This window comes from Erythranthe guttata, chromosome 4 (genome assembly GCF_056151865.1).
Source record: "Erythranthe guttata isolate IM_541 chromosome 4, IM_541, whole genome shotgun sequence".
Taxonomy (NCBI): domain Eukaryota; kingdom Viridiplantae; phylum Streptophyta; class Magnoliopsida; order Lamiales; family Phrymaceae; genus Erythranthe; species Erythranthe guttata.
This window is the reverse complement of record NC_142536.1, coordinates 17,238,684-17,798,129: the sequence shown is the minus strand read 5'-3', so window position 1 is coordinate 17,798,129 and position 559,446 is coordinate 17,238,684. Positions and strand designations below refer to the sequence as shown.

The following is a 559,446-nucleotide window of genomic DNA, read 5'->3' as shown; positions in this document are numbered from 1 at the left end:
ACATTCCACGAAATTCAGATGATTATGTTGAATTTGACATCATAAAGGTGGATGTGTAAGAAAAAAATCATAGTTGAGGGGTAGATGTAATTATCCAAACAAGAGGGGTTTTTTCGTAAATTAACTATACATCAGGGGGTTGGTTGTAATTTACCCATTTTTATATTAATTATTATTAAAATAAATATATATTTTTTATTTAATATATGGACAAATTACGGCCATATCCTTGAGATATGACCAAATTACGAAAAAGAAGCCCTCTTGTCTGGGTAATTATAGTCATTCCCTCATTTTAAATATTTTTAAATAAAATTTATGTAATTCGTTTATTTACCGAACCAAATAGTATATTCAATTCGTTAAACTATGAAATGTTGGAATACCAAAATTTCAGTTTAATTTTCCCGATTTAACATTTCTAAGTTTGCTTCTGAAGAAGTATTTACGTAAGATAATACATAGTTGAGGGGTGACTGTAACTACCCAAATTTGGGTAGCCGTAATTTGCTTTTAATATAAACTAGTAATTGTACCCGTGCGATGCACGGGACAACAAATTGCATTGTTTTGATATTGTAAGAATATAAACAAACGTTTGATGTATCGTATGATCAAAATTCTATTATACTGGAACATTATTAAATATACTACACACAAAAAAAAAGGACATAACTTTACTGTTGAATAATTTTCTAAATGAATTGAATCAGCTAATACCAGTAGATTGAAAATTTAAACCAGGAAAAAAATCATCAATTATGTCTTTCATGTTGAGCTTAAAAGTAATTAGATTTAATAAACTAAGTTAACATAATCAAAACTAAACTATCGACAACATACCATCGTAAAAGGCCATCTATACATCTTGCATCGGAACTAAGCCCTTCTCCACTGCCTCATTTTAAGGCTGTTTTGCCACTGGAATTAACAATTGGAAAATTAAGAAACAAAAATAAATACAAACAATAAATTAAATATCGCATACAAACAATAAGTCTTGAAGGTCGACTTCTAATAGCTTGTGGCTACGCCCATTTTTGGTTAATTTTCTCAAATCATCCCTTTTAATAACATGTCCAATAACATATAAAATGAAATAATTGTTATACATAAAATTTGAAAACTTTGGTATAAATTAATGAAATACATAATTTAACAAAATGAAATTACCTATAAGCCATGATGGAAAAAGATGTAAACTAATTGCCACCCAGTCAATAGGATAAAGAAGAAGATAAGAAACAAAATCTAAACTCGGGTTACCAAAAGAAGAAGCCTTAGGTAGGGAAGAAATAAAATTCAAATGTTGCAGACATTCTGTAAAACGATGTCACAAAATCCGCTAGGGATGAAAATCAGATTTATTTACCCTTTTCTGTAAAAATCGAAAATCAATTATTATAAATAATATCTAGGAGAATTTGATGAAAATTGATAATAATATTTAGGAGATAAAAATTTGATAAAAAAATCAAAAAATAATATTTAGGAGATAAAAATCTAATAAAAATCGAAAATAAAATTTAAAATAATAGTTAGTAGATAAAAATTTGATAAAAAATCGAAAATAATATTTCAAATAATGTTAATGAGATAAAAGTTGATAAAATATGAAAATAATAATTAGAATAATATTTAGGAGATAAAATATGATTAAAATCATTCCGTAATAACTCCAATTCCACATTCATACCACTCCTCGGTATTATGTTGAACCATATAGGTTTCCTTGATTGCTTCAAGCGTATATTGACCAAACTGATGAATTGTATTATAAAGATGTTTAGGTATGTTTCTACATAAATAATCTTTAGCGCATATAAGATCCTTTCCAATTAATAGTTTGATTAAGTTAGGTGTCTCAGAAAAAAGTTGAAAATTATAGTTAGGAGATATAAATTTGATAAAATTAAAAAAAAATATGATTTATAATAATATTTAGGACATAAAAATTTGATAAAAATAAAAAATAATATTTAGGAGACAAAAATCTGATAAAAATAAAAAATAATATTTAAAATAATATTTAGGGGATACAAATATGATAAAATTCGAAAATAATATTAAGGAGATAAAAATTTGATAAAAATTGAAAAAAATTTACAAATATGACATTAGGGTTTCTTAGGGTTGCCCTAGCGTTTCTTTCTTTTATGTATAAGATATCTAAGAGATAAAAAAAATTGATGAAAATCGATAATAATATTTAAAATAATATTTAGGAGATAAAAATTTGATAAAAAATCAAAAAATAATATTTAGGAGATAAAAATCTGATAAAAATTCGAAAATAATATTTAAAATAATATTAAGAGATAAAAATTTGATAAAAATTGAAAAAAAATTACAAATGTGACATTAGGGTTTCTTAGGGTTGCCCTAGCGTTTCTTTCTTTTCTTTTATATATAAGATATCTAGGAGATAAAAAAATTGATGAAAATCGATAATAAAATTTAAAATAATATTTAGGAGATAAAAATTTGATAAAAAATCAAAAAATAATATTTAGGAGATAAAAATCTGATAAAAATCGAAAATAAAATTTAAAATAATAATTAGGAAATAAAAATTTGATAAAAATCGAAAATAATATTTCAAATAATGTTAATGAGATAAAAGTTGATAAAATACGAAAATAATAATTAGAATAATATTTAGGAGATAAAATATGATTAAAATCAAAATTATTATTTAAAATAATATTTAGGAGATAAAAATTTGATAAAAATCGATAATAATATTTAGGAGACAATAATTTGATAAAAAACAAAATTAATATTTAGGAAATAAAAAACTAATAAAAACATGATAAAACTCGAAAAAAATATTTAAAATATTATTTAGGAGATATAAATTTGATAAAATTCGATAATAATATTTAGGAGATAAAAATCTGCTAAAAGTTGAAAATTATATTTAAAATTATAGTTAGGAGATATAAATTTGATAAAATTAAAAAAATATTATTTATAATAATATTTAGGAGATAAAAATTTGATAAAAATAAAAATAATATTTAGGAGACAAAAATCTGATAAAAATAAAAAATAATATTTAAAATAATATTTAGGGGGTAGAAATATGATAAAATTCGAAAATAATATTTAAAATAATATTAATGAGATAAAAATTTGATAAAAATTGAAAAAAATTACAAATATGACATTAGGGTTTCTTAGGGTTGCCCTAGCGTTTCTTTCTTTTATATATAAGATACATATGCTCCTATGCACATGTTGAGGCTATGTTATATTTTGATTTTTTACGATTTTGCCATTGTGATTTTCAATTTTAATTTTTAATTCTACCACATTCATTTATCATCTCCTGAACTAAATTCCCATTACAAAAAAAATCTACAATTTCACTCTTGCTTAAACTTATTACATATAGTGTTATTTAAATACGAAATATAATTTATGTTGTTAACTTTTAGAATTACTTAGGAAAAAAAAATTGTCTATATTCAAAATATTTTCATAGATTTATCGTGAAAAGAAAAAAAAAACAATTCGAATATATTCATTTACTGAAAATCCACTATAGATAGTAGACTTGGATCTCCTTGAATTAAATATGTAACATATATAGATTATCATTTTCTTGTACAATGTCTTTCACTTATACGTATACACATTTTCTTGCATGTATACGTAAATTATACATACATATATACATATAGATATATACCTATCTTCCAAATCATTACATTACATTGACTCTCTCTCTCTCTCTCTAGATCTCTCTCTCTCTTCTCTCTCTTTCGTCAATACAATTAGATGGCAAGTGCGGGAGTGTCGTTCCTGCTTGAAAAGGTGAACGGTCTACTGAAACACTACATCGATCTGATCGGCGACGCCGAAGACGAGCTTCTAGGGCTGAAGAGTGACCTCGATACGTTGAAGTCGTTCCTCATCGATGCGGCCGGTAAGCCGAACAAGGGGGAGCTCTTCAGACACACTGAGAGGAAGATGAGAGAGGTTATTTATCAAGTAGAGGACACACTCGACACGTGTTTGACCAAGGCCGCCGCAAAGGCCAAAAAGAACCCTATCCGCCGGTTTGCTCCGCCTAGCTACAGCATGGCGAAAGAGGTCAAGTCACTCAGAGAAAGTAAGGTCAAAGAAATTATCCAAATAGCCTACGGGCTCGGTATCGGCGGAGGATCTGGGTCAACCGGTGAAGATTCCTGGACAACTATGACAGAGGTAATACTATAGTAAATTAGATGCTACACATGGTTATTTAATTACACTGACTGAATTTGAAAATGAGCGTGTAATTATGTGTAGATCTACGGTTTAAATACAGCCGGTGTAAATTATAACCAGCTGCAACATCTAACTTCCCGTACAAGATATTCATTAATTTATTACCTACCGGATTATATTTTTTTGTTAATTATTCTAAACTACTCCCTATTTTTTATATAATAATTTACAGTCAAAATACTCTTTAGTTATTTGAAACAATATAATAAATCTTTTTTTGTGTAAATAATTTCATGTTCTAATAAACTATAAAACGTACAGAAAGTGATGACTCGTTCCAATCTACTTGTGTTTGTTGATGTTCGTTGACTTGATCTTCTCCAAATTTAATTTTGCATGCTTTTTTTTTTTAATAATATTAATGCAAGAGTTTTTTTTGTTTTTTTTTACAATCCAATTTTGTATGCTTAATGATTACTAAGCATCTGTATAAACTTCAATTTTGTGTGAAACAGAATCGCACAATCAGGCGAGATAAAGTAATAGGTCTAAAAGACGAGGAAGATAAGATAATCGGGTATCTCACGGATGAGAAAACCGAACTCGATGTTACCTCCATCATCGGCATGCCCGGCCTGGGTAAGACGACGCTGGCATGGAAGATTTTCGATAGCGATAAAATCAAACACGAATTCCGGATTCGAATATGGGTCAACATTTCTCAAAAGTTCAACAGGCGAGACTTCTTTCTCGACATCCTCAAAAAGTTCACTCGTTCCCGAAAATTGTCCGGCCTCAACGATCACGAGCTGGAGCAGCGGGTTCGCAAATGTCTCGCAAACGATAAGTTCTTGATTGTATTGGACGATGTCTGGAGCGTCGATCATTGGGACGCGATAAAGAATGTCTTCCCAATGGAAAACGGGGCGGGCAAAGTCATGATAACAAGTAGAGAAAAAGATGTCGGTACGAGAGCTAGCGTCAGAGGAGGGCATCCGCTGCGATTCCTTACGACGGACGAAAGCAGGCAACTCCTCCAACTAGAGGTGTTTAACGGTGTCGGTGGTTGTCCCGAGGACTTGGAAATCGTCGGGAAACGAATAGCACACGACTGTGACGGACTGCCGCTGACAATTGTTGTGATTGGAGGAATTCTTCAGTCCCAATATGCGAGTAGGCGTAGTACAGGCGTGGTGAGGAAAGAATGGATTAAGGTTTCGGAAAATGTCTCGAGTTACTTGGAAGGCGAGAAGGTGTCGAGTGTCGTAGCATTGAGTTACGAGCGGTTGCCCGATGGGCTAAAGGAGTGTTTTGTGTACATGGGGGTATTCCCGGAAGATCACGAGATATCGTCTTGGACACTAACACGCTTGTGGATTGCGGAAGGATTCGTCGAACGTCACCGGGAAGGACAAACCTTGGAGGAGAGTGCCGACGAGAAACTGAACGCTCTCGTCGACAGGAACTTGTTGATGATTGGCGAAACAAATCCCACAGGCCAAATCAAAACATGCCGTGTTCATGACTTGATACGTACATTCTGCACTACTAAAGCCCTCGAGCAGAGTCTTTTCCAAGAGGTTAAAAAATCGAGCAACGGGGTTTTCGAGCCACCCGTTACCGCGATGGAAGACTATCACCGCCTTTGTTTCCATTCCGACGATCTATCTGGATTCTTCTCTAAGAAACTTAAGGGCCCCAGAGTTCGTTCCTTTTTACGTTTCTCCAGCGAGCCAGTTAATCTGCAAAAAGAGCACGTTTCAACTATTTCCGATGCCTTCGGTTTGCTTAGGGTTTTGGATTCCGTCTCCATCAGGTTCCATCAGTTTCCGCCGAAGCTCGACAAACTGATTCATTTGAGGTACATCACCCTGTATGTTCGTGATCTTAAAGTCGTCCCGAAATCCCTCTCCCAGCTCTGGAATCTACAAAGTTTTGTATTGGACACAAATTCGACTAGCATTACCATGAAGGCCAATATATGGAGGTTGATTCATCTGAGGCATCTCAAGACTAAAGCCGCGATTAAGCTCAATAAAGATTGGGGAGACGTAGCCGGTGAAAATCTCCAGACGCTCGGTACATTGTCGCACCATTCTTGCACGGATAACGTATCCAGAAACACGTGCAAGATAAAGAAACTGGGGATTCGTGGGAATTTGCAGACTCTTTTCCGTACAGATTTCTTGGCAAAATTGGATCACCTGGAAAAGTTGAAGCTCGTGAACGTTACGTATATCGGATCATCATCGAACAGTATCGATGATGATGATGATGACGACGACGGCGACGATGATGATAAGCTGAGCAATAATATTCACCTTATTCCTCGATCGAGCTGTTTACCGGGAAAAATGAAGAGCCTGAGTTTAACAAAAACATTTTTGAGTTGGAGTGATGTGTCTACGATACTGTCGAAGATCGATACACTGGAGGTACTCAAGTTGAAAGAGAACGCATGCGCAGGAAAAACCTGGGAAGCCACCGCAGGTAATAAAGGCTTTTGTTCTCTCCATTTCTTGCTCATTGCAGACGTCGAACTAGTCGACTGGACCGCCTCGTCGGACCAGTTTCCTAGTCTTACGTGTCTCTCGATCAAGAACTGTAAGGAGCTTAGACAAATCCCACTGGAGCTGGCGGAGAAACTCGAGAACTTGGAAATAGACAACCTTTGCAGATCAGCTACCGATTCTGCCTTGAAAATCAAGAAACTGAAGGAGGAGGAGGAGCAGCAGAAGAGGAAGGTAGGACAACATGAACAGCAAGTCAGACGGCGGGCTGAATTCCATCTCTCGATAGGTCTTGTATGTGATGAGTACGGATCAGTGCCTGTAGATGAAGTTACCTCTCAATCGGGTGCGGGAAATTAGATGTTACACCTGGTGATTTACAGTGGATGAATTTGAATTGTAGTTACTCAATTAAATCTACGGTTCAAATCCACTCAGTGTAAATAACGGCCAGGTGTAGCATCTAATACGGCATCGGGTGCATAGTCCTACGTACCATTTAATTAAGAGTCGTCATTCAAAATAAAGTGTGTTGCGTTACAGTGAAAAACTGAGACAAGATTTATAAGCTTTTCTTTTCTTGAGATGGGTGATTTAATTTCATGTATGTAATATATATATTATATATATATATATATATATATATATATATATATATATATATATATATATATATATTAATAAAGAGTTCATTGTTTGATGAATGCAGGTGATTTTTTGCAGTAATTTTTTTTTCAATGTCGAAAATAGAGAAGAACTTGGCATTATGAAATGACGCATGAGTCCTTCTAACTCAAAAATAACACGAACCATTTAAAATTACGTGACAAATTTCTGCAGGTGTAGAATCTCATAAGCCGTCTAAATTTACCATTTGTTTCTTTAATTCTTCAGGTGTAGAATCTCATATAAGCTGTCTAAATTTACCATTTACCCTTGGTTTCTTTAAGATGCAGACAACCTCAATTGTACTCTTATATACCTAACTAATTATATGAGTTTTTTATTCATAAGAAATTGCATCATCTTGACAAAAAAAAATAAAAAAAAAAAAATCAATACATAGCTTAGTTAGGCTTTCAAATCAAGTGATCAAACACAATAGCGACATTTGCTCTGTTAAATAAGTAAATATCAAATCCTCAAATTTCAATAAATTATATATATACCTAACCTTTTTTTTTTGGAGTAAATATATACACCTAACTAATTGACCAATTTTAATTAATTTGGAGTCCAGCTATTTAATTAATTACTAGTTTTTACCGTGCTCATCGTTGACTTGAAGCTGCATTTACCAACTCCAATAATTCAATTGTAATTATTTTTCTAAAAATACTCTTTTTTATCCCTAAAGTTTACCTCGAATTCACATTTGGTCCTCTAGGTTTAAAAAAAACAGATTTAGTTCCTTATGTTTCAAAAATTTATCACTTTCGGCCAGTTCCTTTAGTTTCTAACGGAATCAAACATGTTTCCATCACTGTCTTAACTGACGAACTTACGGTAAATTCACGAAAATGAACAAAACTATTAAATTGTTGAAACATGGAACACGAGGGACTATATTTGTGAATATGGAGGATTATATGTGGAATTGGTGCAAAGTTGAGGGACGAAAACTGTAATTTCCCCATTTTTCTTTCTATGCTAATTGCCAACATCAAAAAATAACATTTTGCTGTCTGTTTTAGAATTTGACGAGTGATAATGGCTGCATATTCTGCTGTAGTTTCTCTCCTTCACATCTTACACCCCGATCAATTTCCTCTTATTTACGATCGAACCCCGGAGATCGAATCCCTCTATAGCAAGCTCGTCTCGTTGCAATCCCTCCTCGAAAAGATCGTTCCGACGAAAAGCATCCGAGATGAAGTAAATAATTTGGACGTTCAAATCAGAGAGGCCATTTACACTGCACAGGACAACATTGAATCCTTCATCTTCAGACAAGAACAAATCCATACAGCACTATTGCCGGAAATAATAATAATAGCAGCCGACGCCATCGATCCTCTGATCACGAAAGCAGAGGCAATCGCTAGCTCGATCAACGAAACATCATCGCCCGAAAACACTAGGGAGACAAGATCCACCAATATTTTTATCAAGAAGATTGTGGGGCAAGAGGAAGACTTGAAGAAGTTGAAAGATGAGATACTCAACGACACGTGCGAGCTCGCGGTTGTCCCGATCGTCGGTTTGCCCGGTATCGGAAAGACGACTCTCGCCCGGAGTATTTACAATCACCGCCACGTAAAGAAACACTTCAATATCCGGGCGTGGGTGACTGTGACACAAGACTATCAGTTGAAAGAAATCTACTCCGACCTCTTGTCCTCGATTGAAAGGAAAGGCGAGAAGTCGAGGAGAGATCGTGTGATGAACACGGAAGCGAGTGCTAGTAAGTTAGCCGACCGGCTGCATAAAGAACTCCTGGGGGGCAGGTACCTCGTTGTGGTTGACGATATATGGGATGAAGAATCGTGGGACGCGTTGAGACATTCGTTTCCGGATTCGGCCAACAACAGTCGAATCGTCGTCACCAGCAGACTTCGAGAGATTGCTCATTACGTAGTCACTAGTAGATTTGAGGAGGAGATTGATCCCCGCGACACGTTCGGTTACTTCATTCACACAATGAAGCCTCTAAACGACGAGAATAGCTGGACGCTGCTGAGGCAGACGGTTTTTCGGGACGACGACAGGAGGTCTTGCCCGCCTCACTTGTTGGATATCGGATTGAAGATCGCAAGAAACTGCCGCGGGCTTCCTCTGTCGCTTACCGTCGTCGGCGGCCTGCTTTTCGCACAAGGCGACGAGACGGGACGTTACTGGGAGAGCATCGAAGAAGACACGCATGCTGCTGCTGCCAGAGGCGACGAGTCGTACTTGGAGATTTTGTATTTGAGTTACAACCACTTGCCCGGCAGATTGAAAGCGTGTTTCCTTTACATGGGAGCTTTCCCCGAAGACAGTGAGATTGTCGTCTCCAAAATCGTCAGTTTGTGGGTTGCCGAAGGATTTCTCGAACTGGCACAACAGCAGAGTGTGGAGCAGGTTGCTGCAGAGTCTTTGGAACAACTTATCGATCGAAATCTCATTCATATTCGCGGGTTCACCTCAAACAGCCGAACTAAAGCTTGCGGCATGCACGATAGTTTAAGGGATTTGTCCGTGAAAGAGTGCGGCAAGGAGAAGTTCTTCCATTCGAGAAGGAAGTACGTTCAAGAACTTCCGGAAGATACCGACGCGCAGAGGCGTATATGTGTCCACAGAAATGTCCTCATGTGCATGGAAGAAGTTCACGATTCCGTTAAACGGATCAAGTTCGCGCGGACACTTCTTTACGCCGGGCCCCACCATCACCATCCGTTACCTTTCTGTTTGACTTTCGATCTCCTCCGGGTTTTGGATGCTTTCACGGTCTGTTTCATTGAGTTCTCAGATGAGATAGTTAAGCTCGTTCACTTGAGGTACCTCTCTCTCACCTACAATGGGAAACTTCCTTCAACATTATGCAATCTCCGAAAGCTCCAGATTCTGATGGTACGCCGACACCCCAAAATCATATACGTGGCTACATCGTTTCTGCCTGTCATATGGAACATGGCGCATTTAAGGCACCTCGTTTTTACGGAGAGCGATTTGCCAGGAATCATCCACCGCCGCCACGATGAGGGGGACTCCGTTCTATTTGCCAACCTCCAATCCCTTTCGAATGTGAGCGCCGGCTCCTGCACAAAGGAGGTACTTCAGAACATGCCCAACTTGAAGAAATTGGCCGTGTGGACTAAAACGCCACCGGGCCCTACTGATTCATGTCTGCATCTCGGCCAACTTCAAAATCTTCAGGCGTTCAAATTCACCGTCGTGCAACCGAGACCAAAACTCATGTCCAAGACTAAGATCATCGACCACTTCCCAAACACACTGGTGAAGTTGAGGTTGAGCGGTTGCGCACTTCCTTGGGAAGACATGACGGTTATCGGGCAGCTGCCTTGTCTTGAGGTGCTGAAGCTGCGCGACATGGCGTTCAAGGGCGACAGGTGGCACGTGGGGGCAGACGAATTTGGTATGCTTAAATTCTTGTTGCTTGAGTACATGGATTTGAAGGTGTGGGGATTAGCCGACGATGGTGGTGGCAACTTGTTAAGTGTATATTTTTACACTTTATCGTATCTTTTTATTTGAGCTTTTGGTGTGTTTTAACGATAATTGGTGCTTAAAAAGTTGATTTATTGTATTTTAGGTACAAATTGAAGAATTGGAAAAGTATGGGGTCAAAACTGCAATTTTGGAGAAAATATGGGCCAAAAGTGAAAAAAGCAGAATTCTGGAGAATAGACCGCGCGGCCGTGCGGATTTTAGGCATAAATCTCACACGGCCGTCCGGATGGGCGAGTTGGCGCAGTGAGGGAATCTTAATTGTACAAGGAAACTGCCTTCTTCCCCAAGTTTTTCACCCTATATAAGACCAAGCCAAGCACACAATTAGCAATCCATCTTTTTACGCAATTTCAAGGGCCACAAAGCAATAACGAAGACGAAGAATTCGAAGACTTCAAGCAAAGATTTATCGCCTATGATTTATTTTATTTGCGTTTTTGCTTTAATCATGAGTAGCTAAATTACTTGTTTCTAGGATTTTATTTGGAACCCTATGTGGGATTTATGAACCCAATTCTATGATTTTATGCAAGTTTTAATTCCGGATTATTTCTTCTACTTGTTTTATTAAGTTCATGAAACTGGCCACTTTATGTGCTTTTATGTTATTGTTAATCGCATGAATCGGAAGATCGGGTTAATAATTAGAACTGTGGTAGAAGAGCCTTTGTGGTATTAACATAGGAATATAGTTGATCTCTTAGGTAGCCATTATTGAGATTTGTGCTTAATGCTGTGTTCTAGAATTAATTGCATAGGAATATAGTAATTGAATCTAGAGTATTAGAATTGTAATACACGCGGAAGCGGGTTATGATTATTTTAGCATCTCAGGTTAATAATCCGGGTTAATTGCTTGCATAATTGAAGGAATTGGGGGAGTAATAATCACATAGGGGGAAGAATAAAATCCTAGGCTTGTCTACTTTGATTAATCCTCGTTTTAAATTGCTTTCTTGTTTTTGCTTGCTTTTCGATTGCTTTAGTTTAATTTAATTTATTAATCCTTATTCGACTGTGTAGGGTGGGCTTGATAATAATTGGTAGAATTTAGCGTCTAGGATTAGATAATTAAATATTCCCTGTGGGTTCGATATCCGAACTTAATTGTCCACTATATTACTTGTACGATACGTGCACTTGCGTGTAGGTTTTCGACCAACAAGTTTTTGGCGCCGTTGCCGGGGATTATTTTAATTATTTATTTTATTCTAGCTCTAGATTTGAACAATTTTCACGATTCACCCATTGAATTTTCGTTTTATTTTATTTTTGTTTTAGGTACGTTGTATGCGCAGGAGACTCGATCTTGCTAGAGAACCGTTTGATCCCGAAATCGAACGAACTTTTCGAGCCGCTAGGAGACTTCAACGCGAAAATAATAGAATGGAGGACGAAGAACGCATACGTGCAGAGGGTAATTTACTCAATGCCAACGGGAACCAAGTCCAAGACCCACCCCTTCAACTTCCATTACAGCCAGCAGCTAGGCCACGGGCACTTCAAGATTACATAATCCCGACTCATGACGGATTCCGGCCGAGCATCCAATATCCACCTATTGAGGCGCACAATTTTGAGATCAAGCAAGGCCTTTTGACGATGCTCCAAAATAACGGGCTATTTAGTGGGTTGGCAGGTGAAGATCCCCATCTTCACATTGTCAATTTTCTAGATACCTGTAATTCCCACCGTCAAAACGGCGTTTCCCAAGAGGCGCTTCAATTAATTCTCTTCAAGCACTCCCTACAAGGAAGAGCTCGCCAGTGGTTGATGTCCCAAGCCCCCCACTCTATCTCGTCGTGGCCTCAACTCCTCAACCTTTTCATGAAAGTCTATAGCTCACCCGAGAAGGACGAGAGAATCCGACGAGAAATTCACAATTTTGTCCAAGAGCAAGGCGAACAATTATACGAAGCATGGGAGAGATTTAAAACTCTTTTGCGGCAGTGTCCAACACATGGAGTCGAACAATGGCGGCAAATCCACATCTTCTATCAAGGGATTAATGAGAATGCACGAACGGTCTTAGATGCATCAACCGGGGGAAATTTTATGAGTCAATCGATACCGGATGCTTTCATCATGTTGGATCAAATTGCTCAAAATCGGTTTGCCAAGTCAAGCGAGAGGACGGTTAGTGGATCCAAGAAAGTTCCCGGAGTGTTGGAGTTAGATGCAATTACGGCCCTTCAAGCTCAAGTGACCCAAATTGCTCAACAAAATCAACTCCTTCTGCAGCACATCAAAGCAAGTCCACCACAACAAGTCAAAGCAATCGAATCTCCATGTTGTGAAATTTGCGGTGGAAATCACTACACACTCCAATGCCAACAAGATGTGGAATCGCTCAACTACGTCAATAACGCGCCTCGCCAATTCCAAAATCAAGGGTGGAGATCACAAGGGCAATATGGAGGAAATCAACAAGGCCAAGGATATCAAAGACCTCAAGGTCAATTCCAAAATCAAGCCCCTCCTCAACAAAGCTATCAAGGCAACAATCCACCGGCCCAAAAATCAAACACGGATGAGATATTGGCCCAATTCATGACCGCTACCCAAGCCTCGTTGCGAAATTTGGAGAATCAACTCGCTCAATTAGCTTTGAAGCAAGAGAACCGCCCGCCGGGAGCATTGCCATCGAATACGGAAGATCCTCGAAATCAAAAGTTCGAGACGTGCCAAGCTATCGATGTCAAGAGCGCAAAAAGGGAAGAAATTCAAATCAAGCCGCAAGCCACTGTAGCCGAATGGGTCGAGCCAATCCCATATCCACAAAGATTGCTAACGAAAAAGATCGAGGTCGAGACATGCCAAGCAGTCACCTTGAAGAACGGTAAGCAATTGGAAGAAGCCCCACGAAAAGAGAAGAGAAGCACGGTAATCGAGAAGCCGAAAAAGAATGAGGAAAAAGAATCATCTCATGACGAGCCACCATCGACGGTGCCTTCACAAGTCCCTCCAATTCCTTATCCTCAAAAATTCATAAAGAAGAAGCTTGATGCCGAATATCAAAGATTTTTGGACAAGTTGAAGGAAATTCGCGTAAATATTCCCTTCATTGAAGCACTTCAAAAGATGCCAAAGTGGGTGAAGTTCCTAAAGGACCTCGTAAAGAAAAGTAAGAAATTGCAAGGGAACGAGATGATCCAACTCACGGAGCAAATTAGTGCAATTCTTACTCGGCCTCTTCCACAAAAACTCGGCGATCCAGTAACTTTGAGTGCAGGAGATGATGGCATAAACGGGAATCGGACGGAGCAAGTTTACTTCATGGACTCAATTTTAAATCCTCCAAGAGAAAGTCATACGAGTCGAGGTCTTAACGACGATGAGAATGCAAGGAAGATGTTGCCACCCAAAGGCTCGAGCAAGTCACGAGAGAAGGATGAGTCAAGCTATTGTGGTCGTAAGGAGAAAATCAAAGAGGAATTGCACAAAGGACAATTGGTGTTATTGTGCAAATCCCGTCTTTGGTTATTTACAAGGAAGCGCAAATCAAAATGGTCGCGGCCGTGTATTGTCCAAGAAATTCTTCCTCACGAGGTGGTTAAAATAAAGGAGCGAGATTCAAATCGTACGTTCAACGTAAAACGGAGCCGGCTCAAACCGTATTGGGGAGCGAGTGAAGATTGCCAAGTGACTTCGGTCACTTTTGCTTGAAATTAAAGAAGCAACGTCCGGCTGAAGACTTTAAACTTAGCGCTTCTCGGGAGGCAACCCGAGCTTTCGTTTTTATTTTTTTTATGTTATTTTAAATTTTTAGTTTTGTTTTTATTTTATTTTTCTAACAAAAAAAAAAAAAAAAAAAAAAAAAAGTTTCAGGGGCACTAATAAGAAGTTTTTATTTTGCAGGGACCTAAATGCAATTATTCACACGGCCGTGCAAGAAAAAGGGAGGAATCTCACACGGCCGTGTGAGATTTCGGGAGGCTACTGTGCAAAATCCGGAAATGGGACGGCCGTGCGGATTTTGCCCTTAAATTTCACACGGCCGTCCGAAAATTCAAGGGGCTACTGCCCAAAAACGCAAAAGGGCACGGCCGTGCGGATTTTGCCCTTAAATCTCGCACGGCCGTGCGAAACTTGAAGAGGGTACTGCCCAATTTTGAGAAAGGGCACGGCCGTGCGGATTTTTCACCTAAATTTCGCACGGCCGTGCGAAAAAAAAAAAAAAAAAAAAAAAAAAAAAAAAAAAAAAAAACAATTTCCATAATTTCAAATCCTCTCTCTCCCCCACTTCGAACCCTAGCCTTCCTTTTTCGAAATTTTCCCTTTTCTTTGACAAATTTCACCGAAAATTTACCAACTACACACATATAATATGTAATCAAGGTGGTTTGTTGTTGATTTGCGCCAGTACCCGAGCTTTCGGATGATGAAGAAGATGGTGACGCTCATGCGCAAGGTGGAGTTGGTGAGCAACCCGACGATGGTCCCGACGCTTAAACAGGTGTTTTCTATCCTTAAACTCCGGGCGAATCACATTGAGGGCAATGTGAATTTTAAGTTTGGGGGTGGTTAACTATTGTTTTCTTTTATGTGCGCCCTATTTATGTTTTACTTTTTTTTTCTCTTTGTTAGTTGCATGCTTTTGTTTTAGTTATCGTTTTATTTATTCCCGTTTTTTATTATTTGCTTTGAAAAAAAAAAAAAAAAAATTTTGCTTGAGTCGAAGGCATCTATGATTTATGATGATGAGAAATGATCAATGTTTGATGATGAAATTACTTGTTTTGTGTGATAAGGACTTGATGTTTGTTTAGCTTTCGATTCAACGGGACTTAGAAGCGAATTATTGCTAGGAATCACATTTTGTGCATTGCTTTGGTTGAATGTTTTGAATTTTAAATTTGGAATTAATTTGTGCTAGATCATGCTATGTTCGGTTTTAAGACTCACCTTAGGAAATTTATGATACGAAGTATTGAGTAGTGAGTGATTTGGGATATGATTTGGGCCTTCTTTGAACCGTTTGAGCCTTTCAAGCCGACCTTTTTATCGAAATATTCCTTAGAACCTTGATTTGAGCCTTGGAGAAAAGGTGTTCTTTCTTTTAGCCATATGTGTAAGGTAGAATAGGTGGAGATTCTTGAAAATTACCCCTTGGAGTTCGATCGAAAATTTTTAAGGTCCTTCTTCTTCTTCGGATTAAAAAAAAAAAAAAAAAAAAAAAAAAAAAAAAAAAAGAAAAAAAGAAGAAGAGGAGACTAGAAGGGAGAAATAAGGACTAGTTGTTGAATTATTTTTGAAAACTCAATCCATTGCCTCAAAAGCAAAAGTGGAGACTTTTGAACTTTTGAGAATCGAGTTTATTAGAGTCCGTAGAGGTGAATTCATTGTTTCAAACGCCTATCTTTCAAATTTTGGCGTAATCACCTAAATTCAAGAAGAATAGCCACATATACCCATATTTCCTACCTCGAACCAAAGAGCCTAACAATTGAAAGCCACAAAGCCCCAATGATCCCAATAGCTTAATGTTCGATATTAGTAGAGTAGAATAATTTGGTGAGTATTTGGAGTCAAGCATATGCATGTAAGTATAAATTTTCTCTATTTTTAACTTGCAAATATGGGATACTTGAAGCAATTGTATGATTTGTGGTTTTTTGTAATGGTGAGTGACTAAGTGTTGTTGAATTTTGAGCTTGCGAATGTCTAAGGAATTGTCATTATAATTACAAGTTCTGAAAACGTGAAGTTGATCATTGATCTATGTGATGAGATGTTATCGTTGAGTTATTTGCTTATTGGTAGATTTTTGCTTGAGGACAAGCAAAAGTTCAAGTTTGGGGGTGTGTTAAGTGTATATTTTTACACTTTATCGTATCTTTTTATTTGAGCTTTTGGTGTGTTTTAACGATAATTGGTGCTTAAAAAGTTGATTTATTGTATTTTAGGTACAAATTGAAGAATTGGAAAAGTATGGGGTCAAAACTGCAATTTTGGAGAAAATATGGGCCAAAAGTGAAAAAAGCAGAATTCTGGAGAATAGACCGCGCGGCCGTGCGGATTTTAGGCATAAATCTCACACGGCCGTCCGGATGGGCGAGTTGGCGCAGTGAGGGAATCTTAATTGTACAAGGAAACTGCCTTCTTCCCCAAGTTTTTCACCCTATATAAGACCAAGCCAAGCACACAATTAGCAATCCATCTTTTTACGCAATTTCAAGGGCCACAAAGCAATAACGAAGACGAAGAATTCGAAGACTTCAAGCAAAGATTTATCGCCTATGATTTATTTTATTTGCGTTTTTGCTTTAATCATGAGTAGCTAAATTACTTGTTTCTAGGATTTTATTTGGAACCCTATGTGGGATTTATGAACCCAATTCTATGATTTTATGCAAGTTTTAATTCCGGATTATTTCTTCTACTTGTTTTATTAAGTTCATGAAACTGGCCACTTTATGTGCTTTTATGTTATTGTTAATCGCATGAATCGGAAGATCGGGTTAATAATTAGAACTGTGGTAGAAGAGCCTTTGTGGTATTAACATAGGAATATAGTTGATCTCTTAGGTAGCCATTATTGAGATTTGTGCTTAATGCTGTGTTCTAGAATTAATTGCATAGGAATATAGTAATTGAATCTAGAGTATTAGAATTGTAATACACGCGGAAGCGGGTTATGATTATTTTAGCATCTCAGGTTAATAATCCGGGTTAATTGCTTGCATAATTGAAGGAATTGGGGGAGTAATAATCACATAGGGGGAAGAATAAAATCCTAGGCTTGTCTACTTTGATTAATCCTCGTTTTAAATTGCTTTCTTGTTTTTGCTTGCTTTTCGATTGCTTTAGTTTAATTTAATTTATTAATCCTTATTCGACTGTGTAGGGTGGGCTTGATAATAATTGGTAGAATTTAGCGTCTAGGATTAGATAATTAAATATTCCCTGTGGGTTCGATATCCGAACTTAATTGTCCACTATATTACTTGTACGATACGTGCACTTGCGTGTAGGTTTTCGACCAACAAGTTTTTGGCGCCGTTGCCGGGGATTATTTTAATTATTTATTTTATTCTAGCTCTAGATTTGAACAATTTTCACGATTCACCCATTGAATTTTCGTTTTATTTTATTTTTGTTTTAGGTACGTTGTATGCGCAGGAGACTCGATCTTGCTAGAGAACCGTTTGATCCCGAAATCGAACGAACTTTTCGAGCCGCTAGGAGACTTCAACGCGAAAATAATAGAATGGAGGACGAAGAACGCATACGTGCAGAGGGTAATTTACTCAATGCCAACGGGAACCAAGTCCAAGACCCACCCCTTCAACTTCCATTACAGCCAGCAGCTAGGCCACGGGCACTTCAAGATTACATAATCCCGACTCATGACGGATTCCGGCCGAGCATCCAATATCCACCTATTGAGGCGCACAATTTTGAGATCAAGCAAGGCCTTTTGACGATGCTCCAAAATAACGGGCTATTTAGTGGGTTGGCAGGTGAAGATCCCCATCTTCACATTGTCAATTTTCTAGATACCTGTAATTCCCACCGTCAAAACGGCGTTTCCCAAGAGGCGCTTCAATTAATTCTCTTCAAGCACTCCCTACAAGGAAGAGCTCGCCAGTGGTTGATGTCCCAAGCCCCCCACTCTATCTCGTCGTGGCCTCAACTCCTCAACCTTTTCATGAAAGTCTATAGCTCACCCGAGAAGGACGAGAGAATCCGACGAGAAATTCACAATTTTGTCCAAGAGCAAGGCGAACAATTATACGAAGCATGGGAGAGATTTAAAACTCTTTTGCGGCAGTGTCCAACACATGGAGTCGAACAATGGCGGCAAATCCACATCTTCTATCAAGGGATTAATGAGAATGCACGAACGGTCTTAGATGCATCAACCGGGGGAAATTTTATGAGTCAATCGATACCGGATGCTTTCATCATGTTGGATCAAATTGCTCAAAATCGGTTTGCCAAGTCAAGCGAGAGGACGGTTAGTGGATCCAAGAAAGTTCCCGGAGTGTTGGAGTTAGATGCAATTACGGCCCTTCAAGCTCAAGTGACCCAAATTGCTCAACAAAATCAACTCCTTCTGCAGCACATCAAAGCAAGTCCACCACAACAAGTCAAAGCAATCGAATCTCCATGTTGTGAAATTTGCGGTGGAAATCACTACACACTCCAATGCCAACAAGATGTGGAATCGCTCAACTACGTCAATAACGCGCCTCGCCAATTCCAAAATCAAGGGTGGAGATCACAAGGGCAATATGGAGGAAATCAACAAGGCCAAGGATATCAAAGACCTCAAGGTCAATTCCAAAATCAAGCCCCTCCTCAACAAAGCTATCAAGGCAACAATCCACCGGCCCAAAAATCAAACACGGATGAGATATTGGCCCAATTCATGACCGCTACCCAAGCCTCGTTGCGAAATTTGGAGAATCAACTCGCTCAATTAGCTTTGAAGCAAGAGAACCGCCCGCCGGGAGCATTGCCATCGAATACGGAAGATCCTCGAAATCAAAAGTTCGAGACGTGCCAAGCTATCGATGTCAAGAGCGCAAAAAGGGAAGAAATTCAAATCAAGCCGCAAGCCACTGTAGCCGAATGGGTCGAGCCAATCCCATATCCACAAAGATTGCTAACGAAAAAGATCGAGGTCGAGACATGCCAAGCAGTCACCTTGAAGAACGGTAAGCAATTGGAAGAAGCCCCACGAAAAGAGAAGAGAAGCACGGTAATCGAGAAGCCGAAAAAGAATGAGGAAAAAGAATCATCTCATGACGAGCCACCATCGACGGTGCCTTCACAAGTCCCTCCAATTCCTTATCCTCAAAAATTCATAAAGAAGAAGCTTGATGCCGAATATCAAAGATTTTTGGACAAGTTGAAGGAAATTCGCGTAAATATTCCCTTCATTGAAGCACTTCAAAAGATGCCAAAGTGGGTGAAGTTCCTAAAGGACCTCGTAAAGAAAAGTAAGAAATTGCAAGGGAACGAGATGATCCAACTCACGGAGCAAATTAGTGCAATTCTTACTCGGCCTCTTCCACAAAAACTCGGCGATCCAGTAACTTTGAGTGCAGGAGATGATGGCATAAACGGGAATCGGACGGAGCAAGTTTACTTCATGGACTCAATTTTAAATCCTCCAAGAGAAAGTCATACGAGTCGAGGTCTTAACGACGATGAGAATGCAAGGAAGATGTTGCCACCCAAAGGCTCGAGCAAGTCACGAGAGAAGGATGAGTCAAGCTATTGTGGTCGTAAGGAGAAAATCAAAGAGGAATTGCACAAAGGACAATTGGTGTTATTGTGCAAATCCCGTCTTTGGTTATTTACAAGGAAGCGCAAATCAAAATGGTCGCGGCCGTGTATTGTCCAAGAAATTCTTCCTCACGAGGTGGTTAAAATAAAGGAGCGAGATTCAAATCGTACGTTCAACGTAAAACGGAGCCGGCTCAAACCGTATTGGGGAGCGAGTGAAGATTGCCAAGTGACTTCGGTCACTTTTGCTTGAAATTAAAGAAGCAACGTCCGGCTGAAGACTTTAAACTTAGCGCTTCTCGGGAGGCAACCCGAGCTTTCGTTTTTATTTTTTTTATGTTATTTTAAATTTTTAGTTTTGTTTTTATTTTATTTTTCTACAAAAAAAAAAAAAAAAAAAAAAAAAAAGTTTCAGGGGCACTAATAAGAAGTTTTTATTTTGCAGGGACCTAAATGCAATTATTCACACGGCCGTGCAAGAAAAAGGGAGGAATCTCACACGGCCGTGTGAGATTTCGGGAGGCTACTGTGCAAAATCCGGAAATGGGACGGCCGTGCGGATTTTGCCCTTAAATTTCACACGGCCGTCCGAAAATTCAAGGGGCTACTGCCCAAAAACGCAAAAGGGCACGGCCGTGCGGATTTTGCCCTTAAATCTCGCACGGCCGTGCGAAACTTGAAGAGGGTACTGCCCAATTTTGAGAAAGGGCACGGCCGTGCGGATTTTTCACCTAAATTTCGCACGGCCGTGCGAAAAAAAAAAAAAAAAAAAAAAAAAAAAAAAAAAAAAAAAACAATTTCCATAATTTCAAATCCTCTCTCTCCCCCACTTCGAACCCTAGCCTTCCTTTTTCGAAATTTTCCCTTTTCTTTGACAAATTTCACCGAAAATTTACCAACTACACACATATAATATGTAATCAAGGTGGTTTGTTGTTGATTTGCGCCAGTACCCGAGCTTTCGGATGATGAAGAAGATGGTGACGCTCATGCGCAAGGTGGAGTTGGTGAGCAACCCGACGATGGTCCCGACGCTTAAACAGGTGTTTTCTATCCTTAAACTCCGGGCGAATCACATTGAGGGCAATGTGAATTTTAAGTTTGGGGGTGGTTAACTATTGTTTTCTTTTATGTGCGCCCTATTTATGTTTTACTTTTTTTTTCTCTTTGTTAGTTGCATGCTTTTGTTTTAGTTATCGTTTTATTTATTCCCGTTTTTTATTATTTGCTTTGAAAAAAAAAAAAAAAAAATTTTGCTTGAGTCGAAGGCATCTATGATTTATGATGATGAGAAATGATCAATGTTTGATGATGAAATTACTTGTTTTGTGTGATAAGGACTTGATGTTTGTTTAGCTTTCGATTCAACGGGACTTAGAAGCGAATTATTGCTAGGAATCACATTTTGTGCATTGCTTTGGTTGAATGTTTTGAATTTTAAATTTGGAATTAATTTGTGCTAGATCATGCTATGTTCGGTTTTAAGACTCACCTTAGGAAATTTATGATACGAAGTATTGAGTAGTGAGTGATTTGGGATATGATTTGGGCCTTCTTTGAACCGTTTGAGCCTTTCAAGCCGACCTTTTTATCGAAATATTCCTTAGAACCTTGATTTGAGCCTTGGAGAAAAGGTGTTCTTTCTTTTAGCCATATGTGTAAGGTAGAATAGGTGGAGATTCTTGAAAATTACCCCTTGGAGTTCGATCGAAAATTTTTAAGGTCCTTCTTCTTCTTCGGATTAAAAAAAAAAAAAAAAAAAAAAAAAAAAAAAAAAAGAAAAAAAGAAGAAGAGGAGACTAGAAGGGAGAAATAAGGACTAGTTGTTGAATTATTTTTGAAAACTCAATCCATTGCCTCAAAAGCAAAAGTGGAGACTTTTGAACTTTTGAGAATCGAGTTTATTAGAGTCCGTAGAGGTGAATTCATTGTTTCAAACGCCTATCTTTCAAATTTTGGCGTAATCACCTAAATTCAAGAAGAATAGCCACATATACCCATATTTCCTACCTCGAACCAAAGAGCCTAACAATTGAAAGCCACAAAGCCCCAATGATCCCAATAGCTTAATGTTCGATATTAGTAGAGTAGAATAATTTGGTGAGTATTTGGAGTCAAGCATATGCATGTAAGTATAAATTTTCTCTATTTTTAACTTGCAAATATGGGATACTTGAAGCAATTGTATGATTTGTGGTTTTTTGTAATGGTGAGTGACTAAGTGTTGTTGAATTTTGAGCTTGCGAATGTCTAAGGAATTGTCATTATAATTACAAGTTCTGAAAACGTGAAGTTGATCATTGATCTATGTGATGAGATGTTATCGTTGAGTTATTTGCTTATTGGTAGATTTTTGCTTGAGGACAAGCAAAAGTTCAAGTTTGGGGGTGTGTTAAGTGTATATTTTTACACTTTATCGTATCTTTTTATTTGAGCTTTTGGTGTGTTTTAACGATAATTGGTGCTTAAAAAGTTGATTTATTGTATTTTAGGTACAAATTGAAGAATTGGAAAAGTATGGGGTCAAAACTGCAATTTTGGAGAAAATATGGGCCAAAAGTGAAAAAAGCAGAATTCTGGAGAATAGACCGCGCGGCCGTGCGGATTTTAGGCATAAATCTCACACGGCCGTCCGGATGGGCGAGTTGGCGCAGTGAGGGAATCTTAATTGTACAAGGAAACTGCCTTCTTCCCCAAGTTTTTCACCCTATATAAGACCAAGCCAAGCACACAATTAGCAATCCATCTTTTTACGCAATTTCAAGGGCCACAAAGCAATAACGAAGACGAAGAATTCGAAGACTTCAAGCAAAGATTTATCGCCTATGATTTATTTTATTTGCGTTTTTGCTTTAATCATGAGTAGCTAAATTACTTGTTTCTAGGATTTTATTTGGAACCCTATGTGGGATTTATGAACCCAATTCTATGATTTTATGCAAGTTTTAATTCCGGATTATTTCTTCTACTTGTTTTATTAAGTTCATGAAACTGGCCACTTTATGTGCTTTTATGTTATTGTTAATCGCATGAATCGGAAGATCGGGTTAATAATTAGAACTGTGGTAGAAGAGCCTTTGTGGTATTAACATAGGAATATAGTTGATCTCTTAGGTAGCCATTATTGAGATTTGTGCTTAATGCTGTGTTCTAGAATTAATTGCATAGGAATATAGTAATTGAATCTAGAGTATTAGAATTGTAATACACGCGGAAGCGGGTTATGATTATTTTAGCATCTCAGGTTAATAATCCGGGTTAATTGCTTGCATAATTGAAGGAATTGGGGGAGTAATAATCACATAGGGGGAAGAATAAAATCCTAGGCTTGTCTACTTTGATTAATCCTCGTTTTAAATTGCTTTCTTGTTTTTGCTTGCTTTTCGATTGCTTTAGTTTAATTTAATTTATTAATCCTTATTCGACTGTGTAGGGTGGGCTTGATAATAATTGGTAGAATTTAGCGTCTAGGATTAGATAATTAAATATTCCCTGTGGGTTCGATATCCGGACTTAATTGTCCACTATATTACTTGTACGATACGTGCACTTGCGTGTAGGTTTTCGACCAACACAACTCACATTTCCCGAAGCTGGAACGCTTGATCCTCCGGTACTGCTACGTGTTGGGAGATATCCCCGAAAGTATTCGATACGTAGGTGGGCTTGAGCTGGTCGAATTGGTCGAGTGCAGCCCTGCTTGTGTGGATTCGGCGCTGGAAATTAGTGAATATGCGGAGAAAAATGGAAACGAAAACCTTAAAGTTCGAATCTATTCTTCATGGGAATAGAGTCTTCCGATCCGATCCGCATCTAGTATGCAAAAGTTGTAGTCGGTTCGTTCCCATTCTTAGTTCAGACGTGGCCACGGTCTGAACCCTGTATGGGAACTGACCGTGGTCAATGCGACGGTTAACTGATCCTAGATCAGTTAACCGTCAAGTTTGAATAAATTTTTATTTGTAAATCTATATATGAATGGTAAGATGACTTTATGCTGTAAAACATATATTGCTTAGCCAAACTCCAGATGAGATTAGTATTGATTGGGATTTTTTTATACAGAGTCATTTAGCTTTCCACATCAATTATTGTTATCATCACACACACACACACACACATATATATATATATATATATATATATATATATATATATATATATATATATATATATATATATATATATATATATATACACAGACCATATCTTCTGGTATCCTTAGTCCTTACTGTTTCAAGACAAGGAAGAAAGTAAATGATAAATTAAATTAAACTTATATAACAATTTTAATTAATAACATAAATTTCATCAAAGATTTCAATGCGATCGAGTATTTTTAGGCAACCAGTAAATTCGAAACCATCGAATGTATAAGTTATAACAGCACATAAACACAAAGAAGTTATATAAAATTGTACAAATTCAAATCCGAGGTCTTTCACGCATATTTCTTACAAATTCTCCAAACCAAACAGAGCGTTAAGCATACGAATCACAATATTACCCTGCATTAGGAAAAAAAAGAAAATGAGCTATTGTCAATTAAATTGTAGTTGCAGTTTTTTCCAGTTCCAGCATTTGTATAAACAATGTAAATGATAAATAATTCGAAAACCTCGACTCAGTATAGTATCGGAATTGAATGACGATTATAACCTGGAAGATTGTTGCATGCAGGCTGTCATATATCCCATGTAGAATGGATAGTGAGATCTAGTGGGCGTCTACGACAATTATATTTGCCGTCCAAATCTTTCTTTAACTGCTTTGCACTGGCCATAGCATGATGGTTGCAATCGACTATTTCAATGGTCTGAAGTTCTTCACCAAATGCATGAGGAATCTCATCTAACTTGTAGCAATGTCGTATGCCAAGCCACTTGAGCTTATCGAGACACTGATGATCTTCGACTGTCCAATTCACTAGGTCAGTGTCTTCAATTTGAAGCATTTCAAGCTGTCGGAAGTCATTCTTGTGAACTTGCCACTTTGGGCCGTGGAAGGCATAGCAATGTAATTTTAGTATTTTGAGATTTGGCAATGATGAAATCATGCTCGTATCTTCCCACGGATATCCTAAGCCGCTCAAAGTTAAATCTATAAGAGTTGATGGAAAGATTGGAAGATGAGTAGGTATCTTGATCTGAAGTATAGGATTCACAATGACACACTTAAGTAATTGTAGTTTGTGGAGATGGGAAATATGATCAAAGAAGCAGAAGGGTTCATGAGTAGCGCCCGGAGCAAGTTCAATTTGAATACCCAATTTTAGTAAATTAGGGATTCTTTCAAAAACATCTTTAATACAACTTTGAGGACCGACACCTAAGAGTGTTGTGAGGTTTTGTAAGACGGATCCTTCACGGGGATGTTGAAGGTTTCTTCCCGTGATTTGAATATCAGTCAATTGTTTCATATCCCATATTTCCATTGGCACATATGAAGAATTCTTGGAAGATTTTACGATACTCAGATGCCGATTGACAATCAATACCTCAAGGTTCCAAAGTTTGGATATGGAAGCAGGGAGGTTTTCGTCACAAACGAGGGCAAGGTACTTTAGGCGAACTAGTTTCACCAGTAATTCAATTGGAAACTTGTAGAAGCGGATTGTTAGAGCATGTAGTATCCTAAGCAACCTAAAATTTTCCAAACATACGGGTACCGGATACTGGTGATATAGGCCGGTACAAAGGAGAGAACGTACCGTTGAAATGGATGTCATCGAGTCGCACACATCTTTGATGCCAAATAAAATGTTATTCTGAATGCATAGTCGACGCTGGCTTTTTATACCTTCTGTCAAAACATCGAGTTGGGTGTTTAGGGCATGGAAAAACTTGCTTTTCGAGGCTTCTTTGTTACACATGTGCCAGAAGGATGGATGGAGGGTATGAGTTGTCAAGAGAAGACTTCTGGTAAGGATGGCTTCGAAAGATCTGTAAGCAAAATTTCCCGATTCAACAAATTCCTCAGCAAACCACAAGTCGAGGAGCTGGAGGAGGTTCTCATTATTTTGTGGGAAAACTCCCATGTAGAGAAAGCTTGGTTTCAAATGTTGAGGTAAGTAGTCGTAACTTGGATATAGTACCTTCAACATTTGATCATATGCGTTCAAGAAAACTGAATGCCGTTTAGCACCAGCTACCTCGGTCCAGTACTCTGTTGTCTTATCAACTTTAGACATGATATTGGCCACAGTGACAATTGTCAGAGGAAGACCTGCACAATTTTCGGCGATCTTCTTTCCAGCTTTCTCGAGTTCGTAAGGCAACGACTCTTGCTGATCACCAAACACCTTGCGACGAAAAAGATCCCAACTTTCTTTCTTATCCATGAAGCGCATTCTGTAATTAAAACCCCAGTCTGCAGAAATGCTAGCAACATCTCCTATCCTAGTTGTCAGCAAAACACGGCTGTCATCACCGCGCCATATAAACAACTCAGCCAACTCACGATACCATAGCTTAATGTCCCATAAATCATCGAGCACGACAAAGTATCGACAATCCTCTAGACCTTTGATTATCAACCCCTTTAAGGCAGCTAATTTTCCTTCTTCTCCCACAAGCACGATCATTTTGTCGTCATCAACTTCGCGAGTAGTCTTCACTTGTCTTAGAATATCCGACAAGACACGTTCTAATGTATACTTCGGGCCTATGGTCACAAACACACGTTTCTTGAAACGACTCAAAATTAATGGATCATTAAGAAGTTTCTTGGCAAGAGCAGTCTTACCAATACCTGCCATACCAATCACTGAGATGGTTATGTGTTCAGGTTGGGAGCCCTCTCGCGTGATCTGCGCTTTGACATCCGAAAATAGCTCGGATAATCCAACCATCTCCGACGACTCACCAAAATCAATTCTTGACGGGCAGATACCATCATCATCTTCTTCTTCTTCATCTTCATCAGGCGACGGGTTCTGTAACTCATTAAAGTACACCTCCATCATAGCCTTTAACGTGTCCATGAAGTTACCGATAACATGATGTATTTCATGCAGGTCTAGAAAGAATAACAATGGACGTGGATTATGATCATCTTCTTCTTGCGAAAGAAACTGTCCCGATACATGAGAATCGAGTACATCTTCGAATTCGTGTATCGCCTCTCTGATTCGTCGATCCAAAGCATTCACGCTCTTCATATTGGCGGCGTGGATGTTTTCATCCAATTTTCGGAGAACAATTTGCAACACGGGAATATGGTGGTTGCACAGATATTCGATGATCTCTAACGATTTTGGAACAATCGAAACTCGTGTGGAATTAGTAAGTTGCTTAATTGTGCTCTTTAGAGAAATTGCAGCCGCATAAGCCATCTCTCTCTCTCTCTCTAGACTCTCTCTCTCTCTCTCTATCAAACTGGAACACTACCTCCTAGCTAGTTAGCTTCATCATTGGGCTGTAAGCATGCTAACGAATTCATTGACTCTCATTAGTCAACGTACATTATTACAACTAGTTAGTTGGTGGCTAGCTGGCCGCCTTTATGGACTAGTTGTCAACGTACATTATACTTTAATTATTGAACTCCCAGTAATAGTCAATTACATCAAAGAGTGGGGGCAACCGACATGACTAAATTGGCCGACATGATCATATTATTTTGCAACTAACCCCTTGTGATTTGTATGTTTTGCAAATTACTCCTTATCATACTTAATGCCCCGTTTGGTTGCCAAGATAAGCCAAGATTAACTAAATAATTGGACTTAATTTGATGTTGGGTATCCCTAATAAATTGTCGGGTCGACCCGCCAAAATTATGTAATCATGGCTTATCTTGCCTTCTAGTGTGTTTTTTTGTTGTACGTCGCGAGCTCCAATAAAATAATTGGGTTTCATTAAACTATTTAATCTTATCTTGCCGACCAAACGGGGCCTAATAATACTAATTAAGTAATTAGTACTCCCTCCGTTCCGAAATAATTGTCGTTTTAGGTTGTTGCGCACATATTAAGAAAATTAATAAATATGTGTGGATTTTAGGAAAATACATATAATAGTACTAAAATACTCATGTAATTAATTATATCTCAACTAATTAAGAGTAATAACTAATAAGGGCATAGTTAAGAAAAGGGTTTTTGGCACTTTGCACCCTAAAATTACACTCTTTTGGCACTTTGCACCCTTAAATTATAAAATTGGCAGATTGCACCCTTTAAACATAAATTGTTTGGCACTTTGCACCCCAAATCACTTTTGGCTTAGAAAAATTACCTGCAACTTGTTGAAAACCTGAAAGATGGGCAAATTCGCAATTCTCTAATTATCTATCCTCTTCCCCCAATTCTTAATCATCGTTCCACCATTTTTATATTTCGTCCTATTAATCAAAAAATCCTAAATTCTTCTTACCCATTTCTATTTACCATAATATGTAAATTCTAAACTAAAATTCAAGAATGGTCGGAATATATAGACAAGAGTCCGATAACACACCTTAAAAAAATCAAGTTTTATTCAATGGTAACGCTATTTTTTTTTAATAATTTTGCAGATCCAAACTATTCAATTGGAGCACAAAAATCTTTCCATCATGAAACTAATAGGCACCACCTTTCTACCACCAAATAAACTTCTCAGTAGCCTTATTTTGTCATTTGACTATTCAGAAAAAAAATATTTGAGGGCTCGGCCTAAAATTTCCAGTTACATTGTTTTTCATACTCAAAAGAAAAAAAAAAGTGATTTACTATTATTGATTAGTGTTTATACCGATTTTACCATTGAAAGAAAAAGGCTAAAAAAAATTTAGGATTTTTTAGATTGAAGGGACGAAAGATAAAAATGGTGGAATGGTGATTAAGAATTGATGGAAGATGATAGATAATAAGAAAATTATGAATTTGCCCATCTTCCAGGTTTCCAGCAAGTTGCAGGTAAGTTTTCTAAGCCAAAAGTGATTTGGGGTGCAAAGTGCCAAACAATTTATGTTTAAAGGGTGCAATCTGCCAATTTTGCAATTTAAGGGTGCAAAGTGCCAAAAGAGTGTAATTTAAGGGTGCAAAGTGCCAAAAACCCGTTAAGAAAACAGTAATTAATACATCATTGAAATTTTAAAGTAACAGATAATATGAAACAAGAAAAACTTCCCAAAGCAACAGTTAATTTGAAACGGGGGAGTAGTATTTACCCTCGTGCATTGAACGTGTAGCATTTCAAAATTAAGGGAATAAAATAATTTATTTAAATACATGACAATATACGCAATATCAAAATATTTATTTATGAAATTGAAATTTCGGTAATAGCATTGAAACGAAGTTTTTTTTTACTTGTAACATATTTTTAGAGTTTGCAAGTACATGCAAATATTACTTTATTTCTCTTAAAACATATCGTTAAGAAAATGATGTTTTAAGTTAAAATTTGAAAAAACATTTCCAGTATTTATAAATAATGAAAAATACTACTCTTATAATTAATGAAAACTATGTATTGAACATTTGGGTCGTTATTATTTTTATCTATTCATTAATTTATTAGAATGTTTGAGATGTTTTATAAAGAAAATAATCCGAAAACTACAGTTTGAGGGAGGCCAGGCCCATTTTTTATTTTTATTTCTATTTGGTATTTTATTTTTGTTTATTATTATAAAATAAATATTATTTTAATGAGTGGAGGATAGGAAAGTAAGGATTGAGTTTAATTTAATACCACACCTAATGGTGTAGATGAGCCGGCTCGACAAAAGCTTGAGATGAAATTTGAATTTTTCAAATTCGAATTTTCTGATGAGCTCAAACTCGAGCTCATCCTTAATTGTTCATCAACTCACAAGCTTTTTTTTATTTTTAATATAAATGTAGCTAATATATATATAATTAAATAATAATTTTAATTTTTTATTCCATAATTTTTTATATTATAAATAATTTATAATAAAATATAATATTAATATTATTTAAAAAAACAGAATAATAAAATGAGTTGAGCTCGAGCTCCACTCGTTCACACTCCTATTACCACCTCACACATTGGAAAAGTCAAAAGGGTCGAGATCTGCATTACTGTATTTTCATTAAAGATTATTAAAGTTTTTTATTTTTATTTTTATTTTTATTTATTGCATGCTTTATTTTTTTAATTAGTTGTTGACTCAAATGATTTAGTCTTTATAACTTATTTATACGAGTATCGTACGTTGATGATTTGATCAATAATGTTTGATTATGGTGTTATTGCTCAAACAATTATGGTTTACTTTTTCATTTTAATTTCATGTTTCATCTATGAGTTCTATTAATTAAATAGTTACATATAGTTTTGTATTTTCATTTTTTTCTTTATTTGTAATCATTGTTATATAGTTAATACACTCTGGTTTTCATTTTGAAGAAACAAGATGATATATTTCTTTTGTTATGATAAAAATGAAATAAAGGATTACTTAATGTATTGAAGATTAATTATGTGCTTAATTATGATTATACAATCATATTTTAGATAGTGATTATTACTCAATTCCAAATTCATAATCACAATAAAATAGAAGAATCCCTTCTATTATCTTTTCTCGTACTCTTTTCTGGTAATGAAAAAATTCGCAGCCAATCGTATAAGTGTACTCCATAAATATATACTCTCGTATAATAACTTGCAAACTATACGAGAGACGTAAGTTACAAACTCGACCTAGCGACCGTTGGCAAGAAAATTCGAATTTAAGTCATCTGACACAAGCTCACTTGCTTCAGCTGATAAGCGATCCCTTACGAGGCTATTTTTTCATCTCATACTTGCTTCCTTTTATGAGACATTATATTATTTAGCATTATTTTTTCCAATTTTCTGAATAAAAAAAGACTAATCAAAACCGTTGAAGTTGTCAAAAGATAAGAGTCACAGTTCAGATCACACCATATATATAATATATTAATTATTAAGTATAATAACTATTAAATATATAATATATTTTCAATAAAATATACAAAGTCAGGAATCTTATAGAACTACAATATTTAATTTCCCTCACGATAGAATTTTTTAAATGTTGCAAGGACACGTCTATGGTAGGTGTCTTATTAATTTAAATGGAAAAATGGATAATAATTGATGAAATTGCATAAATATTTATTTTCTTGCCAACCACATGTAGTATAAAAATAAAATCAAGATTGGGGACCATTTCTTAGAGGGAATCAATATTAATGTCATGGAGAGAGAAAAACAAGACAATTAAGTACCAACTTGTAACAATAGTGCCAAGTTGTAATAATATTAAATCTAATTTAATAATCCATCATGTAAGTGGTTCTATTTATTTATTATTTTTATTTGAGAGTTGTTTGGGATGGTTTTACAAAATTAGAATTTGATAGAAAATCAAGAAAATGTGCCTACTAGTCTTGTTGTGCACTCAACACTAAACAAACGTCCACGACATTCGATTGCGGGTCTCTCACCGAGCCGTAATCCAGGCTGACAATCTCCCCCTCAACAAATTTGCACGCTGACAATTGAATCTGAGCCAAGATCTTGACTCTAATACCACTTGTAGGTACTCATGCGATATAAATTGTTATAAAATTAATTGGTGATAGGAAAACACGCAAACCATAGTTTTATAGTGCATTCAGTAGACAAAAACGCTCATGACCTTTGATTGTGAGCCGCTACACCAGGCCTCTCCGACATGAACAACCGCTGCCAAAAGGCTAATAGATTGAATGGTTTATTATTATTATTATTATTATTATTATTTTTTCTCAAAAATGGAAAAAAAAAGTAATTCCATAAATATACAGACACAAATTCTATGGTCCAACTAAAAGAAATAATTGCAACACATTCATAATATGTAGGGGACAGTGAATAAACCTTTTATTGATCATATTATAAAATCGGGAAATCAAAATTAAAAGTAAAGTGGCAAATCTGCAATATTGAAAAGTAAAATATTGACACTTGCTGTTAATATTTAAATAATCATAAATATGTGGGGGCACTTATAGTAATAGCTGGCAAAAGCCGGGACCATTTGCAATAACTTTATTTATTTATGGATCCCTCCATAATCACATGCGTATCTATTATTTTGCACATGTCCCTCTCACTTTCACTCATTTCAATATTATTATTATTATTATTATTATTATTATTATTATTATTATTATTATTATTATTATTATTATTATTATTATTATTATTATTATTATTATTATTATTATTATTATTATTATTATTATTATTATTATTATTATTATTATTATTATTATTTAAATAAAAACTACTTTATATAATTAGTATTAATAGATTGAGTTTTTATAATCCAAGAAATTACCGTTTTAGAAAATTAGTTTTTTAAAATAGTTATTGCGAGGGTTAATTGGAGAAAACTAACTAATACTACAGTTGAATCATGATAAATTAATAATCTTGCTTAAATAATAATTTCTTACAATCTCGTCTTATAATAAATATATTAAATTATTAGTTATGATCATTTAATATTTCATTAATTGTTTGGTGTCTAACCGATGACGTCGGCATGCTTATGTAATGTTTTTTTTTTTGGAAATAGCTTATCTAATGTTTCTGAGAAGCCCTCTTTTGCTGGTAACATCACGGACAAATAGTTAGTTGCCACGTGGATTGAATTAGGGTGAGAATGCACCCATCTGGGTGTGACTATATCATTCCTCATTTTATCACGTGTTTAGCTACGTGACTCATAAAACTACAGTTCCCGGAATCCGTTGAATCACGTGACAATTTTACCTATCACTCGACCGACTGATTAACTGTTGTTGATTAACTGTTGTGAGTATCGATAAATTAATAATTCCGCTTAAATAAATTTTTTTTTTAATCCTGATTCGGTGAAAACGCATTAAATTATTATTCCGATAATTTAATATTTCACTAAATTAATATAATTTATAGAAGTTTAACTGTATAATAAATATTTTAACTAAAAAAATGTACGAAATTAAATAAAATGATATATCATCATAAGTTTGAAAGTTGTATTTGGACCGAAATAATGAAATTAAAATGGAAGATTTAGTAAATATTAATAGTGCGCGTTAAATTTACCACAATATCTTAAAGATAGTCTAAAATAACAGCCAACACGACAAATATAAGTTTATTGCAACAAGCTTAATAATTAAATAACATTAATTACTAGTATGTACTCCCTCCGTTCTTAAATATGTGTCGTTTTTCCACCTTGGCACAAATCTTAAGAATCTCAATAAATATGTCTTGATTTTAGGAAAATAGATATTGATGGACCAAAATACCCTTGTTTATTAATTAATGCATGAAGAGTGGTATAGAGTTAATAAAGGTAAAATTGAAAAATAAGCAATTAATGCAGCAATGGAATTGTAAAATGACAGATAATATAGAACAAAAAAAATTCTCAAAAAAGACAGATATTATAGAACAGAGGGAGTATATGCTAATTATGAGTTAGGCAAACATTGAAGAAGTCGGTTAAGTAATATAAGTGTCTATCTAACTACAAAATTAAAGTCACGATAGATCAAAATATAGCTAGCTGTTTGCTTTGTTTTCCTTCGTTACCAGAAAATAGAAAAAAAAAACAGATTACTTATAAACGAAAATTTATTAAATAATATACTATATATATATATACTAGTAACAATTACAAATAAAAATATTTCCCTTAAAATCAATAATCTCATGTTATATTTGAAAATAAAACCATCGTGTACTTATAAATTAATTAGGATAAATTGCACATACACCTCTAAAATATGCTAAAATAACTGTAAGGTCCCTATGATATTGGTAATTACAATGACCCTCTGAAATATTGTTAGAAATCATATCGGAATAATGCATTGGATAAGTTATTCCATTAGAGTTCTAACGGACTATTAGTTTCAAAAAGTAGTTGAGACAACATAGAGCTAGAGGGGTGACATGGTTCCCCCAACATTTCTTAAATCATTATTATTTTAGATGAGATTTATAAATTTCCGTCTATGGTAGCCTTAACAGCCTCGTGAAAAAACAATATTGCATATCGGTCTCCAGGACATGAAATATTGAAATCTTGGCTCCGGTAATTGTTTCAAGGGTGTGGCTGTAATAACCAATACTACATGGACCTTAAAGTTATTTTAGTATATCTCAGGGGTGTATGTGTAATTTACCGAATTAATTAATGCCCGTATGCTACGGATCTTCGTTTTTCGGTTCGTGACCGGGAATAGCCGGTTCATGTTATAACTTATAAGCACGAGAACAATGCTAAACCTGTTTATAGGACTTGCACAATTATATCATTACTCTCTCTCTCTCTCTCTCTCTCTCTCTCCTCTTTCTCTCTCTTCTTCAACACCAAACACAACAAGCTGTTTTTGCTTCACTGTTAACAGTTTCATTCGTTGCATAGAAAGGAAGATACCTACCTTTGTTTTCTGAGCTGAATATATAAAGATTTGAATTTTATTATTTTTGTTGAACTGTTTTCTATATATAAGTTGAAGATGGAGAGAGATTTCATGGGCTTAGCTGTCAAGCAAGAGATTTCTGATGAACCCATTGATGCAGGTAATTTCATTTCATTACAGCAATAAACTTTTATATAGTTTCTTCACGTTAATACATCTTAATTCCGACCAGATTTTATGAATCTAAAAATTATAGAAATAATCATGGATTTGTAAATTGAAGTAGCCTCCTCCTCAAATGGGATTTTTTTTTTAATTAATAAATTTATTTTTGTATAATAGCTCATTATATTATATTAATAATATGTGGGGTGGGGTTGAGAAAATGAAAACTCAAATGGGAATAAGATAATGCACTTCTTATTTGTTTTAGTGCTAGTTGCTAAATTAAAAATAAATAAAATAATAATAAATAATAAAAGATAGTGCTAGTTGTGCCAACACGAGGCATGTTGCAATATTTTAAAGACTCAAACTTTATGAACCTGTTTTCATTTGGATTTTTATATACAATTTTTAATTACTATATTTATTGGAGCCCTCATCATTTTTATTAAATTGAAACAAGTTGTGCCCTCCAATCCAAGAAAGCCACCACTACACATATTTTATTTTAATATTATATATACATATATGTGTGTGTGTTATATACTATATTACTGCTTAATTAAACAATAGTAATTAGGTGATTAAAATCTTGATTTTCTTGATTTTGTAGCTCCATTAAGAAGTTCACAAATGCAGTGGTCATTCTCAAATAAGTCACCTTTTCAAGGTGCTCAATATCACAAATCATACTCTGGTTTCATGCAGGTTCATTTCTTGCAACTTTTCTTGTATATAATTTAATAAATAAAATAAATAAATAAAAATAAAATAAATAAAAATATTAAACTTTATGTACTAAAATGATTTTTTTCTACTCTTTTAGAAAGACATTGTTTCTGAAAAGCAAAGTGGAGTTGGCTATACAATGACAACTTATCCTACACATCACCGTTTCGTTAACCGAACGGCAATTCCTTCTAGAAGCCCCGTTGTCGGAACTACCGATTTAAGGTATTTGTAATAATCGAATATGATCTTAATAGGAATTTTTTATTTTTTTAATTAATTACAAGATTTAAAGTAAACTAATTAGCTTGATCTGTTTATTTCTCGTAGGAGCTCTTCTAAAAGCTCGGTTGCTCCTGCACAGTTGACCATCTTCTATAACGGTTCTGTTTCTGTTTACGACAACATTTCTTCGGAAAAGGTAACACCATATGGTATTAATAGTTACTTTATATTTGTTATCGATGATTCGTCGTAATTTTATTTATCGATGAGTATATATATATTTATAGGCTCAGGCGATTATGTTATTGGCTGGAAACGGGCATCCTCCGTTGAATTCTATTCCAACAGTCACAGCAGCAGCAGCTCCGGTTCAAGCATCGATGCCTAGATCTTCGATTCTTGATGGCTTCGTCGTAAGTCAAAGTCAACCTTTTAGTACTACACCGTTTCGGTCAAGCCCCACAGCTATAACGACGTCTGTTAGCGGTTCTCGATTTTCCGGTTGGCCTAGTACTATCATTGATATGAATGCTAATAAACAAGGCGGCAATATTCTTGTACCTTCGAACAGAGTTGATCAGCCTCAGAAAGTAGTGAATGCAACCGGTATTTTATTTTCGATTTTTATTTATTTTAAATAAAAAAAATCGATTCTTGATATTGACATAACATACCCTTTTCCATTTTTTTTATTTTTTATCAGGCACTGTACCTCAATTTCGGAGAAAATCTTTGGCTCGGTTTTTAGAGAAGCGCAAGGAGAGGTAAATTTTAAGATGATAAATTAGTACATTTATTAATTTTCCGACCACTGTCGATTTCTGAAAAAAAATGTTGTTCTCGATTTCAGGGTGGTAAATACTTCGCCGTATGCCGATAGCACTAGCTAACGAAGGAGCTTAATTTGCCGATTATATTACATATATATATATATATATATACATATAAGTCGAAGGATTTACTTAGACTTGCTACTTTGCATATACGTCTCGTATTCTTTCTTGACTTTATATGTTTCGACTGTACTCTTGACGTTTTTTCAGTTCTCCATTTTTGCTGTAACTGTGATCGTAGTTTTTTTGTTTATCCGATCACGCTAAGAATGCCATCCGCCTATGATTTTATCATAATTACATTGTATACATATTAATCATGTCATTGTAAGAACAGTTGTATTAAGAATTGTTTAGCAATAGAAAGATTATATATATACAGTAGAACCTCGATTAATTAATAACCTCGCTTAAATAATAATTTCTCTTGATCCCGACTCGGTCAAAATGTATTAAATTATTAGCTCGATAATTTACTATTTCGCTAAATTAACAGAATTTGCTAGTCCCGACTGAATATGAAAAATACACCATCACGACCGGAATTTTTCTAATTCAAAAATGAAAACTTTTATTTTCCCATCTTCGAAAATTTAAGATGAAGAAAATATTTACACGTGCGATATAACCGTCGGCTCACGCCCAGGATCAAGAATCGTAAATTAATCCAGGAAAAATTCTTCCGGACAACGTAAAAGAAGAGTCGAGAAAGAACCCCATAAACGAGCAGAATGCCGACGGCGAATAAAAATGTTTCGACACTATAAATATCCAATGTGGACAGAATATCTATTTCGATAAATCTCCAGTTGTTGTTCTGAGCTTCCGAGGTTGAACTATTCGTGTATTCGATCTTCGGTGAATCTTTACCATTATGAGCAAACTTTGTCCCCTTCGATCCATTTATCAGATATTTGTTCAAGCGGTACATGATCATCGTTGATATTTCGTGCAGCCGTTTCGAATGCTTAGGAATACGTAACAATTTTAACAACAAGAGAGATGTTTTGGCTATTAGTGCTACTAACACTGCTGCTGCGTAGGTAGCGAAAGCGTATGCGTTTATGAATGAAGCACAGATTACCCGAGAATCGTGGGACGTTTTTCGTATGAAGACGAGACTTTCTTCGACGGACTTTCCTGCTGTGTTATTGTCGTCTCGTCTGATGGCTGTTATCGCACGCGTGATGGACTTACTACCACTTTTATCGGTGAGAAAATGAGCTTCTTTATTGATCCGCTGACCATTCTTTTTCGAGAAGTCGAACGACAAATTCTTGAATACAAAACGGCGGCCTGGAACCGTGATTTTGTTCGAACCCGAAAACGGTTTGAGGCTAATGTTAGTCACTGTACGGGTAAATCTTGCCATCTTTCGTTTTCTATCTGTTGTTGGCAGAGAAAATATTTCAATGTCAAGGTGAAACTCCGAGTGGGAGTCTTGAGATAAAGAGTTGAAACTAAACTGGATAAGATTGTTTGTTGAAGCATTAGGCAAGACAGGGCAAAAACGGGACAAGGACAACGGAATAAAGACGTATGCGATCTTTGCGATTGCCGATGTTTCACTTTGATGTTTCCGAAGAAAAACAATAAAAAATGGTTCTTGAAATTGTTTGGTTCTGCCATTTCAAGACAATACAAAAATAAATAAATAAACAATCAGCTAGCTATTACAACTCATGATATATAGTTCTTTAAATCAACATTAAAAAAAATTAAAAAAATCGGATGACTAATCCCATGAATAACGGACGCTAAGATCAACGCCACGTGCTCTGTACCGCGCAGTCCTTTTTACGAGGTCTACACAATCGAGGGCTAGAGGGCTGCAGTCAACCAGTTCAATCTTTTTCAAATGTGAACCAAATTTTTGAGGGATGTCTTCCAGTTTGTAGCAATGACGTACGACAAGCTACTCGAGCCTAGGTAGGTAGTAAGAATGTTACCGGAATGTCCAGTTCTTTAGATCAGTGTCTTCGATCAGAAGATACTGAAGGCACGGGAATTCACCGTCGCAAACTTCCCAATTCGGGCCCCGGAAGGCGTAGCGTTTCAATTTGAGAACTCTAAGATTTGGAAGTGCAGAAATCTTGCTCATTTCTTTCCATGCAAATCCGAACCCGCTCAAACTCAACGTAACAAGACTTCATGGGAGGAAATTTAAAGGAGTGGGTGGCCGGGCAACAACTTCAGACAACATGATTCTTGGATTTACGGTCGCACATTTAAGTGTTTCGAGATTATCGAGATTGGAGATGTGATCGAAGCAGCACAAGGGCTTATCATCATCATCATTATTATCAGGAGCCGATTCGATTCTGATTCCTAATTTCCGTAGATTAGGGATTCTTTCAAAGACGTCTTTGGTGCAACTCTGAGGACTCACATCTAAAAGTGTTGAAAGGTTTGGTAAGAGAGAATCTTCACAATTAGGATCTGGCAAATCGCTTCCCATTACATGAAGATGCCTTAATTATTTCATATCCCATATCTCCATCGGAAGGTACGGAGATTTCCCATCTGATTCTACGATGCTCAGACATCGATGAACAATCAAGTACTGAAGGTTCCAGAGTTTCGATATGAAATCAGGGATGTCTCCGTTGAGTGTAAGAGAAAGGTACCTTAGACGAACTAGATTCGTCACTTGCATCGGGAACTCGTAGAAGAGGATGGTAAGAGCATCCAATATCCTGAGCAACCTCAAATATTCCAAACATACTGGTACTGGATACTGATGATAAGGACCGGTACATAGGAGAGAGCGTACCGTCGAAACAGAGGCAATTGAATCGTACGCGTCTTTGATGCCGAATAAGACGTTATTGCGAATGCACAATCGTCGCTGGCCCTTTAGATCTTCTTCTACTAAACAATGATCAAGAGTGTTTAAGCCACGAAAAAACTTGATCTTGGTAGCTTCTTTATTACACAAGTGCCAAAAGGGAGAATGGAGGCCACAAGTTTTGGTTATGTCATTGAGGCTCTTCTTGAGGACCGTGGCAACGTTGTTCATGTAAAGCTGATCCAAAGTAGACCATGTAGCGTACTCTGGTGTTTCTAGACAGCCCATTTCAAGAAATCCTTCAACATTCCAAAGTCTGACGAGCTTGTAGAATGGTATCTCATAGTTTTGAGGAAAAACCGCCATGTAGAGAAAGCACGGTTTTAAATGTTGAGGTAGGTACTCATAGCTTGGATATAGTACCTCAAACATTTGATCGTACGCATCGATGAAAACTGAATTTTGTTTGTCGGCAGCTACCATGTTCTAGTACTCTAAACTCTTGTCATTAGATCTGGATAGTATGTCTGCAACTATGCCTTCACAGTTCTCGGCAATCTTCTTTCCAGCTTCCTCAAGATCATGTGGGCAAGGCGTTTCATCGAACACCTTCTGACGAAGAAGATCCCAACTTTCTTTCTTGTCGAGGAACCGCACGTCATGCTTGGAGAACCAAGATGAATTATTGTTTTCTGGAAATTCCGAGAAAACAATAATTGACCTTGAAATTCCACACATCATCGAGCACCATCAAGTACCTCCGACCAGTCAAGCATTTGCGCATGATCCTTGTCAACGCATCTGAAGACGTTTCTCCCTCCATAGTTTGCAGATCTTCATCATCAACATCTTCCCTTTCGATCGCTAGTGTTGTAATATCACGCATATACCGCGTCTCTGATTTCACCATCGAGAGCATTCACCCCGGCCCTGTCGATATGGCTCTTGCTGCTGCTCATGCTTCCATTCAATGTTTTGAGAACTTCTTTCAAGGAAAGAACCTGCTCGTACACAAATTCTAACATCTCTCTAGATGATTCTGGAACAATTGAAACACGGTTGGATTTTAAAAGTGGCTCCATTGTCTGCATAAGAGAAACCACTGCAGCATACGCCATTTGATCTGAGTTTCAGTTTCAATGTCAAGTTTCTCTCTCTCTCTCAAGCAGATCCGGGCACACATTTCACAAAACTGTAACAACTCTCTATCATAAGCATTCATAAGATGGGAAAAAACAAGTCAACCACACATGGAAATTATATTTAATGGGGATACTAAATTATTATGCAGTTGCATCTAGTACTTGGGGTAGTTGAGACATGGAATTTTTTACTAATTCAATAGAAATATTTAATATTAAATTTTAGATTGAAATATAGTTTTATTGCAACTTGTCATACTTGGCATCAAAGATTGTAATATACACTTGTAATAAACCCAACTTCATTTACCTGTCATTCTTGGATGAAAACCTGTGAACAACATAAAACAAGAGTCGATAAAGAACTCCGTAAACCAGCAAAACGCTTATGCCTACTAGAAAAGTATCTATAGGATAAACATCCATTGTTGATAGAATATCTATTTCGAACAACCTCCATTTGTTTATCTGAGCTGCCGATGTTGTAATGTTCGTCTTTGTCCCCTTCGATCCATTAATCATTATAAAATCACCCAAGTGGTATTTGAGTAATCTTGATCTTCCATGCATCCATTTCCAGCACATGGGAATTTGTAATAATTTCAACAATAACAGACCTGGTTTGACTGATACTGCTTCTAATACTGCTACCGCGTAGCGAATGAAGGCATTTGTGTTTATGAATGAAGCACATACGTGGGACGTTTTCCGCATGAAGACGAGACTTTCTTGGATGAAAATTGTGGCACTATCGTCGGGCTTTTTGGCTCCACCCTTGTCTGTTATATCAGATTGACCAGATATATCATTAACTAGACGAGATTCTGTATTGATCCGTACACCATTTTTCCTCTGTTTCTTCGAGAAATTGAACAATAACTTCTTCAATGCAAAGCCATGGCCTGGAACCAGCTTTCGTTTAGGTCTAGCCATGATCTTGTCCGAGCCCGAGAAGGGCTTCAGATTCATCTTTGTCCCTGTACAAGTAAATCTTGCCATCATTTTTTTTTTTAAATTCTTGGTATAGAAAATATTTCAATTTAAGGTGCAATTTCTGAGCCTTCAGAGCAGCAGCAGTGATATAAAAATGGAAGCGATAAAAGGGTCGAAATTAAAAGTGGATAAGGTTGTTTGTGGAAGCATTCGGCAAGACAAGGACAATGGAATGTAGCTGTAATCTTTGGGCTTGACGATGTTTAACTTTGATGTTTCAAGACAATCTTTTTATTTGTCTTGTTTCTTTGTTTTAAGTTGAACTGACGGTTTCTTCGACCCTACACCCAGTGATCTACGTGAAATTGGCTGCCCATGCAAATCACAAGAGTTAAACCATTGCAATTAAGAAGCACAAATGAAAATATTCAACGTCTACCTGAGAAACAAAACAAAAGAAAGAAAAGTGAAATCTTTAAACACTAAAAAAAAGTCATGTGTAAGTCTAAAAAACTCAAACCACCAGAGACCTCTAATTGTATACATCACAACCATCACAAAATGACACTTATATATGTATTCCAGGATCTCTCAAAAAGGGATCAAGCGGCCACCGTTAGATCCTCACCAGAAACCCGTGCAAAGGAACCAGTCAGCGGCAAGAGCCAAGCTCGTTTTCTTGCATGCTCCAAGTAAAACTCGAACTTATCCTTTGCATTCGGAATATCAAGAGCCAAATCATCAAGCCCATCTTCAATCCTATTAAAACCTTTAGTCATCTGATTAGTAGTTATCAGCCCTTCACCGAAGCACTCCTGCAGCAAATCCAGCATCCTATCGTTTTTCTTCTCCATCGCCATTACCAGAGCTTTCTTCACCACCTCGTGGTTGAAGAACGGCATGCTTAAATCTCGAATGCACTGGCAGGCTTCACCCACCACCCCGCCGCTCTCGTATTCTTCTAGAAGCTTCTGAATCTTGTCCTTTGCGTCCTCCACCGCCCACCCCGTGCCCCCACCCCAGCACCTGAGGATCCTTTCGCCAGCGTGGCGTGCCGCCACGAGAGATCGAGCCATGAGCACCGTCTCGCTGCCGCTGCCATTTGGCGTCAGCTTATTGGCTATCTCCACCAAGTTTAGAGGGGCGAGGACATCGTCTATGACTGCCCTTGCCAGGAAAAACGCGAGTTCGTTGGAAGCATCTAAAATGTCGAGTGCGGTGTCTTCTGCAGACTCCAACAGCATAATAAAACCATTGACTATGTCTTCGGTTGAGAACATCTCTATATGAAGCACAGATAGTAAAACGGATGCCATTTCCTTCTCTCGGTTTTTCCTGTCCATTGCCAGAGTGACAAGCTTCTTGAGGAAAATCGGGTTATATTCAGGCATGCCTAGATCTTCGAGATTCTGAATCAGTTCAGGAATATCATCTGACAGGAAATATTCATGGATAATTGTGACAACCTCTTCCTTGTACCTTCTTAACTTGTCATCACCTTTGTCTGGTTTCAACCCATTTTCGACAGGAGACTTTACGTAAGATGCATCGAGCCATCCTTCAGATACTGCCTGGGGAACAATGGATTGGAATATATCTTTCGCCGAAGGAATATCGAGGGCAAGATCGTCAAGGCTATCAGCAAACCGAGCAAAACCCTTAATCATTTGACTTGAGCTTATTAGACCCTCATCTGCTGCTTCCTTCAGCAATTTCAGGATAAGCGGTTTTGCAGTCCGTGCCTCCATTGCTATAACCAGGGCCCGTTTCACAACTTCGTGGTGGAAAAACGAAAAGCCCAACTGTCTAATACACGTGCAGGCTTCAGAAGTATCACCACTCTCGATATATTCCCTTAGTAGGTCAGAGATCGTTTTCTTCACTTCATCAACGGTGAGATGTGTGCTCCCACCCCAACGCCTTTCCACGAGCTCTGCATGGTGTGGTGCCGAGAGATAGCTTTTCTCGGCAGTTTGTAGTACTTCGAATCCTTTGGAAGCTTCCGGAAACATCTTTCTCACCCTAGGGATGAAAGCAGGGGGTATAATATCATCAACAACCGCTCGAGCGATGAACAAAGCTAGAACATCAACAGCATCCAGTATGTCCAGTACCAGGTCATCAGCTGCTTCTAGAAGCAGGAAAAACCCCTGACTGATTTGTGCAGCCTTAATGACATCAGCATACAGAGCTGAGAGCAGAACCGAACTCATCTCCTTCTCTTTGTTATGCCTGTCCATGGACATTGAAACGAGGCGCTTAACAATGTAGGGATGAAACTCACTCGATCCCAGTTCTCTAAGATCGGAAACAGCCACATCTACATCACCTGTGCTAAAGTACTCCTCTATAATGGATACAACAGCTTTCTTGTATTCATCCAATGGATCAGCGACAGCTGCCGCAATAAGCTCGTAAGGCTCCTGTCCACGTCAGCAATAACAAATATAAATATAAACCAAACTGTATTGATGATTGGTTAGGGTTGGACCCAAAGCAGCTGAAGAGAAATCGAATTATACATTACCTCGCCACTGTCATAGTTGGGGTCATTCCGATCGATGACAGAATCACCATCAGTATCAAGTAGTTTTCCCCAAGTGCCTTTTCCTCCACCGCCATCTGAAATATTGCAACAATCACATTGAACAAAGTACATGTATTAGAATAAAAAAAAACAGAAGCAGAACCTCAAGCTGAGAAGAAGAATATAGAACGAATACAAAAATTTCATGGTCCACAAAAGTTGTAGCGAACAACATTCTGGCATATTGATATGCAGCTTAAAGTTAAAACTTAAAAGCCCGGTGCTCATGAAGTAACAGAGGTGCTGACTATGCCAAAATATCATTAGCTTACAGACAAGTTCTAAGGATTTAGTAACTAACATACTTCTACAGTAAACTGTATAAGTGCAAATACCATAAGATTTTTCAACATGCTCCTGTTTATGGAAAATGAAATAAAACTAAAGTCCAGGGTAAAAAAAAACATATGCGCGTCATGGTCCTCTTATTAATTTATGAGGTCCTCTTATTAATTTATGATGTCCTCTTATTAATTTATGAATTACGATTCCTACTTTGCCAAATGAAAAGAACGTCGATGACATGTGATTAATATTCTTTTTTCACATTAATTCCATACACTGAGTTGAGAATTCCACACGTGGTGAAAAGAATCACGGCTTTCTTGGGAAACGTACATATTACATAATCTATTGATCAATCAAGTTCTATTACATATTAACACTAAACAGCGCACATAATTGACAAAGAACAACCGAAAACCACAAATTTTGGAATAAAACAAACTTATAGCCTTTTGGGGGTTTTAGGCCTTAGTGAAGTCCCTCGTAAACTAATACGTAAGAGATCACTCAACATCAATGAAAGATCACTACTTAATTAAGACTTCAAGTTCATTCTTCGATCTTCAACACATCAAAAGGTAAATTGGATTCCAATAAAATTAATCCATTAAAACCTAGATTTACAGTCTAATTAAACACAACTAGAAGAGCAGATAGCAAATAGCCACCGAACATTTACCAACTTCCTTCGAGATCTTACCCTTCTTAACTCTGAAAGCCTTTCCAGAATGCGTACGGCGTACATGCCGGGCCGCCCCGCCCCCGGCCGCAGCCGACTGCCCCCCTCCCGGAGCCTTGCCATGGTGCAGAGAAGAAGATTTCGGCGACGAGGACAACGACAAAGACGACATCACTTCCGCATTCTGCGACGCTATTTCCATCCTCTTCCTCTGTTCCTCCGTCAGAAACCCATCGCTGCTAGCCATTTTTCCCCCCTCCTCCGCGATAAACCTCAACCAACTACAACATTATACAGCAGAAAAATTAAAGCAGTTCTCCAATTTCAAATTCGCACATTCACTAAAAGCTTCGCGCAAACATTTAAAAAAAATCTCGGAGATTATTTACTTTAATACCTGTTTAGAGAGTGGAAAAATTCCCCCTATTCCTGGCCCGGATCTCGAGCCAAGAGAGGAGAGGCTGAGAGTAGAATACGATCGAGTTCCGATCTCTGCAACGCACAGAAACTCACTTAGATTGCGTTTGCGGTTTTTTTCCTGTTCAACCACTGTGTGAACTGTGTGCGCGTATGTATATATATATGTATGAGTCTGTATCTATAGGTCAGTTTTGGATGAGAGAGAAACTGCAGTGGGAGTGAGAGTGTTGAGAGAGAGAGGGGAAGTGGATGAGAACGAAGAATATAAAAATAGCGAGGTTTTTTAATTACACGTCAATCGCCTAAGATAGGTGTCCACGTGGCTTTAGCGCTTTAAGCGGGTTTTTTTTAATTGTTCCGTTCGGTTGCCATCTGTGCAGTGCTCTGCAATTTCGTCGATAGTCGTATAGACAGTTATTTGACTTCTAGTTCCGTCATGTAGTGTTGTCTATTTTGAGTGACTTGGGAATGTCCCGTTAGGGTTTGGGGAGTAGAGTGAATTACATAATTGACCCTTGTCCTTGGTGATTTAGAATAGCTATTGTCTTTTAAGCCACCCACGAGGGAATGTCAAATAACAAAAATTGGATAATTACAATAATACCCTATAATTATGAATCTTCTTACGTGTTTATTCTCGCAGTGTCAAATTTAGTGGAATCTTCTAGATTATGTGGAATATTCTTCAATTTGTGTCCGTTTTACACTATTATAGCTTCACATTTTGAAATAAAATGATCATAAGATGTGTCTTTTGACTTGTAAATATCAGATTATGGCGCATAAACTACATTTTTGCACAAAACGAGTACAAACTACTGAACTTTACATTGAATCTAAAAGATTATGTTAAATTTAATACCATAAGGATGGACGTATAAGAAAATTCATAATTGATTGGTGGTTGTAATTACCCAAACATAATGAGGTTTTTCATAATTTAACCTTACCTCAGGGAGCGACCCGTTAATTTACCCTTGTCTTTTATTTAACAAAATTAACATACTGTTTGAAGGATACAATAGTCTTTTATTTATTTATTCACCCTTATTAAATTAATTTAAGATGATAGTGCTACTAATTTAACGAAATAGTGACACTTAGCGTACTTTATTTTTTGAGTAAACTGCAAATACTACCCCTGTGTTATCTCGAAATAGCGGAAACCCCCCTGTGATAAATAAACTAGCAAAAACCCCCCTGTGAAATTTAGTCAAAGGCAGAATCCCCCCTAGCTGATTTTTTAGACTTGAAATGACAAAATTGTCCCTCAAAATGTATTTATATATATACATATTATATGTATATTTATTCTTTTTAATTTGTTTGTTTAGAAATTAAAAAAAATAGTAAACAACTAAATTGATTATTTTTTAAATAAAATAATTAAAACATTTATAAAATATAAGAATTTATTAATTGCAAGACTTCAGGGGTATTTGTGTCTTTTTATATCAAGTCAACCCTCAAATAGTTCCATAGGGGGGTTTTTGCTATTTAAATAATTTCACAGGGGAGGTTTTTGCTAGTTTATTTATCACAGGGGGGTTTTTGCTATTTCGAGATTACACAGGGGTAGTTTTTGCTGTTTGAAGGATACAATAGTCTTTTATTTATTTATTCACCCTTATTAAATTAATTTAAGATGATAGTGCTACTAATTTAACGAAATAGTGACACTTAGCGTACTTTATTTTTTATATCAACTTTATTAAATATCAATCTTGTCAACCGAATGTGTTGCTAGCTCCTTCTCTTTAATCAGTCAAACCTTACGGTGGCAACCGAACGAGCACTAATTGGAGTCGTTTCAACTTTCAATTCATTCTCTCCAAATAAACCCCAAAGTTTCTTGAAATTCATTTTCTACAACAAACATACTTAAAAAAAAACAACACTTAATTACAAAAATTGCAATGAAATCCCTTACTAAGTATGGATTATCACCTAGAACCCTGACTCTGAGCAGCAGAGCCAGGTGTTCTTGATCTATGCTTTCTATTTTTCCAAAACTCATCCTTCTTCCCCTTCTTCTGCTCTTTCAACAACCCCATACTACTCTTCACAATACCAATAATCGCACTCTTGTCCTTCCGATTCTTAATCTTCGCCTTCACTTCCAGAATCGCCCTCAGCTTCTGGTACGACCTCGCATCCGGAATCTGCCCACTCTTCGCCATCTGCTTATGGTAAAAAAACGCCCTCTTGAAATCACGCACGCGTATAAATGCGTATATCATAGTCGAATACGTCACCGAATCGGGCTTCAAATTCAACGCGGCCATCTCTTTCAACAGCTGTGGCAGCTTCGATTCTTGCCCGCCCCTCGCGTAAGCGTTTATAAGCATATTGTAAGTCATCACGTTCGGACTTAAACCCTTTTTCCCAAACTCGCATACCACATCTCTCGCCTCTACGTATTGACCCTTTTTCGCGAATCCATCTAATAAAATATTAAATGTCACTCTCGTCCCTTCGATTTTATCCCTCGTCATCATTTTCCAAATCTTCATGAGCATTTCAGTTTCGCCAGCTCGTCGAAAAGCGTCCAGCAACGCAGTGTACGTTTCGATCGAGGGCTTTACTCCGTCTCGTAACATATTTTCGAAAGTGATGTAAGCTTTCTCGTGCCAGCTGTCAACCGAGTAGGCATGGATGAGAGCTGTGTACGAATGCGAAGAGGGTTTTATGCCGGCTTTTTTCATCCTCAAAAATGCATCCGCAGCTTTATCGCTCGTTTTCTTCTGCCTTCCGTAGGCACTAATTAGACACGTGTAGGATCTCACGTTCGGCTCCAACCTGGAAGCTTCCATTTCTTCTAGAAGCTTCTCGACGATTTCGGGCTCCATTCTTCTGCTATATGCATCCATTAATATGTTATACGAAGCGGAAGTCGGAGAAACACCTTTCGCTTTCATCTCGTCGAAAATACCCTCGGCCTCTTCCACCTGGTTCGACTTACTATAAGCGTCCATAATCGTGTTGTAAATAACGGCATTAGATTTTATACCCCGTTTCTCGAGCTCCGTTTGGATAATGAGAGCTTCTTTCTTCAAACCCTCGTCGCAGAACGATTTTATAAGAGCTCCCACATTTTCCAAACTCCACTTGACACCTTTCTCGTTCATCTTTTCGAAATACTCCCACGCTTCTTTAGCGCTGTTTCCTCTTTTTCTCATGATAGTAATCATTATCGAACTCGTTACGTGATCCGGTTTTATGTTACTCGTTTCCATCAACTCGTAAACATTCCAAGCATCATCGTACCTTCGACGAAGAAAAAAACACATTACACCGTTGAACAAGTGGACACAAATACAAGAATGTTACACATTTCACAAATCAAGAAACACCATTGACGTATATCATATCCACTTACAATTGACACTCGAACAAACTATAACAATCAAGTAACGTACGAAAAAATCGAAAAAAGAAAATTATACTACCTTCCGCTATACAAAAGCCCCGACATTGCGGCATTGTAAACACGAACTTCCATAAAAATATATGCATTTCACAACTCAAGAAACACCATTGATGTATACATACATATTCACTTACAATTTTCAAAATTACTATAAGAATCAAGAATCACACGAGAAAATCGAAAAAAAATTATATTACCTTCCGCTATACAAAAGCCCCGACATTGCGGCATTGTAGACACGAACATCCTTAAACAACTTGTTCTGCTTGAAAGGCAGATTCTTCAACACCACCATCAACTCGGCCCCCTTTCCGACTTTGCCCAAAGCCGGAAACAAAACCGAGCACGCTTTCGGCGAAACTAAACAAGGCTCCTTCAATCCCATCCACTCGAAGAAATACATACACCCCATCACATTGCCCTCTTCAGCCAGCACTCTCAACACCTCCACACACTCCTCCTCACCTAACCCACCTCCGAAATCGCAACTCTCCAACGCTTCTCCTAACGTAACATTTTCCGGCAATGCCCTCGCAATTTTCAATATTTGCACCACGACCCCTTTCTCCAATTCTGGTGCAGTTTCTGCTTTTCCGGTAATGCCCTCCTCTGCTTTTGTTACGGGTTCGGGCTCGGTGTTCTCGAAAGTGGAAGCTAGGTGCCATGAGGTTTTGCGGTTCTTTTGGAGGGGGATCCTGCCCTCTCGAGTCGGGTCCGGGTCCGGGTCTGAAGTTCGGGTCTTGAAGAATTTGACGATTGGGTCGTTGATTTCTGTCTCGATTTCCGGTTCGGGTTTTGGGGTTTGTTTCCTCGCTGGGGTTTGGAGGAAAGGGAGGAAAATTGGGGAGGAGTGAGGAGGAGGAGGAGGAGTGGAGGAGCAGCAGACGGAGAATGTTGTCCTCTGGTTTTTAGATAATTTAGGGATTTTGAAGAGATTGGGAATTGGAAAATGGGGAGAGTGCAGTGAATATGAAGGAGAGCAAGAAATGGAGAATCGACGGTGGAGGTTTAAGGGTTCAACCGCCATTTTCGAGTTTCGGAGAGCTGGTGGAGCTGCTGTGGTTTAGTATTTGCAGAAGGGGATAACTATTTCAAATACTAACTTTTGCTTACTTGAATACCAAAAAAGTAAAAAATAAATAATTAATTGTAAATTACTTTAATGCCCTTAATGAAAATTAAAACCAAAAAAATATTATAAATACTATTTTTCTTTCTTAAATACCAAATAATCAAAAACCTAAAAAAAACATTTCCCCTCCTCACTCACAAACCCCTCACCTCCTCCACCTCCTTCTTCTCCCTCCCCAAAAACCCTCCTAAAAAACCTCAAAACAAGAGAAATCAAAACCTTACACAACTTGCAAAATGGCGTCAAATGACAATAGAATGGTAGTTTACGAGCAAGGAGAACCCATTCAAGTATGTATTCATGTATTTTTTGAGCTAAAACATCGATTTTGAATTTTTTTTTTTTTTTAAAACTCGCCATGTATTTTCGACACATACAGGTCGAAAATACCCTTATTTTTCGACATGTATGTGTCGAAAACATAACAATTCATATTTTATTAAGTTTCGACACCTAAGTGTCGAATTTTGATACAATTTTCGACACCTAAGTGTCGAAAATATAAAAAAAAAAAAAAAAAAAAAAAAAAAAAAAAAAAAAAAAAAAAAAAAAATTACACAGCTCTAATTTGACAGGTAGCTGTCGAAAATTGGTTGAATATTCGACAGCTAGCTGTCGAAAAATCATCCAAATTTTGACAGCTATCTGTCGAATTATCAAAAATCCCATTTCAAGCTTTCACATTTTTCGACAACTATATGTCGATTTTTGATGAATTTTCGACATCAAGCTGTCGAAAATTCATCAAAAATCGACATATACAGGTCGAAAATTGTGAACGAAGAACCAACCCACGAATCTCAAATCAATGCTCAAATCGACTGAAATTAGATGCACCCATTACTAATTAACGATCATTTCTACCTAAAACAATCAAATCCTAATTACCCATATCAAACAATCAAATCCTAAATAAATATTAAAGAAAAAAAATTCGAAAAAAATTATTACTTGGATGAATGAAACCGGAACGAAGAAGCGGCGGCGGGTTGATAACAATGGACGAAGAAGCGGCGGCGGCGGCGGCGGCGGTTGGAGAGGGTTGGAGGTTTTTTTTTTACAACAAAGGGATTTTTTTCTTTTTTTTTTTTATTTGGTTTTTGATTAGGTAATTTCTAATAAAATTTGATATAATTGATTTTTTGTATAAAAGGGTGTTTTTGTAATTTTCTTTTTATTTTGGTATTAAAGTAAGAAAAAACTGATAAATATGTACTCAATTTTGGTTTTAAACTTGGTAGTATTCAAGTAAGCAAAAGTTAGTATTTGAAATAGTTGCCCCTTTGCAGAAATGTATGGCAATTGCTGGACGACGTCGTTTCAAGTTTTGGCCTATTTTGTCTCTAATTCACTTTTTTCTATCCAAACAAAAATATGAATGAGTAGGTTAATTTAGTAAAATAGAAATCAGCATTGCATTATCATTATTTTAATTTCATTTAAAATTACAATCTATCGTTTTCGCATATTTGCATTTATTATTCTTAATTAGCGCGCGTGGAATTCGTGAAAATAAAATGAATAGAAAGGGTATTTTAGTCCTACTATGTTTTTTGTTCTCTGAAATCGACCAATCGGTTCGATTTCTCAAGACATGCCCACCGACACAAAACGACACTTACTTTGAAACAGATGGAGTAATTTTTCACGCTTCGGCCATGTTTTGTGTTGGATACTCGATGACACTTGTCGGACATCTCTCGGGCTATTTTGTAATTTCTAAAATGTTAGAAACATGTTTGGATAGTATACATTTTCAAATATTTTTGTTGATTCCCTAATTATTTACATAATTTAATGACCAATTGCAAATTGATAGTTGGTAATAAAATTTATTTTGAATATGTTTGCAGAAAATATATATATATATATATATATATATATATATATATATATATATGAAAATATTATATGTTTATATAACATATTTATAAATATACCCCTATATTTTTTAATATTTACACATTTCCCCAAACCACCGTATCCCCATTTTTTGAAATATGCCGTTTCCCCGTGTCCGTTTCCCCATTTCCTAGTATCACCATTATCGTGTTCATGCTACATAGGTTAATACTAATGATTAATGAATTTTCATAATACTAATGACTAATAAATGACAATTAAGAAATCTCTATCTCATATCTCAAACTTCTAACTACAAAAGAGAGAGAGAGTTATGTACAAGAAGAAAGAGTTTTTTTGTCAAGAGGGAGGAACAAGTATATCCAAATAATCAGATGCAAATTCCTCATCATTCTTACCCAACATCTCCTTCAACGTAAACTCTACGTTCCTACCTTTCAACGCCCAATACCTCGGCTTTATCTTCTTCTCCAACGAGTAGCTAAAATACCTCGGATACTCCACAACTTCTCTTACGGACCTTCCCATCGTCTTCACTAAGAACTCCGTCTTCGGTCTCAAAACTTCCTCGATACTATAACCTAGTAGAGGCGAGAATCTACGTACCATGAACCCTATATCGTTTCTTGAAAGCCCCAGCTTCATCAGATACCTCATTCTGTTCGAATGACAAAAAAAGGACGAAAAGTAAATGGTAAGAATCTTGATTTTGGAGCAAGGCCCGTTTTTTTGGAATTTTGATTGTTGTTCCTTTCTTACCTTGGAAGTAATGCTTTGTCGACATCGCAGACGAATAGTTCGGGATATTTTCTGATTACCCTCGGGAGGTGAGTTTTGGAAATTCCGATATCGGAAAGAAACTTCAACTTCTTCTCAAGTGTGTTGTCTATGCTTGCAGCAAAAATTTCGGGGCAACGACTAATTGTTCTAGCAATAGATTCCTCGTCTAATCCTAAATCTTTGAAGAAAGATACCACCTGTTCGGGTAAAAGCAAAGACGAATTGATGTCAAAGTTAAACCAATTTCCAGTTTTATCAGTGAATTTCAATTTAAGTCGTGTTTTCTTATGAACCAACCTGAAGAAATTCTTGAGGCTTGCGAAGTAGTAGCTGCGGGCTTGTGGCAATAACTTGACCTAACTTCTTATTTGTAATGCCCATCTCACTTAACTGGTCCACCATCAGCTTCAGTTTGCTAACTGAACAACCCAAGATATGAGGCCAGTTTTTTATTGCACGGGACGAGAGAATTTTCGGGACCTGGAAATTACACACGTAAAAAAAATTAATATTATCTGAATTTGTTAACTTTTATCCGATATACCGCTTTTACAGTAATTAAGCATCTCCTTGTTACTAGGTACCTTCTCTTCATCAAGGAAATCGAGGACTTTCTCGAAATTTTCCAAGATGCTAGCAGAAAGAAGCCATGGATACTTGACAAGCATCTTTCCAAGATCGTTATCCTTTACACCAATCTACAAGGCGAAATATCAAAGAATCGCTAGATATCAGTTTTCAACTTCGATAATGCACAGTATCTTAGAGACTTATATATGTTCAGATTCTCGGTATAGAAGGTTTTTCAGGTTTTAGAACTTCGCCCAATCGCGGATCACTTGAAGAAAGTTATTACTATCTAAACCGGCTAGCTCCACAGAACCTTATTATGCAATTATATGTTAATCTTGACACGTGAGCACTGTTGGTTCTCTTTAACATACTTTTACTAGGATAATCAAATATTCAAATTTTAGTATTGCACATACGCATAGGCAATAGCACTGGCAATTACGACTTTTTTAAAACTTATGAAATAGGTTCAAGATCACTTTAAGTAGAACCATGTTCTATGCATTTTCCTGCAGTAATCCATTATCCATCTTCATGTAAGAACAAATTCAGCGCACGGACTACAATTACAAATCTTACACACTTAAGACATACGAAAACCGAAGTGTTATGGATATACCTTTTGAAACGAGCGTAGTCTTGGTTTGATATCCTTGTCAATGTCATATGACAAAATAGGTGGGAATAACAGCAGAACGTTTCTTACGAGTCTTTTAGGGACCCCAATATCTTCCAAGAACTGCACAAGTGGCTTCACTCGAGATTGTAGAGGCGTAAGCAGAAGGCGCGGAAAAGATTCAATGAGATGCCGAAAAGAGGTATGCTCCGAAGCCAAAAGATTCAAACCCCCACGCCTTGCTTGAATCTACACGAGAAAAAAAAAAATATTAATACATTTCCTCATAACAGTGCTACGACAAACACGAAATCATTTCTCAACAAGTGTTGAAACCTTTTCGAAAAATGCTAATGTTTGCTGCACATCATCATCAGCAGAAATGGAGAGGTGGGCCATCATACGCCGCGCATTTTTTCCGACAAGTTCATGTTCATCACTGTCAGAAAACAATATTTCCTTCACATACTTAACCTATTGGTAATTGAAAAAAAAAAGAGAAGAAAAAAAATCAGAAAAAGAAATGATTCTTGCGTGGTAGAAAAGAAAAGAGGAAACAGAGGCAATTCGACAAACACCTTGTGGACGAGAAGGGGAAGCGCATTGGATTTTGAAGAAGAAAGATATCGAGCTAAGTGATTGGCGGAAGAGAGAGAGAGCCCGAGGCTCTCCAGGAAGGGGAGAATTCCATTATCCTTTTTCTGCTCCGCCATTCGGTACACTTTCGTCCTAAAATCTAGGGCATCCGCCGTGATTTCTTGGCTGGGACTTGCGGCGGCGGACCAAGTATTCCAGTCGTCGAGGTCATCGACGCCGTCAATCAGCATCTTCAAATAGTTGGGGCAGTTGACGGAAATGATGGCGGCGTCTTCTCTCGGAGCTCCTGCTTGTTCCAAATAATCCCTCACGGCTTCTCTTGCTTCTTCTAAGCGCTTCTCGTTTTCTTCCGGCTCGGAATCGGGATTATTGAAAGCGGAGGCGGAGCTCCGGCAGTTTTTGCGGTTGTTATGGAGGGAAATTCTGAGAACGGAGAAGGAGATGGAGATAGTTTTGGTCGGGTGTGGCGGTGGTTTTGGTGATACGAAGAGGTGGGTGTTGAGAAAACGGCGGCCGTACGGAGGAGGGAAGGAGGAGGCCGATAGGGAGTAGTGGCGGCGGTGGATGTTGGCAGCCGCCATGAGAGTTGGCGGAGCTACGACTGCGTTGGAGCTGCAGTTCATATCATGGTTAAGAAATTCAAATTTATCTAATTTCTGAAGATTTAATTTAACAACTTTGATATGATTAATAAATAATAATAATAATAATTTATCATAGTTCAATTAATAATAAATAATAATTGAAGAAAATATTAATTCTTGGTGAACTTTGTAAAACCCTTGCAACATTTGCAGAGCTTACAAATAAGGGTTTTGTACCTTTATTAAAAAAAAATAAAGATAAATAAATAAAATGGGAAGGGTTTTGTAGGAATTATGGTGCATATAAAATGTGAAATGTAGGCAAGATATGGTTTTTGTATGTTATATTTTGGTACACGTGTATTTATTCTTTACACATATTCACATGTGTGTTATTGTGTTGAATAGGATGAATAATTTAAGAAATAACAAAAATATTTAAAATTTTGATATTCAAATATATTTCTAACTTTTTAGATATTGCAAAATGTCCAATTAGGTGTCCGGTAGGTGTCCTCGAATTTCCGACACAAAACGTTTCCACAAAAATATTAAGAAGTTGAAGTTTCCATGCTACGTAGCTTATCACTCGTCGTAAATAAGTCATTTCGAAAAAGAGTTCCAAAATTAACCTGAACTTTAAATATATCAGAACAAAGGATTTTACAAATACAAATCAATTCAATTCATCCAAACTACAATCCTATAGTATTCAATATTCATAAAGATATAAAAACAACATATAATATGTTAATTTATAGCTACATTGAGTACATTCTCTTTTCTTTTTATTTTTTAAAATTGTTTTTTTTAAATGCCAAAAAAAATGAAGTATCAGCCAAATTATAGTCATGACCTAAACTTTGATTATACCATGTTAGGCCTCTGAGGAAGCAAAAGATTGTAGAATTTGTTCTGCAAGAAGAAATGTTTCCCCTTACCATCTACAGCCTTCTTCCATCCACACCAACCCCCGTTGACTATTTTCTTGAGGTCCTCGTTGCCCGTGTAGTGGGGGTCGAGTATAAGAAACGCACAGTCACCGCTTACCTCGTTGTAATCGACCCCCAAAAGGGTATACGCAAGAACACCTCCACCTGTAAATACATATATTCAAGAACTCGTTTGTAAATTTAGTGTTCGATAAAAAAAAAAAAGCTCGGGTTTTTGAATAAAAAAAATACGAGAGAAAACGTTTGATGGTTTCTTTCTAACCAATCATTATGGGGGTCCCTTGAGTCTCGAAATGCAATGCGAGCTCACGACATTTCTCTGGAACCTCGGCTCCAGACCTCACGTTAATGACTTTGCAGCTCACCTGATAAAGATCGATTTTTATAAATTTCGTTCGAATTCGACATAGGAAAACAAAAATATTGAACCAAAAAAAAATGAACTGTTAGATTTTATTGTAGGTCATTTGCTGTTGGAAGTAATACTTACTCCAAGTAATTTGTCCAAAACAAAACTCAACTCAATGGCACCAATCCATTCGCGCGACCCGACAAATGAAGGGTCCTTATCACCAATCTCGACCAATGCCTGTTGTATTTCCCTGCAATAATAAAACTTCAATTGCGTATTATTACAACAAAATAAAGGGATAAAAGAGTAAAATGCACCATCGGTCTATTTATTTACTTCGAAATTGAATCAGAATTTCTCAAAGATCGGACAAAGTACCTGTGTGAAGGGACATCAATTGAAGTATAGTGCTGTTGCCTGAACCATGAAATGATAGTTTGCAGTGAGCGGTAAGCACAACCCCATCCCTGCCATGTATAGTTATATTGTTAATCACACTGATCTAAAAAGACGAAAGTAATACTATCAGATTATTATCCATTTGAAATACTAGACCACTCGACAGTAATTTTTTGGCAGAAAACAAATAGTAATTTACGAGACGAAGTTGTATTACCGAATCGTCATATCCATCTTGGAGGTAATGATAATACTCATAAGAACCTTGAACTAGAGACACATGGCCACCAGATACTGCACAATAATTACGATAGTGCCACAATCAGCACCAAGTTCTGATACAGTAGTTGCAAAAAAAGAAATAGAAGTAATTCGATTTTAAGAAACTTAAAAGCATAGTGCACGAGTGTCAAGATTCAAGACAACAATTACCTCCGCTGCTTGGAATACCATGATGAACATCCTTCAGCAAATAGGATCCTAATATAAACAATGGATCAACAATCTAAAATTAATATATACTCCAAATTCGAACAAAGAAAATCACCAATAAAGATTTAAAGGCATATACGAAGTTACATGCTTACCCTTTAAATTTGATTTGTCCCTCGTGTCGTCCTTTGACGAAGATAAATTTATCGAATTGGCAATCCTCAGAAGAGGGCGATCAAATGGCAACCCTAGTCTCAGGTGAAGGGATTTTCGAACTTCAACTGTAAAATGCAACGTATCCAGATTAATTATACTGCCAAATCTAACATAGAATGAAACATTTAGTTAATAAGTTTCTTTTGTGCATTTTCATACATTCAAGATTTAAAATCCCTCAGGCAGTGCTGGCATGTGTGATTGCATCGTTTGAATCTATTCATTTTGTCATTATGCCCAAACTGTATCTATACAGATAAGAGTACTAAATCAAAACACCTTAGCTTTCTTTTCTTGCATTAGTACTTACTTTTCATACATTACAACAGCCAGGAAGATGTCTTACCCACAATATTTAACCCCAAATTCCACAAATTGTTTGAGTATTTCTATCAGAAACATTCGACACTTAATGAGTTATTTAGAAACATAACACCTGGATCGCTAAGTATTTTTACTTTCTCATTGACTGAACAGCTAATTCCATGTTCTGGGTCAATGTATTCTTAGAATATTAGACAAGAACCTTCTATCATGAATCATGATACCAACACAATCTTTTTGGGGCGCCTGAATCTCTTTACTATTTTTGGTAGTATTTAATACGGGAGGTATCTCTTAATAACAACAAAATATAAAAAAGAGGAGCACATACAAGTAACAATATTGATTATCAACTAGCTAACTTGGAATTCCAAGGATAAGAAAAATATTCCGGCTACAATATTTTTTGAACTCTAGATAAAGAATACCTTGCTTCAATTCTGTCTCCCCGTAGCTAAGTTCATATATAACAGTTATTGGATGTAGAAATCCTGAAGGAATAAAGTGGTACGGTCGCAGCTGCAGAAGATATATATTTCTTTTGTCAGCACCTTGCAGTCTTGAAAAGGAATAAAAACATAAATAGAAAAAAAATCTTAGAAACATCGAAAGAGGCCACAGACAGAAAATCCATTCACATAGCAACTGAACCTGAAATATACATTGATTTACAGGAACACTGAACCTCTATGGGTTTAAGTATGCTATATACAATAATGTGTCTGTAGGTATTCATTTGCGCAGAGTACATGCATACATCTGTATATATGTATATTATATGTTCTAAAAACAGCATAAATGACAACCTATACATAAGAATTTAAATAAGGTCTCCACAGAACAAGTACACCAAGTAATATCAGGTTAATGGAATATGATCGTCTAACCAGTGGATGTTGCATCATGAGATCCGGCAAGAACTTTTTCTTTAATGAATGTAACTGGTCAACTAGTCCAGGGATGATTAACTTCGAAACCATACGTGTCAATGGCAGATCTTTTGTAGCATAGGATAACACTTCTAATTTATGATTGACAACCAAAAGCTTAGCTTCTCCCAGTGCTGGAAAGGGGGGAAAATAGTTTAGAAACTGTTAGATGAATAGTCAAATGCAAAAACATCAATAATCGTCAATCATGCTTTAACGGGAGAAAGAAGACTCGTCAATATCCCGTCTCTGAATTTTGCTAAAGAACACCCAAAAATAACTTTTAGCACAATATTATACCTGGGTAATATTCAGCAATAGGAGCAGCAGGTTCACCACTACTTCTTGACCTATTAAACATGATGCTGACTTGAAGTTTATCTGCATCCTAAGTAAAAATAACAATTAAAAAGAAGCTCATAAAAATTAAAGTTCATCAAAGATGACAGATCAATAGTAGCAACAAAAAAGACAGTAGTACCTCCTCGAACGAGGTAATAGATGTAGTATCTTTAGTTTCCGAGAAAAAGTACGAACAGGGGAGAGATTTTGCAAGGGCCTCTTCGTCAGATTCAATTATAAAAGCATTTTCCGGAAGCTCCTCTGGCAAAATCAATTGTGTTCCATGAAGAATGACAGGGTGGGGTCCACCAGATGAAGGTTTATTTTGCGATTCTATAATGAATGCCACTTGTGGATCTCTAAGTTTTCTTTCGACATCTTCAATAGCTCGTACGTATGCACTTTCCACATCTAAAGGGAATGCAACTTATTCAGCAAGAAGAAAAGGGAATATTTAATCAAGCCAAGTATGAAATATCAACAAAAATAGAAATGTTTATATAATGCTTCTATGTTCTTTCTCCAGGTTATCTTCCATTAACAAATATTATAATGTTCATGACATTTGACTTCAAAATCTATTGCAAATACAACTAGCTTGTCTCAGTGTAGCGCCTTAACCAAATGATGCAATTTATTCTCCACCTTAGCCTATTTGTTTGGTTCATCATACTGATAAAAGAAATACATATAAATTGGAAAGGCGCAAAAGGATTCCCAGTTCCCAATAAGTTCTTTTTGCCCGAAGTTAAAATCACATTCAATGTAGTATAGAACACAATGAAGTTCCAAGAAAACTTAAAATCAGAAAAAATATTGTACAAAAATTATCATTTTTCACTTCCCTCTAAATAATATTGATTTCTATATTTCTGCCTGTCTAAAGATTTCACCCGTAAGTGCAATCTATCACCATGATGAAGAACATAGTAATGGACTAATAGATGTAAAATAACTCCATGATCAATTGACAGCCTTAGGAAAATACGATTAGAGAGAGAGACACACACACGTACACATCAATGTATCCCGGGGAATTTTATGCCAATTTGCAAATTCAAAAGTGAGTTTAGAGAGATCAACAGACACACACACACAGATTTTCACCTGTAGGATTCTTTAACGAATAATACACAGGCAACTTCAGAGGAAGTTCACATCGAACTATGCAACCTTTCTCCCATACTTCCCTCTCAGGCTGATCCTCATAAACAACAGTACTCACTTTCTCCAAATTACGCGAATTGCCTGTCCTCGATACGAAAAACTGCACATCACCCTCACCACTGGCATTGTTCAGATCCAACACAGCTCCAATCAATACTCGATCTTCATTGTCATTACCGTATCGGGCCTTCCTAAAATTCCTAACTGCTGAAATAGCAACACCAGCAATTTTTTCTACCTTCACATCAGTCTTATCGTGAACAATCACCGCCCCGATTACTTCAAAACCCCTCGGAAGCAGGCTCCTGATTTCATCTGTCAGTCAAGCACCATTCATAAGAGACAGAGTTACAGAATTGTGTATAATTTTGCTAGTTGTTCATATAAATTAATAAAGATGCAATTTATATCCATATGTTACAAAATCCAATTTTTTACATTCAATTTTTTTTTTTTTAGAAACACGTTTTGACAGATGATTTTGCAAGAAATTAAAATCCAGATTACTTCAACTCATCTTCAAGAGTGATTTCAATAAACATAAACAAAATAGAAAATCACAACTGGAAAATGACCATCTCGACAATCAATTGAATGCCAAAACGCACAAAATGTGCATCATTTCTTCAACAATTCAAACCCTAAACCAAATTTCATACATAACTCAATTTACCTGATTCCTCGGGCAGGTGAGGAGAGAGGGGATCGGAAGGGAGAGTGTGGAGGCATCGGATGGTGGAGACGATGCTCAACGACGGCAGGAACTGGGAGCCGATCAGCCACTGGAATCCGGCTTCTTTCTTCGAAATCACCAGATTCCGGCAGAGGATTCTAATTCCGTCGTCGATTTGAACGACCATGGTAGATTAATTGAGTTACAGTCGAGTCCAAACAGTGTCAAGAACCCCAAACCCGCAGAAATTTTCTGAGTTTATATACATAATTATTATTGCTTATTAGTATATTTTATAGGGGAAAATACAGTTTGCACCCCCTGAATTATTGGGTTTGTTTTAAACACCCCTTGAACTGCAAAATATAACAAACCGCCCCCTATCATTTCCAGTCAACATTTGAAAAACCAACGACGTTAGGTTTTTTTTGTGATTTTACTTATTTGCACTTAAATTTATTCACAAAATTTGCACCATTCAACAAACACTAGCCAAACGAGACCCATCACAATTCTCGCTCCGATTCTCCATCAAAGTTAGTGGGTGTGAGAATCGATTGACCGGCCAAATACAGGTGCAGAACTGCATGTAGGCGGAGATCGGCGATTTCGCGCAGGATGTCACGTCATTACAAAAAAACGGATTGAAAACGGAGGGACCATTTTGTTATATTTTGTAGTTTATGGGGGCGCTTAGGATCAAACACAATAATTCAGGGGTGCAAACCGTATTTTCCCTTATTTTATAATAGGCACACATTTAAAATATACTTTCCTTTATAATTGTGTGTGTGTAGGTGTAGAAAATAGAATGTAATCCTTTCTAGAATTTGTGAATTTGGAACAATAATTTTCAACCCAAATTCCAAATTTTCCTTTAAAAATTTAATTTAGATTGAAATATCAATTTTAGTAATACGGTTTGAAAATTGTTATTTATTGTTCATAACAAAAAAACCCTTTTATCTCTCTAAAACCCTAGAACCTCCCACAATCCCCCACCCCAAACTACAAATAGCAAAAAAAAAAAATCGAAAATTCGAAATCAAACATGAAGAAGGGTTGGGCTTCGATTTTTTGAGATAATTTCGACTCCTTCATGTATAATATGCATTGGGTAGGTCGATTACGGAACCAATTTCATGTTAAAAATTTTGTAGGGCTTTTTTTTCGCACATACACCCACGAACGCCCAAGACGGGCGCTCACGGCGTGTAGGAACGACCGTTCCGGGCGTTCGTACACGCCGTGGGCGCCTGCCTTGGGCGTTTAATTCAGCTGTCTTGACAGTAAATAACAATTTTCAAACCGTAAAAAGCAAGTCCCCAATTTTATTATATACTTTACATATATTATAGGTGAAAACAATCATTTCGATTCTTGTCGATTACGATCTGAAAAATATAAAAAATTGAACTAGTTTTTTATGGAAGTGTTGGTTCCAATTCAATTTGATTTCCATCATCATGTATGTACACGTGAGAAAGAATATTTGAATAATAGAACCTCCTGCATTTTGTGTAGAACACATACAATACACGATTAAACTTCTATAAATTAATACAGCTATGACTAGTCAAATTCTATTAATTTATTGAAATAATAATCAATCAAAATATTTGTTTTGGCATGGTGTCCTCGAGTCGGGACCGAAAAAAAAAATATTTAAACAAATTTATTAATTTATCGATGTTCTACTGTATATGTAGAATTTAGAGATCTAGAAAAAAAAGTGTGAGAGCTCAATTGAATTGACTTTTCCTATAAAAAAAGAAGAAAAAAACATACAAAATTTCAAATTAATTCCCACTAGGTTTACATAAATAAAATTATAGTAAATGTTGTGTTATTTGCATGCCTAGTACTAAATAGACTCAAAATAATTTCAACCACCTTAATTAAATAAGATTTCAATAATCTATCTATATATATATAAAAAGACAATCTATAGGCCTAAAATGGTGACACGTGGCATATTTAGGGTTTCAAACCCTAGGGCCGTTTTTGTAATATCTTGGTTTTCTAATGGCGTTTTGTTAAATTTCAGTCGGTCAGTTTTATTAGCATTTGGCAGTTTTTTAAAATAAAATCTCCACAGGATATTAAATTCATTTCCTATCCGAAAACTTCCATTTATCAGAAAAAACACACCGTTTCATCTCCCCTAGATTTCTCACGTTTTCCATCTCCTCTAAATTTCTCTCTCAATACTCACTCCTTCAACTTTCAACTGCTTTTCATGTCTCATCCGTATATCAACCCGAATTTTCACACAAATCTTTGAACAATTATTAGTTCCCAGAGAATTAAATCTCTAAAATCCACCTGCCAAGAATTCAACAAAATTTGTCGGGAAGCGGGAGTGAAAAGGACCCCTTTGCGCAACCGCTCAGTGTTTGCCAGCGAAAGCCACTGCCGGTGATCGAAATTTCAAGTAAGAAAATCCTCATATTTCTGTTCATCCTTCTTTCTGTACTTTCTGTAAGAATTTGGGTACGGAAAATCAATGGCTTTGAGAAAACCAACATGGAATAAAAAGTATTTTGGAAATTAATAATATAAAAATAATTCGTAAAAAAAATTCAATTGGGGAAAGATCTTAGCCGTATATGATGCTCTGTGTTCCAATTTGCGAAAACACTGTCTCGGTGGGATGTTGAGTCAATTTCATCCAAATAGTGGTTGCATATTTGCAGAGTGAGAAAAGTGCTAATTGGGAATTTTTGTTGCGCATCCTTATTTCTTTAATTACTCTGTATCAAAAAGGATTTTTTTCTAAATTATGGGTTTTCTTTTTTCAGAACGGAAACCTTCATATTGTAAGCCATTTGGCTGTTACGTAACTCATTGATCGATATGTTAATGGATCTTATGAGGATTTATCGTTGCAATACTAGATACGTCAATTCTATAAATATGCATTCATTCTCTGGTTGTCGTGCAACTATTCTGATCCGTTTTCTCAGATATGTACCTTTTTTTTTTACTCAGACATGTTCCTTGCACGTGTTATCTTGAATTAGAGTTCAAGTTGAAATGGTTATGGTAGACTCACTCCCCCCCCCCCCCCCCCCCCCCCCCCCCCCCCCCCCTATCTCCATATCCGTAAGTATATGGTCTGAGGCTTCATTAAAATTTATGTTTCTATTTTTCTCTAGACTTATCTTCTTATTATTGTAACTTTTTATTTATTTATAGTAATGTAATATAATAACTGAAATGAATTTCAATTTTAGCAGATGGTGATATGGTGATGGTGATAAAACTGTCAGGGACATCAAAGTCCTTTTTCGGAGAAAAGATGACTTAGTCTAATGGAAATCCCTTTGATGGTATTGTCAACTTACGTAATTCCTTATTTATTTTTAATAACGATTCACTTTTGTTCAATTTTGATCATATTTTATTTGAGTTACTGTTTAAAGTTTATAAGAGCTATTGGTCGATGGCTATATAAATGGGGTCTTTTTTAAATAAAATAAAAAAATTGTACCCTTTGTACAATTGGTAAGTGATGCAAAAAATATGGCTATACGAGTAAATCTTATATATAAAAGAAGTAAGGTGTTGTTCTATCGATAACATATTTTTTTGGCTCATTTGTAGCGACATGTCTTATGTACTTGACTCAGTTGGAGGTAGAATATTAGTAGTAACGACTTTCATTTACAGTCTTCAATTTTATATATTGATGATTTAACAAAAAACGGGCTATAGCAACGTGCTGAAAGGTTGTGGAGAAGCAGATGAGACATATATGTGATGTGGCAGAGTCAAGAAAGGCATAAATGTTGGCTTACACAGACGTGCATACTTTACAAACACGGGTATGTTGGCTATCCTTATTTACACACAAATGCCAATAATCAACTCGATTTTTTCTATGTACTACATCTTCATTACAAATTAAGAAATTAGAAATTACATGCCTATTTTGAATCTGTTCCACATTGACCGATGAATTTTATTTTAATATACCTTTCATTTGTTTTGGAAAACTAAAGTCATTTTGATTATGCCTTTCGCTTTTGTTGTTTGAAGTTTAAGTAACAGGGTGAATAATGTGATTATATATCTATTGTTTTGAAAGAGAACACATTAGTTTAAATGTGAGTGAGAGAAGAAAATGGTTATAGTTTGGGGATTTTTTTGTTACATACATTTGAAAGTTTATTTCCATTTTTTCTATAAAAGGAATTACAACTTTGAATCCCACTGCACAGTTCAAAGTTCATATTAGTATTTTTGGTTATATGATATACATTAGAAAAAAATTTTGGGAATCAATTAAGATTTTCACAAAGATGGGTTTCATTTTAATTCATGTTTTTTCAAATGTTTGACATTTGAAAAGCTATAACATTCAATTAGTAATTTTATCGTACAATTTATTATTTTATTTTTCTTTAGGGTAGATTACACCCACCCCCCTGAGGTTAGCTTAAATAACTTTAAGGTCTCTGTGGTATTGATAATTGCACTCATCCCCTTGAAACATAGTTATAAACTCTAATGGGATAATGCATTGGATTAGTTATTACGATAGAGTTCTAACGGTCTATTAGTTTCAGGAAGTGGTGGAGACAACAAAGAATTATGGCTGATTTAAGAAATATTGGGGGAGCCATGTCACCCCATAACTCCCCATAACTCTATGTTATCTCCACCACTAGCTGAAAGTAATAGTCCATTAGGACCCTATCGGAATAATGTATCCAATGCATTATCCCGTTAGAGTTTATAACTACGTTTCAGGGGGTGTGTGTAATTATCGATACCATATAGACCTTCAAATTATTTAAGCATACCTTAGGGGTGTGGGTGTAATTTACCCTTTTCTTTAAGTAGTTTTCTTTACCTGTATTAGAATATTTTTGTTTCTATTTAGGGTGATTCAAGTTTAAACCTTATTATGACTTAGAATCTTGAAAAACTTAAAAGGCCTAATTCACCCGTTTAACACTTTGTCAGGGGGCTTCCCTAGATGTCACTCTTGATTTTATTGGGGATGCATTTGCCAAGAGGAGAAGGAGCAGGCGTTCAAATTTTGACTTCGACAAGCGCCTCTAGAGTCAAAGCATCATTGCTCGAGTTAAACTCTTACAAATGCAAGCTACAATATACAATTAGTAATTTCATAGTATAATTTTTCTTACGATTACTAAAAACTTTTTACTACGATCACGACAATGGTATAGTTTATAATTATTGTATTTTATGATTACGACTACGGGTATACAACTGTAAACATTGGTTTATGGATGTTTGTATTTAGGTAATTTTATGTTACTACGAAATGAATTTAAATGGAATGTATTTTTGTATACGTATTTTTAATCGGTTTTGTTAAAAAACTAAATAATGGTGTTCGTCAATTGCTCGAGTTGTAGAACAAATGTATGGCACGTTTATTACTTTTTGATTTATTCAACATACTTCATTTCATTAACAATAAATCCATATTATGATGATTTAAGTTCATATAACCCTTTCTCAATTTAATTTTGCTAATATTTTTGTTACTATATATTATTTTATTACTATTTTTATTGATAACGTATTTAATATTTTTTTTTTCACCTTTTGAAATGCTATCCCGTGCATCGCACGGGTGTATCACTAGTATATATATATCTTTATTTGTATGCGTATGCTAATATCTTTTTCCAACCACGTGTGCTTGAGTTTTGGCGATCAGTTATAAAACTCTTATATTGTTTTCACATTAAATAGTGACGATAATTATAATATTACAAGCAATAAAATGTACATTTAAATATTCATGTAAATAGTGTGGAAATAGTATGCATGAACAATGTTGTACTTGTAGTGGTAGACGACACCTTCCTCCAATCCAACTTTGGAGCTCGCTTACGATAGCAACAATTTACCATTTACTTGGGGTAATTTTGTTACTTAACTAACTAATCAAACTCAATCGATTATAAATTGCATTCCCGTTGAAATTCACCGAAAGTAGCCTCGAGTAAACAAGATGAACGTGGAACTTGATTTTGATTATGATTATTGCTAGTATTTGTAAAAGCTTTTAAAAATAGTTTCTGAGTTCTTTTGTTTTACACACACATGTATGTAAACTGTTGTAATTAGACTTATAGCAATCAGCTCACATGCAATCAACACGACAATCGATCTTTTAACATAGATCAATCAGTACACCACATGCAAACTCTAATTCTATACAATGAAGACAAGATGTAACGTGGTTCAGACAATTGTCCGACATCCACTAGAAGAGAGTTAAGCTTCTTTATTGATTCACAATACACTTCACACACACTCAAGAGAGATTACAAGATAGAAAGATTCACTCAAGAAAACTTTATGGTTTACAGTTTTCTTCCACGCACAAGCAACAATGGCTTCCCTCTCTTACTTTCATATCTCTCTAATCTCTCTCTTCTATAGTGTGTATCTCAATACGTATATAACCGAAGTACTCAAGACATGAGCCTTTGTTCTCTTAAATACTCTTGTTGGTGTGTGTCCACACAGCCTCACTTGTGTCAGATTCCACTTGTTCCATTCATCATGTTCAACATCGGTATAAGTTAGTTAGAGAAAATTTTATGCATCTACATGACCTCGAGCGCACAGTTTCTAGGTTGATCAGCTTCCGTTCTTTATTTACCACGTGGACAAGCAACTTCCAAGAAGATTGAAGATCAAATAACATAAACTAAAAAAAAATATGATTCCATCAAATGTATGACCAAATTAATTGCCAATCTTGAGTGCACCACAAGTTCTAGTGTTAATTAGCGCGTGTTGGACCTTGACATTGGTCCTTGCTTGCGCGAGTGGTGTTCTAGTAGCGCCTATATTTTTTTATTATTATTATATATATATATATATAATTATATATATACACGAAACACACTTCAAAACTGTTTCCTTTATAAATTCACAGCTTTCACGTGTTCCATTTTTTCACTGAAAATTCAATAGTATATATATATATTAATCATTTAATTTCCAAACCCTTAAAAAGCTTTCCGTCGATATATATATATGATCCACTTGCAGAAGAAATTTTCCGGCGAAACGGATCTGTATTTGAGTCCTCCGGTTGCCGGAATTGTTGCCGTCGAAATGCCGGAACCCGACGTCCATGTTGTCACCTCCGCCGGAATACTCATTCCGGCGCACTCTAAAATCCTGGTACTTTCTCACTCCTCTCTCTCTCTCTCTCTAGACTCGTATTTTTTATTCAAATTGTTTTAATCCGAGACGAAAAGGTTCGGATTTAATTTTCAAAATTAATCTGCAGGCTTCTGCATCGCCGGTGCTGGAGAGCATAATCGAAGCGACGCAAAACCGCCATAGCTCCGGCCGGAAAATCCCCATTCTCGGCGTGCCACACGACGCCGTTTCCGTGTTCATGCAGTTTATTTATTCCTCGAGGTGAGTTTCTTCCAAGCTACACGCACGCGGAAACCCCAAATTGACATTTTAAATGTCAAATAATCTGTGTTTGAATTTTTCTCATAAAACTGTAGTTCTGCAAACTTTGAATTTTGACCAATTAAACGAGAATTTAAGGTATTCAATATCAATCGTCAAACTTTTTCTTCTGCCTACACGTGTCATCTTCTCATTGCTCCTCGATCATCACAATTTTCAACCCGTAAAAAAACTTTTTTACGGTTTGTTGTGTGCTACACTCGATGAACTACACCGTATATATCAAATGTGAAAAACTAGTTAATGAATTTTTCTAAATGTAGAATCTACACGACCGTGAAATGACTACATTGCCCTTGTTTTGCTTTCAGATGCAGTGAAGATCAAATGGAGAAATATGGGATTCATCTGCTAGCGCTGTCGCATGTATACATTGTACCACTGCTAAAGCAGAGATGTACAAAGGGTTTAGCTCAACAATTGACAGTCGAAAATGTGGTGGATGTTCTTCAGCTCTCAAGATTGTTCGACGCGCCTGATCTTTACCTCAACTGCATGAAAGTCTTATCCAACAACTTCAAGATCGTCAAAAAAACCGAAGGATGGAAGTTCTTGCAAAATCATGACCACTATCTCAAACTCGAGATCTTGCATTTCATCGACGAAGCTCAATCCGTAAACACCCTTACATAAACTACTGTACTATATATGCTCTTTGTCTAGTGAAATATAATAATAATAATTGTTCGATTTGTTTTTATCGGGACAGAGGAAAAAGAGGACAAGGAGGCGTAAAGAGGAGCAGAATTTATACATAGAGCTAAGTGAAGCAATGGATTGTCTAGTGCATATATGCACCGAAGGGTGCGGTAGTGTGGGCCCGTGTGATATGGATCCGGGCAAAGATAAGGGCCCGTGCAGCAAGTATTCGACCTGCTACGGACTTCAGCTTCTGATTAAGCATTTCGGTTCTTGTAAGAATAGGGTTAATGGAGGATGTTGGCGGTGTAAGAGAATGTGGCAGCTTTTTAGGTTGCATTCATCCATTTGTGATCGATCTGACGACTGCAGAGTTCCTCTGTGCAGGTAAATGAGAGAAACTTCAATTGATATCCGTTTATGTAATTGCTTGTAAGATCGATTCTTGAATAATAATAATTCGTATCTCTTGGAAAGGTGAGATTTCTTTTTTATCTAAAAAAACTCGTCGTCGTTTTGTCACAGGCATTTCATGACAATAGAAGATCGAAGAGGAAGCGATGTGCGATGGAGTTTACTCGTGAAGAAGGTGGCTTCGGTCAAAGCTATGTTGACTATCCCCAAGAGGAAGAGAGAAGATGAACTAAGAATGGATGTGGACCATCAAATAATGAGAAGCTCGAAATTACAAAATGTGGCTCCATAAAATAAAATAGATTACTTCAGGTTCGAATGTAAAATTTTGTTTATATGTTCAATACAATCTGTGAAATTCTAGCCATTTTTGTACTTAATTGTTAGCTCTTATAATCATGTTGATCTATTTTCCTCTGTTTTGTAAGTATTTGTTTGCATTGAAGTTTCACCTGAAGCATTGGTACAAACGCGTGATTGTTCAAGATTGGTACAAACGCGTGATTGTTCAAGATTGTTTGATTTTTTTTATCGAGCTTCAAAAATTGTTTTTGAACTTAGTTTGGTTAGCAACTAATCGAGCTTGAAAGATTTTTAATCAGCCAATTTTTTTGTAAAGAAGCTTTAATTGAACCGCAAATGATTCGAACTGGAGCCAAACTTCGTATCTTATCGAACAAAAAATAAGAAGAAAAAAAAACGAGATTCAACAAATATGCAAACATTATATAGCAGTGGAACTATAAACATAAAGAATTTAGAAGAAAAAGAAAACATGTACATATATGTTCAAGGACTCAGCAATTGAGCTGGAAATGTCTTGTTCCAATAAAACTAAATCTAATGATCAAATTCTACTTCCCATATCAATTTTTATCACCACGAGCAGAACTGTTATGCACCGTGCTACGCAATATATACACCTTCCAACACTGTAAAAAGAATACGAACATCTTTACTAGACTCCTAATATCAAACGCTTATACACAATGTTGAACTCTTCATAATTTCTGCTGAGTACCTGATTTCATCCATGAGCAATAATCGTTAAGGAAATCATATATCCAAACGGGCTTTGATGTTAATCGGGCTTCATCAAACCAAGAATAGAGCAATCAAGACCAAATACAAATGTTGCCATTCTTATCCGAGGTAGCCAAAGGCTTGCCAAGATTACTCCACGAGCAGCACAAAACAGGCGAAGTGTGCTCCGTTAAAGTACTCACAATCTTTGCACTTTTTACCGACCATATATTCACCGAGCCCTCAGCAGATCCAGCGGCAACATAGTCGTCATCTGGGCTCATACAAGACCTGCTCCAATTCGACGCCACTCTACTCCCATTCCCTCTCAAAGTCGCACATATTTCAAGCGTGCGCATATCGAATAAGTTGTGCAGGTTATCTCTCCCACTAGACAAAATCACGTTCCCGTTTCTTGATAATGATAGAGACGTAACTGCAAAAGAATGAGCTGCCACTTCGCTTATCAGTTTCCCTGTCTGAATATTCCATAACCGAAGATTCCCATCTACATGGCCCGAACAAATGGTCTGTCCATCCATACTAAGACAAAGTGCGTTACAATTGCTGTGGAATAATATCGTGTTCACACAGTAGCCTCTCTGAAGGTCCCACACTTTAATCGTCCGGTCATATGCAGCACTCACAACGTTGCGGTTCGAGACTTTGCTGACATCAACGGCACAGACTTTGTCCACGTGGCCGGTTAATGTGTGCCTTACCCTACCCGAACTTACATCCCATACATACAAATTGTTCGAACTGCTTGCTGCAATTACGGATTTTTTATCGTGGGTAATGCAGAGATCGAGAACTGAACCAAGACAACCATGGAGAGTGCGGGTTAATGAAGCTGTGTTTGTGTCCCACATTTTGACAGTTTTGTCTTGTCCTCCACTAACTAATTTACCGGAATTATGCTCGAATAATATGGAGGCACAGCCACCTTCGTGGGCTGGGATTCTTTGTCTGCATGTAGTGGGAACTGTTGACTCAGCGTAGTACTCGGCACCTTCTTCACATTGGCGGACAACACCATCGACTTGTTGACGGGCAAGAAGCTCTATGCTTGTTTCCTTTTGGCGATCCACCATTTCTTTATAAATAGCATTTGCCTAATAAAGAAAAATGAATAGTAATTAAGATGCTAGAATAGTAAAATAAGTTTTAATTTAAATAACAAGAAACATTGAAAACAAAACGAGCCGCATACTAGTTGAAACTCTATAGATTGTTCATCCAGAAAAATGGTTCGAGTTCTCGTGCCACGTCAGGAGTTGGAGAATCCACTTACAAATCTCTGTTCTCTATTCTTGATTGTATTATAAATTCGAATATAAGCAAAAATAGAACCATTCAAAATTTTGAATTTATTTCAACTGGTATCTCCTTTTTTACATGATGCTACTTAAAAGTCATAAAAAATCTAGACCCCCATATACTTAATATTTACTAAAATTTAAAGCCCAGACCATTGTATGATACACCGTATAAAGATAAATACATTTACTGTCATTACTTCTGTTGTGTTTTTTGTAAGGAATAAATAATCTTCCACTTGCCAAGATTCCAACTTAATCATAGCCTATATAAGAATGTAAGAATAAACGATGATTTTACAGAAGCAACCAAAGATACCTCGTTCATGCGTTCAGCATCTTTCATCTTCTCCAACATCCAACGGTCAATTAGCATCTTATTTTCAGCCTCTGCATTGTCAGCTCTAAGAGTGGTTGCTTCAAACTGTTCCTTAAGTTCCTGGTGCTCACTCATCAACAGTTCTAGAGCCTTAGTCTTTTCTTCCAACAATGTTGCTAAACGGGAGCACTCATCCCTGCAAACAAGTACGAGTTATGCAGGTTTTACTACCGTAGATAGAGAACGGGTGAAGATTGAATTTGAAGATAAACCTTGCTTGAGTAAGCTCATTTTGCAAGTCAGATATCAGAGAATCTTTCTCTTGTACTAAAGCTTTCGAAGCTCTGGAGTCAGTGACTTCCACCACAAGTTGTTCTGTTAATCGAGATTGAGCTTTGTAACATTGCTGGAGCTCGACTTCGAGATTTTCAGCCTTTTCTTTCCACTCCGAGCCCTTTAAAAGTACACAATTAACAGACATTAGCGGAAAATCACACATTACCAAATTATTATGGATATCGACATTTTCTTCAACTCTGAGCCCTTAAAAGCACAAATTCAGAAATTTATCCCTATCTTAATGAAAAAAAAAAGTTTTACACACTAAATGTATACATGTGATTTGTAACTACGCTAGTAGAAATCGCATCAAAACTTCTCATTAACATGGATAAGTCATCAACCGAATAATCTGAGATCCATGGAAGGACTTAAAATACACAAAATTTTAAATCAATAGAAGTTAGCTATTATATACCTTGATAAATCCAACCAATAGAATCCAGAATCACACACTTACAGATCCATTACCATAAACCACAAGTAAAAGTCTTCTTTATTTTGTTTATATATATTAGACATGGCATTACTGAACATCTGACTTCTTACCTAAAAACCTATGTTCATCCCGCCTTCGATTATACAATATCGTAGCATGGTTCAAATTCCAGCTAATCCAACACAATATGAGACGAATAGACACCTTCCCAGAGCATGTACAGATTCATACAATCCTCATATATAAACCTAGACCGATAAACTTATGCCACAAGCTGAGTATTCAAAGAGAAAACAGTCTATCATACTACGTTTTCGAAACGCCAAGCTATGCTGCCATTACAGTATAAGCCTAGCATCAGTGTCAAACTAATCATTCTCTCTCTATGCTTAGCTAATGATGGTTACGGTGATAATCCGCATACACGAATCTTAAAAATACCAATTTCAACAAACATCATTTGCAACAAAGAAGTAAGTCAATGCCACTACAACACGAACAATGTCGGAGGCCGAATTCGAGCACAAAAAACAATAAATTGGAACCACAAAGTAGATGTGAACAAGAACAATTAAACCCTAATCTGAGTAAACCTGAGACACAATCGGGCGAGAGAGAGCGATTATAGCAGGCGAATGAGCGCCCTCTTCCAGTAAATGCCGCTTCTTCAGAGCTTTCAAAGCGTGTTTTATTGCTGCAATTGCTGTATCTTCTCGCGACCTGAAAACCAGAGAAAAAATCAAAGCGAGAAAAGAAACAAAAAAAAAAATGGCGAATCAATCATCGTCGACTACTAAAAACCCCAACCAGAAAACAAAATTAATCAGGCACAGAAACAACACTGAACATCATCAAGTCAAGCTAAATACTTTGAAGAAGAAGAAAAAAAAATTACATTTGAGCTGTGAATTTGGTGGATTTGTGTTCTAGGGATTTGATGGATGATGATTGTGATGAGTAAAAGAGAGAGAAGATTTTGATAGATTTAATAAATAGTTTTGTTGCAGAAATTAGTGATGGATTTGTTTTTCAAGTTTATAAGGAAAAAAAATTGGAAGAAGAAAAATTAGTTTGCTTGTGAAAGGGAAACTTATTGAATCGCTATAGTTACGGGCTGTGATATTGCACTTGACCCGACCCGTTTTATGAAATTTGAGCCCCCTCTAAATTCTACAATATCTTCTTTTTTTTTTTAAATTGTAATGAAATTAAAGAAAATATATATTTTTTTAACCCATGTATTATATAGTTAAAACTCTATAAAGTAATATAGTCGGGACCAGCAAAATTTTATTAATTTAAAAGAAAAATTAATTTATTAAATTAATAATTTAGTATGTTTTTTACCGAGTCAGGACCCGAAAGAATTTATTATTTAAGCAAGGTTATTAATTTATCGAGTTTGTACTGTAAGTCAAAGTTGGATCTATTTTTCAAAATTCTTCTTATTCGCATGTTTCTTAAATTTTTCAAATTAAATATCGAAAAGGGGAGAAAATAATCAAGAGCTTCACTTTTTGACAAAGAAATGTCACTCTATTTTGTAAATTCTTCTTCTAAACTATATTTGTATAAATAAATTTAGAGAGAAGAAAAAAAAAACAGAGAGAGAAACACGCGAATAATTAGATTCTACACCCGGTTATTTAATTTAATTATTCTACACCCAGTTATTGATAGTTAACTGTAAATTTGCAAAAAATCACACACGCTCATGAGTATGTGTACTTAGTGGAAAGTTATTTAACCTCATCTACAGTTAAGAATTCCTAAAGTATTAATTTTCTTGATCATTCACGCAAATTTATTAGCGTTCTAAATCCGAACCTCGTAAAATTTTGGCATCTGAAAAAAAAAAAAACCATCTTCACACATAAAATCATAGAAAACCAGCCACACTTTCCAAATAACAGCCAAATTATATATCCAACTATACCCCCACATTTCATTTTCTAATAAAATCAACAACAACAACAAAAAAAAAAAAAAAAAAAAAAAAAAAGGAAAATATACCAACCGAAATTTCAATAGCCAAAAGTTTACACACAAACCAATCACCATAACTTAAACCAATCCTATTGCTTTTATTGCCTTGTTCATGCAGCTCTTACCCTCTCAAGCCAATCCACACTCTTCCTCCCTTTCTCAAACTGCACGTCGACACTCATTCTTGATTTCTCGTGGTACTCGACGCTCCTTCTAGATCTTTCCATTTGATCGAACGAGGCTCTCAATTTTGAAAGCTTGTCGTCGTTATGAAACTTGTAGTCGAACGTTTTTAGTTTCTCCGGCCTATCGGTGCTCCGTCTAGGTTTCTCTCTCCTGTCTGTGCTCTTTCTCGGAGCTTCGATAAAATCGGTGCTCCTTCTAGAATGTTCGGGACGCTCGACGCTCCTCCTCGACATGTTCCTTTGTGAGGGAGGTTTCTCTACGGTGGATACATACTTCTTTAGGTGCTTGATATACTCCGGATAAAGTTCCAAATCGCAGTGGTTTCCACCTTTTATCCACAAGGGCTCGTATTTCTCTTGACAGAGCTCGTAAAGCTGTTTTCCGTGGGAGTAATCAACAACATCATCCGAAGTGCCCTGCATAAATCAACGTATGGATCGTCAATTAATTATTTTACTTGATAATCGGAAAAAAATTACAAGAAAAATGTTTTACTTACATGAATAACTAGAACAGGGCACTTCACCAACGGGATTTTGTCAATGTTCTGCATAAAATCAATCAACGTAAAAAATCATGTTTAAAGACAAGAAAGTACCAAATTAATATCAAAATACGACTAAATTGATTTTTACCTTATAAATGTCAAACCAATATGTCCTCTTCACAGGGTACATAACCCTTAATCCCGATAAAATAGGGCTATGCAAAACAACTGCCTTTAGACGAGGCAAACGAGCTGCAAGATCGACAGTAGGACCACTGCCAACAGATTGACCGTATAGGATTATGTCTTCTTGCTTAGCTCCATAGCTCTCTTCAAGACACTTGTATGCAGCTTCGATATCCGCGTAAGTATTGTGCTCACTTGGCTGCAGAATACACAAAACGTACAAACTTTGAACGACTTATTAACGAGAGTAAAATAATCTTTTTTTCATGAAAAGGCATGAGCTAGTACCTTTCCGGTTGATTGGCCATAACCTGAATAGTCGTACCTGCAGAGATAATGCACGTAAGACACTTCTGAAAAAATATATGGTAATATCAAAATGAATAAGGTAGCTTCCTCTGTTTTTAACATACGTACAGAAAGGCAGTCTAAAATGAATGTTAGAAGTTTTAAAGTAACTAATATTCGATTCTACGCCCCTGTAATTAACCTTTTCTTGTGCGCTCACAAGCACTTTTGATAAGTTCTCCAAATTCTCGATTTTGAGACCCATTAAATCTCTCTTAGCAAAAGAAATAAAATGTCTACAAGGGATTATAACGCGTCGGGTTTTAGAATTTAAGCCCACACAACCCCATCTCTCTTTCTCTCTCTCTCTCTCACACACACACACACACACAATTCTAAATGCATCCTGCACCAAAAGAAGCAGAAGCATACGGGGTAATAATACTTCACCCAAACAACCCAACACGGTAATATAATTTATCGGTGAGAAGTGAAAACCGATCCGCGAAATTGTAGTTAGCAAGATTATCGAGATCAAGATTTCCAACAGTCAATGATCTCAAACAGTATATGTAGTAGGATGCTCAAGCTATGGCCAGTGGCCACCATTCCCAAATCTTCGAAAGAAGAAATTTTTCCAACTACTTTTCAACAGTCAATACTTGCCTACCCTCACAAGCACACCACATTAACCAAATCAAAATAAAAATCGACAAAATTTGATCTCCATTTTCGATTGTCCGTAACTTAGACGAAATCTAGTTCATAGCCACAATTGCCACAAAAAATAAATAAAGAAAAATAAAATTCTCCCAGAAAAGTTATGCAGATAAGCATCAAACTTACCCCCACTGATCCAACTAAGCTAACAACTCACACTGTTGCATATGCATATAATATAATAATGCACAAAATACACTTTAAAAAAAAAAAAAACCTAATTAATTAGCTATCTGTAAAGACTGTAATTACAAATTATTAGGCATCAATCGCATCAAAAAGTATCATATTCAATCAAAGATAACAGCTAATAAGACAATTAAACATCAATTAACTGGAAAAAGCTGAGGAAATTACCCTAAGAGATTAACCCTGAGGTGAATGCTGAGCTCGATAAACAGCTCGTACATCTGGCCGATGTCCGCCGCGTTGCCGTGCGAGTACAGCAACGTGGAACTCGCCATGGGGTACCTCACGTACACGGCGACGATTTCCGTGCCCCGCCGCGTCGGGAGCTTCAAAACGTCGACGTTCTCGCGGTGCGGGAACGGCTGCAGCAGCAGCAGCCCCGCGGCGTCGTCGGTAACCACCTTGTAGCTCGCCGGAGTCGGCGGAAAAAAAGCCAACTTCGCCGCCATCGATGACGTCACCCCGCCCATCTCTCCCTCTCCCCCCGCTCTGTCCAAGTTATTTTGCCTCCGTATTTTCAGAACACTGTAACTGTATCTATATGTTGAAAGAGAAAATTATATACGTGTGGCCGAGTGTGTGTGAGAGAGAGAGAGAAACTGTACAGAATTGTATAGAAGAAGGTAAAGTAGAGAGAGAGAGAGAGAGAGAGAGAGGGATTTGTAAAGGGAAAGTTTTGGGTGTGGAGTTTGAGGAGAAATTATGATACTATTACCAGCGGTGATGTTTACTGTTCGTCAAAGCATGGCCACATATGCATATTTCCTTTTTCTATTTTTCTTCTTTTTCTTTTTGCAACTTTTTTTTTATTATTTTTTAATATATAATTTTGAATTCCATTTGTTCATTTGACATTCTATTGCAATATTGATTAATTTTGAATTTCCTTGTTATGTATTGTAAAATAATTTAAAAATATTATTGTTAGGACTCCATTAGGTTCTTTTTTAAATATAATTTTGAATTTCCTTGTTATATTATGAAAATAATTTAAAAACTATAATATAGATTTGCAATATAGTATTAACCTCTTAGTAGTTTATAATTTTGTAGCCACATAAATATATAATAATAATAAGGTGAAATTGGTAAAATTATATATATGTTTTGAAACTCTAAAGCGACGCGAGAAAAATAAAAAGGAAAAGAAAATATATATCATTACATTTTACTACTACAAAGATGTGTTAACCGGAAAAATACAGTTTTCATTCCTTAACTTTGTACTGATTGCACATTTGGTCCTTCATGTTCACAGAAAAATACATTTAATCATTTATGTTTCAATAGTTTAATATTTTCGGTTTTTTTGTCAATTTAGAGTTACTCCGTCAGTTAAGACAGTGACGAACACACACTTGATTCCGTTAGTACTAACGAAAAATTGACGGAAACAACTAAAAGTGTTGAATTTTTGAAACATGAGAAAATAAATTTTTTTTTTTAAACAGGGGACTAAATGTGAAATAGGTGCAAACTTGAGGGACTAAATTAAATGTAATTTTTCCCATGTGTTAACTATTGAATTAACCCCTTAAAATGGTCAAATTTAACCCTAGCTAGATTAATGAGCTGGTTCCCAGTTGTGGGGATTAGCAAAATGAATGTGGCTTCACATGTTTGTCATCTTAGAATATTTGTTCTTGTTTCTATACAATAATAATTAATTAATTAATTAATTAATTAATTAATTAATTAATTAATTAACTAATGCATAAATAAATAAAGAAAAAGAAAAGCTCTACCCTCAAAGTATGCATATTTTAAAGGTCCCACAAAGTGACCCTAATGATTTTTACATGCCTACCCCCAATAATTATTTATTCTTATTCTTTATGTGTAACACCTTTAAATTATCATTATGTATAATTATTTTATTTTATTTTTACCAATTTTGCAACTTATCAATTATTGCAAATAGAAAAATAGAAATTACAAAATTAAGGGAAATTATTTTTTTGTAAATTGTAATGCATCACAAAGTGGGCAAAAGTGTTGGTGAATATGAAGACACTTCCCTCTAATTAAGAAAAAAAAACAATAGCTCACATGTCATCTGCTGGATTTCCTCTTTAATTAATTACAATTATAGATTAATTAAGCTGAGATTAGGGGATGTTAGAAGGTTCCAATCTTGATAATATATATGTATGATAGTTTTATATAAATTTGAGTTGAATTTGAAAGAAAAAAAATGAGCTGTTTTAGTTGTCCAATATGCTAATCCCAAAGTTGTAATTTTATTTCATTTAATTAAGCCGCATAAGATCAAGTGATTAATCCTTAATAATTTCATAATACATGGATCTATGTTGACTGTACGATCGTCTCACTGATTTCAAGCATTAATTAAAGTTATATGTATACATAATCTAGTTGGTGGAGGAAGAAAAGGTGTAGTTATATTTAATCAACAATTAAATTAGTCGTGAATTGAGTTAGATCGATCTAAGTTATAAATTTTACTATCTTCTTTTATTATTTAGGTGTTCAAATTTGGTGAGATAATAAATAAATTTTAAAATAATTTACTCAGTTCTAAAAGTTGAAGGTGCCTACAAATATCATTAAACATCGACTTTAATAGTTAATTCAAGCTTATGTTGGTAAATCGTTTCAAATGCCCTAATGCTAATGTTGAATGCAACTTTAAGCCCATAAAGCTATTGCAACAATATTTTTAGGCAAAAAATACAGTTTTCGCCGATTTCATATTTGGTCCCATGTGTTCACAAAAAACACATTTGGTCCCTCATATTTAAAAAAATCAACATTTTTAGTCTTTTTCGTCAATTTTTTGTTAAAACTAACGGAATCAAACGTGTTCCCATCAATGACTTAACTGACATACTAACAATAAATTAACAAAAATGACAAAAAAAATTAAATTACCGAAACGTGAGAGACCAAATATGTTTTTTCGTGAACAAAGGGGACCAAAAGTGGAATACATGCAAACTTGAGGGATGAATACTGTAATTTTCCCATATTTTGTATATTATGGTTTAAATCATCTTCTTATTAATAGAACTACAAACGAGAATTACATATGCAAACACTTAAAAGTCGATTACAAGCCAAAAATTGTTTATAAAACTCTCACAAATTGTTTATAAAGCACACGAGATTATACAATAAATCAACATATTTTCATAATTTAACAAGATTTAAAAGATTCTATTTTAAAAATAAATACTTCTTTTTATGGAAAAGAAAAGTACTAGATGGGGGGTAAGATTGTCATAAGTTTGTTAGGGATTAGTGTCACCAAAACATGCTCTTTTTCTTTGGATTGGATTGGTTGGACCACAAAAACCCGTTTTGTTTGTTATTACAATGAAAGTTACAATTCATAAAAAGCGTGTTGGATACAATTCATAAATCGTGTTTTATTGTGGGCCTGGATTTTGCTTTTAACCCTTTTTCTATTGTTTTCACGTGTGTGTGTTGTACCCAGCAGGCCCAGCCCTGCTTGGGAACACGCTTGGGCTTTGTCGGCTATTATTGGATCACTACTAATCATTTGATATGGTCATATTCTTTTCTTTTCTTTCTTTTTTTTTTTTTTTTTTTTAATAACAATTTGTTCTATATTATGTGTGATGAACTACATCAGATTATATTGTATGGTACCATATACGCGTATTATCTGTTCTATGCAATGTTATAAGAATCGGACCGGACACAAAACCGAATAAACATTCGGGTCACGGTCGAATCGGTTCAACCGGGTTCGACCCGGATTTTTTATTTTTTAATTATTTTATCAATTTTAATATTTAAATTTATATTTTCTATACATGTTATTTTATTTTTGACACTCTCTTCCCTTTTATTATTAACTTTTTAAATATATAACCTATTTCTTTTATTATTTTCCACACCCATGTATGCTTATATATTTTTACTTATTTTTTTCTATCATCTCTTCACCTTCTCTCCTCTTAGCACCTCTACCCATATACCTCCCTCTCGTCTCTCTCCCCTTTCTCTTTTTTTTTCTTTTTCTTTTTTCCTTTTTTTTCTCAGTTTTTTTTTTTCCATCTTCTTCTTCTCTTTTATCCAAAAACACAATTTGTTTCAATCACCCACGACCCAAACTCGTGGAATTCCGCCACCCACAGCCAAATCTATTGAATAACGACCATCCACGGCCTACTCCACTCAAATCCGGCCACCTCCGGTGAATTTTGCAGCATATCCGGCCACTAACAGCCACCTTGAAGTGTTTTAGATAAAAACCCGGGTCATTGACCGGTTTTCGGGTTCGCCCGGTTTTCCCGGTCGAACAGGGTTTTTGCCATTTGACTCGGGTTCTTGAATATCCCGGTTTTCAGAGTCAAACTGGACCGCTTTTGTTGCGGATCGCGGTCGGACCGGCCAGTCCGGTCTGGTTCTTCTAACATTGGTTCTATGCTACTAAACCAATTGAATTCACTCGGTTATATTGTATTCTGCACACAGAGTCGTACATATTTTACATTTCCATGTATATACTACGTAAGCGATTATGTATAAATTAAAGGTGAAAAATTAGCATTTACATGATCCAAGTGTATGATTCATACATATTATACAAACATGCATACATGATTTGTTATGATGGTACAATGAACTATATATATGTAATGTATGGGATTAGGGTTAAGTAGTTGATTGTTGGCATATCATTGTATTCACATATTGTATTCCAGGTGTTGTATTTCGAAACTAGGTCCAAAGGTGTAGATTTTTTTTTCTTTTCATTTTGCACCTTGAATAGAGATGATGATTTCCTCAACTTAAATCGGATCCGATCCGAACTCACATGGATCGGATCCGAACTTACGCGGATTGGATCAAAAAAGAACTGGATCCAAAATCAACTTATATGAATGGATTCAAAGTTCATTATACTCATTTTTTTACACTTATACATATTCTTGCTCCCACACATAAATATACTTTTCACACACACTTACACTTTTGACACGCACACACATATAGAAACACACTTGCACACAATTTTAACACAGTCACACACACAAATACACACTTTTCACACACACACACACACATCGGCACACATGCAGTTGATGGCGTTTGAATGATCACTGCATGTTGTGTTGATGGCGGTTTAATGATCGCTGCAGACAACAACAAAGGCAAAGTATGAGAAGTGACTATGACTTGAGATTTGACTATTTGAAATTAGGAATTGGGAAATCAATTTTAATTTCTAATTTATAACTTTTAATTTTGATTTTTCACAGATTTATTTTGGGATTTTACTAGCCTTCATTTGGTCTATCTCATTTCTTTTTGGTTTTTAATAGATTCAAAGTTGATCCACGTTGATCCAATTTTTTAAAATCCTTAATTTTGTTGGCTCTGATTTAATTAAATCTAATGCAAACCGGATCTATGTGGATTGAATCAAGGGGATCACTATTTCAAATCCCAACTTTTGCTTACTTGAATACCAAAAAAATAAAAAATAAATAATTAATTGTAAATTACTTTAATACCCTTAATGAAATTAAAACTAAAAAAATATTACAAATACTATTTTTCTTTCTTAAATACCAAATAATCAAAAACTCAAAAAACCATTTCCCTCCTTCTCCACCTCCTTCTTCTCCCTCCCCAAAAACCCTTCTAAAAAATCTTCCTCACAACAAACCCTTCTAAAAAATCTCACAACAAACCCTTCTAAAAAATATCAAAACTAAAGAAATTAAAACCTCACAAAACGTATAAAATTGAGTTATAAGACAATAATATGGTAGTATATATGAAAGGAGAACACATTAAGGTAAGTATCGATGTCTTTTTTGAGCTTCGAAGTCGATTTTGAAGTTTTTTTTTTTTGAAACCCGTCGGCAATTTTCGACACATACAGGTCGATTTTTTGGTCAATTTTCGACACCAACGTGTCGAAAAAGAAAAAAAAAAAAAAAAAAAAACCAAATTTCGACACCTACCTGTCGAAAATTGTCCAAATTTCGACAGGTATGTGTCGAAAAAATACTGTTGGTAAAAAAAAAAAAAAAAAATTTTTTTTTTTTTTTTTTTTTTTTTTTTTTTTTTTTACCAATAGTGTTTTTCGACACCTACCTGTCGAAAATTGTCCAAAATTCGACAGGTAGGTGTCGAAATTTGGTTTTTTTTTTTTTTTTTTATTTTTTATTTTTTTCTTTTTCGACACGTTGGTGTCGAAAATTGACCAAAAATCGACCTGTATGTGTCGAAAATTGCCGACGGGTTTCAAAAAAAAAAACTTCAAAATCGACTTCGAAGCTCAAAAAAGACATCGATACTTACCTTAATGGCTTCTCTTTCCACATATACTACCATATTATTGTCTTATAACTCCATTTTATAAGTTTTGTGAGGTTTTGATTTTTTGAATTTGGAGATGTTTTGGAGGATTTAAGAAGATGAAAAAGATAGGGTTTAATTGGGTTGTCGCGGCAGTTACGAGCACGTACGGTGGCGTTCGGCGGCGACGGCGGCGGCGGCGTCGGCGGCGGCGGCGGCGGTCAGGGTTGGAGAGGAGAAGAAATGGTGGAGGTTTTTTTTTTTAACAACAAAGGGTTTTTTTCTTTTTTTTTTATTTGGTTTTTGAATAGGTAATTTCTAATAAAATTTGATATAATTGATATTTTGTATGAAAGGGTGTTTTTGTAATTTTCTTTTTATTTTGGTTTTAAAGTAAGAAAAAACTTATAAATATGTACTCAATTGTGGTTTTCAACTAGGTAGTATTCAACTAAGCAAAAATTAGTATTCAAAATAGTTGCCCCCTTGAATCAAAGCTGATCGAATCCATGGACCCGAATCCAAATTGCCAGCCTTACCTTAAATAGAAAAGTACTATTTATAAAAGATAAAATTAACCTCATTAATGTTTAAATGTCAATTGGAAAAGAATGTGAATGATATACCGATCATGTACATGTTTATGAAGTGCAAATTGCTATTAATTTATTAATATTTTTGAATTGGGTGGCTGTATTTCAATTGAAGTTTGCAAAGTGGGCATTAAGGTCTTTTTTCCTTCAAAATAGTTCTAGTAAACAAACTAAAATGGATTTGCTATTTACGGTTTGAAAATTGTTTTTTGCAGTTTATAACAAAAAAATACTTTATCTTTCTAAAACATCAAAACTTTCTCAAAAAATCAAAAAAAAAAACCCCAAAACGCGTAAAAGCCCAACTTGAGCGTCTATTCATGCAGTGCACGTCCAAGTTGGGCGTGCAAGCTGCATTTGGGTGCTCGAGTTGGACGTTCAGTGCAAAAAATCGATTTGTAGGGCTTTTTAACATGAAATTGGTTCCGTAATCGACCTATTCAATGCATATTACACGTAAAAAAGTCAAAATTAAATCAAAAAATCGAAACCCAACCCTTCTTCAAGCTTGATTTCGAATTTTCGAATTTTTTTCTTTTTTTTACTATTTACAATTTGGATGTTTTTTGGATTATTTTAGAAAGTTTTGGAGCGTTTTGTTTACAATTTTCTATTCGTAGATAGCATTTCATAACTAAAATTATTCGAATATCAAACACAAACGAATATCAAGCCCCGAACCCTCTGTTCATTTGGTGTACTCATTTTCATTCATCAATGGAGGAAAATACTTTCGATCCTGTAAATCATAATAGCCTTTCCTTTTTCTCTCTCTTCACCGTTTATTCTTCTATTCTCGAATTTCTTTGCCCAATTTTGTTACAAATGCCAATCATTTATGTTTTTTTCTGGGTGTACATGAAACAGGAATTGATTCGGACAATTTTCAGGCTTGTTTGGGAAAGACGAGGAGCAGGTATCTCGTTTTCCTCAGTGTTTCCCTTTTTATTGTTCAATTTTTTGTTATTTTTGAATTTTTTTTTTATATTTTGTTTTTGGGTGTGGGCAGAGCGGGAGAAGAATCAATTCTCAGAAACTGAAGCAGAGGTTTAATTTCAGTAGATTCTGTATTATGTTCACGTTTCCTGTTCAATTTCATTTCATTAGATTATGATTAATTTCATTCGTGTTCGAATGTGTTCGATGAAATGCAAGCAAATAATTCACATTGTTCCTTGTGATTTTTCAAATTCAATAATCTGCAGGTTGGACCGAGTACATCGAAGAGAAGTCGCCTTACTTCTGGTAAGAAATATCGATATGTTATTTTCACCACGGTATCCAACAGATTAACTTAAGTAATGCACTCATGTTTTGGTTGATCTTCATTTTGATTACTGTGAATTAAATCGATTGGAAACAATGAAATGGTGGATGGCTGTAGGCCTGCTTTTCTTTTACAGAAAATTTAGAACGTGCTCGGGTATTGGCAAGTCGTGCTATGTGTAGTGTTCTCATGTAAAAGAATGAGCATCTTTTTGGAGGTTTGCATATTTAGTAAATTTCTGGGAATATTTGGTGATAAGATGAGTTTGAAGTTGTAGTTCCTCTTCGAACAACATGATCTCATTTCGGTAGACGAACCTTTTCTAATTGATACGTTAGATTGGAAGCCAACCTTCAGTTGTTCACTGTAGTTATCTTCTTTGAGGAGAAATGCGGTACAATTCATTTGCCAGAACCGATATAAAGTTTGTTTCAGAAACATCTTTTGAGGCCTAACACTTTTTTCTGTCCATTCTCAAAACTTGCTCCCCTAAAACATAACTCAGCCTTTCTTTGAGTTAGCCAATTCTCGTGTTCACGAATCATTCTTTAAAGTTTTTATTTAATAATGTTGATTGCTAATGTACGTGTGTTCTACAATAAAATGCAGCCAATGCAAATGCACTGAAGCTGAGCTGTGAGCTCCTCCGAGTTTTTGTGACAGGTTCAAAAGCATAAGAAAAAACCACTCGTCTTTCGGTTTTTCGATTCTTGAATTAAAAAGGCTAGACCTTTTAGTTTTATATACATGAGCTTGCACCTCTCTGAAAATACCATGGTCATGGCCAAATGATACGTGGCACATTATTTTTCTGTTTTACTTTGTTGTAGAGGCTATTCAACGTGCTGCTACCATGGCTGAAGCAGAGGGCAATCATGTAATAGAAGCAAGTCATCTAGAGAGAATACTTCCACAGTTGCTTTTAGATTTTTAAGGTAAGTCAGTGCTTGCATTTTGGTATGGAATTGCATTAAGTCTCATCTTTTACTAAAATACATAGTAAATGATTGATGTTTCTGTACTCTGTTTTCTTGTTAAAAGTAGTCGGAAAGCAGTTATTCCTCCCTAATCTCTAGTTGCTGGATATCAACATCAAAATGATTAGTAAAACGATAGTAGTATCTCTTTTATGATTGCACTATTTCTCCAGCCAGCCTCGTTACATACCTGGTTAATTAAATGCTGAAGTAGTTATATGCTATTTTTTCCAGCTTTGTGCCTGTTCATCGACGCTGGAGAGTTTATTGTCGAGATGGGGATGATCAAGCCTGCAAAATTGTGACATTTTGACGGTTTTGCCCTTCAGATATTTGAGAATGTGGTATAAAAATATGTGCTAGACTAGATATCATAGTGAAAGAGCCTAGTGCTTTCACTTAGGAAGTAGATTTAGTAAGTTGAACTTCCTTAAAGTCAATCTACTGCGTGAAATACTTCTTTTCGTGAGCAGATCCTGATCTGTTCTCCATAGGGCTGATATTATGTTTCAACTTTTGTGTATTTTGATTACGTGATAACTATGATTTCGTTGTCTTTGGTTAAATAAATTGAGTAGAATTTGCCTGATCAAGATCTGAAATGATTGAACCATGCTAATCATGGAGTTTGAAGAACAGGTGACTCTTTTGGACTACAAGTAAGAAGAGGGATAAAAAAAACGTAGATTGCATGGACGATTAAGCAATAAACATTTGTCTATATTAGCCGAAAGTCGAAACACAAGATAACTAGACTTAGAATTATGAATGAAGGAGGTATCCCATCTTTTCCTTCCTTTTAAGTCTCTTGCCTGAGTTATTAAGTCTACCTCAAGTATATTTACTTTCAGGCGCTAAACCTGGAGTTAATAAACCTTCTTTCTCACATAGGTTAAATTTAAATTGCTTCGATAAGGGAATTAGCCAATCGTAACACTTTAAACATGTCTAAAAATTGCTTGAATTTGGTCTCCTCTTTCAAGAAAATGTGGCAAACTAGCTATAGCAAAAATTAATGATACATATTAATTGTTCTCAGGATAGAATAATGAAACCTTGCTATAACTGTATGGAGGAATCGAAACAACCATGATACATATTACAATTGACTGAATCAACATCTTCTGACATCAAAACACATAAATTACATTACCAACAGATTATTCATCAATTATTGTAACTAATGCTTTATCTGAGCTAGCATGCACCTAGCATCCTTACTATTCGGCCTCTCCTTGGGATTATTTAGTGTGCAAAAGCAAGCAACTTTGAGCACTAACAGCATCTGCTCCTCGTACCCGTTTCCCAACAGCTTCGTGTCAATTGCCCTCCTCGGGTCCTCAGAAGCCATCAAGTTTCTCATCCACTTCACCAGACTCATCTCATCCGTGTACTGGAAAAACTCATCCGAGGGCAACTTTCCGATAACCAGAGCGCCCAACAACACACCGAAGCTGTACATATCGCACTTATCGGTGAACTTAAACGTCTGGTAATACTCGGGGGCAATGTACCCTACAGTCCCCGCCACATTCGAAGTGGTAACATGTGTTTTGAAATCAGGCATCTCTTTTGCGAGCCCGAAATCCGCAATTCGGGCTTCCATTTCGTCGTCCAACAACACGTTCGCGGGCTTCAAATCTCTGTGGATCACACGAGGGTTGTGGTTCATGTGAAGATACTCTAGCCCAGAAGCCACCCCTAATGCAATCTTGTACCTGGCCAGCCAATCGAGCTCTCTTTTACCTTCGGTCACGTGTTGGAGGCAGTCCTGTAGGCTGCCGTTCTTCATGTACTCGTAGACTAAGTAATGGCAATTGGGCCTTGATAGATGGGCTAGTAGAGAGAGGAGATTCTTGTGCCTGATTTGACCCATTGTCTGAATTTCGGACTTGATCTGACGCATTTTCTTGGTCAGGAGTTTGCTGTCTTCTTCGGCGATCTCCTCTGCATCTTTAGGGGGCTGGATTATCTTCTTTATGGCGATTTCTTTGCCGTCGCTTCCAGGTAAAACGGCTTTGTAGACTTCTCCACAACCGCCTCTTCCTATGACATCAAGCGATGCTATTCCGTCTTCTTTTTCGAGGAAAGACAAATCCTCGGGGGATTTTATCATGGGGCTGAAGATTTTCAGTGTTGTGTCCTTTTTATGCCCTTTGATTGAGTACATGAGCAGTTTGAAGAGGAGAGCGAATACCAATGCAGATCCACTCCCAGCTAAAGTTCCGGCCAAGAATACAAGAATCCACTCAACTATTCTCTTCTTCTTGTTCTTGTGCTTCTTCTGCTTTGGTGAGGTTGGGGAAAATGCGTTTGCCACCTGGCTCGGAGAAGGCGCTGAGGCAGAAACGGACTGGTTTCTTCTTTGGGGACTTTCGGCGAACATGTACCGTGCTGGTAAGCTCTCGTTTTCGATCAATTCGGAGTCTAATTGATCATTCGTTAATGGCACCTGGCCCTCGAGTAAACTGTTGCCTGATATGTCTATGAATCTGAGATTCCGAAAAGATCCCAGAGATAATGGAACTTTTCCGGTGAACATGTTGTCGGAGAGATCGAGTTTTTCCAGGTTGGGGTAGTGTTTCAAGAATTTGAGATTTCCTGTGAATTTGTTTGAAGATAAATCGAGAATTCGGAGGCGGATCAACGAGGATAATCCAGGCGGGATTTCGCCGGAGAATTGATTTTTTCCCAGGTTGAGTATCTCAAGTTTCCGACAGTCGGTTATTTGAGGTGGAATTTGGTCGGAAAGTTGGTTGTCTTGTAAGGAAAGTTGTTTCAGCTCGGAGAGCTGACCGATGGCAGGAGATAGTTTGCCTTTGAGGTATTGAGATTCCAACACCACACGGGTAACTCTGAGGACGTAAGAATTGTTTGCAACGATTCGTCGTTCGCAGAATATTCTGGCGGAATCGCAGAGATTCCTTTCCGGTGGGTGGTGGATGCCGATGTGTGATTGTATATGCAAGAGGGCATTATGGTCAGAAGGGTGAAGATTGAGTCTTGATTGAACGAGGCAGGTTAATGTCAAGAAACAGAGGAGAGAGAAATGGGATTGGGATTTGGTCAGAGCCATGTTCAGAGAATGGTGGTGGCGGAGGCCGGTGGCGGCGGCGGCGGCGGGAGATAGAAGAAGATGTGGTGATTGGTGGTTGGGTGTTTGAGACGATAGATGGTGGGTTTTATTGTGTTGTTATGGAACAGTAGTGTTTGACTGAGAAAGTTGAGAATGCCCATGTGGAATAATTTGGCCAAGGGGGACCATTGAGTTTTTGTCATAGCGTTGACTTGTTAATTTCCAATAATACCCCTGTACGTGATTTTTCTTTATAAAATATATTTTTGGGTGAATTACGGCTACCCAATGAGATAAGGTTAAATTATGAAAAATATTTTTATGTTTGGATAATTATAGTACCTCCCTCAACTTCGAATTTTACGAAAAGTTCAATTTAATTTTCTAAATTATGTGGAACATTGTCTAGTTTGTATTTGTTTTGTGAAAAAATACAGATTATGATGCACCACAATCTGATCTTTTTGTAAGTCAACAGACACATCTTGATAATATGGAGTTTGAATGAAATAAAATTGATACAAACAGGAGAATATTCCACATATAAAATTCCACTAAATTTGACATCGAAAAAATCAATGTGTAAGAAAATTTATAATTAAGGAGTTGGTTGTAATTAACGAAACATAAGAATTTTTTTTTCGTAATTTGACATTATAACATAGGGATCGTAATTTACCTTATATTTTTTTGCCATAGCAACTTTTTTCCCCTTAATTTTCGTGGGATCTGACCTAACAACCTTATTAAACTTTTTAATAAAAGAATATGAACGTGAATTGGGGGTTGCTCCAATTAGTAGCTTTTTATTGACTCAAATCCCAAAGGTTAGAATTTCACATGTGCTTGTCACACATATAGTCTAGTGTAAATTAAATATTTTATATGGTTTGCAAGTTATACGAGAGTATACATTCAGTGCACCTATATGATTGACTGTGAGTGTTTTTTGTTATTAAGAACTCGGATTTCTTTGTTAATAAAAAAAACCGAATTTAAAGTCTAGCATAAATGAAGAAGTAACAAATTTCCTTGGTTCTAATTAGAGTGTAGGTTTTATAAGTCTTCATCCGCAATAATTACTTGTCCCCCCTCATCCACTCAAATCTCAACATCGCTCACGAGAGATTTTACACCTTTTGTTGACTTCAAAGTTGACTAAGAAATATCAAGTCTTTATTTTTTGAAACAAGTGTGTTGTCAGTTGTCACACAATAAAATAAAAATAAATAGACTCGGAGATATAGTTCAATGTGATGCTTCAAGTGATGTATTATTTCAATTTTAAATAGTAAATTTAATCAATAAAAAAATGCAAATTAAATTTTACAACCAAAATAAATAAAGAAGTAAAAAGAAAACGAATACCACAATCTCACAAAAAAACAGCACACAGTAACTATTTAGTACCCTAGATCACACAATAGAAACCCAATAAAGTACATAAGTCTTTAACACATAAAAATCTACATAACTTACTCTTCACCAAATCAAGAACTTAATATAACCATATTCTTAATTAGATAAACTAGATTCAAACTTCAGTCATCACAACAACGGTACATAAAGTACTTCTCCATCGGCTTACGACACTCGGCACACACCACCGTTTCCGGAACATCGTCGACCCCCGAAAGCACAAGCCGGTTGCAGTGCTCGCCGCTCGTATTTCCCGCCAAATAGTCGTTAAGTGCCTCCACGAAGCCGATCCGTGTAGCCTCCGGGGCCCACGTCTCGAAATCTTTCAAACCACTCAACATCGCGTCGCCTTTAGCCCTCGCCACCTCACCGGGCCCCGCTCCCGACCCTTGGCTAAACATGGCCCACCCTCGGTCACCATCGCCGCCAAATGTGAGCATAGTGAGCACCTCGCGACGAATGTGGTCGTCAACATCATCATCATCGATTTTGGCGCCTTTATTGTGAGAGTACTTTGAGTGCATCATGCTCTCGATTCTCGTCCAAAAGTACCAAATCGAAGTGGGGTCCGTCCAACAATGGCTAAGGCCGTTCGATGTCACCGTTTCGTTGAGCCTCTTCATTCGTTCTTTGGTGGCGTTTTTGCCTATGTACACCATCTCTAGTCCGATTCCTGCGGAGCTTGCGGCATTTCTAGCCGTTCGTATGAAATCACGGATCCATTCGATTTTGTCTCCTCCGTACAAACATATGACCTTGCCTTCATTAATCTACGATAAACAAAATAAATAAATAAAGAGGGGTACTAAATGCAGTATACTTTACAGTAGAACCTCGATAAATTAATAATCTCGATTAAATAATAGTTTATCTCGGTCCTGACTCGGTGAAAACGTGCTAAATTATTAACTCCATAATTTAATAACTTGCTAAATTAATAGAATTTCTCTAGTCTCGACTGTATTAATTTTATAGAGGTTTAACTGTAATTTGAATCGACAAAAAAAGTTGTGTTTATTATAGTTACTTACCCAAGTCAATATCGATTTATCGATACCATCGACAACAAGCTTAAGTCTCCATTTCTCACCCTCCCACAAAATCGATTCATTTCTCGTAGCAAAAGGATATGCTAAATTGCCCCAAATCCACACCATGTGAAGTGCATTTGGGCTAGCCACTTTGCCCTGTGGATCCAACGACACGAGAATCGGCTTTTTCGTAAAATGCCAAAATTCCTTGATGTACCTAACAACGGCCGGTTCTAGTAAGCTGTGGTGGTGCAGTGTGTACCAAGGCATTTTCCCCTGCAGCTGCTCGAACTTAAGCTCGTGCTCTTCGTTCCGTTTGATCGTCTTTTCCACCACCGGGACCCACACGATCTCGTAGTGAAAATCCGGCCTTGTTTTCGATTCTTGATAGATATGGCTAAGTATGCGAAGCTCGTCTTGCGAAATATCGAGATCCGATACGAGCAACAAGACCGTCTTTCCTTTTAGAGCTTCAACACCAACCTATATATATTCACACATCAATGAAATATATATATCAAGAAAAAAAAAAGAATTTATATATATTATATATATAGATATAGATATAGATATAGAAATAGATATACTTTTATATTCTTGTTGGCGCCGATAACAAGCGGTTGTAGATCATCCTTTAAGTATATCAATTGCCCGAGTATTCTCTGGTTATCGAAATGGGGAGTCGTTTCGAACAGACGGACGAGCGTTTGGAAGTAGTCGATGTTTTTCTTCTCGTCTGCAAATTAAAGTTTTTTTTGTAGAAGATTGTTAAAATGTCTTAATCAGACAAATTAACAATGTTTTTTTTTTTTAAGTTTATAATTTACCTATGTATTGGTAGCAAAGACCGAGTTGTGTCTTGAGGTGATCGTGTATTTTCGACACCTTGTGTCCTAAACTCGACAACTCCCATGTTTCTGCCGTTGACGAAAATACCCTACAAAAAATAAATATTGTCGTAAAATAGTTAAAAATATTTCTAACTATGATGTAACAAAAATAATTAAGTGAACTATTCGATCGTAACTTACTGACGATTAAGGCCGATAATTTCTGTAACCTGAGAAGCACAGGCAACCAAGATTCTCACAATCCAATAAACCGCAACCGGAAAATGCGCGATCGCAACCGCCATCGGTTCAACTTCGTCCGATATATATTTAGACGGCATCAATCGATTGAACTCGGAAATGCACGTAGTTAGCTCCAACAAATCCTTAAGGAGGTTGTTAATTGTGTCGAATCTTGATTTAATTACGTGGTCGGAGAGGTTAATGATGTCCGGTAATTGCTTGAGTAGGGCCACCGATTTGGCAAGTGGATCGGTGGTGAAACGATTTGCAACGAGCCAAAATTGGGCGTAGTTTACGGAAAACGATGCTAGTGCTATGGCGGCTTTGGCATCCCAAGTGTAGCTTGAGAGGGAGTTGAGTATTTCAATTGACGATGCATGGCCGTCTCCCCCTCCTCCACCCGAACACTTGCATGATAACTTGAAAGAAAAAAATACGGAAAAACGTGAATGCCACGTCATCGGGCGTGTGTGTGTATATATATATATGTTCACTATATATCTTATACTCGCATTCACATGTATGTATGTGTACGTGTGTGGCGATACGTACTACTAGTCAACGGGCTGGTAAACTGGTCAACAAGTCAACTATGTGTGTATCACACTCTTTTTTTTTTTTTTTTTTTTTAAACAACCGGGATTTCGTGACCGCTGTAGATCAACGGTCATGTTCTCGTTGACAGTTTGCACATTAATAACCACGATTTCAAAAGTTTAATGATTCTTTTTTTTTTTTTTTTCTTTAAGGGACTAGAATAAGACGAAAACAAGAACTCGAAACCTAGTACGACGTAACTAAAGAGGATTTCTACTACATATACCTCACATGAAACCTTGTTCAACAGAAATGCCAACGTGTCATGGATGCCGTCGAAACCCGTCAGGGCTGCAATTTCCTCCCGTATAACGGTGTGTTTTCCCGAGCCCTGATAATGAACCAAAACAACTCAAATCAACTGCAAAATTAGCAAGTGTGTGTGTGCGTGTGTGGGTGTCTATATATACATATATATACGAGTAAAAAGCAAATAATAAAATTAGTATACATACATTGAGAATGCCATCAATGCCGGGAGAAACAAGATTAAGGATATCGTTAACGATGACAAGGATAGATTCTAAGTCGAACAAACGACCATCGTAATCATGAGTTGCCTGGATTTGCTTCGTTAGTGCATTGTCATCGGACAACATTGGTTTACGATCGTTGCCGCCGATCATCGACTGTTGTTTTCGAGCTGCAGGCATACTAACACCACTTGCCATTTTTTTTATTTTTTTATTTTGTTTTTTTTAGGATTTCTATGATGTTTCTTTTTTTTGGTGTAGAGGATGCAAGTAATGTATATATAGTGAGTAGGAAGGGAATAAAGGCATGTTGGATCAAGTTCCTTGCTTGAAGGTGGTGTAAATTTAAAGCCATTTTCAATTGGATAAGGAATATATTTATTTACACTATGTTGGATACTACTTTTAAGACCATAACAATTAACAATAGGGTAATTAAATTAGAATCACCCCTGATGTCTGGTCAAATTACAAAAAACTTTCTCATGTTTGGATAATTACAACTACCCCCTTAACTATAATTTTTTTTTATATGTCTACCCTTGTAGTTTCAAATTTAGTGAAATTTTCGAGATTATATGGATTATTATCACTTTTGTACCCGTTTTATCCTATTCAAACTCCACATTTTGAAGAAAGATGATTATAATATATATGTGTTTTTAAGCTTGTATATATCAGATTGTGGTGCATCAAAGACTGTATTTTTATACAAAACGAGTACAAACTAGAGCACATTTCACGAAATCTAGATGATTATGTTGAATTTGACACCATAAGAGTGGAAGTGTAAGAAAAAATCATAGTTGAGAGGGTAGATTTAATTATCCAAACAAGATGGGCGTTCTCGTAAATTAACCATACTTCAGAGGGTGGTTGTAATTACCCTAAACAATAACCATAGCCCCCCAAAAAAAAATACAATCTATACATGTTTACTGGATAAACCTACACTCTCTCGTATAATAGTTTGCAAACGTTACGGAAGATGTAAACCACAATAAATTAATCATGCATGTGTGACAAGCTATACCTAATAACCGTTAGACAAAATGATTCAAACCTGAATCAATTGACAAAAACTCAACCGATACATATATAGCACCATGACACCAACTTTAAGTGATTAGTTCACCTCATTATTGCAAATGTGATGTCACTATGCAGTCACTCAATCTTGCATCAGCAACTTTATTTTTTTTCTTTCTTTATAATGCTGTTTATGACGTCAGCAATTCTTTAACTTAGTGTACTAATAAACAATTTTGCATTTTTTTTTAAAATAAAAGAAGTGCAATTCTTTGCTTAGCTGAAGCAAAAGCAAAAGGGCTGCCTAGCCTAGCTAATTCCAATCTGCTTTTATTTTTTGTTGGTGATGAAAATTCATAAGTTGCCAAGGTAAACTATATGCTATAGTTTATAATCAATATATAACCAATCTTTATTAGATCAAAACATAGGTAAATATTCTAACACAATTTTTGAATTTTGTCAATTCTTATTAAAAAAAATTGGTATTTTCAAACATTATTTTTTTCTTTCCAATTTTATTTTTTGAAATAATTTTAGAGATTACATTTATAATTTACAAAATCGTCGATTTCAGAACAAAACATTTCGGTTCCAATTTCTAATTTTGGTTACCGATTTTCCCATTTCTTTTAATGGATTTAGAATTAGTTTTTCACTCACTAGTTACCACTAAATATGGATTTTTTTCTCCCCTCCGGAAATGCTAATTTTGATTCGATCTGTTCGATTTCTTTCCGATCGAGTGTTGAATCGAGTTATTGGTTCGATGCTTTGCGAATTGTCAATGGGCCAAATCATATAGCCAAATTGGGCCATGAGCAAAAGTCCAACTATCATAAATTTCAACAATTGGATTAATTTCCAAAAATGCCCCAAACCCAATAATTTCATCAGGCCAGGGTGTGTGTGGGGGGGGGGGGGGGGGGGGGGGGGGGGGGGGGGGGTGGTTTGTGATGAAGGTGGAGAGAATGAGAGAAACTGACGAGGAATATGAAAATGCGTTCCACGTCATCACTGTCAGTTATAGCAGGCTGCTGCCGCTATCGTACGCCTCTGAGATTATCCTTTCTAAACCTCACTCCTCCACCCTTTAATCACCACCGCCTTTGCATCATCCCTCCGCCGCAGCATCTGGCCGCCGCCGCCGCTGCTACCTTCTCCTCTCGTTGCTGCCGCCTTCCTGATCCCCATCCATCAACGGGGAACTCTCTCTTCTCCAGTATGGAGGTAAACTAGCCGAGGCAATTTTCCCTCCTTAACTATGTATATTTCTTTTATGTTATGAGGGTATTTAATTCTAATTGGGAAAATTGGGAGTTAGAATTTTGAGGTATGGCTTCTCTAAGTCTGTTAATTCTAGCAAATTATAAGGTTTATTCATCTAATTTCGTTACATAGTGGCATTATGGTTGTTTGAATGGTTGAATTTTAGTGCCCTAATTGGGTAGGGTTCACACTAGGTCAGTTGGGATTTTCTGCTGTGGCCTTTACGTTTTTTTTTTTTTTCGTAATTTGACCTTACCTTTGGGGGTGACCGTAATTTACCCAAGCAATAAAAGATCAAAATTCTTGGCAGTCTAGCATTTCCAAATAAGCATGAACGGCATAAGAGGGGTAGGGGATGTTAGAAAAGGGATAAATAAAAGGGGTCGTCTATTTCAAATTGTCATTGACCGAACCGTTCGAGTTTCTTATGAAAAAAACCATTGTACTAGCTAACTTATATTGCTGTTTCATGGTCGTGTATGCTTATATCTTATCTCGATCTTGTTTTATGTTTTTTCAACAGCGATTCTGGAGCGGAAGTAGTATAAGTAAGAACAAAGAAATGGTGGAGCATTTGAAGAGCTATGGAGTTATGAGGTCACATAAAGTAGCGGAAGTAATGCAAACCATAGATCGGGCTTTGTTTGTGCCCGAAGGTACACAACCGTACGTCGATAGTCCCATGCAGATAGGCTTCAACGCCACTATTTCTGCACCTCACATGCATGCCATGTGCCTCGAGTTGCTGGAGAACCATTTGAAGCCCGGCATGCGTGCCTTGGATATCGGTTCAGGTAACATATTTTACCTTTGTGGAGTTAAATCATCGTTTATCTTGGTGGAGTTGAAATATATGGTTTCCGAATTGAATATATGGTTTCCGAATTTAATTTTGGATTCGGTTATTCTTGTAGGGACTGGGTATTTGACTGCATGCTTTGCTGTTATGGTTGGATCACAAGGCCATGCTGTTGGTGTAGAACATATTTCCGAGCTGGTCGAAACTTCGATCAAGAATATCAAAAAGAGCGCAGCGGCCCCACTTTTTGGAGACGGATCCTTTTCCGTACATGTTGGTGGTACGTCTTTGTTTCTGAGAATCCGCCTTCGGAAAAAAGAAAAAAATCGACAAATTATAATCGAGGAGATATATTAGTTTTTATTGACTTCTATTTTACCGTAAATTACGCAAGGCGACGTTAGTTTAGAGTCTGTTCCGTATTTAGAAAGTTAGTTGTTTAATGAAGTGATTACGTGATGACAGATGGCAGGCAGGGGTGGCCCGAGTTTGCACCTTATGATGCCATACATGTTGGAGCTGCAGCACCAGAAATTCCTCCGGCACTTATCGAGCAACTGAAGCCTGGTGGCAGATTGGTAATTCCAGTGGGAAATGTCTTCCAGGACCTACAAGTTGTGGACAAGAATACGGACGGTACACTCAGTGTCCGAAGCGAGACTTCTGTTCGTTATGTTCCTCTGACAAGCCGTGACTCTCAGATACGAGGTTACTAGGTAGTAAGTATTCGCTGCAGGTAGATAAATGTTTGCTCTGTATGTAATTACCCTTTCGTACTTCTTCGACTTTGTACAGAAAGTGCTGGAAACTGGTTTGGTAGTTATGGCTATGTATATTTTGTAAAATCAATTTCTAACTCTTTTCCGTGCTTCTAAAGGTAAATAATAATAAAACACGTGGTTTGTTTTTCCTATGCATTTGAACTATTTATGATTGTGCTAACTTGAAAGGAAAATGAAATATATTAGAACGAAGACTGGACATTTCTTAGACATCAAACCGAATGATGCCTGCCTAAAACAACAGTTGATTTGCATATGAATGATTGCCTACTCACGAGTTGGCTTCTCATTATCCCACGAAGAATGGATCTGAACTCGAAACTTATCGTTTCCCCACGACGCTTTCTCGTCTTGTATTCCCCGAGCCGAAGTCACAACCGCTGGATTGCAATCATCCACTTGTATCATTTCAAGTGCTTGTTGCCTGCTTCCCATTTCTGTATATCCAAGTCTTCCATCAGCAACAACTTCAGCTTCGGAAATCCAATTTCCTCACCACACGTCGTCGTCTCCCACTTGGCCCCGCAGAAGGCACTCCATCGCAGTTTCAACACTAGAAGATTCGGCAAATCTGCGACTGCTTTCATATTCTCCCATGGAAATCCACATCCACTCAGAGTTATCTTCTTAATGTTCTTAGGGAAATTCACCATGGAACAAACAGCTCTACATCTAGGGCTAGGATCCACAACAAGGCATTTGAACGACTCGAATTCTTCATGAGAGGCGAAATAATCACCGCCGAAGAAACTCAATGCTTTGAAGGCTTCTTCCTGTGATGCCGCGACACGGATCCCTAATTTTTCGAGGCGGGGTGTTCTCGCAAGAACCCCTTGTGTGCAGCTGTAGGCGCTCACCCCCGAAAGTGTTAGAAGCTTCTCTAGGATAAGAGAATCATCTGCAGGAGAAGGTTCCAGAAGGTCGAATCCCACACAATCGAGGTGCTTCAGTTTATGCAACTTCCAGATCTCGATAGGCAGATAAACGGGAGGAAGATTCGACGACTTGATGTTGTGATGGCGATGGACGATCAAGACTTCGAGTTTCCAAAGGCACGATATTGAAGATGGGAGTTCATCTCCATCGTATGTTATCGCGAGGTACCTCAGGTGAACCAGTTTCAGCACTCGATGTTGGAATTCGTAGAAACGAATTGCGAGTGCATCTAGCACCTTTAGCAATTTAAAGCCCAAGTACAGATCTACTGGATATTGCTGCTTTGGGCCGAAACAGAGAAGCGAGCGTGCACCTGGTAAAGATTCCTCCATCCAGGTACGCACTTGTTTGATGCCGAGTACAACGTTGTTTTGGAAGCAAAGCCGCTGCTGGTTTTCTATTACATCCTCTGGGAATCTACTTCCGTCGTACTTTTTAATAATGGGGAAGAACTTTTCGCTCTGAGCTTCACTAACGCAAATATTCCGAAAGGTGAAATGGAGTCTGCATGTCTTAGTTCTCTTCGTATCTACAGAGCTCAGCTTCGTATTTAGAACTACGCTTCGGGAGATGAGTTCGTTCAAGCACTCATCCCCCGTTTCTTCCAAGCTTCTTTTTTTACCTTTGTTTTGCGGATCAAGAAACCCTCGGAAGCCCATAAATCGATGAGCTTCGAGCGAGGAATCTCGTAGCTTTTCGGAAACACTCCCATGTATAGAAAGCACACCTTTAGATACTGAGGCAACATATGTAGCTCAAAAGCAGTGCCTTTGAGAGGGGCGTGTCATCGTCTATTGTGATGGTGAGTGGATCTTCGTTTTCGGCCACCGTCTTCCACTTCTCGACCGTTTTGTCAATCTTGCTCAGGAGCTTTCCGACCTCAATAATCGCTAGAGGGAGCCCTTCGCATTTCTTGGCAATCGTCCTCCCAATTTTCTCGAGTTCCTTCGAGCAAGATTCTCCGCGAGTGAATACAATCTCACGAAGAAGTTTCCAACTTTGATCCTCATCCAGCAAGGGTATTTGGATAGTTTTTCCACCAATCGGACGAGTTAAGCTTAGCAGCTGAGTTGTCAAGATGATGCGGCTCCCGTTTCTGTTATCGGGAAAGACATGCCTTAACTGGTCCCATACACGAGTGTTCCATACATCATCCAACACAACCAAATACTTGGTACCTAACAGAGACTTGTATACGTGGTTGGATAATGGATTTTTATTGAGGTTTTCGTGGACACTTGGTTGATCCAGAGCAAGCAGCAGAGTATCTTTCAACTGACAGTGTGGGCCGATTGGGAGAAACAAACGATGCTTGAAGTGGTTTTCAACAAGTTGACTGTTGTAATAAACTTGTTCGACAAAAGTAGTCTTACCGATGCCAGCCATACCGACAACCGACATCACGTCACGTTTGGGATCTCCTGAAAAAAGCCAATCTTGTAGCTCCTTCAGCTCACTATCCAATCCCACCATCTTTTCTCTCCGATGGATTTGCCATGCAAAAAAATAGCTCTGTTTCTGCTGTTGTTGTTGTTGTTGTTGTTTGTCTTCTTCTCTGCTATAGTGTTCCTCGGCCTTCAATGTTCTAGTAAATGAACTGATTTCTTGTTTGACTGTTTGTAGTTGTTGGGAGGGAACCAGTTTGAAGCTCTGATCATCTTTAGAGATTTCAGATCCGGAAAGAAACCGGTCCGATACGTGGCGGTTGATCAGATCTTCAAATCTGTGTACAGCATCTTTGATTTGCGTTTTGGAATCGACTGCTCTGTTGCTGCTTGGCAAGGACCTCATTGTTTTGATGAACGACCCCAAGTAACAAAGATCCTCCTCAGAGATAAGTTTCATTTCTGAGCTCTCTATTGTCTGCTTAGTGAAAGCACAGCAGCGTAAGCCATCTATCTCTCTCTCTCTCTCTCGATAAAATTAATCGTAAATATTTAAATCTCTGTGTGTGTGTGTGTTGGTACAGAAGGTGGTATACAAGCTAGTATTGCATTTCGTAGAAAATGTACAAAAAGTTGTTACTTAACAATGACTAATTATTGCAGCTATGGTTTTAGAAGCCACCGCTGCAAAACAAATAGCATATGCATATGTGAATATTTTATCACAAGTAAGAATAGTTTAATACGCCCATGAATTAAGACTATTGATTTGTTCAAACTTGGTAGCTGGTGGGATTGAGCATTAATAAAAATTTGTTGAATTTGCATTTATTATACTCTGCATTGGCATGTCTCTATGTGAAAATTTTAATATAATCATGATAGAGTCATTTTGTAAGTACGCTCTCTGAAAACGAATCATATTTATTTTATAGTCATTGTGAAAGCCTACAAAATTGTAACGTTGTCTTTATGACACCCTTCTTACTTTTTTAAAACACTTGCATTTTTTGTTCTTCAAAAGAAAAACACGCATTTGTCAATTTATTATTATTATTATTTTTTTTTCGGGACAATTTTTGAAACAAAAATCCCTCACTAGTAACATTATGTTATATTAATTATTCTTCTTTATGTGTATACTATAAAACCCACTCGTCAAAAGCTCGTACTGCGACATGCAAATCTTGTGGACCTCGGTCGTCAATTCAACTCCTGTTCAATAACTCAATTGTTAATTACGTAGTCTCCCATGCACGATTAAATTCTCGAAAATGGAGCTTAATCAACAATTAATTAAACTCTCAAAAGAGACCTTAGTTAGGAGACTCTGGTTTTCAATATTTGCCTTCATTTTCAATGCAAGGACTTTACTTTAAGTTCATATTTCATATTTGCATTATTAACAAGTCGCAAGTTGCTTATAAGTTTCACACCTGCTCATCCCGACTCCATTTTAATATGCATCAAATGGTACTAGCTAGACAAGCCTTCCTAGGTTCGGACACAATCTTCTACTTATAAAATTTTTAATTTACATACTCTCTCTCTCTCAGATCTCTGTGGGGAGAAATTAAACTACTCAGATGGCGGATGCTGCAGTGACGTTCCTTCTGGAAAAGGTGACGGTGGTGCTGAAATACTACGGCGATCTGATCGGCGGCGCTGAAAATGAGCTTCAATCGCTCAAGAGCGAACTCGAATCGTTGAAGGTGGCGGCAAACAAATCGAAGAAGCAGAAAGTCTTCAAACACATGGAGATGCAGACGAGAGACGTTGTTCATGAAGTGGAGGACACCCTTGACACGTGTTTGGCCGCTGCCGCTGCGGAGAAGGAGGAGCAAAGAAGGCTGGCTCCAGGTAATTTCGACCTGGCAAAAGAGATCATGTTACTCATACAAAATAAGGTGAAACCAATGATCGAAAAGGCCGCCGAGGTGGAATTTGCTCAGATGCAAATCGGAGACGAAGCTGGCTCAGACGATGAAGAACCGCCGGCAATCCTGAGACAGGTAAAATACATACTCATTCATCATCTTCCTCGTTAATGTCAATTATAATAATAGATTTTTTTTTTGACTATATTTATGGGTGAAAATTGGAAGCTTAAAATAAATTTAGCATTTTCATAAAATTTCAATCATTTTAAAGTAAAATTTTATTAGTCAATAGAAAGGGGGAAAAATATAAGAAATTTCATTTTGAATTTGGACTTCAAATTTATTAATTTTGCTTTTGATTCGATTATATATATATATATATATATATATATATATATATATATATATATATATATATATATATATATATATATATATATATATATATATATATATATATATATATATATCTCTTTCATTATAATTTCTAAAATTTGCAATGAAAATTGATATTCTTTTATTTAAATGTATAAATATGTTTACAACGATAATTTTAGTTTGACCCTTTGATATCAAAACAAAACTGTGTTTCCTATTGTTAATATTCACATTTAGGGCAAAATAAATAAATAAATAAAAACTCACAAAAGAACAAATAATAGAAGTTGATGGATAGGGTGGTTGATAATTTGATAAATTATCATAGTATAAGGGGTTTATTTGATGCAGACAGGGTGAAATACACCGGGTGATTATTAACCGTTGATCTGCACATAATCACACACACCCATGTGTATGTGTTTTTAGTGAGAAGTTATTTCACTTAATGTTTGTTGAATGACTATCTCAACCAAAAGCTTAAGCTGTTAGTGAAATGTATCATATAATATTAATATGTCTAATAACTATCACAATATTAAAGTTATCTAATTTATAAATACTTGATGAGGTCAAATGTTTACTAACTACTAGTGGTTTGTTTCATCTAATAATTTGAGCAAAACTTGTTACAAGAAAATGACTTGAGTAGTATATATACATATACAGTATTCTGAAAGAGCATTAGGCTTTATAGACTAAGATATACTAATTTGTGACTTTTGTACACATCAGACAATCAGACGAGACAATGTCGTCGTAGGTTTGGGAGAAGTCGAAAAGACCATAGCTGGTTATATCATGGAACAAAGAGAGGAGCTCGATGTGATATCCATCATTGGTATGCCTGGCCTGGGTAAGACAACATTGGCATCGAAAGTTTACGAGAGTGACATAATCCAATCCGAGTTCCACATTCGTATATGGGTCAACGTTTCTCAAAATTTCAACAAAAAGGAGTTGCTCCTCGGCATTCTGAAAGAGTTCAGCAGCGAAGACTTATCGGAGGTGAGTGAGCAAGAACTCGAAGAGGAAGTTATAGCATTCCTCGAGGAAGAAATGTTCTTGATAGTTTTCGATGACGTGTGGACAGTCGAAAACTGGAATGCTATCAAGAATGTATTGCCAATGAGCAATGGGATGGGTAAAGTCGTCATAACCAGTCGTAATAGAGAAGTCGGCGCGGCAGCTAGTCCGGTAAGAGGACCCTACATGTTGCGATTCCTCACGAAAGATGAAAGTTGGGAACTCCTCAAAATGGAGGTATTTCAGGATGTCGAAGGATGTCCTGAAGAGTTGGAAGCAGTCGGGCAAGATATAGCCGTCGCTTGTGACGGAAAGCCGCATACGATAGTTGTAATAGGAGGAATTCTTGCGGCCCAGTACACAAAGCAACGATTAATGTGGATGATAAGAGAAGACTGGATTAATGTGTCTAGAGATATGACGTATTTTCTAAGTAGACGCGAGGATATGCGCGTCGATATTTTAGCAATGAGTTACGATACGTTGCCTGATGAGTTGAGAGAGTGTTTTCTCTATACAGGGGTGTTTCCGGAAGATCACGAGATCCCTGCTTGGACATTGACCCGTTTGTGGATTGCTGAAGGATTCGTACAACAAAAGGAATCGCAAACCTTGGAGCAAACTGCGCACGATTATTTGAACGGTCTTGTCAGCATGAACTTATTGATGGTTGGCAGAACAAATCCCATGGGCGAAAACAAAACATTCCGTGTCCACGATCAGGTACGCGCATTCTGCATTTCTAAAGCTGCGGAGCTGAATTTATTTCACGAGGTAAAAAAGTCGTCCAATGAAGGACTTTCTGAGCAGCCAATACAAAATTATCGCCGTGTTTGTTTCCATTCGGATGATCTCCCCGATTTCCTGTCTGAAAAACCCAAGGGCAAAAGTGTCCGCTCCTTTCTATGTTTCAGGGATAGATCCATCGACCTGGAAACGAAATACATAACGGCTATCCCCGATGCCTTCGGCCTGCTCAGGGTTTTGGATTCAAAATCAATCAAATTCAGTCTATTTCCAACAAGGCTCGTCAAACTGATTCATCTGAAGTACGTCACTCTGCGTGTTGATGACCTAAAGATCCTTCCGGAACCAATGTCTCAGCTATTTAACCTACAAACTCTTGTGGTCGAAACAAAATTGCGTACAATCGCAATGAAAGCAAACATATGGAGGATGGTATGGTTGAGGCATCTCAAGACAAAAGCAGCCATTGTTCTCGACCAAAAATGGGAAGGTGATGCCGGTGAAAACCTTCAGACACTGAGTACATTATCGCCCGAATCTTGCACCGAAAGCGTGTCCAAGAGGGCGCGCAACATAAGGGAGTTAGGGATTTGCGGGAACTTAAACGAAACTCTTCTCGATAACGATAACAAGTTCTTGGAGAATTTGCGTCTCCTCGAGAAGTTGAAGCTGGTGCATGATGTGCACTACGAAGCAGCAAACGATAAAGATTATAAGCCAATGATTCGTCTCCCTCAACACAACCGTTTCCCGCCAAATCTGAAGAGGCTGACATTGATGAAAACGTCCCTCGATTGGAGCTACATGTCTACCACGCTGGCAATGATTCCAAAGTTGGAGGTCTTGAAGCTAAAAGACAATGCCTTCACGGGAATGGTCTGGACAGCTGTCGGCGGTGGCTTTCCTAGTCTCCAATTCTTGCTCGTTGAAGATGCCGATTTAGTTATTTGGGAGGTATCGGATGACCATTTTCCTAGTCTTGCGTGTCTCTCGATTAAGAACTGTGGAAAACTGATAGAAATTCCGATGGAGGTGGCGAAAAACCTCCAGAAATTGGACATAGACTTTCTTCGGAGATCAGCTACTGATTCTGCGAGGAATATTCAGATACAAAAGGAAAGGGATCAAGAAGAACAAAATGTAAGATGGGGGGCACGATTCCAGCTATATGTTGGTTCTGGATGCGAGTCGTAAACTATCAGATCAGGTACCGTAATTTACATGTTTTTTTTTTTTTTAGTTCACATAGTATAACTGTACAACAACTAACTATTCCTATGTCATTCATCCATTGATGCAGCAGGTGAATGAATACGTATTGTCGTCTCATATCTAATGCACCTACGGAGCCAGCTTCGTCTGTCCTCCTACTGGCGCCTTGCAATAAATGCTAACTGGACAGCAATAAATGCTAACTGGACGAGGAACTTCAAAATGTTTGCGATTAAGATCAGAACCAAATTATATTCGGTTGCCAACCATCAACCGACTCACAAATGTTGGGTCGACAACGGTTTTCAAATTTGAACAAAATTGGTCTGTCGGATGGGTCGATTTTTAGGCTGGTGACCGACCCAACCCAACCCATCCCAACCCAGTCACAACCCTAATTATAGGGTCGAGATCATTGCCCTCAACATATCTCAAATCTTTATTAATATAAAAATGTAAATTTTTTGCATACCGATTCCCCCTCAGAATTCTTTAATACATTCTACCCGCATAACTTCAAATCCTGGCTATGCTAATGCATATAGTTATTAGTTATATGGGACAATTAGCGAAACTCCCCTATAACATTGTTTTAATAAGGATGGATCCAGCCCCTTTTTCCTTATTAGTGATAGGTCCAGTTTTTCTCTTATTCCAATTTTACCTCCTACTATTCACTATCACTGATTTAATGACTTCTTAATTTTTTTAATTATAATTTTCGTTTATTTTTTTATTTATTTAAAAAAAAATATTTTTATTTAAAAAATATTATTTACTTCAAAAAAAATTAATCTTTTTTTTTTTTTTTTTTTTTTTTTTTTTTTTTTTTTCATGTTGTTGGGTTTGCAAATCAATTATAATATTTTCGAAAATAACTATAAAATTTTCGAAAACAACTACAATATTTCTTAAACAACTAAAATTTTGTTTTTCTTTTTGACTATTTTGTTCATAATCAACTATATTTTACCGAAAACAACTATTTTTTTTCTCGTTTTTTCTCCGAATCAACTTTAAGAAAACTCTAAAACAACCACAAAAAATAGTTGTTTTCAATGGCAAGTTTACCAAAGAAGATCAACTAAAAATTAAAGAAATCAACTATAAAAAAATTGAAATCACCTATAAAATATCGAAAACAACAATAAAATCTAGTTGTTTAATGAAATCAACTAAAAATTATCAAAAACAACTCCAAATTGTCAAAAACAACTACAAAAATCGAAAACAAATACAAATTTACAAAATCGACTACAAAATAAACAACTCCAATTTTAGAGAAAACTTCTATAAATTCATTTCTTCTACTTTGCCATGGTTGAGATAGGAGTTTTCTTCCAGAGATAGGGCCAAGATACAACTCCGATCATATGAGTTTTCTTCCACAGATCTTCATAGATATCGAACGTGCTATGCATAAAATAATCCCAATGTCCGCAACTATTTCATACATAAATACAAACAAAAAAAAAACAATAAAAATTCAAGTCAGAATACACAATAATATCCAAAATATGTAATAACATCAACAAATTGCTGATTTTCTATTTAAACAAACGCAAGACTCAAATCACAAAATTATTCAACAAATAAGACATGATAGAAATCGAATCATACTGTAATTTTTGACAACTGAATCAAGACAACAACATCATAACAATTAATCTAAAAAAACAATCAGTTGCAAAATAAAAATGATTAAATAATGAAGGAATTTGACAGACAAACCTAAATAATCTCGTTTGCTTCGATCCGGATCTCATCGTCACCGGTGTTACACCGTCATGAAGGCTAAGAGGTCGTCGATGTCGGATCGGAGTCATGTGACGCTGGAAGTTGTTCCCAAAAAACAGCGGAGAAATGAATCGGAGAAGAAGCTTCGTCATCTGCTTCATAATTGCCCTTGACCATGGGATTCGCACATAAAAATGCTATTGGGAGAGAAGAAGAGGGATGAAAAAAAATATAGAAGATCGTAAGGCGGGGGTGGGGGAGAGACTGCGTGGGAGGTGCAGATCTGTGGCGAGGGAGAGAAAAAGAGAGAGATGCGGCTGGTGAAGAGAAGTGAGCGGAAAAATATGGTTTAATGATAATTAAGGGTAATATAGAGATATCCCTAAATTTCGAATTTATGGTAAAGTAAAATATATAATGAGGGGGTTTTCACTAATATGCAAAATGATCTTATATCCATCCTAATATAACTAAATGTGTTGGGGGGTTTTCACTAATAATCCCTAGTTATATAGCTATTGGCATCTCTTTTAAGATTTGTTTAGTTACATCCATACACCATTAAACTAAAGCCTCTTTCGATTAGAGCTCATTAATTTGGATTAAATTCATGAATTGAATTAAATCATAACTGACTAATTAATAAGTTAATTAGCAAGACATTCGATTCTTTGGATCAAATCTAATAAGTTCAAATATGGTAATGAATGTGATGTGTACATAATATCACTAGTTTAGCAATAATCCAATTACGTGTTATGTTTGGATAATTAGATGTTACTACTTATTATTTATACTGAGTGAATTTGAACTACTCATATGTATGTCAGTATGTGTGCTTAGTGAGTGGTAATTTAATCAGATCCACAGTTGAAATCATTCCACTATAAATAATCAGGTGTAACATTTAACTTTCCATTACGTTCTTCGTTCAAATTCATATACACAATAATATCAACTCCATATATTGTTTAATAACATAAAATAATAACATATCTTTTGAAGTTATTTTTATACTACACCAGGTGAAAGTTATACCGGGGAGGATTTCATAGTTTATCTATACACACAAATACGCAATTTGTGTGTTCGTGCGCTTATAAATGATGAATTACTTATCTAGTCTACTTCACCCGGTGTAGCATAGTATAAACAATTCGTTTGCCGTATAACCAATACTTTTTTATAAATAATGTTAAAATATTAAAATAACATTTATGTATTATTGTCCAGCTTATTAAAAAGAAAATATAATTAATATTTATATTGAAAATTTATTCCAAAATATTATGGGCTTACATTAATTTGCTTTACAAGCTGCCGACCAATATAAATCATTCGGCCATTGGGACTTTCACTTGTCTTTCCTCCGCCTACAGTTGACTTGCTGACTTTATGTTTTCACATGTCTTTGCTTCGCCTACTCAATGGCATGGCATCTTCTTATTTATTTATTTACTTATTTATTTTAAATAAATAAAAGGAAATTCAACTATGGCAAGTTGTTAGGTATAAGTTTGAGTTTGGCATAAAAAGCCAAAAATATGATAGGTATAGAGTAGAAACTCTTTTGTAAAACATTTTCAATTTATTTATTAATTAATTAAAGAAAATAGATTCGATTAAATTTGAAAAAAAAAGACTTCAAAATTTTAATTTTGAAATTCACCACACTAGTTTAGATTTGATTTAGATTGAGTTAAGCATTCAAAATTACTATTTTATCGATTCAGACCTCATTGGCTTGTTAATATTGTGTTAGATTGACTAAATAGTAGGAGTTAGTAACATGTTTGTTTGGTAGAATTCAATATTATTCAAGTTCACTGCTAAAGTTGAAATCCACTTAAGTGCTACTACATCATGAAATTAGTAACACCCCTCCCCCAAATGATTAATTTTGTAAGGATGACTAAACGAAAAAGTACAATTGTATCCTTCAAACAATAACTTAATTTTGTTAAAGAAAATACTTTGTAGACAATTCACATAATTTAACAAATTTAATACCACATGTAATCTGAAAAATCAAACATATATTATTAACTAATTAATTAGTTAACCAGTAGAAAATTAATCCAATCTAATCTAATCCGATCTAATCCAATAGGTAAGCAAACGATGCCTTAATTAGTTAACCAGTAGAATATTAATCGAATCTAATCTAAATTACAATTTCATTTAGCCCGATATAGGTAAGCAAACGAGGCCTTAATTAGTTAACCAGTAGAATATTAATCGAATCTAATCTAAATTACAATTTCATTTAGCCCGATATAGGTAAGCAAACGAGGTCCATCGTTGGAATAAACTCAATAAATTTGCTATCAATATTAGATATTTTATAAATGCACAAAAATAAGAACGAGTCAGTGGCCATTCCCCAAAGCAAGTCAAACCAAACAAGTTGACACCTCAAATTTGGTAATTTTATTACAATTATGCTATTTTATTGTTGCTATAATATCATGACAAAATATCCTCAAAATTGTCCTTTTTTTTATATTTTGAGTAGGTCTACTCCAATTTGTGGTCCTCTTCATTCTATAGAATATCTTTTCTTAAAGATTATGGCTCGACTCGTTCTCAAGCTTCAGTCCCGAAGCAATTGGTGACTCGGTCCACACCCGGGGCCTCCGCCACGTGACGATTGCATTCTATATCTAGGCTAATAATCTCCCGATCAACATTGCTCTCTTTAGGAATCGAACCACTGATCTCAAGCTTTGATTACTTACATATGTAGGACCTTAATCGTTACTTGTTGTATAAAATTAACTTCTAATACCTCATGCATTATCAAACTATACAAAAATTTTATGGAGAATTATTAATATTATAATTTAAAGGGTAAATTGCACATCACCCCTGTAAATTTCTAATATTCGCGCTTTACCCCTCAAAATTTTTAAAAGTGAATGTCCTCCTTCAAAATATTATTCTTGTTGCACATTGCCCCGATAGCAAAATTTCGATGGATTATTCATTAGAATTGAGGATTTTTGTTGCACGTTGCCCCTTTAAATGTTATTTATATTGCACGTTGCCCCTTTAAAATGTTATTTTTGTTGCACAATGCTCTCAAAAAATTGGCATATAGGGCAAAATGCAGTCAATATAATATTTCGAAGGGGGAATATCCATTTTTTTAATTTTTAGGGGAAAATTGCGAAAAACAGAAATTTATAGGAAGTAAAGTGCATTTTGTCGTAATTTAAATTATTTTTCTAGGATTAATTAACATAATTTTTTATACATGAACAGAAAAGCCCCTTTTCAGTGTGAAAGCCTATACATTTTTTTGCTCCATCAAAATAACAAAATTGAAAAAGAAAAACGAAATTGCATATTTTTATATATGTATAAGAAAATTAAACTTGAGTCGTCGGTAGTATTATTGCATCCCCTCTCTCTCTCTCTCTCTCAAAATCTCTCCTCCTCTCTCTCTCTAGAAATGGCGGAGGCTGCGGTGACATTCCTGCTGGAAACGGTGACGGAGATACTGAAATACTACGCCGATCTGATCGCCGGAGCGGAAGGCGAGCTGCAGGAGCTGCAGAAGGAGCTGGAACTGTTGAAGGCCTGCCTGAAGGAGGCGGCGGAGATGCCGGAGAAGGGGCCCCACTTCAGAGTATTAGAGAAGATGATGAGGGAGATTATTTATGACGTGGAGGACACCCTCGATATCTGTCTGACCGATGCTTCCGCCTCCGCCTCCGCCGCCGCGGCGAAGTCCAAGAAGAAGCTTTTCGGCCGCCGGAAGGCACTGGCGGCGCTGAGCGCTATCAGCATGGCGGAGAAGGTGAAATCGCTCAGAGAAATGGTGAAGCCGATCTACCAAAAGGCGACGATGGAACTTGAGAACATGAAAAACAGGCGTGGATCTTCCTCCGGCGCCGGTGAGGAATCAAGGACTATTGTGAAAAAGGTAAATATTTCATAAAACTCTTTTATATTAAGGGAAAATTGCACACACCCCCTGTAAGATTCTAATTCTTGCACTTTACCCCTCAATTTTTTTTAAGTGAATGTCCCCGTTCAAAGTATTATTCATGTTGCACATTGCCCCAATAGCAAAACTCCGATAGATTATTCATCGCAGTTGAATATTTTTTGCTGTACATTGTCCCTTTAAATGTTATTTTTGTTGCACAATGTCCTCCAAAAATTGGCTTGTGCGGCAAAGTGCAACCAAAATAATATTTTGAAGGGGAAATATCCATTTTTTGAATTTTTAAGAAGTGCGAAAATGAAAAATTTATAGGGGTTGAAGTGCAATTTGTCTTATATTAATTAAGGTAAATTACAATCACCCCAGAAGTAAGGTCTATTTATAAAAATAACCTCCCATGTTTTGATAATTATATCCACCCCTTGCAATTTGTAGATTTCTTACACTAACACCTCTTTTAGTGAATGTAAGAAATTTACAATTTGCAGGGGCTAAAAGTAATTTCTGGAAAAGAAGAGATTTTTTTGTAATTATATTTTACGTTAAGTGGTTTTAATTTACCCTTAATTCTAATATTAGTGTAAAACTGCATATGTAATGTATTTTAGAATCTCACACTACAGTTTTACCCGTTGACTAACTGATGAATAATACAAATGCAAATGCTTAATGGTGAATCTAAATGAATGGTTGACAATGAGTCTGAATGTAATTCAATTTAAGATAAAATGCACTTCACCCCCTATAAATATCCCATTTTGGCACTTTCCCCCTAGAAATTCAGAAGAGTGATAACCCTCCCTCGAAACATTGATTTGGTTGCACTTTGTCCCAAAAACCAATTTTCGGTTGGCATAATGCAACAAAAATTACATTTAAAAGTGGGAATGTGTAGAAAAATAGTATTTCTAAGGGGCAGCGTGCAATAAAATAAATGGGTAACGTGTAAAAAAAAAAACACTCAATTCTGGTTAATAATTCCTCGAAATTTTGCTACTGGAGCAATGTGCAACAAGTATAACATTTTGAAAGGGAGCATTAATTAAATTTTGAGGGGGTAAAAGTGAGAAAATTAAAAATTTATAGGGGGTGGGTGACATGCAATTTGGCCTTCAATTTGATGAAATTATTGAGAATAAATATAAGCCAAAAAAGAATTAAAATATTTTTAATATTGAATTTATAAATTGTTGTAAAACTCTCCACGTGTTCTATTTTTTGGCAAAATTTGAATAATTTCGAAAAAAAAATCCTTCTATTTCTTATTATTTATTACCTATAAACATTGTGAAATTGTTTTTTTTTTAAATTGATGTTGCTTCATATAAAAACCAATTTGTATATTCATTGATTTTCAAGATATTGTATATATCTATTTATTCTTTTTTTATAAAGTTATAGTGATTGGATTTTAAAATTTAATATTGAATACCACTTTTTACAATTTTTCAAATTTTCAAAATTTTTATAATATTTATACAAAAAATAATTCGTCAATTCAAAAAAAAAAAAAAAAAAAAATAGTTGAAGTAAATATGGTTGTCAAAATATTGGCATAAATTGCACTTAAGCTCCTTAAAATTTTCAATTTTAGCAGTAAACCCCCTATACATATAGATTGACCCCCTCTTGATATGAAACTAGTTAGCTTATCGCAAGAAATCAGTTATACACAATTGTTTCTAATCACCAGCTGATGTAAAACTTTTGTACACAGGATCTGACAATCAGGCAAGACAAAGTTGTAGGTTTCGAAGACGAAGAAGAGAAAATCGTCGGCTTTCTCATGGAACAAAGAAAAGAACTCGACGTTATCTCCATCATCGGTATGCCCGGCCTGGGCAAGACGACGCTAACATGGAAGATCTACGACAGCGACGCGATCCAGCGCGCGTACCGCATTCGGATATGGGTCAACGTTTCTCAAAAGTTCAACAAAAAGGAGTTGCTTCTCAACATTCTCAAAGAGTTCACGGGCGAAGACATGTCCAACAAGGGCAACTTCGAACTCGAGCAGGCGGTTCGAAAGTGTCTCAAAGACGAAAAGTTTCTGATAGTTTTGGACGACGTGTGGAACGTCGAAGACTGGAAAACCATCAAGAAAGTCTTGCCGATGATCAACGGGTTGGGTAAGGTCATAATAACTAGCCGCTTGGTCGAAGTTGGTACGAGCGCTAGTATCAGAGGACCGTATAAACTGCGGTCCCTTACGAAAGACGAGAGTTGGAAACTCCTTCAATTGGAGGTATTCGAGGATGTCGGCATTTGTCCTCCGGAGTTGGTAGCCGTCGGCGAACAAGTGGCCCACAACTGCGACGGACTGCCGCTCACGATAGTGGTGATCGGAGGAATTCTCGTCGCGCAGTTCTCGAGGCAACGGCCGATCGGCGTGATAAAGAACGAATGGATTAAGGTGTCGGCGAATGTGATTCAGTTCGCGAAAACCGACAAGAAAAACCACATATCGAATGTTGTGGGGTTGAGCTACGATATATTGCCCGACGAGTTGAAAGAGTGTTTTATCTACATGGGGGTATTTCCGGAAGATCACGAGATACCAGCGTGGACGTTGACGCGGTTGTGGATTGCCGAAGGATTCATACAACAGAAGGAAGGGCAAAGCTTGGAGGAAACCGCGGAGGAGTATTTGAACGACCTCATCAACCGGAACTTGTTGATGGTTGGTCGAATAAATCAGATGGGCGAAAACAAAACGTGCTCCGTTCACGACGTGATACACTTGTTCTGCATTACAAAAGCTGCTGAGCAGAATCTATTCCAAGAGATCAAAACGTCGAGCCAAGGAGTATCTCTGCCTCCGATTCCCGCTACGGAAAAGTACCATCGTCTTTGTTTCAGCTCCGATCTCTCCAGATTCCTCTCCGAAGGAAAGGCTTACCCGAGCGTTCGTTCGTTTCTGTCTTTCTACAAGGATCTCGTGGAGTTGAACCCGGAATACATCACGTCGATCCCGGACGCGTTCAAGTTGCTCAGGGTGTTGAATTCCAACTCGATCAGATTCCATCAATTCCCGCCGACGGTTGCCGAGTTGTGTCATTTGAGGTACGTCACGCTATACGTTCACAATCTCACGGTTATTCCCGAGTCCATCTCCAAGCTATGGAACCTGCAGACGCTTCTAGTCGAGACGAACTCGAATACGGTTTCGATGAACGGGAATCTATGGAGTATGGTTCGGCTGAGGCATCTCAAGACGAAGGCAGCCATGGTTCTTGACCAAGAGCAGAAAGGCAACGCCGGCGAAAACATTCAAACGCTGAGTACGCTGTCGCCGGAATCTTGTACGGAGATCGTGGCGACAAACGCGCGCAACGTAAAGGAGCTGTGTGTTCGCGGGAATTTGGACACGCTCTTCGACGCCAGGTTCTTGGAGAAACTGCTCTCCCTCGAAAAGCTGAAGCTGGTGCACGAGAAATCCGGGAAAATTAGCCTTCCGAAAACGAGCTTCTTCCCGAGAAATCTGAAGCGGCTGACTTTGAGGAAAACATCCCTACAATGGAGCGATATGTCTACACTGGCGAAAATTGAAAAGCTCGAGGTACTCAAGTTGAAACAGGGAGCATTCGTCGGAATCCAGTGGACGGTTCGTGATGTATTTCCGAGTCTTCAGTTCTTGCTCATCGACGACGCGGATCTCGTTATCTGGGAGGCCTCGGCGAAACATTTTCCTAGTCTGACGTGTCTTTCGATCAAGAAATGCCAAAAACTCAAAGAAATTCCACTGGAGCTGGCGAAAAACCTCCAGAGATTGGATATTGATTTCCTCCGGAAATCCGCTACCGCGTCTGCTAGGGCTATTCAAGAACGGAAGAAGAAAGATCAAGAACATGAACAAAAAGTCCGATGGGGGGTTGGATTCCAGCTCTCCGTTGGTTCGGGATGTGAGGCATAAACTATCAATCAAGCTCGAAAATCGAAACAATCGACTACCTTAATTATCATCAGGTAACTTACACGTCTTCCTCTTAAACATTTCAATTCACATAGTGTACATTTGTTTCAACTAATTCCTAGGTCATTTCTGTATCAATCGAAGAGTTCGTTTCTTGATGCAGGTGAATAAAACGGGAGCCGTGTTTTTGCTTAATTCCTTGCAAATAAGTGCTGAACTTCATCTTGTTCTAGATGAGGAACTTCAAAATGTCTGTACTCTTTATTTACGTTGTCGACCTACCGTCGTCGTTTTTCGTGTATTACTTTTGTGTGTTTCTTATATTCAACAAACTATCGTATTTTTTTGAAGATTATTAATAAAAATTGGCTCTAGATGTTCTTCATTTTTACCAGCTTGTGGTTTTTTTAAATAGACCACCAAAGAAGCACTACTCAATGATGCCCAATTTTTCCTCACCAAACACCTTAATTTACATGCATGAAATCCCCCAAAAATGAAATCGGCAATATAAAGTTATCGACACCGAAAAATCATCAAATTTAACGTACCAAAAGCAACGAATTTTTCATTTGTGCGGATATGAAAAATAATGGGGTTTGAGTTGAAGAAATTCATTTGACAGGGGCTTTCTTGATATATTTGTCAATATAGGGAGTAAATACACAATCAATTATAGCAAATGAGTTGAAAGTGTAATTACCCAGATCCCATCACCTTTTCTTCAAATACTGTTTCACCTATTACAACATACGCTAATCATGTTTATACCTTTAAAACATCTTATAGAAGATTTCCTGGATTAACCATAAACCAACCAACTCTCGATTATTATTACTGAAATCGTGTTGCTTCCTCGTATTCGAATCCACATTCATTTTCTCAACAAGAATAACACGAACAACAACACGTTTATTCAAAGGGAAATGTTCACACAAAGAGGAAATTACATCACCGTAAAAATCAAATTCCAAAGTTTCGAACAACCAAAAGCAAACGCAAAGACGCAACGGAATCAAAAGTGCAAAAACGAAAGAAAAGACACAAACCAAATCCAACAACAGCAGACGATAATCAAGACAGCAGCTCCCCTTTTCAGCATTCTGCAACACAAGAAAAACGGGGCAAATGAGTAGAATTTATCAAAGCAAATCCAACTGAATACCTTCATGTTCTACTTACGACAGAGAGAGGTAAGAATGAAATACCGTACGAGGAAAAAACAAAGAACTCTTATTTCCACGAAGAATATGTCTGAATTTTGAGGAGAGTGTTGCCAGATTTCTTCAGTTTCTTCTTCATTTCTTCTGCCGCTTCCACAGCGTCAGGGCTGCAGTCAACCAATTCGATCAGCTCAAGGCATCCGAGTAAATCGAACTTCTCAGGGATGTCCACCAATTCATAGCAGTGCCTCAGAATAAGGCGTTGCAGTTTCGGGTAGTGGGTATGGTCAGCATCCCACCCCTTCAAATCCAGGTACTCGAGCAGTAAGAATTTCAGTTCGCGAAAGTCCTTCTTTTCCGGGATCCACTCGTCACCTTCGAAGGCAATCTCTCGCAGCTTCAGAACTTCAAGCAACGGCAATTTTGCGATAATCGACATATCTTCCCAAGGAAGCGAACAGCCACTCAACCTCAACTTCCTCAGTGTTCTTGGGAAATAAAGTCTAGGCTGAAAGTCGACCTTTTTCTTAGGTATGGGATTTAGGACGGTGAATTTGAAAGACTCGAGCTTTTCGACCTCGTTGAGATATAAGCCTATGGTCGCCGGTTCTTCGGTCCACATAGCCAGCTTTGTCAAGTTGGGCATGTTTTGAAGAACCTCTTGGGTGCAAGAAGCAGCACTTACGTTCGTGAGGGTTTGAAGGTTTGCAAAGAGAAGAGTGTTCCTCACAGCAGGAATTTTCGGCAAATCGCTCTCGGTAAAAAGGAGATGCCTTAAATGCTTCAGACCCCAGATTTCGTCGGGCAGAATCGACGTGCCCAAGAATATGATTTTGGGGTGTCGGCGAACCATCAACACTTGAAGCTTATCAAGATTGGATAATGCTGAAGGAAGCTTCCCATTATAGGTGAACGAAAGAAACCTCAAGTGAATAAGTTTAAGTATCTCATTCGGGAACTCGATGAAATAGACTGTGAAAGCATCCAACACCCTGAGGAGATCGAAAGTCAAACAATACGGTATCGGATGGTGATGGTGGGCCCCGGCGTAAAGAAGGGTACGCGCGGACGTAATCTCTTTAACGGAATTGTGAACTTCTTCCATGCACATGAGGATATTTCTGTGAACAGACACACGCCTTTGAATGTTGGTATCTTCTTGAGGTTCTTGAACGTACCTCCTTCTCGAATGAAAGAACAACTCCTTGCCACACTCTTTCACGGACAGATCCCTCAAACTATCGTGCATGCCACAAGCTTTAGTTTGGTTGTTTGAGGTATACTTGCGAATATGGAGGAGATTTCGGTCAATAAGTTCTTCCAAATAATAGTCCGCCAACTGTTCCACGCTCCGCAGCAATGGTGGTGGTGGCTTGAGAAAACCTTCGGCGACCCATAGCTGGATGAGTTTTGTGATAGGAATCTCACTATCTTCGGGGAAAGCCCCCATGTAAAGGAAGCATCCTTTCAACCTGCCAGGCAAGTGGTTATAACTCAAATACAAAATCTCCAAGTACGACTCGTCACCTTTGGCGGCAGCATCGTTCGTATCTGCTTCAATGCTCTTCCAATATTCTTCCGTCTTGTTTTCCTGCGAGAGTAGGCCACCAATCACGGTGAGGGAGAGGGGAAGACCCCTACAATTCTTGGATATTGCCCATCCAAGATCCTTCAAGTGAGTGGGGCACGGCTCCTCCCCGAAAACTGTTAGGCCCAGCAACTCCCAACTATGTTCTTCGCTCAGAGGCTTCATCTGATGAAGGAAATCGGAAGATTTGGCATACTCAGCAATCGTTTTAGATCTAGTGGTGAGAACAATCCGACTTCCGTTCTTATCATCAGGGAATGATTTTTTCACTCTATCCCAGACACCTTCATCCCACATATCGTCCACCACTATGAGATACTTTTTCTTGAGTAGACTCTGATAAACGGCATCCTGTAACTTGTCGTTCCTCCCTTGGAAGTCTTTTTCGCCCGCCTTTTGGTCCTTCGTCTCCAGGGAATGGAAGAGCTTGGCGAAGATCTCTCCAACCTGATATTCTTGAGTCACTGTAACCCAACCATGAATTTCGAATTCATCGGTTATGCTGGAATCTTCGTAAAGACTTCTGGCGAGAGTCGTTTTGCCACTGCCGGGCAACCCAATGATCGGGAGTACTTCGCGTTGGCCATCGAGTTTCTCTATCTCCTTCTTGAGACTCTTAAAGTCTTCCTCCTGTCCAACGATCCTTTTTTTCTTTGTACGAGCATCTTTTTTAATAGTCTCCGCGTACTCGGGCGGCAAATCTTGTGCTTGTGGGCCTTCCTTGATGGAACCGGCGAATTTTTCTGCTTCTTCTGCCAGTGGATCAATGTCTGCGTTTATTTCCTCCAAAATCTGCAGGAAAGCTGACGTGGAGCTCTCGGTTTCCAACTTGGATGAATCGACGAAAGATTTAATGGTGTTACGGGCTTTAGTGGCTGCCTCTCTGATTTGGAAATCCAAAGCATGTACTGCAACAGGGATGAGACTTGCTGGCGCTTCGCAGAATTTCTCAAGGCAAGTTTGCAAGGAACAGAGCCTTTCGTACAGAGGTTCCACGTAGGACTTTAGATGATCGAGAGGGAAATTGTCGGGGTGCAACATCTTTGCAAGAGAAACTACGGCGGGAGAAGACGCCATCTCTTTCTTGATCGAACTCGCGATCTTCTTCGCCTCTGCTGCCAGGGGATCGATCACTGCTATTATTTCCTGCAAGAAACTCTCCGACGAGAGGGTGCGTTTGATGATGAAGGACTCGATTTCGTCCTGTGCTTTATAAACAGCATCTCTGATGTTGCCATCCAATACATTTACTTGCTGTCTGATGTTTTTCGTAATCGGGGTGATTTTCTCGAGGGTGGATTGTAAAGTAAGGAGCTTTCGGTAGAGGGATTCGATTTCCGGGTTTCGAAGATCGATAGGAAATTGATCAGGGTTCAAGGTTTGCACAAGACACACTATGGCAGCATAAGCCGCCATTTTTGTTGTATCTCTTCAAAATTCTAACTCAGACAAAAAATACTATGAAGTATGAAATATGAAGATTATTTTGAGGTTGAGCTAGAGCTAACCCATTTTGCTAGAAAAAGAAAAAGGGCAATCTGGATCTTGATGAAGATAATATGTATTTTTTCAACGTATTGTTATAGATGGGTATCCACATGATGAAATTATTAGAAAATGACCAATAGCAGAGGCTCTTGTTAGTCAACGCATCTTCAAGTCAATGAACCTACCATCAGGCTGGTGGCAATACACAGAAAATATAAAGAATATTACTTTTTATATATAAAAAAAAACAAGTGGGAGTATTTAATTCTCCAATCTTGATTGAGATTGGATCAGCTATTTTTTTAGAAAAGGTGTTTAAATACACTATGTACATCTAAAACATAGTATATGTCGCATTTACCCCCATAAACTTCAAAATGTATCAAAACAATCCTGCCACTAACAGACGTTAGTCAAGCCGTTAGTCTACTTCTTTGTCAAGTTGAGCAATTTGTTCCAAATTTTGATCATCCCCAAATTAACCCTTTTCCAACTCAAATCAGTGTTTTGGTTTATTATGAATATGAATGAAAACATCAATTCAGAAAAAAATCATTAAAAAAATATGTTTTCAATTACAACTACAAGACTTTAAATATAAAAAATCACTTCACCCAATTATTTAAAATAATGGAAATAAATCCAGCAAATAATCTGTCAGTAAACGCAAAAATGAACGCCGAAAAGCAATAAATTGACGTACCAGAGCAGATAAATGAACCACAAAAGCAACAAATTCTTCAAACCCGGCGGAGGTTTTTGCCCGGCGGCGGAGTTTAAAGGCTTGTTAGAAAGAGTTCTGTTGAAGCATCTTATTTCTGCCTACTATTTCAGAAAATTTGGGCCTTCGTATGTGCGAATATCTGGAGGTGGAAATTGGGGTTTGGTTTGAAGAAATTGATGTGGCACTTCCATTTCGCGAACTGTAATTGGAGATCGGATTTCCATGGCGCGGTTGGAGAAGAGAAAATATTTAGGTTTAGACTGTGTGTGTTGTGTGTGTGAGAGAGAGAGAAGATTGATGCTGTTGAAGATTGGCAAGCATGTTTTCCAGCACAGTCGAGGATAAAATGGTAAACTCCATAAACAAGAAAACGGCGTTTTGTTTTGACCGTCAGTCAGACTTGTTGGACAGGGGCCCCTTTTGATATATTTGATAGTTTAGGGGCAAGTGTGATAGTGGTTTATATATAGTACATGGGCAAAGTATAATTAATCCTTATTTATATTTATCAAAATAACTATATAAGAGCATCCAATGCTAAATGTCAAAATTGAATTATCAAATATTCATTTGATATTTGAGATAATATTTTAATATTGATTAAAAATTAAAATTCATTTACTCTAATTATGGTTATCAAATTAATTATAATGATAAGTTTATTGGTGATTTTATTTATAATTGCCACATGTCAATTTGTGATTGAATATTTACGTAGTTACATTTTTGATAATTTTCCAGCAAGTATATTTACATGCCAAGAGGGGAATTATCAAAATAGAACGCTCATTTGATAAACTCCATTGGAGGTAAAACTTTCTATTTTTAAGTTTGTAAATGATGGTTAATGATTTGAATACCATGTTTGATAACACCATTGAAGTTGCTCTAAGTAATCAAACGCAAATTTTGAAAAGAAAAAAATAGGATACAATTTGAATTTATCTACTCTATTTGAAAATCAAATTATGTATTGGAAATTGTGGTTCTATCTTATATTCAAAAATCATAAGAACACACTATTGATTGTCTTTTACTAAGATGATATTTAAAAATAGGGTTTATTAGGGATAACCCCCTTGTTCATATTTTCTAATGAGGTAGATCCAATTTTTTTTCCCCTTTTTGAGATAGATCCAATTTTGCCAACTTGGCAAAATATATTATATAATTTTCCTTTAATACCCTTGTTTTATTTTTAAATGGCATTTATTTCCTTTACTACGTGATTTGAGATTTGCTGATACGTTGCCTAAAATCACGGAATAAAATTACGTGAGATCATTGGCCGTTATATCAAATCGTGTACAATATTTTTCGAAGGTTCTCTTCAGCGTTCCAGCGGTTCTTTATCGTCTTTGAAGATTTCTGCACCGTCGTTGAAATAGGATCGAATTTGAGCGTTCGTTGTTGGACGTTGTTAACCGGGTATGAATGCGTTATTCGTTTTTATTTTTCGCTCAATGTCTAGTATTGTCGATTACGGTGGTTAGAAATTTTAAGAGTTGTGTTGATACTTGATTCTATGAAGTAGAACGTTTTTAACAAAATTACGTCGTCATATATACATCGTTATTTTTGGCGGATGATGTTTGTTTGGAAGAGGATTGACAGAGTTAGAAGAGGATGGTTCACGCAGATCGGACCAGAGTTGTTTTATATGAGCTTCGTAGTTGGTTTATGCAATAATCGGAATAATTATCCGTTGTGGTCGAGTTCATGTTTTTGATCCCGATCGATAGTTGGTTTATTTGTTTATAACAGCCGATTTAAGTGTGCTGGGTAGTACATTAAAATATAGTTCGTAGTCTTTTTTAAATTAGCGTATGGATTTTGCATTTTAAGTTTATTTTTGATGATATTAATGTATTGTCATTCAAATGTATTTGCAGTCTATTTAATCATTTTTTAGTATTCTGCATTTTTTATTTTGTTTCATGATTTTAGGTTTTTTCGATGGCGAATTTCGTAAGGATTTTGTTGAGGTTTGGTGGGTTGGTTGCTATAAAGAGGTGTTTACGATGTAATGGCTCGGTAACTTCGGTTAAGTTTTAAACCGTTGTAATAAAGTAGTATACTATTATGAATACCGTATGATACTACCATTATCATTTTATTATACTATTATGAGATTATTAATGTACTAGAGTTTTTTAACTCGACATATTGATTTGATTGTGTTATGATGTGTTTTATGTATTTTATCAAAACCCTAGATTGAAATTATGAGATTATTAATGTACTATTTTATTGGTTATGTTGGAATACTTTACGTTGGTGTTGTTCTTAATGTTCTTGTTATTTCAGTGGTATATTGTTTGTAACACAATTCATATCACTACTATAACCGTAATATACTATCATAGCAGATCAATGTACTATATTGAAATTATTAATATGAGCTTATTGCAAAAACTACCCCTGTGAAATCTCTAATTGGCAAATACCCCCCTGTGGAAAAAAATGTGACCAACTCCCCCCTGTGTTATGAATTACAAAGCTCACCGCACCCATTTGATTTTTAAACATTGACCGCGTGTGAAACTACCATTATACCCCTCAGTGAAATAAACAGCAGTAAACCCATTTTCACTCTCTCTATTTCACTCTCGCTCCCAAATTACACCTACCTCTGAAAACCCTAAAACACGATTCCCCCAAAAAAATTTCGAATCTGCTTGTGAAAAAATGCTTTTTGCGTCGATTGAAACTTGAAATAGCTTCCCCTCTCGTCGATTGAAGGCGCCAAGAAGTCATATTTGAGATACGGAGTCAAGAATTAAGGTTTGTAGTATTCTGTCTTGTTTGTGTTATTTGAAAAAACCCTATCTTTTTTCTCGATAACTAGAGTTGTGGGAATGTTAAAGTATGTAGGCTTTTGTATTTGTAAGGTTTTGTATATTATATTCGCGAGTTGGGAACTTTTTGAGAAATGCTACATTTAATATTTTAGTGTGTGGGGATCTGTTTTTTTGTTTGCTTGTCTGTAACAACAAGATTTTTTGCTTTGTAGGGTTTTTTTAATTATTTTTTGGTATCAGTTTTTTATGACCATTTTTTGTTGTCTTGTTGTTTGAATTGAAAATTTTAAAAATATGGTGTGGGGTATGTAGAAGTAGGGCACTTTGTTACTTTGTTGGTGAACTTGCAAAGTAATAATAATAATTAATTGAACAATTGTGTTTGACTGTTTTTACCATTTTTTTTGCAGAATGAACAAGTTGTGTACAGTTACTATTTGGTTGAATGGTAAATTTGTCCATACACCCAAACTGGCTTATGTAGGTGGCAAAATGGAAGTAGTGGATCGAATTTGCTTAGACTACATGAACCTAGATAACCTATTCCAGATATATCGTATGAGTGGGGGGGAAAAAACTAATATTCAGTTCTACTTTGTTTATCCTGGGCTATCACTTCATGATGGATTGAGGATGATTGAAGATGATATTAGTATCCAATTCCTAGTGTCAGCACATGAAGACTTAGACCACCTAACATTGTACACAGAAGAGAATGACAGAGAACCTTTAATTGCAATTGATGTGAATGGAAATGTGATTGTGGATAAAGGGGAAACTCTCCTGCTTAAGTACAGTGAAGGGAATACAAGAGAGACAGTAGAGACTGTAAACATTGAAGATGATGCACCAATGGATGAATATGGGACACAAATGAATGAAGATGAGGCACCACTGAATGAAGAGGAGGCACTGGATGAAAATGAGAGAACAATGACTGAAGAGGAGGCAACACTGAATCAAGAGGAGGAAAATGAGACACCAATTACTGAAGATGAGGCAGCACTGAATCAAGAGCCACTGAATCAAGAGGAGGCACCAATGAATGAAGAAGAGGCAGCACTGAATCAAGAGCCACTGAATCAAGAGGAGGCACCAATGAATGAAGAAGAGGCAACACTGAATGAAGAGGAGGCATCACTGAATGAAGATGAGCCAGTTAATAAAGAAGATGCACCAATATTTGAAGATGATTCTTCAGATGAAGATTATGTTCAATCTGACAATGAAGATGGTGATGATGATATACCCTCTGATGCCCCAAGTGAAGAGTTTGCTGACATTGAAGGCTCCTCTGAAGATGATATCTTTTTGGACAGAAATTCAAGTAAGAAAGATCTAGCTAGAAAACTGAGGCAAATGCTGAACAAGGAAAAGAGGTCAGTCCAGAGGTATAAAAAATGCAGAGTCAATCCATCTCAACAGACCACTGATTGGTATAGTGATGTTGATGATGAAGATGATATTGAAAATCTGAATTTCTTAGACAGTGAGAGGAGAAGAGTTCCTAGTTTCAGTGAAGGGGAAACAATGAAAAACAGAAATCTTGAAGTTGGTATGAAGTTTCCAAATGTAGACATTTATAGGAAAGCACTTATAGATTGGGTTGTTAGAAATGGATATGAACTGGAGTACTTAAAGAATGAAAGGACAAGAGTGACTGCAACATGCAAGGAAGAGGCTTGCAAATGGAGGATCCATGCCTCTGTTGTTCAAGGAAGTCAAATGTTTCAGGTATTGTGTTTTCTTTTGGTTTATGTTTCTTCATTGTTTTCTTTTGATCCCAATGATATTAATGAATTTATATGTTATGTTTGCAGGTTAAGACCCTAACAGGTGAGCACACATGTTCAAGAAAAAGGGAGAACAAACATGCCACTGCCAAGTATCTTGGAATGAGGATGGAACAAGGAATTAAAGACAATGCAGATATTGGTATTCAAAAGTTTCAAAACAGTATACTGAGGAAGGTTGGGGTTGAATCTAGTTATTGGAAAGCATTAAGGGCAAAAAGAGTAGCAATGACCAAGATAAGAGGCCAAGATGAGAAAGAATACACCCAATTATGGGATTACTGTGAGACCCTCAGAAGCACTAATCCTGGAACAAAGGTATTGCTTAGGAAGTTGTATCTTTCTGACCCCCCAGTGTTTGAAAGAATGTTTTTCAGTCTTAAAGGCATGAGGATGGGATTTTTAGAAGGTTGTAGACCATTGATTGGTCTAGATGGCTGTTTTCTCAAAACACCACATGGGGGGCAACTGTTATGTGCAGTTGGTAGGGATGGGAATGACAACTTATTCCCAATTGCTCTTGTTGTGGTTCCTATTGAAAACAGGGAGATGTGGACATGGTTTCTGTCTGAATTGTTGGATGTCATTGGTGGTGCTGAGGATGGGAAGTGGACATTTATTTCTGATAGACAGAAAGGGCTGTTGGAGACCATTAAGGAGATTGCCCCCAGGTGTCCTCACAGATTCTGTGTTAGACACATATACCAAAATTTTAAACAAAAATGGACTTCATTAGAGTTAAAACAGTTGTTGTGGAGGGCTGCTTCAACAGGAAATACTAATGAATTTCAACAACATTTGAGGGCAATTGAGAGGATTGATGCAGGGGCAGCCAAATGGTTGAGGGAGATAGAGCCTTACCATTGGTGTAGAGCTTATTTCAGAAGAGGATGCAACTCTGATGTAGTTGTGAATAATCTGTGTGAGTCTTTCAACAACTTCATTCTTCAAGCAAGAGAGAAGCCAATTGTTAGTATGTTTGAGTGGATCAGAGCAAGACTAACAACCAGAATTCAGGTAAAAAGGGAGGGCATGGAGAAGTATGAGGGCCAAATCTGTCCAAACATACTTAAAAAGATCAACAAGTATGAGAAATATGCAAGAAACTGTTTCCCAAGATGGTGTGGGGGAGATGAATTTGAGGTTGAAGCATATACTGATAGATATGTGGTTCATCTTGACAAGAGGACCTGCACTTGTGGTATGTTTCAGCTCAATGGATACCCATGCCCCCATGCATGGACTTGTATATTGGACAGAAGGTTGAAAGTAGAAGACTATGTGGACCACTGTTATTCAAAAAGCATGTATTTGAAGGCTTATAGTCACATGGTACATGCAGTTCCTGGACCAAGAGACTACATAATCACTTCACATGAGCCACTTCTACCCCCAATGTACAAGAAAAAGGCTGGGAGACCTAAGAGGTTGAGAAGGAAGGCCCCTGATGAGATTCATAGGACTTCAACAAGAAGAGGCCTCACACATACATGCAAGAATTGCCTTCAGCAAGGACATAACCGGGCATCATGTAAGAATCCAACAAATCCAGCCTCTAAATTTTACAAGGTAAGCTTTTTTTTTATGTACATAATTTCTTGTACATTTTGTATAATTATTATAGATTTTTGATCAATTATTGCATGTGTCATAGGGGAATTCCAGTGGTGAACCAAATGTCCAGACCACTTCTGCACCAACAGCCCAAACCACTTCTGCACCAACAGCCCAGACCACTTCTGCACCAAAAGCCCAAACCAGTTCTGCAACTAGAGGTCAAACCACTTCTGCACCAAGGAAATCCACTACCCCAAGTAACCCTTCTGCACAAAGGAACTTCACTGCACCAAGGTCTCAAAGTAATTCTGTTGCACCAAGTACTGAAAGAATGGCCCAAGCAAATGCTGAAACAACTGCTGCAGCTCCTATTTCTACTCAAGAATCAGGAGTAGGTTTGGAAAGAGCACAACAGCCTTCAACAATTGGAAAGGTTGTATGATACTAGTGTTTTCTCTCTCTCTCTCTCTCTCTCTCTCTCTCTCTCTCTCTCTCTCTCTCTCTCTCTCTCTCTCTCTCTCTCTCTTTTTTGTTTTTTTTTTTATTGAGATGGCTATATGTTTGCAACTTACCTCTATTTTTTAAATTTCTTTTTGTAGGTGTATGTGGGAAGGAGAAATGCAACCCTACTTGGAGGAAGTTCAAGCAACCCCATTGCCAATAAAAGGATAAGGAAGCCAGAGATCTCTCAAGTTCTGCAAAATATAAGGGAGAATGCCAAGAGAATGAGACAGTGGAAGCCTTAGAAGTCCTTTGTTTGTTTGTTTTTGGCTTTTGAAAATTGTGTAATTGTTTTGGCTGCATTTGAAGGCATTTGAAGGCTACTGACTAGGATAGTTTTTGTATGTTTTGTCTTGAATTTGGCTGTGATTGGTTTTGTACTTTGAATCTAGATGATTATCACTTTTGGATGACATTTTGGTTTTGAACTTGAACCTAATTGGAAGATTATGTTTTTAGTAATTTGCAGTGCAATTAGTGTTGTTGATGTACTTGTGTACATGTTTTGTAATTGTGTATGTGTGTGATTGCATATTTTTAAGCAACAGGGAGTTGTTTATGTGTGTGATTGCATTTTTTTTAGCAAACAGGTTGTTTTTGCAAATTACATTTCACTTCAAGGTTGATTTTGCCAATTTTTATTACAAATTTTCTCATTTTGTAAGAAATGTGTAACAGAATCATAAACATAAACAAAAATGATAAGAAAAAAAAACTTCATTCCAACATCAAAGCTTCATTCATTACAATCATAATTGAAACTAATTGAAACAAAAATAGCTAAAAAAAGGTTTTTTTACAGCTTCAACAACAAAAGAATGACCATAATAAACAATGCTAAACAAATAACCCAAGAAATATGCAAAATTGCATCACTTTTTCTTCCTTCAATCCCGTTAGACATTACTTCACGTGGCTCATCTACTTCATCCGAAAAACCTTCTGCAGAGGCTTCCCAATTCGAAAATCGTACAGCAACCCCCATCGGCTCCCAAGTTGCTCGAGTTGGTTCACACCAACGAAAAAAATTGCAGCATCGATGTTCACAGGAGTAGTACAACTTACCCTTTGATGGTTTCGTTGATGATTCAACCACTTTTATTATTGCTTTCATTTTGCATAGACATAGAGGAGTAATCCCATACCTCAAATCCATTAATGGCTTCGAATTACTTCTCCTCGCTGTGTTGCTAGACGAATACGACGACATTATCAGAATATCTATGGAAATCGAGATAAAATCACAGAGCAATTGAAGGTTGAACTTGAGCGGCTGCAATTAGGGCATTGAAAGAAAAGAAAAGAGAAGAGAAGAGAAGAGAATTGGGGATTTTAAATAGGATTGGGGGGGGCATTTATGACATTTCACAAGTGAAAACAAAGAAACATTCGCACAAAGTGCGCGTGAGATACACGATTTAGCTTCAGGGGTCCAGATGCTTTGACTTTGATAACACAGGGGGGAGTTGGTCACATTTTTTTCCACAGGGGGGTATTTGACAATTAGAGATTTCACAGGGGTGGTTTTTGCAATAACCTCTTATTAATATACTATGTGGTTGAATAATACGGGATCCATAGTCGATTAACGAGATCCATAGTCGAATTAGATGAACAAGATAGTCTAATACATGATATAAGGAAAATTACCCTAATTGATTAGTATTTCAAACAAACATATTATTCAGTTTCCATATATATTATTATTTTTTCATATATATCATTATTTACCCTAATCGTTTTCATATAATAAGGAAAATTACCCTAATTGATTAGTATTTCAAACAAACGTATTATTCAGTTTCCATATATATTATTATTTTTCCAATAGTCAATTAACTAAACCCATAGTCGAATTAGATACATGGGATAGTCTATTAAAAGATATGAGATAGTCTATTAATTTTAAAACACAAATCCGCCGCCGTCACTTCTCAAATCTAGGGTTTTGATGATTCTTCGGCCCATAGTCGATTAACGAGATCCATAGTAAAATTATACCAGTGGGATAGTCTATTAAATGATATGGGATAGTATATTAATATAGATGTAATTCGACTATGCATCTCGTTAATCAACTATGGGCCGAAGAATTATCAAAACCCTAGATTTGAGTAATCCTAGATTTAAGTAACCCTAGATTGGAGCAGTGACGGCGACGGCGGCGGCCAAAGACGATATCACTTCTGGTGGATGTCCTGCCCATCAATTGTTGCAATATCACTGATTTAGTGCTCGAATGCGGTATGCGATTATAACAGATCTGCAAATACATAAACGTGATAGTCGATTTAGCCAAAACATATCAAACAAATCGATGGATGATAGCGATTCAGCGAGTGGCGACGACGTACCTACGGCAACTTGCTCGGAGTGCACGAAAATCGTCGTTTCACGGCAGTGCAGACGTCTTCCCCTTTCAATCGGCCGTACCGGGAAGTTGTTCTGGGAGGTTTTGCAGTTTATTCGATAGTGGGGTTTGGGATGATAGTGATTTAACGGGAAAATAAGAAGGGATTTGATTTTATTTCAAAAGGTAAAGTAACGGGTTTTGTGGGATTTGATTGAGGGTAATTATGTAATTAGGAAAAGTTTGGGCTGTTATCAAAATGGCAAATATAAATTTGGGTCTACCCCTATTATTTGAATGTTTAAGGGGGTTATATCTAATAAACCCTTAAAATATATATTTGAAGAGGCCTAAACGGGGCCCGATCACTATTGAGCGGCGATTGTGTTCGGGCGACTTTGCAATACGAGGCGGGCGCATGATGTGCAACCCTGAAGCAGGTCAAGTTGGGTGAGTGTGGGCGATTTTTGAAATGGCAAAATGCATCTGTAGCATTTAATGAAGTGATCTGACGCTCGATATGATGATGACATTCTTGCTTTAGGATTTCGTGTACGTCTGATCACTCTTGCGTGCAGGAGTTCTATCGTCTGCCCGATGTCCATCCCATCCGCCTATCTCCTACTCGTGACTGTCGCAATCGTATGCGGCCTTTAGTGTTGGATGATCATGGTGTTGAAAATCCAAGCCCATTGGGCTGGTCTTTGCATAAATAGGTCGAATCTCTTGTCTTGTATTCTTTTTACTCTCCTTGTGCAAGACGTATCCCCTAAGCTCTCTTTTTGCTATTGTCAATAGAGACTAGGGGTGGAAATTGGAACCAAAATTCCGATTTCCGCCGAATCCGATCCGAAATATTCCGATTTTGGAATGACTTTTTTAATTCCGAATTCCAAAATTCCGAAAAAAATTGGATTGGAATCGGAAATACATAACAGAATTTTGGAATTTCCGATTTCCGATCCAAAATTATTCCGATTATTTCCGATTTATTCCGATTTTTCCAATTATTATTAATATTACTATATATACTATATCTATCCGCAGTTATGTACTAATTAGTAATTACTAACTATATATATTAGTATATTACTAATATGTGTGTGTGTGTGTTGTGTTTTGTCATTTGTGTGAGTCTCATGTATTTGTAAAAATTACTTGTTTGATTTTTCTTTTTGCAATTTTAGCTACTGTGTGTCTGTGTCGGTGAACAATTTATCCCTTTTTTTTTTTTTGGGAAAATCCCGAAAAATTCCGAAATTGAAAATTTTCGAAAAATTCCGATTTTCCGAAAATTCCGAAAAAATCGGAATCGGAATCAAATCTTGAATTCCGAAAAAATCGGAATCGGAATTGGAAGGCGTTTTGGACTTCCGAAAAAAATCGAAAATTTTCCGAAACACCTAAATCCGATCCGATCCATCCGATTTCTACCGCTAGTCAATACTAATAGCGATGCACTATTCGTTGCGCTTTTTCTTTTTTTTTTTAATGAAAGAACCCGCAACTAAGCATATAGGTGCACTGAGTAAACTTACACTCTCGTATAATAGTTTGCAAACCATGCGAGAGACATAAACCACACTAGGCTAATCATGTGTGACAAGCTCGACCTAGCGACCGTTGGCAAAAGAACTTGAATCTGGGTCGATTGGCACATAACCACTTGCTCTAACCGTTAGGCCATCCCTTGCGGGACTATTCGTTGCTTATTTGCTTGAATTGGAAGTGGATGCAAATGTATTGAAAATTCAAGTTTAAAACAATTAATTTATTAGTTGATTGTATAGGAAACAAACTTTATTTTCTATTACTTTTATAAGATATTTCATATGCCATTGCACAATGAATTTTGATGAAAATAATGATACAAGTATTCCAAAGCAACTTTTAAAGCCCAAAAAGATTGTTACATATTAGAAATAAAAGCAAAACTTGTCTTTGCAAACATTCAACAAATTGATTCTAATATATATATATATATATATATATATATATATATATATTGGTTGAGGGAGCTATAGCTAATAGCCCTTAAATAAAAAGAGATGTAATTAATCTCGTCCCTCAAGTGTGAAAAAATCTTCTCAAATTGTGCCTCTTGGATTTTCTTTTGCATTCTTCTTCTTGTCGTATTTGGCTGTTGTTTAGTTAGTGTGTGTGTGTGAATGTGTTTGCAGTAAGTTTGAATTTTGACAAACATAAGTCGACATATACATGCTACACATTATGGCTATGTTTGGTAAGCTTTTGGGCTTCCATTTCCATTTTATTCAGGAGAAAGATGTTTTGGGAGAAGAATTTGAAAATAAAATAAAGTTTGTTTGTGTTTTGAGAGGAGACAATTTGTACTGTAGCAAGTCAAATCATGTCTAAAATGTGTTGGAAAAAAGTATTTTGGAAGAAGAATTTGAAGGATAAAGTGATTTTAGTTTGTAAAATTTAATATAATATATTTCTAAATATTATTTATAAATACTCCAAACATATGTAAAAAGATATTTAAACATTATTATATCTCCATCATGTATATATCCTAATAACATAATAAAAGTTTAATAATCATAAGATCATAATACATAAATATCCTTATAAAATATAAATAAAAAAACATTTTTTTTTTAATTTACATTTATTCTTGAACATTCGTGGCATACATCATTAGTTCTTTAACAATAACAATTAACATAAACAAAATAAGGCATAAACTCATATTTTCTTTTATTAAAATCCAACTTTTATATTGAATTATAAAATAAAATAAAAAAAAACCGATTTCTAAACGATTTTTGACCGATTTTTTGCCACCGAGTTTGACCCGCCTTAAAGGTTTGACCGCCTGGGACCGACTCAGATCGCCTAAAACCGTCTCACAGGCAAAAAATCGATTTTCCCAAACCTTTACACTAAAATCGTAAAGGTTTTGGACCGCCTCCGCCTCGGAGATCGATTAATCGGCCGCCTCGGCCGATTTTTAGAACACTGCTCTCTCTCTCTCTCTCTCTCTCTCTCTCTCTCTCTCTCTATATATATATATATATATATATATATATATATATATATATATATATATATCACTACAAGAAAATGCAAAATAGGCAACGATTTCTTTATCGACGAAATGAATTCCGTTGCCAATAGTTATATTTGAGCAACGAAATATAGCATTTGTGACTAAAGAATAACGTTTTTGTAAAAAGATATTTTTGTTGCCTTTGAATCTCATAGGCAACGAAACATATTGTTGTGAATAGTATCGTATATATTTTACAACGAATTTAATGTAAGACAACAACTTTATTGTTGCAAAAGAGTATTTCTTTTTGCTACGATACAAAATTGTAGTAAATACATTTACAATGGCAACAAATTTATTTTTGTTGTGAATAAGTGACGAAAGACAACGAAATATTTTGTTGTAAAGGCTCCAAGTGATTTGACAACAAAATATAATCGTTGTAAATTTAAAAACCAACTCTTTTTCTTCATTTTAATTATATATATATATATATATATATATATATATATATATATATATATATATATATATTATATATAATAATATGTTAAGAAAAATCTTATTTGTTTATATTAACTACAATAACTCATAATTTTTTTGTTAAGTCAATTGTTGATATGATTTTAAAAAATTACTATATATAATTAATGGTAGATGTTATATTTATTATTAAATTTTATTGTAAATTATTTTTTGAACATAAAATACATATAGTAAATTATTTGTTATGACATATTATTTATTTATGTAGTTATTTTAATCATTTGATCTTGTGTATTTAGTTTTCATAAATTTATTTTCAGCTAGTTTACACAAATGTAGTGTTGCCCCAGCGGTTTGAAGGGTGTCTAACTTCAAATCAACCAGAGTTCGACTCTTACCATTGTCATGTCTCCATATATTTGACATTTATCAAGCGGGTTAGCCTATTGGGCTAATCATGAGTTTAACCCAACAATTCCGACTCTGAAGCGGTTCGGCGGTCTAAAAGTCGGGTCCGCAAATGCGGGTTGGCGATCCAAAGGTCGGGTCGGCAGATGCGGGTCGGTAGTCCAAAGGTCGGCTGGCGGGTGCCTCCGCCTCCGCCTCGGAGATCGATTAATCGGCCGCCTCGGCCGATTTTTAGAACATTGTTCAATAACAAGAAAAGATGCAATCCAACCGATCAATGGCGGCGATTCGAGCTTTCCTTATCGTGCTTTCGTGCTTGGCCGCCGCCAGCTGTCGCGGTGCTACCTTCTCTTCTCTTCAGCAAACTCTTATTGTCACTGCTTCACCTCAACCAGCTCAAGGTACATGATAAATTGAAACTTATTATACAGTCCTAAAAGCCGGAGAAGACGAAATCACCTGACATGGTCACTCGACTCCACTTTCCTAGCCGGCGTCGACTCTTCCTACAAAACGGTGACAATCAAACTCTGCTATGCACCGATAAGTCAAAGGGATCGAGGATGGAGAAAAACGGTCGATAATTTAGTCAAGGACAAAACATGTGATCAGCACAAGATTGTTGCTAACAATCCGTAGGTCTCTCCGTCTAACAACACTTTTACGTCGACAGTGCTGAAAGATGTGCCGACGGCTACTTATTTTATAAGGGCCTACCGCCTACGCGCAAAATTCGCAAGGTGCCAGACCACGGATTCTCACAAGGCCGTTAACTTGTTCGAGATTCATGCGATCACGGGGCGACACGTGGCGTTGGATATTGCGTCGATTTGCTTCTCTGCTTTCTCAATTGTGTCTTTGTTCGGATTCTTCTTCCTGGAAAAGAGGAAGCCCAAGGCATCCGAATCGAAGTGATATATAATTTTTTTTTTCCCTCAATGAAGGAACCTGCAACAAACCATATAAGTAGGTATGCGCTAATTAATTGTCAAAGTTAATGTTGGAAAATAATTTGGCTACGTGACTCGGTCATTCATGTCGAAAAGTAACCACTATGTGATGCAAACAGTTGGACTATTAGTTTGTATTTATGTTATGAAGTTAAGAGAACTACTCTTATTTATTTGGGCAATTAATTACGGTCATCTTTTAAGGTAAGGTTAAATTACAAAAAAAATAATAATTTCTTATTTGTATAATTACAATCACCCTTGAACTATGTATAATCTTACGTGTGCATCCTTACGGTGTCAAGTTTACCTAAGACTGTTCATCCGATAGGTTAAGCAATCGAATCGAACCAAACCGAACAAACATTTGGTACATGCCGATTACCAAACCGTTAATTCGGTGTGATATTTTGTTTTTAATTTTTAGGGTGAATTACAACCACCCCTGCGGTATGGTAAAATTACGAATCCCCCTTCTGTTTGGGTAATTACAATAACCCCCTCAACTATAATTTTTCAAATTTAGTGGAATCTTCTTGATTATATGAAATATTATCACTTTTGTACCCGTTTTATCCCATTCGCGCTCCACATTTTGAAGCAAAATGATCGTAAGATGTGTTTTTTGGCTTGTATATATCAGATTGTGGTGCATCAGAAACTGTATTTTTACACAAAACGAGTACAAACTAAAGTACATTCCACGGAATCTAGATGATTATATTGGATTTGACACAATAAGGGTGGAGGTGTAAGAACATTCATAGTTGAGTGTAGATGTAATTATCCAAACAAGAGAGGATTTTTCGTAATTTGACCATACCTCAGGGGTGGTTGTAATTTACCCTTATTTTTATTTCCTATATGTAATATTAGTATTTAAAATAAAATTAATTAAAAGAAATTAAAATAAAATCATTTTTTATAAATATTTTAAATTAAATTTTGGTAATTCGGTTATTTATCGAACCGAACACTAAACGGTATAAAATTTTGGCATACCAAAATTTTGGTCCAATTTTACCGAATGAAAGCCCCTAAATTTACCAACTAAAGGGATTATTTCGTAAGATAATACATAATTGATGAGATTACCTGTAATTATGCAAAAATTACAAACAGTAGAGTTTTTCATAATTTGATTTTACCTCAATAGTGGCCGTAATTTGGCCTTACTTATTATGGTTCTTTAAATAAATAAATTCCATACAAGAATTGGGGCAATTTGTTTTTTGGTATTGTTTTAGATTGTAGTTTTTAAAATGGGGTTGTTTTGGGGTGTTACCGAATTGGGGTTAAACGCCATCCACCACGGCGGCACCGGCAGGAGGCGCCACCGCCGACGGCGGCACCAACAAGAGACACCACGGCAGGAGATGGCGTCTTCTCTCTATTTTTTAAATTTTACTATTTTAATATTTTAATATTTTAATATTTTCTTATTTTTAATTCTTTTTTACAAAATAAAACAATTCTAACTAAATTCATTAGTTTGATGTTAGTATTAAATTGATTACATTTTATATATTTTATTCATTAGTGTTAAATTAAACATTGCATGTATTTATCTAATCAACACAATAAAATAGTGTACAATCTTAAAAATATGTAGACAAAAATAAATGAAATTATAGAAAATAAAAGAGTTATATAATATAAATAGGTCCAATAAAAGAGTTATATAAAATAAATAGGTCCAAAATGAGTACATGAAAATAAAATTGGCACTACGAAGTCAGTGCCTATGTGAGCCAGTGCCACATGCTGCCCGTCTAGTCCTACGCGGCCTACCATCTCGACGAATGTCAAGATCTGCCGGTACATCATCAACAAACTGGGTGTAGTCCGGTGGATATGGAACAGGGGAAACATTACACTGTGGTCAGATCCGCTCTTAGGGACTTGAGTATCCCAAATTGAGCTCCAAATGTGGACCGCATGAAAAGAACCGAGTATCAATAGCAGGAGGATATGGGGTAGCTAGAGAATCGGACCATGGCATATGTGGAACGTAATCATTCGTAGATGGACCAACTAAATCTCTAAATGTGGGTACCTGAGATGTAGACGGACCGAACATATCCATAAATATATGTGTAGTAGATAAATCGTCCATACCTCCATGCACAGAAACATCTGCATAAAAGGGTGTATGAGAAGCAAATGAACCGGCAACATCTCCAGATGGAGGTACCCGGGATGTAGATGCATAATAGTTCCCCTCTCTTGTCTGTCTCACGTCATGCTCCAATTCAGTAGCTCTTTCGGCAGCGCTGGACCTTCTTCTGGTACGTCTATCTCGATGCGGAGAAGGTATAGGAGGTATGGCAGGTATCGGAGGTAAGTTGTACGAATCACCATCTCTACGTAGAAGTTTAGTCGCAGCTGCATACACCCGTGTAGCGTTGTCCTGATACAAATCATATATCCGATCGTCATCTCGAGAAACTGCCCTAGCAGCAAGACTCATGGATATAAGTTGATTACCCTGAAATAAAAGGCATTACAAGTTTAAGAACTTAAAAAACTGAAAAAACAAATTGAAAAACATCTAAAGTAACGGTTGGTTTGAGAAAAATACTAACCATAAGATCCAGTAAAATCGGGTCTCCGACCTGAAAACCGATATCATCAAGATTGTCAATCGGTGATATCAAACGACGTGTGTGCCTCTCATACCACTCGTAGTATTTTGGATCTGTCTGAGGCCCACTAAACTCAATAAATGGATAGTCAACGGGATAATCAAGTCGGCCACGCCACTTGATTATCATAAGTCATAACCTTCATAATTGCTAACAAGTTCATAATTCATCCAAGAAGTAACCAAGAATCTCATAACCTTCTATTCTACCCACACAATCCACCGAATCAATTCTTCTCGGTCTGCCACTTCACCACTCGAATTAAATCTCGAATTTAGCTTCAATAATTCATACAGTAACCGCAAGTGACATAGGCCGTGGAAAGAGACGACGGCGACCTGGACTGTGAAATGGGGCGGCGAAGACGATGGCGGAGACGGCGGTGGCGGCTAAGCAAGAAAGAGGCGGCGGCGACGCGGCGGAGTTTCTACTTTCTTCTGATCAGCTTCATCATCGGGCTGCACACGACGAAGTCTCCTCTTCTTCGATTTCCTCTGTGAAAATCAGTTTTCTCTGAATTTAAAATTTGTCTGAAATTGATGATTCGGACGTCGTGGATTTCTTTTAGGAAATTGCAATTAAGTCCTTGATTTATTCCGAAATTTAACAAAAAATTACAATTTGGCCTTTATCATCTTTTACAAATTACTTGTGAACAAATAGATTGAGCAGAGGGTAAATTTGTCAAAACAATAAAACAGCTGGAATAAATGTAATAATTCAAAAAGTCAACACGCCACATCAGTAATTGTGAATGGATATTATATGGAGGGTTATTTTGGTTCATTTTGAAGTTTAGGGGTATTTTATACCTTGGGTACAGTTCAGGTAGGTAAATTGAAGTTTACCCGATTTAATCAATTTTGTCCACAAAAATTCAATTTTGACCACAAAAATCCAATTTTGACCTCTTTTTTTTCTAAAAAAAAAATTTGCCGCCGGATTCCGCGTTGACTTTTCGGTCTTTTATTTTATCTTTTTTTTTTCTAATCTATTTTTTTCCGCCGCCGGTCTCCGGCGTTGATTCTTTTTAGTGTTTTATTTTTATTTTTTTTGCTTTATTTTTTTTTTGTTTTTTTTACGTCCGTCGTTAAACGTTGACCGTAATTGTGCTTTCACTAACAATAAATTAACGTAATTATACTGTCAATGAAAGTTAATTAACGTAATTGTACTGCCGTTGACTATACATTTATGTAATTGTTTTGCCGTTGACAGTAAATTATCGTAATATTTTATTTTTTTGTTATTTTTTTTTGTTTGATTTGTTGACAAATCAACGTAATTATATTACTGTCGTTGACAGTAAAATAACTGTAAACACAATAATATTACCGTCAACAACATCAATATTATTATTTTTTTGGGTTTTTTGTTTGTTTGAGTTATTCACGGAGTAACTTAATAATATTACTGTCTATTATTGTAATATTATTGTGGTTGACGGTAATATTATTGTTGTTATAGTAATATTACTGTCACTCACAGTAATATTAATTCTTTTGACTTTTTATTATGTTTACATTTATTGAACGGTCAACATAGTAATATTACTCTATTACACAATAATAATGAGTTTTGTTGTGTTAATATTAATGTGCTAGACATTAATATAGCAATATTGTTGTGTTAAACTGTAGTTTAGTTAATTTTATTGTGTTTAACAGTACTATAGTTAATATTATTGTCAATCACAGCAATATTGTTGTTTAAACGAAAAAAAAAATGTTACAGAAAGGAAAAAAAAAAACAGTCAACGACGGAGACCGGCGAAAAAATCCGGAAGAGAAAAAAAAAATCAAAAAGTCAACGCCGGAATCCGGCAGCAAAAATTTTTTTTTTGAAAAAAATATTTGTGTCAAAATTGAATAATTTGTGAAATTTGGGGTCAAATTAAAGTTAAATTAAATTAAGAATGAAATTAGAGCATATTAAAGTATGAAGGGCTATTTTAGTCTTTCACAAAAATCTGGTCCATATGTGGTGATACGGCCTTGGTGCGGCCGTGGTGATGGTGGTGCGGCCATGGTGGTGGTGATGCGGCGGCGGCGGAGGGTTCGATGGAATAATTAGGTTGCGAGAGGAAGATGATGGCCTGGGTGATAATTTATTTTTTCTTTTTTCTTTTTTTCCTTTTTGTATTTTATTTATTTAATTGAAACATAAATTATTAAAAAATATGAGGGTTAGTTTAGTCATTTCATATAAGTTAATTGTCAATTTCGAAATAAGGGCGAGTATGCTTTATCAAAAAGAATATAGGAGGGTCTATGCTAATATTTTTAACATGAGAGGGTTTTTAGCCATTCAAAATTTCACAGGGGCGTCAATGCAATTAGCTCATATAACCGTACAATATATTATTTGCATGCTAATTAATACACATAAAGACACTAATTGGTGTTCTCATCATTAATCATCCAATGAAGAATGGATATTAAGATCTGCATACGAAACATAAAATTTATCTTTTTCCCTGTCCTCCTTTAACTTGGTCGAAGCCAGAGGGTTGCAGTCAACTAGTTCAATCTTCCATAGACGTCTATAAAATTTCGTAGGGATTCTTTCTAGTTTGTAGCAATGTTTTATGCTAAGAGTCTCGAGACTTTCGAAGCAACGATCATCTTCAAACGTCCACTGCACCAGATCAGTGTCCTCGATCAAAAGAAATCCAAGTTGTGGGAATTCATGCTGACGAACTTTCCACTTCGGTCCTCGAAAAGCGTAGCATCTCAATTTTAGCTCCCTAAGCTTCGGCAAAGAAGAAATCTTGCTCATTTCTTCCCAAGGGTATCCAAATCCGCCGGTCAAAGTCAACTTTGTAAGGCTCGATGGAAAGATCGAAAGTGGAACGACAACCTTGGGTATGATTCTAGGATTCACAACGACACATTTAAGTGTCTCTAGTTCACGGAGATGAGAAATATGATCGAAGCAGTTAAAGGGTTCGTCCACATCATCAGCGGGCCCCACTTCGATTCGGATACCTAGCTTCATTAAACGAGGTATTCTTTCGAAAACATCTCTGGTACAACTCTGAGAGCCCACGTCTAAAAGTGTGTAGAGGTTTCCCAAGAAAGATTCTTCACGAGGGTGCGGTAGATCGCTCCCAGCAACTTGAAGATGAATCAACTTTTTCATATCCCATATCTCCGTAGGCATATACAAAGAATTTCCTTTAGATTTAACGATGCTCAAATGTCGACGAACAATTAAGTAACGAAGGTTCCAAAGTCTAGATATGGAAGAAGGGATCTTTCCTTCGAATGTAAGGGCAAGGTACAAAAGCTGAATTAGATTAACTACTTTCAATGGGAACTCATAGAACCGAGCGGTTAGAGCATCGAGTATCCTAAGCAACCTGAAACCAAAACATACCGGTACTGGATATTCATGATATGGACCGGTACATAGGAGAGAACGTACCGTTGAAACAGAAGACATTTTATCATAAACATCTTTAATGGAAAATAAACTGTTATTGCGAATGCACAATCGACGCTGGCTTTCTAGACGTTCTTCTGCTAAACCATCGGCGAGACTATTCAAGGCATGGAAAAACTTGCTTTTCGTAGCTTCTTTGTTGCACAAATGCCAAAAGGGTGAATAAAGGCTGCAAGTCTTTATTCTATTACGGAAGCCAATCTCGTGGAGCATGATAAGACTTCTCGAATCGAGCTCATCCAATGTCGCCGGAGATTGATGTCTACCACAAAATCCTTCCACATCCCAAATTTTGGCGAGCTTGGAGCGGGGAATCTCGTAGTTTTGAGGGAAAACTCCCATGTAGAGAAAGATTGGTTTCAATACTTGAGATAAGTAGTCGTAGCTTGGATAGAGAACCTTGTACATTCGATCATACGCATCCACGTAAACCGAATGTCTTTTGTCGGCACATACCTCGTTCCAGTACTCTGCGGTCTTGTCAGATTCGGATAGGATTTGGGCAACCTTAACGATCGTAAGAGGAAGACCTTCACAATTCTCAGCAATCTTCTTTCCGGCTTTCTCTAGTTCATTAGGGCAGGGCATTTCATCGAACACCTTGTGACGAAGAAGTTCCCAGCTTTCTTTCTTATCCAGGAATCGGATTAGCTGCAGATAACTACCCCTTGCGACGTCTTTTAGCCTAGTTGTCATGACTACTTTACTTTCCTTGTATTCCTTTGGAAACAAAGTTCCAAAATATGACTGAATTTCGTAGTCCCATACATCATCCAGCACGATGAAATATCGATGACCCTTTAAACTTAGGTAAACCATTCTTTCCAAGCCATCTAATGACTCTGTAATTAGCACTTGTTTTTTATCATCATCAGTCACTTGTTCTAGAATATCTAGCAAGACTCTTTCGAAGCGATATTTCGGGCCTACGGTCACGAAAGCCCGTTTGGTGCAAGTGCTCAAAGTTAGTGGATCTTGAAAGAATTTCCTGGCAATAGTAGTCTTACCAATGCCCGCCGTTCCATAGAGCGTGATGTGATTCTTATAAGGCGACGCAAGCAGATGTTTGATTTCGATTAATTGATCGGATAATCCAACCATCTGACCGGATGACTCATCATCATTATCTATAGCTTCTTCTTCTTCTTCTTCGTATGGCGGAGAAGTGTGTAGCTCGTGAATGTAAAGAGCCTTCATCTTCTTCACCTTTCCGATAAAGGTATCTTGAGACAGAAACTGAGGTGAAATACGGGATTCTATTACATCCTCAAACTCGTGTAGTAATATTCTGATTTGTTCATCCAAAAGATTGATTCTTTTTCTGTTCAAGCTGAAGCTGTCCAATTCTCTGAGTACATCTTCCATGGAAGAAAGCTCTTTCTTGACATCTCGTAATTTACTATTAGAACAAAGATCTAGGAGCGAAATACGATGGTAGGATAAGAGGTCCAATGTTTTCTTGAGTGAAATCGCAGCAGCATAAGCCATTTCTGAAATGGAAACTTGTTCTTTGCTGTTAGAAATTGTTGATGAAATAACTCAAGTGGGTAAAGTTGGTTGGTTGCTCTAATAATAAGTGGCTGAGGAGAGGAGATAAGGATAGCTTGCCATTATTAATAGGCAATAACTTTTAAAAAGAAAAAAAATGGTTGCATCGATTTGCTTCATCTGCACTTGAAAAATTATTTTAATGTGGTCTTTTTTGTTAGTTGTCAGGCATTTGACATTAACACCGTATGGTATAATGTCTGAAAATTACAAAAACGACACTCTTCCAATTAAAATAATTATTAAAAAAAGAACAAAAACAAAAGAAATGAACAATTCAAGACATGGGGCAAGAATCACATGGCCGCCTCAACTACCAAAAACTCAATTTCGGAGCATAGTTCACTATGACGGTCACCAAAAAACCTTTTTTTTTTTTTTTTACTCTATTCAAATTCCACATGTGTTTAATTTCTTATAATCTAGGTCAATCAAGCCTCTCAAACACAGTAAAAACAAAAAAATATCCTTTAAAACATTGACCGTATATAAGACGCATGCAATTTAAAGCATATATATGTAATTGCATTTCGTTTACATTCACACGAATTATAGTATCTCATTTAAACTTTGTCCATCTTCCGTAACACTACATCAACTAAAACACCATTTCATGAGTCTTCAATCTATCTTCACCACATAGCAACAACCGGTCGTGAAAAACATCGATACGCCCGAAAGCATCCGTCCCCGGTGGGCACTCTAATGCCGCTTCAAGAATCCGATGGTGGACCCCATGAGAATCGACCGAGTATCCGCCTTTGTGATCGTGGCCCGCCAAACAAGCCTTTACGCAACTATACCTATGAACCACATCCATCACTTCGTTATAGTTCCACAACAATGCTTCATTGGACGACGCGTCCGCATCCAGCGGTAAATGGCACCCTATCACCACTTTTTGATCCAACTTCGTTGCATCTCCAAGAACTCGATCAAGCCACTCGATTTGCTCTTTCCCAACGGCCCCGTTGAACATAAGGAACCTTCTATCCCGTCCGATAAGCCCGTTCGGAGAATTCTTGTCCGAATTAGGGTTTCGCTCTGCGAGAAAATTTATGGCCTTTTTAGTGTTCGGGTGGTCTTTAGGCCAACCGATTGCGCTCATGTCATATCCATCGAGGACTACAAATCGAAACTCGGGAATCGGGGAAAACTCATAATACGCGAGATAATTAGGGTTACGGATATTTAGCAATGGGAGTAGCTTGTCGCGGGGGAGGTTGTAGAGACAGTGGTTGCCGATCATGTGATACGTGGGCCCGTTGAATAGACGAAATTCGTTGAGGATTTTGTTGACGGAAGTTAGAGATTGGTCTTTAGGGCAAAACCCGTCAACGATGTCACCGAAGTTGATAGCGAATTTGAGATTTTGATGGTTCCAACTGTTCACTGCTCTTTGTAGCACGTGGAGACTGTGGCGGTAGTAGCGTGGAACCCCGAGAAACGAGTGGCCGTCGGGAATATCGGCGTATTGGACATCGGATATTACTCCAAAGGAAAGTAGAGGCTTGTTTTGATGTGAAGGGCCATTTGCATGACCCATAGAAACACACACAACCCAATCTATACCGACAAAACAAATCCCATTGAGAGAGAGAGAGAGAGAGAGAGAGAGAGAGAGAGAGAGAGAGAGAGAGAGAGAGAGAGAGAGAGAGAGAGAGAGAGAGAGAGAGAGAGAGAGAGAGAGAGAGCTCAAAATAAAACGAGGAAAATAAATTGCAGTAAAATTTTCAATCATCTGAATTCTGAACAGAGAGACTAAACAAATAGTATAAACAATTTGACTGCAGCATCACACAAATTAAATACGTAAAAATATGGAGAGAGAAAAACAAAGAAGAACATGAAACAAAGAATAAAAAACCGAGAGAGAGAGAGAGAAACAATACAATATCACAAAAGAATAGCGTACCTTTTCTCCAGAAATTCAACACTCCGATTGGCGGTGGTGGCAGCGGCGGGTGGCGGTGGTGGGAGGAGGAAGGGAGGCCACCTTCAGCGTCGGAGAATAGAGAGACGTCGTACGTTGTTTCCCTTAATATATGCCGCGTACTTTGGTCGGTTTACTTAATTAATAATTATATTAATGCCTTCTTAATTAATTTGTCTTTATGATTTATACTAGGAAAAGAGTTTGATCAGCCTAGGAAAGTTGTTACAATCAACAAAGGAATTTAATATTTACACAAAGATATAAAATATTCATTGATTTTTTTTTCTTTATTTTTTTTTTCTATAATAAACGTGTTAAGACGTGATAAGATGTAATATGCAATAAATACAACGGAAAACTTTGTTAATTGTTTTTTTTTTAAACAATTCAAACTATACGAGATTGTGTGGCACGACCAGATATTTAAAAAATTTAATTTTGTGACATGTGGAAATTTATTTAATGTATACGAAATGCAGCATGACTCGAACATCCAGAGTAGGGTGGTAAATGAGCTGAGCCGACTCGTGATCTTGTTGAGCTGGCTAGAAAAAAGCTCGAACTCGAGTTTTTCGAGCTCGAACACGAGCTTTCAAACAAATCGAGCTCGAACCTTTTTTTAGTTATTCGTGAACTCACGAGCCAGCTCGCAAGTCGTATTTTTTTCTTTTCTTTATTTAAATAATGTATAATAATATAAAATATTATAGAAATAATATATAAATAACATATAAATATTAAAAGATATATACACTTCCACAGTTTATTCTTTATTTTGTAAAAGAATTAATACTTATAAAAAGAGAAAGAAAAAAAAAAACAGCATAACGAGCTTGGCTAGAGCTCGACTCGTTCACATCTCTAATCCAGAGAATTGATTTTGCAAGCGAACTCGGATATCATCTTCTTGTTAATATATGGTAATAGAGTTTGATTATTCTAATATATTATTAATGCTGTTTTTTTTTTTTTTTATTAGTTGAAACTCGTGATGTATATGAGAAGTATAACCCTTTATTTGGTAACATTAATCCTTATATAAGGGTAAATTATGAAAATCACCCTAAATTTAGGATAAATTACAAAAACCCCCACATATACGTTACTACCAAATACCACCTACATTTGTTTTTGTCAATTCTTCCCAACAGGCATAGCATTTCTTTTCTTTTTAATGACAAATTACACTCACATGGTACTAATAATAATATTAAAAAGTTGTGAAGTTGCAAATTAAGAAGGCTACAAATTCCGTGTTTCTGTCTAATATAATTCCAGCCTGAAACAGAATTCATATACCCAAAGTATATTTTAATTGTCGATTCAATAGTATTAATCAAATCAAATCACAAAATCTAAAATTTATTAGCATCTCATCAGAGACTACATCATACAATAAGACAACAAATCCACCTTAAAAAGAAGACCAATAAAAAAATTTTGGAGTTTGTACAACTCCTGTGTGACGAAGATTTATGTACACCGATCAAGCACGAGCGCACTTTGGCCTTCTCCCCGATGAAAAATAGCACAGCACCATTAGGCCAGATGCACTCCCTCAGTAAAATTGCATTGCATAATCTTCCCTGGCAGATTCGTAAATATGTCGACGACTACCTAAAAGAATATTTCAATATCTCCTAAAATGATCCCTCGTGAAAAATGAGTGCTTTAGGGCTTCGTCAGCAGACATTCTTTCCGAAGGATCGTATCTCAAAAGACCTTGTAATAAATGAATAAGATCGCCCGCAGAGTGATCTACGAGTTGCATAACCATATTCTGAAGCCTGGGCATCTTTAATACTGCTTTTATACTATCTCTAGATGCCGCTCCCTCTGGCCAGTCTAATCTGCCCCTTCTAATATATTTCTCCGCATGTCGACTGGACAAAAAAAACCCCATCAAAACGGCCCCAATTAATAATTTATTCGGACATTTCATTTCAGTACTTAGATAAGAAAATATTTAACAGCTTACTCTGCTTTTTTCAACATGTGTTGGGGTAGTGGTCCAAGCACTCTTTCCATCATCGCAAGGTGCTCCAAATTTTCATGGGTTTGAAACAACGCTTCACCCTGCACAACAACAGGCGGGAAAAATAATTGCTGAAATATTCGAAAATATACTAGTGTACTAGAAAAACCATGTGACAGCATCAAATTAGCATCATACCGAACAAAGCTCCACTAAAATACAGCCAACACTCCATATGTCACACGGGTAACTCCATCCCATTCCTTCACAGCCAAAGTACAAAAGGAGGTATCAGATCATAATCAAAGCAAGGAAACCATACAGCTCACAAATACAAAGAAGAATTTTTGCTTAAATCGACTACCTAGAATAACTTCTGGGGCTCGGTAATGTCGTGTTGATACAATGTACGACTGGTCCTTCTTGTCATAGGTTGTGCTACCAAAATCGATAACTTTGATTGCACTTGACTTTGGTATTCTCTTGTAAAATGAAGAATCCTTAGGAGACCTAGATGAACCCTGAAGACAGACACGAAATATGAGTTTCAAACCAATTTACAGACATAAAAATTTGTAGACAAACCATAAGGGCCATATAAAACTACCTTGTACTCGGGCACTCGCAAGTATTCTGATGAGACGAGAAGAATATTCTCAGGCTTCAGGTCCGTATGGATGAGGTGCAAATCATGCATAACTGAAGTAGGAGAGAAGCAATCAACACAATAGTAAAACAACGCGCCTAAAAGCTTATTTCATGTATTAAGTGAAAAAGATGAGATCCTAATCTAAATGGTTGTTTTTGAAATAAAAAAATATTAGAAATATTAAATGGCACTGTTGACACCCTATTAATAGAATCTTTCATAAAGAACATTGTATTGAATGAGTAGAAACTATTTACACACATGCTACACATTCCAACAGTTGTCTTCCAATCTCACGAACAAGATCAATGGGAAATGAGCGATAATTGTTTTTGCGAAGGAAATCGTATAAGCTTGGTCCAAGCTTCTCAAAGACCTGTTGACACCATTTAAGTCCATGGACAGCTTTAATCCCCATAACATTTGTTAGGTTGGGGAAATTAACCCACTAAATCAATTATATGTACTTACAATACAAATATGGTTACGATAGTCAAACCAGTTCCGTATTTGAACACAACTGCAAGGAATAAACTTGTTCAACCACCGTGATTATTTGTAAATGCCGAAAACAATGGCAGCAATAAAAAAAAAAGTCGAAATAAAAACTCACCGACTGCCACCTTCATCATGCCTACCAAGTTGTTGGAGCACATCTACCTCAATCATTGCTGCTTCACGGTATTTTTTGATACTACGGACAATCTTTATGGCTACCATTTCCTTTCGATCTCGATCCCAGCACTCTAGAACCTGACCAAAAGTGCCTGAAAGTAAAAACCTGGTTAACCCAATGGAATACAACACTGCAATAAAGCAAAAGACAATCAGAATGGACATACCTTCACCCATCTTGCTGTGAATCTTATCTGCAAAAATAAATATACCAAAAAACAAAATAAGTACATAGGTCAGCCAAAAAACTCGCGTAATGAAGGAAAAGAACGGCTATTTATGATTCACTTAATCAATTGCAATATTTTTTTAAAGTACATAGAAGACTAATGATAATAAAGATGAAAACACACAATGGAAGTATTGCCACAGATACCAAAATGCAACAAAAATCATCGTTAGTCCTACTTCTATCTAAAAGGTACGAATTTATTTATTGAAGTAAGTCATATAAATGCAGGAGGCAAAAAAAAATATAGGTTCTTAATAGTAGTGAAGGTAGTTACAGCGAGAAGTTAAATTATCTCCGATCTCAAACATATAATGGCCTTCTTTGTCATCCTCTCTCCATGGTGGGGAACCATTTCGAGCCAGGCTCTTAACAAACAATGCATTATGATGGTCCGAAAGTGCCGAAGGTTCATAGCTTGTCACATTTCCAATATCTTGTGCAGAAAACAATGATAGCTGAGCCTACACACAGGCACCCATTCAAATTTTACTCAATATCAATAATTTAATTTTGTTTACCTCCTCGATTACCCTGTGCACCATACCAAATATACCTAGTATATCTATCAATCCAAAAGAGAAAAAAAACAATCGAATAACTACAAAACAATTCATAAATTATTGAAATATATAATAATTTACGTTTAAATAAAATAAAAAACGGAACCTTGATTTCAAAATTCCAAGGAAACAAAATTCAACATGATCTGAGATACAAGCGAATGCTTCTCCCAAAATCATATAAGATAAATAACCAAGCCTTAGATCATTAACACACAGAAATCCATCTAATTTAACGATTAATAGCCCCAAATAAGATATCATAAAATAGAACAATTAATAAATAAAAAAATAATCGATTCAAAACAATTAAAAAAACACAGATCTAGAAATAATTATCAAGATAAAAAATCATCACAAAGATCAAATATTATTCATACCTGATCCAATAAAAATCATTTTTTCCCATCAGATCTACAGAGAAACAAAAGAAAAAAAAAAAGAAATTGTCCAAGAATTTTGAGATCCAGATCGGAAAATACCTTAGGGGCTTGGGGAAGAACATCCCATCCCAGTCGAGGCCTTTTCCTCGGCCGGCGATCCATAGTTAGCTCCGTCACGCGTTCCATCTCCATCTCAGGCTTGCGCGAAATTTCGAGGGAGAATTATTGTTTTTTTCTAGAGAGAGAAAACGCTAGGGTTTGAAGAGAGAGAAAAAGCTTGCGTATGGCTGAGAAGATATTGAGCGGGGGAGATTTAGATGCTGCTTAATATTGACCTAATATTTGCGCCGTGTCAGTTGCGACGAAATCCTGCCGTACACGTGGCGTTACTGCAGCCGCTTCTTTCTATTGATGATAGTCTAATGCGTTTATGGTGAAAAATGGTATATGCCATCGGAATCGGATCAAATGTTGTGATAAAATCATGTATTTATTTATTAAAAAAATAAACTCATAAATAATCATTAAAACACAACTTTCATAAAGGAAAAAAATCATGGAATTTATGATATTCATTATTAAATGGTTTTCATTTTTTTTATTTGAAATGGGTGTAATAGCAAATAAACATATATAAAAATATTATTATATATAAACTCAAATGTAAAAGAATATAAAAAAAAAATTCAATCCCTCCAAGTTTTACGTGTATATGGTTAATTTAAGAGAATAGGAAAAAGATTGTAGAATACTAAAATAACATGTACAATCAAATATCTATAAATTAATACAGTTAAGACTAACAAAAATTTATTAATTTATCGAATAAATAATTTAGTACATCTTTATTGAGTGGGGACCGATACAAATTATTATTTAAACCAAATTATTAATTTATCGAGGTTCTACTATACTTTCGAATTATTAATGACAACTCTATTTATAATTGTTAATTTGCATTATTATCTAATGGGGCCATTTAATAGGTCTCAAAATCGGGTTTGATATAAATAGTTTTGTTTGGGCCTTATGGGCCCAATCACAATTATATACATGAAATAATTTATACACACATGAATAAAGTACAAGTATCAACCAAGAAGCTGCAAGAACTATTTATTGAAATATCAAGGGTACATTACCACCATCCTTGAGTCATAGTTAAATTACGAAAATTCCTTTTTTATTTGGGTTAATTACAATCACCCATCACTTATAAATCTTCTTACACGTTCATCTTTGCAGTTTCAAATTTAGTGGAATCTTCTAGATTATATGAAATATTCTCAATTTTGGACCCGCTGTATCATATTCGAACTCCAGATATTGAAGCTAGATAATCATAAGATGTGTTTTTTGGCTTGTATATATCAGATTGTGGTGCATCAGAAACTGTATTTTCGCACAACAATACCACTGTAGAGAACAATAAATCAAGAAGTCAAAAGTCTATAGACAAGTGGTTAAAGGTGATTAGGACAACAATACCACTGTGGAGAAGCATCATAATATATATACTACACTGGCGATTACTCAATTTCGAGTAATCTTATTTATAAAAGGAGTTAACGTTGTGAGAATGTTAAGATAATTCTAACCGTATTTTTGTAATAATTTTTGTTTTGTTTTATTTTGTTTTTCTCTACTAATTTTGTAATTAACAAGCAACATCAATATTATATATTTTTTATGAACAAATTATATTGTAGATAACTTTGAAGTTGGTTAGTAGCTAGGCAGTAATTGATTGCATACCTTAAAATTATATAAAAAAAATAACAAAATGAAATATTCATGGATAAAGGCCAACAATGATAAGGCACAGGTTTCTGAGATGATGATCATCCATATGTGATTAAAAGCAAATAATTGATGGAATGGACTAAAAGTACTGAATTTATAAAACGGACAGAATCAAATGTGTTTTTCGTGAAATCAAATATGAAATCGGTGCATACTTGAGACACAAAAAATGGAAAAATTAGATGTTGTACTTAGTTATTTACAGTGGATTGATTTAAACCGTAAATCTACACATAATTACACTCTAAATTTTTTCTCAATTTATATTCATCATATTTACTTCACCACTACACCACACAATGTTCATATCTAGGGTGGACCATTTTATTTTTTTTAATATGGATAAGGAAGGAGCACCAATCTTTTGGTTTCACACCAATTGTTTTTTTCTTCTTCCCATAAATTTGTCCATTAATGCTAGTTGAAAGTTGTACAAACTCTACCTATAAAATGAAATGTAACCATTCACAAATTGCAAAATCTCAAACTCCTAACACTCAAAACAAAAAGCTCAACAATGGAGCCTCCATCACAATACATTGAGAGAAACTTCCTATTATTGGTCCCCTTGTTCATTTCATCAATCTTGATAGTTTTACTTCTCAAATATCTATCAAACAAGAATCCAACCCTCAAACATAAATCACACAAACATATTCCTGGCCCTACAAAGCTACCAATCATCGGCAACCTCCACCAACTAATCGGCAAGCATCCGCACCTCATTCTCGACTCCCTGGCAAAGAAATTCGGCCCCGTTTTCTTCTTACAGCTCGGTGAAGTCCCAACCGTGGTTCTCTCGTCCCCGCAAACGGCGAAAGAAGCGCTCAAAACCCACGACCTTGCACTCGCGACCCGGCCCGAGATATTCGCGGCCAAGATCCTCTTCTACAACTGCAGTGATATTGCGTTTTCTCCTTACGGGCCCCACTGGAGGCACGTGAGAAAGATCTCAACCCTCGAACTATTAAGCGTGAAGAGGGTCCAATCCTACGGGTTCGTGAGGGAAGAAGAAGTTTCTAGACTCTTCCAGAGGGTTCTAGAACATTCTTCATCGTCGTCGTCATACCCTAACAAGACAATAAACCTAACGAAGCTACTTAACCTCTACGCGAACGATGTTCTATGCCGAATTGTGTTCGGGAAGGATTTCTCGGTCGATGGAGAGTACGAGAGGCTAGGGTTCCAGGAGATGCTTAACGAGTACCAAGAATTGCTCGGCGGATTCGCCCTTGGTGATTTTTTTCCTTCCATGGAAGTGTTTATGCATACTTTGACGGGGAATAAGGCTAGGCTTGTGAAAGCTTTCAAGCGGTTCGACCGACTTTTCAATGACGTGATTGAAGAGCGATTACGGACGAAATCGGATTGCGCGAAGGAGAAGAAGGATTTTGTGGATATATTGCTTGAGATACATCAGGATAAAGATGCTGAAATGCCTCTCACTATGGATAATGTCAAAGCTCTACTCTTGGTAAGTCTTAATTCATAAACTTATATTCAATTAGCTCATAAGTTACTAGATGCATGCGTAGAGGACAAATGAAATTATATTATCTAATTTTTAATATTTGTTTTATATATAAATAGCTGTAAAAAAATATCAACGCAAGCTAATGAATAAAATCTTACTTAATTTGATTAAATTACATTTTTTTCATTTAGCATCCTCGAAAAAGTATATTTGACAATTTGCACCCTAAAAAAATGCATTAGCACTTTGCACCCAAGAGAAAAAGTCAATTGAAGTGACAAAAATAGTCCTGTGTTGACAATCATAAAATTAGTCGATGTCGGAAAATATGGCCGAAAAATAGACTAGGGTGCACTTTGAACGATGAAACATGTTTCGAGGGTGAAAAGTGCCTTAAATTATTTTTGGAGGTGCAAAGTGCCAAAATGGTACTTTTCGAGGGTACGAAGTGGAATTAAGTCGTTGTTTACATCTATATAATAGAACTTGTGAACAATACTTTTAACAACATACTCTGAATCTCAAACAAAATTGTTTATATTTTGACGCAATTATTGATTTTTGAAATATTTCATTAAAATAATTTGTAAATGATATATATTCTATTATTTTATATAAATAAATAGTAATAACTAGATCTTTTTATGTTCAATTGTAGGACATGTTTGCTGCAGGAACTGATACAACCTTCATAGTACTAGACTGGGGCATGACAGAGCTTGTGACAAATCCAAGTGTACTAAAGAAACTACAAACCGAAGTACGAAAAGTAGTCGGACAAAAAAAATTCGTGTCTGAAAACGATTTACTTCACTTGCCTTACATGAAAGCCGTCATCAAAGAAATCTACCGATTGCATCCACCGGCACCCGTACTTGTCCCACACGAATCCATGCAAGAGGTCACGATCGGAGGGTTCACGATCCCCGAGAAAACACGGATCTTCGTGAACGCGTGGGCCGTGGGTCGGGACCCGGGAACGTGGTCCCACCCGGATAGATTCTACCCGGATAGGTTTGTGGATAGTGATGTCGATTTCAAGGGGAAGGATTTTGAGCTGATACCTTTTGGTGCCGGTAGAAGAAGCTGCCCTGCGATTGCGTTTGGCTCCGCAACCGTCGAGATTGCTTTGGCACAGCTTGTGCATAGCTTCGATTGGGAACTTCCGGATGGAATCAAGGCCGTCGATCTTGATATGGAGGAAGTTTTTGGCATCACTATGCATAGGAAGTCACCTTTGGAAGTAGTGGCTAAACCATATTTTACAAGCTAAGATATATAATTGGTTGGGAAAATTACAGTTTTCATCCCTCAAGTCTGGACCGCGATTTCACATTTGGTCATAAAAAACATATTTGATCTCTCATGTTTCAATAATTGGACATTTTTTGGTCATTTTCGTCAATTTGTTGTTAGTCCGTCAGTTAATGTGGTGAGAGTCTCATGTTTGATTCCGTTAGTACTAACAAAAAATTGACGGAAATGACTAAAATTGTTGAATTTTGAAACATGATGGACTAAATGTGTTTTTTATGAATATGAGGGACCAAATATAAAATCGATACAAATTTGAAGGATGAAAGAAATATTATTTCCCATAATTGGTTAGTTGTTGTGTTTAATAAATGAGCTTTCACATAAATCCCCTTTGTGGAATAAAAAACTTGCACCAAATTCTTCTATGTTTCACTTTTATCCAAAACGAAAACGTTCTAAGAGTAAATACGCATATTTATTATTCATCGAAAAATGAAATTTCGTGCAAATAAAGATTAAGCAAATAATAATATTCATGGGCAAGTTACACTTTCCGTCCTTGAATTTTACCTTGATTTCATATTTAGTTCCTTTTGTTCTTAGAAAAAACAGATTTAGTCCCTCGCGTTTTGACAATTTAACACTTTTAGTAATTTTACTGTTAGTCTGTCAATTAAGATATAAAACAGTGATATGCACATGCTCGTTTCCATTAGATACTAACAGAAAATTGACAGAAATAAGCAAAAAATAGTTATATTTTTTAAACACAAAAGACTAAATCGAATGAGTATTTATTATTATGCTGGTCAAAGTCTTCAAAAGTTGTGCTGGTCAAAGTCAGAGATTAATTATTGTAATAATGGAGGTATTAATATTAAGATAATCAAATTAAAAATTGTAGAATCTTCTATCTTGGCAAATTCAGTTGACTTAATCAAAGAATTAATTATTATTATTAAGGGTAAATTACACCCACACCTCTGAGGTATACTTAAATAACTGTAAGGTCCATGTGGTATTAATAATTACACTCAACCCCCTGAAAGGTAGTAAAAACTCTAACGGGATAATGCATTGGTTACATTATTCCGATAGGGTTCTAATGGACTATTACTTTTAGCTAGTTGTGGAGATAACATAGAGTTATGGGGAGTTATGGGGTGACATGGCTCCCCCAATATTTTTTAAATCACCCGTAACTCTTTGTTGTCTTCACCACTAGCTAAAAGTAATAGTCCATTAGAACCCTATCTGAATAATATATCCAATGCATTATCCTGTTAGAGTTTTTAACTACTTTTCAGGGTGGTGAGTGTAATTATTAATACCACATGGACCTTACAGTTATTTAAGCATACTTCAGGGGTGTTGGTGTAATTTACCCTATTATTAATCCATAAAATGAGCCATAAGGAACATTGTTCATATACAGCTTTGCATACAACAACAACAATGGAGGAAATTCAATTGCACTTCTTCACATTTCCACTTCTTATTATATCTTTGTTCTTGTTTTTATCTATTACCAAATGGTTCAACAAATTATTACCTAGTACAAACAAGAAAAACTTGCCACCCTCGCCTCGAAAGCTACCGATAATCGGAAATCTCCACCAACTCGGCCCGTTACCCCACCAGGACTTCCATTTCTTGGCCCGAAAACACGGCCCGGTAATGCTCCTTCACTTCGGTAGTGGGCCCGTGGTTGTTGTCTCATCGGCCGATGCAGCTCGTGAGATCATGAAAACTCATGACCTCACTTTCGTGAACCGGCCTCACTACAGTGTTCAGAAGAAGCTTTTCTACGATGGTAAAGATGTCTCTTTTGCCCCTTACGGCGAATTCTGGAGGCAGCTGAAGAGCATACTCGTCGTCCATCTCCTAAGCAACAAAATGGTTCAATCTTTTCGTTCCGTTAGAAAAGACGAAACCGCCCTTTTCGTGGAAAAGATCGGAGAATATACTTCTTCGTCGGAGAAAAATGTGGTCAATTTGAGTGAGATGTTTTCCGAGTTGACTAACGACGGAATTTGTCGATCGGCCTTCGGACGCAAGTACGGCGAGTCGGAAAATGGCGGGAAATCGATGAGTTTGTTGGCGGAGTTTTTGGAGCTTTTGGGGATTATTAGTATCGGGGATATATTTCCGTGGCTTGGTTGGATTAGCCGTGTCAACGGCTTGGATAAGAGAGTTCGAAGGGTTGCTAAAGAACTTGACGATTTTCTCGAGGGCCTTATTCGAGAACGGATGGAAAAACCGGAGGGAGAGAAAAATGGAGGGAATTTTATTGATATTGTTCTTGAAATTTATAACGATGAGGCTTCCGGTTTTTCGGTCGACAGAGACAGTATCAAAGCATTAATTTTGGTGAGTAGCTAAAATTATCTGCCATTATCTGCTTTATTTGGAGTTGTTTTCATTCAGCCTAAACTTGTTCTTGGCTATCAATTTTCATGTATACCTATGCGTGTGACTGTGTATATACGGGAAAATTGCACTTCACCCCCTATAAATTTTTGATTTTGCACTTTCCCTCCTATAAAAAGTCAAAAAAGTGAGTGTTCCCCTTTTAAAGTGTTATTTCTGTTGTCCGATAGCTAAATTTCGATGGGTTAATTATTCACTGAAATTTAGTGTTTTTATTGCAACGAACCCTTTAATTGTTATTGTTAGTACACCTTACCCCTATGAATTATTTTTTGGTGCACGTTCCCCACACGAAATTGGATTTGGGGCAAAGTACAACCAGAACAATATTTTTTATTTTTCGGGGGGGGAATGTGAATATGAAAAATTTATAGGGGGTGAAGTGTTTTTTGTCCTATAATGAATTTATTTTGCTTTCACAGGATGTCTATGCCGGCGGGACTGATACCACAGCCACAGTTCTCGAATGGGCGATGGCGGAACTCTTACGACACCCTAGAGTGATGGAAAATTTGCAAAAGGAAGTACGAGAAATCGTCAAAGGCAAAAACGACATAACGGACGAAGACTTCGAAAAAATGCATTACATGAAAGCAGTGATCAAGGAAACTCTTCGTCTTCACCCTCCGAGCCCGTTATTAGTACCAAGAGTAGCCGACAAAGACGTGAAAATAAAGGGCTACGATGTCTCGAAGGGAACGATAGTGATGGTTAACGCGTGGGCCATAGGGCGGGACCCACAGTCTTGGGATGAGCCGGAGAAGTTTGAGCCGGAGAGATTCTTGAAGAACTCAAAGAATGAGAATGTTGATTTTAAGGGCCTCGATTTTGAGCTTATTCCGTTTGGGGCGGGGAGAAGGGGTTGTCCCGGGATTTCGTTTGCGGTTGCCACTATCGAGTTTGTGTTGGCAAATATTGTGCATAAATTTAACTGGGAATTGCCTGATGGATTACATGGGAAAGATTTGGACGTGAGTGAAAAAGCTGGAGTTACTATTCACAAAGCTAACCCTCTTCTTGCGGTTGCTAATCGGACGAAGTAATAAATTTCGTACACTATCGAAGTATTTAAATTTCGAATTACTGCGTGCAGTGTTTTTTTTTTTTTTTTTTTTTTTTTTTGAAGTATGTTGAAAGATGCCTTTATAATGCATGAATGTTTAATATATAAAGAACGAGAAATTTACAGTTTTCATCTCTCAAGTTTGAGAAGATTTTACATTTGGTCTTCCATGTCCACAAAAAATACATTTGGTATCTCATGTTTCAATAATTTCACTTTTTTGGTTATTTCCGTCAGTTTATCGTTAGTCCGTCTGTGACAGTAGTGATGGAAACACGTCCGATTTTTCGTTAGTTTTAACAGAAATTTAACGAAAATGACTAAAAGTGTTAAATTTTTAAAATATAAGGGACCAAATGTGCTTTTTGTAAACATGGGGGACCAAATATGAAATTGGAAAAAACTGAGGGATGAAAACTGTATTTTTCCTTATAAAGAATTGTGAAATTTGGGGGAAAACAGGACAAAGGGGATGTGATTTATGAAGCAAACATAAGGATCAAAAATTGTAACTCGATTTTGTTTAGGGATAAAAAATGAATAGCTTGTAAATATAGGGACAAAATCCGATAATATTCTTCAAGAATTAAAATCTAATTAGCAAATGCAGTTAACTGACTTCATAAATTATTCCCAAGTACATCAAGTAACTTCTAATGAACAATGTGAATATGAAAGCATCACAATTTTTTCAAAACGAAAACACGAATCCAACAGAGCCTAAAACGAACCCGAAAACGGGTAAAATTAAAAACAAATAAAACGAGAGTCCCGCATAGAAACTAGAATATAGCTATATCTTGAAATGCCGATTAACTTGCACGAAAACTGCGTTAATACACTATCTCAATGTCTTTGAAGCTGCCTTCGGTTTGAAGATTTATCGTCAACAATCCATTCTCGGAACCATACGTGAAATCCTCGTTTTTGTTATCAACTTTGCAAGAACTCGGTTTAACGCTCGAGTATGCTCCGAATAATCCGGCCCCTTTGGCCTTGATCGTGATTGTGTCGTTATAAATGCATTCCACGACTGCTCCTCCCGAGTTGTACATGTTAATCAAGCCAATAGGGGCAAATTTGACATTTTCGTTGAGTTCCTGTTTGCAATGTTCGACAAATTTCTGTTAGTAGTGATGAAATACGAACATCGAAAATCGAAAAAACGGAATCAAATTTATATATAACAGCTTTTTTTTTTTTAGTTTCTAACCTTTATCGGGGAGACGGTGAATATCTCGCATTGCAATACGTCTAAAGAAACTTCGACGGTTTTGTTCTTTGCCACTGTGGTAAGAGATCCTGTAACACGAAATATTCGAAGGATTAATGTTTCGAATTTTATTTTATTTATTTAGGGACTAATTAATAAATAACCTGAGTTGAATGCATATATAGCAAAGTCTCCGGTGCAGTTTTCGCCGGTAATTTCGTCGAGAAATTCTACGTCTAATGGACTAACACGGCCTGTGATAGATGTGGCTGTCGTTTTAGCGGAGTTTTCGGTCGATTCGAGTGGCTGTTTCATTGGCCAAGTGCCTGCTCCTTGGCAGTTGAAAACACCTACTACTCCAGTTAGCTTATTCAAGTTCCATATCTTTAGCAAGCTGTTGAAATCAGTTACAAATGTTGTCTTGTAAGTTATGAGAGAGAGAGAGAGAGAGAGAGAGAGAGAGAGAGAGAGAGAGAGAGAGAGAGAGAGAGAGAGAGAGAGAGAGAGAGAGAGAGAGAGAGAGAGAGAGAGAGAGAGAGAGAGAGAGAGAGAGAGGAACCTCTTGCCATCCATGACGGGGTCGACGAATAGACAGTCTCGTGTAGGCCTTCCGGAATATCGAGCCCTCAAGACGGATCCATCGGGAAGAACAAGTTTCCTAAGTATCTTGAAATCATGTTTGCCTGGCTTGTCACTGTAATAAAACAGACAAGATTTATGTATAAGATGGTTTTTCATTTTGTATTTATTTATTTATACTTCCAAAACGAGAATTACGATCGAAACGTAAGGTTACAAAATTGTCTCTACCTTACGTAAACGGGACAACCCCCTATCGCTCTCGCCGCACCGTGGAATTCGGCCGTGCTATGGTTGCTCTTCAATCAAGAAACATAATAAATAGATCAATACTCTGATTAATTATAACTTTAGTTAATGCTAATAATAATTTTAAAAAAAATTAAAAAATACTTACATGGAACATATCCCAATCCGGGACCACGACTTCGCCCAAGAGAAGACTATTGAACGACACCGATGCAATATGCAACGTCTGAAAAGTCGGCTCGTTCGGCATGAAATCCTCCGAGGCCCTAGCGGTTGCGCTATTCTTGGAACTAAAAATTGAGTCCGAATTGTGACACATGCAACAAATCAAATTGTTGTCCTTGAAGTTTTGTTCGATGGACTCGTCGAGCGCTTCGTGGTACTTTTTAGTAATGGACACTCTTCCACCGTATCCGGACCCTAGGGTTTCTAGAATGTTCTGGACATCAACCTTAACACCATCCACACCACTATCAGCAAGATAGCTATGCATGTCGTTGTAGAAGTCGAAGATCTTTTCGGGGTCGATTATTCCGACTCCGTACTTCTCGACTATGTCCATGGCTATGTCTCGGATATTCCCGATATTTCCGGGTGATTGTACCGGATATACGAGCTTCGGGTTGTACTTCTTTAGTGGCTCGGACGAAGTTAGGAGTCCGCCCCAGTATCCGACTAGAGCGTGCCACATGTATACATACCTGGATCATGTACAAGTTAGAATTTTTTGGAATGCTGAAAATTTTCATTTTCTTTTTTTAAATTCGCAAGTGGAAATTTGATTCCAATTCCGATTTTGGAAATTTCCGAAAATGAAAATCGATTCCATTTTGGAAATTTCGTAATTTTCGAAAATCGTCTTTGCTTATATATTTTCGAAAAAATCGGAAATTTTTGGAGAAAATTATGAAAAAATCCCTTATATTTGGGAAATTACAACTACCCCTTCAACTATGTATTTTCTTACGAAAAAACCCCTCGTTCAGTAGATAAATTTGACACCATAAAACTGGACGTGCAAGACGATACACAAGGGGGGTTTTCGTAATTTGACCTTACCTTAGGGGTGACCCTAATTTGCCCCAAAAATATAAAGTTTTCTATTATCTATATCATTTTATGTATATATATATATATATATATATATATATATTTACATATATTATATTTAAAACACATAAAAACATGTAATAATATTCATAATATAAATATACTTGTTGGAAAAAAAAATGAAAATTTTGAAATTAAACCAGGTCTGTTCGAATTCCTATCCAAAAAAAATCGGATTTAAATTCGAAGAATTTTGAAACTTACTTTAGTCCATAATTCTCTTTGATGTGATGTATCAACTCTTTGAGATTTGTGGTTGAACCATCTGATTCTTCTCCCTTAAATTTGCTGTTCTCTTTGATACCAGTTAATCTTGTTGCACACCTATACCAAAAGAAGCATCATTAGTGAACTTAAAAATAAAATAAACAAATAATAATAATAATAATAAATAAATAAACATGACCAATTTTTTTACTGAGGTAAAAACCATGGGACTTACTGTATTCCTTCGATTTCGGGCTCGCCTTCTTTCCGGTATTCGTTTTCCGTTTCTTGCCAACCGTCGTCTATGATCAAGAACTTTGGAGAAATCCCTCCATCTTTGAAGCTGTATTAAAGCAAAGTGAAAACATATTATTCTAGTGTGTGTATTGTGTGAATATAATTTAGTTTATAAACTTTGTTTTTGTTTAGAGAAAATTATAGTTTTTATCCCTCTAGTTTGCACCGATTACACATCTGGTCCCTCACATTTCAAAAAGTCAACACTTTTAGTTATTTCCGTCAATTTTCTATTAGAACTAACGCAATCAAGTGCGTGCTTATCACTGCTTTAACTGACGGACTAACGATAAATTGATGGAAATTACAAAAAATGTTAAATTTTTGAAACACGAAGGACCAAATGTATGTTTATGAATATATTGAACCAAATGTAAAATCCATACAAACTTGAAGGATGAAAACTGTATTTTTTTCTTTTTGTTTATCGAACCTCTGAAGACCCTCTTTGATTCCATTTGGAGTCACTTCAGTGTAAAATGCATCCCATGTACACCAACCAAACCAGTCTAAATGTGCTGGTGTCTGAAAATTTTGAACCATAATATAACATCGATAAATTAATAATTTTGTTTGATAATTTAATATTTCGCTAAATAAATAGAATTTTGCTAGTTCTAATTGTATTAATGTATAGAGGTTTACCTTTTTGGTCTCAAGGTGGCTAAATGTACCTTTATGCTTGGCCAATATCCTGATTTCAAATCAAAATTTCCAAACATGAATTAAATAAATAAATAAATTAATTAAAAAAATCCTAATTAATTCAAAAAAACAGAGACCAAAACATACTTAATTGAATCCTTAATGAGCTCAAAAGGGTTGTCCCCAGAATTGACAAAAACACCCTCCAATGCTTCACTTGTCTGAATTTCAGGATCACCTTAAAACCAAAAAAAAAAATAATAAAATAAATTTAACAATCTTTTTTAATTAATTACCAAAAATGGAAAAGAAAAAATATTAAATATGATTTTAAAATTGAAAAAAAAAAACCCAACCACTTTCATAGCAGAACTGGAGATCATTTGATGAAGTCCCTTGTAGAGTTGTCCTAAAAGCTCCATCAAGCACAGGCAAAACGAGAACGTAAAATTTATTCTCGTTCGCTGCCTCGAACGACGTTTCTTCATCCGATGCACTTAACACGGATTCTTCTCCAACTTCCAATAGAAGCATCTGAGTTTCCATCGGAATTTCGCTACCCGATTTTCCAATACGCGGTATCATCCACCATATCTTGGCTATGAAAAGACACACAAACTTGCAATCTCTGCCCACAAAAACAAAATAAATAAATAAATTATTTCGACGAAAAATTAAAGAGGTAGTAACTATTGAATCAAGAACATGTGTCGAAAAATACTGGTCTCTAAGAACAATCATGTATGTAACTGTATGAAAGTTGTTTGGGAACTGTGATTATGCTTGATAGACTATATAATCAAGCTTTATCAAATGTTTGATGTCCGGATTTCAAAATCAAACCTATGAATTAAGGATATTCGGTTCAAAATAAACCTATATTATTACACAATCATATGAAATATATGTAGCTAATACACGGATTCTATAATCACAAATCTCAAACAGAAGATAATCACATATTACCGTATCATGGACAATATAATCCCAGATGAGGACTAGAGAGAGAGAGAGAGAGAGAGAGAGAGAGAGAGAGAGAGAGAGAGAGCGAGAGAGAGAGAGAGAGAGAGAGAGAGAGAGAAGTTACTTACTCGAGAACTCCAAGATTGAAGACATGGCGAGAACTCGATGCGGTTGAGTTGGCTGCGACGAAAGCTGATCCTGCATTTGCCGGAGAAACGAAGATATTTTCTGGAACTCCGGTTAGGACAACTTTACCCCTGACCGTGAGGCAGCCATTCTTGATAACCGGCGTAGCAGTGATAGTCATATTGTGCTACAATCTTTTATCCAATGAGTAATCTGCATAAAGCACAGAAGAACAAAATAAGAAGAAGAAAAAGAAAAAAAGAATTTACGAATTTATTGACGTAACTAACAACGTAGATCAAGAAAATGTGGTTGATGATGTTATTGTAATAAACAAGAACATGTACATATGACTTAACGAAAGATCGGTCTTTTTCACCTATTTGTAAAGTTAGGTGAAAATTGAAGTGTGAGGAACTATGTTTCAAGAATTGGTGTTTTTATAGCTAACTAAATCAGGACATAAACAAACATACAAAGTACCCTTTAGGATGCAGCAAAAGACCATAGGAAAAAACGAGCGTAATTATATTTTGTTTAAATTTCGTTTTCGGTAAGATTTTGGCATGTAATGAAAAACAATAATTTTGGATCAATAATGTTTGAGTTTACGATAAATGGGACCGATCCAAGCAATATTGACATGGAAATGAGTCATCATTTTACGGTGTTTAATGAAATATTATTTGCAATATCCCGTCCCACATCGCTTATAATACGTGAACGGAAATAATTATTCGTTGCAAGACTGTCGTGTAAGATTAAGCATGTTCAAAGTGATATGATCTACTTAGGTTTGATTTAATTTTTTCAAATTTCAATTTTTTTTATTGGATGAAAAACAAGGGGCGTGACATTATTATTGCATTATTATTTATTAGTTGTCATGTAACCTTTCCATTGTTTTGGGAGTCAAGAAAACATGGCCACAGGTGAAGATTGCAATTAAGATAAAAAGTTATAAAAAAAAGTAGACTCACATGTTTGTGTCCTGATGCCCAACGATTGAAGCAAGTGAGCGCGTGTCAACTGACCAAATCCCAAATTCTATTGTCAACGATCGCAAGGTGACGCTTGTCACCACATGGTCAATATAAATGTGGTTTACGTTTCTTCTATAATTTGCGAACTATATACGAGAGTGTAGGTTTACCTAACTAGTACACTTATATGGCTGATTGCAAGTTCCTTCACTAAAAAAATTAAAAAAATAAATGTTTGAATCTGACAATATATAATTGTGGTTTTAATTGAGATCTTTTTAGAGCTGTGTTTTTTTGTTGATTGTATTGAGAATCTTTGAAATTATTATTCATACATTGGATCTTTTTGGCATCTTTCAATGCCACAAAAAATAATTTTAATTTTGAGGGTTAGCAATTTTTTTAGAAGAAGGGGGTTTAGTAATTTTTACTTAAATGATAAAAAAAGTAAGAGAGACAAATGATTTAAATTGAAAATTGACTAGAAACTAAAATACAGTACAATTACTGGTCACGAATCACATGCATATTTAATTATTGTCCTTTTGTTGGTTCACTACAACTACATCATCAGTTGAAATTTTACATATCTCACGAGTCAGGCAAAACGACACCGTAGGATCACGTGCTTTTGATTTACCTAACAGATACGCCAAACAATTATGTAAAATTAAACCATTATAAATTAGTAGATCCTCTGATTCTGTATTAATAATATTATCTTAATTAATAATTATTATCAATTAGCGAATAATTAAGTAATTTATTAAACTTTGGACGAATCATAGATGGTGAAGAACTCAAATCTAATCACAAGTGATGTGTGATACGAACCTGAGTAATAATTAATATTTATCAGATTTTTTTGGCAACGAGTGTGTGTTATTAATATTACGTGTAGATCTATTATTTAAAGGGTAAATTACAACCACTCATGAAGTATGATCAAATTACGAAAAACCTTGTTTGAATAATTACATCTACGTCTTTAACTATGAATCTTCTTACACTTCCACCCTTATGGTGTCAAATTCAACATAATCATCTGCATTCCATGAAATGTGCTCTAGTTTGCAATGTTCTCAAAACCCGACCGGTTCAACCGCGAACCGGTGACTGGTCCGGTCCGAGTCGACCCCAAAACCCGCAAATGCAAAAAAACCGGGTCAGCTGCTAATGAACCGGTTAAACCACGGTTGAACCGGTAAAAACCGGTAAAAACCGGCCCCAAAACCGGATTATGCAAAGGGAGTGAAAAAAAAAAAAACTACTTGAAAATCTTTACACTTCTCTTGGAATTTTGATTTGTTAGAGATGCTTCAATAGGATATTAAAACCACATGAGTATAGATAACGCTGGTGAGGAGTTGGGGAAGGCAAAAAAAAAAGAAAAAAATGGAAGTGGAGAACATAGAGGTGGAAAACGAGGAAGGAGAGAGAGGGAGGCGGTGGGGCTGGGTAGATAATGGGGCAGGGGCACTATACATATATATTAGGGTTTGGGGGAGTAATTTAAATAGTAATTTTTGTTGTTTAGTGTTGTTTTATTACTATGTATTAATACTGAATACATATAAAATTACTATCTAAATGTATATAAATAAAATAGAATTAGTAAAATTTACTGATAGAGAGTTTATGTTTTTTCTTATAATACTTCAAAAATGTATATAATTATACTCATTAATTTTTAACATATGTAATGTCTAAATTATGCTATGAATGTTTCAAAATTTATTTCTATTCTATTTACGTGTCAATTTTATTGTGAATAATTAATAAATTATAGTTTTTGGTTGACATTTAATGAATAATATAATTATTGAATAAATATTTGTATAATAATCATTTTAGGATTATATATTAAAAAATAAAAAAAATATAAAAACCCGGTCGGACCCCGGTTGAACCGGTCCAACCGTGACCCAGTAGGTTGCCCGGTTCTATGTCCGGTCCGGTTTTCAAAACATTGCTAGTTTGTACTCATTTTGTGTAAAAATACAGTTTTTCATGCATCACAATCTGATAAATACAAGCCAAAAAACACATTTTATGATCATCTTGCTTTAAAATGTAGAGTTCGAATAAGATAAAACGAGTACAAAAGTGATAATACTCCATATAATCAAGAAGATTCCACTAAATTTGAAACTGCAAGGGTGGGCGTGTAAGAAAATTTATAGTTGAGGGGGTTATTGTAAGTAACCAAACAGGAGGGGGGTTTTCGTAATTTTATTATACCTCAGGGTGGTTGTAATTTACCCTTATTTAAAATAACCCGGTGTATTTCACCAGGTGTAGCATCTACAAAACCAGATGATAAATTGATTTATTGAGTACAATTCTAGAAATGAGTAACTTATCGGAACACATTCTACATCTAAAAACTCGGTTTCAACTAAAGAAACTCTCAACTCATAGTCGAAAAAGCTACAAAAAGAATTGGTTATCTGAGAAAATCATGAAGAAATATCTTTACCGAAGAGTTCGGTTATTCCAACTGTCGGGTCTTTCTGTTTAACAATTGACTCGCCCACCAGCACCTGTTCAAGACACACGAACATATGAGGCGGCATTCACTGTGTGCGTACGTGTGTGTGTGTGTGCGTACGTGTGTGTGTGTGTGCGTGCGTGTGTGTGTGTGAGAGAGAGAGAGAGAGAGAGAGAGAGAGAGAGAGAGAGAGAGAGAGAGAGAGAGAGAGAGAGAGAGAGAGAGAGAGAGAGAGAGAGAGAGAGAGAGAGAGAGAGAGAGAGCACTTGCTACTTGGCTATATCGGCCCCTCTCGTATTTACTTTTCAATAATTATAAATTACTTTCATATTAAAGAGTCGAGTATTTTAAATTATTTTTTTTTTCGATTTGAAAAATTGGATTTTTTTTCTAACTTATAAGATAAAAGATTGGATTTAGTCTTATTTGATCAACATAAATGAAAATTTTCCGACAAAAAAAAAAATAATTATACAGTTGTGCTAATTTTATAAAAATAATTACTGCTTACCGCTTTAACACCAGCTTCTTGTACATATGCAATATCAGCAGGAGTAAAAAGTCCGGACTCACCGACCACCTGAAAATTCATGTAAATTAAATCACAATTACAAATACAAATATAAATACACAATAATAACAAACCGAGACAACGAAAAATAAAAAAGATGGATCGAGTTTATAAGATCACTTACGATAATGCCTTTCTCGTGTATCCTTTTCCCACGCTCACCTTCAAGTAGCTTTCTCGTGTTGCCTATATCAACCTTAAATGTTCCTACACAACGTTAGAAGTTGACTTTTAATATGTGAATATAGGTCAACGATAAATAAATACACGTCATTTTTCGTTTCTATTTAATCCCTTTTCTCCTCGAATAAAAATAATATGTAAATGCTATTTGTTGAAGCTAGGGAAAATACCAAGATCACGATTGTTGATTCCAACTAGTTCAATTCCCTCGATTTCTAATACACGATCCATTTCTCTCTCATCATGTACCTAAAAGATGGGGGACCACAACAAAAGGGATAAAACATTAACGAATGATACGAGTCGATTATATTATTATAATTACAAATTTACAATACAACCACACAAAACGAGAGATGCTTAGCAAGATTAATACATGACATTGCAAGTAATTGATAGCAAAAAATTAAAATTAAAATTAAGAAAATAATAATAATAATAGCCAAACCTCAACCAGTGCTGCTAAACCAAGCGATTTGCAAATCTTAATCAAGTAGTTGATTTCAAAATCAGGTAAAACGGCAGCAATTAATAGAACTGCGTCTGCACCTTTGGCTCGAGCATAGTAGATTTGCCAAGCATCTACGACAAATTCTTTACACAAGAGAGGGCACTGAAATCAAAATATTGCAAGAAAAAAAACCAGTTACAATAATCGAAAGAGTACGTAATATAATTAAAAAAATTGATCAACATTACAATCAAACTTAGTCAAATGTTTGTGGTTTAGGAATTAGGATATTTAATCAAGCATGTGAAGGATATTTAATTCGAAATTAACCCATGTTATTACACAATCCCCTATAAAGAATATTACCCAATAAAGCGATTGTATAATCACAAATCGATAATCACATATTACATCACCATATACAATGTAATTTTAACTAATTAAATCACTCGTAGGAAATACCTGCACACCCGAACTCCTTATTGCCTCCAAATTCTCGAAGCTTCCCTATTTTATCCTCAAAAAGTTAAACCTTCCACATAAGCGTTTTTAAATAACTCTCGAAGCAATCCTATTTTATATATATACACTTACCTGAAAATACTTCTCATCGGTCAAAACACTAAGGCACGCTGCTCCACCTTTCTCATAAGCTTTGGCAATCTGAACCTGTCGTCATAAAACACAGTTTTTTCTTTACACTCATTTTTACCGATTTTTCTTTTTTCTTTTTCGTTTTTTTGTGGATTATTTTTTAAACAAAAATCCCTCACTGCTAAAATTATTTATTATTAATTACTAGTCTTTATGTGTATACTATAAAACTCACTCGACAAAAGCTCGGACTGCAACATGCAAATCTTTGAATCTTTTTCAACACTATGCTTAATGCATGTGACAGAGTAAAAAAAAAAGGACTAAAAAGTAAATAAAAATAGACGACTTACGGGATCAAAATCTTCCCTTAAAACCCCTCTACTCGGAGAAGCCTTTTTCACTTCAGCAATCAAACCGGGAAATCCAGTCCGTGAATTCGCACTCTTAAGAGCTCCAACAAAATCTCTAACAGGTGGAGCATTATCGAGCAAATCTTTCAACATGGGTAGCGGTTTTCTCTCTTTCCTCTACTAGTCAAAAAAACCCGATAGTTATGTATATCGTTTTATTGACGATTTTCTATGCATGTAGAATATATATCCATTAAACTGAAATCAAGGAGTACCTGAGAGACTTCAACATCCTTGTACCATATAATTTCTTCAAGAATATCGCGTGGGGAGTTTCCGTCATTTTGCAAGTGAAATTCAAACGGGCCCACGTAGTTAAGAGGCGGCCCGGTTGGAGGTCGCCGCCTGATTTTTATACCTTGGCTCGCTGCAACTTCTTCTTGCAACATCCCGATTTCCCAGTCTTTAGCTTTGAGTGCATCTCTGTCTGAAATTCTAGTGTCTGAAAATGTGGCCGGTCCATCTTTCAATTCGTACTAATAATACAATATGTAAAAAAATACGTTAGCTCAAGAAACTCAGTCACGAGTACATGCCTGTAAAAAAAGTTACCGATCTTTTTTTCTAAATTTTGATTCTGTTTAGGAAATTAATGAGATCCGTCAGATGGGAAACTCCGGTAAAATAAGCATCTGCTCACAAGAAACTCTAATCGGATAAATATTCCCTTCACACACATAGAAAAAGAAGACACCTTTAAGTAACAGAAACCCGACACTAGGGCCTTGTTTGGGAAATGTGATTAGGTTTGATGGTATTTATAATCAAACTTCGTCAAATGCTAATCCTAGCAATCCAATCAATCTTATCAATCCCATTTAGATTAAAAAAACAAAAAAAACACAATCCTGTATACATTCCCAAACAAGGCCTTAGAAGATGAATGCACTCAAGCCAATTAGGGTTTGGTGGTGTGAATCACATTCTGACAGGGGAACCCAAATTCTGTAACCCTTAAATAATTTAATCCGCACACAAACAACATGGACAAAAAATAATTAATCAAATCAAAAAGCCCAGAAAAAAAATATTAATGGGATAAATTTACCTGTTGAGATTTAACGGAGAAGACTGAAAATTGATTCGGCATGTGGGTCAGCGGCGAAGTTCTAAGAAATGTGGATTTTGGGAGTATCAGATTGAGGGATCGCTGAGAAGAGCAACTGTGTTTTGAAATTATTGCAGGGGATGATGATACTCGTAGGGATATCACACCTTCCATTGCGTGTATGTGTGTGTATATATATGTGTGTATATGTTGCAATGTTTTTCTCTTGCGCAGGGAAACCTGAAACAGAGTCGAATGATATTGGATGCTTTGGTCGGTGGGGGCGAAGGGGGCCCGGGGGTTTGGGGGTGGGGGTTTTGAGGATTTTGGTGAGCACGAGTGATTTTCCTGCAATTCTCTACTGTTTGAACTAAACTCGTGTTGTTGCAGGAAACAGAGTCGCTTTTTCATACAAAGGAAAACAAGGAAAGTTGGACATTTGGGATAATTACATTTTTAATCCTTATACTTGTCGTTTAAAATGATTTTAGTCCTCAAACTATTGAGTTCACGAAATTAGTCCTCAATCTTACCACATTTTGACACTTTATGTTCGGCCGCCAACTTTTACGGTTGACCTGGAATCACTTGACCTAGAGCGATGGTGGAGAAGCTTGTGTATCGGAATTGGGATACCATGGCAATGATTGAGGAGTTTATTCGAAATGTTTGAGTTTAGATTAAGACTTTATACCGTGTGACCCATCTTAATTCTAAATTTATTACATGTTTTAGAGACTTAGGGGGGATTAGGGAGAAAGAAACGGAAATGGTTTGGGAAAGACAATGAGGTGGACGACGGTCGACGGGTCTCTTCCAACTCGTTTTCTGAATGCCACTTGGACGTCACATGAGGCGCGCATGACATTTCCGTCCAAGTTTAACCGGAAAAGTTGACGGCCGAACCAAAATTGTCAAAATGTGGTAAGATTGATTGACTAATTTTGTGAACTTAAAAGTTTGTGGACTAAAATCATTTTAGGTGTCAAGTATAGGGACCAAAATTATAATTATGACATTTTACAATTTGCAATGAATAGTGAACACAATAACCGCATTTATTCCAATTCATTATTCCTAATTAAGGTTGATACTCTCTCACACGTGCCAAACAAAGCACTGTGTGTGTTATTGGTGTTTTTTCCCTCTCAAACATGAATAAACCTAATCCAGTGGGACCTACTAGGAATCCCACCGTTAACAACGGTAATCATATAATACCCAGCCGGCGCCACCTTGGAAGACGGCGGCGCCACCACATTGGCCCTCCACAAACCACCGTCACCCCTCACCAACTTATTGCACCTGAGTACAAGTAGCCTCTGGTTCATGGACATCCCATGCGTGTTGAACGGCGGCGCGTATGCAGTGAACACCACTTGATCATCGTTATTGTTTCTCCTCACCTTCTCGTTCAACGAGAACTCGACACCGAACTCCTCCCCGTACCCCACCCACTCTTCGTTCCGCCTCCCCTTCACCGTCACGTTGCGGGCCCTGCGGTGATCGAAGTCCCTCGCCATGTTCGCAGGCGAGAACGCCTGCAGACGGAGCTCCGTCGGGTGTGGAACGCCCCCGAAGGCGTACTGGTGATTAGGGTTACTCCCGGCGACGAGAACCCTCCCGTCCGGCAAAAGAACGGCCGACGAGTGGTACATTCTAGCAATCCTCGTCGATGCTAGGGTTGTAAATCGGCTTCCCGTAGGCCTCTTCGGCTTGTATAGATAGGGTACGAGAGAAGGGTTCGACCCGTAATTCGATCCGGAGCACCCGTGCCTCGCCCCGTTTATGATGAGGATATTCCCGTTGGGTAGAACGATCATGTCGTTCATCACACGTGGGCCCGGCATGCTCTCCATTTCCCACCGGTGGTGGTGCCCCGTGATCACCATTCTCCCGCACGTTCTCTTGGCCGCCAAGAAATTTCCCCTCTGGGCGGCCGCCAACGCGCCATAGGCGGCACCACCGCAGATCATGACTTCGACTTCGTCGAAGTTATTTTTGTGGGATAAAGGGAGGATCACCGACGAGCCGCTACTCGGGTAGCTTCTAGAACCTCTCCCGGGAATTCTTGGATAGGTTTTCACCACCTTGTCTCGTTTGTAGTCCAAAAGAATCGAATCCCGGTTGGCAAAAACGAATAGATTCCCGTCCGAAGCGAGGTGGATAATAGGGTAGAGATTGTTGCCCCCTTCATTTCTCTCATAAGTGTTGTGCAAGAAAGGTAGGTTAAATGGCCTCTCATTCGGTACCCTTTTCGGCACAAACTCGTAAGAGAACACGTTATCGCCACCTAGGACAATAACCCTATCATCGTTTTCGGGCAATCGCAAATTAGAAGCAAACCATCTATCTTCCGACAAGTGGCTCCGCTCTTCCCTCCAATCGCAACGGCCGTTCCCGCACGATCTAAAGAAACGGATCCTCCGCGAACCGGACCCAAACCCGCCCGTCTGGATCAACGACCCGTTGCTCAGGATAGAGCCGGACGAGCACAAGGTGTCGCTCTCGATTTCGATCGGCCTGATTCGGTTCCTCAAGAGGTCGTACTCGACGGAGTGGGCGTAACGGCGGGGCCCGTTACGGCGGGCCGGAAGACGGTAGCCCGTCGGGCCCTGGCCCGTTTGATCGAACATTATGACGGTGTTGTGGTGAGTTAAGGCCATGTGCATTGCCACCACACCGGTGCTATTGAGGAGAGTGTCCCATCTGCCTTTGGTTGCTTCGCTTGCATTTGTGGAATGACATAGCAAAAGAATTGAAAGGGCTAGTAGTAATACTTTGTAATGGTGATTTAATCCCATGAGATTTTTTTTCTTTTTTATTTTTTATTTTTTTTATGAATTTGGATTTGGTGGTGGGATTTATAAAGTGGAAATTAATTAGTTAATTTTTTAATTTTTATTTTTTTTTGGAATAGGGGAGATGTTTAGGGGAGTCATGTTATGTGTGTGTTTGAGATTAATAAGGTGCAGCACAAAAGATTGGTGATGTGTGTGTGTTAGTGTAGATGATGGATCTTTGCATGAGCACAAGTGTAGGAGAGTTCACACAAAGGTTTCCTCCAACAAATCATTGACAATTTCGATTTTGTTTGTATTATATATTGAAAATAAAATGTTACTTGGATCGTTGGATTAATCATGACCGTTAGGTGTGGAAATCGGAACGAAATTTTCAATTTTCGCCGGTTATTTTCTAAAATTGGATGGTTATTGAAATTTACATTTGAGATTTGGATTTTTTTTGTTTTTTTTATGATTTTTAATTTCGAAACAATTCTAAAATTTTCAAGAAAATTACATTATAGTAATATATATTTTATACAAACAAGAGAAATTATTTCGTAATATAACATCAACTAGGAAATATTCGTAGCGTGTGTAAGACCGTAAGTCTAGGGGTGTAGATGAGATAAGCCGGTTCGTGAGCTCGATGAGCCGGCTCGAACTCGAACTCGAACTCGAGCTCGAGTTTGAGCTGTGTGACGAGTCGAGCCCGAGCTCATTCTTAGTTGTTCATGAGCTCGCAAGCCCGCTTACGAGTTTTTTTTAAATCTTATTTTGTTTTAATTTGTAATATAATTAATATAAATTAAATAATAAATTCATATATATATAATTAAAAATATTATTTCGAATTTTATTATTACAACTTGTAGTAATAAATTCTAATAGTATTAATAAAAAATAAAGAAAAAAAAAACACAAAATAGGCTCACGCTCGAGCTCGAGCCCAAAAAAAATTACTCGAATAACTCGAGCTCGTCAAAATGAGTTCGAGTTCGCCAAAATGGCATCGGCTCGTTTACACCCATATGTAGAACTTGTATGTTGATTACCGAAAGGCCCATAAATACACGCACAAGAAATATTGAAGATTTTAAAGCCCATGCATATTATTCCCAACTTAATTTAGGAACTTAGGTTTTTTTTTTGGCAAAGAAATTAGGGGTTTTAAAAGAAAATTTAAAAAAATGGCCTAATAAATAATCAACAAAATTAAATGTGTATGTTCACCTAAGAAAATTAAATTTCGACGCTTTAAAATTTCTGCCAAACCCTTAAAAAAATGGCCTAATTAGTGGCCTTGGTATAACTTCTATATATATATATATATATATATATATATATATATATATAAATGAATTTAAAGATAAAGTTTGTGCCATGGTGTGGTGTGTTTAATCAAATATAGAGTAGAATAAATTGACAAACAACACAACGTGGTTCCAACCTGCACATATTCTCATTTGAAGAAAAACTCTACAATTATCTCATAATTAACTCATTTAAATCAAATTAAAATTAAATTATAGAACCTCTCCATCATTAATTAATTAATAATTATTAATTACCACATGCATGCCTTTAATTGCGTTCACAAGTTGACTTTCTCATATCCCAATTCCACAAGTCAAATTAAAGAGCCCACAAATCCTCAACTCTCTCTCTCTTCACAATTTGGCCATTGCAACTTATCACAAAGAACACAAATTAAGGTAATTTTTCCATTTTTTTTTTAATTTTGATTAATTTTGTTTCTGCAGTTTTACTATAAAAATTCCATATACATGCTTACATAATTTCTTGTATCTATTTTAGTATCACTCGATCGAGAAAAATATGCATCGTTTGTCGTCGAGTTATTCTGCTGCTAAAGCATCCAACGATGAGTTCTCGGTGAACTTTCTCCCGGATGCTTCGAAGGATTTAGTTTCCGACGATTTCTCGGATAATTATAACAATAATAATAATAATAATTATAATCCCATTTCTGATGATATTGCAAAGAAGGACATTTCTCCAAAACTTTATTCAGGAGAGAGAGCTGTTCATCTAATCCCACTCATCTTGATTATGTGTGGTTTGGTTCTTTGGATATTCTCCAATCCAGTTGACCTGCATTGACTTAGCCTTATGTTATTTCATTCTTGAATTTTCATTTTAAACAATGTGTCTTTTTTTTTTTAAATAAATAAATCTTGTTCTTTTGTTTGTTTAAAGTGATATGTGAAGTTGGAATACTCAATGCAATTATTTGTTGGTTAATTATATTGATGAAATTAGCTTGCCTTTGATTCTTGATTTGTGACTTTTTTAATCGAAACTAACGCATCACTATTACGATTTACTTGATTTTTTTTATCGAGATCTCAAAAATTGTGTTCGAATTTGATTTGGTCATTAATTGAGTCGAGCTCAAGTATATATTTACTCGAGCAATATGATCCTCTTTCGTACACAAATTGAACTAATTAAGTTTCATATACAATCGAACGAAAAAAACGTGTTTGATCAACAAAACGTACTTATTTTCACATTGATTCATCACATCACAAAACTCAAAAGCACTAAATTAGAGTTGCATATGCAAGGAGCGGAGTAGCTCTCCGTACCGTAGCCCCCGGGCTTTCACTCATGTCCAAATCTTTCCCCTGTAATCCATCTGGCAATTCCCAATTAAATTTATGCACAATATTTGCCAACACAAACTCAATAGTAGCAACGGCAAATGAACTCCCGGGACAAGCCCTTCTACCAGCCCCAAACGGCATAAACTCAAAATCGAGGCCCTTAAAAGCAATATTGTTATTATTCGAGTACTTCTTCAAGAATCTCTCTGGCTCAAACTTCTCCGGTTCATCCCAATACTGCGGGTCCCGCCCTATGGCCCAACCGTTTATCATCACTGTTGTTCCCTTCGAAACATCGTAGCCCATTACTTTCACATCTTTGTCTATTATTCTGCGAGTTAGCAAAGGAATCGGCGGGTGATAACGCAGAGTTTCCTTCACCACGGCTTTTAGATAGTGCATTTTCTCCAAGTCGTCGTCTTTTATGGCGTGTTTGCCTCTTAGGATTTCTCTGACTTCGTTTTGCAAATTTTCCATCACAATTGGGTGTCGAAAGAGCTCAGACATCAACCACTCGAGCAGTGTGGCTATGGTATCCGTACCACCGGCAAACACATCCTACAACGATAGATATATAACATACACTAAAAAAGAGTTCTCTCTCTCTATATATAATTTTATCTGTAATAGTATATACTTCCTCTGTCCCATATTAATTTGTCTATTTAGAGAGTTGTTTTGTCAAGTTATTTGTCGTTCTAAATTCTCAATAAAACATTAATTGTATTATCTTCATTTTTACCCTTTATCAACCTTAATTAATAATTTGGGAAACAATTAATATCAAGGGTATTTTAGTAATTTTCTATGATTTTTGCTATAATCTGTATATTTATTAATTTTCGTAGTATAAGCCCAACAACCCAAAATGACGTTTAAATTGGAGACAGAGGGAGTACTTTGTAAAGCATATCTCGATCCATAGTTTGATGTTTAGTTGTTCTCAACATTAGTAGATCACTTTTAACGAGCTTCACTTATACGACACTCTACAATACATAACTATGATTAATAATTCAACAATATGAACGAACTATTCAGCGTTTACTCGCAGCAGGTTCCTTCATTACCAAAAAAAAAAATACTATTAAGCACTTACCAGAAGCAATGCTTTGATGCTATCTTTCTCAAGAGTGTTGTTATCACCGCAAATTTCAAGCAAAATATCGAGAAAGTTTTCTCCGTTTCTCTCCTTCGAAGCTTCCGTGTGTTTCCGAATCACGTCCTCAAGGAAACAATCCAATCCTCTCGCCACATCATCCACTCTCTTATCCAATCCATTAACACGATCAATCCAACCGAGCCACGGAACAAAATCCCCAATACAAAGAGCTCCTAAAAGCTCCATCAAATCTTTCAACAACACCAAGAACTTCTTCCCGTTTTCCGAATCGCTGCACTTCACTCCAAAAGCCGATCTGCATATCCCATCGATAGCTAACTCGGAAAACATCTTGCTCAAATTCACCACCTTATTACCCGCATTACAAGATTCTCTAATAATCTTTCCGATCAAATGATCGGTTTCTTCTTCTCGTATATAACGAAAAGATTGAACCCTTTTGTTGCTAAGAAGTTGGTGGACGAAAATACCCTTCATCCGCTTCCAGTATTCGCCGTAAGGCGCAACCGCTACATCCTTACAGCCATACAGAAGTTTCTTGAAGGACTTAAAGTCGGGCCTGTTCGAGAAGACGATGTCATGTGTGGTCATGATCTCACGGGCTGAGTCAGCAGATGAAACAATTATAAAGGGCACCGTGCCGAAGTGGAGAAGCATAAACGGGCCGTGTTTGTTGGCTAGGGTTTGGAGATCCCGATGAGGTAACGAGCCTACTTGGTGGAGATTTCCGAGTATCGGCAGCTTTCTTGGTGATGGGGGCGAGTTCTTTTTGTTTGCAGCAGATTTCTTGATGAACCACCATTTTGTAATAGACCAGAGCAAGAACAAAGATACAAGAAATGGAAATATGAAGGGATGCAATAACTCCATTGTTGTTGTTGTAATAGAAGCTTAGGCTGTTTTAGGACAGGGGTTTAACTCATGTGTTCTGCTTATTTATGGATTAGTGATTGTACATAGTGATTAGCAGGGGCAGACCCAGGGGTTTCTGGGCAGACCCAGGGGGTTTTCTTGGGGACTGAAATATCAGGGTAGAGAAGATTCTTTTATTTGTTTTTATGGACTAAAGTGTAAAATTAAAAGTTTGAGGGCGAAATACATTAATTAATACATAAATAACAACAATCAAAAAACTGCTTAAAAAAAATTCTTGCTGGGCGGGAGCCACCCCAGCCATATGCATGGGTACGCCCTGGAATGACTAGTGAAATCGCATGTGTAGCGGGAAAAATGCATTTTAGCCCCTTAAGTTACCTGAATGTCACATTTGGTCCCTATGTTTAAAAAAATGCATTTGGTCAATGGGACCAACAAAAAATCAACACATTTTGGTCATTTTCATCAATATTTCTTTAGTACCTAAAGGAATCAAGTATGTTCCTGCCACTGTCTTAACTAACGTATTAATAGTATATTGACGAAAATGACAAAAAAAGTTAAATTATCAAAACGTGAGGAATCAATGCAAATTTGAGGGATGAAAACTAAAAGTTTTCCTATTTTAACTTATCTGCTACGCTTATTTATGGATTAATACAAGTGATTAGTGAACCCCGCATGCATGTGTCGTAATTTCTTAATAAAGTTTGAATCTCACTAAAAACAAAAGGTGAGAAGAGAGAATCTTGATTCCTAGATAAGCTAAGATGCCTCCATTGTTATTTTATTTAGTTTGTATTTTAACCCACCAACTCTCGATGACATTGTTTATATGTTGGGGATTGGCTGTAATTTGCCATAAATAATATATTTTTTTTATTATTATTTTAGAGAAGAATTAAAAATGAATTTATCATGGTTTGTATATTATGTTACAAATTGTCGTTTCTAAAAATCAATCGTGATTAATCTAGAATTACAATATTGGAAAAATATAGTTTTTGTCCCTCAAATTTGTATCTACTTCATATTTCGTCCTTTATGTTTCAAAACTTCAACACTTTTAGTCTTTTACGTCAATTTTCTGTTAAAACTAACAGACTAAAGCATGTGCCCATCACTGCCTTAACTAACAGACTAATTGTAAATTGATGGAAATGACAAAAAATGTTAAATAATTAGAATATGAGGGATCAAATGTGTTTTCTTATGAATATGAGGGACCAAATGTGAAATCGGTACAAACTTGAGAGATGAAAACTGTAATTTCCCCATTATAATATTAATATAATATATAAAATTCCAGAAATTGTGTAACCGTATCTACAATCAAGTTCTACAAATGGCTGCCTTTGTTTAATTTTGAAAAAAAAAAATCAAACTTTGTTAAGGGTGTGTTTGGAAATATTATTTGTACGATGATCCATATACAAACAAACTGTATATATTAAGCACAAACTATATTAAACATAGTCTCCAAATTAAATTAAATATTCATAGTGGCAACTGCAAGAAGAGGAATAGCTTTATGTACTGTATTCCCGGGACTTTCACTCACATCCAAATCTTTCCCTCGTAATCCATCTGGCAATTCCCAGTTAAATTTATGCACAATATTTGCCAACACAAACTCGATAGTAGCAACCGCAAACGAAATCCCGGGACAACCCCTTCTCCCGGCACCAAACGGAATAAGTTCAAAGTCGAAGCCCTTAAAATCAATACTCTCATTCTTTGAGTTCTTCAAGAATCTCTCCGGTTCAAACTTCTCCGGTTCGTTCCAAGACTGGGGGTCCCGCCCTATGGCCCACGCGTTAACCATTACTATAGTTCCCTTTGAAACGTCGTACCCCATTATCTTCACGTCTTTGTCCGCTACTCGTGGTACTATTATTGGAATTGGTGGGTGGTAACGAAGACTTTCCTTGATCACGGCTTTTAAATAATCCATTTTCTCCAAGTGTTCGTCTGTTATGTCGTGTTTGCTTCCTCCGACGATTTTCCGTACTTCTTTTTGCAATTTGTCCATTACGCTAGGGTTTCGTAATAGTTCGGTCATCGTCCATTCGAGAGATGTGGATATGGTGTCAGTCCCAGCTATAAATACATCCTGCGGGGTAGATATAACAATTTCGTTTTAAATAACATTTTTGACCGGTCCCGATTTGGAGACCACGTGGTTAATTAATAATTCACCAAAATTTATAAGATAATACATTGTGAATTCATATACATTCGTTAACAATTAATAATTATTATCTTAGCAATTATGTTAACATTTCGGTACCGATTAATACATTAATTTATTGACGTTTAACTGTATAATGTATTATATTTGGAACTATAACAACCACTTACCAGAAGTAATGCTTTGATGCTATCTCTATCAAACGACGAGAAATCGGCATTGTCGTCGTCGTCGTAAATTTCAAGCAAAATATCAACAAAGTTTTCGCCATTTTTCCCCTTGGGAGTTTCCATGTGTTCTTGAATCACACCCTCAAGAAAATCATCCAATTCTTTCGCAACTCTATCCATTTTCTTGTCGAAGCCATTAACACGGTTAATCCAACTTAGCCATGGGATAAAATCCCCGATACTAATCGCACCCAACAGCTCCGCCAAATCCGCTAACAACATCAAAAACTTCTTCCCGTTTTCCGAATCACTGTACTTGTGCCCTAAAGCCGATCTGCAAATCCCATCAATAGTCTGTTGGGAAAATTGGTTAAAAATTGAGTCATGAACAATTTTTTATCAAGGTTATTGTACGGTCTAATTGAGTATATAAATGAATTTTGGATTAGAACCAATTTTGTGGTGAATGAAAAAATTACTAGTCCAAAATATAAGGAAAGTGGGATTTGAGTTATCCCACATTGGAAAAGTAGAGAAGTACTGAGCTGTATATATATCAAAATATTGGGACGGGCCAAAAACATTAAGTCATGGGCTTTTAACCCATTGGGCCCTTATTACTCGAAGCCCATCTCGATTGGTCTGACTGGTCTGAATTGGTGCGGCCGAACCAATGCAAACCATTCGGCTCAACTCGAAATGGTGCAACCACTCCCAATTGGCTCAACTCGAAATGGTGCAACCATTCAAACAAAAGGTACCTTTGAAATGGTGCAACCATTCAAACAAAGATACCTTTTTGCTCCAAAGGACACTACTTTTCGAACCTTATAAATAGACCCTAACTTTCCCACAATTCCTCACTTCAATCCAAAAACAAGCCTACTACATATTAAGCCTACCCTTCACAGATTCTCTCGAAAAGTTCTACACAAAGTACAGTTCGTCGTACTTGGGATTTGGAGTGCTCCTATTCCAAGTTTAGCCGTTGTATCTTGGGAGACGATTTCCATTTAATCCGTTAGCACCGTTGCGGGGAAATTTCGTCTTAAGGACAGAGTCAACTCGCCTCGGCTAATCTTTCCGTATTTTCACTAATTAATTTGTTCAACCAATTTACTAAATTCACTACCCGTTTTATGTATCGGGAACAACAATCTTAAGACGAAATCTTTGTGATTTAGTAAATTGTGTTTTCTGCACACGTTGGTAAACGAGATGGAGAAGAAGATAGTCTGCCAAAAATCAAGAAGTTACAAAATACAATTGGAGAAAGTTCATTTTCGGACAGAACATGAAGTCCACATTCTTTCCCATTTTCGAAGGTGTTAAAGTCCGAATATGGCAAATTAACATTTCACAAAAGTTGTAGATAATCAAGTTAGCTTTCCAGAACATGTTAAATCGTCACAATCGGAGATCGTACGAGGAAGTTATGATGAAAACACGAAAGGGTGGCAGAACTGCCAATGCACCTTTTCATAAGAAATTACAACCGCTCGTGACCAATGCAACTCGTCGCATATTAACGCATCACCAATGTCCAATGCACGAAATTTTGGTGAAAGAAGACTGAATCGAAGATCAATAATGAGGTTTTATATTATTTCGATTCATGAATATTATTTAATATTTTTTTCTGGTTCCATTGTAGGTGCAAACTTACAGCACACCTATTCCGACTTCAAGGCTTATTTTGATCATGATCCAGTCCAAATCTCAGAAAACGTAAAAGATAAAAGTTGTAGAAAATTTTGTTGGCTTTTCGGATCATATTGAATCAACAAAATCGGACTTCAGACGGAAGAGATATGATTAAATCATTCAGCACTGCCATAATATTGACACGATTTGGTGCTACCCACAAAGTTTGAATTGACGAACATATAATTTATCGGGTACGTTTTTTAAGATATCTATTTGTGCAATAAATTGATAATGCTATATGATATAATGGTGTATTATTGCATGATAGTTTAATTTTAATATGTGGAAGAATGGTAAACTATATACAATAAACTATATACAATATATTTGCTTAATGAATATTCATTATGTTTGTGTATCTACATTAATGATAGAAATATTTTTATCCTAAATGCAATAAAGTGATATGGTATGTGTTAATTATTTGAATAAGTTTATCATAAATCGCATAACGTTTCTCATGAAAATGCAATATTTATTTTCATAAATTGCATATAGTTTAGATACAGGATTAACTTTATCCCAATTTTCATTTGATGTGGAACCGTCCAATTGATTAATTTTCGAATATGTTATATGAAATTTGTGAGTACGTGATCTTGTCTATGAACGATTAGACTTGTCTCGTATATTAAGTATAAGTTACTTAGTAAAGAGGAATATTTCTATACATATTATTATTTGTGTAAGCCATACTAATTCCTTAGAATTGTGCTATTGCATGGACATGCATTGATTATGTGCGATAGAATTTATATCAATTTATTATGTTGGACATGAATTAATCTATGCCATGGAATATAAACTTGATGTTATTATGTATTCATGTGTATACTATGTATATGTTGATAAAGTATGCTTGATCTATTGTTTCTTTCTATAATCAACTAGTATGAACGTCGTGCTCACATATTATGTTTATTATAATATTCATGTACATATGTTTTATATATATGAATCATACTACGGTTTAATTAAAAGCATGATTTGAAATAAAAATAGAAAGAAAGAGAAGCTCAATTCATGAGAGCACATGAGTAGTTCTTGTCTCAAGAACATAAAAGAAGATCGAGTCGTTGGGTTCGATTTGATTTCACATTTGCAATATAATGATCTACAATGTGAATGGATGAGATCGGATTTTGATTGTTCAAAGATCCGAAATAGTTGTTAACAACAATGGATGTTTTGTTGAAATAAAATTCGAGCAGTTTAATTAAGAGCTCGTTTTGTAGAATTAAATCGTTGGATTTGACTGAATTTTGAACAGCATGTTTAGGACATGCAATCCTAAATTATGAATGATTAAGATTAGAATTTATATATTCTAACTTTAATGTTGAATAGTGGAGATCAACCACCATTTGAAGAGATTAATATTCTCTTGTTTATTGACAAGATTTAAGTATCTTGACGAATTTTCTCTTTTGAGGAAAATGAAGAAATCTTACTATCTCATTTGTTGACAAGATTTAAGTATCTTGAGATGATTTCTCTTTTTGTGATTTCTTGAAATACAATTTCTTTTGTAATTAAATCATATTGGTGATCCAATATATTTTTCTAACTAAAGAAGAAATGTATTTTGTTACATTGTGTATCCTTATTGATAAATAAAAATAAGGATTTCAAAGCATTTAAATGCTATCTGAATGAAAGTTGGAAAATGCAACTTTGACAAATGAATTAAAAATGAGTATTGAAACTCTTGAAAAATTTATGGATATCATAATGATAAATTCTAGAATACATACTCTAGAATTTGTGGGGAAAATTAGATATTCCGAGCTAACCACATTAATATTTAAAAATGTGGGGGTCTTTAGGCCCTAACCAGTAATCACATTAATATTTAGAAATGTGGGGGTGTAAGACCTAGTATAATTAAGTGGATAAATAATGATTGTGCACAAGATAGTCACTCTTGATGCAAATTGATTATATTGTGTTTTCTTGTAAAATAAGAAAATAAATAAGTTCGTAATAAAAGAACTTATAAATGTGTAAGTGGTAAATCATCAAAGTGATGAACAACCAAGTTAACATATGTGTGAGTGGTAAATCATCAAAGTGATGAACAACCAAGTTAATATATGTGTGAGTGGTAAATCATCAAAGTGATGAACAATCAAGATACAACAAGATGGCAAAGAAAATCAATACGTTTGATTTTGATTTGATTTTATTAACTTATGAGTTATATAATGAACGATGGGACATTTGTCTTCTTTCAAGTAGTAAACCATTAAGGTTTAGATGGACTATTCAAAAGTAGAATTAAAATGGTGGTCCAATTAAGCTAAATTAAATAGCTATGGAAAATCTTGATTATTTATAAAACTCGTTAAGTGATTCTAAAGTAATATTTGATAAAATTGTGTTATCAAATAGTTCTCGTAATAACGAGTGTGACCAGTGTGTTTATATTAAAAGCACATGGAAGTGTATGTCCATAGACGACATTATAATCATGAGATAATGATCATGATATTATTTTGAACGTTGAGAAAATATTGAAAATAAAAATAAAATCATGTTTGATGTCAAAAGACGAGGGTTTAGACGATGTAATCTTATAGATTAAAGTCACTAAAACAAAGATAGTCTTATTAAAAGTCTCATGTTGAGACACTACTAGAAAATTGATTTAGTTGTCTAAAAAACCAAGTGTTTACCTTCCCAAAAATAATGATGAACAATGGTTCAATTACAAATATTTTTGGATAGTTTGGCAGCATAATGAATTGCAAACTAGTAAATATGTAATTCCTAAAATAATAATCATTCAATGATATTATAAGGGTTCTTAGGTAATCTAAGTATAGCCTTTAAATGGATTACATTAAAGAAAATATCTCATTGTATTAGGAAAGTACATTGGATATATGAGTCCACTAAGATTATGTATCTTGGAAATCCTCAAACAAAATTGAATAGCTCGATTCATGGTCGAATTCGAATGTATAACTTGAGATAAGGTTATAAAAGAAGTTGAATAAACTTCATAAAATTATTGGAGGATGTTCCGTGTTGGACTAAGTCGGTGTCTACAATTATGAATAAATTGTGATAACCAATCGGTTACGTTAAGGGCACAAACGACATGTATAATGGCAAGTATCGATACACTCGTACACATAAGACCATTAGGCAATTGATCTCAAAAGAAATAATATAACATTGATTATGAAAATCAATGGTTAATAGCGGATCCGCGACTAAAAGTCAACTAAAGAGATCAAACATATTGCCTGTCTAGGGGAGTGAGATTAAAACCCATAAATTAAGGACAATCTTGGTGGTAACCCAACCATGCTGACTGGAGATCCCAAGAACTGGTTCAAAAGGGACAACTAAGCTAAGAAAGTTCAGTGATGCACTAAGGAGTATATATTCCTATGAAATAATATATTTCCAACTCATTCCCGTGATAGACATTAGTGCTGCTGCAGAGAGGGTAAAGGATAAGCGAAAGCTTTTAATGATTCCAAAACCTTATAACAAAAGGTGAGGTATTGGCAGGATACCTTTAATAGGAGATCACCTATGTAAGTGTATGAAGTGAGGGCCGCTTCAAAAAAAAAAAAAAAAAAAAAAAAAAAACTTGACAAACACTTATGAATCCAAGATGTGTGTCCATGGCCAAAACGGACACAATCATGAGAACTAAGGAAATGTGAGAATAGTATTGTGTGGGTTGCATTGTCTTGGTTTACACGAACGGCTGACAGTTCAAGACATCGCGTTCACTACTCAGCCTAGTAAATCCGATGTAACTCCACTACGGAAGGTTCAAAGCTATATGCTACCTATCCCGATGCAATACTATTCGCGGGAACTCTAGAGAGAATCGACGCCCTCGTTTTCATTCATGTGGGGGATTGTTCGGAAAATTGGTTAAAAATTGAGTCATGAACAATTTTTTATCAAGGTTATTGTACGGTCTAATTGAGTATATAAATGAATTTTGGATTAGAACCAATTTTGTGGTGAATGAAAAAATTACTAGTCCAAAATATAAGGAAAGTGGGATTTGAGTTATCCCACATTGGAAAAGTAGAGAAGTACTGAGCTGTATATATATCAAAATATTGGGACGGGCCAAAAACATTAAGTCATGGGCTTTTAACCCATTGGGCCCTTATTACTCGAAGCCCATCTCGATTGGTCTGACTGGTCTGAATTGGTGCGGCCGAACCAATGCAAACCATTCGGCTCAACTCGAAATGGTGCAACCACTCCCAATTGGCTCAACTCGAAATGGTGCAACCATTCAAACAAAAGGTACCTTTGAAATGGTGCAACCATTCAAACAAAGATACCTTTTTGCTCCAAAGGACACTACTTTTCGAACCTTATAAATAGACCCTAACTTTCCCACAATTCCTCACTTCAATCCAAAAACAAGCCTACTACATATTAAGCCTACCCTTCACAGATTCTCTCGAAAAGTTCTACACAAAGTACAGTTCGTCGTACTTGGGATTTGGAGTGCTCCTATTCCAAGTTTAGCCGTTGTATCTTGGGAGACGATTTCCATTTAATCCGTTAGCACCGTTGCGGGGAAATTTCGTCTTAAGGACAGAGTCAACTCGCCTCGGCTAATCTTTCCGTATTTTCACTAATTAATTTGTTCAACCAATTTACTAAATTCACTACCCGTTTTATGTATCGGGAACAACATAGTCAACTCCGAAAACATCTTAGTCAAATTCATCGTGTTACCTTGACAAGAATATTCTTCGATCCTTTTAACGAAAAGGGCCGTCTCTTCTTCCCTGATTTTACAAAAAGATTGAACCCTTTTGTTGCTAAGAAGCCGGAGGACGAATATGCTCTTCATCTGCCGCCAGTATTCGCCGTAGGGGGCGGTGGCTACATCTTTGCAGCCGTAGAGAAGCTTCCGGAAGGCCTTTATTTGGAGCCGGTTCGCGAAGTTGATGTCGTGGGTTTTCATGATCTCGCGCGCTGAGTCAGCCGACGAGCTGATTAAGACAGGGACATTGCCGAAGTGGAGGAGCATAAACGGGCCATGTTTCTTGGCTAGGGTTTGGAGATTCCGATGGGGTAATGTGCCTACTTGGTGGAGGTTTCCGAGTATGGGGAGCTTTCTTGGTGAGGAAGGTAGGGTTTTTTTGTGTAAACTAGGTTTGTTGAACCATTTGGTAATGAGAAAGAGAGAGAACAAGAACAAGGATGTGAGAAGTGGGAATGTATAGGGGTGAAACTGAATTTCTTGCATTGTTGTTGGTTTAATTTGCAAATATGAGAATATTATGATAAAGTTCTGTTTGGGATGGTATTTATTGCCATGGAAGTGGACTTTTTTGCTAACTAAAGACAAGAAAGTGAGACGAAAGAATCTTGATTTTGGGATGTAGCTTATATTCCTCTAGTGTTACAATTTATATAATAAGAAATGTGAAAAATATATAGTTTTTGTCCATGAAATTTGCACTGATTCCACGTGACATTTGGTCATTTATATTTTAAAAAATTTAACATTTTAATCATTTCCGTCTATATTCCGTTAGTCCTAACGTAATGAAGCGTGTGTCCGTTGCTGCCTTAACTATTGGGCTAATGGTTACTTGACGGAAATGATAAAAAATGTTGAGTTATTGAAATATGAGGGAGAAAAATGTGTTTTTTGTAACTATTGGGGACTAAATATGAAACCAGTGCAAACTTGAGGGGTGACAACTGTAATTTCCCAAATAAGAAATAGTAAAGTATAGATTGATGGGTGCATTTAAGAAAAAGTTTGGCGGGAAAAGTGTAGTCACTAGTTTGATGAAGTCAAGTTGACCTAATCAAATAGAAATTAATGATCGACGTAGATATAAAATCCATTATCGAAACCATCGTGTTTAGTAACGATTGCGGTCAAGTAAATATTAGATGTGTCTAAAAGTCTAAACCCATGGATTCGATATCGACTGTAAATTTTGAAAACAGAAAAGAAATAAAAGGGGGGTAAATACCACTTAATCCCTTTGTGGCTTGAACATTTTGTACATGACCTCCTTATGGTATGAAATTAGGCATATAATCCCATTGTGGTTTGGATATTTTGCACATGACCCCCTTATGGTATGAAATTAGGCACATAATCCCCTTGAATAGAAAACTGTAAAAGACTATATTGCCCCTAAAGTTTAGCCAAATTGCAACCATACTAACTGTTTGTTGGTTATTCAAGTCAAAATTTCTTGTTTTAATTTAAAAATATCTATTCTATAAAATGAAAAGTTGAATATATTTTTTGTAAAATGAGAAATATAATATATTATTGTGTTTTTCTAATTTTACAACACAAAATGTATATAATGCTAGTTATTGTACGATTACAATTTATTCAATTTTAGAAATCAATTTAAAAATTTCATATGTTACAAATTAAATATAAAATGATTAAACTCGATATACAATTACGAGCTATCAATTTCTTTGTTCAATTATAATTCGGTAAAATAATTCTATTTCAAAGCTTTAATATATTTTTATTAATTATGATTATTATTTATTATTTAATATATATATTATATTATAATGGCTGTTATCGAATTTTAATTTTTTAATAAACAAAATCTTTATTAAAGAAAGTGCGCGAACAACATCTTTCGATCACATTTTTTTAAGAGGAAACTACAGTTTGCACCTCTAAACTATAGGGTTTGTCACAAACACCCCCTCGAATTATGAAACGTAACAAAATAATCCCTCCGTTTACAATCTGTTAGTTGATGATGATGTGGCATGTTGACTTTCTCAATTATAATTGATTTTTTTATTATTTGTCGTTTTTACCCCTCAATATATATATTGATATGCCTAATTGGCCCAACCCAATGGGCCTACAAATTATTTACCTACTGGGCTACGAGCCCAATATCGAAGACCACTATCACCGAGGCCCAATCACCTTCAAGCAAGGTTTGGGCCCGACAATCTCAACTAAGCTATAAATACACCTTTTAACTCATTCCATAAGGTAGGTTCTACTAATTGAGCAATACTACAATACGTATTCTCTGGACTATTTCTACTATCTGCATGTCTGACTTGAGCGTCGGAGGGGTTTCCGCCGGATCAACCCCCGGCTTAGTTCATGTGTGCTCATTTTGCAGGGACCTCAGGACCATCAAGTTGTCAAGCTACTGATCTACTTTGCTCTCCCAGCTCATTTTCTACACCACCCTAGGTGAGCTATATTTTAGCATCATCATTTTGGCGCCGTCTGTGGGAACGATGCAAACCAGATCATGAGCCAACAAGATCCTCCTGAGGCATCTGCTCGGAGAGAAAATGACACAGCTAACAACCTCCCGATCCGTGGAGGCTCTGGCTTGCCACTTCCTCCTCCTCGTGATTGGGATCCACCACAAGACATTTCTCGGATGTCTCACTAGATCCTCAATAGGATTCACTTCTTCTCGCCTCCCGATCGGTTCAGCAACCGATGAGGCCCTTCAACACTAGAAAGGGTTATCGACTCCTTGGGGGTATACATCTGCCCCCAAAATATTTCGCTCGCCAAGGGTTATCGACTCCTTGGGGGTATACAGTGCCCCCAAAATATTTCGCTCGCCAAGGGTGTGGTCCACTAAGCGTTAGTGCTAGGGGTGGTTTTAACTACTTCGTTACCTTTACCGATGATTATTCTAGGTATGGTTTCGTATACTTAATGAAGTATAAGTCTGAAACTTTTGAAAAGTTCAAAGATTTTAGACACCAAGTAGAAAACCAACTCGGTAGACGTATTAAGAAACTACGATCCGATCGTGGTGGCGAATACTTAAGTACTGAGTTTTTAGACTATCTTAAAGAGAATGGGATTCTGTCTCAATGGACTCCTCCTGGAACTCCTCAACTCAATGGAGTTTCTGAACGTCGGAATCGAACACTGTTAGACATGGTTCGATCTATGATGGGGTTCACCGAGCTACCGGCATACCTGTGGGGTCATGCACTCCTAACTGCCGTGTATTTGCTGAATAGGGTTAATACCAAAGCAGTTAACTCCACACCTTATGAACTTTGGCACTCCAAGAAACCCACGTTTAAACATATTAGGATATGGGGTTGTCCCGCTTACGTGAAGCGGCTAATGGGAGATAAGTTGGATGGAAAATCCGACCTATGCTATTTTGTGGGGTATCCCGAGGATTCCATGGGATACGAATTCTACTATGTTTCCGAGGCTAAGGTGTTCGTCTCGAGAAATGCCGTGTTCCTTGAGAAGGAATTTCTATCGGATAGAAAGGGCAGTGCAGTTGATCTCGAAGAAGTTCGAGAACCACAATCTGAAGTTCAAGCACAACAATCAGATAATGAACCAATTCAACAAACCACTAATATACCTCCTGAACCGTCGCTGCGTAGATCCGAAAGAGTTCGGAGGGCGCCCGATAGGTTATTCCTTGTTGATGAAGTTGACCAAGGATGTGATCCTAGAACTTTCAACGAAGCTGTATCGGATACAGACAAGGGACATTGGCTAAATGCCATGAAATCCGAAATGGACTCTATGTACTCCAACAAGGTATGGACCTTGGTAGATCCACCCGAGGGAATTGTTCCCATAGGCTGCAAGTGGTTCTATAAGAAGAAAATTGGAGTAGATGGAAAGGTATCGACCTACAAGGCTAGATTGGTAGCGAAGGGTTATACTCAAAAGCAAGGAGTTGACTATGAGGAAACCTTCTCTCCAGTTGCTATGCTTAAGTCCATTAGGATTTTGCTGGCCATCTCTGCGTGGTATGACTACGAGATATGGCAAATGGATGTGAAGACCGCTTTCCTTAATGGGGACATTCAGGAAGAAATTTACATGGCGCAGCCGGAAGGCTTCATATCTTCTGGAGATGAGCAAAAGGTTTGCAAACTCCAGCGATCCATTTATGGATTGAAACAAGCATCCCGTAGTTGGAACAAAAGGTTCGACACAACTATCAAAGAGTTTGAATTTGTGAAAAACCCGGAGGAACCTTGTGTCTACAAGAAGGTTAGTGGGAGTGCAGTGACTTTTCTTGTACTTTATGTTGATGACATACTACTCATTGGGAATGATGTAGGGATGTTGCAGTCGACTAAAGTATGGTTATCCACACGTTTCTCGATGAAGGATTTGGGAGAAGCATCCTACGTATTAGGAATACGGATCTATAGAGATAGATCGAGGAGATTGCTTGGCTTGTCCCAATCCATGTACATAGACACCGTTCTTAAACGGTTTAGCATGGAAGAATCCAAGAAGGGATTCTTGCCAATGTCCCATGGGGTTCGTCTCTCGAAATCCATGCGTCCTCAAACGCAAATGGAAATCGAGGAGATGAAAATGACACCTTATGCATCCGCTATAGGAAGCATAATGTATGGCATGCTATGTACACGACCTGATATTGCGTATGCTGTGAGCGTCACAAGCAGATATCAGTCCGACCCCGGCCCAACCCATTGGAAGGCTGTGAAGGACATTCTCAAGTACTTGCGAAGAACTCGAGATTTGTTTTTGGTCTATGGGGATACCGAGTTGAAATTAGAAGGCTTCACGGATTCTAGTTTTCAATCGGACGTGGATGACTCGAAGTCAAACTCGGGGTATATATTCAAAGTCAACGGAGGTGCCGTGTGTTGGAAGAGTTCCAAACAAGGCACGACGGCTGATTCCACCACCGAGGCTGAATATATTGCAGCATCAGATGCTTCAAAGGAAGGGTCATGGATTAGGAAATTCATCAAAGAGTTGGGTGTATTTCCGAACGCTAGCGATCCAGTACGGCTGTACTGCGATAACAACGGAGCCGTAGCGCAAGCTAAGGAACCAAGAGCTCATCAGAAGTCGAAGCACGTGTTGAGAAAATACCATGTGATCCGAGAGATCATAGAGAGAGGTGAAGTCAAGCTAGACAGAGTCACCTCGGAGGACAATATTGCAGATCCCTTCACCAAGCCATTGTCAGGATCAGTCCACGAGAAACATCGAGAGTCGATGGGACTTAGATTTATGAGTAGTTGGCTTTAGGTCAAGTGGGAGATTGTTAGAGTAGGTGACCGGCAAGCCAACTTGTGGCTGTGGTCTTTCTCTTTTCTTTGTAATAAAACAATCGTTTTTCGTTCGTAATAATAAAATATCTTATTTGGCATTCTATATCTGTTATCCCATGCAAGCAGCATAGATATAGTCCTAACGAGTTACTCTATTACTGTGAGTTGATCTAGTAGAATCGTGAGATAACTCAGCAATGTAATGTAACTGTTAAACCTTGTTCATAGTCGATGGGTTACGCCAATAATGAGGATACCGGCCTTTCCCTTTTGAGACTAGCACTTAGTGTATGTGTACTGCGTCTCATCAGTCATCGGTGTTGTGACATCGGCATACTTGAGTGGGTGCTCATATTAGATGAGTTCACTGAACTCCCTCGCCCTAGAAATCTATAAGTGGTTCTCATTCATCGAGTAATAGGTTTCTAAGATATAGTTGTACACCATTAGTCCTTAAGACCCAGACATCACCGTGACTTCACTAGAGGACCGATTGTATCGTGACCTGTCCCTGAGTCCCACCGCGGACCGCTCCAAGGGCCAACGTTCGTGCAATCCGAAATCTAGTGTGAAGTCTGTGCATTGTAGTAGGGGATTCGAGCGCTTGAGTAGTCATGTATGTCCTGTGTGTTCTGACGGTTTATAATCCATGGAATCTCTGGCCAGAGTTGATAGTGGGGTGATTAGGGAAATGTGTTTCCCTAAGTCGCACACGAACGGATTTATAATACCTAGAACGTTCGCACGGTTATTGAACTTTATAAGAGGTCTCGGTGAACCAATGCCTTTAGTTCAATCGGGACATGTGCTACGAAGGGATCGTACTGTACGCTAACTATATCATAAGGTTCTTGCAGGCACTTCATTTGTATCTAGGGAATCATGATGCGTAGTTGCTAGACGCCAATCTTGATTCGTTGGGCACCGATTTGATCGGGATTAGGTAAAATGAGTTTTACTCTAATCGGGACTCTTGGGAGGAGTTCGTATAAGAACAATGTGTTGTTCGAATCACAAAGAGTTGTGAGCCCACGGCTAGCATACACCTGAACCATTGAGGGTCACACTTCTTGTGTAACATGGATCCTTGATAACAATGAGCATAGATTAATATGTTAATCTTTGCAAAGTTGGAGGTCAATATGATTGAGTCCAAGATTCGTGATTGTGGATTACGAGTCGGAATAAACGTAGAGAAAGAGACATGCGGAATTAAGTGAACTTTCTAAATTGGGAAGTCTCCCGATTTAGCAAGTCCACTGAAGTGGAAGTTTCCAATTTTGGAAATTGGAAATTTCGAAGAGGCACTCGTATCGACGAGGACTTTGAGCTCGTCACAAATATAATTTTGTTATAATTTTGTGGACGATCGTTTATTAGAAACGAGGCCGACGAGGGGATGGGCTTAATGCATCAGTGGGTCAAGCCCAATGACTTAAGCCCGCTAGGGTTGAAAACCCTAGGTATAAATAGACCTCAAAAAGAGTTTTGAGATCAGATTTTCAGCAACAAAACCCTAGCCGCTCAAGCCCTAGCCATCCTCCCTCTCGGCCGTTGCTGCCCCGCCGCACCGCCGCCGTCCGCCGCCGGAATCCGCCGGTTTTTCCCTCTCCTTTCTCTATCGTATTCCCTTGTTATCTAACCCCTTTGTATCTAGTGCTACAGTAAGGGGAGATCCGTTTATTCGAGGTGAAACCTAATTGGAGAGGAGTTGCTGCCCCGACGGAATTGCCACACCGCCGCACGCGCCGCTGCACCGCCCACGCGCCGCCGCCGTTGTCACGCACGCGCCGCCGTCGCTCCACCTTCGGACCAGCTGCCGTTCGGTGGTGTTCCTGCAGCCCCGAGGATTGGTAATCGCAGCTTGTACGTGATTGGTTCTTGATTTCGATTCGTCGAAATCACACGCTACAAGAGGTAAATGAATCGAAACTTTCGTAAATTAATTCGAGCATGTTTTGTATGATTATCAATTTGCGAGCATAAGTAATACGTGATTACATGTTTCGATTTTGTATAATGAAGTATAAGCATGTTTTGTGATTTTCGGTTTTACGTATTTTTCAATTAAATCGAAAAATTACCATATGTATGGCGGAAGCGTTAAGGTACGTTGACTATGTGATTAGTTTATGCATGTAATCGAAATTAGTTCGATCTAAAAATTTTAAATTCCGCTGCGTATACATGCACGATCCCCAACATCATCGACTCTCTGGGGGTCTACTTCCGCCCCCCTCTAACGGTTCAGATAACCGAAGAGGACCTTCAGCGTATGATCGCCGAAAATTCAACAATATCAATTTCTACTTGCCCCTCTAACGGTTCAGATAACCGACAAAGACCTTCAGCATACGACCGCGAAAGCTTCAACCCGTGTTGTCACTGAAGCAACGACACAACCGTGTGCATTCACCTCAGACCATAGGTCTCGAGCGCCTCATCCTACAGTGGGTGGTTAACCCATCCCAACGTTGGGCATGGAGTATCTTGTTAACCTTTCAACCCCAAGTGGGTTCACATCACATCGCAAGAGACGAGTATAATCTTCCTACTCAAAAAATAGAACATCCCAAGGGGTGATCATCAACCACCAAAATAAAATTAAAAAAAGGGGTAAAATCGCGCACACGACCCCAGAAGAAAAAAGAAGAAAAAAGAAGATGAAAAAATACAAGAACAAGAAGAAGAAAAAAAAAAGTAAAAGAAGAAGAATTAGAAGAAGAAAGAAAGAAGAAAGAAGAAGAAAAAGAAAAAAAAAAAAAATAGAATTGCGCGTGCACAGCACGCGCTAGACATGCGCCCAGATCGCGCGCGTCAGCACGCCCGCGCGCCTCCCACCAAACGGCTCCCTCCAAACCGCGCGTCAGCCCCACATGGCTGCATTTACCTGTCTCGGGGCGCGCGCGCCACTAGTTACACAAAAAAAAAAAAAAAAAAAAAAAAGGAAAAGAGGGAGCTGTTGGGTTTCGGGCACGCATACGCAGCGGAAAGCAAAAATTTTATGCGAATTAAACGGCTTTAAATCACACAAGTACATGCCCGACAAATTAAATCAATTAATTGCGTACCTTTGCGCTTCCAGCGAAATTAAAAACAACATACATGCTAATAAATTTAACCGAATTTAAATCAATTAACATGCTCGCAATTTAAACCAAATAACATGCTCGCAACGATTTAATCGATTACACATAATCACATAAAATCATACAAACACAAGCATGAAATCATAGTTTAAATTAAACCCTAAAACGAAACTAGGGTTTCGAGTATTTACCTCTTGACGCGTGAGGTAGGAGCGAACGATTCGTCGTGATTACTACGGAAACCAATCCGTAGAATCGGGGCAGCAATGGAGCAGCAGCAGCGGCGGTGTGGCAGCTCACGGCGGCGCGTGTACAGCACGCGCGGTTGTGCGAGGCGGCGCGTGGGGCAGCGTGCGGCTTCGGCTCGTGCGTTGCTCCTCGATTCTTCGATCTACGGTCTTCCTCCTCTCGGATTTCACCTCGTATACTTCGATCTACTAAACCGTGGCACTAGACACGAAGTAGTTAGAATAAAACGGAAAGAAAATAAAGGAGAAAGAATACCGAACAAGAGCCGGCCGAGGAACGGCCGTTTCCGGCGACGGAGCGGCGGTGGTTGCGCGGTGGTGGCCGCGCGGAAGAGAGGGCGAGAGAGAGAGGGTGGCCGATTAGGGTTAGGGTTTTTGTGTGTGTGTGTGCTAGGGTTATAAATCATGTATTTATAGTCCCTAGCATGAAACCCTAGCGGGCTTAAGTTGGACTGGGCCCAACAACTTAAGCTCGTTAGTTTCTTTAATCGCTCGTATCTCTCAATTCAATGATCGAAAAATTGTAGCGATTACAATTTCCGAGTCATTATAATTTTCTCGTCATTACGAGTGCCATCTCTTATTTTCCAACTTTCCAAAAGTGGAAACCCTAGTTCAGTGGACTTTCTAAATTTGGAAACTTCCCGATTTAGAAAGTTCACTAACATGTTCGCTTATTCTTTTCCTTTTCTTATTCTCATTCATAATTCCAAATTACGAATGTTGGACTCAATCATATTGACTTCCAATTATGCAAAGATAAACTATTTTATCTCTGACCGTTTATTCAAAGATCTCATGTGCACGAGCAGTGTGACCCTCGATGGTTCAGGTGTAAGCTAGCCGTGGGCCCACAACTCTTTGTGGTCAAAACTCGTCCCCTTCGAGTTACAATTAAGATGAAGCTCGTTTCACCTTAATCACCCAACGAATCAAGATTGGCGTCTAGCAACTACGCGTCATGATTCCCTAGATACAAATGAAGTGCCTGCAAGAACCTTCAGATATAGTTAACGTACAGTACGGTCCCTTCGATTCATATGTCCCGATCGAACTAGAGGCATTGGTTCATCGAGACCTCTTTATATGTTCAATAACGGTGCGATCGTTCTAAGTGTTGTAATCCTTACGTGCATGACTTAAAGAATCGAATTCTCTAATCATCACTTAGTCAGCTCTGGCCAGAGACTTAGAATGAATACAAACTTTCAGAACACACAGGACATCCAAGACTATTCTAGCGATCGAATCCCCGACTACAATGCACAGACCTCCCACTAGATTTCGGACTGCACGAACACTGGCCCTTGGGATGGTCCTCGGTGGAACTCAGGGACAGGTCACGATACAGCTGGTCCTCTAGTGAAGTCACGGTGATGTCTAGGTCATAAGGACTAATGGTGTACAACTATACCATAGATATCTCTACTCGATTATTGGGAACCACTTAGAGATTTCTAGGGTGAGGGAGTTCAGTGAACTCGTCAACTTACGAGCACCCACTTGTGCATGCCGATATCACAATACCGTTTACTGATGAGATGCAGTACACATACACTAAGTGCTAGTCTTAATGGGAAAGGCCGATATCCTCATTAGTGGCGTAACCCTTCGACTAGGAACACGTTTAACAGTTATAATACTTAAGTAAATATCTCACGATCCTAACGATCAATTACTAGTACTTGTAATAACTGTAAGGACTATATCTATGCTTGTGACAAAGGGACAAAGATATAGAATGCCAATGTGTTTTATCATTAATACGAATAAAGGTTCGTTTATTACAATAATAAATACGAAAGACCACAGCCACAAGTTGGCTTGTTGGTCACCTACTCTAACAATCTCCCACTTGACCTAAAGCCAACTACCCATAAACCGCAATCCCATCGACTCTCGATGTTTCTCATGGACCGATCTTGGTAAAGGCTTCGTGAAGGGGTCTGCTACGTTCTCTTCCGAGGTGACTCGTTCTACCTTAACTTCACCTCTATCAATGATCTCTCGGATCACGTGATACTTCCTCAGAATATGCTTCGACTTCTGATGAGATCGCGGCTCCTTAGCTTGTGCCACGGCTCCGGTGTTATCACAGTACAACGGTACTGGATCACTAGCATCAGGAATGACACCCAACTCTTGGATGAATTTCCTTATCCAAGTCCCTTCTTTTGCAGCTTCGGACGCTGCAATGTATTCCGCTTCGGTAGTGGAATCGGCCGTCGTGCTTTGCTTGGAACTCTTCCAACACACGGCACCACCATTAAGCGTGAATATGAATCCAGAATTCGACTTCGAGTCGTCCACATCCGATTGAAAACTAGAGTCAGTGAAACCCTCTAATTTCAACTCGGCACCCCCATAGACCAAAAATATATCCTTAGTTCTTCGTAAGTACTTGAGGATATCTTTCACGGCTTTCCAGTGAGCCGGGCCGGGGTTAGACTGATATCTGCTTGTGACACTCACAGCATACGCAATATCGGGTCTAGTACATAGCATGCCATACATTATGCTTCCTATGGCAGAAGCATAGGGCGTCCTTTTCATCTCCTCGATTTCACTAGGTGTTTGGGGACACATAGATTTCGAGAGACGAACCCCATGGGACATTGGCAAGAATCCCTTCTTGGATTCTTCCATGCTAAAACGTTTCATAACGGTGTCTATGTACAGGCTTTGGGACAAGCCAAGCATCTTTCTTGCTCTATCTCTATAGATGCGTATTCCTAATACATAAGATGCTTCTCCCAAATCCTTCATTGAGAAACGTGTGGACAACCATGCTTTCGTTTGCTGTAACATTCCTACGTCATTCCCAATGAGTAGAATGTCATCAACGTAAAGCACTAGAAATATTACTGCCCTCCCACTAACCTTCTTGTATACACAAGGTTCCTCCGGATTCTTCTCAAAATCAAACTCTTTGATAGTTGAGTCGAATCTAATGTTCCAACTACGGGATGCTTGTTTCAATCCATAAATGGATCGCTGGAGTTTGCAAACCTTTTGCTCACTTCCAGAAGATATGAAGCCTTCCGGCTGCGCCATGTAAATTTCTTCCTCAATATCTCCATTAAGGAAGGCGGTCTTCACATCCATTTGCCATATCTCGTAGTCGTACCACGCAGCTATGGCCAGCAAAATCCTAATGGACTTCAGCATCGCGACCGGCGAAAAGGTTTCCTCATAGTCAACACCTTGCCTTTGAGTGTATCCTTTTGCTACCAATCTAGCTTTATAGGTCGACACCTTTCCATCTACTCCAATTTTCTTCTTATAGATCCACTTGCAGCCTATAGGAACAATTCCTTTAGGTGGATCTACCAAGGTCCATACCTTGTTGGAGTACATGGAGTCCATTTCGGATTTCATGGCAGTTAGCCAATGTCCCATGTCCGCATCCGATACGGCCTCATTGTATGTTCTTGGATCTCGTCCAAGATCAACATGATCTTCATCATTTTCGAGGAGGAATAACCTGTCCGGTATTTTCCGAACTCTTTCGGATCTACGTACCGTAGGTTCAGGAGGTATATTAGTGGTTTGTTGTTTTGGTTCGATTACTTGTTCTTGCGTTTGAACTTCATTTTGTGGTTCTTGAACTATTTCAAGTTCTATCATGCTGCCCTTTCTATCGGATAGAAACTCCCTTTCCAAAAAGGTGGCATTTCTCGAAACAAACGTCTTTGCTTCTTTGACATAGTAGAACTCGTATCCCATTGAGTCTTCGGGATACCCCACAAAATAGCACAAGTCGGATTTACTATCCAACTTATCTCCCACTAATCGCTTCACATAAGCGGGACAACCCCATATCCTAATATGTTTGTAATTGGGTTTCCGGGAATGCCAAAGTTCATAAGGTGTGGATTTAACTGCTTTGGTGTTAACTCTATTCAGCAAATACGCGGCAGTACGGAGTGCATGACCCCACAAGTATGCCGGTAAGTTTGTGAACCCCATCATTGATCGAACCATATCTAATAAAGTTCGATTCCGACGTTCGGACACTCCATTAAGTTGAGGAGTTCCCGGTGGAGTCCATTGGGACTGTATCCCATTTTCTTTTAGATAGTCAATGAACTCGATGCTCAAGTACTCTCCACCACGATCGGATCGCAGCTTCTTAATACTTCGTCCGAGTTGCTTTTCTACTTCATGTCTAAAATCTTTGAACCTTTCAAATGTTTCAGACTTGTACTTCATCAAGTACACATACCCATACCTAGAATAATCGTCGGTAAAGGTAGCGAAGTAGTTATATCCACCCTTCGCACTAACACTTAGTGGACCACATACGTCTGTATGGATCAAATCCAAAAGACCTTCGGCTCGTTCCATTACCCCTTTGTAGGGTGACTTGGTCATTTTCCCTTTAAGGCAAGATTCACAAGTTTGCAGTGATTTCACGTCCTCCAAAGAGAACAATCCTTCACTAACAAAATCGTTCATCCTTCTTAAAGAGACATGACCTAATCTAGCGTGCCAAAGTTGTGCGGGGTTTTGATCTATCTCCTTACGTTTTGCTGATACAACGTTAATAGGTATTTCACTTGGATTTAGTTCATATAAGTTGTTTAATAGCCGTCCTTTGCAAATTAAATTCTCATTCTTTTGTATAATGCAAATCGAATTTCCAAAAACAAAAGTAAAACCTTCAATATCTAATACAGGAATAGAAATAAGGTTTCTAATGAGCGACGGAACAAATAAACAATCGTTCAAAACAATAGGAAAACTAGAATCCAAAACATTTAAGTAAATAGTCCCAATGGCTTCAGCAGCAACTCTTGCTCCATTCCCCATCCTTAGGTAGGTCTCACCCGCTCTAAGTCTTCGACTTCTTGTCATTAGCTGCAAATCATTGCACAAATGTGAGCCACAGCCCGTATCCAATACCCAAGAAGAAGAGTTGACAGACAAATTTACGTCAATGAAATACGTACCCTTTTCAGAACCTTTCTGCTTTAGGTAAGCCTTGCAGTTGCGGCGCCAATGTCCTTTCTTTCCACAGTGATGGCAAGCATCATCAACTTGTTTGCTAACCTTTGCTTTGGGGCCCCCACTGCCTTCACCCACTTCGAACTTGCTGTTTGGGAAGGAAACTCTTTCCTTTCTCTTCTTTTGGAAAGAACTCTTCTTTCCAGAAGGAGCAGCAATGAGAACAGACTTCTCTTTCTTAATGGTGGACTCGAAGCTGACCAACATGTTCATTAACTCATCCAAGGGAGGATCTAGTTTGTTCATGTTGAAGTTCACTATGAACGATTCATAGGAACTAGGAAGAGACAACAGGATCAAATCCAACGAGAGCTCGGCCGGGAGGGTGACATCAAGATTCACTAGCTTTTCAAGGAGAGTGATCATTTTGAGACAGTGCTCGTGGACCGAAGTCCCTTCGCGCAGTCTCGCTGTGATCAACTCCTTTGTAGCAGCGTACCTCGATGCCCTAATATTCTCACTATACATGCTATCGAGATGAGCCTTTATATCGAAAGCATGCAAGTGAGACTCATATTTCCTCGCAAGCGCGGGCTCCATGGCGGCTATCATATAGCACCTAGCATGAGTGTCATCTTTCTTCCAAACTTCATAAGTTTCCTTTTCAGCATCAGTCGCTGTGGCAGGTATAGTGGCGGGAAGCCTCTCGTTCAAAACGTAGAGACGCCCCTCAACAGTTAGCACAAGTTTAAGACTACGCAACCAATCTAGGTAATTAGGGCCATTGAGTTTATTGTCGAGGATTGACATTATGGGATTCTTAGACATAATTATCTGAGACATATAGAGAAGAGGATTATTAGAGATTCGCGTTAAATGATTGTTACAATTAAATGTTTGGACTTATGTTATTTAATTGTTCTCCCACTAATTTTATCGAGTTCCACTTCCCTCTAGTAGACAAACGAGAAAACTGATTTTTCTTAATGGGCTTTAGGTCCAATAGACAAATATAACCCGTAGTTAATCTAGCCCGATTATATTTGCCCAAAGGTAGATCACAATCAATCATATCCACAATATGACCCTAAATTAATTTTCCTCACACTTGATAATGACCTAAGTTAATCTCGCGAATATCAAAATCGTCGTGTGTCAAGTCTAACCTACCAATCAAAGATGCTCATAGAACTCGATTATGCCAAACTAATGCAGTCCCTAGTTAATCTAGCCGACCACGTTAATTCAACATAACCCTTTTCTATGGCTACCTTCATCATTATGTCAATTGAATTACAGCTTACTCTACCATAGCACTCCCCGCTAACACGGCTTACTGCACTATAGTAAAGGGCTACACATAATCCAACCGTTGGCAGAAGGAAAGAAATAACTCAACAGATTGGGTTTTTCTTTACAGCTTGAAATGATTCTTAATTAAAAGAATGAGGGGTTTTGATTAAGTGTTTTATCTCATCAGAAGGTTTCGGATTGGTCTATGTGATTCCTACATCTATGTTCTCTAAAGGTATATGGAAAACGCATATTGTCCTAAGAGGAACATACGACCTAATTTCATAATTAATTACATTAATTAATTATCGAGTTTTCAAAATAATTATAGAACCTCAACTAGCATAAGTCATTCAAATAATGTTGAGGTACTACTAATTAAGTTGAACTTATAATCAATATTATATATGTGTTCTATTAATTGAAATCAATTTAACAATTTAAATTAATTAATTAATCTAACACCTATTTACTAAAATAGATGATTGTCGATCCAATTATCTAATTGGGATTAATTGAAAATAATTTTCCAAAAATTAAAATCAATTTGTTTTAAGTTTAATTTTAGAAATCTGAAATAATTTTTTTTTTTTTTTTTTTTTTTTTTTTTTTTTTTTTTTTATTTATTTTTCAGTGGTCCGGTTCGGCCCAACCGGTCTGACCGGTTCGGACCGAATCGGGCCGGTTCTGTCCGGTCCAGCTGATCCAAAACAGTGGGCCGGGTCAGTCGGACCGAGAACCGGTCTGACCGACCCGAATCCACTTGGATTCGGTCAACTAAACCGCACACAACCATCGAACCGGCCGGTTCGGCCGGTTCGATCCGAACATTTAAAAAACCGACATTTTAAAAACAATTTCAGATCCGATTTTCCAATTTTAAACAATTTTAAAGCTGGAAAAATTCTAAACAATATTTCAAAAATATTTTAAACTTACGAAAACTCCCAATTACATAATACGACAATCGCTACTTTAATAAATCGAACATGCATATTAAAATGAAACGCAATTAATTGCGCAACGAGCTCTGATACCACTGTTGGGTTTCGGGCACGCATACGCAGCGGAAAGCAAAAATTTTATGCGAATTAAACGGCTTTAAATCACACAAGTACATGCCCGACAAATTAAATCAATTAATTGCGTACCTTTGCGCTTCCAGCGAAATTAAAAACAACATACATGCTAATAAATTTAACCGAATTTAAATCAATTAACATGCTCGCAATTTAAACCAAATAACATGCTCGCAACGATTTAATCGATTACACATAATCACATAAAATCATACAAACACAAGCATGAAATCATAGTTTAAATTAAACCCTAAAACGAAACTAGGGTTTCGAGTATTTACCTCTTGACGCGTGAGGTAGGAGCGAACGATTCGTCGTGATTACTACGGAAACCAATCCGTAGAATCGGGGCAGCAATGGAGCAGCAGCAGCGGCGGTGTGGCAGCTCACGGCGGCGCGTGTACAGCACGCGCGGTTGTGCGAGGCGGCGCGTGGGGCAGCGTGCGGCTTCGGCTCGTGCGTTGCTCCTCGATTCTTCGATCTACGGTCTTCCTCCTCTCGGATTTCACCTCGTATACTTCGATCTACTAAACCGTGGCACTAGACACGAAGTAGTTAGAATAAAACGGAAAGAAAATAAAGGAGAAAGAATACCGAACAAGAGCCGGCCGAGGAACGGCCGTTTCCGGCGACGGAGCGGCGGTGGTTGCGCGGTGGTGGCCGCGCGGAAGAGAGGGCGAGAGAGAGAGGGTGGCCGATTAGGGTTAGGGTTTTTGTGTGTGTGTGTGCTAGGGTTATAAATCATGTATTTATAGTCCCTAGCATGAAACCCTAGCGGGCTTAAGTTGGACTGGGCCCAACAGCTTAAGCTCGTTAGTTTCTTTAATCGCTCGTATCTCTCAATTCAATGATCGAAAAATTGTAGCGATTACAATTTCCGAGTCATTATAATTTTCTCGTCATTACGAGTGCCATCTCTTATTTTCCAACTTTCCAAAAGTGGAAACCCTAGTTCAGTGGACTTTCTAAATTTGGAAACTTCCCGATTTAGAAAGTTCACTAACATGTTCGCTTATTCTTTTCCTTTTCTTATTCTCATTCATAATTCCAAATTACGAATGTTGGACTCAATCATATTGACTTCCAATTATGCAAAGATAAACTATTTTATCTCTGACCGTTTATTCAAAGATCTCATGTGCACGAGCAGTGTGACCCTCGATGGTTCAGGTGTAAGCTAGCCGTGGGCCCACAACTCTTTGTGGTCAAAACTCGTCCCCTTCGAGTTACAATTAAGATGAAGCTCGTTTCACCTTAATCACCCAACGAATCAAGATTGGCGTCTAGCAACTACGCGTCATGATTCCCTAGATACAAATGAAGTGCCTGCAAGAACCTTCAGATATAGTTAACGTACAGTACGGTCCCTTCGATTCATATGTCCCGATCGAACTAGAGGCATTGGTTCATCGAGACCTCTTTATATGTTCAATAACGGTGCGATCGTTCTAAGTGTTGTAATCCTTACGTGCATGACTTAAAGAATCGAATTCTCTAATCATCACTTAGTCAGCTCTGGCCAGAGACTTAGAATGAATACAAACTTTCAGAACACACAGGACATCCAAGACTATTCTAGCGATCGAATCCCCGACTACAATGCACAGACCTCCCACTAGATTTCGGACTGCACGAACACTGGCCCTTGGGATGGTCCTCGGTGGAACTCAGGGACAGGTCACGATACAGCTGGTCCTCTAGTGAAGTCACGGTGATGTCTAGGTCATAAGGACTAATGGTGTACAACTATACCATAGATATCTCTACTCGATTATTGGGAACCACTTAGAGATTTCTAGGGTGAGGGAGTTCAGTGAACTCGTCAACTTACGAGCACCCACTTGTGCATGCCGATATCACAATACCGTTTACTGATGAGATGCAGTACACATACACTAAGTGCTAGTCTTAATGGGAAAGGCCGATATCCTCATTAGTGGCGTAACCCTTCGACTAGGAACACGTTTAACAGTTATAATACTTAAGTAAATATCTCACGATCCTAACGATCAATTACTAGTACTTGTAATAACTGTAAGGACTATATCTATGCTTGTGACAAAGGGACAAAGATATAGAATGCCAATGTGTTTTATCATTAATACGAATAAAGGTTCGTTTATTACAATAATAAATACGAAAGACCACAGCCACAAGTTGGCTTGTTGGTCACCTACTCTAACAGGAGCAGCACGTGGAGCTCATCAATGCTCCTCCCAAAGCAAGTCTCTCTCCTCCATTAATGTGCGTCCCATCACCCCATCATCTCTCCTCTACATCAAATCGCGCGGTCCGCTTCTTCTACATCAAATCGCGCGCTACTCCATCAAGTCGCGCGGGTATGTCTACACCTAACCGATCGCGCGCGGTTTTCTACTGGTTAAACATAATTGCGTGGGAATTTCGACCCGCTCAACTAAATCGCGTGCCGATTTCACCTCGATTCATCAAATCGCGCGAGAATTTTAACGCGCTCTATCAAATTGTGTGCGCTCTCCAAATAAAAATTATTATTTCTCCACACCACGCCACCAGTTATCAGTACACCACGACACCGATATACTCTCGACACGATTCGGTATCATTTTCGACTAGGGTCCCACATCGAATCGAGAGTGGGGGGCTTGCGAGACAAACCCACAGCGAGATAACTCCCACGCGGAGAGAACTCGCTCCGTCCTACAACCCTTGCGAGACAACTCCCATGAGGAGCAAACTCGCTCGGACCTACAACCCCTTGCTAGGAAAATCCCACGAGGAGCCAACTCCCTCGGGTCTCATAACCACAGTGAGATAACTCCCACGAGGAGACCACTCGCCCCGTCCCACAATTCGCAGCGAGATAACTCCCACGAGGAGCCAACTCGCTCAGTACTACAACCCGTAGCGAGACAACTTTCACGAGGAGCCAACTCGCTCGGTACTACAACCGGCAGCAAGACAACTCCCACGAGGAGATAACGCGCTCAGTCATATAACCCGTTGCGAGACAACTCCCACGAGGAGTCAACTCCCTCGGGTCTACGCGAGATAACTCCTACGAGGAGACCACTCGCTCCATCCTACGACCCGCAGCGAGGCAACTCCCACGAGGAGAGAAATCGCTCAGAGCGACATCAATCCGCACACTCGTCAGTCGCGCGTCATCCTATGGTTCTACAACTTCACTGCGAGACAACTCCCATGAGGAGACAACTCGCCTGAAACTCACTATATAATCGCAAGCTCAAGTTAGCACGATTACAACCCTAGAAACACTTAGAAATATTATGGGAATCTATATAGCCTGGCCAGCTTGATTACTCAAATTTATCTACTTGTTTTTCGATGGGTCCTTCATTAAAACGTGGCCACGGTCCAAACATACTTACGACCCACGAGGTCTAACAAAGGGCACGATCCCCATATAAAAATCTTGAGAGCCTGACCCCCTCCTCAAGTACATCACGCACAAGGCTATATGTAAACACATACAAGCAACGCGTCACAACATTGACAATGTCGATAAATAACAACTCCCACGAGGAGAATACTCGTTTCGTGCTACCACATTATCGCGAGACAACTCCCACGAGGAGATAACTCGATCAACTCTATTACCCCGCGACGAGACAACTCCCACGAGGAGATAACTTGATCCGAGCTATTACATCGTCGCGGGACAACACCGACGACTCAAGTAACTTACATCGCGACAACTTGGTTGCGCTACTCGCCAACGCGCCTTCACGCCCCTCCGACACACGCTCCGATGCGTTTTCGCACACCATCGACTACTACAATTTTTACTCTCGACATGATATGTCACCCATTTCAACATGGCTCCCACATCGACTCGAGAGTGGGGGGCTTAATGATATGCCTAATTGGCCCAACCCAATGGGCCTACAAATTATTTACCTACTGGGCCACGAGCCCAATATCGAAGACCACTATCACCGAGGCCCAATCACCTTCAAGCAAGGTTTGGGCCCGACAATCTCAACTAAGCTATAAATACACCTTTTAACTCATTCCATAAGGTAGGTTCTATTAACTGAGCAATACTACAATACGTATTCTCTGGACTATTTCTACTATCTGCATGTCTGACTTGAGCGTCGGAGGGGTTTCCGCCGGATCAACCCCCGGCTTAGTTCATGTGTGCTCATTTTGCAGGAACCTCAGGACCATCAAGTTGTCAAGCTACTGATCTGCTTTGCTCATTTTCTACACCACCCTAGGTGAGCTATATTTTAGCATCATATATATATATATATATATGTATATATATATATATATGTATATATATATATATATGTATATATATATATATATATATATATATATATATATATATATATATATATATATATATATATATATATATATATGAAAGTGAAAGATATACATTAATATATATATACAAATAAACATCTCAATTAAGAAAAACAAAATCTGTCAAGCATTTCCACCTCTCTGTATTACCTCTGTGTTTTTTTTCCATAGGAACAAAAAAAAGTTTATTTCTTCAAGTTTTTGGAGTATAAAATCATGGCCTTCCTAGTTCCTACACACACGCTCCTCTTTCGACCCTCAACAACACCTGTCGCTGCTCCGCCGCCGCCGCCGCCTTCTTTATTATCAAATATGAAAATCTTCCCAAACCAATAAAATGGCCTCTGCATATAAACTCGAAGCCTTTGTAATTTGACTCCGATTACGGTGAACAATAAATCGCGGATCATCTTAATCCGACTCCAAACAAACCCAAATCGCACTTACAACAGCCTAGCCTTCATTGTAGTTAGGTGAGGAGGAATCCGGATCCGAATCCGAATCCGATGGTTCCGACCCAAAAGTCAACAAATAGCACCCAAGCCAACTGGTGACCCACCAAATCCAACAGCAGCGCTAGAAATTCCAATGCATCCAAAGTCAGTGCTTCCGTTACTCACTCCGGTGAAATCCATCGGCACAAAATGGGTGCTGCCACGTCAATTGGACTCTACTAATTTAATTTCGCAGCATAAAATAATAAGGGTAAAAATGTAAATGCACATTATTTCTAACGGTGTTAAATTCCTAATGTTTGACTGTTAAAGTCATGGACTATTTTGTTACGTTTTATAGTGTAGGGGGGTGTTCGAGACAGACCCCATAGTTCAGGGGTGCAAACTGTACTTTCCCCTTTTTTTAACACAAACAGTAAATTAAAAAAAAAAAAAAAGAACAATATTAATATGACACTGCAAAGAGTGTCTAATTATTTCTTGATGAACCGGAGCAAGAACAAAGATACAAGAAATGGAAATATGAAGGGATGCAATAACTCCATTGTTGTTGCTGTATGAGAAGCTTAATTAGGCTGTTTTAGGACAGGGGTTTAACTTATGTGTTCCGTTTATTTATATATGGATTAGTAATTGTAGATAGTGATTAGTGAAATCGCATGTGTACTGGGAAAAATGCATTTTTAGCCCCTTAAATTTACCTGAATGTCACATTTGGTCCCTATGTTTAAAAAACGCATTTGGTCGATGGTACCAACAAAATATCAACACATTTTGGTCATTTTCGTCAATTTTTCATTAGTACCTAACGAAATCAAGTATGTTCTTGTCATTGTCTTAACTAACGTACTAATAGTATTGACGAAAATGACCAAAACTGTTAAATTATTAAAACATGAGGAATCAAATGTGTTTTTTTTTATAAACATGGGATCAAATGTGCAGTCAATGCAAACTTGAAGGATGTAAACTATAAATTTTCCTGTTTTAACTTATCTGCTATGCTTAATTATGGATTAATGATTATACAAGTGATTAGTGAACCCCGCATGCATGTGTCTAATTTGTTAATAATTTTTGAATCTCACTAAAAACAAAAAGTGAGACGAGAGAATCTTGATTACTCAGATAAGCTAAGATGCCTCCATTGTTATCTTATTTAGTTTGTATTTTAACCCACCAACTCACTTCCATAACATTGTTTAGATTTATATATAATTATCCAAGCAAGCAAGAGAGAGTTTTTCGTGATTTGATTTTTTTCAGGGATTGACTGTAATTTTCCATAAACAATTTTTATTTTGTTTTTATTATTTTAGAGAATAATTAAAAATGAATTTATCGTGGTTTGTACATTATGTTACAAATTATCGTTTCTAAAAATCAATCTTGATTAATCTAGAATTATAATATGGAAAAAATATAATTTTTGTCCCTCAAGTTTGCATCTACTTTACATTTTGTCTTCATGTTCTCCAAAAACACATTTGATCCCTTATGTTTTAAAACTTCAACACTTTTAGTCTTTTACGTCAATTTCCTGTTAAAACTAACAAACTTAAGCGTGTGCCCATCACTGCCTTAACTAACAGATTAACGGTAAATTGATGGAAATGACAAAAAATGTTACATAATTGGGACATGACGGACCAAATGTAGTTTTTTGTGAATATTAGGGTCAAAATGTGAAATTAGTGCAAACTTGAGGGATAAAAACTGTAATTTTCCCATTATAATATTAATATAATATATAAAAGGACAAATTACGGCCACCCCCTGATGTATGGTCAAATTACGAAAAACCCTCTTGTTTGGATAATTACAGCCACCCCCTCTTTTTAAATATTTTTACGTAAAATTTATGTAATTCGGTTATTTACCGAACCAAATCGTATATTTAGTTCGGTAAAAGGTATGAAATGTTGGCGTACCGAAATTTTTGTCGGTTTTACTGAATTAACATCCCTAACTTTACCTCTGGAGGGGTCTTTTCGTAAGATAAATACATAGTTGAGGGGGTGGCTGTAACTACCCTAACATGAGGGGGGTTTTCGTAATTTGACCATAACTCAGGGGTGGCCGTAATTTGCCCTATATAAAATTCCAGAAATTGTGTAACCGTATCTACAACCAAGTTCTACAATGGCTGCCTTTGTTTAATTTTGAAAAAATATTAAAATTTGTTAAGGGTGTGTTTGGAAATATTATTTGCACGATGATCCATATAAAAACATACTGTATATATTAAGCACAAACTATATTAAACATAGTCTCCAAATTAAATTAAGAGTAAAAAGCAGTTTGCCCCCTAAACTATGACCCGTTTTGCGCTTTGCCCCCCAAACAATTTTTTTTTGCACGTTTTTACCTAAACTCGTTTTTTTGTTGCACGGTACCCTAAATGTGGTATTTTCCGGCAAATGTGACCGGAATCTCACGCACGTGCCATTCACGCGAGATTTGGAGGGGCAAATTTGTCTTTTTACTTTTATTCATGTCTGACCTCAGCAACTCACCCAAAACCACCGTTCTGCCCTTGATCGCCGCCAGATGAAGTGGGCTCCTCCCATCTCCGTCCAAAACACAGCACATCGAAGAATCTATTGAAACTAGCTCCTTCACTATTGTCACGTGCCCTTTTGCTGATGCAAAGTGAAGGGCTGAAGACCCTTTTGAATTCAGTGATTTTGATAGCTAGGAATTTGTGCTAAGAAGTTTGTTGATGAATTCCACGTGTCCCAGAAGCACTGTTGTGCGTAATTGATTTTCAGACATGGAAGAAATGCTTGAGCTTTGGAGGAGTTGACGATTTTCTTCTAGAAGCTCTGTAAGAAGTGAAATTGAGCCTATTATTGCTGTTTTTTTTATCAAATTTTTTTTTTTTGATTCTGATTCTGAAATTATGAAAGATTTTTTTTTATTCTGATTATGAAAGTATGAAAGATTTTTTTTTTTTTTTTTTTTTTGAGGATTTGAGCTTTATTTGCAGACTCCAATTAGGACAGGGTTTTTTTTTTCTTCAGGGTCCAGAGTCAAAGGTTGTGAATCGGCGGCTGGGGGCAGCGAGATTTTCTGGTTGGCCGCTGGGATGGGTTGGGAGGGTGGTGGGCGACAGAAAGAAGAAGATGGTACTTTTTTTTTTAAATATATTTTATTTTTATTTTTTTAATTATTAATTCATAATTAATATATAGGATATAAATGTAGTGACGAATTTACCCCTGCAAATATCACGTGCAACGCACGTGTTTTAACATTCCGATCAAAATTGTCGGAAACTTAAGTTTAGGGGGCACCGTACAACGAATTAACGAGTTCAGGTAAAAACGTGCAAATTTTTTTTATTTAGGGGGCAAAGTGCAAAACGACCCATAGTTTGGGGGGCAAATTGTTTTTTACTCTTAAATTAAATATTAAGAGTGGCAACTACAAGAAGAGGAATAGCTTTATGCACCGTATTCCCGGGAATTTCACTCACATCCAAATCTTTCCCTCGTAATCCATTCGGCAATTCCCAGTTAAATTTATGCACAATATTTGCCAACACAAACTCGATAGTAGCAACCGCAAACGAAATCCCGGGACAACCCCTTCTCCCCGCTCCAAATGGAACAAGTTCAAAGTCGAAGCCCTTAAAGTCAATACTCTCATTCTTCGAGTTCTTCAAGAATCTCTCCGGCTCAAACTTCTCCGGTTCGTTCCAGGACTGTGGGTCCCGCCCTATGGCCCACGCGTTAACCATGACTATCGTTCCCTTTGAAATATCGTACCCCATTATCTTCACGTCTTTGTCCGCCACTCGTGGTACTACTATTGGAATTGGTGGGTGATAACGAAGACTTTCCTTGATCACGGCTTTTAAATAGTCCATTTTCTCCAAGTGTTCGTCCGTTATGTCGTGTTTGCTTCCTCCGACGATTTTCCGTACTTCATTTTGCAATTTGTCCATTACGCTAGGGTTTCGTAATAGTTCGGTCATCGTCCATTCGAGAGACGTGGATATGGTGTCAGTCCCGGCTATAAATACATCCTGCGGGGGTAGATATAACAATTGATGAAGCAAAAAGAGGGCTTGGAATTTTTTTACAATATGGTTAAATTTCAATGGAGAATGCATTAATATCTATAGTAGAATTACCTTATTGATTTAATACTCGATTACTATACAATTTCGTTTTAAATAACATTTTTGGCCGGTCGCAACTTGTCGACCACGTGATTAATATATTAATAATTCACTAAGGTCCCGTTTGGTTGGCAAGATAAGATTAGCCAAGATAAAATTAAATAATCTAATGAGACTCGTTTATTTTATTGGAGCTTGAAACGTCCAACAAAAAAAACTTGTTAATTAGAAAGCAAGATAAGCCAAGATAATCCAAGATAAGTCATGATTATATAATTTTGGCCGGTCGACCCGGCAATTTATTGAGGATACCATACATCAAATTAGGTCAAACTATTTAGTTAATTATAGCTTATCTTGACAGCCAAACGGGGCCTTAAATTTATAAGATAATAACATGAATTCGTATAGAGTTGTTGATATATATAAATTAATATCTCCTTATTATAGTAGTCAAACCTACCAGTTTCAATTTAATCACCACTATCAATTTCAGTGATATTCTCTACTATATTGTAACTAGGCACTTCTTTTGTCTACGTCCATAAATTAATTATTATTAGTTAAGTAATTATTTTAACATATTTTTATTGAGTAATACATTAGTTTATAAATGTTTAACTGTATAATATATATACGAAACTATAAGGACGACTTACCAGAAGTAATGCTTTGATGCTATCTCTATCAAACGACGAGATATCGGCATTGTCGTCGTCGTAAATTTCAAGCAAAATATCAACAAAGTTTTCGCCATTTTTCCCCTTGGGAGTTTCCATGTGTTCTTGAATCACACCCTCAAGAAAATCATCCAATTCTTTCGCAACTCTATCCATTTTCTTGTCGATGCCACTAACACGATTAATCCAACTTAGCCACGGGATAAAATCCCCGATACTAATCGCACCCAAAAGCTCCGACACATCCGCTAACAGCATCAAAAACTTCTTCCCGTTTTCCGAATCGCTGTACTTGTGCCCTAAAGCCGATCTGCAAATCCCGTCAACAGTCAACTCCGAAAACATCTTGGTCAGATTCATCGTACTACCTAAAGAAGAATATTCTTCGATCCTTTTAACGAAAAAGGCCGTCTCTTCTTCCCTGATTTTACGAAAAGATTGAACCCTTTTGTTGCTAAGAAGCTGGAGGACGAAAATGCTCTTCATCTGCCGCCAGTATTCGCCATAGGGGGCGGTGACTACATCTTTGCAGCCGTAGAGAAGCTTCCGGAAGGCCTTTATTTGGAGCCGGTTTGCGAAGTTGGTGTCGTGGGTTTTCATGATTTCGCGAGCCGAGTCAGCCGACGAGCTGATTAAGACAGGGACATTGCCGAAGTGGAGGAGCATAAACGGGCCGTGTTTCTTGGCTAGGGTTTGGAGATTCCGATGAGGTAATGTGCCTACTTGGTGGAGGTTTCCGAGTATGGGGAGCTTTCTTGGTGAGGAAGGTAGGGTTTTTTTGTGTAAACTAGGTTTGTTGAACCATTTGGTAATGAGAAAGAGAGAGAACAAGAACAAGGATGTGAGAAGTGGGAATGTATAGGGGTGAAACTGAATTTCTTGCATTGTTGTTGGTTTAATTTGCAAATGCGAGAATATTATGATAAAGTTCTGTTCGGGATGGTATTTATTGCCATGGAAGTGGACTTTTTTCCTAACTAAAGACAAGAAAGTGAGACGAAAGAATCTTGATTTTGGGATGTACTCCCTCCGTTCCAATTTAAATGACGTTTTGGGTTGTTGCACGCATATTAAGAAATTCAATAAATGTGTATAGATTATAGTGAAAAGCATAGGAAAATACTAATATATCCTTGACATTAATTATTTTACAACTAACTAATTATGAGTGATAAAGGGTAAAATTAAAAATAGTGCAATTAATGATGCATTGAAAATGTAAAATGACAAATAATTTGAGACAAAAAAAAACTCTCTAAAAAGACATATAATATGGGACAGAGAAAGTACCTTATATTCTTCTAGTGTTATAATTTATTTCTAAATTTATATAATAAGAAATTGGAAAAATATATAGTTTCCGTCATGAAGTTTGCACCTGTGTTACACACAGATACGCCTAATCTGAGAAGTGTCCACGCGTCGGATACGTTTCCGACACGAAACGCTATGCTTGGGAGGCCGTGTCAGTAATTATTAAATAGTTGGACACGCGTATCCAAAATTAATACGCATGTCAAAGAAGAGAAAAAAAATTTGCAAACCTTTTTGAAAAGTCCAAAAGGCAAAAGTCAAAACCTATTTTACCTTTTCTATTATTAGGCTGTACCCTAGCCTAAATTTCTTTCTTGCAAATTACTCTGAAGAAAGCCAGAAACTAATATAATAATATTATATATTAGTTTTTAGTTTTTACTTTTTTGTTTATACTAGTATTTGAATAAATATATAATGTAAATTTTAAATTGTAAAAATAAATATTTTAACAATTTACAAATAGACCCCTATATTTTTAATATTTACACGTATCCCCACGTTCCCGTGTCCTACTTTTTTTTATTAAAGGTTTCCCGGTGTCCGTGTCCGTGTGCCGCCGTGTCCCCATTCCTGTGTCTATGTAACCTAGGTTTGCACTAATTCCACATTTTAAAAAATTCAACATTTTAATCATTTCCGTCTATATTCCCTTAGTCCTAATGGAATGAAGCGTGTGTTCGTTGCTGCCTTAACTCATGGGCTAATGGTTACTTGACGAAAATGATAAAAAATGTCGAGTTATTGAAATATGAGGGATAAAAGTGTGTTTTTTGTAACTATTGGGGACCAAATGTGAAATCAATGCAAACTTGAGGGGTGACAACTGTAATTTTACCAATAAGAAATAGTAAAGTATAGACTGATAGGTGCATTATTTAAGAAAAAGTTTGGCAGGAAAAGTGTAGACACTAGTTTGATGAAGTCAAGTTGACCCAATCAAATATAAATTAATGATCTACGTGGATTTAAAATTCATTATCGAAACCATCGTGTTTAGTAACTATTGCGGTCAAGTAAATATTAGATGTGACTAAAAGTCTAAACCCATGGATTCGATATCGACTGTAAATTGTGAAAATAGAAAAGAAAAAAAAAGGGGGTAAATACCACTCAACCCATTTGTGGCTTGAACATTTTGCACATGACCTTCTTATAGTATGAAATTAGGCATATAATTCCATTGTGGTTTGGATATTTTGCACATGACCCACTTATGGTAAAATTTAGGGACATAAACAGTAATTTTCCCTCTCAAACACACTTAAATGGAAAATTGCAATTTGAACCTCACAAGTTAGCGCTGATTTTTCATTCAATCTCCCATATTCACAAAAAAATACATTTTGATCCTTCATGTTTTAATAATCAACATTTTGGTCATTTTCGTCAATTTACCGTTAATTCTGCAGTCAAGGCAGTGACATGCACACACTTGATTTCGTTAGTACCAACGAAAAGAACCACAAGTACTTAAATTTTTAAACACGAAGGACCAAATGTGTTGTTTGTGAACATGGGATCAATTAAACATGAAATCGCTACAAACTTGAGGGACGAAAACTGTACTTGCCATCAGACTTAAATTATTAAATATAGCTTACATCCCAAAATAAAATAATCATTGGGAAAAATACAGTTTTGATCCCTCACATTAGCATCGATTTCACATTTGGTCCCTCATGCTTAGAAAAATCACATTTGGTCATTCATGTTTCAAAAATTCAACATTTTTAGTAATTTTCATCAATTTCGTTAAAACTAATGGAATCAAGTCTATGTCCATCAACGACTTAACTGATAGACTAACGGTAAATTGACAGAAATAACCAAAAACGTTAAATTATTGAAACACGAGGGACTAAATGTATTTTTTATGATAATAGGGGACCAAATGTAAAATCGGTGCAAACTTGAGGGATGAATACCATATTTTTTCCAATAATCATTATATTATCGGGAAAAATACAGTTTTCATCCCTCAAATTTGCAGTGATTTCACATTTAGTCCCCCATGTTCACAAAAAACACATTTAGTCTCTCATATTTAAAAAAACTCAACACTTTTACTCATTTCCGTCAATTTTCTGTTAGTACTAACGGAATCAAGTGCGTGTCCGTCATTACCTTAACTGACAAACTAATGGTAAATTGATGGAAATGACAAAAAAAATGGAAAAATACAATTTTCATCCCTCTTGTTTGCACCGATTTCACATTTGATCCCTCATGTTGACAAAAAACACATTTAGTCCCTCATATTTAAAAAAATCAACATTTTTAGTTATTTCCGTCAATTCTCCGTTAAAACTAACGGAATCAGACGTGTGCCTATCACTGTCGTAACTGACGGACCAACTGTGAATCAACGAAAATGACAAAAAATGTCACATTATTGAAACATGATGGACCAAATGTGTTTTTTATGAACATGGGAGACCAAATGTGAAATCGTTTCAAATTTGAGGGATGAAAACTATAAATTTTCCCATTTTAAATCATTGAACATAAAAGACCAAATTTGTATTTTGTAAACATGTGGGTTGAATGTAAAATTACTGCATACTTAAGGGATAAAAACTGTAAGTTTTCCCTCATATTATCTAATTCATTTTTTTGTTCGGACTAACTTGCCCCTAGCAAGTTGTACAAATTATCGAGTAAGTTGACGAACTTTGTATTATTTTCAATTGCACAAAATATATATTTTATGTTAATCTTCTTTGCTCTGTTTTTACAAGTTCATCAATCCTGAGTCCTGACTCGTTCTACTGGTGTTGATCCAGAGGAAATTGACGTAATTACCCTTGAAATTGTTCTAGCAATTAATAAACACACGGAAGTTTTACAATTTACTTATATACGCATTGTTAATTATTTCATTTTTATTTTATTTTTCTTAATTGTACTTGATACGGGCTCAATTGTTCTAAAACCCATATTTTATGAAAAGCCCTAAGCGGGGCCCACAAGACCCAAGCCCAATGTCGCCTTACGTACGAAGTTTGATAAAGTCTACCGGCACCCTCACATGGGATAATTATAGACGGCGGACGTGACTACATTCGACCCAATGCCAGAGACATGGCGGAAAGCCTATACCATGATGCGAACCAAAGGGAGATCCACTAGCCAGAAATGATTTGTCGAGCGAACCAACGTAGGTACTCGCAGGAAGTTTCCGCAGAGCAAACGAGACTGTTGTATAAGGAAAACGATTCGCCTTAAGAGAAGCGTGGCCCGCAATTATTACATCACCACCACGTGCACTATAAGCAACGACATGAGGAGGGTCCCACAACCCTCTCCTTGTGACATATAATGGAAAAGAATACGGTTTTCATCCCTCAAGTTTGCTTCAATTTTATATTTGGTCTCCATGTTCACAAAAAATACATTTGGTCCTTCATGTTTTAAAAATTCAACACTTATAGTCATTTCTGTCAATTTTGTTATAAAACTAGCGGAATTGAACGTGTCCCCATCACTACCGTAACTGATAGATTAATAACAAATTGACGAAAATGACTAAAAATGTTGAATTTTTGAAACATGAGGCACCAAATGTGTTTTTTGTGAACATGGAGGACCAAATGCGAAATCGTTGCGAACTTGTGGGATGTAAACTGTAAATTTCCCGACATACAATATAAATACAAGCTTGAGGCACAAGGGAAATGTGATCTGGTTCTTACATCTAATATACTATTTTCACTCTCTGATACTTACATTTTTCGTTATTTTCAACTGACTTGATCGTCGAAATGTTAACGCCGAAAAACTCTTTCCTTGTAGAGTGATGGGTGCACTTAAGAAAAAGTTTGCCAAGGAAAAGTGTGGACACTAGTTTGATGAAGCCACGTTGACCCAATCAATACATATTAATGATCAATTGAGTTTAAAATCCGCTGTCGAAACCATAAGGTTTCGTAACGACTTTGATCAAGTAATTATTACATGTGACTAAAATCATGGATTCGGCATCGATTATAAACTGGAAAAATAAGTCTTGAAGTACACAAACAACAATTTATTTCACATTTATTCAACACAAACAGTAAATTCACAAAACAACATTAATATGACACAACTTATCCAAACAAAGAACCGAACCAAGTACAATAACATAAATTCATCCAATAAGAATGTGCCACGTCATATACTCCGAGTGGCAACTGCGAAAAGAGGAGTAGCTCTATGCGCCGTAAGCCCCGAGCTTTCAGTATTGTCCAAATCTTTCCCCTGCGTTTCCCAGTTAAACTTCAGCATAAGATTCGCCAACACAAACTCAATGGTAGCCGCAGCAAACGAGATCCCGGGGCAGCCCCTTCTCCCGGCACCAAAAGGAATAAGCTCAAAGTCGAGGCCCCTAAAATCCATACTCTTGTTCTTTGTGTTATTCAAGAATCTCTCCGGATCAAACTTCTCTGGTTCATCCCAAAGATCAGGGTCCCGCCCTATGGCCCACGCGTTAGTCATCACCATCGTTCCGGCGGAAATATCGTACCCCATTATTTTCACGTCTTTATCCGCTACCCTCGGTAATAACATCGGAGCCGGCATGTGATAACGGAAAGTTTCCTTGATCACGGCTTTCATGTAATCCATCTTTGCCAAGTCATCATCTGTTACGATGCTTTTGCCTCCGGCAATTTCTCTCACTTCGTTTTGCAATTTCTCCATCACGTTGGGGTGTCGTAGTAGCTCCGTCATCACCCATTCAAGAACCGAGGATATGGTATCGGTTCCACCTACGACAACATCCTGCGAAATATATAATATAGAAGAATAAAAGGAGAAAAAAACATTAAGAAAAATACTTGCGCTTTTCGCCATGTATAGTTATTACACTAACTAAACATCAATAAGGAGAGACCTAATTGTTTAACTAATGTATGCACCGGTCATCGATCACTTATTCCACTCGCAGATAAACCGGTGTCTTGAGTTAGACTAACACAATCACGAAGATCAATTCATCGGCTCTTATAAAATATGAAAATATTAGTTCATAAGATGGAAGAAGAACAACCATGGGAATGATTTCCAGTCCGATTTCAATATCCGAAAATAATTACTAAAAATTCAATTTTGTTCGAAAATTACACATATAATATCTATATTTATTCTGCACTTCATATTTTAGGCGACTAATAGTTAGAATTTTCCATATGCTGCCGATTTCGATCCGAAAATATCTAATTCTCTAAAACGAGTTCTTTTCCTTCCTACCCGATTTCCCATTTTTTGTGATTTTTTAAAAAATAACCTGAATTAGTTTTTTAGTTCCCAAAAAAAAATGAATTTCCCCAGAGGACACTAATTGCGATCCGATCCATGAAGTTCCCCCTACATATAATATTTCAATAGTATGACTTGATTACTCTAAGTTAAATTACTTTGTGTTATTTGTTTTGAGTTTATTATGCTAGTGTAGTTGATTTGCATTGAATGGGACCTAACCAACTTGAAATAATTTATTTCTAACACGAATTAAATGAAATAAATTATATATATATATATATATATATATGTGTGTGTGTGTGTGTGTGGTTACCTGAACTAATGCTTTGATGCGCTCCCTGTCAATTGAAGAGGCATCACTACTATAATTCCTGAGCAGAATATGAACAAAGCTCTCACTATTATTTCCCGCCTTTTCTGGATTTTCCAAGTGTTCTTGAATAACACCTTCCAGAAAATAATCCATATCTTTCGCAACTCGTTCCCCTCTCTTATCAAACCCGTTAACTCGGCTGATCCAACTCAGCCACGGGATAAAATCAGCGACATTAATAGTTCCCAACTGCTCCATCAACTCCGTCATCGACTCCACGAATTTCTTCCCATTCTCCGACTCTCCGAAAGCGGGCCGGCAGATCCCGGCCATGCTCAGCTCCGAGAACAGCCTCGTAAGATTCACCGGCGCCGCCGCTCTGCCGCCGCCCGAAGAAGAAGAAGAACACTCTTCGATTCTTTTAACGAGATGGGCCGTCTCTTCTTCCCTGATCCAACGGTAGGATTGGACCCTCTTGTTGCTCAGAAGCTGAAGGACGAAAATGCCCTTGGCCTTCCGCCAGCTCTCGCCGTACGGCGCCGCCGACACGTTCTTGCAGTCGTAGAGGAGTTTCTTGTAGGCCTTGTAGACGGGCCGGCTCCCGAAGTTGAGGTCGTGTGTTTTCATGATCTCGCGTGCCGCCTCAGCCGACGAGGCGACGACGACCGGGACGCTGCCGAAGTGGAGGAGCATGAGGGGACCGTATTTTCCCGCGAGGAGACGGAGGTTCCGGTGGGGCAGTTGGCCGAGCTGGTGGAAGTTTCCAATTATCGGCAGCGTTGGCGGTGACGGAGGGAAGTTTTTCGGTTTTCCGGAGGGTTTGGTTAACCATTTGGTGATTGACCACAACAAGAACAAAGATGTTATAAGAAGCAATATTTGAATAGCCTCCATTGTTTGTTGAATAAATAATGCTAACGCTTGGATGTGCATATATAGTGTTTTTTTTTACTTCTTCGATACTACACCCAGTCATAAGCATTGAGTAGATCTTGTGTTGCTACGTGTTCTTTTTTGTATTTTATAATATATTCTCCCGCTTGAATTTACTTTTTGGAGTTATAGAAAAATAAAAAAAGAACACCTGGCAGCAGAAGACGCATCCGGTGTTTATCACCGAGTGTAGACTCGAAGGAGCCATGATTTTGGTGTGTGTTTTTATTAGTTTATTATTTGGCAAATTGCATGTTACCTCCTATAAATTTCAACATTGAAAAAAATTAATGTCCATCTCAAAACTTTTTACTTGTTGCACATTACCCCGATATCAAAATTCTGATATTAAACGTAATTGAGTATTTTGTTTTTCCACATTACCCTTTAAATGTTATTTTTGTTGCACGTTGCCCTTAAAACATTATTTTTCTATACATAGCCACTTTAAAATGTTATTTTCGTTGCGCGATGCCGACTGAAATTAGTTTATGGGGCCAAGTGCAGCCAAAACAATATTTCGCTAGAGGTTATATATCTCTTTTCTGAATTTTTAGGGGGAAAAGTGCCAAAATGAAAAATTTATAGGTGGTAAAGTGCATTTTGTCCAATTTTATTATTTTTTGGGCAAATTGCACGTCACCCCTAAAAAATTCTAATTTTCGCACTTTACCCCCTCAAAATTTTAAAAAGTGAATGCTCCCCTTCAAAATGTTATTCTTGTTGCACACTGCCCCGATAGCGAAATTTCGATGGATTATTAATCGGCATTTGAGTACTTATGTTGCACATTGCCCTTTTATATGTTATTTTTGTTGCATGTAACATTATCTTTTTCCACATTACCCCTTTAAAATGTTATTTTTGTTGCACCACACTCTCCACATTTTGACTTTCGGGTTACAGTGCAATCAGAACAATATTTTAAAGGGGAATTATCCAATTTTTGAATTTTTTGGAGGGAAAGTGCGAAAATAAGAAATTTGTAGAGGGTGTGTCCTTATTTTTTTGGGGGACGACATAATGCAATGGCATACACGTGAATAATCATCTTGCCAAATTGTGGTCGGAGGGACGGGACCTGTAATTTCTAATATGGACAAAGACGGATGCTATAAAACTATTCATCTTAATTAGCTTGTTTTTTCTTTTTTTTTTTTTTTGGCAAATATATTTTATATAATTCCAATTCCAATCCAAAAAAATCGGAAAAATTCGGAAATCGGAATTTCGGAAGTCGGTATGAAAAAAGTTGTTCCAAAATCGGAACTTTTCGAATCGGAACCGGCGGAAATTGGAAATTATGTTCCAACTTGCACCCCTAGCATTGACCAACCACAGAAAAAAAAAAATTACTGTGTCAGTACTATTATTGTATTAACCGGTCTACACGTCAATTTTTTTTTTGTTTTTGAAATAAAAATAATACTAATATTACTGTGTAACAGAGTATTATAACTGTGAATAATATTATGTGTACACAAAAATTGTTAAATCATTATGTAAGTTATCATATATATATTAGAAAATAAATTAATAATTAATTTCATATTTCATTTTAGTAATAAATATATTCGGCGTACGTCAACAAATATTGCATATAAATATATAAACAGCAATATAATTAGGATGACCTCCCAAATTCAGCATTGACCAATTTAGGGTAATAGAATAAAGTCATAAACAGCGATTAGGATGGCCTAACAATTTCAGCATCCATCAATTTTGTCTTTCACAATAAATATCTGGGTAAATTACAAACACCCCCTGAGGTATGGTCAAATTACAAAAACACCCCTCTTGTTTGGATAATTACAACCACCCCCTCAACTCCTCAAATTTAGTGGAATCTTCGAGATTATATGAAATATTATCACTTTTGTACACATTTTATTCCATTCAAATTCTACATTAAGAAGCAAGATGATCATATTATGTGATTTTTAGCTTCTATATATCAGTTTGTGGTGCATCGGAAACTGTATTTTTACACAAAACGAGTACAAACTAGAGCACATTCCATGAAATCTAGATGATTATGTTGAACTTGGCACAATAAGGGTGGAGATGTAAGAAAAATCATAGTTGACGGGTAGATGTAATTCCAAACAAAAGGGGGGATTTGGTAATTTGACCATACCTCAGGGGTGTTTGTAATTACCCTAAATATATTATATGTTAGGATGATTTGCATGTTCAACCATTGTTAAAAAATTACTAATTGGATAAATTAGTATTAATATTTTGATTTTGGGACTTTTTAGATACAAATAATAAAATTTGGGACTTTTTGGTGAGAAGAGTTTTTAAATAGGACTTTTTGGTATTTGTCCCTTTTCTTTGTTTCAATAATGAAGGAAAAAGTTTTTAGAAAAGCTCAGTGATGGGCCAAATTAAATCAAGCCCAACTAATTCGAATACACATGGGCTGCAAGCCTATTAAGGAATTCGGTTAGAAAACAAGTAGGGTAAATTACCACCGTCTCCTGAACAAATGTTTATTTATAAAAAAACCCAAACTTTTCAATAATTACATTCACCCCTACAATTTGTTTTTCTCACATTAGCACCCTTTTGTAGGCGGTGTTTGTAAAAAACTTACAAACTGTAGGGGGTTCGATGTAATTTCTTGAAAAGAAGAAGGTTTGTTATAATTATACTTTATCTTTAGATAAAGAGGTGGTTGTAATTTATCCTAATAAGTATAAATTTCAATTGAACTATTCAACTCTTCTCTACAGTCTTCGTATGAGCACAATATTTGAACTCTTTCTTTTTTTTTTTTTTTCAATTTAAGATGATGCGTCGCCGGGCATGGAGAATGAGGGAGGCGACGGCTGAGAAGGGAAGGGTGGTGGTGACGGCTAGGTTAACCTAGTCAGGGGCGGAACCAGGATCAAAATGTAGGGGGAACTAGCTAAAATTTTGGGGTTCGGGGCAACGCCCCGAAAAAAAATTTAGATTCACAAAACATTGCAAACAATAAGTTTATATTACTAATTTTTAATTAAAATATCATATATATAATAATTATATCATATTTTAATCATCACATAAAATTCTAAATTAGTTCAAATTATTGTAATAATGTATTGCACTTAATATTTCAAGGATTCAGGGCACGACTCAAGGCATTGATAAAAAAATTCAAAAATAAGTAATATTCATAAAATAACTCGGATGTGACTACATTCTACCCAATGCCAGAGACAAGGCGGAAAGCCTATACCATGATGCGAACCAAAGGGAGATCCACTAGCCATAAACGATTTGTCGAGCGAACCAACGTAGGTGCTCGCAGGAAGTCTCCACAGAGCAAACGAGACTGTTGTATGAGGAAAACGATTCGCCTTAAGAGAAGCGTGGCCCGCAATTATTACATCACCACCACGTGCACTATGAGCAACGACATGAGGAGGGTCCCACAACCCTCTCCTGTGACATATCATGAAAAAAAAATATAGTTTTCATCCCTCAAGTTTGCTTCAATTTTATATTTGGTCCCCCATATTCACAAAAAATACATTTGGTCATGTTTTAAAAATTCAACACTTATAGTCATTTCTGTCAATTTTGTTATAAAACTAGCGGAATTGAACGTGTCCCCATCACTACCGTAACTGATGGATTAATAGCAAATTGACGAAAATGACTAAAAGTGTTGAATTTTTGAAACATGAGGCACCAAATGTGTTTTTTGTGAACATGGAGGACCAAATGCGAAATCGTTGCGAACTTGTGGGATGTAAACTGTAAATTTCCCGACATACAATATAAATACAAGCTTGAGGCACAAGGGAAATGTGATCTGGTTCTTACATCTAATATACTATTTTCACTCTCTGATACTTACATTTTTCGTTATTTTCAACTGACTTGATCGTCGAAAGTTAACGCCGAAAAACTCTTTCCTTGTAGAGTGATGGGTGCACTTAAGAAAAAGTTTGCCAAGGAAAAGTGTGGACACTAGTTTGATGAAGCCACGTTGACCCAATCAATACATATTAATGATCAATTGAGTTTAAAATCCGTTGTCGAAACCATAAGGTTTCGTAACGACTTTGATCAAGTAATTATTACGTGTGACTAAAATCATGGATTCGGCATCGATTATAAACTGGAAAAATAAGTCTTGAAGTACACAAACAACAATTTATTTCACATTTATTGAACACAAACAGTAAATTCACAAAACAAACATTAATATGACACAACTTATCCAAACAAAGAACCGAACCAAGTACAATAACATAAATTCATCCAATAAGAATGTGCCACGTCATATACTCCGAGTGGCAACTGCGAAAAGAGGAGTAGCTCTATGCGCCGTAAGCCCCGAGCTTTCAGTATTGTCCAAATCTTTCCCCTGCGTTTCCCAATTAAACTTCAGCATAAGATTCGCCAACACAAACTCAATGGTAGCCGCAGCAAACGAAATCCCGGGGCATCTCCTTCTCCCGGCACCAAAAGGAATAAGCTCAAAATCGAGGCCCCTAAAATCAATATTCTCGTTCTTTGTGTTATTCAAGAATCTCTCCGGATCAAACTTCTCCGGTTCATCCCAAAGATCAGGGTCCCGCCCTATGGCCCACGCGTTAGCCATCACCATCGTTCCTGCGGAAATATCGTACCCCATTATTTTCACGTCTTTATCCGCTACCCTCGGTAATAGCATCGGAACCGGTATGTGATAACGGAAAGTTTCCTTGATCACGGCTTTCATGTAATCCATTTTTGCCAAGTCATCATCTGTTACGATGCTTTTGCCTCCGACAATTTCTCTCACTTCGTTTTGCAGTTTCTCCATCACGTTAGGGTGTCGTAGTAGCTCCGTCATCACCCATTCGAGAACCGAGGATGTGGTATCGGTTCCACCTACGACAACATCCTGCGAAATATATGATATAGAAGAATAAAAGGGGGAAAAAAACATCACTAAACATACTTGCAATTCCATGTATAGTTATTATACTAACTAAACATCAATAAGGAGAGACCTAATTGTTTAATTAATATATGCATAGGTCATAACTTATTCCACTCGCCGACCTTCGCCAATTTTGATCCGAAAATTTTCAATTTCGGGAACAATATTTTTTCTCTAAACCTGAAAATTCTAATTTCGAGTTTACCACCTATACTCTCGTATAATAACTTGCAATACGAGAGACGCGTAAATCACACCAGATTAACAATATCTTACAAGCACCATCTATCGACCGTTAACAAGGAGATTCGAACTTGTGTCAGATGACACATGCTCACTTTCTCACTGCTAGGCCATCCCTTACGGGACTAACTTTGTGTTATTGTTTGAGTTTATAATGCTAGTGTAGTTGATTTGTATTGAAAGGACCAGGTCCAACATGATATATAATTTATTTCTATCACGAATTAAATGAGTGACAAATTACGGTCACACTCATAAGGTAATGTCAAATTATGGAAAAATCATTAATGGTTAGGTAATTATAATTACCCTCTTAACTATGTATTTTCTACGAAAAAAATTTCCTTATTTAGTATGTGAGTTTGACACCTTAAAAATGGACGTGGAAGACAATACATAGTTGATTGGTGGTTGTAATTATCCAAACATGAGGGAGATTTTCATAATTTGGCCTTACATTAGGGGGTTGGCCTCAATTTGCCCTTATTTCATATATGGCAAACATACAGTTTCCGTCCCTCAAGTTTACATCGATTTAACATATAATCCCCATCTTCACAAAAAATAAAAATGGTCCCTCATGTTTTAGAAATTTAACATTTTTAGTTAATTTTGTCAATATTCAGTTAGTACTAATGGAATCAAGCTTGTACCCATATATCACTGTCTTAACTGACAGAAAAATTGTAAATTGACGGAAACGACCGGAAAGTATTAAATTATTGAAACACGAGGGGCCAAATATGAAATTAGTAAAAACTTGAGGGGTGAAAACTGTAATTATCCCATATATATCAACCATATATAAATATATGTAGTGGTTACCTGAACTAATGCTTTGATGCGCTCCCTGTCAATTGATGAGGCATCACTGCTATAATTCCTGAGTAGAATATGAACAAAGCTCTCACTATTATTTCCCGCCTTTTCTGGATTTTCCAAGTGTTCTTGAATAACACCTTCCAGAAAATAATCCATATCTTTCGCAACTCGTTCCACTCTCTTATCAAACCCGTTAACTCGGCTGATCCAACTCAGCCACGGGATAAAATCAGCGACATTAATAGTTCCCAACTGCTCCATCAACTCCGTCATCGACTCCACGAATTTCTTCCCATTCTCCGACTCTCCGAAAGCAGACCGGCAGATCCCGGCCACGCTCAGCTCCGAGAACAGCCTCGTAAGATTCACCGGCGCCGCCGCGCTGCCGCCGTCGGAAGAAGAAGAACAACAACACTCTTCGATTTTTTCAACGAGGAGGGCCGTCTCTTCTTCCCTGATCCAACGGTAGGATTGGACCCTCTTGTTGCTCAGTAGCTGGAGGACGAAAATGCCCTTGGCCTTCCGCCAGCTCTCGCCGTACGGCGCCACCGCCACGTTCTTGCAGTCGTAGAGGAGTTTCTTGTAGGCCTTGTAGACGGGCCGGCTCCCGAAGTTGAGGTCGTGTGTTTTCATGATCTCGCGGGCCGCCTCTGCTGACGAGGCGACGACGACGGGGACGCTGCCGAAGTGGAGGAGCATGAGGGGACCGTATTTTCCGGCGAGAAGACGGAGGTTCCTGTGGGGCAGTTGGCCGAGCTGGTGGAAGTTTCCGATTATCGGCAGCGTTGGCGGCGAGGGAGGGAAGTTTTTCCGGTTTCGGGAGGGTTTGGTGAACCATTTGGTGATAGACCACAACAAGAACAAAGATGTTATAAGAAGCAATATTTGAATAGCCTCCATATTGTTTGTTGAATAAGTAATGCCAACGCTTGGATGTGTATATATAGTGTTTTTTGAACTTCTCCAATCCTATACCCAGTGATAAACACTGAATAGGTCTTCTACTGTCACGTGTTTTTTTTTTTTTTTTTGTATTTTATAATATATTCTCGTGCTTAGGTTTATCTTTAGGGGTTTTATAGAAGAAAAAAAAAAGGACACGTGACAGTAGAAGATTCGCCCGGTGTTTATCACCGGGTGTAGGCTCGAAGGAGCGATGTTCTTGGTGTGTGTTTTTATTATTTTATTATTGGGCAAATTGCATGTTACCTCCTAGAAATTTCAAGATTGAAAAAAATTAATGTCCATTTTCAAAACTTTTTACTTGTTGCACATAATTACCATGATATCAAAATTCCGATGGATTATTAAATATAATTGAGTATTTCTTTTCCACGTTTTCCTTTAAATGTTATTTTTGTTGCACGTTACCCTTAAAACATTATTTTTCTACACAATGCCGCTTTAAAATGCTATTTTTGTTGCGGATGCCCACTGCAAATTAGTTTATGGGGCAAAGGGCAGCCAAAAACAATATTTTGATAGAGGTTATATCTCTTTTTTGAATTTTTAGGAGGGGAAAGTGCCAAAATGGAAAATTTATAGGTGGTAAAGTGCATTTTGTCCAATTTTATTATTTTTTGGGCAAATTGCACATCACCCCCTAAAAAATTCTAATTTTTGCACTTTACCCCATCAAAATTTTAAAAAGTGAATGCTCCCCTTCAAAATGTTATTCTGTTGCACGCTGTTCCGATAGCAAAATTTTGATGGATTACTAATCGGCATTTGAGTACTTTATGTTGCACATTGCCGTTTTATATGTTATTTTTGTTACATGTTACCCCTTAAACATTATATTTTTGCACATTGCCCCTTTAAAATGTTATTTTCGTTGCACAACACCCACCACATTTTGACTTTTGGGTTATGGTGCAACCAAAACAATATTTTGAATAGGAATTATCCAGTTTTCGAATCTTTTGAGAGGGAAAGTGCGAAAATAAGAAATTTGTAAAGGGTGTGTCCTTATTTTTGATGTAGACGACATAATGCAACGCCATACACGTGAATAATCATCTTGCCAAATTGTGGTCGGAGGGACTGGACCTGTAATATCTAATATGCTTCTTTCACACCTCAATAATTAGCTTTTCATCTTAATTAGCTTCTTTCACACCTCAATAATTTAAGTGCTTTTTGATAAGTAACTTTTTTTTGGTAGTGTTTATTTTATTTGGAAGTCCTCACATTAACTGAGTTCACTCATTTAATTTGTTCTCTTTCGTACATAATCGCATCCCTTCAACATGCATGCATGTATTGTAAATAAAAATAAGGGCCCCTCATGTATACATTGTATAATTAAAATGTGTTCAAATTATTTTTTTCCTTTTAAGATAAATTTAAAACGTTTTTAATGGGTCATAGATAATTAAATATTCCGATAATACTCCTTTCACATTTTTTTAATCTAACCACCAGGTCTCTTTTTCTTGCTTCTCTTCACGCTTCAACGTTTCTTCTCTCGTCTCCGCTATCACTGTCATGCCCTTGTTTCTTTTCTCTCCCCTTCTCTACGCAACCTATCAAGTCACCGCAACCATGGACGGTGGATATGGTCGGCACATGAAAAGTTGAAATTGACTACACAAAATTTAATTTTTCAACTAAGGTTGATCGATCCTGGCAATATAACTTTTTTTTTTGTATTTTTCGTAAAAAAATATTTAATTTTTTTACTGCATTATCGTGGAAATTGCTAATTAATTTTTTTCATTAATAGTATGAACCTTGAGTGTTCTATTGCATATTGTTAACCACAATTATCAGCAATATATGTTTTTTGTATTAGGTAAGAGGGATCTTATTTTCTTATGATGTTTTAGTCTCCACAACTATAGTTTAATTAAACTGTGTTTGATTGAAAAAAATTCCTTAGTAATTTCATAAATTACAGAGTGATTTTCTTTAATTACATAGTGAATTTTGTAATGGAATTCGTTGATTATACAGTGGTTTTCGTTAATTACATAGTGGTTTTCATTAATTACATAGCCATTTTTGTTAATTGATAAGTTTTTAATGATTTTTTTAATGGAATGTATTAGTTACATAGTGATTGTCGTTAATTACAGAGTGATTATCATTAATTATAGAGTGAATTACGTTGATATTAATGTGGATTATGCTTATTTTATAGTAATTTTTACTTTAATTTCATAGCGACTTGCTATAATTTCTATAAATTTATGCTTATTTTATACTAACTTTTACTTTAATTTCATAGTGATTTTTGATGAATTTAGTGATTTTCGATGAGTATGTAGTGGATTTCAATTTTTTTTAAATAAAGGCGATTCTACTATTTATGATAAAATATCCCAATTCTTTAAATCCAATTCATCATTTTAGACCTTAATTTAACCCTAATTTCACGAATTCACTAATTTTGACCCTTAGCTGATTTTGCCGTTTCCTTTTCTTTTTTCTGGAAATTGCTTTTTCTCGTTTCTGTTGTATTTTTTTATTGTATTGACTAGTTAATATATACTAATATTTTTATTTATTTATTTTTTCTCTGCGTTGACCAACCACAACAAAAAAAAAATTATTGTGTCAGTACTATTATTGTGTTAACCGGTCTACACATCAATTTTTATTTTTATTTTTAAAATAAAAATAATATTAATATTACTGTGTACAAAGTATTATTATTGTCAATGATATTAGTTGTACATGAAAATTGTTAAATCATTATGTAAGTTATCATATATATATATATTAGAAAATAAATTAATAATTCATATTTCATTTTAGTAATAAATATATCCGGCGTACGTCAACCAATAAATATATAAACAACTATTAGGATGATGCCCGCATGAGTGTAGCTCAACTAGTTACGGAGGTGGTAAGTTAGTGCAAGGTCCTAGGATCGAGAATCCTGGCAGCCGCAGTGTGGGAATTTCAACTCCAATGAGGGTTGGTTCCTTGTAGGCATCAGGTTCGGGTCCGCTACCTTAACGGGTGTTGGGTACCCGTTGAACTCTAAAATTATTACAGACCAAATAATAATGATTTAATAACAAATAAATACCTATGGGAAATGGGATTAGGGAGTACAGATATTTCTACGAAATAAAATACTAAACACAAATAGAAATTACAATAAATTATAATAAATATTCGTGCTAACCCAACTGATTCGACTTGCGAATCAGGGAAGACGACGGTCCTTTCCGGCTCAGTCCTCAAAGCTGTTCTCGTCCAAGTCCCTGTCCAGGTGCCTCCAGCACTCCAAGAATCGAGCCACACCACCACGAACAGCCACCTTCCGTCAAAACCCGTACTTACCCGAACCCTCACTCAGAAACCCAAAACCCAAAGAACAGATACTCACACAGACTGTATCCGAGAAAAAACCCACAACCTGATTCTAGACACACAGCCCAAAGATTCTCAAACACAGCAGAATTTTGGGAAGAAAAGGAAGTACATAATTGGTTTTTCGTCCCTCTCACTATTTGGGGCCAGAAGAATAAATAGGCCCTCAAACGAGCAACAAGAAGCGAAGAAATCGCAGAGCAGATCAGATTCGCCATGAAAGACGGACCAGAAGAAAAAACCACCGAGAGAAGAAGCGGCGGAGAAAGAGAGGAGAGAAATTAGGTTTTGCTGAATGAGAGAGAGAAGAGGGTTTTATATGGTGGAATGTGTGGCTGAGATTAGATTTGATAATCTAACGGTCATAATAAAACCTGTACTCAAAGTGGTGATGGGCTGATTCCTTTTGAGAGTGGGCTGCCATTTGGAAGTGGGCTTGGGCTGGTTTTAAGTTAACCATCTGGGCCCAAACACCAACAACGGGCCGTTGAATTACCATGATTTGCATTCTTCCATTAAATACTTGTCGGGCCAGGGAATGTGGGCCCTGGGGCGAGAGATTTCGCCTTTTTGTGCAAGCTATTAGGATGACCTCCCCAAATTCAGCATTGACCAATTTAGGGTATTAGATAAATAGAATAAACAACAATTAGGATGGCCTAACACATTCAGCATCGATCAATTTTGTCTTTCACAATAAATATATTATATTTTAGGATAATTTATTAATTTGACCAGTTAAAAAAATTACTAATTGGATAAATTAGTATTAATATTTTGATTTTTGGGATTGTTAGATACAAATAATAAAATTTGGGACTTTTTGACGATGAGAGGTTTTAAATAGGACGTTTTGGTATATATGATATATCCCTTTATTTTTTTTAATAATGAATGAAAAAATAAGAAACAGAAAAGCTCGTTGATGGGCCAAATTGAAGTAAGCCCAACTAATTTGAATACACATGGGCTGCATCCTATTAAACGACTTCGATTAGATAAATAAGTAGGGTAAATTACAATCGCCCCCTAAGGTGACGTCTATTTACAAAAAATACCCATTTATTTTCATAATTACGTCCATCCGTAATAATTTGTAGATCTCTTATATTAACACCGATTTTGTGGGGGTTGATGTAAGAAATTTACAAAATACAAGAGGCTGAATGTAATTTCTCAAAAGAAGAGATTTTTTAATACTTTCTTAGGAAGGTGATTGCAATTTACTAATAAGTATAAATTTCAATGGAACTCTTGAATTCTTCTTTATAATCCTTGTATGAGCTCAATTTTTGAACTCTTTTTGGAACATGATCTTTCTTGTTTTTATTGGAGAAAGTATGATTTCAATAACTCTTTTAGATAAATTGGCAAATTTATTTATCATTCAAAAGCAATTTAAATAATCCATGATTCCCAAATTTGTAATTTATAGTTAGTTTGATTTGAATAAATATAATTTTACAAATGGGTGGCCATAAATGCAGGACGGATTTTAGTTAGTATACGATATTTTATTTTAAAAATCCAAACACTATTAAATATCACATTTGATTTTGTCAAATCTCTTTTTTTTTTTTTCAAAAGTTTTCAACGATATCATTTTGGGGGAAATATCACACGATGACTTTTAATAAACGTAGATACTTTAGTTAAAATTCAAAACCTAATACATGTCATCTTATTTTTTCTAAACTCTTTTTTTACAAGTTTTCATTGACATTATTTTGGGAGAAATATCACACCGTTAATCATCACTAATCGCCAAGAACATGGATTTATCGGTTTTGAAGGATGATATTAAGGTTGAAAGTGAGGTAAGAATTTAGTTATACTCAATATCGAATATAAAAGACAATAACTTCAGAGTTTTTTTAAGATGTGTTTGAGGGTGGAAATTGTAGAGAATAAATGTAGTCACGTAGACAGTTAACAATAAAAAAGAACAATAATTAATTTTTATATTAAAATTTCTATAGCTACTAAAATTATTTTAAAAAAAAATGTCTTACACTTACTAAAAATCGTTCTGCATTAATCATTTCCCTCCCTTTTACAAATAGAAGAATAACTTTTATAATTTAAACATATTTCAAAGGGTTATTATACTATTTATAATTTCTATTGCTTTTGTTTTATACATGAAAAAAAATTAAATCACCTTATTTTATTGGAAAAAAAAGAAAATAAAAATGTGGAAAAATTACATTTGTCGTCCTCATACTTTACCCGCTTTTTCAAAACTGTCCCCAAACATTTTGGAGTTACAATAGTAGTCCTTAATCATGCCATTTTTTGACAGAATTGGTCTGCCGTTAATTTTTGCCGTTAAGTTGGATGGAAATGGCATGTGCCTCTCACATGCCTTCAATTTAAAACGCTACATGAAAATGGACTTTCAACAACACGCATTGCGTCTTGTTAAAACAAAATTTTCATAATTAAAACTTGATTGAAATTCGAAATTATATAAATTCCAAAAAAACAAAATCGATATATATTGTTTTAAATTATTTTGAGAAATATTCTTTAAACAATTGAAACATTGTTTTAAAAAATGAAATATTGCTTTCAAAATCAAGATTTTCGGAATTCAAATGAAAACATTGTTTCAAAATAAAATAAAAATTTGATCCGCATAGGTGGGATAAGAAACCTCCATTTCAATCTTCACCCTAATTTAATAATGTAAAACTCAATAAATTGTTTCAAAATATTTTGAGAAGCATTGTCTAAAATAATAATATAATGTTTTAAAACCGGAATTTCTTGAATCCAAATGAAAATTATTGTTTTAAATAAAATAAAAATCTGATCGTAGTAGGGAGAGTAAGAAAACCCCGTTCCAATTTTCACCCTTATTTAATAATCTAAAACTCGATATTTGTTTTCAAAATAAATTCAGAAATATTGTTTAAAAAAAATATTATTGTGTTTTAAAATCGGAATTTTTGGAAATTGAAAGAAAATATTATTTTAAAATAAAATAAAAATTCGATCAAACTTGGCGGCATAAGAAAAATTCTTTCCAATTTTCACCCATATTGAATGATTTAAAACTCGACATATTGTCTCACAATTGAGATTTTTGGAATTGTCTAGAGGTGAAAATTGGAATGGAGATTTCTAATTCCCAATTCCTATGGGGTTTTTTTATTTTGGTTTGAAACGATATATTTTAATTGAATTCCAAAAATGCCGATTTTGGAACAATATTTTAAAATTTTAAACCATATTTTGTTTTTTAAATAATATTTCCGAAATGAGTTGATTTATTAAATTTTAATTAAAAATAATAATTATAAAAAATATGTTTTAACAAGACGCAATGCGTGTTGTTGAAAGTCCATTTTCATGTAGTGTTGTAAATTGAAGGCATGTGAGAGGCACATGCCATTTTTCATCCAACTTAACGGCAAAAATTAACGGCGGACCAATTCTGTCAAAAAATGGCATGATTAAGGACTACTATTGTAACTCCAAAATGTTTAGCGACAGTTTTGAAAAGGTGAGTAAAGTGTAAGGACGAAAATTGTAATTTTCCCTAAAAATGCCAAATTAATTTTCCTCATTTTTCTCCTTATATACATATTTACTGTTTCTTCTTGACCTTAATAAAACTCCCCTCTGCCTCCTTCACTTCACACACCCTTATCCTCAAACCTCAAACCCTTCTCCAAAACCCCTCTTCCTTCTTCTTCCTCTCATCCCACATTATCTGCATCAAGAAAACAACCTTAAAACAATGTCTTTCTCCGCTAAAGCTGTACTAAACCCTGCTTCAATGGCGACAAACGCCTGTTTGATTTCATCCCCATCGCTCTTCACTGGTTCGAAGGTTTCGTACAAACCCATTAAATTCCAGGCTGCTTCTTCTTGCAAGAACATTTCCTCTTTGTCGCTCCATTCTTTCTTCTCTCTTACGAGAAAATTGCGGCTGTCTGTTGTGTCGGCTCAAGAAGAAGGGAACAACCCAGTGATTCTTGAAGAGAAAGAAGAGGAAGAGGTTGAGGGTGGGTTCAAATGGGGTGCGAACGTCGTCGGCGAGGCGGCGGGTGAAGGCTACGCGCAGCCGCCGGAGGGAGCCAAGGTGTACGTCGGTAACTTGCCGTACGATGTTGATAGTGAGAAATTGGCTCAGTTGTTTGAGCCGGCTGGTGTTGTTGAGATTGCTGAGGTATAATTGTTGGCGTTTGAACTTTAAAGATTTGATTTTTATTTTTTAGTTTTTTTTGTGAGGATTTAATTTATGGATTTATATGCGAAATGGATTAATTTTGTGCAATTGGTTAAAAAGATTTGATTTTTGTGTGAAAAATCTTTGTTTGTTTTGTGGGTTTTGGCTTAAAATGGATTAATTTTATGCAATTGGTTAAAAAGATTTGATTACTGTGTGAAAAATATTTGTTTGTTTTGTGGGTTTTGGTTTAAAATGGATTAATTTTCTGCAGCATTGCTTTAAAAGGAAAAAAATGATTGAGTAGTTGTATGTGTTTTGTGCAGGTTATTTACAGTAGAGACACTGAGCAGAGTCGAGGGTTTGGTTTCGTAACAATGAGCACCGAAGAAGAGGCGGAGAAGGCAGTGGAGATGTTCAGCCGTTTTGTGAGTTTTTCGTTTCTTTTATAAGACCATAAATAATTAGTTGTGTTTGCAATTTAACTTCGTTTCTTGATGAATTGTACTCGAAACACGAATAGCATATCTTTTTGTTAACGACAATCCTCGATATTAATTCTTCTTTCAAATTGATAGTTTATTCCATTATTAATATCTGCTGTAAAGCTTTACTTTATTATGCGAACAATTTATGAGAAGTGGTGGGGGGCCATCGCCCCCCACCCCCCTAATGCAAACACTCATTTTTTTTTTCTCCCCATTTTTTTTCTTTTTTTTTTCGAAACAGGATATGGGAGGGAGGCTGTTAACAGTTAACATCGCAGCTCCAAAAGGATCAAGAATCGAACGACCTCCACCTTCGTTCGAACCTACTCACAAGATATACGTAGGTAACCTTTCATGGAATGTGGACGACTCGAGCCTCGAGGAGCTATTCAGTCAGCACGGTAAAGTTGTGAGTGCTAGGGTTATCTCCGACAGAGAAACCGGAAGGTCCCGTGGTTTCGGCTTTGTAGTAATGTCGAGCGCCTCCGAAATGAACGATGCCATTGCCAACCTTGATGGAGAGGTAATTAAAAAAAAAAAATAGTTTCATTCACAGAATAATCGGGTAACTATTTATTTAGAGTCGAGGTTTTTTGGTATTAATGGTTTTCGATGATGGACTTGATTATTGCAGAGTTTGGATGGGAGGGCGATCAAAGTGAATGCTGCAAGTGAAGACAGACCGAGGCGCAGCAGATTTTGATTCGATTACAATTTAAAAAGCAAGTGTTTTTTTTTTTGGTTCCGGTTTTAGTTTTTGTACTGTCGAATAGTTAAGAATTTTGGCAAAGACATTGGGAGTTGATATGCTGAAGCATCGTCGTGAAATTTTGATGCATTTTTGTTGCACAATTGCGTAATTGTTTCTTACTGCAGTTTTTGTTACGAATCTTTTGCTTCGTTTGTCGTCGGGTTATGCAGTAATATTCGTTTAGTTTATTCATGTGGTTTATTAGTCTGTATTGGCTCATAAACAAAATATATTGGTTTAACATTTCAATTGAATGAAGCTACTAAGCAATACTTTTTAGTGTAGGGTGCGATTTGCACGCCCGTAAATTGTACCCAACGTACGGATCACCACCGCCTGACTTCAAAATTTACCAAAATAACCCCTCTTGATTTTGTGTCAACGCCGAAGATTCTCTATAAGTGTATAATTTTCAAAAGTTTTCTCTCTCTAGCGTTTTAAAATTCCTTATTTTTACCTCTCCACGACCAAAACGGGTGCGAAATAGACTTCATAAACTACATTTTCGACGGAAGATAAAATAAAAAAACATATAAATTAAATTAAAAAAATGATTTTTTTTCTTCATAATCTGCAATTTTATGTACAAAAATAAAGTTTTTGTAATAGGGCAAAAAAATGCTAAAATGAAAAAAAAAATTACGTAACAAAAAAATCCAATTTTTCTTAGTAAAGAAAAATTCAACGAAAAACAATAAATGCAATAGCAAAATGCTAAATCCAAATGAGAAATTACTGATGGCAAATTTTGAATTTTTGTGAGGAAGGTCAATTTTATAATGGATTTTACTAAGAATCTGTAGCAAAATTACGAAGAATTTTTGTGAGGAAGGTCAAAATCTGTTTAATTTTTATATTTCGAGCATAAAAAGACAATCATCATTAATTCATACTACAATATATGGTAATAATTGGGTTTGATATTGATGTGCTACAGCTTATAGTTGAGTAGTGAGTCTCTCTACATGAAATTAGAGTGTAACATGTAATTAAGCAATTATTTGCAAGGAATTAAGCCAAAAAAACCACAGTAGACAGAAAAAACATATAAGTTGAAATGTTTAAGACGAAAACATGCAACTTACCTGACGATAACGTATTCGATTATTACGAGCTTGATCAATTGTTCACGATTCGCATCCGGAACCAACGAAGAGCTGGAATCCAACGCCCCATCGGACTTTTTGTTCATGTTCTTGATCTTTCTTCTTCAGTTCTTGAATAGCCCTAGCAGACTCGGTGGCGGATTTTCGGAGGAAATATATATCCAATCTCTGGAGGTTTTCCGCCAGCTCCAGTGGAATTTCTTTGAGTCTTCTGCATTTCTTGATCGAGAGACACGTCAGACTAGGGAAATGTTCCGCCGAGGCCTCCCAGATAACGAGATCCGCGTTGTCCATGAGCAAGAACTGAAGACTCGGAAATACATCACTAACCATCCATTTGATTCCGGTGAATGCTCCCTGTTTCAACTTGAGTACCTCGAGCTTTTCAATCTTCGCCAGTGTAGACATATCGCTCCATTGTAGGGATGTTTTCCTCAAAGTCAGCCGCTTTAGATTTCTCGGGAAGAAGCTCGTTTTAGGAAGGCTAATTTTCCCCGATATCTCGTGCACCAGCTTCAACTTTTCGAGGGAGAGCAGTTTCTCCAAGAACTTGGCGTCGAAGAGCGTGTCCAAATTCCCGCGAACACCCAGTTCCTTCACGTTGCGCGCGTTTTCCGCCACGGTTTCCGTGCAAGATTCCGGCGACAGCGTACTCAGTGTTTGAATGTTTTCGCCGGCGTTGCCTTTCTGCTCCTGGTCAAGAACCATGGCTGCCTTCGTCTTGAGATGCCTCAGCCGAACCATACTCCATAGATTCCCATTCATCGCAACCGTATTCGAGTTCGTCTCGACTAGAAGCGTCTGCAGGTTCCATAGCTTGGAGATGGACTCGGGAATAAACGTGAGATTGTGAACGTATAGCGTGACGTACCTCAAATGACACAACTCGGCAACCGTCAGCGGGAATTGATGGAATCTGATCGAGTTGGAATTCAAAACCCTGAGCAACTTGAATGCGTCGGGGATCGACGTGATGTATTCCGGCTTCAACTCCACGAGATCCTTGTAGAAAGACAGAAACGAACGAACGCTCGGGTAAGCCTTTCCTTCGGAGAGGAATCTGGAGAGATCGGAGCTGAAACAAAGACGATGGTACTTTTCCGTAGCGGGAATCGGAGGCAGAGATACTCCTTGGCTCGACGTTTTGATCTCTTGGAATATATTCTGCTCCGCGGCTTTGGTAGTACAGAAAAAGTGTATCACATCGTGAACATAGCATGTTTTATTTTCGCCCATCGCATTAATTCGACCAACCATCAACAAGTTCCGGTTGATGAGGTCATTCAGATACTCCTCCGCAGTTTCTTCCAAGCTTTGCCCTTCCTTCTGTTGTATGAATCCTTCCGCAATCCATAAGCGTGTCAATGTCCAAGCCGAAATCTCGTGATCTTCCGGAAATACCCCCATGTAGATAAAACACTCTTTCAACTCATCGGGCAATATATCGTAGCTCAATCCCACAACATCGGTTATGTGGTTTTTCTTGTCTGTTTTTGCAAACTGAATCACATTCGCGGACACCTTGACCCATTCGTTTTTTATCACGCCAATTGGCCGTTGTCTCAAGAATTGTGCCATGAGAATTCCTCCGATCACCACTATCGTGAGCGGCAGTCCATCGCAGTTGTGGGCCACTTGTTCGCCGATGGTTATCAACTCCGGAGGACAAATGCCGACATCCTCGAATATCTCCAATTGAAGGAGTTTCCAACTCTCGTCTTTGGTAAGGAACCGTAGTTTATACGGTCCTCTAATACTAGCACTCATACCAACTTCGACAAAACGACTAGTTATTATGACTTTACCCAACCCGTTGCCCATCGGCAAGACTTTCTTGATGGTTTTCAAGTCGTCTAGATTCCATACATCGTCCAAAACTATCAGAAACTTTTCGTCTTTCAGACACTTCCGAACTGCCTGCTCGAGTTCGAATATGCCCTTGTGGGACATGTCTTCGCCCGTAAACTTTTTGAGAATATTGAGAAGCAACTCCTTTTTGTTGAACTTTTGAGAAACGTTAACCCATATCCGTATGCGGTACGTGCGTTGGATTGTGTCGCTGTCGTAGATCTTCCATGTTAGCGTTGTCTTGCCCAGGCCGGGCATACCGATGATGGAGATAACATCGAGTTCTTTCGTTTGTTCCATGAGAAAGCCGACGATTTTCTCTTCCTCGTCTTCGAAACCTACAACTCTGTCTCGCCTGATTGTTGGATCCTGTCGTTAAAACAGTTGCACCTGATGATTAGAAACAATTGTGCACAACTAATTTCTTTTGTGAAGCTACTATATAAGCATGCAAATAATTTATAGGCAATAAGAAATAGATGCCCTTCTTTTTTTCAAAATAATTCAAATTTTGCAGAAAACTATAAAACACTGAAAATAATTTTACAATAATTCAGAACTTCAATATTTAGAAATATATTTAATTCTTTTCTGGCACATTTTACTTCTCAATATTTCCAAAATATTTCTTATTTTTCTAAAAAAAAAATTAAATTGTCTTTATTAATTTTTATTATTTTTCATTCCAAGCTAAATTTTAACAGTTTCTTTGACGAATAACAAAATTCTATTGTGCTTCTTTAATTGCTAGAAACTCTCCTGGATGGAAAGATTTGAGGGGGATTTAAAATATTTATTAACCGTGGACCCACGGTTCTTTCGATCCTACACCAGGAGATAAACATCGGATGAGTCTTGTACCGACAGATGTTATATTTATATATTCCCCCACTTGTGTTAATCTGTAGGTGTTTTAGAAAAATACAAAAAAATACACGTGTCAGCAAAAGTTCCATTCGGTGTTTATCACCGGGTGTAAGGTCGAAATAGCCGTGAACACACTAAGCACGTATAGAGTTAAACCTCTATAAATTAATACAGTCGGTCGGGACTAGTAAAATCTTATTAATTTAGCGAATATTAAATTATCGAACTAAAAATTTAGTATTTTTTTACCGAGTAGGGACCGGAATTAATTATTTTTTCAACGAGGTTATTAATTTATCGAAGTTCTACGGTAAAAATGGGTGTGTGTGATTATATGCAGATCTACGATGAATAATTGGAGGTTTGTAAATAATCCGTTGTAGCATAGAAATTCATATAGGGAGATAGCATTTTACCCTTTTAATTATCGTCCTAGATTCCTCACCGGCGGCGGCGGAGAAAGATCCTCCCCTGTTTTTCATGTTCTCAAGTTCCGTCGTCGCCTGTAGGGTATCAAACTGCCAAGCTCCATAAAGCCACTGTATAATATATAAGTTCCCCTTTTGCAGTATTGATTACTGCCAAGGAGAATATATATATATATATAAAAAAAAAACAGAAAGATAGAACTAGGGGTGATTAAATTGAAAATTAAATAGATAAAGGATATCAGCTCAGTCTTCCAATTATCACACCAGAGATTCACACTTTCTATATACACCACCAGAGTACCTCAGAGAAGAACGAATCTTCTCTCTCTCTCTCTCAAATACTCAAACCCTAGTTTACCCAGGAAACAAAGGAAGAACAGATCAAGCACTCAAGCTTACCCACTCACCAAAACCCCAATTTCAGAACTCACAAATAGAAAACTGAGGGATTTAGGTCGGATTAGGGTTTTATCTGTGTCTCATCCTTTTCCAGCCTTCATGCCAATATATATAGAGACTGAAGTCAAATAGAGTCGGTGAAGGCTGTACCGGAGAGTCAAAGTCAGCACTGTACCATGCTCTTTGACCTCCAGCCATAACTCAGTCAAGGTAGTACAAGGGAGGAAGAAGACAGAAGCAGGAGCGGCGGAGAAGAAGAGAGAAGAGCTAGGGTTTCAGAATGAGTGAAATTAGGAGAGAGAAGAGGGTATTTAAGTGAGGTAATAAACGGTCCAGATTTAGCCAGAAATCCAACGGATGGATTTGACTTAGATCTGGACTTGGGATCACTTAATGTTTTGGGCCTAACTCAAATAGTGGTGTATAATAACTGATGGCAATTGGGCTCCATGGCCCAAAACACATTTGGGCCAAAAAACCAACAATCCTCCACCTTGGACCAAATGTGAATTATAAGTGAAAATTTCTAAAAAAATCATCATTGCTGATTTTTGACACACCAGTAAGAGCACACAGTTCATACAAGTATATCAAGTTGTGTTCACTCAGAATACAACTTATATGCATTTAGAATAAAATGCAGTAATGCAATCACATAGACAGCACAATCTCATTCACACAGAAAAAGATTAAACAAGCAATCACAAAGAAAGCATAAATATCAAGTCACACAGACTACAAACTAGCACACAGCAAGTCAAGGTTTGGAAAGAATGTTCAAGTTTTTCAAACAAGAACAAAATTTTTCAGAAGGCACACATTTTGTTCCCATGTCAGCTGGATTGAACTCAGATTGGGATTTTCTCAAGGTTAATAACCCCTTTTTCAACTACATCCCTAATGAAATGGAACTTCACATCAATGTGTTTAGTTCTGACATGAAAAACAGGGTTTTTGCACAGTTGAATGCCAGATTGACTATCAGAAAATACTACAACTTTGGAATTAAGAATATCAACTTCCAACAACAGCCCTTTAAGCCAAATGGCTTCTTTTATAGCTTCAGTAGCAGCTACATATTCAGATTCAGTAGTAGACAGAACAACAATGTTTTGGAGTTGAGATTTCCAACTAACACAAGCACCATTTAAGGTGAACACATAAGAGGTAGAGGATTTTCTATTGTCCCTATCATTGGCAAAGTTTGAGTCCACATAACCACATAGTTCAATTTCAGTTTTGCCTTTAGAAAACATCAAACCAGTATTAACAGTACCTTTCAAATATCTAAGCAGCCATTTTAATGCCTCACAATGAGGCAAACTGGTTTAGACTAGGGGTGTAAATGAGACGAGCCGGCTCGCGAGCTTCTGAAGCTTGCTCGAAAAAAGCTCGTACTCGAACTCGAAAAATCGAGCTCGAGCTCACGAGCCCGAGCTTTCGACGAGTCGAGCTTGAGCTTCATTTTAGTTGTTCGACAGCTCGCGAGCAGGCTCGCGAGCTTTACCTTTTCTCTATATTTTTTATACATAGAATAATATATAATAATGAATATTATTAATAATAAATAAAAAAAGAATAATTTTACTTTTTTAATTGAAAAAATAAATTTTATGGATGGATTTTTGGTTGTGCCGAGCTCGAGCTCGAGCTCGGGCTCGTTTCGTATACGAGCTCGAGCTCGGCTCGTTTACACCCCTAAATTAGACATATATCTACTCAAGCAACTCAGAGCATATGCAATGTCAGGCCTAGTACTAACCATCAAATACATAACAGACCCAATGGCATTGACATATGGCACATTCTTCATTTCAGAGATTTCGGGTTCAGTCTTGGGAGACTGATCCTTACATACTTAACAAAAAATGAGAAGCAAGAGGAACAGATACAGGTTTGGCAGACAACATAGAAAATTTATCAAGGATTTTCTCAATAAAGGAGTATTGATTCAGAAACAAAGTACAACCAGGTATATCTCTGATTATGTCGATGCCAAGAATTCTTTTGGCATCACCAAGACGTTTCATATCAAACTCATCACTAAGGCATTTAATCACAAAATTAACAGTTTGAATGCAAGGACTAGCAAAAAAACATATCATCCACATAGATAAGCAAGAACACAGGAATTTTTGCAGATTCTTTAAAATTCTAGCATGGATCAAATGAACTTCTTTTGAATTTTAAAGACATCATGCATGCATCAAATTTCTTGTTCCATTGCCTAGGTAACTGTTTCAGTCCATACAAAGATTTCTTTAGCTGGCACACATAACCAGGATGTTTTTTATCAATAAAATCCTCAGGCTGGCACATATATATTTGCTCATTTAATTCACCATGCAGAAAAGCAGTTTTCACATCCATTTGTTTTAATTCCCAGTTAAAGTGAGCAATTAAGGCAAGCATGATTCTAACAGTGGTGAATTTTACAACAGGGGCAAATATTTCAGTGTAATAAATACCTTCCTTTTGGGTAAACCCCTTAGCCACTAGCCTAGCTTTGTATCTAACAGAGTCAGACTCATGTTTGACCTTAAACAACCACTTACAGTTAACCTTAATCGATACCAGAGCATAGTCGATTAAGAATCTGCTACTAAATATAACAAATCACAACTGCGAAAAAATGCAAAATCACCTATATATTACAAAAACAAAAAATATACAAACATTATAATTGATTTATAGAATTGGAATCAATAAACGAAAAATCCAAAAAAACTAAAAAAAAATTGGAGTCGATCAACCTTAATCGACTACCAGAACATAGTCGATTAGCTTGATCGACTATGAATATGTACATAGTCGATTAAGGTTTCAGCCTGCGCGAAATTCTCTACACGCGTTATTATCCGCTCAATCCACCAAAAAACCCTAAATCTGCTTCCCCATCATCACCACACCGCTGCCACAATACACTATTCAACCAATCCCTAACAAGAATAAAATAAATAAATTAAATAATTCATAAAAAAAAACACAAATTAACATTTCAATGTCAAAAAAAAAAAAAAAAAAAAAAAACCTTCACCAACATCAATTGCAACAGTGATTTTCTCATGCCTCATCCTCGTGGGCGTCAACCCACAGCGTGGCCAGTCGCCGGTGGAAACCACCGCCGCGAAATACAGATCCATCACCACCCTTCATGCGGCGGCGGGAGACGGTGGCAAACACTCTCCACCGCCACCATCACCATTGGTCGATGTCTTGGTTTTCTTTCGAATTTCAGTCGAGAAGAGAAGAGAGAAGACGAGAAGAGAAGAAGAGAGAACGGCAGAAGAGAGAGGACGAGAAAAAAAAAAAAAAGGGCAATGGGTTAGGGTATTGAAGAGATTTAATATTAATAAGGGTGGTTTGAGAATTATTAAATAATATTTGAGTAGAACATTAGGTAAAGGAATTTTCTTTAATTATTTGTAAAATGAGTGTTTTCTTAACTAATTTTTCTAGATGAGGGATTCTTGCTAATTATAACTATTTATTATAAGTGTACACGCACTTCTTGTAAAGTCAATAAAGAAAAAGAGTCAATTATTGCTAATATTAACTTTATGCTTTACAAGATGGCATTAACGTGTGAACTCGACGTAGTAATATATTTTACCTTTTTCTAGAGTGCTTTTTTTAAGAATTTTTTAAAGTGCTTTTATTTAGGACATCTTCAATAGACTAAGCAATAGGAGTCTCCAAATTTTATTTTAAAGACCCAATTAGAGACTCAAGGTCTCGAAAAAAGAAAATCATTTTCAATGAAGAATTCTATAAACTTAATTTCGTTTATTAATTTATTATGTCATACTATAACTATATTTATAGTTTAGTTTTGTACATTAAATTTTCTATAATTATTTTTCATTTTCATTATCTTACTTTATTAATATATGTCTCACCTACAATTTTTCTTCTTATTTTCAACAGCAAAAAAATAAATATTTTAAGCAACAGAACATAAATATTTCAACTACAAAAATATAAATTTGATATTCTCAATTTTTTTTAATTAATTTACCGTGGGGCAACTTTAGATTATAGTCTCTATATACAATCTCAAATATAGAAGAATATTTAGAAACTTTAGGTATAGTCTATATTTTAAAGACTCTAGAATCTCTATTGGTGTTGGTTTTTTACCGAAGTCTGTAGAATATGGAGACTAATTGAATTTAGAGACTCCATTGGAGATGCCCTAAGAGGTTAAATATTTTTTTATTTTTTATAATGAAGGAACATGCAACCAACCATATATAGATGTACTAGGTAAATCTACATTCTAGGTTGCGAACTATACGAGAGACGTAAACCACACTAGACTAATACATGTATGCCAAACTCCACCTAGAGACCGTTGACAAGGAGATTCGAACTTGAGTCAATTGACATAAACTCACTTACTCCAACAGTTATATCGTCACTTACAAAACAACGTAGTATATCTTACCTTTAATTGCAACTAAATGTAGAAATCGTACTAAAAACAAATTTAATTTCATCAATTATGATAATTGAAAGATCTTATTATTTTAGTTTCTATTCAATTCTTCCCATCCAATCATTCGTGATATAAATTCTAAAAAGATTAGATATTGACATGTGAACACTGGCTGGATATAATAAAGTTGGCATGTTATTTAATGCAATAATAATATCTAAAATTCTACTCCAAAAAATTAAAGTCGCCACGACTAAAGTTTCAATAATAGTTCATGGCTCCGAAAAGAGAAGGTTTCTTTGTCTCTTAATTAATTTATTTTTCTTAAGAATCTTAACCTTTATAAAATCTTAGGGTAAATTACAACTACTCCTTAGGTATTGTCAAATTATGAAAATTCCCCTCTTGTTTGGATAATTACAACCATCTCCTCAATTATAATTTTTTTTACACGTCTATCCTTGGGGTTTTAAATTTAGAAAAATCTTCTAGATTATATGGAATATTCACAATTTTGGACCCGTTTTATCCCATTCGAGCCCTAAATTTTGAAGCTAGATGATCATAAAATGTGTTTTTTGGCTCGTACTATATCAGGTTGTGGTGCATTAGAAACTGTATTTTTGTACAAAATAGGTAAAAACTAGAGAACATTCCACGAAATCTAGATGATTATTGAATTTAACACCATAATAGTGGAGATGTAAGAATATTCATAGTTAAGGGGTAGATGTAATTATCCAAATATCAGGGGATTTTTTTTAATTTGACCATATCTCAAGGGTGGTTGTAATTTACCCAAATATTTATGATTAAGAGATTGAAAAAGATGGATTATGAACTGATATATAGAGGGGATAATTAGCAATACCCCCCTCATCTAGGTAAATGAGTTAAGAAAACCCCCCCTCCCAAAAATAATTAGAGAAAACCCCCTTACCTAATATCCTACCCAAATATTATTTAATAATTCCCAAACCACCCTTATTATCCCTAACCCATTTCATTCCACCATGGCCGCCCAATCAGCAGACTCTGCATTCTCGAACGGCCCACTCCCACCAACACTCAGTATGCCTACCTGCATCATCCAAAATAAAATAATGCAATTAAAATTTTGAAATTTGGGGATGTTCAAAATAATAATTCAAAATTCATCATTTAAACCCTAGAATTTGAGCAACATGAAAATATCTCTTCTTCTTGGCAATTATCTCGTGCCGTTGCATCTCTCCAACATCTGATGTCAGATTTCGAATCTGGACACGCCTAAATTTCGTCGTCGCAATGAGGTTTCCTCGTAGGATCCATATTTGTTCTCTCATTGGGATTTGGGAGAAAGTCTTTTTTTTTATTATTATTTCATTAATTAATATTATTATTCATTTTTTTAATTAAATTTCTTGTTAACAAAACAAAGTGATCTGAATCGCGACGACGTGGTGACGATGAAGAACAGATCTAGGGTTTTTTGGTGGATTGTGGCGGAAGACGGCGCAGAAAAATTAAATTCGCGCAGGCAGGGCCGTTAATCGACTACGTGGTTTAATCGACTATGTTCAATAGTCGATTAAGGCTTAATCGACTATGTTCAGTAGTCGATTAAGGCTTAATCGACTATGTTCGGCAGTCGATTAAGGTTAACCGACTCCAGTTGTTAATTTTTTTTTTTTTTTTTTTTGATTTTTTGTTTATTGATTCCAATGTATAAATCAATTACAATGTTTGTATATTTTTTTTAAAATATAGTTGATTTTGCATTTTTTTTGTAATTATGATTTGTTATTTTTAATAGCTAAAATTTTAATCGACTATGCATTAATAAACCTGATAGAGAAAAAAATTAAAAAAACCAAAAAAAATGAAAAAAAAAAATTAGAAACAAAAAAAAATTAAAAAATTAAAGATTTTCCTTAATCGACTATGAAGCATAGTCGATTTAAGACTAATCGACTATGCTTCATAGTCGATTAAAAAAACGGAAAAAAAAAAAAAATCGCTGGAGCGCGTGCCCAGCTGTGATGAGGTGGCGGGCGGGGTTAAAACTGGGAAACACAATGGCTGAATTGGATCATGGGCTTTTCTCAAATGGTCTAAAATATTTTGGGCCTCCCTCAATTAAAAAAAGTATTGAGGGGGTTTTCTCAAAGAGCCCCTATATAGAGATGCTAATTTTTTTTTAATGGTTCAATCATGACTACTAATTAATTCCATTATTCTCGCCATGAAAATTAATTAATTAGCTAACGACATGGACTTTTCTCATGAGAATTAGATTACACTGTAACTTTTCTTTATTTTAAACAAGCGATAACTCTTATATAGTTATATTTGATAATCTGTATATTATGTCTTATTTTTAGAATTAATTTTTAAAGTGTTTGGATAATGATATTATAGGTTATTTTTACATAATATAAAATCCTACGTAAAAATGTGAGGTAGATATATTTAAAAAAAAAATTATTTGCTCTCCAGCAAATTATTTTTTTGAATTTTAGCAGCATATTTGTTTTTGAACTTTTAAAAAAAAATTACCAAACACTTTAGATGATAGCTTATAAGCTCTTAAGTATCTTATAGTTTTTTTTTAACATTTTATAAGTTTAGCTACACACCTTACACCACAACAAGAAGGATTAGTTTTAAGACAAAAGTCCAAAAGGGTTGAAAAATTCATTACATGTTAATGTACCTCGACCTTTCCTATATTTTTATCTTTGATCAATGTCTTTGCATTTGACCGACTAGTTAAACGAAAACCGAATTATTCGATTTGAGATGGATATATCATGGATCGTAATTTTTTTTTAAAATTAATTTATTATCCTTGTCAATTTAATCTCATCCACGATTAATAATCATCCTGTGTAAATAACAAAGTGTAACATCTAACTCGCCTATTATTATACGTGTTCAATGCCATACATCCAAAAATCCCACGTCTATTTGAATAAAATTCACAAGATTGCTTTTTATTTATTTAATTTTTTTTTTCATCTTAGATTTAATTTGGGTGAGTAAAGTAAGACAATGAAAACATCTGTAACTTTTATATTTCGAGCATAAAGAAATTCATCATTCAAATTACAATAAATGCTACAAATTGGATTTGAAATTGATGCACTTGCCCAACTTAGTTGAGTATTATATATGAAATGAAGGGTAGTTGACTTTTAATTTCTTTTATGGGATTCATTTTTGGGCGTTTCGGTTTAAGAGTAACTATATTTTTAGGACTCTGGTAAACCTGTAACTCACTCGTATCTCGAAAAATCACGACTCCACCAGTGTTCGTGTGTCTGATACCGAAGACAAGTCGAGCACCGCAACCTTCCCACCTGATGCCATACAATTTGGCTTATTTTATAAACGAATACGAAAAGATTCCAATTTGATATAGATTAATGCAATAAGCTCAAGTAGCGTTTAGACTAATATTTGATGGTAAACTTATTAAGTAATTAATAATTATAATTATATTATTTCCTTTTCTTCCATGGAAATAATTTGTAGGAAAAAAAATGTCAGCTTGACCAGAATAGTTCCACTGTTGACCTTTCCAGGAACCAGCAAGATAGGGCAATTTCCAAGCAATGCCCTGGTGAAGAGTATAACACAAATGATAAATTAGAAATTAGAAATTATAATCTTATCTTTAAAATTCAAAATTTCAACTCATTATTATTATTATTTTTATTATTATTATTATTAAAAAATAAATAAAGAAAACAAAAAAGTCATAATATATTCCCCAACGACTCAGTCGATCCCCAACTCGCTCACCACTATCCTTCATTCCCACAGCTCATGAGATGAGACAACTGAAAGCAAATCCCACCGCCACCACCGTCGCCGCCGTAGCGGCTTTCTTCTGCTGTTTCCTAGCCATTGCAGAAGGTGGGAAGCTCGAAACGTTCAGCGGATCGTACGGTCCGTTCGACGAAACACACTACCAAATCTTCGAAGTCGAAAAGCCGGCAACGATCACCAACGGCGCCCTCCAGGTGACCCCCGACTCCGCCTCCGCCGATTTCAACCTCTACAACAACTCGGGGCGCGTGCTCCACAGACGCCGCTTCAAGCTCTGGGAGGAGGAAGGCGCCGCCGCCGCCGCCGGAGGAGGAGCTCGATTAGCTTCCTTCAGCACCTCCTTCCTGATCAACATCTACCGGCCGACGAACGCGACCCCCGGCGAGGGCCTCGCCTTCGTGATTGCGCCGGACCTGAACCTCCCGGCCAACAGCTCCGGCCAATTCCTCGGACTGACGAACGCGTCCTCCGACGGGAATCCGGCGAACCAGGTGGTGGCGGTGGAGCTCGACACCGCGAGACAGGGCGGCGACCCCGACGACAACCACGTCGGAATCGACGTGAACAGCATCAGATCCATCAGAACCGAATCCCTAACCCCACACAACATAACCCTCGCCCCCATGGGGGCCAGATTCTACAACGTCTGGGTTGACTACGACTTCGCCACCCTAACAATGAACGTCTTCATCGCCGAGCAGCCGCTGAAAACCGGGCCCACTCCCCGGAAGCCCGATTCTCCGATCCTCTCGGCCCCGAATCTTAATCTCATGAACCACGTGAACCAGTACTCCTACTTCGGTTTCGCCGCGTCCACGGGCCACAACACCCAATTGAACTGTGTGCTGAGGTGGAACTTAACCGTCACCTCCTTCTCCGAAGGCGGCAACGGCAAATGGCTGAAGATCGGGCTCGGAGCAGGCATCCCCGGGGGGTTGCTGCTTTTAATCGTGGCCGTCGGATTAGTGCGCTATTACAACAAGCGTCGGATCGAGAAAACGTACCCGAGATTGAAGGAAAGGATCATAACTTTGTCCGATACGCCACAGGAGTTTCATTACAGTGCATTGAAGAAGGCGACAAACAGCTTCGACGAGAAGAACAAGCTCGGGCAGGGCGGTTATGGCGTGGTCTACAAAGGCGTGCTGGCGAAGGATAATTCGGAGATTGCGGTGAAATGCTTTTCGAGGGAGAGCGTACAAGGGCAGGACGATTTCTTGGCTGAGCTCACCATCATCAATCGTCTCCGCCACAAGCATCTCGTCAAATTACTCGGTAATTTATACTAACTCCATTTGCTCGTTTAATTTTGCGATCGATTTATTTATTATGAGTTCGTTATTAGTCGATTGCTCGATTTACTATTTCGAAATGCTTTCAACAAATGCCGTATCTGAAAAATTTGATTCAAATCCTCCCAAGTAATGGAGACCATTTGGTAATAATTTCAAATAATGTAGTAACGTTGGCAAAAGTGATTAATATATCAGTCAAACAACTGGGATTCCATTAGAGAGAAATTAGGTGGTGTTTGGAAAAACTTATTTAAAAGCAAGAAGTTAGTGATTGTGAGTTAAGTTGAAATTAAGTGTTTATTTCTAAAAGTTGGGGGTGTTTTCAAATGAGGTTGAAAATCAACTAAGGTGGTGTTTGCAAAAGCTTTTTGAAAGTGATTATGAGCTTTTTTTTTTGCTCATAATCTGTTTTCAGGTGTTTGCAAAATCAACTTTTGCTTTTGCTTCTATTAAAATAATCTGCTTTAAGCTATTTTTTTAAAAGCACCTCTAGCCCTGTTTTTTCTATTTAAGTTCATTTTCTGGAATGTTTGCAAACACCCCCAACTTTCAGAAATAAGCACTTAAAACTGACTTAACTCACAATTACTAACTTCTGCTTTTAAATAATCATTTGCAAACACTACCTAAAATAGAAAAAAACAGGTACATGGATGCTTTTAAAATTATAGCTTAAAACAACTTATTTTAAAAGAAGCAAAAACAAAAGTTTATTTATAAAAGCTTTTGCAAACACCACCCTGAAGTGGATGCTTTTTAAGTCAGACCACCAATAATGGGGAATAAGTTTTTGTTCTCATATGTTAAATCTGTAATAAATGTGAAGGACATTTTTGTCTTATTACGTTTTCTTTATTACGCGTTTAACCTTAAACGCCACTTAATTCGAAGTCCAACTTGAGAAAATGTCACATGTTAATGGTGTCGTAAACAAGCATCAGCAGCCCTTTGTCATGGTAGTTGAATTATCTTTGCTCATGATTTTTTTTTTAAGAAGCTTCCTTCTTGATTATTAGTCCTTAAATATATATATATATATATATATATATATATTGAACTCAACTTGTGTACATGAAAACGACTATTTTGGCTGACTTTGAATATTTTTAACAACCAACTAGGCCCTTTTGAAAGTGAGGTGTAATTTTGTTTTCAACTTCAACAATATTATTTACATTATATTGTCAACTGCACCTTTCTATTATAACCATTAATCTTCAACTAAAAAAAATTACTCTCCTTTCGGGACACTTTCGAGGGTCCCGGTTGATGTTAGAAGACGTATTTATTAAAGACTAGAGTCAATAAATATTGATAAGTGTTGAGTCATTTTTTTATGGCGAAACACTAATTACCATCTTTGTTTTTTGTCCATTAACTAATGGGGAAGCCAACATAGGGTTGGGGGCCATGGCCCCCCAACGATTCTTAAATCCCTAGTATTTTATTTAGGTATTTATTATTATTCATGTATTGTAGTGCACCCATAGACATAAAATCTTGGTTTCGTCACTGCCCTTAACGAAAATGATTTTAAAATTACAGGATGGTGCCACAAAAATGGGAAGCTACTACTTGTGTACGAGTACATGCCGAACGGAAGCCTCGACAAGCACCTCTTCGCGGGCCCGAAGGCGGACCCACTCGGGTGGGCCCTACGGTACAAAATTATTTCGGGGGTCGCCTCCGCCCTGCAATACCTCCACAACGAGTACGAGCAGAAAGTGGTCCACCGCGATTTAAAAGCGAGTAACATCATGCTCGACTCGAACTTCAACGCCCGTTTAGGAGATTTTGGGCTTGCTCGGGCCCTAGACAACGAGAAGACCTCGTACGTAGAGGCCGAGGGTGTTTTGGGAACAATGGGGTACATTGCCCCCGAGTGCTTCCACACTGGAAAGGCCACTCAACAATCCGACGTGTACGCTTTCGCCGCCGTTTTGTTGGAGATAGTTTGCGGGCAAAGGCCCGGAGCCAAAATTGCTGGCTTTAACTTATTGGTGGATTGGGTTTGGTCTTTGCATAGGGATGGGAGATTGCTAGAAGCCGTGGATCAGAGATTGGGGGACGCCTACGTGGCGGAAGAAGCCTATAGGCTTCTTCTGCTAGGTTTGGCGTGCTCGCATCCAATTGCGAGCGAGAGGCCTAAAACCCAGGCGATAGTTCAAATCATAGCAGGGACTGTTGTGGGACCCATTGTTCCGCCTTTCAAGCCGTCGTTTGTTTGGCCGGCTTCCAGGCCTTTGGGTTTGGATTCGGACTCGGTGGAGGAGACTACCACGATGACTAGTTCGCAGTTTGGTTCGCAGTACTTGAGCCGGGAGAGCTACACTAGTGATGGTAACTCTTTGGTATAGTTTTCTTTTGTACAAATGTGCATTCTTCTTTTTCTTTTTCTTTTTCTCTCTTTCTTTTTTCTTGTACTTGTTGGTATTTATTGCCTTAGAAATTGTTGTGATTCTTTGTTTGTGGTTGCGATGTCAAGAGGGGTTGAAGTAGCATTTGTATATATATTTGTGTGCTTCATAAATATTAAATTTTTTTTGTTTGTATGTGATTGTGGTATTATGTGATCTATCTCATCCATACAAACACAGAATTACTATTTTTCCTTCGAGGTTTTTTTTTTTTTTTTTTTAATTAATGGAAAATTAAAAAAACAATAATTTATTATTTCAAACCAAATTTTCGAGCGATAAATAAACATACTTGCGAAAACGTTATATATACATAAAACATACCAAAGGGGTTGTGAGTAGTAGTACTCAAGCATTGATCTTGTCATCTTCTTCCCACGACGAGCGTACATCGATACCAACAAACAAAATTTGCCGTGCATAATATGCAGCTAACGGGTTGCAGTCAACCACTTCAATCTTTCTAATGCAGTTCAAATAATTCCCTTGAATCTCTTTCAACTTGTAGCAGTGTCTGATGTTTAGGTGCCCAAGCAAGTTGAAGCTGTTGTCTCCGATTGTCCAGACAGCAAGATCACTGTCTTCGATTAAGAGATACTCAAGGCTCGGAAATTCCCCGCCACGTGTCTCCCATTTCGGGCCTCGAAAGGCGTTGCAATGCAATTTTAGCACTCGAAGATTTGGCAATGAACCAATCTTGGTCATCTCTTCCCATGGATACCCAAGCCCACTCAAACACAGCTTTTTAAGACATTTTGGGAAAAAAATCGGAAGTCGAGCACCCACAACAACCCCGGATGTGAAAACTGGATTCTCGATAGTACATTTGAGCGTTTCGAGTCCGTTGAGATGGGAAATATAATCGAAGCAACTCAATAGTTCGTCTGCGTTGCTCTCCGATTCAATTCGAATTCCCAATTTCTTGAGATTTGGGAGCCTTTTAAAAACACTCTTGGTGCAACTTTTAGGACTCACATCTAAGAGTGTTAAGAGGTTTGGTAAGAGAGATTCTTCTTCACAATTAGGATTTGGTAGGTCATTACCCATGATTTCAAGATGCTCCAATTGTTTCATATCCCATATCTCCATAGGCAAATACGACGAATTTTCGGGAGATTTTACAATGCTTAGATGTTGACGGATAATAAAAAATTGAAGGTTCCAAAGTTTGGATATGGAAGCCGGGAGATTCTCATCATAAGTTAAGGCAAGGTACCTTAGTTGAATTAGCTTGATCAATACTTCAATTGGGAACTTGTAGAAACGGATTGTAAGAGCATCGAGTACCCTGAGCAACCTCAAATACTCCAAACATATCGGTACCGCATATTGATGATACGGACCGGTACATAACAGAGACCGTACAGTTGAAACGGATGCAATTGAGTTGTACGCATCTTCGATGGCGAACAATACGTTATTGTGGATGCACAATCTGCGTTGGCTTTTCATACCTTCCTCCGCATCTTCAGTATAACTATTCAAGACTTGATAAAACTTACTTCTCCCAGCTTCTTTGACACACATATACAAGAACGCAGAATTGAGATAGTATTTTTCAATTTTGGCCCTCGTTGAGTACGGACCGAAGAAGTACATCTTCCGGCGAAAAATAACAACATTTCTTGAAATAAGCTCATCTAAGCATTTCTTAACAAATTGTTCAAAATCTGTCAACGGATTTGGTTCGAGAAATCCCTCGGCCTTCCATAAGTTGATGAGCTTGGAAAGTGGGATCCCATAATTTTGAGGGAGAATTCCCATATACAGAAAAAATGCCTTTAAATGTTGAGGTAAGTAGTAGTAGCTTGGAAGTAGTACCTCAAACATTTCCGCATATGCATTCAAGAAAACCGAATGTTGTTTGTTAGCAGCTACCTCATCCCAGAACTCGGTCGTCTTGTCAGCTTTGAACAGGAGATTAGCAACCTTGACGATTGTAAGAGGAAGACCTTCACAATTCTCGGCAATCTTCTTTCCCGCTTCCTTCAGTTCAACAGGGCAAGGCATTTTATCAAACACCTTGTGACAAAAAACTTCCCAGCTTGCTTCCTTATTCAAGAGTAGCATTTTGCAACTATAACCCCCAAAAACCATAGCCACCTTTGTCCACTTCATGTATTCTACTTGTGACCAAGACTCTATTCCCATTTCTTTTGTCAGGTAATAATCGAAGCAAATCGCTCAAGACCTGCGAGTTCCATACATCATCCAACACAACGAGCCATGTCCGATTCTTCAATCTTTTCGACAAGTAGTCGGCTAATTCATCGTCTGGCATTGTATCAGTGCCGGGATTTACTTGATCAAGAATACTGCGTAGAATTTCCTTATCTCGATATGTGGGACCCACCGTCACCCACACACGACACTCGAAATGATCAACAATTGATGAATCCTCGAACAGTGCTTTAGCAAGAGTAGTCTTGCCAATGCCAGCCATTCCAATGAGTAGGACACTTTTTTTCGAAGGGGTACCCTCTATCAGCTGAGCTTGGATTTCGCTAAAAAGTCGAGATAATCCGACCATCTTTGACTGTTGTTACCTGCAAGATAATTATCATGTCTCGATTGAGCATCTTTGACTTTTTCGGGCAAAGGGTTGCTTAATTCTTGAACGTACTCCTCCTTCATCTTCTTCACGGTTTCGATTAAGGAATCGAAATCTTGTTTTAGTTCCTCGAGGCCTATCGAGATAAAGAATGGATCGGCTGCACCATGTGATGATCTTTCTTCATTTTGCGAAAGAAACTGATTTGAGACGTGGGTTTCGATTACGTCTTCCAATTTCCATATTGTTTCTCTGATTTGTCCATCCAAAGTATTCATCCTCTCCATGCAGATGCTGCCGATGCTTTTATCCAACCCCTCTAGAACTTCTTGTAAAGAACGAACTTCCTCGTACAGAATTTTCATGATTTCTGGAGAGGAGTATTGAACCATCGAAGTGTGAGAAGGATTTACGAGGCGATCAATTGTCTGTTTAAGGGAAATCACAGCAGCATAAGCCATCTCTCTCTCTCTCTCTCTCTCTCTCTCTCTCTCTCTCTCTCCAGTTAACTGAGAAATATTGAGCGCTTCATCATAAGCAATGTGATTGTTGGATCACAAAAGAGTCAAACATATGACATGATAACTAATGGATATGCAAATAATGAACAGCTGGCCATGAGAATAAATTAAATTAAAATAGGCTGTCTGAAATGTATAAAGAAATCATTGGCATTTGTTTATCGTCCAATTTCAGATCCAACAGTCAAATTAGTTCTTATAAATAATCAAATAGCAAGTTGCATAGGTCCGTATAATTGTGCTTCTTCGTGTAAATAGCATAAAATCTCCATTTATTAAGAAATATTGCATCAGATTCCTATGTATCTATGTAGCACGGACACGGAAACGGCGATACGGAAAAATAGGAAAACGGCATGTCCTAAAAATGGGAATACGAAAACTTTGGGGAAACGTGTAAATATTAAAAGTATAAAGGTATATTTATAAATATACTACACAGACACATATAAGTTTTTATTTATATATAAATTCTTTTTATATATTTTTATACAAACATATTCAAAATAAATATTACTTTCAACTGTCAATTTGCAATTGATCATTAAATTATGCTAATAATTTTGGAAACAATAAAATTATTTTGAAAATTTGCTACTCAAACATATTTCTAACTTTTTAGAAATTGCAAAATGGCGCCCATAAGGTGTTGTAATGAAAAAATATAGTTTCAAATTCGGAAATTTTTGAATCGAAATTGGCGGAATTACGAATACAAGTCAAACATGATTATTCTTGATGAAAAAAATACCCCTAAAAACCAAGTGAATTGATCACACCAATCTATTCAAACAAAGAGTGGATGTAGAAATGATCTTCATCTCTTACCAATTTCTCCTTCATTTGCTCTGCCCAACTCAAAGCATAGGAGTTGCAATCAACTACCTCAATCACTTCAACTTCATACGAATCCCAAATGATCTCCTTCAATTTGTAGCAATGCTTTACGCTTAATTGCCGAAGCACCGGAAAGCTTCGATACCCGACTCTCCAATTCTCGAGATCACTATCTTCGATTAACAAGAAATGAAGTTCCGGAAAATCCTCCCCGTAAGTTGTCCACTCGGGCCCGCGAAATGCGTAGCATCGTAATTTGAGCACTTGAAGACCTGGCAATGACGCAATTGCCCTCATGTCTTCCCACCGATATCCGGACCCACTCAAACTCAACTTTCTCAGATATGATGGGATAACCGAAAGAAGAGAAAGTGGTGTGGCCACGAATTTAGAATCGAGTAGAGGATTCACTACGAAAACTTTGAACGACTCTAGTCCGTGTAGACACGAAATATGATCGAAGCAACTCAAAGATTCATCATCATTAGGCGCCAATACGATTCGAAGACCTAATTTCTTGAGTTGATGTATTCTTCTTCCAAGAATACCCTTGGTACAACTACGAGCGCTCACATCTAAAAGCGTTGTAATGTTTGAGTAGATATATCTTTCGGCTTCGCTATCATCCGGTAAATCACTTCCCAAGACTTGAAGATGCGTCAGTTCTTTCATATCCCATATCTCCATAGGCAGATACGACGATTTTTTCCCGGAAGATTCTATGATGCTAAAATGTCGAAGGACAATCAAGTACTCGAGGTTCCAAAGTTTGGATATCGAAGAAGGAATATTTCCGTCACAAGTGAGGGCAAGGTACCTTAGCTGAACTAGTTTCACTACTTCCATTGGGAATTCATAGAAGCGAATTGCGGCAGCATCGAGTACCCTGAGCAACCTCGAACTGAAACGTATCGGCACCGGATATTGATGAGGCGGGCCCGTAAAGAGGAGAGAACGCATATTTGAAACGGACCCCACCGAGTTGTTCACGTCTTTGACATTGAACAAAACGCCCTTGCGAACGCAGAATCTGCGTTGACTTTCTACACCTTCTGCTAAACCATCGGCACGACTGTTCAAGCTGTGGAAAAACTTGGTCTTTCGAGCTTCGTTCACACACATAAACCAAAACGAAGAATGGAGGCTGCATGTTTTGGTTCTTGAACTCGAGCCCTTCTGTCGGACCATAACAAGACTTTTGCTAACAAGGTCGATCAAATATTGCATAGTAATATATTTTGAAGTAGTGTACCAACCCTCCGGTTCGATAAGTCCCTCGGCACACCACAACTTGATAAGCTTGGAGTAGGGAATCTCGTGATTTCGAGGGAAAACTCCCATATAAAGAAAACATGCTTTTAAACGTTGAGGTAAATAGTTATAGCTTCGTAATAGTACCTTCGACACTTCATCATTTGCATCCACGAAAATCGAATTCTCCTTCTCTGCCACTTCGTTCCAGTACTTTGTTGTCTTCTCGGCTTTCGACATGAGACTCCCAACTGTGACGATTGTAAGAGGAAGGCCTTCACAATTCTCGGCAATCTTCTTTCCAGCTTTCTCGAGCTCAGGAGGGCAAGGCATTTCGTCGAACACCTTGCGACGAAGAAGATCCCAACTTTCGTCTTCATCTAGCAAGCGCACTCGATGAACTTCGTATATGCTAGCGTAACGAGCCACATCTTCGATCCTGGTCGTCACCAATATTCGGCTTCTGTTACCATCTTCCGGAAACAACTTCTTCAAGCAATCCCAAACATTTATATCCCATACATCATCCAACACAATAAGATATTTTCTACCTCTCAAACGTTCGTACACGTACTTCCACGAATTCCCATCTCCTCCCTTAACCACCCTATCAACACCGCTAATTAGATTCATCTGATCAACAATACCTAACAGGATTTCGTATATTTCATATTTCGGACCTATTTCAACCCACAAACGAAAGTCGAAACAATTTGAAAACAACGGACATTCGTAAACTTCTCTAGCAAGAACAGTCTTACCAATGCCCGCCATTCCAAGAATCGCCACTGTTTTGAGCTCATTACTCGAATTAGCGACAACATCTCTGATCTCGATAAATTGATCGGATAATCCGACCAGCCGGCACTCATTTCCACCTATCGACGAAACATAGCTTTCGTCCTTTTCAGACAACAGAGGGTCGCATAATTTGTTAACGTACTCGTCCTTCATCTTCTTTACCGCCTCGTTGAAGTTACCGAGAGCTCGGCGAACTTCGTCGAGGTCTAGAGAGAACAACACTGCATGTAATTGTCTGTGGGACGAATGAGAGAGAAAGTGACGCGAGAGATGTGAATCGATTACATCTTCGAATTCGCATAGTGCATCTCTGATTTGTCGTTCATCCAACAGAATCAATCTGCTGCACTTGCTTTCGGATCTTTCGAGGAAATTCTGTAAGGATCGGACCTCCTCGTACGCAAATTCGACGATTTCTTTACAGTGGGGGACGATGGGTAGTTTGTGAGAATTGAGGAGGCGTTTTAGTGTGTTGTTAAGAGAGATTAAAGCAGCATTAGCCATTTTTAGTGTGTTCTTCTCTTGATGAATGAATATGAAAGTATGGTTATATATATATATACACACACACACACACACAAACAAAAGGAATCAAAGTAGAGATGGCCATATAATATGGAGGATTACGAAATTAATATTATTTCTTGAACAGCACACTTCATCTTCTGCAAGCTGTGATTGCATGATTATGATTAGTTTAATTAAGCAACTGGGAATAAAAGATTTGATGTTTAGTGCACAAAAGCATCATCTAAACTTGGCCATTACTTCAAGTTTAGTATTCAGTATTGAGTAATGAGTATTGTTTTACAGATTTAAATTGTATTCTAACTTTTACTAAATATTAAAAAAAAAAAAAACAACATAAGAAAATTAATTAGATAATTGGAGAATAATTTTGTTTGTTTTGCATGTAAAATAATTTGGAAAAAATACAGTTTTCATTCCTTAAGCTTGCACGAATTTCACATTTAGTCCCTTGTGTTTACAAAAAACACATTTGGTTTCTCATTTTTTAAAATTCAACACTTTTAGTCATTTCCATTAATTTTATTTTATTACTAACGGCGTGTGCCCATCACTGCGAGTTAATGGTAAAATGACGGAAATGACCATAAGCGTTAAATTATTGAAACATGAGGGACCAAATGTGAAATTGATGCAAACTTGCTGGTGGAAGTGTAGTTTTCTCAAAATAATTTGACAGTCCATTTTATTTTTGGAGGAATGGACATCCAACCATATAGGTGCATTAGGTAAACATATACTGGCGTATATTAGTTTGTAAACCATACAAGAAACGTAAATTACAGTAGGCTAACCATGTGTGATAAACCCGACGTAACGACCTTTGGTAAGAGAATTCGAACCTAGATCAATTGATACAGACTACTCAACCGCTAGACCATCCCTCCTTTGCTGGAATGATAGTCCATTTCCACTATATTAGTATTGAAAGTATTGAAAGCACACTTCTTGAATCTTATTTTAAATATGTTTTTAGCAAATCTAACAAGAGTAGTTGAAATATAAGTCAAATTATAATATAAATTATTATTTTTAGGACAAAATGCGTTTCACCCCCTAAAAATTTCTAGTTTTTGCACTTTCCCCCTACAAATTAAAAAATAACATTTACCCCCTTCTAAATTTCGTTATAGTTGTTGTTTGCCCCAAATGAGACTTTCCGGCGTATTTTTCACCAGTTTTCTTATGTCTCTGTGAACTTAAAGGGCATTTTCGTCCTTTCAGTGTATATACGCAATATTGTACCTAAATCCCCAATTTTATGATTTTTTATAACCCACAATTACACAATTGAGCTCCAAAATCAGGATTGCGTTTTTCTCTTCAAAGGCAAAAAGGGGATCACCGTAACAAATGGTAATCGAAGAAGAAACAAAAGATTCTTACAATTAGGTAACTACAATCTGCGGAATGTGTTGAGAGAATAACACTAGTTTTTTTTTTTTTTCGTTCTGCAATAAGGTAATGGATTGTGTAATGAGTTGGGTTTTGTGTTCAACGATACTAATATTTGGGTGGGATTAGTAAAAGGACGAAAATGCCCTTTAAATTGGCAGAGAGGTTAGAAAATCGGTGAAAAATACGTCGGAAAGTAACAAAATTTAGAAGGGGGTTAATCTCGTTTTTGAATTTGTAGGGGAGCAAAGTGCGAACACTAGAAATTTCTAGGAGGCGAAGTGCATTTTGTCCTTATTTTTATTAATAAAAAATAAAACTTATTATTTTATTAAAAATAAAACGTCAAAACAAATCCGTCATCGTTGGAACAAAAGAAAGAGATACAGAAAAGCTGATTTACATTACTTCCTCCTTTCATCGCAAAAAAGCTCTTTTCTCTTTCTCCGGCAATTTTTTATATATACATACACACAGAACATATATACATACATACACGTGTAATATACAATCTATATATCTATAACCGGAACCGACGTAATTCATACTCGAATTTTTCCAAAGCCGCAAAAAACTGCGTCGTATCGTACCAAATTCGATCGTCGTTTCGCGACTGAGCTTGTTGATTCGAGGAATAAATGGCGGATTGAAGGTTTCCGTACTTAGATCTGAATCTGCGTTTCTGTAATTTTGTTTCGTTTTCCGTTGAATTGAGTAGGAGAATGCCGCATGAGTCGACGTCGGAGCCCGACCCGGAGGATTCCGATAATGAACCCGAATTCGTTGAGGTCGATCCCTCCGGTCGCTACGGTCGGGTTCGTACAATTTGTTCTTTGTGTCAATTTCATCTCTATATAGCTATTGTGTTTTTTTTTGTTAATAACCAGATGTTGCATTTTGTATTGCTAAGCTGCTTGATTATTTCGATTTTTTTTTTTTTTTTTTTTTTTTTTTGCAGTATAAAGAAATACTAGGAAAGGGAGCTTTCAAGAAAGTGTATCCTTTTATGAAATTTATGTTTTAATTTCAATTTTATTGTTGGTGATGAGTTTTTCTTAAGCAGTTTTGAAAGTGAAATCCATTTTTTTTTTGTTTTGGGGAATCCTTGATTATATTGATGCATATATAGATATAAAGCTTTTGATGAATGGGAAGGAATAGAGGTGGCATGGAATCAGGTTAAGCTAGCTGATCTCTTGAGGAACGCCGTTGATTTAGAGCGCTTGTATTCCGAAGTTCACTTGCTGAAAACCCTTAAGCACAAAAATATTATCAAATTTTACAACTCATGGGTCGACACAAAGAACGAGCACATCAACTTTATCACCGAAATTTTCACGTCCGGAAATCTTCGACAGTATGTTAAATTTTTCGAAGTTGAAAAACTCTGTTTTTAAATTCATTTTTTTGTGTGGTGCAATTCCAAATTGGTTTAATGTACTTGTATATAGGTATAGGAAGAAACATAAGCATGTTGATGTACGAGCATTGAAGAAATGGTCTCGACAAATCCTAGAAGGGCTTTTGTATCTTCATAGTCACGACCCTCCGGTTATTCATCGTGACTTAAAATGTGATAATATTTTCGTTAATGGGAATCAAGGGGAGGTCAAAATCGGTGATCTAGGGCTTGCTGCTATTCTTGAGCAGGCTCGTGCAGCTCACAGTGTGATAGGTAAGTTTTGGTTAATTTTAACGTGATCGTTGCAATTTTGGTATTGGTTAGAATTTTTTATTTTGAAATAAAGAAATGTGAATTTTTTATGTAGGCACACCGGAATTCATGGCACCGGAGCTTTATGAAGAGGAATACAATGAGCTTGTGGATATATACGCCTTTGGTATGTGCTTGCTTGAGCTAGTGACCCTCGAGTATCCATACGTCGAATGTGCTAATGCAGCTCAGATATATCGGAAAGTGACAGCTGTAAGTTAATCTTTTTTTTTTTTTTTTTTTTTCTGTCTATGCCTTTTGTTTTGTCTTCCGATTACATAGGAAGTGAAAAACTTTTTTGCAACAAACAACCAAGTACGTAGTGTATAATGATAGACATAAATGTTTCAAAATCATGCATAAAGAAGTTGCTTCATTAGGCCTTTTCTTTTATCGCACGTTTCATGCTGAAACCCGATTCGATGTTCTTGTGAAGGTAATCTTCTTCTCACTGTAAATTTATTTAACTTTGTTAAAAGGGAATCAAGCCCGCTTCATTAGCACAAGTGAAGGATCCTGAAGTTAGGATATTTATAGAAAAATGCATTGCAAAAGTATCTGATCGGTTATCAGCTAAAGATCTGCTGATGGACCCGTTTCTCCAGTCGGACGAGGATTTCAGGAGTAAAGGTCAATCACAAAAGCCGCAGCCTTCTAATGCAGGTGCAATTTGCAATCTTCCTATATATATATCTGAAGGGGTCGTGTGTGATATATATATATATATATATATATATATATATATATATATATATATATCACTGTTTTTCCACCATTTGTATTTGCAGGTGATAATCGCGAGAAGTTTGAGAAAGAGAAAACCCCTGAAGACTCTATGCTCGAAGGAAGTCGAGATTTCACAGTGGAAGGTCAAAGAAAAGACCATAATACGATATTTTTAAAACTCCGAATATCAGATTCATCAGGTTATTTACTATTTTTCTTTATTTTGAATTCCGAAAATAGGTATTTCAGAGACGAAAAATTGAATTGCCCTCTATACCATTGTTAAAATAGAAAAGTCAGGATTCAATTAGGTGGAATAGCCTTTTATTATAGAGTAGCCCGACATAATAGAGAAACAGAGAAAGATAATATTGAATGAACCCAGTCTCTTTATAAAAGTGATTTTTTTTTTCAGGTCATGTTCGAAACATTCACTTCCCGTTCGATATCGAGGAGGACACCTCGACAGCTGTCGCAAGCGAAATGGTCGAAGAGCTCGATCTAACGGACCACGACGTATCAGTCATAGCAGCAATGATCGATACCGAAATCCAATTCCACATTCCCGATTGGGTGCCCAAAGAACTCTCAGGCAACAACAGTTTCACCGCAGAAACACCTCCCCAAACGGGACCCACACCATCTCAACAAGAAGATGCCTCCCCCACAGCAAACGATTCTTTGCAGTCAGGTCCTCTGGTATTAGAAAAATTACCATCCGGCCGTAAATACTGGGCCGATTCCCCCAAAGCCAGCGGTGCATGCTCTCCACTCAGACCGGGCCCATCGAGCCTGCTCGTGCCAGACGATTCGGTGGCATCTGGAGATAGCTGGTACGAAGAGAATAATAATTCTCAGTCTCCGATTAGTTATAATAATAATAAAGATGCAAGTGGTTCTTACGATGCTTCTCCATTGAGAGGTGGTTATAATAGTAATACGACGGCACGTGAAAATGATTCGGGCGATATTAAAATGATTGTCGAGAAACTCGAGCATGTGCTGGATGAGCAGATGAAGGAGTTGGATGAACTGAAGCAGAAGCACAAAATGGCGGTTTTGGATCTTTTGGAGGAGCTTCCGCACGAGAGCCGCCAGAGGGTTCTTACCATTTGCAACACGAAGATATCCGGGCATAAAAATGCATGAAATAAGTCGAAGGATTAGCATTTTTATTTTTTAAAGTTTTGTTATTTTTTCGAGCAGTGTAGGTAGCAACTATTGTTGAACTATGGTGTAGGAAGATGCTGTTTGAGCATGTGCAGTTTATGAATGAAATAGGTTAGTGATATACGTATACCTTGTGGAATACTTATTCAAATAAATTCAATTAAGAGTAGAAATCGAACGGATCAGATATAAATTAGCATTTTCGAAGAGATGCTACTTTTTTTTTTTTTTCCGCAAGTCATTTCAATTCTATTTAAAAAAATACGAAAATCGGAATATGTCAATTAATATTAAATACATACTAAAATTTAATATTATAACTTATAAGTGTAATTTTCAGTATTTTTTTGATTTTTTTTTTTCAAAAATTAAAATCGGATTGAAAATCGGAATATAAGAAAAATTCTAAATCCGATTATTAAAAAGAAAAGAAAAAAGAAAATCGGAAATTTGGATAGCACATAAATCCCTCATATAGTGTTATCCGAGAGAAGGTAGAAACGGATAGAAAGGCACGAGAGGTCCTCTTTTCTTCTTCCCACAGATAACACTCTCACCATTTCTCACTCTATCCTCTCTCTCTCTAAAATCTCATCTACTTTCTCTCTCTACAACCCACCGCAGCCGCCGCTCTCTCTGTCCGCCATGGCCTCAATTACGGCGACCCCCACAGCTACAGTTGCGAAGCTCACATACCTATCGACGCCTTCACTCCAAAACCCCTCTTCGAAACCCGCCAAAATTGCCCTATCCTCCTCCTTCACTCCCTCATCCACCACTCTTTTCCTCCACCCAACCCCCGCCGCCGCTCCCCGCTCCCTCCGCCGCTTCTCAATCCGCGCCGCCCGCGGCAAATTCGAGCGGAAGAAGCCCCACGTCAACATCGGCACAATCGGCCACGTCGACCACGGCAAGACCACCCTCACCGCCGCCCTCACCATGGCCCTAGCCTCCCTCGGCAACTCCGCCCCCAAAAAGTACGACGAAATCGACGCCGCCCCGGAGGAGAGAGCCCGCGGAATCACAATCAACACCGCCACCGTCGAGTACGAGACCGAGACCCGCCACTACGCCCACGTTGACTGCCCCGGCCACGCCGACTACGTGAAGAACATGATCACCGGCGCCGCCCAAATGGACGGCGCAATCCTCGTCTGCTCCGGCGCCGACGGCCCCATGCCCCAGACCAAAGAACACATCCTGCTCGCCAAACAAGTCGGAGTGCCCAACATGGTGGTCTTCATGAACAAACAGGACCAAGTCGACGATGAAGAATTGCTCGAATTGGTCGAATTAGAGATAAGGGAACTCCTATCCTCGTACGAATTCCCCGGCGACGACATCCCAATCGTTTCCGGCTCCGCTCTCCTCGCTCTAGAAGCCCTAACCGCAAACCCCAAGATTAAGAGGGGCGAAAATCAATGGGTGGATAAAATCTACCAATTAATGGACGAAGTCGACAGCTACATTCCCATTCCTATAAGACAAACCGACTTACCGTTCTTAATGGCGGTCGAGGACGTTTTTTCCATCACCGGCCGAGGCACAGTCGCCACGGGCCGGGTCGAGAGAGGTACGGTCAAGGTCGGAGAAACCGTGGATCTCGTCGGGTTGAAGAACACGAGGAGCACAACCGTGACGGGCGTCGAGATGTTCCAGAAGATTCTAGACGAGGCGCAGGCCGGCGACAATGTGGGCTTGCTATTGAGAGGTGTTCAGAAGGACGATATCCAGAGAGGGATGGTTTTGGCTAAAACCGGAACGATTACGCCGCACAATAAGTTTTCGGCGATCGTGTACGTGTTGAAGAAGGAGGAAGGCGGAAGGCACTCCCCGTTTTTCACGGGGTACAGGCCTCAGTTCTACATGAGAACCACTGATGTCACGGGGAAAGTGACGAGCATTATGAACGATAAGGACGAGGAGTCGAAGATGGTTATGCCCGGGGATCGCGTGAAAATGGAGGTGGAGCTTATTACGCCGATTGCTTGCGAGCAGGGGATGAGATTTGCTATTAGGGAAGGTGGCAAGACTGTTGGCGCTGGTGTGATTCAATCCATTATCGAGTGATGAAGTTGCTGATTTTTTGCGGTGGATGGAAGAAAGATCGAGTAATTGTCGTATATGGTGAAGTTTTCTTTTTTTTTTTCTTTTTTTTTTTTTTTACTTTTCCTTTTGAGGTTATGTTTTTAGTTTCTAGTTTAAGTGTTTACGCACATTGTTATGATAATTGACGATTCATTCGAAATTTTGATTTGTTTCGATTGTTGAATTTTTGCTGTGTTATTTATTTATCTCTGAATTGGATGGCTGTTGCTTTAAAACTTAGAGATGCGATGCCATTTAGGTGGGATGGAATCTTTTTGCAGTTAAAAGAAACACATTCGTGGCATCTCGATATTTTAATACCTTTTCAAAGAACTTGAAATCGAACTTGAATGTCGAATTTCATCTTTTGATTTTCGTATTGAATGTTAGTCTGTGTAATGTTTCGTTTCTCGAAAATTCTTCACTTGGAATTGTCTTTCTTGAAATGGTTATGTTTCACTCTTGAGTGTATCGGGAATATTCGTCTTAGTTTGATGACTGGTTTGCCTTTTAGCAACTCTCCTATTGGTCGATTTCGGTTCTTGCAAGTTGCCTGCAGTTAAAGGATGTCTTGATAGCTCAAACTTGTTTCGAGCGAAAATCGAATTTCCGGTACTAATTCTAGAAATTAAAAAGTCTGAAACACGTTTAGTTTGCCATGTTTACGATTCTATTAACTGTTGTTAGTCGAGCTCTTGGAAACCTACCACCTGACTTCCTCTTAAGTTAGTTGTTGAAATTCAGACCACTTGATAAGTTTTAAGGTTGTCAAATAACAGAGGAAAAACGCAAGTAGAAACTTACGGATCTAGTTCCGATTTTTACTTAACAGTACATAATACATTGAAGTAGTTACACAACCTATAAGTGCAGAAGACAGGCATCTTATTTAAGTCAACCTTAACAATAACAGTACACATTATTTAGATTACCCGAATACCTGCCTGCCGCACATGACTCTTCGTTCTTTAGTTCACTGGCTTGAAGGTATCCCATTTGCACAGCTCGAATTTCTTGTGCTTCTGCTTGATGAATCCATTGGCTTCAACATCAATAGTTTTATCTTTGGAATTTTCGGTTTTTTCATGTTCGACAAAATGAACTTTCTTGTGCACCACCTCAGGGGCCCGATTCTTCTCGTGATTCATACGGGAAGTTTTCCCCGTACGGTCGTCGTTGTTTTCAACATGTGAAGAGGAGTTGTTGAAAATTCTATGCATTCTGTTGATTTTTTCGAGATATTCATCGGTGGAGAAACGAGAGTCACCACCGTGGTAGCTGCTGAACTCGTAGTTTCTCTGCATTTTTTTTTTTTTTTTTTTGTGTCTCGCTTAGCGCTCTTGTTCTTCGGAAATATATGTGATAACAAGCTAAGGAATTTATAGATGGTGATTTATAAAAAAATATATTCTTTTTTTGAGATGGTTACATATTGTCATGCATGAATCTGATGCTCTCTCTTTAGTCAGTTTTCAAATATTTTGCTGCTTTCGGAATAAAAAATCGCATCCCTTCAACAAAGGTGTAAATTATTAAATAAGAATATATATTATATTGCGAATATTTGTTTTTTTTGAAAATAAGTATTTTTATTTTAATTACTGTTGATTGGGAATTAAAAAATATCTATTTTCTATATTTTTTTTTGACAAAAAATACAATATCTAGTTTCTATATTTTTTTGACAAAAAAATAAAATATCTATTTTTAATTCCAAGCTTAAGAAAAATCAAACATCATAATTTACATAATTCAGAATAAAAATTCCGTTTAAATTTCCAGCATTGGTTTAGTTCCGCCTCGACCCATTAGACAGGCCCATTACACACTTTTTTATTTGTTTTATTTTAAAATAGTTTTAAGCAAGTGACTGAATAATACTAACAAGCTATGCTGCATGGACACTTCTAGAAGGTGAAGAGTCTCCTCCCCGTAATACTAACAAGCTATGATGCACGGACACTTCTAAAAGGTGAAGAGTCCCCGTATCCGACACCTGGACACTCGGACACACCCGGACACTTCTTGGACATCCGTGTCGGGTCGTGTCGTAATTTCGCTAAAAGTAGGACACCCGTGTCGGGCAGTGTCCACAATTTTAAAAAAGTTGGGACACTTTCTTACGTTTTAAGAGAGAGCCCTAATAAAAAAAATGTGCATTTTCTTTTCTCTGTAATACACATTTCCTTTGTTTTCTTTGTGAGTCCACCCAAAACTCCAAAAGTCTAGCATGCGACGGCGACCAAGAACACGAGCAACAAGGGCGAGCGGTTCTCTTATGCGATGACGACTTATACATATTTTTTACAATTTATAAATGTACTCCTATATTTTTATTATTTATAAATATACTCCTATATTTTTTATATTTACGCGTATCCCGCGCGTGTCCGTATCCTAGTTTTTTGGAAATGCTGTATCACCGTGTCCGTATCCGTGTATCGCCGTGTCCACGTATCCGTGTCTGTGCAGCATAGCTAACAAGTAACATGACACGTTAATGAATGGCCAACTTGGATTAACAAATATTAGATTTCATATTGTTGACTTTTTATCACTTGTTTCCAGACTCCATAGCAATAACTTTACAAACAATAATCCCAGATCGAAAATTGTCTGTGAGAGAGAGATGGCTTATGTCTGTAATTAATGTTTTTATTGACATATTAATAAGTAATTAATGTAATGTAGTTGGCAAGTAGAAGTTGTGTAGAAGTTATGCGTATGAACTTTTGATGTGTATTAAATTTCTTGTTTTTCCAAAAAGAATACTAATCACTTCACTTATGCAAGCATTAAGTGAAAAATAACCTACCATCCCTCCCATCTATTCTATAAATTGACCTCCGTTTATTCTTCAAAGGACACCAGTTACATTTAGGGTCCATTTGGATGGGGGGATTTTGGGAGGGATTTGATTTGGGGAATGGATTTGAAATGACTCCAATTTTGGAGTCATTTGAAATCCATCACTATTGCTCCAAAATCAACTAAAAAGGAGGGGTCGGGATTTGAAATCCATCTCCAAATCCCTCAATCCAAACAAGTCCGAGGGATTTGTTATTATGGATTTGAAATCCCTCCCCCAAATCCCTCCATCCAAATGCACCCTTAAATTTCCTCAATTGAAATAAAAACCTCAAAAAATGGCCCCTGTCCCAAGAATCAAACAAGATGCCTTATTTTATGATGGAGAATGGACTTGGCGTGTTGATCGGCGTTTCATTGAAGTTGTGGTGGATGATGCAAAGAAAGGTAACTTTTGGTGGGGTTCAAACAACAGCACTACGATTCTTCGCAGACTTAGAATCATCAACAAAGAGTTTGGAACTTCCTTTATACCTACGAGCAGTGTGAAAACAAGCTGAAGTTAATGGAAATGAGGTATTACACGTTCAAAGTCATCATTTCGTCTACGGATGTTCAGTATAATGAAGAAACTAATTTCGTGCATGCAAACGAGACCACGTGGGATGCCATCTTCTATGTAAGTCCACTGTTTTATTTATAATTTTTATAACTTGTTTTGTAATTGTTAAGTTAACTTGCGGTTTTTGTTTTCTCATAGCGTTTCAAACTAGGCCGTGCATACAACCCGTGGGGTGAACCAGAATGGAAAAAAATTATCATTCATCTTCAGCGACAAGCACATTTTCGGTTGGAAGAATAACGAAGTCATTGACATTGACTCCGCATCCCAGGACATCTTTGAAGAAAAGCCTAGCGGGAAATATATTATAAAATACAAAAAAGAGACACGTGGCAGCAGAAGACCCACCCGATGTTTATCACCGCATGTAGGGTCGAACAAATCATAATTTACATAATTCAGAATAAAAATTCGGGTAATTGACACTTTGCACCCTTAAATTGAAAAAATAGCACTTTGCACCCTCCAATTGCAATATGCTTAGCACTTTGCACCCTACTACACTTTTTGACTAAGAATCTGACTTACAACCGGTTTTATGGGTATCAAGAGGGGCAAATTTGTTTTTTTTTTTTCTTATTTCTCACAAAACTAAACATCATTTTCTTATCTTTCTTCTTTATTTATCCATTTATTCAATTCAATCGTCCCCTTTTCTCCTAGCTTTTGAGTTGTGTCGAGTTTCAAGTTTGGAAAAAACCATCATAACATATCAGAATAAAGAAAGTAGACTATGAATTTTGTATTTTCAAATTCATAAACAATTAAAAAAAAAAAGAAGAAGAAAAGTGGCGGTACACAAGGCATGGAAAAATAGAAGATTTCCATTTTAAAGAATTGAGTATCTTCAATTCTTTTGGATACTAAGCTTTGAAGGTTTTCCTCTGTTAAGAAAATCAGAGGAGCTCAGCTGAGATATATAATCTTTCAATTTTATTTTTTTTCATTGTCATTGTTAACCAACTCATTAAAATAAACAACAAATACACAAATCTAACTAATTTTCTCAAACTAAAATAATAAAAGACACACACACATCACAACCACCGACCACTTCCCATAATCACAATTTTTTAAACACAAATACGTTAATATTATGCACACAATTGCCAACTTGTATACTGTATCACAATCCGCACAGTTTCTTAATATCCGAAAAACCCATCACAAACTAACCCTATTTGATCACACGCTGAAAAAGTTACGATTTGATTGAGTAAATCGGATGACATAATTACTGATGAAGAAAAGTAAAAGAACGATATTTAAGTTTGTGAGACTTAAAGAAAGAAAAAAATTGCCCTGTTGAAACCCATAAAACCGGTTGTAGGTCAATCTTCTTGCCAAAATGTGTAATAGGGTGCAAAGTGCCAAGTAAATTGTAATTGGAGGATGCAAAGTGCTATTGTTTCAATTTAAGGGTGCAAAATGCCAATAACATATAATTTAAGGGTGCAAAGTGTCAATTACCCATAAAAATTCCGTTTAAATTTCCAGCATTGGTTCAGTTCCGCCTCGACCCATTAGACAGGCCCATTACACACTTTTTTATTTCTTTTGACTGAATAATGCTAGCAAGTAACATGTAAGACACGTTAATGAATGGCCAACTTGGATTAATAAATATTAGATTTCATATGGTTGACTTTTTATCACTTGTTTCCAGACTCCAGAGCAATAACTTCACAAACAATAATCCCAGATCGAAAATTGTGTGTGAGAGAGAGAGAGAGATGGCTTATGGTGCTATTGGTTCTCTTGAGCTGACAATTGATCGTCTTTTGAAATCATCTCATATTTCCATTGTTCAAAATTCATCCCCACAAATTTTAAAACATCTGTACGATGAGATTCTTTCCTTAAAAGAAGCTCTCGGAGAATTCGATAAATGGAGGAGCACCATTAACATGAAGATGGTCAGAACTTTGGAGGCAGAAATCATACATGTTGTATACAAATTCGAAGATGTAATCGACCTCCATCTCTCAAATCAGTTCCATTCACAATCTGAAGAAGAAGAGACGACTGATCATCATCGATTAATGGTATACTCAATAGATGTGGAAGAAATAAAGCAAGATGCAGATTCCTTTATCCAAACGGCGAACAAGATAAAGGGAGCCTACATCCACGAGTTACACAACCCTTCACCTGAAGAAGATGATGATGTTGTCCCGTCAAGACTTGATTCTCATGGAAACGAGTCTAACATGGTTGGTTTATCCGGTCTTTTTATGACAATAAAAAAACGGCTTAATTCCACAAACCCTGAAAGGAGGATTGTGTCGCTCTATGGGATGGCGGGAATTGGTAAGACTACACTTGTCAAGAAACTCTTTCAATATCCTTTTCGTGTAGAACGCACACATTTGTTCGTGACCATCGGCCCAAAATATCAATTGGCTGACATCTTGGTGGATATTCTCACACAATTGAATGCTAACATCGACGAAATAATGCTTATGGAAGGAGAAAAAGTGTTAGTCGAGTTGAAAAGGATGGTGTTCAAAAGTTTAAGGTTTTTGAGATACTTGATCGTGCTCGATGATGTGTGGGATAGAGAGCTTTGTTTGGAGTTGCTGGAGTTATTTCCAGAAGACAATAATAAAAGTCGAGTATTGCTGACAACCAGGCTAAGCGAAGTAGCTTTGTGTTCTCACTCTTTGAATACTTTCAAAATACCCTTCCTTGATAAGAAAGAAAGCTGGGAGCTTCTTCGTGAGAAGATGTTTGGTGAAAGGCCTTGCCCTCGTGAACTGGAGAAAGCTGGAAAGAAGATTGCCGAGAATTGCGAAGGTCTTCCTCTTACAATAGTTACAGTTGCCAACATCCTTTCGAGAGCTGATAAGACTTCGGAGCACTGGAACAAGGTGGCTAATGATAAACAAAATTCGACGTACAAAGATGCATATGATGAAATGTCGAATGTACTATATCCAAGCTATGACTATTTACCTCAACCTTTAAAAACATGTTTTCTCTACGTCGGAGCTTTCCCACAAAATCATATGGTAGATGCATACCAGCTGGCCAACTTATGGAGTGCCGAAGGATTTCTTAACTCAAAACCAATAGAATTGGACTTGCATTTCACATATGGTACTCATGTTTATTTGATTCAGCTTCTTGTCAGACATGTTATCATGTTCGCCACAAATACACGAACATATCATCTTCATTCGTCCTTTTGGTACCTGTGTAACAAAGAAGCTGCCAAGAACAAGTTGTTTTATGCCGTAAATTGCCATGCCGATGCTTTACCAGAAGAAGGTATAAACTCCCAACGCCGATTGTGCATCCGAAATAATGTTCTGCTTGCCATCGAAGATGTGCACAACTCAATTGCAGATGCGTCAATGGTACGCTCTCTCCTCTGTACAGGTTATTTTCATCAATATCCGGTACCATTGTGCTTGGAACATTTAAGGCTCCTCAGAGTATTGCACGCTCTTTCTATTAGGTTCTATGAGTTCCCGATGGAAGTGTTGAAACTAGTTCAACTAAGATACTTTGCCCTCGTTTATGATGGAAATCTCCCTCCTTCTATTTCCAAACTCTTGAATCTTGAGTACTTGATTGTTGAGCGACATCTAAGAATCATACCATTTGTTGGGAATGTATCGCGTCTGCCTATTGAGATATGGAATATGAAAAGATTGAAGTATCTTCACACCGGTGGAAGAGACCTACCACATCCGTCTCATGAAGAATCTCTCTTACCAAACCTCTTACAACTTCTTTGTGTCCCTCCTCAAAGTTGTACTAAACATCTGCTTGCAAAAGTCCCTAATCTTGAGGTGTTAGTAATTCATATCGATCTGCCTCCTTATGCTAGTGAGCCCTTGAGCTGCTTCGATCACATTTCTCATCTCCATCAACTACAAGAACTAGAATGTTACATTACGAATTCTACACTGAAGGCAGAGGTTGTTGCCCCACTTGCACCTCTTTCAGATTTCCCATCAAGTCTTACAAAGTTAACTTTGAGCGGAAGTTTTGGGTATCCGTGGGAAGAAATTAACAAGATTTCTTTATTGCCAAATCTTAATTCTCTGACTTTGCAATTTTACGCGTTTCGAGGTCCGAAGTGGGAGGTTCGTGACAATGAATTCCAAAGTCTTATATATCTTCAGATTGAAGATACTGATCTGGAGCAATTGACGTTTGAAAATTGTTGCTGTCTCCCAGCAATTGAGGTTTTCCGCGTCGCAGATTGCTACAAGTTAAAAGAGATTCCTCTGACATTTGGTACATCTCTTGTAGAGATACTAGTTCTCGACTGCAACCCTATGGCTGTGAGTTGTGGAATCAAATTACAAAAGGAGTGGTACGACAAATATGGTGAACGTTCATTAGTTCTTCGTGTCCGTTCTTCGTGGAGTGATGAGAAAATCCAATCGTGATTTACCATATTGATGCTTCACAAGGTTAGTCATTCAATTTTCGGAATATGTTTGTGTGTTTGTTTCTGTCCATACTGCAGTTGAGCAAGATCACAATGCACAAACATACGTATACTTAGCACAACCTTTGCAATGGGATTTCCTCGTTTTCCTAGTGGATCATTGAAGATTTGTTGAATGACTTTGAACCTGTAAAATCTCAGTTTTAACACAGGGAAATCAATCAAGCAGCCGATGTGTTGGCAAAAACGGGGCACTTTTAATGCTGTGATTTTTGGAACTTGTCCTGTTTTTTTTTTAGTGATATTTGTCCTGTATTCTTTCTACAAGTTACGTTCGTAACTGTAAAACTCTTTACACATTTGTGACATCTCGATATTCATACTTTCAAAACTTCAAATAACTTGACTCAAAATTGAATTGTCAAATTTCATCTTTTGATTTCGTGTTAAATGTAAGTCTGCAGTGACTGTCCCATTCTTTTTAGGTCGATTTCAGTTCTTGCAAGTTGTCTGAAGCTACAACATTTAGTATGTCTGTCTGAATTGATGGATGTATCGATTTTCTTGTGCACCACCTTAGGGACCCGATTCTTCTCATATTGATTCATACGCGGTTTTTCTTTTCCCGTTTTGTTGTTGCTGTTGTTGAAAATTCTAGGCATTCTTGTGATTTTTTTCGAGATATTCACCGGTGGAGAAAGGTGTAAATTATTATCAAGTCGGGTGGCTGAGCCAGCGTATGGCCATGGGAGCCGTGGTCCTATCGCTTCTGAAAAACTTCGTATTACACATTGAAATTTATTATTTTTCGAGTGGAGTGGCTGAGCTAGCATATGGTATTTTTATTTTTTGAAGATTTTTTCAAGAATATATTATATTTAAACTTTTGCTTTGAAGTTGTCCATGTACCACCAATCAGTGTTTACAAGAGTTCAAGATCAATGAAAGAAGTAACTTGTGATTGTTACGTCCCCCGAAAAAAAAAAGTTGGGTTAATTTGGAACTTATGGCTTTTCTGGAAGTGCTATGGACTGAATTGAAAATTTTGAAAAACTTTTTTTGGGACTTAATTTTTTTGGGGTTAATCTGTAATTTCTGAAATTTATAACTGAAAGGTGATTTTGGTCTTTTCGGGGTAAAAAAAATAAGGGGTCTTAAGATATAAGTCCCTGATGTCAAACCTTATTAGAACTAAATGACAAGTCTAAATAAAATTAGTTTCACATCCTTTATAATTTTTATGCCAAAAATACCCTCCATACACAAAAAATAAAATCTGCACTAAGAAATATATTAAACTGTATTTATAAAAAAAATCTGCAATATACACTGTTAATTTTTACATCTAATAATTTTGATATTTTTTTGTAGAACACGACTTTTTTTTTTCCATTTTAGTATTTTTTTTAGTATTATAAAAATCTATTTTTTTCCCTTTTTTTTTTACATTATTGAAAATTATGATTTTTTTTAATTTTTTTTTGCCATAGTCACCAACAGACATAGGAACCCGTAGTAAACACCCATAGGAACCCATAGTAATCATAGTCGTCCATAGTCATTCGTACTCATAATTTAAAAACCGTAATTTTGCCTTTGAACCCCGTCATCCATCTGTAGATACTCGTAGTAAACCATAGTCATTCATAGTCACACTTGTAAAAAGAAAACGAAACCCTAGATCTACAACAACAGCCGCGCCGCCCACATAGCCACCGTCTTACCTTTTCCCATAACCACTCCCCACTGTAACTGCATCCACCACCACCACTGTAACTGCCTCCATCCTGACCGACCCCATAGCCGTATCGTCAGTCCGTCATCCACGATGGTAGTCTGCCTTTATACCCATCGTCACCATACGCTGCTACTTGCTAGGTCCACCACCCATCATAGCCAATTTCATAACCAAGCCCCACAAACAGAGATCCGCCTCAACTTGCTCAGCCATACCCGTCGTAGCCGCCATACCCGCCGTTGCCACCATACCCGCCTCCATAAACGATCCACCATACCCTCCGCCGCCCCCTATCACTCAAATCTGCCAAAAAAAAATAGAGGAGGACGAAGAGAGAGAATAAACAACCCACCATACCCTCGATGTAGCACTCAAATCTGGTAGAAAAAAAAAAGAAATAGAGAAAAGGAGAGAGAGAGAGAGAGAGAGAGTTGCAGTTGAAACAAAAGTGAGAGAAAAGGAGTGGGTGAGGCGGCGTGGCAGAGAAAGAAGGGTGAGGAGAAAGAGAGAAATGAGAAATAAATCTGATTTTTTATAAGTTATATTAAGGGTATTTTCGGGTTAAAAAAAAATTAAAGGATGTGGTTCAAATTTTATTTAAAACTAAGGATTTAGTTAAACTATTTTATTTGAGGTTGTTCCTCATATCTAATTATGTTTGATTTAAGGGGTGTCTAACATATTACCCCAAAAAATAAACACCCCACGCAAAATACGCGCGTGTAGCACATGATAAGCTGTCAGAGTCCTTATTGGCTTTGACTAATTTTCAAAGGGGCTTATTTGCTAATTTTTTTAACACGAGAATTTTTTCGCCTATTCGAAATTACACAAGGATGGTTTTTGCAAAAAGCCCAAGCGAAAATGGGGCACCTTTGATGAAGAAAAATGCGGTGCTTTTTGAAACTTGTAATATTATGCGCAGGGTCAGTCCGGCGTATTCGGAGACCCGGGGCGAGAATATAATTGTTCGGTAGTTCGGGGGTAATGTTCGGATTTTGTTTTTCCGCATCTTAAGCTTAATGAGATAATATAAATAAATTAATGTCTAGATAAAAAACTTTTGTGTAAAGGAATGTTAGAATAAAAAAAAACATTAAATTTCAAATTTATCTTTAAAATAAATTTATAAAAAAGAAAAAAAAAAGAGTAATTAAAAAAAAAATAGAAAAGAATAATTTCTTTTAAACAATAAAATAATTTTTGCAAATAAAAATACATAATATATATATATATATATATATATATATATATATATATATATATATATATATATATATATATATATATATATATATATATATATATATATATATATATATATATATATATATATATATATATATATTGGGCCCTGGGTGTGGGCCCTGCTCGCCCCAACCCAAGACCGGCCTTGATTATGCGGTATGTTTTTTGGTAAGAGAAAAGATTTTCTTGCACCAAAAGTCAAAATCCCTCACTCCCGTAGTCCACGTCCCCTGGATTGGTCAATAAGGAACTTTTGTATACTATTCGAAAATTGTTTATTTCAATATGCCAAGTATATCGCTTCTTTGAAATTTGAATAAGTGATTTACGCGTTTCTTTTTTCTTTTTTTTTTTTCTTTTGTGATTTTGCCTGACTATTCCAAAATTATTCAAACAATTTTACGATAAGCTATTTCTTAACTATACTCAAAGATGAACATCTTCCATACTATATATATGAGTGTTCTATATAGTATAAAATATTATGTGATTTTGATTTACTATTCAACAATCAATGACAAATTCGTAGATGAAATTATTTACTAATGAATAATAAATAGATCGATAGATAGATAGATATAGATTAGTAAATCATTAGTTTAATATGCCTTTAAGCTACAATGTATACAATTTTTTTGGGTTAATCGCATTAGTACTTTGCCCGTTATAGCATTGCTACCTTAATTAAAAAAATTGCATATGCGCACTCAAAACCACTTTTTTGATGCACATAACCATCTATAGCGAATCTTCTCATTTTCCGATGCACACGCGATAGTACATGAGCTTTTTTGTCTTTTCATTTGCAGAACATTCCAAAGACCTAAGCAGTCGTTTGACTTCCCCATTTCATTTCAATTTCGTACCTTCACAATTTCCCCTTTTCCTCTCTCAATATAGGGTTAACATTTGAAGAAAATCGCGATAATCTGAAGATTTTTCTCACTCAAATAATAGTGTGTATCATTTTGCTTCTGATGTTGTTGAAAAGGAAAAGAGAGAGAGACTTGGTTGTGGTTTATGAATCTATTGAAAGATGATTTGAAGATTGAGAACTGTGGAGAGTGGACAATCATAAGTGACAAGCAAAAAGATCTGATTGATGCAATAGAAGAAGCGAGGCCTAAAACCGTGAGCACATATTTTGTGTAATGTACTTGTACTGCAACTTTAAGCTATCACATAGAGGTTTCGCACTGAAGATTATCTTATGACAAGCTGCAAGAGCTAGAAGAATTGTGGAATTTGAAAGAATCACGAGAGACCTGAGTGGAAAGGATAAAGCTACCTATCAGTGGCTTGCAAAGAGACCAGTTGCACATTGGACCAGATCATTTTTCAGAACATATTCAAAGTGTGACTCATTGTTGAATAACATGTATGAGAGTTTCAATGCCATGATTTTTCAACTCTTCTTCATGCTTGTTAATCTTCCTAAGTAAACCCAGGATCATCTGGCGTGATCTTTTAGTGAAGTAATTGCAACCTCCGATTAGCTATACTATATATATAAAATTTTATTATTTTTTTCCAAACTTGCAAATCAAGTTAGAAATAAAGTTATTCAAAGTTTTGGCTTAATCTATATTTGTGACATGTTGCATATCTCCTTCCTTGATTTAAATCAGTCCACGAAGTCTTCATTGTTGTCCTTCTTGAACAATAACAATTTGTGGCTTTCATTTTCAAGAACAGTAAAAGAAAAGAAGAGGAGCACAGTAACACAAAAGAAGAAGAAAATAAAAAGAGGAAGACGGCAGAATAGAGAAGCAGACGGAAGACGGGAGAATAAGAGAGGAGGAATTGTGCGGAGATAAAAGAAGATGAGAGAAATGGAAGAAAAATTGGAGGAATCGAAGAAATTAGGTCTTGCAACTTTAAAAAGACCGAAAAGCCCCTCAAAACCCCACGTGCGGCATGCTTGTGTGCAATTTCGGCCATTTTGACTTGATAATTCAATAAAAACAAGTAACGCGGTACAACTTATCGAGTACAAGTGAGATCAAGATTATTTTTTTGTTGAAATGGTGATCTGTTAAAACTTAAAAGTTAGGTGGTTTAATGCTATTTACCCATTAAAATATTACTACTAATGTCAAAGATTATTCTTTTAAACGAAAAAAAAGAAGTGGTAACTGCGAGAAGTCAAGATTCCTTAAATGATTGGAATGTATCATCGGACGGGTAGAAGAGACTCGAGTACTTGAGCGGCATGAATACTGCCATTCGGCAACTATTGTTATGTTTCAAACATGGATACATAGGTCGATTTCCGTTCTTGCAAGTTGCCTGCAGTTAAAGGATGTCTTGATAGCTCAAACTTGTTTCGAGTGAAAAATCGAATTTCCAGTACTAGTTCTAAAAAGTAAAAAGTCTGAAACACGTTTATTTTGCCAATCTTACGATTCCATTAACTGTTAGTCGAAAATCTTGGAAACCTATTATATAGCTCGTTTTCGACCACCTGACTTCCTCTTTAAGTTAGTTCTTGAAATTCAGACCACTTGATAGGTTTTAATGTGGTCACATGCTCACTGAAACAACAGAGGAACAACGCAAGTAGAAACTTACGGATCTAGTTCCGATTTTTACTTAACAGTACATAATACATTGAAGTAGTTACACAACCTATAAGTGCAGAAGACAGGCATCTTATTTAAGTCAACCTTAACAATAACATTACACATTATTTAGATTATCCGAATACCTGCCTGCCGCACACGACTCTTCGTTCTTTAGTTCACTGGCTTGAAGGTATCCCATTTGCACAGCTCGAATTTCTTGTGCTTCTGCGTAATGAACCCATCGGCTTCCGCATCAATAGTTTTATCTTTGGAATTTTCGGTTCTTTCATGTTCGACAAAATGAACTTTCTTGTGCACCACCTCAGGGGCCCGATTCTTCTCGTGATTCACACGGGAAGTTTTCCCCGTACGGTCGTCGTTCTTTTCAACATGTGAAGAGGAGTTGTTGAAAATTCTATGCATTCTTGTGATTTTTTCGAGATATTCATCGGTGGAGAAACGGGAGTCGCCACCGTGGTAGCTGCTGAACTCATAGTTTCTCTGCATGTTTTTTTTCTTTTTCTTTTTTTTTTTTTTTTTTTTTTTTTTTTGTGTATCGCTTAGTGCTCTTGTTCTTTGGAAATATATGGCGATAACAAGCTAAGGAATTTATAGATGGTGATTTATAAAAAAAGATTATTCTTTTTTTGAGATGGTTACATATTGTGTCATGCATGAATCTGATGCTTTTCTCTTTAAGTCAGTTTTCAAATATTTTGCTGTTTTTGGAATAAATAATTCATGGGTTATTGTTAGAAACTTGTTTGAGCTTGATTCACGTTGGGCTTGATTAAAGCTCGTTTGAAGCTGACTTGACTGATAAACGGTTATATGTTTGACTCGTCTCGAATTTACACCCCTACACACTATTAACTGTCGATGACTTTTAACGACAGCTTCATAGAGCTCTGTGATCGTTGGTTATTTTTATGCTACAACTGATGGATTTTTATCGTTGATCTACACGCACCAACATCGATGTGTGTGTGTTTGTGTGCAAATGAATGTAAATATCCACTTAGTGTATTTCACCAAGTGGAGCAGACCACAAATCGTAATCGTAAATTAGGAATATTATCGAATCACAAAAGGATTAACTTTTCTTCGGTGGATTGGTCAATAAGGAACTTTGACTATTTGCGCATAATCCGAATGTTATGCATACATTAATGCGTGGAGAATCGGATGCTTCGACAGAACCATGCATTACACAAAGGTGTAAATGATTCTTCGAAGTGGAGTGGTTGAGCCAACATACGGTCATGGCTAACAAACTTCGTATTATATTGAAACGGTGTTAAGGTCAAAAATCTGAAAACTAACGGCGATGGCCACCTTGAGACAATTTTTCAAGTAAGGAGGGCAAATCGATGCAATTGAGAGTAGAAGGAGGTAAAGTGATATCGAGCCAAAGTACAAGGGGGCAAATCGATGAATTGATAGTAGAAGGGGGTAAAGTGATATTGAACCAAAGTATAAGGGGGAAAATCGATGCAATTGAGAGTATAAGGGGGTAACAGGCAAAGTACAAGGGGGTAACAGCCAAAGTACAAGGGGGTAAAGTGAAATTTACCCTTTTTTTTTTTTTTTTGAGGTTAAGTTTTTTTAAGTGATTTTTAGTTTTAGTTTAGCTTACGCAAATTGTTAAGATAATTCGTTGGAAATTTTACTTTGAAACAAGGGCCGTTCTTGAGATTTTGGGGGCCCTAGGCGAGATTTGAAGACGACAAAAAAATGGGGCCCTTCTCAAACTAATATAAAACTCATTTGTTTTCTAAAAAGGTGATAAACTCGATGTTAATTCATTTTTGTATATACCAGTGACAATACTAGAAATTTGTGATAGGGAGAGATTAAAATTTGAGGGGTTTCGGGGGCAACGCCCCCGATTTTTTTATAGGATAATTTCTATGAAGTAGCACTAAAACAAGTGAATAATATATATAAAAATAAATAACTAATAATTACATTATAAATTTAATAATTAGGGGCCTCATGATTAGAAGAATTATAGAAACAAGTAACAATCGTTGATTAATATCTATTTATGAATTAGGGTCCTCAATAATTATATATTATATATTGTTTTTTTGGATAAATGTTAATATATAAAGGGTATAAAGAAATTTTGGGGCGTTAATTTTTTAGAAAAATCCGGGGGCCCTAGGCGACCGTCTGCCTCGCCTCCCCTCAGAACCGGCCATATTTGAAACTTCTTGTGTTTCTGCTTAATGAATCCGTCAGCTTCCACATTAATAGTTTTATCTTCGTAATTTTTATCTTTTCCTTTCGACAAAATGAACTTTCTTGTGCATCTCTGGGCCCGATTCTTCTCATGATTCATACGCGAAATGTTTCCCGTTTCGTTTTCGTTTTTTTTTCTACGTGTGAAGAGTTTTTGTTGTTGTTGAAAATTCTCTGCATTCTTGTGATTTTTTTGAGATACGGAGAAACGGGAGTCGCCACCGTGATAGCTGCTGAATTTATAGTTTGCATGTTTTTTTTTTAGGATAAAATGCACTTCACCCCTATAGATTTTTCATTTTCGCACTTTCGCAACTAAAGATAAAAAAAAACGATAATCCCATTACGAAATATTATATTGGTTGCATTTTGCCCCAAAAGCCAATTTTTTGAGGACATTGTGCAGCATAAATAATATTTTAAAGGTGAATGTGCAAAAAGTAATGTTTTTAAGGAACAGTGCACAACAAAAATAACATTTCAAGGGGCAACATGCAACAAAAATATTCAATTCGATGAATAATAGATCGAAATTTTGCTATCCGGACAATGTGCAACAAGTATAATATTTTGAAGGGGGACATTCACTTTTTAAAATTTTAAGGGGGTAAAGTGCAAAAATTAGAAATTTGCAGGGGGTGATGTGCAATTTGCAATTTTTTTTAATCTCACTTAGCACTATTGTTCTTTGAGAAATATGTGATAACAAGCTAAAGAATTTATAGATGGTGATTTGTCAAAGATATTATTTTTTCAAATATTTTGCTAATTTTGGAATAATTCATGGAGAGAGATAGAAGTAGTATGGGAATTGATCGTTAAAAGAACTCGTTTGATCTCAATTTGTTAACACGATAATCCATGAGAACAAATTTTCGTTTGATAAGATATAAAGCTTTGGTTCGAGCTCCATGAACAAAAAATATTATATTAAAAAATCTAACTACTTTAGCTAAATTTACTTGGGCTCGATTAAAGCTCGGCTGAAGTGATAATTCGACTCGTCTCGATTTACAACCCCGTATAGATTAAATTCTGTTAACTGTCAATGATTTTCATGAGGTAAACAACATCTTCACATAGGTGTTAGGCAATTCTGTGGATTGGTCAATGAGGAACTTCCATTTTTTGATTATACGCTCGAATATCACACACGCGTTAATGTGTGACGAATCGAATCCTTCAACGGGACCATGGATAATACAAAGGTGTAAATTATTAATACATCAGATGAAAAAAGAATTAACAGGGATAATTACAGTTTTGGTCCCCCAAGTTTGCACGTTTTTCACTTTTGGTCCCCCATTTACCGCCGTCAACAAAATACACACTAATGTTGTTACATTTTAACACATTTGGTCCCTCCGTCTGTTTGACCGTCAAGAAGTAACGGTCAACTGTTGAATTAGGGCTGAATTTGGAATTTTTCATAGATAATAATTGCACTCAGACCCCGGCATTCTTTTAAAACAATCTAAAACCCCTAAAAATTTATTCAACCCTAATTTAACCACAATTTCATCATTTAATCAATTTTGACAAACGACCCCGATTTTTACCAGCATTTCCGCTGACCGCTGACCGACTTTGTTTGTTATTTTTTTTCGGCATTGACTTTTTTATTTAATATAATTTTGACGTCGTTCACCGACATTGTATTCTAGATTAACAATGTTGACTTTATTGAGTTTTCTTGATTTTTTATGAACTTTTTTCTTGTGACTTTTTTTTTCCTAATCAACACAATTACTGTAGAACACAATAATAATACTATATTAATATCTAGTATCATAATATTAAAATTACAAACTTCAAATAAAGTTTTTATCTAAAATTCTAGGGCCTAACTACAATTTTAAAAAAATCGAAAATCTATAATTTGTTCCCCTCAATTTATTCTTCGTGGAACCGCTAGTGCATCCCAAATTTCTTCCCAAAAAAATATGAAGAAGATGCATTAGGCATTTGCGGAGTAATTTGGAATGAGATAACCACTCTAGTAAACGGTTTTTGGGGCTAACACCGGCCGTTAATTTTTATCTTTTTTTTTTGTCTTAAAAATTTTCCGTTATTGAGATGCGTTGACTTTTTCTTTTTTTCTTTATTTTGACTTTTTTTTTTGTTTTTTTTTTCTTGCCGATTATCAGCTTTGATTTTTTTTTAATTATTTTTTTCCATTACTCAACAATTTAAATAAAAATCAAGAGAAAAATGTCAACGATGTTAACCCGACATTCAACATCGGACAACGGCGGCAAAAAAAGATCAATCGGAAAAAGAGTCAACCGAGTTAAAAAGAAAGTCAAGGTCGGATTACCCAATTTTTAAAAATCGGGTTCATTGGTTAAAATTGGTTAATTGATGAAATTGAGATTAAATTATGGTTGAATAAAATTTTAGAGGTTTTTAGAATATTTTGAAAGAATACAGGGGTCTTATTGCAATTTTCTCAAAGAAAAACCCCAAATTCAGCCGTTGACCGTTACTACTTGACGGTCAAACAGACGGAGGGACTAAATGTGTTAAAATGTGACAACATTAATGTGTATTTTGTTGACTGCGGTAAATGGGGGACCAAAAATGAAGAACGTGCAAACTTGGGGGACCAAAACTGTAATTATCCCGAATTAACACTTACTTTTAACAAAATTCAGTTGGGAAAAACACAGTTTTGATCCCTTTAGTTTATACACCAATTTCATATTTGGTCCCACATGTTTACAAAAACTACAGTTGGTCCCTCATGTTTCAAAAATTAAACACTTTTTGTCATTTCCGTTAATTTTCCGTTAGTACTAACGGAATCAAATGTGTACCCATCATTGCCTTAACTATCCGACTAAAGGTAAATTGAAGGAAACGACAAAAGTGTTAAATTATTGAAACATGAGGGACCAAATGTGTTTTTTGTGAACATTAGGGACCAAATATGAAATTGGTGCAAACTTGAGAGGTGAAAACTGTAATTTTTCCATAATTTTCCCCGTAAAAGAATAGGGTTTTTTGCAAAAACCACCCATGTGTAATCTCTAATTGCTGAAAAAGACCTTGTGTTAAAACAATTAGCAAATACCCCCCTATAAAAATTAGTCAAAGGCAATAAGGCCCTAAAGAGCTCACCGTGCACTTCACTCGCCATGGATGAGAGTGGGTTTTTTTTTTCGCTACCAAATACCAAAATGTGACCAGAAATTTTATAAGTACCAAAATGAAGTTTTTAAGATTTTCAATTGAGTCCTTTATATTTTCAATTAAGCCATCTTCTTCAACCTTCAAGAGCACCTCTCCACTTTTTCACCATGATTTTTGCCAGCAAAAACCATCAACCAAACCCATATCTGAACATGAAGTTCATTTCTATTCCAAATCCAAGAAAACAAAAGGGAAGAAAAACGGCGTCTCAGACTTTTTCGGCACATCCCTGCCCAAAAATAAAAAAATACAAAAACCCTTCAAAGAACTTTCTTTCAATTTCCATAGCATTTTCTTCCAATTTGTGAAAACTTAATTCGTACCTTGAGGAAGAAGAAGACGAATAATGTCAAACTCGAAGAATCATTTGCGTCACTGCATAATTACTCCACCAAACTCGAAGCCGACTCTCCGATTCCACCATCCGCCGCCGCTGCCTTTTAATGCCACCACCGCTACTTTAGCTTATGAATCAACAATTTCCGTGCACCGAAAATTGCTTGCAGCACTTTTTTCTTCGGATATGAAAAGAAAAAAAAAAACAAAAAAAGAACCCCCACCCACTATTGCACCAACCATTATTCTCCTTTTCCTAGACGAGCAATGAAGGGAAGAGAAGCTGGTTTGCTCTGTTTTGTGTGATTTTTTTTTTCATTTTTTTTTTGGTTTAAAACTGAAAATTACTAAGAACGTACTAGGGGTAGTTTAGTCATTACATGTAAGTCAACCATCAATTTTGACGTAAGGGGCGGTGTGCTTCGTAAAACACAACATAGGGGGGTCCTTGCTAATATTTTTAACACGAGGACTTTTTCGGCAATTCGAAATTACACAGGGGGTTATGTGCAATTAGCTCTAAAGAATAATACAAAACAGCTTGTGCATAAGACAAGTTTCCTGTTTCTTTTTTTGTCTTTTTTACCAAAATACGTAGGAAATGTTAATTAATGGCCAACTTGGATTAAATATTATGTCATATGGTAGACTCTTTTGTCACATTTTTGCAGCAATAATTTCACAAACAAATGAAGAAGACTTGTCCCAAACTAATAATTAATTGTGTTTGTTTTACTAATCTCACACAAACTTCATTCAACTAGAAGTGGAGTAATTCTTCTTCATATGCATTTGCTTATGATTTTTTTTTTATACATAAAAAGCCAGTACTACATTACTTCACAATCAAACATTTTTGTACATAGATGAGCTGTTGCTCTTAGAGAAGTTTGTGAGAGATCTTTGTGTGTGTGTGTGTGTGTGTGTGTGGGTGTGGGTGTGTGTGTGTGAGAGAGAGAGAGAGAGAGAGAGAGAGAGAGAGAGAGAGAGAGAGAGAGAGAGAGAGAGAGAGAGAGAGAGAGAGAGAGAGAGAGAGAGAGAGAGAGAGAGAGAGAGAGAGAGAGAGAGAGAGAGAGAGAGAGAGAGAGAGAGAGAGAGAGAGAGAGAGAGAGAGAGAGTATTCAAAGAGATGGCTTATGGTGCTGTTTGTTGTCTTGAGCTGACAATTGAGCGGCTTTTTAAATCATCTCATATTTCCATTGTTCAAAATTCATCCAATCAAATCTTAAAACATTTGTACGATGAGATTCTTTCTTTAAAAGAAGCTCTTGGAGAATTCGATGAAAGGAGGAGCACAATTAACATGAAGATGGTCAAAACTTTGGAGGCAGGAATCATAGATGCGATTTACGAATTCGAAGATGTGCTTGAACCCCATGTCACAAATCAGTTCCATTCGCAATCCGAAAAAGAGACTAATCATCCTCCATTAATGGTATACTCAGTGGATCTGCATGAAATAGAGCAAGATATCGATTCATTTATCCAAACAATGAACAAGATGCAGAGGGCCTACATTCATGAGTTGCGCAACCCTTCTCCCGACGGCGAAGAAGAAGAAGAAGATGATAGTTTGGTCTCTTCAAGAATTGATTTTGGTGGAAAAGATGATTCTTATAACATGGTTGGATCATCCGATCTATTTAAGAGAATCAAAGACCGGCTTACTTCCTCACAATCTGAAACGGCGTTTGTGTCGCTCTTGGGGATGGCAGGCATTGGCAAAACTACTCTTGCAAAGAAACTCTTTCAAGATCCCTTCATTGTGAGTCGTTTCAGCGCACGTGTGTTCGTGACAATAGGCCCGAAATATCGATTTTCGGACATCTTGGTGGATATTCTAAGACAACTAAATGCTCCCGGCATTGATGAAGTAGTGCTTGTGGAAAGCGAAAAAGTATTGGGCGAGTTGAAAATGATGGTTTACAAAAGTTTAAAGAATTTGAGGTTCTTGGTCGTGTTCGATGATGTATGGGACATAGAGCTATATTTTGGCTCATTTCCAAACAACCAAAATGGAAGTCGAGTGTTGCTCACAACTAGGATTGAAGAAGTCGCTCAGTCTGCTCACCCTTTGAGTACTTTCAAAATACCCTTCCTTGATAAGAAAGAAAGTTGGAATCTTCTTCGTGAGAAGGTGTTTGGTGAACAAGAGTCGTTCTCTTATGAACTTGCAAAAGCTGGAAAGAAGATTGCGGAGAATTGTGAAGGACTTCCACTTACAATAGTCACAGTTGCCAACATCCTTTCCAAAGCTGACAAGACTTTAGAGTACTGGAACAAAATAGCTGATGAGAAACAAAATTCGGTTTACAAGGATGCGTACGATCAAATGTCGAAGGTACTATATCCAAGCTACGACTACTTAGATCAACATTTAAAAGCATGTTTTTTATGCATTGGAGCTTTCCCACAAAATTGTTTGAAATACCCATCCCAATTGATCGACTTGTGGAGTGCTGAAGGATTTCTCGACTTAAATGGTACCGATGGTTATATGGTTCAGCTTTTCAGCAGAAATGTTATCATGTTCGACGAAAAAACATGCGCATATCACCTTCATTCATCCTTTTGGTACATGTGTAATAAGGAAGCTACCAAGACCAAGTTGTTCTATGCCTTAAATTGTCCTGCCGATGCTTTACCAGAAGAAGGTATAAAAAGCAAGCGCCGATTGTGCATACGAAATAATGTTCTACTTGCCATGGAAGATGTGCAAAAATCGATTGCATCTGCTTCAACAGTACGCTCTCTCATATGTACTGGTCCTTTTCATCGTTATCCAGTAAAGTTGTTTTTGGAAGATTTAAGGTTGCTCAGGGTATTGCACGCTTGTGGTATCAGATTCTACGAATTCCCAATGGAAGTGGTGAAACTAGTTCAACTAAGACACCTCGACCTCGTTTACGGTGGAACTCTCCCTACTTTCATTTCCAAACTTCGGAACCTTCAGCAATTAATTGTTAAACAACATCAGATCATCGTAAAATCTAATGGAAATATATCGTATCTGCCTATTGAGATATGGAATATGAAAGAATTGAAGTATCTCCAGGCAGCGGGGAGAGACATGCCACGTCCATGTGGTGAAGGATCTCTCCTACCAAACCTCTTAAAACTAAATGGTGTCGGTCCTCAAAGTTGTAACAAATATGTGCTCGAAAAAACACCTAATCTCAAGGAATTATCGATTAGAATCGATCTACCTATTGAAGCTAGTGAGCCCTTCACCTGCTTTGATCACATTTCCCATCTCCATCAATTGAACAAACTACAATGCTCTGTTATGAATCCTGTGTTGAAGACGACATTTTCGACGACAGAGGTTGTCAGCCCACTTGCTCCTCTTTCGGACATCCCATCAAGTCTTACAGAGTTAATGTTGTGTGGCTTCGGATATCCGTGGGAAGAAATAAGCAAGATTTCTTCATTGCCTAATCTTAAATATCTGACGTTGGACTGCTACGCCTTTCGAGGCCCAAAGTGGGAGGTTCTTGGCGACGAATTCCCGAAGCTTGAAAGTCTTCAAATTGAGGGCACTGATCTGGAGCAATGGACGTCTCGAAGTTACTGCTGCCTCCCTGCGATATTGTTCGTTAGGATCGCAAACTGCTACAAGTTAAAAGAGATCCCTCTCGCATTTGGTACATCTATTCGAAGCATGCAAGTCGACGACTGCAGCACGAAGGCCATCGAGTGTGCAAAAGAGTTAAATCGGGATTGGGAAGACAAATATGGTGATAAAAATTTATTATCTGTTTATGTCCGTTCTTCATGGGATGATTCTCCACAAGGTTAAGTCATTCAATTTTTGATTCTATTTATTAAGAGTGAAATTATAAATATTATTATATTGATCTTGAAATTAAACAAGGGTAAATTCTACTTTCCTCCATTTTACTTTGGTTCGGTATCACTTTATCCCCTTCTACCCTCGATCGCATCGATTTGTCCATCTTACTTCAAAAATTGTCTCAATATGACCTTAACACCGTTTGATTTAAGCTCTGAAATTAGAAAAATGCCACCTCTGCCATTTTAAATAATTATTAAAAAACAATAAAAAAGAAAAAAAAAATTAATAAAAACTTCAAGACAACGAGAAAATATAGTCCAGGACGTCAGCCACAATTTATTTTTAAATTTTTTTATTTTTTTTTTAATTTTTAATAATTATTTAAACTGGGAGGGGTGATTTTTTTTATAATTTTCAGACTTAAATTAAACAGTGTGAATGTCAAATGTCTGAAAACTAACAGCGAGGGCCACATTGAGACAATTTTTCAAATACAGGGGATAAATCGATACAATTAAGAATAAAATGGGATAAAGTGATATCGAGTCAAAGTACAGTAGGGAAAATAAAATTTACCCATTAAACAATTATTACCGAAACTGATTCGTTATTTTTGTTTTCGTGTTAGTCTAGGCAAGAAATAATGCACCGGGATTTACTCGTTTCCCAGCAAGGATCACTGAATATGTTGACTGACTTTGATGCTGTGAAATCAATGAAGCAGCCGATGTGTAAGCAAAAATGGGGGCACTTTTGATGAAATAAAATGTTGTGTTTTTTGTAACTTGTAATATTATACATGCGGTTTGTTTTTTGTTAAGAGAAAATATTATTTTAGCTTGTACCAAAAGGCGAAACCCCTCTCTCCAGGGGCCCTTATGAGCCCATCATAAGGAACTTTTGTATACTACTCAAAATTTATTTATTTCAATATACGAACTTTTGTATGCTATTCAAAAATCGCTTCTTTGGATAAGCGATTTATGTTTGTTTGTTTGTTTTTTTTTTTTTTTGGCTTGACTATTCCAAAATTATTAAACAGTTTTATGATAAGCTATTTCTTGACATGTTGCATATCTCCTTCTTGGATTTAGATCAGTCCACAAGTAACGTTGTACAACTTATCGAGTACAAGTGAGATCAAGATTTTTATTTTTTTTGTTGAAATGGTGATTTGTAAAAACAAGTAAAACTTAGGTGGTGTAATACTATTTAGCCGTTAAAATATTACTACTAATATCAAAGATTATTCATTTCAACTAAAAAAACAGAAATTCTAACTGCGAGAAGTCAAGATTCCTTAAATGATTGGAATGTCTCATCGGACGGGTAGAGGAGACTTGAGTACTTGAGCGGCATGAATACTGCCATTCGGCAGCTATTGTTTTCTTATAAAACCCAATAGTTTATTTAATTTAGTTGAATTTTTAAAGAGAATAATACAATAAATAGTATAATTATTTATTCAGATAGAATTATAGTAAGCATTTTCTAGGAATATAATTAGTATTATTTGTTTCAATGGCCAAAGCTGGAAGTCGTCTTTCATTTTTAGCACCCTGCAAGTCAATGTCATGATTTTGACCTTTTACTTAGATATAAATTTCACACACAAATAATGCCTATAATATTAAATATATTGAAATTAATTAGAAATTTTAATTGAAAATCAAAAGTGAGTAAAGGGGTGCATGATCGATCGCATACTTTTAAGCAGAGCCGGTACTGAGGGGAGGCGAAGTAGGCGACGCCTAGAGCCCCCGAATTTTTACGAAAATTTGGGGCCCCCAAATTATTTTATATACACTTATTTTTAAAAATTTATTATATATAATATTTTGGAACATCGGTACTAAAATAAATTTAAACTAAATGATCAATAGATATTTTTGAAATATTCTTAACATTGGGGCCCCTAAATATTAAATTTATAATGTCTTAATTACTGATTTATATTCTAAAATAAGAATCGATATCTATTAGTGTATTCAAGTTTATAAATATTTTTGAAGTCTATTTTCTATAAAAATTATACGTTACGGGAGGAAGTGAACTAGCAAATCATATTGTTAATTTTGAATTTTTGTCCATATTTTTAGTTACTTTATATTCATACATTTCAAAAAATATTTCGGGGGCACTGCCCCCGAACCCCCATAATCTTTTATTTCTTCATTTTTAGAAAAATATATTTATATTTTTTCTACTACATTCAATTTCGAACACCCGTTAATAAAAAAAATGGTTCATCAAATCGGGGCCCCTGTCTTCAGTTGTTCTTTAAACCTCGCCTAGGGCCCCCAAATTCCCAGGAACGGCCCCTGCTTTTAAGTGCATTATTCTGGGACGACCTAGCGATTGGAGCAAGTGAATTTAATGACCTGAGTTTAAATTTTTTGTGATCAGCGCTCGTAGGTTGAGTTTGTCACACATAATTAACCTAATGTGGTTTACGTCTCTCGTATAGCTTTCAAGTTATTATACGCTAGTGTAGGTTTACTCAGTGTATTTATATGGTTGGCTTCGGGTGGAATTCCAATTTACGTCGGTTCCGATCTGAAAAGCTCCGATTTTGGAACAACTTTTTTCACTCCAACATCCGAAATTCCGATTTCTGAATTTTTTCGATTTGTTTTGGATTGGAATTGGAATTGTATACAATAAAGCAGGAATTTTTGATTTTCGATCCGATTTAATTTCCGAAAAATTCCGATATTTTCCGAAAAATACACCTATAAATAATATATATATATATTATATAATACTTATTTTTCCGAAAAATACACCTATAAGTTTTGATTTAAGATTTTGACACAACAAATTGTTGTTAGAAGTTTTATTGCATATTATGCGGGAAAATTACATTTTTCGTCCTCATACTTTACTCACTTTTTCAAAATTGTCCCTAAACATTTTGGAGTTACAATAGTAGTCCTTAATCATGCCATTTTTTGACAGAATTGGTCCGCCGTTAATTTTTGCCGTTAAGTTGGATTGAAAATGGCATGTGCCTCTCACATGCCTTCAATTTACAACACTACATGAAAATGGACTTTCAACAAAACGCATTGCGTCTTGTTAAAACATATTTTTTTATAATTATTATTTTTAATTAAAATTTAATATAAAATTGAAATCACGTAAATTCCAAAAAAATCAACTCATTTCGGAAATATTGTTTAAAAATCAAAATATAGTTTAAAAATTTAAAATATTGTTCCAAAATCGGCATTTTTGGAATTCAATTAAAATATATCGTTTCAAACCAAAATAAAAAACCCCATAGGAATTGGGGAATTAGAAGTCTCCATTCCAATTTTCACCTCTAGTCAATTCCAAAAATCTCAATTGTGAGACAATATGTGGAGTTTTAAATCATTCAATATTGGTGAAAATTGGAAAGAATTTTTCTTATGCCGCCTAGTTTGATCGAATTTTTATTTTATTTTAAAATAATATTTTCATTCAATTTCCAAAAGTTCCGATTTTAAAACACAATATTATTTTTTAGACAATATTATGTATTTTTAAACAATATTTCTGAATTTATTTTGAAAAAAAATATCGAGTTTTAGATTATTAAATAAGGGTGAAAATTGGAACGGAGTTTTCTTACTCCGCCTATTACGATCAGATTTTTATTTTATTTAAAACAATAATTTTCATTTGGATTAAAGAAATTCCGGTTTTAAAACATTATATTATTATTTGAGACAATGCTTCTAAAAATATTTTGAAATAATTTATCAAGTTTTACATTATTAAATTAGGGTGAAGATTGAAATGGAGGTTTCTTATCCCACCTATTCAGATCGAATTTTTATTTTATTTTGAAACAATGTTTTCATTTGAATTCCGAAAATCTTGATTTTGAAAGCAATATTTCATTTTTTAAAATAATTTTTCAATTGTTTAAAGAATATTTCTCAAAATAATTTAAAACAATATATATCGATTTTGTTTTTTTGGAATTTATATAATTTCGAATTTCAATCAAGTTTTAATTATGAAAAATTTGTTTTAACAAGATGCAACGCGTGTTGTTGAAAGTCCACTTTCATGTAGTGTTGTAAATTGAAGGCATGTGAGAGGCACATGCCATTTTCCATCCAACTTAACGGCAAAAATTAACGGCGGACCAATTATGTCTAAAAATGGCATGATTAAGGACTACTATTGTAACTCCAAAATGTTTAGGGACAAAGTGGGTAAAGTATGAGGACGAAAAATGTAATTTTCCCCATATTATGCTGCATTGCTTTGTTTATTTTTATTTATTTTGTTTGAACTGAAATTTATTAGTTATTAGTTTTACTTTTATCGACATGGATGTACTTATTTTTAAAAAATTATGAACATTTTAGAAAATTTCCGCTAAGTTTTGAAATTTTAAAACTTGTGTGATTTTCAATTTTTTTTGAAATTCGGAAATTTCCGGGCCTTTTGGAATTGAAATAAATTTTTAGATTCCGAAAATTTTGAAATTGGAATTGGAATTGATTTTGAACTTCCGATTTATTTTTCGAAAAGGCTAATTTCAATTCGATCCATCCGACTTTCACCCTTAGCTACGGGTTCCTTCATTCCCAAAAAAAAAAAGTTGGTTGTGGTTCCTTCTTTACCAAAAAAAAATAGTATGTTCAACAATTTATCATAAATTAAGTTAAGGCTACGGTTATATGCAAGACTAAAACCACTTGTGCAAGACCAAATTAAAATTTTCAATATATAAATACTATAATACCCTTACTTGTTAAAAAGAATTATCAAAATTATATTGACTTAATCCCACTTTGCACCCTTGAAACATAGTTTTTTAATACTTTGTTGTCCAAAAAAATTAATAAATTTGAGTTGGCCACGTGGAATATGAGAATATGAGAGGCATAAAATTGTCGTGTAAAGCCACGTGGAATATGAGAATGCCACATAATAACAGAACACGTGCCAGCCGTATGCATACCGGGCCCTCGTTTCAAGCAAAACAAGCAATCCACGCATTAGCAATAATCAAATTGACTAAGGGGGTGTTTGCAAATGATTATTTAAAAGCAGAAGTTAGTAATTGTGATTTAAGTTAGTTTTAATTGCTTATTTCTAAAAGTTGGGGGTGTTTGCAAATATTTCGGAAAATGAACTAAAATTGAAAAAGCAGGGTTAGGGGTGCTTTTAAAAAAATAGCTTAAAGCAGATTATTTTAAGAGAAGCAAAAGCAAAAGTTGATTTTGCAAACACCTAAAAACAGATTATGAGCAAAAAAAACCGCATAATCACTTTCGAAAAGCATTTGCAAACACCACCTAAATCCCAACTAACCCGGCCCGTTTAAAATATTAATTTGATCATCATATCATATATATCAAACGCCACTTCCATGCCTCTCTATTCTCATCATCTAAACTCAAATTAATTCTTCCAACATTCCTATAAATTTGCTCACAACTCCACAAAACAATTAAATCAATTAATCATTTATATTCATATTCATATTCATATTTAATTTCACGATGAGTTCTTCAATAGCAACATTGATCATCTTCTTCATCATCCTATCCAATTTCTCCCTCCAAGTCGTGTCGGCGGCGGAGGATTGCGGCGCCGATGAAAACGACGGCTGCACCGACAAGAAGAAGGCGTTGCCGCTCAAAATAATCGCAATCGTGACAATCCTAATCAGCAGCATGATCGGCGTCTGCTTGCCACTCGTCAGCCAGTCGGTTCCGGCTCTCAGTCCGGAGCGCAGCCTCTTCGTCATCGTCAAAGCCTTCGCTGCCGGTATTATCCTGGCCACCGGATTCATGCATGTCTTGCCGGATTCTTTCGACATGCTGTCGTCCACGTGTCTGAAAGAAAACCCGTGGCACAAGTTCCCATTCACCGGATTCGTCGCAATGCTCTCCGCGATTGTGACTCTCATAATCGACTCCATGGCGACAAGCGTCTACTCTAAGAAACATAGCTCGGGAGCTGTCAAGCCGGAGTCTGGCGGCGAACTGGAGGAGCTGCCGGTGGTGGTGCAAGCTGGCGGCGGCCATTCTCATGGCCATGGACACCACCATGGAGGCAAGTTGGCAGTCGAGGGTGCGCAACTTCTCCGTTACCGAGTCATCGCCATGGTTAGTACTTCAATAACAATTTTAAAATAAGGTCATATTATGGCCACCCCTGAGTTATGGTAAAAAACTACCCTTCTGTTTGAGTAATTACAGTCACCCATCAACTATATATGTATTATTTTACGAAAATACTCCTTCATAGGTAAATTTAGGGTTGTTAAATCGATAAAACCGAACTAAAACTTCGGTACGCCAACATTTAATACCGATTACTGAACTGAATATACGATTTGGTTCGATGATAACCGAATTACATAAATTTTATGTAAAAAATATTTAAAAGGAGGAGTGGCTGTAATTACCCAAACAAGAGGGATTTTTTTGTAATTTGTCCATATCTCAGTGGTGGCTGCAACTTCCCCTTAAAATAATCATCAACTATTTTTTTATTAAGTACATTTTGCCCCCAAACTTTGACGCATTTTGCACATCACCCCTACACAAAACGGAATTGCATGGTGCCCCCAAACTCTATTATTTGGAGCACCGTTTCTGAAATTGGCAATTTTTGGCCAAACCCTTGCCTGAATTGTGAGCGTGCGATTGGCACGTATTTTATTAGGGGCAAAATAGTCAAATCACCACTTTGGAACTAGATTAACAAAAAAGAAAACATTAATTGGATAAGAAACATGGATGAATTGATGAAGAGTATGCATTAACATGGCAGGTTTTGGAGCTCGGAATAATAGTTCACTCAATAGTGATAGGCTTGTCGCTCGGCGCCTCTAACAACACTTGCTCCATCAAAGGATTAATTGCTGCACTATGCTTCCATCAAATGTTTGAAGGAATGGGTCTTGGTGGTTGCATTCTCCAGGTAATTAATTTATGGGCAAATTGCACATCACCCCCTCTAAATTTCACATATCCGTACTTTACCCCCTCAATGTTTTTTAAAATGTTATTTTTATTGCACGTTGAAACCAAAATAGTATTTCGAGGGGTATCACTTTTTTTAATTTATTAATTACTATTTTATTTCGGTTGTTAAATAATATAATAGAATATTTATTTACCAGCCGTTTTGAATAATAAATAATGCAGGCAGAGTACAAGTTCATAAAGAAAGCAGCAATGGCGTTTTTCTTCAGTGTGACGACACCATTCGGAATAGCACTGGGGCTAGCATTGTCCAGCACTTACAAAGAGAACAGCCCTCGATCGCTGATCACCGTCGGATTGCTTAACGCGTCGTCTGCGGGGCTGTTGATCTATATGGCTCTGGTTGATCTATTGGCTGCTGATTTCATGGGGCCGAAGCTGCAGGGAAGTATCAAACTCCAAATCAAGTCTTACATTGCTGTTCTCTTGGGTGCTGGTGGGATGTCTCTAATGGCAAAATGGGCTTGAAATCTACTATATGTATGTTGTTTTCGAAGGAAAAACAAAAATATGTTGTGTGTAATTCAGTGTCGTTTAAATAAAATATACCATATTGCAATTTTTTAGATACATGAACTATAAATTTCTAGTGTAATTGTGTGTCATTTCATGGTTTTATATAGGGCTAAGTTCAGTTTGCACCCCTGAACTATGGGGTATGTATCGAAGACCTCTTTGAAATATGAAATGTATAAAATTGGTCCCTCCGTTCCCAATTCGTTTGTTCTACGCTGATGTGTAGGAAGATATATATAAAATTTACGTACCAAGATGATTTCACCAAAAAAAATTAGGGCAAATTGCACATATCGCCCTGTAAATTTCTAATTTTTGCGCTTTACCCCTTTAAATTTTTTAAAAGTGAATGTTTTGAACATTGTCCCAATAGCAAAACTCCGATGGATTACTCATCGGAATTGAGTATTTCTGTTGCACGTTGTCCCTATAAATGTTATTTTTGTAGCCGTTGCCCCTTACAAACATTACATTTTTTGCACGTTGCCCCTTTAAAATGTTATTTTTGTTGCACAATGTCCTCAAAAAATTGGCTTATGGGACAAAGTGCAACCAAAATAATATTTTGAAGGGGGAATATACATTTATTAAATTGTTTGAGGGAAAGTGCAAAAATGGAAAATTTTTAGGGGCTCAAGTGCATTTTGTCCCAAAAAATTACCCATGATTTGTTTTAGGGCAATTGCATGTTACCCCCTATAAATATTTATTTTTTGCATTTTACCCCCTCAAAATTTAAAAAAGTGAATGCCCCCTTCAAAATTTTATACTTGTTGGCTGTTGTTGCCCATTAAAAACACTAATTTTCTACAGATTGCCCCTTTAAAATGTTATTTTTGTTGCACAATGCCTACCGAAAATTGGCATTTGGGGTAAACTGCATCCAAATCAATATTTCGAGGTGGGGTTATCTCTTTTCTGAATTTTTAGAGGCAAAAGTGCCATAATAGGAAATTTATAGGGGGTGAAGTGCAATTTGTCCTTTCTTTTATTATAGTAAAATTAAGGGCATATAGCATTTCAGCCCCTAAAAAATAGGGTTTGTTTATATTTGGGTGTTATTTGTTGATAAGGGCATATTCGTCCTCTTTGGTTTTGATGTGATAAAATTAGATTAATTTACGCGCTTGAACTAATAAACATCTTTATGTGGGTTTGAACTAATAAAAAAATGGTCAATATTGGTTAATAAATGTTAACCGGGTTTGAGGGATGAAAATGACATAAATTAGAATTTAAGGGGTATTTACTCAATTTCTAAGTTTCAAGTTTCAAGTTTTAGAAATTGCAATTAGGTCCCAATGTCTAAATTAATTCTTATTCGGGGCAAGGGCCAATATGCAAAAATACAATCTGATTATGGTCTCTGAAATTTTCAAAATTATATATCCCCAAATTATATGATTTCTATGAAAATACAGAAATATTTTCTAAATTTCACTTTCACCCCCAAGTTGGGTTTATTATTATTTTATTTATTTATTTATTATTATCGTATATTAATTGAGAAGCATAAGTTGGGTGTTAGTTAATTTTGAAAAGTCAAGAGTCAAAAAGGAAAAGTGAAGAACTATTATAGCTGTTGCCTGTTGGACAGTGGATGCAACTATTCCGAGTGTTTGGCGCTTTCACATTTATCTTTCATTAATTGTTTGGCGCTTTCACATTTATTGTTTCTGTTAACGCGGTACAGTTTCTTCCTAACTAACTTAGAGTTCTAAAACACTAAAAACAATCTTCTTTCTCTCACATAAATCTTCAATGGAGAAGAGTTGTTCCATACTTCCAGTTCACTCAAATTAGTGTTAGATCTTAGAGAGAGAGAGAGAGAGAGAGAGAGAGAGAGAGAGAGAGAGAGAGAGAGAGAGTTGAAAGATGGCTTATGGTGCTGTTTCTTCTCTTGAGCTGACAATTGAGCGCCTTTTGAATTCATCACATATTCCGATTGTTCAAAATTCATCCCCACAAATAATTAACCTTTTGTACGATGAGATTCTTTCTTTAAAAGAAGCTCTCGGAGAATTCAATGCATGGAGGAGCACCATTAACATGAAGATGGTCAAAACTTTGGAGGAGAAATCATACATGTTGTACACAAATTCGAAGATGTAATCGACCTCCATCTCTCAAATCAGTTCCATTCACCACAATCTGACGAAGAGACCGATCATCCTCCGTTAATGGTTCACTCATTAGATGTGGAGGAAATAAAGCAAGATGTCGATTCCTTTATCGAAACGGTGAACATCATGAAGAGGGCCTATATCCACGAGTTACGCAACCCTTCACCCGAAGAAGATGATGATGTTGTCCCGTCAAGAGTTGATTTTGATGGAAATGAGTCTAAGATGGTTGGTTTATCTGGTTTTTTTACGACAATCAAAGATCGACTCAATTCCCCAATATCTGAATGGATGATTGTGTCGCTCTATGCGATGGCCGGCATCGGTAAGACTACTCTTGCCAATAAACTCTTCCAAGATCCATTCGTTGTGAGTCAATACAGCACACGTGTGTTCGTCACCATAGGTCCGAAATATCGACTAGCGCACATCTTGGTAGATATTCTAATACAAGTGAATAATGGTGCTGGCTTTGATGAAATAGTGCCTATGGAAGGGGAACAATTATTAGTCGAGTTGAAAAGGATGGTGTTCAAAAGTTTAAGGTTTTTGAGATTCTTGATCGTGCTTGACGATGTATGGGATAGAGAGCTCTGTTATGAGTTGGCGAAGTTATTCCCAAACGACTATACAGAAAGTCGAGTATTGCTGACAACAAGGCTATACGAAGTAGCCGCATGTGCTTACCCTCTGAATACTTTCAGAGTACCCTTCCTTGATAAGAAAGAAAGCTGGGATCTTCTTCGGACGAAGGTGTTTGGTGAACAAGAGTCGTTATCTTACAAACTTGAGAAAGCTGGAAAGAAGATTGCCGAGAACTGTGAAGGTCTTCCTCTTACAATCGTCACTGTTGCCAATATCCTGTCAGAAGCCGACAAGACAATAGAGTACTGGAACGAGGTAGCTACTGACAAACAAAATTCAGTATACAACGATGCATATGATCAAATGTTGAAGGTACTATATCGAAGCTATGACTATTTACCCCAACATTTAAAAGCATGTTTTCTTTACATTGGAGCTTTCCCGCAAAATTATTGGGTATATGGATACCATTTGACCAACTTGTGGAGTGCTGAAGGATTTCTTAACACAAAATCAATGCATTACTCACACCCGCCCATGAGTTCCACGAATGGTACCCATCCTTATTTGTTTGAGCTTTCTTGCAAAAATGTTACTATGTACTACACAGACATAATCAAATATCAACTTCATTCATCCTTTTGGTACCTGTGTAACAAAGAAGCTGCCAAGAACAAGTTTTTCTATGCCTTCAATTGTCGTGCTGATGCTTTAACAGAAGAAGATGTAAACTACCAACGACGATTGTGCACACGAAACAGTGTTTTACTTGCCATCGAAGATGTGCGCAACTCAATCTCATCTGCTTCAACGGTACGCTCTCTTCTATGTATCGGTCCACATCATCATTATCCAATACCAGTGAGTTTGGAAAATTTGAGATTGCTCAGGGTATTGGAAACTCTTTCAATTAGATCTTATGAGTTCCCAATGGAAGTGTTGAAACTAGTTCAACTAAAATACCTAGGCCTCTCTTATGATGGAAACCTCCCTACTTCCATTTCCAAACTGTGGAACCTTCAGTACTTGATTGTTAGTCGACATAGCGCCGAAAGATTTGTTGGGAATGTATCGGATATGCCCATTGAGATATGGAATATGAAGGAATTGAAGTGTGTTCAGACGGGAGGAAAAGACCTACCACATCCTTGCGAAGGATCTCTCCTACCAAACCTCCTAGAACTGAAAGGTGTCGGTCCTCAAAGTTGTACCAAAGATGTGTTTGAAAAAATCCCTAATCTAAAAGCGTTAGTAATTGGAATTCAACTGGCTCCCGATGCTACCGAGATCTTGACTTGCTTTGACCACATTTCCCATCTCCATCAACTACAAGAACTAGGATGTTACATTATGAATCCTACATTGAAGACAGAGGTTGTTACCCCACTTGCTCCTCTTTCAGACTTCCCATCAAGTCTTACAAAATTAACTTTGAGCGGCTTAGGATATCCGTGGGAAGAAATGAGAAAGATTTCTTCATTGCCAAATCTTACACATCTCGAACTGAAATTCTATGCCTTTCGAGGCCCGAAGTGGGAGGTTCGTGACAACGAATTCCAGAGTCTTGTAGATCTTGATATTCAGGACACTGATCTGGAACAATGGGAGTTTTTCGGAAATTATTGTTGCTTCCCTTCGATTGGGTTTCTTCACATCGCACATTGCTACAAGTTAAAAGAGATCCCTCTGACGTTCGGTACGTCTCTTGGAGACATTCAAGTAGTCGACTGCAATCCTATGGCTGTGGAGTGTGCAAACAAGTTAAAACGGTATTGGGACGACAAATATAGTCACGAAAATTCATTATTTGCTTATGTCCGTTCTTCATGGGATGGATGATGGGAGCATCGAGTCATCACTACCATATTGATTCTTCACAAGGTTAGTCACTCAATTTTAATTATATTTAACGGTGAATTATAAATATTATTACATTAATGCTTCGTTTGCTTTATGTTGTCTTTTTTAAACATGTTCGTGTTCATATATCAGCTACATTATTGGATTACCTTTTCTTCTATGGTGGATTGGTCAATAACGAACTTTGACTTTTCGCACATACGCCAAAATGTTATTGTTTCCACAAGACCATGGATCAAGAGGATAACAAAAGGGTGTACATTATTATCAGCTTCCATATGATCAATACCGATGCTGCTGCTATTGTACCCATAGCTGCTGCTGCGGTACTCGTAGCTTATGTGCATTGATTTCGCAGTCGCCTTAACGGCTTAACCCCTGTTTTTTTTCCGTATGTGAAGAGAGTTGAAGAATTTTGTAGAGGATGATTTTTTGACAAAGAGATGAATGACTTTTGAGATAGTTATTTTTTGGTCATTCATGAACCTGATACTTCCATGCTCATTGATCTGTTAAAATTTAGATTTTTTTTTTTTCTAGTAATAGTTCATTTGAAAGTTGGAACAGGAATTTCTGATTTCTGCCGGTTACGATTATGAAAAGTTTCAATTCTCTAACAACAATTTTCTTTCCGATTCCCGAATGTTTCAATTTTTTTAATTGGAATTGGAATTATATAAAATATAATCTTTGGAATTTTCGATTTCCAGTCCGAGTTAATTTTTGAAATTAATTCCAAAATTGTAGTTAACATTTCCTGTTGATCTATTCTGGAAGAGAGATTCTGATGGATCTATATGGAAGAGTCGTTTTGGTGTTTCGACTTAATCAATATGAGGGCTTGGAATTTTGTGGTATTTGAAAATCGATGCGCAGTGCAATTATAATCTTTAAAATTATTTTTAGGGAAAATTACAGTTTATGTCTCGGGTTAATAGCATGTTGCCACCTATACTTTGCCCGTTTTTGTGCTTTGCCACCTTAACTAAAAAAAGTTGCACGGGCACCCAAACTCGTTTTTTTACGCACATAACCACCTAAGGGGAATATTTTGGCGAATCTTCTCATTTTTCCGGCGCACGTGCGATGTACATGCTTAATGTGAGGACTTTTTAGTCTTTTAATCTGAAGATATCATGTGGGGTTAAAATTGAAAGCTCGAAAGGATGAAATTGAAAGATTGAAAGTTCGAAGGGGTGAAACTTAAAGATATTAAACTCTCATTCTTCTTCTTCAATGGAAGTTTCTCCCCCATTAATTTGTTCTTCGAACTAACATCAACTTTTGGAAAAAATCCAAGCTTTAAAAAAAATAAGGGGTTATCTTCTCTCATCAATTTAATCAAAAACCTTGTGAGGCGATCTTGGTCCTCAATTTGGAACTTTCCTCGATGTTCCTCCTGATTGTCATATTGAGTTCCAAAAACGGAAGTTCCATATTGAGCCCATAGGTTTACTCTGGCCATGGATGATTGGGCAAAAATCTTCCTCACAAATTTCTCCTAGTTGCACACCACGCGACTCCACCTGTGCTATTCTTCTACTACTTCATATGCATAGCATCCCACCTTTGTTTTCATAGTTGAATTTCTCACACAGACACATATCTACAACGCAATTAATTTCGACATTTACTATAAACCACAAAAACATACTGAGAATTAGAAAAAAAAACATACTGAGAATTAGAAAGAAAGAGAGATAATTGCCTGCATAGTGGAGCATTCGAAACATTGGAAAGGGTTTCTTTGAAAAATATTAATGGGGAGAAACTCCCATAGAAGAAGACCCACTCCCATGGAAGAAGAAGACCCACAACTCTATTTCAATTAATTTAGAATTTGGGCAAGTTTTAAATGAAGTTCAATTGAGTCCTTAAACTTTCAGTTTTATCCCACATGATATCTTCATATTAAAAGACAAAAAAATTCATGTATTTAGTCATGTGCATTGCACATGTGCCGGAATCTTTCAAGATTCGCCGGAATATTCTTCCTAGGTGGTTATGTACGTCAAAATAACGAGTTTGGGTGTGTCCGTGCAACTTTTTTTAGTTAAGGTAGCAAAGCGCAAAAACATGCAAAGTACAGGTGGCAAAATGCTATTAACCCTTTATGTCCCTAAACTTTACCACTAAAACGATTTATGTCCTCAAACATTTCAATCCACGAAAGATGTCCTTAAACTTGCCACTTTTGATCACTTTATGTTCTGCCGTGAATGTCGGCAGCTAACTTCGACAGAAATAGCACGTGTGGCTCACATGACGTCTATGTGGCCGTTAAATGTCGAGTTGTACAACACCTAGTGCCTACTTGGTCGACGAAACGTGATGTGGAGCGACACGTCATTCTCCTCCCCTATTTCTATTCTAAAATCCCTAATTCTCCATATCCCCAATGAACCCGTAAATCCAATCCCTAAAACCCCATTTTGAATCCTTCAATTGAGGTGAAATTCGAAAATAGCAGAATCGTCTGTGAATCCATGGCCATTTTTTGTGGTGTTTTACCAGCAAAATAGCCCAATAAACAAATGACGAATGTTTCCTCGATTTCACTTTCATCTTCGGGCTGAAATATCATGTCTTCTTCCACTTCGTTGGGGAAGTCGGGGAGCTGGAATCCGTTCTTGGGCACTCTATTCTTGGCGAAAAAAGAATTATATGCAGCTTTGACAGGTGCTGCATGTTTTTTTGTTCCGGGATTGGTTCAGACATTTTGTCAAACACCTTCTGGGCAGGTTCTGAAACTGCTGAGTTGGGTAGAACTTGTGCCATCTTCACCATCCTTATGCTCGCTTCATCGAGACGACAAGCGGCACAAACATCAGCAGGCGAAGAATCACACGACCCCAACGTTCTAGAGACGGAGTTAGGAGAATAATTAAAGTTTCATCTAAAATCTTTTGGGAGAGTGAATTAGAGGAAATTAGTATATTCTTGTGCCACGTCAACATTTAATATTCAATATATTATTCCACGTCACATTTAACGGCCACATAGACGTCACGTGAGGCACGCGTGCTATTTCCGTCGAAGTTAGCTGCCGACATTAACGACAGAACATAAAGTGATCGAAAGTGGCAAGTTTGAGGATATATTTCGTGGATTGAAATGTTTGAGGACATAAATCGTTTTAGTGGTAAGTTTAGGGACATAAACTGTAATTTTCCCTTATTTTTACAATAATAATGGAGTTTTCGTTCATAAGTGCCGGACAAAGCATCTTTATTAATTCTAGGTTTAGGGGTTATATCTCTTTCATGAATAAGCTCATCCCTTTAATATTTATTATAAGGGTAAATTCCACTTTAACCCCTTGTACTTTGGCTGGATATCACTTTACCCCCTTGTACTCTCAATTACATCGATTTGCCACCTTGTACTTTGGTTCGATAAAGGAAACATTCATGTATCTGCCAATATTACCCCAACCATTCATACTCAATTCTTAATTGTAACCCCAATTTAATCAATTTTGTCCACAAAAATCCAATTTTGACCATAAAAATCCAATTTTGACTTTTTTTTTCAAAAACTTTTTTTTTCCAAAAAATGTTTTTTACCGCTGGATTCCGGCGTTGACCTTTCCGATTTTTTTTTTTCTTCCGGATTTTTTCGCTGGTTTCTGGCTTTGACTGTTCTTAGTGTTTTTTTAAGTAGTTTTTTTTTTTTTACGTCCGCCACTAAACGTTGGCTATAATTGTGCTGTCACTGACAGTAAATTAACGTAATTATACTGTCAATGACAGTTAATTAAGGTAATTGTATTGCGGTTTGTTCTTCCGTTGACAGTAAATTAACGTAATATTATTATTTTTTATTTTTTGTTATTTTTTTATTTTGTTTGATTTGTTGACAAGTCAACGTAATTATATTACTGTCGTTGACAGTAAAATAACTGTAAACACAATAATATTACTGTCAACAACATCAATACTATTATTTTTTTTGGGTTTTTTGTTTTGTTCGAGTTATTCACGGAGTAACGTAATAATATTATTGTGGTTGATGATAATATTACTGTAAACACCATAATATTCCTGCGGTTGACGGTAATATTACTGTTGTTATAGTAATATTGTTGTCAACCACATCAGTATTATTATTTTGTTTGAATTTTTTTGTTTGTTTGAGTTATTCACGGAGTAACGTAATAATATTACAGTCTATTATTGTAATATTATTGTGGTTGACGGTAATATTACTATTGTTATAGCAATATTACTGTCACTCACAGTAATACTAATTCTTTTGGCTTTTTATTATGTTTACATTTGTTGAACGGTCAACATAGTAATATTACTCTATTACACAATAATAATGAATTTTGTTGTGTTAATATTACTGTGCTAGAAATTAATATAACAATATTACTGTGTTAAACTGTAGTTTAGTTAATTTTATTGTGTTTAACAGTAATATAGTTAATATTACTGTCAATCACAGCAATACTGCTGTTTAACAGTGTCATCAAACTTTCACCTCTAGAAGTGACATTAATTGTGACAATAGATTTTTTTTTTTAAATAGCAAATTAAGAAAGAAAAATAATGTAATTCACTGCTCTCGTTATACTACTTAATCAATGAGTTGTAAATCACTAATTGTTGTAATCTATCTATGACAAAATGCACTTCAGCCCTAGAAAATTTCGTTTCTCGCACCATTGAGACAAGTTTTCAAGTAAAGGGGGCAAATCGATGCAATCGAAAATAGAAGGGATAAAGTGATATCGAGTCAAAGTATAAAGGGGAAAAGTGGAATTTACCTAAATAATATAGTAAAATTCAATCTACTCGAATTTGATTTGTATTCGACTCGATTAAAGCTCATTGGGGTGTCATTAAATGTATAATCTTTTTTTAATCTAATTAATCTCTCCAAAAGTAAGTTGTTGAACTTACTTTTTATACTTCTTAAGTAGGGGTATGAACGAGCCGAGCACGAGCTGAGCTCGCCTCTTCTGGCATGCTCGAGCTCGAACTCGAGTCTATTTTGTCAAGCTCAAACTTGTCGAATTCGTTCTTTTTCGGCTCGAGCTTGAGCTCGTGCCATTTTGTCGAGCTCAAGCCCCAACTCATTTTGCTTTTTTTTTTAATTATTATTTTATTATTATTAAAAATTATTTAAAAAATTACAAAATAAACAATAAATTAAAATTATTTATATTTTTTAATATTTTTATTTTATTTTTATTTATTTCTATTATATTTTATATTATTATACATTATTAAAATAAATAAAAATAATAAATAAGGCTCGTGAGCTCGTGAACAACTAAAAACTGGCTCGAGTTCGGTTCGTCAGAAAGCTCTAGTTGGCGTGCTCGAGCTCGAGCTCGAAAAACTCGGAACCAAGACTCCAAATTCGAGCTTTTTTCGAGCCGGTTCATCAAGCTCACGAGTCGGCTCGGCCCGTTTACCACCTTGTTCGTAAGTGATTGCAATTAAGCTGTCTAACTTATAATAATAAAGAATATATAATACAACCTGTTAAGACAAGTTAATTAATGGCCAATTTGGATTAATAAAATATTAGTATTTCATATGGTTGACTCTTTTGTCACTATCATTCTTGAGCAATAACTTGAAAAACCATAGACCCAGATTGAAAATTGTGTAAGAGATCTGAGAGGGAGAGAGCACTCAAAGATGGCTTATGGTGCTGTTGGTTCTCTTGAGCTAACAATTGAGCGCCTTTTGAATTCTTCACATATTTCCATTGTTCAAAATTCATCCCCACAAATCTTAAAACATTTGTACGATGAGATTCTTTCATTGAAAGAAACTCTTGAAGAATTCGATACAAGAAGGAGCACCATTAACATAAAGATGGTCAAAACTTTGGAGACAGAAATCATACATGTTGTACACAAATTTGAAAATGCAATAGAATCCCATGTCTTAGATCAGTTCCATTCACCAGAAGAAAAGACTGATCATCCTCCATCAATGTTATTCTCATTAGATGTGCATGAAATAAAGCAAGATGTCGATTCGTTTATCGAAACGGTGAACAAGATGAAGAGGGCCTACATTCATGAGTTATGCAACCCTTCGCCTGAAGAAGAAGAAGAAGAAGAAGAAGAAGATGGTGTTGTCCCGTCAAGAATCGATTTTGGTGGAAATGAGTCTAACATGGTTGGTTTATCTGATCTATTCGTGAGAATCAAAGATCGGCTTGATTCCGAGCAATCGGAACAAATGATTGCTTCCCTTGTTGGGATGGCGGGCATTGGTAAGACTACTCTTGCCAAGAAACTCTTTCCATATCCATTCACTCTAAGACGCATGCATCTGTTCGTAACCATAGGCCCAAAATATCGACTAGCGGACATCTTGGTCGATATTCTAAGACAAGTAAATAATGCTGACGTTGATGAAATAATGCTCATGAAAGGAGAGAAACTATTGGTCGGGTTGAAAAGGATGGTGCTCAAAAGTTTGAGGTTTTTGAGATACTTCATCGTGCTGGATGATGTATGGGATAGAGAGCTCTGTATTGAGTTGTTGAAGTTATTTCCAGACGACGATAATGGAAGTCGAGTATTGCTGACAACTAGGATATACGAAGTAGCTGAATGTGCTGACCATTTGAATGCTTTCAAAATACCGTTCCTTGATAAGAAAGAAAGTTGGGAGCTTCTTCGTCACAAAGTGTTTGATGCAATCCCTTGCCCTCATGAACTCGAGAAACCCGGAAAGAAGATTGCGGAGAATTGTGAAGGTCTTCCACTTACAATAGTTACGGTTGCCAGCATCCTTTCGAAAGCTGACAAGACTTTAGAGTACTGGAACAAAGTAGCTGACGAGAAACGAAATTCGGTTTACAAGGATGCGTACGATCAAATGTCAAAGGTACTATATCCAAGCTACGACTATTTAGATCAACATTTAAAATCATGCTTTCTCTACTTAGGAGCTTTCCCACAAAGTAATTGGGTAGATGGATTCCAACTGAGCAACTTGTGGAGTGCTGAAGGATTTCTTAACTCAAAACCAATGCATTACTCAAACCCGGCCATGACTTCCACAAATGTCGGATATGATTATTTGGATGAGCTTTTTTCCAAAACTGTTACCATGTTCAACAGAGAAACAAACGGTTATTACCTTCATTCATCCTTTTGGTACTTGTGCAACAAAGAAGCTGCCAAGAACAAGTTTTTCTATGAATTCAATTGCCCTGACGATGCTTTACAAGAAGATGTAAAGTGCCAGCACCGATTGTGCATTCGGTATAACGTTCTACTTGCCATTCAAGATGTGCACGACTCAGTTGCATCTGCTTCAACGGTACGCTCTCTCCTCTGTACCGGTGATTTTCATGAATATCCAGTACCATTGTGTTTGGAACAATTAAGGTTGCTCAGGGTATTTTTAGCTCTTTCTATTAGATTCTACGAGTTCCCGATGGAAGTGTTGGAGCTAGTTCAGCTAAGATACTTTGGCCTCACTTACGATGGAGACCTCCCTCCTTCCATCTCCGAACTCTGGAACCTTCAGTACCTGATTATTTTTCGACATCTCGGCATCATAAAATATGATGGGAATTTATCGTATTTGCCTATTGAGATATGGAATATGAAAGAATTGAAGTGTCTTCATGCTACGGGAAGAGACCTACCACATCCTTGTGAAGGATCCCTCTTACCAAACCTCTTACAACTAACCAGTGTCGGTCCTCAAAGTTGTACCGAAGATGTGCTTGAAAAAATCCCTAATCTCAAGGGTTTAGCAATTAAAATCGATCTGCCTCCTGATGCCACCGAGCCTTTGAGCTGCTTCGATCACATTTCTCGTCTCCATAAACTAGAAGTACTAGAATGTTACATTGTGAACACTGCGTTCAAGGCTGAGGTTGCTACCCCACTCGCTCCGCTTTCAGATTTCCCATCAAGTCTTACGAAGTTAATTTTGATCGGCTTAGGATATCCTTGGGGACAAATGAGCAAGATTTCTTCATTGCCAAATCTTAAACATATGACACTGGAATGCTATGCCTTTCGAGGCCCAAAGTGGCAAGTTCGTCCGCACGAATTCCCAAAGCTTCGATTTCTTTCGATTGAGGACACTGATCTGGAACAGTGGACGTTTGGAAATTATTGCTGCCTCCCAGCAATTGAGGTTCTTCGCATCGCACATTGCTACAAGTTAAAAGAGATCCCTCTGGCATTTGGTACGTCTCTTGAAAACGTTCATATAGTCGACTGCAACCCTCTCGTTGGGGATTGTGCAGACGAGTTAAAACAGTATTGGGACGACGAATACGGTGATGAGAATTCATTGTTTGTTTATGTCAATTATTCATGTGATGATGGGGACGTCTAGTCATGACTAACATGTTGATTCTTCGCAAGGTTAGTCACTCAATTTTTATTTCTACCCAAGAGTGAATTATAAATATTATTATTATATCGATGTTTGATCTATAATTTTACACGATTAACTAATGAAATATTATTGACTGAAACCTAGTTTATGTTTATGTGTTTGTTTATGTTCATACTGCAGTTGAACAGTATCACAATGCACCAACACAGGCAATTTCTTGAAATGATTTATTGAGAATATTCATCTTCGTTTAGAATCTCGTTTGAATTCAATCGCTTAACATATCAAACCAAGTTTACGAACACATATATACATATAATAGATGAAAAATTCATCCACTCGAATTTTATTCGTATTTGTCTCGATTAAAGCTCATCTGAAGCTCCACATTAGCACACCATTTATAAACATTATAAGTATACATACACGAAAAACCTTAGTACACCTTAAAGCCATCCCTGTTATTTGCAGAAGTCGAAATTCTTGCGCTTCTGCTGAATGAACCGATCAGCTTCCATATCAACGTTTCTATCTTCATCCGGTTTCTTCTCATTAACGATAAACTGAACTTTCTGATCAGGGACTCGATGCTGCTTCTGATGATTATTCGTATATGACGTCTTTTTCGTACGATTCGTATTTGGAACATTCCTCCGACGATCCTTATCTTCCGCTGCATACGCGTAGTTACTGCCACCTGGAACTTCATCGAAATTCAAGAATCGAGGAAATTGAGGCGTCGGCATCGTAGGAAGTAACTTCTGCATTCGTACTATGCTCTCGAGATGCTCGTCTACGGGGGAATAGGAGCCGACATTGTAATAGCTGCTGCTGCTGCTGCTGTTGTACTCGTAGCTGCTGCTTCTGCGGTACTCGTAGCTTCTGTGCATCGATTTTCGCCCTCAGTTTAACCCCTGTTTTTTTTTTTTTTTTTTTTTGTGTGTGTGGAAATATGTTGTGAGGTTGTAGAATTTTATAGAGGACGATTTTTGCGAAAAAGATGAATGACTTTTGAGATGGTTCTTTTTGGTCATGCACGAATCTGATACTTACCTGCTCTTTGGTCTGTTAAATATTTAGCATTTTAGAGGAATTATTCATTTGAGATATAGTATCAACTATCAAGCATAGTGGGATGGGAAGTGACATTAATTGTGAGGTCTTATCTGATTAGGAGGCTGTTTGGTTAAGCTTATAAGTTGTTAAAACAGTTTATAAAATATTTAAGAGCTTATAAGTTGTTTAAAACAGTTTATAAGATATTTAAGAGCTTATAAGCTCTTCCAAAGTGTTTGGTAATTTTTTTTTAAATCTTAAAAATTCAAAAAATAAGCAGCAATATTGCAGAGCTAAAAACTAATTATCTTAAAACAACTTATAAGATATAAGAGTTTATCAGCTATTTAAAATAAACTTAGTCAAACAAGCTTTAAGTTCAGCGTATAGTATCTAACAAATTATTAAAGATTGTAATTGTTGCTTAATTCGAAGAAAAAGTCATTGAACATTTTGACAATATAACTCAGTTATGAACTCTTAATCACTACCAAGAAAGGGATCGTCGGCTATTGTACTCGATTGTTACACCTAGTGAAATACTTCTTACCGTAGTCGTTACAAAAGAAATCGACAAATCAAAACATCACAATATTTACGACGATAACAAGACACAAAAACACCAGAAAGCTTATATTAAAAACCACTTAATATCATTTAAACCAAAAGCCATAACAAGTTCAGCAAAGCATAGAGTCGAATACTAAACCGAAAAAGAAAAATAACGAAATCCCAACTGAAACTAGGTGCACAAGGACAAGTTACTATCAAGTCCCGGCACTTATTTATAGCAGATCATATCTATACACAAAAGGATGTCTCTATATATATACTAATTATTCTCTCCAGCAATAAGATCCATCACCACGCGCTTAATACTCCCATTGTTCTTCTTCAGCAGCATCTTGTTCATCACAGTGTCACCAAAACCCTGCATCCAAAAAAAATAAAATGTAAAGAAAATAATTACAGTAACGGCAAAGCAAAAAAAGAAAAATCAACAAAAAAGGACAATTATAATTCGACTCACCATCTCCTGGAGCTCCTCGAGAATAGGGTCCCACTCAGCAACGCCACACAGGTCGTCGACAGCTTGCTCCAGGTCATACTCGTGCATCCTCAGCACCTCAATGTTTAGGTCAACCTCTTTGAAACCCATCTCCTCGAGTTCCCTTAGAAGTTTCTGCTCTACTTCGTTTTCCTCGGCTTGCTGTGCACCTGCAGGCGGTGCTGGTGGTGGTGGATAGAGCATAGGAGAAGGTACGGAAGGGAGACGCGGTGCCACGTCAGACAGATCGATGATGGGATACGAGACTGTTGGCGGTGGAGGAGAAGAAGAGGAAGAGGGTGTAGAAGAAGTTGAAGCTCCATTGCCCACAAACAAGCTGTCATTGATGGGGAATTTCAGGTCCTGCTCGGTGTTGGGTTGGACCAATTCCACAATCTTTTTCGAGTTTTCATTTTCGGGGTTGTTGTCTTCGATGGTCGGTTCTGGATTAACATTGATCATTTCGGGACCTGTTGGGGGTAAGTTGAGGTTTAAGTTCCTAACACTTCCACGTGGTGTCTCGGCAAGAGAAGTATCGACCTGGGTGAAGAACACAAACGAACCAATGTCAGGAAGCCACTACAATTGAAAGACGGACGAACCAAGAACAAACAGTGAAGTAGCAATAAATTCAAGAATATTTATTTCCATAGCCTTATCGGGATTTTTTTTACTCCGCAGCAAATCGCGACATGTAAATTCAAAGAACTATATATCTCGATGATTTTTAATCATATCAATATATCACGTGTATACAACATAAACATTTAAAAATAAAAACTAAATAATAAAAAATCGGTTATGATGACATCACAATGGCCAACCTGGATGAGAACCCAAACACGCTGACCAAACTTCTGTCCAGATGGTGAGGACATTCTCCAGTAAGAGACGTATCGACCTGGAAGCTCTGGGGCAATGAAATCAACAGCAACATCAAGCTCCTGATCCATCATCAAACCAGCTTCAGGAATCTGCCAAAAGAAAGAACCATTCAGACAACACTAATCATCAAACGAATAAAGTAAACAAGGAAAAAAATTACCCGCGTGAAAAAAGAATGATATTATGCATAAAAAACCTAACTTGTCAAATTCATTGGAAGCAGAATCAGACTAGTACACAGTTAGGTACATTAGAAATAATATAAAAATAACGCCAATAAAGACCACTCACCTGTACTTCAACAGAAATCTCATTGCTCAATTTATCACCCCCGATCCAAACAAGTTGTGTTTTCTGGGGCCACACGGTCGTACCATTGTTCCTCATCCGCCATATCTTGGTGAATGGACTTAAAGGTGCCATAACAGTACCATCAAATATATTCACATCGAGAATGAAGCGGCTGTCGAGCTTGACTGCAGTGGGTTTAACCTTAAAACCCTTGTAAACCTGCGGCGAGGTTGGATTCCAGTCGTTCGTCCTCTGACATTGGACGAGACATGAACACGGCTCAGACTTGAGTAAAAAATTTGTTAAACTACAGCTATAGAAACAAAAATAGGTGAATTATATACGTACAGAATCATGCAGACCCTTAAACGGCATATGGTGTCGATAAACAGCAGGGCGATCCATTCTTATATAATCACTGTGATTACCCATTTCTTCAAAGCAAATGCAGCAAAGATCGTAGTTCACCTTCCTGCAACGGGGTTCGGGGTTAACTAGTTAGTATCTACACATACTTAGACAGTTATCCTTAACAAAAATAACAAATTTCACTTGATTCTTACACTCTTGACTTGAATCTAGGACCAGTAATAGGATGGACACCACAACCATCGCAACGAACACCACGGTGGAATACATTACCAATGCCATCATTTTGACTTGAACTCCTTACCGTAGAAGAAGAATGTGCCGGAGGTGGTGGCATATTTCCAAAAGGTGCTCCAGAAAAGGGGCAATCATACACAGGCGGCATGCCACCGAAAAACGGGTCTGTAGTATTAAGAGCTGGAAACGGTGTCCAAGGAGAAGCACCAACAGTTGCGGGTTTTGGTCCAATTTTAGGCTCACTGGGATTACTCATCTCCTTTCCGGCGTTATTCGCAGAAGGTGGCGGCAGTTGACTTGTCAGATGAGACTTCCTCATGCTAATTACCTTCTTGAAATTTTCTTTCTTGCCAACACATTTGACGTTCTGAGTACTCACCGGCGCAAAGTTCGGCAAAGAATCATTGCCAGGCTGGACAACCTTGATAAAACCAGAAGATGAACCCTCCATGCTTTCTCCAGGCACATTCTGAATTTTCACCTCATTGTTTTTCTGGGTCGCCTCATTTGTTGCATCTTTTACTGCACCGTCGGAGTCAACCTTCAAAACTTCCGAGCCATTGGTTTCCGTTGCAGCAGTCTTCACTCCAGGTTGTGACGACTCTGTGAGCTGACCCAAGAAGGACAACCCCACTTTCGAGAATTGGTCAACAAGCTCCGTTATACTAGGCGCAGAGGAAGATGCTTTAGATGCCAGGTCAGCAGAGAGTTTCATGAGCGTGTCACGAAGCGGCTCTGGTACCGTTTTCAGAATTTCTGCGACACCAGTGTTCAAATTTTCGAGTGGTTGTTGCACTCTAGGTGATCTCAAAGGAGTCGAACTAGCACTAGCACTTGAACGAGTGTCATGTTTTCCGGTATTTGCACCTTTCACCTTAACAGTTACTCTCAACGGGTCAAGCCCTTGCTTGACCACGTCCGAAAGATCGTCATCGTCAACAAGGGTCACCACATCATCGTCTTCATCGATGTAAGTAAGCACCAGTTCAGTATCAGGATTAAAGCTGAAGAGGTTAAGGATCTTCTCTCTCAGTCCATCCATTCTGAAACTCAGTTGCTCACCAACTATCTGAGCGTTAAAACGCCTAAGCATATCACCATACTTGACCTGCAGAAATGTTAAAAAAACAATTAAGAAGAAAGCCGCAGATAGATAAAAGGCGAGAATTCAAGAAAGTGAACAGATGCTAATAGCATAAAACAAAGGTTCAGAAGACAAAATCATGGTCTACTGCTTATCATCAAATCATAAATAAAATATGAACCACGTTTTGAAAATTATTAAGTACTCTTTACCCTAACCCCACCCAAAACAAGATCAGTCAACCCACTTTGCAATGAATATTTGTTCATAAAAATTAGCGTAGGTAATCTGACAAATAAGATCAAATTCACAACCAAAATCAACAAACAATTACGATTATCTACAGAATTTCATCACTAGAACATATGAAAAGAAAAATCAGAAACAAAATCACTCATCATATCACAACAATCCCATAAAAAAATCAAGAGTACATAAAAATCGAATCTTCACGAAACAATAGCTAACACAACCCAAACGGCAAAATCAGATAAGATATTACAGCACAAAATCAACGAAATTAAAGATAACAATAATTAAATAAATAAAAAAACAACCTTGATCACGACAGTAGAAGAAGCCTCCATAGCTACAGCAAATCAAAACTCCAAATCGCGTTCCAGGTAAGCCGCAAACAAAATCCCCTTTACACCCCCAAACCCTAAATTATAGTAGAAAAATTTACAGAAAAAACCAAAAAAAAAAAGCGATATGAACGAAGAATCGGAATTTGACACCGAATACGATTAATAAACGGAAATCGGAAATTGATTTCACGGCGGTCCACGCGTATCCGTCAGCCGCGTTCCACTTCTCTCACTGATTCTCTCTCTAGATAACAAAGAAGAAGAATAGATACAGAGATATGTTTATATGAAGGGAAAAACTTTGTATATATGAAGGGTTGGTCTATTTTTCTCCTTTTATTTTATTTTATTTTTTATTTTATTTTATTTATCTTTTACTGTTTCGTTTTCTTTCTTGCTGCTAAAGGAAACCCAAAAGTCTTTGAGTTTATCGAAATCAAATAATCGTGTGCTTGATGGTTCACGTTAAGTAATATGGGGTCTAGCATTGAAGTTTTCCTATTGGTTAAGAAGGATGACGTGGAGCCGTGTTTGTGAAGTTGGATTAGTTAGCTATAATCTCTGAACTGTTGGGCCGCTCTAAGTAATTACTGGGGCTCTAATTGCAATAAAATTTCCATATATTTTTATTCCATTTTATTTTATTTATTAATAAAATGTTTTTTAGATATTTTGAAAAGTAAATATAAGTTAAGAGATTTTGATTTTCATGTCGATTTTAATTTGCAAAACCTAAAAAAAATCAAAAAATTGCATTTGTAATATCAATATTATTATATATTTTATATTAGGGGTAATATGCTAGGAGCCCCTCAAATGAAACTTAATTTGAACTAAATGATAAGTGTAAATTCAATTTTTTTAATTAAATCATTTGAATTAATATATGAGCGACATCCCTAATTTTTTATTTATTTCTATAGTGCCCTTATACCTAAATTATCTAACATATGCATTCACGCTTCTTCAATTTCAGATTTATTTCTCTTTATTTTTCATTTCTCTCCCACGTTCTCTAACTATCCATCTCTCTCTCCCTCACGTTTTCTCACTGTATCTCTTTCTCTTTTTTTTTTTCTCTTTCTCTCTCAACCATCTACCTCTTCCTTGTTTTCTCCAGTATCAACGAAGGACGACGATGACAGGTGGAGTCGTGGTGGAGAGGGCCGCGGCGGTGGTTGTGCGGTGCGGAGGGCTGTGGTTATGTTTGCTTGGTTTGGGTTCAAAATAGCAGATATAGGGTTTCCCATCTTCTCTTCTTGTTTTCTCCAGTAGCGAAGAAGGCCGGCGATGGCGAGTGGACTCGTGGTGGAGAGGGCGGCGGCAGGTGGCGACAACAGTGGTTGTGCGGTGCCGGGGGGCTGTGGTTATGTCGTTGAAACCATATGTTCGACTAATTGAATCTGATTTTCTTATTTTTTAAAAAAGATTTTGCTTGGTTTGGGTTCAAAATAGCAAATCTAGGGTTTCCCAAAGGTAGTAGGTGAGTATAGATGCGGCGGCTGCGACTAGGGTTTGGCGGCGGCCGCACTAGATGCTAGGGTTGGCGACGGCTGGGAGTTGTTGGCGGTAGGGTTCAGTATAGTACACCATAGTATATCGTAGTACATCATCTGACACCATAGTATACCACAGTATACCACTGTATACCACTGTATTTTTAAAATCCAGAGTATACCATAGTATACCATTGTATTTTTAAAATCTGATGTATTATTTAACAAAAACAAAAAGAATTTTTTTTCGTAATTTTCAATAAAATATTAAAAATAAGAAAAACATATAAGCTGTTTAAATAATTAAAAAAATTGAGTGAAAAACGAAAAAACAAAGATGACAATATGTGCAAAAATAAAATAAAATATGTTACATGAAAAAAATAAGATATAAAATGCATAATAAAAATGATAAATGCAGTTCGAATTTTACTTAATGCAAATTTTGAATTTATGAGAAGAGGGGCATTTTTTGAATGAATTTTATAAAGGATGTGAAGTAAAGGTTTAATTGGACTTGTCATTTAGTTCTAATTAGTTTTATCACCAGGGACTTAAATTTTAAGACCCCTTTTATATTATAGATGAAAATAAAATTGAATCCCGCCGATCATTATTTAAATTTTTCGGTTTTTGAATTTTAACTTTTATTACATTTTACGAAATCCCAATTCTTTGACAACAAAAATCGAAGTGGTTGGAATTTCTTTTTTTTTTTTAATAAGGAACGAATTGGATTTTGATTTTTACTTATGGAAGATTAAAATTTTCTTAAATTGTTAAGGTCTCGTTTAGTTGTCAATATAAGATTAAATACTCTAATAAAAACTCAATTACTTTATCGAACTCTAGAACGTCCAATAGAAATGGTTCCTAAAAGGCAAGATAATTTATGATAACAAAATATTTGCGGGTCGAATACGGTAAGTTATTGGAGTTATTAGACATCAAATAAAGTCCGATTATTTAGTTTATACTGGCTAATCTACCCAGCCAAACGAGGCATAATTATGATCGAATAATGTCCGATTTTCACTCTTAGTTGGGCCATTGTAAAGAATTACCAAAAGTAGCAGGCCGGTAGGCCCGGTACAACATTATTGGGCTTACAGATGGGCCCATTTGAGATGACATGTATTTTGTTTGGTTGCTTTAGGCCTTAGGGACTGGACCCATCTATCTAAACAATGTAGGGACTGAACCGCGCTTCTAAGTTTTAATTGGGGATTTATCTGTAATTGCTCCTTGTTGTATATTTTTTAATTAATATTGTAAAAAAAATGTATGTTTTGTATTTGTAAATGGCAGCGACTATTTGCAAGACGAAATTTACTTAGTGCAAGACCAATTTAATTTTTTTTATTAAATTCAGTATAAAAAGACTATAATAACCTTAATAAAATACAAACAAAAAAAAAATATTTTATTAATTTTCTTTTGCAAGACCAATTTAAAAAAAAATTAATAAAACAAAAAGAAAAAATAAATTGAATTGACAAAATCAAAACGAGGAGGGAAGATTGAAGAAAACTAAAAAAATCAATTGCAGCAAAAAACCGTTCGTCGCCCCGTCGCCCGCCGCCCCGTCGCCATCGCCCCGTCGTCGTCGCCGTCGCCGTTGAAGTCCACCGCCGTCGCCCGTCGCCGTTGAACTCCGTTGTTGCCCCAACCCCGCCACAACAATCTCACGAAAAAGAAGTAAAAATTACTTTTTGAATTAATTTTTTTTTTTTGAGAAATAAATGTGATAAATATGATTTTATTGTTAGAATAATGAATTCAAGTCGTTTTAGAACATAGTTGATGATTCTAGGGTTCGATTGTAGCACTATTGTTGAAGGAGTTGCGGTTTTACAAAAATCGACCTGTACTTGTCGTTTTTTTGGAAAATTTTCGACACACTGGCGTCGAAATATCCGCTTAATATCGACACCAGAATGTCGATAATTTCAATATAATTCGACAGTTAATGAGTGTCGAATTATTTTGATATTTTCGACACTGCAGTGTCGATATAAAGCTGATATTTCGACCTGTACATGTCGATTTTTTTGTACGTGAAATGAGGTGCGAAAAACGAGAAAAATGATCACAAAGTACAATATTTCTTACCTCTTTGTGTTCTTCGACCTTAGAATCCTCCATATTTATGTCTTGTGTATCCATAATGTCCTTCTTTTCAAGTTTTAGTAAGATTTGAGGGTTTTATGTGATAAGGGTTTTGGAGAATATGGAAGATTTTTTTGTGGAAAAAAATGTGTAGAATGAGGGTGAAGAAGAAGATGTTGGTGTTTTGTTGGGTGAGTGAGTTCCCTCTCTTTTTTCTTTTTTTTTTTTATTCTTTTTTTTTGTATTTTTTTTTGGTCTTGCAATAGCAATTAACTTAATTTAAATTAATAATATCTAAATTATTATTGGGGTTATATTTGTAATTTTCAGTCTTGATCTTAGTAAATTTATTTATATTTTGGTCTTGCATGAAGTAAGGTCTTGCACTTAGTAATTTTCGTCTTGCAAATATCTGCAGCCTTTGTAAATTCCTCGATTGATTGGCGGAGATAATTAAAGCAAATAGTTAACTATGTACAAGCAAAAAGGAAAGTTTTGATTGAAATAATAAAAATCCTGATTAAATGATTCGAAAAACAAAGGTACCAAAAATGAAGTTTTTATTAATTGGTGTGGCCATAGTTAATTTTAATGAAATAACTGTTGTCACAAAAGAAATTAATAAGCAATTATTGGTGGACACTTTACACTAGGGTATAAATCGGACAGATTTGTTCGTCGATAGCAATTATGGTAAAATAAATGAAAAAAAAAAATCTTGTAAGGGAAAAAATAATCCAAATTACGTTTTAAAAAAAATTGGAAATTGGTGTTAAGAATCTTGTTCCAAACAGAACTTTTTCCAATCGGTATCGATATAATTCGAAAATTCCATTTACAGTCACCTATAATAAAAAAAACACATTATAATATTTAGAAAATAATCAAAATTTTCAAAAATATTTTCATATATGAAAATTGGATCGAAAATCGAAATCTAATATGTATATTCCAAGCAGAAATCTGAAAAATCGAAAATCGGAACTTACAAAATTCAAAATGAAAAATACTATTCCAAAATGAAAATTTTCAGATCGAAATCGGAATATTATTGTTCTTTCCTTTTCCTAAGTTCGACACATTCTCTAATATCATTTAGCTTTACAAAAATGAAAACTGAAATTATTCCTAAACTATATATACAAATTTAAAAAAAGGGTGAAGAAAAAATACCCCTCCTATATATAAAAAGCTCAAAAAACAACAAAAAATAAAATAAAAATTTACATCGAAATATGATTGGCTATTCTTAGCCAAGCCATTGCAAATAAGCTAACAATAGTGGCACACACAAAAGCCACAAGGCTTTTCTCTTTAAGCACAACCTCCACCAAATACATTGCCACGTCACACGTGATCACTCTCCCTTCTCTAACCAACACCCGGCGGCGCTTCCCCGCAAACGCCAAGAGCACCACCACCGTTATCCACGTCACTATGGTCGTTCGTACCGCAAAGACTACCATCACCGCGAGTAGAAACGCAAGTACGAACGGCAGAATCGAGGAATAATACGTCGTTCTGTCGAGCGACGATTTGAGAAAAACGTAGAAAGATATGAAGAAAAAGAAGATGAATGTACTTGTTTTCTTTGTTTCCATTTGATTCATATGAATTAGTTAGAGAGAGAAACAAGAGTTTGAGATTTCTTTTTTATTTATATATTTTTTTTAATTTATTTTCTCTTTGGGATGGTTCTTAATTATATATGGGTTGGAGATTTTGGGAAGAAGGAATTGAAACCATGTGGTTGCACATGGCAAGGTTGGCAATAAAGGGTACCAAACCTTAATAATTTACTTAGTATCTTTTTGGAAAAATAATAGATTGATTAATTAATTGTAACCACATAATTATAGGGTGTGAATTAATAATTTAATTGAAATACATTGCATGTCTTGTAGACTAGTTGTTTCTCCCAATGCTAAATATGACATTATTTTTTTGAAGTAGTTGATGTGTTAAGTTGAGGGAACATTTTCCTAGGAATCATTCTTTAATTTGCCTTTAATTAAGAATTTGTTTACGTGTTAGGGTTTGGTGCAATGATAAAATATACTATGAAATTTCTTGTAAAGAGATACTAAATTATTAGTTAGATAATTTAATATTTCGTTAAATTAATAGGATTTTGTTAGTTCTGGCTGTATTAATTTATAAAGATTTTATTGTATGGCAAGTATAATTTAAATTCCTTAAAATTTAATTGGTCCAAAAGTCAATTTTATGTACACCCAGTCAAGTTTGTATTGAGAAGATGTTTTGTATAGTTCATCTGCACACCAACATGTGTATATCTATTATTGCGTGTATAAATGGTCAGAATCCACTATATGAATTTTTAGTGGCGAAAATAATTTTTTTTAAAGGTATTAAAAATTGAGTATTTATAATAGAAAAAATTATAAAATAACACTTAATAAAAATAGTAGATCAAAAGTCGAGTTAAGGGCATAATCTAAAAAAAATACTATACACATAAAAAGAATTATAAAAAATATTTAAAAATCAAGATCAACCGTTGTTTATTTTTATTTTGTCCGTTGTAACATGTAATAAACTCCTTTGAAACTAATTTATGACTTTATTCAGGATCGGCTCAAGCCCATATGGGGCCCTAGGCAAAATAATATATTTGGGGCCCTTTACATTAATTTTTTAATATAAAATTAGATATTTTGGATATTTTTATTTTAGTTTAAATACATGTATTAAAATTATTAATTAGTATATTATTTTTTATACAAAATTCAGGCTATATATATATATATATATATATATATATATATATATATATATATATATATATATATATATATATATATATATTAATATTTTTTTAAATAAGAAAAATATAAATTTTATTTTATATTTTGGGGCCCTAATTATAGTAAACATTAATTTTTGGGGCCTCAACTACAATACTTATAAGTTGGGGGCCCTAGGCATAGGCCAAAGTTGCCTATAGCCTAGGGCCGGGCCTGACTTTATTCTATATTACATTGGGTGAAATATATCGAATAGATTTTCACTGTTCTTATACATACGAAAACACACACACACATTGAAGTATGTGGATTAATGGGTAAAAAAATGTCCGATATATTATTCACTGAATGCAGCATAGAAATATCGTTCAAAACTCGAAGGAGCGTATCAAATATGTCAATGTAAAAGAAAATCAATTGGTTGTTGTGCGTGCATGTAAAAGAAAATCAATGGGTTCACTGCACTTTGGAAAAAATACTACTCTATTAGAATTCAAAAGCATTGGAGTTTGGACACGTGTTATCCAAGATTATGAGCATATTAATGTACATTGAATTTGAGTGTGTCAAATGCACTTCACTTCAATTCCTTTTACTTTATACCGTAATACTTCAATCATATTAATTAACTAATATACAATAATTAATTATTAAAAAATTACGTACTATTAAATGAAATTCATATAAAATTTTAATTATATAATAAATTTAATATTTTGTGTATTTTTGTTCGTGCATATATTTATTTTATTAATTAATAATATTAATTCACAGGCTCACAGCTTCAACGGGCCTAGCAGATACAAACCTGCTTCGGGAGTTGATGGGCTAAGTCCACAATCTTTTTTGGCCCAATTATTTTTAAATAATATCGAAAAGTAATGCAAATCTATTAAAGCACAAAGTACAAGCCCAACTCCTTACACTTTAATTTTTTTTTTTTAATTAATATATCTATAAACACTCCAACGTCTTCGTAATTCGTCACAAAAAAAAAAAATATAGTTATTAGGCAGTGACGAAATCAGAATTTTTTATACAAGAATATACTCATAAATCCTTTTACAAGGGTCTGCAATATTATAATATTTGAGAAATAATAAGTGTCTAAACAAAATTCACGATGTTTTAAAAAACAGTGGGGGTCGTCGCCCCTTTTGACCTATGTTGCGCTGCTTCCGACACTGATTAAGAATGCGACTGAAATAGTAAGTTACATGGGACATTTAGCTAACATCGGATATTTATTTAATTATAACTTTTAACTCGATTCCATCCATTTTTCACTTCTCACACGCTCCGTTTATATGTATATAAAAACATTTCCCCTTTTTTCATTTAAAATTGATATATTCTCTGAGAATTAATAAATATATATAAATATAATGATAAAGAACATCGTTGGAAAGTTACAGTAAAGTGATATTAGATTTTGAAATTTATATTAAAACTTTTGGTGTTTAGTGTTTACTAAAAAATATTGAATGTGTAATTACCACATGGTGAAAACATGCTTTAATTTGTATGAAGATTAGTGAAACATAAATTACATTATCCGGGAAAAAAAGAAAAAGGGGGAAATACTAAAAGGGCCATTTTGGTAATTGTCCTCGTATCTGGGCACGCTATATTTGAATGGTTCAAACTTCCAATGTGGCGTGCCATCTATTGTTGACTGTTGACTACTCCCAACATAGATACAAATTAATTTTAATTTAATTAATTGTTTGAACTTTGTCACACTAGGTTACCCCCAAACATAATTTCCATGAATATTACTCCATCTGTTCCTTATTAAGTGTCGTTTTTGGCTTTGCACAAGTATTTAGAAGCTCAATAAATGTGTCTTGATTTTATGCAAAATACATTAAAAAGACTAAAATAACCTTGATTATTTAATGATGTGATAAGAGATAGTTAATACTTATAGTTGAATTAATAAGGTTAAAATAGGAAAAAATGCATTTAATGCAGTATTGGAAATGTAAAGTGACAGATAATATGAAACAAAAATATTTTTAAAAAAAGACATTATTATGGAACAGAGGGAGTACTAACTTATTTTAACTTGACTAAAATCATTTCCCAATTATTCCATTGGTCTTGTTTGCTTTGGAGTTTTGTGCCTTTATTATCTATATACTCAAAAGTCACATGTTTAAGTCTTTTAATTTAATTTTAATTATATATACCAAAAAAAGGTCTTTTAATTTAAACCACACCTTTATTCTTCAATTTATTGTGGAAGTATGACTTGTGAACCTTTATGACATTTGTTTGATCCTTATAACTTTAAAAGTAATTAGGAGAATGATTTATTTTCTTTTTTTTCTTTTTTCCAAAGTTATAAAATTTCCTTTACAACAAAAGATGATATGTGAACTGTCACTTTGCAATAATTTGTCACTTTAAAATTTTGTGCCATGTGTCAATTACTCAATTTAACAAGAACTTTTATACAATGTACATTATTCTATTTTTTTTTTATAGATTATAAAACTTGCAGCCACTACTTGAAGTGGTTAAAATCAGCCATTATGTGGTAGCTCGCAAATCGCACGATAAATATAAACTACATCAGACTAATAACGTATGACGAATTCGACTTAGAAAGTAGTGGCAAATGAATTCGAACTTAGCTGAACTTTATCTGTTAATTGACACAAAAAATAGAAAACAACTGTTTGTCCCAAAAATTAGCTAAGACCAAACTTGAAAACGACCACATATAAAATATTTTTTTTAATTACTATTAAAAAAAAGGTAGGTATATATTTAATATATATATTCTTGAGTCTACTAGACAATGTTTTAACTTTTTAATTTAGCTAGTGTGTGTTTGAGTTGACTTCCTTAAAAATGTTAGGCTATACCCACAACCAATTATAATATAAAGTTTATTTATCTAGTCTTTCTTTAACCAAAATAATAAATAAATAAATTAATAAATAAATAAAAAAAAAACAAGAAAAATGAAAATTTTCAACCAATAGAATAAGTGTCATAATAAATTTTCCGTGTTCACACTTACTACATTATACCACATAACCACTCTTCTCTCTCTCTCCTCTCTCTCTCTCTCTTCAATTTTGCTGCTAATTTTTATTTACAGTATTTGGGGGTTTTGAAGAATTGTCGAAATTCCGATGGTAATGGCGGCTGAAGAAGAGAAGCCAATCCAAGAAGTGCTCTCCCTCCCAATCCTCCTCGCCGATCGCGTCGTCAAATCAGCTCAAGACGCCCAGTCATTCAAGCCGGAGAACGCCAAACTCGCCGCCCAGGTCACCGAGCTCTCCCACCACCTCCGCTCCGCCGCCCGCCTCGCCACCTCCTCCACCGCCGTCTACGACCGCCCCATCCGCCGCGTCTCCGTCGACCTCACCAAATCCCTCGACCGCGCCCTCACCATCGCCCGCAAGTGCCGCCGCAAAAAAACCAACGTCCTCCACCACGTCCTCTCCATCACCGCCGCCGCGGACTTCCTCAAAGTCTCCGCCGTACTCGACTCCTCCTTAGCCGACATCAAATGGGTCCTCTCGATATTCAATCAAAACTCCGAGAACGGGCCCATCAATTTATCCCTGCCGCCAATCGCCGCCACCGATCCCATCCTAGCTTGGGTCTGGCCGTACATCGCCGCCCTCCACATGGGCCAACCCGAGGCGGCGAACGAATTAGCAACCCTAACCCACGGCAACAACGAAAGGAACAAAAAAATAATCGTAGAAGAAAACGGGATTCCCCCTCTATTAAAAATGCTAAAAGAAAGTCGAAACCTTGATGCGCAAATCGCCGCCGCCACCACCCTCTGCAATCTGGCCGACGATCGAACCCGCGTTCGGACAATCGCAGAAGCCCTAGGCTTACAAATCGTCTCAAAATTGCTCCCGGAAGCTCACATGAGGGTTCAAGTCACATTAGTGAATCTAGTCGCGAAAATGTCGGAAATGGATTCCGACGTGCGGGAGGATTTCGGGAGAGAGAATATAACGAGGCCGCTAGTCGCGCTTTTAGGCGTGGATGTCGATTTGGACGAGTTTAAAGAATCCGCGAATCCGAAGAAACCCGTTAACAGCATCCATTCGCTCGTCGAAATTAACAAAGAGATGACGAAGAAGAGCATTCATAGTTACGATAGTAGTAATAGTTTGGAGGGGAGCGGTAAGCGTAGGAAAGAAAAGGAGAGAGAATCCGAGTCGCCTGAGGTTAAATCGAGCCTTAAGTTGAGCTGCGCGAACGCGCTTCGAAAACTCGCGAGAGGGAGTTTGTCGAACAGCAAGAAAATCACTGAAACCAAAGCCTTGCTAGTTTTGGCCAAGACTATCGAAACCGAAAGCGGCGATTTGAAAACCAACTGTTTGATGGTGGTTATGGAGCTGGCGGCGGTGGCGGAATCGAACTACGATCTCAAACGGGCCGCTTTCAAGCCAACCTCGACCGCCGCGAAGGTCGTCCTGGACCAGCTTCTACGCGTAATAAACGAGGACTATCAAAATCCGGCCTTTGTGGTCCCCGCCATCAAGACGATCGGGTGTTTGGCTTCGATGTTTGCCGCCAAGGAGAAACGAATAGTGGAGTCTTTGGTTTCGAATCTTGGCCATAAGAATCTTGAAATCGGCGGCGAGGCAGCGAAGGCGTTGGGGAAATTTGTGTGCGAGGATAATTATAATCGGAAGGAGCATACGCAGGCGATTATCGAGTTCAACGGGGTGCCGAAGTTGATGAGTTTATTGAAAGGCAACGATAGGGGTAGTTTGCATTTGCACGAGCTCGTGTTGCTTTGTAATCTCGCGATAAATGCCGGGAATAGTAAAGCGCTCGAGCAGGCGAGGGCGTTGAGTGTAGTCGAGGGCTCGGCGAGATATGTAGTGAGTCAGAATCCCGAGTTGAGAGAATTGTTTGCTAAGGCTATTCATCAGCTTACTATTTATCAGGCTGGTGGAGTAGTACATACTACGCATAGACACGCTTAGAAAGCGCGATTTTATCGGGTTTTTTTCTTTTTTCAAGATTGATGATCGAGTGTTTCGAAAATAATTCTCGATTCGTATTTGTTATTCGATGAATATGGATTTGTGTGTGTGTGTGTGTGTGTATTTTTATGGGATTGAGCAAGTATCTGTTAATTGTTAATTGCATATGCAGAATGATATGAAATTATATACATTAGAACCTCGATAAATTAATAACCTCGATTAAATAATAGTTTTTTCGGTCTGGATTCGGTAAAAATGTATTAAATTATTAACTCGATAATTTAATAATTCGCTAAATTAATAGAATTTTACTATTTCAAATTTATTAATTTATAGAGGTTTAAGAAAATATCTTATCTATCAGGTTATCTGCACAAACTTCTATGAATGGATTTGTGTTTGTGTGTGTGTGTGTGTGTGTTATTATGGGATTGAGCAAGTTATCTGTTAATTGTTAGTTGCATATGAAAAGATGAAGAATGATATATAATTGCTGTGGTTATATAATAGCAAGTATATGAAATTTGTTGTCAATTCTTATCAGAAAAATTTCGGGTTTTCGAAACAAGATCTTTCATTTTGATTGACGATATTTCGATTTTTTAACGTTTCCGTGCGATCTTAGTTCATTTCTTGAGTATAATTCTGAAAAATTCCGAACTTTTTCTGAATCAAAACAGAACTTCTGAATGCTGATTCGAAATTTTCTAAATTTGGAGTATATATATTTTTTGAAAACATTTGGATGGAAAAATTCAGATATAACTTCTCATTTTCGACGAAAATCAGATTTTTTTTACATCTAAAATACTTATTCAGTAATTCTAGGGGCGAAAGTCAGATGAAACAGATCGGAATTTTAACCTTTTCAGAAGTACAAAATCAATTCCAAAAATTTCTGAATCTAAAAATTCGTTCCAATTCCAATACTCCCGGAAATCACACGAGTTCTAAAATTTCAAAACTTAGCTGAAAATTTCCGAAAATTTCATAATTTCCAGAGTTCCAATTCCAACCCAAAAACATCGGAAATTTTTGGAAATCGGAATGAAAAAAGTTGTTCCAAAATCGGAACTTTTCACATTGAAACCAGCGGCAATTGGAATTTTAGTTCCAACTTTCACCCCTAGGTAATTCCAATCCTAATTTCAACAATAATTTTGCATGGACCAACACTGCAGGTAAGAAGATATGAAAATGACAATGCAGGTTTATGTGCATGGTCCATTATCAAGAAAGTCACACCTCCTTAATTCAATCTTTTAAAGAAAATAATAAAAAAAAAATTCTAAAGTCGATAGTCGAAATCAAATTAAAATGTTTCGTTTTGATTTTAACCCTCAAATAAAATACACAAATTATTATTTATTATAAATGATAATTCTCGAAAAGAAAATAAAATTTTCAGAATTATTCTTGAAATACACCTCATCAATATTTTTAGTTTATTAATTATTTCAATCATGGAAAATAAAAAAAAACAAAAAATTAAAAAAAAAATATATAAAAAGAAATCAAGAAATAAAATTCACACCTAAAAAGCTTTCCCTAAATTAATACAAGTAAATGAAATTTGTTAAATAAATAATAAAAAATAAAAAATAAAACAAATTCCAGTTCACATTTGTTGGAAAGCATCAAAGTTTGCTGCAGACAGTTCTTCAGAAAGTAAGGCCAATGGATAATTACCAAAATCTCCAATCTGCTGATTCCCTTCTTCCCATACAGTTTGCGTATTCGTTTCTTCGAACCGGAAATTAAACATGGATTCAAACTTATTTTTAATTTCATCGTCCCATGAAAATGTACTAGGAGTATTTCCGACCGAGCTATCGGAATATTCCGTTTTTCGACTATCCAAATAATTAGGCCTCGTGACATTTTGCTGACCAAAATCGGGATCGCATTGTGATTCGGACAAGAAAAGAGGATGATAGAGTACTTGTTTGCTCAAGAAAATATCTTTCGAAGATTGTAGTAACTCCACTTTATCCTGCATATTGATCATATTGATAACTTCCGTTCGAGTTTGAGTTATTTTCTCGTGCGTTTCCGGAAGCTTCTTCTTAAGAGACGAGTGCCAAAAATTCTTGATCTCATTGTCTGTTCTTCCTGGCAATTGTGCTGCAATTTGAGCCCACCTGCCATATTTTTTTTTATTATTTCAAAAATCACTAAAATGAATTACACATATCAATATTAATTCAATTCTTGAAATATATATAATATTATTATTACTACTATTAATATTATTAATAGTAATAATAATAACCTGTTGCCAAGAGATTGATGGAGAGAGAGGATCAAATCCTCTTCTTGTTGAGAAAACTTTCCTCTTTTAAGATCAGGTCTCAAATAATTAATCCATCGCAGTCTGCAACTCTTTCCGCATCTCTCCAAACCTACGTGAAAAAAACGCTACGCAACGTGAACTTACATATTTAACGAAAATATACATATATATATTTGGATTATTGATCCAAGTAACAAACTTCGGGGAAAAAAAAAATCAGATGAAAATATGCATACCTGCTAATTTAGGCACATAACTCCAAGAACCGACACCGAATCTCGTAACATAATCACACAATTTATCATCTTCTTCAGGTGACCACAAGCCTTTCTTTAGCTTTTGCTTCACACAGTAAGAGTGTCGTCCCATTTTCCGTTTTCAATTTTTTTTTTAATAATAAATGAGAAGAAAATGAGGTATTTGTCCGAACGACAATTAATAAGAAATGGAAACAAGTTTATGCAGCTCAAATATAGTAATGTGTGGCAGCTAGGAACTTAAATATATATGATAAAAAAAAAGGACATGTGATTATCAAGGATAATTAATTAATTATGATGATTTAAAGGGTGTTTAACAGAATAATCAAACTTAGAATTAAAGTCATATTATTAGAAGAGAGTGGGGTAGAGCAATAATGAAGCAGTTTGTAAGCAAATTGATCTGGTGCTGCTTTTGCATTCCAATTGATTGAATTCTAAGCCATCTCTATATCAAAGTAAAACTAGTTAAACTATACATTGAAGAATGATGTATGTGTATATATATATATATATATATATATTACTTGAACTTTTTATGCTAGATATCAATCTGTTGTATATACAACATAAATTTGTAGATGATTTGTCTAACAATACGTGTATATATAGGCATCGTTTTCGTTGCAATAAATTGGATTAAACGTGAATCGCATCTTTATCAAAGCTTTGGGGACCTAACATTTAATACAACAAGATTAAATAAAGTGACACATTGGCTTGAAAGCAGGGGCTTGATAAACTAAATACTGTGGGCATTACACGAGCCGAGTTTTAATTTTATTTTTTTTATCTATCGTTTTCTTTTTTAAATTCAAAACTTTAGCAGTCCTTGTTACAAAACTTAGAGCGTGTTTGTCTAAACTTATTTTAAACAGCTGATAAGCTCTTACGTCTTTTAGAGCTGATAAGTTTATAGTGATGTTTGGAGCTTCATTTGAGCTTTTTTTTTTTTCTTTTTTTTTTTTGGGGTGTGCAAAAGTGATGTTATACACACACACACACGATGTGCACAAATTGTGCACTAACAAAGAACTATCAATCCACAAATTTGATCTTCAATATGCACTCAAATAACTAGTATGTACAAAATTAAAGTTTTTCTACAAAGAAATTTGCAAAATTTTCAAAAGAAACACCACAGCTATAATATTTTATTAGCTTCAAAATGTTTAATTATACTCTTCTAAAAAAATATTGTACATATACTTAAATTAATCATCCATTATATAACTTAAAAATATATTTCAGCTAAATGTCAAATTTTATTATTCATCAATAAAATTCACACATTGATAAATGAAAAATAAATTCCAAACCACAATATATGTACGCACATACCACACCACAAAAAGCGCACACACACCACACCACAAAGCAACACCACACGCACATAGCAGAAGCCTTTCTACTTCTGGTTCTACACTATAAACAAAAACAGCTATAAAAAAATCACAACACGCGCATGCATATATATATATATATATATATATATATATCCGTACACTGGATTTACATTCGAACCATCACTCACGTTTGTTCTAAATGAATTACAGGCAAGATATTGTACAATACTTGCACAATAAACTATCGTTCAAATCTAACAAATTGTTTCTTTTTTCCTCTGTATAATAATGTATACTCGGGCCTAGAATTTACCGGAAAAACGAGAGGGAGGGAAAAAAACTAATATATTCTCATCTGCGTTGACGTGCACCAGCCGTATCATCCTCCTCGACAGTACCAGAACTGCCCCTGTATTGCACAAAAAAATATCAATTGCAATCACAATAAAATAAAGAAGCAAATCAATGATTACTCACAAGTCACATCTATGGATTCAAACGAGATTTCTAATGCAAAGAGATAACTATTCAAAATCCCAAGCTAAATAAAGAAATCGAATTTGTTAGGATTCAATAAACATCTCGGATGATTCAGAGGATTCTTGTTTGATGTAGGCACATCATCATACAAGCTCTGCTCATCGGAAGTAGCAATAATTACAGGCTTACGTATCAATGTCAAGCATATACACATCATCATACAAGCTTTGTTCATCTGGAGATAACAATAAATACAGGCTTACGTATATACACATATCACACAAGCTCTGCTCAGCTGGAAATAGCAATAAATACAGGCTTACGTAACAATGCCAAGCATATACACATCATCATACAAGCTTTGCTCATGTGGAAATAGCAATAAATACAGGCTTACGTATATACACATCATCATATGGGCTTTGCTCATCTAGAAATAGCAATCAATACAGGCTTACGTACCAAAGTTAAGCACATAGAAATCATCATACAAGCTCTGCTCATCCGAGAAACCACCAAAGACAAATGAGTTTTTCCCAAAACCAATTGTTGTGTGGCCGCGTCGAAGAGGGAATGGAACATTTTGGTGTGAATCTAAGATACTCTTTCTAAATTAGTTTTAGATCATTTTTTATATTCAAATTTTCTATGCAAGTAGTGATAGTATTTATACACCAATTTCAGGTTGTGTCTTAAGATTAGAGAGCTCCTCATCACCCAGAATCTAACCATCACAACTATTATAGCACACAAAACATAATAAAAAGAAACATATATAGAGCTATTTTTGCGCGACTGTAGTGCATTTAGAATCCATTTTATGGAGTCATCTTAAACAATGTGGTAAGACTACTTTTTAGTTATTCCACATAATTCATGTAGGAAAGCTTCAGAATAAAATGATCATATTGAACAATGTCACTGATAACATACGAAAGAAACGCAAAATGATTTAAGCCAGTGCAAGAGTTTAAGACAATTATGTTAAACATATGTATTAGAGCAGTATTTGAAATTAATATGATATTTCTTGTTTTTCCACAAAGATTTCATGCGCTTTGGTGAACTCTTCAAAACTACTAAATTCATTACAACCTTACTTACCTATGTCAAGCATATACACATCATCATACAAGCTCTGCTCATCAAAGAAACCATATACACATCATCATACGAGCTCTGCTCATCCGAGAAACCATATACACATCATCATACAAGCTCTGCTCATCCGAGAAACCACCAAAGACAAAAAAGTTTTTCCCAAAACCAATTGTTCTGTGGCCGCCTCGAAGAGCGAATGAACGTTTTCGTGTGAATCTAAGTTCCTCTTTTAAAATAAATTTTAGACATCTTTTTTTTTTTACTTTATTTTAATTTAGTATGCAAGTAGTGATAGTGTTTAGATAACAATTTCATGTTGTGTGTCTTACGGATTATAGAGCCCTCATCACCCACAACCTAACCACTACAACTATTATAGCACCCAAAAAAATAAAAATAAAAATAAAAAACTTATTTAGAGCTATTTTGGGGCATTTAGAGAGCACAATTTGAGATGTCATTTTTTATTCTTTATTTAAATTTTCTATGCAAGTAGTGATAGTATTTAAATACCAATTTCATGTGTGTCTTAAGGATTAGAGAACCCCTCATCACCCATAACCTAAACTGTCACCATTATTACAGCAAAAAAAAAAATTAAAAAAAAAATAAACATACTTAGAGCTATTTTTGTGCAATTGTGGTGCATTTAGAATAAATCCAAACAACTAAATTCATCCCTATCCATATCCAATTCAACCGAAAAAACAGTAAACAAAACAAATTATTCAGATAGACAGTATGCTGTTCAGATAAAATACAAATAAAATTGAAATCGTTTGTAGTAAGTTCCCAATGTCAGATCCTACCTCAGATCTGAAGATCCCCTGTTCAGACTTCGCTGAGCCATCTTCCCATTTTCTTCATCATCCGACTCATAATCGTCCTGACCGGTCCATATCCGAGGTTTAGTCCTCACTTCCATGTCTTCTTCTCTCTATAAATAAAAAGAAAAACAGAATGTGCATAAGTAAATCACATATAAATTGGGAGAATGTAGCCTGCTTGCCCCACTAATTTTACCTCTTCTGGAACTTCAGTTGTTGAAGGCATTGTTTGAAATGGGACACTGGGTGTATGCTGTAGTTTGGAGAGTTGATCAAGCAGCATGTTTCTGTAATTTCAAATAAGATAATGATTATTTTGCATATTACAGCACATAACCAGATAAAAGTACCAAAGTAATTTACTGGATATCAGAAAGAACAATAATAATCAAGCGTTCCAAAGTAATTGAATGCTTCATAAGACAAGCTTAACAAAGAAAATTGGCATCTTCAGATTGACAACCAAATGATAAGCATGCAGGAAAGTTGTGCGACGTGTGTACTCTGTGGGGGCCACATATGCGCAAGTGTGGTGCTCCCGATGTGCAGAAAAAGTTCTAATGTACAGAGATGCATATCAATTTCCATATCAGAAAGAACAATAATAATTAAGCGTTCCAAAGTAATTGAATGCTTCATACGACAAGCTTAACAAAAAAAAATGGCATCTTCAGGTTAACAGCCAAATGATAAGCATGCAGGAAAGACGTGCAATGTCTGTGGTCTGTGGGGGCTACACATGCGCACCTGTGGTGCTCCTGACGTGCAGGAAAGGTTCTAATGTACATATGCATATCAATTTCCATTATACCACGAATTTTCAAGCATATCTCCATTAACGTATTATAATTTTGGTGCAAAAAGTTTCACCTGATTTTCTCCATATCTCGTTCTGTGTTCAGATTTTCCATCTGGCTTGGTTCCACATGGAGAGTGTAATCAGGGCCATAGTATTCGTAATACTCATTATATGGCAACCTATTCTCAGGTTCCACATCAACAGCCACCGCAGTCTAACACAAAGTGAAAAACAATATATCAGCAGATATTTCAAAGAAGTTAACAGAAATTGAATAATTTTATGAAGCCAGATAAAATTCAATCAATTTAAATTAAATGAAAATGCACATTGAACCAGAAAATAGAGCACAAAATATGCACAAACAGAGAGAAAGAGAGAGAGACCTCATAACACCAGCAACGGGCAACATTCCTAATTGTATACCCTCCTCCACCCAAAACCATAAGAGGGACATTGAACGACCTCAGAAAACGAAGGCAATCTGCATGACCTTTAACCGACAAGTTAAAGCATCCTAATCGATCGCCAGCCAATGAATCTGCCCCACATTGAAGCACAACAGCTTCCGGCTGATATACCTCCATGACTTTCTGGATTATGGGACGGAATAGGCTCCGGAAATTGTCATCGTTGACTCCATCGTTCAATGGGACATTAAGAGAATAATACTTCCCTCCACCAGCCCCAATGTCTTTGATATGCCCAGTTCCAGGAAAGAACTCCCCGAATTTATGGAATGACACCGTCATTACTCTATCAGTGCAATAAAATGCCTCTTCAACACCATCTCCATGGTGAATATCAATATCTATGTACAATACACGCTGCCAGTGAAAATATAAACATCAGAATGCAATGAAATAAAAGAGATGAATACAATAAAATATCAATTTGCAAGCAAACATTAACAATGAGATTGTATAATATCACTTATTCATCGAAAGTAATGCACGGCTCCGATGATAACATTTTTTTTCTCCTTACCATGAAAAAACAATGGAAAATTTATCCTACAAGTATATTTATGCTCTCCTAGTTTCAATTTAGTCAGCTACATAAAATTATATTTCAAGTATAAATATAACATACGAACAGATAGTAGATACTAGCAGAAATACAACCACATAAACAGCACAAACAAAGGGATAAATCAGACCAAATGACCCACAAGTATAAAATGGAAAATAAGAAAAAATCATACAAGTATATTTATGCTTTCCTAGTTTCAATTTCATCGGCTACATAAATAATTTTAAATTAAAATATAACATATGAACACATAGTCAATACTAGCAGACAGACAACCACATAAACTGCACAAACAAATGGATAAATCAGACCAAATGATGCACTATAAATAAACTGGAAAAAATCATACACATATAATTATGTTTTCCTAGTTCCAATTTCTTTAGCTACATAAAATAATTTCAGATCAAAATATAACATACGAACACAGAGTCGATATTACAAGCAGAAAGGCAACCACATAAACAGCACAAGGAAATCGATAAATCAGACCAAATGATGCACTCACTATAAATAAAATGGAAAACAAGGGAAAAAACAGACTAAGTATAATCATGCTTTCCTAGTTTCAATTTCTTCAGCTGCATAAAATAATTTCAAAGCAAAATATAACATACGAAACACATAATCGATACTAGCAGAAAGACAGGTCCACATAAACAGCACAAACAAATTGATAAATCAGACCAAATGAACCACTAATAAAACACACCAAAATCGAAAAAAGGGATTGGGGGTAAAAAGCCCTAAGGATGTACATAATTTCAATTCGACTATATATGCCAATGGAAAATTATTTATTATAGTAAAAAAAACAAATAAATAAACAAGTGTTAACTGTGGATTAATTACCCTGTGCATTTTAAGCAGCTCGAGAATACCCAGCACGATATCATTAACATAGCAAAACCCCGACGCCTCGCTCTTCTTCGCGTGGTGCAAACCCCCCGCCCAATTAATCGTAATATCAGCGTCCTGCCTATTCAGCTTGACGGCTGCGCCGATAGAGCCGCCAGCCGAGGCCTGGCAGAAGCTGTATAAGCCGTCAAAAACGGGGCAGTCCTCGCCAACATTGAAGCGCTTCAGGGAACGCGCGTGAGTGTGGTCGTGGAGCGTGTCCGGGGAGACGGACGAGAGGAACTCGATGTACTCAGGCGAGTGATAGCGGCGGATGTCGGCGGAGTCGGCGGGGAAGGGGCGGCTGATCTCCATTCGGCGGTGGAGGCCGTAGTGGACGATCAGATTGTGCGCCATGCGGATGCGGTGGGGCTTCATCGGGTGGCCCTGGCCGTAGTAGTAGTCGCCGATTGTTGGCTCGTAGAAGTACGACACGCGCCGCTTTCGCGCGTCGGTGCCTGACGATGGTAGCGACGCGCCGCTGCCGGAATCCATTTCTCAGTCTGCAGAGGAGAAGGGGAGGGAAAGATGGAAAATCGGATGGGTTTGAAGGATTTTAACAAGGGTTTTATACTTGCAAAATCAGGCTCAAATGAACCAAACAAAATTGTAAAAGCCTTGGGAAAATAGATTATTATAAAGAAATAAAATAAAATTATGTCTAAATTGTAAAATGTGTGTTCTAATCTATGAATTTTTAGGAAGAATGGAGATGAATTTGTGAAAATATAAATCAAAGATTTTTTTATAGCTATTGTAGATCTGCGGCGCCGCTCTGCCCTAAATTTTATCAAGTTTCAAGTTCGTAGGTCCGTTATATAGTGTGTCGAAATTAGGGTTTCAGCGTAGCATATGACGTAACTGCTTACGTAACGCTATCGTTCGTAATGACTACCATAGGACGCAATGGCTTGCGTAACGCTGTCGTTCGTAATGACTAGCATATGACGTAATGACTATTGTATAACGCGGCACAATAATTAAGTATAGTCTTGAATAATTGGAAGTTAATTTCTTTAATTTTATTTTCATTGTTTGCATGATAGGTAATGAATCTTTGTAACTTATTTGACATTATTTGAAATTTGGTATGTAACATTGAAATGATATAAGAGGACAAGGTAAAATTAAATAGAATATGTCTCTTCATGTCTTTACTCTTGAGCCTTCTTAATGAGCTTTAATAATAGTACATGCATTTTATTCATTAATTAATAATCAATACTCAAATAATTCATTTTAATTTAAAAGTGTCTAAAAATCAATTTCTCTCATCTAAATGGTGTAAGTTGAAAATAATCGCATCTTGAAGCCCTTTAATGCAATAATATCCCGATTAAGAAATGAAATTTTAAAGCCTGAAACGGAAATTAAAAATTTATAATAAATAATAAATTTCCTAATCTTTGCAGATTTCCGAATTTATTCATCTTCTTCTCCGATGGGTGATCCGTACAGATCAAGGTATTTTCATGGAATTATCCTGTAAATAACATCTACATGCTATTCATTTGAAGCTATTAAGGGCAAAATTTTCGCTATGGCGCCGATTGATTGGTTGTTGATTCGTTAACTGAAACAGGGATGGATTAAGCACGAGGCCGGCGGCGTATGGCGGCAATTCCGATGAGATTCAGCTGCGAATTGATCCGATGCACGCCGACTTTGATGAAGAGGTCACCGGTCTTCGGAATCAAGTTCGAAAACTCAGAAATGTAAGGGTTTTTTTTTTCCTTCCTTTTTTTTTTTACTTCTCTGAATTTTTTTATGTATATATTTTTTAATTTATGTTTTTATTTAGCTTGATACTGTGAAAATTTACACTTAAGAGAAGATAGAACGAATATAATTTACACCTGGAGCCCTTTTTCTGACTAGTTTGTGTAATTTTTGTAAGCAAATTCTGATGTTGTGTTGAAAATTTAATTAGATTTTGCAACTAGGATTTAAAATCAATTTTGTTATTATTTTTTTTCTTTTACTTCATTTTGTGAAATATGGATCAGCCTTGTTTGGAGAAGGGAGTTCCTGCTCATGAAGTTTGATTTCCGACAACATTTTTAAGAATAACTCTATTTGCTGATTTGGCTAGGTTTAAGAATAAGTTCCGGTTCTTGGTGATAGTCTATTGTATTAATTACTCAACTTTGATCTCTGCACTTTTCAACACAGCAAGAAATGGATAAAAATTTTGAATGAAAAAATCTTTCGATGAATTTGGAGCTTGCTGATTCATTTACTACTATGTTGAATCCTAGCTTTTCAAGCTACCTAGCTCGTTCTCTGTGAGAAAATAAAATAAATTCACGGTTTCGATTCTTTCGGAATCGAACTTAAAAATGTATGGGGTGATGCATGTTGTGTAGTAACTGTAGTCTCTACCAGTCCACTAATTGCCGAAGACAGAAAGATATGATTTGATATTGATGTTTGTGAAAAATGTTATATTATATCAGCTATATGTCATATATGCTTCTTGAAGCCTAGGTGTGTATTTCATTTTGTTATAAAAAACTTGTAACCTGCATAGAAAGCTATGAACTTTTTTTTTAATTGGCATTATAACGTGGCCTTCTACACACGCACCGAAAGAAGTTCGAACCCACAACCTCTCACCAAGCTTCACCGTGGGAGAGGCTAAACCTTGGTGAATACAAATTTATGAACTTAAACACTCTCTCCTGCAATTTCCATTTCTTATCCCGTTTATGTTTTTATGTATAATATGAAGTTTCTATGGAGCACTGTCTCGATATTTCTATGTGGTTGTGTATGGGTGAAAAGTTTGGGCTGGTCGAGCAAGTGGCCGATATACATGTTGTAGCTGATAAGAACTTGTATGAATAGCAACGTGTTTGTGGGTTTTACACAGGAATTCACCTCAAGTTTATACTTGCCTATTGAGCTAAGCACTGAGTCTTTGAATTTGAAATTAAGCATCGAACTGAGTTATTTGTTAACATCCAAGTTCCCATTCGTATTCATACATTTAACGCACTTGTTTCTTTTCAAAGTTGATGTAATAAACTAATCAGTAATGAACACTGCATCCTATTGCTATCACGTACTTCAAGATTATACTACGCTATATCTTACATCATTTATATTTGGTCCAGGCATGTTAGTTCTTACTTTGTTTACATGATGTTGCAGGTAGCTCAAGAAATCGAGACAGAAGCGAAATTCCAAAATGATTTCCTCAATCAGCTGGTACGGTACACCTTAAACTCTACTCCCATTATTTGAGTTGATCTTCAATTAACTGCCACGTGAAAACGGAATTGCTGCCTATTTATTTCTCTGAAAATCACCTGCAGGTTTAATTGATAATTACTTCTCTTTTTTTAAGAGCTATTCCCCTCTCAAGTTTGTTTGAACTCGTCTTTTATCCTACTAATTTAAAAAAATCAATATTCTACCCTTAAATTTTGAAAAAAACAAAATTCACACAAATCCTAACGCCGCCCCTGCTGCTACACCATGCGAATCAATTATTTGAAGGCCTAATTAACTATGATCTAATTTTGTTTGAAAATTCTTATTTGATACTATATGAGCAACCAGACTTTTATGCCTCAATTATTTAAATTAGGATCCCAATATTTTTGCTCAACTCAAGAGCAAGAAAGTTGTCTGAGCCCTTGTTGTCGGTAGTTGATTAGCAATCTAAAATAATCGAAACCATTTTGATTATTGTGTTCAAAACTTGAGTGTAAGAAAACGGATGTTTTAGTATGCTGTGGTTTTCCTCCACCAACAACTCACAGCATGGAATCTTGGAAATTCGAATCTATTGATTCTGATTCGTAGTTAGATTTATTATGTTGTAGACGAGAAGGATTTTGTTGCTGTATGTGCCTGTTATAGAAAATCTATACATTTTTTTCAATATAGTTGCCGAGTTTGAACCTTTACAAGTTAAACTTTGTACGTAATAAGAAACGACCCTTAATCTCTGTTTCGTCTTTTGTTCGTGTAGCAAATGACGGTGATTAAAGCTCAGGCAGGGTTGAAAAACAACATGAGGAGACTTAACAGGAGCATCATTAGGGAAGGATCAAGTCATATAATGCACGTGATTCTTTTTGCTGTGCTTTTATTTTTTGTTGTCTATATCTTGTCGAAATTTTCACGAAGATGAATATTGCTGAGGAATTGTTTCGTGTTTATCTCGTAACTGTAATGTTCAGACAAGGTTAAGAAAAAACAATGTTGTTGACATATGTAAAATATCGAGCAGGTTCTTGTAAATTCTTTGCGGTTGGTTATATTTCTCGCCACCATACATGTGGTCTTGCCCAAATTTTTTTGTAAAAAATGGTATTGTAATGGACTAGTATTTTAATTTCAGCCGAGTTTGTGATGAACTATATTACGATTCAAATATATTCTAGATCGGGTATTCTAGATCGGGTGTACAACGAATAAAGATTTGCTAACGAATGGGTATGATTTTGTGCTTTTGTGTCAACTTTGATATGTTTGAGCTCAATCTAAAACTAATAGTTGATGAACGACGAGAACCAATATTTTGAAAATCGAATCGAATTGAATCGGTCGCTTGGATTACACTTATATCAAATTGTGTATTTTTTGTTACAAGTCAATGCAAAATAGAATTTTCAATTTAGGCCAATTTAGATTGTGGAGAAAGGTATTTTCATTCTAAAATTCGAAATTCCAATTTTCTATTTTTCTGAAATTATTTGGAATGGAATTAGATTAATTTTTCATCTCCGGAAAAAAAAAAAAAAAAAAAGTGAGATATTTTCGAAAGTGCTACTTCCAACTTGGTCCGTCCAATTTCCACCCTTAAAATTATCGAATTACAGAAAAACAAAATTCAAACACTTGTATATCGTATATATACATATAAATAATAAAAGTTAGGACAAATCGCATGGGTGTAGCTCAAGTGATCGGGGTGATAAGTTGCTACAAGGTACTAGGATCGAATTTTTGTAATTATTATTATTTTATATTTTTTTCCTCAATCGCATAGAAAAAATACTAGTATATCAAAATAATAATTAAAAAAAAAAATCCAACATTTTTTGTCATTGCCCATCCCATAAAACCACTTTTTTTTTTTTCTCTTTACAACACTGAGTTTCAACTTCCCAACCAGAGTCTTACACACTACACAGACACCTATACTCACCATCAAGAAAGAAAGAGTGACAGGTGTATATGTATATACGTACACATATATGTATGTATAATGTATACATATATAAAATCCGAAACTGATGATTCCACCACCACCTCCTAAAAATCTGTTCTTGGGAACATTGAATTGAAACTTTTTTCCACCAAAACTCCAACCACCCTTTAATACAAATTTCTTGTTTCACTAGGGAATCTTTCTACGCATGTATTTTTCCCCACTTCAAATTTCCAGATAAATAATCTTCACTCCCTTTTCTCTCTCTCTATCACTTTCTCTCTCAAGAGATTCGGACTTTCAACAATGGCAATGTAAGTATCGAAAATCTCCACCTTATGTGAATCATGTACATTTTGATTAAAAAAAAAGGTTGTTTATATTTTCTTGAAAATGAATGAATTAATTAATATTGGTGTAATTGTACAGAATTGTAGGGAATCCAAGTGTTGAAGGCAAGGGTTTCATAGCGTATTCGCTAATGCACGAAAAGAAGATGAAGATGATGAAGATAAGAATAATGGCGTTGAGACATTTGCTAATGTTTTCAATTGCATTAAACGTTGGGCTTCTCTTCAATATGTACCCTAATGCCTTGGCCATTTTCGACTTCAAGAATACATCTTTGAAGCTTCCTTTTTATTCCGCGCCAAAACCTCTCGATCAACTTATTGATCTTGATCAGTATGTATTTCACGCTCATCTTTTTTTTTTTTTTTTTATAATTATTATTCATCATTATTATTATTATTATAATTAGTAATTATTAATTATTATTATTATTAATAATAATTATTCTTATTATTTACTATTTATTTATTATTATTATTTTATTAGTAATTGTTGTTATTATTATTATTATTATTATTATTATTATTATTATTATTATTATTATTATTATTATTATTATTATTATTATTATTATTATTATTATTATTATTATTATTATTATTATTTATTATTATTATTATTATTATTATTATTATTATTATTATTGATTATTATTATTATTATTATTATTATTATTATTATTATTATTATTATTATTATTGATTATTATTATTATTATTATTATTATTATTATTATTATTATTATTATTATTATTATTATTATTATTATTATTATTATTATTATTATGTGTTTGAGACGGTGGGATTGTTCCATACTATATCGGTGAAATATGTCGTGTATATATCATCACCTTTCGTTCACACACTCACAAACACACAAAAGTGTGTGTGTGTATATATATATATATATATATATATATATATATATATATATATATATATATATATATATATATATTTTCACACTCCCCTGTTTTTTGTGTTTGGGAACATCAATCTTAAACAAAGAAATGAACCCTTTAGAAGATTAGTGACTTAAACTTTAGTCCATAATTCAATTTGCACCAATATTTAGAAATGTATGCAATGTATCCAATCATTTCATCACATGTTATATATATATATATATATATATATATATATATATATATATATATATATATATATATATATATATATATATATATATATATATATATATATATGTGTGTGTGTGTGTGTGTGTGTGTGTGTGTGTGTGTGTGTCACATGGCTTTATTAATTTATAACGGGTAAGATCCTCTGCTCCGCGTATTCCGTACCGATTGTCGTTTATCGTATTCGTGCAAGAATAATATCTTACTTATTTAATAATGTATTCCGTAACGATGTCGTTTGTCGTGTTCGTGCAAGAATAATATCTTACATATTAATGATCTAACCAACTCTATTTACGCAGTGGCGATCCGATGGTGTACGAGAAATACTGGCGACAGATGGGCGACAAAACGACGGTTGTGATCCCGGGATGGAAATTCGTCAGTTATTTTTCCAACAAGAAAAGTCTTTGCTGGTTTCTAGAGCCGGAATTCGCCTATGCAGTTGATAGGTTGCACAAACTTGTCGGAAACGCCGACACGGAGGATCACTACCTTGTCGTTGGAACGGGGTCCACTCAGCTCTTTCAAGCCGTTTTATACGCCGCCTCTCCGTCCAATCAAACCGAGCCAATCAGCGTTGTCGCTTCTCCACCGTTCTACTCCGTACGTCACCTAACATTAAAATTTCAAGACGTAATTAATTATTTGTTTTCCGATTTTACCCCAACATTAATAATAAATTGGTAAAATGAGAAAGAAAGATGAAAAGCTGCAAAGGAGTAATTTGGTCAAATACCCCAAAAATCAAGACTATTTAGCAATAATTTTAATTGGTGCGCATCTACCTTAAACGACACTTTTTAACTGGTGTGCATTTACTATATATATAAATGTTATAAATTTATAATATTATCTATCAATTGCTTGTAGTCGTATCGGTTGATAACTGAATATCTGAAGTCGGGATTATACGAATGGGCTGGAAATGCAAACGAGTTCAAGAAAGATAAGCCGTACGTTGAAATTGTGACGTCACCAAATAATCCCGATGGTTTATCGAGAGAAGCTGTGGTGAATAAAAAAGGAGGAATAGTGGTGCATGATCTGGCTTATTATTGGCCGCAGTATACTCCGATCACTTCTCCCGCGAACCATGACATCATGCTCTTTACCGTTTCTAAATGCACGGGCCATGCCGGCACCCGTTTGGGGTAAGAAGTTTTTTGATTTACGTGATACTAAATATAGCATTTTATTCATTTTTACTCGGGCACGTGTTCTTTATGTGATACTTTCTTTGTCGTTTTACGGCGTTTTTTAGCATGAAGAAAATAACAAGAATGCGAGACACGATTTTTTTTTTTCTTTTTTGTCGTTTTTGGAACGAAGAGAGTGGCAATAATGTAGATAGTATTATGATCGATGTATTGTATATTGTCACTAAAACATTTATATCTTGTAGTGAAAAAATATATATATGTTTGTTTAAAAGAACTTGTTTTTCGCATGTGATTAAATACTATACGTTGCTAGATGACGAACTGAAAATATTGTATTTTCCTAATTATAAATTTTTGGGGTCACGTATTGCAGTTGGGCGCTCGTTAAAGACAAGGAGATTGCAAAGAAAATGACGGAATTCATCATGCTAAGCACAATCGGCGTGTCGAAAGAATCGCAGATTCGTGGAGCAAAGATCCTACAAGTCATAGCCGATTCGCACGAAAAACGAGACAAGTTCAAAAAAATCGAACCATTCTTCGAACATAGCTACAAATTCATGGCAATGAGGTGGAACGATCTTGAAGATGTAGTCGACCAAAACAAGCTATTTACACTTCCCAATTTTGGCCCCGCAAGAAAGTGCAACTTTAGTGGCCATATTTTCGCACCACAACCCGGTAATTAAATTCGACACGAGGCTAAAAATTCTCGAGCCCTTGATAATAAATAGTAAAATATATAATTAATTTGTCGAATTTAAAATTAAATTTGCAGCTTTCGCGTGGCTAAAGTGTGAGGGTGAAGTGGACGATTGCGAAGGGTTTCTTCGCAATCACAAGATATTGACAAGAGGTGGCACGCAGTTTGGCTCGAGCGCGAAATACGTTAGAGCAAGCGTTCTTTCTCGTGATGACGAGTTCGATCAATTTATCGAGAGGCTGTCTAGTATTAATTAATAATTAGTATTGTGCTGATCTGTGTGTTATATAGATTGCTGGAATCTTCAATCAGCAGTTCTATGTTCTGTAATAAATGGTTTTATGTGTAATAATGCAATAATAATCGGATTGGCATGTATTTAGTTCTTTTTCATTTTCTTTTTGTTTTTGTTTTTAATAATGAAGAAATTAATTACAACCAATTATATAGTTGCACTAGGTAATACTCCCTCTATCCCATATTATATGTCTTTTTAGAGAGTTTTTTTTGTCTCAAATTATTTGTCATTTTAGATTTTCAATGTATCATTAAGTGCACTATTTTCAATTTTACCCTTTATCACTCTTAATTAGTTATTGTAAAATAATTAATGTCAGGGATATATTAGTATTTTCTTATATGCTTTTCACTATAATCTATGCACATTTATTGATTTTCTTAATACGTGTGCAACAACCCAAAACGTCACTTAAATTGGGACGGATGGAGTATATATCAATTCTTCTGATATAAATCACAATAACTCGTTATTTTCGAACTCTGAGCTTAGGGTGTAAATGAGCTGAACTCACTCGACAAAAAGCTCTAGCGCAAACTTGAAAAATATAATTATCACGAGCTCATGAACATGAACTTGCTAACTACTCGAACTTCAACTCAATTTTTTATTGTTTGAAAGTTCATGAGTCGGCTTGTGAACTTTTATTATATAATTTTTAAAATGATATATATTTAAAATATTATTAATAATACTTAAAATTAAAAAAAAAAAAAAAAAACTTGTTAAAAAAAATATTTTTGACAATTTCTCATGTTAATGAAAGTTGATGGGCTATACCCATAAGGCCTATATTTTCCCTATTTTTTCAAGACTCTCAAAGCAATATTATTGGGTTACGAACTGCAAATAAGCCCATTAATGTTATATTGGCCCAAGTCCAAGAAGATCGTTAAAAAAGAATACGAGTTAATTTCTACCGGATGATCTTGAACAATTGATGTGTACATAATAACACACAATAATGTGTGTATGTGCTTAGTGGATAGTTCTTTATATAGATTTACGGTTCAAAACGACCCGATGTGTTACAAATGGTGTAGTATCTTATAGACCCCAAAATTGAGAACATTGTAATTAATGCGTGGTATAATTCTAATTTAACAATTTTTTTCTTTTAAATATCTAAAACGACAAATATTTTGACACGGAGGAGTATCAAAGTTGTTTATAAAAATCTCAACTAGCTATTGCTCTTTCGGTTATTTAAAATAAAAAACTAAAGAAAAAAAATCAAATAATTCAAATACATATGTAATCATGAGCATCATCATTGGTAATCATGCTCTTTCAGCACAAAAGGGCTTTGTTAATGTATATCTCCATCACTAGATGTAGTCAACCAAGAATCTCATAAAAGAATATTGGTACAAATTTAAATTTCAATTTGATTTAGGTTATTTAACAAAACAAATTAATATATAAATTAGTAACAACTAAAGTTGAATCAACTAGTATCTCACTCGTGCGAAGCACGGAAATCAAATTCAAGAATACAATACGATCGTCGGACCAACTTTTAAATTATAATATAATTTAAAATATTGAAAAATTAAAAAAAAAAAGAATCTCGGACCAACTTCACTCATCAATCGTCAAAAATAAATAATTAACATAATACGTTCGAGATGTATTCCACACCAAAACGTTATATGTAACTAAATACAATGGAATCGAATGCGACGAAATCTTGCTCATCCAAATATGAAATATTTATCGGAATAGTAGACCAAGTCATTACAATAAAATCAGGGTAATTGGCACTTTGCACCCTTCAATTCTGCATATTTCACACTTTGCACCCTTAATTAAAAAAAATGCCAGATTACACATATTTCAAATTAAGATTTATTTGGCGTAGTGCACCCTAAAACGGAAAACCTAAAAGTAGTAGAATAAAAGAATTTTGGAGGGACTAAAAAGGAAAAAAATTGTAAATAAATTCACTACCAACCTTTTCAATTACAAAAAAATATTTATATTCTTCCTTGTTCGTGGATGTAATTAACATTAATTGACCATATTTTTTTATTTAAGGGTGCAAAGTGCCAAATAAGCAAAATTGGAGGGTGCAAAATGCCAAATACCAGTAAAATCATCACACCTAAATTTGAATCAATCTTCTAATTATATCATTATCTACGTGTCTAAAAAAAAGTAAATGTGATTCTCTTTTAAAATGGTTTCTTGATTATTCCAGTCAGAAGTGAGATACACTCCTGCGGCGGAGTTGAATATATACTGATACACTTTTTCCGGCGAAAGCTGAATTCCTCCTATTTTAAACAAATCAATAATATATAATATTAAAAATTAAGATTACATAAGTTTTCATTTAGAGCATATTATTTTGGAAAAAATAATTTAATATTGCATCGACATCTAGCTGCTTCCAAGGATCCAGTCTTTTTAATCATAATTATTAAGTACTAACTTTTGTGCCCAATAATTTAATTTGAGGTGTATTTAATATAAAAAGAACAGAAAAAATAGATAGGAATATTATCATCTATAATGACCAAATCTTTTTTTTTTTTTTTTAACCCTTCAGACCCGTTAACATAAAAAGAAAAATGTAATATTTTTAACTTCCATAATATTCTGTTTGTATTTAACAAGAGAATCTCAAAATTAAAATGCAATATTTTAAGATACACCTACAAGTGATATAAAGTGAATAATAAAATTATATAATAAAATATAAATAAAGTTCAAAAGACATAACGGCTAGGGACAGTTGACAAGTGTTATACATTGCTTACAAAAAATGAGAATAAAAAAAAATGAATTGGTGAAAAATGTCAAATAAGAATAGACAGAATGAAAATTGAAACTTTGATAAATGAAATCCTAAATGTAAATTATATATATAGATTAATTATTAAATATAATATATTTATATGAGTCGGTTCTTATGACCCGACCCAGAACCATCTGATTTAAAAATTTAAATCCATTATCCGGCCCAACAACATTCAACCTATCCAAACCCGCACAAAACGGGTTGATTCTGGGTCTAACACCCGCCAAACTCATATATACCCATTGCTATCCCTAATGTCAACTCGATCACACTACAAATTTAGTGTGTAATGTAAAAAGAAAATGTGGGCCATCACAGGCTTATAATCAAATAAAATAAAAATAATGTTTTGTTGTTCTTATTACAAAAAGATCCATATTTTTTTATGTGATGTAGAATAAATTTCCATAAAATGATAAATAAATTAAAAAAAAAAAGTAAAAATAAATAAAAGCATGCTCTGCAAATAATAGGTAATCAATGTAGCTAGTGGGGTGCATACATGTGTGCACATGTTAAAATATGCACGTATGTCCTGCTTTAAGCTGCTATACTACATCTTTTTTCAAGCTACAAATTTAAAGATTTTATTGGCCTTTCTCTCTCTCCACATACCAAAAAAATAAAAATAAATGCAAAAATGGTTTTTTCTTTTATTAAACATCAGACATCATTTGATTGTCAAAATAAGATCAGTTAGTTATTATAAGATTAAATATTTTAATGAAATGCAATTATATTATTATATTGAACATTCGATTATCCAATAAAAACATGCTTATAAGGCAAGATATATATATAAACCATGATAACATAATATTTGAGAATCGATCCGGCAAATTATGAGAATACCAGACATCAAACAACATCCTATTATAAAATCATGGCTAATATTCCCAAGTAGGGATGGCAGCGGAGCGGGTACCCTCGAAAAAGTGCAATACCAGAACCATTACCATTTAATATAGCTCAAACCATGACCATACCAAACCCTTTTAAAAAATTAATGGAAATACCAAAACCATTACCACGAATATCCGGGTACCCATGGATACCCATTTACCATTTAAATTATGGTAATAAAAAATAATTTTAGGTCCAATAACGTTTAAATAACTCCCTGAAAAGAGGAAGAAAAAAAAAGAAAAAAAAAGTAAATTATACAAATATATCCTCCATAAATTATTTAATATTTTATTTAAAATTTCTACCAAATTATTATTTTTTATTTATATTGTTGAATATATATATATATATATATTAAATGGTCGGGTACCCATGACCGTATAGGTAAAACCATAACCATACCAAAACCATGACGGTTTTCTTTTCTTTTACCAAAACCATTACCAAACCCTAATGGTTTTGGTAACGGATTTTAAACGGAGCGGATACCCGCGGATAGCTAGCGGTTCGGGTTTTTTTGCCATCCCTATTCCCAAGCAAACGACATCTAGAAATACAATTTGTCATCCTATGAGGGGCACTTTGCATATTTACTATATTATCCTGCCAAATTTTTTAATTGAAACATAAAGTTTAATTACATTCCTAGTTCACATAATTTATCCTAAAAGGTTAGATATGCTCGATTCGATAAAATATATGTCTTCGGCATCCAAAAATATCGTTGGTTAACTTAGGCGTCGTTTGGTGGGAAAAAATTACCATGATTAACTGAATAATTGGACTATGTTTTGATATTTGGTAAATTCAATAACTACCTGGGTTAACCAGCGAAAATGTGATGGCAAGTTTGGTTTTCGTTTCACTTTTACTCTTTTCCCGAAACAAATTTGTTGTTACTATATCCAAACATGAAATGATTATGAATTTACCTCAGGGGTAGCGGTAATTTGCCTTTTAGTTTATAGGGCAAATTACGGCCACCCCTGAGTGATGGTCAAATTACGAAACTCTGTCCTGTTTGGGTAATTACAGTTACCCATCAACTATGTATTATCTTACGAAAATACTTCTCAGAGGTAAACTTAGGGATGTTAAATTAGTAAAACCGAACCGAAATTTGGGTACACCAATATTTCATACTGTTCACGAAACTGAATATACGATTTGGTTTGATAAATAACCAAATTATATAAATTTTACCCAAAATAATTTTTTTCATAATTTGACCAAACTTTTAGAGATAATCGTAATTTGCCGTTTAATTTAAATATGCATGATACAACAAACAGTCCGACAGACATGAATATAAGACTGATTCTCACTTCTCAAGAAAAAAAAAAAGACATAAATTTGTTGATATCGAGAAGACGATGATGAATTATAGAGACAAGATGGAACGAGACACAGAAAGAAATACAAATTAAAAGACAGAAAGAAAATAATAAATTCTTGAAAAAACGTAACGATCTGCCATTAATTGACAATTGTTTTAGGGATTAAACAGAAGTGACAGAAAGCTTCTTTTGCTATCAAGAAAAGCAGCTTTTACACTGCTTCACTGCCACCTACAGCAAAAACTCCTATGCCCTGTATTAAAATCCATGTGCATGCCCACTTATTTCACCTTCCAAATTGAGTATATATATATATATATATATATATATATATATATATATATATATATATATATATATATATATATATATATATATATTGTATTTGTTTGGACAAGTACATCAAAACTAAATTATTTGCTTTCATACTTGCATGTCATCTCTCTCTCTCTCTCTCTCTCTCTCTCTCTCTCTCTCTCTCTCTCTCTCTCTCTCTCTCTCTCTCTCTCTCTCACACACACACACACAAACATAAACACACAAAAAAACATGCATTTGAAAGTTTTCATATTAATTTGGGCAAATTTCTGTCACTTTTGAGGTATGTTTAAATTACGAATCTCGTCTCATGTTTGGGTAATTACAATAGTCATCCCATCATTTTAAATATTTTTACATAAAATTTATGAAATTCGGTTATTTACCGAACCAAATCGTATATTCAGTTTGGTAAATTGTATGAAATGTTGGCGTACCCAAATTTCAGTTCGGTTTTTACCGATTTAATTAACATCCCTAATTTTACCTGTAAATGGGGTTTTTCGTAAGATAATATATAGTTGAAGTGGTAGCTGTAAGTTAGCCAAACAGGAGGGGGTTTTCTTAATTTGATACGGGGCGTATGAGATCCTACACCTGATGAAAAATGAAACCGAAACCGTAAATCTACATAAATAACTACATACTAAGAACATATACGCATGAATGTGTGTGTTATTATGTGTAGAACAATACTGTTAAACTACATGGTGTAATTTCACCGGGTGTACGTTCTACAAAACGCATAAAATACTCATAATTTTTTTATACCAAATTGTGCGCATGGGCATGTGTTACTTTTTTCACATTGGATTGAAACCCTAACCCTAGTACATTTGGGATTAAACTACTTAATTCAATTTCAGATCAATCCCTTCTATTTGTAATTGTGATACTATTCTGATAAAATATTACATAAATATAATTACTTATTTTGCTTTTCTTTGTTTGGGGGGTTGGGGGGCAAAAGGGGAATATATGTTGGTTTATACTAATATTTGAAAGTAATATATAATAAATCTAGAAAGTAATATATACAATGAGCGGGCCGGGCGGGGCCGGGCCGGGCACCACCTTTTGATCGGATCCAATGCAAGAAAGACCTGTTCCTCATCACTGTTTCAGATGTCCCTAACAAATCTGAGACAAATTTTGATAAGATTCACACTTCATCTTTAGGTACAAAGATTCAGTTATTTTATTTATTTATTTTATATATGAATGGATGAATATAATATTCATCTTACAAATAGTTACAATATGTACATAAATTTTCGTTTTATATTTTATTTTGAAGCCATGCACTTAAATATTTCAAATAGGTGGCGGTGGAATTCGATCACTCACAACAAAAACTTTCTTTTGGATTGACACTGATACCTTACTGAACAACCGCCTCAACCAAAAGTTTAAGAGAAATGTATTATTTAATATCAATATCTCCAATATTTACATAACGAAGTTTCGTGTCACTAATTTTGAAACCAAACAAACATTACCCTGGTTTGTCTTCTAGAAAAACAAACATTATTTAAATTATTATTATTATTATTATTTTGAATAACAGTTTTTTCATTTAAATATATATGAAGAGGGGTACTATAGAGAGATTTAACTTTGACCTTGTGGTTGACATTAATTATAAATACGTGTCTTGTGGCTATCAAGAAAACCTCCATTCAAACAAGAGTACACTGTGTTCTTCATTATTCCAAAACTTATCAGACAACAATAGACAAAAATTTTCTGCAGAGAAATTAATCAAGAATACCATTAATATCCACTCTTTATTTAATATAATTTCCTTTTTCTTCTTATTTAAGTGCACTTTTGCTGCAGACTTTTGTTTTCAGATTATTTAAATGGACCCTTTTCAAGCCAAAGGCTATCTATATACATATATCAAACTCTTCACCTGCTTTCAACTTTTGCACATCAGAAATAAACAAGTGATATATATATATATATATATATATATATATATATATATATATATATATATATATATATAGACTCAGGGCTATGGAGAATCTTCTCCTTACAATTAATCTTTGTAACTTCACACACACAATCACTGCTTTTTTCTTTATATTCTCTCAATCATCAACAATCCCACAGAATAATCAAAGCCTCTTCACATGATAGCCAATCATCCACCTCAAGAACTTGATCAACTTCTCAATATTTTTATACTAAAGAGGTCAAATACGCCGGATCTTCTGGTAGTTCGAAAAGCGCAAACCCTAATCTTACAGTGCATTCAGTACACTTCTACCACAAAGTAATTTGTATTTTACACCAAAGAGCTGGTTAAATACGCCGGATCTCATTAAACTGAGAGTTTCGAAAAATGCAAACCCTAATCTTACAGTGCATTCAGTAGACTTCTACCACACAGAGTAATTTGTGACTTGCCATAGGGTACAATTGCCAAAAACCAACCAATATAATAAATATTATTCTCTAGTTTAATTCATGCATGTGAGGCTAGCTAGTTATCTAGAAGCCAATGCTTTATAAAATAGATAAAAATGCACACCATATGAGAGGTATTTAAAAGGGGGGAAAAAAAAGAAAATAACAAACCCTAGATATATATATAGGTGATGATCATGAGCCCAATTCTCAAGAATTTAATCATTAATTCTCATATATTTCCATCCACCCCTCCTCCATTCCATGTGGGAAAATGATAATTGTATGGGAATGTGAAGCTAGAAGGTGTTTGATTATAAAACCCACCTCCCCCACCGCCGCCGCTGCCTCTGCTGTAGTCCGGCGCCGCCCGGTGGCGTGGCGGAGGCGCCTGAGTGGCGGCGGCGGCGTAGCGGATGAGGTCGGCGTTGGCGGCGTCGAGCTCCTTCTGGAGGCGGTCGACCTGCCTCTGGAGGAAGGAGATGGCCCCCACGCAGCCGTAGACCGGGTCCCGGACACGGGCCTCGGCCTCGAACGCGAGGGAGTTGACCGCGTCCTCGCGCTGGTGCGGCAGGAGCTCGTTCAGGAGCTTCGACACGTTGCTTGCGCCGAAGATCTTGTGGACGTTGGCGAACTTGTGGGGCTCCTCCGGCGGGAAGTACGGCGAGAAGATGCAGCCTGGCGTGCACTTCCGCCGCAGGAATTTGCAGGCGGCGCACGGTGAATTGTACGAACCGGTGGAGGATGCCATTTCAATTTTATAATTAATTTTCTGCAAAACAAGAAATTAAATTAGATCAGAGTGGTCTAAAATCCATTCTTTCTTCTTTCTAGCATCTCTCACACACACACACACACACACACACACACACACACACACACTTCTACACATGTATATATGTAGTTGTCTCCAATTCTTGTTTTTCTTTCTCTCTGATTTTGTTTTTTTTGAGAAATTTTATCCTTGCATGTTGAGGGATTAACTAATTACCTGTCTTGTAGATGCTATAGCTGGTGAACAGATCACCGTAGATTTACACATAATCACACGCACCGCACAAATATGTACATGTGTGTAAAATGTGCATTTGCATATATATACATGCGTACGGCTGGGTTAACAACCAATTTACTCGGTATTTTGATCAATCCAATTTACTTAACAGTATAAAAAACAACATTAATCGTTTCTTTAATTAATTTCCCTTATTATTGCAGGAATAATTATCCTCAAAATTAAACAACATATATTAATGAGCTCATAATCTCATCATCATGACATCATCATCAAAAAAAAAAAAAAAAACCAAGAAGTTTAGATAAACTGAGTCAGATTTTCAAACTGAATTTAACTCCAGTCTCAAATTCTCTTGATTCTTTCGTTTGAAATGAGATCTAGTTGAAACATGTGCAGTGATCCATAATTAGTAGGGTTTAGTTATCATGTTTTACTATATATAATTACACTGCACAAGCTAGAGAAAAAAAAAAAAAAAAGAGAAACCCTAGCTAGATCAAGAACTGTCGGTGTAAAAAAAAATTCAGTATATTTATTTATATATTATCAAAGCTGCTATATATATGATCTGTTACCTTTTTACATAAATAAAATGAAAAACGAGAAAAATAAATATGAAAATGGGTAATTAGCTCGATGAATATGCCTGCAGGTCTAAAGACTAGAGCTAGTTTTCTTTGATGAATAGAATTAAGAAAAGGGTTACTACTACCTTTATTTTTTTGCCCTTTGTTGAAGAGTACAAGTAAAAACTGTTCTTCTTTGCTCCTTAATTTCAAATTTACTGCAGACACATATTTTCTTGATGAAGAGAGAGAAAGAAAACCCTAACTAGAGAGAGAAAGCTTTGCTTTTTTCTGCAGTAGAACAAAAGGGAAGAGGAGATGGAGTAATAGAAGAAGGGAGGCAAAAGATCATTTAGTGGATGGGAGAAGTTATAAGGCTAAAAAGACAAATAAAATAAATTAAATTAAAAATGAAATTATTAAATTAGAGAGTACACAAACATAAAAAGATGACTGTGACACTCCATCTAATAATTCCTATCATACCTCTCATTTTTATACTTCGCTATGTTTCTTTTTTTAATTTTTAATTTTTATTTTTATCACTTCATTAATATGTAATGTTAGGGTAAAAATGGAAAAATACTAAATTTGTATTTTTTTTTTATTGAAATTGTAGAACGATGCATAATATATGAGAACGACGCTACACCTGTTTATTTACACTTCAACTGTAGATCTATACATAATCACACAGAAACCTACGTATACTAATCAAATCTATAGTTGAAATCACACGATGTAAATAAGCAGATGTAACATTTTTCGTATATATATATATATATCCAACTCATCCTTGTGTATTCTTGTCAAATGCCCTTTTTTGATCATAGATGTATATAAAGATAGTTTGGTGGTATAGATATAGGTTTGTCTTGTAACTATATGTTTGGCAAAAGTATAGTCCTTTTAATTTTAATTTCAATTTCAAAATGATAATTTCATCGTGTAAGATAATATATATATATATATATATATATATATATATATATATATATATATATATATATATATATATATATATATATATATATATATATATATATATATAGACACACACATATGCAGATAGCTATATATAAGTGGAGACTAATAACTTTTATTAGAATTAAAGTTTAAGTAAAACACTAATTACCTTATTAGGGTTAAGATATAAGTATTAGACACTTTTTAGATTATACAAGCCTTTAGAACTTAATAAAATAAATTATTTCCCATGCACTTATATCTTTATTTCATGAGTACAAAACAATTACCTGAAATTTGTATTAGGGTAGTATGATTAATCAAATGGAAATATTAGTTAGGTCATATATATGTTTAATTTTAATTTTACTTCAAATATCAATAATAAATCCACATCTATATTTTGTACTCGTTTTGTTCCTTATCGAATATAAATTTCGTATTTATATATATCTGCTAATTTATTGTACCAAATTATACTTTTGTTCCGAGCATAACTTTTTTTTTTGGTCGCAGTATATTGTTACGGGGCTAATTTTGCAATATCTACATTTTTTCTTGACATGTGATTTTTGTTGATCAATTTATAGGATTTTGGTCCGCAAGGGATGATCTGCAGCTGGAGCAAGTGAGTATGTGTTAATTGACCCATGTTCAAATCCCTTTGCCAATCAGTCGCTAGATAGAGTTTGTTAGTTATCACACATAGTTAGTATGATGTGATTTCCATTTCTCCTATAGTTTGCAAATTATAGAGGATTACATTCACAAAAAATGATATTATAAATTCAAGAAGGATTATTTTCACCCAATTAAGTAAGGGGTTTTTGATTTTATGTTTGGTCAAAAAATGTGGGCTGGGTGAAGGAATGAATATATTCTCTTCTATGAGTTAGTATTTGCAACATCTTGCTTTTGCTTATTGTATCTTGTTCCACTATAAGTATATTATTTCAAATTAAATTTCTAAGTAATTAGTATAATTATCACCCTTGATGACGTGGCAAGGAAAATTATCATACATTTTGCTCCAAGATATGATATTATCCACTTTGGTTCGAATTCTGAATGGGTCGAATCTCAGTCGCAATATATGATATTATATGTCTTGTAATTAATTTACCGTAAGATATGATATCATCCACTTTGGTCCGAAATTCTGAATGTGTATCGAATCTCAACCGCAATATATGATATTATATGTCTTGTAATTAATATACGCGTTCTTACCGCAAGATATGATATTATCCACTTTGGTTCCAAATTCTGAACTTGTCGAAACTCAGTCGCAGTATATAATTATACTATACGTCTTGAAAGTTATTGTAGATATCAATTACATGATCTTAATGCCTTATTCAAAATGATCTAGTTAATTCGATTGACAAATTGAGCTCAAATAAAGTTTTAACTAATGAACGAAAAGCAATCTCAAATTGAGTATCGAATAGTCTGGTTCAATTTTTAGCCTTAGATATAGCTTTAACTTTCCGCGTCTAGGCGTAATCGAACTTATAAATATTAGATCAAATAACTAATTAATTAGGAGATTAATAAACATTGACTATGCATTATAGCTTTTGGAAGATATGGTAGATGACTTTTGAAGAGGGAATATTAGCCTAATCATCAATCAATTTCAACCAAGTTTAATTAGTATCTTGACCTTATTGTGTGTTAAGCAAAATATTCTATAATTATATTTAAATCAAAGTGGTGAAAAATTAGTTGTTGAGAAAGTGTGGATTATTTCTAGAGAGATTCTTGTGCCTAATTTTTATAGCTCGTCGACCTCGTCCAATTGCGCACCATCCAATTTTAAAATTTGAATGCTCAGGTTGCAATTATAGAAAATATATACAAGTGTGCGTATATATATATTCTTTTTTTTTTTATTCGGTATCCATGTGTATATATATTCATGCATGCGTATGATGATATCTCAATGATGACGCGATGATTATGATAACATCATTGTACATTTTTAAATTATATTATAGGGTAAATTAGGGCGAACTCTAAGTTATGGTTAAATTACGAAAATCTCCCTCATGTTTGAGTGATTACAGTCATCCACCTCAACTATGTATTATTTTACGAAAATACCCCTCCAGGGGTAAATTAAGGGATGTTAAATCAGGAAAAATCGAAATGAAATTTTGGTACTCTAACATTTCATACCTTTTACCGAACTAAATATACGGTTTGGTTCAGTAAATAATCGAATTACATAAATATAAATTTTGGGTAAAAATATTAAGGGGTCATTAGCAATACACCCCTCCTATAGATAAAAAATAGTGATATGTCCATGCCATAATTCTTTCTTTGTGAAAACCCCTTATAATATTTAATTCCAATTTTACCCTTATACTACTTTTTTTTAATAATTATCTAATATTAACAAAATTCCTATTAATAAGGAAACTAAATCCTGCACGTTTTTTATTATAATTATCTACTATTTACAAAATTCCTATTAATGAGGCACCTAAATCCCACCAATTAGGAATAATTAGTATAATTTATCTCAATTATTTATTTTTTCTCTCTTTCCATAATAATAATTTAATTCCTAAAAATGTGCTTTCAAATTCCTAAAAAAATGCCACCAAATCAAAAAAAAAATATATATTCGGATTTTATTTTTTTTATTTTTTATTTTTATATTATTTTCGGACTTTATTTAGCCATTTTTTATTTATTTTTATTTATAATATTTTTTAATAAAAATAAATTTTTAAATGTTTTTTTATTTTTTAAAACAAAAAATTGAAATTTTTCTCTCCACAAGTTTGCAACCCGAATATGACTATAATTGAATATGACTATATGTGACTATATTAACTGTAGTCATATTCTTTCTTTACATTGTTGTTTTTTTTTTTTGAAATTAAAAATTCCGATTATATGGCATAGTCATGTTTACCAAATCATATAAAACAACGAATATTCCCTATTGTTTACGAAAACAATCCAATCAGTATCCACACAAAAAATCAATTTGAATCTACTTACTAGAAGTCTACTTGAAAACGAGAAGATAGATTATATTCAACAATAGTCATATTCATATTCGGAAAATACATAAATAAGACTATAGTCATATTCGAATATGACTATAGTCATGTTAGTGCTGCTGTTCAGATCTGGAAAAAAAAATCGAAAGAGAGAGTGGGGAACAAACAAGAAATTCATAAATCAGTAATTGATGAATCAACAATAGTCATAATTATTAACAGAACAATGAGAATATGACTATTATGTGAGTCATATTCAGTAAGTCAGTAAGTGAGAATATACCCTTGCCATATCCATCAACGTTGTCAGTCATCGATACATCCATCGCATTCAAACTGCACCACTTATCGGTGACAAAAGACAACGAGGTCTTCATACACAAAATCACCCTGACATATCTTCACCCAAAACGAGCCTCCATACTTTAACACAATCATCAAGGTTGACGACATGTTGTGCAGCACTACACAAAAAAAATTCAGAATGTGACTACTATGTGACTACTTCTGATGAATAAATCTGCACTACTCTGTAAATGCAAAACACATGATATTATGTGAATTCAATTCAACCACAACAAACACATTGAAACTTACACTAACATATCAAGTAACGCAAAAAACAAATTACAAGCATTATCGCCAAGCATACCCTCGCCATATCCATCAATGTTGTAAGTCATCGATACATCCCTCGCATTCAAACTGCACCACTTATCGGTGACAAAGCCAACGAGGTCTTCATACACAAAATCACCTTGACATATCTTCACCCCAAACGAGCCTCCATACTTCAACACAATCATCAAGGTTGACGACATGTTGTGCAGCACTACACCAAAAAAAATTCAGAATGTGACTACTATGTGACTACTTCTGATGAGTAAATATGCACTACTCTGTAAATGCAAATCACATAATATTATCCGAATTCAATTCTACAACAACAAACACATTGAAACTTACACTAACATATCAAGTAACGCAAAAAACAAATTACAATAAATTACACTAGCATATCAATTACCACAAAACGAACAATTAATTTACAGAGTAGTCACAACGTGACTCTGTGTAAAACGGAATAAAATTTTGAATCAGTAACAATCCTTTACACCAATTAAGACGACCAAAAAATAAACAATAAAATTCGGTTCTACGTACACACATATCTGAATACACACACTACAGCCCAGCCCCCTTTACGAAACAAACAAAAATAAAGCAGCACCTCTAACCTTCAAACGCAGTTTCCCATTAACGAAAACCAACAAAAATAAAGAAGAATCTCTAACCTTCAAACGCAGTTTAACTCCGGCAACGAACAAAGAATGGTTGAATGGCGATGAAATCTCTATTCTCTCCTAATCTCGGCTGAACTCACGTCTGTGTATCAAAGAGAATCACGTCCGCCTATAATAAAGGGAAACGGTTATGGAAAGATATCGTGATTGAATATTTGATTTATTATAAAAAACTATTAATAAGGGTACTTATGTCTTATTATGTTTAATTAAGGGGGTTTCACTAATTAAGTTTGGGATGTGGGTTTGTGCAAAAGTCTTAAAAGTCAATTGGGTTTTACTCATAATATTTTCCATTTGAGGGGGGTATTGCATATTTCCCCAAATATTAAAAGGAGGAGGTGGGTGACTGTAATTACCCAAACAAGAGGGGATTTTCGTAATTTGACCATACATCAGGGGACCAAAATTTGCCCAAAGGCTTAATTCAATGTTATTTCTAAAGGCTTGGATTCCGACTATATACCAAAATTACTAATTTACCACATAAAAGCCCAACTTTTAAAGCCCAAATAAAATAAGTAGAAAAGAGTCCAGAATTTGAAACGGCCTCGTTTAAGGACCCGACTCGTTTGAGACCCGGTTACCCGTTTATGAAAATAAATTAGAACCGTCGATTTCAGTCGTCGCCAAAGGAGTAGCCATCACTACGCGCCACCGCCCAGCGCCGGTCCTCTCCATCTCTTCCGCCTGTATCGCCGTGACTGCATCCTACACCACCATCCGTACGCCACTGATTTCTTCTGATCATTCTCTCACTCCTCAAAGCATTTTCCTGCGGTGCATTTTCAGATTCAAGGTATACATTTACTTTTTCCCAAATTTTTAATTGATTTTTGTTTCGACATACGAATCCTAGATCTTGCTTCGATTTATTGAATCTCATACCCTAATTTTTGTGCAATTTGGGGTTTTAATCTTCAATAATTAATACTCTTTGCTTCTGGTGATTATCGGAGATATAAATTCTCCCACGCTTGTAATTTTTGCAGATATCTTACTTAGAAATTCCTTTTTTTTATTTAAGTTTTCCACATTTTAAGATATTTAATTAAATGATACATATTTTTATTTATGTAATAATTGCTTCATTGTGGTATACATTTGAGAGAATTGTTTCACTGAAAGATGCTTCCTTTCTGCAGATTAGGTTAGATGCTTGCTCTTCGTGAGTTTGTCGATTCGAATGGGAGGGTATTTTGGGGTTGGTTCTTTCTTATCTTTGGCTCGTTTTCGTTCGTGTTCTTCCTCTACGCCGCTGTCGTATCGAAACTTCTGCCTCCATCCGATAATTCTGTCATCCAAGCCATACAAAATGACTGGTATTTTTCTTCGTCCGTTTAACTACTAACAATTGATTATAATCAATTGCGGTAATCTACGTTAGTGTATCCATTTATATTTCTTCTAGTGACTAGTATATACGTCGTGATATGATACAAAGGGAATAAGTGATACCAAATTTTATCGAAAAAAACTTTAGTAGAATGGATAACTGTCGTATGTTTCTTTATTTTACAACAAATTGTAATTGTATTAACAATTTTTCTTTTGATCAATATGCACATCTGATATCGTAGATTGTGACACACTTCAGTCTACTCTCGATTTTTGTCATTAGTTGCTGCATTCAGTTTTTCCAGCAATAGTTCCGATCCTCACTGCTTATTGAGATAATGTCATATATTTTTTGCAGGTATTATTGCTTCTTGGTGCCCTTGACACTTCCGATCCTCTTTGTTGCCGTTTATTTTCATTGGTTGAGCATGAAATTGTTCAAGCACGCATAATTTTTACTTCAACGGGTATCAGCTGGCAGCCACTGCGAGAAATGAATGGTACATTGCATGTTTTCTTTTTTTTTCTATCTCATCACTGTGACATGACAATTTATTAAACTAGGAATATTGATTTCCAATTATATTTGAATCATTTTTCTCTTTAAATAGATAAGTACAGAGAAGAAGACGAAAGAAGAAGCGGGATCGTCGCTTCTCTGCATTTCGGTAATTTCAAACTGCATCATAATCGAATTTGCAGTTCCATTTGAAAATAAACTTTGAACTCATGATTTTCTTTATGAACTCGATCATCTATAGGCAATCAAGACACTCGGAATTGGCAAACTTGAACAAGAAAAAAGATAATTGGGAGTCGGAGGAAGAAGAGGAAAGATAAAACTGAAATAACAACTACTTCCTACGAAGAGTGGACGTTAACATCATCGACATACGAAATTTGTTTTGCACAAGTCACGACCAAAGGGTTGGAGTCAACTACTTCAATCTCTCTAACACACCCTAAAATTTGTCCTCGAACAATCTTTTCTAGTTTGTAGCAGTGTTTAGTGGCTAGGTCCTTAAGAGATTCGAAGCTGTTATCTCCGATTGTCCAGACAACAAGATCACACTGTCCTCAATCGAAATAGTCCTCTGAACACCTCACCACGAGTTTCCCATTTCGCCCCTCGAAAGGCATAGCATCGCAGTTTCAGCACTTACAAAATTGGCAACGAAGAAATCACTCTCATCTGCTCTCACGAATATCCGGACGGCATAGGATCGCAGTTTCAGCAGTTTTAAGTACTTGGAGTCCACGGAGTTGGGAAATATGATCAAAGCAGCTCAAGGATTGAAACGGATGCATCGAGACGTATGGTACCTAGTAATTTTAGGTGGTGTTTGCAAAAACTTATTTAAAAGCATAAGTTAGTGATTGTGTGTTAAGTTGATATTAAGTGCTTAATTCTAAAAGTTGGAGGTGTTTGCAAAAAATCTGAAAAATCAATGTAAATAGAAAAAGGGGTACATGTGTGCTTTTAAAATTATAGATTAAAACAGCTTATTTTAAGAGAAGCAAAGACAAAAGTCGGTTACGCAAGCGTCTAAAAATCAGTGTTCTAAATATCGGTCGTGGCGCTCGATATATCGGCCGCCATATCGGTATCGGTTATAAACCTTTACGATTTTGTTGAGGCGGTTTGGAATATCGGTTTTTTACGGCGAGGCGGTTTGCGGCGGCTTTTTGGCGGGTCAAACCGATATATCGGTCAACAAATCGGTTTTTTTTTTTATTTTTTTTTAATTTAAATTAAAATGAAAATACGTTTTGATTTTTTGTTTTTCTCCAATTTTTTCAACTTCCAAAACCAAACCAGGTACTACCCCGCAATTTATGCTTTGTTGTGTTTATATTAATTATTGATGCGAAAGACTTGCGTAGTATTTGTATTTCGTAAGAATCTTTTATTATATTTTTATTATATTATGATCTTATTATTTTTAAAGTTTTGTTATTTATTGAGTAATTATAATTATATAATAACATATGAATGATAGGATAGAATTATGTTTAAATATTCTTTTACATATATTTTGAGTATTTACAAATATTTTTTTAGAAATATATTACACTAAATTTAAAAACCGATATATTTCCGATTTATCTCCGATAAATCACCGCCGCGCCGATTTATCGTGTGGCGGTCCCAAACCGCCACGTACCCGATAACCGCCTTTTAGAACCTTGCTAAAAATAGATTATGAGAGAGAAAAAACTAATAATCTATTTCTAAAAGTTTTTGCAAACACCACCTTAGTGCGGGATTTAGCATTGTAATAAATTAGTTCTAGAATAAAAGTTGCTAAGAATTCAAGTCCATTAGTTGGGCTTTCACTTATAAACTAGGACATATTTTAACAAAAATTAATGGGCTTGAAACATTTAGTAATATTGGGCCTACTATTATAATTAAACTACTACGAGTTTTTAAGCTTATGGTAATCTCTCTCTCCATACTTATTTATAGAAGGGTAAAATCGGTATAAAGAAATTAAGCATAAAAATTAAAAACATATAAGTAAAATGGGAAGGATGGAGTACAACAAAGAAACAATCTTGGCTTTAGAGCCGAAAGAAGAAAAGGTTAATTGAATTATTTACTTTGGGAAGAGGGAAGAACATTCCAATAAACAAGAGGGTTATAATTATTAATTATTAATTAGTATTCTACTTAGCTTAGTTTGGTTACTAAGCAAAGTTAAAGCAGCCTTAATCTTCCTAATACTTTTATAAATTAAATTGTAATTTTCCCATAAAGAAGCCCTAAAAGAGTAGCAGATTCCCTTTAAGAAAAGGATGGAGAAGAGGATTAATTAATTAATTGAACATTAAAGAGATACCAAACCAACAAGTAAAGAATAGCTTTTTACTACTTAATTATTTAGTATTTACTTTGCTAATTTATAAATTATACTTTAATTTAGCAGTTAGTGGTATCTGCCCTCCAATTGTACAGTCACTAATCACTATCCCTTCTTGATTATAAAGTCTAGTGTTCTTGTTTAGATCTTTATATATAAGTTCATATTATGAGATTTTTTTAAAAAATATAATCAACATTTGAAGCTTAAAAAATAATTTCATTAAAGGACTTTAAATAAAAATCATGGGACAAATTTGAATGGTCAACTCATACCTAGAATTAACTACTATTCCACTAACAATCATGTTCGTATATTCTTTATGATTTTTAAGATGAGATCTTGCATTTAAGACTATTTTGTTTTTTTTTTTGCAATTATTAGTGTGTGTGAATGCGTGTAAAATCTAAAATAGTACTCTATTCGTTCCTAATTAACTGTCATTTTTAGCTTGCACAAATATTAAGAATTTAATAAATGTGTCTTGATTTTAGGAAAAACACATTAGAAAAACTAAAATAACCTTAATCATTTAATGATGTGATAAGATTGAGTTAATACTTAGAGTTGAATTAATACGGTTAAAACAAGAAAAAAAAATACATTTAATACAACATTGAAAATCTAAAGTGACAGATAATAACGTGCAGATAATCACAAAATGGCTAGCAAGTCTTCCTAATTAATATTTAAAATAATTTCCTGCCCGTAAGGGTGGTCTAGCAGACAGAGTAAGAAGAATACGTCGTCTCACAATCAGAGTTAAATCAATTTGAAGTTAAAAAATGGAGAAACATATGGAATTCAAATTAAACAAAGCATATGACAAATTTAATTAGTCGTATCTACAAAACAAAAGTTATTGACTCTTTACCTAACTTTTTTATATTATTTTTTTTAAGATTAGATTTTGCATGAAAACTTTTTTAAGTTGGAATGCAATCAATCAGTGTGTATGTGTGTGTCAATATACATTGTATATATAAATACTTATGTATAAATTAAAATAATATACTATGGGAGTCAAAAATCTTATCCAACACTAACATAAGTGTGGATCATGACATATGGCTTGTCCATCTTAATGTAAAATTTATTTAATACATGCATATCCCTTTTGAAGAAAGAAAACATTATACTAATAATTAATAAGCCCTTTTTTTAATTTTGAGGATTAATGTTTAATGTGGTTATTATTTAAGAAATGAATCTCTTTTGAAGAAATAAAAGATTAATAATATTAAGCCCTTTCTAAAGGCACTCAAGAATGTAATATAAATTAACTTGCTCTAATTATCGTAATGAATGAATGCCGAATATATCTTCATTGTCCTAGAAAAAAAAATCCAATCGGAATCTAATATATACTTCAATTCTGTTTCAAAAAATTTGAAATCGGAACATATATAAAATCAATATACTACTAAGTAGGTTTTTACTTGAAAAATAAAAGTATACTACTAAGAACATATATAAAATCAATATATAATAATATTAATTGACAAGATAAGATAGTCTCTTGGTAAAACGGTTTACGCTTAGGATATATTTGGTCATGGATTATAGACTTCGAGTTACTCGATCGGAAATTGGGAAACCAGTAACTATCATTTTACTACTATTTTACTACTGACAACAATAAATTATAGAATACTAATTTTATAGAATTTAATGTACTAGTGCAATATAAAACTAATATAATAATAGTGGATGTATTATATTATTAATAGATTTTAAAAATATGGATTAAAAAAACAATTATATTGGTCTAATATTAATTGAAGACATTATATTGGGGCCCCTATAGATCATGGCCCTCTGCCTCCCCTGCCTACTTTTAACAACCTTTACAAGAAAAAAGAAAAGCTCAGAAACTTATGGGCCATTATTTAATAAGTTAAAATTGCGAGTACCAAAGCTAAACTTTGATTAAATATTTTCTGTATGGAGCCTATTTATTGTCTATGCACTTCTATATTTTCTTTCCCAATATTTTAGTATTTGATGTAACATTATAAATTTACATATCATTAATTATAAATTTACATATTTTTTTGGATATTTATTATTTGACTGTCAAGACAAAATTAGTTAAAATAAGATTATAAAATTTTGTGACTCAATTGTATAATTAAAACTATGGGAGGTACAATACTCAATTCTTCAATAAACTTATATTTTCGTAATTATGGGCCGGCCTGAAAAATTATTGACTAGCTGAAAATTAAATAAAACTTGATTATTTTATTAATTTTAATATATAATTTCAATGAGGATATGTAGCTTGATTATTGAAAAATGATGTCTTGACCAGACAATGCTTTATGTCTAAGTTGAAGTTGAGGATATTAAAAAAAATACAGGTGAAATAGTAAATTTATATACTTAAATATTTAATTCATCAACAATCATTGAATCACATTGAAATTCATTATCCCACATAAATGGGTGATTTAATAACATTTAAATTACAAAACAAATTGAGAATGGATAAATTTGTGATTTATTAAAAAAATATTCCATACGTACGTAATTTTCTTGAAGTATAAATTCCTATATATTTTCTTAGAAAAGAACTCGTAACAACTTAATTCTTCGTACAATAGCTTGCAAATCACACAAGAACTGCCGTAATGAGTTTTATTTAATTTTGAATTAACTATTTAAATTAATTAAAAATTGGCAATTATCTAATTCTTTTTTTATGGTGTATGATCATGTGCAAAAACCCAATGGTCTCGTGATTAGATTCCCTAATAGACATACTTGTAAGATAATTTAAGTAAAATATAATGTTCAAAAAATTGCATGCCAAAAGTCACGAGCCACGCAACATGTGTTAACAAATCCAAATTATATTCTCTAACATTAACCTGCTGTCACGCGACATCACGTGATCCCACGATTTATTTACATTTTTTTTTTAAATAATATATTTTTCTATATATATGTATGAAAACACAAAACAATATCTTTTTTATGTACTAAATTTGGACTTCATTTGATTACTACGTGCCATCAATAAGTCAAAATGGGCATTCATTTATGAAGACATACACAAAAAGAATTGATGCAGTTGCGTAGTCAGCATAGAGCCGAAGGGGGCTATCGCCCCTCCAATAATTCTCAAATTCCTATTTTGTATATAAATATTTAAAAGAATTCGTGTATAATTATCATTATCAGCTTCCTTTATAAAAGTTTTAATACATTCGATCTTCATAAACTTAAAATTCTAACTTCGTTAGTGAATTGATAAAACTATTGAACAATATATTCAGATATAAATAATAAGTTTAATACAATTATAATGAAATAGTGGTTTCTTGGTGATGTTATTTTTTCAAATAATTAAGAGCTCAATTAGATTTTTTTTTACAATTATTTTTATCAAAATTCATTTTACTATATATTTTTTCATACATTTATAAAAATAAAATCAAGATTAAAATTTATAGAAGTAATTAATTATCCAAAATTACATTATAAATTAGAGATTAAAAAATAAAATGAAATTGTTATATAGGTTATATTAAAATGTTTAACCAGTTAATACTTTCTTTTACAGATTATTTAATTAAACATTAACGATAAAATATTGGAGTTTTACCGGTGGAGAGAATAAAAGATTATAATAAACCAATACTGTCACAGATCAAGATTTAGACATATTTTTTATTTATCTATTTATTTTTACATACTCGATTTAGATCTAGATCCAATCCCACTCAATTTTGTACTTTCAATTTTGGCATTTACTTTTAATCTTCAACTGTCATTTTTTATTAAGATCATTTTTTGGGCAAATTACGGTCAACTACCTGAGATATGGTCAAATTACGTAAAAGTCCCCTCTTATATGGGTAATTATAGCCACCCATCCTTTAAATATTTTTATATTAAATTTATATAATACGGTTATTTACCAAATCATATATTTCAGTTCTGTAAACGGTATGAAATGTTGGCGTACAAAATTTCAGTTCGATTTTACCGATTTTAAAATCCCTAAATTTAACTATGGAGGGGTTTTTCTGTAAGATAATACATAGTTGAGGGGTGGTGGCAATTACCCAAAAAGAAGGGGAGTTTTCGTAATTTTACCATAACTTAGGAGTGGCCGTAATTTACCTCTTTTTTATTTTATTTTATTTTTTCTTTTGTGAAAACTTGGATTAGGGTCATTTATGAAAACTTAGGAGTGGCCGTAATACTTAGTTTCTTTTCGGGCAAATTACGATCACCCTTTGAAATAAGCTTAAATTATGAAAAACCTCTTTCTATTTAGTTAGTTACAATCATCCTCTCAAATATGTATTACTTTACCAAAAAAAAATTCATTTAGTATTTAAATTTGATATCGTAAAAATGTAAGTTTAAGACAATACATAATTGATGGATGATTGTAATTATCTAAAAACAAGGGGTTTTTTTTCATAATTTGAGCATACACTAATTAGTGGTGATGTAATTTGCCCTTTCCTTTTCTATAGTAGTGCTTAGAGTATATATATATATATATATATATATATATATATATATATATATATATTAGAAAATATATAATAATACAATAATATTGATGTTATAAATGTATATTTCGGGAATTGTTTTTTCGAAAAGCGGAATCCTATATTTATTCCACTTTCAATTTAAATAATTGACAAAATCGAAAATAAGAATTTTTGGAATTCACTATTAAAATGTTTACTCTAAAGTTGGAAATTTTCGGATTAAAATCGTCAAAATTCAAAAAAATTGTTTCCATTTCCATTATAGTAATGTTGAATTACATTATTTATATATTAATACGATAGAAGAATATTAATATATTAATATCTAATTGGCTGAAAACGATGGGACTGTAAAATAAATTATTCTGCAATGAATAACTCCCAGAGAAAAACCAAAGTGTGAAAGGTTTACAGCATACATAAATAAAGTTAGACATTTTCTGTATAAGAAAAATACATAAAGTTAAACAGACGAAAATAAAAATAGAGTAAATAGCACTTACCCCCTTTTAGTTTCAAGATTGTGCATATAACTCCTTATACTTTCAATATATCACATGACCCCTTCTATTTTAATATAATTACATAACTTCTTGTACTTTCAAAATTTTCCTCTCCCGAGCATGATTATTTACCAAGTGATATATTATAGAGAGATTATGTGCTTATATTAAAAGTACAAGGGGGTCATGGGTATAATGTTCAAACTATAGGGGGTCATGTGCAGGGACGGAACCAAGATTAAAATGTAGGGGGGCCAAAATAAAATTTTGGGGTTCGGGGCAGCGCCCCAAAAAAAATTTTAGGTGCACAAAACATTGCAAAAAATAAGTTTATATTACTAATTTTTAATTAAAATATCATATATATATATATATATATATATATATATATATATATATATATATATATATCATATCATATTTTAATACAAAAAATTCTAAATTAATTCAAATTATTCTAATAATATACTGCACTTAATATTTCGGAGATTCATGGCACGATCTCATCTTTTTTTTTGAAGGCGTTGATAACAAAAATTAAAAAATAAGCAATATTCATAAATTTCATTTAAAATAATACAAGTTTTAACCATCTTATTTTATATTTTATATTAAATATGATATTCAAAAAATTTAATACCAAATATCTAAAAAAAATTAATTTTTTTTTCTTGGGGGGTCAACGCCCAACGGCCCCCCATGCCCCTTGCAAGTACCGCCGGTGGTCATGTGCACAAAGCTCAAAACACAGGGAAGTTAAGTGCTATTTACCCATAATAAAAGGGTTAAATACAGTTTACACCCCTAAAGTATACCCCATGTAACACTTACCCCTGTAGTATCATTTGTAACACTTACCACTCAAGAACAATTTAATTTGTATTTTAAATTTTAATACCTTAAAATTTCTCTTTTATTGAAAGGAATAATTAAAATAATAATTAAATCACACAACTAAAAATATATGTTGAAAAATGCAATATTTTAAAATTTTAAAAATATTATCTTGCGTTGGGTACATATTTAATAAATAACATCTAATTGTTGTCGGACGAGTTAATCGAATATATTCATATCGATAAATTTTAAGAAATCAATACATAACTAATATATATCTTAAGTATATAAATTTATTTTAGTTCATTAATTTCTTAAAATATATTTTCAATCATAACTGTACAATATATATTACTTTTAAATTTTTTTTCCAATAATTTAATTTCAGTTAGCTTTTCATTTTTTTATGATCCAATAATTATTAGATTGTGATGTTTATTATGTTTCACAAATGATACTTTAAGGGGTAAATGTTATATAAACTATACTTCAAGAGAGCAAAGTGTATTTAACACTAATAAATATATAAAATAAAATAAAATTTGAAATTGCAGATCCACCATGAGTCACTGTCACTGTTACATCTCCATCCACCACCTTGTTTTTTTTTTGCTTAAACAAAAGAAAAAAAAAAAAAAAAAAACTCATCCCACCACCATTAACAATTCCCAGAAAAAAAACAGTCACCTAAAAAATTCCCTCCATCTCTCTCTCTCCTCTTTCTCTCTCTAACCTCTGCATACAAACATAATGGCCTAGCTGTGTTTTCTTGGATCCAGAGATTCTGCCACTTTTTCCAAGTATATTATATTCTTCACTCTTCTTTTCTTAAATAAAATAAAAATCCATTATAATTTATATCCTACAAAGACATGATTTTGTTTTCCTCCCAGAAACCCTGTTTTTTGCTTTGCCCAACGTTGGAATTTGTGGCCTAGTTTCCTTTTATTCTTTTCTAATGCCTGTTCATCCATGGCCGCTCTTCTTCTTTTTCTTCTTCTTCTTCTTCAATTTTGCCCCTGTTTTTTCCCTCAATCCACAGGGGGAAGCCCTTCTCGCCTGGAAAAACAGCTTGAATGGATCTCTGGAGCCGTTAAACAATTGGGATTCAACCGACGAATCTCCGTGCCTCTGGTTCGGCATTGTCTGCAATTTCAAGAACGAGGTTGTGGAGATTAACTTGAAGTACATTGATTTGCTCGGGAGTGTTCCCGCGAATTTCAGCTCGTTGCTTTCTCTGAACAAGTTGGTTTTGTCGGGGACTAATCTCACTGGGACAATTCCTCAAACACTTGGCGATCTTCTGGAACTGAAGCTTTTGGACCTGAGCGACAATGGCTTGAACGGCGAAATTCCGACAAGGATTTGTCATTTGCCGAAGCTGGAGCAGCTTTATCTCAGCACGAACCGGCTCGAGGGATCGATTCCGGCGGAAATTGGAAACCTGACCGGTTTGATGGAGCTGACCATCTACGATAATCAGCTCACCGGCGGGATTCCGGCCACCATCGGCAACTTGAAGCAGCTTTCAGTTCTCAGAGCCGGCGGGAACAAGAACCTCGGCGGCGCTCTCCCCGAAGAAATCGGAAACTGCACCAATTTAGCCATGTTGGGATTGGCGGAAACCAGCATTTCCGGGTTTCTCCCACCTTCTTTGGGGCGGTTGAAGAAACTGCAGACGCTGGCAATTTACACCGCCCTTCTCTCCGGCCAAATCCCGCCGGAACTCGGCGACTGCACCGAGCTACGGAACATTTACCTCTACGAAAACTCGTTGACCGGGTCAATTCCGGCGCGGCTCGGAATGCTCCAGAACCTCCAAAACCTCCTCCTATGGCAGAACAATTTAGTCGGCATCATTCCGCCGGAGCTCGGAAACTGCCGGAGATTAGTTGTCGTCGATGCATCTATGAACACGTTGACCGGTGATATACCGGAGACTTTTGGCAACTTGAGCTTTCTCCAAGAGCTGCAGCTGAGTGTGAACCAGATCTCCGGCAAGATTCCGAGTCAACTCGGCAACTGCACTGCGATGACTCATATCGAGCTCGACAACAATCAAATCAGCGGCAGCATTCCTTACGAACTCGGGAATTTATCGAATTTAACGCTGCTGTTCCTGTGGCAGAATCGGCTCGAAGGGAATATTCCCGAATCTTTATCCAACTGTCGGAAGCTCGAAGCTGTTGACGTTTCGCAGAATTCGTTGACGGGCCCCATCCCGAGCGGGATCTTCGAGCTGCAGAATCTGAACAAGCTTTTGCTCCTCTCGAATAATCTCTCCGGCCAGATTCCGCCGGAGATCGGTAACTGTTCTTCGCTTATCCGATTCCGAGCTAGTAATAATAAGCTCACCGGAAATGTGCCGCCTGATATTGGGCGGTTGAAGAATTTGAATTTTCTTGATCTTGGATCGAATCGGTTATCCGGGGTTATACCCGCCGAGATTTCCGGATGCAAGAATCTCACGTTTCTTGATCTGCATTCGAATTCGATATCCGGGAATATTCCGGCGAATGTGAATCAGCTTGCCTCTCTTCAGTTTCTTGATGTGTCCGAAAATCTGATCGAAGGTGAATTGAGTTCGAATCTCGGCTCGTTGATTTCGCTCACGAAGCTCATCCTCGGACAGAATAAACTGTCCGGTTCGATACCGGACGAACTTGGTTCGTGCTCCAGGCTTCAGCTGCTTGATTTGAGCAGCAACGAGCTCGAGGGTCAGATTCCGGCTAGCTTGGGGAATATTCCGGCGCTGGAGATCGCATTGAACTTGAGCCGGAACGAGCTCTCCGGCGGGATACCGAAGGCGTTCACTGCGTTGGACAAGTTAGGGGTGCTGGATATCTCTCACAACCACCTCTCCGGCGACCTCCTTTACCTGGCGGAGCTTCAGAATCTCGTGGTGCTCAACGTCTCCCACAACAACTTTTCCGGCCACGTGCCAGAGACCCCGTTCTTCGCCAAGCTCCCGCTCAGCGTCCTCGCCGAAAACCCCAAGTTATGCTTCTCAGGCAACGAGTGCGCCGCCGATAGAGGCGGCGGCGGCTCGGCCAGGCGGGGGAAGGCGGCCAGGGTGGCGATGGTGGTGCTCCTCTGTACGGCCTGCCTCCTCCTCCTGACCGCCCTCTACATCATCCTCGGAGGCAAGATGCGGGCCCGCCGGGCCCACGACTGCGATCTCGCCAGCGAGGACGACATGGAGTTCGTGGGCCCGTGGGAGGTCACACTCTACCAGAAGCTCGACTTGTCCATCAACGACGTGGCAAAGTGCCTGACAGCTGTCAACGTGATCGGCCACGGCCGGTCGGGCGTCGTGTACCGCGCCGCCACCCCATCTGGGCCCACCATCGCCGCCAAGAGATTCCGGTTATCAGAGAAGTACTCCGCCGCTTCATTTTCGTCGGAGGTGACGACTTTGGCCAGAATCCGGCACCGGAACATCGTGAGGCTATTGGGGTGGGCCACCAATAGGAAGACTAAGCTGTTATTCTACGACTATTTGCCAAACGGCACCTTAGCGGAACTACTGCACGACGGCCGGGGCGAGAGGGTCGAGTGGGAGATCCGGTTCAAGATAGGGTTAGGTGTTGCCGAGGGGTTGTCTTATTTACACCACGACTGCGTGCCCCCCATTCTCCACCGCGACGTGAAGACGCAAAACATACTATTAGGCGATCGGTACGAGCCGTGTTTGGCCGATTTCGGGCTCGCGCGCTTTATCGAGGACGAAACTACTTGCGGTTCTTTTTCGGCATACCCCCAACTTGCTGGTTCATACGGATATTTTGCTCCAGGTAATTTCACTTTCACTGTTTTTTTTTTTACTCTATAAATTAATAACCTCGTTTAAATAATAATTTCTCATGGTCCCGACTCGATAAAAACGTACTAAACTATTAGCTCGATAATTTAATATTTCGTTAAATTAATAGAATTTTGTAAGTACCGACTGTATTGATTTATGTTTAATTATATTTTGGTTCACTTTAGTACATGACACCTAGGATAATAATAGTGTCTTGTTTGGATTAGTTTATTTCTTCTAGTAGGCTAAAAAATTGATAGGGCCACAATCCTTGGCATTGAGTTATAATAGTATAATTTAGTTTCTTTCTAACAATTGTTTGTAATAATAGTGGGGAATTATGCATGTGAACTCATGTGGTTGCCTTAACTTTATCCACATAAAATTTTTGTCCTCACATATTTGTCTTCAACTTTGCATACATCTTTTCCTTGAAAACTACTTACCACCATAATATACCTAAATTTGGTTCCTTTTATTTTTTTAAATTTTTTTAATTATTTTTGTTGTATATGTAGAGTATGCTTCGATGCTCAAAATCACGGAAAAGAGCGACGTATACAGCTACGGAGTCGTTCTACTAGAAATCATAACGGGGAAGGAGCCCGTGGACCCCACGTTCCCGGAGGGGCTCCACGTGATCCAGTGGGTCCGCGACCGCCTAAAGAGCAAAGCGGACCCCGTCGAAATCATCGATCCGAGGCTCCAAGGGCACCCGGACACTCAAATACAAGAGATGCTTCAAGCCCTAGGGATAGCCTTACTATGCACTAGCAACCGCCCGGACGATCGGCCCGCCATGAAAGACGTGGTGGCACTATTGAAGGAAATTAAGCACGAGCACTCTGCGGGGGCGGATGGGGCCCACAAGCCCGCGAGTAAAGCACCGAAAGGGTCGGAAGTTCCGACATACTCTTCTTCGTCAGTCACCCCGGCCCAATTGTTGCTTCTCCGTGGTTCGTCGAATTGCTCCTTGGTTAATTACTCGTCTTCCTCCACAAGCTACAACGGATAACTAGCCTCGACGATTGGAAATTTAACCATAGCTATTTTTTTTTATAGGATTAGGGTAGCAAATTAGTTGCCATTGTAAAGAGCTAGGAGCAATATTCAATGTTTTTGGTTCTTCAAATATAAATGTTGTTCAATATGAGCACAATTTCATATTTTTTTTTTTGGGATAAATAGCATAGTAAGTAATCTACATCATATGAAAAAAGAAGCAATTCTTAAAATAAATAAAAAATTGAATTTTGTGTGTAAATACTGCAACGTAAAAATTTCAAGGGCCCTAGGCGATCGTCTACTTCGCCTCCCGAAGACTAGGTAGACTCATGTGTGCATGTCGAGTATTGCATTAATGTGAGAGATGTGACTTTGTTAGGTTTGCTTTGTCGACAAGTTCTTTTATTTTATTTTATTTTATTTAATTTTTTATCGATAATTTCAATGAAAAGGGAAGCACAAAGGATGTCTTGATGGGGCATATGCCTCGTTTTTGTACTCACCTATTCACAAAATTTCAATTATTTCGAGGATGATTTCTCTCTCTCTCTCCCCCTTTTATTTGGAGTGTAATAAAATTAAAACAAAGTTATGTACTTGTGTGGTTAAGAATTTAAAGGCAATCATTGATTAGATAACATATTGTGCCTAACACTGTTTTTTTCGTGCTACTATAATAATACTATATTTATTCATGCTATGCATAGTGAAATAAAAATGTAAATTTTAAACAAAGACATGTTTTGGATAAAAAAATCAGGATTCACTAGTTTTTTTTTTTTCAAGATTCACTAGCGTTGACACATTTAAAAAAAAAGGAAAATAAATAGAGCTGGTGTGAGAGACTCTTACCGTTTTTATTCAATTTAAGGGAATTAATGAACTCAGTTGGCTCGACAAAAGCTAGAGTCAATATCGTAATGTTTATGAGATTTTTGTTCAAAAGCTCATGAGGTGACTCGTGTGTTTCTTATGGTAAAATATAGAATGAAAAGTATTAGTAATATTTAAAAAAATTAAAAACTAAAATTAATTTGGTATCATAAAGTTTAGCTAAATCTTTTTACACCCTTAATTGAATAATCGAGTATTATATGCTACACTAAGTCAATTACACTGGATGATAATTAACAATAGACGAGATTAAATAACCATCCAAAACACACATATATGGGTGTGTCTGATTATGTGCAGATCTATGGTTAACGATCATCGAGCGTAAGCAATCCGATGTAACATCTAATTTCCCCGAATTAATCTCACTCACAAATTTGTGTGTGCCATAAATGTGAAGGGATGAGAAGAAACTTGTTCAATTCCTTTTCATGCAACTCCTCAAAAAGGACCCCCACCATGTGACATGGGATGCAAACAACATAAACATACATACAAAAATTGATGATCATGCAATAAAATTGACAGATTGGCCATTTGGGCAACATGCCTTTATTGAGAAGCAAAAAGTTATGTCTTATTGAGCAACATTACACACACACACACACACACACACACATATACATATATATATATATATATATATATATATATATATATATATATATATATATATATATACATATATATATATATATATTTATGTCATTCTTTTTTATAATTTTTTTTTTGTTTTTTTTTGTTTTTTTAATTTTAAAATCTTGATGTTAACATCTGATCAAAAAAAGCATGCATAGTATGCATCAATGGGGTCATGATATTTGATAAGTTAGTGTTCACAATTAAAAAAAAATCATGCATATAAGTCCAAAAGGATTGAAGAGATAATATTTGGGGCCCTATTTTGGACTTCATTTTTATCACAACACTTGGGAATCGCAGTTTCATTTTGTTCATGTTGAAATTGGAAATTACATTTTCCCTTTATGCTAATCAAGTCAATGCCAAAAGTATTTAATTTATCTTGATATTTTATTTGGTAGCATGTTAATTAAGTTCCGTGATTTATTGTTGGCACGTAACATAATCAAACAGTTCGATCATTTGACGTGGATCAAGCTAAAGGGATCAATGTGGTATTCGCTATGAGAATGTTTTCTATAATTAAGAATCAAATAAGGAAATAACAAATGCTATCTATATAAACAAGTATTTCACAACCTAGAAATATTTGTTACCACATACAAATATATAATTATAGCAATGACTCTGTATCTGATACTCTATATATATATATATGCGTGTGTGAAAAATTATGAAAAACTTCCTGAGAGTAAGGCCTAATTACAAAATCCCTATGACCAGTGTTTGACTGTTTAAATTCACATAAAATGTTTTTTGTCCATTATACCTTATACCCTTATATTATTTGAAAAAAATAATGGGTAAATTACGAAAAACCCCTGAGGTATGTTGCCATCTTACAAAGTCCCCCCATGGTGCCTTTGACGAAAAATATAATGTATTGACAATTACCTTAATATCTCTTGGAAGAAAGAAGTAAAAGCGATGACTTATCTGATCGCCTTGGTTTGCAAACTTTTTAATGATTTATTTATATTTAATATGCAGTATTTGCATTTCTTTTGTTTAAATTGAAATATAATTAAATTTATTAAAAAAATAATGAAAATATTTGTAACCTAAAATAAATAAGAGAATATTTCCAAAATATGTCAAATCGATATTATTGAATTAATAATGGTTAAAAATATAAATAAATAAAAAATACAAAACAAATAAAAACTTTTAATGTTGCAAGATATGTTTAAATCTTTCTTATATACATTTTCTATTTTTAATAATTATAAAATGAATAAATACAATATAGTTTTAAAATTAGTACGCTATAGTTTTAAAATTGAAAATAACTACGGTTTTTTTTTATAAATATATTACTTTTACCCCTTGAGTAATTAAACATATTTACAACTACCCCTAGGGTAAAAATGACATTTTCGGAGTAATATTCCTTGGAATGAAAAAATTCCATCAAAAGTAACACCGTCGGGGGACTGTGTAAGACGCAACATACTTTAAGGGGGTTTTCGAAATTACACAAATATGAGGGGATTTTTGTAATTAGACCTTATCTCTGGGGTTTCTCGTAATTTACCATATATATATTGCTATCATTGGAGAGGAAATATAATGTGGGTATATTTATAATTTCTATTTCATCATAATTTCACCCATTTGGTATGTTCATTGGATTATGATATAGAAGAATAATTTGGATATCTTGTAAGGATGGATTAGGACGTTTTAGCTTCTAATTACCCTATCTACCTACCAACTACCACATACATACCACACTAACAACAACAATAATCATTGGTATTAAGTATTAACATTAGGGGTGAGCAAAATGATCGAAAAACCAAAAATCCGAACCCAAAACCGAAAAAAAAGTGCCGATATGAATCGTCCCAACTTAAAAACCGTATGTACGGTAAAAACAAATTCTAAAAAACCAAAAAAATTGGTTTGTATACAGTGAATCCAGATTGATACCGAATCGATTAGAGGGTAAAATCGACGCTATTTTGATGTCTTGTATAAATAATTGATTTCCCCTAATTTCTCACCATCCTTTCACTACATATTGCAAAATACTTGATTGTAATTTCATTTTCTTTGGACTTTGTAGCAGGTTAATTTGTTTTTATTTTATTTTATTTTACTGCAGGATTTTACTGCAGGTTAATTATTACTTGTTAATCCTGAAACAAGTGGGCTGAAAAACCCAAATTTCATAGGTAATCAAACATCGGTTTTGTGCCGAACCAATTCGAACCGAAAGGCAAAATCGGAACCGAAAATATACCGAAATCGTAAACCGAAAACCGAAACCGAAAAACCGATTAGCACTGGACCCGAAAAAAATAACCCTCTAAAAAACCGAAATTATCATTACATGTTCGGTTTTTTCTCAAAAACCGAGCCGTACTGATCCATGCACACCCCTAATCAACAAAGCTAAACGACCAAAATCCAACTTAGCACATCGATCGGTACAACACATGATTTCTTCGAGTTCCGTAATTTTGCTTCCGATAGGTCAAGAAAAAGATCGAAACACCATGTTTCAATGGACTTTCAACGACTTCCAAAAACGAATTTTATCGCTCGAAACAGAAAAAAAAAAAAATATTGTTCTTTTTGCTAATTATCATGTATCCCTAGGGACTATAATCTAATTTCCAAATATTTAAGGGAAAGATAATCAATGAAAAAAGGTTTTGTAGTTTAATTTGCAGAAATGAGAGAATCACATGCATAATCAACAAGAAGAGGCCCCCTTTGGCCCTTAGTACACAACCGTTAATCCTTGATCAGAAATATGAATTTATGGACCCCCCACGTGGCCATGCATGCATGCTTAGATCTGCTGATTTTATTTGTAACCCTGAAATAAATACTTTACTACAGAAGAAGTGATTTTCTAGTTAGGGTTAAGAGAGGAAAAGGTTTCTCTGACAGATTCCCAACTTAGATAACAAGGACAAGATCCCCTGCTTTTTTTTGAGGCTCCACCACATCATCTCTGAAAGTGATTTTTCTAACCAATTTTTTTATAGCATTTTAAAAATAAAAATAAAAATAAAAATAAATTTGAGGGTAAATAATTTATAATTTAGTTAAAGATTTGTTTGAATTAGGGTTCGTTCCTTCCTGTGATTCCATGGATTCCGTAGAATGTTCTCTAGTTTGTATTCTTTTTCGTAAAAATACAGTTTTTGATGCACCACAATCTGATACTTACAAGCCAAGAGATGCATCTTATGATCATCTTATTTCAAAGTGTGAAGCTCTATCGAATAAAACGGGTACAAACTGGATAATATTCCAAATAATTTAAAGGATCCCATTAAATTTGACACCGCAGAAATTGAACGTGTGAAAAGATTCATAATTGAACAGGTAATTATAATTATAACCCAAAAAGAATGGACATTTTTGTAATTTGACCTTACCTCCAGGGGTAGCCGTAATTTATCCCTAAAATGAAATTATTCCTATTATAATTTTATTCAAATGAAACACTACATCAATCCCTAGAATTTGCAGTTCAAAGAAACAAAAGTACATTATTATATTTTGTTATATAAGTCGAGCCAAGTATTTATTTATTTATATACAACACATGTTGCTCCAAAGGGTACACACAAAGCTCACCACACCATACATACATATATAGCTACATTGAAACTGATCAACCGTACAAGTCGTCGTCGTCGTCCACCGACCCACCCCCCGCAGACGAAAACGGGTCGACCCGCCCAGCAGCTGAAGTATCCGCCCGATCCGCAAACCGGAATTCGGACCCGATACCACGAGACTGCTGGAGCGTCTGTGCAAAGAGCTGGTACTTTCTAATATCGGCATCACTCACACTCCTCCGAGCAAATTTCATCGACTCCTCGAAGTGGGCCGCCTTTATCTCCGGTACATGGTCCACGTCATCTTCTTCCATAGCCTCCGGACTCTCTCTCTTCTTTTTTTCTTTCTCGATATCCTTTCAGTGGATTTCAATTCACCACAATATAATTATAAAAAAAAAAGTTAATTTGAGAACTAATTTGCATGAAAACAAATTAAACCAACAAAATGAAAATAATAAGGGTAAATTACAACCACCACGAGGTATGGTCAATTTACGAAAAAACCCCTCTTGTTTGGATAATTACATCTACCCCAACTATGATTTTTTCTTACACTTGCACCCTTATGGTGTCAAATTCAACATAATCATCTAGACTTCGTGGAATGTGCTCTAATTTGTACTCATTTTGTGTAAAAATACAGTTTCTAATGCACAATCAGTTTCTAATGCACAATCTGATATATACAAGCCAAAAAACACATATCATGATCATCTTGCTTCAAATGTGGAGTTTGAATGGAATAAAATGGGTACAAAAGTATGCCATATAATCTAGAAGATTCCACTAAATTTGAAACCGCATGGATGGACGTGTAAGAATATTTATAGTTGAGGGGTGGTTGTAATTACCCAAACATGAGGGGGATTTTCGTAATTTAACCATACCTCAGGAGTTGGTTGTAATTTACCCAAAAAATAAGTAATTAAGTAAATAAAAATTACCTTTTCGATATCTTCTCGGATGGCAAACTTGCAAGCACGTTGGCATATCTCGGTGATATCGGCACCACTAAATCCATGCGTGTGTCTCGCAAGAGCTGTTAGATCGACTTCTTTAGCCAATGGAGACTTCCTCAGACAAGCTTTGAATATTTGAAGGCGAGAAGTTTCATCGGGAAGCGGGATGTAAATCAACTGGTCCAAACGGCCTGGCCTAAGCAAAGCAGGGTCGATAATATCCGGTCTATTTGTTGCACCTATAATAAAAACCGTCTTTTTCGCCGTCATTCCATCCATTTCCGTAAGAAGTTGATTGAGAACTCTATCTGCGGCCCCACCCGCATCTCCCACCGAACTTCCTCTCTACGAAGGAGAAATCGAAACGGGAAATGAAATCACTTTCATTAGTAATAAAATTATAAAAAATTGGGTGTTAATTGTGATTTCCCGATAACGCCCTTGATTCAGCAATAATTAAAATCGATCTTGCGTTAGTACGAATCTTGTCCATCGGACACGTTAGTAAAGCCCAACTGTCTAATCAATTGTTATAAATACCTGAGTGGCAATTGAATCGAGTTCGTCGAAGAAGAGCACGCACGGAGCCGATTGTCGGGCCTTGTCGAAAATTTCTCGAACGTTCGCCTCGCTCTCTCCGAACCACATAGTGAGCAACTCGGGACCTTTCACACTTATGAAATTGGCTTGGCACTCGTTAGCAATTGCTTTTGCCAGTAAAGTTTTGCCACAACCAGGCGGCCCGTAAAACAAAACCCCTTTCGAAGGCGACATTCCGAATTTCTCGAACTTCTCCGGATGCTCAACAGGATATTGTACAGTCTGTTCAAAATCCCATTTTCATTTTTTTTTTGCAGAATTGAACTCGATAAATATATTAGTTAGAAGAGAATATACCTCTTGAAGCTCTCGTTTGACATTGTCCAATCCGCCGATATCCTGCCACGAAACATTGGGAACCTCCACAACCTGCCAAAAATCGAGAGGTTTGAGTTTTTTTTTTTCATGAATTTTCAAGAAGAATAACTAGCAAATTAAAAAAAAATATCACGACGATTTTAGTGATATTGTTTACTGTTTCACGTAAGGCCGATGGATTTGAGGCGCCCAATGCGGTTATGAAGTGTTCGTTTGTCACGGCCATTGAATTCAATACTTCAGCATCAATTGTCTCGTCTTCCAAGTCGATTACATCCATTTTCTCTCTGATGCATTGAAGAGCAGCTTCGGTGCAAAGGGCCGCCAGATCAGCACCGACGTAACCGTGTGTATCTTTGCCAACTCTTTCAAGATCAACCTGTTAAAAAACAAGAAATTGAAAAAAAAAAAAAGATGAATCTAACTCATTGTTTTGCTAATATTAGTAACACGGGATACTAAAAATGCAGTAAATTCGAAAATATTACGACGTTCAACGAAATGAGGAAGCAATATTATACGAACTCACATCGTCCGCAAGTTTCATATTCTTGGTATGAATACGCAACACTTCAAGCCTCCCGACTTCATCCGGCACACCAATATCAATTTCCCGATCGAACCTCCCGAACCTCCTCAAAGCCGGATCGATACTATTTGGTCTATTAGTAGCCCCCATAACAATGACATGTGCGCGCGACTTAAGCCCGTCCATCAACGTAAGAAGCTGAGAAACGATCCTCCTCTCCACCTCACCGTGCGTCTTCTCTCTCTTCGGAGCAATCGAATCCAACTCGTCGATAAAAATAATCGAGGGTGCGTTCTTCTCCGCCTCCTCAAACGCCTTCCTCAAGTTGCTCTCGCTCTCTCCCGCCAATTTCGACATTATTTCCGGCCCGTTGATCAAAAAGAAAAATGCACCTGTTTTGGCAAACAAGGTTTTAACGAGGCCCCATTTGTACTTGCCAAATTCCATCAATCAAGCTTTACTTTCTCGCCAAGAAAAAAAAAAAAGCGCACCCGTTTCGTTTGCAACGGCTTTTGCGATTAGGGTTTTACCCGAACCGGGGGGCCCGTAGAGAAGGATTCCTTTTGGGGGTTTCACGCCGATGGATTTGAAGAGTTGAGGGTGTCTTAAAGGGAGCTCGACTAGCTCACGGATCTGAGCCATTTGCTTTCTTACACCGCCGACATCATCGTACCTTGTTAATATACGGTACCGATTATTTATATTCACATCTAATCAAACCGCTATAATTATGGATATATATTAACAGTACCCGACTTCGTTGAGTCTTTCTTCATCTTCGCGGTTGATTGGCTCTCCCTCGCAGAATATTTCGGTGTCGGGGGCAACTACGCAGTATTCGCCGGGGTCGGTTTCGACGATTTTGAATTCGACGCTTCGCATGCCGCCTCGAACTTGGAAGAGATCGCCTTTTCTCACCGGACGGTACGCGTCCATGAAATAAGCTTTGATTTATTTGCGACAACAAAAAAGAATATGCATTATAGACAGATTTTTGCATAGACTTCTTTAGCAATTCGATATAACACAAATGCACTAAACAAAATTTCAAAAAAAAAAAAAACACGGGAATTTGGCGAATTTGGCAAATCGATCGAAAAAAAAAACAGATGCAAGGAAAATATAATATAGTCTTACGCTTTAAATAAGCATCGAATAAGTTGCCGGTGAGACCCTCGATCGAGTCATCAATGGGAAGTATATGAACACGCTTTCCGTATTTGACATCCGGACATTGATGCACGGACACCATATCGGTTAGACGTACTCTCAGATTTGCTCGGACGACTTTATTCATTCTTATTTTTTGCTCTTCGCATTGTTCATCGGCAAGAACAATGCAAACCGTGTCTTTTCGTCTTTTCCCCTGTTACCAACAAATAAATAATTTCAAACCTCGTGCTCCAAATTTAATAAAAACGGAAATTAATCGTATCGTGTGAAAAAATTAACCCTGATCAAGATAGTATCTCCTCGAAAGAGCTGAAGTTCTTCCATTTTGGTTGGATGCATCGAGACCACTGAATTGTCGTCGTTAATGGATTCGTCCACAATGAGTCGATTAGGGGATTTTTTCCGTTCCAGTATCACTGTGGAATAGTCCCGTTTGCTACTCTTCCTGGATTTCAACAATTCAATTTTTTTCAGCAAAATCAACTTCTAATATATACGGCTACACTAAAAGATAAAGTTCAATTACGAAAAACCCCTCATGTTTAGTTAATTACAACCACCCCTCAACTATGAATCTTCTTACACGTCCACCCTTGCGGTGTCAAATTTAGTAGTATATTCTAGATTATGTAGAATATTCTCCAGTATGTACCCATTTTATCTCATTCGAGTTATACATTTTGAAACAAGATCGAATCATAAGATGTGCTTCTTGTCTTGTCTTGTAAATATCAGAAACTGCATTTTTGCGTTTTATGCATAAAACGAGTATAAAACGAGTATAAACTAGAGAACATTCTACGGAATTTAGAAGATTCTTTTTAATTTGACATCCTAAGATAAGAATGTAAGTGTAAGAGATTCATAGACGAGGGGTGATGCAATCGTCAGTTGGTTTTTTTCGTAATTAGACCTTATCTAGAGGTTGCCATAATTTACCATATATATATGTAAAAGAATCCCAAGAAAACCAACAAAAAAAAATTAAAAAAAATCAACAATACATATAACATCAAACATGAAAAAGGGGACCTTGAATTTTGAAACTTTCAAACAAGTTGGTGAATTAAAATCAGCAACCATGAGAGAAAAAAAAAATTATTAAAAAAGTCAACGAGAGGAAAAATGAAAACTCACGAGTCGGTGGTGTGAGCAGAGCTTGGATCAGCCATGGCGGTTGTCGGAAAGTAGTAGAACTCCGAGGTTTTGCACTTTGCTTATTATTATTATTATTATTATTATTATTATTATTATTATTATGCCTGAGAACTTTGTAGTGTTTTTTTTGCTGCTTGTAGCGGTGCTTCGTATGGGGTTTTTCGACACGTCATTTTTTGTACGAGGAAGAAAAGGAGAGTGAACCGACTTGTACTAGAAAATCTTTGACAGGAAATTATTCAGTGAATTGACTGTTTTAGCCCTCGCTAAATCCCATTTTCCATTTTTTTATTTAAATTTTAGCCTTCCAGTACATAATTCGAAGGTTTTGACACGTGGCGGCTTAAGGAGCCGATCGATTGTTGTAGCTCGGCGTCGTCGGCTTGTAGTTGTAGCTAATGTTGATTAAACTACAAATAACACCATATTTATTAGCTAATAAAAGTGGGCCAATACAATAAAAATCTAATATATTAAGGAAAAATTTACACTAAATTTGTATTTATTTTATCATAGAAAATTACCATGTTTTTTTATTCTTGATTGTATGATATTTTTTTTAATGAAAGAACCAGCAACCAATCATAAAGGTGCACTGATAGCTTGCAAATCATTCGAGAGATGTTAACCATGTATCACAAGCTTTATATAGCGACTGTTTGCAAGGGGATTCGAACTTGTGTGAATTAATATCTTTTTTTTTTTGTTTAATTATATAAGAGAATTTTGTGCACTGATGTCATGGAGTTTTATTTAGCTAATAAAAGTAGGAGAGAAGGACTTTTATGAAAATAAAAAAATAATTGTGTCCTTCATGCTAATAACATTATATTCAATGGACCTTTTGGCAAATTGAATTCCCTTAGTTTGAAGCATCAAATTTGCTTCCCTTTTTAAGGCAAAGAAAATAGAGTCACAATTACAACGAGAGGCTGATTCCGTTTGAAACAATTTACACTAATGCCGGAAAATTCGCTTAAGCAACATGCGCGTGAAAGAAAACAAAAACTTCTACTGCACTTCACCTAAGCCATTTATCCACCGTTAGCCTCTCTCTCTCTCTCTCTCTCTCTCTCTCTCTCTCTCTCTCTCACACACACACACACACACACACACAACTGACACAAGTAATTCGGTTGTCACTTGTCACAGTTCAGAATTAAAGAGTTAAATTCAACCCTGAAAGCACGACTGCAAACTGTTCGACGAAATGTCGCACTGGCTTACACTCCGTCCTGCTCCAGTTCAATATTTCAGGACAGTGTCAATTCAATCGAAGAAACCCGCCAAGAACTTCAATCTCAGCATTCGTAGTTGTTCTTCCGATCCCGAAAATAAATACAAGGTACCCCCTTTCAGTATTTGCTCTGCACTTTGTTAATTTTCATTGCCGGAATTTCCGCATTTCTTGTAGCAAGTGTTGATGGTATGTTTCACGCAGTTCTTGTTTGATTAGTTTAGAACTCTGGTTAAAGTTTCGAAGTCGAATCGGCATATTTAATTTACTGCAATTGTAATTGAGCTGATTTAGATTGATGGATAATTGGTTGAATTTGTTGACATTAATTAATTGGATGTTTTCTTGTTGCAGTTAATAGCAGAAGTTAAAGAGAAGCTCGGCAAAGAACATAGTACGCTCCCATTGGGCAAATACGGACGAGATGACGAAGAGATGATTATGTGGTATCTGAAGGATCGGAAATATTCTGTCAAAGATGCCGTCTCGAAATTGAGTAAAGCAATTGTAATTACAAGCTATAACTTTACAGCCTCGAATCTTGATGCTACTTTTTTTTTTTCCGTTATTGCTTATGGAGATTTTCTTTTATGGTGGCAAAAAAATCGAGTTCCTTTAATATCGAAAATACGTTTTGATGACTTATTTACGCTGAATTTTCGTTTTTTTTTTCTTTTTCTTTTTCCCTGAACAGAGATGGCGTCATGAATTTGGTGTATCTGAATTGTCAGAAGAATCGATAAAAAATGTAGCCGAAACGAGAAAGGCTTATGTACACGACTTTCTTGATGTAAATGGCAGACCAGTGTTGATAGTGGACGCGTCGAAGCATATTCCAGGGGTATATTCTACGACTGCCTAGTGTCTCTGTTATATACTTATTAAATTGTTCCTTCATAAGTCGAGCAGAAAATTATTTGAATTCGAAAATACTCAAAATGGGATTGTCGCGCACAATTGTAGTATGTATCAATCAAAATAATATCTATCGGCCAATTTGTGGTGCTGGTTAATCGAATTATTAATTAGCCCAACGCGCTTATCAATCATCGACAATTTTGATGAAAATTATGGCTAGTTCTTTCTATATAAAAATTTTGCATTAGCTGTAAGCTTTGTTTCGAATATATAAATTTGGTCGCTGATAATATATCGGAAATGTATATTAATACAGCAATTCGAACAATATGAAGATGAGAAGCTCTGTATATTTATGATCGAGAAGGCACTAAGCAAACTTCCATCTGGAAAGCAGGAAATACTTGCCGTAATTGATCTCCGAGGATTTCGGACGCAAAATGCCGATATTAAGTTCTTAACTTTTGTGGTAAAATTCCTAAAAATATTTATGAAATTATATTCTTTCGCACTTTTGTAAATCTTCGTTTCTTTTTTTTTTCTTTCTAAATTACCCTTTTTTGGTATGCAGTTTGACGCATTATACTATTATTACCCGAGGAGATTGAGTCAAGTCCTTTTCGTGGATGCGCCGTTTATATACAGACCAGTTTGGGAGCTGATTAAGCCGTTGGTGAAATCGTATGCCTCACTGGTAAGCATTACTTTTCAGACAACAATTAAGATTAATTTTCTTGTGTGTTTCGTTTAGTTTCGAGACTGCATATGCTTATAACATTCCTCGATTTTTCGTTTAATTTGCAATGTGTTTTGTAAGGTGAGATTTTGCTCCGCGAAGACTGTCAAAGAGGAGTATTTTGCAGCAGATACTGTTCCACCTAACTTCAAGTAATGAAACAGACGGGCTTTTTAGTTCTTTGAAATATGAAATCGAGAGATATTCAGCACGGCTTTTTTGCCGATGGAAAATACGACTTACTGTTGCATATATGTTCGTTATACTTCGGTTATCGTCTGTCTGTATCTTTGCCTTTACCTGTTTTTGGCAGAGACAGGTAAAGCTTGTACATTCGACAATATGCAAGCTTCGCATCAACACAATATAAAAATTAGAAATTATTATTTCTAACTGAAATATAAAATAAAAATGTTATTTCTCTCACTTTTTTTTTTCTACAAATCTATTTGCAAAATATCAGTTATCAACACTCATGAAAAAAGTTGAATGACTCACCATTTTGAAGAAACGATATTATTGTAGAGTCATGGATCATTACAGTGAAGAACGAACATCAAGAAGTAACGGACGGCGTCCATGAACGCCATATTTGTCGTCCCACTTCTTTTTTAATGTGTTTGCACATTTCTCAGCCATAGGGTTGCAGTCAACTAAATCAATCTTTTCAAGAAATCTTCCGAATGTGAGAGGGATCTCTTTTAACTTGTAGCAATGTAAGATTTTAATAGAATATATCATAGGGAGGCATGAATTCTCCGATGCCACAAACTTCCATTGCTCCAGATCAGTGTCTTCAATATGAAGATGTGAAAGCTTTTGGAATTCGTTGTCACGAACTTCCCACTTTGGCCCTCGAAAGGCATAGCATTCCAACAAGAGAAATACAAGATTTGGCAATGAAGAAATCTTTCTCAATTCTTCCCACGGATATCCCAAGCCTTTCAAAATTAACTTTGTTAGACTTGACGGGAAGTCTGAAAGAGGAACAAATGGGGCAATTACAACCTCAGCCTTGAATATCGGATTCACAACGACACATTTTAGTAATGTTAGTCGACGGAGACATGAAATATGATCAAAGCAACTCAAGGGTTCAAAAGCATCAAGAGCCAATTCGATTTGAATATCCAAAATTTCTAGATTAGGGATTCTTTCAAGAACATCTTTGTTACAACTTTGATGAGTTGCACGAGTAAGTTCTAAGAGGTTTGGTAAAACAGATCCTTCGTCACAAGGATGTGGTAGGTCTCTTCCCGTAGTTTGAAGATACTTCAATTCTTTCATATTCCATATTTCAATAGGCAATAAATTCCCACAAGATTTTACGATGCTTAGATGTCGATCAACAATCAAGCACTGAAGGTTCAAGAGTTTGGAAATGGAAGGAGGGAGGTTTCCATTGTAAACGAGGGCAAGGTATCTTAGTTGTACTAGTTTCATCACTTCCATTGGGAACTCATAGAATCTGATACTACGAGCGTGAAATACCCTGAGCAGCCTTAAATCGTCCAAACACAATGGTACTGGATATTGATGATATGGACCGGTACATAGGAGAGAGCGTACCTTTGAAGCAGATGCAATTGAGTCTTGCACATCTTCGATGGCAAATAAAACACTATTGCGAATGCACAATCGACGCTGGTATTTTATACCTTCTTCTTGTAAAGCATCAGCACAAAAATTCAAGGCATAGTAAAAATTGTTCTTGGGAGCTTCTTTGTTACACAAGTACCAAAATGATGAAAGAAGGTGAAAACCGCGTTCTTCTTTGGCGCTCATGATAACATTTTTAAAACAAAGCTCATTCAAATATCCATAGCTATTATTTTCGAAAGTCGCGATTGGGTCTGAGCAATGAATTGGTCTGGGGTTAAGAAATCCTTCAGCACCACACAAGTTGACCATTTGGTATCCATACACTGAATAATTTTGTGGGAAAGCTCCAAGGTAGAGAAAGAATGCTTTTAAATGTTGTTCTAAGTAGTCATAGCTTGGATATAGTACCTTTGACATTTGATCATATGCATCCTTGTAGACTGAATTTTGTTTATCATCTGCTTACTCGTTCCAGTACTCTATTGTCTTGTCAGCTTTTGACAGGATATTGGCAACCGTGATGATTGTAAGAGGAAGTCCTTCACAATTCTCGGCAATCTTCTTTCCAGCTTTCTCAAGTCCATAAGAGCACGGTTCTTCTTCACCAAACACCTTGTGACGAAGAAGTTCCCAACTTTCTTTCTTATCCAAGAAGCGTAAATTGTAATCCCTCCACAAACTAGCACAATAACCTACTTCTTCAGTCCTAGTCGTCAGCAGCACTCGACTTCCGTTATTGTCGTCTAGAAAGAATTCCGTCAAGTCAAAATAGAGCTCAACGTCCCATAAATCATCCAGCACAATCAAGTATCTCAAAAACCTTAAACTTTTGAACACCATCCGTTTCAACTCGACTAATAATTTTGCCCCTTTCATAAGCAATACTATTTCATCAATGTCAAGATTATTCAATTGTGTCAGAATATCCACCAAGATGTCCGTTAGTCGATATTTAGGGCCTATATGGTTACGAATACATGTCTGGTGTAACAACCGAAAATGGATGGATCTTGAAAGAGTTTCTTGGCAAGAGTGGTCTTACCAATGCCCGCCATCCCGACCAACGAGACAGTCAATATCCCTTCAGATTGTGAGGAATTTTCTCCAAACAGATCTTTGATTTCAGTAAATAGATCAGATATTCCTACCATGTTATAATCATCATTTCCGCCAAAATCAATTCTTGACGACGGGCCCACACAATCATCTTCTTCCGGCGAGGGGTTGCATAACTCATGAATTTAGGCCTTCTTCATCCTTTCGACAAAGGAATCGACATCTTGCTGCTTTATTTCTTGAAGGTCTAATGAGAATAACATTAATGGAGGATCACCGGTCTCTTCTTCAGATTGTGAATAGAACTGATTTGCGAGATGGGAGTCAAATACATCTTCGAATTCGTATATTGCCTCTATGATTTCTGCCTCCAAAGTTTTGACACTGCATATGCTTATACAGTCGTTTTCATTTTTCTTTTCGATTTTGACGTACTTCATTAATTTGCAATGTGATATTTTGCGAGAAATTGAATGACTAACCTTTTGAAGAAAGCAATTTGCCGTAGATTTACTACAACCTCTGTCTTCAATATGGATTATGGAATTCACAGTGACACATTCTAGTACTTTTAGATCTTGTTTGGTTGGGAGATTAGCCATGATTAACTAAAAGGGTAAATTACGGTCACCCCTGAAATATGGTTAAATTATAAAAAACTCCATCTTATTTGGGTAATTACAACCACCCCATTAAGTATGAATCTTCTTACACATTTATCCTTATGGTATCAAATTCAACAGAATCTTCTAGGTTCTGTGAAGTGTTCTCTAGTTTGTACTAGTTTTGTACAAAAATGCAGTTTCGGATGCACCATAATCTGATAGTTACATGTCAAGAAACACATCTTTTATGATCATCTTGTTTCAAAATGTGGAGCTCGATCGAATATATTAAAAATGATACAAACTGGAGAATATTCCACATAATCTAGAAGATGACACTAAATTTGACACCACAAAGATGGACATGTAAAAAGATTCATATTTGAGGGGTGGTTGTAATTACCAAAACAAGAGAGGTTTTTTTGTAATTTATCCATACCTGAGGGGGTGGCTGTAATTTACCCTTAACTAAATAATGCGACTTTGTTTGATGTTCGGTATCCCCAATAACTTACCATGGTCGACTTGCAAATATTATATTATCTCGTCTTTTAGGCATGTTTTTTATTGGATTTTCAAATGTCCAATAATACAATTGAGTTTCATTAGATATTTCTATTTGGATTGCTAGAACCTCTAGACTAGGGATTCTTTCAAAAACATCTTTGGGGATAATTACACTTTTCGTCCATATACTATACCACTTATTCGATTTTCGTCCCTAAACAAGATGAAGTTACAATTTACGTACCTATAAATGTTAATTTTATGTTGTTTTTGTTCCTCCATCCATTTGTCCAGTTAGTATGGACGGAAAATAGCATGTGCACCGCACATGACACAAAAAAATACCCTATTCACGTAAAGTTTTAAGAGGAATTTCATTAATACGCAAAAGACACCCCCCATTTCTCTTTTTGTTTGATGTTTGATATTGTGTTTCGAGGCTGCATATGCTTATAACATTCCTCGATTTTCTTTTCATTTGCAATGTGTTTTCTAGAGTATTTTACACCTAACTTGAAGTATGAAACAGCGGGATTTTTTTTTAAGTTCTTTGAAATATGAAATCGAGAGACTCAACACGGCTTTTTTCCGATAGAAAATAGGACTTACTGTTGCATATATGTTCTTTATACTTCGGTAATCGTATGTATGTAACTATGTCTGCTTTACCTGTTTTTGGCAGAGACGGGTAAAACTTGTACATTCGACAATCTGTGCGACACATGTGCACTTTCTTAATTGCGCAATAGTATTAATTTTAACCTCACAACATATAACTGATGAGGATGTAATAAACATTCAATCAAGAAAAATTAAACACACCAAATAACATTAACAAAATATCCAAAAACGCTTTGATTTGTCCGTCTCAAAACTGAAAGTACGTTCCTCCGATTCCTTGATGCAAACAATGTCGATGTAATTTCTCTCGTGATCAATCAGCCTACGGCTCTCGAGACGATACACCTGTAATAAAGGAGAATGTTCAATGATTTCGGATGTTATTTTTTTTTAATCCATAATAGCAAATTCATTGATCAGTAATCAAATAAATTAATTTGTAATATGATAAAGGGTAAATTACGAAAACCTCCCTGAACTTAGGTTAAATAACGAAAAACACCCCCTCCTATCCGTAATAACCGAAATCCCCCTCTAACTGTTAATAGAGTTTTAAATACCTTCTATTAAATAGGTGAGAAATAAAAGAAAATATATTAAATTGTGTAAAGTCTATTTCTGGGATGCAAAAAAATCCGTGAAAACTCACACTGTAAAAGGTTGGTGTAAGACATAAACAAACCTCAGTGGTTTTTGGTAATTACGAATATGTGGGTTTTTTTTTCGTTATTTAGCCTAAGTTTAGGGAGTTTTCGTATATTTACCCTATAATAAAATCTATCTCTATTGTAGCCAATTCAAACTGTTTCATCCAAACGCAACTTATATCATCCTATTATATGTGTAATCAACCATATATCTATATTGTCTCTTTATAGTTGTTTTGTTGGAGAATGTATGCATACATATTCAGTATATCTTTGGTAATATTCACTGTATGATTAAATTATAATAAAAGAAAAATATATTAACTCAAAATTAATGCTAACAAATTTAAGGTTGCTTAATTCCTTTTACCTGAATGGGGATTGACTAAAATATTAGTATTTTCGATAGATATAAAAATTTAACGACTAACCTTTTGAAGAATCAATGATATGGTAGAGTCGGTCACGGCTTGGTGTTCCCATTGTTACAGTGAAGAACGAACATCAAGACGTAGCAAACGTTCACGACCAGCATATTTATCGTCCCACTCCTCTTTTAACTTGATTGCACAATTCACAGCCATAGGGTTGCATTCGACTACTTTAATGCGTAGAAGAGATTTACCAAATGTGAGAGGGATCTCTTTTAACTTGTAGCAATGTGCGATGTGAAGGTTCGCAATCACAGGGAGGCAATGACAATTTTGAAATGTCCATTGCTCCAGATCGATGTCTTCAATCTCAAGAGATTCAAGCCTTTGGAATTCGTTGTCACGAACCTCCCATTTTGGGCCTCGAAAGGCATAGCATTCCAGCAAGAGATGTTTAAGATTTGGCAATGAAGAAATCTTTCTCATTTCTTCCCACGGATAACCTAAGCCGCTCAAAGTTAACCATCTAAGACTTGATGGGAAGTCCGAAAGAGGAACAAGTGGCGTAACAACCTCTGTCTTCAATGTAGGATTCATAATGTAACACCCTAGTTCTTGTAGTTGTTGGAGATGGGAAATGTGATCAAAGCATGTCAAGGGCTCTGTAGCATCAGGAGCCAGCTCGATATCAATCGTTAACACCTTCAAATTAGGGATTTTTTCGAGCACAGATTTGGCACAACTTTGAGGACCGACACCACTTAGTTTTAAGAGGTTTGGTAGGAGAGATCCTTCACAACAAGGATGTGGTAGCTCTCTTCCGCCGGTGTGAAGAGACTTCAATTCATTCATATTCCATATCTCAATAGGCAGATACAATAGATTCCCAACAGATTTTACTATTCTTAGATGTCGAACAACAATCAAGTATTGAAGGTTCCAGAGTTTGGAAATGGAAGAAGGGAGGTTTCCATGATAAAGGAGGGCGAGGTATCTTAATTGAACTAGTTTCAATACTTCCATCGGGAACTCATAGAATCTAATAGAACGAGCTTCCAATACCCTCAGCAACCTCAAATGTTCCAAAAACAGCGGTACTGGATATTTATGAAAATAACCGGTACAAAGGAGAGATCGTACCTTTGAATCAGATGCAATTGAGTTGTGCACATCTTTGATGGCAAGTAGAACATTATTACGGATGCACAATCGGCGTTGGCTTTCTATACCTTCTTCCGGTAGAGTATCGCCATGGCAATTTAAGGCATAGAACAACTTGGTCCTGACAGCTTCTTTGTTACACAAGTACCAAAAGGACGAATGAAGGTGAAAATGAAATGTATCATTGTCGCACATGATAACATTTTTGGGAAAAAGGTCATACAAATATGTATAATTCATTGATTCTAAGTAGTAAAAAAATCCTTCAGCACTCAACAAGTTGGTTAGTTGGGGCAGGTTTAGCAAATAATTTTGTGGGAAAGCTCCAATGTAGAGAAAACATGCTTTTAAATGTTGATCTAAGTAGTCATAGCTTGGATATAGTACCTTTGACATTTGTTCATATGCATCCTTGTATACTGAATTTCGTTTATCATCCGCTACCTCGTTCCAGTACTCTATCGTCTTGTCAACTTTTGACAAGATATTGGCAACCATGATGATTGTAAGAGGAAGACCTTCACAATTCTCGGCAATCTTCCTTCCAGCTTTCTCAAGTCCATAAGAGCACGGTTCTTCTTCACCAAACACCTTCTCACGAAGAAGATCCCAACTTTCTTTCTTATCAAGGAAGAGTATATTGAAATTATTCAAAGGCTTAGCACAATCAGCTACTTTTTTCATCCTAGTTGTGACCAACACTCGACTTTCATTTTTGTCGTCTGGAAATAACTCCAACAACACAAAACAGAGGTCTATTTCCCATACATCATCCAACACGATCAAGTATCTCAAATACTTTAAAGTTTCGTAAACCATCCTTTTCAATCCAGCTAATACTTTTTCTCCTTTCTTAAGCATTATTTCATCAATGTCGGGATTCACTTGTGTTAGAATATCCACCAAGATATCCGCTAGTCGATATTTAGGGCCTATGGTCACGAACACGAGCCTGCTATAACGACTCACAATTAATGGATCTTGAAAGAGTTTCTTGGCAAGAGTAGTCTTACCAATGCCCGCCATCCCATAGAGCGACACAATCATCCCTTCAGATTGCTCGGAATCAATTCGATCTTTGATTGTCATAAATAGATCAGATAAACCAACCATGTTAGACTCATTTACACCAAAATCGATTCTTGACGGGACAACACCATCTTCATCTTCTTCAGGCGAAGGGTTGCATAACTCATGGATGTAGGCCCTCTTCATCTTGTTCATTGTTTCGATAAAGGAATCGACATCTTGCTTTATTTCCTGCACATCTACTGAGAATACCATTGATGCTGGATGATCGGCCGTCTCTTCTTCTTCTTCAGATTGTGAATGGAACTGATTTGAGAGATGAGGTTCGATTACATCTTCGAATTTGTATATTGCCTCGACCATTTCCGCCTCCAAACTTTTCACCATCTTCATGTTGACGGTGCTCCTCTTTTTATTGAATTCTCTGAGAGCTTCTTTTAAGGAAAGAATCTCCTTGTACAAAACTTTGATGATTTGTGGAGATGAATTTTGAACAATCGAAATATAAGATGATTTCAAAAGCCGCTCAATTGTCAGCTCCAGACTACCAGCAGCACCATAAGCCATCTCTCTCTCTCTCTCTCTCTCTCTCTCTCTCTCTCTCAGATCTCTCTCTCTCTCAGATCTCACACAACTAATTTCAGTGAACTGGAAATATGGAACAACTCTTCTACATAAGCATTTGTTTGTGAAATTATAACTATGCAAGAGAATTATCTAAGAGAAGAAAATTGATTTAGTGTTTCCGAACTCAAAAGTTATTTAAGGAGAAACTCAATGGTTAATTTTTCAATGACAAATGTGAAAGGAAGAAAAATTGAAACGCTGAATATTTTCATCCATATATTTATGGATATCCATTTTTGTCCAACAGCAATAATAATTCTTGACAGAGACGTTTATCTACCTTTTGTCTTCAGTTTTAAAAACGGTAAATTTCACTTTCCACATTTGTACTTTGGCTCGATATCACTTTAGACTATTATACTCTCGATTGCATCGATTTGGGCCTCCGTACTTGGAAAAATTGTCTCAATGTGGTCATCGTTGTTAGTTGTCAGACATTTAACATAAACACAGTTCGGTCTAAGCTCTGAAATTACAAAAACATCACCCCTCCCAATTTAAATAATTATTAAAAAAACAAAAAATAAATAATAAAAAAATCAAGATAACGAGAAAGTATAGTCCACGACGGCAACCACAATTTATTTTTAATTTAAAAAAAAAAATTAAATTTAAAAAAAAAATTATTATTTAAACTGGGAGGTGAGGTTTTTTGTAATTTTCAGACTTAGATCAAACAGTGTTAAAGTCAAATGTCTAAAGACTAACGGCAAGGGCTACATTCCGACAACTTTTCAAGTACATGGGGTCAAATCGATGTAATTGAGAGTAGAAGGGGGCAAAGGATATCGAACCATAGTAAAGGGGGGAAAGTGGAATTTATCCTTTTAAAAAATATCTAACATCCAACGTATGCTTATCTCTCTTTCTGTCTCTCCCAAGGTCAATTATGTAATATGTTTACTCGATTGACATTTTCCATGTGCAGTTTGATACATTAATCCAAGAAGATTGAGTCTTAGGTGGTGTTTGTAAATGCTTTTTGAAAGTGATTATGCGGTTTTTTTTGCTCATAATCTGTTTTTAGGTGTTTGCAAAATCAACTTTTGCTTTTGCTTCTCTTAAAATAATCTGCTTTAAGCTATTTTTTTCAAAGCACCCCTAACCCTGCTTTTTCAATTTTAGTTCATTTTCCGAAATATTTGCAAACACCCCAAACTTTTAGAAATAAGCACTTAAAACTAACTTAAATCACAATCACTAACTTCTGTTTTTAAATAATCATTTGCAAACACCACCTTAGTCCTCATCGTGGATGGTGCATTTATATATGGGCAAATTACCAAAACCCCATGAGGTAAGTCTAAATAACGAAAATACCCCCCACGTTCTCGTAATTACGAAAACCCCCCTGAGGTATGCAGACATCTTACAAATCGCTCTAACGGTGTTAAACTCGATAGAATCTTTTTTATTCTTCCGAATATTCCTCCGATAATACCAATTTTGCCCTTGTACACGAAATTACCCTTAGGGGGGTAATTGTAAGCATTTTATTTAATGAGGGGTCATAAATATATAAATAAAATCCAATTCCTCTCAGGCAAGACCACAATCAGACGACACATTCGAGATTGACTTCAAGCTTCAAAGCCTCACCGGGATCTTGCCTGCCGCCGAGAACTCGCCCACACACCGACAAAACTTGCCTCGCCGCCGGAAAATAAGTCCTTTATCGCCGCCGTCTAAGATGTCCTCTATTGCCGTCGAAAAAACGTCCTCCATCGCCGCTCACAAATGTCGATTTTTAATTCGATACACAAGTGTCGATTCTTTTCAAAAATTTCGACATAACAGGTAGGTGTCGAATTTAAGAGGAAAATTTGACGGTCGATGTTAGAGGGAGAACTAATCCGCCGATGCCACTGAATTACTTCGGCAATTGCTTGGGTGGCGGAATAGCGAAAATCAAGCACAAAACACTTGTCGGGGAAGAAGGGTTTGTAATTGCTGCGGAGGCTATAGCTTTGGATATTAAAAACAGGGTGAATAACAAAGACGAGGTTTTGAAAGGTGTCGAGAATTGGATGTCCGATAGTGAGAAATTTGTAGGGATGAGGACAGTTGGGGTTTCCGGTTCGCCGAAGTTCGACTTGTGCGATGCGGATTTCGGATTGGGAAGGGCGAGAAAGCTTGATGGAGAGAAGTATTCGATTTCGTTGTGCAAGTCGAATGATTCCGAAGGAGGACTGGAGATTGGGTCGTCTCTTCCGAAGGACGAAGGGAAGAAGAAGACTCAATATATTTTTCTCCTTTTTTGTTTTTTGTTTTTTTTGTTTTTATTTCTTTTTTTTGTTTTTATTTCTTTTTTTTGTTTTTTAAAGATTAATTTATATTTAATATACAACATGTAAGTGGGGGTTTTCGTTTATATTTAATATACAATATCGGTTTAATACTCCTCTGGATAAATAAAATCAATTAAAATATATAAATAAAAAAAATTCGGTCAACCGTTAGTCAAGGGGGGTTTTCGTAATTACGAGAACGTGGGGGGATTTTCGTTATTTAGGCTTACCTCAGGGGGGTTTTGGTAATTTGCCCTTTTATTTTCACATATTTAACAAAAGGATATAATAGACATTTCACGTTTTCGGTTAAAAAAATTCGGTCAACCGTTAGTCAAGGGGGGTTTTCGTAATTACGAGAACGTGGGGGGATTTTCGTTATTTAGGCTTGCCTCAGGGGGGTTTTGGTAATTTGCCCTCTATATATAGACCAATTTGGGAGCCGATTAAGTCACGTGTGGAGTACGTGAGCCTTCTAAAATAACACATTCAACCCTTTTTTTACTTCTTTTTTTGATTCAGCCTCAATTTCACTTTAATCTTACAATTTCATCCCACAAATTATAAAATCCCATAAATGAAACGCTATGGTGCACGGAAACTTCGGTAAACGCGTTTTCGCATTTCGGAAATCGAAACACCATGACACTTGTCGGAAACGTTTCGGGGTCATTTCCGTAAATATTTAAAAGTTTTGAGGATGTTCCTGGTAATAATGGAAAAAATAGAAATGTGTTTCCATCAAATGAACTGTTCCGCCTAAACTTCAGGTAATGGAATCGAGCTCAACAAATGATCACCTACCATTACTCTTCGTCGAGAAAGATTTACTGCTCAAAATTGTCGGGACTTGCGCCTTTTTTTTCCAATGAAAATATAACTTACTATTGCATTCTGCTAAATCAAATAATTAGCAACTAACTAAAAAACCTTAGTCGACTAAGCAAATAACTCAATCCACTAACTAAAAAAAAAACTGTCTATTAACTAAAATATTAGGATGAACATCAAACAAGACAAGACGAGAAGGAAGTTGAGTCGAGTATTGCACACGAAAGTTGAAGATGAGAATTAGTTGAACAACATACGAAACACGAGAACTCAAAACCAAAACTTTCACCGTCTAACTATAACTCAATATGCAAGCTTCGTATTAACACAATACGACACACACACACTTTTTTAATAACTAGAATTCCTTGTCATGTAAAAAATGAGAACAACTTATCAGTTATACTTACCAAACAATGCAAATCTGATATTATGCAATAAATAAATATATAGGATGACTTGCTTAGTATTTAATCTAAATTTTCTAGGAATAACAAAAATGTTGATTAAAATAAAGATGTTAATAACAGAAATTTCTTATGTTCTCGCTGATTAAGTACATCATCCTGATAATGGTACTTAACAGTCTTGAGACTGGCAATATTTATAAAAAAGAACGTACCTATGATTACAACAACTCCAACACCATAAAGGTAGACACTGCATGCGTAAATATCAAAGTACAATTGTAAATAAAATTGATGTCAAAAGCAAATTTCAGAAAGAAAAAAAAAATACAAAACAAACGTAGTGAAACTCCATAATAGAGGATCAATCGATCACGAAGCAATTTCTATAAGGAAAGAACAAAAGCTTTGAAAAGATCATAAGACAATCGATGATAATTTTGGCAATTCTAAATATTACTGGCTATAAAGTGCTTCATCTTGAGTCAATACGACCATCTCACCTTGGATGCGTTGCAAGATGTATGCAGCTACATATCGTTCACATAAGAGGTTTCGGAATCAAACTTAAATACTGCACATAAATGGAATCACATTTCCAATAAACATGGAATGGACAAATTAAATAAAAAAAAACATAGTGAATAAATTTCAGCACAAGTATGGAATCAATTAAACAACAGTGGAAATATCTATTATTTTTCACCCAATCCCTCAACCCATAGTGATTTCTTTGTTTTTTTATTTTATTTTATTATAAATTGGATATCAACAGAATTACAGAAAAATCACAAATAAAAAATTTATCATGCAGAAAAAATAGACAGGCTGCAAAAGTGCAATACATTTATAGGCGCATTACCGCTTACCGAAAAACCAAAACAATTTCCTTTAATTATATGCTCTAACAGAGAGCAACAAAAGGATCATCAAAAAACTCTTACAGGGTGCACAAATAACAACAACATATATGTATGTATGTAGATATACAAAAAATCAGCCAAGAAACCTGGTAGCTCAACAAAGTCATCGTGCCTAAAATCAAAATCTACAAAACCATATATTAAGATGTAAAGCTATAAATAGAAACAATAGGTGCTGATGGACAAACCAGTAAAATAACACAATTTCCATATCAAATATGATGTATTCAGAGAGTAAAAAAAATTATACAATCAAGTGGATTGTAATACATCGAAAGTCTCACGTGTTACCAGAAAATTCAATAAAAATTAAAATAAACCAATAATTCAGTGCATAAATTCATACATCAAATTAGAAGTTAGGGGATTCAGGACGGTTTTTCTTCATCGGTTTAGAGAAAGTGAGAATTTGTAGAAAAATGTGATATGTTTTATTATTTAATTTAATTAGAATTAGTCAAATTATATGTTAGTGGATAGTTTTTTATTAGTGGGCATGAATTACATTAGTGGGTTAGTGTGGTTAAGGGGTTAGTGGGGTGGTAGTTAATTATTATTTATGAGTATTATAAATAGGGTAATTAGAATGTTACGTATTATGAAGTTTAAGAATCAATTAATCTCCCTTTGTCATCTCTTAATTCTCGTCTCTAATTCTTCTCCTAATTATAATTCTCCTAATTCATATCTCTCGATTTCTTCTTAATTCTCGAACTATGTTTCTTTACTCAAATTACCACGTAACAATGGTATCAGAGCCGTTACGTTCCATGGAGGCACGTAACCAATCAGATGCTGAGTTTCGTGCTGAGGTTATTGAAACCCTAGCTCGACACGAATCAAATTTCGACAAAATACACAACACCCTCCAAGTTGTTCTCACCGAACTTCGAGCTCTAAGAGCCTCCTCCAAAGCCGAAAATGATGTCAACTCCTTTGTTGTGGGAGAAACACCACTACCGGTCAAGCAAAAAATAAATATACCTACAACACACTCAACTCCATACCCTGCCCCAAATACAAACCTCAAACAACAAATTCCAAAAGTCGCCACAGATAACGCAACGGAATGGATTTTCCAAGCCAAGCAATATTTTGAATTTCAAAGTATTGCCCAAAATCAGCAGGTGCACCTCGATTCATTTCGTTTGGAAGGACTCACTTTGGAACGGAATCGCCGGTTAATTGGGTTCAAGGGCTCGTCGGCCGGGGAATATTTTACTAAGGCGTTGCTCTACCGTTTTAGTCCTACCGAATTTGACGATCCTTCTGAAGCCCTCACTCGTTTCATGAAACAAACACTCATTGATGCCATTTACCATGAAGAGTTCGAACAACTCTCTCAAATATGTGATGGATCACCCGATCAACTGAATTCACAAAATGATCCCATACACGTATCAAGACTATATCCTTGAGGACAAGGATATTTTGAGCGGACGGGAATGATATGTTTTATTATTTAATTTAATTAGAATTAGTCAAATTATATGTTAGTGGATAGTTTTTTATTAGTGGGCATGAATTACATTAGTGGGTTAGTGTGGTTAAGGGGTTAGTGGGGTGGTAGTTAATTATTATTTATGAGTATTATAAATAGGGTAATTAGAATGTTACGTATTATGAAGTTTAAGAATCAATTAATCTCCCTTTGTCATCTCTTAATTCTCGTCTCTAATTCTTCTCCTAATTATAATTCTCCTAATTCATATCTCTCGATTTTTTCTTAATTCTCGAACTATGTTTCTTTACTCAAATTACCACGTAACAAAATGTCGGGAGAAAAGAAAAAAAGAAAATATATTAACTTGAAAGTAAATTGACAAAAATAAACCTAGGGTTACAAACATTTTACAAAATTGCTTCTAGGGTTTCGGGAAAAACCTTTCTTTTGATTCCATTGAATTGAATTTGTACATACATTTTTTAATAGTTAGCTTATTAATTTATGACAATTCAGCCATAAATTATGTTTTTTTGTACATACCAAGATCCTTTTTTATTTTTTATAAATTCAAACGAAGCAACCAATTCCATGTTGAGACAATGAAACAAAATCCCTATTTACTAAAAACTGAAAAACAAAAATCATTGTTCCCATCTTAAATAATAATCTGAATCCCAGCTACTCATTAAAATATACAATTTGTAGTTGTATTTGAATTCTAGTTCAATTTGTATTTGTATTTGAATTTTTAGGCTAATTTTGTGTTTGAAATTTAGATCAATTTCTAGTTGTATTTGAATTCTAGTTCAATTTGTATTTGTATTTGAATTTTTAGGTTAATTTTGTGTTTGAAATTTAGATCAATTTCTAGTTGTATTTGAATTCTAGTTCAATTTGTATTTGTATTTGAATTTTTAGGTCAATTTGAGTGTCTGAAATAAATTGGTTAATTAAAAAACAAATCAAATAGTGATTTCGTACTGAATTTCACGAAACATTACATTATATTTCGTGGAAAAATCTACGAAATATGATCTACAATTTCGTGGAAAACTCCACGAAATATGATGTACAATTTCGTGTATTATTACACGAAATACACGATTTTTTTCAATCTAACAGTTTCGTCCTTCGTGTTCTATAACAATAAACACTTATATTTCGTGTAAAAATACACGAAATTATTGAGTGAATTTCGTGTAATAATACATGAAATAGCGAGCGAATTTGTTTTTTTTAGAAAAGTTACAAATGAAATAAATTGCACTGCAAAGCAGTAAAAATTGCACTATGAATAGCATTTCAGTATAAATAAATATGACTGTGCAGTTCGGCCTTTATTGAGTGCTTGAACGAATGCAGGTTGTAGAGATTGTTAGGATCCATGCAGAACTTCACTCCAGCAGTCTCATTCCCAAACTGCTTCATCAAAAATGAATTTAATAAAAAAAAAAAAAAATATGAAGGATAAACAAACAGAGATTGTTTGATTTAGAGAGAAAAAAATAGAGGCTTGTCCTGTTTGTTCATTGCGAAACTATTTTTATAAAAGGAAAAAACGAAAAACCGATCAATATTGTGACACCCCTCTCTCGATTACTCTTATTATATGTAATCTCAGCGGAAGACTTTTAAAAATGATTTTTGTGGATATAAATTTACGTAAAAAAATTTCTTTTTAAATCAGAGGGAGAGAGGTCACACTATACTAAACCCTAATCAACCAATTAACACCAAAGCATGCTACATGCAAGACTAGAAAGTAACTAGGCATGATGGACTTAATGCAGGTTCGGACAGATTAAATGCAGAAGCTTTAAAAATTAATTCCTCTTGAACTAATCATGCGAATGACCCCAAAATAATACCATACCATCTAACATGGGTCTAGATCACTCGGTTAAAACAGTTTTAGAATATGCATGGCCATTTAGGAGAAATAAATAAAATGGCACAGTCACTCGGTTTAAAATCCAGAACAGGGGAGGGAGTTTTGAAAATTCATGATAAATTATATTCCTCACTGACCCAAAACTACGAAATTTTACCCCAAGGCATAAAAATAAGTTTAAAACATTTTCCAAGTGGAAACAAGGAATTTGAGTGAGTAAAACTCCAGTTATACCAGAAAACACCCGAATAACCCTGTTTCAATGCAGTAGTGAGAAATAAATCATAACTAATTGAATACTTACCCAAATAATGCAAAAGACTTATCAATATCATGAGAACAGAAAGATGCAGAGAATCCTAAAATTTCATGATTTTCTGAGCAGAGAACCTATATGAAAATAATTTGCAAACATCGAGACAAAACATAAAGAAGTTACTAGCCGAAAAGCATGCATGCACATAGATAGTGAAAATTTGCTTTCGCTTACAAAAGCCTACGGATTACCGATTAATTATCCAAAAGAGGGTAATCCTAATTACTATTACACATATCGTCTTTCAATAATTCCCACCGATCGGAGGAAGCGAGCGGTAGAAAATACCTAAAACCGTATCAAAAGTTTTTACAAGCATATTATACAAATAGAACCACATAACTAAATTAAGAGCCAACACAATCCACAACCCCTCCATACGATCTCCTTCCGATTTTCGAGCTCGATTCCCAACTTCACTCCTCGAGCTCCAAATCGGGTATACCTACAAACATACAACACCTATATGAGCCTTTGAGGACTCAATGAGAATCTTGAAGTATTATCGAATACACATAACACATAGAGCATACATATATCTATATATATACATACATATATGTTATACATGAACATGAAACATAAAGTAAAACAATCATATACTTCCCTTTTTTGTCGGAGTTCTTCATCACATAATTGTCACACGCATAGAGTGAGATAATTCCCACTTTTATAACCCTATGATCCCAAGACCATAGAGTGAGAATATCCCACCTTTATAACCCTATGCCATGACACGTATTGAAGATTATAGAATGAGAATTTCCCACCTTTATAACCCTACGATCCCAAGACCATAGAATGAGATTTTCCCATCTATATCCTCAACACCATAATACAACATGCATGACATGAAAAATCATCGGGAATCCCTCGGAAGAGTCAATCTAAGTTACCGGTAAATAACCTCATATATTTCGAATCATGTCTATCTACGTGGGATCAAACCACCCCTAGGCCCTACGGTACCGACTCGCCGTACCCGGGAAATTTACCGTAACCTCGAAAGACTTTTCATCATAGTTTTATCTTTTAAAATTTCATGACACTAATGCACCCACACATGCACCCTTCTACTTACCCTTCTCTCATCCTCACACCCAATGATTCACATAAGCAAGCAAGAGCACATAGAAAATACACATAAAGTTTCACAAAATCATTTAGCCATAAAAACATAAAGTAACCGAAATCTTAACATACAAAGACAATCTAACATCAAAAGTTCACTAAATCTAGCATTTTTACAAGAATAAAATTCAAGACTTCCATCTTTACATTTATTCAAGTAAATACACTAGATCTTCACATGCAAGAGTATTTTAAATCAAGTTAGCACAAATTCTTGGTTTTTTCATCATTTTACATAGAAAACACTAGATCTTAACATGCAAGACTTTAGATCAACCATCAATCACTAGATCTTAACATGCAAGACCTTAGATCAACAATCAATCACCAATCTTAACATGCAAGGCCTTAAAACAACAATCAACACAAGATCAACACATGCAAAATATGAAATAAACCAAATAAGCAATTTTAAGCATTTTACCTCAAAAATTCGAAAGTTCCTTAGCTAAGTCAAAAAATCAATTTCTTTTCACAAATCAACAATCAAACACTAGATTAACACATGCAAGGCACTAATTAAGCCAAATAAGCAATTTAAGCATTTTTCCCCAAAAATCCGAAAGTTTCATGGCTAGGCCAAAAATTCATTTTCTTTTCACAAATCAACAATCAAACACTAGATTAACACATGCAAGGCACTAATTAAGCCAAATAAGCAATTTAAAATTTTTTCCCCAAATTTCCGAAAGTTTCATGGCTAGGCCAAAATTCATTTTCTTTCCACAAATCAACAATCAAACACGAAATAAACACATGCAAGGCACTAATTAAGTCAAATAAGAAATTTAAGTATTTTTCCCCAAATTTTCAAAAAACACATAAAACTTCAAGAACAAAGTTATCTTTTCAAAATACTACATGCAATCATCATCTAAGCCATATAATCACATAATATGCAAGAATAAACAATAAAAACACATAAAAACCGAAAATACTAGTGGTGTTGCATGTTTGAGCAAGAATCAAGAATTCTCACCTCTCTCTTTAGGGGAAGGATTTGTTAGCTCTTTAATTTTCTCTCTAATACAACAAGAGATTAAGAGTTAGATTATGTATTAAGAAAAGAACAAGAAGAACAAGAAGAACTTGGATGAAGAAGAGATAAGCTCTTTTCGAAAAGAAAAAAGAAAAGAAGAGGAAGAAGAAGCTTATAGATAATTCTCCTAAAATTCTCCTTTTGTTGAAATAGGAGACCTGAAACTTATAGATAGTGAGATTGGAGCTGGAGAGTGTATTTTGATCTTGGGCATTGGATGTATTTATAAAGTTTTTGGAGAGTTCAAAGCCAATGGAGAAGAAAGGAAAATACATCTTTTTGTCGGGGTGATTTTGAAATTTTCGAAAGTTGAAGTGGTGGTGGTTCTTGGGTGGTTCAAGCTTGAGAAGGTGGTGGCTATGGTGGTGGTGATATGGCTACCGAAAAAATGAAGGGGAGAGGAAGAAGAAAGAAAGACTTTTGGCCTTAAAGTTGTGTGTGGGAGTGGAAAAGCATACCTAGTCTATAGAGTAGGGGGCTAGGCTTGGGTATTTCTTTCCGTGCACAAAGTACAACCACACCAATGCATGTCTACTACTAATTAATATGCAATTTTTAAATCATGTGTGTGTGTGTGTGATTTCCGAAAATTCAAGAAAATGTGGGGAGGATTTTCTAATTTTCTACATTAATTAAAAATCCTAAAATGCATGATAAAATTTATTTTCTAAAATTTTGTGCATGCATAAATATGATGAAATGCTCATTTAAATTCATGTGCAAGAATAAAATCCTAGTTTATGAAAAATAATTTATTTCGACATAATATCTCGAAATATTTCCTAATCACATAATTCACATAATCACATAATTCATATATTTCACATAATTACCTAATTCACGTAAATACTAACCATGCAAGAATTATTATAAATTCTAATTTCACAAATATGCACATAAAGGTGGTAAAATTATTTTACCGAAAACGCGGGGTGTTACAAACATGAACGGACGTAAAAGCCCCTAGGTCTACAATTTTTTTTACGAAAACTGCCACTAGGGTTTCGGGGAAAACCTTTCTTTTATATGTAAAGATTGCATAAAAGTCTTAATTTTAAACCTCACAACATATAACTAGTGAAGATGAACATAATAAAATAAAATAATAATAATAAATGACAAATAACTAAATATCAAATGACGTTTATTTGTCGGTCCCAGAACTGAAAATACGTTTCTCCAAATCCAAGATGGAAACAATGCTGAATGCCAAAGTTGTATTATTCTCTTTGTTACTATCCAAGGAGATTAAGTCAAAGTCCATTTCTTGAATGCGCGGTTTATATACATACAAATACAAACCAGTTCTCGAGATGATTAAGCTGTTGGTGAAATCATTTGCCTCACTGCAAGTTAAGCATTAATTTTCGGACAATAATTAAGATTAATTGGTTCAGCAAGTGCTTCATTCTTACTTAGGATAAATACAGTTTCATCTCTTAATTTTGCATTGATTTCACGTTTAGTCCCTCGTGTTCACAAAAACCCTATTTGGTCTCTCATGTTTCAAAAATTCAACACTTTTATTCTTTTTCGTCAATTTTCGGTTAGTACTAACGGAATCAAGCGTGTGCCCCTCATTACTTAACTGACGAATTAACGGTAAATTGATGGAAATGACCAAAAATGTTAAATTATTGAAACATAAAGGACCAACTGTGTTTTTTGTGAACATGGGGACCAAATGTGAAATTAGTGCAAACTTAAGGGGTGAAAATGTAATTTTCCCTTCTTATATATATCAACTTTAGTTTCATATATCATCACTTATAATTAGGGGTTTTTGCAAAAATTATCCCTATGTAATTTTGAATTGCTGAAAAAACACTTATTTCAAAAAAAATTAGCAAACACCTCCTTATGAAAATTAGTTAAAGGCAATAACACACCTGCGAGCCGAACATGTGTAGCACGCGTGAAATGTGCGAATGATTGTGTTTTTTGACGCGAAAAGACTCAAATACCCTTTAAATTAGAAATTTGAAAAATTCTAAATTCACCCCATAATTCTAATAAGGCCCAAATTAAAATGAAGTTCTCAAACTTTTCAATTCAATCCCCAATATTTTCTAAAAAGCCATCTTCCCAAATCACCCAAAACCAGATATCTCTTCTCCACCACACCTACAACCACCAAAAGTCTCCCCCACCATCAAATAATCCATTGCAAATCAACAAGCAAAAGGGAAGCTAAAATTCAATCAAAGCCAAAAATGAAATGCATTTTTGTGTGTGTGTGTGTGTGAGAGAGAGAGAGAGAGAGGGAGAGAGAGAGAGGCCGGGCCTCCTAACTCCAAATCAATGGCCTCTTCCCTCATCCTCCTCCAAATCATCCGGAAACCCACATGAGAAATTCAGTTTTTTTTTTTTTTTTTGTTTTCTCTTGTCATATTTTTCCAACAATACAAAAGAGGCCAAATAAAATTAGGTAAATAGCATTAAACCACCTGAACTTACATAGGTAAATAGCCATAATATATTGGGAGGTCTTTGCTAATTTTTTTTAAGGCAAAGGGTTTTTTTGATGATTCGAAATTACATAGGAGGTCATCTAAAAAAAAATAGGGTAAAATTCATTTTGCACCATGTACTATGTAAAATGTATCATTTATCCCCTAATGTATAGAAAACATCAAACACCCTCTATTTTTAACGGTCAATGGTCAAATTTTTAACAGTGTTAAATTTTGAGTGTGCAATGACTCTTTTACTCTGTTTTTATGTTTGATATAATTCCTAATTTTTTCTAGGCATATTTTTTGTGGATTGTTGACGATTTCTAGTGTTCGTTCAAATTAGGGTTTTTTGTCGATTTTAGAATTTGATTTTATTTTTGGTTTTCCTTTTCGAGGATTTTTCCATTATAATATGAAAATCTTTGTTTTTAATTCGCAATTCTTTCATATGGTTTTATTCCAATTTTAGGGTTTCTTTTAGATTTCAGGGCTTTTAGTTTTCCTTTTTGTTGGTTTACATTCATAATCTGCAAAGCTTCATTCTTATTTATTCGACTATTCAGCTTTTTTATAAGAAAAATGGCTGAAAATGTTAAGTAAATGATTGAATAAAGTGAAAAAAAGGGCTGAAAAAGGTGAAAAATCCGGTGGACATTTGTCAAAACGAAGCATCCTATATATAGAATTTTTTTGGGTATTTTCATTAATAAAATAAAAAAGCCAACATTTCTTTGCAATAGTCGGTCAAAGGGTTTGACTAACGGAATTAGAAAAAAAAAACTAACGGCAGGGGGGTGTTTGATGTTTTCTATACTTCAGGGGGGTAAATGATACATTTCGCATAGTACAGGGGTGCAAAATGAATTTTACCCAAAAAAATAAAAAATAAAATTGCATAGGGGGTTCTATGCAATTAGCTCCTTGTAATTACTCAAGTACCTATACTCAATCCATATTGACATTTTGCACCCAAGAAAAAAAGTAGGGCAAATTACGAAAAAATCCTAAGGTAAAGCCTAAAGTTTTATAATTGTCATAAAATCACCAAATAAACTGTTCCGCCTAATTTCAGATAATGAAATCGAGAGACTCAACAAATGATCACCTACCATTACTCTTCGTCGAGAAAGATTTATTGCTCACAATTGTCGGGACTTGCGCCTTTTTTTTTCCGATGAAAATATAACTTACTGTTGCATTCTGCTAAATCAAATAATTAGCAACTAACTAAAAAACCTTAGTCGACTAAGCAAACAACTCAATCGACTAACTAAAAAAAACTGTCTATTAACTAAAATATTAGGATGAACATCAAACAAGACAAGACGAGAAGGAAATTGAGTCGAGTATTGCACACGAGTTGAAGATGAGAATTACTTGAACAATATATGAATACAAGAAAACTCAAAACCAAATCATTCACCATCTAACGATAACTCATGAATATCCAAGCTTCGTATTAACATAATACGTGCAACGGACGTGCACTTGTTTTGTTATTCCAACAGTTTCATCCAAGCGCAACTTACATTATCCCAATACACGTGTTATCAACCATATATGTGTATTGTCTATTTATAGTTATTTTGTAGGAGAATGTATGCATATACATACAATTGAGTAGATCTTTGGTAATAAAAAATATTTAAAAAAAAATAATCGAACTTATCGGCCTGTTAGACCTCAAATTCGAACCCTTTTGATACAAATTCACCCTCAGATAGAAATAAAAATTGAATGACTAACCTTTTCAAGTATCAATATTCTGGTGTTCCCATCAGTACAGTACAATGAATAACGAACAATAACGTATAATCGACGTCCATGACCGCCATATTTGTCGTCCCACTCCCCTTTTAAACTGTTTGCCCAATTCACAACCATAGGGTTGCAGTCAACTAAATAAATATTTTCAAGAGATGTACCGAACGTGAGAGAGATCTCTTTTAACTTGTAGCAATGTTCGATGCCAAGAACCTTAATAGCAGGGAAGCAGAAATTTGTTGTCACAAACTTCCAGTGCACCAGATCGGTGTCTTCAATTTGAAAGCTTTTGGAATTCGTGGTCATGAACCTCCCACTTCGGGCCTCGAAAGGCATAGCATTGCAATACATATTAATGGTGCTCCTCCATTTGTCGAATTCTCCCAGATCTTCTTTTAAGGAAAGAATATTCTCATACATATGTTTTAGGATTTGTGGGGATGAATTTTGAACAATCGGAATATGTGATGAATTTAAAAGGCGGCCAATTGTCAGCTCAAGAGAAGAAACAGCACCATAAGCCATCTTTCAACTCTCTCTCTCTCTGTTTGACAAATCACTGTCAGCATCTGATTTTTTTTGAATAAATTTCTTCATAGGCATTGTTTGTTGAAGTTATTGCTCTGGAAGCATGTGCAAAGGAATATTTATTTATTAATCCATGTCGCCCATTAATTAACTTTTCTAATGAACAGGTTGTATTCTATTATGTTTTTTTTTTTTTTTTGAATAAATTTCTTCATAGGCATTGTTTGTTGAAGTTATTGCTCTGGAAGCATGTGCAAAGGAATATTTATTTATTAATCCATGTCGCCCATTTATTAACTTTTCTAATGAACAGGTTGTATTGTATTATGTTTTTTTTTTTTTGCAAAAACCACCCCTGTATAATCTAAAATTGCTAAAAATCATCATGTTAAAAGAATTAGCAATAGCCCCGTATGAAAATTAGTCAAAGGCAACAAGGGCCCTGCCAGCTTATCGTGTGCTCCACATGCGGATTGTGCGACTGGGTGTATTTTAAACCCGAAAGGACCAAAATGCCCTTCTAATTATAAATTTCAAAAATTACAGATTCGCCCCAAAATTCTATATTCAAAAAAATTCAATTCAATCCTTGACCTTTTCAAAAAAGCCATCTTCTCCAAAATAAACAAAAATGTTCACTCAACCAGCTTCACACCATCTCCGACGTCTTCGTCATCAGAAAACAACAATCTCGATTTCTACCCCGAAACGGCATCGTCGGCCTCACCTCCAACCAGCACTCGAACTCCGAAACGGCGTCGCTTGGAAGTCGGCAGCACAAAATAGATCTAAACCGGCTCCAATTCGTTCTGGGGTTCGAGGGTTGGCAGCTTACCTCCCAAAACTCGATTCTAAATTATGTGAACCTTGATTCGTACATGAGTGAGGTCGACTCCAAAACCACCTCCACCACAGCCGCCGCCATCATAACCACCGTACCTCCCTCACGACATCAAGATCCAGACGTTTGCAATTGCAGGTAGACGACGGCTCCCGAATGTGTGCAACGGTTGATGCACCATTAGAGAGCTTTCATGGAGAGTAGTTGTGTTGGGGGTGGGGTTGTTTGACGGAAAACAGCATGTGCACCGCACATGACAGAGAAAAGATACCCCCATCCATGTAAATGTAGAATTTTAAGAGGAATTTCATAAATACGCAACCCTCCATTTCTCGTTTTATTTGATGTTTGATATTGTGTTTCGAGGCTGCATATGCTTATAACAATCCTCGATTTTCTTTTCATTTGCTATGTGTTTTCTAAGGTGAGATTTTGCTCCGCGAAAACTGTCAAAGGGGAGTATTTTACACCTAACTTCAAGTAATGAAACAGAGGGCTTTTTTTAAGTTCTTTGAAATATGAAATCAAGAGACTAAACACGGAGTTTTTTCCGATAGGAAAATATGACTAACTAGCATATATGTTCCTTATACTTCGGTTATCGTATGTATGTAGTTATCTTTGATTTACCTTTTTTGGCAGAGACGAGTAAAATTTGTAAATTCGACAATATGTGCGACACACGTGCACCTTTCTTAATTGCGCAATAGTCTTAATTTTAACCTCACAACATATAACTGATGAGGATGTAATAAAAAATCAATCAAGAAAAATTAAACACACCAAATAACATTAACAAAATATTCAAACACGCTTTGATTTGTCCGTCTCAAAACTGAAAGTACGTTCCTCCGATTTCTTGATGCAAACAATGTCGATGTAATTTCTCTCGTGATCAATCAGCCTACGGCTCTCGAGACGATACACCTGTAATAAAGGAGAATGTTCAATGATTTCGGATGTTAATTTTTTTTTTTAATCCATAATAGCAAATTCATTAATCAGTAATCAAATAAATTAATTTGTAATATGATAAAGGGTAAATTACGAAAACCTCCCTGAACTTAGGCTAAATAACGAAAAACACCACCACCTATCCGTAATAACCGAAATCCCATTCTGATTAACTGTTAACCGAGTTTTTTAACAGAAAATTTGTACAATCTATTATACCTTTTATTAAATAGGTGAGAAATAAAAGAAAATATGTGCAATTGTGTAAAGTCTATTTCTTGGAATTAAAAAAAATACGTGAAAACTCATACTGTAAAGGGTTGGTGTAAGACGGAAACAAACCTCAGGGGTTTTTGGTAATTACGAATATGTGGGTTTTTTTCGTTATTTAGCCTAAGTTCAGGGAGTTTTCGTAATTTACTCTATAATAAAATCTATCTCTGTTGTAGCAAATTCAAACTGTTTCATCCAAACGCAACTTATATGATCCTATTATATGTGTTATCAACCATATATCTATATTGTCTATTTCTCTTGTTTTGTAGGAGAATGTATGCATATATACTGAGTATATCTTTGGTAATATTCACTGTATGATGAAATTATAATAAAAAATATATATATGTTAATTCAAATTTAATACTAAAAAATTTAAGGTTGTTTAATTCCTTTTACCTGAATGGGCATTGACTAAAATATTAGTATTTTCGATAGATATAAAAATTTAACGACTAACCTTTTGAAGAATCAATGATATGGTAGAGTCACTCACGGTTTGGTGTTCCCATTGTTACAGTGAAGAACGAACAACAAGTTCTAACAAACGTTCACGACCAGCATATTTGTCGTCCCACTCCTCTTTTAACTTGATTGCACATTTCACAGCCATAGGGTTGCATTCGACTATTTTAATGCTTAGAAGAGATTTACCAAATGTGAGAGGGATCTCTTTTAACTTGTAGCAATGTGCGATGTGAAGGCCCTGAATCACAGGGAGGCATAGACAATTTTGAAATGTCCATTGCTCCAGATTGATGTCTTCAATCTCAAGATATAAGAGACTTTGGAATTCGTTGTCACGAACCTCCCATTTTGGGCCTCGAAAAGCATAGAATTTCAGTTCGAGATGTGTAAGATTTGGCAATGAAGAAATCTTTCTCATTTCTTCCCACGGAGATCCTAAGCCACTCAAAACTAACGCTGTAAGACTTAATGGGAAGTCTGAAAGAGGAACAAGTGGGGTAACAACCTCTGTCTTCAATGTAGGATTCATAATGTAACATCTTAGTTCTTGTAGTTGATGGAGATGGGAAACGTGATCAAAGCATGTCAAGGGCTCTGTAGCATCAGGAGCCAGCTCGATATCAATCGATAACGCCTTCAATTTAGGGATTTTTTCGAGCACAGATTTGGCACAACTTTGAGGACCGACACCACCTAGTTTTAATAGGTTTGGTAGGAGAGATCCTTCACAACAAGGATGTGGTAGGTCTCTTCCGCAGGTGTAAAGATACTTCAATTCATTCATATTCCATATCTCAATAGGCAGATACAATCAAGTGCTGAAGGTTCCAGAGTTTGTAAATGGAAGAAGGGAGGTTTCCACTATAAAGGAGGGCGAGGTATCTTAATTGAACTAGTTTCAGTACTTCCATCGGGAACTCATAGAATCTACTAGAAAGAGCATCCAATACCCTCAGCAACCTCAAATGTTCCAAAAACAGCGGTACTGGATATTTATGAAAATAACCAGTACAAAGGAGAGATCGTACCTTTGAATAAGATGCAATTGAGTTGTGCACATCTTTGATGGCAAGTAGAACATTATTACGGATGCACAATCGGCGTTGGCTTTCTATACCTTCTTCCCGTAGAGTATCGCCATGGCAATTTAAGGCATAGAACAACTTGGTCCTGGCAGCTTCTTTGTTACACAAGTACCAAAAGGACGAATGACACTTGTCGGAAACGTTTCGGGGTCATTTCCGTAAATATTTCAAAGTTTCGAGGATGTTCCTGGTAGTAATGGAAAAAATAGAAATGCGTTTCCACCAAATAAACTGTTCCGCCTAAACTTCAGGTAATGGAATCGAGCTCAACAAATGATCACCTACCATTACTCTTCGTCGAGAAAGATTTATTGCTCAAAATTGTCGGGACTTGCGCCTTTTTTTTCCAATGAAAATATAACTTACTGTTGCATTCTGCTAAATCAAATAATTAGCAACTAACTAAAAAACCTTAGTCAACTAAGCAAATAACTCAATCGACTAACTAAAAAAAAAATGTCTATTAACTAAAATATTAGGATGAACATCAAACAAGACAAGACGAGAAGGAAGTTGAGTCGAGTATTGCACACGAAAGTTGAAGATGAGAATTAGTTGAACAACATACGAAACACGAGAACTCAAAACCAAAACTTTCACCGTCTAACTATAACTCAATATGCAAGCTTCGTATTAACACAATACGACACACATGCACTTTTTTAATAACTAGAATTCCTTGTCATGTAAAAAATGAGAACAACTTATCAGTTATACTTACCAAACAATGCAAATCTGATATTATGCAATAAATAAATATATAGGATGACTTGCTTAGTATTTAATCTAAATTTTCTAGGAATAACAAAAATGTAGATTAAAATAAAGATGTTAATAACAGAAATTTCTTATGTTCTCGCTGATTAAGTACATCATCCTGATAATGGTGCTTAACCGTCTTGAGACTGGCAATATTTATAAAAAATAACGTACCTATGATTACAACAACTCCAACACCAAAAAGGTAGACACTGCATGCGTAAATATCAAAGTACAATTGTAAATAAAATTGATGTCAAAAGCAAATTTCAGAAAGAAAATAAAAATAAAAATAAACGTAGTCAAACTCAATAATAGAGGATCAATCGATCATGAAGCGAACACGCCTTGGGCGCTCATCTTAGGCGTTCACATTTTCTTGCGAAAAAAAAAGCCTTACAAATCGATTTGTAGGGCTTTTTAACATGACATTGGTTCCGTAATCGACCTACCCAATGCATATTACACATAAAAGAGTCGGAATTACATCAAAAAATCGAAGCCCAACCCTTCTTCAAGCTTGATTTCGAATTTTCGAATTTTTTTTTTATGCTATTTGCAGTTTTGGGGGGTTTTTGGATATTTTTAAAAGTTTTGGGGGTTTTGTTATAAACCGCAAATATCAATTTTGTGACCGTAAATAGCATTAGCATTTCATTAAAAAAAAAAAAAAAAAAAGTGCAATCAGCTGCTCTGAAAAATGGATTTGAACAAATTTCTTCAATATCTCAACCTTAATTCACACTTTTCTCTTCAATCTTTTCAGCAATCCTTACAATATCACAACCATAACTCAATTTCTATAGATTCTTGCGATTTTAATTTTGCGATTCAAGACCGATTCAAGGAGTTTTTTGACTGGATTTTGCGATTGATAATGATGAAGGCAATCGTTTAAAATTGGTGGATGAGGACGGTTTAAGTGACATTGATCTTTAAAATTATAAGTGCTCGAATATTTTTACAAATTAGGTATTTGAACTTGAACTTAGGGCCCATTTCGCTAAAGTTTATTTTAAACAGCTGATAAACTCTTACATCTGATAAGTTGTTTTAAGAGTTGATAAGTTGTTACGTTTTATTTTTAGAATTAATTTTTTCAAGTGTTTAGATAATAATGTTACAAGATATTTTTACTCATTATTATTATCTTAACTAAATAGGCGGGGTAAATGTACTTTTTAAAAAACTCCAACAACTTATATTTTGAATTTTTAAAATCTTTTTTAAAACAAATACCTAACACATAGGAAGAGCTTATAAGCTCTTACATATCTTATAAGCCTAGACAAACACCACCTTAGATGATGTTATTTGATGAACAATTATATTTTTTGTCCTATTTTATAATAAGATGTTGAAACTTGAATTTAAATCTATTTTGAAATGAGTAGTTTAACTTAAAAATAATAAATTTTATATGTTTATAATATTTTTATAATGTAGATATATATATTTTTTTACTATTTTAATAGTTGGTTATATATCTTACGATACGATACGATAATAATGATACGGTACGAGATATGGAGCAAAACAATACGAGATATTTTTACGATCCGATACCTGCAACACTGTTAAGTGTATATTTTTACACTTTATCGTACCTTTTTATTTGGGCTTTTGGTGTGTTTTAATGATAATTGGTGCTTAAAAAGTTGATTTATTGTATTTTAGGTACAAATTGAAGAATTGGAAAAGTATGGGGTCAAAACTGCAATTTTGGCAAAAATATGGGTCAAAAGTGAAAATATCAAAATTCTGAAGAAACAAGGCTCGGACCCCCGTCCCAGTTTTAGTGCAAATTATGGGACCCCCGTCCCATACCCCGAAGTTGCGCAGTAAAGGAATTTTAATTGCACAAGGAAACTGCCTTCTTCCCCAAGTTCTTCACCCTATATAAGACCAATCCAAGCACACAATTAGGGATCTTTTTACGCAATTTGGAGAGCAACAAAGCAATAACGAAGACGAAGAATTCGAAGACTCTAAGCATAGATTTATCGTCTATGATTTATTTTATTTGCGTTTTTGCTTTAATCATGAGTAGCTAAATTACTTGTTTCTAGGATTTTATTTGGAACCCTATGTGGGATTTATGAACCCAATTCTATGATTTTATGCAAGTTTTAATTCCGGATTATTTCTTCTACTTGTTTTATTAAGTTCATGAAACTAGCCACTTTATGCGCTTTTATGTTATTGTTAATCGCATGAATCGGAAGATCGGGTTAATAATTAGAACTGTGGTAGAAGAGCCTTTGTGGTATTAACATAGGAATATAGTTAATCTCTTAGGTAGCCATTATTGAGATTTCTGCTTAATGCTTTGTTCTAGAATTAATTGCATAGGAATATAGTAATTGAATCTAGAGTATTAGAATTGTAATACACGCGGAAGCGGGTTATGATTATTTTAGCATCTCAGGTTAATAATCCGGGTTAATCGCTTGCATAATTGAAGGAATTGGGGGAGTAATAATCACATAGGGGGAAGAATAAAATCCTAGGCTCGTTTACTCTGATAAATCTTCGTGTTTAATTTGCTTTCTTGCTTTGTCGTTTTAATTTGTTTTTTAATTTATTTTAGTTAATTCTCTCTAAAGTCGACTGTGTAGGGTGGGCTTGATAATAATTGGTAGAATTTAGCGTCTAGGATTAGATAATTAAATATTCCCTGTGGGTTCGATATCCGGACTTTTAGTCCACTATATTACTTCTAGAACACAGCATTAAACAAAAATCTCAATAATGGCTACCTAAGAGATTAACTATATTCCTATGTTAATACCACAAAGGCTCTTCTACCACAGTTCTAATTATTAACCCGATCTTCCGATTCATGCGATTAACAATAACATAAAAGCGCATAAAGTGGCCAGTTTCATGAACTTAATAAAACAAGTAGAAGAAATAATCCGGAATTAAAACTTGCATAAAATCATAGAATTGGGTTCATAAATCCCACATAGGGTTCCAAATAAAATCCTAGAAACAAGTAATTTAGCTACTCATGATTAAAGCAAAAACGCAAATAAAATAAATCATAGACGATAAATCTATGCTTAGAGTCTTCGAATTCTTCGTCTTCGTTATTGCTTTGTTGCTCTCCAAATTGCGTAAAAAGATCCCTAATTGTGTGCTTGGATTGGTCTTATATAGGGTGAAGAACTTGGGGAAGAAGGCAGTTTCCTTGTGCAATTAAAATTCCTTTACTGCGCAACTTCGGGGTATGGGACGGGGGTCCCATAATTTGCACTAAAACTGGGACGGGGTCCGAGCCTTGTTTCTTCAGAATTTTGATATTTTCACTTTTGACCCATATTTTTGCCAAAATTGCAGTTTTGACCCCATACTTTTCCAATTCTTCAATTTGTACCTAAAATACAATAAATCAACTTTTTAAGCACCAATTATCATTAAAACACACCAAAAGCCCAAATAAAAAGGTACGATAAAGTGTAAAAATATACACTTAACAAACACACATGCACTTGTTTTGATAATTCCAACAGTTTCATCCAAACGCAACTTACATTACCCCAATGCACGTGTTATCAACCATATATGTGTATTGTCTATTTATAGTTGTTTTGTAGGAGAATGTATACATATACATACAATTGAGTAGATCTTTGGTAATAAAAAATATTTAAAAAAAAATTAATCGAACTTATCGGCCTGTTAGACCTCAAATTCCAACCCTTTTGATACAAATTCATCCTCAGATAGAAATAAAAATTGAATGACTAACCTTTTCAAGAATCAATATTCTGGTGTTCCCATCAGTACAATGAAGAACGGACAATAACATATAATCGACGTCCATGACCGCCATATTTGTCGTCCCACTCCCCTTTTAAACTGTTTGCACAATTCACAACCATAGGGTTGCAGTCAACTAAATAAATATTTTCAAGAGATGTACCGAATGTGAGAGGGATCTCTTTTAACTTGTAGCAATGTTCGATGCCAAGAACCTTAATAGCAGGGAAGCAGAAATTTGTTGTCACAAACTTCCAGTGCACCAGATCGGTGTCTTCAATTTGAAAATGTGAAAGCTTTTGGAATTCGTGGTCGTGAACCTCCCACTTCGGGCCTCGAAAGGCATAGCATTGCAGTTCGAGATGTGTAAGATTTGGCAATGAAGAAATCTTTCTCATTTCTTCCCACGGATATCCTAAGCCGCTCAAGGTTAACTTTGTAAGACTTGATGGCAAGTCTGAAAGAGGACCAAATCGGGTAACAACCTCAGTCTTGAAAATAGGATTTGTAATTTCACATTCTAATTCTTGTAGTTGATGCAGATTGTAAATGTGATCAAAGCAACTGAAGGGCTTAGAAGCAACCGGAACTAGTTCGATTTGGATTGTTAACTCCTTCAGATTAGGGATTTTTTCAAGCACATCTTTGGTACAACTTTGAGGACCGACACCAGTTAGAGTTGTGAGGTTTGATAGGAGGGATCCTTCACAAGGATGTGGTAGGTCTCTTCCCCGGATCTCGAGAGACTTCAATTCTTTCATATTCCATATCTCAATAGGCAGATAATATGGATTCCCAACAGATTTTACGATCCGGTACTGATGATGAACAATCAAGTACTGAAGGTTGAATAGTTTGGAAATGAAAGTAGGGAGGTTTCCATCGTAAGTGAGGGCGAGGTATCTTAGCTGCAATAGTTTCAACACTTCCATTGGGAACTCATAGGATTTAATAGAAAGAGCTTCCAATACCCTGAGCAACCTTAATTGTTCCAAACAAAATGGTACAGGATATTGATGATATGGACCGGTACATAGGAGAGAGCGTACCGTTGAAGCAGATGCAATTGAATCGTGCGCATCTTCAATGGCAAGTAGAACATTATTTCGGATGCACAATCGGCGCAGCTGGTAGTTTATACCTTCTTTTGGTAGAGCATCGGCAAGACAATTGAATGCATCGAAAAACTTATTCTTGGCAGCTTCTTTGTTACACAAGTACCAAAATGATTAATGAAGGTGATATATAAACTTTTCTTCATTGTAGATGATAACATTATTTGAAAGAAGCGCTCCTACATAAGCAAACGTATAATCAGTTGAAGTCATGGTTGATTTTCGGTTAAGAAATCCTTCAGCACTCCACAAGTCGATCAGTTGGCGCCTCCACACCATATAATCTTGTGGGAAAGCTCCTAAGTAGAGAAAGCATGCTTTCAAATGTTGAGGTAAATAGTCATAGCTTGGATATAGTACATTGGACATTTGATCATATGCATCCTTGTAAACCGAATTTTGTTTATCATTAGCTACCTGGTTCCAGTACACCGAAGTCTTGTCAGTTTTGGAAAGGATGTGGGCAACTGTAACTATTGTAAGTGGAAGACCTTCACAATTCTCCGCAATCTTCTTTCCAGATTTCTCGAGTTCACGAGGGCAAGGCATTGCATCAAACACCTTGTGACGAAGAAGTTCCCAACTTTCTTTCTTATCAAGGAAGGGTAGTCTGTGAGAATTCAAAGGGTGGACACATTTACTTACTTCTGTTAGCCTAGTAGTCAGTAATGCTACACTTCCATTTTTGTCGTCTGGAAATACGTTGGCGAACTCATAACAGAGATCCGTGTACCATACATCATCCAACACGATCAAGTATCTCAATTCACTTAAACTTTCGCACACCTTCCATTTCAGCTCATGTAATAATTCTTCTCCTTTCGTAAGCCATATTATTTCATCAATGTCAGCATTATTCAATTGTGTGAGAATATCCACCAAGATGTCCGCTAATCGATATTTAGGGCCTATTGTCACGAACACAAGCCTGCTATAATGACTCGCAATGAACGGATCTTGAAATAGTTTCTTGGCAATAGTAGTCTTACCAATGCCAGCCATCCCATCGAGCGACATAACTATCAATTCAGAGTGTGGGGAAATAAGCCAATCTCTTAATCTCATAAATAGATCGGACAATCCAACCATGTTAGACTCATTTCCACCAGAATCAGTTATTGTCGGGACAACATCATCATCATCTTCTTCTTCTTCTTATTCGGGAGAAGGGTTGCGTAACTCATGAATGTAGGCACTCTTCATAATGTTCACCATTTGGATAAAGGAATCGACATCTTGCTTTATTTCCTCCACATCTGCTGAGTATACCGTTAATGGTGGATGATCACTCCCAGCTTCTTCGGATTGTGTTGAGTGGAACTGATTTAAGACATGAGATTCTATTACATCTTCAAATCTGTATACTGCATCTATCATTTCCGCCTCCAAAGTTTTTACCATCTTCATGTTAATGGTGCTCCTCCATTTGTCGAATTCTCCCAGATCTTCTTTTAAGGAAAGAATATTCTCATACAGATGTTTTAGGATTTGTGGGGATGAATTTTGAACAATCGGAATATGTGATGAATTTAAAAGGCGGCCAATTGTCAGCTCAAGAGAAGAAACAGCACCATAAGCCATCTTTCAACTCTCTCTCTCTCTGTTTGACAAATCACTGTCAGCATCTGATTTTTTTTGAATAAATTTCTTCATAGGCATTGTTTGTTGAAGTTATTGCTCTGGAAGCATGTGCAAAGGAATATTTATTTATTAATCCATGTCGCCCATTAATTAACTTTTCTAATGAACAGGTTGTATTCTATTATGTTTTTTTTTTTGCAAAAACCACCCCTGTATAATTTCAAATTGCTAAAAAAATCCTCATGTTAAAAGAATTAGCAATAGCGCCGTATGAAAATTAGTCAAAGGCAACAAGGGCCCTGCCAGCTTATCGTGTGCTCCACATGCGGATTGTGCGACTGGGTGTATTTTAAACCCGAAAGGACCAAAATGCCCTACTAATTATAAATTTCAAAAATTACAGATTCACCCCAAAATTCTATATTAAAAAAAAATTCAATTCAATCCTTGACCTTTTCAAAAAAGCCATCTTCTCCAAAATAAACAAAAATGTTCACTCAACCAGCTTCACACCATCTCCGACGTCTTCGTCATCAGAAAACAACAATCTCGATTTCTACCCCGAAACGGCATCGTCGGCCTCACCTCCAACCAGCACTCGAACTCCGAAACGGCGTCGCTTGGAAGTCGGCAGCACAAAATAGATCTAAACCGGCTCCAATTCGTTCTGGGGTTCGAGGGTTGGCAGCTTACCTCCCAAAACTCGATTCTAAATTATGTGAACCTTGATTCGTACATGAGTGAGGTCGACTCCAAAACCACCTCCACCACAGCCGCCGCCATCATAACCACCGTACCTCCCTCACGACATCAAGATCCAGACGTTTGCAATTGCAGGTAGACGACGGCTCCCGAATGTGTGCAACGGTTGATGCACCATTAGAGAGCTTTCATGGAGAGTAGTTGTGTTGGGGGTGGGGTTGTTTGACGGAAAACAGCATGTGCACCGCACATGACAGAGAAAAGATACCCCCATCCATGTAAATGTAGAATTTTAAGAGGAATTTCATAAATACGCAACCCTCCATTTCTCGTTTTATTTGATGTTTGATATTGTGTTTCGAGGCTGCATATGCTTATAACAATCCTCGATTTTCTTTTCATTTGCTATGTGTTTTCTAAGGTGAGATTTTGCTCCGCGAAAACTGTCAAAGGGGAGTATTTTACACCTAACTTCAAGTAATGAAACAGAGGGCTTTTTTTAAGTTCTTTGAAATATGAAATCAAGAGACTAAACACGGCTTTTTTCCGATAGGAAAATATGACTAACTAGCATATATGTTCCTTATACTTCGGTTATCGTATGTATGTAGTTATCTTTGATTTACCTTTTTTGGCAGAGACGAGTAAAATTTGTAAATTCGACAATATGTGCGACACACGTGCACCTTTCTTAATTGCGCAATAGTCTTAATTTTAACCTCACAACATATAACTGATGAGGATGTAATAAAAAATCAATCAAGAAAAATTAAACACACCAAATAACATTAACAAAATATTCAAACACGCTTTGATTTGTCCGTCTCAAAACTGAAAGTACGTTCCTCCGATTTCTTGATGCAAACAATGTCGATGTAATTTCTCTCGTGATCAATCAGCCTACGGCTCTCGAGATGATACACCTGTAATAAAGGAGAATGTTCAATGATTTCGGATGTTAATTTTTTTTTTTAATCCATAATAGCAAATTCATTAATCAGTAATCAAATAAATTAATTTGTAATATAATAAAGCGTAAATTACGAAAACCTCCCTGAACTTAGGCTAAATAACGAAAAACACCACCACCTATCCGTAATAACCGAAATCCCATTCTGATTAACTGTTAACCGAGTTTTTTAACAGAAAATTTGTACAATCTATTATACCTTTTATTAAATAGGTGAGAAATAAAAGAAAATATGTGCAATTGTGTAAAGTCTATTTCTTGGAATTAAAAAAAATACGTGAAAACTCACACTGTAAAGGGTTGGTGTAAGACGGAAACAAACCTCAGGGGTTTTTGGTAATTACGAATATGTGGGTTTTTTTCGTTATTTAGCCTAAGTTCAGGGAGTTTTCGTAATTTACTCTATAATAAAATCTATCTCTGTTGTAGCAAATTCAAACTGTTTCATCCAAACGCAACTTATATGATCCTATTATATGTGTTATCAACCATATATCTATATTGTCTATTTCTCTTGTTTTGTAGGAGAATGTATGCATATATACTGAGTATATCTTTGGTAATATTCACTGTATGATGAAATTATAATAAAAAATATATATATGTTAATTCAAATTTAATACTAAAAAATTTAAGGTTGTTTAATTCCTTTTACCTGAATGGGCATTGACTAAAATATTAGTATTTTCGATAGATATAAAAATTTAACGACTAACCTTTTGAAGAATCAATGATATGGTAGAGTCACTCACGGTTTGGTGTTCCCATTGTTACAGTGAAGAACGAACAACAAGTTCTAACAAACGTTCACGACCAGCATATTTGTCGTCCCACTCCTCTTTTAACTTGATTGCACATTTCACAGCCATAGGGTTGCATTCGACTATTTTAATGCTTAGAAGAGATTTACCAAATGTGAGAGGGATCTCTTTTAACTTGTAGCAATGTGCGATGTGAAGGCCCTGAATCACAGGGAGGCATAGACAATTTTGAAATGTCCATTGCTCCAGATTGATGTCTTCAATCTCAAGATATAAGAGACTTTGGAATTCGTTGTCACGAACCTCCCATTTTGGGCCTCGAAAAGCATAGAATTTCAGTTCGAGATGTGTAAGATTTGGCAATGAAGAAATATTTCTCATTTCTTCCCACGGAGATCCTAAGCCACTCAAAACTAACGCTGTAAGACTTAATGGGAAGTCTGAAAGAGGAACAAGTGGGGTAACAACCTCTGTCTTCAATGTAGGATTCATAATGTAACATCTTAGTTCTTGTAGTTGATGGAGATGGGAAACGTGATCAAAGCATGTCAAGGGCTCTGTAGCATCAGGAGCCAGCTCGATATCAATCGATAACGCCTTCAATTTAGGGATTTTTTCGAGCACAGATTTGGCACAACTTTGAGGACCGACACCACCTAGTTTTAATAGGTTTGGTAGGAGAGATCCTTCACAACAAGGATGTGGTAGGTCTCTTCCGCCGGTGTAAAGATACTTCAATTCATTCATATTCCATATCTCAATAGGCAGATACAATAGATTCCCAACAGATTTTACTATCCTTGGATGTTGAATAACAATCAAGTATTGAAGGTTCCAGAGTTTGGAAATGGAAGAAGGGAGGTTTCCATTATAAAGGAGGGCGAGGTATCTTAATTGAACTAGTTTCAATACTTCCATCGGGAACTCATAGAATCTAATAGAAAGAGCATCCAATACCCTCAGCAACCTCAAATGTTCCAAAAACAGCGGTACTGGATATTTATGAAAATAACCGGTACAAAGGAGAGATCGTACCTTTGAATCAGATGCAATTGAGTTGTGCACATCTTTGATGGCAAGTAGAACATTATTACGGATGCACAATCGGCGTTGGCTTTCTATACCTTCTTCCGGTAGAGTATCGCCATGGCAATTTAAGGCATAGAACAACTTGGTCCTGGCAGCTTCTTTGTTACACAAGTACCAAAAGGACGAATGAAGGTAAAAATCAAATGTTTCATTGTCGAACATGATAACATTTGTGGCATAAAGGTCATCACAATATCCAAAGCTATCATATGCATAATCCATGGTCTCCTCATAGTAATGCACTGATTCTGAGTTAAGAAATCCTTCAGCACTCGACAAGTTGGCTAGTTGGGACTGGTCTAGTAAATAATTTTGTGGGAAAGCTCCAATGTAGAGAAAACATGCTTTTAAATGTTGATCTAAGTAGTCATAGCTTGGATATAGTACCTTTGACATTTGTTCATATGCATCCTTATATACTGAATTTTGTTTATCATCCGCTACCTCGTTCCAGTACTCTATTGTCTTGTCAACTTTTGACAGGATATTGGCAACCGTGATGATTGTAAGAGGAAGACCTTCACAATTCTCGGCAATCTTCTTTCCAGCTTTCTCAAGTCTATAAGAGCACGGTTCTTCTTCACCAAACACCTTCTCGCGAAGAAGATCCCAACTTTCTTTCTTATCAAGGAAGGGTATTTTGCAAATATTCAAAGGCTTAGCACAATCAGCTACTTTTTTCATCCTAGTTGTGACCAACACTCGACTTCCATTTTTGTCATCTGGAAATAACTCCAACAACACAGAACAGAGGTCTATTTCCCATACATCATCCAACACGATCAAGTATCTCAAATACTTTAAACTTTCGTAAACCATCCTTTTCAATCCAGCTAATACTTTTTCTCCTTTCATAAGCATTATTTCATCAAAGTCGGGATTCACTTGTGTTAGAATATCCACCAAGATATCCGCTAGACGATATTTAGGGCCTATGGTCACGAACACGAGCCTGCTATAACAACTCACAATGAATGGATCATGAAAGAGTTTCTTGGAAAGAGTAGTCTTACCAATGCCAGCCATCCCGACCAGCGACACAATAATCCTTTCAGAATTTGAGGAATTAAGCCAATTTTCTATTGACATAAATATATCAGATAATCCAACCATGATAGGCTCATTTCCCCGAAAATGAGTTTTTGATGCCACAAAATCATCATCATCATCTTCTTCAGGTGAGGGATTGTGTAATTCGTGGATATAGGCCCTCTTCATCTTGTTCATTTTTTCGATAAAGGAATCGACATCTTGCTTTATTTCCTTCACATCTACCGAGAATATCATTGATGGAGGATGATCGGCCGTCTCTTCTTCTGCTTCAGATTGTGAATGGAACTGATTTGAGAGATGAGGGTCGATTACATCTTCGAATTTGTATATTGCCTCTACCATTTCCGCCTCCAAACTTTTCACCATCTTCATGTTGATGGTGCTCCTCTTTTTATCGAATTCTCTGAGAGCTTCTTTTAAGGAAAGAATCTCCTTGTACAAAAGTTTGATGATTTGTGGAGATGAATTTTGAACAATCGAAATATAAGATGATTTCAAAAGCCGCTCAATTGTCAGCTCCAGACAACCAGCAGCACCATAAGCCATCTCTTTCAATGCTCTCTCTCTCTCTCTCTCTCTCTCTCTCCTCTCTCTCTCTCTCTCTCTCTCTCTCTCTCTCTCTCTCTCAGATCTCTCTCTCTCTCTCTCAGATCTCACACAACTAATTTCAGTGAACTGGAAATATGGAACAACTCTTCTACATAAGCATTTGTTTGTGAAATTATTACTATGAAGAGAATTATCTAAGAGAAGAAGATTGATTTAGTCTTTCCGAACTCAAAAGTTATTTAAGGAGAAACTCAATGGTTAATTTCTCAATGACAAATGTGAAAGGAAGAAAAATTGAAACGCTGAATATTTTCATCCATATATTTAAAGATATCCATTTTTGTCCAACACCTATAATAATTCTTGACAGAGACGTTTAAATTTCACTTTCCACATTTGTACTTTGGCTCGGTATCACTTTACACCCTTATTCTTTCAATTGCATCGATTTGGCATCCCGTGCTTGAAAAATTGTCTCAATGTGGCCCTCGTTGTTAGTTGTTAGACATTTAACCTTAACACAGTCGGTCTAATCTCTGAAATTACAAAAACATCACCTCTCCCAGTTTATATAATTATTAAAAAACAAAAGAAAAATAAATAAAAAAAATAGAAAAAAAACAAAAATAAATAATAAAAAATTTCAAGACAACAAGAAAGCATAGTCCACGACGGCAACCACAATTTATTTTTTATTTTTATTAAAAAAAAATTTAAAAATTAATAATTATTTAAAGTAGGAGGTGTGGTTTTTTTGTAATTTTCAGACTTAAATCAAATGGTGTTAATGTCAAATGTATAGAGACTAACGGCAAGGGCCACATTGAGACAATTTTCCAAGTACATGGGGCCAAATCAATGCAATTGAGAATAGAAGAGAGTAAAGTGATATCGAGCCATAATACAAGGGGGAAAGTGAAATTTATCCTGTTAAAAAATATCTAACATCCAACAAGTGAAATTTATCCTTTTAAAAAATATCTAACATCCAACAAGTGAAATTTATGCTTTTAAAAAATATCTAACATCCAACGTATGCGTTTCTCTCCTTTTCTCTCTCCCAATGTCAATTATGTAGTTTTAATAAATTTTAATCTTGAATTAACTTAGAAGTTGATATGTTTGTAAAATAAATTTTAATCTCGAATTTAATTTTATAAAATTATGAAATAGTATATTGTAAAATGGAAAAAAAAAAAAAAATCTAATTGAGCTCTTAATTATTTTAAGAAGTAACATCACCAAGAAGAGTTCTTTCATTAATAATTGTATTAAACTTGTTATTTTATATCTTAATATATCGTTCAATCAGGATTTTAAGTTCGCGAATACCAAAGTATATTAACACTTTTATGAGGAGAGCCGATAATGCTAATTATACAAGAATTTTTCTAAATAGTTATATACAAAATAGAAATTTAAGAATTATTATAGGGGCCATGGCCCCCTTCGGCTCTATGCCGACTCCGTCACCGCATCAGTTCCTTTTTTTGTATGTCTTCATAAATGGATGCCCATTTTAACTTATTGATGGCACGTAGTAATCAAATGAAGTCTAAATTTAGTACATAAAAAAGATATTGTTTTGTGTTTTCATATATATAAAAAATATATTATTTTTAAAAAAAATTGTAAGTAAATCGTGGGATCACGTGATGTCGCGTGACAGCAGGTTAATGTTAGAGAATATAATTTGGATTTGTGAACACATGTTGCGTGGCTCGTGACTTTTGGCATGCAATTTTTTGAACATTATATTTTACTTAAATTATCTTACAAGTATGTCTATTAGGGAATCTAATCACGAGACCATTGGGTTTTTGCACATGATCATACACCATAAAAAATAATTAGATAATTGCCAATTTTTAACTAATTTAAATAGTTAATTCAAAATTAAATAAAACTCATCATTGCGACAATTCTTGTGTGGTTTACAGGCTATTGTACGAAGAATTAAGTTGTTACGAGTTCTTTTGTAAGAAAATATATAGGAATTTATCCTTTAGGAAAATTACGTACATACAATTTATGTCTTTGTAATTTATTTATAAGTATAAATATATTGAATATTTTTTTTGAACAAATCACAAATTTATCCATTGTCATTTTCTTTTTTTGTATTTTAAATGTTGTTAAATCACCCATTTATGCGGAATAATGAATTTCAATGTGATTCAATGATTGTTGCTTAATTAAATATTTAAGCATATAAATTTGCCATTTCAGCTATATTTTTTTTTTAGGGTTTATTAGGGATAACCCCCTTGTTCATATTTTCTAATGAGGTAGATCCAATTAATTTTTCTCTTTTTGAGATACACCCAAATTTGCCAACTTGGCAAAATATATTATGTAATTTCCCTTTAATACCCCTTTTTTATTTTGTTTTATTTGTGGACGGTATTTACTTCCTTAACTACGTGATATGAGATTGCTGATACATTGCCTAAAATCACGGAATAAAATTACGTGAGTATACTGGCAGTTTCTATCAAATCTTGTACAACCGGTTTTGAAGAATTTATCCAGCGTTTCATCGTTTTCCATCGGATTTGAAGATAGGTTCGGATTTCATCGTTTTCATCGTTTTTCATCGTTTTCCATCGTTTTCAATCGCGTTCGGATTTGAACCGGTTTTGAAGAATTTATCCAGCGTTTTATCGTTTTTCATCGTTTTCCATCGTTTTTTCACCGGCGTGGAAATAGGTTCGGATTTGAGCGTTCATCGTTGTCCGTTAGAAGAGGATGATGTTTGTTTGGAAGAGGATTGACAGAGTTAGAAGAGGATGGTTCACGCAGATCGGACCAGAGTTGTTTTATATGAGCTTCGTAGTTGGTTTATGCAATAATCGGAATAATTGTCCGCTGTGGTCGAGTTCATATTTTTTATCCCGATCGATAGTTGATTTATTTGTTTATAACAGCCGATTTAAGTGTGTTGGGTAGTACATTAAAATATAGTTTGTAGTCTTTTTTAATTTAGCGTATGGATTTTGCATTTTAAGTTTATTTTTGATGATATTAATGTATTGTCATTCAAATGTATTTGCAGTCTATTTAATCATTTTTTAGTATTCTGCATTTTTAATTTTGTTTCATGATTTTAGGTTTTTTCGATGGCGAATTTCGTATGGATTTTGTTGAGGTTTGGTGGGTTGGTTGCTATAAAGAGGTGTTTACGATGTAATGGCTCGGTAACTTCGGTTAAGTGTTAAACCGTTGTAATACAGTAGTATACTATTATGAATACCGCATGATACTACCATTATCATTTTATTATACTATTATGAGATTATTAATGTACTAGAGTGTTTTAACTCGACATATTGGTTTGATTGTGTTATGATGTGTTTTATGTATTTTATCAAAATCCTAGATTGAAATTATGAGATTATTAATGTACTATTTTATTGGTTATGTTGGAATACTTTACGTTGGTGTTGTTCTCAATGTTCTTGTCATTTCAGTGGTATATTGTTTGTAACACAATTTCATATCACTACAATAACCGTAATATACTATCATAGCAGATTAATGTACTATATTGAAATTATTAATATACTATGTGGTTGAATAATACGGGATCCATAGTTGATTAACGAGATCCATAGTCGAATTAGATCAATAAGATAGTCTATTACACGATATAAGGAAAATTACCCTAATTGATTAATATTTCAAACAAACATATTATTCAGTTTCCATATATATTATTATTTTTCATATATATTATTATTTACCCTAATCGTTTTCATATAATAAGGAAAATTACCCTAATTGATTAGTATTTCAAACAAACATATTATTCAGTTTCCATATATATTATTATTTTTCAATAGTCAATTAACTAAACTCATAGTCGAATTAGATACATGTGATAGTCGATTAAAAGATATGAGATAGTCTATTAATTTTAAAACACAAATCCGTCGCCGTCACTTCTCAAATCTAGGGTTTTGATGATTCTTCGGCCCATAGTCGATTAACGAGATCCATAGTAAAATTATACCAGTGGGATAGTCTATTAAATGATATGGGATAGTATATTAATACAGATGTAATTCGACTATGCATCTCGTTAATCAACTATGGGCCGAAGAATTATCAAAACCCTAGATTTGAGTAATCCTAGATTTGAGTAACCCTAGATTGGAGCAGCGACGGCGGCCAACGACGATATCACTTCTGGTGGATGTCCTGCGCATCAATTGCTGCAATATCACTGATTTAGTGCTCGAATTTGGTATGCGATTATAACAGATCTGCAATTACACAAACGTGATAGTCGATTTAGCCAAAACATATCAACAAATCGATGGATGATAGCGATTCAGCGAGTGACGACGACGTACCTACGGAGGCTTGGTCGGAGTGCAGAAAAATCGCCGATCCACGGCCGTGCAAATTTCTGGTTTTGGGAGGTTTTGCAGTTTTTTTGATAGTGGGTTTGTGGTGATAGTGTTTTAACGGGAATATAGAGAGAGATTTGATATTATTTCAAAAGGTAAAGTAACGGGATTTGTGGGATTTGATTGAGGGTAATTATGTAATTACGAAAAGTTTGGGTTTTTATCAAAATGGCAAATTTAAATTTGGATCTACCCCTATTATTTGAATGTTTAAGGGGGTTATATCTAATAGACCCTTTTTTTTAATATCCTCAACTTTAACTTGGACTTAAAGCATTGTCTGGTCTAGACATGATTTTTCAATAATCAAGCTATATATCCTCATTGATATTATATATTAAATTGGGGAAAGTACAATTTTCACCCCTCAAGTTTGCATCGATTTCACATTTGATCCCCAATGTTCACAAAAAATACATTTGGTCCCTCATGTTTCAATAATTGAACACTTTTGGTCATTTTTCGTCAATTTACCGCTACTCCGTCAGTTAAGGCAGTGATAGAGACATGTCTGATTCCGTTAGTTCTAATGAAAAATTGACGGAAATGACTAAAAGTGTTGAAACATGAGGGACCAAATGTGTTTTTTTTACATTAGGGACCAAATGTGAAATCGGTACAAATATGAGGGACCAAAACTGTATTTTGCCTATATTAAAATTAATTAAATAATCAAGTTTTATTTAATGTTCAATTAGTCAATTATTTTTCGGGCCAACCCATAATTACAAAAATATAAGTTTACGAAGAATTGAGTATTGGACCTCCCATAGTTTTAATTATACAATGAGTCACAAAAAATTATAATTTTATTTTAACTAATTTTATCTTGACAATTAAATAATAAAATATTGAGAAAAAAATGTAAGTTTATAATGTTACATCAAATAATAAAATATTGGAAATAAAATATAGAAGTGCATAGACAATAAATAGGCTCCATACAGAAAATATATAATCAAAGCTTTGGTACTCGCAATTTTAACTTATTAAATAATGGCCCATAAGTTTCTGAGTTTTTCTTTTTTTAAGGGTTTTTCTTTTTCTTGTAAAGGTTGTTAAAAGTAGACAGGGGAAGAGGGCCATGATCTATAGGGCCCCCAATATAATGTCTTCAATTAATATTAGACTAATATAATTGTTTTTTAATCCATAATTTTAAAATCTATTAATATTATAATCGATCCACTATTATTAGTTTTATATTGCAATATTACATTAAATTCTATAAATTTAATATTCTATAATTTGTTTTTGTCTTCAGTAATGAGGATAGTCATTGGTTTCTCAATTTCCGTTCGAGTACTCGAAGTCTCGAATCCATGACCAAATAAGTCATAATTGTAAAGTATTTATCAACGTACTATCTTATCGTGTCAATTAATATTCTATGTTGATTCTAAATATGTTCTTAGTCGTATATTTTTAATTTTCAAGTAAAAACCGACATAAAATAAATTATCGGCACTAGTAGATAGATTGAAGATGAGAATTTTATAAATAAAACTGAAATTTTTACTGGTTATTGTAATATTACAACTGTGTATCCTTTTTTTCGTTTTATTTGTATTTTTTCCTTAAAAATTCCATCGGTAAGCTGCTTGGTTAGTTCCAATTAAGGGTTGAAATTGGAACTAAATTTCTGAACTTTCTTTCCGGTGAATTGAAAAGGGTCGATTGTGGTGGAAGGTGTAGATCAACGCTCTCAAGGCAAATGTTGCTTCTTCAGCTCCCATAGGAGTTTTCGTAACTGATTGTTTTTCTCTTCTTAGTTCGTTTGATTCTTGCGACTTTTCTTCTGTTAGACGTTCCGGTTTTTCTTTGGCTCATTGACTTGCTACTCGTTATGATTTAAGTTGTACGAAATCCCCTAAAAAGAAAGAAAAGAAAAAGACCATACCCCGCAACATCTCTAGCAACTCTCTGCCAGTTCTGATCTGAATATATTTTATTTTGTAACAATATTTTTTTTTATCTAAATTCCGAAAGTTCCGATTTCCAATTTTTTGAAACATAATTGAATTATATATTAGATTCCGAATTTTTTTTTTCAACCATGAAGATATGTTCGGCATTCATTCATTACGATAATTAGCAAGTTAATTTATTTTACATTCTTGAGTGCCTTTAGAAAGAGCTTAATATTATTAATCTTTTATTTCTTCAAAAGAGATGCATCTCTTAAATAATAACCACATTAAACATTGATCCTCAAAATTCAAAAAAAAAGCTTATTAATTATTAGTATAATTTTTTCTTTCTTCAAAAGGGATATGCATGTATTAAATAAATTTTACATTAAGATGGACAAGCCATATGTCATGATCCACACTTATGTTAGTGTTGGATAAGATTTTTGACTCCCATAGTATATTATTTTAATTTATACATAAGTATTTATATATACAATGTATATTGACACACACGTACACACTGATTGATTGCATTCCTACTTAAAAAAGTTTTCATGTAAAATCTAATCTTACAAAAATAATATAAAAAGTTAGGTACATGTTTAATTTGTAATTATCACTAAAGAGTCAATAACTTTTGTTTTGTAGACACGACTAGTTAAATTAAATTTTTCATAGGCTTAGTTTAATTTGAATTCCATATGTTTTCAAATTGATTTAACCCTCATTGTTAGACACCGTATTCTTCTTACTCTGCCTGCTAGACCATCCTTACGGGCACAGGATAGTTCTAAATATTAATTCTTAGGAAGACTTGCTAGCCATTTTGTGATTGTCCGCACGTTATTATCTGCCACTTTAGATTTTCAATGCTGCATTAAATGTAATTTTTTTTCCTGTTTTAACCTTATTAATTCAACTCTAAGTATTAACTCAATCTTCTCACATCATTAAATGATTAAGGTTATTTTAGTTTTTCTAATGTGTTTTTCCTAAAATCAAGACACATTTATTGAGATTCTTAATACTTGTGCAAGCTAAAAATGACAGTTAATTAGAAACGAACGGAGTACTATTTTAGATTTTACATGGATTCACACACACTAATAATTGCAAAAAAACAAAATAGTAGTTAATTCTAGGTATGAGTTGACCATTCAAATTTGTCCCATGATTTTTATTTAATGTCCTTTAATGAAATTGTTTTTTAAGCTTCAAATGTTGATTATATTTTAAAAAATCTCATAATATGAACTTGTATAGAGATCTAAACAAGAACACTAGACTTTATAATCAAGAAGGGATAGTGATTAGTGACTGTACAATTGGAGGGCAGATACCACTGACTGGTAAATTAAAGTATAATTTATAAATTAGCAAAGTAAATACTAAATAATTAAGTAGTAAAAAGCTATTCTTTACTTGTTGGTTTGGTATCTCTTTAATGTTCAATTAATTAATTAACCCTCTTCTTCATCCTTTTCTTAAAGGGAATCTGCTACTCTTTTAGGGTTTCTTTATGGGAAAATTACAATATAATTTATATAAAAGTTTTATGAAGATTAAGGCTGCTTTAACTTTGCTTAGTAACCAAACTAAGCTAAGTAGAATACTAATTAATAGGGTCTAAAAAGGTTGAGTTTGAGGATATCCGTGGGAAGCTTCGTTGCGGGATTTGAAAGTGCTGAAACTGCAATGCTATGCCTTTCGAGGGGCGAAATGGGAAACTCGTGGCAAGGAATTCCGAGGACTTGAATATCTTTCGATTGAAGACAGTGATTTTGTTGACTGGACAATCGGAGATAACAACTTCGAATCTCTTGAGCACCTAAACACAGCTACAAACTAGAAAAGATTGTTAGAGGACAAATTTTAGGACGTGTTAGAGAGATCGAAGTAGTTGACTCCAACCCTTTTGTCGTGACTTGTACAAAGCGAATTTCGTGTGTTGACAACGTTAATGCTCACTCTTTGTGGGAAAACGATGGGAAGTAGTTGTTGTTTCATTGTTATCTCTCCTCTTCTTAATCCGATTCCCAACTGATATAGACAAGAAAACATGCAATGTACCATTCATTTCTCGCAGTGGCTGCCAGCTGATACCCGTTGAAGTAAAAATTATGCGTGCTTGAACAATTTCATGCTCAACCAATGAAAATAAACGGCAACAAAGAGGATCGGAAGTGTCAAGGGCACCAAGAAGCAATAATACCTGCAAAAAATATATGACATTATCTCAATAAGCAGTGAGGATCGGAACTATTGCTGGAAAAACTGAAAGGCAGCAACTAATGACAAAAATCGAGCGTAGACTGAAGTGTGTCATAATCTACGATATCATATGTGCATATTGATCAAACGAAAAATTGTTAGTAGAATTACAATTTGTTGTAAAATAAAGAAATATACGACAGTTATCCATTCTACTAAAGTTTTTTTCGATAAAATTTGTATCCCTAATTCACTTTGTATCATAACACGACGTCTATACTAGTCACAAGAAGAAATATAAATCGATACACTAACCTAGATTACCGCAATTGATTATAATCGAAGTTGGCAGTTAAACGGACGAAGAAAAATACCAGTCATTTTGTATGTCTTGGATGACAGAATTATCGGATGGAGGCAGAAGTTTCGATATGACAGCGGCGTAGAGGAAGAACACGAACGAAAACGAGCCAATGATAAGAAAGAACCAACCCCAAAATACCCTCCCATTCGAATCGACAAACTCACGAAGAGCAAGCATCTAACTTAATCTGCATAAAGGAAGCATCTTTCAGTGAAACAATTCTCTCAAATATATACCACAATGAAGCAATTATAACATAAATAATAATATGTATCCATTAATTAAATATCTTAAGATGTGGAAAATAAAATATAAAAAAAGGAATTTCTAAGTAAGGTATCTGCAAAAATAACAAGCGTGGGAGAATTCATATCTCCGATAATCACCAGAAGCAAAGCATTGATTATTGAAGATTAAAACTCAAAATAGCACAAAAAATAGGGTATGAGATTAAATAAATCGAAGCAAGATCTAGGATTCGTATGTTGAAACAAAAATCAATTAAAAAATTGGGAAAAAGTAAATGTGTACCTTGAATCTGAAAATGCACCGCAGGAAATTGCTTTGTGGACTGAGAGAATGATCAGACGAAATCAGTGGCGTACGGATGCAGTCACGGCGACAGAGGCGGAAGAGATAGGAAGCACCGGCGGTGGGGCGGTGGCGCGTAGTGATATCGACGATTGTGATTTATTTTCATGAACGGGTAACCGGGTCTCAAACGAGTCGGGTCCTTAAACGAAGCCGTTTGAAATTCTACGTATTTATTTGGGCTTTAAAAGTTGGGCCTTTATGTGGTAAATTAGTAATTCTGAAATGCTATTCATAGAACAACTTTTACCGGCTTGCAGTGCTACTTTATTTCATTTGTAACTTTTCTTAAGAAAATTCAAAATTCTCCCAAATCCTATCCAAGGTTCTTCGAGTTCTTGCGGATTAAACGAGCAATTCAACAACGATTTAAGGTAAAATTCGAACTCGAAATCATTGACCCAATGTTTTTATAGTAGTATATTAACAAATTTCGTCGAAAATCTATACGTTTTGAGTATTTTGATTATGTTCGAAAGTTTTCGGAAATAAACTTACATTTCGTGTAGAAACTCACGAAATTAAGGGGCTAATTTCGTGAGTTTGTACACGAAATAGACGTATTTGTTTGTTTTTCTTACGTTTCGTGTACAATTACACGAAACAAAAGCTTACATTTCGTGAGAAATCTCACGAAATGTAAGCTTTTGTTTCGTGTAATTGTACACGAAACGTATGTACTTTGGCTGTTTCACTGTCATTTCGTGGACAAACACACGAAATTAGTGCTTGTATTTCGTGTGTTTGTCCACGAAATGACAGTGAAATAGCACGGTTCATATTTTTTTTTTAAAGATTTATTTTATTTATTATTATTATTTAGACTGATGTTAATAGTGTTTTATTTAACAGATGGCAGGCAAAGGGAAATCAAGTGCAATTATGCGAGCAGTTCGTGAAGAGGCTGAACATCAAGAGCGCGAGCGCATGACTATGTCTACACAACGTAGGCGAGAGGCTGAGAGAGCTGGTGAAGCCAGATCATCAGTTCCACATCCCGATGTTGGGTCTTCTCGTGCTATGGAGGAGGATGAAGATGTGGACCCCGTTCACGAGACTAAGGTTGTAGCTCGTGGAGGTCGTAGAGATCGTGGAGGCCGAGGACGGGCCGTGGAGGTCGACCTCATACTCGAGTCAATCCGGATGTGCTAGATGGTCCATTTCCCGGTGGCCCGCGGGATCCGTCTTTGATACCGAGTTTCAAGTCGCACGTAGCGGCATATATTTGGAGGGGAGAAGTAAGTTAATTACTTGTTTTAATTTTAATATTATAATTTTTGTATCTTCTATTAAAATATTTTTATAGTTGATTAATTAATATGTTTTCTAAATAAATGATTGCAGGAACGTCCGGTTGGACGAGTGGAGTCCCGTATCAACTCCCTGAACCAATTCAACTACGAGAAGATAGCAGATGCCCTAGAAGACGTAGATGTATCCGTAGACAAGCATTTTCTGCGGATGACCGGTTTGTATCCCCTAGCCCAATGTTATTTACAGGGCCTAGATACTCCGCTGTTGTTTGCATTCGTGGAGCGGTGGCAGCCGGAGACGAACATCTTCCATATGCCGTGGGGAGAGATGACTATCACTCTCCACGATGTCCAGATGATTCTAGGTGCCAATGTGGAGGGACGGGTGGTCGCGCCTAGGTACGACGATGCCATCGAGCGGACAAACTGCGTGTATTTGCTGTCCGAGGCCTTAAACCTCGAGTTTGAGGATATTGACGAGTCGTGGAAGTATGGGGGCCCCACATGGAGGATGTTACAGGGACAGTTGTTGATGCCCGACACGCCCATGAGACGCCGAGTTCAGATATACCTGGTGTTTCTCCTCGGATCGATTTTATTCCCCGACAAGACATGTGATCGGGTGAAACCGTGGTATATGCACATGCTCGAGGATTCAGTGCTTGATCAGGTCGGCACGTATTCGTGGGGTTCGGCCTGTTTGGCCAATCTATACAGAGAGTTGGGTATATGCAGCCGAGCACAGTCGAGGGGCTTGGCGGGTTGCACCACCCTTCTTCAGGTAAATTTTAATATATTTGGAACTTATTTTGTTCATTTTAATATATTTTAATAAATTTTAATATCTTTAAATAAAATATTGCAGTGCTGGATATACGAGTATTTCCCGAGATTCTAGCCGCCGGAGGAGAGCGAGCGTTACCGCGAGTTTCAGCCTCGATGCAAGAGGTGGAACGCGCCGCCAAAAGCGGGCACGCTCGAGCATATTCGAGGTTTACTCGACAATATGACAGCGGATGATGTAAGTCTTTTATATTTATGTATTTATATTTTTTGAAATATGAATTTTTCGATATGAATTTTAAATATGAATTGTTTGATTTAAATATGTCTTGTAGTTTGTTTAAATATGAATTTTTTGATTTATGTATTTATATTGTTTTCTGTTTAGGTCGAGTGGCTACCGTATGGTCGGGATATACACGAGAGTATCCCTCGTACGTTGTATCATGGCACGATCCAGTACATGTGGGTCGTAGAGCCGTATATGCCTGATCGTTGCGTCCGACAGTTCGGGTGGGTTCAGGATATACCGCGCGGCTTGATTCCGTCGATGGAGCCATGTTCACGCGGTCCCAAAGGAGGTACATCGTACAAAGTCAGGCTTGATTCCGTCGATGGAGCCATGTTCACGCGGTCCCAAAGGAGGTACATCGTACAAAGTCAACTACCCATTTCCGGGTGGGATGTGGGACATGGTCTAGGCTCATTCCATTCGTGCCCGCGCATACAAGACGGCACGACAACGGGGGGAAGTCGACGAGCACTACATGGAGTGGTACACCGATCGGACTCATCCGAAGATCAACAACCCCGACGTAGGCCCGGCTCCAGTGCATCGAGAGAATGTGAGGCCACCAGATCAGCCGGCTTGTTACCAGGTAGTACGTGCCCTGTACCCGATCACCAGGAGCACTAGACAGGACTGGATGCAGCAGTTTGCCGATCTACGTGCCGATCTTGGAGATATTATGCAGCCCGCCGCCCGATATCTTGGCATCGACCGTGACAACGACAACGACGACGACGATGACGACGACGATCATGAGGTGCAGCCGCCGAGGAGAGCGAGGCGGTAGTTTATCGGTCTTTTTTGCCAGTTATGTATTTTTATGAACTATTTAATTTTAAAGTTTATTTTTATTATTATTATGACTATGCATTTTTATTATTGTTAGGAACTATTTAATTTAATAATTTTTTTTTTTTTATTATGAACTAATTATTTTACTAGTTTGTTGTTTTGTATTTTAATTCACTAGTTTTATGATTTGAATTTAGAAACTACGTACAACTGAAGCAATTAAAGTACATATTTAAACAACCTTACAAATAACCTTACAAATTTAATCATTCCAAAAACATAGGTTAAAACATTTTTGAATGCAAAAATTAAAACAAATACAAATTTAAACATAAGTTAAACTTTCAAATACCCGGCAGATGGTTATGATTACCATTACTCACACTCAATCGCCATAATCCATCCTCCGTTGATTTTTTGCCAATTAACCTGAACGGACAAGAACGTTTCTTTAATAGTACGTGTCGTCCAGATTGATATGTTGCACACGTTAAAACATGATGTTTTTCTGATTTAAAATGATTAATCAGTCGATGATTATGACTAATTGCTGTGTCTTTTGCCCACATGATTAACGCTTCTCTACTATCACACACAATACCACGTTCAAAGAAGTGACTATGATCGTGAGACTGTTCTCTTAGTTCTTGCATAAATATTTAAAATTAAAAGACAATATTTAAGGGATTTCGTAGAAAAACATACGAAATGTAGGCTACATTTCGTGTAAACACACACGAAATAATAGCTTGCATTTCGTAGTGTTTACCACGAAATGGAAGCTTGAATTTCGTATGATTGTATACGAAACAAACAACAAACGATTTTAATACATATTTCGTATAGGGTTACACGAAATGAAAGCATATATTTCGTGTGTTATAACACGAAATCTGTAAAAACGTTGGAAACGAACAAAAAACGTGTATTTTCACCTCAAAATCGAAGCCGTTGTCATCCATGTCGATAATACTTGTGCTTTAACTGATATTGGTCGAAAAATTACTAAAATTGATAAATTTTAAGAATGAAAGGTTGAGAGTGTTTGAGAGGGTATTTGGATAAGATTTGGAAAAGAAAACAAAAATGAATTATTTTGCACTGCTAGTGGTAAAAACCGCACTGATAATAGCAAGCCCCTTAGTAATTTTGGTATATAGTCGGAATCCAAGCCTTAGGAAATAGGGTCTATTAGATACAACTTCCTTAGTCTTACAAATAATAGGGGTAGACCCAAACTCAAATTTGTCATTTTGATAAAAACCCATATTTTTCTAAATTACATCAGTACCCTCAATCAAATCCCACAAATCCTGTTACTTTACCTTTTGAAATAATATCAAATCCCTCCCTATTTTTCCGTTAAAACACTATCCCCACAAACCCACTATCAAAATCTGCAAACGTCCCAAAGAAAACCAGAAATTTATACACCGGCGATTGACGATTTTCTGCACTCCGAAATCCCTCCCTATTTTCCCGCCGGGTTCGCCGCTTCCACCTCCGACCGCCGCCACCTCCGTCACCGTTGTCGCCGGTGGCCAACGACGATAACAACGATATTGGCCATAAGCAACACCTCCACCACCGCCTAGTCCTCCACCACCACCACATCCGACCACCTCCACCTCCAAGACCGCAAAAAACGACCAAGACCTCCGTCGCTCCGGCCTCCAAGGTCGTAACAATCAATTTAGGAGTGATATCGTCGTTGGCCGCCGTCGCCGCCGCCGTCACTGCTCCAATCTAGGGTTACTCAAATCTAGGATTACTCAAATCTAGGGTTTTGATAATTTTTCGGCCCATAGTTGATTAACGAGATGCATAGTCGAATTACATCTGTATTAATAGACTATCCCATACAATTTAATAGACTATCCCACTGGTATAATTTGACTATGGATCTCGTTAATCGACTATGGGCCAAAGAATCATCAAAACCCTAGATTTGAGAAGTGACGGCGGCGGATTTGTGTTTTAAAATTAATAGACTATCTCATATCATTTAATAGACTATCCCATATATCTAATTCGACTATGGGTTTAGTTATTTGACTATTGGGCCGAAGAATCAACAAAATCCTAGATCTGATAAGTGATGGCGGCGGATTTGTGTTTTAATATTGTTAGACTATCCCATATCATGTAATAGACTATCTCATTGATCTAATTCGACTATGGATCTCGTTAATCGACTATGGATCCCGTATTATTCAACCACATAGTATATTAATAATTTCAATATAGTACATTAATCTGCTATGATAGTATATTACGGTTATAGTAGTGATATGAAATTGTGTTACATACAATATACCACTGAAATGACAAGAACATTGAGAACAAAACCAACGTAAAGTATTCCAACATAACCAATAAAATAGTACATTAATAATCTCATAATTTCAATCTAGGGTTTTGATAAAATACATAAAACACATCATAACACAATCAAACCAATATGTCTGAGTTAAAAAACTCTAGTACATTAATAATCTCATAATAGTATAATAAAATGATAATGGTAGTATCATACGGTATTCATAATAGTATACTACTGTATTACAACGGTTTAACACTTAACCGAAGTTACCGAGCCATTACATCGTAAACACCTCTTTATAGCAACCAACCCACCAAACCTCAACAAAATCCGTACGAAATTCGCCATCGAAAAAACCTAAAATCATGAAACAAAATTAAAAATGCAGAATACTAAAAAATGATTAAATAGACTGCAAATACATTTGAATGACAATACATTAATATCATCAAAATAAACTTAAAATGCAAAATCCATACACTAAATTAAAAAAAGACTACGAAATATATTTTAATGTACTACCGAGCACACTAAAATCGACTGTTGTAAACAAATAAACCAACTATCAATATGGATCAAAGTCAGGAACTCGACCACAGCAGACATTTATTTCGATTATTGCATAAACCAACTACGACACTCATATAAAACAACTGTGGTCCGATTGCGTGAACCATCATCTTCTAACTCTGTGAATCCTCTTCCAAACAAACATCATCAGCCAAAATAACGATGTATATGTGACGGCGTACTTTTGTTAAAAAACATTCTACTTAATAGAATCAAGTATCAACACAAATCTTAAAATGTCTAACCACCATACACGACAACCCTGCACATACAGCGAAAATAAAAATGAAAAAAACACATTCATACCCGCTTAACAACGGACAACAATGAACGCTCAAATCCGAACCTATTTCCACGCCGATGAAAAAATCTTCAAAGCCGATGGAAAACGATGAAACGCTGGAGAAAATCTTCAAAACAGATTGTACACGATTTGATAGAAACCGCCAATATACTCACGTAATTTTATTCCGTGATTTTAGGTAACGTATCAGCAATCTCATATCACGTATTTAAGGAAATAAATGCTGTTAAAAAATAAAACAGGGGTATTAAAGGGAAATTACATAATATATTTTGCCAAGTTGGCAAATTTGGGTGTATCTCAAAAAGGGAAAATTAATTGGATCCACCTCATTAGAAAATATAAACAAGGGGGTTATCCCTAATAAACCCTTGGAAATAACATTGAATTATGCCTTTTGGGCAAATTTCGGCCACCCCTAAGATATGGTCAAATTACGAAAACTCCCCTCTTGTTTGAGTAATTATAGTCACCCTCCTCCTATTAAATAATTTTACCCGAAAATTATATTTATGTCATTTGGTTATTTACCGAACCAAACCGTATATTTAGTTCCGTAAAAGGTATGAAATGTTAGCGTACCAAAATTTCAGTTCGGTTTTTTCTGATTTAACATCCCTTAATTTACCTCTGAAGAGGTATTTTCGTAAGATAATACATAGTTGAGGTGGATGACTGTAATTACTCAAACAGGAGGGAGGTTTTCGTAATTTAACCATAACTAAGGGGTCGCCCTAATTTACCCTATAATATAATATAAAAATGTACAATCATGTTATCATAATCATCGCATCATTATTGAGATATCATCATCAGTGTTCTAAAAATCGGCCGAGGCGGCCGATTAATCGGTCTCCGAGATTGAGGCGGTTCGAGGCGGTCAAACCTTTAAAGCGGGTCAAACTCGGTGGCAAAAATCGGTCAAAAATCGGTTAAAAATCGGTTTTTTTTTTCTTTTTATAATTCAAAATAAAAGTTGGATTTTAATAACAACAAATATGAGTTTATGTCTTATTTTGTTTATGTTAATTGTTATTGTTAAAGAACTAATAATGTATGTCAGGAATGTTCAAGAATAAATGTAAATTCAAAAAAAATGTTTTTTTATTTATATTTTATAAGGATATTTGTGTATTATGATCTTATGATTATTAAACTTTTATTATGTTTTTGAGATATATACATGATGGAGATATAACTATGTTTAAATATATTTTTATATATGTTTGGAGTATTTATAAATAATATTTAGAAATATATTATATTAAATTTTAAAAACCGATTTATTTCCGATTTATCACCGATTAATCATCGCCGCACCGATTAATCGTGAGTCGGTGCCTGACCGACTCGGACCCGATTACCGCTTTTTACAACCTTGATCATCATACGCATGCATGAATATATACACATGGATACCGAAAATATATATATATATATATATATATATATATATATATATATATATATATATATATATATATATATATATATATATATATATATATATATATACTTGTATATATTTTCTATAATTGCAACCTGAGCATTCAAATTTTAAAATTGGATGGTGAATCTAAACACAAGATCCATGTAAAGTAAACGTATTGAGTGTAATATCTACACTCAACAGTGCGCAATTGGACGAGGCCGACGAGCTATAAAAATTAGGCACAAGAATCTCTCTAGAAATAATCCACACTTTCTCAACAATTAATTTTCACCACTTTGAATATTTAAATATAGTTATAGAATATTTTGCTTAACACACAATAAGGTCAAGATGCAGCATACACAATATTGCTATATACTAATTAAACTTGGTTGAAATTGATTGATGATTAGGCTAATATTCCCTCTTCAAAAGTCATATACCATATCTTCCAAAAGCTATAATACATAGTCAATGTTTATTAATCTCCTAATTAATTAGTTATTTGATCTAATATTTATAAGTTCGATTACGCCTAGACGCAGAAAGTTAAAGCTATATCTAAGGCTAAAAATTGAACCAGACTATTCGATACTCGATTTGAGATCGCTTTTCGTTCATTCGTTAAAACTTTATTTGAGCTCGATTCGTTAATCAAATTAACTAGATCATTTTGAATAAGACATTAAGATCATGTAATTGATATCTACAATAACTTAATCCAATTTATGTAATATGTTAAAATGTCAATCGAGTAAACATATTACATAATTTATGTAATATGTTTACTCGATTGACATTTTCCATGTGCAGTTTGATACATTAATCCAATTTCCTTGATTCGGCCTCAATTTCACTTTAATCTTACAATTTCATCCCATAAATTATAAAATCCCATAAATGAAACGCTATGGTGCACGTAAACTTATGTAAACGCATTTTCGCATTTCGGAAATAGAAACACCATGACACTTGTCGGAAACGTTTCGGGGTCATTTCCGTAAATATTTAAAAGTTTTGAGGATGTTCCTGGTAATAATGGAAAAAATAGAAATGTGTTTCCACCAAATAAACTGTTCCGCCTAATTTCAGGTAATGGAATCGAGCTCAACAAATGATCACCTACCATTACTCTTCGTCGAGAAAGATGTATTGCTCAAAATTGTCGGGACTTGCGCCCTTTTTTTTTCCGATGAAAATATAACTTACTAATGCATTCTGCTAAATTAAATAATTAGCAACTAACTAAAAAACCTTAGTCGACTAAGCAAATAACTCAATCGACTAATTAAAAAGAACTATCTATTAACTAAAATATTAGGATGAACATCAAAGACGACAAGGAAGTTGAGTCGAGTATTGCACACGAGTTGAAGATGAGAATTACTTGAACAATATATGAATACAAGTGAACTCAAAACCAAATCATTCACCATCTAACGATAACTCATGAATATCCAAGCTTCGTATTAACATAATACGTGCAACTTTTTTAATAATCGCATAAAAGTCTTAATTTTAAACCTCACAACATATAACTAATGATGATGAATTTGGTTGTTAAAATTCTTAAATCCATAATAGCAAATTCATTGATCAAATAATCAAATATATTAATTTGTAATATATTTCAAACTCTCAACTCTTATTTATTTGAGTTTCTTGTTTTTTAGTTTATTGCAGTAGTGAATTTCAAATCCATCCCAATTTCATACTAGCTTTCTTTCAAATTCTCTCCTCACAATTCAAACAGTTTCATCCAAACGCAACTTATATTAGAGTAAACTGCAAAAAGTACCCATGTGTTATCAACCATATATATCTATTGTCTATTTATAGTTGTTTTGTAGTAGAATATATACATATATATTGAGTATATCTTTAGTAATATTCACTGTATGACGAAATTATAAATAAATAAAAATTAAATTCAAATCTATCAGTCTTATAGACCTCAAATTCTAAACTTTTGATAGAAATAAAAAAATTAATGACTAACCTTTTGAAGAATCAATATCATGGTAGAGTCATGGCTTGGTGTTCCCATCATTTCATTATAGTGAAGAACGAATATCAACAGTTAATGAACGTTTACCATCGCCATAGTTGTCGTCCCACTCCTTCTTTAACTTTGTTGCCCAATTCATCGCCATAGGGTTGCAGTTGACTACTCGAATGTTTAGAAGAGATGTACCAAACTTAAGAGGGATCTCTTTTAACTTGTAGCAATGTACGATGCGAAAGTACTTAATCGCAGGGAGGCACAAATTCGTTGACACAAACTTCCATTGCACTAGATCAGCGTCTTCAATGTGAAGAAATTCAAGACTTTGGAATTCGCAGTCATGAACCTCCCACTTTGGGCCTCGAAAGGCGTAAAGACTCAATGTCAGATACTTAAGCTTTGGCAATGAAGAAATCTTTCTCATTTCTTCCCATGGATATCCCGAGCCTTTCAATACTAACTTTGTAAGACTTGATGGCAAGTCGGAAAGAGGAGCATGTGGGGCAGTTACAACCTTTGTCTTCCATATAGGATTCACAATGTCACATTGCAGTGCTTGTAGTTGATGGAGATTCGAAATGTGATCAAAGACTCTCAAGGTCTCAGTCGCATCGGGAGATAGTACGATTTGAATTCCTAAATCCTTCAGATTCGGGATTTTTTCAAGCACGTCTTTCGTACAACTTTGAGGACCAACACCAATAAGTTGTAAGAGTTTCGGTAGGAGAAATCCTTCACATGGATGTGGTAGGTCTCTTCCCACACAATGTAGATACTCCAATTCTTTCATATTCCATGTCTCAATAGGCAGATACAGTACATTCTCAACATAATTTATCATGCAGTATCGACCAACAATCAACTGCTGAAGGTTCAAAAGATTGGAAATAGAAGGAGGGAGGTCTCCATCATAAGTGAGGGCAAGGTGTCTTAGTTGAAATAGTTTCACCACTTCCAGTGGGAACTCATACAGTCTGATTCGAGCATCCAATACCCTTAGCAACCTTAAATGTTCCAAAGGTAATGGCACTGGATATTGATGAAATGGACCGGTACATAGAAGAGAGCGTACAGTTGACGCAGATGCAATTGAGTTGTGCGCATCTTCGATAGCAAATAGAATACTATTTCGAATGCACAATCGGCGGTGATACTCTATACCTTCTTCTGGTAAAGCATCGGGAAGACAATTTAAGGCGTAGAACAACTTTGTCTTGGCAACTTCTTTGTTACACAGGTACCAAAACGATGAATGGAGTTTATAACCATATACTTCTACATTAAACATGATAACACTTTTGGACAAAAGTATATCCACATAACCATAGGTAAATTTTGTGGAAGTCATGGCCGGGTCTAAGTAATGCGCTGGTTTTGAGTTAAGAAATCCTTCAACCCTCCAAAAGTCGGTCAGTTGGTGTCCATATACTGTACAATTTTGTGGGAATGCTCCACAGTAGAGAAAACATGCTTTTAAATGTTGATCTAAGTAGTCATAGCTTGGATATAGTACCTTCGACATTCGATCATATGCATCCGTGTACACTGAATGTTGTTTATCATCCGCTACCTCGTTCCAGTACTCTATTGTCTTGTTGGCTTTGGACATGATATTAGCAACGGTGACGATTGTAAGAGGAAGACCTTCACAGTTCTCCGCAATCTTCTTTCCAGCTTTCTCAAGTTCGTAAGAGAATGACGACTCTTGTTCACCGAATATTTTCTCACGAAGAAGATCCCAACTTTCTTTCTTATCAAGGAATGGTATTTTGAAAGAATTCAAAGGGTGAGCACACGCGGCTACTTCGCATAGCCTAGTTGCAACCAATACTCGACTTCCCTTTTCGTTGTTAGGAAATAAGTTCAACAACTGAGAACAGAGCTCTGCATCCCATACATCATCCAACACAATCAAAAATCTAAAATCTCTTATGTTAGAATCCGAGAGGATTCTAATTTCGGGTTTTCAACACGTGTGTGAAAACCGTGTATAAAAACTAGGGAAGTTTCCTTAGTTCTTTAAACTCTTATTTTGTCATTAATTTATTTAATTGCCTAAGTGTTTTGTTTAACAAGGAATTTTATTTGGAAAAGAATTTCCTTTGTTATACAACTTTTTTTTCTTACGTGAGATAAAATAACCTAATGGGCTCCACTTTTGTGTAGGGCTCTACTAATTCACCTAAGGAAGTATAAGAAGGGCAGCATCAACGTAATTGAAGATTGTCCCTTTTATTTTGAGAGAAAAAATCTTTTCTGCTCTTACGTTGCTGCCCAGACCTTTGAACTTAATCAGAGAAGAAAATACAGAGAAAGGGTTTGCTTCTTTCACCGAAAAGAAGATCGGTTCTTCGGGAGGAGAATTCAGAAGATCTCGGGAGGAGGTCGATCCGCCGACTGAGGGACTCAGCGTTGAAGGAATTTCAACCGTGCGGAAAGGGACGTGCTGCAAATTGAAGATTGACAATTCAGCGTAGGATACAAGAACGGCGTCGACAAAGAGGGAGTCTTTGCATTTTCGATTAAGTCCTATTACTGTATTCGTAAAACTAAAAATTAGTGAATTTCATTTGCAGGTCCCCGTGGATGTAGGGTACAATTGTATCCGAACCACTTTAAAATTTGTGTCTTTTTATTACTGTTCCATTAACTGTTGCAACTCTTCGTAAAACAGTAGAACAATAGCTAAAACTGAATCTAGAATTTATCAGACACAAATTTATAATTAATTTGCACGAAATAATTCTAACAATTGGCATCAAGAGCCTGTCACTAAATACATCTAGTGAGATTTTGGGAACTGATTACTCTTATTTTGTGCAGATATGAATACTCAACGAGAAGGATCTTCAACTACTCGTCCACCTCTCCTAATCGGCTCTAACTACTCATACTGGAAATCAAAAATGAAGATGTTTATCAAATCCATAGATGAGAGAGCATGGCGCGCCATCATAACTGGTTGGACACCTCCCATGGTCAAAGGAGAAGACAAAGTGGAAGTATTCAAACCAGAAGCAGATTGGAATGATGGAGAGATACTACTCGCAAACTACAACTCAAGGGCCCTAAACGCAATATTTAGTGGTGTTGATGATAATCAATTCAAACTAATAGCGTCTTGTGAATCTGCAAAAAGAGCTTGGGAAATCCTTCAAGTCACATACGAAGGAACGTCAACTGTAAGGACATCCAAGTTACAAATGCTGGCCACCAAATTCGAAAATTTGAAGATGGAGGAGAATGAGACGATCACTGACTTCCATGCCAAACTATGTGATATCTCCAATGAATCATACGCACTCGGTGAACCCTATTCGGAAAGCAAACTTGTGAGAAAAGCGATGCGCTCATTACCTGAAAGATTTGCTTACCGAATTGCTGCCATTGAAGAAGTCAGAGATGTTGACACGCTCAAACTAGACGAACTTATGGGGAAACTTCTAGCACAAGAACTCAATCATGGTGAAAATCATCGTGAAAAATTTAGAGAAAAGAAGATAGCCTTTCAAGCAGAAACATCATATGCAACGCCCCAAAATTCGTCAACTCAAGAAGATGAGCAAACAGTTGAAGAATCCTTGGCACTACTATCGAAAAATTTTGGGAAATTTCTCAAAAAGATCGGAAAAAGGGGAAATCTTCCAAGCACAGGGAAAACCGTGAATTTTCAAAATTCTAGGAGAAATTCAAATCAAGATAACTCAGAGGAGTCAAAACCAAGAAGAATACAATGCCGAGAATGCGAAGGCTTTGGTCACATTCAATCAGAATGCGCAAACACCCTGAAGAAAAAGAAGAAAATGTCACTTACTACTGTTTGGAGCGATGAAGAAGAATCTGATGATGACCAAGGAAACAACGATCAAGTCACTAACTTTGTAGCATTCAGCAGCAAAGTTCCTCTGGACAACTCAGAATCAACTGTTGCTGCAACTGTTGCAACAGACTGTGAAACAGAATCCAGGTATGAAAATATGTGTTCTGATTATGACAAAAATCTAAACGAAAATTCTTCTTTTGCAGAGGATCCGAACAGCAGCAGTGATGAGGAAGAACCAACCTTGGATGAAGTAAAGGAGGTATATGAAAAAATGTACCAAAAATGGCTCGACGTCGTTAAGGTAAATAACTTCCTGGAAAATGAGAAGTTTGTGCTTGTAGAGGAAAACAAGACACTAAAGGTAAGAATCTCTACTCTTGAGGAAAGGGTCATATCTAGTGATCAAGAGAAAAATAGTTTGCAGGCTAAACTTACTCAAACTCAAGAAGCAATTGCAAAATTGAACTTGGGTAGAGGTAACCTAGATGAAATCTTAAGCAACAACAAGCCAAACTATAATCGTCTAGGCATAGGAGGGAGTCAGCTACCCAAAGTTGATCTAAAGCGAAAGGAAGATCAAAACAGAAAAATCAACTTTGTTAAACAAGCTTCTGTCTCACAAACAGTTGCAACTGTTGAAGCAACGAAACACAATTCAAAGAAAAGGTTTATTCCCACTTGTTTTTTCTGTCAAAATCCAGGTCACATACGTCCTAGATGTTTCAAATATTTAAAACTTGTGAAAAAGCTTGTGGCTCGTTCTCTTTACTCTGCTAGGGCTGATTATTTTCCTTCACCCCCTCAAAAACCCAAAAATAAAATTGATATTTCCAATAGACCTCAGCAAAAAATTTGGGTTGAAAAGTCCACGTTTAAATGCTTATCTGCGATTACTTCTTTAAAAGCAAGTACTACTAATGATTGGTATTTTGACAGTGGGTGTTCACGACATATGACCGGTGTTAAAGAGTTTCTGAAAAACTATCAACAAATTACCGGTGGAGCTGTTACCTTTGGAAACGGAAAAAAGGGTGAAGTGCTAGGGAAAGGATCACTAAATCATGAGAATCTGCCAAAGCTGAAGAATGTACTACTTGTAGAAGGACTCACGTCAAATCTGATAAGCATCAGCCAGCTATGTGATCAAGATCTTGAAGTCAGATTCAACAAATTCGCATGTCGAGTATTAGACAAAGACGAGAATTGTGTTATTCAAGGAACTCGATCATCTGACAACTGCTATACTCTTGTCTCTGCAGGTACGAATTGTTTCAACAGTCTGTCAGACTCTACAGTGCTTTGGCACAAAAGGTTAGGACATCTGAACTTTGATAATCTCGTAAAAATTTCCAGCTGTGAATATGTTAGAGGGCTGCCCAAACTCACTAAAGAAATAGGAAAAATCTGTGGTGATTGCAAAATGGGTAAACAAATCAAAAGTTCACACAGGGCTTTAGCTAATGTGAGAACCAGTGGAAACCTAGAACTTCTACACATGGACCTTATGGGACCAATGCAAGTAGAGAGTATAGGTGGAAAACGGTACATATTTGTGTGCGTAGATGATTTTTCTAGATTTACTTGGGTAGAATTTATTAGGGAAAAATCCGATTCTTTTGATGTGTTTAAAAAATTATGCAAAAAGGTGAGTGTTGAGAAACAGCAGAACATCGTGAGAATTAGGAGCGATCATGGGAGAGAATTTGAAAATTCCTTATTTACTAACTTTTGTGAAAAATATGGAATATCTCATGAATTCTCTGCACCTAAAACACCTCAACAAAATGGAGTGGTTGAACGCAAAAATCGCACTCTACAAGAGATGGCCAGGGTCATGATGAACGCAAAGGAGATCGCTCCTCGCTTTTGGGCAGAAGCAGTTAACACTGCATGTCATATTATAAATCGAGTCTATCTTCGACCAGGTACCACTAAAACTCCGTACGAAATTTGGAAAGGTAAAAAACCCCAACTCAACTATCTTCGTACTTTTGGTTGTACTTGTTATATCTTGAATGACAGAGAACAGCTTGGGAAATTCGATGCTAGAAGTGATCAAGGAATATTCTTAGGCTATTCTCGAAATAGCCATGCGTATAGAATATTTAATCTTAGAACAAAATCTGTGATGGAATCTGCATATGTTCAATTTGATGATTTTAACAATGATGCAGGACCACTGGAAGAGGAACCAACAAAGGAATCGGAAAACAGTTCCAGTGTCGCACCAACAGTTCCAACAGTTGATGCAGCCTCTACCATTTCAGAAGACAGTGACGTCAATTCTGAAACAGGAGACGAAGCTGAAGTCAGGCCTCTCGAACTGGATGATCAAACTCACAAGGAACCCTCAAGAAGAGTCAAGAAGAATCATCCAGTGGATCAAGTCATTGGTTCAGTAGAAGAAGGAATTCAAACCCGAGGTAAACCTAAGGTGAATTACAAGGAAATGGCAAGGTATGTTTGTTTCACTTCGACTTTAGAACCCAAAAACGTCAAAGAAGCCTTATTAGATGAATATTGGATTCAAGCCATGCATGAGGAACTGGAACAATTCGTTAGGAATGACGTTTGGGTCTTGGTCCCTAGGCCTGACAATGTCAATATAATAGGTACAAAATGGGTCTTTAAAAATAAGTCTGATGAACACGGAAATATCGTTCGTAACAAAGCTAGATTAGTTGCTCAAGGCTATAGTCAAATCGAAGGCATTGACTTCGATGAAACTTTTGCACCTGTTGCTAGACTAGAATCTGTTCGATTACTCCTAGCCATTGCTTGTTTTCTAAAAATCAAACTTTTTCAAATGGATGTCAAAAGCGCTTTCCTAAATGGTATTTTAAAAGAAGAAGTTTATGTTGAACAACCCAAAGGATTTCAAGATCCACATTATCCCAAGCATGTTTTCAAATTAAACAAAGCCCTGTATGGTCTCAAACAAGCGCCTCGAGCTTGGTATGAGCGTCTTACAGAATTTTTATCACACAAGGGATACACTAGGGGTAGCGTCGATCGAACTCTTTTCTTTAAAAAATCAAAGGGAGACATCCTGATTGCTCAAATTTACGTAGACGATATCGTTTTTGGATCTACCTCGCAAACAAAAATCGAAGAATTTGTTAAACAAATGTCTAGTGAATTTGAAATGAGCATGGTTGGGGAACTCACGTATTTTTTAGGTCTTCAAGTTAAACAAATGAGTGATGGAATTTTCATAACTCAATCCAAGTATGCAAAAAACCTTGTCAAACGTTTTGGTTTGGAATCTGCAAAAACTGTTAGAACTCCTATGGGAACGAACGACAAACTGTCGCGACAGTTGGATGCAACAGCTGTAGATCCCACACTTTATCGAAGCATGATAGGTAGTCTCTTGTATCTTACTTCTAGCCGACCAGATATATGCTATAGTGTTGGAGTTTGTGCCAGGTATCAATCCAATCCCAAGGAATGCCACCTTAGTGCTGTAAAACGAATCATTCGCTACGTAAGTGGAACAATTGATTTCGGTATTTGGTATTCTATGGATACTAACACAACACTTGCAGGCTTTAGCGATGCTGATTGGGCAGGTGATGCAGATGATCGAAAAAGCACAACTGGAGGATGCTTCTATCTTGGTAACAATCTCGTGTCCTGGTACAGCAAAAAACAGAATAGTATCTCGCTTTCCACTGCCGAATCGGAATATATCGCCGCAGGTAGTTGTTGTGCCCAACTCTTATGGATGAAACAAATGGTATGTCATTATGGTATTAGTCAAGATTTATTGCATATTTATTGTGACAATATGAGTGCAATTAATATTTCCAAAAATCCAGTACAGCACTCTCGAACTAAGCATATTGAAATCCGGTACCAATTCATTAGAAATCTGGTAGAGGAAGGAACTGTCTCATTAGAGTATGTCTAGGGATGGCAAAAAAACCCGAACCGCTAGCTATCCGCGGGTATCCGCTCCGTTTAAAATCCGTTACCGAAACCATTAGGGTTTGGTAATGGTTTTGGTAAGAGAAAAGAAAACCGTCATGGTTTTGGTATGGTTCTGGTTTTACCTTCATGGTCATGGGTACCCGACCATTTAATATATATATATATATATATATATATATATATATATATATATATATATATATATATATATATATATATATATATATATATATATATATATATATATATATATTAATTCAACAAAATATGAATAAAAAAGATATTTTGGCAAAATTTTAAATAAAGTATTAAATAATTTTGGGAGGATATATTTTTTTCTCTTTTCTTTTTTTCTTCTTCTTTTCTGAGAGTTACTTAAACGTTATCGGACCCAAAGTTATTTTTTTATTACCGTAATTTAAATGGTAAATGGGTACCCGTGGGTACCCGGATATTCGCGGTAATGGTTCTGGTTTTTCCATGAACTTTTTAAATGGGTTTGGTATGGTCATGGTTTGAGCTATATTAAATGGTAATGGTTCTGGTATTGCACTTTTTCGAGGGTACCCGCTCCGCTGCCATCCCTAAGTATGTCACAACAGAAAAACAACTTGCTGACATCTTTACTAAACCCCTTGATGCACATAGGTTCGATTCCTTGCGAAATTCGCTTGGAATCTGTATTGTTTGATCTGTGCAGTTGCATAAACTGTTGCAACTGTCTGTGTCCAGACTTGCAACTTTTAGTTTTTTTTGGACACATCACACATATTGCATTTTGTTCATCTAAGTTATGCATTAGTCATGCTGCATGTGATGAAAACTCTTGTGTATTGGATACTATCTGTACTTTCGAACTTTGTGAGGTAAAACTTCATTAATCCCCGAATGATAGCTATAGAGACTTTAGTTTATTTAATACTCTTCACAATCTCGTCATGGTTTAACACTTTCATAAGGAAAAGCTGCCTCTCCATATGAGTGAAAGCTATTCTTGAATTTCTTTAAAAAAAAAAAAAAAAAAAAAAAAAAAAAAAAAAAAAAAAAACTATATATATTAAATTGGTCTGTGAATAGTTCGAAGCCTTTTTGAGTTGAGTCAGTAAATCACGTGGCCGAAAGCTCCTACAAGGCTCAAATAGAAAGCCCAGGGGACTACACATTGCACGACCATTGTAAACTTTTATATGGTCAGTGAATAGTTCGAAGCCTTTTTGAGTTGAGCCGGTAAACCTCATGATCGAACACTCACCACACGACTCAATTAGAAAGCCCAGGGGACTACACATTGCACGACTACAACTATCGCTAATTAAATTGCTCTGCTCTTCGTGAAAAAGCTACCATTAGTAGGGTGTGTATGCTACCTAATAAGAGCGTTTTTGTGCTTGATTTGAGGGTATTAAATTTATTGTTAGTCTCGTTAGTTTGTATTTTGGAGCTTGCTTTTTGTTAAAATTGAAGATAAACCCCATGGGTTTGATAGTCCTAATAGTATCCTATTCACTCGTGTTTACTCACTCATATTCTCTTTCGTTCTCTCACGTTTATTTTTTTGTCCTAGTAATTTAATTCTGCATATTAGGCATATATATAAAAAAAAAAAAAAAAAAAAAAAAAACAAAAAAAAAAAACCGGGGTGGGTTCGTATATGTGAGCTGCTTTGATCACATTTCCCGTCTCCATAAACTAAAAGTACTACAATGTTACATTACAAATCCTACATTGAAGACATAGGCTGTTAGCCCACTTGCTCCTCTTTCAGACTTGCGATCAAGTCTTACATCGTTAAATTTGAGCGGCTTAGGATATCCGTGGGAAGAAATGAGAAAAATTTCTTCATTGCCAAATCTTACACATCTCAAACTGGAATCCTATGCCTTTCGAGGCCCGAATTGGGAGGTTCATGATAAAGAATTCCAAAATCTTATATCGCTTTGGATTGAAGACACTGATCTGGTGCACTGGAAGTTCACGACAACGAATTTATGCCTCCCTGCAATTGAGTTCATTAGCCTCAAATATTGCTACAAGTTAAAAATGATCCATATGAAACTTGGTACATCTCAGATAAAATATGAGATAGCTGACTGCTACTCTCTTGTATTGAATGGGATGAACCATGTCGATTATTCACTGTGATGATGGGAACATCAAGCCATGAATCTGCTATACTATTGCTTCTTCAAAAGGTTAGTCATTTAATTTTTATTTCTATTTCTTCGGTCGGAAATCATTGACCATGCTCTTTTCATCACAGGTATATTATCTCAAGAGCCGTAGGCTGATTGATCACGAGAGAAATTACATCGACATTGTTTGCATCAAGGAATCGGCGGAACGTACTTTCAATTTTGAGACGGACAAATCAAAGCGTGTTTGAATATTTTGTTAATGTTATTTGGTATGTTTAATTTTTCTTGATTGAGTTTTTATTACATCCTCATCAGTTATATGTAGTGAGGTTAAAATTAAGACTATTGCGCAATTAAGAAAGTGGACGTGTGTCGCACAGATTTTCGAATGTACAAGTTTTACCCGTCTCTGCCAAAAACAGGTAAAGCAAAGATAGTTACATACATACGATAACCGAAGTATAAAGAACATATATGCAACAGTAAGTCATATTTTCTATCGGAAAAAAGCCGTGTTGAGTCTCTCGATTTCATATTTCAAAGAACATAAAAAAAAAGCCAGCTGTTTCATTACTTGAAGTTATGTGTAAAATACTCCTCTTAGACAGTTTTCGCGGAGCAAAATCTCACCTTAGAATACACATAGCAAATGAAAAGAAAAACGAGGAATGTTATAAGCATATGCAGTCTCGAAACACAATATCAAACATCAAACAAAACGGAACACACGAGAAATGGGGGGTGTGTTTTGCGTATTAAGGGGTATCTTTCTGTGTCATGTGCGGTGCACATGCTATTTTCCGTACATACTAACAGGACAAACGGACGGAGGGACAAAAACAACATAAAAATGGCATGTTTAGGGACGTAAATTGTAAATTCATCTTGTTTAGGGACGAAAATCGAATAAGTGGTATAGTATAGGGATGAAAAGTGTAGTTATCCCCAAATATGTTTTTGAAAGAATCCATAGTCTAAAGGTTTTAGCAATCCAAATAGAAATGGCTCCCGACAATTTTCAACCCTTGAGATGCTTTTGGTCATATTTTCCATCTCCATAAAATAAGGTCTCGTTCCTTTGGGAAGATAAAATTAGTCAAGATAAAATTAAATAATCTAATGAAACTTAATTATATTGTTGGACATTGGAAGATTCAATAAAAAACATGCTTAAAAGGCGAGATAAGACATGATAACATAATATTTGCGGGTCGACCCGGTAAGTTATTGAGGATACCGAACATTGAACAAAGTCCCATTATTTGGTTAAGGGTAAATTACAGCCACACCCTGAAGTATGGTTAAATTACGAAAAAAACAACCCTCTTGTTTAGGTACGTAATTACAACCACCCCTTAACTATGAATCTTTTTACATGTCCATCCTTGTGGTGTCAAATTTGAAATCTTCTAGATTATGTGGAATATTCTCCAGTTTGTATCCTTTTTAATATATTTGAGCTCCACATTATGAAACAAGATGATCATAAGATGTGTTTCTTGACTTGTAAATATCAAATTGTGGTGCATCAGAAACTGCATTTTTGTACAAAACGAGTACAAACTAGAGAACACTTTACGGAACCTAGAAGATTCTGTTGAATTTGACACCATAAGGATGAATCCGTATGAAGATTCATAATGAATTTTGAACACTACTAATAATTTAGTCAACACACATTTAGGAATTCCTTGATCCGAAATCATTGACCATGCTCCCTTTATTACAGATTTACAGGTACTAGTAAAAAGCACGTGCCTCGCACGTGTTTAATTAATTTTATAATGTTAATTATGTATTTGACTTAAGATAATATTTTGTATTAAAACAAAAAATATGTGGATTATTTATTTTTAACAATGTAACTTGAAAGAACACTTTATATTTATACAAGAAGTGTGGATTATTTAATTACAATATTTAACTATAAAATTAATTTTATAATGTGTACTTAAAGCAACATGATTTCATAATTTTTTACTATGTTGTTTTTCAAAAGCACAACCGTCAAACCAACATAGTTACATAATTTATTGCTTCTTTCTTTTCCATTATGTATTTTTACATTCATGTTCTCTTAGATATCCAATATCATTTCAAAACCAATTTAATCATAACAAAAAAAATAAAAATTATATCATTAAACTTATTCCATATTTTAATTTTGTTCAAATTGTCCAAAAAATCGTTATGACAAATATTTAATATTAAATAGCAAATACAAACATAAAAAAGGAAATTGGTTATTCAAATATACATATAAGGATGGTGGTAATTTGAGGCATTTAACAGTTTCTTGATTTTGTTGCATTACTATGGTGCTAATAAGTTAACTGAGAAAGCAATATCAGGTCTAGTGTTACTTGCAAGATACATTAGTCCCCCGATGACACTACGATAAGGTACTTCTGGACCAAGTAATTCTTCATTCTCTTCTCTATGGCGGAATGGATATTTCTTTATATCCAACGATCGAACAACCTTAGGATTACTCAAATGATGAGATTTATCCATGTAAAATCGTTTTAGAATCTTTTTCTTTATATGTGGACTGATGGATGAAGATTCCATTGAACAAATGCACGATCTGGAGGGCAAGACAAAATTTTGTCCTTCCGAGATTTTTCATCTCAAATTCTTTCATCAAATAGTTTGCGGTCTTTATGAGCCCTTCAGGAGTTACCAAAAGATTTAGATCCTCCACATAAACCGCAATGTTAATATAAGGAGTACCCAATTATCGTCATCTGGGTAGTGTCGAGTTGATAAAATTTAAACCAAGGAATATAGTACTCATCTTCGTTTTCAGCCTCAATTACCCACCCCTCTCCAGAGCCATCGGCTGCTGCACATGGAATTAAATTACAAATATATTTTTTAACCTGAAAATATATTATAATTGAATCCTCTGAAATTTTAAATGTTACCCACTTCTCTCTAACAACATTTTTGTCTTAAATGAGCTATTTTATTGGGATTCCTATACCGGGGTAAAATGGGGAATTGGGGATAGACTAAAAAATATTCCACGAAATCTAAAAAAATAATTTATTTTGACACTGTAAGGGTGAACGTGTACGATGGATACAATGTACACATGTGGATGCTATTATACGAAAAAAAAAAATTGTAATTATACCTCAAATCAGAGGTGGTTGTAATTTACTCATCTTTCTTTTAGCCTGTCCAAAAATCCAAAACAATTGTTACTTTCTGGTTTATTTATTTTGAAAAATACGAAAGCAATTACTATAAAGAAAAAGTAGAGGAAATACAAAACAAAACCATAGAAATATAATAGAAAGAGAAAAATGTGCATGAATTTTCATTATGCTATAAAGTGAAACAAAAATTCGTATTATGAATTAGGGGAGAGCATGATACATTGATTGAATGCATTGATTGAAATATCAATAACTATTTTACTTAACGAACCATAAATAGTATATAGTGTAACTTACTAATTAAGGGTAAAATATATATTTTTGTTTCTTAACATTTTTGTGCTTCCTATTATGCCCCTTATTACAAAGTTATACCATCAATTAGTTAGGATCAATTGTGTAATAACAAAAATGAAAATAATAAATTAACATAGCTTAATAATGTAGTTTAAATATCAAATGTCTTTTCATGTGGTATATTTATACTAAGACAAGTGTTTATTTTCTTCATATTGAATTTTTCTCTATGTATTGAAATTTTTCATGTAATTTAATTTGTATAAAACTACATTTGAAGAGCTTTCCAATGATATATTATAAGCATATACTTGTAAAACTTTATTTTAAAATAAATCATTTTATTTTAAGTTAAGCATTAGATACCTAAAGTAGTTTCAACTTTTAAATTAGCTCTCATATAATTTTTATCACGGATATTCCACAAATATGAAAATAGAATAATACAAACTCAAACGAATTATTATTTACTAATACTATTAATAATATTTATATTATGTTATATTAAAAGTATGATAATCTTTTCATATATTATGATTTATTTTGAAAAATGAAGTTTATTTTCTTAAATTATTAAATAAAATGTATTTTACATAAAACTCAGAATAGAGTTTTTCAGTGACATATCATAAACATGTAAGTGAACATTATCAACTTAATTAAGAATTATTTAGAAAGAAAAAAATAAAATTCAAAATAAATAATAATAACCAATATATAATAAATATGTCTAAAATAAGATGAAATAGTTGTGAATGACTAAGATTGATTTTAAAATATAGAGGTAAAATAAATTCTTAAATTTCATGTACTTACCGTTATTTATGGATTTTATTAGTATAAGTGATAATATGATTTAACCATAGTCAATTATGTAAAAAAAATAAAAAGAAAATAATTTAATAAATAATAATGTATATTAATTACTTTTTAGTATTATAATTTTAATTTTACGGATCTGTTAGTATACTACAAAATATACTTTTTTTTGTTATTGTAACTATTTTTATACATTAAATTTCAACAATGTCTTTTCTTTAGAGTGACATTTCAAGAGTTTTCTAATGATCATAATATTATAAATATTTCAAAAATTTCAGAAATTGCATTAATTTATAATATCTTGATCCAAATTCGGATATAATGGGATTTTTCACAATGTTTTCACTTTTTTTTTCGGAATTTTATAGCGAAATGCATGAACATCCAGAAAAAAACAACAAATTGCAATAAATAAAACCTATAAAAAACAATATGCAACACAAAGTTCCTGACATAAGAAAAATGCTACAGATTCCTTCATTACCAAATAAATATAAGCTAAATATTGAAAACAGACATATTACTACCAAAATTTTTAGTGACTGTTTTTTTTATAATATCATTATATTGATTTTGTCACTTGCATAACAGTTTATGAAATTATCATCGATCTTATCATATTCTTTTCATAAAAAAATACTACGAAGACATACTAAATTTTACGGGTTTTAAAATTTTCATATAATTTCTTTATTACTAAATATGTTTATTTAATTTACATATTTCGATAAAAGAAAAGTTATAAATTTATATCAAATAAAAAAATAATAAATAAAAATATTCTAGAGGTTTGAGATGTAAATCATGAAACTAAATCACGCCATTAAAAATATTTTATGGATTATTAGAAAAATATCATTTTCCGATGATCCAAAAATCCTAGTCGAATTTGATTTATCCAATAAATGGAATACAAAGTTCCCAAACATTACTTTTGTCTATGTGTTAAATAAAAAAAACCAAAAAAGAAACAAAAAACAAAAAAAAAAAAAACAAAGAGAGATCGAGAGAGAGCAGTAAAGTGCAAATATATTAATTGGATCTATTGATTGGAATATAAATAATATTTTTACGTACATAACAATATGTAATTTACATAGATATATAATAACTTACTAATAAGGGTAGAATAGGTATCACAAAAAAGTTAAGAAACATAAAACATTCTTGCTTTTAAAGGTAGGGAGATATTGTTTCAAGAGCCATATGCTGATTGATCACAAGAGAAATTACATTCATCATAGTTTGCATCTTGGATTTGGAGAAACATACTTCGAGTTTTCGGACCGAACAAATAAAAGCATGTTTGAATATTTTATCATCCATTTCTTGATAATGTTATTTTTGTGTGGTTGGTTAGTTTTTTCTTGATCATATATTCTTTTTTTCTTTCTGTACATCTTCATTAGTTTTCTTTCTGTACAAATTTATATTGGGAAAATTATAGTTTTCATCCTCAAGTTTGGACCGGTTTCACATTTGGTCTCCATGTTCACAAAAAACACATTTGGTCCTTCATATTTGAATAATTTCAACATTTTTTGTCAATTCTGTCAATTTACTGTTAGTCCGTCAGTTAAGGCTATAATGTGCACTACACGCTTGATTCCGTTAGTACTAACGGAAAATTGATGAAACGACTAAAAGTGTGTAAATTTTGAAATATGGAGGGACCAAATGTGTAATCCGTGCAAACTTGAAGGATGAAAACTATATTTTTTCCAATTTATGTATGAATAAGAATTTAAGGTCCACCAGCTCACAAGTTTGACTTTAATTTTTTATAATTTCATCATATAAATGAATATTACCAATGATTATGCTACTATTGAAATTTGGCAAATGAAGTTTGAAATTCCAGTTGATTTTATCTGTGCTAAACAAGATTCATCGATTAATTGGATACTTATTTGGTGATTTTATATAAAATTTTAGGCTTTAATACATTTAGGCTTTACCTTAGGGTTTTTTTTTCGTAATTTACCCTACTTTTTTTTTTGGGACTATTAGTCATAACCCCCTCTAGTGTTTTTTTAATAATGGGGGATCTAGCCATATTTTTAATATTGGTAGGAAACCCACTAGTTTAATTAATCCCGAAAATAGCCTTTTTGGAGCCACGTTATTTCTAAACAAAAAATCACACGAAATCAGGAAAATAAACCGCTGAAATCGTGTGAGATTTTATCCCCAAAATCTCGCTCTCCCAAATCTTTCTATAACTCCCACTGCAAAACCTAAATCTGCTAAACGACTACGCCGGCGACATAACCTATGGCTCAAAAATTCGAATTGCTGCCAAATTCCTAAACTCCCGCACAAAAATCTGCGAAACGACTATATTGTATCGTTCCCTGGGTAAGAAAAACAGGCGACGAATCTACAAAATAAGTGAAATTCTTGAAGCAATGGACACAAACGCACCGCAATCTAAAAATAAAGCGACGTCTGCGAGCAGTAAGTATCCCAATTGAAATAGTCTTGTTCATTAACATCCACTTTTCGATTATACCAAACAAACACATTCTACAAATGTGTTTGTTTTACATTTTGTTTTTGTGAACAGGAGAACGCGGGACGAAAGCATTGAACGACATTCAGCTAACCGACGCAGGTAATTAATCTGTTATTCTTGCTGGAATTAGTGGCAATGAAGAAATTTTTCTCATTTCTTCCCACGGATATCCTAAGCCGCTCAAATTTAACGATGTAAGACTTGATCGCAAGTCTGAAAGAGGAGCAAGTGGGCTAACAGCCTATGTCTTCAATGTAGGATTTGTAATGTAACATTGTAGTACTTTTAGTTTATGGAGACGGGAAATGTGATCAAAGCAGCTCAATGGTTCATAAGCACCAGGAGCCAAAATAATGGTGATCACTAAAATCTCTAGATTCGGGATTTTTTCAAGAACATCTTTGGTACAACTTCGAGGACTCACACCATTAAGTTCTAATAGGTTTGGTAAGAGAGAGCCTTCGCAAGGAGGATGTGATAAGTCTCTTCCCATGGCTTGAAGAGACTTCAATTCTTTCATATTCCATATCTCAATAGGCAGCATACACCAATCATTTTTTATGATGCTTCTATTAACAATCAAGTACTGGAGGTTCAAGAGTTTGGAAAGGGAGGTAGGGAGGTTTCCATTATAAGTGAGGGCGAGATATCTTAGTTGAACTAGTTTCACTACTTCCATTGGGAACTCATACAATCTGATATTAAGAACATCCAATACCCTGAGCAACCTTAAATGTTCCAAACACAACGGTACTGGATATTCATGGAAGTAACCTGTACAAAGGAGAGAACGTACCCTTGAAGTGGATGCTATCGAGTCATACACATCTTTGATGGCAAGTAGAACATTATTGCGGATGCACAATCGGTGCTCGTATGTTATTCTTTCTCCTACATCGTCACGACAATTTAAAGCATAGAAAAACTTGGTCTTGGCAGCTTCTTTATTGGACAAGTACCAAAATGATGAATGAATGTGTTAACTTCTTGTTTCCGTTTCGTTCATCATAACATTTTTGGAACAAAGCTCAATCAAATAATAATATGCACCATTAAAGGCAAATATGGCCTGGTCTGAGTAGAGATTTGGTTATGAGTGAGGAAATCCTTCAGCACTCCACAAGTTGACCAGATGACCCCAGCGCATCAGATAATTTTGTGGGAAAGGTCCCAAGTAGAGAAAGCATGATATTAAATGTTGATCTAAGTAGTCGTAGCTTGGATATAGTACCTTTGACATTTGATCATATGCATCCTTGTATACCGAATGTTGTTTGTCAGCAGCTACCTCGTTCCAGTACTCTATTGTCTTGTCTGCTTTCGACAGGATATTTGCAACGATGACGATCGTAAGTGGAAGACCTTCACAATTCTCTGCAATCTCCTTTCCAGCTTTCTCAAGTTTGTAAGAGAACGACTCTTGTTCACCAAACACCTTCTCACGAAGAAGATCCCAACTTTCTTTCTCATCTAGGAAGGGTATTATAAAAGTACTCATAGCACACTCACCTACTTCGTGTAGCCTGGTTGTCTGTAACACTTGACTTCCATTGTTGTTGTACGGAAATAAGCTTATCAAGCTACTCCAAGTCTCTATGTACCATACATCATCCAGCACAATCAAGTATCTCAAATACATTAAACTTTCGTACACCATCTCTTTCAGCTTATCTAATAATTCTTCTCCTTTCATAAGCATTGTTATTTCATCAATTTCAGGAGCATTCAATTGTGTGAGGATATCCACCAAGATGTCCGCTAGTCGATATTTTGGGCCTATGGTCACAAACACACGTGTGCTATAACGACTCACAATGAATGGATCTTGAAAGAGTTTCTTGGCTAGAGTAGTCTTACCGATGCCAGCCAACCCGATGAGGGAGACAATCGTATGTTCCGATTTTGACGAATTTTCTACCAAATGATCTTTGATTGCCATAAATAGATGAGATAACCCAACCATGTTATAAGACTCATTTCTAGACGAGATCAAACAATCATCATCTTCTTCTTCTTCAGGTGAGGGATTGTGTAACTCATGAATGTAGGCCCTCTTCATAATGTTCACCGTTTCGATGAAGGAATCGACATCTTGCTTTATTTCCTGCACATCTACTGAGAATACCATTAATGGAGGATGATCACTCCCATCTTCTTCGGATTGTGAATGGAACTGATTCGAGAGATGGGGGTCGATTACGTCTTCAATTTGGTATACCGCATCTATTATTTCCGCCTCCAAACTTTTCACCTTCTTCATGTTAATGGTGCTCTTTCTTGTATTGAATTCGCCCAAAGCTTCTCGTAAGGAACGTATCTCCATGTACAGAAGTTTGACGATTTGTGGGGATGAATTTTGAACAAGTGAAATACATGAAGAACTTAAAAGCCGCTCAATCGTCTTCTCAAAAGAAGCCACAGCAGCATAAGCCATTCTCTCTCTCTCACACACACAAAAATTTCATTCACTGGAAAGGCTGGAAAAATTCTTGTTCATAGGCATTTGTTTATGAAATTATATTTAATGGGTACGGAAACGAGAAGCCGGCTTTTTATTATTGGTAGCCTTTTTCTTTTTCTTTTTCTTTTTCTTTTTTTTTCTTTTTTTAATAATCTTTTAAGTTAGTCTACCAAAAGGTTTTATTCCACTTTCACCTAATTAATGGAGAGAATTATTAGAGAAAAATAACTAAAAAAAGTATTTTAGTCCATTAAGTACACTTTTTTTCTAAAACTCGGGCATATTTATTTATTTTCTTAATAGGGTTTTTGTGTATAAGCGTCTGACTCTGACCAACTATTTTCATTATTTTTTACTAAAAAAAAAAAAATCTATTTTCATTATTTTATGTTCAAGGATTATATGATTATATCTCTTTTGTCAATAAGTTCATCCTTTTAACATATATTATAAATAAAGGAAAATTTAATTTATATGACAAAAATTCAATTTTGATTTTTTTTTTAATTTACTTTTTTTCTAAAAATATTTTTTTGCCTCCGGTTTCCGGCGTTGATTTTTTTGGATTTTTTTTTCCTGGTATGTTTTTTTCCGCACCGGTTTCCGACGCTGACCGCCGGTCTCCGACATTGACTTTTTCAATTTTTTTTGTCTGTTTTTTCCGCCGTCGGTTTCCGACGTTGACTTTTTTAAGTGATTTCTTTTCCTAAAATTTTTATTCTCGTTTTTCTTTAATCCGCCACTAAACGTTGACCATAATTGTACTGTCGTTAACAGTAATTATAGTGTCACTGACAGTACATTAACGTAATTGTACTGTTGTTGACAGTATATTTATGTAATTGTACTGTCGTTGGCAGTACATTAACTCAATTTGTTCGATTATATTTAACTTCTACATAGCTTGAGACTACATATGCTTTTTCGATTTTCTTTTTCGTTACATACTTTTTAATTTGCAATGTGTTTTGTAAGGTGAGATTTCGTCCTGCGGAGATTGTCAAATAGGAGAATTTTACAGCAGAAACTGTTCCACCTAACTTCAGGTAATGAAACTCAACACATGATCACCTACCATTAGTCTTCGTCGGGAAGGATTTACTGCTCAAAATTGTCGGGACTTGCGCCTTTTTTTTTTCCGATGAAAATATAACTTACTGTTGCATTCTGCTAAATTAAATAATTAGCAACTAACTAAAAAACATTAGTCGACTAAGCAAATAACTCAATCGACTAACTAAAAAACCTGTCTGTTAACTAAAATATTAGGATGAACATCAAACAAGACAAGACGACAAGGAAGTTGAGTCGAGTATTGCACACGGAAGTTGAAGATGAGAATTACTTGAACAACATACGAAACAAGAGAACTCAAAACCAAATCTTTCACCATCTAACCGTAACTCAGTATCCAAGCTTCGTATTAACATAATACCTGCAACACACATGCACTTGTTTTGTTATTCCAACAGTTTCATCCAAACGCAACTTACATTATCCCAATGCACGTGTTATCAACCATATATGTGTATTGTCTATTTATAGTTATTTTGTAAGAGAATGTATACATATACATACAATTGAGTAGATCTTTGGTAATAAAAAATATTAAAAAAAAAAATAATCGAACTTATCGGCCTGTTAGACCTCAAATTCCAACCCTTTTGATACAAATTCATCCTCAGATAGAAATAAAAATTGAATGACTAACCTTTTCAAGAATCAATATTCTGGTATTCCCATCAGTACAGTGAAGAACGAACAATAACATATAATCGACGTCCATGACCGCCATATTTGTCGTCCCACTCCTCTTTTAAACTGTTTGCCCGATTCACAACCATAGGGTTGCAGTCAACTAAATAAATATTTTCAAGAGATGTACCGAATGTGAGAGAGATCTCTTTTAACTTGTAGCAATGTTCGATGCCAAGAACCTTAATAGCAGGGAAGCAGAAATTTGTTGTCACAAACTTCCAGTGCACCAGATCGGTGTCTTCAATTTGAAAATGTGAAAGCTTTTGGAATTCGTGGTTATGAACCTCCCACTTCGGGCCTCGAAAGGCATAGCATTGCAATACCAGGTCTGTAAGATTTGGCAATGAAGAAATCTTTCTCATTTCTTCCCACGGATATCCTAAGCCGCTCAAATATAACTTTGTAAGACTTGATGGGAAGTCTGAAAGAGGACCAAATCGGGTGACAACCTCAGTCTTGAAAATAGGATTTGTAATTTCACATTCTAATTCTTGTAGTTGATGCAGATTGTAAATGTGATCAAAGCAACTGAAGGGCTTAGAAGCAACCGGAACTAGTTCGATTTGGATTGTTAACTCCTTCAGATTAGGGATTTTTTCAAGCACATCTTTGGTACAACTTTGAGGACCGACACCAGTTAGAGTTGTGAGGTTTGATAGGAGGGATCCTTCACAAGGATGTGGTAGGTCTCTTCCCCGGATCTCGAGAGACTTCAATTCTTTCATATTCCATATCTCAATAGGCAGATAATATGGATTCCCAACAGATTTTACGATCCGGTACTGATGATGAACAATCAAGTACTGAAGGTTGAATAGTTTGGAAATGAAAGTAGGGAGGTTTCCATCGTAAGTGAGGGCGAGGTATCTTAGCTGCAATAGTTTCAACACTTCCATTGGGAACTCATAGGATTTAATAGAAAGAGCTTCCAATACCCTGAGCAACCTTAATTGTTCCAAACAAAATGGTACAGGATATTGATGATATGGACCGGTACATAGGAGAGAGCGTACCGTTGAAGCAGATGCAATTGAATCGTGCGCATCTTCAATGGCAAGTAGAACATTATTTCGGATGCACAATCGGCGCAGCTGGTAGTTTATACCTTCTTTTGGTAGAGCATCGGCAAGACAATTGAATGCATAGAAAAACTTATTCTTGGCAGCTTCTTTGTTACACAAGTACCAAAATGATGAATGAAGGTGATATATAAACTTTTCTTCATTGTAGATGATAACATTATTTGAAAGAAGCGCTCCTACATAAGCAAACGTATAATCAGTTGAAGCCATGGTTGATTTTCGGTTAAGAAATCCTTCAGCACTCCACAAGTCGATCAGTTGGCGCCTCCACACCGTATAATCTTGTGGGAAAGCTCCTAAGTAGAGAAAGCATGCTTTCAAATGTTGAGGTAAATAGTCATAACTTGGATATAGTACATTGGACATTTGATCATATGCATCCTTGTAAACCGAATTTTGTTTATCATTAGCTACCTGGTTCCAGTACACCGAAGTCTTGTCAGTTTTGGAAAGGATGTTGGCAACTGTAACTATTGTAAGTGGAAGACCTTCACAATTCTCCGCAATCTTCTTTCCAGATTTCTCGAGTTCACGAGGGCAAGGCATTTCATCAAACACCTTGTGACGAAGAAGTTCCCAACTTTCTTTCTTATCAAGGAAGGGTAGTCTGGGAGAATTCAAAGGGTGGACACATTTACTTACTTCTGTTAGCCTAGTTGTCAGTAATGCTACACTTCCATTTTTGTCGTCTGGAAATACGTTGGCGAACTCATAATAGAGATCCGTGTACCATACATCATCCAACACGATCAAGTATCTCAATTCACTTAAACTTTCGCACACCTTCCATTTCAGCTCATGTAATAATTCTTCTCCTTTCGTAAGCCATATTATTTCATCAATGTCAGCATTATTCAATTGTGTGAGAATATCCACCAAGATGTCCGCTAATCGATATTTAGGGCCTATTGTCATGAACACAAGCCTGCTATAATGACTCACAATGAACGGATCTTGAAATAGTTTCTTGGCAATAGTAGTCTTACCAATGCCAGCCATCCCATCGAGCGACATAACTATCAATTCAGAGTGTGGGGAAATAAGCCAATCTCTGAATCTCATAAATAGATCGGACAATCCAACCATGTTAGACTCATTTCCACCAAAATCAGTTATTGTCGAGACAAAATCATCATCTTCTTCGGGAGAAGGGTTGCGTAACTCATGAATGTAGGCCATCTTCATAATGTTCACCGTTTCGATAAAGGAATCGACATCTTGCTTTATTTCATCCACATCTATTGAGTATACCGTTAATGGTGGATGATTACTCCCAGCTTCTTCGGATTGTGTTGAGTGGAACTGATTTAAGACATGAGATTCTTTACATCTTCAAATCTGTATACTGCATCTATCATTTCCTCCTCCAAAATTTTTACCATCTTCATGTTAATGGTGCTCCTCCATTTGTCGAATTCTCCCAGATCTTCTTTTAAGGAAAGAATATTCTCATACATATGTTTTAGGATTTGTGGGGATGAATTTTGAACAATCGGAATTCGGAATATGTGATGAATTTAAAAGGCGGCCAATTGTCAGCTCAAGAGAAGAAACAGCACCATAAGCCATCTTTCAACTCTCTCTCTCTCTGTTTGACAAATCACTGTCAGCATCTGATTTTTTTTGAATAAATTTCTTCATAGGCATTGTTTGTTGAAGTTATTGCTCTGGAAGCATGTGCAAAGGAATATTTATTTATTAATCCATGTCGCCCATTAATTAACTTTTCTAATGAACAGGTTGTATTCTATTATGTTTTTTTTTTTGCAAAAACCACCCCTGTATAATTTCAAATTGCTAAAAAAATCCTCATGTTAAAAGAATTAGCAATAGCGCCGTATGAAAATTAGTCAAAGGCAACAAGGGCCCTGCCAGCTTATCGTGTGCTCCACATGCGGATTGTGCGACTGGGTGTATTTTAAACCCGAAAGGACCAAAATGCCCTACTAATTATAAATTTCAAAAATTACAGATTCACCCCAAAATTCTATATTAAAAAAAAATTCAATTCAATCCTTGACCTTTTCAAAAAAGCCATCTTCTCCAAAATAAACAAAAATGTTCACTCAACCAGCTTCACACCATCTCCGACGTCTTCGTCATCAGAAAACAACAATCTCGATTTCTACCCCGAAACGGCATCGTCGGCCTCACCTCCAACCAGCACTCGAACTCCGAAACGGCGTCGCTTGGAAGTCGGCAGCACAAAATAGATCTAAATCGACTCCAAAACCACCTCCACCACAGCCGCCGCCATCATAACCACCGCACCTCCCTCACGACGTCAAGATCCAGACGTTTGCAATTGCAGGTAGACGACGGCTCCCGAATGTGTGCAACGGTTGATGCACCATTAGAGAGCTTTCATGGAGAGTAGTTGTGTTGGGGGTGGGGTTGTTTGACGGAAAACAGCATGTGCACCGCACATGACAGAGAAAAGATACCCCCATCCATGTAAATGTAGAATTTTAAGAGGAATTTCATAAATACGCAACCCTCCATTTCTCGTTTTATTTGATGTTTGATATTGTGTTTCGAGGCTGCATATGCTTATAACAATCCTCGATTTTCTTTTCATTTGCTATGTGTTTTCTAAGGTGAGATTTTGCTCCGCGAAAACTGTCAAAGGGGAGTATTTTCTTTTCATTTGCTATGTGTTTTCTTTTCATTAATTAACTTTTCTAATGAACAGGTTGTATTCTATTATGTTTTTTTTTTTTTTTTGAATAAATTTCTTCATAGGCATTGTTTGTTGAAGTTATTGCTCTGGAAGCATGTGCAAAGGAATATTTATTTATGGGCAAATGGCAAAAAGGCCCATCACATGGGACTTAAACGCATTTTGGTCCACAAAAAAAACAGTCTCTCAATTAAGCCCATCCCCATGTCTTTAGTCTAAAATACCCTCAATAATATAATTCTTATCAATTCCCACCCATTATACTCTAACTTCCTTAATATTACACATTGACCCCGAATTTAAACAAATATATCACATTAACCCCCAAAACTTTTTTTTTTTCAGTAAATAATATTTTTTCTGAAATATTTTTTTTCCGGCAAGATTCCGGCCCATTTCCGGCGTTGACTTTTTTTTTTTTTTTTTTTTTTTACTTTTTTTTTTCCTGAAATTTTTTTCCGGCCGGTCAACCACCGTTGACCGCCGGTCTCCGGCGTTGAATTTTTTTTTTTTTTTATTTTTTGAATTGTTTTTCTTAGAAAAAAAATATTTTAATTAATATTACTGTCTTGGCTACTAAATTACTGTCTCAGACAGTAATATTACTGTTTGGGACAGTAATATTATGAATATTATTTTTCCGAACAGTAATATTATTAATATTATTGTCTAGGACAGTTAAATTACTGTTGGAGACAGTAATTTAACATCCAAGGCAGTAATATTAATTAACATAATTTTTTTTAAGGAAAAAAAAAAAAAAGTCAATTAACAGTTAAATTACTGTCTCCGATAGTTAAATAACTGCCGGAGACAGTAATTTAGCAACGAATACAGTAATATTAATTAAAAATATTTTTTTTAAGAATAAAAAAGTCAATTAACAGTTAAATTACTGTCTCCGACAGTTAAATAACTGTTGGAGACAGTAATTTAGCAACGAATACAGTAATATTAATTAAAATATTTTTGAAGAAAAAAAAAAAAAAAAAAAAAAAGAGTCAATTAACAGTTAAATTACTGTCTCCGACAGTTAAATAACTGCCGGAGACAGTAATTTAGCAGCCAAGACAGTAATATTAATTAAAATATTTTTTTTAAGGAAAAACAAAATTATAAAAAAAAAAAAAAAAAAAAGTCAACGCCGGAGACCCGGCGATCAACGGCAGTTGACCGGTCGGAAAAAAATTTCAGGAAAAAATAAAGTAAAAAAAAAAAAAAAAAAGTCAACGCCGGAGACCGGCGGTCAACGGCGGCGACCGGCGGTCTCCGGTGGTGGCGGGTCAAAATTGGGGTCAAAATTGAAATTAGGGTTAAAATTGGTTAATTGATGAAATTGGGCTAAATTGGGGTGTAAATCATGAAATTGGAGTTAAATTGGGTTTCAATGAATTGGGGGTAATTTTGGTATATATAAAAGGATTTTCCTTATTTGCAAATAAGTTTGAATGGGTTGGATTTATTTGAAAGACAAAAAAGTTGGATGTCCCTCTTTTAATTAAGTCATGGGCCTATATGCTATTACCCCATTATTTAGTAATCCATGTCGGCCATTTATTAACTTTTCTAATGAACAGGTTGTATTCTATTATGGTTTTTTTTGCAAAAACCACCCCTGTATAATTTAAAATTGCTAAAAAAATCATCATGTTAAAAGAATTAGCAATAGCCCCGTATGAAAATTAGTCAAAGGCAACAAGGGTCCTGCCAGCTTATCACGTGCTCCACATGCGGATTGTGCGACAGTGGGTGTATTTTAAACCCGAAAGGACCAAAATGCCCTACTAATTATAAATTTCAAAAATTAGAGATTCACCCCAAAATTCTATATTCAAAAAAATTCAATTCAATCCTTAACCTTTTCAAAAAAAAGCCATCTTCTCCAAAATAAACAAAAGAGTTCACTCAACCAGCTTCACACCATCTCCGACGTCTTTGTCATCAGAAAACATCAATCTCGATTTCTACCCCGAAACGGCATCGTCGGCCTCACCTCCAACCAGCACTCGAACTCCGAAACGGCGTCGCTTGGAAGTCGGCAGCACAAAATAGATCTAAACCGGCTCCAATTCGTTCTGGGGTTCGAGGGTTGGCAGCTTCCCTCCCAAAACTCGATTCTAAATTATGTGAACCTTGATTCGTACATGAGTGAGGTCGACTCCAAAACCACCTCCACCACAGCCGCCGCCATCATAACCACCGTACCTCCCTCACGACGTCAGGATCCAGACGTTTGCAATTGCAGGTAGACGATGGCTCCCGAATGTGTGCAACGGTTGATGCACCATTAGAGAGCTTTCATGGAGAGTAGTTGTGTTGGGGGTGGGGTTGTTTGACGGAGAAGGGCAATTGTGCAGTAATTTGATTTTTTTATTATTTTTTTTTCTTTTCATACTTTTTTTTATATATTTTCTCATTTTTTTTATTTTTGGGTTGGGTATTTTTATTTTGTTTAAAATTTTATTTAGGGTAATTTTGTAATTTCATTTAAGTCAACTTTTTCCGCCATTCGAGATTACACAAGCGGTTTTATGCAATTAGCTCATTGTATTATTATTCTTTACTATTACACCATTATCTCCAATGCTTAACTCAAGAAAAACTCTAAAAATTTTAGGTGTCAAGTACCAAATGTTGTGAATCTTAAAATTTTCTCTATTCGATTTGGCAAGATTGAGATTTTCTACTGCAAATCTTCTCCAATACAACACTCAAAATATTTTCTTATGGGTAATTTATTGTTGGGTTTTAAAATTAAAATAATTAATTTATTAAAAAAAAATTATTCCGCCAAAAAGAGAAAAACTTATCATTACGAATTTTAATACTAGTTATTCAGATTTATGTGAAGAGAGACAAAAGGAAGTAGATAGGGTTTTTTTATGAACATTCATTAGTTAAATATTTTAAAGAATAAATTTTAAATTGGTATTTTTTTCCATTTCGTTAAACCATGTATATTAAATAAAAACTAGCAATTTCTATACTATACCACTTATTCGATTTTCATCCCTAAATAAGATGTTAGATGAAGTTACAATTTACGTCCCTAAACATGCCACTTTTATGTTGTTTTTGTCCCTCCGTCCGTTTGTCCAGTTAGTATGGACGGAAAACAGCATGTGCACCGCACATGACAGAGAAAAGATACCCCCATCCATGTAAATGTAGAATTTTAAGAGGAATTTCATAAATACGCAACCCTCCATTTCTCGTTTTATTTGATGTTTGATATTGTGTTTCGAGGCTGCATATGCTTATAACATTCCTCGATTTTCTTTTCATTTGCTATGTGTTTTCTAAGGTGAGATTTTGCTCCGCGAAAACTGTCAAAGGGGAGTATTTTACACCTAACTTCAAGTAATGAAACAGAGGGCTTTTTTTAAGTTCTTTGAAATATGAAATCAAGAGACTAAACACGGCTTTTTTCCGATAGGAAAATATGACTAACTAGCATATATGTTCCTTATACTTCGGTTATCGTATGTATGTAGTTATCTTTGATTTACCTTTTTTGGCAGAGACGAGTAAAATTTGTAAATTCGACAATATGTGCGACACACGTGCACTTTCTTAATTGCGCAATAGTCTTAATTTTAACCTCACAATATATAACTGATGAGGATGTAATAAAAAATCAATCAAGAAAAATTAAACACACCAAATAACATTAACAAAATATTCAAACACGCTTTGATTTGTCCGTCTCAAAACTGAAAGTACGTTCCTCCGATTTCTTGATGCAAACAATGTCGATGTAATTTCTCTCGTGATCAATCAGCCTACGGCTCTCGAGACGATACACCTGTAATAAAGGAGAATGTTCAATGATTTCGGATGTTAATTTTTTTTTTTAATCCATAATAGCAAATTCATTGATCAGTAATCAAATAAATTAATTTGTAATATAATAAAGCGTAAATTACGAAAACCTCCCTGAACTTAGGCTAAATAACGAAAAACACCACCACCTATCCGTAATAACCGAAATCCCCCTCTGATTAACTGTTAACCGAGTTTTTTAACAGAAAATTTGTACAATCTATTATACCTTTTATTAAATAGGTGAGAAATAAAAGAAAATATGTGCAATTGTGTAAAGTCTATTTCTTGGAATTAAAAAAAAATACGTGAAAACTCACACTGTAAAGGGTTGGTGTAAGACGGAAACAAACCTCAGGGGTTTTTGGTAATTACGAATAGGTGGGTTTTTTTCGTTATTTAGCCTAAGTTCAGGGAGTTTTCGTAATTTACTCTATAATAAAATCTATCTCTGTTGTAGCAAATTCAAACTGTTTCATCCAAACGCAACTTATATGATCCTATTATATGTGTTATCAACCATATATCTATATTGTCTATTTCTATTGTTTTGTAGGAGAATGTATGCATATATACTGAGTATATCTTTGGTAATATTCACTGTATGATGAAATTATAATTTAAAAATATATATATTAATTCAAATTTAATGCTAAAAAATTTAAGGTTTTTTAATTCCTTTTACCTGAATGGGGATTGACTAAAATATTAGTATTTTCGATAGATATAAAAATTTAACGACTAACCTTTTGAAGAATCAATGATATGGTAGAGTCACTCACGGCTTGGTGTTCCCATTGTTACAGTGAAGAACGAACATAAAGTTCTAACAAACGTTCACGACCAGCATATTTGTCGTCCCACTCCTCTTTTAACTTGATTGCACATTTCACAGCCATAGGGTTGCATTCGACTACTTCAATGAGTAGAAGAGATTTACCAAATGTGAGAGGGATCTCTTTTAACTTGTAGCAATGTGCGATGCGAAGGGTCGCAATCACAGGGAGGCAATGATAATTTTGAAATGTCCATTGCTCCAGATCTGTGTCTTCAATATCAAGATGTGAAAGACTTTGGAATTCGTTGTCACGAACCTCCCATTTTGGGCCTCGAAAGGCATAGCATTCCAGAAAGAGATGTTTAAGATTTGGCAATGAAGAAATCTTTCTCATTTCTTCCCACGGATAACCTAAGCCGCTCAAAGTTAACCATGTAAGACTTGATGGGAAGTCTGAAAGAGGAACAAGTGGCGTAACAACCTCTGTCTTCAATGTAGGATTTATAATGTAACATCTTAGTTCTTGTAGTTGATGGAGATGGGAAACGTGATCAAAGCATGTCAAGGGCTCTGTAGCATCAGGAGCCAGCTCGATATCAATCGATAACGCCTTCAAATTAGGGACTTTTTCGAGCACATATTTGGCACAACTTTGAGGACCGACACCAATTAGGTTTAAGAGGTTTGGTAGGAGAGATCCTTCACAACAAGGATATGGTAGGTCTCTTCCGCCGGTGTAAAGATACTTCAATTCATTCATATTCCATATCTCAATAGGCAGATACTATAGATTCCCAACAGATTTTACTATCCTTAGATGTCGAACAACATTCAAGTATTGAAGGTTCCAGAGTTTGGAAATGGAAGAAGGGAGGTTTCCATCATAAAGGAGGGCGAGGTATCTTAATTGAACTAGTTTCAATACTTCCATCGGGAACTCATAGAATCTAATAGAACGAGCTTCCAATACCCTCAGCAACCTCAAATGTTCCAAAAACAGCGGTACTGGATATTTATGCAAATAACCGGTACAAAGGAGAGATCGTACCTTTGAATCAGATGCAATTGAGTTGTGCACATCTTTGATGGCAAGTAGAACATTATTACGGATGCACAATCGCCGCTGGCTTTCTATACCTTCTTCCGGTAGAGTATCGCCATGGCAATTTAAGGCATAGAACAACTTGGTCCTAGCAGCTTCTTTGTTACACAAGTACCAAAAGGACGAATGAAGGTGCAAACCAGGTGTTTCATTGTGGTACATGATAACATTTTTGGCACGAAAGTCATACAAATATTCATAGCTATCATATGTATAATTCATGGTCGGCTCCGAGTAATGCATTGATTCTGAGTTAAAAAATCCTTCAGCACTCCACAAGTTGGTTAGTTGGAGCAGGTCTAGCAAATAATTTTGTGGGAAAGCTCCAATGTAGAGAAAACATGCTTTTAAATGTTGATCTAAGTAGTCATAGCTTGGATATAGTACCTTTGACATTTGTTCATATGCATCCTTGTATACTGAATTTCGTTTATCATCCGCTACCTCGTTCCAGTACTCTATTGTCTTGTCAACTTTTGACAGGATATTGGCAACCGTGATGATTGTAAGAGGAAGACCTTCACAATTCTCGGCAATCTTCTTCCCAGCTTTCTCAAGTCCATAAGAGCACGGTTCTTCTTCACCAAACACCTTCTCACGAAGAAGATCCCAACTTTCTTTCTTATCAAGGAAGAATATATTGAAAATATTCAAAGGCTTAGCACAATGAGCTACTTCTTGCATCCTAGTTGTGACCAACACTCGACTTCTATATTTGTCGTCTGGAAATAACTCCAACAACACAGAACAGAGGTCCATTTCCCATACATCATCCAACACGATCAAGAATCTCAAATGCTTTAAACTTTCGCGAACCATCCCTTTCAATCCAGCTAATCCTTTTTCTCCTTTCATAAGCATTATTTTATCAATGTGGGGATTCACTTGTGTTAGAATATCCACCAAGATATCCGCTAGTCGATATTTAGGGCCTATGGTCACGAACACGAGCCTCCTATAACAACTCACAATGAATGGATCTTGAAAAAGTTTCTTGGCAAGAGTAGTCTTACCAATGCCTGCCATCCCAACAAGGGAAGCAATCATTTGTTCCGATTGCTCGGAATCAAGCCGATCTTTGATTGTCATAAATAGATCAGATAAACCAACCATGTTAGACTCATTTACACCAAAATCGATTCTTGACGGGACAACACCATCTTCTTCTTCTTCTGGCGAAGGGTTGCATAACTCATGGATGTAGGCCCTCTTCATCTTGTTCATTGTTTCGATAAAGGAATCGACATCTTGCTTTATTTCCTGCACATCTATTGAGAATACCATTGATGGAGGATGATCGGTCGTCTCTTCTTCTTCTTCAGATTGTGAATGGAACTGATTTGAGAGATGAGGGTCGATTACATCTTCGAATTTGTATATTGCCTCTACCATTTCCGCCTCCAAACTTTTCACCATCTTCATGTTGATGGTGCTCCTCTTTTTATTGAATTCTCTGAGAGCTTCTTTTAAGGAAAGAATCTCCTTGTACAAAAGTTTGATGATTTGTGGAGATGAATTTTGAACAATCGAAATATAAGATGATTTCAAAAGCCGCTCAATTGTCAGCTCCAGACAACCACCAGCACCATAAGCCATCTCTTTCAATGCTCTCTCTCTCTCTCTCTCTCTCTCTCTCTCTCTCTCTCTCTCTCTCTCTCTCACACACACACACACACACAAAATTTTCAGTCTGGAACAAAACAAGTCTTCTTCATAGGCATTTGATTGTGAAGTTATTGCTCTGGATACGATGTGCAAAAAAGTCAACCATATGAATTATTTTTTTATTAATTAATCCAAGTTGGCCATTAACTAATTTGTGTTAAGTACGTACAGGTTGTAATAATGTATTATTTTCTTTATTATATACTGTTGCTATCCAAGGAGATTTAGTCAAAGTCCATTTCTTGAATGCGCGGTTAATTATATACATGCATACAGACCAGTTCTCGAGATGATTAAGCTGTTGATGAAATCATTTGCCTCACTGCAAGTTAAGCATTATGTTTCGGACAATGATAAAGATTAATTGGTTCAGCAAGTGCTTCATTCTTATATTGGGAAAAATACAATTTCATTTCTTAACTTTGCATTGATTACACGTTTGATCCATCATATTTCAAAAATTCAACACTTTTAGTCTTTTCTGTTAATTTATAGTTAGTACTAACGGAATCAAGCGTGTGCCCGTCATTACTTAACTGACGAATAAATTGACGGAAAGTATAGTCCACGACGGCAACCACAATTTATTTTTACTTAAAAAAAAAAAATTAAATTTAAAAAAAAAAATTATTATTTAAACTGGGAGGTAAGGTTTTTTGTAATTTTCAGACTTAGATCAAACGGTGTTAAAGTCAAATGTCTAAAGACTAACGGCAAGGGCTACATTGAGACAACTTTTCAAGTACAGGGGGTCAAATCAATGTAATTGAGAGTAGAAGGGGGCAAAGTGATATCGAGCCATAGTAAAGGGGGGAAAGTGGAATTTATCCTTTTAAAAAATATCTAACATCCAGCGTATGCTTATCTCTCTTTCTCTCTCTCCCAAGGTCAATTATGTAATATGTTTACTCGATTGACATTTTCCATGTGCAGTTTGATACATTAATCCAAGAAGATTGAGTCTTAGTCCCTCATCGCGGATGGTGCATTTATATATGGGCAAATTACCAAAACCCCCCTGAGGTAAGTCTGAATAACGAAAATCCCCCCACGTTCTCGTAATTACGAAAAGCCCCCTGAGGTATGCAGACATCTTATAAATCGCTCTAACGGTGTTAAACTCGATAGAATCTTTTTTATTCTCCCGAATATTCCTCCGATAATAGCAATTTTGCCCTTGTACACGAAATTATCCTTAGGGGGTAATTGTAAGTATTTTATTTAATGAGAGGTTATAAATATATAAATAAAATCCAATTCCTCTCACGCAAGACCACAATCAGACGACACATTCGAGATTGACTTCAAGCTTCAAAGCCTCACCGGGATCTTGCCTGCCGCCGAGAACTCGCCCACACACCGACAAAACTTGCCTCGCCGCCGGAAAATAAGTCCTCCATCGCCGCCGTCTAAGATGTCCTCTATTGCCGTCGAAAAAACGTCCTCCATCGCCGCTCACAAATGTCGATTTTTAATTCGATACACAAGTGTCGATTCTTTTCAAAAATTTCGACATAACAGGTAGGTGTCGAATTTAAGAGGAAAATTTGACGGTCGATGTTAGAGGGAGAACTAATCCGCCGATGCCACTGAATTACTTCGGCAATTGCTTGGGTGGCGGAATAGCGAAAATCAAGCACAAAATACTTGTCGGGGAAGAAGGGTTTGTAATTGCTGCGGAGGCTATAGCTTTGGATATTAAAAACAGGGTGAATAACAAAGACGAGGTTTTGAAAGGTGTCTGAGAATTGGATGTCCGATAGTGAGAAATTTGTAGGGATGAGGACAGTTGGGGTTTCCGGTTCGCCGAAGTTCGACTTGTGCGATGCGGATTTCGGATTGGGAAGGGCGAGAAAGCTTGAAGTCGTGTCGATTGATGGAGAGAAGTATTCGATTTCGTTGTGCAAGTCGAATGATTCCGAAGGAGGACTGGAGATTGGGTCGTCTCTTCCGAAGGACGAAGGGAAGAAGAAGACTCAATATATTTTTCTCCTTTTTTGTTTTTTGTTTTTTTTGTTTTTATTTCTTTTTTTTTGTTTTTATTTCTTTTTTTTTGTTTTTTAAAGATTAATTTATATTTAATATACAACATGTAAGTGGGGGTTTTCGTTTATATTTAATATACAATATCGGTTTAATACTCCTCTGGATAAATAAAATCAATTAAAATATATAAATAAATAAAAATCGGTCAACCGTTAGTCAAGGGGGGTTTTCGTAATTACGAGAACGTGGGGGGAATTTTCGTTATTTAGGCTTACCTTAGGGGGATTTTGGTAATTTGCCCTTTTATTTTCACATATTTAACAGAAGGATATAATAGACATTTCACGTTTTCGGTTAAAAAAATTCGGTCAACCGTTAGTCAAGGGGGGTTTTCGTAATTACGAGAACGTGGGGGGGATTTTCGTTATTTAGGCTTACCTCAGGGGGGTTTTGGTAATTTGCCCTTTTATTTTCACATATTTAACAGAAGGATATAATAGACATTACACGTTTTCGGTTAAAAAAATTCGGTCAACCGTTAGTTTAGGGGGGTTTTCGTAATTACGAGAACGTGGGGGGGATTTTCGTTATTTAGGCTTACCTCAGGGGGGTTTTGGTAATTTGCCCTTTATATATAGACCAATTTGGGAGCCGATTAAGTCACGTGTGGAGTACGTGAGCCTTCTAAAATAACACATTCAACCCTTTTTTAACTTCTTTTTTTGATTCAGCCTCAATTTCACTTTAATCTTACAATTTCATCCCAAAAATTATAAAATCCCATAAATGAAACGCTATGGTGCACGGAAACTTCGGTAAACGCGTTTTCGCATTTCGGAAATCGAAACACCATGACACTTGTCTGAAACGTTTCGGGGTCATTTCCGTAAATATTTAAAAGTTTTGAGGATGTTCCTGGTAATAATGGGAAAAATAGAAATGTGTTTCCACCAAATAAACTGTTCCGCCTAATTTCAGATAATGAAATCGAGAGACTCAACAAATGATCACCTACCATTACTCTTCGTCGAGAAAGATTTATTGCTCAAAATTGTCGGGACTTGCGCCTTTTTTTTCCGATGAAAATATAACTTGCTGTTGCATTCTGCTAAATCAAATAATTAGCAACTAACTAAAAAACCTTAGTCGACTAAGCAAACAACTCAATCGACTAACTAAAAAAAACTGTCTATTAACTAAAATATTAGGATGAACATCAAACAAGACAAGACGAGAAGGAAATTGAGTCGAGTATTGCACACACGAAATTTGAAGATGAGAATTACTTGAACAATATATGAATACAAGAAAACTCAAAACCAAATCTTTCACCATCTAACGATAACTCAATATGCAAGCTTCGTATTAACATAATACCTGCAACACACATGCACTTGTTTTGGTAATTTCAACAGTTTCATCCAAACGCAACTTACATTATCCCAATGCACGTGTTATCAACCATATATGTGTATTGTCTATTTATAGTTGTTTTGTAGGAGAATGTATACATATACATACAATTGAGTAGATCCTTGGTAATAAAAAATATTTTAAAAAAATAATAGAACTTATCGGCCTGTTATACCTCAAATTCCAACCCTTTTGATACAGATTCATCCTCAGATTGAAATAAAAATTGAATGATTAACCTTTTCAAGAATCAATATTCTGGTGTTCCCATCAGTACAATGAAGAACGGACAATAACATATAATCGACGTCCATGACCGCCATATTTGTCGTCCCACTCCCCTTTTAAACTGTTTGCACAATTCACAACCATAGGGTTGCAGTCAACTAAATAAATATTTTCAAGAGATGTACCGAATGTGAGAGGGATCTCTTTTAACTTGTAGCAATGTTCGATGCCAAGAACCTTAATAGCAGGGAAGCAGAAATTTGTTGTCACAAACTTCCAGTGCACCAGATCGGTGTCTTCAATTTGAAAATGTGAAAGCTTTTGGAATTCGTGGTCGTGAACCTCCCACTTCGGGCCTCGAAAGGCATAGCATTGCAATACCAGGTCTGTAAGATTTGGCAATGAAGAAATCTTTCTCATTTCTTCCCACGGATATCCTAAGCCGCTCAAGGTTAACTTTGTAAGACTTGATGGCAAGTCTGAAAGAGGACCAAATCGGGTAACAACCTCAGTCTTGAAAATAGGATTTGTAATTTCACATTCTAATTCTTGTAGTTGATGCAGATTGTAAATGTGATCAAAGCAACTGAAGGGCTTAGAAGCAACCGGAACTAGTTCGATTTGGATTGTTAACTCCTTCAGATTAGGGATTTTTTCAAGCACATCTTTGGTACAACTTTGAGGACCGACACCAGTTAGAGTTGTGAGGTTTGATAGGAGGGATCCTTCACAAGGATGTGGTAGGTCTCTTCCCCGGATCTCGAGAGACTTCAATTCTTTCATATTCCATATCTCAATAGGCAGATAATATGGATTCCCAACAGATTTTACGATCCGGTACTGATGATGAACAATCAAGTACTGAAGGTTGAATAGTTTGGAAATGAAAGTAGGGAGGTTTCCATCGTAAGTGAGGGCGAGGTATCTTAGCTGCAATAGTTTCAACACTTCCATTGGGAACTCATAGGATTTAATAGAAAGAGCTTCCAATACCCTGAGCAACCTTAATTGTTCCAAACAAAATGGTACAGGATATTGATGATATGGACCGGTACATAGGAGAGAGCGTACCGTTGAAGCAGATGCAATTGAATCGTGCGCATCTTCAATGGCAAGTAGAACATTATTTCGGATGCACAATCGGCGCAGCTGGTAGTTTATACCTTCTTTTGGTAGAGCATCGGCAAGACAATTGAATGCATCGAAAAACTTATTCTTGGCAGCTTCTTTGTTACACAAGTACCAAAATGATTAATGAAGGTGATATATAAACTTTTCTTCATTGTAGATGATAACATTATTTGAAAGAAGCGCTCCTACATAAGCAAACGTATAATCAGTTGAAGTCATGGTTGATTTTCGGTTAAGAAATCCTTCAGCACTCCACAAGTCGATCAGTTGGCGCCTCCACACCATATAATCTTGTGGGAAAGCTCCTAAATAGAGAAAGCATGCTTTCAAATGTTGAGGTAAATAGTCATAGCTTGGATATAGTACATTGGACATTTGATCATATGCATCCTTGTAAACCGAATTTTGTTTATCATTAGCTACCTGGTTCCAGTACACCGAAGTCTTGTCAGTTTTGGAAAGGATGTGGGCAACTGTAACTATTATTGTAAGTGGAAGACCTTCACAATTCTCCGCAATCTTCTTTCCAGATTTCTCGAGTTCACGAGGGCAAGGCATTGCATCAAACACCTTGTGACGAAGAAGTTCCCAACTTTCTTTCTTATCAAGGAAGGGTAGTCTGGGAGAATTCAAAGGGTGGACACATTTACTTACTTCTGTTAGCCTAGTTGTCAGTAATGCTACACTTCCATTTTTGTCGTCTGGAAATACGTTGGCGAACTCATAATAGAGATCCGTGTACCATACATCATCCAACACGATCAAGTATCTCAATTCACTTAAACTTTCGCACACCTTCCATTTCAGCTCATGTAATAATTCTTCTCCTTTCGTAAGCCATATTATTTCATCAATGTCAGCATTATTCAATTGTGTGAGAATATCCACCAAGATGTCCGCTAATCGATATTTAGGGCCTATTGTCATGAACACAAGCCTGCTATAATGACTCACAATGAACGGATCTTGAAATAGTTTCTTGGCAATAGTAGTCTTACCAATGCCAGCCATCCCATCGAGCGACATAACTATCAATTCAGAGTGTGGGGAAATAAGCCAATCTCTGAATCTCATAAATAGATCGGACAATCCAACCATGTTAGACTCATTTCCACCAAAATCAGTTATTGTCGAGACAAAATCATCATCTTCTTCGGGAGAAGGGTTGCGTAACTCATGAATGTAGGCCATCTTCATAATGTTCACCGTTTCGATAAAGGAATCGACATCTTGCTTTATTTCATCCACATCTATTGAGTATACCGTTAATGGTGGATGATTACTCCCAGCTTCTTCGGATTGTGTTGAGTGGAACTGATTTAAGACATGAGATTCTTTACATCTTCAAATCTGTATACTGCATCTATCATTTCCTCCTCCAAAATTTTTACCATCTTCATGTTAATGGTGCTCCTCCATTTGTCGAATTCTCCCAGATCTTCTTTTAAGGAAAGAATATTCTCATACATATGTTTTAGGATTTGTGGGGATGAATTTTGAACAATCGGAATTCGGAATATGTGATGAATTTAAAAGGCGGCCAATTGTCAGCTCAAGAGAAGAAACAGCACCATAAGCCATCTTTCAACTCTCTCTCTCTCTGTTTGACAAATCACTGTCAGCATCTGATTTTTTTTGAATAAATTTCTTCATAGGCATTGTTTGTTGAAGTTATTGCTCTGGAAGCATGTGCAAAGGAATATTTATTTATTAATCCATGTCGCCCATTAATTAACTTTTCTAATGAACAGGTTGTATTCTATTATGTTTTTTTTTTTGCAAAAACCACCCCTGTATAATTTCAAATTGCTAAAAAAATCCTCATGTTAAAAGAATTAGCAATAGCGCCGTATGAAAATTAGTCAAAGGCAACAAGGGCCCTGCCAGCTTATCGTGTGCTCCACATGCGGATTGTGCGACTGGGTGTATTTTAAACCCGAAAGGACCAAAATGCCCTACTAATTATAAATTTCAAAAATTACAGATTCACCCCAAAATTCTATATTAAAAAAAAATTCAATTCAATCCTTGACCTTTTCAAAAAAGCCATCTTCTCCAAAATAAACAAAAATGTTCACTCAACCAGCTTCACACCATCTCCGACGTCTTCGTCATCAGAAAACAACAATCTCGATTTCTACCCCGAAACGGCATCGTCGGCCTCACCTCCAACCAGCACTCGAACTCCGAAACGGCGTCGCTTGGAAGTCGGCAGCACAAAATAGATCTAAATCGACTCCAAAACCACCTCCACCACAGCCGCCGCCATCATAACCACCGCACCTCCCTCACGACGTCAAGATCCAGACGTTTGCAATTGCAGGTAGACGACGGCTCCCGAATGTGTGCAACGGTTGATGCACCATTAGAGAGCTTTCATGGAGAGTAGTTGTGTTGGGGGTGGGGTTGTTTGACGGAAAACAGCATGTGCACCGCACATGACAGAGAAAAGATACCCCCATCCATGTAAATGTAGAATTTTAAGAGGAATTTCATAAATACGCAACCCTCCATTTCTCGTTTTATTTGATGTTTGATATTGTGTTTCGAGGCTGCATATGCTTATAACAATCCTCGATTTTCTTTTCATTTGCTATGTGTTTTCTAAGGTGAGATTTTGCTCCGCGAAAACTGTCAAAGGGGAGTATTTTACACCTAACTTCAAGTAATGAAACAGAGGGCTTTTTTTAAGTTCTTTGAAATATGAAATCAAGAGACTAAACACGGCTTTTTTCCGATAGGAAAATATGACTAACTAGCATATATGTTCCTTATACTTCGGTTATCGTATGTATGTAGTTATCTTTGATTTACCTTTTTTGGCAGAGACGAGTAAAATTTGTAAATTCGACAATATGTGCGACACACGTGCACCTTTCTTAATTGCGCAATAGTCTTAATTTTAACCTCACAACATATAACTGATGAGGATGTAATAAAAAATCAATCAAGAAAAATTAAACACACCAAATAACATTAACAAAATATTCAAACACGCTTTGATTTGTCCGTCTCAAAACTGAAAGTACGTTCCTCCGATTTCTTGATGCAAACAATGTCGATGTAATTTCTCTCGTGATCAATCAGCCTACGGCTCTCGAGACGATACACCTGTAATAAAGGAGAATGTTCAATGATTTCGGATGTTAATTTTTTTTTTTAATCCATAATAGCAAATTCATTAATCAGTAATCAAATAAATTAATTTGTAATATAATAAAGCGTAAATTACGAAAACCTCCCTGAACTTAGGCTAAATAACGAAAAACACCACCACCTATCCGTAATAACCGAAATCCCATTCTGATTAACTGTTAACCGAGTTTTTTAACAGAAAATTTGTACAATCTATTATACCTTTTATTAAATAGGTGAGAAATAAAAGAAAATATGTGCAATTGTGTAAAGTCTATTTCTTGGAATTAAAAAAAATACGTGAAAACTCACACTGTAAAGGGTTGGTGTAAGACGGAAACAAACCTCAGGGGTTTTTGGTAATTAGGAATATGTGGGTTTTTTTCGTTATTTAGCCTAAGTTCAGGGAGTTTTCGTAATTTACTCTATAATAAAATCTATCTCTGTTGTAGCAAATTCAAACTGTTTCATCCAAACGCAACTTATATGATCCTATTATATGTGTTATCAACCATATATCTATATTGTCTATTTCTCTTGTTTTGTAGGAGAATGTATGCATATATACTGAGTATATCTTTGGTAATATTCACTGTATGATGAAATTATAATAAAAAATATATATATGTTAATTCAAATTTAATACTAAAAAATTTAAGGTTGTTTAATTCCTTTTACCTGAATGGGCATTGACTAAAATATTAGTATTTTCGATAGATATAAAAATTTAACGACTAACCTTTTGAAGAATCAATGATATGGTAGAGTCACTCACGGTTTGGTGTTCCCATTGTTACAGTGAAGAACGAACAACAAGTTCTAACAAACGTTCACGACCAGCATATTTGTCGTCCCACTCCTCTTTTAACTTGATTGCACATTTCACAGCCATAGGGTTGCATTCGACTATTTTAATGCTTAGAAGAGATTTACCAAATGTGAGAGGGATCTCTTTTAACTTGTAGCAATGTGCGATGTGAAGGCCCTGAATCACAGGGAGGCATAGACAATTTTGAAATGTCCATTGCTCCAGATTGATGTCTTCAATCTCAAGATATAAGAGACTTTGGAATTCGTTGTCACGAACCTCCCATTTTGGGCCTCGAAAAGCATAGAATTTCAGTTCGAGATGTGTAAGATTTGGCAATGAAGAAATCTTTCTCATTTCTTCCCACGGAGATCCTAAGCCACTCAAAACTAACGCTGTAAGACTTAATGGGAAGTCTGAAAGAGGAACAAGTGGGGTAACAACCTCTGTCTTCAATGTAGGATTCATAATGTAACATCTTAGTTCTTGTAGTTGATGGAGATGGGAAACGTGATCAAAGCATGTCAAGGGCTCTGTAGCATCAGGAGCCAGCTCGATATCAATCGATAACGCCTTCAATTTAGGGATTTTTTCGAGCACAGATTTGGCACAACTTTGAGGACCGACACCACCTAGTTTTAATAGGTTTGGTAGGAGAGATCCTTCACAACAAGGATGTGGTAGGTCTCTTCCGCCGGTGTAAAGATACTTCAATTCATTCATATTCCATATCTCAATAGGCAGATACAATAGATTCCCAACAGATTTTACTATCCTTGGATGTTGAATAACAATCAAGTATTGAAGGTTCCAGAGTTTGGAAATGGAAGAAGGGAGGTTTCCATTATAAAGGAGGGCGAGGTATCTTAATTGAACTAGTTTCAATACTTTTATCGGGAACTCATAGAATCTAATAGAAAGAGCATCCAATACCCTCAGCAACCTCAAATGTTCCAAAAACAGCGGTACTGGATATTTATGAAAATAACCGGTACAAAGGAGAGATCGTACCTTTGAATCAGATGCAATTGAGTTGTGCACATCTTTGATGGCAAGTAGAATATTATTACGGATGCACAATCGGCGCTGGCTTTCTATACCTTCTTCCGGTAGAGTATCGCCATGGCAATTTAAGGCATAGAACAACTTGGTCCTGGCAGCTTCTTTGTTACACAAGTACCAAAAGGACGAATGAAGGTAAAAATCAAATGTTTCATTGTCGAACATGATAACATTTGTGGCATAAAGGTCATCACAATATCCAAAGCTATCATATGCATAATCCATGGTCTCCTCATAGTAATGCACTGATTCTGAGTTAAGAAATCCTTCAGCACTCGACAAGTTGGCTAGTTGGGACTGGTCTAGTAAATAATTTTGTGGGAAAGCTCCAATGTAGAGAAAACATGCTTTTAAATGTTGATCTAAGTAGTCATAGCTTGGATATAGTACCTTTGACATTTGTTCATATGCATCCTTATATACTGAATTTTGTTTATCATCCGCTACCTCGTTCCAGTACTCTATTGTCTTGTCAACTTTTGACAGGATATTGGCAACCGTGATGATTGTAAGAGGAAGACCTTCACAATTCTCGGCAATCTTCTTTCCAGCTTTCTCAAGTCTATAAGAGCACGGTTCTTCTTCACCAAACACCTTCTCGCGAAGAAGATCCCAACTTTCTTTCTTATCAAGGAAGGGTATTTTGCAAATATTCAAAGGCTTAGCACAATCAGCTACTTTTTTCATCCTAGTTGTGACCAACACTCGACTTCCATTTTTGTCATCTGGAAATAACTCCAACAACACAGAACAGAGGTCTATTTCCCATACATCATCCAACACGATCAAGTAACTCAAATACTTTAAACTTTCGTAAACCATCCTTTTCAATCCAGCTAATACTTTTTCTCCTTTCATAAGCATTATTTCATCAAAGTCGGGATTCACTTGTGTTAGAATATCCACCAAGATATCCGCTAGACGATATTTAGGGCCTATGGTCACGAACACGAGCCTGCTATAACAACTCACAATGAATGGATCATGAAAGAGTTTCTTGGAAAGAGTAGTCTTACCAATGCCAGCCATCCCGACCAGCGACACAATAATCCTTTCAGAATTTGAGGAATTAAGCCAATTTTCTATTGACATAAATATATCAGATAATCCAACCATGATAGGCTCATTTCCCCGAAAATGAGTTTTTGATGCCACAAAATCATCATCATCATCTTCTTCAGGTGAGGGATTGTGTAATTCGTGGATATAGGCCCTCTTCATCTTGTTCATTGTTTCGATAAAGGAATCGACATCTTGCTTTATTTCCTGCACATCTACTGAGAATACCATTGATGGAGGATGATCGGCCGTCTCTTCTTCTGCTTCAGATTGTGAATGGAACTGATTTGAGAGATGAGGGTCGATTACATCTTCGAAGTTGTATATTGCCTCTACCATTTCCGCCTCCAAACTTTTCACCATCTTCATGTTGATGGTGCTCCTCTTTTTATCGAATACTCTGAGAGCTTCTTTTAAGGAACCATAAGCCATCTCTTTCAATGCTCTCTCTCTCTCTCTCTCTCTCTCTCTCTCTCTCTCTCTCTCTCTCTCTCTCTCTCTCTCTCTCTCTCTCTCTCTCTCTCTCTCTCTCTCTCAGATCTCACACAACTAATTTCAGTTAACTGGAAATATGGAACAACTCTTCTACATAAGCATTTGTTTGTGAAATTATAACTATGCAAGAGAATTATCTAAGAGAAGAAGATTGATTTAAGGAGAAACTCAAAAGTTATTTAAGGAGAAACTCAATGGTTAATTTTTCAATGACAAATGTGAAAGGAAGAAAAATTGAAACGCTGAATATTTTCATCCATATATTTAAAGATATCCATTTTTGTCCAACACCTATAATAATTCTTGACAGAGACGTTTAAATTTCACTTTCCACATTTGTACTTTGGCTCGGTATCACTTTACACCCTTATTCTTTCAATTGCATCGATTTGGCATCCCGTGCTTGAAAAATTGTCTCAATGTGGCCCTCGTTGTTAGTTGTCAGACATTTAACCTTAATACAGTCGGTCTAATCTTTGAAATTACAAAAACATCACCTCTCCCAGTTTATATAATTATTAAAAAACAAAAGAAAAATAAATAAAAAAATAGAAAAAAAAAAAAAAAATAATAAAAAATTTCAAGACAACAAGAAAGCATAGTCCACGACGGCAACCACAATTTATTTTTTATTTTTATTAAAAAAAATTTTAAAAATTAATAATTATTTAAAGTAGGAGGTGTGGTTTTTTTGTAATTTTCAGACTTAAATCAAATGGTGTTAAGGTCAAATGTCTAGAGACTAACGGCAAGGGTCACATTGAGACAATTTTCCAAGTACATGGGGCCAAATCAATGCAATTGAGAATAGAAGAGAATAAAGTGATATCGAACCATAATACAAGGGGGAAAGTGAAATTTATCTTGTTAAAAAATATCTAACATCCAACAAGTGAAATTTATCCTTTTAAAAAATATCTAACATCCAACGTATGCTTCTCTCTCCTTTTCTCTCTCTCAATGTCAATTATGTAGTTTTAATAAATTTTAATCTTGAATTAACTTAGAAGTTGATATGTTTGTAAAATAAATTTTAATCTTGAATTTAATTTTATAAAATTATGAAATAGTATATTGTAAAATGGATACTGCAAAAAAAAAAAAAATTTAATTCTTCAGCTCTTAATTATTTTAAGAAGTAACATGACCAAGAAGAGTTCTTTCATTAATAATTGTATTAAACTTGTTATTTTATATCTTAATATATCGTTCAATCAGGATTTTAAGTTCGCGAATACCAAAGTATATTAACACTTTTATGAGGAGAGCCGATAATACTAATTATACAAGAATTTTTCTAAATAGTTATATACAAAATAGAAATTTAAGAATTATTATAGGGGCCATGGCCCCCTTCGGCTCTATGCCGACTCCGTCACCGCATCAATTCCTTTTTTTGTCTGTCTTCATAAATGGATGCCCATTTTGACTTATTGATGGCACGTAGTAATCAAATGAAGTCTAAATTTAGTACATAAAAAAGATATTGTTTTGTGTTTTCATATATATAAAATATATTATTTTTAAAAAAATTGTAAGTAAATCGTGGGATCACATGATGTCGCGTGACAGCAGGTTAATGTTAGAGAATATAATTTGGATTTGTTAACACATGTTGCGTGGCACGTGACTTTTGGCATGCAATTTTTTTAACATTATATTTTACTTAAATTATCTTACAAGTATGTCTATTAGGGAATCTAATCACGAGACCCATTGGGTTTTTGCACATGATCATACACCATAAAAAAGAATTAGATAATTGCCAATTTATAACTAATTTAAATAGTTAGTTCAAAATTAAATAAAACTCATTGGGTTCTTGTGTGGTTTGCAAGCTATTGTACGAAGAATTAAGTTGTTACGAGTTCTTTTGTAAGAAAATATATAGAAATTTATCCTTTAGGAAAATTACGTACATACAATTTATGTCTTTGTAATTTATTTATAAGTATAAATATATTGAATATTTTTTTGAACAAATCACAAATTTATCCATTGTCATTTTCTTTTTTTTTGTATTTTAAATGTTGTTAAATCACCCATTTATGCGGAATAATGAATTTCAATGTGATTCAATGATTGTTGCTTAATTAAATATTTAAGCATATAAATTTGCCATTTCAGCTATATTTTTTTTTAATATCCTCAACTTTAACTTGGACTTAAAGCATTGTCTGGTCTAGACATGATTTTTCAATAATCAAGCTATATATCCTCATTGATATTATATATTAAATTGGGGAAAGTACAATTTTCACCCCTCAAGTTTGCATCGATTTCACATTTGATCCCCAATGTTCACAAAAAAATACATTTGGTCCCTCATGTTTCAATAATTTAACACTTTTGGTCCTTTTTCGTCAATTTACTGCTACTCCGTCAGTTAAGGCAGTGATAGAGACACGTCTGATTCCGTTAGTTCTAACGAAAATTTGACGGAAATGACTAAAAGTGTTGAAACATGAGGGACCAAATGTGTTTTTTTTACATTAAGGACCAAATGTGAAATCGGTACAAATATGAGGGACTAAAACTGTATTTTGCCTATATTAAAATTAATTAAATAATCAAGTTTTATTTAATGTTCAATTAGTCAATTATTTTTCGGGCCAACCCATAATTACAAAAATATAAGTTTACGAAGAATTGAGTATTGGACCTCCCATAGTTTTAATTATACAATGAGTCACAAAAAATTATAATCTTATTTTAACTAATTTTATCTTGACAATTAAATAATAAAATATTGAGAAAAAAATGTAAGTTTATAATGTTACGTCAAATAATAAAATATTGGAAATAAAATATAGAAGTGCATAGACAATAAATAGGCTCCATACAGAAAATATATAATAAAAGCTTTGGTACTCGCAATTTTAACTTATTAAATAATGGCCCATAAGTTTCTGAGTTTTTCTTTTTTTAAGGGTTTTTCTTTTTCTTGTAAAGGTTGTTAAAAGTAGACAGGGGAAGAGGGCCATGATCTATAGGGCCCCCAATATAATGTCTTCAATTAATATTAGACTAATATAATTGTTTTTTAATCCATAATTTTAAAATCTATTAATATTATAATCGATCCACTATTATTAGTTTTATATTGCAATATTACATTAAATTCTATAAATTTAATATTCTATAATTTGTTTTTGTCTTCAGTAATGAGGATAGTCATTGGTTTCTCAATTTCCGTTCGAGTACTCGAAGTCTCGAATCCATGACCAAATAAGTCATAATTGTAAAGTATTTATCAACGTACTATCTTATCGTGTCAATTAATATTCTATGTTGATTCTAAATATGTTCTTAGTCGTATATTTTTAATTTTCAAGTAAAAACCGACATAAAATAAATTATCGGCACTAGTAGATAGATTGAAGATGAGAATTTTATAAATAAAACTGAAATTTTTACTGGTTATTGTAATATTACAACTGTGTATCCTTTTTTTCGTTTTATTTGTATTTTTTCCTTAAAAATTCCATCGGTAAGCTGCTTGGTTAGTTCCAATTAAGGGTTGAAATTGGAACTAAATTTCTGAACTTTCTTTCCGGTGAATTGAAAAGGGTCGATTGTGGTGGAAGGTGTAGATCAACGCTCTCAAGGCAAATGTTGCTTCTTCAGCTCCCATAGGAGTTTTCGTAACTGATTGTTTTTCTCTTCTTAGTTCGTTTGATTCTTGCGACTTTTCTTCTGTTAGACGTTCCGGTTTTTCTTTGGCTCGTTGACTTGCTACTCGTTATGATTTAAGTTGTACGAAATCCCCTAAAATGAAAGAAAAGAAAAAGACCATACCCCGCAACATCTCTAGTAACTCTCTGCCAGTTCTGATCTGAATATATTTTATTTTGTAACAATATTTTTTTTTATCTAAATTCCGAAAGTTCCGATTTCCAATTTTTTTAAACATAATTGAAGTATATATTAGATTCCGAATTTTTTTTTTCAAGAACCATGAAGATATATTCGGCATTCATTCATTACGATAATTAGCAAGTTAATTTATTTTACATTCTTGAGTGCCTTTAGAAAGAGCTTAATATTATTAATCTTTTATTTCTTCAAAAGAGATGCATCTCTTAAATAATAACCACATTAAACATTGATCCTCAAAATTCAAAAAAAAAAGGGCTTATTAATTATTAGTATAATTTTTTCTTTCTTCAAAAGGGATATGCATGTATTAAATAAATTTTACATTAGTGTTGGATAAGATTTTTGACTCCCATAGTATATTATTTTAATTTATACATAAGTATTTATATATACAATGTATATTGACACACACGTACACACTGATTTGATTGCATTCCTACTTAAAAAAGTTTTCATGTAAAATCTAATCTTACAAAAATAATATAAAAAGTTAGGTACATGTTTAATTTGTAATTATCACTAAAGAGTCAATAACTTTTGTTTTGTAGACACGACTAGTTAAATTAAATTTTTCATAGGCTTAGTTTAATTTGAATTCCATATGTTTTCAAATTGATTTAACCCTCATTGTTAGACACTGTATTCTTCTTACTCTACCTGCTAGACCATCCTTACGGGCACATGATAGTTCTAAATATTAATTCTTAGGAAGACTTGCTAGCCATTTTGTGATTGTCCGCACGTTATTATCTGTCACTTTAGATTTTAAATGCTGCATTAAATGTAATTTGTTTTCCTGTTTTAACCTTATTAATTCAACTCTAAGTATTAACTCAATCTTATCACATCATTAAATGATTAAGGTTATTTTAGTTTTTCTAATGTGTTTTTCCTAAAATCAAGACACATTTATTGAGATTCTTAATACTTGTGCAAGCTAAAAATAACAGTTAATTAGAAACGAACGGAGTACTATTTTAGATTTTACACGGATTCACACACACTAATAATTGCAAAAAAACAAAATAGTCTTAAATGCAATATCTCATCTTAAAAATCATAAAGAATATACGAACATGATTGTTAGTGGAATAGTAGTTAATTCTAGGTATGAGTTGACCATTCAAAATTGTCCCATGATTTTTATTTAAAGTCCTTTAATGAAATTGTTTTTTAAGCTTCAAATGTTGATTATATTTTAAAAAATCTCATAATATGAACTTGTATAGAGATCTAAACAAGAACACTAGACTTTATAATCAAGAAGGGATAGTGATTAGTGACTGTACAATTGGAGGGCAGATACCACTAACTGGTAAATTAAAGTATAATTTATAAATTAGCAAAGTAAATAATAAATAATTAAGTAGTAAAAAACTATTCTTTACTTGTTGGTTTGGTATCTCTTTAATGTTCAATTAATTAATTAACCCTCTTGTTTATTGGAATGTTCTTCCCTTTTCCCAAGGTAAATAATTCAATTAACCTTTTCTTCTTTCGGCTCTAAAGCCAAGATTGTTTCTTTGTTGTACTCCATCCTCCCATTTTACTTATATGTTTTTTATTTTAATGCATAATTTTTTTTATACCAATTTTACCCTTCTATAAGTAAGTATGGAGAGAGATGTTACCATAAGCTTAAGAACTTGTAGTTGTTTAATTATAATAGTAGGCCCAATATTACTAAAAGTTTCAAGCCCATGAATTTTGGTTAAAATATGTCCTAGTTTATATGTGAAAGCCCAACTAATGGACTTGAATTCTTAGCTACTTATAGTCAATAAACTAATTTATTCACAACGCTAAATGCCACATTAAAATTACTAGGTACGATACGACTCGATTTCATCCGTTTCAACCCTTGAGCTGCTTTGATCATATTTCTCAACTCCGTGGACTACAAGTACTTAAATGTACAATTATGAATCCTATTTTCGAGGTTGTGGCTCCTCTTTCGATTTTTCCACAGAGTCTAAAAAGGTTGAGTTTGAGGATATCCGTGGGAAGCTTCGTTGCCGGATTTGAAAGTGCTGAAACTGCAATGCTATGCCTTTCGAGGGGCGAAATGGGAAACTCGTGGCAAGGAATTCCGAGGACTTGAATATCTTTCGATTGAAGACAGTGATTTTGTTGACTGGACAATCGGAGATAACAACTTCGAATCTCTTGAGCACCTAAACACAGCTACAAACTAGAAAAGATTGTTAGAGGACAAATTTTAGGGCGTGTTAGAGAGATCGAAGTAGTTGACTCCAACCCTTTTGTCGTGACTTGTACAAAGCGAATTTCGTGTGTTGACAACGTTAATGCTCACTCTTTGTGGGAAAACGATGGGAAGTAGTTGTTGTTTCATTGTTATCTCTCCTCTTCTTAATCCGATTCCCAACTGATATAGACAAGAAAACATGCAATGTACCATTCATTTCTCGCAGTGGCTGCCAGCTGATACCCGTTGAAGTAAAAATTATGCGTGCTTGAACAATTTCATGCTCAACCAATGAAAATAAACGGCAACAAAGAGGATCGGAAGTGTCAAGGGCACCAAGAAGCAATAATACCTGCAAAAAATATATGACATTATCTCAATAAGCAGTGAGGATCGGAACTATTGCTGGAAAAACTGAAGGCAGCAACTAATGACAAAAATCGAGCGTAGACTGAAGTGTGTCATAATCTACGATATCATATGTGCATATTGATCAAACGAAAAATTGTTAGTAGAATTGCAATTTGTTGTAAAATAAAGAAATATACGACAGTTATCCATTCTACTAAAGTTTTTTTCGATAAAATTTGTATCCCTAATTCACTTTGTATCTGTAGGGTATCAAACTGCCCAGCTCCATAAAGCCACTGAATAATATATAAGTTCTCCTTGAGCAGTATTGATTACTGCCAAGGAGAATATATATAAATATATATATATATATATATATATATATATATATATATATATATATATATATATATATATATATATATATATATATATATATATATATATATATATATATATATATATATATATAACAGAAAGAAAAGAATGAAAGGTGAATAGGTTGAAAGATAAATAGATTGAGATTTTCAGCTCAGTCTTCCAATTATCACACCAGAGATTCACACTTTCAATATACACCACCAGAGTACCTCAAAAAAGAACGAATTTTCTATCTCTCTCAACACTCAAACCCTAGATTACCCAGAAAACCACGAGATCAAGCACTCAAACTTACCCACTCACCAAAAAACCCCAATTTTAGAACTCACAAATAGAAAACTTAGGGATTTAGGTCGGATTTAGGGTTTTATCTGTGTCTTATCTTTTTCCAACCTCCATGCCAATATATATAGGGACTGAAGTCAAATAGAGCCGGTGAAGGCTGTACTGGAGAGTCAAAGTCGGCACTGTACCATGCTCTTTAACCTCCAGCCATTATCAGTCAAGGCAGTACAAGGGAGGAAGAAGACAGAACCAGGAGCGGCGGAGAAGAAGAGAGAAAAGCTAGGGTTTCAGAATTAGTGAAATTAAGAGAGAGAAAAAAGTATTTAAGTGAGGAAATAGACGGTCCAGAATCAGCCAGAAATCCAACAGATGGATTGGGCTCAGATATGGACTTGGGCTCACTTACTCCTTTTGGGCTTGGCTCAATGGTGGTGTATATAATAAAGGATGGCAATTGGGCTCTATGGCCCAAAACACATTTGGGCCAAAAACCAAACAATTCTCCACCTTGGACCAAATGTGAATCATTAGTGAAAATTTCTCAAAAAAATTTTTGGAAGTCATCATTGCTGGTTTTTGACACACCAGTAGGAGCACACAGTTCATACAAGTGTATCAAGTTTGTTCACTCAGAATACAACTTATGTGCATTTAGAATAAATGCAGTAATGCAATCACATAGAAAGCATAATCTTATTCACACAGAAATAGATTTAACAAGCAATCACAAAGAAAGCATAAATATCAAGTCACACATACTACAAACTAGCACACAACAAGTTAAGGTTTTGAAAGAATGTTCAAGTTTTTCAAACAAGAGCAGAATTTTTCAGAAGGCAGACATTTTGTTCCCATGTCAGCTAGATTGAACTCAGATGGAATTTTCTCAAGGTCAATAACCCCTTTTTAAACTACATCACGAATGAAATGGAACTTCACATAAATGTGTTTAGTTCTGTCATGAAAAACAGGGTTTTTGCACAGTTGAATGCCAGATTGACTATCAGATAATACAACCACTTTAGAATTAAGAATATCAACTTCCAACAACAGCCCCTTAAGCCAGATGGCTTCTTTTATAGCTTCAGTAGCAGCTATATATTCAGATTCAGTAGTAGAGAGAGCAACAATGTTTTGGAGTTGATATTTCCAACTAACACAAGCACCATTTAAGGTGAACACATAAGAGGTAGAAGATTTTCTATTGTCCCTCTCATTGGCAAAATTTGAGTCAACATAGCCACATAGTTCAATTTCAGTTTTGCCTTTAGAAAACATCAGACCAGTATTAACACCTTTCAAATATCTAAGCAGCCAATTTAATGCCTCCCAATGGGGCAAACCTGGATTAGACATATATCTACTCAAGCAACTCACAGAATATGCAATGTCAGGTCTAGTACTAACCATCAAATACATAACAGACCCAATGGCATTGGCATATGGCACTTTTTTCATTTCAGAGATTTCAGGTTCAGTCTTGGGAGACTGATCCTTACTTAACAAAAAATGAGAAGCAAGAGGAACAGATACATGTGTGGCAGACAACATAGAAAATTTATCAAGAATTTTTTCAATATATAGGAGGATTGATTCAGGAATAAAGTACAGCCAGGTCTATCTCTAATTATGTCCATGCCAAGAATTCTTTTTGCATCACCAAGAAGTTTCATATCAAACTCATCACTAATGCATTTAATCACATGATTAACAGTTTGAATGCAAGGACTAGCAAGAAGCATGTCATCCACATAGATAAGCAAGAACACAGGTATTTTTGCAGATTCTTTAAAATATAAGCATGGATCAAATGAACTTCTTTTGAATTTTAAAGACATCATGCATGCATCAAATTTCTTGTTCCATTGCCTAGGTGACTGTTTCAGTCCATACAAAGATTTCTTTAACAGACATACATAATCAGGATATTTTTTATCAATAAAACCCTCAGGCTGCCACATATATATTTGCTCATCTAATTCACTATGCAGAAAATCAGTTTTTACATCCATTTGTTTTAATTCCCAGTCAAAATGAGCAATTAAAGCAAGCATGATTCTAACAGTGGTGAATTTCACAACAGGAGCAAATAATTCAGTGTAATCAATATCTTCCTTTTGGGTAAACCCATTAGCCACTAGCCTAGCCTTGTATCTAACAGAGTCAGACTCATGTTTAACCTTAAACAACCACTTACAGTCAACTAAAGAGCATGTAGGAAGTTTAGGTACAATAATCCAAGTATGATTAACATGTAAAGACTTCATTTCATCATTCATAGCATTTAACCGATCAACAGACTCATTAGAATTCAAAGCTTCCCTATAAGACTTAGGTTCATTACCATCTAGAGAATCAAACACATGAAACACATGAGAAGCAAGTTGGTAATCATTCAAATGATGAGGCCTAACAATGTTTCTTCTATCTCTGTCCCTAGCAAGTTGGTAATCACCAAGATCATTCACAGAGAGCACATCAAGATTAACATTTTGATCAAAAACAGTATTTTCAGGCATCTCATTATTAACAACTTCATCATCAGAGTTTTTTTTTTCAGTTTGAACATAATTAACATGTGGAATCTCCACCTCAGTGGAAGTGGTATCAGGTGAAACAACATTAGGAACAGATAAGCATGGAAATTCATTTTCATTAAACACAACATTCCTTCTAATCACAGTTTTAAAACCCTAATCACCATACAACCAACACCTATAACCCTTGACCCCTTCAGGGTATCCTAAGAAAACTTATTTCACAGATCTGGGGTCAAGTTTATCAAGCTTTTGATGAACAAATACAGTACAGCCAAAAACTTTCAAATTTGATGAATCAACAGGTTTACCACACCATTTAGATTCAGGCAATTCCCCATTCAAGGGCACAGAAGGAGACCTATTTATCAAATAAGCAGCTGTAAAGGTTTTTAATTTATTTTACAGTTCTCCCTATTTCTTTCTAATCCTCTTGTTCTTCTCCAGTTCTCCCAATTTTTATGTATTGGTATTGATTCGATCGATTTTATTTTACAAGCAAGCGTTGCTCAACCAACCACAACTCTTGGTTGGAACGCTTCCATTGTTCTTTGTATTAATTTATTTTCTTCCCAGACTCGTTCTCCATTACCACTATCCTTTGTTTATATTTGAGAGTTTTTCATGTTTTTTCTAATAATTTGCTGCTCGAATCTATTAAAGCTGGGATTTCATTAGATTTAATTGATACTGTGATTCTACAAATCCATGGGCATTTGAACAGTGATTACTCTCATTCAATTTGATTGAAAATGGGTTCGTGGTGGGGATCTTTCTTCTCTCCGGCGAATACTTATCGACGCCGCCTCCGTCGATACGGTACGTTGTGTGTGTGTGTGTAAAATGTTTTTCAACTATCTCCTAATCTGAAAACATATATTCTGGAAATTCTGTTTTGCTGATTCCTTGTTTGATAATTTATTGATTTTTTTCGAGAGTGTAATACTGGTCACAATCAATTTGTACAACATATATCAGGCCTTTATTTTTCAGATGCATTCCGAAATTGAAAATATTGGGCATAAATCATAATATATTTGTATTAACACTGAATTAAAATAATGGCTTGAGATTAGTTTTTTGCCTTTTAGCTGTTCTGTGGAGACTTTGTTTTTGCCTGTCAGTAGTACCCAAACGCTGTGTTGTGTGATTCGGAGTTCTATTCTTGCACCCGAGTATTCGATTAAACATTTTATTTAAGAGTACACCAAAACTTCAGTTTTTTTAATTTCCTTTACCTCAGTAATAATTAGTATGAATTGTGCTAATGCTGTGGGATTTGATGATGCTCCATATTAATTTTATCTTGTTAGGCCTCGTTTGGTTCCCAATATAAGATTAAGAGGGTGTTTGGCTAAGCTTATAAGATGTTAAAAAGAGCTTATAAGATGTTTTAGAGCTTATAAGCTCTTCTAAAGTGTTTGGTAAATTTTTAAAAAAAGATCTTAATTTTTTTAAAAATAAGCTGTTGGAGACCAAATAAGATCTTTTTAAATAAGTACATCTACCCCACCTTTTTATTTAAGATCTTATAATGAGTAAAAATAGGAAATAAGCTTATTATCCAAACACTCTATAAATTAATCATAAAAATAAGATGTAACAGCTTATCAGCTCTAAAAACATCTTATCAGATGTAAGAGCTTATCAACTGTTTAAAAGCTTAGCCAAACACCCTCCAAGCCTAGATAAGAGCTCGTTTCACAAACGTTCTGGCCGGGCCGACAAGTTATTTCACTAAATAAGACCTAATTTTTTATTTACTTATCTTACCACGAAACAAGGCCTTACTTTATAAATTCGTCAGATATATACAACATTTCTTTGAAATATTTGAGTTCTTTACAATGTTCATGTTGAATTAAATACTCCTAAATGACGGCATGACATATTTGATTTGCTGGCAGGATATATATTGAGTAGCTATCTTAAGGGAAATGAGAATGTAGAAACGGCGTGCATCCAGGTGTTGAACGATGGTGCACGGGCCTACAATTGCTGACTCTGACCGCAGCCCTCCGCTGCCGCCCTCAAACAGGTCTTCCGCCGCCGCCGCCGCCGCCGCCGCCGCTTCGTTCGAGGCCACCGCCCCAGCTGTCAGTATCACTTTCCACCGCATTTTTCGCCCAATTGCAGACCACTGCCCCTTCTCGATCACATCCGACTTGGATTACTCAGATATTGTCGGTGCCCACCCCTTCTCTCCAACCCAATCTCACCTTTTCTCCAACCCGATCTCACTCATGGTACTCATCCTATTTTCTTTCTAATCCTCTTGTTCTTCTCCAGTTCTCCCAATTTTTATGTATTGGTATTGATTCGATCGATTTTATTTTACAAGCAAGCGTTGCTCAACCAACCACAACTCTCGGTTGGAACGATTCCATTGTTCTTTGTATTAATTTAATTTCTTCCCAGACTCGTCCGCCATTACCACTGTCCTTTGTTTATATTTCAGAGTTTTTCATGTTTTTTCTAATAATTTTTCGTACTTTGTAAAGTCTGTCTTCTCTTTCTTATGAGCTTCCTTTTGCTTTAGTTTTTTTTTTGTGTGTGTGTGGAATAGTTAAATCTTGTTTAGTTTGATGCAAGTGCTTTTGTTTGTCTTTCTGGAATGAAAATTCGGCACGAGTCATTTGAGTAACATAGATGTTTTGTTCTATAAAATTACTCGGTATATTTATCATATCAAGTTCAATTGAATTTATTTCAGTAAACTTTCGCTAATTTCTGATTTTTTTTGTGCAATGCAAAAGAAGCAGCAGCTGATGGGGAGAAGAAACTTGCCGATGTGCTGTCCGGGGAGCAGGAACGAGGTAAGTGAGAAGTTATATGTGTGGATGATCAACTGCTTTGGCGTTTGTGCAGTATGATGTTATTTTTTGAAATAGGATACAGGTGAGAAACTTTGTCTTCCTATCGTAAATTATTTCTATTTTTGTAAGCATGCTCCTTATCTCATGTTTTGGGTTTTTGTTTCGGTTTTGGTTTTAGTTTAGGCGATATGTGATTTGTAGATTGGTTCAACTTCGGTGTTGTTTAGAAGCGAACATATGTTTTGGGCTCTGTGTTTCATGTCTACTTAAAGTTACGCAAAAACAACTTCTGTTGGGTGCCATATATGCCTTCTTTTTAATATGTAACTTGCATAAATACACGCTGGAAATTATTTTTATTTTGTAAGCATGCTCCTTATCTCATGGTTTCGGTTTCGGTTTCGGTTTCAGTTTAGGTTCGTTTTTTGTCGTGGTTTGGGGAAATTGAATTGCTTTTCACCTGTTGCCCGTGGTTTCTCCCTTCCCCGTTTCTTCTTTTCCTCATGCCAGTATAAACAAAACACATTTTGCAAATATATAAACAGGGCACCGGCACCGCGCATTGCGCGGTGCTCCTCAACTAGTATATATATATATATATATATATATATATATATATATATATATATATATATATATATATATATATATATATATATATATATATATATATATATAATTGTATATATTTTCTATAATTGCAACATGAGCATTCAAATTTTAAAATTGGATGGTGCGCAATTGGACGAGGCCGACGAGCTATAAAAATTAGGCACAAGAATCTCTCTAGAAATAATCCACACTTTGTCAACAATTAATTTGGCACCACTTTGATTTAAATATAAGGGATTTTTGTGATAAAGTCTCCAACCATACACCTCTATTATTCTAGGTTCATGGGCTATATCTCTTTCACCAATAAGCTCATCCCTTTAATATTTATTATAAATAAAGAAAACATTCATGTATATCCAAATATTACCGTCAACCCTTTATACCCAATTTTTAATATGCTACAATTTCATCCTTAACTTAATTTAACCTCAATTTGACCCTAAATTTTACAGATTATTCAATTTGACCCCAAATTTTTTTTTCCAGCCTCCAACGTTGACTTTTCAATTTTTTTTTCTTTTGGATTTTTCGCCGGTTTCCCGCGTTGACTTTTTCATTTTTTTTTCTTTTCTTTTTTCTTCTCTTTTCTTCCGGATTTTTTCGCCGGTTTCCGGCGTTGACTTTTTTTAGAGTTTTTTAAGTTTTTTTTTTTTTGTTTTTTTTTACGTCCGTCGCTAAACATTGACCGTAATTGTGCTGTCACTGACAGTAAATTAACGTAATTATACTGTCAATGATAGTTAATTAACGTAATTATACTGCCGTTGACAATACATTTATGTAATTGTTCTGCCGTTGACAGTAAATTAACGTAATATTATTATTTTTTATTTTTTGTTATTTTTTTTATTTCGTTAGATTTGTTGACAAGTCAACGTAATTATATTACTGTCGTTGACAGTAAAATAACTGTAAACACAATAATATTACTGTCAACAACATCAATATTATTGTTTTTTTGGGGTTTTTGCTTTGTTTGAATTATTCACGGAGTAACGTAATAATATTACTGTCTATTATTGTAATATTACTGTAAACACAATAATATTACTGTGGTTGACGGTAATATTACTGTTGTTATAGTAATATTGTTGTCAACCACATCAATATTATTATTTTGTTTGTATTTTGTTTGTTTTTTTTGAGTTATTCACGGAGTAACGTAATAATAGTACTGTCTATTATTGTAATATTACTGTGGTTGATGGTAATATTACTGTTGTTATAGTAATATTACTGTCACTCACAGTAATATTAATTCTTTTGGCTTTTTATTATGTTTACATTTGTTGAACGGTCAATATAGGAATATTACTCTATTACACAATAATAATGAGTTTTGTTGTGTTAATATTACTGTGCTAGAGATTAATATAACAATATTACTGTGCTAAACTGTAATTTAGTTAATTTTACTGTGTTTAACAGTAAGATAGTTAATATTACTGTCAATCACAACAATATTGTTGTGTAAACGAAAAAAAAAAGTTACAGAAAGAAAGAAAAGAAGAGAAAAAAAAAACCAAAAAAACCCTAAAATTAATCAACCACACCAAAATAACATTATCAAGAAATGGATGACAAAATATTCAAACACGCTTTTATTTGGTCGGTTCGAAAATGCAAAGTACGTTTCTCCAAATCCAAGATGCAAGCAATGCTGAATGTAATTTCTCGTGTGATCAAATTTTCTCTTGTAATTTCTCCTGTGGCTCTTGAAACAATATACCTGAATGTGTGGACTAAAATATTAGTAGTGTTCAAAATTCATTAATTGATAGAAATAAAAATGGAATGACTAACCTTTTAAAGAATCAATGTTATAGTAAAGTGTTTTGGTCATCCCAATATCCCATCATTACAGTGAAGAACGAACATTAAGATCTAATGGACGTCCATAACCGCCATATTTGTCGTCCCACTCCTTCTTTAACTTCTTTGCACAATTCACAGCCATAGGGTTGCATTCAACTACGTCAATGAATTCAAGAGACGTACCAAATGAAAGAGGGATCTCTTTTAACTTGTAGCAATGTTCGAAGCTAAACCACTTAATCTCATAAAAACAAGAACTTGTCGTCACAAACTTCCAGTGCACTAGATCGGTGTCTTCAATATTAAGAACTTCGATTCTTTGGAATTCGTTGTCGTGAACTTCCCACTTTGGGCCTCGAAAGGCGTAGCATTTCAATTTGAGATGTCTCAGATTTGGCAACGAAGAAATCTTGTTCATTTCTTCCCACGGATATCCTAAGCCGCTCAAAGTTAACATCGTAAGACTAGATGGCAAGTCTGAAAGAGGAGCAAGTGGGGAGACAACCTGTGTCTTCAATATAGGATTCATAATGTAGCATTCTAGTTGTCCTAGTTGATGGAGATGAGAAATGTGATCAAAGCATCTCAACGGCTCAGTAGCATCAGGAGGCAGTTCGATTTTAATTGCCAACTCTTTCATATTAGGGATGTTTTGAAGCACATCTTTGGTACAACTTTGAGGACCAACATCTCTTAGTTTTAATAGGTTTGGTAGGAGAGATCCTTCACAAGGATGTGGTAGGTTGCTTCCCATGGTCTGAATATGCTTCAATTCTTTCATATTCCATATCTCAATAGGCAGATATGATAAATTCCCACCAGACTTTATGATGCTTAGATGTCGATCAACAATCAAGTGCTGGAGGTTCCAGAGTTTGGAAATAGAAGTAGGGAGGTTTCCATCATAAGTGAGGGCGAGGTATCTTAACTGAGCTAGTTTCAATACTTCCATTGGGAACTCATAAAATCTAATAGAAATAGCTTCCAATACCCTGAGCAACCTTAAATGTTCCAAACACAACGGTACAGGATATTCTTGAAAAACACCGGTACAGAGGAGAGAGCGTACCGTTGCAGCAGATGCCATTGAATCTTTTACATCTTCAATGGCAAATAGAATATTATTGCGAATGCACAATCTGCGTTGATATTTTATACCTTCTTCTGGTAAAGCATCGGCACGACAATTGAAGGCATAGAAAAACTTGGTCTTGGCAGCTTCTTTGTTACACATGTACCAAAAGGATGAATGAAGGTGTTGACCGTGTTTTTCTTTATGGTACATGATAACATTTTTCGAATGAAGCTCATCCAAATAAGCATAGGTGCCTTTTTCGAAAGCCACGGTTGCGTCTGAGTAATGCGTCGGATTTGGGTTAAGAAATCCTTCAACACTCCACAAGTTGATTAGTTGGTATCCATGTACCGAATGATTTTGTGGGAAAGATCCAAGGTAGAGAAAACATGCTTTTAAATGTTGATCTAAGTAGTCATAGCTAGGATAAAGTACTTTTGACATTTGATCATATGCATCCTTGTATACTGAATTTTTTTTATCATCCGCTACCTCGTTCCAGTACTCTATTGTCTTGTCGGCTTTTGATAGGATATTGGCAACCGTGATGATTGTAAGAGGAAGACCTTCACAATTCTCAGCAATCTTCTTTCCAGGTTTCTCGAGTTCATGAGGGCAAGGCATTTCATCAAACACCTTGTGACGAAGAAGAGCCCAACTTTCTTTCTTATCAAGGAAGGGTATTCTCAAAGTACTTAAATAGTTAGCACATTGAGCTACTTCTCTTAGCCTAGTTGTCAACAATACTCGACTTCCATTTTTCTGGTCTGGAAATAAGTTGACCAACTCAGAAAATAGCTCTTTATCCCATACATCATCCAACACAATCAAGTATCTCCAACAATTTAAACTTTCAAACACCATTCGTTTCAACTCAACTATTTTTTTTTCTCCTTCTATAAGCATAATGTCATCAGCATGATTCATTTGTGTTAGAATATCTACCAATATATCCGCTACTCGATATTTTGGGCCTATGGTGACGAACACATGTATGTCGTAACTATTGGAAATGAATGGATCTTGAAAGAGTTTGTTGGCAAGAGTAGTCTTACCAATGCCTGCCATCCCATAGAGCGACACAATCATCCTTTCAGATTGTGATGAATATACAAGCCGATCTTTGATTCTCGTAAATAAACGAGATAACCCAACCATGTTAGACTCATTATGTCCATCAAAATAATTTATTGACGGCACAACATCGTCTTCGTCTTCGGGCGAAGGGTTGCACAACTCGTGAATGTAGGCCCTCTTCATCTCGTTCACCGTTTCGATAACGGAATCGACATCTTGCTTTATTTGATGCAGGTCTACTGAGAATAACATTAATCTAGGATGATCAGTCTCTTCTTCAGATTGTGGTGAATGAAACTGATTTGAGAGATGGGAGTCAATTACATCTTCGAATTCGTATATTGCATCTATGATTTCTGCCTCCAAAGTTTTGACCATCTTCATGTTAATGGTGCTCCTCCTTTTATCGAATTCTCCGAGAGCTTCTTTTAAGGAAAGAATCTCATCGTACAGATGCTTTAAGATTTGATGGGATGAATTTTGAACATTAATGGAAATGTGTGATGATTTCAAAAGGCGATCAATTGTCAGCTCAAGACAACAAACAGCACCATAAGCCATCTCTCTCTCTTTCTCTCTGTGTAAAAAAGAAGTCTTCTTCATAAACATATGTTTGTGAAGTTATTTCTCTGGAAAGATGTGCAAAAGAGTCAACTATATGAAATAATATTTACATATTAATCCAAGTTGGCCATTAATTATAACTTATCTTAGTTACAGGTTGTGATATTGTATTATTCTTCATTATATTAATACAGCGAAAATTACAGTTTTCATCCCTCAAGTTTGCTCTGATTTTATAATTGGTCCTCTATGTTAGCAAAAAATACATTTGGTCCCTCATGTTTTAATAGTTTAACACTTTTGGTCATTTTCATCAATTTACCGTTAGTCCGGCAGTTAAGGCAGTGATGTACACATGATTGATTCCGTTAGTACTGACGGAAAATTGGCGGAAATGACTAAAAAATATTGAATTTTTGAAACTTGAGGGACTAAATGTGTTTTTTGTAAACATTGAGGACCAAAAGTGAAATCAGTGTAAACTTGAGGGACAGAACTGTTTTTTTTCCTATTAATATACTACTCCTTTTCGGTTTATATATAATTTCCGACCATTTTGGGAGATGATTAAGCTGTTGGTAATATCATATGCCTCACTGCAAGTAAGCATTAATTTTCAGAAAATAATTAAGATTAATGGCTTCTGCAAGTGCTTCATTCTTATATGGGAAAATTTCACTTTCCGTCCCTCAAGTTTGCATTGATTTTGTATTTGGTCACTATGTTCACAAGAAACACATTCGGTCACTCATGTTTTAATAATTTGACTTTTTAGTCATTTCCCTCAATTTACCGTCAGTCTGTCAGTTAAGACACATGCTTGATTCGGTTAGTACTAACATAAATTTGACGGAAAGAATCAAAAGTATTAAATTATTGAAACATGAGAGGTCAAATATGTTTTTTTGAACATGGGGGACCAAATGTTAAATTCATGTACTGGAGGGATGAAAAGTGTAATTTTCACATTTATATAAGAATGTGCTGCGGCTCAGTTATATTCAGTACTTTTTGATAAGAATGAAGGTCTCAAGAGTTGAGCATATAAAAATAACTTGAGCAAGAATATAACAAGAAGGGTAAAAAGCAGTTTGCACCCTAAATTAAGGTTGATTTGCATTTTGTCCCCCAAACAAAGGGGCGAAGTGCAAATCAACCCTTAGTTTAGGGGCAACCTGCTTATTACCCTCACAATATGAATTGAATGCGCTAACTAATAGCTAAAAAATTCCTCACTCAAAATATGGACTCAAATGAACAACGAGAGGTAGGACTTGAAATTTTCAGCAAGCAACTCTTTTCAGCTCTTTTTCGAATTTCACTTCCGTACATTACTTGAATGACTTCGATCACTATTTATAGGTGAGCTCCTCTATCTTCTGAATGAAAAACATCAATCTTGATTTTCTTGATTGACTTGATTGAGGTTATGATTGATTAGACTCAATTAGATCAGCTCAAATAGGAAAGCATTTGAATTTTGAAATCAAGAACAAAACTTTCTTCAACATAAATAAATTTCAGCAGAACAACTTCCGGCAGAAGTGAGCATCTTCCGGACAGACAACAATTATTATAAATCTTTGATTGGTTGATTGCAAAGTGATTGAAGGGTTTCCAAAATAAAGAGATAGAGTCTCAATCAGCCAAACTTCAATCCAAAGCAGGTTTGATTTTTGAATAAAGGAATTTCTTCCAAAGATAGAATATAAAAGAAATCTTTTGCTTCTAAATATATTTCCAGCAAATAAAGAGAGTGGTGTAACACCCCACCTTTCCAAAATCCGAAAACCCTAAAACCCGAAACTAATATTTCTAACTCAAGAATCCTTAGATAATATTATTTCATGATATTAATTATCTGCATTACGTAAATCTAATTATGTGACTTACGTGAATACTTACATGCGTTATTTAATTATTGGAATGGGGTGATTTCATTTTGTGAAATTCGTGAGTAGATATATATGTGTGAATTGCGCGATTTAGTATCATTCCGGTAAATTGAAATTCTAGGAATTTCGTGAATTACGTGACTTATATGAATAATTACGTGCCTTGATTATTTGGTAAATTATTTTTGAAATGTGATTGATAACTTATGTGAATTACAAATATAGTACTAGAGCATATATATATATATATATATATATATATATATATATATATATATATATATATATATATATATATATATATATATATATATATATATATATACACATGCATAGATATGTACATTTTGTGCATGCATATAGATATACACATATACATACTATTACATGCATTATATATATTTGAGTATATATATATGTCCGAAAATGTGTGTGTGAGAGTGCAAGTTGTGCTTTAATTTAAATAAATAAAATTAAGAAATATTGCATGCCTTTCCACTTGGCATTTAACCATGATTAGTACTAATCCCACACTCCACCCTACTTAGTAAGATGAAGAGACACCCTTCATATTTTCCCTTTCAACACCTCAACACCTTACTTGTCTCCTCATCCTCTCTTCACCGAATTCATCACCACCACCACCATCGGCCTTCTTCTTCTTCCACCTCAAACTCCCATTTTCAAGAAAATCCCAAAAATAAAATGAAGGTCCCCTATTTAACCCTTGCTATAGACTACACCAAAAACACCATCAAAACTACTTGCCTCCTTACGGGAGATGACAACTCATCCCTCCTTGAAGCTCACACTATTTCATTCACAATCAAAGTAGCTTGGTTAGATTTCAGTGCTTGAAAGCCTATCTTCCTTCGGTTGTTTTCTTCTCTTCGATTTTAAGGTAAGAAATTCCGATTTCGTGCTGCAATTAAATGGCATCAATAGTATTAAAATAGTTTTCAAAAAAAAATTTAAAAGATTGGGAGTGATTTTGAAAATTTAGGGCTTTTTGGGGAAAAATGGAAAAGAGGTGTTTAATGTTGATTTCTTGTTCTTGCATGCATCATCTATGTTGTAAGTGGGTAAATACAACTTTTGTTGGCCAAAAGCATTGAAAATTTCGGATTTCAAAAAGGGGTTTCAAGAAAAATGAATTTTGAACTTTTATGGGGTTGCATGTGTATCTTAAGAAGTTTTGGGTCAAATCTGTAATTTTTGAGAAGTCTGTCGTAAATGTGTTTTCAAAACTGGTTTCCAGCATTTATCGAACAAAAATTTCGGATTTAAAGAAATTTTGTAAGAAAAAGTGATTTTTGAACTTCTAGTGGTCTTGCATGCATAGATCTAGAGATGTTGGGGTAAAATATATAATTTTCGAAATTTCTGCATAAAGTAACTTTTTAACTTTGTTTTCTGCATTTAGTAAAGTAAAATTTCAGATTGTTAGGGGTTTTTCACGAAAAAGTGGATTTTGAACTTCTAGTGTGGTTGCATGTATAAATCTTGAAACTTTGGGGTCAAAACTGCAATTTCCGAAAAATCTTCATTTGTAAAGTTTGAATCTTTTTTTCCAGCAAGTATTAAATGGGGAAAATTTTCTTTACAAAGGTTTTCAAAGTAATTGAGGTTATATTAGAGTTTTGAATTTTTAAAAGAAAAAGGCAATTTTCTAGTTTTTAATTTCAAGAAAATTTGAAACTTTGTGCAAATTTAAAATAAATTTCAGAATCTGGAATTTGGATCAGTTTGGAGTTCTAGGATTTAATTTGAGAATTTTTGGAATTAGTTTGCTATTATTTCGGAATTAGGACATTTTGCATGTCATTTATTATGTTTGTGCCTTTACTTTCATATCTTTAATTAAATAACTATGAGGGATGAGATTTGAGATTTTATACCTTAAATGGCTGCATGGATGTGTTTATTACTGCTGGAATTTATTGGAATGGATTATTACCTAGAAGTGGTAATTAATTCATTAAATGAAAGGTGAAAAAGGGGTGCTTGCTTTACAAGAATGGTTTAATGTTAAATGGTGATGTTTAATGTGTTGGCTGCATGTGTGTATGCTGAATATGTGTGAGTGTGTGTGTGCTGAATGTGCATGTGGTGTGTGCCGTGTGTGGTTGTGTGTTTATATGTGTGAATTTGGGGATTTTTGCCCAAATTATAAATATGTGGTGAATTGTGATATTTGTGTGATTTGGTGGCACTTGATTGATATTTGTGATGTTATGTGTGGGTCATAAGCATGATTTTGAAAAGTTGCATTTAATGGTTTTCAAATTGAAAGATTAATGGAATATTGAGTAATAAACAACTTGGATATAGAGGGCCGGTATCCAACTAGGATCATGTGTTGTGGTTTGATTCCACTTAGTGAAAATGGGCTCGTAACAGGTTTATTATCCAGGTACATAAATTAATCTTTCACGGATCCGATAACACGAAAAATGTGTTTTTCACAATTTTCATAAAAAAAGGCATTTTAGTCATTTTGCATAAGTACGTGATTTTGCGCGAATGATGTGTTTTCGTGAGTTATGTGATTTTACCGATTGTCTTGTGTTGTGGTTTGGAATGTGGGTAAGAATGGATATATAATATTATATATTATGTATAACGTATTTTCAAAGTTCGATATTTCATCGGATTTCTTACTGAGCTTTATAGCTCATATAGATGTCTTTTAATTGCAGGTAGTAGTGCTAGTAACCCTCAACCGGGATGGATCGAGTAGCGAATCGAGGTCTTGCTCGGGATTTTTTTGGGAGTTGTACGAGGACCTATGAACGATGCTAAAGTCCTTTGGTTATTTTCTTTTGGTGATGTAATATGAAACCTAACTATTTCCTTTTAAACTCGTTACCGGTATGAATCGCACTTAACTCCTATTATAAAATAGTTGTTTCGTAATTTTTGCTATTTTCATGCCTCCACTAGTAATTTCGAATTATCTATATCTATACTTCTATACTATCTATAAAAGTATGAATGATAGTGGGTTTCTTCCATTTTTTGTAACGACAAAAATGCCCCTTTACATAGGCATATTTGAAGGATAGCTATGTAATATTACTAATTAGTTATAATCAAATATGCATACGGTTGATCTATTTCTTCAACCCATTCCCAATGCACTAACACACATTGATTGAGCTATTAATTATACCAATTTATATTAGAGGTTACTAAAAGTAAGATGAAACATCTCCTTCTCATATTAGTCATAATTTCCAGAGACTCTTCACTGTCTTGTCATTAGACAAGTATCTATGTAACCCTGAATTAACATTCTTGAATTAGCATTCTTTGAAATATGACTGCAATTATATTAGAAAAAATATGTTTTTGCTTAAATATGAGCATGGTAAGATCGTCTTTCATCCATAGTTCGATAGACAAAGACGACAATTTATATATTCTACACATCAAAAATCACACTCTCTTGACGAATCATGCAGTAATTTTTACATGCAGTCATATTGCTCTCATATGTTGCTTCTATTTTTTTTTTAATCTAATTCACCTATTGAAATTGATTATATATAACTTGATCCGAGGCTATTTGATATCGAGCAATAAAGTTGAATTTGGTCTGTTTGGTTAATCGCAACTCTGATTCCATTGATGGGGTTTCACGAGGCAAAAGTGATAAAGAAATACAGACCGGAGCTGTAATTGATATTGAATTTCTCGACATCATCGACATTCAACACTGATGTTGGACGAAAAAGAGGTTTTCATTAAATCCTTTCATTTATTTATTTCCTTTTTAAGTTTCTTAATTACAAACATCATCCAAATGGAATTGAATAAAAAATTTGACTTGTCCATATATATAACATTAAGGTGTGTCAATCCGAGAGAAAAGCTTTGTCAAATGGAATAAAAATATTTCATTTTTTTTTTGTTTTTACATAATTATCGCTGACGAAGAAGAGAAAAAAAAAGAAAAAAAAGGCATTTCCTACATCCATCCAATGCACCAAATTCGACCAAAAGAAGGTTTAATCTCGCTTTGCACCCTTGAAATATAGCATTTGACACTTTGTATCCTTGAAAGAATTATTAGCACTTTGCACCATCGAGACAAAATAAATCATTCACAATGAACTCTGAATTGAATAATTTAAACTTAACGAGGTCAATTTAATTTTTTTTTTTATTTCCAGGGTGCAAAATAACAAATTAAATTGTTATTTTCTTCTACCTCCAACCGAATTTCGATCATAAATGCGAAAATGAAAATCACACCGAATTACTTAAAAAAATGTATGTTCTTACAAAAAGATAAATTCAAAATTTTGTCACTAAATTATTTGGTCTTATATTGTAATTGATTAAAATACTTGGTAGAAACAAAAAGATTAATAGCATTTTGCACTCACGAAACACAATATATCATGCATATGAGGTTTTAAAGCTAATAAATGTAATTTAATATTTTTAGTGGTATGGTATTTAAAAATTATAATTTTATCACAAAAATATTTTACGAAAAAAAATCCTTCTACTTCGTTATCAAGTTATCTAAAAATCATATTTTCTTTCAAATATTTCTACATAATATTTCCGTCAATTAGAATAAAAGGTCTATCGATCGAATAATTTAGTGATAAAGGTTTATTTAATTTTATTTTGTCATAAAATATAATTTTTTTTTCAATTATACGGTGTGATTTTTATTTTTCGCACTTTGTACACTCGAAATTAGATTGGAATTGAAGAAATAACAATTGCACACAGATAAAACAAAACTCAATAAAAAATGAATTATCCTTTATTATTCAACTAAGGGTGCATTGTGAATGATTTATTGTGTTTTGAGGGTGTAAAGTGCAAAAATACCCCATTTCAAGGGTGCAAAGTGGGATTAAGCCGCTTTAAAGAATATTTTTTTATGAACAAATGTAGGTTATACAATAAACTAAAATTAAGGGTTTGATCTAAAATAATATTTTTCTTAGTATAGTTAATGTACTTATGTTCGTAGAATCATTAATATACATGTAAATATTTATGTGTAAATACTAAATCAGATTACGAGGAGCGCCGGAGTTTGGCATTTTAAATCCATCGGGAATTTTCATAAAGATATCAGAATCTAGTGAACCATATAAATAGGCCGTTACAACGTCCATTAGACGTAAGTCCAGTCCCTCTTGGACGACCATATTTATAAGAAAACGGAAAGTGATCGTATCCATCACTGGTGAATACGTCTCATCATAATCAATCCCAGGTCGCTGGGAGAAACCTTGAGCTACAAGGCGGGCTTTATATCTTACAATTTCATTGTTCTCGTTTCTCTTACGGACAAATACCCATTTATACCCAACGGGCTTTACATTATCCGGAGTTTGAACGATTTGCCCGAATACTTTCCGTTTTTCTAAGGAAGCCAATTAAGATTTTATTGTTTTCTCCCATTTAGGCCAATCATTTCTTTGGCGACATTCCATTATGGAACGCGGTTCACTATCATAATCATCGTACATAATTTCTTGTGCAACCGAGAATGCAAAAATATTATCGATGATTATCTCATTTCTATCCCATATTTCATTGCAATAACTTATGGGATTCTCGGTATTCCCGGGATTTGATATCGTTTTTTCAATATCAGGCTCAACAGATTCATCTGGAGCATTCTCAGTAAGAACCACTTGGTTCGAGGGTTCATCGATTTTCCCCTTTCTTTTTCTAGGAACAACGTCCTTTGATCCAATAGGTGTACCCCATTTTTGTCGTGGGGGATCATCATTCATTTTCGCATGTTCTTCAGGAACAGCGATCCTAGCTGGAACATTCACAGCTGGAATATAAGACTTCGTAACTTTACTTGCATCATTAAATGCATCAGGAAGTCTATTGGCAATATTTTGTAAATAAATGATTCTATGGATCTCATTTTCACATTCAGAGGTACGTGGGTCGAGATGAGATAAGCGTTGCTCACACCATGTGAGATTCTCGATTGGTTTTTGTTTATCATTATCACGGATATTCTGAATATCCTTACCAATCGGTATAAATAATGTCTCATCAAAATGACAATCCGCAAATCTAGCGGTAAATAAATCACCCGTCATTGGTTCTAAGAACCTAATAATCGACGGTGAATCAAACCCAACGTATATGCCAAGTCGGCGTTGGGGACCCATTTTAGTCATCTGAGGAGGAGGAATTGGCACTTACACAGCGCAACCAAATGTGCGAAGGTGCGAAATATCGGGCTCAAAGCCTAATGCCAATTTCATTGGGGAATGCATATGATAAGCAGTGGGGCGTAATTTAATCAGTGCTGATGCATGCAATACTGCATGGCCCCATTCTGCACTAGTAAGTTTAGATCTCATCAGCAAAGTACGAGCAATTATTTGGACGCGTTTAATCAAAGATTCCGCCAGTCCATTTTGAGTGTGAACGTATGCTACTGGGTGCTCGACATTTATTCCCAGTGCTGCACAATACTCATCAAAAGTTTTTGATGTAAATTCTCCGGCATTATCCATTCTTATGTTTTTAATGGGATAATCAGGGAAATGTGCTCGGAGTTTAATAATTTGTGCTAGCAAACGCGCAAATGCAACATTTCGCGTAGATAATAAGCATACGTGGGACCATCTACAAGATGCGTCCACCAAAACCATAAAATATCTAAATGGCCCACTTGCAGGGTGTATTGGTCCACAAATATCACCATGAATACGTTGTAAAAACGATGGTGATTCATAATCGACTTTTTCGATGGAAGTTTTTATAATGAGCTTTCCTTGTGAACATGATTCACAAAAATATTCATTGGACATTAAGATCTTTGTATCTTTTAATGGATGTCCCTTAGTATGTTGTACAATCCTACGCATCATTGTCGTTCCTGGGTGACCCAGTCGATCATGCCATAACCCGTGTATATCGGGATTAACAAGTTTCCATGGCATAGTGGCATAGGATTCGAAAGCTCTAATTTCGAAACAATACACTCCAGAAGCTGTCGCTTCGAGTTTTTCATGAACAATTCTTTTGTCCATAACATATGATGTGATGCAGAGACATTCCACGGTATATTCAACCAGTGTCTCTAAATGATATCCATTACGTCTCACATCTTTAAAACTCAGTAGATTCTTATTTGATCTACCTGATATCAATGCATTTTCAATATGCAAAGTGGTACCATTAGGCAACACAATTGTTGCGTTCCCGGAGCCATCTATTATTTCCGCGGAACCTGCAATGGTTTTAACTTGTGCCTTGCACAAAGTCACACTCGAGAAATATATTTTATTATTGAATATTGAGTGTGTAGTTGCACTATCGAGTAGGCAATTTTCTCTTTTGTCGATGTTCTCCATGTTTGCCTGAATTAAATAACATAAAATTAATATTGAATCGTAGTATAGTTTGCAAATGATATAATAACAAACTCATAATTTTATACATAGTCAAAATATCAGCTCGACCTCGGGAACATAACTTCCAAGGGAGATATGTACATGGATACATCAAAAGACAAACTAGCTCAATCTCGGGTACTACATCATCAGAGAGATATATACAAAGTATACATAGTGAGTACAAAATAACTCAAAATAGATGCTCATATGGCAATTTACACAAGAGGATCAAGATCTGTAAAGAAATCTGATAACTCAAGAGAGGCTCCATCTTGAGCAGGATCTTGATCAAGGATGCTCCCAGATGTGCTGGCTTCAAGAACAGCAAGTGGCATTTCTGCCTCAGTGGCATGTGTCTGGACATTTTTTGTTTTATCTCTTTTTGAGTCCTGGTACAGGTTTACCAGATGTTGGGCGGTTCTGCAAACTTTGGCCCAGTGTCCAGTCATTCCACATCTAATACACACATTTTCTGGAATTCTCTCCGCGGGCATCTTGCCTTTATCGCGTTTTGCCTGAAATGGTTGTCTCTGCCAGACCGTATTATTATTATTTCGACGGCGATATTCATATCCACCTCGGTCATTATTTCGGGCATCTTGAGGGGGACCGCGTCCACCACCTCTGCGTGCACCACGCCAAAATTTACGCCCACGGCCTCTAAATCGGCCCATATTTCTAGTTTGATTAGCATGTGCTTCAGGCACAGCTTGGGACCCACATGGTCGTAAATCATGATTTTTCAACAGCAATTCATTTGTTTTTTCTGCTGTGAGGAGTACAGAGATCAACTCCGAATATGTTTTAAACTGGCGCTGCCTATATTGCTGTTGGAGCACCAAGTTCGAGGCATGCATAGTGCAAAAAGTTTTTTCCAATTTATCATATTCAGATATTTTAACTCCGCACAAGGCTAATCGAGACTCAAGTTTAAACAGTGCCGAATTATAGTCGGCAACAGATTTGAAGTCCTGCAGCCTTAGGTGCTGTCAATTATATTGGGCCTGTGGGAGAATCACAGTTTTTGTGTGATCAAACATTTCTTTGAGTTTTTGCCATATCTCTGATGGCCTTTCAAGTTGTATATATTCGTCTTTCAAATCCTCAGAAAGATGATGGCGGATAAAAATCATAGCATTTGCCTCATCTTTCCTGTTTGCCTCCTTGATATCTACACAATCCAAGGCTTTTACAAGATCTAGCCCTTGGAGGTGTAATTTGATATCTAAGCACCAGGATAAAAAATTACTGCCGGTAACATCAAGGATTTGAAATTTTTGTTTTTCGATTTCGGCCATCGTAAAATAAAATAAGTAGAAATGGTACAAAAAGAAGATAAATTTTACAAACCTATAATTTTGTAGAGCAAAAGCTCGTGCTGATAACGTGTTGTGAAATATAAAATATAGAACGAAATATGTATATAATATATTGAAGAACAGTAATTAGCTTTACAATTTAACAAGAACCAACTGGTCTCGTACAATACAAGCACATAAATATGTTTGTGAGAATTGAAAGCATCTACTGTATAACAAAATATCGAAAGTGGTGTTTATAGGAATCTTTAGCAAAACTATTATCTGATATGATCTATTTACATTACAAGCTCAAGTTATATATAGAGAAATCCATGCACATGCATGATGCCACCTATAAACAAACGGCTAACTATTAACTAGTAAACAACACGTATTATTCATTTGACTTGGTCCACTATACACAAAACTTAATGCTGAAGTCTACAAGGGATAATATTGTAATACTCTATTCAATTTGGCAAGATTGAATTTTTTTACTGCAGTGTCTTCTTTAATGCCACACTCAATACTCAAAATATATTCTTATGTATAATTTATTGTTGGGTTTTAAAATTAAAATAATTAATTTATTAAAAAAAAATTATTCCGCGAAAAAAAGAAAAACTTTTCATTCCCGTTTTAATACTAATAGGATTTATTTAGATTTATTTAAAGAGAGACAAAAATAAGTAGATAGGGTTTTTTTTTTTTTTTTTTTTTCACATTCATTAGTTAAATATTTTAATGAACAAATTTTAAATGGACATTTTTTCCTTTTCGTTAAACCATGAACATGTATTGAATAAAAACTAGCAATTTCTATACTATACAACGTATTCTATTTTCGTCCCTAAGCAAGATGAAGTTACAATTTACGTCACTAAACATGACACTTTTATGTTGTTTTTGTCCCTCTGTCCGTTTGTCTAGTTAGTATGGACGGAAAATAGCATGTGCACCGCACATGACCATAAAAGATACCCCCATTCATGTAAATGTAGAATTTTAAGAGGAATTTCATAAATAAGCAAAAGACACCCCCCATTGCTCGTTTTGTTTGATGTTTGATATTGTGTTTCGAGGCTGCATTAACATTCCTCGATTTTCTTTTCATAATTTGCAATGTGTTTTCTAAGGTGAGATTTTGCTCCGCGAAAACTGTCAAAGGGGAGTTTTTTACACCTAACTTCAAGTAATGAAACAGATGGCTTTTTAGTTCTTTGAAATATGAAATCAAGAGACTCAACACGGCTTTTTCCGATGGAAAATATGGCTTACTGTTGCATATATGTTCTTTATACTTCGGTTATCGTATGTATATGTAACTATCTTTGCGTACATGTTTTTGGCAGAGACGGGTAAAACTTGTACATTCAACAATATGTGCGACACACTCGCGCTTTCTTAATTGCGCAATAGTCTTAATTTTAAGTTTTAACCTCACAACATATAACTGATGAGGATGTAATAAAACTCAATCAAGAAAAATTAAACACACCAAATAACATTAACAAAATATCCAAACACGCTTTGATTTGTCCATCTCAAAACTGAAAGTACGTTCCTCCGATTCCTTGATGCAAACAATGTCGATGTAATTTCTCTCGTGATCAATTAGCCTACGGCTCTTGAGACAATACACCTGTAATAAAGGAGAATGTTCAATGATTTCGGATGCTAATTTTTTTTTAATCCATAATATCAAATTCATTGATCAGTAATCAAATAAATTAATTTGTAATATAATAAAGCGTAAATTACGAAAACCTCCCTGAACTTAGGCTAAATAACGAAAAACACCACCACCTATCCGTAATAACCGAAATCCCCCTCTTATTAACTGTTAACCGAGTTTTTTAACAGAAAATTTGTACAATCTATTATACCTTTTATTAAATAGGTGAGAAATAAAAGAAAATATGTGCAATAGTGTAAAGTCTATTTCTTGGAATTAAAAAAAAAATACGTGAAAACTCACACTGTAAAGGGTTGGTGTAAGACGGAAACAAACCTCATGGGTTTTTGGTAATTACGAATAGGTGGGTTTTTTTTTCCTTATTTAGCCTAAGTTCAGGGAGTTTTCGTAATTTACCCTATAATAAAATCTAGGGTTAATAGCATTTTGCCACCTGTACTTTTTCCGTTTTTGCACTTTGCCACCTTAACTAAAAAAAGTTGCACGGGCACACTTTTTTACGCACATAACCACCTGGGGCGAATATTCCGACGAATCTTCTCATATTCCGGCGCACACGCGTTGCACATGCCTAATGTAAGGACTTTTTAGTCTTTTCCACTCCAAAAAATTGTGGGCCCAGTTCTTTTCTCTCTTTCTTTCTCCTCTCTCTCTTTCTCTCTCCTTTCTTTCTTTTTCTCAAACGCACACTCGTACAAACGAAGCGGAAATAAAAATCCTCCCTTGCCACCAGGTCCCCTTGGGATTCCAATCCTCGGATATTTTTCATTTCTTGGCAACAATTTATTTCAAAAGTTCACAGATTTGAGGCACAAATATGGTACAATATTCAGGATTTCTCTTAGGACAAAAGGTGTGCTGTAAAAGAGGTGGTTCGAGATCAAGACTCCATTTTCACTCATCGGGACATTCCTGTAGCAATTGTTGCCACTTATGGTGCAAACAATAAGTGGCGAGCGATGAGAAAAGCATTCGCTCAAGAGATGATGAACATCAAAGGTCTCGACTCGTTCTATAATCTTAGCAAGGACCATGATGAAAAATCCGTCGAAATTGGGCCCTTGATTTTCTGAACCAAACTAAAGGTCATGATGAACATGTTGTGGGGTGGGAAGTCTATAGGTGAAGAGGATGAAGGAATTGCGTCTGAGTTTCTGGTCGTGGCACCAAAGATTGTTGATTTGTTTGGAAAACCGAATATTTTCGATTTCTTTCCAATTTTTGTTGGGCTTAATATTCAAGGAGTAAAGAAACAAATAAATCATAACCTTTGTGATGAGAAATGTGAATAAATTCTTGCTCATGATGAATTCTTTTTTTTGGAGAACCAGAGCATCAATCGTAAAAACAAAAATTCTTGACCAAGACAAGGAATTAAAAAAAGAAATGGTTAACAATGTTCTCCAAGTCAAACTTATTAGAGATAAACTCATATGAAAGAGAGAATCATAGTTCAAAGTGAATTCCAGAAAGCATCAAATTAAATTTCATGAGTAGAAATATTCAGTTATTAGAGAATAAATGTGTGTATGTGTGTGCGTATGAGGGAGAGAGACAAAGAGAGAGAAGGAGAAAGAAAGAGAGAAAATAACATACACACTAATTTTTGGAGTGGAAAAGACTAAAAAACCCAAAAATAAGCATGTGCAACGCACGTGCGCCGGAATATGAGAAGATTCGTCGGAATATTCGCCCCAGGTGGTTATGTGCGTCAAAAATGAAAGTTTGGGTGTGCCTGTGCAACTTTTTTTAGTTAAGGTGGCAAAGTGCAAAAAGGGGCAAAGTACAGGTGGCAAAATGCTATTAACCCTAAAATCTATCTCTGTTGTAGCAAATTCAAACTGTTTCATCCAAACGCAACTTATATGATCCTATTATATGTGTTATCAACCATATATCTATATTGTCTATTTCTATTGTTTTATAGGAGAATGTATGCATATATACCGAGTATATCTTTGGTAATATTCACTGTATGATGAAATTATAATTATAAAAATATATATATATATATATTAATTCAAATCTAATGCTAAAAAGTTTAAGGTTGTTCAATTCCTTTTTACCTGAATGGGGATTGACTAAAATATTAGTATTTTCGATAGATATAAAAATTTAACGACTAACCTTTTGAAGAATCAATGATATGGTAGATGTTAAGATTAGCAAGAACTCCATTGTTCTAGAAAACTCTCCAGAAGTCTTTTCACTAGAAGCTTCATTAGGCCAACTAATTTTAATTATAACATTAATTAGGTTGGTGGATTTAATTAGTGCTCCCAAACCACCGCCTTTATTATGTATAAATAGGCATGAGGCCAATGTAATGTGGAATAAAGAGAAAATTGCAGTAATCAAAAAGTGTATTATTTTATCTTATTTCTCTACAAGTGGTATCAAGAGCAGGCTTTCTGGGATCGTCTTCGAGGTGCTGCTTACAATACTTTGCCACGTCCAAGTGCCGTCAAAAAGCAGTCAGGGACTGTGAAGCTAATAGATCAGGGATCGAGCTTACTTGGTTAGGATTCACTACGTTACAATGACAGATATGGCGACGTCGGTAAATGGAATCGAAAAATTGAATAACAACAATTACAATACATGGAGCATCCGTATGCAATTTTACTTGCTTGGACAAGATCTCTGGAGTATTGTTGGAGGAGGCGAGACTCAACCACCAACCGAAGAAGAAGAACTAAAGAAATGGAAGGTTCGAGCCGGAAAAGCAATGTATGCTCTCTCAGTTGCCGTGGAGGATGACTTACTGCACCGCATCAAAGATGCAAAAACACCAAAGGAAGCATGGGATACTCTCTCTGGTATATTTGCTCGAACAAATGACGCCAAGCTACAGCAGCTCGAGAATGAGTTGTTGTCGATCTCGCAACATGACTCGTCGGTAAGTGAGTACTTTACCAAAGTAAAATCTTTATGCTCAGAAATTTCGAAGCTAGATTCTCAAAATTCAATTACTGAGACGAGGATAAGAAGAATTATTATTCATGGTTTACGGCCCGAATTCCTTGGTTTGGTTACGGCAACTCGCGAATGGGCTCAAGAACCATCATTAAATGAGTTGGAGAATATATTGGCGAATCAAGAGGCCTTAGATAAACAAATGTCTAAAACCTCGATCAATGACGAAGAGAAGGCTCTCTTCAGTGGAAGAAGATATAGCCAAAAAGAGCAAAGAAGTGCTAGATATAACAACGATGGATCTAATGAAAACCTAGGAAGGTGGGATAGAAGACCACAAGAAAGAAGTCCACGGCAAGGGGGAGGACTACAGGGCCAAACTGAATCAAAAGAAAAGATATTACGTCGCAAAAATAATCAATGTTACAACTGTGGGAGGAATAATCACTATGCACGAGATTGCCGATATAAACGGGAGGAAGGAAATATAGCGACCTCTTTATGCCCTCAAAATGAGAGCGAAGAAGAATGGGATTTTCAAGCATCGTTTGCCGTCGAAGCATTATACGTAGAACCAGTTGAGACAATGGCACTTTCTTGCATAGAAGAAGAACCTGCACTCGTCACGGAAAGCCTGAAAAAGGTCAATTATGATGATGATTGGATTGTAGATTCTGGATGTTCGAATCACATGACTGGAGATAGGAAAAAACTACTGAGCATGTCTAAATATGAAGGAGGAAGAGTCGTAGTCACGGCTGATAATTCCAAGCTACCAATTACCCATGTTGGTAGAACAGTGGTTACACCTCGCCACAGCCCGGGCCAAGTACACTTGCAAAATGTATATCATGTACCAGGTATGACAAAGAATTTACTCTCAGTGTCACAACTAACGGCGTCGGGAAATTATGTATTATTTGGGCCCAATGACGTGAAGTTATATTCAAAGATCAAGGTAACTGGTACACCTCTTATGGAAGGACGAAAAGTAGAATCCGTCTATGTGATGTCAGCTCAAAAAGCCTATGTTGATAAAACTCGAAGCCATGAAACATCGGATCTATGGCATGCGCGATTAGGGCATGTTAACTGTTGGGTGCTAAATACCAACACGCAAGTGCACGTATCGCAAACAAGTAGTAAAGTAGACTCGTGAGAGTCGGATGTCGATCCCACAGGGAATACGCAAATTATTTAATTCTAAGTACCAAATTCTAACAATTACGATTTTTATCCAGCCTACGCAGGGTTGTCAAATTAATTAACTAAATAAATTAAACTAATTAAGAAAGCAATTAAGCACGAGAAAATATCAATATAAAACGGATCTAGGATTTTATCTTCCCCCTATGCGATAATTCTTCACCCAATTAATCTTCTATCATGCAAGTTACGATTCCCGATTATTAACCCAAGACACGAAATTACTCATAACCAGCTGTCGCTGTATTATAAGTCTATTATTCATAAAAGATTCACTATATGTCTATGCAAGCCTAGTATAAATAAAGCATTAAATAACAAGTCTCGTAAACGGCTACCTAAGGTATTATCTGTATGTCTACGATAATACATGCAATTGACACACTCATCCGGTGAAAACTACTCGAAGGCTCTTCTACTTACCGTCTAATTATCAAAATAGCTATGTCGAGTCAATCCCAATAATCACAGATAAAGCACATAAATTGATCAAGTTCATGCACTAACAATCATAACAACTAGAAGAAATATAATCATAAAATCATAATTGCATAATCTCAAGAAAACGGGTTCACCATCCCCACATAGGGTTCCAACAAAATCCTAGATTAAAAACTTAGCTACGCATAACGAAAAACATAATAAAAGTAATAAAATTCATAGATTCAAGAAAAGATAGGTGAAAGAAGAATTGTGATGAAGATTCGTCAGGTCTTCGTCTTCGTTCTTCCGTTCTCTCCCTCCTCTTGCTCCAAGGTTGTGTCAAAAGTTCTCTAATTCGTGCTTCGTTTGGGCTTAAATAGATGTCCCAACTTGGTGGATGATTTTAGGTTTCCTTGTGTGATTAAAAGTCCAAAATTGTCTCCAGCGTGTGTTGGCACGGCCGCGCGAAAATCAGTGCAATTCTCACACGGCCGTGCGAGAATCGCCGAAACCTTCTGCCCAATTTCTGCATTTGGCACGGCCGTCCCATTTTTAGGTGTAAATTTGGGACGGCCGTCCCGTGCCAATTTCTTCATATTTTTGATTATTTCACTTTTGGCCCATATTTTCTCCAAAATTGCAGTTTTGACCCCAAACTTTTCCAATTCTTCAATTTATACCTAAAATACAATAAATCAACTTTTTAAGCACCAATTATCGTTAAATCACACCAAAAGCTCAAATAAAAAGGTACGATAAAGTATAAAAATAGATACTTAACACACCCCCAAACTTGATCTTTTGTTTGTCCTCAAGCAAAAACTAGCAACTTTCACAGCAACACTCTCAACAAATGCCTCTCATCACATAGATTAATGGTCAACTTTCATTTTTTCAGAACTTGCAATTATCATGACAATCCTCAAAAATTTACAAGCTCGTAATTCAAAGATACGTATTCACTCGCCATTGCTAAAAACCACAAACCATGCTATCGCTTCAAGTATTCCATATTTGTACATTAAAAATTGACAAAATTTATACTTACATATTAATATTCAACTCCAAATACTCACAAAATTTCTTTACTCGGCTAGTATCAAATAATTGAGCTATTGGGATCATTGGGACTTTTTTTTGCTTTCAAATGTTGGGCTTTTTGGTTCAAGGTAGGAGATACGGGTATAGGTGGCTATGCTTCTTGAATTGAGATGATTACGCCAAATTTTGATAGATAGGCGTTTGAAACAATGAATTCACCTCTAAGGACTTTAATAAACTCGATTCTTAAGAGTTCAAAAGTCTCCACTTTTGCTCTTAAGACAATGGATTGAGCTTTCAAAACAATTCAACAACTAGTCCTTACTTCCCCTTCTAGTCTCTTCTTCTTTTTTTTCTTTCTCTTTTTTTTTTATATTTTTTTTTTCCGAAGAAGAAGAAGGACCTTATAAAAAAATTTCGACCGAACTCCAAGGGTTAATTTTTCAAAAATCTCCACTTATTCTACCTTATACACATTGGCTAAAAGAAAGAACACCGTTTCTCCAAGGCTCAATCAAGGTTCGAATGATAAAAATTTAAAGGTAGGCTTGAAAGGCTCAAACGGTTCAAAGATGGCCCAAATCACTTCCCAAATTGCTCAACAATTTAATATTTCACTTTGTAAATTCATAAGACAAGTTCTAAAACCGAATAACATATGATATAACATAAATTAACTCAAATTTTAAAACACAAAACTTTCAACCAAAGCAACGCATAATTCGAGATTCCTAACAATGACTCCTTCTTACGACACTTTGAATCAAAAGCTCACCAAAATTCGATCAAAATCAAGATAAAACAAGCAATTTCATCATTAAACATCGACCATCTTTCATCATCATGATTCATCAAAGCATTTATCTCAAGCAATTTTTTTTTCGAAAGCAATAAATAAACTAAAACAACTAAAATAAAAATAAAAAATCCAAAGGCATGCAAACTAAAAAATTAAAGCACATAAAAACAAGCAATTTTTCACCCCCAAACTTAAAATTTACATTGCCCTCAATGTAATTAGCACGAAGTTCAAGGATAGAATACACCTGAATAAGTCGTTTTGGCCGTGTCCGGGCTGCTCTTCCACCCTCGCCTTTATTATGCTTCTGTTGAGTTTCGCACGGCCGTATGAGATTTTGAACTATTTTCCGCACGGCCGTGCGATTTGCCAAAATTGGGCAGTAGCTTCCAGATTTTTCACACGGTGTGAAATTAAGCCTTGTTTTGGGACGGCCGTATGAGCTGCAAAATTGCGATTTTTGGTCCTAAAAATTAAAAACACGTTTAATTTATTAGCTTGCATGCTTATAAAATAAATAAACAAAATAAAACAAGAAAAATAAATAAAATAAAATAAAAAAACGAAAATCTCGGGTTGCCTCCCGAGAAGCGCTAAGTTTATAGTCTTCAGCCAGACTTTGTTCTTGCTCTTCAATTCCTTAGCTTTTGAACCCATCTCCGTACTTCCTTTTGGAGGTAGTCTTGAATAAATGGGTTGACCCGATTCTTCTTTCGACTGGTTCGCTTATTCTTCTTGATGTCATGAGGCTTGCCAACATCATCTTTAAAACCCCAACTCTTTTGACTATCTCCCGGAAGAGTTTGAATTGAGTTCATAAAATTAACTTGCTCCTTCCGACTCCCGTTTCCGCCATCATCTCCTGCACTCAAAGATGCTTTCCCATGGTCCAAGATCGAAACGTCAAATTTTTCATGATTTGTAAAATCCATAAGATCAATAGCAAAACAATCATTATTATTACATGGATTTTTATTAGCACTAAAAACATTAAATTTGATCGTTTGATCATGCACCGTCATTGTAAGATCACCACTTACACAATCAATTAGAGTTTTCGACGTGGCTAAAAACGGTCTCCCTAAAATAAGAGGTATCTCCCTATCTTCATCTATATCAAGTATAACGAAATCAACAGGGAAGATAAATTTGTTCACTTTTACTAGCACATTCTCTAAAATACCTTTTGGGTAAACTAAAGACCTATCGGCTAATTGAAGAGTTATAGCCGTCGGTTCAATCTCACCTAACCCAAGATTTTTATAAGTCGAATAAGGCATAAGATTGATGCTAGCTCCTAAATCAATGAGCGATCTAAAATTTTTACCTCCTATAGTACAAGGAATAGTGAACTTACCTGGATCGCCGAGTTTTTGTGGAAGGGGCCGTGTAAGAATTGCACTGCATTGCTCCGTGAGTTGGATCATCTCGTTCCCTTGCAATTTCTTCCTCTTTGTCACGAGATCCTTGAGGAATTTCACCCACTTTGGCATCTTTTGAAGTGCTTCGATAAAAGGGATGTTTATGTGAATCTCCTTCAACTTGTCCAAAAACCATTGGTATTCGGCATCGAGCTTTTTCTTGAGAAACGTTTGAGGATATGGAATTGGAGGGGCTCGTGATTTCACTGTTGATGATAGTGATTCTTCGTGAGTTGCTTTTTTTTCCCCAATCACACTCGTCTTCTCGATTACCGTACTTCTCTTCTCTTTTCGTGGGGCTTCCTTTTTCGTGGGGCTTCCTCCAATTGTCTCCCATTCCTTAAACTTACAGCATTGCACTGCTCGATGTTGCTCTTTCGAGGATCTTCCGTATTCGACGGCAGTGCTCCCGATGGCCTCGCGGTTAGCTGGGTTGCAAGTTGACCCATTTGTGTCTCAAGGTTCCGAATGGATGCTTGAGTCGATGTCATGAATTTTGCTAAGATGTCAGCGAGGTCAACTCCTTGGGGTGAAGCTTGAGGCGGATTTTGGAATCCGGGAGCTGGCCTTTGTCCTGCTGATTTCCTCCCCATCCAAAGTTGGGGTGATCTTTCTATCCCGGATTATAAGTGTTGGAGTACGGGTTCCTCTGTTGTCGGTTGGTGTCATTCACGTAATTTATAGACTCCGTTTCTTCTAAGCGTCGGTCCGGACCTTGGACTGCATGGACTTGCTGAGTCTGCAAAGCTGCTACTTGCTTTGATAGCTTTTCTAACTGGGCGGTGATTGTGGTGACCCCGTCTAACTCTAAAATTCCTCCCGTCTTATTGGCTCCGCTATTTGACCGATCCGATGCCCTCATGTATTTGTTTCTTGCGATCCGCTCCAAAAGTTCGTAAGCTTCGTCATAGGTCAAGCTCATGAACATACCGCCAGCTGCTGAATCGAGCACCGTTCACGAATTATCTTGCAATCCATCATAGAATATTTGCAGTTGGCGCCACTCTTGAAGTCCGTGATTCGGGCACCTCCGAATTAATTGTTTGAACCGCTCCCACGTCTCGAACAACGCTTCACCGGCTTCTTGTAAGAAGTTTTGTATTTCTCTCCGGATTCTCTCAGTTTTTGTTGGGGAGTTGTATGTGTTCATAAAGAGTTGTGCTAGCTGGGGCCAAGACGAGATGGAGTGCGGTGCACGAGTTTGTAACCATTCCCGGGCTGCACCTTGTAAAGAGTGCTTGAACAGGCGGAGTTGTAGTGCTTCGGGTGAAACTCCGTTCATCTTATGCGAGTCGCACGTCTCGAGAAAATTGACCAAGTGGAGATGTGGATCTTCGTGAGCTAATCCGCTGAACAATCCATTGTTTTGGAGCATAGTAAGGAGTCCCGCTCGAATTTCGAAATTGTTGGCTTCAATGGGGGGCTGCTAGATGCTTGATTGAAACCCATTGAGTGTTGGAACGGTGTACTTATGCAATGCTCGTTGACGAGGTGGTGGATTAATTAGCTGAAGTTGCTCTTGCTCGTTGATTATATTTCCTGCCGCATTCGGTAGACGCCCTTGGTCATCTCCCCCACGATTAATTTCTTCTTCCATTGTTGCGGGAACGTTTCGAGCTAACCGTTGATTTTTCCTCGCGTGCCTAAACGTTCGGTCAATTTCGGGATCAAAAGGTAGCAAGCTCGTGTCGTGCTCTCTTCGCATAAAAAGTACCTAAAAAAAAAAAAATAATAAGCAAAGAAAATAATTAAATAAAATAAATAAAACGGCTGAAGTAAGAAAAATTGCTCAAATTTAATATTAGGATAAATAGATAATTTAGCCGTATTCCCCGGCAACGGCGCCAAAAACTTGTTGGGTGCTAAATACCAACACGCAAGTGCACGTATCGCAAACAAGTAGTAAAGTAGACTCGTGAGAGTCGGATGTCGATCCCACAGGGAATACGCAAATTATTTAATCCTAAGTACCAAATTCTAACAATTACGATTTTTATCAAGCCTACTCAGGGTTGTCAAATTAATTAACTAAATAAATTAAACTAATTAAGAAAGCAATTAAGCACGAGAAAATATCAATATAAAACGGATCTAGGATTTTATCTTCCCCCTATGCGATAATTCTTCACCCAATTAATCTTCTATCATGCAAGTTACGATTCCCGATTATTAACCCAAGACACGAAATTACTCATAACCAGTTGTCGCTGTATTATAAGTCTATTATTCATAAAAGATTCACTATATGTCTATGCAAACCTAGTATAAATAAAGCATTAAATAACAAGTCTCGTAAACGGCTACCTAAGGTATTATCTGTATGTCTACGATAATACATGCAATTGACACACTCATCCGGTGAAAACTACTCGAAGGCTCTTCTACTTACCGTCTAATTATCAAAATAGCTCTGTCGAGTCAATCCCAATAATCACAGATAAAGCACATAAATTGATCAAGTTCATGCACTAACAATCATAACAAGTAGAAGAAATAATCATAAAATCATAATTGCATAATCTCAAGAAAACGGGTTCACCATCCCCACATAGGGTTCCAACAAAATCCTAGATTAAAAACTTAGCTACGCATAACGAAAAACATAATAAAAGTAATAAAATTCATAGATTCAAGAAAAGATAGGTGAAAGAAGAATTGTGATGAAGATTCGTCAGGTCTTCGTCTTCGTTCTTCCGTTCTCTCCCTCCTCTTGCTCCAAGGTTGTGTCAAAAGTTCTCTAATTCGTGCTTCGTTTGGGCTTAAATAGATGTCCCAACTTGGTGGATGATTTTAGGTTTCCTTGTGTGATTAAAAGTCCAAAATTGTCTCCAGCGTGTGTTGGCACGGCCGCGCGAAAATCAGTGCAATTCTCACACGGCCGTGCGAGAATCGCCGAAACCTTCTGCCCAATTTCTGCATTTGGCACGGCCGTCCCATTTTTAGGGGTAAATTTGGGACGGCCGTCCCGTGCCAATTTCTTCATATTTTTGATTATTTCACTTTTGGCCTATATTTTCTCCAAAATTGCAGTTTTGACCCAAAACTTTTCCAATTCTTCAATTTATACCTAAAATACAATAAATCAACTTTTTAAGCACCAATTATCGTTAAATCACACCAAAAGCTCAAATAAAAAGGTACGATAAAGTATAAAAATAGATACTTAACATTAACTATCTCAAGTTGAAGGTCATGATAACGAAATCTTTGCTAAAGGGGCTTCCTCAATTAGATGTTCGAGAGAGTACAGTTTGTGCAGGCTGCCAATATGGGAAAGCACACCAACTACCTTACAAGGAGTCAAAATTCAGAGCAAAGGATCATCTCGAGCTAATCCACTCAGATGTATTTGGTCCGGTGAAACAACCATCTATAGGTGGCTCTCGGTACATGATCACATTTATTGACGACCTTTCCAGGTACGTGTGGGTACACTTCATGAAAGAAAAATCTGAGGCACTAGTCAAGTTTAAGAAATTTAAAGAAGACGTGGAAAATGAATTTGGTTATAAAATAAAAAGTCTACGGACCGATAACGGAGGCGAGTACACATCTTTGGAGTTCATAAACTATCTCAAGGAGTGTAAGATACGTAGACAACTGACTTGTCCGAGTACTCCACAACAAAATGGTGTGGCGGAGCGGAAGAATAGACACCTTGCTGAGACATGTAGGAGCATGTTACATGCGAAGAATGTGCCACCACGATTCTGGGCAGAATGTATGAACACTGCTGCCCACGTGATTAATAGGCTGCCTCAAGCAACACTTGGGTTTGTCTCGCCGTACGAAAAGTTATGGAAGACTAAGCCCACGGTAAGTCATTTTCGCGTATTTGGGTGTGTATGCTATGTTTTTGTTCCAGACAATCTACGCAATAAATTTGATAAGAAAGCAATACGGTGTATATTTGTGGGATATGATAATGAAAGAAAAGGGTGGAGATGTTGCGACCCAAGTACAGGAAGATGCTATACTTCTCGAAATGTGGTGTTCGATGAGTTATCGTCATTGTGGTCGCCCCAAGCAATAACATTACCGGATTCAAAAGAAATTGAGGAAGAATTGAGAAGGAATATCGAAGAAAATGAAGGTACTGAGCATTCACCAACCGAGGCACATGTAGATGCCATGCAACCGGAAAAAGACAAGTCACCATGGAAAACTGGAGTACACCAAACTCACGAAGAAGAACAAATGAGTCAATTTGAGGAGACACGAGAAGAACCACGTGAAAATGAGGTACAACTTAGAAGGTCTACGAGGCAACGAAAACCAAATCCAAAATATGCCAATGCAGCAATGGTAGAGGAGCACATGATAAAAGAGCCTATGTCGTACGAGGAAGCAGCTTCAAATGACGAGTGGAAGAGAGCCATGAAAGAAGAAATGGATGCGTTGGAGCAAAATGAAACATGGGATTTGGTACCTAAACCAAAAGACGTGCAGCCCATATCATGCAAATGGGTCTACAAAGTAAAGAGTAAGCCAGATGGCTCAATCGAACGATGTAAAGCAAGGTTGGTGGCTCGAGGTTTTTCGCAAAAGTATGGCATCGATTATGAAGAAACATTCAGCCCAGTCGCAAAGATGACTACAGTACGCGTTTTGCTAGCCCTCGCAGCAAGCAAGCAATGGAAGTTGTGCCAGATGGATGTGAAAAATGCATTTTTGCATGGAGAACTAGATCGAGAAATATACATGGAACAACCTCAAGGCTTCGAGAGCAAAACTGATCCAGATTATGTGTGCAAATTAAAGAAGGCACTTTACGGTTTAAAACAGGCGCCACGAGCATGGTATGGAAAAATTGCGGAGTTCCTTATCCAGAGCAGATTCAAGTTTATTTGTGAGAACTCAGAATGGAAAGAAGGCAATCGTGCTAGTGTACGTGGATGATCTAATCATAACCGGAGACGACGAGAAGGAAATACATCAAGTCCAAGCCAACTTATCAGTACGTTTTCACATGAAAGCACTCGGAGAATTAAAACACTTTCTCGGTCTTGAAGTAGAAAGAGACGGCGAAGGAATATTCTTGTGTCAGCACAAGTATGCAAAGGAATTACTTGAAAAATACGGGATGACGGAGTGCAAACCTGTCTCTACTCCTATCGAAGTAAATGCGCGATTATGCTCTGCCGAAGGAAAAGAATTAGAAGACGCTACAATGTACAGACAAATAGTCGGCAGCCTCATCTATCTCACAATAACCCGACCAGATTTATCATATGCAGTAGGCATAGTGAGTCGATTTATGCAGACCCCAAAAAAACCTCACTTGGAAGCTGTAAGAAGAAAATTGCGGTACGTGAAAAGCACGATTGACTACGGGATTCTGTACAAGAAATGCGAGAAATGTGAGATTATTGGATATTGTGACTCTGACTATACTAGTGATCACAACACACGGCGATCGACATCAGGATATGTCTTTAATATTGGATCTGGACCAATCTCGTGGTGCAGCAAACGACAACCCACAGTTTCATTATCAAGCACCGAGGCAGAGTATCGTGCGGCAGCTATGGCAGCTCAAGAATGCACATGGTTGCATCAACTTTTGAAAGATCTTGGGCAATCTGATAACACCTCTGCACAAATATACTGTGACAATGTGGCAGCAATCCGTCTTGCGGAGAATCCCGTGTTTCATGCAAGGACGAAACACATTGAAGTACACTATCATTTCCTGCGTGAGAAGGTACTACGAGGAGAAATTGAAATCAAACACATAAGAACAGGAGAGCAGCTTGCAGATATATTCACAAAAGGAGTCAATGGCGTCAAGTTCGAAGATTTTCGAAAAAAGTTAGGAATCAACCGAAGTTCCACATTGAAGGAGAGTAGTTCTTGAGGGGGAGTGTTAAGATTAGCAAGAACTCCATTGTTCTAGAAAACTCTCCAGAAGTCTTTTCACTAGAAGCTTCATTAGGCCAACTAATTTTAACTATAACATTAATTAGGTTGGTGGATTTAATTAGTGCTCCCAAACCACCGCCTTTATTATGTATAAATAGGTATGAGGCCAATGTAATGTGGAATAGAGAGAAAATTGCAGTAATCAAAAAGTGTATTATTTTATCTTATTTCTCTATAGTAGAGTCACTCACGGCCTGGTGTTCCCATTGTTACAGTGAAGAACGAACATGAAGATGTAACAAACATTCAGGACCAGCATATTTGTCGTCCCACTCCTCTTTTAACTTGATTGCACATTTCACAGCCATAGGGTTGCATTCGACTACTTGAATGCATACAAGAGATTTACCAAATGTGAGAGGGATCTCCTTTAACTTGTAGCAAGATTATTCAATTGTGTCAGAATATCCACCAAGATGTCCGCTAGTCGATATTTAGGGCCTATGGTTACGAATACATGTCTGGTGTAACAACTGAAAATGGATGGATCTTGAAAGAGTTTCTTGGCAAGAGTGGTCTTACCAATGCCTGCCATCCCGACCAACGAGACAGTCAATATCCCTTCAGATTGTGAGGAATTTTCTCCAAACAGATCTTTGATTTCAGTAAATAGATCAGATATTCCTACCATGTTATAATCATCGATCATTTCCACCAAAATCAATCCTTGATGACGGGCCGACACAATCATCTTCTTCCGGCGAGGGGTTGCATAACTCATGAATGTAGGCCTTCTTCATCTTGTTCATCCTTTCGACAAAGGAATCGACATCTTGCTTTATTTCTTGAAGATCTACTGAGAATAACATTAATGGAGGATCACCGGTCTCTTCTTCAGATTGTGAATAGAACTGATTTGCGAGATGAGAGTCAAATACATCTTCGAATTCGTATATTGCCTCTATGATTTCTGCCTCCAAAGTTTTAAGGAAAGAATCTCCTCGTACAGAAGGTTAATTATTTGTGGGGATGAATTTTGAACAATCGAAATATGTGATGATTTTAAAAGGCGCTCAGTTGTCAGCTCAAGACAACCAACAGCACCATAAGCCATCTCTCTCAATGCTCTCTCTCTCTAAGATATCACATAGTTTTCAGTCTGGAATAAGTCTTCTTCATAGGCATTGTTTGTGAAATTATTGCTCTTCAAAGATGTGACAAAAGAGTCAACCATAAAGATGTGCACTAATTAACTTGTCTTACAGGTTGTACTGCATTATTCTTTATTATGTATAAGCTAGACAGCTTTTAAAAAAAAATAGAAAATCACACTACATAGAGTAAACAACTAATACAATCAGCCGATGGGTCGTCGGTCGACCTGAGAGGGACAATCCCAACTCGTGTAAGAAGCCCGACACGGCATATGCTTATACCGTCGTTCTCGATTTTCTTTTCGATTTTGACGTACTTCATTAATTTCCATGTGATATTTTGCGAGAAATTGAATGACTAACCTTTTGAAGAAGCAATTTGCTGTAGATTTTCTACAACCTCTGTCTTCAATATGGGATTCACAGTGACACATTCTAGTACTTACGGCCACCCCTGAGGTATGGTTAAATTATGAAAATGCCCTCTTGTTTGGGTAATTACAATCACCCCATCAATTATGAATCTTCTTACACATTCATCCTTATGGTTTCAAATTCAACAGAATCTTCTAGATTCCGTGAAGTGTTCTTTAGTTTGTACTAGTTTTGTACAAAAATGCAGTTTCTGATGCCCCACAATATGATATTTACGTATCAAATTACACATCTTATGATCATTTTGTTTCAAAATGTGGAGCTCGAATATATTAAAAAGGATACAAACTGGAGAATATTCCACATAATCTAGAAGATTCCACTAAATTTGACACCACAAGGATGGACATGTACAAAAATTCATAGTTGAGGGGTGGTTGTAATTACCCAAACAAGAGGGGTTTTTTCGTAATTTAACCGTACCTCAGGGGGTGGCTGTAATTTACCCTTAACTAAATAAAGAGACTTTGTTTGATGTTTGGTATCCTGAATAATTTACTGGGTCGACCTGCAAATATTATGTTATCATACTTTGTCTCGCCTTTTAAGCATGCATGTTTTTTATTGGATCTTCCAATGTCCAATAATACAATTGAGTTTTATTAGATTATTTAATTTTATGTTGGCTAATCTTATCTTCCCGAAGGAACGAGACCTTATTTTATGGAGATGGAAAATATGACCAAAAGCATCTCAAGGGTGGAAAATTGTCGGGAGCCATTTCTATTTGGATTGCTAAAACCTCTAGACTAGGGATTCTTTCAAAAACATCTTAGGGATAACTACACTTTTCATCTCTATACTATACCACTTATTCGATTTTCGTCCTAAACAAGATAAAGTTACAATTTACGTCCCTAAATATGCCATTTTTATGTTGTTTTTGTCCCTCCGTCCGTTTGTCCAGTTAGTATGTACGGAAAATAGCATTTGCACCACACATGACTCAGAAAAAAAATACCCCCATTCATGTAAATGTAGAATTTTAAGAGGAATTTCATAAATACACAAAAGACACCCCCCATTCCTCGTTTTGTTTGATGTTTGATATTGTGTTTCGAGGCTGCATATGCTTATACCATTCCTCGATTTTCTTTTCATAATTTGCAATGTGTTTTCTAAGGTGAGATTTTGCTCCGCAAAAACTGTCAAAGGGGAGAATTTTACACCTAACTTCAAGTAATGAAACAGAGGGCTTTTTAGTTCTTTGAAATATGAAATCGAGAGACTCAACACGGCTTTTTTCCGATAGAAAATATGACTTACTAGCATATATGTTCCTTATACTTCGGTTATCGTATGTATGTCGTTATCTTTGATTTACCTTTTTTGGCAGAGACGGGTAAAACTTGTAAATTCGACAATATGTGCGACACACGTGCACTTTATTAATTGCGCAATAGTATTAATTTTAACCTCACAACATATAACTGATGAGGATGTAATAAAAAATCAATCAAGAAAAATTAAACACACCAAATAACATTAACAAAATATTCAAACACGCTTTGATTTGTCCGTCTCAAAACTGAAAGTACGTTCCTCCGATTTCTTGATGCAAACAATGTCGATGTAATTTCTCTCGTGATCAATCAGCCTACGGCTCTCGAGACGATACACCTGTAATAAAGGAGAATGTTCAATGATTTCGGATGTTAATTTTTTTTTTAATCCATAATAGCAAATTCATTGATCAGTAATCAAATAATAAAGGGTAAATTACGAACACCTCCCTGAACTTAGGCTAAATAATGAAAAACACCCCACCTATTTGTAATAACCGAAATCCCCCTCTAATTAATTGTTAATAGAGTTTTAAATACCTTCTATTAAATAGGTGATAAATAAAAGAAAATATCCGAAATTATGTAAAGTCTATTTCTTGGATGCAAAAAAATCCGTGAAAACTCACACTGTAAAGGGTTGGTGTAAGACGGAAACAAACCTCAGGGGCTTTTGGTAATTACGAATAGGTGGGTTTTTTTCTTTCGTTATTTAGCCTAAGTTCAGGGAGTTTTCGTAATTTACCCTATAATAAAATCTATCTCTATTGTAGCAAATTCAAACTGTTTCATCCAAACGCAACTTATATCATCCAATTATATGTGTCATCAACCATATACCTATATTGTCTATTTCTATTGTTTTGTAGGAGAATGTATGCATATATACCGAGTATATCTTTGGTAATATTCATTGTATGATGAAATTATAATAAAAAAATATATATGTTAAGTCAAATTTAATACTAAAAAATTTATGGTTGTTTAATTCCTTTTACCTGAATGGGCATTGACTAAATTATTAGTATTTTCGATAGATATAAAAATTTAACGACTAACCTTTTCAGAATCAATGATATGGTAGAGTCGGTCACGGCTTGGTGTTCCCATTGTTACAGTGAAGAACGAACATCAAGACGTAAGAAACGTTCACGACCAGCATATTTGTCGTCCCACTCCTTTTTTAACTTGATTGCACATTTCACAGCCATAGGGTTGCATTCGACTAATGTAATGTGTACAAGAGATTTACCAAATGTGAGAGGGATCTCTTTTAACTTGTAGCAATGTGCGATGTGAAGGCTCACAATCACAGGGAGGCAATGACAATTTTGAAATGTCCATTGCTCCAGATCAATGTCTTCAATCTCAAGAGATTCAAGCCTTTGGAATTCGTTGTCACGAACCTCCCATTTTGGGCCTCGAAAGGCATAGCATTCCAGCAAGAGATGTGTAAGATTTGGCAATGAAGAGATCTTTCTCATTTCTTCCCACGGATATCCTAAGCCTCTCAAATGTAACTCTGTAAGACTTGATGGGAAGTCTGAAAGAGGAACAAGTGGGGTAACAACATCTGTCTTCAATGTAGGATTCATAATGTAACATCCTAGTTCTTGTAGTTGATGGAGAAGGGAAATGTGATCAAAGCATGTCAAGGGCTCTGTAGCATCAGGAGCCAGCTCGATATTAATTCTTAATTCCTTCAAATTAGGGATTTTTTCGAGCACAGATTTGGCACAACTTTGAGGACCGACACCACTTAGGTTTAAGAGGTTTGGTATGAGAGATCCTTCACAACAAGGATGTGGTAGCTCTCTTCCGTAGGTTTGAAGATACTTCAATTCATTCATATTCCATATCTCAATAGGCAGATACAATAGATTCCCAACAGATTTTACTATCCTTGGATGTTGAAAAACAATCAAGTATTGAAGGTTCCAGAGTTTGGAAATGGAAGAAGGGAGGTTTCCATTATAAAGGAGGGCGAGGTATCTTAATTGAACTAGTTTCAATACTTCCATCGGGAACTCATAGAATCTAATAGAACGAGCTTCCAATACCCTCAGCAACCTCAAATGTTCCAAAAACAGCGGTACTGGATATTTATGAAAATAACCGGTACAAAGGAAAGATCGTACCTTTGAATCAGATGCAATTGAGTTGTGCACATCTTTGATGGCAAGTAGAACATTATTACGGATGCACAATCGGCGCTGGCTTTCTATACCTTCTTCCGGTAGAGTATCGCCATGGCAATTTAAGGCATAGAAAAACTTGGTCCTGGCAGCTTCTTTGTTACACAAGTACCAAAAGGACGAATGAAGGTGAAAATCAAATGTTTCATTGCGCACGATAACATTTGTGGCATAAAGGTCATCAAAATATCCATAGCTATCATATGCATAATTATTGGTCGGCGCATAGTAATACATTGATTCTGAGTTAAGAAATCCTTCAGCACTCAACAAGTTGGTTAGTTGGGGCAGGTTTAGCGAATAATTTTGTGGGAAAGCTCCAATATAGAGAAAACATGCTTTTAAATGTTGATCTAAGTAGTCATAGCTTGGATATAGTACCTTTGACATTTGATCATATGCATCCTTGTAAACCGAATTTTGTTTCTCGTCAGCTACTTTGTTCCAGTACTCTAAAGTCTTGTCAGCTTTGGAAAGGATGTTGGCAACTGTAACTATTGTTAGTGGAAGACCTTCACAATTCTCGGCAATCTTCTTTCCAGCTTTTTCAAGTTCGTAAGGTAATGACTCTTGTTCACCAAACACCTTCTCACGAAGAAGATCCCAACTTTCTTTCTTATTAAGAAATGGTATTTCGAAAATATTCAAAGGCTTAACAGAGTCAGCTACTTCTTTCATCCTAGTTGTGACCAACACTCGACTTCCCTTTTTCTCGTCTGGAAATAACTCCAACAACACAAAATAGAGGTCTATTTCCCATACATCATCCAACACGATCAAGAATCTCAAATGCTTTAAACTTTCGTAAACCATTCTTTTCAATCCAGCTAATACTTTTTCTCCTTTCATAAGCATTATTTCATCAATGTCGGGATTCACTTGTGTTAGAATATCCACCAAGATATCCGCTAGTCGATATTTAGGGCCTATGGTCACGAACACGAGCCTGCTATAACAACTCACAATGAATGGATCTTGAAAGAGTTTCTTGGCAAGAGTAGTCTTACCAATGCCCGCCATCCCATCGAGCGAGACGATCATCCTTTCAGATTGCTCGGAATCAAGCCGATCTTTGATTGTCACGAATAGATCAGATAAACCAACCATGTTAGACTCATTTATACCAAAATCGATTCTTGACGGGACAACACCATCTTCTTCTTCTTCAGGCGAAGGGTTGCATAACTCATGGATGTAGGCCCTCTTCATAATGTTCATTGTTTGGATAAAGGAATCGACATCTTGCTGTATTTCCTGCACATCTACTGAGAATACCATTGATGGAGGATGATCGGTCGTCTCTTCTTCTTCTTCTTCTTCAGATTGTGAATGGAACTGATTTGAGAGATGAGGTTCGATTACATCTTCGAATTTGTATATTGCCTCTACCATTTCCGCCTCCAAACTTTTCACCATCTTCATGTTGATGGTGCTCCTCTTTTTATCGAATTCTCTGAGAGCTTCTTTTAAGGAAATAATCTCCTTGTACAAAAGTTTGATGATTTGTGGAGATGAATTTTGAACAATCGAAATATAAGATGATTTCAAAAGCCGCTCAATTGTCAGCTCCAGACTACCAGCAGCACCATAAGCCATCTCTTTCAATGCTCTCTCTCTCTCTCTCTCTCTCTCTCTCTCTCTCTCTCTCTCTCTCTCTCTCTCTCTCTCATATCTCACACTACTAATATCAGTTAACTGGAAAAACTCTTCTACATAAGCATTTGTTTGTGAAATTATAACTATGCAAGAGAATTATCTAAGAGAAGAAGATTAATTTAGTGTTTCCGAACTCAAAAGTTATTTAAGGAGAAACTCAATGGTTGATTTTTCAATGACAAATGTGAAAGGAAGAAAAATTGAAACGCTGAATATCCATTTTTGTCCAACAGCTATTATAATTCTTGACAGAGACGTTTATCTACCTTTTGTCTTCGGTTTTAAAATGGGTAAATTTCACTTTCCACATTTGTACTTTGGCTCGATATCACTTTACACCATTATATTATCGATTGCATCGATTTGGGCCATCGTACTTGAAAAATTGTCTCAATGTGGTCATCGTTGTTAGTTGTCAGACATTTAACATTAACACAGTTCGGTCTAAGCTCTGAAATTACAAAAACATCACCTCTCCCAGTTTAAATAATTATTAAAAAAAAAAAATATATATATATATAATAATAATAATAATAATAATAATAATAATAATAATAATAATAATAATAATAATAATAATAATAATAATAATAATAATAATAATAATAATAATAATAATAATAATAATAATAATAATGATAATAAAAAAAAAAATTCAAGACAACGAGAAAGCATAGTCCACAACGGCAACCACAATTTATTTTTAATTTTTATTTAAAAAAATTTAATAATTATTTAAACTGGAAGGTATGATTTTTTTTGTAATTTTCAGACTTAGATCAAATAGTGTTAAGGTCAAATGTCTAGAGACTAACGTCAATGGCCACATTGAGACAATTTTCCAAGTATATGGGGTCAAATCGATGCAATTGAGAGTAGAAGGGAGTAAAGTGATATCGAGGCATAATACAGGGAAAGTGAAATTTATCCTTTTTAAAAATATCTAACATCCAACAACTGAAATTTATCCTTTTAAAAAATATCTAACATCCAACGTATGCTTCTCTCTCTTTCTCTCTCTTCCGGGGTCAATTATGTAATATGTTTACTCGATTGACATTTTCCATGTGCAGTTTGATACATTAATCCAATTTTCTTGATTCAGCCTCAATTTCACTTTAATCTTACAATTTCATCCCAAAAAATTATAAAATCCCATAAATGAAACGCTATGGTGCACGGAAACTTCAGTAAACGTGTTTTCGCATTTCGGAAATCGAAACACCACGACACTTGTCGGAAACGTTTCGGGGTCATTTCCGTAAATATTTAAAAGTTTCGAGGATGTTCCTGGTAGTAATGGAAAAAATAGAAATGTGTTTCCACCAAATAAACTGTTCCGCCTAACTTCAGGTAATGAAATTGAGAGACTCAACAAATGATCACCTACCATTACTCTTCGTCGAGAAAGATTTATTGCTCAAAATTGTCGGGACTCGCGCCTTTTTTTTTCCGATGAAAATATAACTTGCTGTTGCATTCTGCTAAATCAAATAATTAGCAACTAACTAAAAAACCTTAGTCGACCGACTAAGCAAATAACTCAATCGACTAACTAAAAAAACCGTCTATTAACTGAAATATTAGGATCGACATCGAACAAACAAGACAAAAAGGAAGTTGAGTCGAGTATTGCACAAGAAAGTTGAAGATGAGAATTACTTGAACAACAGGTATAATAATTCTTGACAGGGACGTTTGTCAACCTTTTGTCTTCAGTTTTAAAAAGTGTAAATTTCACTTTCCACATTTGTGCTTTGACATGGTATCAATTTAAATCCTTATATTTTCGATTGCATCCTGTACTTGATAAATTATCTCAATGTGCCCCTCGCTGTTAGTTGTAAGACATTTAACCTTAACACAGTCGGTCTAAGCTCTGAAATTACAAAAACGCCACCTCTCCCAGTTTAAATAATTATTAAAATAAAAAATAAAAAATAATAAAAAAAATTCCAAGACAACGAGAAAGCATAGTCCACGACGGCAACCACAATTTATTTTTAATTTTTATTAAAAAAAATTAAATTTTAAAAATAAATTATTATTTAAACTGGGAGGTGTGGTTTTTTTGTAACTTTGAGACTTAGATCAAATGGTGTTAAGGTCAAATGTCTAGAGACTAACGGTAAGGGCAACATTGAGACAATTTTCTAAGTATATAGGGTCAAATCAATGCAATTAAGAGTGAAAGAGAGTAAAGTGATATTGAACCATAATAAAAGGGGGAAAGTGAAATTTATCCTTTTAAAAAATATCTAACATCCAACAAGTGAAATTTATCCTTTTAAAAAATATCTAACATCCAACGTATGCTTCTCTCTCTTTCTCTTTCTCCCAAGGTCAATTATGTAATATGTTCCTCGATTGACATTTTCCATGTGCAGTTTGATACATTAATCCAATTTACTTGATTCAGCCTCAATTTCACTTTAATCTTACAATTTCATCCCGAAAATTATAAAATCCCATAAATGAAACGCTATGGTGCACGGAAACTTCGGTAAACACGTTTTTGCATTTTGGAAATAGAAACACCATGACATTTGTCGGAAACATTTCGGGGTCATTTCCGTAAATATTTAAAAGTTTCGAGGATGTTCGTGGTAATAATGGAAAAAATAGAAATGTGTTTCCACCAAATAAACTGTTCCGCCTAACTTCAGGTAATGGAATCGAGCTCAACAAATGATCACCTACCATTACTCTTCGTCGAGAAAGACTTATTGCTCAAAATTGTCTGGACTTGCGCCTTTTTTTTGCCGATGAAAATATAACTTACTGTTGCATTCTGCTAAATCAAATAATTAGCAACTAACTAGAAAACCTTTGTCGACTAAGCAAATAACTCAATCGACTAACTAAAAAAACTGTCTATTAACTAGAGCAAATAATTGTCACTGACGTGTAGGACGTGGATAGGTACTTACCTCGAAATTAAGTTGATCATTATCTTAAGGGTAAGCAATAAATTTGAAATTCTAATAAGTTCATGTATATGTTATTGGAGATATTAATATTAAATAATACATTTCACTAACGGCTTAAGTTTTTGGTTGAGATGATCATTCAACATGGTATCAGAGCCAGTTCAAATGAAAAGGTTCTGAATTCGAGTCATGAGTTTGAATCCCACAATCACTCATTCAAATATTTCAAGTGCGCGATAAAGTTTCTCAAGGTCTAACAATATATATGAACTCGTCATTATATGTTAAATAATGATTAAAATTATCGTTTCCTTTTTTTTTTCCTTTCATGTTTTATGATTATGTCCTAATTTATGCATAAGAAAAAATGTCCTAAATTTTTTTGGGAACCCCCAACAATTTCGTATACCGAATTTCTGGAGTCGCCACTACCGATAGACAATATATATATACATTAAGAGAATAATGCAAATGACAATTGACAAGTTGTCCATTGTTGATTGATATCACTCACCTAACAAACTTACCTAACAATTTTTTTTGAGTAAACATATTTACCTAACATATTGTATGATTAGTCAATTACATACAACGGACATATGGTTGTTACTTGTTAATTGGCAACAGCAAGTTGCCGTCATGGTTAGTTATTGTCAATCACCTAACCAATATGGATCAATACGAAAATACCGACGTATCACGAAAGTTATTATATAGCCAAGTCTTGATACCAAATTAAACAAAAACCCCTGAATTATTAATTTTTTTAGAACATCGATTAGCTATTTGTTTCGACTAATACGCTGCACCAACCACGACGTAAGCCGGCCTTTCAAATTGGCCTAAATGGCCATTCAATTTTTTGTCTAGAAACTCTAATTTTGCACCTAAATATAATTGCAAAGTACCAATGTCAGTGTTTTAAATTTGCATTAACAAATTAAAAACAGAAACTAGAGCTGCATGCCTTTTATGATATATGATATGATCCTCTTTAAAACTTGTTTTGTGAATTAGGAGAATACAAAGTGAACTCCGGCTGCTGCAAAATTAAAATTTGAAAAACAAAACGAGAGAAATGGACTTATGCATCAAAAACAAATTAGTTCTAAATACAAAATATTAAATTCTAAACATGAAGACAATTTGTCAAAGCTGAATGTATTTATATTTCTTAGTATTTAATGAAAGTCTTCTAATTGGGATTTTACCAAAACAAATAGTTGAAACAAAGGTTACAGATGGCCGACGAAATTCGAGCTCGTTCTATGTTCATCTGTAGCTTATGCGGCTAATGACTATCCTCACTTTTTTTACGGACTGAAATACCCCTACATGTTGTTTCTTGTAGAGGAATGTGAAATTAATAAAATAAATATATAAGGGGTGTCATAAAATAAATGAGGTATTAGCGCATTTATAGGGGTGAACATAAACCCGCCCGATCCGCCCGACCCGAACCGACCCGCCCGAAACCCGCAATTTTTACCTACAAAATTATGCCCAGCAGCTTGGCAAAATGAACACCCGAGCAGAACGGGTCGGGTAGCAGGTTTGACAATTACAACCCGCAACCCACCCGACCCGCCCGCATACAACTCATACAAATATATATAATATCAAATAATTAGGGAAATCTAGGGATTTGCACTTTATTTGCGCCTCCCCTGTCGAGCGCCTCTTCTTGTCTTCTCTTTATCTATTTCATGGTTGCTTCTCTCACATATTTATTTTCCAGCCAATATTTTTATGTTATCGATCGCCATAAAAATAGTGTACGACATCGGTGGAGCGCACTTCAAAACTATTGTCATTCTCATTTAGCAATGTCAAGCATAAAGTGATGGCAAATTTCGACGAGAAGCTATCCGACTGTTTGTAGAGCAAAAAATAAAAAGAAAAAAGAAAGAAAAATAGAAAATGGACAAAAGAGAGGAAAAAGGAGCAGGTGAGGAAACAGTGGGAGAACTATAAAAAATTGAAGGAGGTTGACAATTCTTTCGTGAATGATGTCATTTTCTTTGGAAGATTTTTTTTTAAAGGATTTTTTTTGGAAATGAATTGGATTAAATTTTGTCAAAACTTTCTTTGGTATTGGATATTTGTTGAACCAGCCCGCCACCCGACCGCCACCTGCCAGACCTGACCGCCACCCGAACCCAGCAGTTTGTGTATAGAAATTAGCAGTTGCAGTTTGCTAATTTGTCAACCCGCACAACTCGGGTCGGGTTGATTTTTTACCGAAACCCGCTCAAACCCGGCCGTATTCACCCCTAATTAGCATAGACCTGCGTTATCTCTAATTATATTGTCCAAAAAGCCCATCTGTTAAAAAAAATTAACGAAAACCCCCTTACGTCGTGTTTTGCAGCGCATACGGGTCCTTGCATCAAAATTGTCTGCTGACTTTCGTGAAAAGAATAAACTACCTCAGTAAATTTTAAACAATTCAATTTTAAATAATAAAGGGAAAAAAGACAGAGGGACGTCAGGGAAGCCACTGGAAAAACACGAAAATTAGTATTTGTTCACGGATTGTTGTTCTGAAAATCTCAAATTATTTGTGTTTTTTTCTGAAAATATCGACCGGGCCAGATGTTTCCTCGGATTTTCAAGGGGTTTGAGATCTGTTTTCTTGTGGCGAATTTGCACGGGTTGTTGCTGAGGTTTTTGCAGTAAAAAAACGAGCTTGAAGATTATTCTTTTTCCCCTGTTAGATTTTTTTGGATCTTGATCAGAACATAGTTTGAGGCTCAAATCTGGGTGTTTTTTGTTTTTCAAGAGAGCTTGAGGCTTGAAAATTTAGAGAGAAGAGTGAGTTGAAATGTGCTTTACAAAGCAATCATCTGAATCATCTTTCTTTACCGTGGAAGAGTCATCGGAGTTTTGCCTTTCGTCGTAAAGGAGCTGCGACCGAAACTAAAGGACTCATGACTTGTTGCCTGAATGAAAAATTGCAGAACAGTCCCTGACATAAGGGAGAAGAGGGCTTTTCTGAAATTGAAGGGAACTTAATTGAAAATATTAATTGAGAACTTCATTTTGAGGCTTGTTTTCCAAATTTCTAAATTAAAGAGTAGTTCAGTCTTTTCAAGTTAAAAAACCAACCCCCAGTCGCATATTTCGCGAGCGTATGCCACCATCAACTTGGAAGGGCCTTACTGCATTGACTAACTTTAATAGGGGAGTTCTTGCTGATTGTTTCAACACATGGACTTTTTTGGCAACTAGGCAGGTGTGTTATTTAGATTATATTTGGGCCAAACATAAAAGTTTTATTGCATCAAAGGCCTTCTTAAATCAAAGTTTCACCTATCAAGGAAAGAGTGCCCCTATTGTTTACTTTCTTTTTCCGAAAAAAAAAATACTGATAAGAGGGGAGATTATACTGTAGCAACAAAATTCTTATCTGCAATTTAAACAAACAAGAAAAACTTGCACAAAGATAATTTTATTGAATTAAAATAAAATATTGCGGGTTACAAACTCTAATTTAATCCTCTGATTCTTCTCTCAAGAACAATATATATTGACTTTGAATTTCGGAGTCGGGTTGTTGACTTGATCTGCTCCGGATTTGATTTTGAACTTGAATAACGTCTTCCGAGGGTCTTGCGACTTGAATCTCGGATCGAACGCAGAACTTTGACGGGTTTTGACTTGAAGATCTTGGAGTTCTTGATGGATTTGGCCCTTCAATCTTCATTCGATCTTGATTTATTGAACTTTGACGGGTTTTGACTTGAAGATCTTGGAGTTCTTGATGGATTTGGCCCTTCGATCTTCCTTCGATCTTGATTTGTTGAAGAACGCCCTCGATTTGATGAAGAACGCCTTGAATTTGATGAAGATGACTTGAATGTTGTAGAGAGAATTTTCTCCTACGATTTTTATTCTTCTTGAGTTGTGTCTTGAATTGTGTAGGGAGGGTCCCTATTTATAGTGGTAGAATAAGAGTCCTACATGAAGTCTTCTTGATGACGTGGTGCGATTTGATTGGCTCTCTTTAAATTGATATTTATCTCTTATAACTTGGAAGAGAAGAAACAATCCTATTGGTCAATAATTAATTGATAATTATCTCCATGACTTATTTTGCAAGATAAATTATAATCTTGGGATTCAATTTAATATAATATAAATTATATTAAATTTATGTGTCTACAAATGCCCCTTCGAGACTTATTCACGGACAATGCGTCTTGGAGTGAATGAGTCTCGATAATTGCTTAACTTCAATTGCAGCTTGATCTAGAAAAGCACATACATCTTTTGAAATCATGACTGGACTTAGAGAGAGTCTAAGTTGCCTACGTACCCTATAGAGGGATCAAGTCGTAACGTAGTTCAAAATATATCCTTTTGAGGGATGTCATGCACAGTTTACACTCATGTGGACAAGGAGAAACATTTGCAGTTTAAGCTCGTGCTGAAGGAGCATTTGACTTGAATTTGTAGATAGTTTACGCTCGTATCAAGGAGCCTTGACTTGATTTCGATATATAGATAGTTTATGCTCGTATCGAGGAGCCTTGACTTTATTTGGATATATAGATAGTTTATGCTCGTATCAAGAGCCTTGATTTGATTTGGATATATAGATAATTTATGCTCGTATCGAGGAGCCTTGACTTGACTTGGATATATAGATAGTTTATGCTCGTATCAAGGAGCCTTTACTTGATTTGGATATATAGATAGTTTATGCTCATATCGAGGAGCTTTGATTTGATTTGGATATATAGATAGTTTATGCTCATATTGAGGAGCCTTGACTTGATTTGAACTCGTAGACCTTTTAAACTCGTGTCAAGGAGTATTTTATTTGGACCTGTAGACTTTTTAAACTCGTGTCAATGAGTATGTCATTTGATTCGGACATGTAGACCTTTTAAACTCGTGTCAATGAGTGTTTCATTTAATTTGGACATGTAGACCTTTTAAACTCATGTCAAGGAGTGCTTCGTTTTATTTGGACATGTAGAACTTTTAAACTCGTGTCAAGGAGTATTTCAATTGATTTGAAGATGTGGACCTTTTAAACTCGTGTCAAGGAGTGTTTCATTTGATTTGACTTGTCACATTGCATAGGATGTTGTTTCTTCAAAAGACTTGCCCCCATCCTCATGATCTTCTTGTTCTTCTTCAACATGTTCTTCTTTGAGCTGATACGACTTTTGGAATGAAGGTTCTTCGACTTCATTTGCAGTTATGCTCAATTCCATATCATGTGCTCGAGTGGCCAACTCTTCAAAACTTTTAGGTTGAATTCCTTGAAGGATATATCGGAGTCCCCATTGCATTACTTGGATGCACAGCTCAATAGCTGATGTCTCGGGCAGTCGATCCTTGCAATTAAGACTCAAATTTCTCCAACGGTTGATGTAGTGGATGACAGGTTCCTTCTTACATTGGCGGGAACTGGTGAGCTCAATCATGGTGACTGTTCTTCGAGTGCTGTAAAAGCGGTTGAGAAATTCTTCCTCCAAGTGCTTCCAACTATCAATGGAGTTTGCCCCCAAATCAATGTACCAATCAAACGCGTTGTCCTTGAGCGATCGGACGAATTGCTTGACGAGGTGATCTCCGTACGTCCCGGCATCATTGCAAGTCTCGACGAAGTGTGCCACATGCTGCTTGGGGTTGCCTTTGCCGTCAAATTGTTGAAACTTTGGAGGTATATGGCATCCTTAGATCATCAATCCATTGCTAAGCCATCTGCTACCATGTTTTCTTTCTGAAAATGTGAATTAGCCTCCAATTATCCTTTAGTTGTTGATGAATTTCTTTGATAAGATATTCATTCTCCCATAACATACCTCTTTAATAACCTAGTACCCCTATTGTTTACAACACAACTTTCTAAGAAAATTACAAACTCTTACTATTTACTATTTATAATAAAACGATTCATTTGTATTTTTGAACTTTTTGATTAGAATCTTAAAACAAATTCGACTTGATATAACTCTACGATTTTTTATTATTTAGTACGATTTTACAGGAATTTTACGATTCAGTTGATTTCTAGGATTCAAAATGTATCTACCTTAAAATAAATGTGATTTGATATAATTCTATCTATTTCTTCGATTTAGTTTTATTTTATACGATTCAATTGATTTTTAAGATGAAAGATGGAGATCTAAAAATGCAAGAAAAAAAATTACGAATATTAATAGCTTATGAAAAAGGGAAATTTAGTTATTACCTTGAATGATCATGCATTTTTTGAGAAAAAGGCCATTTCCATTAATTATATCATGCATCTTGCTCAACCAATAGCATATTCTAATTTCATGTTGCACAACTGAAATTCAAAGCAAAATAAATAAATAAATAAATTAGATTGATAGTCAAATTGAACGAATACATAGATCAACAAAAGAAATAATCTACAATTTTCCCGTGCACCAAAACCCAATTCTCAATACCATGGAGGAAAGAAAAAAAAAAACCCAAAATCTTAATTACAACATACCAAGAACAGATAATCCGACAAATAAAAAATTAGATTTACATGCTTCCAATTCAAAAAACTCCTATTTTGTAAGAAGACAAAAAAGTAACCTCTGAACCTTTTGTTGTTGCTACTAATTGGGTGCTAAATCTCACCATCTTCTCCAACATTCACACCTTTTAGGGAGATGCATTTTCGTTTCGACCGTTTTTTTCCACATGCAAGATAATGGGATTGAATGTGCATTAAAAGCTTTGCATCAGTTATTATTATCAAGTCTGTTACAAAACGCACAATCAAGGTATTTATTTTCTTATGGGTTAAATACATTTTACATCTCCGACCGGACACCATAACGCCATTTTTTCATCTTATTTAGGTGTTTTTAGCCTCCCACCCGAAATTCCTATATTACCATTACACCTAAAATTATAGAGATTTGGTTTTAGCCTCCCACCGTGGTCAACCCCCATATCACCAAATACTCAAATCCTATTTTTCCACCAAATTTTTTGGTGAAGAAATTTTCATCTCCCACCGGTCCACCATTTTCCTATTTTTTCCACCAAATCCTATTTTTCCTACCAAATATAGAGGTGAAAATAGGATTTGTCGTAATTAACACCATTTTATTAGTACCATATAAAATGACGATTTTAACTAATTGCACCCGATTACCAACTTATTAGCATAATTATCGTAAATACATTGGTATTAATTATTAAATTAGTTTTTAAAATATAAATACATTTGTTATTATTAACAAAACATTAACTCTAAAAATATAAATATGCTTATTTTTAATTAATTTGTTTATTTTGTTGGTATCAATGTTTATTAGTTCATTTCTGTTGAGCTTTTGAGAGATTTTAATAATACGGCATATGTTAGTTTTCTTGGTCGACATCGAAATCTGATAAATCAAGGAAAAGCACACTTGTGGGATAAACGTGCTCAAATCGGTGATGTTGAAGATTATGATGGTGATGATGATGATAATAATGGTGAATGAGATTTTTTTTATGATTTCAAATTGATTTATGTTGTAATATTTTATTTATGCAATAATTTATGAGATTATTGTTTATGTATAATTTTATTATATTTAAAATAATTTGAGTTCATGTTATTTCATGTTTGGACATTTTTTTAAGATTAATAACATAATTTTTAAATTATTTAGTTGAGAAAATTTATTACTTAGTATTGGTTCTATAATTAATATTTAGGAAATAAAATATTATAAAATTACGATTAACATTAGATTTATAGTTTTGGGGTATATATGGTGAAATGCCATTGGAGACCAAACCAAATTCCATTTCCTATAAGTGGTGAAATGGTGAAATATTATTATTTTAATATTTGGTCTAAATTTTGGTGATACCCATTGAAGACCAAAACCACCATTTTTCCACTAAAAATGGTGGAAGAGTAAAATGGTGTGCTACCGGTAGGAGATGAACCCATTTTTTCACCACCATAAATAGGATTTGGTGAAAAAATGGTGAAACCGGTTGGAGATGCTCTTATGTAACACTTACCCCCTCAAACACAATTTAATTTGTATTTTAAATTCTAATACTTTAAAATTTCTCTATTATTGAAACAAATAATTCAAAGAATAATTAAATTATACAACTAAAATATATATATGGAAAAAGGCAGTATTTCAAAATTTTAAAATATTATCTTGCATTGGGTATATATTTAATAAATAACATCTGATTGTTGTTGGACCAATTAATCGAATATATTCTTATCGATAAATTTTAAGAAATCAATACTTAGCCAATAGTAATCTGAAGTATTTAAATTTATTTTAGTTCTTTAATTTCTTAAAAATATATTTTCATTCATTATTATACAATATATGTTACTTTTTAATTTCTCTCCAATAATTTAATTTTAGTTGTTTTCAATTTTATATGATCCCATAAATATTAGTTGTTATGTTTATTATGTTCTAATTTTTAAAATATAAAATAATTAATGTTGAGGTGAGTAAGTAATACAAATGACATTTTAAGGGGAAGTGTTACATAGTTTATGCTTCAGGGGTGCAAAGTGTATTCCCTTTTCTTATTAATAGTTGACTAGTTTGGGATCATTTGGTATGTGAGGTTTTCTTTTTGTTCTTTTCTTTCTTTTTTGTTTTGTGTGAAATTTTTAGTTCAATTGCTAGATTAATTATATTAATGCAAAGGATGGATGAAAATGTATGTTACAAAACGAACAAAATAATGATGAAATGTCTGCTTAAATTATTTAAATAATAATAATAATAATAATAATAATAATAATAATAATAATAATAATAATAATAATAATAATAATAATAATAATAATAATAATAATAATAATAATAATAATAATAATAATAATAATAATAATAATAATAATAATAATAATAATAATAATAATAATAATAATAATAATAATAATAATAAAAAAAATAATAATAATAATAATATTATTATTATTATTATTATTATTATTATTATTATTATTATTATTATTATTATTATTATTATTTTTTTTTTTTGAAAGAATTATTATTATTATTATTATGTGCATGAGAGGTTTTTTTTCCTCTAAAATTGCTAGTTTATTGATATTAATGCAAAGGATTAATTGATGGAAATTTCGGTTACAAAACATCCTACACGTTCAAAAGAATGACGAATTATTTGTTTAAAAAATAGTTGATCATTTACCATATCATCCTTCAAATAAACTATTGGCCAAAGGGTAATTTTGTAACAAAAAAAAGGAAGAAACCATTACAGTAGTGAATTTCAAATCCATCTCAATTTCATACTAGCTTTCCTTCAAATTCTCTCCTCACAATTCAAACAGTTTCATCCAAATGCAACTTATATTAGAGTAAACTGTAAAAAGTACCCATGTGTTATCAACCATATATATCTATTGGCTATTTATAGCTGTTTTGTAGTAGAATATATACATATATTTTGAGTATATTATTAATAATATTCACTGTATGACGAAATTATAAATAAATAAAAATTAAATTCAAATGTATCAGTCTTATAGACCTCAAATTCTAAACTTTTGATAGAAATAAAAAATTTAATGACTAACCTTTTGAAGAATCAATATCATGGTAGAGTTATGGCTTGGTGTTCCGATCATTTCATTACAATGAAGAACGAATATCAACAGTTAATGAACGTTTACCATCGCCATAGTTGTCGTCCCACTCCTTTAACTTTGTTGCCCAATTCATCGCCATAGGGTTGCAGTTGACTACTCGAATGTTTAGAAGAGATGTACCAAACTTAAGAGGGATATCTTTTAACTTGTAGCAATGTACGATGCGAAAGTACTTAATCGCAGGGAGGCACAAATTCGTTGACACAAACTTCCATTGCACCCGATCAGCGTCTTCAATGTGAAGAAATTCAAAACTTTGGAATTCACAGTCATGAACCTTCCACTTTGGGCCTCGAAAGGCGTAAAGACTCAATGTCAGATACTTAAGCTTTGTCAATGAAGAAATCTTTCTCATTTCTTCCCATGGATATCCCGAGCCTTTCAATATTAACTTTGTAAGACTTGATGGCAAGTCGGAAAGAGGAGCAAGTGGGGCAGTTACAACCTTTGTCTTCCATATAGGATTCACAATGTCACATTGCAGTGTTTGTAGTTGATGGAGATTGGAAATGTGATCAAAGACTCTCAAGAGATAGTACGATTTGAATTCCTAAATCCTTCAGATTCGGGATTTTTTCAAGCACGTCTTTCGTACAACACCAATAAGTTGTAAGAGTTTTGGTAGGAGAGATCCTTCACATGGATGTGGTAGGTCTCTTTCCACACACTGTAGATACTCCAATTCTTTCATATTCCATATCTCAATAGGCAGATACACTACATTGTCAACATAATTTACGATGCAGTATCGACCAACAATCAACTGCTGAAGGTTCGAAAGTTTGGAAATAGAAGGAGGGAGGTCTCCATCATAAGTGAGGACAAGGTATCTTAGTTGAAATAGTTGCACCACATCCAATGGGAACTCATACAGTCTGATTCGAGCTTCCAATACCCTGAGCAACCTTAAATGTTCCAAAGGTAATGGCACTGGATATTGATGAAATGGACCAGTACATAAGAGAGAGCGTACAGTTGACGCAGATGCAATTGAGTTGTGCACATCTTCAATAGCAAATAGAATACTATTTCGAATGCACAATCGGCGCTGGTGCTCCATAAGAGAATGACGACTCTTGTTCACCGAATATTTTCTCACGAAGAAGATCCCAACTTTCTTTCTTATCAAGGAATGGTATTTTGAAAGAATTCAAAGGGTGAGCACACACAGCTACTTCGCATAGCCTAGTTACAACTGAGAACAGAGCTCTGCATCCCATACATCATCCAATACAATCAGAAATCTTAAATCTCTTAAATATGACAGCAGCACCCATTTGATCTTGGCTAATAATGTATCTGTTGGAAGCCTTAATTCATTATATACAGGATCCAATTGCCTTAGAATATCTAACAAGATATCATGTAATCGATATTTCGGGCCTATGGACACAAACACACGTAGGCTGAAACGACTCACAATGAATGGATCTTGAAAGACTTTCTTGGCAAGAGTAGTCTTACCGATGCCCGCCATCCCGACGAGAGACACACTCATCCCTTCAGATTGTGAGGAATTAAGCCGGTCTTTGATTCTCGTAAATAGATATAAAGGGCTGCGTATCTCGCGAGTGTAGGGCTTCTTGATCATCTTGTTCACTGTTTCGAAAAAGGAATTTACAAGCCGATCCTTGATTCTCATAAATAGATGAGATGATTCAACCGTGTTATAAGACTCGTTTCCACCAAAATCCACACAATCATCCCAGTCTTCTTCTTCTTCTTCTTCTTGTTCGGGGGAAGGGTTGCGTAACTCATGAATGTAGGCCCTCTTCATCTTGTTCACCATTTCGATAAAGGAATCGACATCTTGCCTTATTTCTTGCATGTCTACTGAGTATAACATTAATGAACGGACTCTTCTTCATATTGTGAATGGAACTGATTCAAGAGATGGGGTTCGAGCACATCTTCGAATTCGTATATTGCATCTATGATTTCTGCCTCCAGTGTTTTCACCATCTTCATGCTAATAGTGCTCCTCCTTTTATCGAATTCTCTGAGAGCTTCTTTTAAGAAAAGAATCTCCTTGTACAGAAGTTTGATGATTTGTGGGGATGAATTTTGAATAATCGAATTATGTGATGATTTCGAAAGTCGCTCAATTGTCAGCTCAAGACAACCAACAGCACCATAAGCCATCTTGAAATGCTTCTCTCTCTCTCTCTCTCTCTCTCTCTCTCTCTCTCTCTCTCTCTCTCTCTCTCTCTCTCTCTCTCTCTCTCTCTCTCTCTCTCTCTCTCTCTCTCTCTCTCTCTCTCTCTCTCTCTCTCTCTCTCTCTCTCTCTCTCTCTCTCTCTCTCTCTCTCTCTCTCTCTCTCTCTCTCTCTCTCTCTCTCTCTCTCTCTCTCTCTCTCTCTCTCTCTCTCTCTCTCTCTCTCTCTCTCTCTCTCTCTCTCTCTCTCTCTCTCTCTCTCTCTCTCTCTCTCTCTCTCTCTCTCTCTCTCTCTCTCTCTCTCTCTCTCTCTCTCTCTCTCTCTCTCTCTCTCTCTCTCTCTCTCTCTCTCTCTCTCTCTCTCTCTCTCTCTCTCTCTCTCTCTCTCTCTCTCTCTCTCTCTCTCTCTCTCTCTCTCTCTCTCTCTCTCTCTCTCTCTCTCTCTCTCTCTCTCTCTCTCTCTCTCTCTCTCTCTCTCTCTCTCTCTCTCTCTCTCTCTCTCTCTCTCTCTCTCTCTCTCTCTCTCTCTCTCTCTCTCTCTCTCTCTCTCTCTCTCTCTCTCTCTCTCTCTCTCTCTCTCTCTCTCTCTCTCTCTCTCTCTCTCTCTCTCTCTCTCTCTCTCTCTCTCTCTCTCTCTCTCTCTCTCTCTCTCTCTCTCTCTCTCTCTCTCTCTCTCTCTCTCTCTCTCTCTCTCTCTCTCTCTCTCTCTCTCTCTCTCTCTCTCTCTCTCTCTCTCTCTCTCTCTCTCTCTCTCTCTCTCACACACACACACACACACACACACAATTTTCAGTCTGGAACAAAACAAGTCTTCTTCATAGGCATTTGATTGTGAAGTTTATTGCTCTGGATACGATGTGCAAAAGAGTCAACCATATGAACGAAGTTATCGGACGTCAGGTTGTAATATTGTATTATTCTCTTTATTATATACTGTTACAATCCAAGGAGATTAATTAAGTCAAACTCGAGAACTGGTCTGTATGTATATAATTTTCGGACAATAATTAAGATTACTTGGTTCAGCAAGTGCTTCATTCTTATACAAGTAAAAGTACACTTTTCATCCCTTAACTTAGCGTTGATTTCACATTTAGTCCCTTATGTTCACAAAAATCACATTTGGTCCCTCCTATTTAAAAAATTCAACACTTTAAGTCTTTTTCGTCAATTTTTTTGTTAGTATTAACGGAATCAAGCATGTGCCCGTCATTAACTTAACTGATGAACTAACGGTAAACTGACGAAAATGACCAAAAATATTAAATTATTGAAATATGAAGGATCAAATGTGTTTTTTGTGAACATGGAGGACCAAATATGGAATTAGTGCAAACTTAAGGGGTGAAAAACTATTGCGAATGCACAATCGCCGCTGGTATTTTATACCTTCTTCTTGTAAAGCATCAGCACAAAAATTCAAGGCATAGTAAAAATTGTTCTTGGGAGCTTCTTTGTTACACAGGTACCAAAATGACGAATGAAGGTGAAAACCGCGTTCTTCTTTGGCGCTCATGATAACATTTTTAAAACAAAGCTCATTCAAGTATCCATAGCTATTATTTTCGAAAGTCGCGATTGGGTCTGGGTTAAGAAATCCTTCAGCACCACACAAGTTGACCATTTGGTATCCATACACCGAATAATTTTTTGGGAAAGCTCCAAGGTAGAGAAAGAATGCTTTTAAATGTTGTTCTAAGTAGTCATAGCTTGGATATAGTACCTTTGACATTTGTTCATATGCATCCTTGTATACTGAATTTCGTTTATCATCCGCTACCTCGTTCCAGTACTCTATTGTCTTGTCAGCTTTTGACAGGATATTGGCAATCGTGATGATTGTAAGAGGAAGTCCTTCACAATTCTCGGCAATCTTCTTTCCAGCTTTCTCAAGTTCATAAGAGCACGGTTCTTCTTCACCAAACACCTTGTGACGAAGAAGTTCCCAACTTTCTTTCTTATCCAAGAAGCGTAAATTGTAATCCCTCCACATACTAGCACAATAACCTACTTCTTCTGTCCTAGTCGTCAGTAGCACTCGACTTCCGTTATTGTCGTCTGGAAAGAATTCCGTCAAGTCAAAATAGAGCTCAACGTCCCATAAATCATCCGGCACAATCAAGTATCTCAAAAACCTTAAACTTTTGAACACCATTCGTTTCAACTCGACTAATAATTCTGCCCCTTTCATAAGCAATATTACTTCATCAATGTCAAGATTATTCAATTGTGTCAGAATATCCACCAAGATGTCCGCTAGTCGATATTTAGGGCCTATGGTTACGACTTACGAATACATGTCTGGTGTAACAACTTACAATGAATGGATCTTGAAAGAGTTTCTTGGCAAGAGTGGTCTTACCAATGCCCGCCATCCCGACCAACGAGACAGATCTTTGATTTCAGTAAATATATCAGATAATCCAACCATGTTATAATCATCATTTCCACCAAAATCAATCCTTGATGACGGGCCCACACAATCATCTTCTTCTGGCGAGGGGTTGCATAACTCATGAATGTAGGCCTTCTTCATCTTGTTCATCCTTTCGACAAAGGAATCGACATCTTGCTTTATTTCTTGAAGATCTACTGAGAATAACATTAATGGAGGATCACCGGTCTCTTCTTCAGATTGTGAATATAACTGATTTGCGAGATGGGAGTCAAATACATCTTCGAATTCGTATACAACATCTATGATTTGTGCCTCCAAAGTTTTGACCATCTTCATGTTGATGGTGCTCCTCCTTGTATTGAATTCTCTGAGAGCTTCTTTTAAGGAAAGAATCTCATCGTACAGAAGGTTAATTATTTGTGGGGATGAATTTTGAACAATCGAAATATGTGATGATTTCAAAAGGCGCTCAGTTGTCAGCTCAAGACAACCAACAGCTCCATAAGCCATCTCTCTCTCTCTAAGATATCACATAGTTTTCAGTCTGGAATAAGTCTTCTTCATAGGCATTGTTTGTGAAATTATTGCTCTGCAAAGATGTGACAAAAGAGTCAACCAACCATAATGATATTTAATCCAAGATGGCCACTAATTAACTTGTCTTACAGGTTGTACTGTATTATTCTTTATTATGTATAAGCTAGACAGCTTAAAAAAAAAATAGAAAATCAAACTACATAGAGTAAACAACTAATATAATCAGCCGATGGGTCGTCGGTCGACCTGGGAGGGACAATCCCAACTCGTGTAAGAGGCCCGAGACTGCATATGCTTATACCGTCGTTCTCGTTTTTCTTTTCGATTTTGACATACTCTTTAATTTGCAATGTGAGCTTTTGCGAGAAATTGAATGACTAACCTTTTGAAGAAAGCAATTTGCCGTAGATTTTCTACAACTTCTGTCTTCAATATGGGATTCACAGTGACACATTCTAGTACTTTTAGGACTTGTTTGGTTCGAGAGATAGCCATGATTAACTAAAGGGTAAATTACAACCACCTCTGTATAGGAAGAATAGAATACGTGATAGAATAGAAACCCCCATTGTGTTATGGGTTGATTACATGGAATATATATAGAGAAATATTGCAAGGTAATAAAGTTTGACTAGGTAACTAAATCCTAACTAATCTAGGTAACCGAATCATACTAGAATTCTAATATCCTATAATATCTAATAATATACTCTAATACGCCCCCGCAGTCGAAACTTGACGAACGTGAAGACTGGAAAATCACTTGCTAACACGCTCCCGCAGTCGGAACAAATATACTCCAAAAGTGAAGACTGGAAAATAAGTCGCGAAACACAACACTAGAGACTTCCTCTGTTGAAATATCTGCCAAATTTAAAAAATAATAATAATAATAATAACGGGTGATAGAAAAATAAGCAACCTTTCTTCTTCTTCTTTTTTTTTTTTTTTTTTTTTTTTTTTTTTTTTTTTTTTTTTATCGAGATAGATAGAAGAGATGAGAGAGGGGGGAGAAGATTGGGTGTTGTTCGCCGGCCATGGAGAAGAAGAGAAGCGGCGGCTAGGTCTTAGACCATATACGAAGAAGAAAAAGAAGAAGCAGATAGAAGATGAACCACCGGGGAGGGAGAAAATTGGGTGGTGTTCATGGAAAAGATAGAAAAAGAAAGATATTAGAGTACCACCACCGGGGGAAAGAGAAAATTGGGTGGTCACCGCCATGGAGAAGAAGGCGGCTAGGCTAGGTTAAAAAACCTGGTGCTCTGATACCATATAGGAATAGAATACGTGATAGAATAGAAACCCCCATTGTGTTATGGGTTGATTACATGGAATATATATAGAGAAATATTGCAAGGTAATAGAGTTTGACTAGGTAAATAAATCCTAACTAATCTAGGTAACCGAATCATACTAGAATTCTAATATCCTATAATATCTAATAATATAATATACTCTAATACTCTGAAGTATGGTTATATTATGAAAAACTCCCTCTTGTTTGGGTAATTATAACCACCCCCATCAAGTATGAATCTTCTTGCACATTCATCCTTATGGTGTCAAATTCAACAAAATCTTCTAGTTTGTAAAATGCAGTTTTTGATGCACCACAATATGATATTTACATGTCAAGAAACACATCTTATGATCATCTTGTTTCAAAATGTGGAACTCGAATATATTAAAAAAGATACAAACAGGAGAATATTACATAATTTAGAAGATTCCACTAAATTTGACACCACAGAGATGGACATGTACAAAAATTCATAGTTGATGGGTGGTTGTAATTACCCAAACAAGAGGGGTTTTTTCGTAATTTAACCGTACCTCAGGGGGTGGCTGTAATTTACACTTAACTAAATAATGGGACTTTGTTTGATGTCTGATATCCCAATAACTTACCGGGTCGACCCGCATAAATTATGTTATTATGCATTATCTCGCCTTTTAGGCATGTTTTTTATTGGATCTTCCAATATCCAATAATACAATTGGGTTTTATTAGAATATTTAATTTTATCCTGGCTAATCTTATCTTTTCAAACAAACGAGGCATTGGTTTATGGAGATGAAAAATATGACAAAAAGCATCTCAAGGGTTGAAAATTGTCGGGAGCAATTTCTATTTAGATTGCTAAAACCTCTAACCTAGGGATTCTTTCAAAAACATCTCTGGGGATAATTACACTTTTCGTTCATATACTATACCACTTATTCGATTTTCGTCCATAAACAAGATGAAGTTACAATTTACGTCCCTAAACATGCTACTTTTATGTTGTTTTTGTCCCTCCGTCCGTTTGTCCGGTTAGTAGGGACGGAGAATAGCATGTGCACCGCACATAACAAAGAAAGATACCCCCATTCACGTAAAGGTAGAATTTCATAAATACGCAAAACACACCCCCCATTGCTCGTTTTATTTGATGTTTAATATTGAGTTTCGAGGCTGCATATGCTTATAACGTTCCTCGATTTTCTCTTCATTTGCTATGTGTATTCTAAGGTGAGATTTTGCTTCGCGAAAACTGTCAAAGTGGAGAATTTTACACCTAACTTCAAGTAATGAAACATAGGGATTTTTTTAAGTTCTTTAAAATATGAAATCGAGAGACTCAACATGGCTTTTTTCCGATAGAAAATATGGCTTACTGTTGCATATATGTTCTTTATACTTCGGTTATCGTATGTATGTAACTATCTTTGCTTTACCTGTTTCCGGCAGAGACAGGTAAAACTCGTACATTCGACAATATGTGCGACACACGTGCACTTTCTTAATTGCGCAATAGTCTTAATTTTAACCTCACAACATATAACTGATGAGGATGTTATAAAAATTAAATCAAGAAAAATTAAACACACCAAATAACATTAACAAAATATTTAAACACGCTTTGATTTGTCCGTCTCAAAACTGAAAGTACGTTCCTCCGATTCCTGATGCAAACAATGTCGATGTAATTTCTCTCGCGATCAATCAGCCTACGGCTCTCGAGACGATACACCTGTAATAAAGGAGAATGTTCAATGATTTCGGATGTTAATTTTTTTTTAATCCATAATAGCAAATTCATTGATCAGTAATCAAATAAATTAATTTGTAATATAATAAAGGGTAAATTACGAAAATCTCCCTAAACTTAGACTGAATAACGAAAAACACCCCCACTTATCCGTAATAACCGAAATCCCCATCTGATTAAGTGTTAATAGAGTTTTAAATACCTTCCATTAAATAGGTGAGAAATAAAAGAAAATATCTGAAATTGTGTAAAGTCTATTTCTTGGAATAAAAAAAATCCGTGAAAACTGACACTGTAAAAGGTTGGTGTAAGATGGAAACAAACCTCAGTGATTTTTGGTAATTACGAATATGTGGGGTTTTTTTTGTTATTTAGCCTAAGTTCAGGGAGTTTTCGTAATTTACCCTATAGTAAAATCTATCTCTGTTGTAGCAAATTCAAACTGTTTCATCCAAACGCAACTTATATGATCCTATTATATATATGTGTTATCAACCATATATCTATATTGTCTATTTCTATTGTTTTGTAGGAGAATGTATGCATATATACTGAGTATATCTATTCTTTGGTAATATTCACTGTATGATGAAATTATAATAATAAAAAATATATATATATATATATATATATATATATATATATATATATATATATATATATATATATATATATATATATATATATATATATATATATATATATATATATTAATTCAAATCTAATGCTAAAAATTGAAGGTTGTTCAATTCCTTTTACCTGAATGGGCATTGACTAAAATATTAGTATTTTCGATCGATAGATATAAAAATTTAACGACTAACCTTTTGAAGAATCAATGATATGGTAGAGTCACTCACGGCTTGGTGTTCCCATTGTTACAGTGAAGAACGAACATCAAGTTGTAACAAACGTTCACGATTAGCATATTTGTCGTCCCACTCCTCTTTTAACTTGATTGCACATTTCACAGCCATAGGGTTGCATTCGACTACTTGAATGCGTACAAGAGATTTACCAAATGTGAGAGGGATCTCTTTTAACTTGTAGCAATGTGCGATGCGAAGGCTCTCAATCACAGGGAGGCATAGACAATTTTCAAATGTCCATTGCTCCAGATCGATGTCTTCAAACTCAAGATGTAAGAGACTTTGGAATTCGTTGTCACGAACCTCCCATTTTGGGCCTCGAAAGGCATAGCATTCCAGGTAGAGACGAGTAAGATTTGGCAATGAAGAAATCTTTCTCATTTCTTCCCACTGATATCCTAAGCCGTTCAAAGTTAACTTTGTAAGACTTGATGGGAAGTCTGAAAGAGGAGCAAGTGGGGTAACAACCTCTGTCTTCAATGTAGGATTCATAATGTAACATCCTAGTTCTTGTAGTTGATGGAGATGGGAAATGTGATCAAAGCATGTCAAGGGCTCTGTAGCATCAGGAGCCAGCTCGATATCAATCGATAACGCCTTCAATTTAGGGATTTTTTCGAGCACAGATTTGGCACAACTTTGAGGACCGACACCACTTAGTTTTAATAGGTTTGGTAGGAGAGATCCTTCACAACAAGGATGTGGTAGGTCTCTTCCGCATGTGTAAAGATACTTCAATTCATTCATATTCCATATCTCAATAGGCAGATACAATAGATTCCCAACAGATTTTACTATCCTTAGATGTCGAACAACAATCAAGTTTTGAAGGTTCCAGAGTTTGGAAATGGAAGAAGGGAGGTTTCCATTATAAAGGAGGGCGAGGTATCTTAATTGAACTAGTTTCAATACTTCCATCGGGAACTCATAGAATCTAATAGAACGAGCATCCAATACCCTCAGCAACCTCAAATGTTCCAAAAACAGCGGTACTGGATATTTATGAAAATAATCTGTACAAAGAAGAGATCGTACCTTTGAATCAGATGCAATTGAGTTGTGCACATCTTTGATGGCAAGTAGAACATTATTACGGATGCACAATCGGCGCTGGCTTTCTATACCTTCTTCCGGTAGAGTATCGCCATGGCAATTTAAGGCATAGAAAAACTTGGTCCTGGCAGCTTCTTTGTTACACAAGTACCAAAAGGACGAATGAAGGTAAAAATCAAATGTTTCATTGTCGAACATGATAACATTTGTGGCATAAAGGTCATCAAAATATCCATAGCTATCATATGCATAATCCATGGTCTCCTCATAGTAATGCACTGATTCTGAGTTAAGAAATCCTTCAGCACTCGACAAGTTGGCTAGTTGGGACACGTCTAGTAAAAAAATTTGTGGGAAAGCTCCAATGTAGAGAAAACATGCTTTTAAATGTTGATCTAAGTAGTCATAGCTTGGATATAGTACCTTTGACATTTGTTCATATGCATCCTTGTATACTGAATTTCGTTTATCATCCGCTACCTCGTTCCAGTACTCTATTGTCTTGTCAACTTTTGACAGGATATTGGCAACCGTGATGATTGTAAGAGGAAGACCTTCACAATTCTCGGCAATCTTCTTTCCAGCTTTCTCAAGTCTATAAGAGCACGGTTCTTCTTCACCAAACACCTTCTCGCGAAGAAGATCCCAACTTTCTTTCTTATCAAGGAAGGGTATATTGCAAATATTCAAAGGCTTAGCACAATCAGCTACTTCTTGCATCCTAGTTGTGACCAACACTCGACTTCTATTTTTGTCGTCTGGAAATAACTCCAACAACACAAAACAGAGGTCTATTTCCCATACATCATCCAACACGATCAAGTATCTCAAATACTTTAAACTTTCTTGAACCATTCTTTTCAATCCAGCTAATCCTTTTTCTCCTTTCATAAGCATTATTTCATCAATGTCGGGATTCACTTGTGTTAGAATATCCACCAAGATATCTGCTAGTCGATATTTAGGGCCTATGGTCACGAACACGAGCTTGCTATAACAACTCACAATGAATGGATCTTGAAAGAGTTTCTTGGCAAGAGTAGTCTTACCAATGCCCGCCATCCCATTGAGCGAGACGATCATCTCTCTCTCTCTCTCTCTCTCTCTCTCTCTCTCTCTCTCTCTCTCTCTCTCTCTCTCTCTCTCTCTCTCTCTCTCTCTCTCTCTCTCTCTCTCTCTCTGACGCAGAACGGAAGCACGGTAAAGAATTAATTTCTACGAATTAATCCTATAGAACAAAATAACATTCGGAATCCACCGAAAACTCTGGAATCCACCAGAAAAATAGAGAAAACTCTAAATATTTTATTAAAATTCGAAAAATCTCCTTAAAAT

General features: G+C 35.8%; 68 protein-coding genes, 7 long non-coding RNA genes, 1 other non-coding gene and 1 pseudogene across 88 annotated transcripts; 29 read left to right on the top strand and 48 right to left on the bottom strand.

Annotated features, from left to right (window-relative positions):
- The first annotated feature begins 3,686 nt into the window (after positions 1-3,686).
- Positions 3,687-7,309, top strand: LOC105950419 (putative disease resistance protein At1g58400). Its single transcript, XM_088817102.1, has 2 exons — positions 3,687-4,212; positions 4,731-7,309. Exons 1-2 carry the CDS (start codon positions 3,784-3,786, stop codon positions 7,083-7,085), a joined length of 2,784 nt encoding a protein of 927 aa, XP_088673228.1. The 5' UTR covers positions 3,687-3,783; the 3' UTR covers positions 7,086-7,309.
- Positions 7,310-8,414: 1,105 nt separating this feature from the next.
- LOC105950418 (putative late blight resistance protein homolog R1A-10) lies at positions 8,415-11,442 on the top strand. Its single transcript, XM_012973766.2, has one exon. The coding sequence runs from the start codon at positions 8,436-8,438 to the stop codon at positions 10,917-10,919; it is 2,484 nt and encodes an 827-aa protein (XP_012829220.2). The 5' UTR covers positions 8,415-8,435; the 3' UTR covers positions 10,920-11,442.
- A 12,977-nt stretch (positions 11,443-24,419) lies between these two features.
- On the bottom strand, positions 24,420-27,614 carry LOC105950417 (putative late blight resistance protein homolog R1A-10). The gene is made up of 2 exons (XM_088817101.1): positions 24,792-27,614; positions 24,420-24,640 (listed from the first exon to the last, which is right to left on the bottom strand). Exon 1 carries the CDS (start codon positions 27,463-27,465, stop codon positions 24,817-24,819), a length of 2,649 nt encoding a protein of 882 aa, XP_088673227.1. The 5' UTR covers positions 27,466-27,614; the 3' UTR covers positions 24,420-24,640; positions 24,792-24,816.
- A 6,779-nt stretch (positions 27,615-34,393) lies between these two features.
- LOC105950526 (protein TIFY 6B) lies at positions 34,394-36,787 on the top strand. The gene is made up of 7 exons (XM_012973890.2): positions 34,394-34,684; positions 35,303-35,397; positions 35,516-35,643; positions 35,749-35,839; positions 35,931-36,249; positions 36,347-36,407; positions 36,494-36,787. The coding sequence occupies exons 1-7, from the start codon at positions 34,621-34,623 to the stop codon at positions 36,531-36,533; spliced, it is 798 nt and encodes a 265-aa protein (XP_012829344.2). The 5' UTR covers positions 34,394-34,620; the 3' UTR covers positions 36,534-36,787.
- Positions 36,788-41,719: 4,932 nt separating this feature from the next.
- Positions 41,720-45,613, bottom strand: LOC105950487 (hypothetical protein). 2 transcript variants are annotated; one of them, XM_012973851.2, is made up of 4 exons: positions 45,288-45,613; positions 44,912-45,171; positions 43,867-43,961; positions 41,720-43,762 (listed from the first exon to the last, which is right to left on the bottom strand). In XM_012973851.2, exons 2-4 carry the CDS (start codon positions 45,135-45,137, stop codon positions 41,942-41,944), a joined length of 2,142 nt encoding a protein of 713 aa, XP_012829305.1. In that variant the 5' UTR covers positions 45,138-45,171; positions 45,288-45,613; the 3' UTR covers positions 41,720-41,941. The 2 variants fall into 2 exon arrangements, with proteins under 2 accessions (XP_012829305.1, XP_012829306.1); XM_012973852.2 differs by having other exon boundaries at positions 45,280-45,539.
- Positions 45,614-47,109: 1,496 nt separating this feature from the next.
- EMB1006 (Pentatricopeptide repeat (PPR) superfamily protein) lies at positions 47,110-49,816 on the bottom strand. The gene is made up of 2 exons (XM_012973860.2): positions 48,938-49,816; positions 47,110-48,577 (listed from the first exon to the last, which is right to left on the bottom strand). The coding sequence occupies exons 1-2, from the start codon at positions 49,765-49,767 to the stop codon at positions 47,254-47,256; spliced, it is 2,154 nt and encodes a 717-aa protein (XP_012829314.2). The 5' UTR covers positions 49,768-49,816; the 3' UTR covers positions 47,110-47,253.
- Positions 49,817-51,960: 2,144 nt separating this feature from the next.
- Positions 51,961-55,190, bottom strand: LOC105950514 (Mitochondrial transcription termination factor family protein). Its single transcript, XM_012973880.2, has 7 exons — positions 54,283-55,190; positions 54,041-54,178; positions 53,708-53,953; positions 53,100-53,213; positions 52,813-52,995; positions 52,495-52,712; positions 51,961-52,393 (listed from the first exon to the last, which is right to left on the bottom strand). Exons 1-7 carry the CDS (start codon positions 54,922-54,924, stop codon positions 52,075-52,077), a joined length of 1,860 nt encoding a protein of 619 aa, XP_012829334.2. The 5' UTR covers positions 54,925-55,190; the 3' UTR covers positions 51,961-52,074.
- Positions 55,191-55,507: 317 nt separating this feature from the next.
- On the bottom strand, positions 55,508-61,009 carry LOC105950508 (Peptidase C78, ubiquitin fold modifier-specific peptidase 1/ 2). The gene is made up of 13 exons (XM_012973872.2): positions 60,673-61,009; positions 59,940-60,314; positions 58,972-59,243; positions 58,791-58,878; positions 58,449-58,624; positions 57,990-58,080; positions 57,177-57,302; positions 57,022-57,069; positions 56,807-56,883; positions 56,569-56,657; positions 56,329-56,440; positions 56,101-56,203; positions 55,508-55,982 (listed from the first exon to the last, which is right to left on the bottom strand). Exons 1-13 carry the CDS (start codon positions 60,857-60,859, stop codon positions 55,753-55,755), a joined length of 1,974 nt encoding a protein of 657 aa, XP_012829326.2. The 5' UTR covers positions 60,860-61,009; the 3' UTR covers positions 55,508-55,752.
- Positions 61,010-64,010: 3,001 nt separating this feature from the next.
- On the top strand, positions 64,011-66,009 carry LOC105953184 (uncharacterized). Its single transcript, XR_001172405.2, has 2 exons — positions 64,011-64,499; positions 65,644-66,009. It is a non-coding gene; the product is annotated as an uncharacterized LOC105953184 (long non-coding RNA).
- A 1,555-nt stretch (positions 66,010-67,564) lies between these two features.
- Positions 67,565-69,811, top strand: LOC105950426 (BTB/POZ and TAZ domain-containing protein 1). Of its 3 annotated transcripts, XM_088817098.1 has the most exons (6): positions 67,565-67,854; positions 67,964-68,097; positions 68,469-68,772; positions 68,867-69,183; positions 69,322-69,522; positions 69,639-69,811. In XM_088817098.1, the coding sequence occupies exons 1-5, from the start codon at positions 67,705-67,707 to the stop codon at positions 69,500-69,502; spliced, it is 1,086 nt and encodes a 361-aa protein (XP_088673224.1). In that variant the 5' UTR covers positions 67,565-67,704; the 3' UTR covers positions 69,503-69,522; positions 69,639-69,811. The 3 variants fall into 3 exon arrangements, with proteins under 3 accessions (XP_088673224.1, XP_012829228.2, XP_088673225.1); XM_012973774.2 differs by having other exon boundaries at positions 67,570-67,854; positions 69,322-69,811; XM_088817099.1 differs by lacking the exons at positions 69,322-69,522; positions 69,639-69,811 and having other exon boundaries at positions 67,570-67,854; positions 68,867-69,187.
- Positions 69,812-69,915: 104 nt separating this feature from the next.
- LOC105950511 (Transducin/WD40 repeat-like superfamily protein) lies at positions 69,916-73,823 on the bottom strand. The gene is made up of 5 exons (XM_012973876.2): positions 73,545-73,823; positions 73,243-73,369; positions 72,144-72,325; positions 71,872-72,067; positions 69,916-71,348 (listed from the first exon to the last, which is right to left on the bottom strand). Coding segments are annotated over exons 1-5 (1,530 nt in total). The 5' UTR covers positions 73,547-73,823; the 3' UTR covers positions 69,916-70,325.
- Positions 73,824-74,528: 705 nt separating this feature from the next.
- On the bottom strand, positions 74,529-77,276 carry LOC105950512 (uncharacterized). The gene is made up of 5 exons (XM_012973877.2): positions 76,860-77,276; positions 75,783-75,819; positions 75,457-75,693; positions 75,321-75,368; positions 74,529-75,237 (listed from the first exon to the last, which is right to left on the bottom strand). The coding sequence occupies exons 1-5, from the start codon at positions 77,159-77,161 to the stop codon at positions 74,746-74,748; spliced, it is 1,116 nt and encodes a 371-aa protein (XP_012829331.2). The 5' UTR covers positions 77,162-77,276; the 3' UTR covers positions 74,529-74,745.
- Positions 77,277-84,199: 6,923 nt separating this feature from the next.
- On the top strand, positions 84,200-86,421 carry LOC105950479 (centromere protein X). Of its 2 annotated transcripts, XM_012973842.2 has the most exons (7): positions 84,200-84,325; positions 84,452-84,500; positions 84,594-84,631; positions 84,790-84,829; positions 85,461-85,514; positions 85,682-85,786; positions 86,063-86,421. In XM_012973842.2, the coding sequence occupies exons 1-6, from the start codon at positions 84,302-84,304 to the stop codon at positions 85,783-85,785; spliced, it is 309 nt and encodes a 102-aa protein (XP_012829296.2). In that variant the 5' UTR covers positions 84,200-84,301; the 3' UTR covers position 85,786; positions 86,063-86,421. The 2 variants fall into 2 exon arrangements, with proteins under 2 accessions (XP_012829296.2, XP_088673220.1); XM_088817094.1 differs by having other exon boundaries at positions 84,276-84,500.
- A 383-nt stretch (positions 86,422-86,804) lies between these two features.
- On the bottom strand, positions 86,805-88,904 carry LOC105950478 (leucine-rich repeat receptor-like serine/threonine/tyrosine-protein kinase SOBIR1). Its single transcript, XM_012973841.2, has one exon. The coding sequence runs from the start codon at positions 88,902-88,904 to the stop codon at positions 87,009-87,011; it is 1,896 nt and encodes a 631-aa protein (XP_012829295.2). The 3' UTR covers positions 86,805-87,008.
- Positions 88,905-90,228: 1,324 nt separating this feature from the next.
- On the bottom strand, positions 90,229-93,743 carry SEOR1 (sieve element occlusion amino-terminus protein). The gene is made up of 7 exons (XM_012973868.2): positions 93,480-93,743; positions 93,251-93,355; positions 92,386-92,846; positions 92,182-92,291; positions 91,942-92,090; positions 91,355-91,837; positions 90,229-91,093 (listed from the first exon to the last, which is right to left on the bottom strand). Exons 1-7 carry the CDS (start codon positions 93,693-93,695, stop codon positions 90,446-90,448), a joined length of 2,172 nt encoding a protein of 723 aa, XP_012829322.2. The 5' UTR covers positions 93,696-93,743; the 3' UTR covers positions 90,229-90,445.
- A 1,702-nt stretch (positions 93,744-95,445) lies between these two features.
- LOC105950522 (protein-L-isoaspartate O-methyltransferase 1) lies at positions 95,446-97,507 on the top strand. Its single transcript, XM_012973887.2, has 4 exons — positions 95,446-95,756; positions 96,319-96,589; positions 96,710-96,874; positions 97,060-97,507. The coding sequence occupies exons 1-4, from the start codon at positions 95,520-95,522 to the stop codon at positions 97,308-97,310; spliced, it is 924 nt and encodes a 307-aa protein (XP_012829341.2). The 5' UTR covers positions 95,446-95,519; the 3' UTR covers positions 97,311-97,507.
- A 26-nt stretch (positions 97,508-97,533) lies between these two features.
- LOC105950415 (putative late blight resistance protein homolog R1A-4) lies at positions 97,534-100,198 on the bottom strand. Its single transcript, XM_088817097.1, is given in 4 exon segments — positions 97,534-97,789; positions 97,792-98,952; positions 98,955-99,063; positions 99,066-100,198. Coding segments are annotated over 4 exon segments (2,508 nt in total). The 5' UTR covers positions 100,158-100,198; the 3' UTR covers positions 97,534-97,643.
- A 1,046-nt stretch (positions 100,199-101,244) lies between these two features.
- Positions 101,245-104,952, top strand: LOC105950531 (putative late blight resistance protein homolog R1B-17). The gene is made up of 2 exons (XM_012973897.2): positions 101,245-101,709; positions 102,691-104,952. Exons 1-2 carry the CDS (start codon positions 101,284-101,286, stop codon positions 104,920-104,922), a joined length of 2,658 nt encoding a protein of 885 aa, XP_012829351.2. The 5' UTR covers positions 101,245-101,283; the 3' UTR covers positions 104,923-104,952.
- A 5,007-nt stretch (positions 104,953-109,959) lies between these two features.
- LOC105950443 (putative late blight resistance protein homolog R1A-10) lies at positions 109,960-114,933 on the top strand. Of its 2 annotated transcripts, none has more exons than XM_012973798.2 (3): positions 109,960-110,605; positions 112,347-114,595; positions 114,706-114,933. In XM_012973798.2, the coding sequence occupies exons 1-2, from the start codon at positions 110,036-110,038 to the stop codon at positions 114,540-114,542; spliced, it is 2,766 nt and encodes a 921-aa protein (XP_012829252.2). In that variant the 5' UTR covers positions 109,960-110,035; the 3' UTR covers positions 114,543-114,595; positions 114,706-114,933. The 2 variants fall into 2 exon arrangements, with proteins under 2 accessions (XP_012829252.2, XP_088673219.1); XM_088817093.1 differs by having other exon boundaries at positions 109,966-110,605; positions 114,665-114,933.
- Positions 114,934-115,434: 501 nt separating this feature from the next.
- LOC105950442 (putative late blight resistance protein homolog R1A-3) lies at positions 115,435-119,991 on the bottom strand. Of its 2 annotated transcripts, none has more exons than XM_012973796.2 (3): positions 119,485-119,991; positions 115,756-118,973; positions 115,435-115,645 (listed from the first exon to the last, which is right to left on the bottom strand). In XM_012973796.2, exon 2 carries the CDS (start codon positions 118,707-118,709, stop codon positions 115,776-115,778), a length of 2,934 nt encoding a protein of 977 aa, XP_012829250.2. In that variant the 5' UTR covers positions 118,710-118,973; positions 119,485-119,991; the 3' UTR covers positions 115,435-115,645; positions 115,756-115,775. The 2 variants fall into 2 exon arrangements, with proteins under 2 accessions (XP_012829250.2, XP_012829251.2); XM_012973797.2 differs by having other exon boundaries at positions 115,751-118,973; positions 119,485-119,842.
- A 12,703-nt stretch (positions 119,992-132,694) lies between these two features.
- Positions 132,695-133,332, top strand: LOC148771312 (high-affinity nitrate transporter 3.2 pseudogene; annotated as a pseudogene).
- A 5,015-nt stretch (positions 133,333-138,347) lies between these two features.
- Positions 138,348-141,111, bottom strand: LOC105950414 (putative late blight resistance protein homolog R1A-10). Its single transcript, XM_012973762.2, has one exon. The coding sequence runs from the start codon at positions 140,942-140,944 to the stop codon at positions 138,425-138,427; it is 2,520 nt and encodes an 839-aa protein (XP_012829216.2). The 5' UTR covers positions 140,945-141,111; the 3' UTR covers positions 138,348-138,424.
- Positions 141,112-141,454: 343 nt separating this feature from the next.
- LOC105967751 (manganese-dependent ADP-ribose/CDP-alcohol diphosphatase-like) lies at positions 141,455-143,050 on the bottom strand. Its single transcript, XM_088817091.1, has 2 exons — positions 142,920-143,050; positions 141,455-142,570 (listed from the first exon to the last, which is right to left on the bottom strand). The coding sequence occupies exon 2, from the start codon at positions 142,548-142,550 to the stop codon at positions 141,603-141,605; it is 948 nt and encodes a 315-aa protein (XP_088673217.1). The 5' UTR covers positions 142,551-142,570; positions 142,920-143,050; the 3' UTR covers positions 141,455-141,602.
- A 1,123-nt stretch (positions 143,051-144,173) lies between these two features.
- LOC105950477 (LAMMER-type protein kinase AFC2) lies at positions 144,174-147,792 on the bottom strand. The gene is made up of 11 exons (XM_012973839.2): positions 147,514-147,792; positions 146,746-146,932; positions 146,407-146,433; positions 146,178-146,331; positions 146,036-146,084; positions 145,826-145,940; positions 145,523-145,614; positions 145,280-145,436; positions 145,114-145,178; positions 144,919-145,016; positions 144,174-144,823 (listed from the first exon to the last, which is right to left on the bottom strand). Exons 1-11 carry the CDS (start codon positions 147,604-147,606, stop codon positions 144,571-144,573), a joined length of 1,290 nt encoding a protein of 429 aa, XP_012829293.2. The 5' UTR covers positions 147,607-147,792; the 3' UTR covers positions 144,174-144,570.
- Positions 147,793-149,652: 1,860 nt separating this feature from the next.
- Positions 149,653-152,096, top strand: LOC105950515 (cytochrome P450 71AP13). Its single transcript, XM_012973881.2, has 2 exons — positions 149,653-150,691; positions 151,350-152,096. Exons 1-2 carry the CDS (start codon positions 149,735-149,737, stop codon positions 151,962-151,964), a joined length of 1,572 nt encoding a protein of 523 aa, XP_012829335.1. The 5' UTR covers positions 149,653-149,734; the 3' UTR covers positions 151,965-152,096.
- A 1,298-nt stretch (positions 152,097-153,394) lies between these two features.
- LOC105950432 (cytochrome P450 71A8) lies at positions 153,395-155,486 on the top strand. Its single transcript, XM_012973781.2, has 2 exons — positions 153,395-154,318; positions 154,801-155,486. The coding sequence occupies exons 1-2, from the start codon at positions 153,404-153,406 to the stop codon at positions 155,419-155,421; spliced, it is 1,536 nt and encodes a 511-aa protein (XP_012829235.2). The 5' UTR covers positions 153,395-153,403; the 3' UTR covers positions 155,422-155,486.
- A 530-nt stretch (positions 155,487-156,016) lies between these two features.
- Positions 156,017-161,514, bottom strand: LOC105950473 (putative galactinol--sucrose galactosyltransferase 2). Of its 2 annotated transcripts, none has more exons than XM_012973835.2 (14): positions 161,210-161,514; positions 160,833-161,043; positions 160,098-160,369; positions 159,889-159,979; positions 159,742-159,790; positions 159,530-159,621; positions 159,035-159,142; positions 158,797-158,916; positions 157,631-158,183; positions 157,465-157,532; positions 157,214-157,348; positions 156,819-157,048; positions 156,655-156,743; positions 156,017-156,541 (listed from the first exon to the last, which is right to left on the bottom strand). In XM_012973835.2, the coding sequence occupies exons 2-14, from the start codon at positions 161,009-161,011 to the stop codon at positions 156,275-156,277; spliced, it is 2,253 nt and encodes a 750-aa protein (XP_012829289.2). In that variant the 5' UTR covers positions 161,012-161,043; positions 161,210-161,514; the 3' UTR covers positions 156,017-156,274. The 2 variants fall into 2 exon arrangements, with proteins under 2 accessions (XP_012829289.2, XP_088673221.1); XM_088817095.1 differs by having other exon boundaries at positions 161,117-161,213.
- Positions 161,515-164,080: 2,566 nt separating this feature from the next.
- On the bottom strand, positions 164,081-167,850 carry LOC105950518 (indole-3-glycerol phosphate synthase, chloroplastic). The gene is made up of 10 exons (XM_012973883.2): positions 167,565-167,850; positions 166,732-166,992; positions 166,457-166,633; positions 166,104-166,178; positions 165,972-166,016; positions 165,507-165,671; positions 165,229-165,307; positions 165,000-165,082; positions 164,816-164,884; positions 164,081-164,356 (listed from the first exon to the last, which is right to left on the bottom strand). Exons 1-10 carry the CDS (start codon positions 167,736-167,738, stop codon positions 164,273-164,275), a joined length of 1,212 nt encoding a protein of 403 aa, XP_012829337.2. The 5' UTR covers positions 167,739-167,850; the 3' UTR covers positions 164,081-164,272.
- Positions 167,851-168,597: 747 nt separating this feature from the next.
- On the bottom strand, positions 168,598-170,468 carry LOC105950495 (hypothetical protein). Its single transcript, XR_016030931.1, has one exon. It is a non-coding gene; the product is annotated as a hypothetical protein (transcript).
- A 2,344-nt stretch (positions 170,469-172,812) lies between these two features.
- On the bottom strand, positions 172,813-175,214 carry LOC105950430 (cytochrome P450 71A8). The gene is made up of 2 exons (XM_012973779.2): positions 174,080-175,214; positions 172,813-173,538 (listed from the first exon to the last, which is right to left on the bottom strand). The coding sequence occupies exons 1-2, from the start codon at positions 174,971-174,973 to the stop codon at positions 172,918-172,920; spliced, it is 1,515 nt and encodes a 504-aa protein (XP_012829233.2). The 5' UTR covers positions 174,974-175,214; the 3' UTR covers positions 172,813-172,917.
- A 1,201-nt stretch (positions 175,215-176,415) lies between these two features.
- On the bottom strand, positions 176,416-184,477 carry LOC105950433 (cytochrome P450 71A8). The gene is made up of 4 exons (XM_088817090.1): positions 183,739-184,477; positions 183,453-183,456; positions 177,341-177,694; positions 176,416-177,092 (listed from the first exon to the last, which is right to left on the bottom strand). The coding sequence occupies exons 1-4, from the start codon at positions 184,287-184,289 to the stop codon at positions 176,469-176,471; spliced, it is 1,533 nt and encodes a 510-aa protein (XP_088673216.1). The 5' UTR covers positions 184,290-184,477; the 3' UTR covers positions 176,416-176,468.
- Positions 184,478-206,704: 22,227 nt separating this feature from the next.
- On the bottom strand, positions 206,705-210,329 carry LOC105950425 (cytochrome P450 71A8). Of its 2 annotated transcripts, XM_088817089.1 has the most exons (3): positions 209,311-210,329; positions 207,925-208,555; positions 206,705-206,796 (listed from the first exon to the last, which is right to left on the bottom strand). In XM_088817089.1, the coding sequence occupies exons 1-2, from the start codon at positions 210,214-210,216 to the stop codon at positions 207,932-207,934; spliced, it is 1,530 nt and encodes a 509-aa protein (XP_088673215.1). In that variant the 5' UTR covers positions 210,217-210,329; the 3' UTR covers positions 206,705-206,796; positions 207,925-207,931. The 2 variants fall into 2 exon arrangements, with proteins under 2 accessions (XP_088673215.1, XP_012829227.2); XM_012973773.2 differs by lacking the exon at positions 206,705-206,796 and having other exon boundaries at positions 207,847-208,555.
- On the top strand, positions 206,758-207,832 carry LOC148771311 (uncharacterized). The gene is made up of 2 exons (XR_016030930.1): positions 206,758-207,352; positions 207,549-207,832. It is a non-coding gene; the product is annotated as an uncharacterized LOC148771311 (long non-coding RNA).
- A 4,331-nt stretch (positions 210,330-214,660) lies between the features above and the next one.
- On the bottom strand, positions 214,661-217,124 carry LOC105950529 (cytochrome P450 736A117). Its single transcript, XM_012973894.2, has 2 exons — positions 216,203-217,124; positions 214,661-215,409 (listed from the first exon to the last, which is right to left on the bottom strand). Exons 1-2 carry the CDS (start codon positions 217,094-217,096, stop codon positions 214,801-214,803), a joined length of 1,503 nt encoding a protein of 500 aa, XP_012829348.2. The 5' UTR covers positions 217,097-217,124; the 3' UTR covers positions 214,661-214,800.
- Positions 217,125-221,273: 4,149 nt separating this feature from the next.
- On the bottom strand, positions 221,274-224,131 carry LOC105950517 (cytochrome P450 71A8-like). Its single transcript, XM_088817088.1, has 2 exons — positions 223,131-224,131; positions 221,274-222,023 (listed from the first exon to the last, which is right to left on the bottom strand). The coding sequence occupies exons 1-2, from the start codon at positions 224,025-224,027 to the stop codon at positions 221,415-221,417; spliced, it is 1,506 nt and encodes a 501-aa protein (XP_088673214.1). The 5' UTR covers positions 224,028-224,131; the 3' UTR covers positions 221,274-221,414.
- A 6,927-nt stretch (positions 224,132-231,058) lies between these two features.
- Positions 231,059-232,970, top strand: LOC105950491 (28 kDa ribonucleoprotein, chloroplastic). The gene is made up of 4 exons (XM_012973856.2): positions 231,059-231,630; positions 231,957-232,058; positions 232,360-232,641; positions 232,753-232,970. The coding sequence occupies exons 1-4, from the start codon at positions 231,199-231,201 to the stop codon at positions 232,819-232,821; spliced, it is 885 nt and encodes a 294-aa protein (XP_012829310.1). The 5' UTR covers positions 231,059-231,198; the 3' UTR covers positions 232,822-232,970.
- Positions 232,971-233,861: 891 nt separating this feature from the next.
- LOC105950411 (putative late blight resistance protein homolog R1A-10) lies at positions 233,862-237,189 on the bottom strand. The gene is made up of 2 exons (XM_012973759.2): positions 237,107-237,189; positions 233,862-236,192 (listed from the first exon to the last, which is right to left on the bottom strand). The coding sequence occupies exons 1-2, from the start codon at positions 237,170-237,172 to the stop codon at positions 233,997-233,999; spliced, it is 2,262 nt and encodes a 753-aa protein (XP_012829213.2). The 5' UTR covers positions 237,173-237,189; the 3' UTR covers positions 233,862-233,996.
- An 8,423-nt stretch (positions 237,190-245,612) lies between these two features.
- On the top strand, positions 245,613-249,641 carry LOC105950525 (putative L-type lectin-domain containing receptor kinase S.5). Its single transcript, XM_012973889.2, has 2 exons — positions 245,613-247,046; positions 248,612-249,641. Exons 1-2 carry the CDS (start codon positions 245,774-245,776, stop codon positions 249,421-249,423), a joined length of 2,085 nt encoding a protein of 694 aa, XP_012829343.2. The 5' UTR covers positions 245,613-245,773; the 3' UTR covers positions 249,424-249,641.
- Positions 249,642-249,719: 78 nt separating this feature from the next.
- Positions 249,720-255,948, bottom strand: LOC105950407 (uncharacterized). Its single transcript, XM_088817590.1, is given in 4 exon segments — positions 249,720-251,616; positions 251,618-252,019; positions 252,070-252,337; positions 253,349-255,948. Coding segments are annotated over 4 exon segments (5,055 nt in total). The 3' UTR covers positions 249,720-249,831.
- A 1,749-nt stretch (positions 255,949-257,697) lies between these two features.
- On the top strand, positions 257,698-261,104 carry LOC105950439 (putative serine/threonine-protein kinase WNK3). The gene is made up of 8 exons (XM_012973790.2): positions 257,698-258,182; positions 258,326-258,363; positions 258,497-258,724; positions 258,819-259,042; positions 259,137-259,294; positions 259,561-259,744; positions 259,870-260,007; positions 260,223-261,104. Exons 1-8 carry the CDS (start codon positions 258,090-258,092, stop codon positions 260,954-260,956), a joined length of 1,797 nt encoding a protein of 598 aa, XP_012829244.2. The 5' UTR covers positions 257,698-258,089; the 3' UTR covers positions 260,957-261,104.
- Positions 261,105-261,396: 292 nt separating this feature from the next.
- On the top strand, positions 261,397-263,249 carry LOC105950441 (elongation factor Tu, chloroplastic). The gene has a single exon (XM_088817086.1). It carries the CDS (start codon positions 261,623-261,625, stop codon positions 263,045-263,047), a length of 1,425 nt encoding a protein of 474 aa, XP_088673212.1. The 5' UTR covers positions 261,397-261,622; the 3' UTR covers positions 263,048-263,249.
- A 4,821-nt stretch (positions 263,250-268,070) lies between these two features.
- LOC105950406 (putative late blight resistance protein homolog R1A-10) lies at positions 268,071-271,723 on the top strand. Its single transcript, XM_088817085.1, has 2 exons — positions 268,071-270,922; positions 271,386-271,723. The coding sequence occupies exon 1, from the start codon at positions 268,094-268,096 to the stop codon at positions 270,896-270,898; it is 2,805 nt and encodes a 934-aa protein (XP_088673211.1). The 5' UTR covers positions 268,071-268,093; the 3' UTR covers positions 270,899-270,922; positions 271,386-271,723.
- Positions 271,724-283,061: 11,338 nt separating this feature from the next.
- On the top strand, positions 283,062-286,968 carry LOC105950405 (putative late blight resistance protein homolog R1A-10). Its single transcript, XM_088817084.1, has 2 exons — positions 283,062-286,016; positions 286,652-286,968. The coding sequence occupies exons 1-2, from the start codon at positions 283,352-283,354 to the stop codon at positions 286,660-286,662; spliced, it is 2,676 nt and encodes an 891-aa protein (XP_088673210.1). The 5' UTR covers positions 283,062-283,351; the 3' UTR covers positions 286,663-286,968.
- Positions 286,969-291,325: 4,357 nt separating this feature from the next.
- LOC105950431 (putative zinc transporter 10) lies at positions 291,326-293,735 on the top strand. The gene is made up of 3 exons (XM_012973780.2): positions 291,326-292,134; positions 292,805-292,954; positions 293,182-293,735. Exons 1-3 carry the CDS (start codon positions 291,526-291,528, stop codon positions 293,485-293,487), a joined length of 1,065 nt encoding a protein of 354 aa, XP_012829234.2. The 5' UTR covers positions 291,326-291,525; the 3' UTR covers positions 293,488-293,735.
- A 1,512-nt stretch (positions 293,736-295,247) lies between these two features.
- LOC105950509 (putative late blight resistance protein homolog R1A-10) lies at positions 295,248-298,569 on the top strand. Its single transcript, XM_088817083.1, has 2 exons — positions 295,248-298,124; positions 298,236-298,569. Exon 1 carries the CDS (start codon positions 295,716-295,718, stop codon positions 298,080-298,082), a length of 2,367 nt encoding a protein of 788 aa, XP_088673209.1. The 5' UTR covers positions 295,248-295,715; the 3' UTR covers positions 298,083-298,124; positions 298,236-298,569.
- A 5,128-nt stretch (positions 298,570-303,697) lies between these two features.
- LOC105950404 (putative late blight resistance protein homolog R1A-10) lies at positions 303,698-306,570 on the top strand. The gene has a single exon (XM_012973753.2). The coding sequence runs from the start codon at positions 303,758-303,760 to the stop codon at positions 306,434-306,436; it is 2,679 nt and encodes an 892-aa protein (XP_012829207.2). The 5' UTR covers positions 303,698-303,757; the 3' UTR covers positions 306,437-306,570.
- Positions 306,571-308,111: 1,541 nt separating this feature from the next.
- On the bottom strand, positions 308,112-312,438 carry LOC105950458 (protein JOKA2). Its single transcript, XM_012973817.2, has 7 exons — positions 311,967-312,438; positions 310,283-311,433; positions 310,068-310,191; positions 309,720-309,971; positions 309,368-309,517; positions 308,526-309,083; positions 308,112-308,426 (listed from the first exon to the last, which is right to left on the bottom strand). Exons 1-7 carry the CDS (start codon positions 311,994-311,996, stop codon positions 308,328-308,330), a joined length of 2,364 nt encoding a protein of 787 aa, XP_012829271.2. The 5' UTR covers positions 311,997-312,438; the 3' UTR covers positions 308,112-308,327.
- Positions 312,439-314,820: 2,382 nt separating this feature from the next.
- Positions 314,821-316,018, bottom strand: LOC148771310 (uncharacterized). The gene is made up of 2 exons (XR_016031060.1): positions 315,605-316,018; positions 314,821-315,176 (listed from the first exon to the last, which is right to left on the bottom strand). It is a non-coding gene; the product is annotated as an uncharacterized LOC148771310 (long non-coding RNA).
- Positions 316,019-321,358: 5,340 nt separating this feature from the next.
- On the top strand, positions 321,359-323,526 carry LOC105950403 (uncharacterized). The gene has a single exon (XM_012973752.2). It carries the CDS (start codon positions 321,516-321,518, stop codon positions 323,340-323,342), a length of 1,827 nt encoding a protein of 608 aa, XP_012829206.2. The 5' UTR covers positions 321,359-321,515; the 3' UTR covers positions 323,343-323,526.
- Positions 323,527-324,872: 1,346 nt separating this feature from the next.
- Positions 324,873-326,119, bottom strand: LOC105950503 (transcription factor MYB86). Its single transcript, XM_012973867.2, has 3 exons — positions 325,875-326,119; positions 325,618-325,747; positions 324,873-325,486 (listed from the first exon to the last, which is right to left on the bottom strand). Exons 1-3 carry the CDS (start codon positions 326,005-326,007, stop codon positions 324,964-324,966), a joined length of 786 nt encoding a protein of 261 aa, XP_012829321.2. The 5' UTR covers positions 326,008-326,119; the 3' UTR covers positions 324,873-324,963.
- Positions 326,120-327,340: 1,221 nt separating this feature from the next.
- LOC105950475 (histone deacetylase 6) lies at positions 327,341-333,167 on the bottom strand. The gene is made up of 6 exons (XM_012973837.2): positions 332,336-333,167; positions 330,838-331,278; positions 330,523-330,665; positions 329,849-329,939; positions 329,635-329,762; positions 327,341-327,653 (listed from the first exon to the last, which is right to left on the bottom strand). The coding sequence occupies exons 1-6, from the start codon at positions 332,873-332,875 to the stop codon at positions 327,596-327,598; spliced, it is 1,401 nt and encodes a 466-aa protein (XP_012829291.2). The 5' UTR covers positions 332,876-333,167; the 3' UTR covers positions 327,341-327,595.
- Positions 333,168-333,632: 465 nt separating this feature from the next.
- Positions 333,633-336,631, top strand: LOC105950476 (bet1-like protein At4g14600). The gene is made up of 4 exons (XM_012973838.2): positions 333,633-333,844; positions 333,963-334,095; positions 335,534-335,590; positions 336,360-336,631. The coding sequence occupies exons 1-4, from the start codon at positions 333,822-333,824 to the stop codon at positions 336,519-336,521; spliced, it is 375 nt and encodes a 124-aa protein (XP_012829292.2). The 5' UTR covers positions 333,633-333,821; the 3' UTR covers positions 336,522-336,631.
- Positions 336,632-337,638: 1,007 nt separating this feature from the next.
- LOC105950533 (tryptophan aminotransferase-related protein 2-like) lies at positions 337,639-341,299 on the top strand. Its single transcript, XM_012973900.2, has 6 exons — positions 337,639-337,858; positions 337,974-338,228; positions 339,334-339,637; positions 339,905-340,185; positions 340,568-340,875; positions 340,973-341,299. The coding sequence occupies exons 1-6, from the start codon at positions 337,851-337,853 to the stop codon at positions 341,152-341,154; spliced, it is 1,338 nt and encodes a 445-aa protein (XP_012829354.2). The 5' UTR covers positions 337,639-337,850; the 3' UTR covers positions 341,155-341,299.
- A 7,567-nt stretch (positions 341,300-348,866) lies between these two features.
- LOC105950535 (protein LATERAL ORGAN BOUNDARIES) lies at positions 348,867-350,945 on the bottom strand. Its single transcript, XM_088817081.1, has 2 exons — positions 350,705-350,945; positions 348,867-349,746 (listed from the first exon to the last, which is right to left on the bottom strand). Exon 2 carries the CDS (start codon positions 349,723-349,725, stop codon positions 349,207-349,209), a length of 519 nt encoding a protein of 172 aa, XP_088673207.1. The 5' UTR covers positions 349,726-349,746; positions 350,705-350,945; the 3' UTR covers positions 348,867-349,206.
- Positions 350,946-366,550: 15,605 nt separating this feature from the next.
- Positions 366,551-370,894, top strand: LOC105950474 (uncharacterized). Of its 2 annotated transcripts, XM_088817080.1 has the most exons (3): positions 366,551-366,704; positions 366,947-369,698; positions 370,228-370,894. In XM_088817080.1, the coding sequence occupies exons 2-3, from the start codon at positions 367,361-367,363 to the stop codon at positions 370,722-370,724; spliced, it is 2,835 nt and encodes a 944-aa protein (XP_088673206.1). In that variant the 5' UTR covers positions 366,551-366,704; positions 366,947-367,360; the 3' UTR covers positions 370,725-370,894. The 2 variants fall into 2 exon arrangements, with proteins under 2 accessions (XP_088673206.1, XP_012829290.2); XM_012973836.2 differs by lacking the exon at positions 366,551-366,704 and having other exon boundaries at positions 366,725-369,698.
- A 4,845-nt stretch (positions 370,895-375,739) lies between these two features.
- On the bottom strand, positions 375,740-380,720 carry LOC105950516 (cell division cycle protein 48 homolog). The gene is made up of 11 exons (XM_012973882.2): positions 380,551-380,720; positions 379,693-379,858; positions 379,378-379,606; positions 378,992-379,184; positions 378,732-378,913; positions 378,241-378,632; positions 377,869-378,090; positions 377,691-377,762; positions 377,334-377,615; positions 376,779-377,138; positions 375,740-376,187 (listed from the first exon to the last, which is right to left on the bottom strand). The coding sequence occupies exons 1-11, from the start codon at positions 380,583-380,585 to the stop codon at positions 375,885-375,887; spliced, it is 2,436 nt and encodes an 811-aa protein (XP_012829336.1). The 5' UTR covers positions 380,586-380,720; the 3' UTR covers positions 375,740-375,884.
- Positions 380,721-381,348: 628 nt separating this feature from the next.
- On the top strand, positions 381,349-383,828 carry LOC105950510 (uncharacterized). 2 transcript variants are annotated; one of them, XM_012973875.2, is made up of 7 exons: positions 381,349-381,614; positions 381,724-381,916; positions 382,163-382,315; positions 382,503-382,649; positions 382,983-383,135; positions 383,238-383,360; positions 383,484-383,828. In XM_012973875.2, exons 2-7 carry the CDS (start codon positions 381,782-381,784, stop codon positions 383,556-383,558), a joined length of 786 nt encoding a protein of 261 aa, XP_012829329.1. In that variant the 5' UTR covers positions 381,349-381,614; positions 381,724-381,781; the 3' UTR covers positions 383,559-383,828. The 2 variants fall into 2 exon arrangements, with proteins under 2 accessions (XP_012829329.1, XP_012829328.1); XM_012973874.2 differs by having other exon boundaries at positions 381,493-381,916.
- On the bottom strand, positions 383,770-385,467 carry LOC105950402 (putative late blight resistance protein homolog R1A-10). Its single transcript, XM_012973750.2, has one exon. The coding sequence runs from the start codon at positions 385,419-385,421 to the stop codon at positions 383,940-383,942; it is 1,482 nt and encodes a 493-aa protein (XP_012829204.2). The 5' UTR covers positions 385,422-385,467; the 3' UTR covers positions 383,770-383,939.
- A 2,407-nt stretch (positions 385,468-387,874) lies between these two features.
- LOC105950486 (putative late blight resistance protein homolog R1A-10) lies at positions 387,875-391,949 on the bottom strand. The gene is made up of 2 exons (XM_012973850.2): positions 388,872-391,949; positions 387,875-388,138 (listed from the first exon to the last, which is right to left on the bottom strand). The coding sequence occupies exon 1, from the start codon at positions 391,566-391,568 to the stop codon at positions 388,926-388,928; it is 2,643 nt and encodes an 880-aa protein (XP_012829304.2). The 5' UTR covers positions 391,569-391,949; the 3' UTR covers positions 387,875-388,138; positions 388,872-388,925.
- A 3,467-nt stretch (positions 391,950-395,416) lies between these two features.
- Positions 395,417-417,538, bottom strand: LOC105950401 (putative late blight resistance protein homolog R1B-13). Its single transcript, XM_088817077.1, has 3 exons — positions 415,046-417,538; positions 406,104-406,370; positions 395,417-395,728 (listed from the first exon to the last, which is right to left on the bottom strand). The coding sequence occupies exons 1-3, from the start codon at positions 415,727-415,729 to the stop codon at positions 395,696-395,698; spliced, it is 984 nt and encodes a 327-aa protein (XP_088673203.1). The 5' UTR covers positions 415,730-417,538; the 3' UTR covers positions 395,417-395,695.
- LOC105971071 (uncharacterized) lies at positions 408,153-409,920 on the bottom strand. The gene is made up of 2 exons (XR_016030929.1): positions 409,181-409,920; positions 408,153-408,417 (listed from the first exon to the last, which is right to left on the bottom strand). It is a non-coding gene; the product is annotated as an uncharacterized LOC105971071 (long non-coding RNA).
- Positions 414,587-417,001, bottom strand: LOC105971067 (putative late blight resistance protein homolog R1A-10). Its single transcript, XM_088817078.1, has one exon. The coding sequence runs from the start codon at positions 416,999-417,001 to the stop codon at positions 416,027-416,029; it is 975 nt and encodes a 324-aa protein (XP_088673204.1). The 3' UTR covers positions 414,587-416,026.
- Positions 417,539-418,845: 1,307 nt separating the features above from the next.
- On the bottom strand, positions 418,846-422,966 carry LOC105969757 (putative late blight resistance protein homolog R1A-10). Its single transcript, XM_012994534.2, has 2 exons — positions 419,882-422,966; positions 418,846-419,118 (listed from the first exon to the last, which is right to left on the bottom strand). The coding sequence occupies exon 1, from the start codon at positions 422,612-422,614 to the stop codon at positions 419,936-419,938; it is 2,679 nt and encodes an 892-aa protein (XP_012849988.2). The 5' UTR covers positions 422,615-422,966; the 3' UTR covers positions 418,846-419,118; positions 419,882-419,935.
- Positions 422,967-430,810: 7,844 nt separating this feature from the next.
- On the bottom strand, positions 430,811-432,259 carry LOC105950421 (uncharacterized). The gene is made up of 3 exons (XR_016030928.1): positions 432,049-432,259; positions 431,528-431,704; positions 430,811-431,154 (listed from the first exon to the last, which is right to left on the bottom strand). It is a non-coding gene; the product is annotated as an uncharacterized LOC105950421 (long non-coding RNA).
- A 1,600-nt stretch (positions 432,260-433,859) lies between these two features.
- On the top strand, positions 433,860-435,013 carry LOC148771309 (uncharacterized). Its single transcript, XR_016031059.1, has 4 exons — positions 433,860-434,142; positions 434,227-434,382; positions 434,533-434,725; positions 434,790-435,013. It is a non-coding gene; the product is annotated as an uncharacterized LOC148771309 (long non-coding RNA).
- Positions 435,014-441,750: 6,737 nt separating this feature from the next.
- LOC148771308 (putative late blight resistance protein homolog R1A-10) lies at positions 441,751-444,812 on the bottom strand. The gene is made up of 2 exons (XM_088817589.1): positions 444,754-444,812; positions 441,751-443,811 (listed from the first exon to the last, which is right to left on the bottom strand). Exons 1-2 carry the CDS (start codon positions 444,810-444,812, stop codon positions 441,909-441,911), a joined length of 1,962 nt encoding a protein of 653 aa, XP_088673715.1. The 3' UTR covers positions 441,751-441,908.
- Positions 444,813-459,638: 14,826 nt separating this feature from the next.
- Positions 459,639-460,982, bottom strand: LOC148771307 (putative disease resistance RPP13-like protein 3). The gene has a single exon (XM_088817587.1). The coding sequence runs from the start codon at positions 460,980-460,982 to the stop codon at positions 459,639-459,641; it is 1,344 nt and encodes a 447-aa protein (XP_088673713.1).
- Positions 460,983-462,751: 1,769 nt separating this feature from the next.
- LOC148771306 (putative late blight resistance protein homolog R1A-10) lies at positions 462,752-465,418 on the bottom strand. Its single transcript, XM_088817586.1, has 2 exons — positions 465,305-465,418; positions 462,752-465,151 (listed from the first exon to the last, which is right to left on the bottom strand). Exons 1-2 carry the CDS (start codon positions 465,416-465,418, stop codon positions 462,752-462,754), a joined length of 2,514 nt encoding a protein of 837 aa, XP_088673712.1.
- Positions 465,419-470,070: 4,652 nt separating this feature from the next.
- LOC148771305 (putative late blight resistance protein homolog R1A-10) lies at positions 470,071-474,002 on the bottom strand. Its single transcript, XM_088817076.1, has 2 exons — positions 471,098-474,002; positions 470,071-470,334 (listed from the first exon to the last, which is right to left on the bottom strand). The coding sequence occupies exon 1, from the start codon at positions 473,825-473,827 to the stop codon at positions 471,914-471,916; it is 1,914 nt and encodes a 637-aa protein (XP_088673202.1). The 5' UTR covers positions 473,828-474,002; the 3' UTR covers positions 470,071-470,334; positions 471,098-471,913.
- Positions 474,003-477,435: 3,433 nt separating this feature from the next.
- Positions 477,436-478,477, bottom strand: LOC148771304 (uncharacterized). The gene has a single exon (XM_088817075.1). The coding sequence runs from the start codon at positions 478,475-478,477 to the stop codon at positions 477,566-477,568; it is 912 nt and encodes a 303-aa protein (XP_088673201.1). The 3' UTR covers positions 477,436-477,565.
- LOC148771303 (putative late blight resistance protein homolog R1A-10) lies at positions 477,510-480,159 on the bottom strand. Its single transcript, XM_088817073.1, has one exon. The coding sequence runs from the start codon at positions 479,849-479,851 to the stop codon at positions 478,775-478,777; it is 1,077 nt and encodes a 358-aa protein (XP_088673199.1). The 5' UTR covers positions 479,852-480,159; the 3' UTR covers positions 477,510-478,774.
- A 1,333-nt stretch (positions 480,160-481,492) lies between these two features.
- LOC105950436 (putative late blight resistance protein homolog R1A-10) lies at positions 481,493-485,452 on the bottom strand. The gene is made up of 2 exons (XM_088817072.1): positions 482,529-485,452; positions 481,493-481,765 (listed from the first exon to the last, which is right to left on the bottom strand). Exon 1 carries the CDS (start codon positions 485,148-485,150, stop codon positions 482,583-482,585), a length of 2,568 nt encoding a protein of 855 aa, XP_088673198.1. The 5' UTR covers positions 485,151-485,452; the 3' UTR covers positions 481,493-481,765; positions 482,529-482,582.
- Positions 485,453-497,105: 11,653 nt separating this feature from the next.
- On the top strand, positions 497,106-498,052 carry LOC148771302 (uncharacterized). The gene is made up of 2 exons (XR_016030926.1): positions 497,106-497,526; positions 497,609-498,052. It is a non-coding gene; the product is annotated as an uncharacterized LOC148771302 (long non-coding RNA).
- A 2,043-nt stretch (positions 498,053-500,095) lies between these two features.
- LOC105950399 (putative late blight resistance protein homolog R1A-10) lies at positions 500,096-502,811 on the bottom strand. The gene has a single exon (XM_088817585.1). The coding sequence runs from the start codon at positions 502,809-502,811 to the stop codon at positions 500,142-500,144; it is 2,670 nt and encodes an 889-aa protein (XP_088673711.1). The 3' UTR covers positions 500,096-500,141.
- A 28,911-nt stretch (positions 502,812-531,722) lies between these two features.
- Positions 531,723-535,740, bottom strand: LOC105950437 (putative late blight resistance protein homolog R1C-3). 2 transcript variants are annotated; one of them, XR_016030927.1, is made up of 2 exons: positions 532,709-535,740; positions 531,723-531,986 (listed from the first exon to the last, which is right to left on the bottom strand). XR_016030927.1 is itself a non-coding variant. In XM_088817069.1 (2 exons), exons 1-2 carry the CDS (start codon positions 535,438-535,440, stop codon positions 531,864-531,866), a joined length of 1,776 nt encoding a protein of 591 aa, XP_088673195.1. In that variant the 5' UTR covers positions 535,441-535,692; the 3' UTR covers positions 531,723-531,863. The 2 variants fall into 2 exon arrangements, 1 of the variants encoding a protein (XP_088673195.1); XM_088817069.1 differs by having other exon boundaries at positions 533,788-535,692.
- A 15,711-nt stretch (positions 535,741-551,451) lies between these two features.
- On the bottom strand, positions 551,452-553,130 carry LOC105950398 (putative late blight resistance protein homolog R1C-3). The gene is made up of 3 exons (XM_012973747.1): positions 552,608-553,130; positions 551,612-552,496; positions 551,452-551,462 (listed from the first exon to the last, which is right to left on the bottom strand). The coding sequence occupies exons 1-3, from the start codon at positions 553,128-553,130 to the stop codon at positions 551,452-551,454; spliced, it is 1,419 nt and encodes a 472-aa protein (XP_012829201.1).
- A 2,792-nt stretch (positions 553,131-555,922) lies between these two features.
- On the bottom strand, positions 555,923-559,192 carry LOC105950397 (putative late blight resistance protein homolog R1C-3). Of its 2 annotated transcripts, none has more exons than XM_088817070.1 (2): positions 557,014-559,192; positions 555,923-556,171 (listed from the first exon to the last, which is right to left on the bottom strand). In XM_088817070.1, the coding sequence occupies exon 1, from the start codon at positions 559,171-559,173 to the stop codon at positions 557,068-557,070; it is 2,106 nt and encodes a 701-aa protein (XP_088673196.1). In that variant the 5' UTR covers positions 559,174-559,192; the 3' UTR covers positions 555,923-556,171; positions 557,014-557,067. The 2 variants fall into 2 exon arrangements, with proteins under 2 accessions (XP_088673196.1, XP_088673197.1); XM_088817071.1 differs by having other exon boundaries at positions 558,094-559,192.
- Between the last annotated feature and the right edge of the window lie 254 nt (positions 559,193-559,446).

Bases quoted from the DNA above. Each gene is read 5' to 3' on its own strand.
- LOC105950419 (XM_088817102.1), top strand. From the start codon at position 3,784: ATGGCAAGTGCGGGAGTGTCGTTCCTGCTTGAAAAGGTGAACGGTCTA. The intron at 4,213-4,730 runs GTAATACTATAG...TGTGTGAAACAG, and splicing joins CCTGGACAACTATGACAGAG to AATCGCACAATCAGGCGAGA.
- LOC105950418 (XM_012973766.2), top strand. From the start codon at position 8,436: ATGGCTGCATATTCTGCTGTAGTTTCTCTCCTTCACATCTTACACCCC.
- LOC105950417 (XM_088817101.1), bottom strand. From the start codon at position 27,465: ATGGCTTATGCGGCTGCAATTTCTCTAAAGAGCACAATTAAGCAACTT.
- LOC105950526 (XM_012973890.2), top strand. From the start codon at position 34,621: ATGGAGAGAGATTTCATGGGCTTAGCTGTCAAGCAAGAGATTTCTGAT. The intron at 35,644-35,748 runs GTATTTGTAATA...TATTTCTCGTAG, and splicing joins GTCGGAACTACCGATTTAAG to GAGCTCTTCTAAAAGCTCGG. The intron at 35,840-35,930 runs GTAACACCATAT...ATATATTTATAG, and splicing joins ACAACATTTCTTCGGAAAAG to GCTCAGGCGATTATGTTATT.
- LOC105950487 (XM_012973851.2), bottom strand. From the start codon at position 45,137: ATGGCTAGCAGCGATGGGTTTCTGACGGAGGAACAGAGGAAGAGGATG. The intron at 43,962-44,911 runs GTAAGATCTCGA...GCAATATTTCAG, and splicing joins GGCTTTCAGAGTTAAGAAGG to ATGGCGGTGGAGGAAAAGGC. The intron at 43,763-43,866 runs GTAATGTATAAT...TGACGTGGACAG, and splicing joins CCAACTATGACAGTGGCGAG to GAGCCTTACGAGCTTATTGC.
- EMB1006 (XM_012973860.2), bottom strand. From the start codon at position 49,767: ATGGCGGTTGAACCCTTAAACCTCCACCGTCGATTCTCCATTTCTTGC. The intron at 48,578-48,937 runs GTAATATAATTT...TCTTCGTCGAAG, and splicing joins GGGCTTTTGTATAGCGGAAG to GTACGATGATGCTTGGAATG.
- LOC105950514 (XM_012973880.2), bottom strand. From the start codon at position 54,924: ATGAACTGCAGCTCCAACGCAGTCGTAGCTCCGCCAACTCTCATGGCG. The intron at 53,954-54,040 runs GTTTCAACACTT...TTTCTCGTGTAG, and splicing joins CATTAGCATTTTTCGAAAAG to ATTCAAGCAAGGCGTGGGGG. The intron at 52,713-52,812 runs GTTGGTTCATAA...TTACCCGAACAG, and splicing joins AGCCTCAAGAATTTCTTCAG to GTGGTATCTTTCTTCAAAGA.
- LOC105950508 (XM_012973872.2), bottom strand. From the start codon at position 60,859: ATGGTCGTTCAAATCGACGACGGAATTAGAATCCTCTGCCGGAATCTG. The intron at 59,244-59,939 runs GTGAAAATCTGT...CATTCCCTTTAG, and splicing joins TTCGTTAAAGAATCCTACAG to ATGTGGAAAGTGCATACGTA. The intron at 58,625-58,790 runs GTATAATATTGT...CCCCCTTTCCAG, and splicing joins TATTGCTGAATATTACCCAG to CACTGGGAGAAGCTAAGCTT.
- LOC105950426 (XM_088817098.1), top strand. From the start codon at position 67,705: ATGATCCACTTGCAGAAGAAATTTTCCGGCGAAACGGATCTGTATTTG. The intron at 68,098-68,468 runs GTGAGTTTCTTC...TTTTGCTTTCAG, and splicing joins CAGTTTATTTATTCCTCGAG to ATGCAGTGAAGATCAAATGG. The intron at 68,773-68,866 runs GTAAACACCCTT...TTATCGGGACAG, and splicing joins TCATCGACGAAGCTCAATCC to AGGAAAAAGAGGACAAGGAG.
- LOC105950511 (XM_012973876.2), bottom strand. The intron at 72,326-73,242 runs GTTTACTCAGAT...GTACTTTTAAAG, and splicing joins CTCGCCCGATTGTGTCTCAG to GGCTCGGAGTGGAAAGAAAA. The intron at 72,068-72,143 runs GTTTATCTTCAA...ACTTGTTTGCAG, and splicing joins AATGAGCTTACTCAAGCAAG to GGATGAGTGCTCCCGTTTAG.
- LOC105950512 (XM_012973877.2), bottom strand. From the start codon at position 77,161: ATGGGCGGGGTGACGTCATCGATGGCGGCGAAGTTGGCTTTTTTTCCG. The intron at 75,820-76,859 runs GTAATTTCCTCA...TTATCTCTGCAG, and splicing joins CTCAGGGTTAATCTCTTAGG to GTACGACTATTCAGGTTATG. The intron at 75,369-75,456 runs GTAAAAATCAAT...GATTTTATGCAG, and splicing joins ATTGGTTTGACATTTATAAG to AACATTGACAAAATCCCGTT.
- LOC105950479 (XM_088817094.1), top strand. From the start codon at position 84,302: ATGGAGGAAAATACTTTCGATCCTGTAAATCATAATAGCCTTTCCTTT. The intron at 84,501-84,593 runs GTATCTCGTTTT...GGGTGTGGGCAG, and splicing joins TTGGGAAAGACGAGGAGCAG to AGCGGGAGAAGAATCAATTC. The intron at 84,830-85,460 runs GTAAGAAATATC...AATAAAATGCAG, and splicing joins GAGAAGTCGCCTTACTTCTG to CCAATGCAAATGCACTGAAG.
- LOC105950478 (XM_012973841.2), bottom strand. From the start codon at position 88,904: ATGGCTCTGACCAAATCCCAATCCCATTTCTCTCTCCTCTGTTTCTTG.
- SEOR1 (XM_012973868.2), bottom strand. From the start codon at position 93,695: ATGGCAAGTGGTGTTAGTATGCCTGCAGCTCGAAAACAACAGTCGATG. The intron at 93,356-93,479 runs GTATGTATACTA...GTTCATTATCAG, and splicing joins GCATTGATGGCATTCTCAAT to GGCTCGGGAAAACACACCGT. The intron at 92,847-93,250 runs GTATATGTAGTA...TTTTCTTTCAAG, and splicing joins TGAACAAGGTTTCATGTGAG to TTATCATGCAAGTGTTCGGG.
- LOC105950522 (XM_012973887.2), top strand. From the start codon at position 95,520: ATGAAAATGCGTTCCACGTCATCACTGTCAGTTATAGCAGGCTGCTGC. The intron at 95,757-96,318 runs GTAAACTAGCCG...TTTTTTCAACAG, and splicing joins CTCTCTTCTCCAGTATGGAG to CGATTCTGGAGCGGAAGTAG. The intron at 96,875-97,059 runs GTACGTCTTTGT...ACGTGATGACAG, and splicing joins CTTTTCCGTACATGTTGGTG to ATGGCAGGCAGGGGTGGCCC.
- LOC105950531 (XM_012973897.2), top strand. From the start codon at position 101,284: ATGGCGGATGCTGCAGTGACGTTCCTTCTGGAAAAGGTGACGGTGGTG. The intron at 101,710-102,690 runs GTAAAATACATA...TGTACACATCAG, and splicing joins CGCCGGCAATCCTGAGACAG to ACAATCAGACGAGACAATGT.
- LOC105950443 (XM_012973798.2), top strand. From the start codon at position 110,036: ATGTATAAGAAAATTAAACTTGAGTCGTCGGTAGTATTATTGCATCCC. The intron at 110,606-112,346 runs GTAAATATTTCA...TTTTGTACACAG, and splicing joins CAAGGACTATTGTGAAAAAG to GATCTGACAATCAGGCAAGA.
- LOC105950442 (XM_012973796.2), bottom strand. From the start codon at position 118,709: ATGGCGGCTTATGCTGCCATAGTGTGTCTTGTGCAAACCTTGAACCCT.
- LOC105950414 (XM_012973762.2), bottom strand. From the start codon at position 140,944: ATGGCTTATGCTGCTGCGATTTCACTCAAGAAAACATTGGACCTCTTA.
- LOC105967751 (XM_088817091.1), bottom strand. From the start codon at position 142,550: ATGGGTCATGCAAATGGCCCTTCACATCAAAACAAGCCTCTACTTTCC.
- LOC105950477 (XM_012973839.2), bottom strand. From the start codon at position 147,606: ATGGAGATGGAACGCGTGACGGAGCTAACTATGGATCGCCGGCCGAGG. The intron at 146,434-146,745 runs GTAACTACCTTC...TTATTTTTGCAG, and splicing joins AGATAATTTAACTTCTCGCT to ATAAGATTCACAGCAAGATG. The intron at 145,017-145,113 runs GTATGATGCTAA...GTTGTTGTGCAG, and splicing joins TTTTAGTGGAGCTTTGTTCG to GGTGAAGCGTTGTTTCAAAC.
- LOC105950515 (XM_012973881.2), top strand. From the start codon at position 149,735: ATGGAGCCTCCATCACAATACATTGAGAGAAACTTCCTATTATTGGTC. The intron at 150,692-151,349 runs GTAAGTCTTAAT...GTTCAATTGTAG, and splicing joins ATGTCAAAGCTCTACTCTTG to GACATGTTTGCTGCAGGAAC.
- LOC105950432 (XM_012973781.2), top strand. From the start codon at position 153,404: ATGGAGGAAATTCAATTGCACTTCTTCACATTTCCACTTCTTATTATA. The intron at 154,319-154,800 runs GTGAGTAGCTAA...TTGCTTTCACAG, and splicing joins GTATCAAAGCATTAATTTTG to GATGTCTATGCCGGCGGGAC.
- LOC105950473 (XM_012973835.2), bottom strand. From the start codon at position 161,011: ATGACTATCACTGCTACGCCGGTTATCAAGAATGGCTGCCTCACGGTC. The intron at 159,791-159,888 runs GTATGTTTTGGT...ATTTGAAATCAG, and splicing joins CTCATTAAGGATTCAATTAA to GATATTGGCCAAGCATAAAG. The intron at 159,622-159,741 runs GTAAACCTCTAT...CAAAATTTTCAG, and splicing joins GCCACCTTGAGACCAAAAAG to ACACCAGCACATTTAGACTG.
- LOC105950518 (XM_012973883.2), bottom strand. From the start codon at position 167,738: ATGGAAGGTGTGATATCCCTACGAGTATCATCATCCCCTGCAATAATT. The intron at 166,993-167,564 runs GTAAATTTATCC...TTGTATTATTAG, and splicing joins TCTCCGTTAAATCTCAACAG to TACGAATTGAAAGATGGACC. The intron at 165,308-165,506 runs GTTTGGCTATTA...CCCATCTTTTAG, and splicing joins GTTTAGCAGCACTGGTTGAG to GTACATGATGAGAGAGAAAT.
- LOC105950430 (XM_012973779.2), bottom strand. From the start codon at position 174,973: ATGGAGTTATTGCATCCCTTCATATTTCCATTTCTTGTATCTTTGTTC. The intron at 173,539-174,079 runs GTAAGTGCTTAA...CTATCGTTGTAG, and splicing joins GCATCAAAGCATTGCTTCTG to GATGTGTTTGCCGGTGGTAC.
- LOC105950433 (XM_088817090.1), bottom strand. From the start codon at position 184,289: ATGCAAGAAATTCAGTTTCACCCCTATACATTCCCACTTCTCACATCC. The intron at 177,093-177,340 runs GTAAGTGGTTGT...TCTACCCCGCAG, and splicing joins GCATCAAAGCATTACTTCTG to GATGTATTTATAGCTGGGAC.
- LOC105950425 (XM_088817089.1), bottom strand. From the start codon at position 210,216: ATGCAAGAAATTCAGTTTCACCCCTATACATTCCCACTTCTCACATCC. The intron at 208,556-209,310 runs GTAAGTCGTCCT...CTACCCCCGCAG, and splicing joins GCATCAAAGCATTACTTCTG to GATGTATTTATAGCCGGGAC.
- LOC105950529 (XM_012973894.2), bottom strand. From the start codon at position 217,096: ATGGAGGCTATTCAAATATTGCTTCTTATAACATCTTTGTTCTTGTTG. The intron at 215,410-216,202 runs GTAACCACACAC...TATATTTCGCAG, and splicing joins GCATCAAAGCATTAGTTCAG to GATGTTGTCGTAGGTGGAAC.
- LOC105950517 (XM_088817088.1), bottom strand. From the start codon at position 224,027: ATGGAGGCTATTCAAATATTGCTTCTTATAACATCTTTGTTCTTGTTG. The intron at 222,024-223,130 runs GTAACCACTACA...TATATTTCGCAG, and splicing joins GCATCAAAGCATTAGTTCAG to GATGTTGTCGTAGGTGGAAC.
- LOC105950491 (XM_012973856.2), top strand. From the start codon at position 231,199: ATGTCTTTCTCCGCTAAAGCTGTACTAAACCCTGCTTCAATGGCGACA. The intron at 231,631-231,956 runs GTATAATTGTTG...TGTTTTGTGCAG, and splicing joins GTGTTGTTGAGATTGCTGAG to GTTATTTACAGTAGAGACAC. The intron at 232,642-232,752 runs GTAATTAAAAAA...TGATTATTGCAG, and splicing joins TTGCCAACCTTGATGGAGAG to AGTTTGGATGGGAGGGCGAT.
- LOC105950411 (XM_012973759.2), bottom strand. From the start codon at position 237,172: ATGAAAAACAGGGGAGGATCTTTCTCCGCCGCCGCCGGTGAGGAATCT. The intron at 236,193-237,106 runs GTAAAATGCTAT...TTTTAACGACAG, and splicing joins CTAGGACGATAATTAAAAGG to GATCCAACAATCAGGCGAGA.
- LOC105950525 (XM_012973889.2), top strand. From the start codon at position 245,774: ATGAGACAACTGAAAGCAAATCCCACCGCCACCACCGTCGCCGCCGTA. The intron at 247,047-248,611 runs GTAATTTATACT...TTAAAATTACAG, and splicing joins GCATCTCGTCAAATTACTCG to GATGGTGCCACAAAAATGGG.
- LOC105950439 (XM_012973790.2), top strand. From the start codon at position 258,090: ATGCCGCATGAGTCGACGTCGGAGCCCGACCCGGAGGATTCCGATAAT. The intron at 258,364-258,496 runs GTATCCTTTTAT...ATGCATATATAG, and splicing joins AAGGGAGCTTTCAAGAAAGT to ATATAAAGCTTTTGATGAAT. The intron at 260,008-260,222 runs GTTATTTACTAT...TTTTTTTTTCAG, and splicing joins CCGAATATCAGATTCATCAG to GTCATGTTCGAAACATTCAC.
- LOC105950441 (XM_088817086.1), top strand. From the start codon at position 261,623: ATGGCCTCAATTACGGCGACCCCCACAGCTACAGTTGCGAAGCTCACA.
- LOC105950406 (XM_088817085.1), top strand. From the start codon at position 268,094: ATGAATGGCCAACTTGGATTAATAAATATTAGATTTCATATGGTTGAC.
- LOC105950405 (XM_088817084.1), top strand. From the start codon at position 283,352: ATGGCTTATGGTGCTGTTTGTTGTCTTGAGCTGACAATTGAGCGGCTT.
- LOC105950431 (XM_012973780.2), top strand. From the start codon at position 291,526: ATGAGTTCTTCAATAGCAACATTGATCATCTTCTTCATCATCCTATCC. The intron at 292,135-292,804 runs GTTAGTACTTCA...TTAACATGGCAG, and splicing joins GTTACCGAGTCATCGCCATG to GTTTTGGAGCTCGGAATAAT. The intron at 292,955-293,181 runs GTAATTAATTTA...TAAATAATGCAG, and splicing joins TTGGTGGTTGCATTCTCCAG to GCAGAGTACAAGTTCATAAA.
- LOC105950509 (XM_088817083.1), top strand. From the start codon at position 295,716: ATGGTTCACTCATTAGATGTGGAGGAAATAAAGCAAGATGTCGATTCC.
- LOC105950404 (XM_012973753.2), top strand. From the start codon at position 303,758: ATGGCTTATGGTGCTGTTGGTTCTCTTGAGCTAACAATTGAGCGCCTT.
- LOC105950458 (XM_012973817.2), bottom strand. From the start codon at position 311,996: ATGGAGGCTTCTTCTACTGTCGTGATCAAG. The intron at 309,084-309,367 runs GTTGGCCATTGT...TTCTTCACCCAG, and splicing joins GTGTTTGGGTTCTCATCCAG to GTCGATACTTCTCTTGCCGA. The intron at 308,427-308,525 runs GTGAGTCGAATT...TTTTGGATGCAG, and splicing joins TCGAGGAGCTCCAGGAGATG to GGTTTTGGTGACACTGTGAT.
- LOC105950403 (XM_012973752.2), top strand. From the start codon at position 321,516: ATGGTAATGGCGGCTGAAGAAGAGAAGCCAATCCAAGAAGTGCTCTCC.
- LOC105950503 (XM_012973867.2), bottom strand. From the start codon at position 326,007: ATGGGACGACACTCTTACTGTGTGAAGCAAAAGCTAAAGAAAGGCTTG. The intron at 325,748-325,874 runs GTATGCATATTT...TTTTTCACGTAG, and splicing joins TTATGTGCCTAAATTAGCAG to GTTTGGAGAGATGCGGAAAG. The intron at 325,487-325,617 runs GTTATTATTATT...AAAATATGGCAG, and splicing joins CATCAATCTCTTGGCAACAG to GTGGGCTCAAATTGCAGCAC.
- LOC105950475 (XM_012973837.2), bottom strand. From the start codon at position 332,875: ATGGATTCCGGCAGCGGCGCGTCGCTACCATCGTCAGGCACCGACGCG. The intron at 329,763-329,848 runs GTAAAATTAGTG...TTTTATTTATAG, and splicing joins CAACTGAAGTTCCAGAAGAG to AGAGAAGAAGACATGGAAGT. The intron at 327,654-329,634 runs GTAGGATCTGAC...TGTGCAATACAG, and splicing joins AGGGGATCTTCAGATCTGAG to GGGCAGTTCTGGTACTGTCG.
- LOC105950476 (XM_012973838.2), top strand. From the start codon at position 333,822: ATGGGTGATCCGTACAGATCAAG. The intron at 334,096-335,533 runs GTAAGGGTTTTT...ATGATGTTGCAG, and splicing joins AAGTTCGAAAACTCAGAAAT to GTAGCTCAAGAAATCGAGAC. The intron at 335,591-336,359 runs GTACGGTACACC...TTGTTCGTGTAG, and splicing joins ATGATTTCCTCAATCAGCTG to CAAATGACGGTGATTAAAGC.
- LOC105950533 (XM_012973900.2), top strand. The intron at 338,229-339,333 runs GTATGTATTTCA...CTATTTACGCAG, and splicing joins CAACTTATTGATCTTGATCA to TGGCGATCCGATGGTGTACG. The intron at 340,186-340,567 runs GTAAGAAGTTTT...CACGTATTGCAG, and splicing joins CATGCCGGCACCCGTTTGGG to TTGGGCGCTCGTTAAAGACA.
- LOC105950535 (XM_088817081.1), bottom strand. From the start codon at position 349,725: ATGGCATCCTCCACCGGTTCGTACAATTCACCGTGCGCCGCCTGCAAA.
- LOC105950474 (XM_012973836.2), top strand. From the start codon at position 366,863: ATGCCTGTTCATCCATGGCCGCTCTTCTTCTTTTTCTTCTTCTTCTTC. The intron at 369,699-370,227 runs GTAATTTCACTT...TTGTATATGTAG, and splicing joins ATACGGATATTTTGCTCCAG to AGTATGCTTCGATGCTCAAA.
- LOC105950516 (XM_012973882.2), bottom strand. From the start codon at position 380,585: ATGGCTGATCCAAGCTCTGCTCACACCACCGACTC. The intron at 379,185-379,377 runs GTAAGACTATAT...AATAAATCAAAG, and splicing joins ATTCGATGCTTATTTAAAGC to CTTATTTCATGGACGCGTAC. The intron at 377,763-377,868 runs GTAAACAATATC...GATTTTTGGCAG, and splicing joins CATCGGCCTTACGTGAAACA to GTTGTGGAGGTTCCCAATGT.
- LOC105950510 (XM_012973875.2), top strand. From the start codon at position 381,782: ATGTCGCACTGGCTTACACTCCGTCCTGCTCCAGTTCAATATTTCAGG. The intron at 382,316-382,502 runs GTAATTACAAGC...TTCCCTGAACAG, and splicing joins CGAAATTGAGTAAAGCAATT to AGATGGCGTCATGAATTTGG. The intron at 383,361-383,483 runs GTAAGCATTACT...GTGTTTTGTAAG, and splicing joins TGAAATCGTATGCCTCACTG to GTGAGATTTTGCTCCGCGAA.
- LOC105950402 (XM_012973750.2), bottom strand. From the start codon at position 385,421: ATGTCAAAGGTACTATATCCAAGCTATGACTACTTAGAACAACATTTA.
- LOC105950486 (XM_012973850.2), bottom strand. From the start codon at position 391,568: ATGGCTTATGGTGCTGCTGGTAGTCTGGAGCTGACAATTGAGCGGCTT.
- LOC105950401 (XM_088817077.1), bottom strand. From the start codon at position 415,729: ATGGAAGTGTTGAAACTATTGCAGCTAAGATACCTCGCCCTCACTTAC. The intron at 406,371-415,045 runs GTGACAACAAAT...GTGCACTGGAAG, and splicing joins ATCTGGTGCACTGGAAGTTT to TTTGTGACAACAAATTTCTG. The intron at 395,729-406,103 runs GTTAGTCATTCA...ATTTATGTGCAG, and splicing joins GAATATTGATACTTGAAAAG to TATTTAAGTTTGATTCCGAA.
- LOC105971067 (XM_088817078.1), bottom strand. From the start codon at position 417,001: ATGGTTGGATTGTCCGATCTATTTATGAGATTAAGAGATTGGCTTATT.
- LOC105969757 (XM_012994534.2), bottom strand. From the start codon at position 422,614: ATGGCTTATGGTGCTGCTGGTTGTCTGGAGCTGACAATTGAGCGGCTT.
- LOC148771308 (XM_088817589.1), bottom strand. From the start codon at position 444,812: ATGGCGCGCCATGCTCTCTCATCTATGGATTTGATAAACATCTTCATT. The intron at 443,812-444,753 runs GTATGAGTAGTT...ACCCGAAATTAG, and splicing joins ATCTTCATTTTTGATTTCCA to AATCCTCTCGGATTCTAACA.
- LOC148771307 (XM_088817587.1), bottom strand. From the start codon at position 460,982: ATGGCTTATGCTGCTGTGGCTTCTTTTGAGAAGACGATTGAGCGGCTT.
- LOC148771306 (XM_088817586.1), bottom strand. From the start codon at position 465,418: ATGGCTTATGGTGCTGTTTCTTCTCTTGAGCTGACAATTGGCCGCCTT. The intron at 465,152-465,304 runs GTATGAGAATAT...GTCTTAAATCAG, and splicing joins CCACAAATCCTAAAACATAT to TTCCACTCAACACAATCCGA.
- LOC148771305 (XM_088817076.1), bottom strand. From the start codon at position 473,827: ATGGCTTATGGTGCTGGTGGTTGTCTGGAGCTGACAATTGAGCGGCTT.
- LOC148771304 (XM_088817075.1), bottom strand. From the start codon at position 478,477: ATGGAAGTGTTGAAACTATTGCAGCTAAGATACCTCGCCCTCACTTAC.
- LOC148771303 (XM_088817073.1), bottom strand. From the start codon at position 479,851: ATGAAGATGGCCTACATTCATGAGTTACGCAACCCTTCTCCCGAAGAA.
- LOC105950436 (XM_088817072.1), bottom strand. From the start codon at position 485,150: ATGGCTTATGGTTCCTTAAAAGAAGCTCTCAGAGTATTCGATAAAAAG.
- LOC105950399 (XM_088817585.1), bottom strand. From the start codon at position 502,811: ATGGCTTATGGTGCTGTTTGTTGTCTTGAGCTGACAATTGATCGCCTT.
- LOC105950437 (XM_088817069.1), bottom strand. From the start codon at position 535,440: ATGGCTTATGGTGCTGCTGGTAGTCTGGAGCTGACAATTGAGCGGCTT. The intron at 531,987-533,787 runs GTACGATCTTTC...CCTTTATTACAG, and splicing joins CAATTGCATCTGATTCAAAG to GTGTATCGTCTCGAGAGCCG.
- LOC105950398 (XM_012973747.1), bottom strand. From the start codon at position 553,130: ATGGCTTATGGAGCTGTTGGTTGTCTTGAGCTGACAACTGAGCGCCTT. The intron at 552,497-552,607 runs GTTGGTCGGGAT...TCGTAACCATAG, and splicing joins TGAAATCAAAGATCTGTCTC to GCCCTAAATATCGACTAGCG.
- LOC105950397 (XM_088817070.1), bottom strand. From the start codon at position 559,173: ATGGCGGGCATTGGTAAGACTACTCTTGCCAAGAAACTCTTTCAAGAT.